The 576,716-nt window shown below is 41.6% G+C and overlaps 4 protein-coding genes across 7 annotated transcripts in view; 3 read left to right on the top strand and 1 right to left on the bottom strand.

Annotated features, from left to right (window-relative positions):
• Positions 1 to 9,158: 9,158 nt before the first annotated feature.
• psmd14 (proteasome 26S subunit, non-ATPase 14) lies at positions 9,159 to 113,663 on the top strand. Of its 2 annotated transcripts, XM_080199160.1 has the most exons (12): positions 9,218 to 9,235; positions 27,829 to 27,886; positions 35,979 to 36,030; positions 57,000 to 57,071; positions 57,448 to 57,567; positions 57,676 to 57,746; positions 58,416 to 58,566; positions 90,020 to 90,127; positions 94,408 to 94,482; positions 103,446 to 103,571; positions 103,741 to 103,803; positions 113,215 to 113,663. In XM_080199160.1, exons 3-12 carry the CDS (start codon positions 35,983 to 35,985, stop codon positions 113,311 to 113,313), a joined length of 933 nt encoding a protein of 310 aa, XP_080055286.1. In that variant the 5' UTR covers positions 9,218 to 9,235; positions 27,829 to 27,886; positions 35,979 to 35,982; the 3' UTR covers positions 113,314 to 113,663. The 2 variants fall into 2 exon arrangements, with proteins under 2 accessions (XP_080055285.1, XP_080055286.1); XM_080199159.1 differs by lacking the exon at positions 27,829 to 27,886 and having other exon boundaries at positions 9,159 to 9,235.
• Positions 113,664 to 117,409: 3,746 nt separating this feature from the next.
• tbr1b (T-box brain transcription factor 1b) lies at positions 117,410 to 122,510 on the top strand. Its single transcript, XM_080199164.1, has 6 exons — positions 117,410 to 118,089; positions 118,587 to 118,741; positions 118,978 to 119,099; positions 119,367 to 119,525; positions 119,953 to 120,014; positions 120,738 to 122,510. Exons 1-6 carry the CDS (start codon positions 117,410 to 117,412, stop codon positions 121,609 to 121,611), a joined length of 2,052 nt encoding a protein of 683 aa, XP_080055290.1. The 3' UTR covers positions 121,612 to 122,510.
• Positions 122,511 to 223,677: 101,167 nt separating this feature from the next.
• On the top strand, positions 223,678 to 479,795 carry LOC145350155 (sodium-driven chloride bicarbonate exchanger-like). Of its 3 annotated transcripts, XM_080199163.1 has the most exons (27): positions 223,678 to 223,762; positions 276,158 to 276,239; positions 333,463 to 333,606; positions 339,624 to 339,762; positions 342,752 to 342,912; positions 345,659 to 345,844; positions 350,197 to 350,247; positions 350,741 to 350,829; positions 371,035 to 371,192; positions 388,129 to 388,216; positions 398,419 to 398,565; positions 400,982 to 401,082; positions 404,458 to 404,632; positions 410,118 to 410,251; positions 428,049 to 428,294; positions 437,621 to 437,726; positions 445,704 to 445,865; positions 448,315 to 448,428; positions 451,683 to 451,844; positions 453,185 to 453,436; positions 456,365 to 456,433; positions 465,185 to 465,358; positions 465,745 to 465,867; positions 469,840 to 469,907; positions 470,957 to 471,073; positions 477,602 to 477,640; positions 478,111 to 478,198. In XM_080199163.1, the coding sequence occupies exons 1-26, from the start codon at positions 223,715 to 223,717 to the stop codon at positions 477,621 to 477,623; spliced, it is 3,318 nt and encodes a 1,105-aa protein (XP_080055289.1). In that variant the 5' UTR covers positions 223,678 to 223,714; the 3' UTR covers positions 477,624 to 477,640; positions 478,111 to 478,198. The 3 variants fall into 3 exon arrangements, with proteins under 3 accessions (XP_080055289.1, XP_080055287.1, XP_080055288.1); XM_080199161.1 differs by lacking the exon at positions 477,602 to 477,640 and having other exon boundaries at positions 478,111 to 479,795; XM_080199162.1 differs by lacking the exons at positions 350,197 to 350,247; positions 477,602 to 477,640 and having other exon boundaries at positions 478,111 to 479,795.
• An 11,216-nt stretch (positions 479,796 to 491,011) lies between these two features.
• Positions 491,012 to 576,716, bottom strand: part of LOC145349719 (adenylate cyclase type 10-like) — a 164,835-nt gene continuing 79,130 nt past the window's right edge. Inside the window, exons 17-33 of the mRNA XM_080198257.1 lie at positions 575,821 to 576,020; positions 570,018 to 570,167; positions 568,573 to 568,881; positions 560,495 to 560,812; positions 555,397 to 555,498; positions 553,816 to 553,852; positions 553,511 to 553,727; positions 539,259 to 539,399; positions 533,215 to 533,387; positions 529,708 to 529,861; positions 510,165 to 510,369; positions 509,960 to 510,056; positions 508,078 to 508,193; positions 502,198 to 502,315; positions 496,889 to 497,084; positions 492,478 to 492,666; positions 491,012 to 491,224 (exon numbers count right to left, since the gene is read on the bottom strand). Coding sequence (XP_080054383.1) covers positions 491,012 to 491,224; positions 492,478 to 492,666; positions 496,889 to 497,084; positions 502,198 to 502,315; positions 508,078 to 508,193; positions 509,960 to 510,056; positions 510,165 to 510,369; positions 529,708 to 529,861; positions 533,215 to 533,387; positions 539,259 to 539,399; positions 553,511 to 553,727; positions 553,816 to 553,852; positions 555,397 to 555,498; positions 560,495 to 560,812; positions 568,573 to 568,881; positions 570,018 to 570,167; positions 575,821 to 576,020 — 2,935 coding nt within the window. The remainder of the gene's footprint in view (positions 491,225 to 492,477; positions 492,667 to 496,888; positions 497,085 to 502,197; positions 502,316 to 508,077; positions 508,194 to 509,959; positions 510,057 to 510,164; positions 510,370 to 529,707; positions 529,862 to 533,214; positions 533,388 to 539,258; positions 539,400 to 553,510; positions 553,728 to 553,815; positions 553,853 to 555,396; positions 555,499 to 560,494; positions 560,813 to 568,572; positions 568,882 to 570,017; positions 570,168 to 575,820; positions 576,021 to 576,716) is intronic.

Raw genomic sequence — 576,716 nt, forward strand, 5'->3', positions numbered from 1 at the left:
AGGCAGGCACATTGGACTTGTTTAAGGTTTACTTAGATAGACACATGAGTGAAACAGGGATGGAGGGTTATAGTAGAGGGTATTAAATAGGGTCAGAGCCTCGGGACGACACCGGAAATGTAGTATTACATGTTAACGCTTTGTCTTTTTATTCCACAGGTGTCGGTCCACCTTGTTGTCAAACGAGGGGCATGCACACGGTGGGTCGTGCGTGGGCTGCTCTTGGAGGTTCCGAGAGTGGCCTAGTACTTCGTGTCGTTGTATGTGCTTAATCCTGGATCAGCAGACGGGTGCCACAACAGCTCAGTGACTATCACTGCTAGCTGTGCAGATACATGGATTTGGGCCAGTGTCTGTGGGAGTTTGCGCATTCTCCCTGTGGTTGCGCGAGTTTCCTCCGGGTGCTCCGGTTTCCTCCCACACCCCAAAGATGTGCTCTTAGGCTGATTGGTGTACCAAATTGACACTATTCTCCCCTGAATCTGGCTAAGATAGGGGTTCCATTCACATACACACAGGGCAGGGTAGGTGTAGGAAGATGCGGCGGCACAGGCTCATTGGGCCGAAGGGCCTGTCCCGTGCTGGGTTGTTCTTTGATCTTTGTATCCCTACTCAAGTTAACTCTTCTTGCAATGAAGGCCAATATACCATTTGCCCTCCCAATTGCTTGCTGTACCCACCTCTCCTCTTTCATCGGCTAATGTACAAGGACACCCAGATCCCTTTGTACATCCACACTTCCCAATATATCACCATTTAAATCATACTCTTCCTTTCTGCTTTTCACACTGAAGGGTATAACTTCATGGCCCGGTGGACAGTGATTAGCACTGTTGCCTCACAGCTCCAGGGACCTGTGTTCGATTCCTGGCTTGGGTCACTGTCTGTGTGGAGCCTGCACTTTTTCCTCGTGTGTGCGTGGGTTTCCTCTAGGTGCTCCGGTTTCCTTCCATAGTCCAAAGATGTGCAGATTAGGTTGATTGACCATGCTAAATTGCCCCCTAGTGTGCAGGGATGTGTATGTTAGAGGGATTAGCAGGGTAAATATGTGGGGTTTCAGGGATAGGGTCTGGGTGAGATTGTTGTCAGTGCAAATACCCCACTAGTTACTGCCTGCCACTCAGAAAAAGAGTAATTTATTTCTATTCCCTGTTTCTTGTCTGTCAATCAATTCTCGATACATGCCAATACATTACTCCCTATCCCATTTGCTTTAATTTTGTACACTAGCCTCTTATGAGAGACCTTAATGGAAAGGGCCTTCTGAAAGTCCATATGCATTACATCCTCTAGTTCTCCCTTATCCATCCTACCAGTTACATACTCAAAAACATCCAATAGATTTGTTAAGCATGATTTGACTTTCATAAACCCATGCTGGTTTTGTCAACTTAATGCTTTCCAGGTGTTCTATTATCACATCTTTTATAATAGACACTAACATCTTCACCACTTCTGATGTTAGGTTAACAGGTCTGTAATTTTTCCTTTTTTCTTTCCCTCCTTTTTTAAATAATGTGATTACATTTGCCATCTTCCACTTCATAGGAACTGCTCAGAGTCTATAGAATTTTGAACAATGACCAGCAATGCATCCAATATTTCCAGGGCCACTTAATTTAATACTCTGGAATGTAGATTGTCAGGCCGTGGTGATTTGTCAGCCTTTAACTCCATTAATTTCCCCAGCACTATTTTTTTACTAATTCTGATTTCCTTCAATTCCACCCTTTCAGTAGACTCTTGGATCCCTAACATTTCAGGGAGGTGGTTTGTAAAGACAGAACCAGAGCATGTGTTCAATTCTTCTACCACTTCTTTGTTCCCTATTATAAATTCCCTGACTTTTGACTGTAAGGGATCTACATTCGTCTTTACTAATATTTTTCTCTTTGCATATTTATGGAAGATTTTATGGTACATTCCTTGCAATTTTACTCTTATACTCAATTTTTCCCCTTTTGAACAGATTTTTTTGCCCTCTTTTGCTGAATTGTAAAATGCTCCTAATCCTGACATTACTATCTTTGAGGTCCTACATTTTAATTTGTGTCCTAACTCCCCATTTTGTGCTTACAGAACTTCATCTCCTTTTTTACTTATGTTGTTCACATCGATATGAATCATAATGACTGGCTGTTCACCCTCCCCTTTCAGCATGTCCTGCAGCTGTTCCACACATCCTTAACCCTAGCACCAGAAAACCAACACACCCCCATCCATGTGCCTGTCTACTCCCCTTGTGATTAAACCCCCATTACTTTGGCCCTAGCAGTATTCTTCATTCTCTCTTGTGCAATAGGGCCACACATGGTGCCATGGACTTGGCTTCCGCTGCTATCCCCTGAGAAGGCAGGGGCTGGAGAGAACATTCAAAACTTTACAAAGTTTATTCATCATGAAGAAGAGAACATGGAATTGATATCAGAAATGGCTAATTCAGAGGCAGGGATTCGGCATCAGATTAGTGACCACTCATCAGCATCACCCATGTGAAGAACACACAACCACAAAGTACCATGTCCTTCTCTGTCTCTTTAATCTACCCTAGCTTCTAACCTCCTTTTCTAAAAGGGTCAGGAAAAAAGATGATGGTGATATGAAAGAGGAGTCATTGAGTCATTTAGGGCGCAGAGGAAGTTGTTTGATCCATCAATTCCTTGTCAACTGACCATTGAGTAATCCAGTCAGTCCCACTCATTCCTCAAAGCCCTGCAAGTTTATTTCCTGCAAATGCCTGTCTGATTTCCTTTCGAAATCATTGATTGCTCCCACTTCCAATGGGCATTAAGTTCCAGAAGAAATAGTGAGCAAGGAAAAATAGTTCTAAAATCAATAATGAAGGAAATTTCAGTCATATGATTCTCATGAATCAGCCACTTGAAACATCCAAATCTGACAGGGCAAATCCATACATGTGTAAATACATCATTGTAAATTGCCCTTGCCATGCCTGCAGTCAACTGTGCAATGTAAAAGGATGTATCCAAGATTCAAGCAGAGTTAGGAGTAGAATTTCAACAACTTGTTTCACAGAGCCAGGCTAGCCACAGCCTGCAACTATATGAACATTGATATTAAAAATTTGAATGGGAAATGTTGCCATAATAATTTAGAGTGTGAAAAGCTGACAGAAGAGCATGACAAAAGATCCTAACAATAGAAAGGAAGGTTTATTTACAGAAAGCCAAGTGCAAAGGTTTTAATAATACTTGTCCATCTGTTAGTTCAGCTACTCATCTTCAGGTGAAGTGGGATTGATGAATGGGATAATTAGGTAATTGGAGCAAAACACACGTATGTAATTCTGGCCCCATTTGTTCCGTCTCTACTTCATGTACGACTTCAATTTTATATTGTTTATGTTGTTAAATAGCAAAATACACAGTGAGAAGCTGAGAAGGAGAAATTGAAAAGAAGATTGAAGCTTGAAGCGAATAGTATCTGGGAGCTACATAACTGAGATTCGACAGTAGAATTAAAGATGGGAAGGTCTGATTACAGCATGATAAATTTGCATAGGCTGTTTCCGTTACAAGTGGGAACACAGGAATTCAATTGTATATTTTTAAATGCATAGCTTATCACATATTTAATTTGAAAATTTTTAAAAATGCTGCATTTATCATTAAGCAGTACTGCCAATGGCAGCCCTGTCTAGCTGCATTGATCTAAGTCTGTATCTCATCAGAATCTTTTATCAAGGCTTGGACTGACACATGGCAAGTAACATTTGCATCACACAATTTCCATGTAATAACCATCACTAACAATCAAGAAACTAACCAACATGCCTTGACATTCAATGGCATTACCATTGCTGACCTTCCAACCAATCAACATACTGGGGGTTACCGTTGACCAGAAACTGAACTGGACAGCCATAGAAATACTGTGGTTACAAGAGCAGGTCAGATGCTAGGAATCCCGTGGTGAGTAACTCACCTTTTGATTCCCCAAAGCACGTTCACTGTCCATAAGGCATAACGCAAGAGTTTGATGGAATATTCTCCACTTACCTGGATGAGTGCAGCTCCAGCAACACTCAAAAAGTTCAGCATTATCCATGACAAAGCAACCTGCTTGGTTGGCTTCTCTTCCGCAAACATTCACTCCTACCATCATCAATGAACAGTGGCAGCCATGTGTACCATCTCAAGATGCGCTGTCGAAATTCACCCAGGTTCCTGAGACATCACCTTTCACACTGCTATCATCTAGAAGGACAAGGGTAGCAGACACATGAGAATACCACCACCTGAATATTCCCTTATAAGTCATTCACCATCCTGAATTGATAATATACCACTGTTCCTTCAGTGTCCCTGGGTCAAAATCCTAGAATTCCCTCCTCAACAGAACTGTGGGGGTACCTACTCCACATAGACTAATATGATTTAAGAAGGCAGCTCACCACAATCTTCTCAAGAACAATTCAAGATGGGCAATAAATACTGGCTTAGAGAGGGCTCCCCTATCCTGTCAATTAATTTTTAAGAAAGCAGGACTGTCAACATTCCCACTCTGTCCAACCCTATGCAAGGATTCTGCAGGAAATGTTTTCCAGACATACTGGCGATTGGTAAAATCTAAGGCAGTGAATGTATTGGTTTAGGCGGAAGATGATTTGCTCAGCCTGAGCTGGAGTAAACAGCATTTGGATCAGTGGGATTTTGCACAGATTCTTGCTGGTCAAACCTAAATTATCTGCAGTTGGTTTTGATCATTCCCATGTCCAGCTGTGTCAGTGGGACTGTTTCTACATCACCAAATCTTACAATCTACAATCCAGACTTATGTTAAACTGAAGTTATGAAGATAGATTGGAGAGGTTAGGATTTTACCAACTAATCCCTCTAACCTACACAACACAGGACACTAAGGGGCAATTTAGCATGGCCAATTAACCTAACCCGCACATCTTTGGAATGTGGGAGGAAATCGGAGCACCCGGAGGAAACCCACGCAGACACAGGGAGAATGTGCAAACTCCACACAGACAATGACCCAAGCAGAGAATCGAACCCAGGTCCCTGGAGCTGTGAAGCAGCAGTGCTACCCACTGAATGCACTGCTGGAAATGTGGTGGAGGCAGTATCAAATGAGGCATTCAAGGGGGCATTAGATGATTACTTGAATAGAAACAATGTGCAAAGAAGGCAAAGGGGATATTTGATAAAGATGTTCAAAATCATGAGGGGGCTGGACAGACGAGATAGGGAAAAACAATTTCCATTCGTAAATAATTAAGAAAGAGATCACAGATGTAAAGTTATGTGCAAAATAAGTAAACGTAAAGTGAGAACTTCTTTTTCATACAATGGGTGGTTTGGGTCTTGAGTGCACTGCTGGAAATGTGGTGGAGGCAGTATCAAATGAGGCATTCAAGGGGGCATTAGATGATTACTTGAATAGAAACAATGTGCAGAGGTACAGGGAAAAGGTAGGGGAATGGCACTAAGACATGATGCTCATTTGGAGAACCGGTGCAGACACAATGGACCAAATGGCCTCCTTCTGTGCTGTAACAATTCTGTGTGACAAGAACGAATTGATTTACTGACTGAGGTATGAGCATCCTTTCAGACAGTTATCCAGGGGCAAACTGTGTATGTTCTCTCTGTCAATGCTGAGACTTCGCAATACTTCTTGTTTTCAGGTTTTCAACATTTGTGTGTAATCCTGTGTTTTTCCCTCTGTGTTAATTCCAGGTTTTCAGTCTGTATGTTTAATTCTGTGTGTTTCTCTGTGTTGATTTCAGTTTTTCAGTATGTGTGTGTAATCCTGTGTGTAATCTCTTCTGTGTTAATTCCAGGTTTTCAGTATCTGTGTGTAATTCTGTGTGTGCTTCTCTCAGTGTTTATTTCAGGTTTTCAGCATTTCATGTAATCCTGTATTTCTGTTTATTTTGGTACCCCAGTCCTACATTGGCAACTCCACATCTTCATTATTTGTGTGTAACCCTGTGTCTTCCTCTGTGTTAAATTCATTATTTGTGTAAATTCCTGTGTATGTGTGTTTAATTCTCTGTCAGTGTGTGTCTTTCATCCTGTGGCTGTTTCTTTCTGTGTTCTTTTCAGTATGTGTGTGTAATCTTATGTTTATTTTTCTGTGCTGTTGTCAGCATGTGTATCTGTGTTAATTCCAAGTTTTCAGTATTTGTGGGTGTCAGTGTGTGTGCTTCTGAATCTCCGTGTCTGTGTCTTTCTCTTTCTGTGTTGTTTTCAATATGTGTGTGTGTAATTATCTGTGTCTGTATGTGAATGTTATTTGATGTCTGTGTGGGTTTCTCTCTGTTGTTTTCAGTGTTTGTGTACGTGTAATTGTGTGTGTAATTGTTTTCAGTGTATGTTATCCTGTGTCTGGGTGTGTTTCTCTCTCTGTGTTGTTTTCAGTGTGTGTGTGTTTAACTCTGAGTCTGTATGTATATGTTATCCTATGTCGGTGTGGGTTTCTCTCTCTCTGTTGTTTTCAATGTTTATGTGTGTGTGTAATTGTGTGTGTATGTTATCTTGTATCTGTTTCTCTCTCTGTGTTGTTTTCAGTGTGTATGTGTGTGTAATTCTCTAAGTCTGTATGTGTATCTTACCTGAGTCTGTGCTTTTCTCTCTCTATGTTGTCTTCAGTGTGTGTGTGTGCAATTCTGTGTGTGTTATCCTGTGTCTCTCTCTGTATGTTGTCTTAAGTATGTGTGTGTTATCCTGTGTTGTTTTCAGTGTATGTGTAATTCTGTGTATGTGTGCTTGTGTATTATCCTATGGCTGTGTGTTTCTCTCACTTTATGTTGTTTTCAGTGTGTGTGTGTGTAATTCTCTATGCCTGTAGGTACGTGTTATCCTGTGTCTAGGTGTTTTTCTCTCTCTCCATTGTTTTCAGCGTGTGTGTGATTTTCTCTATGTCTGTATGTGTGTTATCCTGTGTCTATGTGTTTTTCTCTGTTGTTTTCAATGTATGTGTGTGTAATCCTCCATGTCTGTATGTGTGTATTATCCTGTGTGTGTGTTTTTCTCTGTGTTGTTTTCAGGGTGTATGTGTGTGTGTACTTCTGTATGTTTGTGTGTGTATTTCTCTGTATTGTTTTCAGTGTGTGTGTAATTCTCTATGTCTGTATGTGTGTGTTATCCTGTGTATGTATGTTTCTCTGTGTTGTTTTCAGTGTGTGTGTCATTCTCTATGTCTTCATGTGTGTGTTATTCTGTGTATGTTTCTCTGTGTTGTTTTTAGTGTGTGTAATTCTCTATATCTGTATGTGTGTTTGTGTGTGTTTCTCTGTGTTGCTTTCAGTGTGTGTTATTCTGTCTGCTTGTGTGTTATCACGTGTTTGTGTGTGTTTCTCTGTGTTGTTTTCAGTGCGTGTGTAATTCTCCATATCCATATGTGTCTGTCTGTGTGTGTTATCCCATGTTTGTGTGTGTTTCTCTGTGTTGTTTTCAGTGTGTGTGTAATTCTCCACGTCAGTAAGTGTGTGTTATCCTGTGTATATATGTTTCTCTGTGTTTTTTCAATGTGTGAGTAATTCTCTATGTCTGGATGTGTGTGTTATCCTGTGTGTGTTTCTCTGTGTTGTTTTCAGTGTGTCTGTACTTCTCTATGTCTGTGTGTTGTCCTATGTCTGTGTGTGTTTCTCTGGGTTGTTTTCGGTGTCTGAGTAATTCTCTATGTCTGGATGTGTGTGTTATCCTGTGTGTGTTTATGTTGTTTTCAGTGTGTGTGTGTGTAATTCTCTATGCCTCTGTGTGTGTTTCTCTGTGTTGTTTTCAGTGTGTGTGTAAATCTCTGTGCCTGTGAGTGTTAACCCGCATGTGTGTGTTATCCTGTGTGTGTATTTCTGTGTGGTTTTCAGTGTGTGTGTGTGTGCAATTCTCGATGTCTGTGTGTGTGTTTCTGTTTTGTTTTCAGTGTGTGTGTAATTCTCTATGTCTGTGTGTTATCCTGTATCTGTGTGTTTCTCTGTGTGTTTTCAGTCTGTGTGTAATTCTGTTGTTGTTTTCAGTGTGTGTGTAATTCTCTGTGCCTGTGTGTGTTAACCCGCATGTGTGTTATCCTGTGTGTGTATTTCTGTGTTGTTTTCAGTGTGTGTGTGTGCAATTCTCTATGTCTGTGTGTGTGTTTCTCTGTGTTGTTTTCAGTGTGTGTAATTCTCTATGTCTGTGTGTTATCCTGTATCTATGTGTGTGTGTGGGTGTTTCTCTCTGTGTTGTTTTCAGTGTGTGTGTTTCTCTCTCTGTGTTGTTTTCAGTGTGTGTGTTTCTCTCTCTGTGTTGTTTTCAGTGTGTGTGTTTCTCTGTGTGGGTGTTTCTCTCTCTGTTGTTTTCAGTGTGTGTGTTTCTCTGTGTGTGTGTTTCTCTCTCTGTTGTTTGCAGAGTGTGTGTGTTTCTCTCTGTGTTGTTTTCAGTGTGTGTTTCTCTGTGTGTGTGTGGGTGTTCCTCTCTCTGTTGTTTTCAGTGTGTGTGTTTCTGTGTGTGTGTTGTTTTCTGTGTGTGGGTGTTTCTCTGTTGTTTTCAGTGTGTGTGTGTTTCTCTCTCCGTGTTGTTTTCAGTGTGTGTTTCTCTGTGTGTATGTTTCTCTCTCTGTTGTTTTCAGTGTGTGTTTCTGTGTGTGTGTGTGTTTCTCTCTCTGTGTTGTTTTCAGTGTGTGTTTCTCTGTGTGTGTGTGGGTATTTCTCTCTCTGTGTTGTTTTCAGTGTGTGTGTTTCTCTGTGTGTGTGGGTGTTTTTCTCTCTGTGTTGTTTTCAGCGTGTGTTTCTCTGTGTGTGGGTGTTTTTCTCTGTGTGTGTGTGGGTATTTCTCTCTCTGTGTTGTTTTCAGTGTGTGTTTCTCTGTGTGTGTGTGGGTATTTCTCTCTCTGTGTTGTTTTCAGTGTGTGTGTTTCTCTGTGTGTGTGGGTGTTTTTCTCTCTGTGTGTGTGGGTGTTTCTCTCTCTGTGTTGTTTTCAGTGTGTGGGTGTTTCTCTCTGTGTGTTGTTTTCAGTGTGTGTGTTTCTCTGTGTGTTGTTTTCAGTGTGTGGGTGTTTCTCTCTCTGTGTGTTGTTTTCAGTGTGTGTGTTTCTCTCTGTGTGTTGTTTTCAGTGTGTGTGTTTCTCTGTGTGTTGTTTTCAGTGTGTGGGTGTTTCTCTCTCTCTCTCTGTTTTCCTGTATGTGTGTGTTGGACAAGTTGAAGAAGCGGATATGATCGTTTGAGCCGGAAGTGGAGGGAGCCGCCGAGTCGGGCTGATTCATTGGGGGTGAGCACGAGCGGTGAGTTCAGTTCGTGTCTTTAAAACAATTTAAAATAAAACAATAATTTTAAAATTGCGGGCTGGGGAGCGGGCGGCTGGATCGTGAGGAGCCGGGTCCCGGGGAGGGTGAGCAGCCGGGACCGGCCTCTCTGAAGCTGGACAAGGGCCGGCCGGCCGGCTGGGCCAGACTCGGCCCAAAGTGACCAACTCCAGCCCGGCTGGGGCCCCCCTCCCCCGGCCTGGGGCTGCAGGCTCTACCTGTCTTGCTGCCAGAGCCCTGCCCGGGTTGGAGGCAAGGCCTTGGAGCTCCATGTGAGCTCAGTGAGGAGGATGATGCAGCAGAGTGACTCCTTAAACTCCGGATCTCGACTTTAAAACAGACTGAATACAGATTAATACTCGAGCACTGAGCCTAGGATAAGATGAGGTGGGCGAGGGAAGCAGCTGATTGTGCGGAGGGAGTGGGTGGAGGATCTCAAGAGGACAGCAAGTTTTGCTGTCGAAGGAGCAGCTGGTGTTGGTGAGGAGGGAGTGAGGGTGGTTGGGGGAGGAAGGCCTCTCGGTTGGAGGAGTGAAGAATGCAAGCAGGGACGTAGGCAGGAGATATTCGAGGTAGGAAGCAGTGCAACAGAAGGACCTAGGGTATTAACGTGACAATTTTTGAACTAATTATGGATTCATCACTGCATAGTGTTCAGGACAGACATAAGTGTTTTTGGTGTGATTTTAAAGTTTGTGGCAAAACGTTTGATTAAAAAGTAAACGTGCTCTGCAATGTTCGGTGTTGGAGAAATTCAGCTTTGAGATGTTTGCCGGTATGGAGTACAGCCAGAAAGTTGAGGAAAGGGTTATATGAAAGAAAGATTTGCACTTGTATGGGGTTTTTCGTGACCTGGAGATAGGACCACATTACTATAGACCCAATTCTAGCATTGGTACAAGAGCTGAATTCGAAAAATGAGGTGAAAGTGGCTGTGTTTGATATCAAGGTGGCATTTGACCAAGTGTGGCAATAAGGAACCGTAATGAAATTGAAGTCAGTTGGAATAAGGTAGAAAACTCTCCACCACGCACAAAGGAAGATGGCATTATTGTTGGAGAGCAATCATTTAAGCCCAAGGATATTGGTACTGGAGTTCTTCAGGACAGTATCCTCAGCCCTACTATCTTAAGCTGCTTCATCAATGACCTTCCCTCCATTATCATAAGTTTAGAATTGGGAATTCCACATAGCTTTTAATTCCATTTTCAACTCTGTAGGCAATGATGCCTCAACAGCGCAACTTATCAATATCATCCATGTTAGGTTCTGACTGTGATGATACTCAACTCTATCTGCTGTCTGATTTGTCACCATTCTTAGCTAACATACGGTGTGGAATTTTCCCAAGAAAAACCAAAGTTTCTTAACAGTTAGAATACTAGAGCATTTGTGCCAGTGTGTCAGGTGCGCTCTGGATCGCATTCATCACTCACAACCTATGCTCAGTCGCTTTTTTTGGAGTGGCTGTAGAGACCTCAGGAGGCATTTCATAAGAGCTCAATCTCCCAGTGACTGGGAGACCACCTCCCTCTCCCTACAGACATTAAGGACCCCCTCCCCATTGGGAGCATTTTCCTTCATGCCCCAACCCCCTGTCGTGGGCTTCACCCCCACTCAGGCCTAGTCCCTTGGCACTCCATAAGACCAGAAGAAATAGGAATAGGCTTCTTGGCCCCTCAAGTCTGGTCTGTATTGCAATAGGAACATGGCTGATCTAACATTCCTTACACCCGCTTTCCTGCCTTTTCCCTATGACCCTTGATTCCCTATTGATCAAAAATCTATCTATCTCAGTCCTAAATATACATGAGGACTCTGTCCCACAGCTCTCTGTGGCAAGGAGTTCCAAAGACACTCAACCCTCTGAGAGAAATTCCTCTTTATCTCGGTCTTAAATTGGCACCTCTTTATTTTGAGACGATGCCTTCTGGCCCTAGACTGTCCCATGACGGGAAACATCCTCTCAACATTTACCATGTTTAGGGAATTAAGAATCCTATATGTTTCAATGAGATTACCCTTCAATCTTCAAAATTCCAAAGATTTGAGGCCAAACCCATTTCCTCATAATATCATTCCTCCATGCCAGGGAGCATGAACCTATTCTGAACTGCCTTCAATTAAATAATGTTGTTCCTTAAATAAGGGGACCAAACTGTTCACAGTACCCCAGATGTGGTCTCACCATTACCTTGTACCGTTGCAGCAATACTTCCCTACTCTTAAACTCAAAATTCCTTGAAATAAGGGGCCAATGTTCCATTACTCTCCCTGAGTACTTACTGCACCTGTGTGCTGGCTTCCTGTGTTTTGTGCTCAAGTAGCCACAGGTCCCTGTGTTGCAGTTTTGTGCAGTTTTCTCTATTTAAATAACACTCTGTTCTTTTTGTTCCCCTTCCAAAATGAACAACTTCACATTTTTTCACGTTATACTCCATTTGCCAACTTTTTGCCCACTTAACCTATCAATATTTGTAAACTGTTTGTATCTCTCACACAACGTGCTTTTTCACCTATTTTTGTGTTCTGTGTGAATTTGGCTACAGTACATTTGCTCCCTTCCTCCAAGTCATGAATATATATTTTAAACAAGTTGTGGTCCCAGCAGTGATCTTTGTGGAACCCCACTGGTTATGCCTACCTGATGAATTCTTTATCCCCAATCTCTGTTTCCTGTCCATCAGTCAAAATTTTTATCCATGTCAACATATTAACTGCACCACCATGGGCTGTTGCCTTGTGACTTAATCTTTTGTGAGGAACCTTACAGAACAGCTTCAGGAAGTCCAAATACAACAAATCTACTGGTTCCCTTCTGCCACTAGCTCCATTCTCGAGTTATGACCTCATCCCTCTCCCTTGTCACTAAAGTTGATCCAGACCAGTTGCAACCATGATGAGTTTCTGACTATATATCCACTCCACCATTTCTGTATGTTTTACTTGCCTTATAAGTTGCTGAGTGTGATCAAGTAGGGAATATGGGCTATGTTGCCAAGTGGGAGTTCAAGACAGGGCCACAGACTGTAGACTGCATGGAGTGAACAATGAACAGGAATGGCTGACCAGAAAAAAGAATGAAATATAAAGCTGGACTTGAGCTGAAAGTCATAACTTTTGCTCACTCATCAATTAAGGTTATGAGTTCCTAGCATTCCGAATCCAGCGAGGGAGTTTGGTGTTTGTGACAAACTGTTGAGAGAATGGAGGAGGAAGGAATCCATCCTGAAGGAAGATGCCCAAGCCCAAATGTGTTATCAGAATAGGGACCAGTAACTGATCTGATCTTGAGAAGCATATTTTGGAAGGGTCCTCCAACAATATCAGAATGGTTATGTCTTCACCAGAAATGCAATGTGTAATATGTATCTATTCCAGTGGGCCAAATGAAACCCTGGTCTGGCAAAGATTTCAGAGCATCAGCCAGTTAGTGTAGCTACATGGTGCAGCAAAGGAGTAAGATTCCTCAGAGACTGCAAAAAGACCTTGATGCCAAAATGACCAGTTTCCAATGATTCATCATCAGCCAGTGGTAAAGCCACATATACCTATTGTGTCTCATCAACAACGTGGTTGAAATGCCCATGATTTTTGATATGCCCAGTAACTGACCTGTGTAAAGGATTAAAAAAATGTTTTCATGAATGCCACAGGACATAAGACCAGATTCACGCTGGTACAAGCCTGCATGACTGATGGAACAAAATTAAAGCCTTTAGTAACTTTAAAATTTAAAGCCATGCTGAGTTCCCTGAACGAGTTTTTGTGCTTGTTCATGAGAATGGTTTAGAGCTTGAGGATGGAGTGAACCTGTGGATTGATAATAGTAACATAGAAATGTAGATAGTAAGTGCAAAAGTAGGCCATTCAACCGTTCAAGCCTGAAGTACCATTCAATATGATCATGGCTGATCAGGCACTTTCAGTATCCCACTCCCACTTTCTCTCCATACCTTTTGATCCCTTTAGCCACAAGGGTCATTTTCAGCTCCCTCTTGAACATATCTAATAAACTGGCCCCAACAGCTTTTTGTGGTAGAGAATTCCACAAGTTCACACCTCTTAGTGAAGAAATTCTTCCTCATCTCAGTCTTGAATGGCTTACCCCTTATTCATAGACTGTGACCCCTAGTTTTGCACTTCTCCAACATTGGGAACATTCTTCCCACATCTAGTCTGTCCAGTGCCATTAGGATTTTTTATGTTTCAGTGAGATCCTCTCTCATTCTTCTAAATTTCAGTGAGTACAAACTCAGTCGATCCAGTCTCCTCTTCATATGTCAGACCTGCCATTCCAAGAATCAGTCTGGTGAACCTTCTCTGGACTCTCTCAGTAGCAAGAATGTCCTTCCTCAGACTAGGGGACCAAAACTGCACACAATATTCAAGGTGTGGCCTCACCAAGACCCTGTATAACTGCAGTAAGACGTCTTTACTCCTATACTCAAACCCACTTGCTGTGAAGGCCAGCATACCATTAGCTTTCCTCACCGCCTGCTATACCTGCATACCAAATTTCAGTGACTGTTCTCCCAGGTCATGTTGCACTTCCCTTTTTTCTAAACTGCCACCATTCAGATAATAATCTTCCTTCCTGTTTTTGCCACCAAAGTGGGTAACCTCAAATTTATCCACGTTATATTGTGTTTTCCCCCACGGTCAGCCTGTCAAGTCACCCTTCAGCCTCTTAGCATCCTCCTTACAGCACACGTTGCCACTCAGTTTAGTGGCGTCTGCACATTTGGAGATATTGCCTTCAATTCCTTTACCCAAATCGTTAATGTACATTATGAATGGCTGGGGGTCCCAACACTGAACCCTGCTTTACCCCACTAGTCACTGCCTGATACTCTGAAAAGGACTCGTTTATTCCCACTCTCTGCTTTCTGCCTGTCAGCCGGTTCTTTATCCACATCACTGCATTATCCCAAATACCATGAGCTTTAATTTTGTTCATTAATCTCTTGTGAAAAGCCTTTTGAAAGCCCAGATACACAACATCCACTGGTTCACCATTGTCCACGCTTCTCATCACATCAGCAAACAATTACATAAAATTTGTCAAGCACAATTTCCTTTTGGTGAATCCATGCTAACTTGGGCTGATCCTGTCACTGCTTTCCAAATGCACCCTCATAATTGATTCCAGTATTTTCCCCACCGTAGATATCAGGCTAAATGGGCTATAATCCCTGGGTTTCTTTCTCTCCCTCTTTCAAAAAGTAGGGTTACATTAGCAACCCTCCAATCCACTGGAACTCTTCCAGAATCTACAGAATGTTGGAAAATGATCACCAGTATTTCTAGGGCCACTTCATTGAGTCCTCCTGAGATACAGAACATCACATCCTGGGGACTTGACAGGTTTTAATCCCAGCAATTTCCCCAATACAATTTCCTGACTAATAAGGATTTCCTTTAGTTCCTCCTTCATTCTAGACCCTCTGTCCCCTACTATTTCTGAAAGGTCATTTAGTGAGGACAGATCCAAAGTATTTGTTCAGCTTTTCTGCCATCGCTTTGTTGCCCATTGTGAATTCACCTGATGCTAACTGTAAGGGATCCACATTTGTCATCACCAGTCATTTTCTCTTCTCATATCTATAAGAGGCTTTTGCAGTCAGTTTTTATGTTTTCTGTAAGACTACTCTCATATTCTATTTTACCCTTCCAAATTAAACCCTTTGTCCTCCTCTGCTGGATTTTAAATTTCTCCCAGCCCTCAAGTTTGCTGTTTTTTCTGGCCAATTTATATGCTTCCTTTTTGGCTTAAACAGTATCCCCGATTTCCCTTGTTAGCCATGGATGAACCACCTTCCCATTTTACTCTTACGCCAGATAGGGATGCACAGGTGTTGAAGTTCATCCATCTGTTCTTTTAATGTCTGCCATTGCCTATCCACTGTCAACCCATCAAGTATCCTTTGCCAGCTTATCCTAGCCAATGCGTATCTCATACTGTCGAAGTTAGCTTTCCTCAAGTTCAGGACCCTAGTCTCAAACTTAACTGTGTCACTCTCCATCTTAATGAAGAATTCTATCATACTCTGGTTACTCTTCCTCAAAGGATTGTTGCTACTTAATCCTCTCTCATTACACAATACCCAGTCTAGGATGGCCTGTTCTCTAGTTGGTTCCTCGACATATTGTTCAGGCGAGCCATCCCTTATACATTCCATGAAATCTTCCTCCATTGCATTTCTACCAGTTTGGTGAGTCCAATCAATATGCAAATTGAATAAGATGATATGTGGAATATGCAAAGAGTGTGCCTTATTTGTGTGAGATATATTCAGATCACACACAGCTGGTGAGATCAAGAGGCACTTGTGAAGAAATACCACTGCCATTGCAGTTATTACCAGAGGTTCAATGTCCGTAGTTCAACCTTTGGATTTGCGCCTCAACCAGTCATTCAAGGATCACGTTTTTGCTGAATGGAATAAGTCAATGGTTGACCAAGAAGAAAACTTTCACAAAGAATGGAAATATGTGGGCTACCTTGCTTTATATTTTGTGTGTTTTTGTCATCAAATTGTGGGATGCTATTAATGCACAAACTGTCATCAGATCTCCCAATTCAGTGGATGGAGTGGAAGATGATTTTTTTTTGTATTGGGATGAAACTGAAAGCACCACATCTGATCCAGCGTGGGATCCTTATGGTGATTCCATAGTTACAAAGTGAATCAGAAAGAATTGAAGGACCCTGTGTTGAATGCCGAAGACAATGAATTTGACGGTTTTTAAAATGCACATAGAAGAAGTCTACGCCACTTAGATTATTTCTGGCATTGCTGTCTCGGAAGTCTGCCATTTTAAAATATGTTCCAGCCTTGGGGCTGGCATGAAACTTGAAACAAATTGCAACTCTGCTGTTGTGAAAGCAAGAACTGACTATATAGTTGTGATTGGAAGAGCAGTGAGCACGGAAGACACAGCTGCTCCTTCAGTCAAAGATTCCCTACCTCCTGCTCTTTCAGAGGCAAAATCTATGATTGGAGGAGCAGCATGAATGGGAGAGAGGGAAGCTATGATTGGAGCAGTTATTCTGGCTAGTCCCGTAGCCATAATGCAGGAGACCTTCAACTGCTCCATTACCAACGATTTGACATCCTTCAAAAGGCTGAGGAAATGAAGCAGAAAATGAATAAAGAGGGAATCTCTGTGAGTAATGAGGCTGGAGCAAGCCCAGGGCTGACTTCACTCAGTCCTGTGCCAGGTTGGACCTGTCTGCACCTGTAGCTTGAGCTGTTTCTGGGAACTGGAGCGCATTAATTTGGACCCCGTTGCTTCTAGTGCTGCATTACGCCACTAGTGAATTATCTGTTAACCTGGTGTGCAGATGTTGAGTGGTGGTGCATGCTATCTGTGTGGAATAATCAAAACTGAGTTGGAGAGTTAGCCTTGTCGGTAACGGTGGGAGGCAAACCTGGTTGTTCTCCTATGTTAGACTGGACATGGCACTCACCTGGCAATGTGCTGTGGTCTTCATGTTAAAGCAACTGCAGAAAACACCCTCCCACTGCTCGGCACTGTTTGTATTTTACCCCTTTTTTAGAACAAGATCAAGTAATTGGAAAATCAGACCCTGGCTGAATTAGGTAGCTGTTGGATTAGAGTCCAAAAATGAGCACAACTGCATTCGTTTCACTGTTGTTTTGCAATTCCAACAACTTGAAGTGGTCTAGAAGTATTTGCATTTCACCACAAATGATCAAAAGGTCCTCACATTGCAGTGACTTTGACACTTTGCATAATAGTATGTACATGATTCCTTGTCGCATAATTTCCAGATCTTTTTGTCTTTGATCATTCTCATTCTGGAAAGCATTTGATTGTGGTTAAAGGTATCCTTGTAGAATTAATTCATTCAATAAAATATGTTACATTAAATAAGTTTGAATTATCGCTTTTTTTTCATATTTCAAAATGGCATCCATCTACAGTAACATTGGTTCACATTTTATACCCTGCTGATGATGATATTTATTTTTGGAAGGATTTTTTGAAGCTTCAAAGGTTGAATTGTACATCACCATCTACGGTAAGCACCACATTGTCATTTTCCTGGTTTGGACTGGAAATGTTTACAATCATAGTGATGCTTGCTGAATCTTCACTAATTATATTAATGGTGCTCCTATCGTAAAACCTGCGTTTGACTCTGAATGTTCAGATAACATAATTGTTCTTCTCTCATTACTGCTGAACAAAATGTGAGTCATGCTCCTGTAAGAATTTGCTGTAGGAAATTTCCTGTGGGTTGCTGCAAATGGAAAACCAAATCTGTTTTCTTGTATTATCTAGTTGTTCTTTCAGCAGCTTTTAGATAAATTCTGTGATGTTATTCAGTTGATAAGGCAGTCAAAACGAATCATAGCAGGAGATAGCTGAATAATTGGTTTTTCATTTGTTGTGCATCTTCTGCATACAAGATTTTCATGACATTTGAAAAGTTAGATAATTTTAAATATTCATATTTCAAATATGATTCATATTCATTAGCATATTTTGATCTTGGAAACTGTGTTGTTGGACATTGGTATATTGCATTCCATTTTCATGCTTCCAAGACAAAATGTGGAGTTGTGTCTCATCGTTGCAGCAATGCATTGCTCTAAATGGGTATTGGCTCCAGCTGATACTTGCAATAAAAAGTTCTCCTTCCACTCGTGATTCATCCACCCCAACTCATAGGTATTAAAAATATGACATCCAAGATATTTGCTGTACTGATTTACATAAATAGCTTTTTTTTATTGTGGCTAAGTTAGGATATCGAAAATATCAGAGAGAATGTGAAATTAAGGAACAACAATTTATGCTGTTCCCTAATTAGTTATTTCAAAATGTAATAAAAAATAAGATTCAATTTCATGAAACTCATTAACTTCTATGTCCAGTATCTATGCATGTAATTAGTATGATTGGATTGCATTGTAACTAACTGAAATGCATTTAATCAATTATTTTTATAAGTTCATAAGATATAGAAGCAGAATTAGGCCATTCAGCCTATTGAGTCTGCTCTGTCATTCGATCATGGCCACTCTGCTCCTCATCCTCATTTTCTTGCCTTCTCCCCATAACCCTTCAACCCATTACCAATTAAAAATCTGCCTAACTCCTCAAATTTATTCACTGTCCCAGCATCCACCGCACTTTGAGATAGCGAATTCCACAGATTCACAACCCTTTGGAAGAAGTAGTTTCTATTTTAAATTTGCTATCCTTGATCCTAAGACGATGACCTCTCGTCCTTGGTGTCCGTACACAAGAACTGAACATTCTGGTTAAAATGACTTGAATTTGTTTTTTGCATTTGTGGTTACTTTGACCTCAATCAACTGCAGCAGTTCACAAAGAAGGCCATGTTCTTGAGGGCAAATAGGGATAGGTAATAACTTTTGGCTGTACCAGCAAATTGCATATTGTGAATATGAATAAAAATTGTAAATATACTGTTTGTGTACTTATTTCTTATTTCTCCTTTTCATTTCCTCTATCAAATCTTTCATCTTCTCCCTTGAAGTAATTAACTCTGCACTTGGGTAGGGTTCTGCATTCAATAGGGACCATCTTAAATCTCAGCCAAATAGTTGTATGTAAGCATCAACGATGAGTGCCAGCAGCCAAAGATCTATATGCACGTGTAATAAACACACATTGCCTGACCCTGGGATCCTCAGGCCAGTTGTAATTTCACTCCTGAGTGATGTGATATCAGCTTTATCACATCAAAACTAGCTCCTTTCTAGTTTGTGAAGATTGCTATTCTGTTGCATAAGTTCACTACACCAGCCAGCATGTAGCTATTTGCTCCATGTTAAGCTAGCTGTTTTACTGGCAGTCAAAAGTCACACCATTCTTAATTTATTCATACTGTAATTTATTCATGTTTACTTGATCCCTTGGCTGTTGGATGTAGCTGAGAACTTCCTGGGCTGGACATTTTTCCCAGTTTTCTGTTCTTTCATCACATTGTTGAAACTATACATTTGTGTAACAGTTTTAAGGTAATACTTTATATGGATATGCTTCATTTGGGGAGAATGAGCCAGGAAGTCATAATTAGATTTGACAGTGCATAGTCAAATACCTTTGCAGACTTTTAAAGTTACAAAAATAAGTAAGCAGGAGGAGATTTTTTGGAGGGAGTTTCAGAATTTAGCACTCTTCCTCACGAAGAGCATTGGAATGCAAGGATAAACACAATGTCAAAGTCAGGATGATGTAGAACTGGAGGAGATTTTGGAATAGGAACATGGATTTTCATAGTAAAAACACAGTGAAGGATTCACTGATGGTAGGAATTGGACAAGAATGCAGGCCACAAATTGTGGTGGGAGAAGGAAAATGGTTGGAGAAAATGAGTAAATTTAAGGGAACGAAACTCAGCTTTTATTTGAGTTCCTGCTAAAAGGAAAGAAAACAATTGATTAAAAGTTAGCCAGCTAAATTACAATTGGTAATTATTTATGGATATTTATAAGTCTTAGTGGTACAATACCTTGCTCATGTGACCAATCCTCAGGTGTGAACCTCTACAGTAAGTGCCTATTAGTTGTGTGTGTGTGTGTGTCATGTGTTTATTTTTCATTTTTGGGATGTGTGTGATTACTGGCTAGGTTAGCATTTATTGTCCATCCCTAGTGGCCCTTGAACAGGTGGTGATGGGTTTCTGACTTGAACTGCGGTGTAGGTACATCCAGAGTGCTGTAAAGGAGGGATTTCTCAGATTTTGATCCAGCAACAATGAAGGAATGGTGATATATTTCCAAATCAGAATGGTGAGAGACTCAGAGGGCAAACTCCAGATGGTGAATTTCCCAGGTATCTGCTGCTCTTCTTCTAGACAGGTGCAACCTGAGGAATCTTGGTGCATTCTTGCAGTGCATTATGTAGATGGTACACATGAGTGCCACTGTTCGTCAGTGCTGGAAGGTGTGTCTGTGTGTCCATGTGGCAGGGATAGCAATCAGGTGGGCTGCTTTGTTCTGGATGGTGTTGTGTTTTTGAGTGTTGTTGGAGCTGCTCTCATTCAGGCAAATGGAGAGTATTCCATCACACTCTTGTCTTGCAGATGCTTTGGGGAGTCAGGAAGTGAGTTACTCATTGCAAGATTCCCAACCTTTGATAAGTTACCAGAGCATTTACATTGCTAATCCAGTATAGTTTCTGGTCAATGGTAACCTTCCCACTCCCCCAGGATGTTGATAGTGGAGGATTCAGTGATGGAAATGCCATTGAATATCAAGGAGCAATGGTCAGATCCTCTTTTGATGGAGATGGTCAATGCCCAGCACTTGTGTGGCGCAAATGTTACTTGCCACTTGTCAGCCCATGCCTAGATATTGTCCAGGTCTTGCTGTATTTGTATATGGACTGTTTCAGCATCTAAGAAGCTGTGAGTGGTGCTGACATTGTGTATGTGTGTTTGTTATATATTGCACATCACAACTTAAATTTAAACAAGTGATGCTGATCAGACAACCAGTGTGGGTTAAAAAGAGAGGAAATGCAGAGATTCCTTACCTTATTTTAAAAATATAATTTGGGGGCCTTTGCACAATTGAAGGCTGTATATAGTTAATTACAAAAATTGATTCTGGCCTCTAGTTGGACAGATGATAAATGTAATGACTAATAGAAATGTGGGAGTAATTGCCTATTTGTGATCTCATGACTGGGTTGAGGTGACAAAACCTTAAGGACATAGAATTTGTAACTTGTCTAATTCTCAGGGTGAAGTGGCTAGGAAGTTACAATCAGTTGTTGTTTTTAAATGTTTTATAAGTGGGATTAGTGAGAATTGCGTTTAATTTTTCTTCTGTTGTTGTGGTGCTTGTGATCTAACTGTAATGAGCGAAGCTTTACAAATTTATTAGGTTGCTGACCTGTGGTTGATTACCAGAAAAGAGATCAAGGTCAAGTGTCTGATTTGTACTATATAGTGTGGAACTGGAGGTGCAAAGCTGGATAATTTTACTTGGTTATATGTCCTTTCGATTTTATCCAGATAGCACAGTACAAGTCAGAAGTGTTTTTTTTCTCCTTGGGAGTAGACCTTTAAGGAAAAAATGTCATTATTTATTTAGTTTGTAATGTTCATTGAGTCATACAATGTTTCAGCTTCATAATATTCCAAGCAAATATCTTTTTCACTTAATTTTGTAAAAATGTACATGGTGAATAGTTCTACTATATTTGTTCTTTGCAGTCTGTCATTTTCCAGTGAGAGAGAAAAATTTCAAGGGGAGCAGCCTTCATCTATGATTAACTCAAAAAGTTAAAGACGGTATTAAACTTAAAGGAGAAAACATATATTTGCGCTAAGGCAAATGGCAGATCAGAAGATTGGGAACTGGAATATGAAGGAAGGAGAGCCTGTAATACAAAAACAGACAGTAAGAGTTTCTACAGATATGTAAACGAGAACAGCAAAGTGAGCATTGATCCTATAGGAGACGCATTTGGGGAATTAGTAATGGAAAGCAGGGCTATGGTGGATGAGTTAAACAGATATTTTGCATCTGCCTTCACCGTGGATGACACAAGTAATATCCCAGAGACAGCTATAAATCAGGAAATGGAAGGAAGGGAGGAACTCATGAAAATTATAGTCACTGGGAAAATTGTATTGAGCAAATTGTCGGGTCTGTGGGCTAACATCCCTAGGTCTGGTTGGACTTCATCTTAAGGTCCTGAAAGAAATGACCTTTGAGGTAGTTGATGCATTGGTGTTAATTATCCAAAGTTCCCTAGATCTGGGGAAGGTTCCATTAGATTGGAATATAGAAGATGTAACCTTTACTCAAAAAGGGAGGGAAACAAAAAGCAGGAAATTACAGGCCAGTTGGTCTAACATATATCATAGAGAAAGTGATAGAAGCCATTATTAAAGACGTTAAAGCAAGGCACTTCCCTTTTTTGCCTTGACTTTTTCCCCAATCAGGCCGAATCACCATAGTTTTGTGAAAGGGAAATCATGTTTAATCAATTTATTGAAGTTCTTTGAAAGAATCACGTGCTGTGGTAAAGGGGAACCAGTGAATCTACTGTGCTCAGATTTCTATAAGGCATTTTATAAGGTATCTCATCAAAGGCTATTGCACAAAATGTAAGCTCGTGGTGTTGGCATGGATAGCAGATTGGTTAGCTAACAGGAAATGAGTTGGCAAAAATGGGTCTTTTTATGGTTGGCAAGATATGACGAGTGCTGGGGCCTCAACCTTTTACAAATTATAGAATGACTTGGATGAAGGGCTGAAAGAATGACCGTTAAATTTGCTGACAAATAATGATAGTAGGAAAGTAAATTGTGAAGGTGATATGAGGCTACAAAGGAACATAGGTTAAATGAGTGGGTAAAGTTCCAGCAAATGGAGTATAACGTGGGCAAATAAAATTGTGCATTTTGGCAGGAAGAATAAAACAGCTTGTTATATTAATGGCAATAGAAGTGCAGAGGAACCTGGTGTACTAGTGCATGAATCACAAAAGGCTACAGGTACAGTAAGTAATTATTAACGATTTTGATTTGATTTATTATTGTCACATGTATTAGTATAGAGTGAAGAGTATTGTTTCTTGCACATTATACAAGCAAAGTATACCATGCATAGAGAAGGAAAGGAGGGAGTGCAGAATGTAGTGTTACAATCATAGCTAGGGTGTAGAGAAAGATCAACAATGCGAAGTGGATCCATTCAAAGGTCCAGTGGCAGCAGGGAAGAAGCTGTTCTTGAGTCAGATTGATATGTGTCCTCAGACTTTTGTATCTTTTTCCTGATGAAAGAAGGTGGAAGAAAGTATGTCCCAGGTGCAAAGTGTTCTTTATTATGCTGGCTGCTTTTCCGAGGCAATGGGAGACAGTGTCAATGGGTGGAAGGCTGGTTTGAGTGATTGACTGGACTTCGTTCACGCCCCTTTGTAGTTTCTTGCAATCTTAGATCGAGCAGGAGCCATACCAAGCTGTGGTACAATCTGAAAAAATGCTTCTTACGGTGCATCTGTTGGTGGGAGTTGTACCGGACGTGCCAAATTTCTGTAGCTAATAGAATGCTTTCATTTATTGCGAGGGGAATTGATTACAAATATAGAGAAGTTATGCTTTAGTCGTAGAGGACACTGGTGAGATCACATGTGGAGTATAGTGTACAGTATTGGTCCCCTTATTTAATGAAAGACGGAAATGTGTTAGAAGCAGTTAAAGAAGGTTTGCTGGACTAATACCAGGAGTGGGTGGTTTGTCTTATGAGGAAAGGTTGGAAAGGCTAGGCTTGTAACCACTAGGGTTTAGAAGAGTAAGAAGAGATTCGATTGAAGCCTTTAAGATCCTAAGTGGTATTGATAGGGCTGTGGCGAGGATTTTCTGTCTTGTTGGAGAACTGGAATTGGTCACTGTTTAAATATAAAGGGTTGCTTATTTAAGACAGATTAGGAGAATTTTTTTTCTTAAGAGGATTGCAAGTCTCTGGAACTCTTCCTCAAAAGGTAATGGAAGCAAAATCTTTGAATATTTTTGTAGTAGAAGTAGATTGATTCTTGTTTTTTTATTTGTGGGACACAGACTTCGTTGGCTGGCCAGCATTTATTGCCGATTCCTGATTAACGAGGAAGTAAAAGATTACCAGATATAGGCCAGAATGTTGGGGTTGAAGTTACAATCAGATTAGCCATTATCTTATTGAATGGTAGAGTAAGGTTGACAGAGCCGAGTAGCCGACTTCTTCTAATCCATATGTTTGTATATAAAAGTCTCTATCCCACTCCTGATGCTATGTTTCAAAGTATAAAAACCATTAAGAAAAAGGACAACAAATATTTTTTCCCTGATCTGCAACTGGGAATGTACTTTTCTCGCTTGAGTATCGAATGCAATAGAAGTCTGACATAAAAACATATTTAAGTTAGCTCTCCAATCCGAGCAATGTCATTGAAGGAACAGGCCAAGTTTGCAGCTAACCTGATTTAGAACACAGGATATACGCACACAATGTGGCTGAAATTAAAACGGGAAGTACTTGCCAAAATTGTTTGAAATATAAGAACATAAACATAAGAACATAAGAATATGTACTATTTTGTGACAAGATTCTGCAGTAAATAACGTTGGGCAGAATCATCCACTGTGAAAATTAATGGTCTTTATTCAGTTTTGATGTCTCTTACTGATGATCCTGCTTGTCCTAGTTTTGTACTCATGACTTGTTTATCCTGCAGCCTTGAATTCCAGAACCATATTATGATAAACAAGTCTGCACAATGGGATTTAGCCTCGATAAACTGGCAGCCTTGAATTCCAAATACAGCATGACACCTTCAGCATGGTGACAGACATCTAGATTACTGTGTGAACTGGCTTTGACAAACCAGCAGTTTTGCAATTCCAACCACACACCACAAAGAACTCGCTCTCAAATTATTCTAGGTTTATAAATAGTGTTAGCAACATATGAGAAAGAAATTTGTCTCACAATTATCCATTTCTAATGTATTTACAAAATTTTACACACACATTCTGTCAATAATAGTGGAACAGAATTTCTGTTATTGTTGTGTTTACACATTTCATTTCAGCCATCAGGTAGCTAAGTGTATATTATTTTTGTACCTTCAATAGTAGTACTTTTTAAGTTGCCATGCAACAATTTTACAAGTTTAAAAATAATTCACAAAGTTTCATGTTATGTTACAGTAATTCTAAAAATTACAAATATTCCCTTTAAGAACCATGGAATGCATTCTTTGAATGAGAAATAAATTATAGTGTCACCTTTTGAATTGTATTTTATACAACTTGTCATAGACATCCGTTTGTTTTTAAAACTAAAATCTCAGTCTTTGAATTTTTAAAATGCTAATGAATGAATCAAATGGAAGATGTAGTTTATAGTCTACGTATTATTACTAACCGTAATTCACTTGTTCATGTGAGCTTTTTGTAAACTTTTTGTGGGATGTAAACTCGGCTTCATGACCTTTCACAGTTTAACTACGTTTATTCTAGGCAGGCTGGCTCAGGCCTTGTGATTTGCTCTGACATAGGTACCATTTTTCTTGTGATTTCCATTGTTTGAACTGAAAGTGATTGGACTTCAGAATCTAGTACTTAGGTGGTTGGGCCGAATAACGAAGAAGGAATACACAGCCATGCACAAGACCCACCACAAAAAGATGAAATTTCAGAATGATCAAAAAACATTTTTCCACAAACAGCATCCAGATTTCCGTCTCTTCCTGATGAGACGACTGCTTAGCTATACATGCAAAGCATTTTCCACGTTAACCCATAATTTAGACAAAGTATGCATGACACAGTAAATTAACGTATTATCTAACAATTTGTTAGCTTTAGTCCCTTGGGGTTATGGGGGGATGGAGTAGTTCAAACCCTATAACCTAAGTTGTTGTTTCAGTGAGGTATTCAAGAAATAATGCATTTTTAAGGCAATCTGTCTCTCAGGCCTGAGGATTTCCAGCATATTTTAAAGACGAAGAATAACATTTGTATATTGTGACATGTTCAGTGCATTGTTTGAAACCCAAATAGTTTTCTGATGTGCACTGGCAGTGTGTGAGGTTCCCTGTTTCCATTATATGCTCCAACTTATCCTCAGAATCTCTGTGATGATGAACTCAATTCTTCCTTCACAAACATTCTGTATATAATAAACAAATAATCCCAACTTTGACCTTACTATTGTGCAATCCCCCTACTCCCACCCCACACATACTGACTGAAAGCAAATTATTGACAACTGATTTTCAACCCATGTCTGTAGTTCCCTCTAACATGGTGCCCCTACACTTTTTTTCATCTTCCCTTTTACATTCCAATGTTCTTACTGCATTTCCATTCAGAGCTTTTATTCTCTTATTTTAGTTGGCTGTCTCTTTATCTCCACTGATCTGAATTGTCCTCCTCCCCTTTCAAAATACCCATTTTACCCCCCGTTCAACCTTTCGAAGACCCTATCATTGACCCCCTGAGCAAACACTAAGTTGCTCTCTCTGTACCCTCCCCATTCTTTCCATAAACATGTTCTCTTCCAATTTGTGCTTATTTTCCTCACTTCCCGTGCTTGAATCTTTGAAATTAGATTTCCATGTCTGCCATAGCATCAAAACAATCCTGCCAAAGTCAGAAATACAGTAAAAAGTCTGACAACACCAGGTTTTAGTTCAACCGATTTATTTGATAATACTCACAAGCTTTCGAGGTTTCCCTCTTCGTCAGGTGAATGGAGAGTTCCATTCACCTGACGAAGAGGGAAACCTCAAAAGCTTGTGAGTATTATCAAATAAATCGGTTGGACTAAAACCTGGTGTTGTCAGACTTTTTACTGTGTTTATGCCAGTCCAACACCGGCATACCCACATCAAAGTCAGAAATACCATCCTGCTAGTGTGTGCATTATCCTTCTGCAGTATTGACCCAGTTCACCCACAATGGATGACTCCCATACTTCTCCTTTGGCTCATTAGGATTGCCTTGGGCTAGTTCCGTATTTAGCCATCCAGTCACAACTTGAGTGGTGGCTTCTCTTCGTGCCCCTGCATTGTTATCTTTGGAGTTGCAAATATCTTTAGGCACTGATTATTTCCTTACCTATATACTATACCACCTCTTGAGCCTCTCATCTGCAGACAAGGGACCAGGTTGCACCTGAATGCTAGTGCCACCTACCTCTACCTCTTCTTCACCACCCTTGACCCTTTTATGTGGTTCCAGTCAGATTGCTTGTCCAATATAAGGTCACAGAGAACCACTTTTGTTTCTTAGTTAACCATGGTAAAAACTGAAGTCATAATCTTGAGCCACTGATGAGAAACACATACCACATATTGTATCTAGCTGTCTGATCATAATGAACCTGACTGTTTGTAACATTGGCATTTTATTCAACCCAAGCTGAGCTCCTGATTCTGCATTTTCTCTGCATTTGTTGCAAAGACTGCCTTAATTTTCATTTCGACGGTACAGTTCATCTTCGCCTGACCGTTAACCTATCTGCTGTCATTATCACCTGTGGATTCACTATTCAACACTTTCCTGGTTTATTGGTCGTCCCTCAACCTCTATAAACTTTAGCTTATTAAAAACTCTGCTTCACATATCCTGTCCCACACAGATTGTGTTTTCTTATCTATTGTTTGTTGCTGATCCTTGGTCCGTCACTGCTTTGCATTTTAAGTTAGCATCCTGAAGTCACACGGCCTCGCTTTCTATCTCTTGTTTCAGAAAGGTTACGAGATTACTGCTGAAATTGCTGTTCCCATCCCAACTGCCCATAATCAGTAAACTTTGCTGAGAAAAATGAGTGCTTATTTTTTAACCCCCATTTAGTGTGGACAATTTGCATAACTAGCACCAACCTTTTCATGGGTTTAAATACAGAGAGATTGTTTATTTAAGCATTCACTCCAAAGTCTAATGCTATAGTATCCACTCAAGTACACACACAAACATATTTAAGGAAAGTACGGTTGATGAGAATAGCACACTTTTGTAAGTTAAAACAGTAGGAACAGTTCATAATTCATGTGATTGTCTTGTTCAGGAAAACATGAGTTGCAAGCCTGATGAAAATACATCTTCACTCCTGAAGTGAAGTTTGGGTGAGTTCAACAGACCAAGACCATTTGCTAATGTCATTTTCAAGATCCTCAAAGTGATGGATTTTCTTCAGATCACAAAGCTAGTAGTCTTGGAGGTCAGTTTGCTGTATTGGTGGACCTGCAAAACAACAGACTGGCAGACCTTATGATGTTCCAACCTCTGGTTTTTCAGGCATAGATTTATTACCCTTTTCATCTTGACTACAGATAGCATTTAAAGATGAAAAGATGAACACGGCTGCCTTACCATGTGATTCCTCACAGTTCCTTTTCCAAATATGGTTGTCATTTTAGGTTGATTAGCCAGATCCTGGTTTATTGTCCAAAGCATTTATCCTGAGAGGGTTAAAACAGCCATTTTGTTTAAAAAAATGTCCATTCAGTTCAGGACTGTCTTTTGATGGTCTCAGGATGGATAGTTGACACCTTTTCCGCTGGGATGTATTATTTTGTCTCTATTAGAAAGTGTGCCAGTTTTGAATACCCAAGCCAGGTCACAGCAAATTTTAGGTGGCTATATTTGCAGCAGCACGTTGTTTATTTTAAAAAAGACAAGATTCATTTCAAAAGCCGCACTAAATCTTTTCATTAGGAATATGACATGCCATTAATGGGCATGATAGTCTATAATGAATTTCAGTGTTACAATTTCTTCAATTTTGCCATTTCTCTGTTTCTAGCCTGTTACATATTCACCTGTTCCTACCATTGCAGGGTGTGCCTTTCAGCTATTGAAGTTCCACAATCTGGAATTCTATGCATCTGTACCTCCGTATTCTGCTACAAGATTCTTTTTAATCCCCCAATCTTGACTAAGATTTTGATTATCTCTGATATTAGCACCTCTTTTAGCTCGGTGTCCATTTTTGCCTGATTATGACTCTGATCATCTGTGCCTCGGAGCATTTTCTATTAAAACTGCTATATAAATGCAAACTATTGTTTTTATCCCAAGGATACTACCACCTGCTTCCAGTTGTTGAGAAACTGCCCTGATCTCCTATTCCTTATTTCATTCATTCTAACCAATTAATTTTCCAATTAGCTTTCTTCCCCTCTTTGATCTGTTTCAAATTTCCTGTATACTTCTCAAAATCCCTGTATACTTCATACTCCCCATTTACGGTTTCCGTAAAATCTCGACGGAAACTGTGGAACAAATCCCCTTTCCTGTTTTCCCCCCTCCTTCCCTCCTCTGCTTCCCATGCATGTATTAGGGAAGTTAATTGTAAAATTGTAGAATCCCATTTGGCAATACTCCCAGTAGAAATGTTGATACCCATTACTTTTAGATCTAAGCTCTACTGACACCATAAATGATTGAGACCATTGTCTTGCAACATCTCCAATGGCTCACCTTCTATTCAGCGCCACTCAGTTGGTTGCAAAAAACATTTTACAATTAACTTTCCCTGTCAAATGTATTTATTTGTTAACAAGGAACCAATCAAACTAGGATTTCTTAAGTTAAAAAATTATTAGCTATTAAACACAAGAAAAAGTAATAAATATGCAAAAACACACACAAACACAGATATCAGAAGTAAGAAAGTTGAACTCCAATAAAAAGCTTAAAGAAAATGCAGTTGAATCCTTTGCTTGGTTTTGAAGCATAGATTATTGCATGTTGTGGTTATTTGAAGTTAGTTTGTTTCCTGTAGAATTCTGGAGTTGAGACTTGTTTTAGATTTGTGCTTTGTCAAAACCAATTTTTTAGCTACAGGGAAAGTGATAGGTGTTTTCTGCTGACTTCTAACAGTGTTTTTAGATGCCTGTGATGATTTTTCCTTCTTGCCCTGATTCTGCTTGGCAGTTTTTTAAAATTCCTGCCTGTCTATTCCCAGAAAGGAACTTGAATAGCATGTCTTGCAGTCATTGTTGCAGGCCAAGAAATCCCATTGTTTGATCTTTACATCTCAACTTTTGACAACATTTCTTAGAAACATAAAAAATAGGAGCAGGAGTGGGCCATTTGACCCTTTGTACCTGCTCTGCCATTCAATAGAATCATAGTTGATCCTCTCTCTCGACACCAGACTCCTGCGCTCTCCCCACGCCCCTTGTTGTATTTAGAGTCAAGAAATTGATCTGTTTCCCTCTTAAACATATTCAGTGACTGGGCCACCACAACTTTATGTGATAAAGAATTTCACAGATTCACCACTCTGAGTAAAGAGGTTTCTCCTCATTAAGTCCTAAATGGTCCTACCCCATATCTTGAGACTGTGACCCCTTGTTTGGGAACCTTCACCCAAGCCAGAGGAAACAACACCCCCTCATCCCCAGCCCAGTCAGAATTTCAAGATAGGAATCAACAAGAGATGTGGTATTTCATTCTCCTCAAGGAGTTTGAATGTCTGACAAGTATCTTGACTAGTTAACAGTTCTCATTGTTTTGATAGAACAATAATTGATCAAAATCTAGTACTTTACATTTTCAGTGCCTTCCGCTCAAGAGAGTACCTGTTTGAAGTGGAGCTTGACACCCACTAAGTGTAAAATTCTATGCAACAGGTCTTCAGAGCAATTCATATGGAAAATTCCAGAAAAGTGGTCATCTTATAGTATAAGACATTAGGTGACTTGTGACAGCCATTTTGATCAGTGCCGTGCATTTTCTTTTAAACGTGTCTCCTTTAAAATTTCAAAATGCCTGTGGTTAGCTGGTGAAATTGCAGGGAGATCTCTCACAGTCATAGTTTCTTATCATTGTGACAAGCATAAGACACATTTTAAAAATCGGTTTCACAATGGTGTCATTAAGTTTTGTCCCCATTTTGAATGCTTTTATTAAAGTTTTTTTGTGACGACCTTGGTCTCTTTCAAAGCTTGAACGTGAAGTTCTGTCCATCAAGGAAAATCTTGCAGTCTGAATATCTACCACATGTAAGCTTGCAGGATACATCAGTTAAGTTCAAGTTAGTCAAATGCTGCAATGTTTCTCTGTCTCTATAAATCTGATTTTCTTGGTTATTTGAAGTAAAACTAAAGGACAAATTCTAAAAGCTTTATTCAGATAAAAAGCAGGCTTTTTAAAATGGAGAAATGGTGTGTAAACAGAGGAAATAACACAAGTACTTGGAATTATAAATTCCTAATAAACAACATAATGTACATTCACTGGAGAAAGAGACACCTACCTTTCCTCATAATTTGAGTCAAGAAAAGATAGTTGAATTTTGAATTATCACCTTTTATTATTATCCATGTTTAGTTGATGGTTTAAAAATGTAAATATTTTAACTATTGAAGAGCGGGTGAGTGATAGGCAGATGCACTCTCCAGGAAATGATCGCAAAGCATCATAATTAATGCTTGCTGATAGCTGTTAGATAATTGTAAACCAGGAACATCAGATCTGGAAGGCTTCTCACTAGTGCTGTTGCCAGGAATCCACTGGAACACCAACTCCCATTCTCCATTGCCCCCAGTTCTGCTTCTCTGCAGATTCCCTTTCATCCCGCCCTCTCCCCATAACCCTTAATCCCCTCTCCTATCAAAAACCCATCAAATCACCACACTTCAGTGATTCCAGACTGAGGAATCTCCCCAAGGTCTAGGACTACCTGGAGCTTCCAGTGCTACCAAAGCAAAACATTGCACTCACAGCTTTTTCAACACATTATTGCAAAATAATCAACTTTCAACTCTAACCACTATACTTTAAAATAGCGACTGAATGATGTACATTTGGGCAGAGGGAGCATCAGTAGTTGAAATTTGAAACCTTCTTCCTCTTGCTGTGACCTCAAAAGCTTGTGATTGTGAGATGAGTTGGGAGTTTTCCAGGGTTCAGTTATATAAGTTTTTGTTAAATAAGGGTATTGAGGATGTAGAATAAAATAGGGACCATACGTTTAATCAATTATACAAATAGTCAAGGCTGCTTTAAAAAGTTAGGCACTGTGCAGTTGAGGGAGAAAGCAGATTTGGGGGCTCTTTCCACATTTCTGTGCTCATTGGCAGCTTGAGGAACCACTTGTGTGTGGGGGAGGTGAGAGGAAGTAGCACAATTTCCGTATGTGCAATTAATTATGTTAATTGCTGTAGATCTTCATTGAATCCCTACAGTGCAGAAGGAGGCCATTTGGCCCATCGAGCCCACACCAACAACAATTCCACCCAGGCCTATCCCCGTAATCCCACATATTTACCCTGCTAGTCCTCCTGACACTAAGGGGAATTTACCATGATCAATCTACCTAACCTGCACATCTTTGGACTGTGGGAGGAAACTGGAGCACCTGGAGGACACAGGGAGAATGTGCAAACTCCACACAAACGGTGCCCTGAGGCTGGAATTGAACCTGAGTCCCTGGCGCTGAGGCAGCAGTACTAACCAGTGTGCCATCTTTTCTGCTCACTAGATGCAGCTGCCTGCTAGGAGAGATGAGGAAAATTGCATACTTAATTCAGTGGGAGTAGAAATCTGGGAGGTTTGTCTGCTGAACAGCTTGTATGTGGGGTCCGGATAAGGATAAATGCACATTTGTGAGCCTTTCCATTCAGGATGGAGCTGTGATGACCTTTCTGCTTGGAGTCAAATTTAGTTCTTGCCAAATGGAGCTTATTCTTGTTTTAGAACATAAGAACATAAGAAATAGGAGCAGGAGTAGGCCATCTAGCCCTTCGAGCCTGCCCCGCCATTCAGTAAGATCATGGCTGATCTGTCGTGGCTCAGTTCCACATTCCCGCCCTCTCCCCATAACCCTTAATCCCCTCTCTTATCAAAAACCCATCAACCCGCGTCTTAAAAATATTTAGTGAGGTAGCCTCCACCACTTCAACGGCCAGAGAATTCCAGAGATTCACCACCCTTTGAGTGAAGAAGTTCCTCCTCAACTCCGTTTTGGAGTGAGGCTTGATTTGTTCGTCCGTTTGCTTGTATGGAGTTAGTGATCTGGTGGCTTTAGGTCTTCCTCAGCAAAAAGTAAAATACTGCGGATATTATAAATCTGAAATAAAAACAGGAAATGCTCAGCAGCCCTGGCAGCATCATTGGAGAGATGAACAGAGTTAACAGTTCAGGTTGATGACCTGAGATTTCTGCAGGCTTGCTATTCTTGTTTCTACGTGCATGAGTTTGGATGGACATTTCTGTTTACTGGTTTTGTCTCTAATTTAGTAGCCTAGTGCATTGGGGCTGCCATTAAAGAATTCTTGTACACATTTTTTTGATAAACAGAAACTGATTTCTGAGCACATGCACATTTTTGCTAAATTTAATGGCATGTGGTTAAAATCATTGCTTTAAGAAAGGAGTTGGATCTGTTGGGGTTATCATGTATAGTTCCTGTTCCATTGGTTTTTATCTGTCATGTAAGTATGATCTTCACAGCTCCACTTATGGGTATGGTACATTAGGAATTATGAGACACTTTTTTTGTTTAATATATAATAAATGGGAGACTTGAAAATAATATATATGAAGCAAAGAAACCCAAGGGAGACTTAATAGATTTTTTAAAAATTTAAATGTTTTTATGATGAATAAGGCAACATATTCCCTTTGTAAAGTCAGTGGCAAGGCTTCAAGTGAGGAGAGAAGTTGGAAGAAATTATGTTAAAGTTTTTGAAGCATGAAATAATGAGTGGTTGAGGCACATACTCTTGTATTTGTCAAGGAAATACTGGCAAATAATTTGTTGCATAAGAAATTGCAAGGCTGTTGGGTGGGATCTGGTGTGGGTGGAGGTGAAAAAAGGAATGGTATTAATTTTGGATTGCTATAGAAAAAAAGTCACCTTTTTCACAATGGACTGTATTGCCCCCTGTGCTACAAACTTCTATGATTTGTGGAATTTAATCCTCAGAGAACCAATAAAAATCTAGTGGACTAGTTGCCATTACCTTGTATAACCACCCTCCACCCCCATTATTACAGTACAGTATTTCCTGTGCCTCACTTTGAACAATACTAAGGGAGATGTGCTACTTTCTCAAACAAACTGCGTGTATGACAATTTTATGAAAAATAAAGAAAATTGCAACTTGTAATGGATAAGGGAGCAGAGATGTTGCTAGGCAGCTGGGATTGAGTGAATTGAGCAATGCCAAAGCATTTACTCAAATTGTTAGTTGCAGAGTGTAACAATATCTTAGTTCCAGATATGTACCAGTGTAGTCATTTGAATAAATATTGAATGCTGCATGATCTTCTGTCCTTCATCATTAGGTCAGAAGTCGGGATGTTTGCTGATGAATGAGCATCAGCACCAGTCACAACTCCTTAGATATGAAGCAATCCGAGACCATGTACAGCAAGACAGGGACATAATTTAGGCTTGGGCTGACAAGTGGAAAGTAATGTCCATTTCACACAAGTATCAGGCAATGACCAGAGATTCAAACCATCTGGCCTCCTGATTCCCCAAAGGCAGTATGGTGAAATATTTCATTTGTCCACTTTGGCTGACACTTTCTTCAACATTCACTCCCTTCTCCACTAATGCAGTGTGTACCATCTCTATGATGCACAGTAGCAACTCACCAAAGCTCCTTTGACAGTACCTTCCAATTCTGCAACCTCTAGCACCTAGAAGGACAAGGGCAGTGGATGCATGGGAACACAATCCCATGCAAGTTTCCCTCCAAGCCATGTGCTATCCTGACTTGGAGCTATATTCCCATTTCCTACCTAATAGCACAGTGGATGTATTTACAGCGCAAAGACTAATAATTCAAGAAGGTGTTCACCACCTTGAAGGCAGTTAGGGATGGTCAATAAATGTTAGCCTATCCAGTAATGTCCACATCTGTGGAAGAATAATGTAAAAAAAGGACTCAAGATATCAGCTTTATCTGATCTACATATTTCAAATATGAACTACCAGTTCTGCATTTAGAAGTTAACTGTGCATCAGGTATAATGTGGTTTAAGTAATTGAATGCTTATCATTACAGAAAGAGGTAAATTGAATGTGTTTTTGAAGTTAATATAATTCTGATGACTGAATTTGATGTGCAAATTTGCAAACGTAATCCCTGCTAGTTCCCTCTTGAAGAAATCATGTTTTATTTTGCGATATGTGGCAATTTTATGTCAGTTTGTACAGGCTGATGGGAAAAAGTCTAATATTTGTATATTGTTAATTAACAGTAGAATATCAGTTGTGTTTACGAGTAAGACTGTTGACCAATTTACTTTATAATTTTCTTCTTTTTAGTTTTAAATATGTAGCTAAAATATAATTCTCAATAACCTTATGTGAAATATCTTAAGTAGAATTGAAGAGCCTCTCATTGAGATAAAAATAATTTAGTAAATAGGGCTGCATTTGGGAATGATGACAAATTTTATTACGAAAAGATTTGCTTTATATAAAGATTTTATATGCTCATTTTGCCAAAACTGAAGGGATTCAAAGTGACCTTGATGTTTGTCAATGTAACATTATCCTAATGCGCTCCTTAATATTTATAGGAGTAGTGAAGGTGCTCCTGTAGATAAGGTACATTTCTAAAATATCATTGTGAGAAATCTATTTTGTACAGTAAAAATTCCTCTAATGTCGCTTTGAAAGCTTTTAGGATTTGTGTATCTAGAGACTTATATCTGATCACACCATCACTTGCACGCAATATTGATGATAACTGACAAGCTGTAAGTTAATTAGCACAGAACTTACTAATTAGATGTACAATTTTTTAATTTGAAAGTGACGATTCCTATTTGTGCAGACTGTACAAGTTGCCGTAATACATTTAGTACTTGAAGGGAATGCATCAGTTAGTGGTAGACTGCCTTTTCAATAATCTAGCTACTATAGTCAAAAACCCAGATCTAATATTTGTGATAGCAAGAACAAAAATCATAAAACTTTCAGAGATACGTTTTCATTTTGTGAAATACTGTTATGAAATTGGGGATAACCCAATAAAAAAACAAAAGCAGTGAAATTGGGTCTGTTAATTAGCAAGGAAGACAGGTTCTTGAATTAGTATGTGGCGCTAATTAACAGGAAATCTGATGTTGTGTTGTAATTACCACCAATATTTTTGACATAAGGAAAGATTGAAGGTGAATTATATAGATGATAATTGAGTTTAAAAAGTTTTTGGTTAATTACTTTTGTGTGTTTTTCTTTTCCAGCAATATGGATAGACTTTTGCGACTGGGAGGTGGTATGCCCGGACTTGGACAGGTTAGTGTGCCCTTTTCCTATTAACTTCTTAACCATGAGGGGTCTTGGACAGTAACAAATCAATTTCTACTGAAATTGGTTTAAATCACACTGACTAGAATTTTATCAGATCACTTGAGGCACCATGTAAATCAATACAGAAGATTACAAAATAAGCCTACTCCTACCCCTATGTTTGTAAACTAAACCTGTCCGAGTGGTGTCTCAAAATCAAGTGTACATTAGATGTATATCTTTTGGATCAAACTCTTCATTTATTCACCAGCGCTACCTTCAAGCTGCTCTGAAGTTGATATTTATTCTATACATGTGAATGATATTGTGTCCCAGCAACCTGATTATTCACTACATTAATTAGCAAATGCCCAAATCCAGAATATGTTAAATACCTACAGCTGATTTGCCTGTGAATAAATAGAACATTGCACTATTCATGGTGTGTTACTTTTGTTCTTTTACTTGAATGGAAGACTTTAGTAAATTCACTTGTAGCTATTGAGTTGTTGATCTTTCACCATCATTTTTGTAGTATATATGCCCAGTAATAATGACGATTATTTACTGACTAGGCATTTTGAATAATTTTTATTATAATGCATTGTGATTTGTCTTGTTTAGATGTACAATCAAAAAAGAATCAGCCATAACAAGGGACTTGTCCAATCAGGGGTCCGTGGGAGAGCCCAAGCTATTCAGTTCAATTATAAGTAGCTAGTAGTCTTTTGTTTGTGGATGTATTTGCTTAGCAGCTAGTTTTTTGAGTTTCCAATGCATACTTAAATTCTGGGGCCCTGGCAAACTTTGTAAAGCATTTCTTGATTTGCTCTTAAATAGAGTTTCACTTTGAAACTAGAGGAGAACTAGGGGTGAGGGGCAATAAACTGACATAAAAGTTCAATTTCAGAAAGGTATGTGATCCACTTTATATTGTGATTTAGCACAGTTATTTTGCAATCTTCTAAGGAGCATTGTTGCTTCTGCTTATTTATCTATTTGCTCTTTAATAAATCTGTTTGGTAAGCTATAACTTGCACCACTGATGGTGAAAGGTTTATCCTGTCATCCAAAGTAATCACACACTGATAGAAGATGTAACCACTCAGTGTTTTCTGTTCAATTTTTTGGCTTTTTATGTATTCTCCAAACAATGGACAGCTAAAGGCATATTCTAAATTATGGGGAATAGTAGGTTCATCTGTAGTTGTTCCAGATGTTTAATTAAATAAACATCCTGTGTAAAAAAAAACATAAAAATTTTACAGGCAGTTAATGGTGTAAGAATTCAATACAGTTCAATAGCGCAATCTACTTGTGGTGCTAAAACTACACCTTGGTTACTAATTTTTAAAAATCTAACCTATTTCTATTTCTAAAGGGCAGCGACCTGTTGATGTGTGTTTAAATTTTTGGATTAAAAAATTGTAATTTATCAAATGAAGCATTTTACTTCCCTTCCTACCTCAAACTCTTCCAGAAATATTCTCAATTTCCTAGAGTGCACTTAATCGTACTCCATATTTATTATATTCCAAACCTCCACTTAATGGACTATATAAAACCTTAAAGTATTTGGTTTCTCTGCTCTGTGGTGAAAAACAAATTGAGCATTTAAGGGGTTAAGGCAGCCTGAAAGAATTCATTTCCACTTTAATGACCTAGCCTTGCTGGGCTAGGACGACAGGGAACATGCTCCTGACTTGTACAGCATTTGCCAATTAACACCTCCTATAACAGGTTGCCTCAGCTCATCATTGAACTAGGGACAGCAGAAGTAGTTTACATTCAGCTGATATTAAGCCAGCCTGTTTTTCCGATTTTGATTTGCTGCATTAAATGGAGGTTTTCATGTTGATTTATATCTAACAATAAAAGTGACATTAAAATGCTTTGTGTTTAGAATCATGTAAGTTAAAGAATAGGAATTTTTGCTCTAAAATTTGCTTATTGAACATTTACAGACATACAAAGTTAAACATTGGGTGCGATATAGTTCGTTTATAAAACTGTATATTTTACTGATTTTAAATTAAAATCTAAAATGCTTCAATCCATTTGTTGCAATTCATTTATTCTGAGATATTAAATTTGGTTGCATTAGATATGATAAATTCTAGACCCTTTGTACATCTTGTCTTTTGGATTATTCATGACATGTAGTCCTGTGATATTCTGGGGGTCATGTTTGTTAGCAAGAAAATAATCAGCAGAATTGGCAGCGAAAAATAAAGGAAAATGTAGAATATAAACTGAAATAGTCACCAATTATTCTAAGTGTTTCACTATTGACGTGTAGCACATTGCAAAATTAAACAAAGATCACAAAGCCCAAGAGCTGAAGCCTGTAGAGTTGTTACAATTGAACATCTTTTATCTACTACAAGAATCACTGATTGACTTTAATACGTCCAGATCTGACATTGCATTATTTAGTGCAGATTCTTAAATCACAGAAATTCAGATTTGTCGCTTAGTCCATATTGGAAGAGTAAGCATCTTTGAAATGTGGAATATTCTGCACTGCCATGTTGAAATTAGGAATTTTAGGAAGCAATTAAATGAATACTTTGTAACATGAGAACAGAGAATGGTGAAATAGAGAAACGCACTTCCATGGTTGGTGGTTGCAGCAGAAACTATCAATGTTCTAGGTGAGATGAATACAGTGCTAAACTGATGTTTTAATATATTCTAGTAGATATCAACCATGAATCAGTATCTAGTAGTTTATATTATTATAAATTTGCACACACTATCATCAAGAGTATTTCAATGTTGAAGCTATCATGCATCAATCATAGAAAATGCACCTGTTATGGCATGCGCTATGCTTGCTGCTGGTGGAAAACTAATTCAGAATGGAATAAATCACTTGTGTTTTGTGAAAATATAGACAAAGCACACTTGTATGTGTATAATCTATATAAAATATATATATAAAATCTAGTAATTTGAGTTCAGATGATACAAATAAATTATTACTTGTTATTGTAAATTAGTAATTATTTCCTCTTGATCAGAATTATGGTTTGTGGTAAACCCCCAGAGTGTGGATTGAGGCAGAGGTGGTGGGTGAGCAACAATTTTCCAAGCTTAAAACTGTTAAATTAAAAATTCACCTACCATTAAGCTGTGGCTGACAACGTTCAGGCTATGTTTCCAATTGAGAACTCAAAAGATAGTTATAACTGACACTGAATAAAAGTTTCAATTGAAGGAAAACCAATTTTGAAATTTTGGATGACCAACGCTTCAACATTGTTGTACTAGTTGCATGTTAATTACCTACATGTAGCAAAATTTGCAAACACTCAAAACTGTATTGGGAACTTGTATTTGTTTGATCCACTGGTGATTGTAAAGATACATACTCAACAAAATGGAGCATTGGCTCTGGGAAGTAGAACTGAAGGTTTTTTTTGATGTATGAAGGTATTTAGGGTTTTCTTGCATTAAACTTCATGTACAAGTACATTTAAAATGTAGGGGTCAGCCTTGCCTTAGAGGTAGCACTCCTGCTTCTGAGGCATATGGTTGTGGATTCAAGCCCCATGCCTTTGTTCTGAGATAGCTTCATCGTTGGAAGTGCCATGTTTTTGATGTGATTTTTAAATCCAGGTCCTAACTACCACTGGATGTATAAGATCTCATGGCACTATTTAAAGTGTGGGAAAACTTGCCTGCACATATCTACTAATCAGTGCCTCTAAAACAAATGATCTGACCATTAATTCCTTTGATCTTTAAGGGTCTATACTATTTGTAAATTTATTGTTGTGTTAACCTATGTTATAATAGGGACTACACTTCTAAAGTACTTGATTGACTCTGAAACACTTTGGGTATCCTAAGGCTGTGAATAGAAATTTATTCTTCCTTTTGAAGACTAATAAAAGACTGATAAAAGTTTTGCTTCTCCCTGATTTAATGATCTGTAACTTACTTTCATATTAGTTTGGTAGTTTTCTTTTGATGCTTCCAGTTCATGCTGTTGTACAAGATCCTTATGCAACCATATTTAATATTGTAAGTGCATTTTAATACAGTAGTTATGTAACATTATAGCTGTGATATAGGAATGTATTACTGTCTGTTATGTTTCCACTGGCTTACTTCCACACAAATAAAAGGACTTCTAGTGCATACATTTTTCTTTTTTCACAACTTCTGTCATCACAATCTTGCACCAGCTTCTGACTGTAGCATTTACTTAAGCTAAAATAAATAGTGTCAATGTACTGTGTAGCACAAAGTGACACTTCAGTATATGTTTAATCAGCAGGTATTTTATTAACATAGAATAGAATTGGCTAAATAATTGATACCGGTTCACACCATGGAAAAGGTGGAGTAATCTAACTAATAGTGTTAATAAATTTGCTAAAAGGACTGAGCAGATAACACTTTGAGGTGTTAGCTTTATGCTGTTATAATGGCAAAAGCCTTTTTTAACACTTTGTCAACAAGAGCAGCCCAAGTGAAACTGGAGGTTTATATGGGTTCACATATTACTCTAAGTGAAAGAGAGATGATGCTTGTGCTTTTGTACACTTTGGGTTACACATACTCATCAGTTTTCACTGTTTGCGATGAAATCATTTTGTTTCTGACAATAGTATATTTTGTGCACTTTCTTGTGGCCTTAATTGTGACATTTCTTTTTACTGCTCCATAAATGTAAGGGAGATGATTTTGGCCATTATAATAAGGAAAGCCTAGAACCAGCTGTTTCACTTTATGTATTGGATGTGAACATTGTTGACGTTTGTTGCATGTCCTGAATTGCCCTTGACAAGGTGGGGGCCAACTGTCTTCCTGAACCACTGCACACCATGTGGTATGCATACACCCACGGTGCTGTTAGGGAAGAAGTTTCAGGTTCTGATCCAGTGACAGTGAAGGAATGACAATATAATTCCAAGTCAGGATGGTGTGGGCTTTGGAGAGGGGCTTTCCAGTGATGTTGCTCCCATTCTTCAGCTACCTTTGTCCTTCAGTTGGCAGGGCTCACAGGGTTGGAAGGTATTCTTGAAGAAAGCTTGGTAAGTGCATGTTGTGCTTCAACTGTCTACCAGTGGTAGATTGTTGCGAATGCCTAAGGTGATGGATGGTTGCTGATCAAGCAAGCTGATTTGTCCTCTGTAGTGTTGAGCTTCTTGAGTCTTGTTGCAACTATACTCATCTGGGCAAGTGGAGTATATTCCATCACACTTCTTGACGTGAGTCTTGTAAATGGAGCATGAAGTATGGGAGTTAGGTGAGTTACTTGCCACAGAATTCCTAGCCTCTGATCTGCTCATCTAACTGCAGGACTTATTTGGCTGGTCCAGTTCAGTTTCTAGTCACTGGTAACCCCCTGGGTTTTGATGTTTGGAGATTCACTCGGAAGCCAACAATAGATGGTTAGAGTCTCTCTTTGAGTTATTTATTGCCTGGCACCAATGAGGCACAAATGTTATCAACCCAAGACTGAATGTTGTCCAGGTTTTGCATGTGGTTGTGGTTTGCTTCACTATCTGAGTGGAGTCCAAACTGGGCATCAGTGAATGGTTATTTCTGAGTAAGTGCTGCTTGGTAGCAGTCTATTCACACTCGTGTCAGTAGCCTAATGATTGAGAGTGCACTGATGGGCATGAATTGCCTGGATTGAATTTGTCTGGCTTTGTGTGGACAGGGTACACCTGTACAATTTTCGACGTTGTAAGCTAGATGCCAATGTTACAGCTGTAGTAAAGCAGCTTGGCTGGGAGCATGGCTAGTCTGAAGCTTAACTGCAGGGATGTTGTCAGGCCCATAGCCTTTGCTGGTTACAGTGGCTTCAGTTGTTCCTTAATATTGTATGGAATGAATTGAGTATTTGCACTGTGTGCTGGGATCCCCTTTTGTTGAGAATGGGGATTTTGTGGAGCCTGCTCCTCTGGTCAGTGGTTTAATTGCCCACCACCGTTCATGACTGGACTGCAGAACTTTGACCAAGGGATTGCTTAGTTCTGGTCTATTGATACTCCTGCAGATTAGCATGTAAGTAATCTGGTGTTGTAACTTCCTCAGGTTGGCATCTCATTTTTCAGTGTGCCTGATGCTGCATTCCTCTTTTTTTTTATTCATCCGTAGGATGTGGGCATTGCTGGCTGGGGCAGCATTTATTGCCCATACCTATTTGCCTGAGTGGACTGTTGGGCCATTTCAGAGGCCATTTAGTTATCAACCACATTGTTGTAGACTTGGAGTCACATGTATGCCAGTCCAAGTAAGGGTGGCAGAATTCCTTCCCTAAACCAGATGGGTTTTTAGGATAATTGACAATAGTTTCATGAGACTTTTAATTCCAGATTTTTTATTGAGTTTAAAACCACCATCTGTCATGGTAAAATTTGAACCCGAGTTCCCACAGCATTGCCTTGGGCCTCTGCTTTACTAGTCCAGTAACAAAACCACACGCCAATGCTTTCTGTTTGAACCAGAATTGACCTTGTGGTAAGGTAGAGTGAGGAATATGTTGGGCCTTGAGATTACAGATTGTGGTTGAATGCATTCTGCCCCTGGTGTACCACAGTCCAACGCCGGCATACCCACATCAGTACCACAGTGCCCCAGTTTGGAGCAGATTGATTTTGAATCTATCCCATTTAGCATGGTGGGAGTGTCATACAACACGATGGAGAGTATCCTCACTCTGAAGACACGACTTTGTTTCCAATATTGTCATGGACGGTTACAGTTGAGATGAGTAGATTGATGAGGATGATAGCAAGTAGATTTTTGCCTAATGTTGGTGTTCACCACCTGTCAGAGGCCCAGACTGGATGATAGGTCCTTCAGGACATGACCATTTTGATCACTTGTAGTGCTCATGTGTCATGATGGACATTTGAGGTCCCCCACCCAGTGTAAATTCTGTGCCCTTACTACCCTCAGTGCTATTTCCACACATTGCTGAAATAGTGAAGTACTGATTCATTAGTTGAGGGATTGTGGTAGGTGGTAATCAGCTTGATGTTTCCTTACCTATGTTTGACCTGATGCCATGACACTTCATGGGATCCACAGTTAGTTTGACGGATTCCCATAGCCACTCCCCCTTAACTGTATATCACTCTGCTGCCACTTTTGTGGATCTGTTCTGCTATTGGGGTGGGACACATTCAGATGTGATAATTGAGGTGTCTGAGACATTGGCTTTAAGTTATGATTTGTTAAGAATGACTATAATCAGACTGTTGCTTGGCCAGTCTGTGGAACAGCCCTCCCAATTTTGGCACCAATCCCCAGATGAGGAGGACTCTGCAGGGTTGATTGCGCATGGTGTGTTTGTCATTTGTGGTGCTGAGGTCTATGCTAGATGGTTTGTCCGGTATTATTTTTCAATTTTTCTGTGTTACTGAATCGCCAAATCAGAAGAGGGTTGAGATAATTGCCTTGGAGGAAGGTCAGTTCACGGACTAATAATTTGTACAGCCAGCAATGACTCAGGCTTACAAGCTAGATAGTGATGGTTAATAACCTCACAGCTTGGTTAATTACTGGAACAACCTAAATTCCAAAGTCATGTGCTAAGCAGTTTGAACACTTTTTGGCAACCTTCAGTGTTTTAGGGGTCAACAGGGAGGAGTGTGTTTTGTAAAGTTTATTTTTTTGCAGGATATCGGCATAGTTTGCTAAGCCAGCGTTTATTGCCCATCCCTAATTGCCTTTGAGAAGAGAACATAAGAACATAAGAACTAGGAGTAGGAGTAGGCCATCTAGCCCTTCGAGCCTGCCCCGCCATTCAATAAGATCAAGGCTGATCTGTCGTGGCTCAGTTCCACATTCCTGCCCTCTCCCAATAACCCTTAATCCCCTTGCTTATCAAAAACCCATCAACCCACGTCTTAAAAATATTTAGCCTTACCATCCTTTGAGTGAAGAAGTTCCTCCTCAACTCCGTTCTAAACCTTTATCTTGAGGCTGTGCCCCCTAGTCCTAATGACCTAATGCCTAATGCCCCCTAGACCTCATGAATGTCCAAAGATGGCTTGAAATAAATTGTACAGCATGTACAGGATATGCTGTGGTCAGCAGCGCGATATCTGCACCTCCATTTCCATGGCCTCTCACACTCCACTCGCCGAGATATCATGTCCTCCAACTGCCCGGAATATGTTCTGTGGTCGGGCTTTGAACAGAGTTGAGCCAAGAGAACTCCTGCTTTAGATGCAAGGAAGTCAAAGAAAATTTGCCCTTTGATGTAATTTTGGGAGTCTGCAAGCATCCCCCTTCCCCACCTCATAGAATTATAAACATGGACAGCAAACTGGTCAGGTTGAAGGCATAGGAGGTGGCTCGTGTGAAACATGATCATTGACATGAACAGGCTCTAATTAATGACCATCATTCACTCGACAGGTTAACCGTTTCTCTACACAGGTGATGCCTCCTCTGGGGAGGAGGTTTCCTTGCAGATGAGGTTTCCTGAACATCTGCATCATTTGGCTTACTTGTTCAGCAGGAAGTTTAAGTTTATTTGTGTCACAAGTAGGTTTACATTAACACTACAAAGAAGTAACTGAGAAAAAGTTGCTGGAGGGACACAGTTTTCCACAGGGAGTATTTACAGAAAGTTAATGTAGTGTAAGTACACCCACATTGCTGCTTGGGAAGGAGTTCAAGAGGTTGATCCATTGACAGTGAATGAACAATTATATCATTTCAAGTCAGGATGGTGTATGGCTTGGAGGGGAACTTAAATGTGACAGTGTTCTCATGCATCTGCAGCCCTTGTCCTTTCAGATGGTAGAGGTCGCAGGTGTGGAAGGTGCTGTTGTAGTGAAGGTTCTGCTCGGTGAGTTGCTGCAGTGCATTTTGTAGATGGTATACACTACTCTCAACAGTATGTCAGCAGTGGAGGGCATGAATGTTCAAGGCTTTGAGTGTCTTGTTGATCAATTAGACTGCTTTGCCTTGGATGCTGTCGAGCTTCTTCAGTGTAGTTGGTACTGCTGTCATCCAGGCAAATGGAGAATATTCTGTCACATTCCTGACTTGTGACTTGTAGATGGTGGACAGGCTTTGGGGAGTGAGGAGGTAAGTTACTTGTCTCAGGATACCCTCTTTCCGACCTTTTCATGCAGCTACAGTAATTATCTGGCTGGTCCAGTTTGGTTTTTGGTCAATAATAATCCCCAGGATGTTATGTATGATAAATGGATATCAGCATCTAAATTTTTTTTTGCATAGTATTTAGCAGCTGCACTTGTGATTTCAGGAATACAACATTAGGAACTTCATGTTTGTTCAAATTATGGAAGAACTACTGATATGGCATCTGCTCACATAATATACGACTTCAGATGGGGGTTAAGTTATTCTACTGTTGGAAAGTAGTTTTAATGTTCAGATACATTCTTAAATTTATAAAGTTATTCTTAGTGAAATTCTTCTGTGTTCATTTAAGCTTGCAATCCAGATAGACACTGAAAGATAAAATATTCAAATTTTAGAATGATCATTGACCAGTGGTCTAATAGTATTAGCTGTTGTACTACTGAGATTGGGAAAAAAATGTGCTGAATAAAAATTAAGATATCAAGGGGAATGCAAAGATTGTAAGTAGTTTGGAAGTCCCTTCTGGAAAGAGCAGGTTATGCTAGATCAGATGTTAATTTTAAATGCAAGTTTGATAATTCCTGTTCACCAAAGGAGTGAAGGCTATGATCAACAACCTTTTTAAATGGTGCAACAAGTTTGTGGGGATAAATGGCCCCTGTTCCTGCGTGCCTAGGGAAAACCTGAAGCGCTCAATGTGTTGGATGAGGAGTGTATAAGCTTTTTAGCTTCATGAATTATTTAGATTTTTTTATTTTGGACTTGCCCATCAGAGTCAACTGTGTGAAGTACAGCAATTTAAATACTGTTTTGACATCAACTGCAATATTGTATCCAGTTCTGGGCACTGCACTTCAGGAAAGATGTGAAAACATTAGAAAGAATGCAAAATCTCAGAAGTTCCAGGGATGAGGTCCTTTAGTTACATAGATTGGAGAAGTTGGGACTATTTTCCAAAGAGGAAAGAAGGTTGAGAGAATTTGAGCTCTTGAAGGGTCCAAACAGAATGGCAGGGAAAAAACTTCCACTGTTGGAAGGATCTAGAATGAGAGGATTTAAGTAATTCGCAGAGGAAGCAGTGGAGACGTGAGGAGAAACCTTTTCCCACAGCGAGTGGTTAAGATCTGGAATATGCTGCTTGAGAATTTGGTGGAGGCAATTTCAATCGAGGCTTTCAAAAGGAAACAATTATTATCTAAAATGGGAGAAGGTGGAGAAATGGCACTAGGTGCATTGCTCATTTGGAGAGCCAGCACAGGTACAACAAAATGAATGACCACCTCCTGTGCTATAATAACTCTGTGATTTCCAAATCTCCAGGCCCATGCCAACTTAACTGTACAAATGAACAGGTAAGAAATAAGGAGTGCAAATAAAACTGAATTGCTAAACTTGGCAGGCTAAATTGCTGAGGTTCACAGACAACATATGGCCCCGGAATGTTGTTTGGACAGTTGGCTTGTGCACATTAATTTTATTTAATCTGAGTTTCCACTAGCTTTTTTTTGTATGGGATAAAATAAATTGTAAAATACATCTTTTTAACTTCACCCCACCACAAATCAGTCGTCATATCTATCTGTGGTTTGTCATATGTTCACTGATAATGCTTTAATTTGTTATTTAATAAATTAGTCTGATTTAATTAGGAAAGAAAATAAAGACTTGCAGTTATATACCACGTTTCACAACCTCAAGATTTTTCAGACGAATGAACTACTTTTTGAATTGTAGTCACTGTTATAAAGCAGGAATTATATTGCTGGTTTTGTTGTGAAGCTTGACTCTGATGCCAAACTGATCTGTTATTAAATAAAAAAAACAAGAATTGTTTTTATTTATTTATATTTATTCTCCTTTAATGGTACATACAGCATCAGATTAATCAAGTATCTGTATCAGATGAGTGCCATTATGTGGACATCTAAGAAATACGAACAGACAAGAGCTTTTTGAAAAGCCCATGTATGATGTATAGTGCATGATATGTTGTTGAAGCAGAAACTCTTTAGAGCTTGATGGTTCTTAAAATTCTTAGCTGTTCATGGCTTGCAGTCATGTCTGATCTTGAAGAACTCCATGCCAGGTTATATTTTAAATTATAAATTTGATCTTCATCTGGGAAGGCATTCTGAGTTCTTTTGAAACTTGTTTTCTATGCATAATATTTATATCTAAATTAAAGTTTAAATTAGGTTTACGCTGATTTCTCTCCTGAAACTGCTAAAATTTAAATTCAATGGATAATAAATATTAAGACAATGTTTTTTTTTCAGTTTGAAGTGCTGGCTACCTCCAAACAATTGTTAGATTAGAAGTGAAGATAAAACCCTGGAACCAATTAACATTTCTAAATTTTAATCAGTTACTAATGGGCTCCTACTTGAACAACCAGTAAATTATACCATTTGATTTTCCAAAACCTGGGCAAGAAACCATTGATCCTAATTTATGCTATGTTTCTATAAAACAGTTTGATGCAGCAGGAGTTAACTTTGATAATCCTGGTTCGACAAATGGTGCTAGGCTCGGCATTTTAACTTCTTCATACATAGGACAGAATTCCAGCCGATTGTGCTGTCTGCGAGTATTACACCTTTGCTTATTTATTTTGCTCTACAGTTGGGTAGGTTGGTGGTAACCAGTTGATTTGATTGCATTGCGCAAACTTAACATTTGGTTTTAATTAATTTAGACATGATGAATTGAAAAGTTGAGGCAAGTCAGCCTCACTTTCAGCATTTTGAGCAGATAAACATACTGTTTTCTGCATTAATTCTGAATTGAGCAGTGATTGTTAATATAAGATAATTGGGACAGATGAACCAATCTAACTGTTTATCAAACTGCTTTTGGAACTGGAACACAGATGCCATTAAGTTTGGAGGCATTTCTTGCATTTGAAGGGGATATTTAACTTCTTATGCCTGATCTTCATTCTTTACTTTCCAGAAATACCCTTGAACAGTTCTGCAGAGTTAATGGAGGGTGTGGCATGTGAGTTCCCTCTTTGAGAGTGAAGGAACCCTGTGTGAAAAGTAGATTAGACTGTCTTTCATCAGTTTCTTGGTGGGACTTTATTTAAATTTAAATTTGTATTATAACACCAAGTTGGATTGCAAATTTAAAAATATTTTTGTTTGGCTTACGTTACTGTCCATGTGCATCAAAATGGAGCTTTCTCTAAGACATGAATGAGGCTGTTACTCTGGCAGATGGCAGTTGCTCTCTCTGCTTATTGCCCCACTGCTTTCTTCTTTTATACCTGTGATGAGATATCAATATCCCCCCCACAATAGGATTGGTCTCAGGCTGCCAAAACCATCAAATTTAAAGGTTGCTGATATCCAAGTGCCTAATTGGTTAAATTCAAAAGCTTGTTTTGTTTCAAATTGATTGGCTAAATTCAAAAGCCTGTTCTGATACAAATTGATTGAATTTTTTAAAAATTCAAATATCTAAAAGCCTGTTACCAAGGCAACCCTACTGCTTGGCTTTCTGATACAAATGTTTCATTCTGGATTCCGTATGTACGTGCATTTTTTAACTTTCTAACCACAGAAACCTTTTTAAAGGGATCATGTGATGCTTTCACGCTAGCATTTTACAATTTTTAAAATAAGTTTACAAACTCCAAATTCTACAATCACTTTACTCAACTTCGCAACACCCATGTACTAAATGACAGTGGAAGTGGTTATTTTCTCTTGGGCATTAACTACCCCTCTTTCACCGTTATCACAACTCATCAAAAAATCCTTCCTTCAAGTTATAAGTTATGGCTCAACTTCAAGTTTACTTTCTTTCTCTCCGCCATGTGCCCTACAGCTTCATATTTGCATCCCTACCACTGCATTGAAATGGCCTTACCCAAAATCACAATGACATTTTATTCAACTGAAATTGTAGTATATGCGTAATCCCTTCTTGTCCTCCTAGACATTTCTGCATCCTTTTACACGGTCAACCACGCCATCCACTTGCAACTCTGTTGCACAGCTTGGCAGGGCATCCTTTATTTGGTTCCATTTTTACTTGTCTAATCATGACTAGCATAACTCAATAATGGCTTCTCTTCCCCTTGCTATACTGTTGTCCCTGGAATCCTCCAAGTATCTATTTTATGTTCTTTCCTCTTCCTTATCTACATGCTTCATCTTTGTGACGGTATTCATGCATATGTACACTGATAACTTTGAGCTCTATCGCTTTATTGTGAGCCTGCTTTCCCAAATTCAGTATTGGATCATAATTGAACAATTGGAAGACCGATGCAAGTCCATCTTCCATCCTCCAATAAAATCTGTACTGAGGCTAATGATTGAATTCTCTCCTCCAGCCATTGTCTTGGTTTGAACTAGACTGATTCTCATCTTATTTTTTTATTTGACTTGAAACTAAACTTCAGATTCCAGATTCTCTCCACCCTAAATGACTGTCCACTTCCATCACCCATCTCTGCCCACGTGTCAATCTATAAGCTGCTTAAACCCTTGTCCGAGTCTTTGTCACCTTCAGATTAAGTGGTTACATGCTTCTCTTACCTTCCCCCTGCTTTCCATAAACTTCAGCTTCCATTCCATCCGATTAACTTATCAATTCTATTCTTGCTGACCAACATTCTTGAGATGTACATTTAATACCTTATCTTCTACTTTAGGATCACTAGATTACATCTGAAATACTGTTGTGTAGCCAAATGCAGCATCCACTTTGCACATGGCATGGCCCCACCAAAACAACAAAATAATAAATTATCATATAATCAGTCTTGGGTGTTGACCAACAGATGGGAAAACTGTCTGCCTTTTTGAATTGTGCCATATGATTTTTATTAATACAAAACTGGTGAGCAGGGTCTACTGCCTGATCTTGTGGGTAAGTCTTGTATTGAGGCTCATGGCATACTCACACTAGTGTAGTTGTTTTTCAAATCCTTAATTTCAGCCTGCATCTGACAGCTGATTATTGAACAGCCTGCAGACTGAACTATCTTACTCTATGTGAAGAAGGAAGAACAAAAGCTACATTTGGATTTTAAAACATAGGGTATAGAATCTAATTATAATTATAATAGAATGTTCTACATAATTCCAGTGATTTCATTTCAGCAAGTCCACAGCTTTCTGGTAGACTAGAATGCAAAAGCTGTATTCTGGAGCATAAGAAAGAGTAGTTGCCCTCAACATCAATGAAAATTCTGATTAAATATGGCACCAAGCAATCCTAACAAAACCTCCTGTGACTGAAGTCACAAGTGAAACAAAAGTGATTTATCTTGTTGAGAAGGTCATTCACTGTAGTTCTGAGACAGTATTGCAGGAATTGCTGAAGGAAGCATCTTTGGTCAGCCACCTTCTTTAGCTGCTTCATTAGCAACCTTCCCTCTAAAAGAATAATCAGGAGTGATTTATTAAAATTCCAGTGTTCATCTCCATTCATAACTTCCCTCTCATGAAGCAACCTATGGTACGCCAGGTGCACCTGGATGACATCCATTTTGGGCTCATTGACTTTTGTTGCACAATCCCTCCCCGTCTTCTGGAATTCACTGCAGTGTTTAATATGTTCTCGACCAGACCATCCCCTCTCCAAAGTCTCTCCTCCATTGCTCAGTTCAGTAGGGATTGTACAGTTACCTATCCTGTCAAAACCAGAGAACCCACAGGAATGATTTGTCTTCCCACTTGTATTATCATCTCTGGAGACTCCCAGGGTTTAGCTGTAGCCTCCATTTCATCCTTAACTACATCTTTCCCCCTTGTTGTGTCATTCAAAGACATGGAATCACCTTCCATATTGTTGATATTCAACATAATTTGCCCATCATCTGTGTCAGTTCCTCCACTGTTTTTGTGTTGTCAATTGCTTGCTCGCCATCTCGTGCACTTTCCAAGAATGAAACTTTGAAGCCACCAAAACTATCACTTTGGACTCCAAAGTACCTGCTCTAATCTTGCCACCAATTCTATTCCACTCTGTGGTCACTGTCTCAGAGTGAATAAACTGTTCTTAATCTGTGTTCTATTCAATTCAGTAGAGTTTCTAACCCAGTGTCCTCTCCATTACAATGACTGCCTCCGATCTCAAAACTGCCCATCTCTACGTTATCTTAGCTGATATGCTGCTGAAATACCCAACCATGCATGAACAATCTTCAGATTCAACGCTTGCAAAGCTTTCTTGGTTGACATTCCCATTCTCCATCCTGTGTAAAGTTAATTCAGAATTGTACTGCTTATATCCTCCATTGCATCAAACTTTGCTACATGTTATCTTTGTCCTTGCTGACCTATGCTACTCAATTTAAATTTCTCATCTTTGTGCTTAAATCCCTTTATGGCCTTTCCCTCCTTATCTTTAACTTCATCCAGCCTTACAACCCTCACTTTGCTAAAACACTTTATTCCTCTGCCATGCTTCATCCCATCATTACCAATTGTGCCTTCACTGTTCCAGACCTTATGCTCTGGGAATTTTTCCCAAGCCTTTGCTTTTTTCGTTAAGATGCTTCCTAAAATCCACTTCTTTGTCCAAGGTTTTGATTATCCCTTCTTACATCTCTTTGACTTGGCATCTATTTTTGCCTTTGCTTCAATGAAGTATGTTTATTAAGGTGCTAAATAAATGCAGGTTATTGCTAAATGGCAGATAATATTTCTCACCTGAGTTATCATGTACTGAACAAGTGGGAACCCAGCCATGCTCCCCTGGCTGTTGCACCACTATCTTCTGCCATTAAACCGTTACCCCCCCAAGAGTATTATCAGAAGTTTAACTGGACTAACTGTACAACCATACAACAACAAGGGAAGGGCAGAGACTGTGTACTCTGACAAGTGGTGCATAGCCTGAACTCTTTAAAGAAAACTCTGCTACCTGCAGGATTCATGTTTGAAATGTGATATAATCCGTGTCATACACTGGGATGGGTGCTGCTGCAAAGCACTCAAGAATCTCAATACTAGTTAGGGAGAAGAACCCTACACATGTTCAGTTTTCTGGTAATTGACTCTGTATTGATAATTTTTGGATACTAAAATTGAGGAATGTGGTGATTAGTGTGAGAAGATGGAGTTAAAGTTGGAAATTGGTCACAATCATATTGAAAATCAGAGCAGATCTGAAGGCCCAAACAGCTACTGTTTCTTATGCTGTTGCATCCACCCCATCAATCACTGATGCATTGTGTCTGAGTCCTTATAATTTATAGGATGCACTTGCAAGTCACCAAGAAAAATTCAACAGGATCTCTTTATCTTGGAGCACCATCGTCACAAAGATGACGAGTTCAAGTTTCACCATCATGTTTCTCAGGGCAATAAATGTTGCCTTGCCAACTGCATCCACCTTAAGGGAACAACCTTAAAGATAGAGGACATTTACCCTGAGAATGTATCTTTTACATGCCAAAACTTTGGGTTAACTTATGCTTTGTAATTCATCTTGCTTATCCATTATGTTCAATACAAAGGAATACATTCAAATCAAACACGAGAACATTTCTGATATTCTGCAGAGCCCAATATTGTGATTTGTGCCAACTCTTGAGAGCTGGAGTGACAGCTGTGCCTTCTGCCCCACCTGTATCCTGAACTGTTTCAGTGGCAGTTGGTGGTACAGAGACAGATGTGTTGCATTCACTGCATCCATCAGTTTAGCAGCCTGAGACAACACAAATATAAATTAAATTTTCTGACAAATACATTAGATTTGGTTCTTTTAGAATTCCCTTTCTTGCACCATTATTATTGTGAAAACTACCTTCTAAAATTAGGGGAGATGAGTTCCTTTCCAGACTCATCTTGTTGTGAAGTTGTGTTTTGTGTTCATCGAGATAAACTATGTTTGTATTGATGTAAACTTTTTAAAGTAAAAGTAAAGTTTATTTATTAGTCACAAGTAAGGCTTACGTTTAACATTGCAATGAAGTTACTGTGAAATTCCCCTAGTCGCCACAAGCCAGCGCCTGTTCAAGTCAATGCACCTAACCAGCTCGTCTTTCAGAACGTGGAAGGAAACTGGAGCACCCAGACAAAACCCACACAGACATGAGGAGAATGTGCAAACTCCACACTGACAGTGACCCAAGCCAAGATTTGAACCTGGGTCCCTGGCACTGGGAGGAAGCAATGCTAACCATTGTGCTACCTTGCTGCCCTGTGGCGTGCTTGGAGTGTCCAGTTAGCATCAATCATTCTCAAATAAACTGTAGCATGGTCAAATCAATGAACAAACCTGCCTTTGCTCTCCTGCATCTCAGCATAAGATAATCCCTTTGTAATGTACTCTCAATTTAAAATAATCCCTTTGTAATGTATTCTCGTGGTGCTTTCCATTTTCTGTCCGCCATCATTCATGAGATTGCCCACATTTGGGCTCAATTTGGCAGTTAAATGCCAAGACTAATTTCATGTAGGATCATACAGCTGGTGAAGAAGAGTTTCATTTATTCAGCCTGTCTTAAGTTGAAGCCCAGATCCCAAAGGTGAAAGGAGTGTATTAATCCATTTCGTCATCCAATCTTTACTGCCGTGAATATTATAGTAAATTAATAAAAGTTCCTTGATCATTGTTAGATCTCTGACCTGCTAGGTTCTTGATAGTTTTTAAGCAGCTGACAACAGAGAAAACCCAAGAGTTGGAAAAATCAGAATTGTTATGGTGCCACTTTTGTATATCTCCTGGTGTTAACTGAAGATGGACAGATTAGTAGGTTGCATACTTGTTATGTCAGTGCCACTTGGAAATGGAAAATCAAGGTCAGGGAAAATGGAATTTAACAAAATATTGTTTTGAAAGTCTGGATGCTATGGGCTGCAGGAATTGCTGATGAAATTAATTGTTCAGCAGCCCTTTTACTGGTTTCTTCTGTAAAAGATGTCAGAGATGGGTAGTCATGTTTATGGTTGGCACCATGTCAGTTTTCTCTGCCTGTGGCTTTAAAATTGCAGTTTAACTCTTTTTGCTGTTGCGTCCAAAATAAATCAAAAATCAAGAAAATTAAAACTTGTTAACGTTGGTCCCTTCCCAGACAGAGGAGCAGCAACAAGTAAAAACCAGGCTAGAGAATTTTAAAATTAGAAACATTAAAGTTCGTGGGGATTGGACTTATTCGAATTTTAGAACAGGCAAAATTAGAAACTCTAGTCAAGCTTTTTGAGGTGGAACTTGATTTCCAATTGGATATTTTCAAATCAGAATTATATTTAATGATTGGCCATTCATAAAATTTGCCACAATCCTTTCAGTTACTGTATTAGACTGATAGAAAGGAGTATCATTGGGATTATCTATCAGAGCGCCACACATGGATATTGTTTTCTGGGAGTCCTCTGTGTGGTTGAACCTCTTCACTAGGAAGGCCTGGTGCCCCGTTGGACCTTGCGGGTGGGGATCAAGATTAGTACTTCATTTTATCCCCGTTTTTAATTTATGAATTACGTTTAAAATGTAATTCATTTCTGAATTAGATTCAAAATGTTAGATTCAGCAAAATTAAGATCATGAGAATGCATTTGATAATGGCCTCACAGGCTGATGCCAAGGATGAGAAATTATAGTTATGAGGAAGGATTTGAGATGCTAGAGAAAAAAGTCTATGAGGAGTTTCGCAGAGGCTATTTTGAGGAATTGGTGATAACGGGGTCATCAGTTGACAGTTGAGAAATAGTGTGGCGTGGTGGCACAGTGGTTAGCTCCAGGGATTTAGGTTTGATTCTGGCCTCGGGTGTCTGTCTGCATGGAGTTTGCATGTTCTCCGTGTCCAAGTGCTCCCTTTGTGTGTGTGGGTGTGACATACATGTGTGTGGCATGCATGTCCCCTGTGATGGACTGGCACCCTGTCCTGGGTGACCCTGCCTAATGACCAATGTCTGTCAGGCTCCAATCCCGAATTGAAGTAAGCGGCTAAGTGGAAGTAAAGTGGAAAAGGTTATACCTTTTATGGAAAAATTCCTAATGTATGGATACTTCGCTGCAAGATGTGGATGTAGCACAGATTTGTGCATCTCCAGGAAAAAGTGGGTAAAGATTTGAAGCAGATTCTGGAGAAAGAGAGAGAGCAGATAAGTGCTATTAGTTTTAAATTCTTCTGACGAAGAGCCAGCACAGACATAGTAAACCATATGGCCATCTCTTGTGCTTTAAACACTTTTTGTTCTATAGTTCATACTATGTGAAAAATTAAGGCAGTAACTAAAAGGCAATCATAAAATAAAATTCAGATGTTTAATTAGTCGGTTTTGTAGAGGTCCTCAAGCGTTTACTGGTAATTTTCCTGATCTGTATTCGATCATATTGATATGGGTAACATAACAGCTAATTGTTGAACAAATTGAAACCAGCTGATACTTCATTTTTGTGTGCTCTGAAATTTGAATTCAATTCAAATCTGAAATTAAAAGCCTAATGATGACCATGAAACCATAGTCAATTGTTGTAAAAACCTGCCTGGTTCATTAATGTCCTTTAGAGAAGGACACCTGCCGTAACTTATGTGTGTGTGTCTGGCCTACATGTGGCTCCAGATCCACAGCAATGTGTTTGATCCTTAAAATGCTCTCTGAAATGCATTCAGTTCGAGGGCAATAAGGGGTGGGTATTAAATGCTGGCCTAATCAGCAACACCCATAATTGACTCAAAATAAATACACTATATGCTAAAATTCTAGTCATCCAGGTAGTTTGAAGTTTGATGGCTGAACTGAAAATGAACAAAATCAGTTACCCAAAGAGATGATCTTACTTTCCAATTAATGGGTTTAAGGGTTCATTCATTATAATTTGAAATCAAAGTTAAATTGCAGGCTTGGGTTTTGAGAGGACTGTTTAGCTTTACACTAAAAGTGGTGAGTGTTGCTTTCACGCAACGATGTTGGCAATATTTTGCACGGTAGTATGTTCCGGCATAAAAACCACCCCTTGTGTCTCAAAGCCTCTTTTATGTTTTCTAAAACAAAACTAAAAATTTATAAAATTGTATTTGAGATACACATTTGTGACAAATAAACATTTAGTAATAAATACTTCAGAATAGCTGAAGAAAGCTTCATTGTTTGAATGGCCCATAAGGCATCTTGTGGTGTATTTTGTTCACAGCTGTTATACCAAGGGAATATTGGTGCATTTTCTCAAGCTGTAGCTCAGGCTGTTACCTGTAAAGTGCGCCTTTATCCCTCATCTGGTTATCTTTTAGCTTGTAACCGCAGAGGCTGAAGGAAATTGCAGTTGCTACTGTACAGATTAATGATGCTCGTCCAGTGGTGTTTACATTCACACTGTTGTTAGACCACACAGGTAATTGCCAGATCAGACATTGACAGTTGTGACAGGATGAAATTATGTGGATTGCTTTGAGAGCGCTCAACCAGGTGTTTATTTAAGATGATCAGATACCCACTTTTACCATATTTATGTGCCATTAGTGGCATCTTATGATCACAAGAATGCAGCTAATATCTGTAATATTTGCATACCCTATTGAGAGAATGTTTGCAATTTCTAACCATAGTCAAAGGAGCAGAATTTCTTCTGTGTTCAGCTTTTAAGCAATTTGTGTGTTATTTGTATAAACTAATTTGCTTTCTCAGAATATATTTATATTAAATTATTTGGGTGTTCAGGTGGGGCTATTAGTTAAACTGCTGTACAAAAGTGAAATGCTCATCAACATTTTCTTAGTCTAAATTTTAGGTTCACATTTGGTGAATGCAAAATCTGGTTTAGACTTTGAAAACACTAGTGTTTGCTAGAGTACCTACCACATTATATATTAGCCGCAGCATTTAAAAATAAACCATCTAAACAGGTAATTAAACAAAGTTTGCCTGAATAAAAATGTCACTTGCTTGGAAAATGTTAGTCATCAATCTGTCTTGTGCTTTTAGGGTCCACCAACTGATGCCCCAGCCGTGGATACAGCAGAACAGGTTTACATATCTTCTCTTGCTCTGCTGAAGGTAAGATTGTTGGTTTGTTGGCTCTTTGGTCCTGGTAACTGCATATTGTAATTTAGAATGTAATAAAACAACAAATAAAATAATCCATTTTACATTCTATATCTTAGTGCCATTTCTAGATGTATTTACTGTTTTGTCTTTTGTAACAAAACATTTTGTATTTAATGCTTTCCATTTTAAATGCAGTAACTGTGATGCTTGCCTTCAGGAGTGTAGTAGTATAAAGGAAATCAAAAATACCAAAATTAAACTGAAAAAAAATCAGTGGTCAAGATTACTGTAACATTATAGAATATTACACAAGAAAAAAGTTTACTCTTTCTGGTTTGAAAACTCTGAGATACATTTTTTTTGGTGTGATTTTGGTAATCTGCAGATGTTGAAACATGGACGGGCTGGTGTTCCTATGGAAGTAATGGGCCTGATGCTGGGTGAATTTGTTGATGACTATACAGTCCGTGTTATTGATGTATTTGCTATGCCTCAGTCAGGCACGGTGAGCCATGTTTTTCTTTATTTTGAATTTGAATACTCTTGAATTTTCACCAAGTTTATTTTGAAGCAGTTGTTTTCCAAAGTTGAGTAATGTGTTTTTTTCCCACAGGGTGTTAGTGTTGAAGCAGTTGACCCAGTTTTTCAAGCCAAAATGCTGGACATGTTGAAGCAGACAGGCAGGTAGGATATAAAACCTCCTTGTGTGGTAAAAGTAAGATCAGCACCAGAAATACATATCTGCAGAATATCCCTTTATTCATTTACAATTTACTTTATGCAGTTGAGTTGTATTTGTTTGCAACTTATTACAAATTGTTTAAAGTTCTGAGTTTGATTGCTATTTTATTTTGTATCTCTTTGCAGTTTTATTTCATACCTATCAACAGTTGTCACATGCTTGTTCAGATACGTTCACTGTGAAAAAAAGCTTAAAAATTAATGTTAACAAAAGGCTCAGCAGCACTGCAGAATAGTGTAAATTGCTTCTTGACTGAGTTCCTGGTCCCACTGCTGCTTTAATTGATATTTGAAGGGTGGATATTTACTCTCAAGTGCTGAAAGGGTAAAAACTGGCTCAGGGAAGGTGTGGTAACAGGGTGAAAAATTGAAAGCATGATCTACCACCGCTAATGCACATCTTTTTAATGATAGCGCTTGTATGACACACTTTCTTCACTTCCACACCATCATAAATGTATGTTGAATGAGTTCCCATTTTTCATACTTGTATTATTATGTTTTTGTATTTCTATTGTTAAGCTCCATTCATTTTTGTGCTTTCCTTATTCAAAGTGCTAGTTTGCCTTTTATTTCCAAATTAAAAACACTTAGCCATTTGCTCCGTTTTAGACCTGAAATGGTTGTTGGCTGGTACCATAGTCACCCTGGCTTTGGATGCTGGCTTTCAGGAGTTGACATCAACACTCAGCAGAGCTTTGAAGCCCTGTCGGAGCGAGCTGTTGCCGTAGTAGTGGATCCTATTCAGAGCGTAAAGGGGAAGGTATGATCATGTTCATAGTAAATGTTACTTATGTGTCATTAAATCCCTTGATTGGCAAATACATACAATTAATAATAATTATTTAAAGTATTGGAAACCCTTTGTAGTGTTCAAGATATATACCAATTATATTCATAAAAGTGATGTTGGTTAGATGTTGCAGTAGAATTAGATATGAGCTGAGCCATATACTAATTGATGATTTCACTTGAACTTTCACGCCATGAATAAATGGTAAATGTTTTCCTGTTTTGACATTTTATGTTCTTTTGAGCTTGTGAATATATTGCTATGATTAATTTGTATTTCTTTATATCCTTGTCCAAAGGATCATTTAGCCCCTCAAAAAAACACATTCGCTATATGATGTTAATATTTATCGTTTTGTTTCTCATAAGATGCAAATCAATTTTGATCCATTAGAGACTCAAAACAGAATTCTGAACACATGGTAAAAATACCTGCTATGCTCAGTGGGAAGAACTTTGCCATTTGAAAAAAACCTTTGTAGTAAAGATTAAGTTGTAAAATAGTTAATATTCTAGTTAGTCAGGAAGCCAGGCCCATGATATCAGTATATGTTAATTGGTTTTATAGGTAGAAAAAAAACTCACATTTACCTTTGAGGTGAACATTATCTATTTAATGTTGATCTTTGTTTGTCAAATGACTTCTGATTAGCAGGTGTAATGCACAATTAGAAATAATTATTTTTGGGCCAGATATAAATGTAATGTAAGTTGAGCACGCAGCATATATTTTATTGAAATAGATATCATCTATTTTAAAATCAATACATGTATGTTATACATTACTGTGTCGATTTTTATTGGCCACTTTCTAAAATGTAAAGATTGTTATTTTGCTTTTACAGTACCACTTTGTGAGCATTTGAGTGCCCTCACATTTCACACTTAAGTGGCTTGATTGCAAAGAAGTGGCTTGATTGCAAAACTAATGTCCTGCATTTGTTAATTCTTATTAAATAATAACGAATTTCAATTGGGAGATATTAACTTGCTGACTATAATAGAAATATGAGGCTGATAGAATCCGATGAATGAATTAATAATTTGTTAATTCTAATTTGTGCAAGAAGTTAAATGATTTTCTGACTGTTTCCAATAATTTACTAGTTATTTTAATGCATTTCGAAGTTAGATAATTGGAAGCGTTTAACATTGACAGGGAGATGGTTAAATTACAGTTTGGGTTGCTATTCACCTTTGTTGTAGTCTGTTTTTGCTGTTGTTGTTCAGTTCCTTTCTTTTTTTATTCTCTTCTGGCCCCATATGCCATTTTCCTATTTCCTGCCTCATGACAGCAGGGAGCAGGTCTATTATCACCTTCACAGAGCTGTCTGCAAATGTGAGAGGCAATTCGATTTTGCTCTACCACAGGGAGGGTATATTATAAAGAGTGCAGAACATAAAGAAATTGACTAGGTGGTTTACTGGCTTAAACTACTGCTGAGGTGTCTTGTTACAGCATGCATTGCCATTCTGATATGGAAGTTAATGAAATTGTGAACTGAAAAGACAAATCATTACTTTAATATTTGAGACAGATGCGTATATTGCTTTTTGTGACTCATTTTTTAATAGTACAATAGTCATTCATCATATTAAGGTGCGCGATTGTGAAATTTTAAAAGGCTATGTATGCAAGGTACGTTAGGTGGTTAATAGATGCTTTTAGTTTGAAAGGTCTATTGTTGAGGTTTTTTCAGAGCAGAAGTATAATAGATCACATTGTAGGAAAATATATCAGTCTTATTGTCTACTAAACTAAATTATATTGTGTAATTTATCTGTGTTAACATTTATACACTTGTACTGTTTTATATTATTCATTAGTAAGAGGCATTTCTTTGCTTCTCTAAAATTGGCTTAAATTTTTATTTGTTATAGAACAAGAATTGTGTGCTATCACTCCTTTACTCACTTCTCCCAAAAGATGGAAATGGGGATTATTCACATATATGAATGTATTTAGGCTATATATTTGGAATTTGAGTTTATAATGATGCAAAATTTTGTCAGCTGTGCAAATCACAATTAGTCTTTAGATTGGTTAATTGGATATTGAGTATAAGCCCTTGTGGTTTACTAGTGTAATTTAAAAATATGCTGTTCAATTATGTTAACAGCAGTGTTGATTCAATATTGTCATTTTAGTTTAAAAAAATTGTCTTTTGGGGTGAAAAATATGGTTCATTTAATCAATCTATTTTTTGTTAATTTTGGCAATAGTAAGGGAACAGGTTTGACCAATAGCATGTTGGAAGAAATGCTAGTTGAACTGATTGTCTTGGTAACATTAATGTTTTGGCCATGGTATATTGCCTAAGAACTGTTGGAACTTTGATGCAGTCATAACACCTGTGCAAATATAAAATATTAGACAAATTGATATTGGTTTGAGCTCAAATGATTATTCCTGCTGCAATATACACATAGTCTATCCTGGTTACAGAACTCATTCAGGCCTTACAACACCAGAAGTGAATAAATTGTCAGCTTTTATCCTGTATGTATTTTGTTCGCTTTAGTATGTTGGACTGAACTGTCTGAATTTTTAACACTAATTTGTCTATATTGATTTCAAACCGTATTGTATTACTTTGTGCATTTAGTTCAATTATAGACCTTTTTTAAAAAAACACTTGGTTCAGTATAGCAAAGTCAGAATTATAACCTGTTGTATGTGGGTTCAGCCTCGTTTAATCCCTGTTATGAAGGAGCACACATGAGATATGCACAGTTACCATTCGAACAGCACAAAATGGTCTCTAGTGGGAGAAAGTTTTGTGCTATAATACCAGATGGCGTTGATAACATTATTAAAACCATTGTTTTTGAGGAATTATTCTGATTTAAATGACCGATTTTGATTTAAAACTTAAATTTTTTGGATTCAAGATTATTTACTACAGTAATATTTTGTAAAGTGTATGTGTTTTATTCTACTTAATGAGAATATAAAATATGGGAGCATGAGGAAGCCATACTTCCTTTTGAGCCTGTTACACCATTTAATAAGATCATGGCTGATCAGATCTTGGCCACAACTCCTGTTTCTTGCCTGTGTCCCACAGTCAAATGTTTTAAACGATAGGTTTATTCAACCTTAAGTATATTTAGTGACTCAGTCTCCACTGCTTTCTGCGATAGAGAATTCCAAAAATTCTAAGAATTCCTCCATGTGTTCCTCTTAAATAAGTGGCCTCTTATTCTGAAATCATGCACCCTATTCTTGATTTCTCATGAGGGGGAACATCCTTTCCATATCTAGCTTGTCAAAACTCCTCAGAATTTGATATGTTTCAATAAGATCACTTCTTATTCTTCTGAACTGCAGTGGGTATCGGCCCAACCTGCTCAGCAATTTTCATAAGATGAATCCCAGGAATCAACCTTGTGAACCTTCTTTGAATTGCCTCAAGTGCAAATATATCCCTTCTCAAATAAAAAGACCAAAATTTACACAATGTTAGTGTGGTCACACCAATGTTTTATACAGTTGTAGCATGCTTCCCCATTTTTATACTCCAATCCCTTTGCAATAAAGGCCAACATTTTGTTTGGTTTCTTAATTAATGGCTGTCTCTGAATGCTACCTTTTCTGATTCATGTACAAGAACGTCCTGTACTTTCTGCACTGCAGCATTCTGTAATGTCTTTCATTTAAATTTCTATTCTTTTCTATTCTCACTTTTTCCACATTATGCTCTTGCATTACTTAGACTGTAAATTAGTGGTTTCTTGATTTTAAATGTGGTTACATTTTTCTCCCCCTTTGACAATTGCATCTGATTTATGCTAATCGGCACAATTTCTGATCTGCAATCTCAGTAGTGCAACAGTTTGGGTGTTACAATTGCTCATAGGGCTCATTGGCTTTGGAGGGGAAAAATACAGTCGTTCTGACTTCCTATTGCTTTTCAGATGCCTCCTGCTGGAAAGTGTGTGCGCGTGTGTGTGTGTGTGTGTGTGTGTGTGTGTGTGTGTGTGTGTGTGTGTGTGTGTGTGTGCACGTGTGCGTACGTCAGGTGAGAACATGATCAGACTCATTTGCAGTTTACAGAAGGAGGCTATTTGACCTATTCTATCACCATTAGTGCTGGATCATCAACACTAGATGCTATCTGATCTCCATATTGCTTTATTTTCTTCCTTTAAAATACTTAATTCCCTATTAAATGACATCGCTCTGCCTCAATAGTGACTTCTTAAAGTGATCCATGTTCTGGTAACTTGTTAACTGAAAGCATTTAATCAAATATCTCTTTTTTTGTACTGATAATGCTGGGTTTTTTTTTTGCACTGATAACAGCTCCTTTGTTGCTGATTCTTCAAACCGTGGAAGCAATCGTTCAGCATTTATGCTATTTGCAAACTGTATTACGCATTCTTGGTTTTGGTTATAGAAACTACATTTTCACTTTTTTGTTTCCTAAAATGTTTGCCTTCAGGTTTCTTTCCATCTGCCCAGTCTGCTGACCTAGCTTCTTGAAATTTCCTGCAATCTTCCTCACTTGGTGGTTTCCCAGAAACAAATGGAGCATCATTCCTCTTGTGCTTATTTATATCAATCACTTTTTATGGCATTTAGACATTTGCTCAGTTCTAAGATGAGAATTTCCTGGGTTTTTTTCCCTTTTTTTAGAATGGGGTATGATATTCGCTATCTTTACATCCTTTGTCACAGTTATAGTTCTAAATATTTTTTATTCAGCAAGATACGTCTTCTACCATATCCTGGGTTGGGTATCTTTTTTGTTAAATCTATTAACATTTTAAATCACTGTGTAATAAAACAGGAAAATTATAAACAGGACTTTTCTATAGAAAAAAAAAAGAAAAGGTGGCACAGTGGTTAGCGTGGCTCCTCCACAGTGCCAAGGGCCTGGATTCGATTCCCACAGTGGATATTCGCACGTTCTCCCTGTGTCTGTGAGTTTCCTCCTGGTGCGCTGGTTTTTCCCCATAGTCCAAAGATGTACAGGCAAGGTGGATTGGCCATACTAAATTGCCCCTTTGTGTTCAAGATGTGTAGGCTAGTGGATTAATCTTGGTAAAGGCATGGGTTTATGGGGATAGGACCTGGGTAAGATGCTTTTTCAGAGAGTCAGTGCAGACTTGATGGACTGAATGGCTTCTTTCAGCACTATAGGGACTCTGAGGATTCTAAAATCATAAATACTGCTTCTCATGACTGCTTAAGTGTCAGTAGACTGGTCAGTATTTAAAAGCTTGCAACCAGCCTGAATGATAACACTACAGTAACTGACTTCATTAGTAAGTGTGTAGGAGGCTGTGTGCCAAAAAAGCAAATCCACATGTTTCCCATCTGGAAATAGTGGATGAACAGAGATATCCGCTGCCTGCTGAAGTTCAGGTCTGAGGCATTTGAGCCAGGTGGCCATAACCTATACAAGAAAGCCAGATATGATCAACAGAGATCCATCAAAGATGTCAAAAGTATAGAACCAAGCTAGAATTCCAAGCTACCCACATGGACACCCACTGACTATGTCAAGGTCTGCACAATAAAACAGGCTACAAGATGAAGGCAGGTAAAATCACCAACTCCAGTGCACCCCTCCCCGCTGAGCTCAATGCATTCTATACCCACGTTAAGCAAGAGGACAGCGAGAGCATGCCTTCCATTTTGGAAGCTTCGGACGAACCTGTAGCCAAGGTCACCATTGCTGATGTCAGAGCAGCCATCTTAAAAGTCAACCCACGGAAAGCAACTGGCCCAGATAGGGTACTTGGACGAGCACTCAGGTCCTGCATGGACCAGCTGGCAGAGGTATTCGCAGACATCTTTAACCAGTCTTTATAACAATCTGAGATCCCTACCTGCTTCAAGAAAATGACCATCATCCCGGTACCAAAGAAAAGCCAGGCAGTTTTGGTGCCTTAATGACTATCATCTGGTGGCTGTGACATCCATCATTATGATGTGCTTCAAAAGTTTAATCATGGCACAAATCAGTTCCGACCTCCCAGGCTGCCTGGATCCACTGCAGTTTGCCTATTGTGCAACAGGTCCACAGCAGATGCCATCTCCCAGGCCCTACATTCAACCCTGGAACACCTAGATAACAAAACTAGACTACAACTCAGCCTTCAACACCATTATTCCTATGAGACTCATTTCCAAACTCGGCTCTTCCCTCGGCGACTGGATCTTAGCCTTCCTAATCCATAGACTGGAGTCAGTAAGGATAGGCAACAACGCCTCCTCCACGATCATCCTCAACACAAAGCTATGTCCTCAGCCCCTTACTATACTCTTCATACAGTTTTGACTGTGTGGCCAAATTCCCCTCCAACTCGATGTTCAAGTTTGCTGACGACACCACTGTAGTGGGTCAGATCTCAAACAGTAACAAGACATAGTACAAGAATGAGACAGAGAATCTGGTGAACTGGTGCGATGACAATAATCTCTCCCTCAGTGTCAACAAAATAAAGGAGATAGTTATCAACTTCAGAAAGCATAGTGGAGGGCATGCCCCTGTTTACATCAATGGGGGAGAAGTAGAAATGGTCGAGGGCTCCAAGTTTTAGGTGTCCAGATCAACAACAATTTGTCCTGGTCCCTCTATGAGGACGCTAGAATTAAGAAAATCCATCAATGCCTCTACTTTCTCAGGAGACTAAGGAAATTTGACATGTCTGTTACAACTCTCACCAACTTCTACAGATGCACCATAGAAAGCATTCCAGTTTCTAGTCTAGCTCCTGCTCTATCCAAGACCACAGGAAACTACAAATGGTCATGAATGAAGCCCAGCCCATCACTCAAATCAGCCTCCCATCCATTGACATTGTCTACACTTCCTGCTGCCTTGAGAAAGCAGTCAGCATAATCAAGAACCTCACAAACCCAAGACATGCTTTCTTTCACCACCTTCCATTGGGAAAAGATGCAAAAGTCTGAGATGGCATAAAAAACTGACTCAAGAACAGGTTCTTCCTTGCAAGCATCAGACTTCTGAATAGATCTCCTTGCATTCTCTACACCTAGCTATGACTGTAACAATACATTCTGCAACCTCTCTCCTTTCCTTCCCTGTCTACGGTTGCTTTGCCTGTATTGCGTGTAAGGAACAAGACTTTTCACTGTATACTAATACATGTGACAATAATAAATCAACTCAATGTCCCAATGTCAGTGAAATAGCTTTTGAAGTGCAGTCATTGTTGCAATGTAGGAAATGGAGCAGTTGTCACACAGTTAGCTCCCACAAACGACAATATGAAAATGGCAAGATAACCTGTATTTGTGATGTTGATTGAAGGATAAATATTGGCCACAGTACTGGGGAAAACTCCTGTGCTGCTCTTCAAAATAGTCCCATAGAAACCACCTGAGAGGGCAGACTGGAATTGTTCAGTTTGAAAGATGACACGTACAACATGTGGAACCCACTCAATAAGTCAGAATTTATTTTTGTGCTCGAGTCCTGAAGTGGGATTCTTCTGAAACTTCTGAATCGGAGCCAAGAATGCTATCAACTGAGCTACTGTTAAATGAAAGCAAAATATTGCAGATGCTGGAATCCGAAATAAAAACAAAAAGTATTGGAAAAACAAAACGGGCCTGGAGAGAGAACAGTAGTTCATGTTTCAAGTTCAATATAACTTATTCTCAACTGAACCACTGCAAAACTTTGTTTGAACGCGGGCAAGCAAAATCAAAAGTTTGGTGGATCCAATGGCATGGCATCTTACAGTGCAATCAGAAGAATTAGCAATGTGCCATCGCAATGCTGCATTTCTCACTGAATCACTACCTGGTGCTTTCCATAAAGGCAAATGACTATAAATGTTTTTTCCTTTCTGAAAAGGCAAAACAAAACTGCCACTTATGGGATCATATGGACTTGAAACGTCAACTCTTCTCTCCTCCCAGACCTGGTGAGATTTTCCAGCATTTTCTCTTTTGGCCTGCAATTCATAGCATATGCCGTACGGTTCTTGCTGTGTTATATGTTCAGAACTAGTGACTGAACATTATAACTTGGATGACTTCTCTTTGCTGTAGTGTGCAACTTTCCAATGGTTTAATCTTCTCCATTCTGACATTTGTGGAGATATTGGACAAATTTATCAGTTGTCATTTTCTTGAATTTGTAATTATAGAGAAATTTTCAGAACTTTGAAAGTGAAACTTTTGTCTTCAGGAAAAGTAATATATCTATTATATATACTTAGAGCTTGTGTTTTCATTTTAAATTACCTTCAATAAGCAGTTTAATTGGAAAAGGATTCCCTTTGTCCCTGACAAGATAATAGCTAAAAGCTGAAACTAATCAAATACATAAAGCTTTTTATTATTCTGCTCATACCAATGTACTCATGGAATTACAGAGGACTTGCATCATATAAATAGGTAATTTGGCCCATCTGGTCCATGCAGGCTTTTATGCTCCACTCGAGCCCTCCTCCATTTTTACTCATCTAAATCTATCATCATAACTTTCTATTCCCTCCTTCCCCATATGGGTATCCAGCTTCCCCTTAAATGCATCTTTACTATTCGATTTAACAACTTGCTGTTGTCGCGAGTTCCACATTCTTCCCAGTCTTTGGGTAAAAAGTTGCTTCTAATTTCCCTGTTGGATTCATTGGTGACTATCTTATATTAATAGCCTCTAGTTATGCTATTCCTAACATGAAGAAACTTTCTCTCTGCATCCACTCTACCAAAGTCTGTCATTATTTTGAAGATCTCAATTAGGTCACCCTCCAGCCACCTTTTTCAACAGCAAAGCGACCCATCTTGTTCATATTTTTCCTGATATGGATGCCCAAGCATTTCTAGTATCATCCTTGTAAATTTCTCTGTACCCTTTTCAGTGCCAATTATATCCTGTTCATAATGTGGTCGTCTGAACTGTGCACAGTACTCCCAAGTGTTGTCTAACCACAGTTCAATGCAGGTTTAGCATAATTTCCCCACTTTTCAATTCTGTTCCATTGGAAATAAAACCTAGTTTTTGGAATGCTTTTTTATGACCTTGTTAACCTGTGGCACATCCTGTTGTGATTGGTGTATTTGTACTCTGAGATCCCTTTGTTCCTGAATGACATCTTCCAAATAATAAGTGACTTTCTTATTGTTTTTACCAACATATCCTAGCTCACGTTTATCTGTGTTGAACTTGATTTGCTAATTATTTTCCCATTCTGAAAGTTTATTACTGTCCTTGTGTAATTTATTACAGAACTCATGAGCATTGACTCTCCAATTTGGTGTTATTGCGAATTCAGAAATTGTGTTTTTGATTCCAGAGTTCAAATTGTGAACCACATTGGTCCAGCAGTGACCAATCTTCCCATCTACTGCCACTCTTTAATAGCTATTGTTTATCCCAGTTCGCTGTTTTTTGTCTTGAAGCAAACCAGCAAACATTTCTGCTCAATTGTCCCCTGACTGTGCAATTTTTGACTTTGTTAATATATTATGGGGAACCTTATTAAAGGCTTTTTGAAATTTCAGGTTAATTGCATCTATCTATTACATTACCATTGTCTACTCCTTCTGTTACTTTCTCAAAAAAATTATTAAGGTAGGCCAAGCAAGATTGTACCTTTCGAAATCCATACTGAATTGGAGACTAAAGGGCTTAAGGAAGTGGCCCTAGAAATAGTGGTGGAAAAAATGATGGTCAGCTTCCAAGATTCTATAGACTCTGGAACTGTTCCTACAGATTAGAAGATAGCTAATGTAACCCCACTATTTAAAAAGGGAGGTAAAGAGAAAACAGGGAATTAAAGACCAGTCAGCCTGATGTTGGTAGTGGGGAAAATTCGAGAGTCCATTATCAAAGATTTTATAACAGTGCATCTGGGAAACAGTGGGAGAATCAAACAGAGTCAGCATGGATTTACAAGAGGGAAATCATGCTTGACAAATCTGTTGGAATTTGAAAATGTAACTGTTCACAATATCTTCTTCATGATTTAAATGACAGAACTAAACGTAATTTCTTCAAATTTATAGATGACTCAAAGCTAGGTGGGATGGTGAGCTCTGAGGAGGATGTAGAGTTGCTGCAGTGTGATTCAGAAAAGCTAAGTGAGTGAGCAAGTGCATGGCAGATGCTGTATAATGTGGATAAATGTGAGGTTATCCACTTTGGTAGCAAAAACAGGAAGGCAAATTATTACCTGAATAGCTGGCTATAAACTAAGAGCGTGGAATGTGAAGCAAATCCTGGGTGTCCTCCTACACCAGTTGCTGAAAGTAAGCATGCAGGTGCAGCAGATGGTAAAGAAGGCAAATATATGTGGCTTTCATGGCAAAAGGGTGTCTTGTATGAGGCTACATCTGGAATATTGTGTGCAGTTTTAGTCTCCTTATTCATGCACTAGAGGGAGTGCAGCAACATTTTACCAAACTGATTCCATAGAATCTCTGCGGTGCAGACGGAGGCCATTCAGCTCATTGAGTCTGCACTGACCACGATCCCACCAGGCCCTATTTCTATAAGCCCATATATGTACCGTGCTAATCCCCTGACACTAGAATCAACTTACATGGCCAATCAACCTAACCCATACATCTTTAGACTGTGGGAGGAAATCAGAGCACCTGGAGGAAGCCCACGCTGACACGGAGAGAATGTGCAAACTCCATGTAGCCAGTGACCCAAAGCCAGAATTGAACCCAGGTCCTTGGAGCTGTGAGGCAGCAGTGCTAATCACTGTGCCACCATGCCGTCCCTGGCAAGGTAGGATTAATGTATGAGGAGAGATTGAGTCAGTTAGGATTATATAAGATGGAGTCACGAAGGATATGGAGGGAATCTCACACAAATCTATAAAATTCTGACAGGGTGAGACTAGATAGATGCAGGAAGGATGTTCCTGATGGTGGGGGAGTCCAGAATTAGGGTCATAGTCTGAGGATAAAGGGAAAACCTTTTAGTACTGAGATGAGGAGAAATTTCTTAACCCAGAGAGTGGTAAGCCAGTGGAGTTTGCTACCCCAGAAAGCAGTTGAAGTCAAAACATTGTATGTTTTCAAGAAGGTGTCAGGTATAGCTCTTGGGGTGAAGGGGATCACAGGGTATGAGGCAATGGTGGGATCAGGCTGTTGAGTTGGATGATCAGCCATGAACGTAACGAGTGCAGAACAAGCTCAGAGGGTCAATTGGCCTACTTTGCTTGTATTTTCTATGTCTCTGTTGTATTTGCCCTTGCAAATTCTCAGAGACAGCAATGTGATAACAACCAAATAATCTGTCTTCGTGATGTTGATTGAGGGATAAACATTGGTCAGGACAATGGTAACAATTTCCCTGTGCTTCCTCAAAATAGTGCTGTGGGATCTTTTATAGCCACTGGAGCAGGCACACAAGTTCAGTTGAATGTCTCATCTGAAAGACAAGATAGCGCTCCCTCAGTACTGCACAGGAGTGTCAGTGTTTGCATTCAAGCTCCAGAGTGGGACTTGAACCCTGAATGATGTGACTCAGAGGATTGAATATCAACAGAGGCATGGCTGCCCTTCCTGAATTGCGGCAATGCATCTTTTAGGTGGTATGCTATTGCTATAGTGCATAAATCCTGGGCAGAATGAATGAGTGTTTGGGCTATCAATAAAGCTGATTGCTTTGCCTTGCCCTGGATAGTGCTGAGTTGCTACTGTGGTGGTGTATCTATGCCCATCTTGACAAGTGGATTGTACCCTTTCATACTTTTAACGTGTACCCTGTAGATGGTGGAGAAGCTTTTACAGGTTAGGGGGTGACTGATTCACCAAAGTGTCTCCAGGATCTGACCTGCTCTAGTAGCCGTGGCACTAAGGTAACTTGAATTTCCAATCAATGGTTGTGTCATAATTCAGCTATATGCCTGTTTCTGTCACCAACACCATTTATCGTGAACCAAAGGAAAAGAGCGTTCCCTTGGCTTACAGTCAGATATCTTCACCTCGGGACCTACAACTCCGGGTAAAGTTACAGGATAAAATAGCTGACTGCTTCCCATTGGGTGACCCTCTGCTTGCTCAGTAAGGCAGCTTGTATTCCATGAAGCCCATGGATAGATCTATTGATGATCCTTTATGTCCATCACAACAGGCGGTCTCCTCAGGAAATTGATTATGAAGATATTGGTGATGGCTATGCTAATTTTTCTACTTTTTGTTTATATGATATGAAGTTTATGTTTACTGCCTTTTGCAGAAGTAGACTGAGCAGCACAGTCACTTACCAAATAATTTCCAATGTGTAATTCAGTGGTAATTGTTATTCCTGTGGTATATTGTCCATTTAACAAAATTGTTGGTTTTGGTTCCTGCGATATTTGGTCTGCTTTAGGAAACTGCCTGTTTGCTATGAGCAGTAGATAAAGGTTAGGAAAATACCCAAATTATAATACCATAGTGGACATTCATTCTCCAGATCTTATGGAACTGCAGCTCGCACAGGAAGCAACAGTTAAGTCTCTATGCAGCTGGAAAAGTTGAATTTCTGAAGAAAGCCAAACATATTTAATTCCTCTTCACATCCTACATTCTGCATATATTAATTGCAAATGCAAAATTCCAGATATTCAAATACAACATTGTGACAGATGTTTTTGATACCCTACTTCATAGACAATTATTAGTCTAATTAAATAATACTGCATAATGTAATTGTTCGCAACAGTGTTTGAGATCAAACGTTGAAAGAAAAGCAGGCATTGTGTATTAGATATTTTATTGAAATCATAATTGATGTTCCCATTTCAGGGAAGTTTACAAGATCTTCTGATAATGTGCTTCCACTTGCATGAAGGTGAATAACTGCAGTGTTTTAAGCTAACCAGTGAAGCCCCTAGGATCCCATGGTGAATCTACATGATTATTACCACCCTTCTATCCACTCTTTTAAAGTTTATATTAATGGGGACACAAAGCAAGGAAGTCTCTAAGGAAAATACAAGAAAATGCACACACTTGTACTCTTAGGAATCTCTTTTCCTCGGCTAAAATTGATGTTTTATAAATAATTTCACTGTTTCAAACTCCAAACTCACAATCACAGTGATTCAGTGATATTCATTTGGCATAAGTCAGTTTCATTTCTGTGTGCTTTTCATCAGAAATGGCTTGAAAAGTAAGATTTATCTGAATTTTTTATGCTGTGGGCTTACTGGGGACAGAGGATGATGTTTTTCACTTCTGGATGCTTGACAGTGCACTGCAGCATAAATAACCAAATGGCCACAAAACCTAGTTACACTTTCAAGGTCACGCGTTTCACTTAATTTTTAAAGTAAGCAGCAACAAACTGAGTAGTCGATAACTGGTCGATTGTGGGTGATAAAAGAAATTTTAGATGGGACATTAATCTTTTTACAGCTTGAAAGATTCATAAAATGCCATTTTGTTATTTTATGTTTCAATGTTTCATTATTTTGTTTATGGATTTTCCTTACGTGGAATTGGATGAGCTTTGTCCCAGTTTTTTATTTTGTCTTAGCTTTTAATTTTGCAACTTTTGAAAGTATCACAATTTACATAAACAAAGAATGTGGTTTTTACTTTTATCCAGTGATACTGTGCACACAACTTTGCAAAGCTTATTTTGATTCAAAGTTTTAAAAATTCTTACTCGTGTAAATTTGCTTTCATTATAGACAATCTGTAAAGAATGATGTTATTAAAGTACTTATTGCTACAGTGTTGATTGTACACGCAAAGTCGATGCGAGTGTATGCAATCGAAAAATATAGAATTACGTGTATCTGATTTAGCATCTTCATTGGATATTACATTGCAATTTATTGATCTTAGTTACAATATTTTTCTCATAACAGAAAATGGTGTATGCTTATGTTTATCTTGTTACCAGTAATTCACAGCAATCACTTCCAAACATCTCTCCAATAAAGATGTGTTAATTACAAACCAGACAAGGTCTTCCATTATATTAAAGCTACTAACAAGAAGACAGCAGGAATCACACATGTAAATAGCATCATCAGCCCCCACTTAGTCCTATGTTTTGATCTGTGGGTGCTGCTTAGACTAAAGGTGCCATTAGAGTCTAGTTGTATGAAATAGACAGCAGCATAAGAACCAAATTTATTCAACAAGAAAACAGACCTTTAACATGAATTTAGAAAATCTGAGAAATAAAAATCTATTGGTCTGCCCAGCTGCACACAGTGATAATCAGCAAAAAAAGCAAATTTAGTTCTTTCCCAGAGCTAACAGAACTGATAATGATTTTCTTCAAAGCATTTTTGCATGGTGAAGAATTTGGAGAAACTTGTAAGTTATTATTTAAGAGAAGATTTTCAGGTTTATCAACATTTATTTTTGAACAAAATATGACTCTTCATATTGGCTAGAAAAACACGTTTAAGTCTCAATCACTTGCACACAAGCGCAGGTCATTGATGTTGGTAAGTTAATGAAAAATTAATTCAGCTTGATTTTAATTTGCACAGTTCATGCCATGCTTCTGTGGAACTGTTAGCCATATTTCCATTGCCACGCAAAGTGAAACACTTTTGCCCATTGTGGATATTGTAGAAAGAAGGAAAACTTAAGGAAAGTGGTGGGTATTCCGTGGTTTCTGAGACTTAGAGAAGAAGGAGCTAGTATAGCGGATTGTGCAAGGAGTCTTGATTTAAAAGTAATGAAGGTGAGGAAGAGCATGCACATGCCAAATTGTAGCTTGGGAAATGGAGGAGGATGAAACATAAGAACATAAGAAATAGGAGCAGGAGTAGGCCATCTAGCCCTTCGAGCCTGCCCCGCCATTCAATAAGATCGTGGCTCAGTTCCACATTCCCGCCCTCTCCCCATAACCCTTAATCCCCTCGCTTATCAAAAACCCATCAACCCGTGTCTTAAAAATATTTAGCGAGGCAGCCTCCACCACCTCAACGGGCAGAGAATTCCAGAGATTCACCACCCTTTGAGTGAAGAAGTTCCTCCTCAACTCCGTTCTAAACCGCCCCCCCTTTATCTTGAGGCTGTGCCCCCTTGTCCTACTGTTCTTTCTGAGCGGGAAGAGTCTCTCCACCTCTATCCTATCCATCCCATTCATCATCTTATATGTCTCAATGAGATCTCCCCTCATTCTTCTAAACTCCGAGTACAAGCCTAGTTTATTCAGCCATTCCTCATAGCTCAACCCCCTCAACTCCGGTATCAGCCTAGTAAACCTCCTCTGCACTCCCTCCAAGGCCAAAATATCCTTGCATAAGTACAGCGCCCAAAACTGCACACAGTACTCCAGCTGCGGCCTCACCAATGCCTTATACAGCTGCAGCAAGACCTCCCTACTTTCATATTCAATCCCCCTCGCTATGAAGGCCAGCATCCCATTCGCCTTCCTGACCACCTGCTGCACCTGCAGGCTGGGTTTTTGCGACTCATGCACGAGGACCCTGAGGTCTCTCTGCACCGTCGCCTGCTGCAGTTTTTCGCCACGTAAGTAGTAGTCCTTCCTACCATTATTCCTACCGAAGTGGACCACCTCGCACTTGCCAACATTAAATTCCATTTGCCATTTCCTGGCCCATTCGCCCAGCCTATCTAGATCCTTCTGCAGACTCTCCACACCCTCCACGCAATTTGCCGTTCCACCAATCTTGGTGTCATCAGCAAATTTCGACACCATACACTCGGTTCCCTCCTCCAGATCATCTATATAAATGGTAAATACCTGAGGCCCCAGCAGCAACCCCTGGGGCACTCCACTAGTCACCAACCATAACAAGTGAACGAACTTGGTACTTTTCAATCATTCTTACCATTTAACAATTCCCAAAACAGACAATGATCATCTCCAACAAGAGAGAATCTGTGATCTCGCCTTGAAGTTTAATGGTATTATCATCTTCACATCCCTGACGATCAAGACCTGGGCGGGGGAGGTGGGGTTTACCAATGACCAAAACAGTAGTTGGACTAGCCATATAGATACTGTGGCTCCAAGAGAAGGTCAAAGACTGGGAATTCTGTGGTGAGGAAGACATCCCAATGCCAGTGCACCATATACAAGGCACAAGTCAGGAGTGGAATGGAATTAAAATAAAGATAGATTTTTAAACGGCACTAAGGGGGTTCATGGAAAGGAGACTATGACAGAGTGAGATCTAGTGAGGGATTTAGTAGTCTGTTAGCCGCAAGTGCAAATCCCATTATGGCCACCAAATCTCAGAAAAGGCCAGAAACGTGATTTGCGCTGGCAAGATTTTGGAACGCGATCTTCCTGGGCCCTCCCCGATGACACAGTTAGGATCATGCCCATGAGGGGCACAAACCTGATCTGTATGAATTGGAATCCATTATAGTATATTTAATGTGATTAACATCATTGTTGAAACTTCCCACCCCAAGTGTGATGTCAAGTTGGTGAGAATTACTATGCTTTTGAAAAACGGGAATCGGGCACCATAACCTCTGACAGGGAGAAAGGAGATGAGAAGTACTGTGTCCATCTAGTACCAGGGCATCCAAGAGGACAGATCTGAAATCTGTGAGGAGTGAATGCTTTCATTCATCTCCCACTTCGTGTAGTAGGAGCAGCATCTTGTCCAACAGCACAGCACCCTGCAGGATGTCATGACCACTCTGTGACCAGAAGATGAAGGTTGCAGAGGTCCTCCTCATCAGGGTTTTGGGTCTGTGGAGTCATTGAGTGCCTGCTATCCAGTTAATGCAGGAAGGTGATGATGCCTCATAGCAAGGAGTAGCGTGTGATGCTTCTCAACTATTGCTTATGTTTCATTCATGCCTGTCTGCTATCACCCCAGTTTATGTTTGAGTGAGAGTATGCGCTACATTCCCGTGCCCCTTAGCTCCAGAGGTGGATTAGGAGTGAGGATATAGGATTCACTGAATCATGCCTGAGTCCCATCACTCTGAAAGAAAAATCCGTAATGAGTGGGTCAAACTGTTTGCTTGACATTGCAGGCCAGAGAGGAGAACTGTGTCCAGATGTGGAGAAGTGGAATGCTACAGGGAGGAAGATTAAATAATATGAGACATTACGGTGGTGACGAACAATAATATTTAATTTAGGGACATGTGCACATCTTACAAGTGACAATGACCCCAACTATCTGTGCCTAACTTCACCCGTGCCAACATTGTGCACTTACAATTCCTTCAACCACCATACCCTCCCACTACGTCTGTGTGGTCCTAGAATGCATGTCAAAGGTGGAGGCGGCTAGTTCTATAACTAGGGCTGTGTACTGGGCTTTATACTAACAGGGCAGGATGTATTGGGTGAAGGAAGATTTAGAATCCAAAGGGAATGGTCAAGGTACTCATATAGTGAGATGGGTAAAGAAAAGCAGAGTCAAACAGGAAGAGACAGATGCCTACAAACATTGGTTTTGGGACGTTTGGTGGAGGACATGCCCATGTCTACATCAGCTGAAGTGAAGTGGAAAAGATCGAGAGCTTCAAGTTTTTAGGTGCCCAAATCACCAACAACCTCTCCTGGTCCCTCCATGCCAACGTTATTGGTAAGAAAGCCCATCAACGCCTCTACTTAGGCTAAGGAAATTTGGCATGTCCGCTCTGACTCTCTTCAACTTTTACAGATGCACCAAAGGAAGCATTCTTTCAGGTTATATCACAGCTTGGTCCAAGACCGCAAAAAAACTATAAAGGGTTGTGAACAACGCCCAGCCCATCATGCAAACCAGCCTCCCATCCATTGACTCTGTCTACACTTCTTGCTGTCTCGGAAAAGCAGCCAGCATAATCAAGGACTCCACGTACTTTGGACATATTCTCTTCCACCTTCTTGCTTGGGGAAAAGCTACCAAAGTCTAAGGACACATACCAACCGACTCAAGAAGAGCTTCTTCCCTGCTGCCATCAGACTTTTGAATGGACCTACCTCATGTTAAGTTGATCCTTCTCTGCACCCTATCTATGACTGTAACACTACATTCTGTGCACTCTCCTTCTCAATGTATAGTATGCTTTGTCTGTATAGCGTGCAAGAAACAATACTTTTCACTTGTATACTAATACATGGGACAATAATAAATCAAATACATCAGCAAATAAGGACGTTAAAGGGAATAGAAGTAAAAAGACAAAATTAAAGGTTCTTTATCTGAATGTGCAAAGCATCAGCAATAAAAACATAATACAAATAGAAGTAAATGATTTAGATACAATTGCCATACAAAGACATGGTAGCTAGATGATGAAGGATGTGAAATAAATATTGCAATGTACCCAAGATTTTGGAAACAGAATAGCAAACGAGGCAAGTAAAAGATGACATAAGGGCGTCAGTAAGAAAAGATCTGTCCTCAGAAGATCATGTCATAGAGTCAGAGTGAGTGGAAGTTAGAAATGGAAAGAGTCTGAAAGCACTGGTGGGAAAGGTTTATAGACCCCCTTACAGTATTTATACCATTGGGCAGTGCATTAAAAAATAAATTATTAGAGTTTGTAACAAAGAGAACTGTAAGAATCGTGGGGGGCATTCATTTTCATGCAGACTGGGACAAAATTGGCAAGAGAAGATGAGTTTATAGAATGTTTTTATAACAATCTCTTGGATTAATATATCATGGAACCAAATCAGGATAAAGCCATCTTAGACCTGGTATTATATAATGAAACAAGGTTAAATTAGTAATGTCATAAGGTTTATTTGGTAGCATGAGCTTTTGGAGTGCTGCCCCTTCATCGGGTGAGTCGTGAAGGGGCAGTGCTCCACAAGGGGGAATGATAATCACTGGATGGCATAGTGGTTAGCACTGCTGCCTCTCTGCACTAGGGATCCAGGTTTGATTCACTTGGGTCACTGTCTGTATAGCGTCTGCCCATGTCTCCCTGTATCTACAGAGGTTTTTTCCGGGTGCTCTGGTTTCCTCCCACACTCCAAAAGACAATTTGGATAGGTGCATTGGTTAAATTCTCCCCCAGTGTACCTGAATAGGCACTGGGGTGTGGCGACCCGGGGATTTTTACAATAACTTCATTGCAGTGTTAACATAAGCCAACTTGTGACACTAATAAATAATCTTTTAGAAGGAATGACAGAGACATTTAACAAATATTTTGGCTGTCTTCATAGTAGAACGTAAGAACTAGGAGCAGGAGCAACTAATTCAGCCCCTCGAGCCTGCTCTGCCATTCGATACGATCATGGCTGATCTAATCTTGGCCTCATGTCCACCTTTCTGCCTGCTCCCCATAACCCTTCATCCTGCTTCTAATTAAAAAACCCTCATTTGTTTAGTGTTCTGGTGTCCGCTGCATGTTGGAGTAGAGAATTCCACAGATTCACAACCCTTTGATTGAAGTAATTGCTCTTCATTTCTATTTGAAATATGCCACCCCTTAGCCTAAAACTGGTCTATCCCTGTAACCTCACACATTTATCATGGCCAATTCATCTAATCTGCATATTGTTTTGGACTGTAGGAGGAAACCAATGCACCCAGAGGAAACTCATGCAGGTATGGGGAGAATGTGCAAACTCCACAGACACAGTCACTAAAAGCCAGAATGGAACCAGGGTCGCTGGCACTGAGGCAGCAGTGCTAACCACTGTACCACCATTATTTCCTCACTCATCTCCCTCCAGCTAGTATAGGCCTAAGACAAGTCCTTCATCCCTGGAATCAATCCAGTGAAGCCTCCCTGAACAGCCTGTAATGCACTTACATCCTACTTCAAGTAAAGGGACCAGTACTGCGCACAGTACTCCCAATGTGGTCTTACCAATGCCCTTTACAGTCGCAAGAGCACTTCCCTACTTTTATACTCTATTCCATTAGGAACGAATGCCAAAATTCCATTTGCCCTCCTTATTATCTGCTGCACCTGTATACTAACTTTCTGCAATTCATCTACAAGGGCATCCAGATCGCTCTGCAACAAAGCATTGAAGTTTCCATTCAATAAGTTGCCTTTTTATTCCTCTGACCTCATACTGATCCATGTTAAACTCCATCTGCCAGATTTTGGCCGGCTCACCTAATCTATCCATATCCATTGTAAATTTCTTATTTCCTCATGGCAACTTGCTCTCCCACCTATTTTAGTGTCATCTGCAAATTTGGCTAAAGCGTATTCTATCTGTGGATCCAAGGCATTAGTATATTTTGGAAATAGTTGGAACCTGAGGACTGAACCCACTTATTACAGCTTGCCAACTAGAAAAAGATCCATTTATCCCCACTCTCTTTTGTTGGTTACCCAATCATTTTTCCAAGCTATTATGTTACTCCCAACCCAGTGGAACTGTACTTTGTGTATTACCCTTTTGTGTGGCACCTCATCAAATATCGTCTAGAAGTCCAGATATACTACATCTACAGGGCCCCATTTATCAACTTTGCTTGGAAGAACTCCAGAAAATTAGTCAAACATGCTTTACCCTTCTTAAATCTAGGCTGACTCTGATGGATTATCTTTTGACTTTCAAGTGTCCTGAAACAACTTCCCTAATAATGGATTCCAACAGTTTTCCAATGATGTTAAAATAACTGGACAGTAGTTTCCTGCTTTCTGTCTTTATCCCTTTTTGAACAGGGGCATTATGTTAGCCTTTTTCCAATCCAGGGAATTTTGGATATTACAACCAATGGCCACACTATATCTGCTTCCACTTCCTTTTAGACCCTAGAATGCAGGCCATCAGGCCATGGGGACTCACCTGCCTTTAATCCCAGTAGCTTGCTCTGTACTTTTTCCCGAGTGATGGTGATTGTTTTAAATTTTTCCTTTTCAACAACCTCTGCATTACCTGTTAGTATTGGCACAGTTCTAGTGGCTACCACAGTGAAAACCGAGGCAAAATATTGATTCAGTATCTCTGCCATTTCTGTGCTCCCAATTATTAACTCCCCAGTCTCATTCTCCAAGGGACCAACATTGACATTAACTACCCTCTTCCTTTTTATACACTTATATAACCTTTTGCTGTAATTTTTTTATATTTTGCACTCGATTTTCTTTCATAATTCACTTTTGCTCTTGTTACATTTTTAGTAACCCTCTGTTGGTCTTTACAAGTTCCCCAGTCTGCCAGCCTGCCACTGACCGTTACAATATAGTATGCCTTAGTGTTTGACTTTGTGTTATCTTTAACCTCCTTGCTTAGCTATGAATGAATTTCCCTTCTCTTACAATCTTCCTTCCTCTCTGGAAAATATTTTAGTTGAGAGGAATTGAACATCTCAAATATCTGTTCATCAACTATCCTATCCTTTAGGGTTTCTGCCCAGTCCATTAAGTCCAAATCTGTCTTCATCCTATGTAATTAACTTGGTTTAACAGAGGAACACTAGTGTGGGACTCATGTTTATTGCCCTCAAACTTGAAATTCAAAGCGTGCAATGATCACTCTCCCCTAAAGGTTCCTTTACCACAAGATCATAAATTAATCCTGTCTCATTGCACAATAATGAATCCAAAACCACCACAGAAGATGCAAGTTACATTCCAGAAATAGATGGTAACCTATGGGCTAATAGTAAGGAAATTATTATCAACAGAGAAAAAGTATTGGTAGAATTTAAGGGACTAAAATCAGACAAATCCCCAGGACCAAATGGCCTACATTTTAGGATTCTAAAAGAGAGAGTGCATGGGTTGGGTGTGAAAATTCCTTAGATTCAGGAATGGCTTGATTAGAGTGGAAATTGGCAAATATTACATTGCTTTTCAAGGAGAGAAACAGTCAACTATAGAGTCCAAACATAAGTTATTGGGAAAATGCTGTAATAGATTATTAAGGAAATCTTAACAATACACATCAAAACATATAGTGTGATTATTGGATAACTTTAATTTGACGATATCCTTATTCTCGCAGTAAATCTTTGAAGTGTAGCTTGATCTTGATCAACGGTTAACATTCCTTTAATGAAATATTTTGTTATATTTTTAACCACTACATCTTTAATCTTAAATTGCACATGTCACACTTCAGCATTTTTGTAATCAAATGTTCTATGATAAAATTAATAACAAATCAAACTTAGAGTTCATAATAGTGATGCTATTATATATTTCTAAGAGGCCTTAAATATAGACTGTCAGGAGCCACAACTGATACTTTGTATGATATGGTGTTCCATAATTCCCATTATTATTTGTAGCAGTGCTGTTGTTTATTGCACTTAATTTCTGTTATTACTTTATTGTGTAGTATTCAAGACCTCTTGGTAAGGTGGCCTATTTGCCATTTATATCATGGTTCTCTTTAAAAAAACTGAAATAGAGTCGATAGGTTATGCATGGTTAAAAAGAGTTCCTCCAGGGCCACTTTTGAGCCTCACTGCAGTGTTATTAACACCTTGCTTACCTGGTGCTCATTAACATGTTGGACATTAATGAGTCTATTATATTAATGTGCCCTACTTAAGGGAAATGATTGCTTGAGGAAGAACAGAGTCATTCTTCTAACAAAATAGCAATTACAGTACAACCTCTTGCTGAACTGATAGACTTTTTTCTGTTTTCTTTATTTAAGAGTAATTTCAGGCTGCTGGTTATTGAGTGTGTGATTTGCCTCAAAGGAATTACTATTGTGATACAGTCAATTTGTAGTAAATACTTCAATCACTGAATATGTTTCAAGTGAATTAATCTGTTTTAATTTATAATATTTGAGAGTTATTGAGAAACAATTTTAATTCATTGTTTAACAGTAGTACTGAATGATATTGTATTGTGAGATGGTATTTGCATTTGTGACCAATCTTAAAGATTTGTTTCAAATTTCAGATATTTTAATGCAGAGAGTGGATTTGTGCTGCTGATATACGTACAATTAACTTAACAACTGAACCTCATTAGTAGGCCTGATTATTTTTTTCAAAATAGTGAGCATTTTTAACATAATTACTGCCCACTTTGAACAGTCGTTGAAGTTGGTTACAAAATATAAATAAAATTTAATTGTATTATAACTCTGATTTTATCCAGTGTTAAAAATACTTTTGTGGGGATCTTTGACATTAATGGCTTTGATTTTAAAAAAAACACAAATATCATTAAAAATTTTTTCACAATTTTGGTTTGATTTAATTTATTATTGTCACATGTATTTGTATACAGTGAAAAGTATTGTTTCTTGCACGTTATGCAAAGCATACTATTCATAGAGAAAGAAACAAGACAGTGCAGAATGTAGTGTTAAAGTCATAGCTAGATTGTAGAGAAAGATCAAATTAATGCAAGGTAGATCCAGATGGCAGTAGGGAAGAAACTATTCTTGAGTTGGTTGGTATGGGACCTCAGACTTTTGTATCTTTTTCCTGATGAAGAAGGTGAAAGAGAGGATGGTCTGGGTTGCATAGGGTCCTTAATTCCTGCAGTGGCAAGGCAGCAGGAAGTGTAGACAGAGTCAATGGTTGGGAGGCTGGTTTGTGTGATGGACTGGTCTACATTCACAACCATTTGTAGTATTTTTAAAATTACAATATATATAATTTTTTCCCTATCTCTTAAATTTACATAATTTTACTGTGCTTTTTTAAAGTGCCTTTAATTGTCTTTAATTTAGTGAACATCCTAAGGTGCTTTATAGGTGTGCTAAAAAAGAAAACTTGATACCAAGTTGAATAAAGAGAAATGGGGGCAAGTAGTCAAAAACGTGGTCAAAGCCTCAGGTATTATGGAGTATTTTAAAGGAAAGAAGAGAGTTGTAAAGTAGGATGGTTAAAGGGGGAAGTCCCAAGCCTTCAAAGCCTGCTGAAGGGTGTTCTGCAAAGGTGCAATGAATTTTGAAGGGTTGTAGATCTGGAGAAGACAAAGGGCAGTAGTTTTCTTGCCAGAAATTACATTTTGACAAATTCTGCTAAGGTTCCTTCCCCCACTGACCTTGGTCTTTGAATAATTTCGTTGGAGGAAATTTCAACACCTCCAGTACTGGATGTCAAACAAATAATCTGATCATTTAGAGGCATTGAGTGAACGTTGGTGGTGATAATGAGCTGGGTCCTGTCAGGTTACATGTGGAACCTGATGTTATGGTTTCGCTAAGCGGCAGCCTGTGGATGAGCTTGTAAGAAGCCAAGAATAGGTCTTTAGTGAGGGGCAGGGTGGGAACGAGGAAGAGAAGCAATTGCATGCAATTCTCTGCCTATGATTGCCTAGATAAGAATGGAATTAGATGAGTGTGGTTTTACCCAGCAAGATTTTGGTGGAGAGCTGTTGCGGACAAGGATATCAAATATTTGTCAACTGCAAATAGGTGAGAGGGCATGGGATCCGAGGGCCTTTGGCCTTGTGGATCAAGAACTGGCTTGCCTGCAGAAGGCAGAGAGTGGTTGTGGATGGGTCTTTTTCTGAATGGAGGTCAGTCACCAGTGGAGTGCCCCAGGGATCTGTTCTAGGACCCTTGCTGTTTGTCATTTTCATAAATGACCTGGATGAGGAAGTGGAAGGATGGGTAAGTAAGTTCGCTGATGACACGAAGGTCGGTGGTGTTGTGGATGGTCTGGAAGGATGTCAAAAGTTGCAGCAGGACATAAATAGGATGCAGGACTGGGCGGAGAAGTGGCAGATGGACTTCAACGCGGATAAATGCGTAGTCATCCATTTTGGCAGAACCAACGGGATGAACGAGTACACTATCAAGGGCAGGAGTCTTGGTAGTGTTGAGGAGCAGAAGGATCTTGGGGTCCGGGTCCACAGGACTGTTAAATCGGCCTCGCAGGTGGAAGAGGTGGTCAAGAAGGCGTATGGTGTACTGGCCTTCATAAATCGAGGGATTGAGTTTAGGAGTCGGGAGGTAATGCTGCAACTTTATAAGACCCTTGTCAGGCCTCATTTGGAGTACTGTGCGCAGTTCTGGTCGCCTCACTATAGGAAAGACGTAGAAGCTATTGAAAGGGTACAGAGGAGATTTACAAGGATGTTGCCTGGACTGGGAGGCATGCCTTATGAAGTTAGGTTGAGGGAACTGGGTCTCTTTTCCCTGGAGAGACGTAGGTTGAGAGGCGACCTGATAGAGGTTTATAAAATGTTGAGAGGAATAGATAGGGTGGATTCTCAGAGGCTATTTCCCCGGGTTGAAATGGTCGCTACGAGAGGACACAGGTTTAAGGTGCGGGGAGGAAAGTACAGAAGTGATGTTAGGGGTAAGTTTTTCACTGAGGGTGGTGAGTGAATGGAATCGGCTGCCGTCAGTGGTGGTGGAGGCGAACTCGCTGGGGTCTTTTAAAAGACTTCTGGATGAGTATATGGGGTTTTATGGGATTGGGGGTTATAGATAGGTGTTGATGTGATTGGCGCAACTCGTGGGCCGAAGGGCCTGTTTGTGCTGTAGTGCTCTATGTTCTATGCAGAAAAATGGAGGAGAATGTTTACTTTGGAGTCCTTGACAAATCTTTTCACTATAATCCCCAAGGTTTCCCCTATCTTAGTCCTTCCTAATCTCACATCTGAGTTTCTCTCTCAACTCCTCTCATGTCTGAGCTTATCTGCCCATGAAACTCCCTCCTATTTAACTCTGTTTCCACTAAACCGCTGACCATGCAACTTCCCTTCCTGACTCACATATAAGCTAATATTGTTACTGCTTCTCTCCCTTCAGGTACAGGCCCTCTGTCCTTCAAATCGACCATCATTATCTCTGTCCTGAAAAAAAATACTTGCCCCTGTCACCCTTGCAAATCACCACATCTTTAACACCCATTTTCTCTCCATAAGTTCTTGAACTTGCTGTAGTCTCCAAAATCCATATGTGCCTTCCTTGAACTCAATGCTTGAATTCTGCCAATCAAATTTCCACCCCTGCCAGTACCAAAACAGATCTTAGCGACATTGCAAATGGCATATTATGTAGGAAACTGCTCCCTATCTGCCTTATCTTTTCCCCTTAATGTTCTGAAAACTTTGATCAAATCACCCCTTAACCTTTTAAATTTCAGGGACTACAACTGTAGTTTAATCTGTCAACATGCTTTGATACTTGAGGTGCAGGTATACTTCTGTGAAGCTTATGTAGCACTCTCTCTCAGGTCAAAATGTCATTTCCACAGCATGTTGTCCAGAACCGTTCACAGTTCTTCAGATGTAACCATGTGGTTTAACCATGGCTTTGTATAACTAAATCATGAGTATCCTCTTGAAGCTCAGTCCTGTAGATACAATGGCCAAAATTCTATTAGTTTTTTGACTGGAGTTTGTACCTGTTGTTGATATCTGATCTGAGTATATAAACCTTATTGTTTCTAGCTTTTCACCATTTATGAGGTATGCTCTTCTGTCCCTTTTCAGGTCCCAATTAAAATGGATTTTTATATCTAGGTGCATATACGTGACAGAATTGTGTAGAGCTGAGTGAGATTTCCTAACGATGATAGAACATAGAACATTACAGCACAGTACAGGCCCTTCGGCCCTCGATGTTGCGCCGACCAGTGGAACCAACCTAATGACTCTCTAACCTAAACTATTCCGATGTTATCCATATGCCTATCCACTGACCATTTGAACACCCTTAAAGTTGGCGAGTCCACAACTGCTGCAGGCAGGGCATTCCACGCCCTTACTACCCTCTGAGTAAAGAACCTACCTCTGACATCCGTCCTTTAATTACCACCCCTCAATTTAAAACTATGTCCCCTCATGTTGGCCATCACCATCCAAGGAAAAAGGTTCTCACTGCCCACCCTGTCTAACCCTCTGATCATCTTGTATGCCTCAATTAGGTCACCTCTTAACCTTCTTCTCTCTAACAAAAAATAACCTCAAGTCCCTCAGCCTTTCCTCATAAGACCCTCCCACCATCCTAGGCAACACCCTAGTAAACCTCCTCTGCACCCTTTCAATGCTTCCACATCTTTCTTATAATGAGGCGACCAGAACTGTACACAATACTCCAAGTGCAGCCACACCAGAGTTTTGTACAGTTGCAGCATGACCTCACAGATCTGAAATTCAAACCCTCTGCCAATAAAAGCTAACATACCGTACGCCTTCTTAACAGCCTTATCGACCTGGGTGCCAACCTTCAGGGATCTATGCACACGTACACCGAGATCTCTCTGCTCGTCGACGCTACCAAGAGTCCTTCCTTTAGCCCTATATTCTGTACTCCTGTTACTCTTACCAAAGTGAATCACCTCACAATTCTCTGCATTAAACTCCATTTGCCACCTCTCAGCCCAGCTCTGCAGCTTGTCTGTGTCCCGGTTATGGTTATGATGGATCTGAACCAAATCCTTTGTTAGTCATTAATCCTCAGTATTTTAGTAACATGACAATTCAGGCTTTTCACTGATGTCTCAACCACTTTTATTTTGAAACAAAAGTATGCCTTCTATGTAAGTGATTGGCACATTATTTGACCTTGGGAAGTATCACATCTGTTGTAAAATTCATAGTGATCAGAAGTGAGCCTTCCTCCTAATTTGCTGGTGTTACTGTCTCAGGAGAAAGACAGTGTGGCAAATATTAGAGATACAGCCTCGGAAGCATCCTGATCTGTTTGTCCTAATTTCTGAATAAACTTGCTGAAACATCAGAGGAACTTATTTTGATGTTGTAAAAGTAGCACAAGATAGGACATTCACAAAAAATCAATTGGTATTGGAAAGATAAAGAAAAGTTTGTTTTGCTATGACACCTGATCGCAACCCCATTGTCATGGAAACTTCCTAAGAGTTCACTGAAAATTTAAATATGTATCAACTACATCTCAAGTGTTCATATTATTTATCTTTGTTATATCTGATCATCCTTGAATTTGTGCTCCCTGTTCTTTTTAATAAGATTCCTATTTTCAGTGGTTCTCACTCAATTCCACGAAGAATAATTTCAAATAAAAACAGCAAATGCTGTTCTGGTAGCCTCTGTGGAGAGAAAAACAGTTAACACTTTGAGTCTGTATAACTCCTCTTTATTTTGAGTCATGCAGATTTAAAACATTAACTTTGTTTCTTGCTCTCTTTTCAGATTTCCAGCATCCACAGTATTTTGATTTTATTAAAAATCATTTCAACTTGTTTTAACTAAGTTCTAAGTTGACAAGTCAAAAATTCCCAGATAGGTTTCTTGGCTCTGTTATAAAGAGTAACTCCATATATTTAAGAGTTTTCTATCCTCAGAATTCTTTCTTTCATCTGGCAAGTGTATAAAGATAGTAGTTCAAATTTCATTCATTTCCCATCTCCTCCAAGACTAAAGAGTTAATTATTCTGCACCTAGAGGTTTAAGATAATATTTCAGTGGTAAAATTCTGCTTCTCAGTATTTATATTATATTCTGGGAGTTGTTTTCAATTGTAGGGATGGTGATATTTGCTAAATAATCATTAAAAACTCTTGGCATTTGGTTGCAGAAGACTTATTTTAAAATCTTTGTATGATAGTTAGTTTTATAAAGTGTTGAGTTGAAAGAGGAGCTTAATCTTTAGATATTGAAAATTTCTGCAATATTTAAATGAGTGTTTTGTCCTCATAAGTTTGGTTTGTTGGTCTGTATGTAGCATTGTTTCCCATTTGGCAGCAGTTTTACAGATGTATGTATTCTCTGACATGAGCTGAGATTAAGGAAGATGATCTTGCAGTCACAGCTAAATCAGTAAATACTTGAAGTTGGTGGGGGTGAATATTAGTGGCAAAAACTAGTTTTGATGGAGAATATTAATGTCAGTGGACAGTTATGAGATTTAGGAAGGCACTTTTTTGGTTCTCACTTCTTGATGCTGAAATAAATATGTTGACAAAAATTATTTAAACATTAGGAATATATTAGTGTAATCATCTTGTACTTAGAACACTGAATCACAGAATGACTACAGTGCAGAAGGAGGCCGTGCGGCCCATCGAACCTGCATCGACAACAATCCCACCCAGGCCCAATCACTGTAACCCCATGTATTTACCTTGACATGAAGGAACAATTTAACATGGCCAATCAACCTAACCTGCACATCTTTGGAGCGTGTTTTAGAACTTCACTAACTTTGCCATCATCTCTCTTTCTTCCTTTATCGTTTCTGTTCTTTCTAAACTTGAGTTAGTACTCATTTTTGCTTTTATAACACTCAAAAATATTTATTACGTTTCATCTGCAGCCCTGGTTGTATTGGTCTTTTTTTTGGTTGGAAGAAACTTTCCAGAAAGAATAATTTACCAAAAGCTAAATTCAAAGGTTGTTTGACAGTCAGTAAAACGTTAGGTCCTGAAGGCAACTGGGGTTGATATGATCAGGTAATGGAAGTTGGATGAAAAGTGGACCATTCTTGGGCCCAAGAGTAAGTTGATTTGAAATCCCTCCAAATTGACCTGGTCTAAAAAAGTAAGCTTGGCAGCATGGAGGGATGTTTAATTACAACCGGTGAAATACAAATAAATGTGCTCATAGTAAGTACTTAGTGTATTTGTAAGTGTCCCATTCATCTGATTTAATGTTTAATTTTCAAACCATGAATGATATCAGTCATTTTTTGAACAATTATTATTACACAGCATCTTGCATAAGGGACATTTACCCCAATTTTTGATTTGATTTTGATTTATTGTTGTCACATGTATTAGTGTACAGTGAAAAGTATTGTTTCTTGCGTGCTATACAGACAAAGCATACTGTGCATAGAGAAGGAAAGGACAGTGCACAGAATGTAGTGTTACAGTCATAGCTAGGGTGTAGAAAAAGATCAACTTGATGTAAGGCAGGTCTATTCAAAAGTCTGGCAGCCGCCAGGAAGAAGCTGTTCTTGAGTTGGTTGGTATGTGACCTCAGACTTTTGTATCTTTTTCCCAATGGACGAAGGCAGAATAGAGAATTTCCAGGATGGGACATGAAACGCTCTACCCAATAACATTCAATACAGTGGAAGCATTGCTTCCCTGGCCCCAACTCACTTGATGGCCAGGCAGGTTATAGAACTAAAGCACCAATTAGGGTTGAATTATTGGATATTTTTTGAACTTGGAAACGTTGAGATAATTTGAACTGCTTTCGCAATTTGTATATGGCCCACTTTACATGAATGCAGTATCTGATTACAGTTAACATGGATTTGGTTTTATTACTGTCATAGTCCTAAGTATTCAAATTTTTATTAAAAGTGAGAGCACTGTTTAATATCTAAAGTACTGGAACATTAACAGTTCATTAACTAGAATTTCACTGTAATCCAGTGAACTAATTTTGCTTCTCGATATGCATTTGCCATGAACCTAGCATATCTAATGCGATCAAATGCCATTTGTTTCTGATAAACAGTGATTAAGTTTACAGGGAATTTGGATTTGAACTAAATATTTCACATGTTTATCTTTACACTAAAAATGAAGATTGTGAAAATGTGGTTTAAAACAGCTAATACTACAGAAGGGTAAACAGAATTCACCTAGGATGATGAATAAATACATCTCAGGTAAAATGAGCTAATAAAGGCTTAATGACCACAGTGATTGTCCATGTATTTCTCTGTGGATAAGTAGTGTTCCCTCTTCCATAGCAGAAGCTGATGTGCTCCGACATTGGAAGTCTTGAAATGGAAAAACATTGCTTCCAGTGTCACTGGAGAGAAGCCTTGTTGTGGATTAGGGTGTTTAGATGGAGACGGGATAGAAACCCATAATTTTTTATGGTTCATAAGTAAGGAATTTTTTTCAGATTTCAACTATTGTAGCTCAAATGGAATATTTAGAATAAAAATTTAGAATAACCTTCTTATGTATGGGTAGCATTGGGTAGATTATTACTGTCTAATACTCCAAATATATCCATATTAATATTTTATTGATCTGTAAAGCTAGCTAGCTACAAAGTAACCTGATGTGAATCACAGATGACCTTGCCTTCAGTTTATCATGCTTTGTTTTGTCCTGATTGTGACACTGATGAAGGACGTCTTAATCTATCAGACAAGCAACAGACTCTTTACTTGGGCAGAATAAGCAAAGGCATATGACTAGAGTAGAATACAAGAGGGAGTTGCTTGCTGGCTATAATTTTGTTGTCATTTCGAGTATTGTGATCATTTCATTGATGTGACAGTGCTGGGCTTTACATATAATCCCTTAGCCTGTGCTCACTTTCAGTCTTATTCACTCCCTGTCATTCATATTGATTAGATGAAATCTGGCTGGCAAATACATGTAAGAACAACAGACTTTGTCGTTAATGTATCAAGATGAGATGAATGAATAATATTGTATCCTTCCCAAAACATGTGGGTTATGAATAATTATTTAACTAACTAGGCTGCAAGGTGAGCAAACACATTTTCATAACTATATATTTATATTCCCCCACTGATGCTCCATACAAATTATGTGTTTAATTGATGTCACCTTGCATTACAAGTTATAAAGTGGTGTGCCGATGGCACAATCAGCAGGAAATTCCTTCTGTTTGGTTTTTCATTAAGTCTTTGTCTGGATGGAAGCCAAAGCCAGATGTGACACCAAGGTTTTACCATTTTCTTAAGCTCAAATGGAATGACTATTGCCTTTTTTTCAAATAGGTTGTTATTGATGCCTTTAGACTGATCAATGCTAATATGATGGTGTTAGGACATGAGCCAAGGCAAACCACTTCAAATCTTGGTCATCTCAACAAGCCATCTATCCAGGTAAATATTTCCATCCGTAAATTAACATTTCTGTTTATATAGTTAAAACAAGCAGTTATCGAGAATGCAAGTTTTAAATTTTATTCTGAGTTATTTACTGAAGTAGAAAGTGGGCCTTTTATATTTTAAAAGATCTTATTTATACCGTATCAACCATAATCTTTAACAATGTCCCTTCTAAATTTTGTCACGCATAGCCTATCTTTCTGAATGTACAGTACCCTTAACTTTTTTTGCATGGCCACACCATGTGCATTATCCTGAAGGGGATAGCTGGTGAATGGCCTGTACAGTACCTTCTGGGTTGCTGTATGTGCACACAACTTAGAGTACATTACGCTTTAGTGTTGTATATGTTGCACTAATAACACCTAGCTTGGCCATTTCAGATTAAAAATTCTTTTAACACTTTTTATCTGCCTTTTTGATTTGCAAATGCTAATTAAGTACTGCAGTGAGAAAAGTCTATTGATGCTATTATACCATCAAGCAAGAAGATCAATAGAGGAGCTTGGCTTATTGTTTTAAATTGTACTTTTATTGAAGTCTATACAACTATCAAAGATAATGAGCAGAAAATGTGCCAGGGGTTTTCACTGGGCATAGACAAGTCCATACATGCAAGTTTCAGGAGAATAGTTCCCTGACCCTTTTATGACTGCTGTAATGACCTCTCTTGTTAATTTCATGACATTGTTCAAACCATTACAACAGGAATGGTATTCTGTAGATGCACAGCTAAATCAATATACAAGTAGAGTATTTTTATGCCCTTTAAAACACATGTAATTGCACCTGCTCCCTAAGAAGGAATATGTATCTAAGGACAACTGCATGCCTCTTTATGTTTCAAGAAAAATAATTTAAAAAGTGTTTCAAGAGTATTCACAGTTCCAAGATTTCTTCAATAAGTCCAGGAGACATTTTAGGAAAAAGGATTTGATATGGACTTGTTTCAGTAATGCAGGAAATACAATCATGATTAGATTTTGTGGAACAATTGTTTATTCAAACTGAAAGTTGTAGTTTTGTTAAGTCCAGGCCTGTTTGTTGATGTGAAGTAAAACTCAGCAGCAACTAGGTAGGAAAATAAAATGAAAAATTCTAATCAACATATGTAGAAAAGAACATTACAAATGTTGGTGTTTATTCATGGACATATGAGCTAAATATGCTACATCAATCTCCATCTCTAATAGTGCAGGGGAATGGTGCTATTGTTAGATGTAATCTTAATCAGTACCTCTTAATAAAATACAAAAAATTATGATTCATTATTTTTTGCTTTTGATTTTAAAATGCTTATACTGGCTACCATAGCACTAACAAAACTTTTATCAAAATCATAAATAACATCTTTTTGACTGATTTTCTTGACTTATTTGCTCATTTGGACATAGTTGACCACACTCTCCTCCAGCGCTCCTCAGTTGTCCAGCTGAAGGAATTGCCCTCACCTAATTGCATTTCTATCACATCGCAACCGAAGAATCACCTGCAGTGAGTTCTCTTTCTGCTACCACATCTTACCTTGGGAGACCTCCAGTAATCTATTCTTTGGTGACATTCAGTATTGAATGAGTAGAAATTTTCTCCATCTACCACGAAGAGAGAAAATCAAAGCCATTGTCTTTTCCCCACCATAAACTCTGCTGCTTGTTCACCAACTCCATTCTTCTCCCTGGCCCTTGTTTTAGGCTGAATGAGACTGTGAGCAACTGTTTGTTTCTGAACTGAGTTTAGTTTCCAAACCCTTCAGTAACCAATACTTTAACTTGCCATTAAAATCACTTGCCTTTGTTTCTGCCACAGCTTGTTTGCTGTTGGAATGCTCATCCGTGCCTTTGGTACCTCTAGGCTCAACTGTTCTGGTGTTACCCTGGCCAGCCTCCCACCTTGTACCCTCTGTAAATTTGAGCTCATCCAAAGTTCTGCTGTGCATGTCCTAACCTTCACCAAGACCTGTCATCCACCACCTCCATACACACTGATTAGTATTGCTTCTTGGTCTGATAATGCTTTGAATTAAGAAAAAATCTTATGCATGCCTTCAAATTGTTCCATGGCTTCTCCCTGCTCTGTCGTTGTAATGTCCTGCAGCTCTACAACCTTCTGGGTTTTCTGCAATTTAAAAAAAACTCCAACATTAGTCACATGGCTTCAGCCATCTCTCTTTCATGATCTGGAATTCCTTATTTAAACAGGTGAGGATTTGAGACCAGGGAGAGAACAGCCATGATCTAATTAATGGCGGAGTGGGCTCGAAGGGCTGAATTTGCCTACTTTGCTCTTAATACCTACAATGGATGTAAATGACAAAAGATAGGATGCAGGCTTGGACTGGTGGGGCCAAGTGGCATTTTTCTATGCTGTCATCTCAGTAATCCAATGTAATACTTTTGAATTATTACATTGCCTCTTAGCCTGTTACACGTCACCTAATACCTTACTGTTTTGAATTTTAGTGTTATCTGTCCTAATTCTTTGCACCTTGGTTTTTGTCTCTAATGTTACCTGATTACCATTCCCCTGCCAAGTTAGTTTCAACACTCTCTAACAATACAAGATTTGGTCCTAGCTTTGTTCAGGTGTAAAATATCTGGCTTGTAAAGGCTTGATCTCTTCTAGATCCTGTCTCAAATGTCTCTGCAGTCCTAAAGCCATTTCTTCTGGAGTATCCCTCCAGCATTTATCTGCCCTATTCTCCTGTTGCTGTTCTCAATTGTGCGTGGTTCTGTTAGTAATCCAGAGATTTTCTAGTTTCTTTCCTAGCTCCCAAAATTCTGTCTGTGGAATCTCATTCTTTTTTCTAGCAATGTCCGTGATGACGATATAGACCATTATGTCTGGCGGCTCATCCTTCAGTCCGTTGTAGCTCAGTAACATCCTTGACCCTGATACCACAGAGGCAATAAGTCATCCTGGTTTCATGCCTGTGGTCACAACAATGAGAATCTAGCCCCCTAACTATAAAATCCCCTAACACTACTAAGAAAAATTAAAATTCCTACCTAAGTCATTTCCATTTATCTTCAGCATTGAATACATAAAAACAAATTAGTTCTCCCAAAAATTACACATCAGTCGCCCTTAAAAAAAACCTAAATATTTCTAGGTATAACATGGATCATTGATGAAATTGAAGTGTATGAATCTTTATACCTTGGGGCTATAATTTCTTAATTCTGTAATGAACTGAGTTGTTTTTAGTGCAACATTTGAGTTGAAATGGCATTCCTTAAAGGAGGAACAGTCATGTTTAATTTAAAAATGATTTTTTGGTAGATTAGCAAATTTACTTGTAACAGGTGGTGTATACTTTAATTAACTTTAAAAAATACACGTTTTTATTTACAATGGCTTGCTAGTGTTATCAATGTCAACATTTTGACCTGGTTCTGTGATTGTATCAATTTAGGTCAGAAGATTGATGTAGACAGCTGTACTATTTTGTTTGTAAATTAAGGGCCACATGTCAGTTATGGATTCCTGTCACAAAAATTACATTATTTTAGATTCTTAACTTAATTTCATTTCACTAAAAATGTTGAGAATATTGCTCCTCCTTTTCCTCAACACCACCTCAGTAGTTTTCTTCCTCATTAGATTTTTGTAAGCTGTACACATTTTACACCTAGGAGCATACTGTGCTGTCAAAGCATTTTAAAATATTGAATATAAGGTGACTGAATGATTTTCTGTGTTTCTGAGACTAGCTGCTGAGAGATGGGTTATTTTTCACCTTTTAATGGAGTTTATTGTGGAAAAGTGGACTTATTTCCCCATTTTCGCTGTGCTCCTCCTTTTGACCTTGTTATTAAATTGGATGTTTTGTGTTGCAAAAGAAGATTAGCAAAGTTTCCAAAATCATTCAAATCAATACCTAACATTAATTTAGAAAACTAATGAAGATAGAATGTGGCTAGGTGATTTTATCCTAAAATAAAATGAATGTAGTGATGTAGTTTTCAGGTAAACCTTTGCAGTAAAGATTCTTGTTAAATATTTCATTACGGACATTAATGATTGAACTTTTCTTCAAAATTTGTTTATGAATGAATTCCACTTTGAGGATTATTTTCAAATCTGTTCATAATTGTCTGCTGTAAATTTGATATGAGAAGCACTTTATTTATGCTTTTCTAAAATTATTGCGAATTGCACCTTCTGTCAATCTTATTTTCAGCGACTGAGTTGAATCAACCAAATTGTGCTGGCTAGATCAGTGATGTTGATGTACACATTCTATTGTTCAGTAATAACTTTTGTACATTTTTTAGGCCCTGATTCATGGGTTGAACAGACATTACTATTCTATCACTATCAATTACCGGAAGAATGAACTTGAACAAAAGGCAAGATTTGTTTTTACCTTTGCTTTATATCTTTAAAATATTATTTTTGATTTACAGTGGTTTGCTGATCGTTTGCTTTATAATTTGTATGCTATGCTCCATTTAAGATGTCACATCTTAGATTGTCAAAAGATTAATCATCCTTAATTACACTTCACGTTTTCCGAAACAAAGTTTGCCATTATGTAGCGGTTGCAACATAATACAACACAACTATAATAGTTTTTATAAGAAGGTGTGCAGACTTAACACGTTGCCGTAGTCCTGACCAACTCTGACTTGATTAGCATCAGTGAAGCAGTGCAATGAACGAAACTTATAGGCAAAAGGTCAGCTGTAATGCTGTATGTGAAAACAATTTAATGATAAAACAGAAAAGGACTATTTAGGCCACCTTGCCTGTGCCAGGTAGCAATGCTATCAAATTAACCCCACTCTCTGCTTTTTTACCCCTGTAGCCCGATAGACTTTCCTTTCAGATATTTATCCAATTGAGTTTTGAATCCTTCTGATGGATTCAAAACTCAAAATTGTCTACTTTTGTTGGCTGCTGCTGTTCAAGATTATAATTTCACAAGTATCTGTAAAAAAGACGTTGAAGTTTTTTGTTTTGCACTCATAAGGACAATCACAAAATACAGATATAGAGGGATTATACTTCGAGAAGAGAATGCTGATTCGTTGGCAAATGGACTCTGGTAGAGGTGTTGCCATGGAGAATGCACCAATTAACTGATACCTGACAGTTAATCACTTTGTTTAAATTCAAACCAGGCCGTTGGAGTTGATTGGTCAGACATTACCCAGAGACTTAACCATTGAATAGCTGTCACCTATTTTGATTAGTTGAAATAGGCATAATATGTACATGTTCTTTCTGTCTGTGAAGAACAGGGCCCTGTGTATTAATATGGATAACCTCTAGCACGTGAAAGTCTGCCACACTTTGAACCCGACTGATATTAAGCTGATTGTCAGTCTAATTCTTGGCACATGGAATTATTGAGCAAATGTTGTGCAATTGTAGAATCACATCTAATATTGGACAGTGTTTTGAGTTTTACGAACAGGAATTGTTTGGGTACAGTCAATGCCTTGCCTGCTGTGGACAGCCAAAGGGACATACTGTTCGTTATGATCTGCTAGTCTTTAGGATGTATGGCCTGCATACCAAACATCACAGCAGCACTGAGATTCATATACCACATTCACATTTGTGTGATAGACAGGATGTCTTTTTGGCTCGTTGGCACCGTTCTGTTAATGGCAAACACCACTTGTGTTGGTGCTGCATAATAGTAGTGTGAAGTGGCTAGCTTTGCCTGTTGTTCAAAGTTTGAGATGCCCTTCCGGGGTAATCAGAGATAGTCTGGCCTCTTCAGGATCAAAAGTGGCAGCCTTAGGCTCAATCATGAGTTTTGCGTAACATACAGTCAGCAATTTAAGAAGGGTGCCAGGCAAAAGGCGGGGAATTATAGGCCGGTTAGTTTAACGTCTGTGGTAGGTAAAATGTTAGAATCCGTCATTAAGGAGGAAATTGCGAGGCATCTTGAAGGGAATTGCTTGATAGGGCAGACGCAACACGGTTTCATTAAAGGGAAGTTGTGTCTGACAAATTTACTGGAGTTCTATGAGGATGTGTCTAGGGCGGTGGATAGAGGAGAGCCGGTGGATGTGGTCTTTCTGGATTTTCAGAAGGCGTTTGATAAGGTACCTCACAAGAGGTTACTGCAGAAGGTCAGAGGACATGGAGTTGGGGGTAGGGTGTTAGCGTGGATAGAGGATTGGTTGTCAAATAGGAGGCAGAGAGTGGGGGTCAATGGGTGCTATTCGGATTGGCGGTTGGTGACTAGTGGGGTGCCCCAGGGGTCGGTGCTGGGGCCTCAGCTATTTACCATTTATATAGATGATCTGGAGGAGGGAACCGAGTGTAGGGTGTCGAAATTTGCTGATGACACCAAGATTGGGGGAAAGGCAAATTGTGCGGAGGGTGTGGAGAGTCTGCAGAAGGATCTGGATAGGCTGGGCGAATGGGCCAGGAAATGGCAAATGGAATTTAATGTTGGCAAGTGTGAGGTGGTCCACTTTGGTAGGAAGAATGGTAGGAAGGACTATTACTTACGTGGCGAAAAACTGCAGCAGGCGACGGTGCAGAGGGACCTCGGGGTCCTTGTGCATGAGTCGCAAAAACCCAGCCTGCAGGTGCAGCAGGTGGTCAGGAAGGCGAATGGGATGCTGGCCTTCATAGCGAGGGGGATTGAATATAAAAGTAGGGAGGTCTTGCTGCAGCTGTATAGGGCATTGGTGAGGCTGCAGCTGGAGTACTGTGTGCAGTTTTGGGCGCCGCACCTGCGCAAGGATATTTTGGCCTTGGAGGGAGTGCAGAGGAGGTTTACTAGGCTGATGCCGGAGTTGAGGGGGTTGAGCTATGAGGAGAGGCTGAATAAACTAGGCTTGTACTCGTTAGAGTTTAGAAGAATGAGGGGAGATCTCATTGAGACGTATAAGATGATGAATGGGATGGATAGGATAGAGGTGGAGAGACTCTTCCCGCTCAAAAAAGACAGTAGGACTAGGGGGCACAGCCTCAAGATAAAGGGGAGGCGGTTTAGAACGGAGTTGAGGAGGACCTTCTTCACTCAAAGGGTGGTGAATATCTGGAATTCTCTGCCCGTTGAAGTGGTGGAGGCTGCCTCGCTAAATATTTTTAAGAAGCGGGTTGATGGGTTTTTGATAAGAGAGGGGATTAAGGGTTATGGGGAGAGGGCGGGAAAGTGGAACTGAGCCACGACAGATCAGCCATGATCTTATTGAATGGCGGGGCAGGCTTGAAGGGCCAGATGGCCTACTCCTGCTCCTATTTCTTATGTTCTTATGTTCTTATCTACGTATCATCCACGTATTGGAAATATGCAAAGAGTAGGAGGTTAGGTATCATTCCATCGAAGATGTGTTTCTTGTGGAACCCAAAAAAAAGTTTGAAAAAGCTGGGCTTAGAGCCTGCCTCACTGCTAATAAGACCAATCTTATAGCATATGGAACTCTAGGAACTGCAATGCGTATATTGATCAGTGAAGGCAGCCTAACTTCTATGTTGGGTTCCACGAGAAATGTGTTTTGGAATAACAGTCAACACCTCATATGTTCTCAGTATGTAGATGATGTGCTTGCTATATTTGAATCTGAAGCTGTATGTTAGAATTTCCTTGTACAATCTATTGGGTTGTATCCTGCTCTCAAATTCACTTTTGAAATGGAGCAGTCAAATAAGCTCCCTTTCCTTAATGTGCTAGCTACACCAAAACTTGTGGGACAAAAATTGTTGGGCATAACCTGAAACAGATTTCAAAGTATGCAGTCCTTCGAAAACAGAAATAAATTAAACCCCAAAAAATGATAAACAACTACTGAGAAAAGAATGAAATCAAAGTACAAATGAATAACAAAAATGTTTTCCATATAAACAGTCATTTGGAAGTGAGAACTTGCATATTGCTGAAAAAGGACACGTATTGTTCAAGCTTTGCATTTTTCACTCATGAGGACAGTTGGCATGGATACCAAATCTAAATGGGATTCTCTTTTACTATCAACCTAAGTTCACTGATCAGTATGCACTTTGGAATTTCTACAGCTCCACATGATATAGAATTGGCCTTATCAGCACCTTGTAAATAGGGCTTGAGTCATTTGCTCACCAGGCAAGCTTGATGCTGAAATGGGGCGCACCTTGAGAGATGATAGCCACCCTGATCAGATTTCTGCTTGCTGACAATGCCTCTATCAATCAGAGATCACTTAATGATCAGAACTCACTTCTCATGAAGTATATATGGTTATTCCCTTTATATTTGGTGATCTTGCGAATTGTTCTTACGAGTGCACGGCAATGTGTCTTTTTTCAGCAATACTCATGTTTTATTTTGTCAAACAGATACATGGAAAATGTTTTCTTTCCTCACTCATATTTTGATTTTCATTCTTTTCTCATAATTGTTTCCTTTAATCGAAATTGTTCAGGAGTTTAATTTATTTTTGTTGTGTGATTGAGTTGTATACTTTGAAATCTGTTTCCAGTTATTCCAGTAGCTCCCCACAATGTTTGGTGTTAAGACCTTCAATTGTTCTAGTTTTTCTTTTGGAGTTTTTTCAACCTAGATCATCGTGATTATACTGATTTAAATTCCACAATAACTTAAGGGCAGAGTTATCTTGCCTTTCTGACAAATGTGCAAGCATTATAGGTCGAGGCCTTATGTGAGCTATTGAGATACAGAGTTGAGTAGAGCTAGATCAAAGACCTCCATGTCATCTCATGGAGCAAGTGTGAAAGGATTGTTTCAGCCTGACCACAATGGAAATAGCATAATCGTCAATTCTTTATTTACTACATCATCTCTATTGAGTTTGTATCACAGAGTTGAAATGTCACCTTAGTTTCTTGCAATTATTAAATGTAAAAAATTCACAAATAGATTTGTTTGCTGTGGAGTGTACTTCCTCCGACAAAGAAATTCAACCTGCCCCTTTAAGCTAGGTTCATGTCTGCATGTTGGAACAACTAAGTATAAAAGGTGTTTGATGCAATCATGGCTAATCTATGCTAGTCTCAACTCCTTTTCACTGCCATTTTGTCATTGCCCTCTATTCCTTGATCTGTCAAATATTTATTCTCAAGGATGTAGAAATCTAACCCACTGCAGCATTAAGGGTTTTCTTTATTTATTAGTGTCACAAGTAGATTGACACTGCAGTGTAGTTACTGTGAAAATCCCCTAGTCACCACACTCCAGAGCCTCAGTAGACTGAGGGAGAATTTAGCCTTGTACAGTTGGAGATGCAATTTTTTGAATGAGACTTTTAACAGAGATCCCATCTTCCTGGTTAATGTAAAAAAATCTCTAGAACCATTTCACGAAAGAGTGGGGGAATTATCCCTCGTATTGTGGCCAATGTTTATCCCTCAGTCAAATCATAAAAACAAATAAACATGATTAGCAAGTGTGAGGTTATCCACTTTGGCAGAAATAATAGTAGGAGAGATTATTATTTAAAAGGCGAAAAGCTGCAGCATGCTACGGTGCAGAGGGTCACGGGGGTCCTTGTGCACAAGTCGCAAAAACCCAGTCTGCAGGTGCAGCAGGTGGTCAAGAAGGCGAATGGAATGTTGGCCTTTATAGCAAGAGGCATAGAATACAAAAGTAGGGAGGTCTTGCTGCAACTGTACAGGGTACTGGTGAGGCCGCAGCTGGAGTACTGTGTGCAGTTTTGGTCGCCGCACTTGCGCAAGGATATTTTGGCCTTGGAGGGAGTGCAGAGGAGGTTCACTAAGCTGATACCGGAGATGAGGGGGTTGGACTATGAAGAGAGACTAAATAGACTAGGTCTGTACTTGTTTGAGTTTAGAAGGATGAGGGGGGATCTTATAGAGACGTATAACATAATGAAGGGGATGGATAGGGTAGAGAGATCCTTCCTGCTTAGAAGGGATAGCAGGACTAGAGGGCACAGCCTCAAGATAAGAGGGGAGCAGTTTAGATCAGAGTTGAGGAGAAACTTCTTCACTCAAAGGGTGGTGAATCTCTGGAATTCTCTGCCAGATGAAGTGGTGGAGGCTACCTTGCTAAATATATTTAAGTCACGGGTAGATAGGTTTTTGATAGACAGGGGAATTAAGGGTTATGGGGAGAAAGCAGGAAAGTGGAACTGATCCACTTCAGATCAGCCATGATCTTATTGAATGGTGGAGCAGGCTCAAAGGGCTAGATGGCCTACTCCTGCTCCTATTTCTTATGTCCGTAATGAATGAAAATTAGCTGCTCTATTTCCTACATAAAAAGCACTTAAAAAAAAAGCTGCAAAGTGCTTAAAAATGTCCAGTGGTTCTGAAAAGCCCTATATAAATGCAATTCTTTCTATCTTCCTTCCCTTCCTTTCCAGTTGTCTTAATTTTACCCATCGCATATGGAAATGGCATTATGAAAATTAAGGTCGCACTTGTATTTTGTAGCAATATCAGAATTACTCATTATAATACTAGAACTACACTTGTACAGCTCTCGTTAACATTTTTGTAAATTTTCACAAGAAGTGTATTTTTGACGGGGTGACTCCTAACCCATCGCTTGCTTATTTCTGATATGCAGTTGATGTGTTTGCTATCAGCAACCACATACAGGAATATCTTCGCATATCTTTTAATGCGCTGTATCCTATGTTCACATTTACCGTTGAAATGGTGCAGTCTGATGAGCGCTTTTTCCTTGAGATGTTAATTCAGAAATCCCCTTAAGTTCTCAACTGTTGTCTATCACAAGCCAAGCTTCACTGGTCAGTACACATGATAGGATTTTTACAGCTCCAAGTACTATATGATTGGCCCCATTGGCAATCTCATAAATAAGGCTCAAGCTAGTTCTCACTGTGCAACTTGATGCTAGGGCATATCAATGTTATCCAATGTTATATTATGGCTAATCTGATCAAATCATTGATTGCTGTATATTGTGCATTCCCCAAAGGTCACTACTTTCATATCTGAAAAGTGACCAGCCTACTTCAAATTACCTTGGAATGATGAGGTATCTCAACAGTTTGAGCAATAGGTGAAGCTCGCCGTTCGACATTGCTACTGTGTAATAGCAACACAAGTGATATTTTCCAGTAATAAGGTATTTCTGTCAAGCCAGAAAGGCATTCTGTCTACCACACAAATGAATAATGAGTTATGTGTTTTTAATTGCCTGCGCAATACCATCAAGTCCCAATGACTGGCAGACTGTATGAAACAGCACACCTCTTCAGCAGTTTGCAATAATCAGCATATCGGCCGTACTTGACCAACACGTGCTTGTAGATCTGAGAACATAATGTCTAATGTTCGATATAATTCCACAATTGAACAGAACTGGCTGAACATTCCAAGTGCATTAAGAATATACTAACAACAAATTTAAGATTATCAGTCGGCTTTGCAACATGGCTCAGTTAGATTTGCTGGAGGCTGCATATATTCATAAGCATGGACCTTTCCTTTGCAGATGAAAAGAACATGTTTCAGGCATTGTGCTTTTCTTAAATTAAACAAAAGAATGGGGACAATAGATCCTTGGTAAATTCCCCATGGCAACTCCTCACTGAATCAGAATTGACTTGTCAACCAGTCTTTACTGCTGTATAATTTTTTGATCTATTTGAAATTTGGTATTCTTGCATCTGTCCTGATGCATTTTTTTTCAGCAAAATGCTTTCTATACTGATAATGAAAAGAGAAGATTAATAAATATTATCATCTGAAAGATATCCTGTAAGATAGAGTTATTATTGCAGTTATGCCATTGGAGCAGAAATGTGTTTGAATCTAAGGAATTTATGAGTGCCTTGCTAAGGCCCTTCCTTGGGCATATTGAAGTTATGGACAGGGAACAGCAGACCTAAATTAAGGCAGATTGCAGTTCGGAAGTATAATTTTAATTGATTTAACATCAGTTTAACTTATGAGTACCATCAATTTGCTTGGATGGACTCTCGCCACAACAGGTCTACATCAGACATTATCTCCGTGGCCCTACACTCAATTTTGGAACACCGAGATAACAAAGACACCCAAGTCAGACTTCTATTTATTGACTACAGCTCAGCCTTCAACACCAGTACTCCAACAAAACTCATCTCCAAACTTCCATGGCCTGGGACTCTGCTGCTCTCTCTCAGACTGGATCCTGAACTTCCTAACCTGCAAACCGCAATCAGTAAGAATAGGCAACAACACCACCTCCATGATGATCCTCAACACCAGTGTCCCACAAAGCTGAGTCCTCAGCCCCCTTAGTATACTCCTTATACACCTATAGCTGTGTGGCCAAATTACCCTCCAACTCAAGGTTCAAGTTTGCTGACGACACCACCATAGTGGGTCAGATCTCAAACAATGCCAAGACAGAGTGCAGGAAAGAGATGGAGGAACTGGTGTGATGACAATAATCTCTCTCTCAGTGCCAACAAAATGGAGAAGATTGTCATGGACTTCAGAAGGCATAGTGGATGACATGACCCTGCCTGCATCAATGGGGCCAAAGTAAAAATGGTCGCATGCTTCAAGTTTTTAGCTGTCCAGATCACCAACAACTGGTCCCTCCATGCCGATGCTATAGTTGAAAAAGCCCACCAATGCCTCTACTTTCTCAGAAGACTAAGGAAGTTTGGCATGTGAGCTACGACTCCAGCTTTTACAGATGCACTATATCACAGCTTGGTAGGGCTCCTGTTTTGTCCAAGACCAATAAACTACTAAGGGTCATGAATGAAGCCCAGTCCATCGCTCAGACTAGCCTCCCATCCATTGATAGTGTCTCCACTTCCGGCTGCCTTGGAAAAGCAGCCAGCATAATCAAGGACCCCATGCACCCTGGGCATTCTCTCTTCCATTCTGTTCCGTCAGGAAAAAGATAGAGTTTGAGGATGTGTACCAACCAACTCAAGAATATCTTCTTCCCTACTACCATCAGACGTTTGAATGGACCTACCTTGCATTAAGTTGATTTTTCTCTACACCCTAGCTATGACTGTAACACAACATTGTACACAGAGAAGGAAAGGACAAAGAGTGCACAATGTGCTTTGTCAGTATAGTGCGCAAAAAAACAATACTTTTCACTCTATACAATACATGTGGCAATAAATCAAATCTTAATACTCACTAAGTGGGAAAGGCTCTTGCAGATGTACAACCCCGACATTAGTTGCTGCGATGGCTGTGCCCCTTAGGATACAGGTTGTGGACATTGTGATGTATTAGGGTACTATCATCTGATGATATTGTACCAGCCTGCCATGGGATAGAATTTTAATTGTCACTTTGTATGCTAGATTTTAAAATGTTTAATTTTTAATATTTTAAGTGATGCTGAAAACCTCCTGTTAAATAAGTGGACATTTATCTTGGATTCTGTTCTCCACTGCAGATGTTGTTGAACTTGCATAAGAAAAGTTGGATGGAGGGTCTGACACTTCAGGACTACAGTGAGCATTGTAAACTTAATGAAACTGTTGTCAAAGAAATGCTGGAATTGGCCAAGAATTACAACAAGGTAAAAAAAAACAATATTGGTAGAAAACTGTAACTGCTCTGCAATAGTAATATTTTTGCATGCCAAAAATTGTTTTATCCCTCCTATTTTTTAAACCTGAATTACTGCCACAAAACTTTTAAAGAAATTATGAAGTTTATACACTTTTTAATATTTATTTACCTTTCAGGCTGTAGAAGAGGAAGATAAAATGACTCCAGAACAACTAGCAATTAAAAATGTTGGGAAACAAGTAAGTATGGAATGCCTGAATAACCTGCAGCACGCTTTTCAATTAAATCGTAGATGAATTGATGACCAAGATGACTTAGGCTTATGTACAATCCTAAATTAATTAGAATAAGAATATAAATTGTCATACATGTGTGCTTTGATGATGCTCACAACTAAAATTGGATTGTGGGTATGATTTCAGTCAAAGAGGGAGGGCATTGAACCCAACAAATCTGTGGCAAATGTTTGCAAAAGCAAATAAAATTGCCCTACACTCTCCATAATAGCTCTTCCAATGTCCATTTGGTTTTTTTTCTCAGTAGACACAGAGGTCTTTATCTCAACCACTCCCTTTAACTAAAGCATTACATGCTCCAACAAATGTCTACATAATAAAAGATCTCCTAACATCTATCATCATGCTCTCGAATTAACTATCTCTCAGCACATTGGTTAACACTGCTGTCTCAGCACCAGGGTCATGTTCCATTCCAGCCTCAGGTGACTGTGTGGCGTTTGCATATTCTCCCCATGTCTGTATGGTTTCCTCCCACAGTCCAAAGATGTGTAGGTTAGATTGGTTGACCATGTTAAATTATCCCTTAGTTTCCCAAGATGGATAGGCTCGGGGAATTAGTGAGGTAAGTATGTGGGTTTATGGGGATAGGATGTGGGTAGGGTGCTCTGTCAGAGAGTTGGTGGAGACTCAATGGGCTGAATGGTCTCCTCATGTGCTGTAGGGATTCTATGATTCATGATTCTATGATTCATGAATCACTTATTCGTACGTTCATAACACATCTAAATGATTGATTATCAAGCTGCAAATCCTTCTAACACTCTAGTGGGAGAGATTCCTGATCAGCCATATGATTCAGGGAGCCCCTACCATTGCTGTCCAAAGCTCCATATTAAAACATGCATGTAAAAATGCATATTGCCACAGTAACCAGGACTCCATGAGTGATCTGTAACACGACCATCACTCGCTTATAAATGGAAATAATATTTCTTTGTTCACCCCACTAATACTATTCATATTTTAAAAATAAAGTTGTGCTCATTTCTGGGTGGCATGGTGTTGCAATGGTTAGCACTGCTGCCTCACAGCGCCAGGGACCCAGGTTCAGTTCTATCCTGAGGTCTGACTGGGGTTTGCACATTCTCCCCATATCTATGTGGGTCTTCTCCTGGTGCTCCAGTTCCCCCCTCAGTCCAAAGAAATGTGGTTTAGGTGGATTGATGACCCTATATCATCCATGCATGCGTGTGCGTGTGCCTCAGGCTATGGGCCCCGGAGACAGACTCGCAACCTGTTCCAGGAATCATTGGCTACAAAAACAACTCTCACCATGACTAATCTACACTTCTATGTACTGTCAGTGGTTCTGGTGCCGTTTCTGTGATTGGGCATCTAAACCTGCATGTAGTACTCCAACTTGCAGTTTAGTCATTGCTTTGTACAAATTGCTGATAATGACTTTGTTTTTCTACTCTGTATCACCGTTTATGAAACCTGAAATGTTACTAGCATTTTTTTCCCTTTGGCTCTTCTTTCAATTCTTGCACTTTCAGTGAATTATGTTGTCACATCCTTCAGTATCTTTCCATTTTTATGTGGGCCCTGGTCCTTTGTTTTAATGCCACCCCGAGCTCTGCCCCAAATGTGTTACCTGATGCTTCTTTGCATTAAACTGCTTCTGCTCTTTCAATGAGTAGGTGTAGACACGATGGACCGAATGGCCTTATTCTGCATTGTAGGAATTCTATGGTTCTGTGTGGTGTTTCTTTTATGCTTTCATGACAGTCAGTATTTTCTTAGCCATCCCTAATTGCCCTTCAGAAGATGATGGTGAGTGCTGTATGTTCAGTTCAGTAGGTCTCATGAAGAGATTCTGGGTCTTGTATGGTTAAACATTAAGGGTTTATTGAAGATAATATATATGTCTCCTTATACTGTGGGCAGTAATGTTTCCCTGTCCCACATTAACCATTGCTATGCCAAAAACATTCATAATGCACTTCCCTCTAGTCTTTACCCAATGTATTTACATTACACTCGTGCTACCCCTTCTCCCTACCCTCTGCAGGTCTCAGACATTTATACATTCAGATGGTATAGAGGCTTGACAGTTCTTCTGGATTTCATTCTGAAGGACCAATTGATTATCAAGATGTAAATCCTTCTAACACACTAGTGGGAGAGATTCCTGATCAGCCATGTGATTCAGGGAGCCTCTACCATTGTTGTCCAAAGCTCCATATTAAAATTTGGAGGACCAATAGGTTCTGTTGATTTCAGTGACCTTTGATGACTTTGAGTTTGCATTGTAACCTGGGTTTCTGGCGCCGGGTTGTCTTCTGATGCATTTGGTTTGGCTCCTAGGAGTTGAACTTCTGTTTGTCAATTCCCCATCTGCGCTGCTGAGAGACTACTTGCTTGTCCCATTCTTTCCAGAGAGAGTGTACAACACACTGTTCTAGTGTGAAAATTTTTCTTTTTCCACGGGGCCTGCTGTTATTTTACCAAAAAATTGAATCTTCCTTTCTGCCTATTTCATCTAAGTATATGTTCACTCATTCCCAAAATCATTTTCAAACTTATGAATCTTTTCACTGAGCTCAGCAACTTTCCTGATGAGTTTGCTTGTCTGTGTTTGATTTATCTGTGTAATGTTTATACAAGCTTAGCAGCTTCACCTGAGCAGTAAATTCCTTTTGGAATCTTTCTCCCTTGGTCACTGACTACTCTTTAGATCCTTTCAATTCATTCATTCATTCTTAGCATTTGTTAAGGAACAGATCAGAAACTCCAAGATATTTTATGAAGTTAGCCTAGACCTTAACTTTTACATTTGATTTTGGCATTAGGGTAAGCATGAGGTGTTTCACGCTAGGTATGATTCAGGTGACCCACTGGGAAGCTTTTGTCAAAACAAACTTTATTTAAGAACACAGTTAAAATATAAGAAAATTATTTGATATAACTCTTACCAATTAAATGCTTAAACTGACAAAATATAATTCTTAACAGCTAGTATTTCTATTGTTCCAACTTGCAGTATCTCCCACAAACATGAATCTCTCCTTTAGAACCAGCTAACTCAGAAACCAAAGATGCTGACATAGGTACTAGATTTCTGGCCTTTTAAGACCTCCTGGAGAATGATCCAGACAGACATTTGTCTTCTAATTCTCATGCAGCAACTTCCAAACAATAGAGTCAAAGAAAAAGAGGTTTATTTTCTAGCAGATTCCAGTTTTCAGACCTCTGAGAGAGCAAGAGATACAGAGAAATCAACCTCTCTCTAAAGATTCCAAAAGCAGACTGTCTTGAGTTCCCTGTGAAAGCCGAGTTGTACCCATCAAAAGACTTTACCAATCAATCAATCTAATCAAGCCACAGTCTGAAAACATCCAAGGAGAAGACACAAATAACAGAACTCTGCATTAGCTCAGATTAAAACAAGCATGCATCAATTGAGATCAGTTATGCTGTTGCACTAATAATACAGTGCTGTTGGATCCAGACAAAACAGCTCTGATAGGTTTATTTTAAACAGGTTTATTTTAAGACTTAGGCTAGTTCACTGCCTGCCTGCAGCCATCATGTGATTTGCTTGGGTATTGTCTGTTTCCCTTCTGTAGCTTTTCAGGGGGTTTTCTATCTTTTTAAGCTCTACATGCTTCACAACTTGAAGATTAAAATATTTGCCAAAGACTTTTAATATTTTATCAGACCCAGTTGAGGACTCATCAGTGCATTGCATTATGATTACTTTATTCTCAAATTCACCAATGTATCAGTTTGGACTTCTGATTTCCTACTTAGACCTAATGTACTCCAGTATCTTAATTTTTTTCTTCTCCAAGATGCCCAGTTTTGCATTAGGTTTGGACGTTTGATCAGTTCAAATTTAGTCTGGTAATGTTGATTTGTTGTCTGTGGCAATCTTTAAATTTGGGTGAGTGCAGCTTTAACTGCTGTGCAGGTTTTATAGATAGCGCTACAATAACTGTTTTTTCAAAGAGTCTTCCTTTACATCTTGCATTTTGGTGGGCTCACATCGAATGGTGAACTCTTTGTCTTTAGTTTCATGCAGTGATTTACTTAATCAATTATTCTTGGCCTTCCCTGTGATATTGGAGGATTTTTGGGTGCTTACACTGGATTCCTGGCTTTGGCGAGGTGTCTAAGCCTTCCAATTCATTTTTGCTTTCTTTTTCTTCTTGCAACAAGCTTGGCTAACATTTATACCTCGTTAATTTTGAACCCAGACTGGCCGCTGTGCTTGCAGATACTGACTTTTTTCTAACAGCACTGAAGTTTTTTAAACTAGTCCTGGCTTCGAACTGAATTTTATTTGCTCACTCCTGCTGGGGTCTTTGACTCTGGACATCCACAAGATCTTGTGAATTCCTCAGCTGCAGAGTTGAGTTTATTTTCTTTTGCCTTTCTGCTTCCAATCCTGCAATGGAGCTTCTTTCAGGTGATCTATCTCTATGTCTTCACTTAGGGTGCTTTCAGTTAGGTCAGAATGTGGTTCCTTTAATTTTCCAGATTTTGAACTTCTGCTTCAGCTTCTCTTGAGTTCCTAGGTTTTTGCATTAGCTGTCACTGTGTTGTGTGTTTAGTTCAGTCAGTCTCACAAAGAGGTTTTGAGTCTTTCATGGTGTAACATTAAGTATTTATTGATAACGCACATAGCTTGGCCTATACCCTCAACATATGAGCGAATTCCAGGCTTTCTTCTGACTATTCTCAGTTCATTTGTCACTTTTTATCACAATGCGGGTGGTACTTTTTCCCAGTCCTACATTAACCTTTGCTAAGCCAGATATTGTTGTACTGCAGCGAATTTCCTTCTTGAACCGTTGTAGTCCACATGCTAACAGACCTGTTAGGAAGGAAGCTCCAAATCCAACAACATTGAAGGAGTGACAATCCGATGTATGTCAGGGTGGTCTGTGACTTGGAGGTGGTGTTCCCATGCATCTTGTAGGTGGTAGCAGGATGTAAGGTACTGTTGAAGGAGGCTTAGTGAGTTGCTGCAGTGCATCTTGTATTGCATACACACTGCTATCTCTGTGCGCCCAGTGGTGCAGGGAGTGAATGTTTAAGTTGGTGGGTGGGATTTTGTCCTGGATGATGTTGGGTTTTTTGTGTCCTCCTTAAATGTCGTATGAGACTCCTCTGTTTACCAAACCTCTGCTTTTATCTGTACAATCATTTATTCTTTTAAAAACAAATTACTAAATTTCCTAAACACGACTTGCCTAATAAAAGAATCGTTTCTCTATTTTCAATTATCCCAAGATCTCTAAATGCTCACTGATGGAGTCTAAAACTTAGCCTACAATTGACATTAGGTTAACAGGTTCAAAATTATCCATTACTTCCATGCATTCTGACACCAACATCCAAGGAGGACTGAAAAAAATGGATGTAATACTAATCTAAATATATAAGAAAGCTGGCAATGGTCAGAGTACAAAAGTTGTTAAAAATAACAAACATTTGAGGAGTAGAAGAGTTTGTAGGAAACTCTACCTGATAAATTAGACCAGGAGTGGTGAAGAGTAAGAGTGTATTAAATTTCCTGTACAGCAGTGTGGAGACCATCACCAACATAACAGTGAAACTATAGTCAATAGATATGAAAAAGTGTGTGTAATCTGAAACATGGCTGCAGACAGTAATGGTTTGGCATTTATATATTGCAGGCTATAATATGTTTAGAAATGGAAGAAAAGAAAGAAAGGATGTTGGGATAGTTGTGTTAATCAGAAATAACATAATGACGGTGGCAAGAAAGGATGTAGCTAACAAAGGGCTAAAACAGAATCCAGATGGATGGAGATGAATGAGAAGGGATTGTTCACTGTAACGGGTGCATTACAGATAATCAAGTGATGAAAAGGAATTGGATTTGATTTGATTGATTGTCACATGTATTAGTATACAGTGAAAAGTATTGTTTCTTGCACACTATACAGTCAAAGCATACTGTTCATAGAGAAGGAAATTAGAGAATGCAGAATGTAATATTACAGTCTAGGGTGTAGAGAAAGATCAACTTAATGCGAGGTAGGTCCATTCAAAAGTCTGATGGCAGCAGGGAAGAAGCTGTTCTTGAGTCAAAGGGGAACTGGATGGTCTGATATATAGAAGCGTTATTTACATAATCAAATCATGGGAAAATTTAACTATCCCCAATTCAACAAACAGGAAAAGGAAGTGAAAGGGGATGGCATTTTTACAATGTGTGAAAGACTACCCACTGACTAGATATGTAATAAGACCAACAAGGGACGAACCACTTCTTAAACATTGTAATGGGAATTAAACCAGAGCAGATAATGTGGGAGAATATCTAATGGTAATCATTCTGTATTAAGGTTTAAGGTAATAATCAGGAGATATAGGTACAAACACTAACGTAATAGATGAAGAAAAGGCCAACTATGACGAAATGAGGTTATAGCTAAAGAAAGGAAACTGTAGAAATATATTCCCAGATAGAGGTAAGGTACCCAGGGGTATTATTTAAAGGAAAGTATTGTTGATTTGAGGAGAAAATATTCCATCAAAAATAAGAACAAATTAACAAAGAAAATGATGCCTTGGATGAATTGAGGCGTGAGCTTAAAATTGCATCTAAAGGAAAGGTACTTCAACTATAAACAAAAGGTAAAGGAAAGGTGAATTTAGGAAAGTGACAAAAGGACAATCAAGAAGGCAAAACATGAATGTATCAAAAAATATAAAATGAATAAGTATTCTACGGATGCACAAGTTTTTAAAAGAAGGAGAAATAAGATAGAAATACAGACACAACAGGGTGAGCTGGATTAGCATGTGAATGATACTGAAATTGGAAGAATAGCAAATTGAAGCTTCCATCAGTTTTAACTGTAGAGGAAAGAAAAGAAATGACAACTGTGGAAGCCAAGAAATATCACAGTGGTTAAGACAGAAAGAAAGGAGGTATAATTCCATGCGAGAACTCTGTGGCACTTCATTTTCTTAAGGGAACCACATGTAACCAGCTGCTCAAGTCTGAACTGAGGTTTTCTGAGCTTGGAGGCAGCTGGAATTACTCTGGAGATCATGGAGGATGAAAGTTTCTGGGATCACACGTTCCAGGAGGTGGCCACCAATTTCAGAATGGTAGATGTATGGTGATCTGAAAGAGTAAGAAGATGCTGGATGTGCTGGTGTGTACCATTCTCAAAACCAGTGCTCAGAAATGGAGACTACTGGGAGTGACGAGACAGAGTGCAGTCCAGACAGGAATAGCAAAGTATAGTAGTGCAATCATAATAAGAGATTCCATACTAAGGGCGATAGGTGTTTCTGTAAGTATCATTGTGAGTCATAGACAATTACAGCCTGGAAACAGGCCCTTCGGCCCAACTCATCCATGCCACCCCTCTTTTTTGAAACTACTAAGCTAATCCCAATTGCCTGCATCTGGTCCATATCCCTCCACTATCTAAATGCTTTTTAAAAAACAAAGGTGTATCCACCTCTACTACTACCTCTGGCAGCTTGTTTCAGACACTCAACACCCTCTGTGTGAAATACTTGCTCCTCTGGACACTTTGGTATCTCTCCCCTCTTACTTAAACCTATGCCCTCTAGTTTTAGACTCCCCTACCTTTGGGAAAAGATATTCTCTTGTATGATGAGTTGCCTCCCTGGGGACATGCTTACGGACATCATGGAGAGGATGTAAAATATTCTGAAGAGTGAAGGGAGTGAGCCGGAACTTGTGGTATATATCAATACCAGCAAGGACAAGGCCTTGAGGTGAGACCTCCAGAAACGAGGGTGGAAGTTCAAAATTAGGATTGCAAAGGATAGTAATCACGTGCCAGCAAAAATGGGAAGATGAATGCATGGCTTAAGGCAAGCTACCAAGTAGACAAGTTTAAACAGCCCTTAATATTGAAAAGTTTGTTTATTTATTAGTCACAAGTAAGGCTTACATTAACACTGCAATAAGGTTACTGTGAAATTCCTCTAGTCGCCACACTCCAGCATCTGTTCAGGTCAATGCACCTAACCAGCATGTCTTTCAGATGGTGGGAGGAAACCAGAGCACCCAGAGAAATCCCACACAGACACAGGGAGAACATGCAAACTCCACACAGACAGTGACCCAAGCTGGAAATCGAACCCGGATCCATGGTGCTGAGAGGCAGCAGTGCCAACTGCTGTGCTGCCCACCATTAAAGTCAAAATATTATATTGAAATTCAGTACCAATGGACCTGTCACTTCAGCTGTCTTATTGCCTATTGTCATTGGGGTCAATACCAAGTGAACAGTAACCCAGAACAAAATAGTTAGTACTTTTATTGACAAATATTGCATAGAAGTAAAAATAATTATTCAGCACATTAATAGCTGACACCCTTTGGTGAATTTTTAACCAGTGGTTGTCAGACATTTTTAGTTCAAGCTTTTTTTCAAGTGACAAGTAATATGCACCTTTTCTCTATCCAAATTATAATGTAAACTTCTTGTATGTTGTATTCTGAATGTAAAGTTCATTGGTTTCTATTGGAGAAACTAACATTGAATTTTGCCAAATGTGAAAACTTGGGTTACTTTCAACTGAAAATTGAAAGGCAATTCTAAGTTCAGCACTATGCCTCTGGAATACTTCACATGACACCTCCCTACTGTTCCTAGAGTGGAATTAGGCTTGGTGGCTCCTATTAGGATATCCCTCTATCTTGCATCAACTCACTGCACAGCTGCTGAATGTTTCAGGGTTATTTTCCAGTGTCCACCTGGTAGGTTACCAGTGCCCCATTACCAAATGCATTAGACTCCCTCCCCCAGCTCCCAGACTTGACATCGAACTGCTTGGTGAGCAAGTATTTAGCTGTGCCATTTGAACGGACGAATTAAACCAACACATGCCAACAGCACGTAACCTGGCCTGTGCCAGTGCAGCAGTGTGTTCCATTCACATTATTTTGCAGATCTCCTGGAAAATCTCTATGGACCTTAGATTGAGAAGCACTGTTCTAAAGTGTAAGCCAATCTGGAAATTCTGAATTCATTTGAATTCCTCCTTTAGGCTGTTGTCTGAGATGTATTCTGTAATCTTATGGCATGAATGTTATGCAAAAATTATTTCCTTTTCTAATCCAGAAAATAAAGGGCCTTCATTTTTATACTTAATTTGCATTGCTTGTAAAAGCTGTGAACCAATTTCACAGTTGCACTGCATGAAGCTGGTCTGCTAACATGTTATTGAAAATTGAAGTATTATATGGCCATAATAGAGTACTTGAAATATAAACGTTCCAAAAAAGATAAAAATCCAGATTAGTATGATGATCACAGAATATTATTGTCTTGCTTGAAAAATGATCGATTTGTTTGATGACTTCTACCCCTGATTGTTTCATAGGATCCAAAACGCCATTTGGAGGAGCATGTGGATGTTGTGATGACTTCAAATATAGTGCAATGCCTAGCAGCCATGTTGGATACAGTTGTATTTAAATAGTGAACTGTAATATTATAAAATACTAATGCATTGCTATATTTTGGATTGTATAGTTTATATTGGATGGTTTATAATGCCGAGGCTGCTAAAGGCTTTACTTATCAAAAGCATAGACATTCGTCATCATTACAACATGAGCTGTGAGCAACGGTACAGCACCTGTCATTCTTGCTTTTGAATCAATTGTTGAGAAGATGGATCCAAGCCTATTTCCGTCTTATTTTTCCTTTTTGTAAAAAAAAATGAAGTTTAATCTTTGTATCCAAGTTTGATTTTGGTATTTTGTTAATGTCATTTTCAATTGGTAGATCTCAAACTATCAATAAAATAAAGTTAGATCTGTCTTTGTATTTGCACTGAACTCTTCAATGCCGCGAAAATCAGACTTGTGCTGTCTAAAACGGATTCCGTAGTTTTTGAAGACTTCAAAATGAAGTGCTGCAGGGTTTTGAAAGCGCCAAACCTCAACCAGGCACACAAAAGGATTTTTCCGATCCTTCCTTGTTTATTAAGAGCTGTTCAGCTCTGCAGAGGTAGCACATGTCTAACACCTCTAGGGTCGTAGCTGTGAATATGGCAGATGCTAAGGTCAAACTAGAATCTCGTCTGTGAAGAATGACATTTCTCAACCAACTGCTTGGCACAGAGAACGTTAAGGTACATTAACCCACTAATTCATGAATAAGAGGCGCACAAGATTTTTTTTGGAAAAATGCTATCTGTTGTGATTAACCTTGATACAATCCAGCCATAACTTGCTATGATTGGCAGCTTTGAACTATGATACTGCGACCATTAGAGATAATCATATTTTAAAATTGATTGTACCACTTATTTGAAACTACTTGATGAATTTAAATTTTCAGGAACAAATGTAGAGACACATTCCTTTAAACGCATATTTGAGTTACGAGTCTCTCGGCACATTCCTGCCTGATCTAAACATTTAATTATTCCAATTACTATTTCCGTCGGGAACAAGGAATAAATAATAGCGTTCTGTAATTAAAATGCAACTCCAGAAAAACTGCCGATAGTCATTTATAATATCGCTCGATTTCGTCAATTAACCATCATATTATCAAAGGTATTTTTTCCAAACTGAGGCAAAAGCCACAATTCGGAGGTAAAATGGTAACTTGTGTAATTGTTGATTATATAATGATCCCTTCGTGACACTTCTGGGTAACCCGCCGACAATTTCGACATTGACAATCTATGTATTCTTGTTGATGAAATCGGTTAGAAGAAAATTGACATTTTCCCTGCTGTTTGAAGAATTGTTTTTCAAAAAACATATATTCTAAATTACAGCATCTGTTTTGGGAGTAATCCTGGAAAAAAAGTATTCAGTCTTTAATTCTCTTGTTGGCGCATTTTTTGTAATACAGCAGTGTTCCGAACGTGGGATGGAAACCTGAATGGTATACATTTTCATGCGGTATTATCGAGTTGACGTAAAACTTACTATATTTATGTTAGTTATAATAACATTTCCGATCTTAAGCTGTACATTTTACTAAACGCACTCTTGCAATCGGGTTTTCATTATACAATCATTACGAATAATTAATGTTTTGGTATTAAGAAGTATAGCTTCCCTCACTCCCAAAACTTGGTATAATTCGCGCGTATGATAATAGTACAAAAATGTTATTGGAGCCGAGTCGACAAATGGCAGCAAATGCTACTTGTAGAAAATTCTCATTCGCCTTGTACTTAAACTGTTTTTAAATCGCTCGGGTTTACGTTGGAATGTATTCGTTTGGATAATATAAGCCAAAAGCAAAGCGACAGTTGACAAGAAATCACGTTGAATTATTCCTAGGAGTTGGTGGTATACCAGAATACGGCTATCCTTTACTTGAAAATGGTGAGGGATGACTGATTTAAGTATATGGAACAACAAACGTGCTGGCTGAGATGTAATGGCCCAAAAAAGTTACTTTTAAACTCCACCTTGGCATGGATTTAAGCCCTCAGCAGTTGAGGGCGATCCAAATCTCGAAAATGGAACCTCGAACATGGAACTTCGCGTGGATCACCAACATCATTGACGTACTTAGTTTCTAAATAAATCCCTTAAATACTGAATTCAATTTGTGTGATGATCTTTGATTTCTATATCATTTCGACACTTTTCAGTCTTTTTGTTAGCTGTTTTTCATCTCAGAAATAATCTGGGACTTCCAAGAGTTATTAATTTAACGATGCTAAGTGCTTGTAAATACTACATTTCCGCTTGAGTAGGAAAATAAAGCTTAACGTGGAATTAGTGAACCCGGAATGCAATTGCAAGTACCATTTTAGCGATAAAAACTGCCAGTGTCCACCATATCACGGGCTCTTTCACACAGAAAAATAATTGGTCCCTTTCAAGCTGTGGTGCGGAACATCACGGGGGAATTCTGTTATTCACGAGGAATACTCATTTTAAAAGACCATTTTCACTGACTGCAAAGCATCCCGACTCTCAGAAGGGCAGAGAAAACATGCAGATCGAACCAATAATTGTAAAATATAGACAATGAAATTGTTTAGCTGAACGCATTCAATTCATCTCAGAGAAAAACTGCACCAACTAAAGTACCTGCCTTATATATTTTTCATGAATTCGAGAAAAAAAAAACTTCTGAATGGGTAATTTGGCATAGTATGGACTAGTAATCTCAGACCAGCGATATTTCCCAATAAGGTTATTGAAGTCGTGATCGTTAACACTTTACAAATTGAGTATAAATAAGATGTTCTTGAAAAGGAATAAATCCCTCATCTGTCTATTAAACTAATGATTTGCAAGATATAATTGAATTTTCATGTTTTGTCAGTTGCTATTGAAAACATATCTCTATTTGCATGTACTATTGTGAATCGCTTTAGAGATGTGTGTTCCAAACCTCCGTGAAAGCGTGACGTTTATTTTAACAATGCAACCCTTAAGTAGCCTTGAGGATGTATCAGGTATAACAAGTTTATTCCCAGTGCTTTTCCCGGGTCATTAGAAAGGAAATGAACCGAGCACACTTGTTAAAATTTATTTAGTCCCTTACATTTAAACATTATTTTATGACTTCGCAGTTACTTATTATTTAAAAGATCAGAATGTTCTCCACGTGCTGAAACCCGTGATCATTAATATTAGATTTCTTTTTGCTCAATCTCTTCGTATTTGTTTACGCTATGTTGTTTGATATAACTTTTTGAAGTGAGATTTTAATAGATAAATGTTTCAGAAAACAATAAAATGAACTGTTTGGTGCACTTCGGTTACACCTTTGCACTTCGGAATAAGAAGAATTTTCTTTAAAAGCTCACAGGACCATTAAAACATACTCAAAGGTTTCACTGTGCTTCATGCGAATCTTAAATATTTCAACGACGACCTTTTGAAATACGCATTAGCTAATGTGATATGTACCTTTAAAGTCATGCTGTAAATTATTGTACGCTTAAGAACGAAAGTATTGTTTGAAGATCAGATCACAAAAAAACACCGTCTGTGATATTGTGGAATTGAAAGAGCACCGGACTATTCTCCTATTTATAATTGGATACTTTTCCCCCCGCAACTGAACTGCCTCGCTTAACTATATTTTGCTATCTATTTTTTAAATAATCAATATTTCGGGCAATACAGATGTGTAAAAGCAAACTCAAACTATTTAATGGGCCTTTATTCTTTGCAGTTCAGCCCAATTGTATCCATAGATTCTTCCTGGCTGTAACACTGTCCAAAAACAGGGGGAGGGAAGGTTGCTTGTTAGTAACACACAGACTGTCTTTCTAAAATGAGATCATCTTGCAATTTGCCATCATTGCCATTAGGACTCAGGTGATTATCCTAATTAATGTCTGTCTAATTAAATTACTGTCAGCAGTGAACCAATAGCAAGAGCTGTTTCATTAGCTGTGCAACCGGGAAGATCAAAAGTGAGTCCTTCCTTACTATTGCAAAGTGTCAATTGGCCAATCGCTTTTGGGGGGGAAAACTAGCACAAGCCTTTGTGAGAGTGTTTAAAGAATTGCTTACAAGCGGGTTGGGTTTTGCATCTGCTGTTGAGAGTTTCTATAGGGTGAAGTGCTTACTTATTAAGCTATGCAGTTGGAGCACTGCTTATCTTCATCTATAATGCTCTCCAAGAAATTTCTGAATGTGAATAGCACTTATCCCAACAGTGAGCTTGCTTTACATGATCCCATCATCTCGGCCAGTGACAACCTCGAAAGAAGTTCACCTCTGAAAAAAATTACCAGGGGGATGACGAATCAATCAGAGGCAGACAATTTTCCTGACTCCAAGGACGCGTCGGGGGACGTCCAGAGAAGCAAGCTCTCTCCTGTTTTGGACGGGGTCTCTGAAATTCGTCATAATTTCGATGGATCAGCGGCAGACAGATATCTCCTGTCACAATCAAGCCAACCACAGCAACCGACTGCTGCTCCCAGTGCTATGTTTCCTTACACTGGCCAGCATGGACCAACACATCCCGCTTTTTCTATTAGCAGTCCGAGCAGGTATATGGCTCACCATCCTGTGATCACAAATGGAGCCTACAATAGCATTTTGTCCAATTCTTCTCCTCAAGGCTATCCGGCCACTGGTTACCCATACCCTCAACAGTATGGACACAGCTATCAGGGAGGACCTTTCTATCAGTTTTCTTCTGGTCAGCCAGGACTGGTTCCCGGCAAAGCCCAGGTGTACTTGTGTAATAGGCCGCTGTGGCTTAAATTCCATAGACATCAAACAGAAATGATCATCACGAAGCAAGGCAGGTAAGTGGACTCTTTTATCTTTCTCGGCGCTACGTAATTTCGCTATCCTAGAGAAGACAGAGCGGACACTTACTGGCTGCAAAATGGCAAACATTAAATCAAAAGGTTAGTTAGGGAATGCAACACCCCATGTATTTCTCTGTAATGATACAAAACCACATTTACTATTTCTACCAGTCTCTAGAGACCGGATATCTTTGATTACAGTAAGAATTTATGATGAGTCCCTGGTTCCTAAGATTACTAAAATGCATTCTTATTCGAGGAGTTAAATATACTTGTTCATAAATAATGCAATTTTATAGGGAAATTTGAGGGAATATTAAAACGGCGATTTTATTCTGACATCTTTCATTTCTGGATAATTAAAATTAAGAAACCGGATTACACATAAAAATACAATAAATGAACTGATACATAACGAGCCCAAACATATCTCTATTTTAATGTATATTCGATTCATTTCTGTTGAGTAAGTGCCTATCTTTCTGTTTCAGGCGGATGTTTCCATTTTTGAGTTTTAACATCTCTGGTCTAGATCCGACTGCCCATTACAACATCTTTGTTGACATTATTCTGGCCGATCCCAATCACTGGCGATTCCAGGGAGGGAAATGGGTTCCTTGTGGAAAAGCGGATACCAACGTACAAGGCAAGTGGTTCAGCAATCTGTCCTTTAGATCAGTGATTGGGAGCATTGTTTGGATCTGTTATTTCTGTAATCGCTTCCCAGAATTGCCCCGTGTTCCTCAATTGCCTTTTAAAATTGAACCCGCTGCGTTTTTACGGCTTCGCTTGTTTTGCGATCTCCACGTTCCAGATTAGAGGCTACATTCTCATAAAGGACTAACTGGATATTGGTTGTGTTTCTCTGGATGTCTTCTACAGGCAACAGGATTTATATGCACCCAGATTCGCCGAACACAGGTGCTCACTGGATGAGACAAGAAATTTCCTTTGGAAAGTTAAAACTAACCAATAACAAGGGGGCATCAAACAACAACGGTCAGGTAACTGACTTAATCTGATGCAATTATGTTCTTTTTGCCTGCGTATTATTTTAAAATAAACCCCGATGATAAATCAAGACTATGTTTGATGTACTGAAATCAATGTACTGATGAGTTCAGATTCCTTGGCATAGAGACGCTAGTTTTGACGAGATGTTGTATGACAGCTTAATAGCTCAAAAGATCTGGAAAGTGAATTTGCTTATCTGGCCGTGGGTCTAAAAAGACGGAAAAATAAAGCATTTTCATTTTTTTTTCTCTGACCAGATGGTGGTTCTACAGTCTCTACATAAATATCAGCCCCGACTACATGTAGTTGAAGTGAATGAAGACGGAGCTGAGGACTCGAATCAACCCGGCAGGGTTCAGACCTTCACCTTTCCAGAGACTCAGTTCATAGCAGTTACAGCGTATCAAAATACAGATGTAAGGAGTTGCATGCAACTCGTGTAATTTACTCAACTTTGTCTCAATTATGTTATATAATTTCAACATCTGAATAAAACATTAATGAAACATTTTAATACACATTTGAAAACCTTTCATAAAAATAGTAACACGACTACATTTAATAGTAAAAGATGACACGAGGAAATAACTTTTACATTCCTGATTAATACTGTAGAGTTTGCAGCGGCATGGAACAAAGACTATAACAGAATCATGGTAGTCTCTGCTGCACTGTATGTCACAAATGTAACTAACTTTACAAAGGAGTGACTTTGTCGTCGCAATTTTCATTAATATTTTCAGAAGCTGTCTGCACATAGTTCGGTTGCTAAGAAACCGGAGTGGCTGGCTTTAAACAAACGTTTTGTGATGCATTTCTCTAACCGAATTTTATTTTTGACAGATCACACAGTTGAAAATAGACCACAATCCCTTTGCCAAAGGATTTAGAGATAACTATGACACGTAAGTTTGTGCTTCATTTATTTAACCTGAAGAAATCTGCTGAATGGACGGAGTGGCGTTCTGTTCACACCTAGGTTTTAAATGCAGTGATGATTTTTAATATTAGACAAGTTTCTAATTAGTTATCAATGTTTTAAAACTGGGCGATGCTTAAATAGTGATGCTTACAATTACAGCTTATTGATTATATATAGTGATTTTTAAAGTATTGTTTTGAGGTGAAGGCAAATTCCTAATTTTGATTTTCTTTTTAAGTGCTACTCTTTAAATGTTGATGGCCAGCACTATGGTGCATTCCTAGAGTAGGTAACGTTGCACGCAACTGCTCTAGCAAAGTAATGCAAAGTGCGTGTGGCACCTTCTAGGTGACCAAGATACAAACTGTGCGCTGACTTTTCTTTAAAGCTGCTGTGTTAACATCGTGTTTTCTGTTGTGTGAATTTGTCTGGTGTGCATGTAGACTTGATTTATTATTGTCACATGTCACATGTATTGGTATACAGTGAAAAGTTTCGCTGTACAGACAAAACATACCGTTCATACAGCACATAAGGGTACAGAATGTACACTTAGGGTGTAAAAAAAAACAGTTTAATATATGGTAGGTAAAAGTGATGTACTTATTTTGGTGAAAGTTAGGGTGATGATGAGGAGTTGGCTTTTAATTCCTGTTTTCGCCTCTCACTCACGTTTTCCCCACCTCTCTTTTTCTCTGCCTTTTAGGATCTACACAGGCTGCGAGGTTGACCGGCTCACCCCGTCCCCGAGTGACTCTCCCCGCTCTCAGATCGTCCCGAGCAGCCGCTACGCGGTCACCCAGTCCTTCCTGCAGGAGCAGTTTGTTAATAACTATGCCAAGGCGCGCTTTCACCATGCTGGCCCCGGGGCTGGAGGCGGCGGCGGGGGCGGCGAGCGGAGCGTCCCCCACAGCAATGGGCTGCTGTCCCCGCAGCAAGCCGAGGAGCCGGCCGCCCCGTCCCCGCAGCGCTGGTTCGTCACCCCGCTGCAGCAGCCGGCCAACAACCGCCTCGACTTCTCGGCCTACGACACCGACTTCGCCGGCAACGCCATCCTGTCGTACGGGGTGGGGGTGAAGGCCCTGCCGCTGCAGGCCGGCACCCGGCCCCTGGGCTACTACCCCGACCCGTCCGGCTGGGGGGCTCGCAGCCCACAGTACTCGTGCAAATCGAGCTCGGTGCTGCCCTGGGCCCGCGGGGCCTCCACCAACTCGTACCTGGAAGAGGCGGCGGCGGCGGCGGCAGCAGCGGCGGCGGCCGCGGCCGAGGGGTTGGGCCCGGCTCCCGGGCCCGGCTCCGAGCGCTCGCCCCTGGCGGCCGTCGCCGAGGACACCAAGGCCAAGGAGCTGGCGGACTCGGCCTGGATCGAGGCGCCGTCTTCCATCAAGTCCATCGACTCCGGCGACTCGGGCATCTACGAGCAGGCCAAGAGGAGGCGCATCTCGGCGGACGGGCCCCCGCCTCCGGCCCCGGCCACCGAGAGCCCGTCTCCCCTCAAGAGCGAGGCGCTGGCCCCCAGAGACTGCGAGAAAAACTGCGCCAAGGAGATGGCCTTTTACGGCTTCTACTCGCACACTTAAAGCCTCCTCCTCCCTCCCCCGCGGGGAACAGACACCCGCCCGGCTCTCACTGATCGCCTCCCTCCTCGGAAATGCCAAAAGCCAAACCCAAAAGCTGGTGCCAACACTCAAGTTTATTCAGTTTGCTGCACAAATAAAAAGATGCCCATTTCCTCCTCCCCCCCCCCCCTTCCTCCTCCCTCTGGCTGTGGTGGTGGTGGTGGTGGTGGTGATGACCATTGGTAATCCCGGGCTCGGATGCACAGGCCGGTGTTTTGTTTAAAAACCCTGTCAGTGTTTTAATGTGATAAATAATTATAAAACTGTGAAGTTTAAAAGCCGTGCGTTCATCTGTACAAACATATCTTCCCCCTTTCTCTCTCCCCCCTCCCCCCTCCCTTTCGTGTATTTCAATTGAAATTTGGGTATGTAAATCGTGTCTTGTACAGGAAACTTTTATTCAATTCCTATTTGGCCAACTTTTATGGTTGGAAGTACGCCAGTTCTATCTAATCACATGTACAGGTTATTTTAAACGGTAGATCAGTGGCATTTTTTTGCGTTATTTTAACCTCGAATGGCTCAAATTATAGAGTAAGATTTTAATCCTTTTTTTGTAGAAACGTAGAATTTTAGAGTTTAATTCCTGAAGTTGCTGCCAAGTTGTTTAAATGACAGAGTTCCTCTCAGAGAAAGTATATTATGGTCTGTTTGCAATAGGGGCTGGGGGGTCTATGACGCTTTTCAGGGTTGAGATGTAAATTTTGTCTATTCTGTAAAGATATTATCGTGCTTGTATATGGGTAAACTTTCATCCCGTTCCAGTCTGTGAAGTGAATGTCACAGATACTGTTTGGTTTTTTTTTGCCAGTTTGTATACATTCATGTGTAAAATGAAATAATAAAAAGTATGGAATCTTTGTCTAGCTTTGTAAATATTTTATTTGATCGTACAAAATCTCGTAAATTCACATTAGGTTTGCAGAATTTGGTACACTTATTAACCGTTCTGACAGTTTTAAACCACAGGTGTTAAACACAGTTGGGTAGTCGTAAATTTCTAATACTTACAAATGAAAATACGTTCATTTTAACTCGTTTATCACAATTTATATTTTGAAATGGGGACAAAAGCCTCCGCTGTTAATGATTTAAAATTAGGGGAAATTTATTAAGATTCTGTTTGAACCTACGAGGATGAGTTGGGGTTGCATCTCAATTTTCACGTCTATAATATTTTACTTGGCACAAATATTGGATCAGCTTGCTATGCTCACGTCCGTGGTTAGTTGAAGGTGTAACGTTTGAAAGACTAATTAATGTCTTTTGGTAATGAACTTTAATACTTCTCCTCTTTCTGGGACTATAATGCAAATATTTCCCAGTTGTGTGTTGACGCATCAATTCATTGCTTCGAACTTCGGGTAGTAACTAGCCGAGCCCAAATGCCCTTGAAATCAACATTAATTCCTATAATTATGTAGAAGTTCCTCCTTTTCAATATTTTCCCGTCCACTTTAATCAGGTTTAAGAACTGCCGCAAACTTTTCTTGCGCAGGCTTTAAATTAATTGGCGTTTGTCTCAAGCACGAGTGAAAATATTTGCCTTGTTTTTCTCCCGTTTTCAGTTCTATTTATTCAAGAGGATGCGAGCTAACATGTAAAATTAGGAAATAAATATTTGTGCAGAGGAAACTGACTTGTGTACGACAATTGGATTTTAAATGATATAATGTACATATATCTTTCTAGATATCCCATTAGGAAAAAAAACTGATGTCCCTATAGCCCGAAGCAAGCTTTCTAATACTCTAAAATGTAGAGTTTTTTTTATTCCACGTAATATTTGCGGTGACGAGAATATAGGGCTTTAACTGTAAGTGCCAGATAACGGAATACAGTAATTCCGTGGTGAGGAAAAGGAAATCAAAAATAGAAACCATGTATGAGAAATTATGTTTTTTGGCCAAGTATGGTTTTCATTAATATTGCTAGTTAAATTTTACACAAAATTTAAACCCATGTATTGAGTTTTTATACATTTGGTAGGTATTTTGCTTTAAGCTTCGATGGAAAAATATTTACCAGTTCAGCATTCCCTGAGAACGGTAGATGATTTTCTTTTGTACTGGTTGTCATCCAACTCCCTTCATTTCTTAAACTGTGCATTAATTCGTTTTGGTACTTTCTATCCATTAACTTTACGTGGTATCTTTTTAAAAAGATTTGAACTTCAAACGCAACTGCAAGATGTTTAATACTCTAACACGATGTTCGACTAAAAGCAATAGTTGATTTATCCTAAAACGCTGCAATTCACAATAACTTCTTTCGGACCCCACAGTGAATAAGAAACAAAACACATACTAGAACTAAATGGGTTAATTACTAATCGGTGTTGTGATTTAGTAAAATCCTTCCCACAAGTCGAGAAGGTGTTAAGATACAGCACTCCTTACAAATGACATACAAATACCTTTGCATAACATATTTACTTAAAGATGTAATTTAACTATTAAGTATTTAACGTCACTAACGTTTCATTTATATCTGAATTTAGTAATACTGCTGTTCCGTAACGCACGAATCATGTGAATTTTGAACTTTAGCGCAGTCTTCTAAGAAGTGCGTCGATTGACTAGTGTACATGATTCAAATGGAGTAGGAAAAAAATGACGATTTAAATTTAATGTCTCTTCGGATATAATACTTAAATATGGAGAACAACTCTAAGCAGGACTGCTCACCAAGTATCCAGGTTAGTTTTCTGCAGTTAAATTTAAGTAGTTATTAAATGAAAACTGAAAATACTGGATAAACTCGACAGGTCTAGTAGTACCTGTGGAAAGAGGGAGATGATGTGGAGATGCCGGCGTTGGACTGGGGTAAACACAGTAAGAAGTCTCACAACACCAGGTTAAAGTCCAACCAATTTATTTAATAGTAAACTCATAAGCTGTCGGAGTTTGCCCCTTCGTCAGGTGAATGCAGAACTCTCCATTCACCTGACGAAGGGGCAAACCCCGAAAGCTTGTGAGTTTACTATCAAATAAATTGGCTGGACTTTAACTTGGTGTTGTGAGACTTCTTACTGAAAGAGGGAGAAACAGTTAACGTTTTAAGTCCACGTGACATTTCAACAGAAAAGTTAATATTTATTGATGATAGAACCTTGATGCCAGCCGTTTCGTGTAATGGTTAAATCATCTTCACAACGTGGGTTCCATCAATAGGCGACAAATACTGTCAAAATCAAACGTGTTTAGTTAGGTAAGCTGGACACTTGAGCAGCGAAAGGACCGCAACAGATATTTAATACAAGCCAGCTTGGAAAAATAACGACTTACACATCTGTAAAAAAGATAGTTGTAGGGTTATCCGAGAAAGGGAAATGTTGATTGAATTGCTTAATTTCACCACTATGGAAGCAGAGTTTGTCCTTTGGAGATCTCGATTTACTGTGCTAGATCAGGCTAGTTGTCTTGCTGCTCGGTATCATCGTTAGTTTTTTGGAAGTGGTACCCATAAGCACACACAAGGTCAGCTAGTGACATTCCTCATCTTGTGTCTATATGTGTGTAATATGTACGCTATCAAAAGAGGAATTTCAATAACTGTCAACACCTTATATTAGGATATTTGTAGAAAGGTTGGGCCAACCAGCTAATATCTCCGATTTCCACAATTAGTGTTCCAAACCGTGTTGTATCCTGCCATCCATCTTTCTGCAGTTTGTGAGGAGGATAGTATATTCAGTACTAAATTGGGACTGTTGGTAATGAATTCGATTACATTCGTAGCTTCTGATCTGAAGACAAACGCCTCGGCATAAGAATGAATCCCCTGGAAAATACTGAAGCAAGGCCATTAGCTGTAAGTGCCTTATTACATCAATTTTCTCGATTTGAAACGTCACTCAATCTCTTTTCATGGTGGGGAAATTGTGATCAAAGAAAACGAAACAACAATATTTCTCCCCCAAAATCTTCACAGGCCTAACTCTATCGTCTACCGTGGAAAAATGTTACATTCTGCTTCCCCATCACCCTAACATTGTGTGCAGTGTTTTAGTATTGGCATGCTGAATAACATCTCCAGCTAATTTAGTTTGGTACCACCGCCTTCACCCAATATACAGTTCGTGTTATTCCTAACTAATTAGCCTAATTACTTATCGCAAAATACTTTTTTGGTCATCTCAAGCACATAGGTCCATCATCAATATTATTAATTGGTCATCAGCCAACTGACCAATATGGGATTGTGCCCGAAGTTTGTGGTCACCAGGTACGAGCGGCGCGGCGAGCAGCACAACTCATCGTTAAATATGTCAGTGTATTGCCATTATTCTTCTGAGATAGTATAGGAGGAGCAAACTATACCCAACATGTCCTACCTGCGGGAATGGTACAAAGATTCAACGGTAGTTGTTTGCTTCCCTGCACTCACTCATAGTAGAAACTAAGCCCTGGATAAGCCCACGTGGACAAGAGATAATATTTTCTGGCTGCTCTCACTCCAGCCTCAATGCTTCGTTATTAGTTTATCATCTACCCTCAGCGTGGTTGAAGGATCTCCATCCACATCCATGTCCCAGACGTTTGGAATATATGTTAAAACATGTTATATGCATGCTGGAAGGCCACTTTGTGCTTTATAGACTGAACTGAGGCACATTCTTCTTTGAAAATAACAAATTGACCAGGTATATCTGAGCTTCAGCATTACTCTCAGAGACCTGCAATGATCTTCAACTTGTATCCAGCAAATCCACCAAATGATCTGAAACTGGGACCAATACAGCCCCAGAGCAATCTATTTGTGTGATTTGTCACAGGGTAGTATAGCAAATCGATATAATAACTGGCGCTCCAATTCACAGGCAGCAAATTTCCGTCTCAATTATTATTGCTGTGGGGAGCTGCTGTTTCCCAACAAGGGGGATGAGAAAACTGAAAGGCCAATTAGCTTCTAACGGCTATAGAGAGGGTTGTACATGCAGGTGGGAATAACGTCCCTCGTCTATTTGAGTTAAGGCAGAGATAATTTTGAATTGTGAGTCCAATTACTTAATGGAATTATGCATATATATAGTTTATTTTTAAAAAATTACAACATTACTGCAGAGCGTCACTAACAAGGACTGTGAAAATAAAATAAATCACCACCATATTTGTTGTACATATTCATGTACTTATATAAAGATCGCCCGTTCATTGGTGCTCTCGGGTATGGTCCCTTTCCCGCAACATGTCCTACGTGCGAGTTCAGGAGGTTCGGTCTAAAAAAAGATTATTTAACGAACGCTTGTCCCTCCAGACCATAACTCGTGTATTTAACTGACATATACTCTAAACTGGGACATCATCTCACACACCATGACACAGCAATGTTAATAGGCTTAGAGCAACCTCAATTCTAGGAGTAAGATGGATCAGTATAAACGCCAAAGTTTTTTGCTCTTACTTCACACGCTACAGTATAAATCCACTCTCAGGGTCTGAGCGCCACCAATTATAGAGATTATTTGCCGTCAACTTAGTAAAACGTCCCATAGAATCACAGTCGAACAAAAAATGACATGGAGCCAAGGGAGATATTGTAACAGGTAACCAAAATCTTGTCTACCGAAGTCGTTTTTGAGGAACACCATAAAGTATGAAAGTTAGGCAGGGAGATTTAGGAAGGGATTTCCAGAGTTTAGGACCTAGATGGCTGAAGGTGCAGCCGCGAAGGGAGTGATGGCGGCACCCTGGAATATTAGTTTCACCTGGAGTCATGGGTAAGGAATCGTAATCCACAGAGGGATGCGACAAAGGTAGGGAGGGCCGAGACCAAAGGGGCACTTGAACATGGTGATGGATATATTAAACCTGAGGCATCTTTGGATCAGCAAAAAGCAAGCTGGTAATGAATGAACAGGACTTGGTGGAAGTTAGGACACGGCCTGCAAAATTTTGAATGAGCTTAAGTTTATGGAGGGTGGAAGGTGAAAAGCTGGACAGAAGAGCATTTGAATAGTCCAGTCTTAGTGACAAAAGCCTGGATGAGGGTTACAGCAGCAGATGGGCTGAGGCAGGGGCACAGATGGTGGAAGTAGATTTTTTTTGTGATGGAGGGAATATGGCAATTATTGTCAATATTTTTCAAGCAGGGGTCACTTCAGCAAAAATGTTCAATGTGAGACCCACATCCACTACTAAATTATCATTGCTTACAATTCCTTTATAAGATGAAGTATTTCTGAAACTATAACAGTGAAAATGTAAGGAATTAAAAATGCACCTATGCAGGTAGATGTTTGAAAAACTGAATAATGCAAAACTTACTTTGAGAACTGGAAGAGTGGAAGTGTGCCTATTGCTCCTTGATCTAACAGTATTTATCATGTGTCATTGCGATCTTAATAAGAAGGTCCAAATGGTCTTTGATCAGTTTGGTTCTCAGTTTTCTTTTCATAATATTCATTGTTGAAAAAGATAGTTCCGCAGATATATGTACTGACAAAAACTATAGCAATTTTTGCATACACTGCTTCTGAGATGGGCATTGTGTATCAGGGACCTTGTTCCAAATCACTGTCTTAAGTTCAGCTTCAAGTTGTAGTCTGTCTGAAGTTTCATAGTCAGTCTCTAATTTAGCATAGTCGGATTATGATAACTAGTGACAGAGAAGACACTGGAAGGGACTCTCAGTGAATTTAAAAAAAACCTTGTCTTCAATTACTATTTAAACCTAGACTGAAGTTCCACCCTTTATTATCCACTCTGGAGCTTCCCGGATTTTGCTGCTCCTCCTTGCTTTCAAAAAAGTCACAAATCTGAGGGAGGAGACTCAAAAATCTTTCAAGGATGCTGCCACAAGCTAATCATCTCACCCCATTGTGCATTACTGGTCACCATACTCCGTCTTGTACTCTACCAGTAATACTCAAAAATGCCTGTTATTCAGTGATCAGTGCTCTTGAAACAATAAAATTAATACATTTTGCAACCAACTGCATGGCATTTCGCATTTCACTTATTCTTAGTTTAACCACAAGTTCTTCTTGATGCATAATGCAGTAAAACACGACGAATTTGGATAATTCCCCTTGCTTCCTCAACAGGCCCCTCGCATGTTTGGTGCACCGTCTGTACACAACAGATGGAAGCTTTGACCAATCCAAGTTATTCTCAGCAAAAAATTGAGGAGGGCAGTCAAAATGTGTTCCCCTTTTGTCTGAACTTTCAAAAGTATTCAACACAAAAGTTCTTCACAAAATAATTCTTCTCTGAGGAAACGAGCCAAGACACACAATTGCAAGATGACACATGTATAGAAACATACATAGACAATAGAAGCAAGAAAAGGTTATTTGGCCCTTTGAGCCTGCTCCGCCATTCATTATGATCATGGCTAATCTTCACATTCAATACCCTGATCCCACCTTCCCTCCATACCCTTATCAATTCCTTTGCCCCAAGAGCTATATCTAATTCATTCTTGAAATCACACAAAGTTTTAGTCTCAACTACTTTCTGTGGCAGTGAATTACACAGATTCACCACTCTCTGGGCAAGGAAATTTCTCCTCACCTCAGTCCTGAAAGGTTTACCACTATCCTCAGACTATGACCCCTAGTTTTGGACTACCCCACCGTCGGGAACATTCTTTCTGAATCTACCTTTCTACTTCTGTTAGAAATTTATAAGTTTCCATGACATCCCCGCTCATTCTTCTAAAGTCCAATGAAAATAATCCTAAAGTCCTGCCATCCCAGGAATCAGCTTGGTGGACTTTTTCTGCATTCCCTCTATAGCAAGAACGTCCTTCCTCAGATAAGGACACCAGAACTGCTCCAGGTGTGGCTTCATCAATGTATTATACAATTGCAATAAAACATCCCTATTCCTATACTCAAATCCTTTTGCTATGAAGGTCAACAAATCATTTGCTTTCTTTATTGCCCACTGTACCTGCATGCTTACTTTCAGCGACTGATACACAAGGACATCAAAGTCTCAATGAGTATCTACCTCCTTCAATTATACCATTCAAATAATAATCTACCTTCATAATTTTGCTACCAAAGTGGATAACTTCACATTTATCCACCTTTTGCTACATCTGCTATGTTTATGCCCACTCTCTCAACCTGTCCATATTACTGCATCCTCCCCACAGCTCACCCTCCTACTCAAATTTGTATCATCTGTAAATTTGGAAATAATTTAATTCCCTCATCCAAATCAGTAATATATAACGTGAACAATTGAGATCTTAATACAGATCCCTCCAGTACCCCACTAGTCACTGCCTGAGAATTGAAAAAAGATCCACTTATTACAACTCCTTGTTTCCTGTCTGTTAACCAGTTTTCTATCCATCTCATAATACTACCTGCAATCCCTTGCATTTTAATTTTACATAGTAATTTGCTGTGTGAAACCTTGTCAAAAGTCTTGGGACAGTCTAAATAAACCAGATCCGCCAGTTCTCCCCTCTCAACTCTACTAGTTACATTCTCAACAAATTCCAGTAACTTTGTCAAATATGATTTCCCTTTCGTTAATCCACGCTGACTTTGTCTGATTATACCACTGCTTTCCAACTTCTGTACTATGAAATCCTTAATCATGGACTCTAGCATGCACTGTCTACATCAACAAAGACAAAGTGGAATGGTCGAGAGCTTTCAAATTTTTATGTGTCTAGTTCACCAACAACCTATCCTGGTCCCTCCATACCAACGCTACAGTTAAGAAAGCCCACCGACGTCTTTACTTTCTCAGGAGGCTAAGGAAATTTGGCATGTTCGCTATGACTCTCACCAACTTTTATACATGAACCATAGAAAGCATTCTTTCTGGATGTATCACAGGTTGGTAAGGCTCCTGTTCTGTTCAAGATGCAAAAAACTACAAAGGGTCATGAAGGAAGTCCAGTCTATCACTCAAATTAGTCTCCCACCCATTGACTTCCCGCTACCTTGGAAAAGCAGCCAGCATAATCAGAGACCGATGAACCCCAGGCCTTCTCTCTTCCACGTTTTTCCACTGGGAAAAAGATACAAAAGTTCAAGGACTTATACCAACTGACTCAAGAACAGCTTCTTCCCTGCTTCTGTCAGAAATTTGAATGGACCTACCTCACATTAAGTTTATCTTTCTCTACACCCTAGTTATGACTGTAACACTACATTCTGCAATCTCTCCTTTCCTTCTCTATGTATGGTATGCTTTGTCTGCACAGTGCACAAGAAACAATACTTTTTACTGTATACTAACACACATGACAATAACAAATCACATCAAATCAAATCTAGCAATTCCTGATGTTAGGCTCACTGGTCTGTAGTTCTCTATTTTCTCTCTACCTCTGTTTTTGAATAGGGCTTACATTAGCTATCCTTCAATTTGTCGGAATCATTCCAGAATCTTGGAAAATGACTACCAATGGATCTACCATTTCTAGGACTACTTCCTTAAGTATTCTGGGACAAAGATTATCAAGATTTGGAGATTTATCTGCCTTCAATATCACTAATTTCCCCAAAACCATTTCTCTACTAATACTGATTTCTTTCAGCTCATCACTAAAACTTGTATTTCTCACAACTTCATATATATATATCTGAACTTATCATCCACCATTATACGGCTAAAAGCAAGGTGCTGCCAAAAGATCTGTAGCTGGCTGTTGCCAGATTTCTTTACTGATGTCCTCACCAGGCTCATTATTGTTGTGTCAGACAGTTGCAGTCCATTTATTTGTTTTCCAATGACATTTCTGCTGTTAAAATTGGCACACATGATGGCCAGAAAACACTCATTAATGATTTCTGCATCAATAAATGCCTTTTCATGTCTTGCTAAAATCCCTGCAATTTTGAAAGATGCCTCTGTCAAACAGATTTTATTTTTACTGGCCAGTGAATGAAGCAGGAAGTTGATCAATTTCACTTTTTCTTAGGTTAATTCCAGATGGGTAATGGCGTTCTAATCGCTGCACTTCAAAGCCGAACAGGTCTGCTGGCAAATTAGACAAACCCACTTCGCATATGTTTCATAAAGCACAAAGAAAAACTCAACTTTTCTTAAAATTTTAGGTTTTCATCTTCCAAAAACATTTACCTCGTTGAGTCATAGAGATTTACAGCATGGAAACAGGCCCTTCAGCCCAACTTGTCCCATGCTGCCATTTTTTAAAAAAACTCCTAAGCTAATCCCAATTGCTCACATTTGGCCCATATCCCTCTATATCCATCGTACCGATGTAACTATCTAAATGCTTTTTAAAAGACAAAATTGTACCCACCTCTACTACTACATCTGACATCTTGTTCCAGACATTCATCGCCCTCTGTGTGAAAAAATTGCCCCTCTGGACACTTTTGTATCTCTCCCCTCTCATCTTAAACCTATGCCTTCTAGTTTTAGACTCCCCTACCTTTGGGAAAAGAAATTGACTATCTAACTGGCCTGTGCCCCTTGTTATTTTATTGATCTCTGTAAGATCATCCTTCAGCCTCCTATGCTCCAGGGAAAAAAGTCCTAGTCTATCCCGCGTCTCCTTATAACTCAATCCATCAAGTCCCAGTAGCATCCTACTAAATCTTTTTTGCACTCTTTCTAGTTTAATAATATCCTTTCTATAATAGGGTGATCAGAATTGCACACAATATTCCAAGTATGACCTTACCAATGTCTTGTACAACTTCAACAAGACGTCCCAACTCCTGTATTCAAAGTTCTGACCGATGAAACCAAGCATACTGAATGCCTTCTTCACCATTCTGTCCACCTGTGACTCCACTTTCAAGAACCTGTACCCCTAGATCTCCTTGTTCTGTAACTCTTCCCAACGCCCTACCATTACCCATCACTCTTTTTTTGGCTTGTGGTTCCCTTGTGCCCACTACTTGCTCCAGCTTCCTCGTTTTCTGTGGTTGATTTAGTTCTACTTTTGTTTGTTTCAATTATAATCTTAATATCTACTTTCATTTCTGTTTCACTTTCTAATTGACTCTTCAATGGAAATAAGAATTAATCTATTTTTTCCTGGATCTCATCTGGGCCAAATTAACACATAGCACATTGAATACTCTGCAAGTTCTAATGGTGGTTGCCATGGTGATATAACTGTTATTATACAATGCACACACTTAGACATACATATCGGTACACATTGTGCCATGTGGTCAATGTGACATGCAAAGAAGGCTGACTTTTGATAGACTCAATAAACAGTTTTTATTGCTAAAAATAAAGTAATGGTTGGGTTGGGCTCTGGCTTGCTCCCACCCTCTGAGGATAAAGTGGTTACTGAAAATTGATGGAGGGAGTTAGGGAGCTGCCACTGGCTCGAGGGCCTGTAATGAAGAACGCTGGAATATGGGAATGGAGGCTTAGCTCAGGATCAAACAGTGCTCAGAGTCAAACAGCATGCTGAAGTTGTACAGAGTCTGAGATACTACCAGAAAGAGTGATATCATTGATAGCTCGGGAATAATCAGAGGAACTTCCAACAGTTTAAGTCTTCCTAATGATAAATTGGAGGACATTTTGGGTCATCCACTTATTATGTTGGTTAAGCAACTTGATAGCACAGAAGCAGTGGGAGTGTTGATTGAGATAGAACTAGGTGTACATGGACCCTGGTGTGCTTTCAGTTTGTTTTGCTGAGGGGCAGCAAGTAGATGAGAAATGTCAGTGGGCCATCACCATGCAAATCTAATAAATTATAAGTTTCATATCAGGATCTTCTATAAGTTTCATATCAGGATCAATACTATCTTATACTTTGAGAGATTATCTCAGTAATATGTTATAAAGTGACAAATGAATAAGGCATATTTTAATTGTGTTTGGTGGTTATTAATCAAAAACATTGCATTTTCATCCTATTATGACCATCAGTATGACATTTTTCACTTATGTGGACTTCTAGTGATCTGCCTGATCTGTGGGAACCATTGCACATCTGCAGCAAGGACTTTCTTAACTTTGTTTCTTTTGTCGGTGGTGTTTGCTATCATGCCCAACTCTTCCTGATCTTCCTTCTACGTCAACTTTCCTTAACCATGGTGTGCAGTTATCTCCTGAGGAACACTTTGAGATTTTTTGCTGATCACCACTCTGCAATAATCTTTTTCAATTTAAATTTTGAATACATTTCTTGGCTCCATCCATCTATTAAGAGCCATAAAGGGATTGGATCTTGGGTCATTTCATGTTCCCCTCTCCATTGCCAGCTTTCTGACTAGTGTTCTCTTAGCTTAGCTTCATAATTAATCTCACTTGCATTTTCTCACAGGGTGTTGCTTTTTCAAAGTCCCCACAACATCTTAGTCCAGCCTTCTTCTGATCCCTTTCATTTATCAGGTGACTGTATATTGAAGCGTTTCCCAGATGATTTCTCCATGTGAGAAAGGGCCAACCCACCCCTGGCAAAATGCTGGCAGTGTGAAGAAGCCCTTAATTGGCCATTTAAGTGGCTCAGTTGGCCCCTTGGTGACAGGGCTGCCATCCATCTTTCTCAGCATTTGTAGAAAGGCATTGTAGCAGGAAGGTGATGGGCATTTTCCTTTACTCTTTTCCTCACCATTTTGTGCCATTTTTAGAAGCAGGGCGAGTGGCAAAATCATGATGCCTCAATTAACACTATCAGAGCTAGAATAAAGAGTTAGGAGTTAGAAGAGATAGTGGTGGAGGAAGAGAGACTTTCAGATGTAGAAGATAGATGGGACCAAGAAAACATTTGTGGGAGGATAGGGTAAGGAAGATGGAGAAAGGGCAGGGAAGAAAACAGGACAAGACATGGAGGAGGTAATACATATTGAGGGACTTACGATTGGAGAAGTCATTTACCCTGATACTTGGTAAACAGAATATCTAATTCATTTTATTTTGTGTCTGTAGCATTTGCTGACTGCTGATTAGTTATGTACAACATACTAACTCCCACAAAAATACTCTATTTCACTGGCAGTGCTTTTTCAGTGAGGTAAAGAGAGATGGGCAGTATGTTAAGGTCCACTGGATTCATTTTTTGTAGCATGGCAGCAATCAAAAATCTTAGGCCTCAATCCTGATCATTCGTTACCCCCTTCAGCTCCTAGAGTCAGGCCCAGTAATGTGTCTCTTTGCCCTTTAGCCTGGGACCAGCAAGTAAGGTGGAAAGTGTTTGCCTCTATAAAAGGAGGTGGTCATTACCTCCTTGTTCTGGTCAGTGGACAACCCTGCACTGATGCACTGACTGCCTGAGAACATTTTAGATAAATGACATTCTTTTTAGCATGGCTGAATATCTGAAATTGTGCTTCCGAATTTATGCATGAATATACTTGAAAATCCAGGGGGATGGAACCTTGGAATGTGAGATTGAAACCTATTAATCTGGGTCATCATATAAGATGTTTGAGTTGGTATGAACTTTGGAAAGAATTCCAAGGCAAAATCTTCAAAGGTGAAGATTGGAAACACTGGTGAGAGAGAGAGAGAGTTTCAGTGAGATTGGTCGACTCGGTGCTATGAATATCTGGGCGGGTTGTTGAGAAGTCCATGGAATCTGCTTTGGTCACATTTGGTATTTATTGTGCGGCATGGTGTGTTCAGTTACCATTGGCTTGTTAATCCATTTATACCTCAAAATAATGCTGAATTTTAGAGTATAAGATACGTATATATTGTTTTACCTCTCTGACCTTGTATAGTCAAGTTTATTTTTGTTCGAAAGTCATGGAATCCTCTTCTTACTTTGCTGAGCAAACATCTTGAATGTCAAATCTTGTCTACTTAAGCAAAATGTTATCAGTCGCTCACTAGATCTTACCAAAATCATGTTGGTTTGGCCAAAGTTCATAACAAAGGTTCATCCAAAGAGCTGATAGTGAAAGAAAAGCTTAATCTTTTCTTGAGATCTTGGTAGAAGCAGGGGGTCTATTGTTATTTCCATAAATAAGCTAAAAGTTAGTAATTTTGGGAAAGAGGTTTATAACATTCCATTAAAATTATAAATTATTCACATGGGTTGCAGAATCAAAGAGTTGTGTTGAAGGTAAAATAATTTATTAATATTTCTGTTTGAACCATCAAAAGCATACAATGTTATCACAGAGATAGTGACTATGGTAGTACCTAGATTAGAATGTTATTTTTGTTCAACTCATAACGTTTTCAATTTTAATTCTCAAAATATTTTTGTCAGTAATACTTTGTTCTTTCCTCTTGTGAAAGTATGTCTTACTTATTATTCATTGATGGAACTACAAGTTTGACTAACTTTGTGAGAAATAAATAAACTTGTATCTTGTGACATTTATGCTGCAACTTTTTGGCTTGAGTACCCATTTTGACAATTTTGAAGATGACAAGTGAACATATGTTACAATCTCAGTTTGTGTTATAACAGTACAGAAAGATCCCAGAATGGAATGCTGACTCAAAAGACCATAACTTTTATTTGTTTTTAGAAAACATGGAGGAGCATGTTACTCCCTCCTTAGCTTCAGAATTACACTCACATTTTAAGATTACCATGGATTACAAGGTACATTTTAATCTACAATGATCTCATTGATATCAAGTCCCTTTTCAGCACACAAAGATGAATGTGGTCAAATATAGGAGTCTGCTTTGAACCTAAATTGAGTGTATGTGGCTCTTTCCTCGGAATTTCCTATCACACCCTGAGAAGATTATCACATGAGAGTTTTCAAACTCTACTCCCAAATAGATGCCTTAAAATTTTCTCTCCTAATAATGCTTTCCCTAAATGGTATGCATTCCAAATTCCAGTCCAAATTTTAAAAATTACACTTTTAATTAAAGCTTCCACTACACTTTTAATAGTGAATCAGTCCAGGATTTTACACCAACCCCTTAAGATTTCTTTGTTTTGACTGATTTACAAACTGTTCATAATTGCTTTAACTCTTGATTCCCAGATTGTATTAAAATAGCTTCAAATATTTAATTTACCCCTGAAGTCAGCTCTAGTTAAATCTAGTTGTGGCTATTACCTCTTTAACTCAGAACACTTTGTTTATCATAGAATCTCTACAGTGCAGAAGCCCATCGAGTCTGAACCAACCACAATCCCACCCAGGCCCTAATCCTGTAATCCCATTTATTTACTAATTCCCCTGACACTAGGGTCAATTGAACATAGCCAATCAATCTAATCTGCACATCTTTGGACTCGTATTCTTCATTGAATTATTCTGAGCAATACTTTAGTCTCTGTTCAATTAACTTCAGTCATCTTAAACATTCTTCCTGTCCCAATCCCCTTGTTATCTGGATAGTAATTTGTTCCTTAGGAAGCTTGTATTTTTATAACTCCTTTATCGTATCCAACTTCTCTTGGCAAAGTTGAGAGCTATTCACTCCCTAGTATCCTGTCTCCAACTGCAATACATCCAACTATGACCAAAAAAGCATTTTTTTCTTAAAAGCGTCTCCAGTTGCTAAGCAACACCCACATGTTTATGCCTTTTATTTGTTACTCACACCATAACGCTTTTTAAGTACAATAGAGTCACAGTTGGAATTGAACCAACTCGCACACATACAAACACCTTTGTCCAGCATAAATCTAAGTAGAGGTTTTACTTTCCCAGGTACAGAAACATTAAATTAAACACTCTTAAAACTACACCTTGGGTGAAATCTTCTGGCTATTCATGCCAGTGGAATCTTCCGGTCCTGCCAAAAGTGCACCCCTGCTGTGAATTTCCCAGGGTGGGGTGGATTAAATGGGAAATGCCGTTGACAGTGATTGTGTCAGAATACCCACCGCTGGCCAACAGCGGGGCGGGCTACCTTCTGCTGCCAAGAAACACACCGCAGGGAGACCTGAGAATCTAACCTCTTATTTCTAATGTTTACTAATACAAATATAAATCCCTTAAAACTATGTTTATTTTCCCAGCCCATACCTGCAGAGAGGCATGATGTGATTGTCATAGTAAAAAGTCTGACAACACCAGGTTTTAGTCCAACCTATTTATTTGATAATATACTCGCAAGCTTTCGGGGTTAGCCCCTTCGTCAGGTGAATGGAGAGTTCTGGCCTCAGACAGAGCATATAAAGCACAGACAGTTTAGAGATTACTGATTAGAATGCGAATCCTTACACCTAACCTGCTGTTCAAGACCTGAAGTGGCTGATAATGTGAGTGGAAGGAGCACTGATCACAGTTTAAAGAGATGTGTATTGTCTCCAGACAGTACAGTAAGTGAGGTTTTGCAAACCCAGGCAAGTCACGGGGGTTACAGATAGTGCGACATGAACCCAACATGTCGCACTATCTGTAACCCCCGTGACTTGCCTGGGTTTGCAAAACCTCACTTACTGTACTGTCTGGAGACAATACACATCTCTAAACTGTGATCAGTGCTCCTTCCACTCACATTATCAGCCACTTCAGGTCTTGAACAGCAGGTTAGGTGTAAGGATTCGCATTCTAATCAGTAATCTCTAAACTGTCTGTGCTTTATATGCTCTGTCTGAGGCCAGAACTCTCCATTCACCTGACGAAGGGGCTAACCCCGAAAGCTTGCGAGTATATTATCAAATAAATAGGTTGGACTAAAACCTGGTGTTGTCAGACTTTTTACTGTGTTTACGCCAGTCCAACGCCGGCATACCCACATCGTGATTGTCATAATCATGGAATATATTAAAGAAGGTCACAAGGTATACACAAAATAATAACACTGGAAAAATAATTCCCAAATTACTTGAATTAAAGTATTAATAATGCTTTGCAAACAAATTTTGCAAATATTTCACCACTGATAGTGAGACAGAGTAAACATATCCACTGAAGCCCTGTTTTAATTGCTTGGTTTTTGATTAAGTCGTTGGCAATGATATTCAACACTAACATTAGCTTTACTCTCTAATACACTTAACATCATGGGACATCCCAAGAAACTTCACAGGAGTATTGTAGCAAATTTAGACATCCAATATTAGGATGGATGGCCAATAGCTTGGTTTAAGAGGTATGTTTATAGAACATCTTAAAGGAAGGAATTGAAACTAGTAGAGGATTTTGGAAAAAATTCCAGAGCTTGGAAGGAGGCAGGTGAACGCATGACCGTTCATAATGGAATAATTAAAATTGTAAATTTCACTGAGGACAGAATTTGATGAATGCAGATATCCTGGAAGGCCATAAGGCTGAAAGAGATTGGAGATAGGTTTTGCTTGACTGGGGGCTGATGCAGGTCAGTGAGTACAGTTATGATAGGTGAGCAGGGCTTAGTACATGTATGGACATGGATAGCACAGTTTTGGATGATGCTACGTTTATGGAGGCTAGAATGTTGGAAGGTAACCAGGGGAGCATTAGAAGAGTTAAGTTGAGGATTTTAACCACAGTTGAGCTGAGGCAGGAACAAAGTTGGGCAATGTTGCAGAATGGAAAATAGGCAATATTAGTGATGGTGTCGGTATATGGTTGGAAGCTCATCATCTGGTTGGGTGTGTTACCAAGGTTGTAAACAGTCTGGTTAAGTCTCAGACAGTTACCATGCACTGGGATGGATTTAATAGCTAGGAAATAGGATTTGGATTGGGGACGGATGACAATGGCCTCCATTTTGCAAATATTTAACTGAAGGAAATTTCTGCTCATCCAATATCAGCTATCAATATGCATTCTGACAATTGAAGGATTGTGAGTGGTAGTTTTGGTGTCATCAACATAGGTGTGAAAACTAATACTGTGCTTTTGAGTGATATTGCTAAGGGCCTGCATGCAATGAAAAATAGAAGGGGGCAAGGATTGATCCTTGGAGAGCACCAGAAGTAAGAGTGCAGAAGGAGGACGAGAAGTCATTGCAAATGATATTCTGGCTATGATTAGAGAGATAAGAATGGAACCAAGTAAGTGCAAATCCACCTAACTACATGATAGTGGCAAGGTGTTGGAGCAGGATGATGTGCTGAACCACATTAAAGGCTATGGACAGACTGAGAAGGACAAGGAGGGATAATTTCCCTTTGTCACAATCACACAGGATGTTATTTGTGACTTGGATAAGACAGATTGGTTTCAGTCTAATAGATAGGGCAGATAATTGAACGGAGGGTTTCAAATATGGAACTCCAAGGAAGTTGGGCATGCATTTAGAAGGTAATAGAACAGAAAGGAAAAGCTTCGGGATGGGTATGGAAAGTTGCAAATTTGATCCAGTCAAAGGTTTGTTTTTTGAGGAAAAGGGTAATAATCACTGAGAGAAAATCATTAACTATATCAGCTAACATGTGGGCAAGGAAGGGGGTAAATCACTCAGCAAGTCAGACAGCATCTGTGGAGGGAAACAGAGCTATAATCAATGAGCCTTCATGATGAGTCATTGACCTGAAATGTTAATTCTTTCTTTATCTACAGATGCTACCTGACCTGGTGAGTGTTTCCAGCATTTTCTGCTTTATTTCAAAGTCTGCAATATTTTACTTTTGTATTATAACCAGAAAAGGATGTTGGTTTGTCAGCAGTTTCTGAGGAATAAGGCTGAGCCAGCAAAAGTAAGGTCTCGTGGAGAAAATGAGCATAGGGGAGATGAAAGAAAAAACAGAAAAGGAGTGAGTTCAGTGTGGGGCATTACAATATAGCTAATAATCAGTTGTGATGAATATCTGTGATATATTCATTGTTTATGCACAGTACACAGCCGTGTTAATGTTGATAAAATAGTTTTGAGTGCATACTGATGTGCAAGAAATTATATAACACAATTGTCATGCCAGCAATATGAAGCTAGCAATTTAAAGAAACCTACAGTACCCATTCTCACCCAATGTTAAAGCTGTACCTTTGTACAGTTTCCACGTGACTCTTAAGGTTTTTGGAGAACTTTATAAACTAAAAGAGAGGAAAGTGTGCTATCCTAACAAAAGTGCCAATCTACCCAAACCATCAGTAACAGAAATAGCAGTCACAAACATCTGCCAACTTCATCTAGCTTCAGTAACAGGTGTTGAATTGCTTAATTTTAAATGTCACAAACCGGGATTCGTGACACTGGCATTAGTCTTGTCATGTAAGCTGGGTAAAGCCTTTATTTTGCCAATTGACTCGACTGTGAGGTGGTTTAATAGTCTGTTCACAATCAAAGCCTGGTCTCACATTAGTACTTGCTATCTTAGGTGTGATACCTTCAGAAGTGAATGGAAAAACAAGGGAAAGTTGGAACATAAACATGTTCTCTTGGAGAAACTGAGGTTATATATTTTCATGAAGCGTTATAGAGATGGGGTATGGTGGTGGTGTATTCTCCTACCTGTCTGGTAACTTCAGTGAAAGAGCCCTGTCTGTCCTGGAAAAGTAAGATCAACATAGTCTGTACATTTCATGACAAACAATTCTCAACATTTGGGTATTTCCAATCTGTAGCGTGAAACTATCAATTACATTCCCAGCTGAGAAGTTCCTTTACAAAAGTAAACTTCTGAATGGTTTGTATTCGCCAAGACCCCAAAGGAAGCAGTTCTATGGAAGCAAACTAGTCTGTTGAGAATTGGTGCAGCATTTCCCTCCTTCTAAAATTTTTTTTTACTCCATTCTTAGTTAAAAAGCCGATGTGTGGCGTGGACCTGGCAGACCTGAATCCATCTCCTTGCTTATTCCAAAAACCAAATTCAAATTGAATCTAATTCATGGTCTCTACACAAGGGACAAACAAGATCCTAGCTGATAAAATAAAGCATTGAATCCCATCTGGGGTTTGATCCAAAGCTTGATCATAGCCGAAGGGCAGCATGGTGGCAAACTGGTTAGCACTGCTGCCTCACAGCACGAGGGAACGATTCCCGGCTTTGGCTACTGTCTGTGCGGAGTCTGCACGATCTCCCCATGTCTGCATGGGTTCCCTCTGCTCCGATTTTCTCCCACAGTCTGAAAAATGTGCTGGTTTGGTGCATTGGCCATGCTAAATTCTCTCTCAGAGTTTCCTAACAGGCGCAGAGTGTGGCGACTCGGGGCTTTTCACAGTAACTTCATTAAAATGTTAATATAAGCCTACTTGTGACACCAATAAGTAAAATTTAAACTTAGCCAAAAGGCTGAGAAGTGATAACATTTTTCAGCTCACCTAAGCCTGCCACAGGACAGTTTACCATCGACTGTGGTGGGAATCAAGTCTGTTTGTGGATTATCAATTCAGTGACCTATGCCATGAGGACACAGGAGGTGCCTGAGTGAACTAATATGGATACAGAGCAAATGTATCACTGGCGAAACAATATGTCATCCAAATTACCATCAGCAATGTCAAAAGTGACCTTGAAAATGGTAACCCTCAATACACTCATCATTTGTGTGAGTTTATGGCTCTAATGAGAATATTAGCATTTCTGGAGTTTGATTCCGAGGTGAGACCTATTTTCACTGAGTTTCTGTCCTGTGAAAACCGCATTGTACTTTCCATTGTGACCCATGTTTACACTCACTAATGCTGCTGAGAGCTCATTAGTATACATTAAATGAGAGGAAAAGACACTGCGGGTCCTCAAATGTGCTCCTGTTGCACCAAGGGTAGCTAATGATATAAGAGAGGTGTACCTGTTGTTAGCATCAGCAGAAACCGGTAGAAGTGCTTTACTTTAGAGCCCGTCCCAGCAAATGACAATTCAGAAGAGATTGCTGGGCATGTGAGATCACTTTGATGTTTTTGGTTCCTGCACATCGATATGGAATCCATTCAATCCATGGGAAAGAATGAGATGAGAAATGAGGAGGAAGGAAAGTCCTAGAACATAATAATCTCACCTACCCTTGAAGAATTTTTAGACAAAAAGGAAGTGCTGACTGCAACTGTATGAAATTCTGCAGCCACAATCATCTGTTTAGATAGCTCTTACTGTGGCTCTGATGACTGCATTCAATTTGTAAGCTGTCTGACGGATCTGTGCAATGTCCTCCCAGCATGTATTCATCAGGTAGTCAACAATATGGGGAGAGCTGAAGAATTCATTGGGTTTGACGTAACGGCAAAGCAGTGCCATCCAATTTCATGGTGTTGCTGGTACCGCCAGAGTAGTGAGTGCAATAGATGGCACGCAGAAAGCATTGCAAACTTCTAATGTTAACTTCCTTAGTGAACTTCATAGGATGAAGTACCAGATGCTGAATGTCTGAAGTGCGTGTGACATAAAGCAAATAATTCTTCATTTCAATGCCAGATTTGTTTGAGGTGCCAGCGATGCACCCATCAGTAGGAATTTTCACCTCCTGGGACTTCTCCAGGAAGATAGTGCAATGAATTAATGGCTTGTGGACGATAAGGTATACCTCTTGCTGCCATGAATAATGACTCCTTTAATAATGATTATCGACAAGATTAGAATTCGCAGAGTGCACAAAACCAATTCCCCACCTCTTGCCTTTTAAAGTGACAGAGAATGATGGGCAGGACAAGAACAGGAAAGGATTCTGTAATGTTGAAGGTAAATAAATGTCAAAGCTAGTACTGGAAAGCACAGTTAAAAAAAAAGAACCTTAGTGAGGTACATTCTTTAGGAGAGTAATGCATATTTACAGAGTTGTCCATTTGTACAATCTATGTCTATTAAGTATAAATCTATTATTCCAGGGTCATATCCCACTCACTCTTCTTTTTATTCTCCTCAAACTCTCTGCTTGTTCAGCTGCCACAGATTCTTTCCATTTCTTATGCTCAATCACCCAACTATGATAGTGAAGCATTTATACACTTCCTCTGCTTCCCTTTCCCCCACCCTAATGAAGAAAATTCTGTCTGGTTTTTGAAATGTCTGACTGCCTTCAAGCCATTTAGTAATGTTGGATTGGTTACATTCTGTTCAGAATGAACAACCAGACTTGGTCAACACAGGTGACATATATTTGGATATTGCAATTACATTGAGGTGCATGGTACCTCATAGAACCCTGATTTAAATCTATTATTGAGGCTCTTGCTTCTCTTGCCATTTATTTCAAGTGCCCCCTTCAAAATTGCAGCAGGCAAAGGGTTGGTGAAAATTTTATTTTTGCATTTTCCTTCTCGTTACTGCACCATTTCTGCCAAAGTGCATGAAAGTAACAAAACAAAGTTGGTCTCAATAATTTGATTATATGACCAAAAATTTTAGTCCCTGTTGGGGTGCGCATGGAAATATGTGGGTGTACATAAGAACATAAGAACATAAGAAATAGGAGCAGGAGTAGGCCATCTAGCCCTTCGAGCCTGCCCCGCCATTCAATAAGATCATGGCTGATCTGTCGTGGGGTGTAGAATGCTTGCTCCCTGACTTCCATTTTTCCAGAGGTGGAACGGGATGAAGTGTGTATATGGTTTTGTGTGTGTGTGTGTGTGTGTGTGTGTGTGTGTGTGTGTGTGTGTGTGTGTGTGTGTGTGTGTTTTTAGGCCAATAGGCTATCCTCACCTGGTTTAACCACCCCCGCTCCCATGGCAGTCTGCAGGGGTGTGGCTGCTTTTGCATGCAAACAGCGACTTGGAGCCACAGGTGAGGTCCAATGCAGGTGAACTGCTCTGAGAAAAGTACGACATGTTCCCGTGACAGAGGTACTAACCCCTGCTTTGACACCCATACACACTTGTCGGTGAGGCAGGGCTTGTCTACCTGAGCACGCGAAGTCTGTTTCTGGCAGACTGCATGGAAGAAACAACTAACAGGTTCAATCGGCTGGAAGGCAGAATCAGTAATATGTTGTGGGGCATGAAGAGCAGGACAAGACATTGAACATGTCCTGGTCATCCATTGTTTTATCTCCAGCTGTTCTGACTCTGTCCTGCCACTGGATACAGGTGGATGTGGGAGTGGAGTGAGGCTGATGATGCGCAATTCTCAGTCATTTAAATCTAATTGATGAGGAAATCATCTTCGTACATCTATTAACCAAAACTCAAATCCTGTGGTGGTTGGTGAGTGAGAAAGCAGCAGGTGTGATTCACTCGGAGCTGTAGCTGCAAACTGGCACACAGGTGGCTCAGGTTACAAGGTCCTCTACCACTGAACTGATGCAGCAGTGAAATCTGGCAGCGACCTGAACGGCTGAACAGCTCCTTTCAGGACCACACTGCTCACCTTCGTAGTCTGGGGAAGCAACTAGAAAAGGTGCCCCAAACATGCTTGCTTCACTAAACCCTGGCTAGCTTACCGTGACTGATGGGCATCTCCCTTCCAGCGGTGGCAATATCAAAAAGAGAGAGAAAGCCAATGTGACACATCTCACTTTTGGTGCATGGAATGTGTGCACTCTCATCAACAAAAGCTGATAGACCAGAGTGGAGAGCTTCCTCATGGGCAGAGAGCGAGCCTGATACAAAGTTGACTTTGTAGCTCTCAGTGAAACACATCATGCAGAGAACGGTTGACTCGGAGAAATAGGAGCAGAATACACATTCTTCTGAAAGCTTCGAGCCAAAGAGGGCTGGTGTGGGCTTTGCAGTCAAAAGTGAACTGGCGAACAACCTGACCAGCCTTCCAAAGGGTCTAAGTGACTGCCTCATGTTGTTCCAGATCCCACAGGCAGCAAGAAGCAAGCTACCATCTTCCCCCACAATGACCAATCCTGAAGTCATCAAGGAGGAATTCTATGAAGATCTCTGCATGCTCTGACTACAGTGACAAAGCTGACTATACTTGATAACTTTAACTCCAGAGTCAGCACAGATTACCAAATCTGGGTAAGTGTAATTGGTAAAAACAGCTGCGAAAGACAAGAGCAAAGGTCTTGTGCTCCTGCAATTCAGCACTCAGCATGAGCTTTTTATCACCAACACAGTCTTCTGGCTCCCAAACTGAATCATGGAATCCCTACAGTGCAGAAGAGGCCATTCAGTCCATCAAATCTGCACTAACTCTCTGACAGGTTATTTTACCCAGGCCGTTGGCCCTGCCATATCCATGTAACCCCACAAATTTAACATGGCTAGTCCATCTGATTTACACATCCTGGGACAATAAGGGGCTATTTACCATGGCCAATCCATCTAACCTGCACATTTTTGGACTGTGGGAGTAAAATGGAGCATCTGGAGAAGCCCACACAGACATGGGGAGGATGTGCAATCTCCACACAGACATTCACCCAAGGTTGGAATTGAACCCAGGTCCCTGGCATTGAGCGTCAACAATGCTAAACACTGTGCCAACCACTGAAATAAGACAGTGGAAGCAAAATCCTGGAGATGGCTGAGCATTTCAATTACATCTCAACAGGCCTTCTCCACATCAATGATGAAGTTCTAAAGAGGCTGCCCTAGGTCAACACCCAACACTTCTCTACTCCATCCACACTGCTGGAAACAGAAAAAGCTGCAGAGGGATTATCAAGTAGTAAAGCCTCTGGAGCTAATTGAATTCCACTGGAAATCTATAAATACCGTGGATCACAGCTGCTCAGAACATTCACCCAGCCTTTCCACGAGATTTTAAAGACATGTTTATTGTTCACATCTACAATCGCAAAGGCAATGGCCAGTCCAATGACAATCTCAGATAAAGATCTCTCCTGTCTATTGCTGGAAAGATCCTTGCCAGAATCCTTCTAAACTGGCTCATCTTCAGTGTGGCCTAATTCAGGGGAGTTGCTGTGGTTTCAGATTAGGTAGGGGAACTATTGACATGGTTTTTGCTTCTCACCAGCTGTGGGAGAAGTGCCAAGAACAAAATGCTGATCTACACACCACTTAACCAAAGCCTTCGGCTTTGAAAGCTGTGAAAGCACAGGAAGATTATGAGCAAGTTTGGATGCTAGGCAAATTGATTCAGATGGTTTGACAGTTTCACATAGCATGCTGATCTGCATCCTTCTTGAGAATGAGACTTTGGTCCGCTTCCCTGTTCCCAATGGAGTCAAACAGGGCTGTGTACTGGCGCCAGCCCTCTTCAGCATCATGTTCTCAGCAATGCTCACTGATGCCTTCCAAAATGTGGATCCAAGAATAGACATCAATATCAAATAGACAGTAGGCTCTTCAACCTGCAACGCCTCTAGGCCAAGGCCAAGGTCCTCACTGAAGGACTGTGTGACTTTCTATTTGCTGATGACTGTGCACTAAATGCTGGAAATCAGGTAGACGTGCAGCACATTATGGACTTGTTCTCCACATCCTGTGATAACTTCAGTCTCACCATCAGCACAAAGAAGACAGAAGTCAAGTTCCAATCTGCACCAGAAAAGCTCTATCAAGAGTTGACAGTGAAAGTAGATAACCAAAAGTTGACCACTATGAACAAGTTCATCTGCTTCCGAAGCACTCTCTCATGCTGTGTTGATATTGATGACAAGACCAATGCCAGAATTGCCAAGGCCAGTGTGTCCTTTAGAAGGCTCCACTATTCAGTATGGGAACATAGAACAGTGATCCTATAAACCAAGCCCAAGATCTACCAAGCAGCTGTCTGCTCCACACTACGTAAGTGAGACCAGGACTGTCTACCAGTGACATACAGAGAAAATCAATTGATTCCATCTTTGCTGCTCCACATGCTCCTCAACATCAAGTGGAAAGACAAACTCCCAGATCCAGAGGTCCTAGGGAGAATGGGCACAGTCAGCATCTTCACAGTGTTACAACAAAAGCTGCTTCCATGAGCTGGACATTATCACCAGAATGCCTGACAACTGACTCTCTAAGTAAATGTTCTATGGTGACAGTGGAACAGAGCATGTTCCCATTGCAAACAGAAGAAACTCTTCAGGGAGATCCTGAAAACCTCCCTCAGTGATTTTAAAATTGGCACTGCTTCATGTGAGATTCTTGCCCACGATTGCTCAGCCTGGAGGAGTGCAATTGCCAAAGGACATCAGCATAAGAACGGAAAGTGACAGTGTGAAAGTTGGAACCAGCCATTAGCAGGTGAAGGGCCTGAGTCTGTCTTGCAGCATGAATGGGTCCTCGAGAAAACACAAAATGTTCCACATACTGATTGTGGTTAAAAAAGATCCAGATGTTTACTGATCATGGCCTGCTAAAAATGCTAAGGATTTTGCACAACTGCATGTATGAAGTGAAAAGGATGCAAATGAATTTTATTGGTTGAAAGTGCACATCAAATGTGAGGCTATTGGTGCTTTAAATGGCATGTTCTCTCTCACTGGTTAAAAAGTGCAATAACTGACACTGTATGCGGACTCTGGTAGAACATCATAGTGAAATTCACTGTGTCTGTTCTCCTTGCTAGTAAGTAACAAAAGTTTAAGAGATTTGAGTACTCACTGTGCATTGTCTGGTTAATCCTCAACAACAGTCCAAAACAAGCACAGAGGACACAAAAACCATGAGACTAGCTCCCTAACTACCTGCCAGCCTCATTGTCCTGTCCTCACTGCACTACAATGTTTTGTAGTAAGATAGGACTTATTACTCATCTTTGCACCCACATAGTCCAAAGCCTGGATGACAAATTAAGATGGTCGTCTTTAATATTAAAGGATGATCGACGTGTGTGTGTGTCTGTATGTTTGTGTGTGTGGATGTATGGGTATGGATCAAGGTTGCTGTCTGCCTGCCTTCATTTGCAGTTGCAGGATCCACCTCCACAGTGGTGGGCCTTTTAAAAAGTTGCAGAGATGGCTCCCATTTGAACTAATGGTGGGATCCTGAAACCCACAGGGAAACATCCTGTTCCAATCTCACTGCAGCCTTATGCAGTGTTGCGTAGATTAACTGCTATTAACTAAGCTATTCCATTGTATATAATACAACAATGAGTGTTCTCTGCTAAAAATAATTCAGTGAGTTTATTCCCACCATTCATCACAAAGAGTTGATGTTGACTGAAATTCAAAGAAGGCGACTCAGAAAGTAACGGGAAATAAATGCATCCATCACACATATATTCTTCCTCATGGTCAGTCACGAAGACGGGAATTTTCAGGCCCCGCCGAAGTTGAGAACAGAGATGGATGAGGCCAGGAAGTATTGAAACCAGCCAATGTGCTGTTTTCCCCATCCTGTTCCCGGCATCAGTCATTTTTGCTGAGGTTTGTGTCCTACAGGGCCATCCGCCCCTATAGTTCTCTAAAGTGACAAGAGACAGTTTAACACCTAATATTCAACCCCCTCCCCGCTTCCCCCAGCAATCACCACCACTCCACTGCTGTGGCCTAGATGCTGAATCTGCTTTTTATTTATAGATTTAGAAAGTTGGTGTAAGTTATTGGAGTGTCCTCTTTATTACTTAATTACTTAACCACTTTATTACTTTATTACTTAACCACTGCAGTCTGCTCCCAATCTTGTTTTCCCCTGAATGGTCCTCCACCCACAACCTTATTTTGGTAGGGAACAAGTCCCCATGCTATTTAAGGGGAATCCTCTGTGAAAATCCCAAAGAGTACTGCTTCCCCCTGAGGTTGGTCTTGGGATCCAGAAATAGTCTTGATTCTGCTTTCCCACCTCTGAAGTGAAAATTCAGCTCTAAGCGACTGTGACAAAGGCTGGGGCTAATTTTCCACTTTTCCTCTTAGCCAGAGATAGGGCACAGCGTGGGGAGACCAAAGAGAAGAAGCAGGAAAAATCCATTATACATGCAGCAAAATCATAGCAGAGTAATTATTAATACTGGCTTCCAAAAGAAAGAAGAGAAATTTCACACAATAAACTCATGTAGTATAATAGCTGTCATAGACTGGCAGACCTGCTGAGTGTACTTTGCAAAAGTGGCTCCCACACAATTACAAATGACTTGGCATATGGTCTCATTGTTTATTCAGTGTGCAGGAGCTATTTATTGCTTTGTAAACTTGGCTGCATAAACATATATCACTTAAGTATATGGTAGCATCACAATTGCCATTATAAACAATAATTGCACGACAAAGGCAATTCTTTTTTAAAGTTATATATATTAATTTAGTAATTTTTGCAATAAGTACGAAGCTGTTGGCTTAGAAATTTACATTGTGATATTTGTAGACAAACACTTAACACATTACTTTGCTTGCTATTTTAACAGAGGTGTTAATCTATTTAGTTGAAATGGGTTAATTTTTCCACTAAACGGTTGGACAGAGATTTATTTTACAACTGCATTAATCACTTGTTTGTTGATATCACTGACAACAATTTTTTAAGACTTGTATAGAAAACAGTATCCTACCAATTTACAATCACTTCTTTCACTGTATAAAGGCAAATTTGGAGCAGGATTGGATAATGCCCTGAGGCAACCTTTCTTGGAACATCTCTGAAATTTATCTTTAAATGGTATAAAGTAGTTCATTTTCACCGTTATTCTTACTTATTCATATAAAATGCCCTACATTATACCTGCAATTTCCATCATAATTTTAATTGCAATTTAATTAACCATGTGCTTTTATTAGTCCATTGTGAGTCTGACTTGTGTGGAAACACATTACTTTGTTCAAGTCTCCAAAACAGCCATTGAAAAGGTTACACCTGTAGAACTTCTGTTTGTCCAAAATGGAGAGCACATTCTTTCCTTGTCTATGTGAAGAAAGTTTATGCACAGACTAGCAGAGCCAAGAACTTGGAAGGCCATATGTGTACTATTGGAATTTAACCAGCTATAACAAGCAGCTTATCAGCATCGATGAGCTTTTTTGCTACTTTTCTAGTTCGGATCACCCTACATGTTAGGATATTAATTGGTGCTATTATCTGGAACAGGATGGGGATAATTCCCTTCTCCACTGGCTGATCTATCTCCTGAAACTTCTTTAGTGGGACAAAGGCCAATTATCAACTGTGCTTTGGTTTACTATGATTGAAAATTTCCCTTCCCGTTTGCCGCGGGAATTGCAGCGGTGACTGAAAATTTGGCGGACCATTTAAAGGTCCATTGAGCTTGGGCAGGAATTTCCAGTTTTGGGATGTGCGTGATCCAGAAATCCTGCTCTATATATTTGTTGTTCAGGTAGCCAACTATGGAACCTACCACAGAGGTCTGACGATGGTCTGAATTCCATTCTCTCCAGGCATCACTGCCTGGATATGTGAGTCCAAATAATGAAAGATCTCATCACCAGCTAATGTTTTCAATAGCTGTCATCCAAAGTTTCAAAGCTTTCTCATGAGTTCTACAATTTACGGCTGATTTCAGCATGGTGGAAGGACCCATAAAAGACAGCTAGAAATATCAGGCATTTTCACATTCTAAATATTCAATTTCTTATTTAACTGAAAGAGCAATGATATGAATGGCCAATTTATTAGTTGTAAAAGCAAAATACAACAGATGCTGGAGATCTGAAGTAAAAGCAGGAAATGCAGGAAAACTCAGCAGGTCAGGCACCATCTTTGGAGGGAGAAGCAGAGTTAATGTTTTGAGTCCATTTTATTGGTTGGGGGATGATAGTTGACCAGGACATTGAGAATTCCATGCTGTTTATCAAATAATGCCAGAGGATATTTAACATTTCCTTTAAACATGAGGCTAGGTCGATGAGCCTTGGTTTAATGTCTCATCCAAAGTAAAATACTAAGCAGTAATAATTAGTAATTGACTGAATGTTGCCTCTTAAGTCCAAAGATGTGCAGGCTGGGTTGATTGGCCATGCTAAATTGCCCCTTAGTGTCCAGATGTTTAGCAGAATAAATATGTGAAGTTACAGAAATAGTGCCTGTTATCAGTGCAAGTCTACTTTTCAACTGTAGGTATTCTATGATATAACTGTAATTAGCAATTGACTGAAGTATCAATTCTAGATTATGTGCTCTTAAGTCCTGGAGTGAAGCTTAGTGAAGTCACGTAGGTGTGTTTTGCTGTGCTGACATAACTGTTAGATATTTTAATGTATCCATAGTTTAGAAGGAGGCCATTTGGCCCATCAAATCTGCAATGACCCCCCAAAAGAGCACTCTACTTTGGCCCAGCTCTCCTGCCCTAAGCCTATAACCCTGCACATTGATCATGTCTAATTCACTTAACCTGCGCATGTTTCAGACTGTGGGAGGAAACTGAAGCACCTGGAGGAAACACATACAGACACGGAGAGAACAAACAGTCACCCAAGGCTGGAATTGAACCCAGATCCCCGGGTACTCTGAGGCAGCAGTGCTAACCACTGTGCCACACTTATGGAAAAGGAATAAATAGCTGAAGAACATGTAAACCTATTGGTATCAGTCATAATTCAAATATTTGCAAACAGTAAAAAGGAATTTATTTATAAGAGTTACTGTATCAAGGTTGGTGGCTCAGTAACTGTAGCATGATAAGATTGTTTTACTAAATTAGTTTATGTCTTTGAAATAGAGTAAAAAAATTAGCAACTGTCACATCAGATGGCTGATCACAGCTATTGCATCAACTTTGAAAATTCATTAAAGGATGTTCCTGAGACACCTAATCTAGATATGTGAGATTCAGTACTTCCGAAACAGCAGTTAAGCCACCCAAACAAAGAACTAGGATGTAGTGCCTGAAGAGGTGGCAGAATCAATTTGCTTTTGTGAAGTCTGTAAACTTTGCCACTTTCAGTAGTTTAAATCTGTGCCTGACTGATTCATGACAAATCCATTTTACAAAGTCAGAGAGGAAGTTAAGTCAAATTGTTTCAGCCTTTCAACTGGGATGTAAAATGTTGGTATAGTGCTAAGTAGGAAAAAAAAGTGTAAAAAGAATTAAATCTCGAAAGTCTCTGAGTGCAAAATTCAGGTGCATAGTGCCCAAGGAATAGCCTTACAGATCAAAAATGGTGTCCATAGCATGTTAAAGTTAAAGTTTATTATTTATTAATCATATGTAAGGCTTACATTAACACTGAAATGAAGTTATTGTGAAATTCCCCTAGTCGCCACAGTCTGGTGCCTGTTTGGGTCAATGCATCTAACCAGCACATCTTTCAGAATGTGGGAGGAAACCAGAGTACCTGGAGGAAAGCCACGCAGACATGGGGAAAATGAGCAAACTCCACATAGACAGTGACACAAGCCAGAAATTGAACCTGGGTCCCTGGTACTGTAAAGCAGCAGTGCTAACACTGTGCTACCATACTGCCTGTATGTATATAGAAGTAAGTGTGTAGAACTATGTCCACATACTTCTGATGAGAGTTGTGAAATGGTAAATTGATGCATGCGCAATGAAAGTCCACTAGAAATATTGTACAGCGTGAAGATCAAGAGTCAATCAGCGTGCAACAAGGATTTGACATCAGTCCATCCATTTTGGAGCTCAATGTTCCAACTAATTCCTTCTTTCAACCTCAGATGGCTGAACACTGTTCAGTCGTAGGAAGGGCCCCCTCACCAATGCTATTCCAAGGGATAATCAACCACTTCAGGTGGGTGGCATGGTGGCACAATGGTTAGCACTGCTGCCTCACAGTGCCAGGGACCAGGGTTCGAATCCCGGCTTGGGTCACAATCTGTGTGCAGTTTGTATATTCTTCCTGTGTCTCTGTGGGTTTCCTCTGGGTATGCAGGTTTCCTTCCACAATCCAAAGATGTGTGGGTTAGATTGATTGGCCATGTTAAATTGCCCCTTATTGTCAGAGGGGCTAGTCAGGGTAAATGCATGGAATTATAGGGATAGGGCCAGGGTGTGGCTAGTGCAAGCTCAATGGGCTGAATGGCCTCCTTCTGCACTGTATGATTCTATGATCTATGATCTAATTGCTATTGTCAGTTACTGCAATTGCCCAAGTGCTTGGTGCTTTATAGAGTTCTTTAAAATTGCTGATGTTGGCAGAGATGGTGTGACAGATGCTAAAGGTTCCCATTCACCAACAGTTCTGCATCTCACCTTCCTTCTATCTCTAACTTTTGTACCATCCTCTGGATGCAAAATGCAAAAACAAAAGTCAACAAATTAAACATTCCAAATGGATTTTATAAATCAAACCATATCATACTGCTTGCAAATAAAACGCCAATCATCCTTGTGCATTTCCTTAATGTTCTTCCTTACAGAAGACTTTATCTGTCCTGATTAATGTTTCCCCAGTGGCTGATGGAAGGCTGCTGACTTTCATTGGAGGAAATTGCAGATGGCCTTACAGAATGACCATGAGCAGCTCTCAATATAAAAAGCTTGGCTTTGGACTGCACCATCTTGGCATGTATGACAGTATTCTGGCCTGGTTAGCTACCAGACAACAGCAAGGGCCCTGGTGGAAAAATAATGATGACAGACCTGTCTCACTCTGAAAGAAGTCAGGAGGTTTTTGCTCCATGGAGCCATTGCCCCTCTTCGGCTAATGCCTTCAGTGCAGCCTCCAATCACCTTAGAGCCATGATCTCCCATATTGTGTATTTCCCAGGTCAGAAAGGGTGGTGAATCTCTGGAATTCTCTGCCCATTGAAGTGGTGGAGGCGACCTCGCTAAATATTTTTAAGACGCGGGTTGATGGGTTTTTGATAAGAGAGGGGATTAAGGGTTATGGGGAGAGGGCGGGAATGTGGAACTGAGCCACGACAGATCAGCCATGATCTTATTGAATGGCGGGGCAGGCTCGAAGGGCCAGATGGCCTACTCCTGCTCCTATTTCCTATTTCTTATGTAGAACCAGAATCAGAAAGAGCCCTTGCTCTATTCTTTGTTCTTGTAGACATATCTCCCTTGAGTTGCTTATCAGATTTCCTTTTCAACTGACCAGCCCTCATTAACACAGTAGTTAACAGCTTGGCCAATTTTGGGAAACACCCAGCACTTTAGCGACTGAGCTATTCACAGTTTTCCAGGCTTTAGGGTTGGAATTTTACCGGCATGCCCTCCTGAGGCTCGTAAGATCGCACCCAAGGCCAACAGAGAATGCCTTTTTGGGAGCCTCACCTACCCAGATTTCGTGGGGCAGTGATAGTAAAATCAGTGTCTAGATCCTTTTAGCCAACTCATACAGTGTCTCCTTTTCTACCAAACAGATAAGAAGATTTCTCCCTGAAGGCTATTTGATTCTTCTCCTCACAAGAATTTGGTGCGTTTTTCTTTCTGCCTCTGTCTGCTTTCTCTTTGTGTTTACATCTCTGCTTTCACACTGTTCATAGATCTTCTTTGAGTCTGGCTACATGGCATCTGTATCTTAACTTCTTTTCTGTTAGCATTGGTCACCGGGCCAAATGGACATGTATTTCTTATTATCAAAGAAAGGTGCAACTGATTCCTTTACAATTGATGCAAAGTAATTTTCAAGCACTTGAATACAACTGCAAATTCCAGAGACATTTTGAAGAAATTAGACATTTCCTATTCTCTACTGTTTTCAGCTCAAAGGTTGTCATAATTTGGACAGATTATTTACTAGTCTATAAAGGAAGAACGAATGCTGCATTTGGCAGCAATGCAAAGAATTCGGACTGGAAGCTGTCAGTTGGTGTATCAAATTGGAGTACCTATGAGATTTATCTCAGAATTTTCAGATGTATGTTCATGTTCAGAGTTCTTAACTGAAGTGCACTTTAAGTAAAAGACATTAATTAGGCATGTAAGCTTTGCTCCAAGGGAAAAGGTCAAAGTGAAAGGATAAGATGGGCCGGCATGCTATTTTGCATTTCTTCATGTCTTATTACAGCACAACAGTATTGGCAAAGGCATGGGAGTAAATCACCTATATGCCATATTGGTTGGGGGATGGTGTGTGATGTGGGAACTTAAAAGATGGATTAGCAACAGCAAATAAGGGCTCTGTTGGCATCAGATCAGCAATCAGAACACGATCCCATAGAATGTGGTATTTAGCAGATTTAGATTTGTCAAAAATGTTATCATTGCCAAGAGTTTCTCAGTATCCTGTGGAAGTCTAGAAACAGTAAGAAAAATGATATCCGGGATTATGTAGAAATAAGCAATTAATACGGAAAATTAATAAAAATAAAAGGAAGGGACAATGTTGTAGTGGTAATGTCATCAGACAAGCAATGTGAAGTCCCAGGCTAATGATCTAGGGACATGGGATTGAATCATAACAGCAACTGATGGAATTTGAATTCAATTACTCCATTTAGAATTAAAAAGCTAGTTTCAGTAAAAATGGGCATGAAACCATTGTCAATTGTCGGTGAGAGCCCATCTCGTTCACTACAAGGTCCTTTAAGGAAGAAATCGGCCATCCTTATCTGGTCTGGCCAACGTGTGTCTTCAGACCCAGATCACCCAGTAGTGACCTTGGCACTGGAAATGACAGTGCCAAATCCAGCCCTGTTAACCCTGGGAAGTCCTCCTTACGAACATCTTGAGGCTTGTGCCAAAAGTGGGAGAGCTGTCCCACACACTAGTCAAGCAACACGGAATCATACCTTACAGATAATGTTACACTACCTCACAATAATGGGCACTACCATCACTATTGCTGCCAGTGGGACAGGACATATGCAGCAGTGTGGCAGCACGGTGGTACACAGTCAGAAGGGAATTGCCCTGTGAGTTGTCAGCATTGTTTTTTGACCCAAAGAAGTCTCATGGGAGCAGATCAAACATGGGTAAGGAAATCTCCTGTGGACTACCACTTATTGCCATCCCTGCCCCCACCCCCCCCGGATGCTTATCTGCAGTGACTGGTTTATGAGGATACCCAGATCTCGCTGAATAGTCCCCTCTCTTCATTTATAGCCATTCAGATAATAATTTGCCTTCCTGTTTTTGCTCCAGAGTGGATAATCTCACATTTATCCACATAATACTGCATCTGTCATGCATTTGCCCACTCACTCAGCTTGTCAAAATCACACTGAAGCATCTCTGCATCCTCCTCACAGATCAACTTCCCACCCGGCTTTGTGTCAACTCCAAATTTGGAGACAATGCTTTTAGTTCCCTCATCTAAATCATTAATACATATTCTGAATAGCTGGGGTCCTAACACTGATCCCTGCGGTACCCCACTAGTCACTGCCTGCCACTTGGAAAAAGACTCCTATTCTTTGAGACATATTTCACCGGCATTCCTGCCCCGATTCCATTGGCTTTGGTCAGGATCGTACGAACCTCAGGCAGACGTGCCGGTAAAATTCTACCCTTTGTTTCCTGTCTGCCAACTAGTTTTCTATCCATCCCAGTACATTACCCCTAGTCCCCAAGCACTTTATTTTTATACATTAATCTCTTATGAGGGGCTTTTCGAAAGCTCTCTGAAATTCCAAATAAACCAGATCCACTGGCTCCCCCCCTGTCAAGTCTACTACTTACATCCTCAAAGAGTTCTAGCAGATTCTACCATGCTGGATATTGAACAATTAAGATCGTAGAAACAGATAGGAATGGCATATGAGAAACTGATATCCCAACAGCTTAGGATGGAAGCTGTAAAGAGATTTAAAAATGCATATTTTGTGGATGGAATTCAGAATATGAATACGTCATGCGACTCAATTAAGTTAAAATATAAAAAAACAAAATTGGTGGAAATATATTGGAGTCAATGCTGAGACCATAACTCTTCTTTGTGTAAGTGATATGAACTTAAGTAGAGGGATACAAAATTTGCAAAAGTAAAGAGCATGGTTATGTATGATATGGACTGCAAGGAACTTCAGAAGAACAAAAATAGGCCAGTAAATTTAGCAACCTTGGAAAAATTTATTTTAAGAGTATTTATTCTGAACAGACAGAATACTGCATCTGATCTAAAAAAAATCTGTGTGGGGAGTGTCACTAAGTCAGCGAGGTCAGCATTTATTGTCCATCCCTTGTTAACCCTGAGAAGGCGGTGTGGGCCACCTTCTAAAGCCGCTGCTGTTCATGTGATATAGGTACACCCGCAGTGCTGTTAGGAAGGAAGCTTTAGAATGTTGACCCAGTAAGGAAGAAGGAATGATATATTTCCAAGTCAGGATGTTGTATGATTTGAAGGGGAAGTTGGAGAATGCAAGTGTTCCCATGTACTTTTACCTTTCATGGTGGCAGAGGTTGCAAGCTTGAGAAGTGCTGCTGAAGAAACTTTGCCAAGTTGTTGCAGCGCTGTTTGCAACTGGCACAATTTGCTGCTATAGTGCACTGATAATGGAGGAAATTAATGTTTAAAGGGTGCCAGTCAAATGGGTTATTTTGATCTGGATGGTGCTGGACTTCTTGTGTATTGGAGCTGCACTCTTCCAGACAAGTAGAGAATGTTCAGCTTCTAATTTCTACCTTGCAGATGGTGGCAAAACTTTGGGAAATCAGTAAGTAAGTCATTTGCCAGAGAATACCTAATTCCTGACCTGCACTTCATCTGCATTGCTTGTCCAGGTAAATTTCTGGTCCATGGTGACCATCTTTCCCCACCCCATCCCAAAATGTTGCTAGTGGGAGATTTGGTGATGATAATCCCACTGAATCTCAAGGGGAGGTGGGTAAACGCTTTCTTATTACAGATGACCATTGCTTGACACTTCTGTGTGGTGCAAAAGTTACTTGCCACTTCCTAACCCAAGCCTAAATGTTGTCCAAATATTGCTACATGTGGGCATGCACTGTCTCATTACCCCCAAGGATTTGGCAATGAAACTGAACATTGGACTGAACATTCTCACTTCTAATATTATGATTGTGGGTAGGCCTTTGATGAAGCAGCTGAAGGTGGCTGAATCTAGGACACTGTCCCAGAGTACTCCAGCATTAATATCCTGGGGCAGAGATGGTTGGCTCCAAAAACTACATTATCTTGCTTTGTAATAAACACAGAAAATGCTGGAACTGCACAGCAGGTCTGGCAGCATCTGCGGGGAGAGAAACAGATTTAACATTTCTTCACGTTGTGACCGTTTATCAGAATTGGCATACATTAGAAATGTAATAGCTTTTCTGTAGCTGAATTGGGTGTGGGTGGAAAAAGAAGTCAAAGTAAGATCTGCGATAGGTTCTCCTCCAAGCCATCAACATCCTGACTTGGAAATATATCACTATTCCTTCACTGTCATTGGGTCAAAATCCTGGAATTCCCTCCCCAATAGCACTGTGGGTGTAGGCCCATCTCAGGGACTGCAGCTCACTGTCATCTTCTTGATGGTAACTAGGGATGGGTAATAACTGCTGGTCTAGTCAGCGACATGCACGTCTTGTAAATTCGTTTTTAAAATGAGAAATATTAAATGACAAAAGAGTTGGTGCTATAGAGCCAAAATGAGTGGTAATGGGACAAGTCAAGAAATGAGTAAAGTGCAGAGGAGGTGTAAATGGCAGAATAGTCAACAGCCATCCAACAGCAAAGCAAACAAAAACAAGAATAAGGCTGACACACACAAATAAAAGGGAAAAAAAGGGGGAGCAGAGATTACAGCTGAAATTATTGAACACAACATTGAGTCCAGCAGGCTGTAAAGCATCTAGTCAAAAGATGAGTTGCTGTTCCTTCAGCTTGCATTGCATTTTATTGTATTAAAATAGCAGAATGGGGTCAAAGATGTCAGCACGAGAACATGGTGAAGAATGAAAACAGCAGGCCACTGGAAGCTTGGGATCCAGCTTGCAGACTGGATTGAGGTGTTTTGCAAAGTTGTCACGCAATCTGTTTGCCCTCCCCATTGTCGAGGTAGATCGTGAGAAATTAGAGTATTCTCCATCCCAAGGTGTATAAACAGAACTATCCTGGTGGATATTATTTCAGCTTGCTCATTTCCCACTGAATCTTCCCTTCTCCAGGGAGAACAGCCCCAGCTTTTCCAATGTATCCTTGTAAGTAAGGTCCTTCAATCCTGGAATCATTCTTGTGAATTATTTCTGCACACTCTATGAAAGCTTCACATCCTTCCTAAAATGCGGTGTCCAGCGTTAGACACAAAACTCCAGTTAAGACTGAACCAACCTGTTTCATCATAACTATCTTGATTTTGTACTCTATGTCTTGTGAAATTTATCACTATCCTGTTCACAGTAGGTTAATTCAGTGTGGAGATGGGTTTTGTCTACAAAGAGTGCCCTATCCTAGGTAGTAATGTCAAAGTTATTGATGATGCATAGAAAATAGTGGCTCAGATCTTCCTAGTCCTGAGCATCACAGACTGGAAGTACAACCCAAGATATGCGTTGATACCTGATGGAAGCTCTGATGCATTGACTCCATGGAAATTTCCCAGGAAGCATGAACATCTGGGCAATTCGCCTTTTCCCTGGGACTGTCAAAGAAGTCTCTGATTCTGAGTTGGATTTGCAGATTTAGGACAGTTCCGACATACTTACCTGGGATAGATATCCAAGAAACGTGAGAAAGAAAAATCCTTGGCTAACTCCTGGACAACGATACAACTGACTACCCTGATTGACCTCTCACCATCTTACCACTCTATCCAACTTCCATGCTACCCACTTTCTACACTCACCACCTATCACTCATGCCACTTATCATCCTTTTAACCTACTCACCCATCACATTACTTACCCATCACCTTATCTACCTTATACTTCATCCACGCATTATCCTATCTACCTGCCATCCTACTTATTTACCTCAACTACCTACCACCCTACCAGCCTACTCATTCACTAACATTAACACCAGACACTGAAACTTATCTTGTGGCAGCTAGTGCCATTAAGGGGGCATGGCTTCTGTGCAGATTCCTGTACTGAGGGTGTTCTTCTACATCATGGATCACAAGTTGGACATATGTAGGTAAGTGAATGGTCTTCTGTCCGATTGGGATCAGACGGAGAGGTTTGGACTCTGATCGTATGTCTTGGACCAATAACTTTGAGGAATGATGTACTTTACTTACATGGAGTCAGTGCATCAGAACTTTACTTACGAGGAGGGGCTGAACAAATTTGGTTATTTTTATTGGAGCAAAATATGTTAAAATGAAACTTAATAGAAAGATAATAATTATGAAAGATTTCATTAAAACAGATTAGAAAAAATACTTCAACCAGCCTGTGAATCAGTAAATAAAGAACAACATCAATTTAAAACCATCACTGAAATATCAAAAGGAGAAATGAGGAACATTCCTTTTGGTTGTTGGGATATGAAATGCCCTACCAAAAACAGTAGTCGATGCAAACTCTGTGATAACTTCATTCTCCACCTCCTCTGCTACCAAGAATTGAATCTGAGTGTTTTCTTTGCACTAAGTGCACTGAGATTGCATTTTCAAGCTCACCCAAAAGACAAATCTGAAACTCTCCCGTTTTCTCGCTCATTCAGTTCTTAGATATTTTTTCGTAAGATAGTGCCCTCAGTGTCTACCCTGTCAAGCCCCTTCAGAATCTCATAGGCTTGATGAGATTACCTGTAATTTTTCTAACCTGCAGAGAACATAGGCTCAATTTACTCAGCATCTCATCATAGGACAGCCCTCTAACTCCAGGGATCAATCAAGTGAATCTCTGTTGGACTGCCTCCAATGCAAATATATCCTTCCTTAAACTTGAAGACCAAACTGCACACGATATTCTAGATGTGTTCTCACCAAAACTTGTACAATTGTAGCAAGATATTCTTATTTCTATATTCCAGTCTCTTGGCATGCCATTTGCCTTCCTAATTGCTTGTGATATCTGCGTGCTAACTTTCTGTGTTCATTGCATAACCACACCCAAACATTGCTGAACAGCAACATTTAAAATTTTGGTTCTTTCAAAAAATATTCTGCTTTCCTATTCTTACAATCATCGTGTTGACTACTCAGTTAATCCATCTATATCATGTATGTTTCCCACTATGTCCTCCTTATTGTAGGGTATTAGATACCATTCTGTAGGTCTTAATGAAAATTTTATAGTCTTATGTAGGTGACTGCATGTAGTTATTAACCTCAAGATCTATGTACCTATATATAGTAAAGGGTTCAAGTTAGGAGCAGTCTTCAGGCTTGCTTGTGCATCTGACTCTGCCCAATACTGGACTGAATCCGATATGCCATGTGTGTTCTTCCATCACTGTGTGGGCAGTAGTGTACTCTGTCCCACGTTAGCCTTCTATGCGCCAGACCCTTATAGCACGGTCCTCACTGCCTTCAGTCTCACCTAACATTGTTTTGTCAGCAAATCTGAATACATTGCTCACTGGCTCATCATCTAAGTCATTAATACCAGTTGTACACAGCTGAAGGCCCAGCACTAATCCTTGTGACACTCCACTAGTCACAATCTGCCGACTTGAAAATGCCCCGTTTATGCTTACTCTTGGCTTCCTGTCCATGAACCTGTTCTCTATCCATGCCAATATATTAACTGCAGCTCTATAAGTTCTTATCCTGCCTATTAACCTTTTGTAAGACACCTAATCAAATGCTTTTTGGAAATCCAAGTATACTACGTTTAGGCTCCTCTTTATTTATCCAACAGAATAGTCTCTCAAAAAAACTCTATTAGTCAAACAGAATGTCCCTGTTGTAAAACCATGTTGACTTGTTTTAATCATGTGATACTTTTCTCAGTGTATTGATAAGACTTTCTTAATAATGGATTCCAGCACTTTTCTAATGGCTGATGTTAGACTAATGGGCTTGTAGGTCCCTTTTTACTCTCCCTCCTTTCTTGAAAGGTATTTGCCAACCTTCAATCTGTTGGGACCATTCCTGAATCAAAGGAATTTTGGAAAATCAGAGCTTGTGCATCTACTATCTCAGCATCTATCTCTTTTAGAACCCTAGGGCTTAGGCCATCAGGGATTTGTTGGATTTTAATCCCTTTTGTTTTTCCATAAACATAAGGGCTTTTTTAACAACTGATCTTAGTTACCTTAATTTTCTCACTCTTTTTAGCCTCTAAGTTACCCACTATTTTTGGTATACAATTTATACTTTTTCTACTATTCAGTGCCACTGCTGTTTCTTCATTCCTCATGATCGTTTTGCCTGTCTCTGCTTCTAAAGGATAAAGTTTACCTTAGCTTATCTCTTCCTTTTAATAAATTTATAGAAGCCCATACAATCTATTTATATATTTTTGGCTAGTTTATTCTCATATTCTGTTTTTTCCCTTTTTTATCAGATTTTATGTTGACAAAATAATCTCAGACCTGCTATTGTTCTCTGCATTATCATAAGTCCCTTCTTTTAACTTAATATTATCTTTTAATTCCCAAGTGAGCCACAGATGGGTCTCTCTTGCTGAGTATTGATATTTCAATGGAGCGTAGTTTTGTTGAAAATCTTTAATTAATTCTTTAAATGTTTCCCACTGTTTATTTACTGCCATACTTTTTAGTTCCTTTACCCAACTGTAGCCAGTTCTCCCTTCATAGTGTCATAGAGATCTACAGCATGGAAACAGGCCCTTTGGCCCAACTTGTTCATGCCACCCTTTTTTTAAACCCCTAGGCTAGTCCCATTTGCCTGCATTTGGCCCATATACCCATCTTACCCATGTAATGGTTTAAATGCTTTTTAAAAGACAAAATTGTACCTACTACCTCTGCAGCTTGTTCCAGACACTCACCACCCTCTGTGTGAAAAAAATGCCCTTCTGGACCCTTTTGTATCTCTCCTCTCTTACCTTAAACCTATGCCCTCTAGTTTTAAACTCCCCTACCTTTGGGAAAAGGTTTTGACTATCTAGCTAATCTATGCCCATCATTATTTTATAGATTTCTATAAGATCATCCCTCGTACTTACTTGTAATTGAAGTACGTCACTTTCAAAAACATGGAATTCAATCGTATTGTGATCGCTATTTCCCAGTGGAGCTTTTACTGTAACATTACTGATTAACCCTAAATTACTACACAGGAATAGATGAAACAAAGATTTGCCCCTAGTTTGCCTCACAATGTATTGCTCCAGGAAACTCGTTTCTATGTTTTAATGCAGCAGTAGTTAAAACAACTTGATTCTAATCAATGGACAGGAATGCTTAAATTCACCTCAAATAGCGTTACTTTCAAACGTCTCAGTTACCCTCACTCTCAGCTTTATACATGTTTTCACTCTCATAAAAATATCCAATAATATCTATATAATTAAGTCCTGCATCAAGCTATGATGACCGAGATTGAAATGAAAGCAATTATTTTCCAAGTTTAAAATGGAAGGCCAGATGGAATCTGTTTTTCAGGACCACACGTTAACAGAAACGCTTCTTTGATTTGGGCTGTGATTGAAATAGTTGAGATCACAAGATATCAACACCTGTGCTGACATCTTGTGATCTTCATTATTACAATTCTAAGCTACACCTCGGCATTGTATAGCAGATGTTTTACACCATTGTCTTTTGATAAAGGATCACCATTCTAGTTGCCTACCACTTCTCTTAAATTTATATTAAGACATAAGAAGAGAGTCTGTACTTTTGTTATGTGCTGTCTGATTGACAGTCCCCTCTTTGTAAAAAATTTAACTTCAGGAAGTAGGAAACTTCCTGCTGATGAATAATTACCTGAAAGCCTGTCAGAAATTCAGATTCTGCACCAGAGGGGAGGTTGGGGGAATTGCTTTATTTAAGGACAGAAGGAACTGCTGAGGGCAGTCAGACCTGAACTGGATAAATTACCATGTTCACAAGCAGCATTCTTTCTTCCATGAGAAAAGCTGAACAAACAACTGCCTTTTTCTGAGAATATTCCAGATGAATAACAACAATGTGCCTTGAGATAGCACCTTCAGTGTAAAATATATCCCAAGGGTGGAATTCTCCAGCTACGCACACCCCAGGACAGGAAGTTCCTGCCTGAGCTAAATGGACGTTTAAGTCGTTCGCTGATTTTTCTGTCTTGCCTGTTAGGATTCCCGTGACGGGCAGGGAGGGAGAATTTTGGCCTGAGTCTGTATTTTAAAATAGTCTTTGTATATTGTGGCCTTGATGTTAACCTCCAAATCTGTGATGGGTGGAAGGAGATTGTGAGGGAGGGTTACTGCTTAAAAATGAAAAGGTCTGACCCTTACCTGATACGTTCATGCATGCCACCCTCAGGGAATTTTATCTCCTTATGGGTGCTATTACTGCGATTTCATCTGGATGGAGGAACACTTGCAAGAAATGGACCTTCAGCAGCCCCAGTCACCAGTACAACATTCCAGGGCTGATTAGAAGATAGTAGGTGAGGGTATGGTAAGGTGTGGCGCTGCCTGTAGGGAGACACACCTAGCATGCAGTGTGCACCTGATAAGTGCCACTTTTATTTGGATCTATCCGAGAAGCAGTGCTTCAGGAGGTTGCACTTCTCAAAGCCTCTGCTGCAGATTTCTGCAGTCTCCTGCAATATGACTTGCTGTTTGTTGGATCAGGGAGAGTGAGTTTAATGCCATGATAGGGTGGTTGTCATTGCTTTTGACACTTGCTTCTTTCATTCTCTTATCAGGGACACCAGCTGTACACCTCAGTTTGCTATACAAAGCTGAAGTAGGCATGTCATCAATGCCCCCTTCACCAGTGCATCATCAATGCTTTCTTCACCAGTGCTGACCAGTGCATCACACTCCTCATAGATCTCAACGTGACCATCACTTATCAACAGAAAAGGCTATCACTACATCAATACCTTGCTATTCTCCAAACACACAAGCGGGATCGTGCAAGTTTGCGCATGATGTCCAAGCAGCTGCCATGACCAACTTTTCAGGCATGGCCACGCAGATTTGAGGGAACATTGGCTTTAACACATTTATCTTAGGACAATCAACCACCCAACAATGCTTAAGCATTTCAGGAATGTAAAAGGATGGTTGCTGGGGGACAAGGGGTACTCACTACACATTTAGTTCATCATACCCCTTTCCAGCGTCAAACATGCCAACAACACAAATATAAACAAAACCAGGAGACAACCAGGATCATTGTGGAGCACACCACAGGGAGACAAAAATTCATCTCTTGACAGGTTTGGGAGTTGCAAACATGTGCCCAATGAAAATTCTCCATTGTGTGTGATACATCCTGAACAAGCTCAACAGGAAGCAGAGCAGCAGCAACAGCAGCAGACTTTGTCCGGTGAGGAAGATGAGGGAAAGCAAGGAAGCAATGAGAGTGGAAAGGCAACCTTAGCAACTTGCAGCAAATTCAGTGATTCCATTCACCTGCTCATTCTCCTGCATTGACAACATATACAGAGCCCTTTTGCATGAACAGCACCTGTTATATCCATCAGGATTCCTTTAATTCTGCATTAAGAAACACTCAAATCATTCAAATAGCTGCTATAGCAATAGGTAGACTCAAAACTTGCTATTAAATCACATTGCAGACTATTATAGGGTATTGGTCACTGACTGGTAGGTCTGAAGACTTTTGTGATCATATGTAGGTGAATTATTAATCTTTAGTTTAAATTTATTTATTAGTGTCACAAATAGGTTTATATTAACACTGTAATGAATTACTGTGAAAAACCCCGAGTTGCCACCCTCAAGTCAGGAATCAAACCCAGGTACCTGGCGCCTTGAGGCAGCAATGCTAACCACTGTGCCACTTTATTGACCCTAAGAACTATTTACAAAAGAGTGAAGGGTATGAGATTAAAGCTGTCTCCATGCTTGCTGGTACACATGACTTTGTCCAACACTTAACTGGCTCTGGGTGTGGGTATTGTGCCCTCTTACATTACATTACTGTGTGGGTGGTACCCACATTAACTATATATGTGACAGACTTTTATACTACACTCCCTTCCAAGTCTTTATCCAATGTATTTTAAATGATCCTCTTTTACCTTATATCTTACTGTCATTACTATCATACATTTACATTATTATTGCTACACTATCACCACTCTATTGCCCCACTTCAAGTCCTTGAATTTGAGGATTTAGGCAATCTGGAGGCTTGAAAACCGTTCCATATCTCGTTCAGATCACTGTTGGAAGAGTGGTGCTGTTTGTTATTGCTGGTTGTTCTAGCATCTGGTATGTTTTTATCCTTTTCTTCCATACTTTTGTGTTGAACTACATTTGGTCACTTTGCCGGTTGCACTGGTCAGTTGTTGCTACCTTAACTTGCTTCATGCAGGGTGGATGGATGTTGTGCTAGTCTCTTTGCCATTTCTTTTACTTCTTCCAATATTGTGTGGGCTGTGATGATGTCCTCTGTGGTGGAGAATGAGCATTCTCATGACTAGAATTTGTGGTACACTTACCTCTGCATTTTGTTGTCAGCAATGGATGGCTGCTACCGCATACCAGCATCTTTTGTGACTTTGGCTGGGATTTGTAGCATATGTTCAGTGGTTGCAGAGTTGACCTGTTGTATCATTGCTCGGAGGGTGAGGCTCATTGGGCTGCTGGTCACTCTCTCTACTAGATGTACTCCTCTTGGGCAGTTGGCTGATCTGACTATTGTAGGCTTTCTGGCATCTGTAACAAGAATGGACAAATTTGCTCTGCAAAGAGAGAGACGGTGCAGAGCTGAAGTCCAAATCAGCATACTCTTTTTTTTGGATTAGTAGTTGGGAACTTGCAGTTCTGTATTATTAATGACAGTGGTATTTTTGATATTTCTGCAATTTTGAGGAAGTCCAGGGCTACACAGGCATCTCTTCTCAAGAAGGAGGAGGGCTGGTTTGAAGGTTTGTTCGTTGCAATACCTTTGTGGTTCCAGAATCATGTTTATAACTGGAAGCCAAAGTCCTGTGGGCCCAGTGAGTGGTGTGTCTGTTGCTCAAAGCCAGGTTCTTTTGGCTGTGGTTCTCTGTCAATGAGGACTGTTATGCTCACTTCTGTGTCCAATTAAAATGTTGTTAAATGGTCACTGACTGAAACATCCTGATTTTAAATGAGAAATCAAAATCCTCACCCAAAAAACCTGGTTGAGTGTCTTCTGGGTTTGCAGACTCAGCAATCTATGGGTTTCAGAGCTCTTGCCCTGCACAGTTTGTGTATCCAATCCCGTTGCACTGAAACCAATAGGCAAAAAGTACAGGAAATTGATCTCATTTGTAGGACTGCTTTGTTCCACAGCATTGACATAGTCACTTGGCTGGCAGGTTCAATATTGCTTTCCCTAGTCAGGAGTGTCCCTGTGTCTTTGTTTAACTAGATGAATGGCCCCTGCACCATGGTTTACTTTCTCCCCTTAAAATACTTGTGTTACAAATGGAGTTCTGGCTGCCTAACTACCTGGATTGCTTTTTCCAGTGTCAGATCTTCCTTTGCTTGCACAATGTCAGAGAATCGGTGGGCTTAATTCACCAGCTAGTGGCAGAGGGAACTATTGCGCATGTGCAATAGTAAAAGCAGAGGCCTGACAGGGAGAAAGAGTGCTGTCAGGCCTCTGCTGTTGGAGCCATACTGAACGCAGCCACCCCAGCTGCAATTGCAAGGGTCCATGGCTGATTGCGAGCTCCAGACCGCCTGAAAATATAGCCCTCACCACCCTCTCACTGCCACCCGGACCTATTGCACCCAACCAGCCCCCCACAGAGCGGAGCTGCAGAGTGGCAGTGGCCCGCACTCTTCCTCTCTTCCCACCACACCCCCCAACTGATCGGCGCTACAGAATGACAACAGGCCCCCCTCCCTCCCGGAGAGGACCACCTGGCCTGTCCCTGCCTACATAGGCCCAGTGGGCAGTGCCAAGATTCCAGGCTAGCATTGTCAAGGTGCCAGGCCGCCACTGCCCAAGAGGCAGCCATTCCTTGCCTATGGTCTCCCTGTGGGGCATTACTGGCATCCAGTACTACTGGCAAGGCTGGTACAACTGTTCCCGGTTCATGGGGAGCAAGTGTTTTCCTTGCCAGAGAGAACCTCTCACAGCGAGGCATAAAGGCAAATTAGCCCAGGCGATTTAGTGCTGGGCTCACTAAAGAGATGTAAATGAATATTTAAGTATATTTGAATAATTTATTCAGCCTCTCATTGGAAATGGGTGAGAGGCTGACCTCGCCGGAAATCTAGTTCTGGAAAGATCGGGAGAGCGAGAAATCAGGCATGATCCTGATTTCTCAGCTCTTGCATGATTTTACCAGTTCACTTCACCCATTGATGAGGTCCAGTGAGTTAACCAATCTCACCAAAACTCTGTCTCTCTCATGGGGGATTCCAATCCTTACCCCTGAGGATCTCACTTACAATTCCAAAAGTCACTCCAATTTGGACAGCATCAAAGATGGTTCATCTCATAGGGTTTCGATCTTGATGACCAAGATCTGTAACTGTGGATTTCTGAATATACTCTCAGGCACCGATTCAGAAGCACAACTTCAGCTCTTTGGCCAAGCCAAGTAGAATACTGTTGGTCCAAATGTTTACTTTCACCTCAATAGTCCACAGCATGGACAAACAACCTACTGCCGCCCTCTTCAGTTGCCACGTCTTCTCCTGAACCTGTTTTGATTTCCAGCGCTTCTCCTGAGTCCTCTTTAAGGTCTGCCAACTACAGCCCCTTTTCTGCTTAAAGCCTATTTCTCTCTGCTCCCCTTTGTTTTAACTTAACTGGGATCTCTGCCTACCCTCTGTCTCAACCCTCTTGTCTAGGACATTTATTTTGGGAGCTCCCCCTTTCCTCGGACTCTTCCCTGAATATGGTGTCCTGTTCTCAGTCACATGATTGCGACTTTTGCACCATTTCTTCTCTGCTTCATGTAGAGGCCCCCAAGAACCTCAAATGCTGTACTGCCCATGCACAGCCCATTCCCAGACTGTGTATGCATGGAGACTCCCAAGGACTTTTGGGACCAGGTGTTCTTAGTCCATGCTCAACCATGAGCTAAATCTGGCATTCATAACAGCATTTAGAAAACATTGATCATAACAATCCCAGCGCAGTGCTTTAGCATCTTTGGGATCTGCATGTACACAATCTTGGTGTTCTGGCTCTGGGTCGGACCTGGATCTGAAGCTTGGATTTTTCTTAAATTGGAATGTAGGTTCAGAACCGAAAAATATCTCAAAACAACTAAGCTCATGCATTACATCAGCACAAATGCTGGTCTAGCCGTAATCCCATGAATTAAAAAAAAATGAATAAATAAAAGTAAGTAAAGAGGAAAGAATATAAAAATTACTAACAATTTACACTGTTTATTACCAAAATCACAGACTTGCTCTTGAAACATTAAAACAAAACCACCAATGAACTTATAATGATCCTATAACTATAGCATTTTTGATGAAAATACTGTACAGTCAGTCCCTGTTTAACATCGACCCTGGTTTGTCATTTCAGTGGTCAGGCAGAAAGTCTGGAGTGGGTGGTTTGGCAAGAGGGTGAATCAGGGAGTGGCAGGGCTCCAAATTGAGGATTGGCAGCAAGAGGTTCTAGAGCAGATGAGGTCACAAGTTGAGAGTTACCAGCAAGAAGATGGGTTAGGGAATGCCACCACTACTAAACAGCACCGGGGCACGTGGCCTTGCACCAGCCTGCACAAAACAACTTTAACAGGATGTTTATTATGCTCAGCAAGAACATAGGCCTCATTAACTGACCAATGTTACAATGAAATGACAAACAGGGTAAATGTTAAACAAGGACTGACTGTACAGTATTTTCAGCACAAATACTATTGGTATAGGATTATTATAAATTCATTGGTGGTTATGTTTTAATGCTTCAAGAACAAGTCTATGATTTTGCTAATAAACCATTTAAATTTTTGGTAATTCTTACTGTCTTCCTCTACTTTTTTTTTACTCAGGGTGTGAGCTAGGTCAGCATTTATTGCTTATGGAATGCATGAGTGTAGTTGGTTCTAGATATTTAGTGCTTGTAATTTTCATCTAAAACACTAGAGACCAGTCTTGCACTGAATTAAATGTTTCCACAAGAGTAAAAATTATTTATTTATCTTTTTAAGGCATTGTGTCATAGCCAAGGGCAAAAGATTACACCAGGCTTCTTGGAACTCATTTTATAGTGCTCTGACTGTCTGAGTCTAGTGACCATCAACATCTTAATGATCTAATTTCCTTGCTCTACTGCAACATATTAATTTATTTTCCATAGCGATTGACAAGTAATGTTCTGCAAACATTAGGCAAAAGTGAATCTGATATAGATAATCCTTTTGCCCAAAATGGAGCATGAGGCTACTTCATAGTGTTTAATTTATAGACAGAATAAGGAATGAAACAAAATGTTCCTGGAAGTGGGTTAGGCAAATGAAAATGAATCTTAAACTTCTGGCACAATAAACGGAATCATGTATCAATAGACCTTTCTGAGCACCTGTGTTCTTTCAATTTACCATTCATTTCTTGTGCCTTTATGACAGTATTTTTTAGAATGACAGCTTCCAAGATTTTTCTTCATTCTTCCTCTGTTCCAAGCACTGTTCCTTTTCACTGCATCCTAATCTATTAAAGACTCTCAGCACCCACCAATTTATTAATTTCCTGGACCTCAAAACTGCGGGTGTCTTCCTACTTTCTGTTCCTTTATTATATCTACAGGTTTTAAGACTTTAAAATTGTATTATATGATATTATACCTCCTCTATTCAGTTAAACCTTGGTTATATCATGCATAATTATTGTGTTTCTGCAGACTGTAAATAAATAAGTGGCCATAGTGTGGAGCTATTGCATGATCAGTCAACTTGGGACAGATGTGCCATGAAATTGAACAGGTTCCAAAAATGGGCACAGATATTGCAACATAAAATTAACCTGTATTTCTGATTCAAGCAACATACAAACTTTGTGCTGCCTGCTGCGTTGCAAAATAGCTGCCTGCTGTCAGTGCCAAACACATGTTGAGTGGCTGCACGCCTCAGAAGGGGGTCTAAGTTTCTGTGACACCAACATTACTTAAAGCCAGCTTACACTCCTTAAAGCCAATCTACGCCAATTAAATGAAAGGTGTATTCTAGCTGGCCAGGGTGCGAGAACAGCCTGCAGAGCAAAGTGCGAGCAAGAAGTACTCTGAGTTATGGCACAGCTGGGGAGGGTGAGTGCTCCGAAGTTTCCTGATGCTGTGATGTGCACCTCACTGGAAGAAGTGGACAAGAAAAGGGCAGTGTGCAGGCTGCCAGGAGGTCCTCCAAACAAATTTATGGCAGCCCAGTGGTACAATGGTTAGCACTGCTGCCTCACAGTGCCAGAGACCCAGGTTTGATTCCAGCCTTGAGTAACTGTGTGGAGTTTGTATGTTCACCCCATGTCTGCGTGGGTTTCCTCTGCCTGCTCTGGTTTCCTCCCATGGTCCAAAAATGTGCAGGTTAGGTCTTTTGGCCATGATCAATGTGTGGGATTATGGGGTTCGTGAGGGGGATTGGGCTCAGACATGTTGCTCTTTCGGAGGCTCAGTGCTGACTCAATGGGCCAAGTGGCCTCTACTGCATTGTAGGGATTCTATGCAAAAGGCATTGGAATCAGATGTCAGGAAGTGCTAAATGCCAGGAGAGCATTTGCAGACCTAAACTGGCTGGTATCCCAAATTCCATTGTCTCACAAGCAGAAGCCACCCAACTTCTGGGTGTTGCAGTGAAAGTTCAGACTGAGGTCATGCAAGCTCAAGCTGCTGCCATCAAAGCTGCAGATACTTGTGATCAAAGGGACTTTCAAAGTGTCACAACAGTCCAGCAATCCACACATTGCTAGGATTTTTGAGACACTGTCCACTATTCGTGGTATCATGAAGCAGGAATCTGTCCTCACTGAGGATGTCAGAATTCATCTTACCATCGCTGACTGTCCAGCAAATCCCTGTCTGCCAAACAGTTCAGATTTCTGCTGCTCATGCCGAGGTGGGGCATGAGCTACTCATGAGCTAAGGTCATTCTGGAAGACCATCTGAAATCTTCCTCAACCAAGGTCAGGTCTTCCCATGGTCATGCTGCAGCCACTGGGGTAGCATTCCATAAGGACATTAGAACAGGCAAAGGCATGTAGGCACTAAGGTAATGATCAAGGGAGAATAATTGATTTTAGTATGCTTTATGGCATAGTTTGATTTATAAATGTAGTTTTGAATTTTTGTTTAGTGGTGGTTTTTATTTTAGCTTTTTGGCCAAGAGGATGGTACAATGATTAAGAGCAGAGAGTGGGTTTGGGACCGTTGGTGAGAAAGGAATTGGCGTTGTGTTTCATTGTATCACGATCAGATGAATTGGTCATGGGGAAAATGGTGATAAAGACCATCAAGATCTGCTTTTATTTCAGCTTTCCAGCGTCCACAGTATTTTGCTTCTTTCTCCTCCTCAGTTGCTCGCCGCATAACTGTTGGCAAAGTTTGTGCCCCTGAGATGGCGAGGTTATGTAAGAGAACATAATACATTTTGACACAGGCTCTGCAGAGTTCCGCAGGGTTCCCCCAGAGCAGAAGCTTTGTTTCAATGACTGCATGGTCTGTTTGATTACATTTTGTGTGGCGGCATTGTGCTCGCTATATACATATTTCCCACATCCAAACACTGGAATCAAGAGGGATGTGGGGAGCAGATAGTCCTGTCACCCAGTGGAGATTCTCAGGTTTATTGTGCTGGCTCAAATGTAGGCAGTAAAGCAGACGGCTGTGAATTAAGGCATGATGACTGCTGCCAAGGTTCTGGGTATTGATCATAATGATACGCTGCAGGATTAGGAGCCAATGTAGTTTACCAAGGATGAGAGGAAATTGGTGAGTAGGACATTGTGCGATAGGTTACGGGCAGTAGAATTTTGGTTGAGCTCAAGCTTATAGAGTTGGGAGGATGGAATCTGGCCAAGGGATCATTTGAACAGTTGAGTCTCAAGGTGACTAGAACAGATTGGATCTTTGGCAGCAGATGGGTAAACAGTCTGAATCTACAAGACACTGTTGATGACAAAGTAGATAAAATTCATGACAAGAATCATTGCAAGAACTGAGGACTTTCGTTGTTCCCAGTATTAAACTGGTGAGAATTGTGGCTGTTCCAAGATGATGGGGGCCGGGGGTTGGGGGGGTGCGGGGGGAGGGGGGGGGGTAGTGGTGGGAGTGACAGGGCAGGTGTTCCGACCTCTCCATGCCTGGAGCAGATTGCATTGAACCCGCAAAATGGTGCAGGCCTGAAAAGTGGTTTTGCACCCGGCTCCAAATAATTTACAATTGTCCCAGTCCCCCAGTACCTTTTTAATGTCGTGAACTGGATTGTGCCCAGAAAGGGCATGAGGCCAATAAGCATATTTAAAGTAGCATTTAAGTCTACATAGCCCATTCAACACCCAGCTCCTAGGATCTTCTGGCATGATATGGTGAGGCATGATGGCCACATCAGTGGGCTTGGAAGCCATTGAAATCCCAGGATGATCAGGGACAATGGCCAGAGAGTGCCCACTTTACACCCTGGCAGTGCAGGTTGAGCACGATCAGTATGCCAAGGGCAGTAGTGTGGGGTTGAGGCCTGAGTGGGGGATGTGATGGGGAGCTATGCAGGGGTAGTCATACAGGGATGGAGCATGAAGGCGGTCATGATGTGGGGTATGTCAAGGGTCATGATGGATAGGAATTTCAGGGGTCTAGATGGGGGATGCATGTCAGGGGTCAAGCAGGGGTCTCACTGAGCGGGCCTGAATGCCTCAATGCTGGCGACCTGTTTTGGGGAGAGGATGGGGGAACATGCCGCCGATGATGGAGGGAGTACCAATGTCTGTTTGGGGAGGGAGGGGGTGTCCAAGTGCTCTTTGAGATTGGGGCGCCCTTGCAAAAAGGCACCCGAGCTTCCTGCTGCTGGCTCACTGGTGTGTTTGAGCTCTGCCCGCCCTTCTCCCCCAAACCTCTTCGCCTTCCCCCACCCCAGCACCGGCATGCAACTCATCACTCTCCCAAAGCGTGTCTGGATGTGGGAAGATTGCAGCACAGAGCGTGCCTGAGAGGCCGGCATGGATCGCTCTAGTATTCTTGCCATTATGACACTTGGGTACGGATTTTACCGGCTCTCCATGCCAGTTGATCACAGTGGCAAGCCAGGAAGCTAATGTGCAAGGCCAAAATTCCGATTTGTGCCTGTTATCCTCCTCACCTTGTTTTGCTAGTGAGAATGGCTTTGTGACATTTCTGGGTGTGAAGCCTATTAACGTTAAACTAACGAGATTGACTGCATGTTCCGGCATGACTGCTTCCACCCTCACGGACACTTCCACTCTTTCCGGCAAGATGCCACACCAGGGAGAATCACTACTGCTCTGCAGTGGCGGCTACCAGATGCCAGTCTTGGGGGGATCAAAGGCCTTTGAAGTCCTGGTGGTTGAGGGCATGGCTGGGCAGTGCCACTCTGACAGTACTACCCTAGCAGTGCTCACCTAGTGTCCTGGCAATGCCTGGTTAGACACTTTGGATGTGCCATGGGCAGTGCCAAGAGGATGGGCCTGAGTAGGGGTGGGGCTATGATGGGAATGGTATGCACAATGATGAGGGGGTCTTTGCAGGGGGAGCTCTGCAAGACTGTGTTATGCAGTGAGAGAGATCTGCAAGGGGGGAGCGGTATACAGGGAGGGTGGTTATGCAGGGGGTGGTCATGTGGGGGGCTTGCAAGGGTGGAGTTGTGAGGAGTTGGACATGTAGGGGGGATGTGCAAGGGAAGGGGTTGTATGATGTGGAGTGGGAGGGCATGCAGGAGGTAAACCATGCAAGGATGGGCCATGAAGAAGGTTGTGACAGGGAAAGGGGGGAGAGCATTTTGGGGGGTCCACCAGGAGGTCATCGTGAGAGTCCTGATGCCCCAGTGCTCATGGCTTGTGTTGATGCTGGGCAGCTGGTGACAATGCCACCAATGATGGTGGCAGGAGAGAGTCCAATGTCTGGGTGTTAGGTTGCACTGGGAGGAGGTATCCCAATTTACCAGGAGGTCAGGGCACAATGGCACCAGAGCGCTCTGAAGCTGGCTTCCCCAGTGTACTTAGGCTCCGCTGCCCCTCTTGATGCAAAGCCCCCGGCTGTCAGAAAAACTGACTGAGTGTTAGAAGATTGCAGTGCCGAGCTCGCCCAGTGTGGAACATTCCTGTTTTCAGACTTTTATGATACAATTTTACTTGGAAAAATTCCACCCTTGGTTTTTTTCCCTTGGAAAGATTCATCTCTATATTGGACCAGCAGTCTGATAGTACAGAACAGTGTGGAGAGTTAGAGCTTTGCGTCAACAGTGTATAGAAGCTGACCCACATCTTTGATTAATGTCATCAATGAACAATGTGTGGATGTAGGAGAGGAGAAATTCTAACATTCATTGTGGGGAAGGAAAGCACTAATTTTGGGCAATGACATCAGACTCGTGAACTTTTAATACGTTAGTAAATCTCTGATGAGCCTCCCCTATTACAGCTGTCTGATATTTTATTGACTCTCCACAATGGCCATTCTGTGGCATCTTTGATTGAGATTGACAATTAGTCCAAAATTAGAATAATTAGGATATTATGTCAAGGAGCAACGACCACTTGAGGCAGCGCTGAGACTAGTTCCCACAAAGCAGTTTCAATTGCAGTGCACCATAGATACCGATTTCAATTCAATGATGTCAATTGTTGCCAAAAATGGCCCAAGTATGTTATTTTCTGTTGGATTTAGTTTATGCTGCCCTATATCATGGATGGTTTTATAAAGGAAGGTTCCAGGCAAGGCTATTGTGCTGCCAAAGCATACTGGAGCATCACTCCCCCACATTGGGCCTGAAGGCCTGGTATTTGGTGTTATTTGCACCACATGAGAGCCAGGGTTTCAGTAATCCATGGTGTATTGGTTTAATGAACTGATTGCGTTAGCACTCTGACTGTATCCCCCCTCTGTGATGCACCACACAGCTTATACACACTGGCAGGCATTGACATTGGGTGCTGAGGCATTTGCAAGCTGGCATGTAACATCAAAGGAAGCAGGTCTAGCTAAGAGATTGTTTCCTTTTGAAAGTCAGGATTAAAATACTTGGGCCTCAATGGAAAGGTGAAACTGATAGGAAACATTCCAGGCATAAAGCAGCTTAACAATTATTTTCACTGTCTTAAATTCAGAAGAAAATCTGATCTTGAAAAACCCCAAAGAACAGAAGGATGTGGCAAAAATACACTTGAACTATCTTATTATTCAGATTGATCTGATCGTTAATGTTTACAGTGTTAAGTATATAACATGTGGGAAGACCAAACAGTAGGATAGGAACAAATGAGATTTGCTATCATACTTCTTTTATCCCAATGCCATGTCATTGTTGTGTACATTAGACAATAATATAATGACATTTAATGTTTAGAGCTGATGTACTGAATCTACAGATTACAGGAAAAGAATGCTTTGCCCTACAAACTTATGGTTAATGTATGAATCTTACGGAGACATGGTTTGTCAATAGATCCTTTTGCATATAGAAGTAATTCCTACCTTTCCTCCTGAATGGGTTAGCTCTGATTTTATATACCTTTATCCTAGACTGCATGACAGGAGAAAATCCTTTGTCTAACAATTCCTTTCAAAATCCTAAAACCTCAAACACGTCACTCCTTAATTTTTCCATTTTCCAGGGCCCACAAACCTAGTTCATGCAATTTTTCCTCATAATCTAGTCTTTGGTGCCCTATTAACATGTGTGCTGCACTCTCTCGAGGGTCAATATATCCTTCCTAAGGTGCTGCACCCAAAATTGTAAACCAGGTGTATTGTAGACACAGTATTGTATATTTGTAGTAATAGACCCCCTCTTTTATATTCTAACTGCTAATTATCATATTTGTTGATGTGAATTTTAGAAAAAATATCTGGGTAAATAATATTTTTCTGCATTCATGAAGTTAATATTAAGACTTACCATTGCAGAACAAAGCCAACAAAATAGCACCAAGTTTAACTATAAAGCATTTACCCGTATGGAACAAAGACAATAAATGCCAACAAAGTTTAATTATTAACATTTACCATCACAAAGCAAACACAAAAATGCAGCACGAAGTCTTACTCATCGTAGAAGCTGAAAAATTCCTCATTACTGCTGGCATACTCATCATTATCGGTGTTATGTAAACTGTCACTTTCTTCAAATAGTATGTCATCTTCGCTGCCATCCAGGGTGTTGCTGATTTCTTGAATGACGTCACAATTATCAATGTATCTTTTGCCATAAATTTCTCACCCACTCCTGCACAGCTGTTAGATGGTGGGTTGGTTCATTTGCCCTGTTGGTGTCAAGTCTTGACTTGAAATTTCCATCCATTCAGTCCACTTGTTGCTTTTGCTTTAAATGGTTTGTTCATCAAAATTTCCTGGGACTGTAATTGGCTAATAAGACAGCTTGGAATTGCAGAAGCTGTGTCTTCAACTCTGCAGCTACTCTTTTCATGACCTCAGTAATATGTGTCCAGAACTTGTTGTGTGTTAATAGGACTACATTTTTTTAAAAGAGGGCCACTTGGACATTTCAACAGCAGTTTCTCCAGGCACAATTTCATCCCTTTTTCATTCATCCATCCCTTACAGGGAATGTGAACAAGAATCCCATTGGAATTTCAACATTTGATGTTTTTTGTCTCTTTTTCAAAACTACTACAGTGAATAATGGAGGGGCATGAGATGTGTGGTTTCTGTATGATGTGGGAACTGGTGGACTCCAGGGTCCATCCCAGTGACCATGTCTGTAGTAAGTGCAGGTTGCTGGAGGAGCTCCAGCTCAAGCTGGATGAGCTGGCCTCTGAGCTACAGACACTGAGGCTCATCAAGGGGAGAGAGGGTGCCATTGTCAATGGGGTGCAAGTGACATCCACCCCCCCCTAGACTGGCTAACTCTAAGGGTCAGGGACAAGAGGGGGCTGCTGGGAGGAGGAAGGGGGGTGAGGAGCGGAGGCCTCAGCCTCTTAATCTGCATAACAGGTTTGAGGTTCTTGCTTCCAGGCTGGACGAGAACGAGGCAGGTGAGGTTGGTGAGCAAACTGCACACGGTACAGTGATGCAGCAGGACATAGGCAAAGAGAGGGGAAAAAGGAACGTAGTAGTGATTGGGGATAGTGGGGTGAAGGGTATTGACACTGTCCTTTGTCACAATGACAAAGTGCACAGAAGGGTGTGTTGTCTGCCTGGTGCTCGGGTACGGGATGTCGCAGCTGGGCTGCAGAGGAACCTGGAGTGGGAGGGTGAGAATCCGGTCGTTGTGATTCATGTGGGTGCCGGCGACGTAAGCAAAATGCAGACTGAGGATCTGGGGAGGGAGTATGAAAAGCTGGGAATGGAATTAAAAAGTAGAACCGACAAGGTGGTTATCTCTGGGCTACTGCCTGAACCGAGTGTAGACGGGCGTAGGGTTGACAGGATTAAGGAAGTGAACGGGTGGCTCAGGGATTGGTGTGGGAGGAATGGGTTTGAATTTATGGGGCATTGGCACCAGTATTGGGGTAGGTGGGACCTGTTCGGGCGGGATGGTGTTGGTCTGAACCGTGCTGGGACCAGAGTGCTGGTGAACCGAGTAAAGAGGACTGTAGACAGGGCTTTAAACTAATTGGGGGGGGGAGGGTGCGAGGGTAGGTGATGTTACGAGGTCTAAAGTTAAGGAGAGGGTACAGGTAAGGGAAAAGGCCGAGGATGTCCCAATAATAGAGGGAGTAGGGGGAGTGAGTATGGTTGGTGGCGTTATGGCAAATAGGGTCCAGGTGAAGGCTGGGATGAAAGCGCTTTATCTGAATGCACGAAGCATTCGGAATAAAGTGGATGAGCTGGTGGCGCAGATCGACACAAATGGATACGATCTGGTGGCCATTACAGAGACGTGGCTGCAGGGTGACAGGGACTGGGAGCTGAATGTACAGGGCTATCAAGTGTTTAGGAAGGATAGGTAGGAGGGAAAAGGGGGGGGGGCGTAGCTCTGCTGATTAAGGATAGCATCATGATGGTAGCAAGGGATGATATTGGAGCCAAGGAGCAGAGGGTGGAATCGTTGTGGGTGGACATTAGGAACAGCAAAGGGAGGAAGACGCTGGTGGGTGTCGTCTATAGGCCCCCGAATAATGATCTGGAGGTGGGGCAGGCTGTTAACGCGCAAATAAGTGCGGCGTGCAGGAATGGGACGGCCGTAGTTATGGGGGATTTCAATCTGCATATTGATTGGTCGACCCATGTTGGACGCGGGGGGGCTCGAGGAAGAGTTCTTGGAATGCTGCCGGGATAGTTTCCTCGAACAGTGTGTGTTGGAGCCGACGAGGGAGCGAGCTATCTTGGATCTGGTGCTATGTAATGAGGCGGGTAGAATTAGGGACCTTGTGGTGAAGGATCCTCTTGGGGAGAGTGATCATTGTATGGTGGCGTTTCTGGTGCAGATGGAGGAGGAGAAAGTGGGTTCCCGGACACGCGTCCTTTGTTTGAATAGAGGGGAGTACGGTAGGATGAGAGAAGAATTGGCGAATGTGGACTGGGGGAGCGCGGTGGAGGGAGGGTCTGTTGAGGAGCAGTGGAGGATCTTTAAGGAGATCTTTCTTGGTGCTCAGCAGAAATTTATTCCGATGGTCAAAAAGGATAGTAGGAGGAGAGGTAATAAGCCGTGGATAACGAAGGAGGTGAAGGAAAGTGTTAAATTAAAAGCGGAGGAATTTCGAGTAGCTAAGAGTAGTGGGCGAGAAGAGGATTGGGAGAGGTTTAAATGTCAACAAAGATTGACAAAGAAGTTGATAAAGAAGGGTAGGATAAACTATGAAGCTGGGCTAGCGCTTAATATAAAAAAGGATAGCAAGAGTTTTTATAAATATATAAAAAGGAAGAGGCTGGCTAGGGTGAATGTTGGTCCTTTAGAGGATGAGAAAGGGACCTAGTGGTAGGGGATGGGGATATGGCTAAGGTATTGAATAACTTTTTTGTTTCTGTCTTCACGGAGGAGGAGGTGAATAATTTGCCGGGTGTTAGCGATGGAAAGGTGGTAGGACTGGAGGGTCTTAATGACATTACTGTTACTAGAGAGGCGGTGCTCGACAGACTGGAGGGGCTGATTGTGGACAAGTCCCCAGGACCGGATGGAATGCATCCGAGGGTTCTGAAAGAAATGGCGGAGGTGATAGTGGATGCCTTGGTGGTTATTTTCCAGACGTCGCTGGATTCCGGGGAAGTGCCGGATGATTGGAAAATGGCTAATGTTACGTCGTTGTTTAAGAAGGGTGCCAGGCAAAAGGCGGGGAATTATAGGCCGGTTAGTTTAACGTCTGTGGTAGGTAAAATGTTAGAATCTGTCATTAAGGAGGAAATTGCGAGGCATCTTGAAGGGAATTGCTTGATAGAGCAGACGCAGCACGGTTTCATTAAAGGGAAGTCGTGTCTGACAAATTTACTGGAGTTCTATGAGGATGTGTCTAGGGCGGTGGATAGAGGAGAGCCGGTGGATGTGGTCTTTCTAGATTTTCAGAAGGTGTTTGACAAAGTACCTCACAAGAGGTTATTGCAGAAGGTCAAGGGACATGGAGTTGGGGGTAGGGTGTTAGCGTGGATAGAGGATTGGCTGTCAAATAGGAGGCAGAGAGTGGGGGTCAACGGGTGCTATTCGGATTGGCGGATGGTGACTAGTGGAGTGCCCCAGGGGTCGGTGCTGGGGCCTCAGCTTTTTACCATTTATATAGATGATCTGGAGGAGGGAACCGAGTGTAGGGTGTCGAAATTTGCTGATGACACCAAGATTGGTGGAACGGCAAATTGCGCGGAGGGTGTGGAGAGTCTGCAGAAGGATCTAGAAAGGCTGGGCGAATGGGCCAGGAAATGGCAAATGGAATTTAATGTTGGCAAGTGTGAGGTGGTCCACTTTGGTAGGAATAATGGTAGGAAGGACTATTACTTACGTGGCGAAAAACTGCAGCAGGCGACGGTGCAGAGCGACCTCGGGGTCCTTGTGCATGAGTCGCAAAAACCCAGCTTGCAGGTGCAGCAGGTGGTCAGGAAGGCGAATGGGATGCTGGCCTTCATAGCGAGGGGGATTGAATATAAAAGTAGGGAGGTCTTGCTGCAGCTGTATAGGACATTGGTGAGGCCGCAGCTGGAGTACTGTGTGCAGTTTTGGGCGCCGCACCTGCACAAAGATATTTTGGCCTTGGAGGGAGTGCAGAGGAGGTTTACTAGGCTGATACCAGAGTTGAGGGGGTTGAGCTATGAGGAGAGGCTGAATAAACTAGGCTTGTACTCGTTAGAGTTTAGAAGAATGAGGGGAGATCTCATTGAGACGTATAAGATGATGAATGGGATGGATAGGATAGAGGTGGAGAGACTCTTCCCGCTCAAAAAAGACAGTAGGACTAGGGGGCACAGCCTCAAGATAAAAGGGGGGCGGTTTAGAACGGAGTTGAGGAGGAACTTCTTCACTCAAAGGGTGGTGAATCTCTGGAATTCTCTGCCCGTTGAAGTGGTGGAGGCTGCCTCGCTAAATATTTTTAAGACGCGGGTTGATGGGTTTTTGATAAGAGAGGGGATTAAGGGTTATGGGGAGAGGGCGGGAAAGTGGAACTGAGCAGCAACAGATCAGCCATGATCTTATTGAATGGCGGGGCAGGCTCGAAGGGCTAGATGGCCTACTCCTGCTCCTATTTCTTATGTTCTTATGTTCTTAAAGATCAGTAGTAGCGGCAGTTATTTGCCATCAGAATAACTTGCAAAAACAACAGTGGTAAGATGTTTTATTGGTATGGCTTTAACACTTCGATGTCCACACTCATGTTTAACAAAACATTGAAAGTTTGGAGAACCTCATCCATAATGTGAATCTGTCTATCAATTTAGCATGGCCAACTTAACCCTGAGTCCAAAAGATGTACGGGTTAGGTTTATTGGCCATGTTAAATTGACCATTAGTGTCAGAGGTATTTTCAGGGTAAATGTGTGGGGCTACAGGGATAGGGCCTGGTGGAATTGTTGTCAGTGCAGACTCGATGGGCCAAATGGCCTCCTTCTGCAGTGTAAGGATTCTATGATTCTGTTCTATATCCAAGTTAAAAACATTTTTTTTTCTCTTTGCATTAGTCACGAAGCTGTGAAATTTCCTTCACATTTGCTAATATCTGGTTCTAGTATGCATGCTTAGCCTGTGCCTTTTCATAGCAACAATTATATTGCTCCACTAGAATCATCAATTCTGTTTGCTAATGCTATTCTTCTTGCTTCATGCATAATTATTGGATGGATGATGGAATTTTGTTTCTGCTGTGGTTTATTATCCATTTTTTCATCTCTTCTTCCAGCTGTGGACATTTTCACCCTACCTACAAAAAGTGTACTTGCTCTTTTGAATTTTCATTAGTTCTACCTCTTGCTTCTAACATTCCATATCATTTCCTTGGTTGGAGGAAGACTACAATGCCTTCCAGCTGCTGTGTTGCCAGGCTTTTTGACATACCTTACCACTCTAAATTATCATAAAATAATTTTTTTTTTGTTTAGCAACAGATTTGACCAAAAACTCACAACCAATTAGTTGGGCTACTATTATTATACATAACTCCAAAACACATGCTAATGATTTATGCAGTGGATAACTTCAGATCACAGAAAACATATCAATTTTAGGTGACTTTTTCCAGAACAATGTGCATTTTAAAGTGTAGTAAATACACTATGAAAGCTAAATATCGATAAGCCTATGATTCTAAATTTGACTACTAGACTATAGTGAATTTTGCACGTAGATCTTGCTATCTTTTTGGACAACTGCTTACCATTTAAAAAAAACCCTGATCTATCCTTTTATGGTCAAAAATCAATGACCTCTTCCTTACCTGTTGAAATTCATCTGCTGCAATGTTTTCAAATAATTTAGTCTGTCAATGCCTCTTTTCATCTTCTGCTCTTGTTTATGCTGTTTAGTATACCACCATTCTGTGTATTATGGGCAAATCAGATATGGGACTCCACTGTATTGTGATTCATAAATACAATGACCTGGATTTTACAAAACATTGAACATCAACGGGGTTCTTAACACTCAGTTCAAGGGCAATTAGGGATAGGCAACAAATGTTGGCCCAGCCAGCAGTGCTCACATCTCTTGAATGAATTAAAATAAACTTCCTTTTTTGATGCTCTATTCAATGACAAATAAAGCTGAGGAGGCTGTATAATTTTTTTAACTGCTCTCTCAACCTGCCCTGCCACCATATACACTCCCTTACCCCCTCTAGAATTGTACCGTTTATTTTATATTGTTTCTGTGTTCCTCCTGCCAAAATGAAACACTTCCCTGCATTACATTTCATCTGATGTTTGTCTTCCCAATTCCACCAATCTGTCAGTATCCTTTTGAAGTTTTATACTATTCTCCTCAGTTCACAATTTATATGACAAAATTACTTTAAATCTGTGCCTTCTAGTTTTTAATTTTTCCACCAATGGGAATGTTTTTCCTACCTACTCTGTCAAGATCTCTCATAATTTTGAATATATCTATTAAATTTCCTCTCAACCTTTTCTTCTCCAAGGAAAACAATCTCAATCAATCTCAAACCAAAAGAGAAAATGCTGGAAAAGCTTGTTTCAGGACCAGATGACCCTTTGTCAAAGCTTTGACAAAGGTTCATCTGGACTCGAAACGTCAGCTCTTTTCTTTCTATACAGACGCTGCCCAACCTGCTGAGATTTTCCAGCATCTTCTCTTTTAGTTTAAGATTCCAGCATTCGTAGTAATTTGCTTTTACCTTCAATTTCTCAAATCTGTCAATGTAACTGAAATTCCTCAAAGCTGGGACCATTCTTGTGTCGTTGACAGAAATAAACCAGCTGATGATCACTGACATGAATATTTTTGTGTAGTGTAAATCGAGGGTCACCTGTTCATTCGTGTCTTTTTGGAGTGTTATATTGTGAGTTGTATCTATTCACACCGGATGTGTTGGCATCATGTTTCCATGGAGCGTATAGTTGTTATTATTTTAGCAAATTGATCAAAATCTCCCACCATAGTGAAAAAAGACAGTGGGAAAAGACAAAGGCTTTGTTTCTTTTTGTTTCAAAATATTCATTATTAAGTCCACAGTAAACTGTAGCTCTGCTTGTCAGTCAACCCAAATTCATGAAGTATGGATTCCTGCTGCTTTATGCAGTGACTTAGCAGGTCTATCAGCAAAGGACCACAGGAGCACATTGTTGCACACCACAACTTCTGGTTTTCAATGCAAATGTACATATGTGCGCATATGGGAAGTTGTAGTTGCAACCCTCAATAGACAAACACCTAAGTGCCAACCTGTGCCAAGGGGCAGTGCCAGGTGACATTGCCAGGCCATATCCTGACCAGGGCCCTCTCCCTCAGGGGCTATACTCACCTTTAGACCCCCAGGGAGGTCCCCACAGCAGGTTCATGTCTAGGAAAACCTACTGTAAATGGCACCGGCGCAATGGCACGCCGGTGCCCGCTGAATATCCAGGGAGAGTGAATTTCCAAAGAGAGCTAATGACGTGCTAATGTATTAAAATGAGCTTTCTGTGGTGCCATGGCATGTTGCACATCATTTTGCTGGCGAGGGGCTGGTAAGATCAGAACTCGGAAACTTGCCAACGTGCATTGCGCTTTCTTATTTTGAGTATGCATCGTCATTCTTGTAGATGGGGAATACAGGCTCAAAATCACCCCGGTGTCGCATTTAGAGCCATAGTTTTATTTAATGAAATTATTTTACCAGGGTAGTTTCAATCACAACGATAACATTTAAGCACTGTCAAATTCATCACCTTCAGAATCTGATGCAGAGTTAAGCAAATTCATCCTGAGTCACATCGGAAGGATCCCACTGTGGATCAGATGTGGCACTTCTGCTTTCAAAATCATCCCTCCACAACAAATCACTTTACTCTCCATCCACTGAATTGGATATTCCATATTTTTTTGAATCACCTAATGACTGTTTGTGCATTGATATCATCCCACATATTTTGCACATTTCACCTAGTTGCCAATGTGACGTAATGGTAGTAATATAGGGAGTAATTAGCCAAAGATTAGCACAATGGACCGAGAGATTCAAGCAGTGCCTGATGCATGGGATCTGCGCTGGACTTCACGCCCCGATAGCATTTCCCAGCACCGGAAATAGGTGCAGAGCTTTTTTACCAAGGCAGGATGTCATTTATCTACAATTTAAATAGAATTAGCAGCCTGGGACTGAAAACTCCACCTCCTCCCCCCACCACCCCGACCCCGCCCTCCCCCCACCCACCACCCTCCACCGCCAGGAGTATTTCACTCCAGCAGGGTTTACAGTAGCTCACCACTTTCAGGAAGCTGTAGTAAAAGGGGAGCAATCGGGGGGCCCCCAGAGGATCAGATGCTGGGATGTATCCCTTTGGTATTGGCACCTTGACAGTGCCAGCCTGTGTCTCTAGCACTGCTCAAGGGGCAAAGTGCCAATCCCCAGGGAGCACCTTGGCACTATCCACTGGGCATGGGGCAGTGCCAAGGGAGCGGGGCCTAATAGGCAACAGGGCCTGATGGGGGACGAACCTTTTGGGGGAGAGATATGTGGGAGCGGTGGGTCGGGGGCAGTCCTGCTGCCACTCTACATTTGGGATCAATGGGGTAGTGAGGGAGGCCAGTGATCAGGGCTGGTCATTGGGGTGTCATTGCCGGGGTCTCAGGGCTGGCCGGCAATCTGAAGGCCGGCAGACAGGGGCTACTTTGCATGCGCCAACCTCAGTGCTGACAGATTGGCACATGCGTAGTGGCCCGCTCAGTGCTATGCTGCCAACCTCCCGGGTGGGAATGGGCTCAAGATCAGGGCAGTGACTGCTTCCCATTCTCATGGGATGCATTTAGTTTTCATAGAATTATGGAACCCCTACTGTGCAGAACTAGGCCATTTGGCTCATCGAGTCTGCACTGACCATAATCCCACCCCGGTCCTGTTCCCGTAACCCCACATAGTTACCCTGATAATCCCCTGACATGGATGTCAATTTAGCATGGCCAACCCACCTAACCCACACATCTTTGGACTGTGGGAGGAAACTGGAGCACGTGGAGGAAACCCATGCAGATACGAGGAGAATGTGCAAACTCTGCACAGACAGTCACCTGAGGCTGAATTGAACCTGGGTCCCTGGTGCTGTGAAGCAGCAGTGCCAACCACTGTGCCACTGTGCCTCCCTTGAGAATCTTCTTCAGTGTGGATTCCATCTTCTTCCATCTTCACACCAGGTTTTCATTGACAATGAATTCCTTCTCTGTGACACAACTATTTAACAAATTAAGACATTTATGGCTTTTAGTTTGAAACCAGCTTTGTATTTAATGCTTTTCGCAGGAGGGCTCACTTCTTTTTGCCTGTCACCATGTGCAGTCTACTCTGTGTATTTGCGCCTTGCTAACATGCCTCTAATGCCTGCTTGATTCCAGGTACCAGCTTGTGTGATGAGTATAATGCTAACTATGTATACGCAAATAAAGCAGATGTTCAAAGTATTCATCACCTAAGGAGAGATGAGTTTAAAATGAAAAATTCTGAATGAATAGTGTACTTTAATGTACACATGAGAATGCAAAGGTTTGATACTCTGGTGTTAAAACAATCATAATTAATTTGGAAATGTTTCATCCAAAGGCAGGAAAATTGATTTCTCAGAGACCCTCATTTTCAATCATGAATAAGAAGAAGAATTATTGATTAGTATTTCACTCCTGCACAGTTCAATAAATGGCTATGAAGAATACAAAGAACTATGTGTGGTGTATGAAGAAGTTGCTTTACATCAGTCTGAATGATCATTTGATTCACTTTTTCTTGAGTAGAAGACATCAGATTTGAACTTGAAGTCTCAGCAAATTCCAAATCGAAGGGTTACAAGTTTCTGAAATAACTTTGTGTTAATAGTGTAATAATGATTATAAATGTAATGCAGCACAAAGGCAAGGGAAGAATCTGGAAGACCAAGACTTGATAGGAAAGAGGTGAAGGTGGTGGCAATGGAGCACATGATTGGGGGTGTCAGGAGAGGCTGGTGGATGACAGGGGAAGAGAGTATAGAGACATATGTTCAGGGATGGAGCGGGGGATAACCAGGGAAGTGAGAACAGAGACACACGTGAGTGAGGGGCAGAGGGAAATTAGTCAGGGCCAGGTAGCATACATATAGTGCAAGTGGTAGTCAGAGCCAGAAAGTATAGTCATTCCTATTTTACATAGCTATTTTGTGGACTATGTCAGTTATGCCTAACATGATGCACAGAGTGTGGTCATTCCATCACACATTGGTCCTGGAGATTGGTGACTTGATACTGGGCTGCAGATGGCACAGTCACAGTCAGGGGATGCATCTGCAGCCTGTATATGGGCAATAGGTAATGTAGGGGAAGCACATGAGATGGTCTCATGGGGGGTTAGTGGAGATTTAGGTAAGTGGCAATGCAATAGGCATCATAAGAACATAAGAAATAGGAGCGGGAATAGGCCATCTAGCCCTTCGAGCCTGCCCCGCCATTCATGGCTGATCTGAAGTGGATCAGTTCCACTTTCCCGCTTTCTCCCCATAACCCTTAATTCCCTTGCCTGTCAAAAACCTATCTACCCGTGACTTAAATATATTTAGTGAGGTAGCCTCCACCACTTCAACGGGCAGAGAATTCCAGAGATTCACCACCCTTTGAGTGAAGAAGTTCCTCCTCAACTCCAATCTAAACTGCCCGCCCCCTTATCTAGAGGCTGTGCCCGCTAGTCCTGCTATCCTTTCTAAGCGGGAAAAATCTCTCTACCTCTACCCTATGCATCCCCTTCATTGTCTTATACGTCTCTATAAGATCCCCCCTCATCCTTCTAAACTCCGACGAGTACAGACCCAGTCTATTTAGTCTCTCTTCATAGTCCAACCCCCTCATCTCCAGTATCAGCCTAGTGAACCTCCTCTGCACTCCCTCCAAGGCCAAAATATCCTTGCGCAAGTGTGACAACCAAAACTGCACACAGTACTCCAGCTGCGGCCTCACCAGTACCCTGTACAGTTGCAGCAAGACCTCCCTGCTTTTATATTCTATCCCTCTCGCTATAAAGGCTAGCATTCCATTCTCCTTCTTGATCACCTGCTGCACCTGCAGACTGGGTTTTTGCGACTCATGCACAAGGACCCCCAGGTCCCTCTGCACTGTAGCATGCTGCAGCTTTTCGCCCTTTAAATAGTATTCCCTCCTACTATTATTTCTGCCAAAGTGGATAACCTCACACTTGCTAACATTATACTCCATCTGCCAGGTTCTCGCCCACTCGCTCAGCCTACCCAGATCCCTCTGCAGACTTTCCACACCCTCCACACAATTTGCTTTACCACTCATCTTCGTGTCATCAGCAAATTTTGTCACCCTACACTCAGCCCCCTCCTCCAGATCATCTATATAAATGGTAAATTTATCTATATAAATGGTAAATTGCTGAGGCCCCAGCACCGATCCCTGCAGCACTCCACTAGTCACCAACCGCCAATCAGAATAGCACCCATTGATACCAACTCTCTGCTTCCTATTAGACAACCAATCCTCTATCCACACTAACACCTTACCCCCAACTTCGTGCACCCTAACCTTCTGTAGCAACCTTTTGTGAGGCACCTATCAAACGCCTTTTGAAAATCTAAAAACACCACATCCACTGGTTCCCCTCTGTCTACCGCACTAGTCACATCCTCATAGAAATCCAATGAATTCGTCAAACACGACTTCCCCTTAACGAATCCGTGCTGCGTCTGCTGTATAAAACCATTCCTTTCTAGGTGCCTCGCTATTTTTTCTTTGATGATGGATTTAAGCATTTTTCCAACTACAGACGTTAAACTAACTGGCCTATAATTCCCTGCCTTTTGCCTGCTACCTTTTTTAAACAGTGGCGTAACATTAGCCGTTTTCCAATCTTCCAGCACTTCCCCGGAATCCAGCGAATTTTGGTAAATAATTATTAAGGCATCCACTATCACCTTTGCCATTTCCTTCAGAACCCTGGGATGCATTCCATCCGGTCCTGGGGACTTGTCCACCTTCAGTCCCATTAGTCTATCAAGCACTACCTTTCTAGTGACAGTAACCGCATTCAGGCCCTCAACTCCTACCATCCTTCTATCTTTAATATCTGGCAATCTATTCGTGTCCTCCTCCGTGAAGACCGAGGCAAAAAACTTATTTAAGGCCTCAGCCATTTCCTCATCTCTCACCACTAAATCCCCCCTCTCAACCTTTAGCCAGCCTCCTCTTCTTTATATATTTGTAAAAACTCTTACTGTCCTTTTTTATATTTAGTGCTAGTTTAGCTTCATAGTCTATCTTTCCTTTCTTTATCAACTTAGTCATTCTTTGTTGATTTTTAAATCTTCCCCAATCTTCTAACCGCCCACTACTTTTAGCCACTCTGAATGCATCAGCTTTTAATTTAATACTCTCCTTCATTTCTTTCGATAAGCACGGCTGGTTATCCCTTCTCCTACATTCCTGCTTTACCATTGGAATATATTTCTGCTGAGTACTGAAAAAGATCTCCTTAAAAATCCTCCACTGTTCTTCAGCTGTCCTACCAACCAATCTGCGCCCCCAATCTACACTTGCCAATTCCTCTCTCATCCTATCGTACTCCCCTCTGTTCAAACAGACATAGGTTCGGGACCCTACTTTCTCATCCTCCATCTGCATCAAAAACTCCACCATACAATGATCACTTGTCCCAAGAGGATCCCTCACAACAAGATCCCTAATTCTTCCTGCCTTGTTACACAACACCAGATCTAAGATAGCTCGCTCCCTCGTTGGTTCCGTCACACACTGTTCAAGGAAACTATCCCGGCAGCATTCCAAGAACTCTTCCTCAAGCCCACCGTGTCCGACTTGGGTTAACCAATCAATATGCAGATTAAAATCCCCCATAATTATCGCCGTTCCATTTCTGCACGCATCATTTATTTGCTTGTTTATAGCCCGCCCCACCTCTAAGTTATTATTTGGGGGCCTATAGACCACACCCACCTATAGACCACTCCCCTTACTATTCCTTATCTCCACCCACAACGATTCCACATTTTGCTCTTTGGAGCCTATATCTTCCCTTACTACCGCCCTGATATTATCCTTAATTAACAGAGCTACCCCACCCCCTTTTTCCTCCTGTCTGTCCTTCCTAAACACTTGATACCCCTGGACATTCAGCTCCCAGTTTCCGTAATGGCCACCAGTTCATATCCATTTGTGCTGATCTGCGCCATCAGCTCATTCACTTTGTTCCAAATGCTTCGTGCATTCACGTAAAGTGTCTTTATACCAGCCTTTATCTGGACCTTATTTGAAGGAATGCTATTAACCTTTCTCATGCCCCCTACTCCCTTTATTAATGGGACATCCTCAACATTTTCCCACGCCCGTACCCTCTCTTTTACTTTAGATATTGTAATTTCTCCCACCCCTGCACCACTCCCACCCCCCAACCCCCCAATTAGTTTAAAATCCTATCTACAGTCCTAGTTATATGATTCGCCAGGACTCTGGTCCCAGCATGGTTCAGACTAAGACCATCGCATCTGAACAGGTCCCATCTGCCCCAATACTGGTGCCAATGCCCCACAAATTCAAACCCATTCCTCCCACACCAATCCCTGAGCCACCCATTCATCTCTTTAATCCTCTTTACCCTGCGCCCATCTGCATGTGGTTCAGGTAGTAATCCAGAGATAACCACCTTGTTGGTTCTGCTTTTTAATTTGATTCCCAGCTTTGCATACTCCCTCTGCAGATCCTTAGTTCCCATTTTGCCTATGTCGTTGGCACCCACATGTACCACAACGACCAGATTCTCACCCTCCCACTCCAGGTTCCTCTGCAGCCCAGATGAGACATCCTGGACCTGAGCACCAGGCAGGCAACACACCCTTCTGTATTCTTTATCATTGTCACAAAGGACAGTGTCTATGCCCCTAACTACACTATCCCCAATTACCACGACATTCCTCTTTACTTCTTCCTCTTTGTCCTGTGTCTGCACCACTGTACCGTGGGCAGTTTGCTCGTCAACCTTACAGCCCTCGTTCTTGTCCACACTGGGAGCAAGAACCTCAAACCTGTTGTGCAGATTCAGGGGCTGAGGCCTTTGGGTCCCCCCCTCATTCGTCCCCACTCCCGCCTCCTTCCTCCCCTCCTTCCTCCCCACTCTCCCCTCCTTCCTCTCACCATTACTCCCCTCAGCATCACCCTCTTGTTCCTATCCCTCAGAGTTAGCCAGTCTAGGGGGTGTGAATCTCTCTTGTACCCCATTATCCAGTTTACACTCCCTCTCCCTGATGAGCCTCAGTGTCTGAAGCTCAGAGTTCAGTTCATCTACTTTGAACTGGAGCTCTTCAAGCAACCAGCACTTACTGCAGACATGGTCATTGGGAAGGATCTTGGGGTCCACCAGCTCCCACATCATACAGAAACAGCACATCACATACCCCTCCATCCCAGTCTCCTAGTGATTTCGAAACACAGTTGAGAATTTAAACTTACCTTGCCCTTTTCTCTGAAGCCCTGTGATCCAAAACCCTTACAGCTCACTTTGCTTCCCTCTCACTCCGCTGCCCGCTGTCTACAGCAATCCTCCTTTTGTACTTTGCACGGTAAAAAATATCCTTTCCCACCAAGCCCCGCTGCCCACTTTCTGTCTAACTTTTAAAGCAGAAATACCGTTAAAAAGCCCGCGAAAATCTTTACAAAGGTAATCGCTAACCTTTACTCTGTGCAACCTGCTCTCTGCTCGCTCCAACGAACAATCAAGATGGGATAGGGTTAAGTCTAGGTGGGGCATTGGGATATCAACATCAAACGGTTTAGTAAGGTAAGTCCAGGGTTTCCTGGGCATGAAGGGGGTTTGGCACCTTAGAGTGGTCACAAGGGGAGTGGAGTTTGGGCTTTGGAGGCCAGGCTGAGAGGCAAAAATTGTGGTGCAATCTTAGTGGAGGGTACGTGTTCCTCCCCCATTGTAAATGCCCCTGTCAGGGGTGACGCAGGGCTGTAAAGCTTCTGCCTATATATAGTAGTGAAGCACAGAGAGTGCCTGGCATGAACCTATTTCATTTTACATGTTTTTTTTTCATAATACTATTCATTAGTTGATGTGCACCGTACAATATAATGTCTTTACGAGCTGCTCAAAGCTTTTTCTCAGTGTTAAGACTGTATATTCATGCGAATCGCAGCTTTGTTGATACTTGGCAGAAAAATCAATGTTTTGTGTTATTCCAGCTAAGAATGAAGGTTCATATTCAGAACAATCTTGATTTGTGAGCATATGTTGCTTAGCTGTGTGGAATGTGCTCTACAAGTGTTGACTTAGTTAAATCCATCAGTTTAATAACTGCAATGAGAAAAGCTACAGAGAAAACACTAATTAAATCATAGAATCATAGAACGCCAATAGCACAGAAAGAAGTCATTCGGCCCTTCATGTCTTGTGCTGACTCTTTGGAAAAGCTGCTCTTCTACTCAGCTAGTTCCACTCCTGTGGCTTTTCACCATTGTAAAATGTTTCTCTTCAGTTCATTAGTCAGTTCCTTTCTGAAAAACGAGATTGCGTCTGCCTTCAGGACACACTCAGACAAGGGGTGGAGATGCCAGTGTTGGACTGAGCTGGGCACAGTAAGAAGTCTCATAACACCAAGTTAAAGACCATCAGGTTTATTTGGAATCACGAGCTTTTGGAGCATTGGAAAGACTTGCATTCCAACCATTCTTCACTTTCCAATCTGTAATTATTTTGCAGTAGTGTCTTTGCCTATATATGCAATGTTTGTGAACCTATCTCCACTCAGCTGATGAAGGAGCAGTGCTCTGAAAGCTCATGATTCCAAATAAACCTGTTGGACTTTAACCTGGTGTTGTGAGACTTTTTACTCAGACAATACATTCTTAACCACTTGCTGCATGGAAAGATTTTCCTCAGGTTGCCAAAGGTTCTTTTGCCAACGACCTTAAATCAAAGCCCTCTGGTTTTGCCCCTTCTGCAAATGAAACAGACTCTCTGAATCTATTCTGCCCAGACCTGTCCAGATTTTGAACACCTCTACCAAATCTCTTCTCAATTTCTGTGAAGAGAAAAGTCCCAGAGTCACCACCAATCTATCCTCAGATCTGAAGTCTCTCAGTCCCAGAACTATTCTTGTGAGTCTTTTCAGCCTCTAAAGCCTTCATGAACAAAAATAGAAAATTCTGGGAACATGAAAAGATGTGATGTTGTCCATATTTGACAGGAAGAATAGTAAAGTAGGGTGTTAGTCCAATAAGGAGAGCCAGCAGAACATTGCAGTACTGAGGGATCTGCGTGGCCTTGCACATGAATCATGGAAAACAATCAGTTTGCAGGTACTTCAAGAAGGCAAATTAAATATTTGCTTTTATTGCAAAGAGGGTGGACCATGAAAGTATGGGAGCCTTATTACAACTATACTGAGATGACATTTTACTTATTGATTCAAGAGGTGTGGGCTTTGCTTGCAAAGCCAGCATTTATTGTCTATCCCTAATTGTTCTTGAGAAGGCCGTGGTAAGCTGTCTTCTCGAACCACTGCAGTCCCTGTACACCCGCAATGCTGTTTGGGGGGCCATTTTGAAATTTTGACCCAGCAACAGTGAAGGATAGTGAATATCTTTTGAGGGGAACTTCCAAGTGGTGGTTATCCCTCTGTCTCTGCTGCCCTTGTCTAGTTGGTAGGCGTCATGGGTTTGGAAGATAAGTTCCTGCAGAGCTTCTTATTTATGGAAAGAGATTGAGAATCTGGTGAAATGGTGCGTCAATAATAGTCTCTTCCTCAATGTCAACAAAATGAAGAAGTCATTGACTTCAAGAAACGTAGTGGAGAATATGCCCCTGTCTACATCAATGGGGCCAAAGTAGAAATGGTCAAGAGCTTCAAGGTTTTAGGTGTCCAGATCATCAATAACCTCCATGCCGATGCTACATTTAAGAAAGCCCATTAACGCCTCTACATTGATGGAGGACGAAGGAAATTTGGCATGTCCACTGTGACTCTCACCAACTTTTACCGATGCACCATAGAAAGCATTCTTTCTGGTTGTATCACTGCTTCATATGGCTTCTGCTCTGTCCAAGACCACAAGAAACTACTAAAGGTCATGAACAAAGCCAGTCCGTTGCTCAAACCAGCTTCCCATTCATTGACTCTGTCTACACTTCCCACTGCCTTGGCAAAGCAGCCACCGTAATTAAGGACACCACACACCCTGGACATACTCTCTTCCACCTTCTGCCATTGGGAAAAAGATACAAAAGCCTGAGGACACGTACCAACTGACTGAAGAACAGCTTCTTCCCTGCTGCCATCAGACTTTTGAATAGACCTACCTCACATTAAGTTGCTCTTTCTCTACACTCTAGCTATGATTGTAACACTATGTTCTGCACTTTCTCCTTTCCCTCTCTATGAATGGTGTGCTTTGTCTGTATAGTGCATAAGAAACAATACTTTTCACTGTATGCTAATACATATGACAATAATAAATCTTATCAAATCAAAATCAAATTTGGGTCACACAGTTCACTATGTTAATGAGGCCCAGCTTTGGAAATCAGGCAGGCGAATGTATTCTACTGGTCAACTGACTGCATGATGATTATATTCTGTCCCCTAATGTGTACTGACCACCGGCAGCAGTCTTATCATTGTGGTTAAAGGGAAAGTTCCATTTAATTCCTTCCAAGAATCTCTGCAAACTGGATATTTTTACTTTCCGTTCATGAAGTCCACAGTTGGTGAACTTCAAAGAAAAAATGTTAATAGAGCATGCAATTTGCTACACTGCAATATTTCATAGAATCATAGAAACTCTACAGTGCAGGAGGAGGCCATTCAGCCCATCAAGTCTGTACCGACAACTATCCCACCTAATCTTTATCGCCATAACCCCACATAATCACCCCACTGATTCCTCTAACCTATGCATCCCAGAACACCAAGGGACAACTTAGCATGGCGAATACAATTCAAGTTTGCTGATGACACTATTGGGTTGGATCAGATCTCAAACAATGACGAGACAGAGCATCAGAAAGACATAAAGAATTGGGTGAACTGGGTGCGACAACCATAATCATCATCTATCATGATTCACCCTAGTTGTTTTGAAATCATTGAGTCAACAACAGCGCGGAACTGGAAACTCATCTCAACTGGACCAGGTGGAATGCGCAGCACCGTCTCTGAGGAACACTAGTATCCCAATGAAGTCTTTATGGTGATTCACAAATTTCATGGTAATTTTTCTGATGCTGCTTTGAATTGAGTTTCAGAATTTGCTATGGAATTCAAACTTACACCCTCTCGGTTGCTCACACCCTACCACAATTACAATGGGTAACCTAGCCTGTGAATTTATTTTTACTGATTTTGTGTTTGCAGAGAATTGTATGTATATTTGTTTTCTCTTTTAGACAACTGTTGCTTTCTTACACAATGAACAAAACGCAATCTGCAAGAATGGTACTTTAAAACTGAATTGATCTTGTTGAATATAGGTGCATGAATTTTGGTGTGTGTGTCCCTTATGATGCAGGAATTCTGCATTTTGCTTCTTTGTGTACAGTTCTACTAGCTGATCTCAATTGGTGGAGTAACAGAACTGTCAAGCCACCAATGAGGGATTTCGGAGACTTGTTAACTATCCTTTTCATTCATTCCAATAGAGTTCTTTGTACTCATTACTTTCAGAAATTACTTACTGCCACTAATTGCTGGCATACAATTGCTGAGAGCATGGACACAACCAACAGATGCTGTGTTGCTGCACTCAGTTACTTCTGGAGGGCATTTTCTCAACTAGGGCAGCATGATGACACAGTGGTGAGCATAGCTGCTTCACAGTACCAGGGACCTGGGTTCAATTCCCAGCTTGAGTTGCTGTCTGTGCGGAATCTGCATGTTCTCCCTGTGTTTGCATGGGTTTCCTCTGGGAGCTCTGATTTCTTTCCACAGTCCAAGAGATGTGCTGGTTAGGTGGGTTGGCCATGCTAAATTCTCCCTCAGTGTACCCAAACAGGTGCCGGAGTGTGGTGACTAGGAGTTTTCACAGTAACTTCATTACAGTGTAAATGTAAGTGTACTTGTGACACTAATAAATAAATTTTAAACTTAGTTGACTGAATATAGAACAGTACAGAATCTCTGAACACCCCCTTGATAATAATCTGTAACTTTTTTCCAAGAAAGTTGAAATTGATAATTATGGTTTCTTGGGATTTGTGACACTACAGCATCAATAGCCATCATGGTAATATTCATCAGTGATGTTCCTATTGTGCCTCTGGTCTTTGCAAGTGAGATTCCTCTGAGACAGAAGTTACCATGTGCTTAATGGAGAGCTGTAGTCCAGAAGGTTGCTGCCGTCACATATATCTGGGCCCTTTGACTCCTCAGCTCCTAACAGATAACCTCAACAGTGCCGTGTGCAAGGAATCAAGTGACTGGACAGTCCTGTGGTTTTAGAAGTATCTGGACAGAATATGAGCAACTGTGTGGAAGGCCTGACACCAGGAGGGAATACATGTCCCCAGCATACATGGATGGCTGGTGGTGTTTCCCTCTCAGTTTTATAAGCAAAAACCAACTATGTGCTTGCCGGGAGGGCTGCCGTACCCCACCCCTGAGAACCTTACGCCCAGGCAAAGGGTTGGCAGCTCACCAGCATCACAAAGAGAGGTGACGACTGCGGACCTTCACAGGTAAGGGGAAAACTTCAAATTAAAAATAAATGAGGGTCTGAGCATTCTGGAGGGGAAATTGCTCTGGGAAAATCACTGTAGCTGTGTGGACTGCTTTCCCTGCCCACAGACCACTTTTCTTTAAATAGACTTTCTCCTCACTCTTTGACAGCCACCAGAATCTGCTTTCATTTAACTGGTGATCTCCTCACATGGCAGAGAGTCAAAGAGCAAGCCTATGCCAACCTCTGGAAATTTGGCATGTCAGCTACGACTTTCACCAACTTTTACAGATGCACCATAGAAAGCATTCTTTCTGGTTGTGCCACAGCTTGGTATAGTTCCTGCTTTGTCCAAGACCTCAAGAAACAACAAAAGGTCCTGAATGTTGCTCAATCCATCACACAAACCATCCTCCCATTCATCGACTCTGTCTACAATTCCCACTGCCTTGGCAAAGCAGCCAGCATAATTAAAGACTCCATGCAACCCGAACATTCTCTCTTCCATCTTCTTCCTTTGGAAGAAAGATACAAAAGTCTGAGGTCATGTACCAACCGACTCAAGAACAGTTTCTTCTCTGTTGCTATCAGACTTTTGAATGGACTTACCTTGCATTAAGTTGATCTTTCTCTACACCCTAGCTATGACAGGAACACTACATTCTGCACTCCCTCATTTCCTTCTCTATGAATGGTATGTTTTGTCTGTATAATGTGCAAGAAACAATACTTTTCACTGTATGTTAATACATGTGACAATAATAAATCAAATCAAATCAAATCCTCTGATGCTTTTCTAAAGACCTTTTGTCTCTATGTGGTCCTATCCCTCTAATCCCTGCCTATTCCTGTATCTGTCAAGATGCCACTTAAGTGTTGCTTTGTATCTGCTTCTACCACCTCCTTTGGCAGCATATTCCACATGCTTGTCACCCTCTGTGTAAAAACAAAACTAGCCTCTCACATCTCCTTTAAACTTTCCCCCTTTTTACTTAAACCTATGTCCTATGGTAATTGACATTTCTACCCTGGGAAAAAGATTCTGACTATCCATTCTATCCACGCCTTTCATAATTTTGTAAACTTCTATCAGGTCACCCAGCCTCCAATGTTCAAGTGAAAATGAATCAAGTTTGTCCAATCTCTCCTCATAGCTAATACCCTCCAAACGGCAACATCCTGGTAAATCTTATCTGTACCTCCTTCAAAGCCTTCACATCCTTCTGATAGTGTGGCCATCAGAGCGATACATAATATTCCAAATGTAGCTTAACTAAAGTTCTATACAGCTGCAACATGGCTTGCCAATTTTTATATTCTGTGCCCTAACCAATGAAGACAAGCATGCTTTCATGACCACCTTATCCATTTGTGTTGTCACTTTCAGGGGACTTTGGACCTGAATGCCTAGATTTCTCTGTGTGTTAATGCTTCTGAGAGATTGCCACTCGCTGTATACTTCCCTCCTGCATTCTACCTTCCAAAATGCATCAGCTTGCATTGTCCAAATTAAACTCCATCTGCTATATCTCTGCCCAAGTCCCAAGCCAATTTGTATCCTACTGTATCTTCTAGCAATTGCTCTCGCTATCCGTAGCTTCCCCAATCTTTGTGTCATTCACAAACTTACTAACCAAACCACCTACATTCTCCTCAAAATCATTTATATATATTACAAACAACAAAGGTCCCAGCACTAATCCCTGCAGAACACCACTGATCATAGATCTCCAGTCAGAAAAATACCCATCCACCTCTACTCTCTGTCTTCTATGACTAAGTCAGTTTTGTATCCATCTTACCAGCTCATGTGACTTCGCTTTCTGTATCAGTTTGCCTTGAGGGACCTTGTCAAAGGCCTTGCTAAAATCTATGTAAACAACATCCACTGTCCTGCCCTCATCACCTTTGTCACTTCGTCAAAAAACTAAATCAAGTTTGTGAGACACCACCTCCCATACATAAAGCCATGCTGCCTATCACTAATAAGTCCATATTTTTCCAAATGTGGACAAATCCTGTCCCTAAGAATTTTCTCCAATAATTTCCCTACCACTGACAGAATGCCTGCAATTTCCTGGATTATCTCTGTTGCCTTTCTTAAACAAAGGAACAACAGTGGCTAATCTCCAGTCCTCTGGGACCTCTCCTGTGATTAAATTGGATACAAAGATTTCATACAAAGCCTCAAAATGTTGACAGCATCAGAAGATAAGGCCTTTACATATGTACATTGGTTGCCTTTGGGAAAGAATCCTGTCTGGTTTTGAACCTGCCATCGGTAAAATTACGCAGTGTTCAGACTCGGTCAAGGAGCCAATCATATGAAACAATTGTGATCTGCTTCATTTTTGAACTCAGTAAAATCACTTTGCATAAGTTGACCCCTCCTGAAGCATCATCCCCTGTGACTCTATAATAGCATCACAATCTATTTCTCCTTATTTAAAAAAAATCTGTGCCAGCGTTTAATGAAATTGGGTATGTTAATTATTTTTGCTGTCGTAATTGTTATGGGGGGTGGGTGTGGAGGGCACTTGCTCTAAGAAGAGAGCACCTGTCATGTTGTATGGAGGTATGTTCATTTATCCATATAGATACTACATTGCCATTGCACACTATTATGTATTGTGTGTAGAAATATTTATAACACAGATCATGCAGATCACTGAGTATCTGCAGAATATGGTACATGTAATAAGTTATACAGTCTCATCCAACCTCCGAAGACCTTCTGCTTTCCAAACTATTTCTGCCAAAAAGATTGATGATGAAATCCTTATGGGTTGTTAGAATCTTCTGTGTGGGTCTTCGCCATCTGTTGTATTTCTCACCCTCAGTTCATAAGCCAGTTTTTCCTTTAAACATAATGAGGGATATTGCGAACATTATTCAATTTAAGCAAAATTATCCTTGTTGTATATTCTCTGTCCCATCAATGTGTTTGCTATGCAGATTTTAATACCTTTATTTTAATTTAGAGTACATTTTATTAACATTTAGTTTATAACTATCTATTTTTAAACATGTATTTATAAATTACTGATCCCGTTCATTTGAAGTTTCTTTGGGATTCAGACGGTGCCTTAATGCTCTTTAATTAATCAATTTTTGTTTTAACTTTCATCCAGTATTTGCAGTAGTATATGCCATATTCATAATAACGCTTCTATGCTTGTTTCCTTCTCTGTGAATTATCTTTAATTCGCAACTGTGTCATCTCTGCATTCTATTACAGATCTCCTATGTATTTCTGCACCTCATCTACAAATTTTCCTTCATAATTTTGCAGTTTACAGCTGCATCATTTTAACTGATTGATATTAGTATCGATTGAACTACTTGAGAAATGTTCCGTTCCTACTGACTATTCATGCCTGTTAACAACATTTTTCTTACAGGGATTAGATGCTAGAAATTGTGAATTCCAGTGCTTCTGTTAGCAGTCCAGCTATATTTCAAAAATGTCGACCTGCATCTTTTCGGAAGAAAGAAAAGTCCAATTTTACAAACGCTATGTTAGAAGTTGTTATGACAACGCCATAACATATCACATCAGTGTCCTTAAATTGTCATCTGAATTTGAAGAAGTTTTGTTTTGATATAATTGTAGAAATCCTACAATGCAGAATGATGCATTCAGCCCATCGAGTCCTCACCAACAACAATCCCACCCCAGGCCCTATCCCCACAACTGCACACATTTACCCCACTAATCCATCTAACCTACACATCCTAGGACACTACGGGCAATTTAGCATGGCTAATCCACCTAGCCTGCACACCTTTGGACTGTGGGAGGAAACTGGAGCACCCGGAGAAAACCCACGCAGACAAGGGGAGAATGTGCAAACTCCACACAGACAGTGACCCAAACCAGGAATTGAACCTGGAGCCGTGAAGCAGCAGTGCTGACCACTGTGCCACCGTGCCGCCCAGAATCGTAGAATTATATGATGGTAGAATACATCCTGAGGCCCTTAGGAATCCATCTCGCGTTTCTTGTGATTGTGCCAATATTTATAGCGATTGTGTTTAGCTAAGATAAAAACAAAATACTGTGGATATTGGAATCTGAAACAAAAACAGAAAATGCTGGAAAATCACAGCAGGTCCAACTGCATCTGTGGGGCAAGAATAGAGCCAACATTTGAGTCTAGATGACCCTTTGTCAGAGCTAAGAGCAACGAGAGTCAGTGGAGATTTATACTATGAGGGTAGGAGGTTGGGTGCGGTGGATGGAATGGGACAAAGGGAATGTAAATGAGGATACAGAAAACTGAGAAGGTGCTAAAAAGTGTCCATTAAGTAACTAGAACATGTGAATTGGAGAACAGAGGCACAGATTGTTAAAGGACAGCCTGAGGAATGTGACACTTGCCTTGAGGTTGGGGAGGTGGAGGCTTGGGGGGGCGGGGGGGGGGGGGTAGTGGGAAGAGGAGGGTGGCATGGAGCAGTGGGCAAGAAGGAGAGCTGGAATGGAAAGTGGAAAAATGAAGGTGAGAAAGAAGGATGATAAAATGGATGATTGGATGAAACAAAATGATATAAAATAAATGGAAATGGGGTGAAGGTGGAGGAGAAGAGTTTGTGCTCTGAAGAAGTTTTTGAATTCAAAATTCAGCCCAGAAGTTTGGAAAGTGTCCAATTGGAAGATGAGGTACTGTTCCTCCAGCACCTGCATTGAGATTCACCAGAATATTACAAAAGGCCAAGGACAGACATTTGAACAGAAGAGCAGGGTGCCGTGTTGAAGTGGCAAGCGACAGGAAGGTCAAGGACCTGCTTGCGGATGAATCAAAGGTGTGCAGCAAAGTGATCACCCAGTCTATGTTTGGTCTCTCCGATGTAGAGTAGACTGCATCAGGAGTAGTGTTAGCACAAGTGGGCGAAACGACCACTACGGACTCAGGGTGAAGTTCAATAACGGCACAGCTTTATTTTCTTTACATTGACGGAGAAGCACAGTCAGGACATACAATCAGACTGTCCCGAAAGTGCTCTAAAGACTCCCCCACAAGGGGCTACAGTTATACCTGAACTTCGCGTTTCAAATGTTAATCCTTTATTTACAGTATTTGATTTCAGCCACCCTGGTTCAATGTTTTTGAGTGTTGGAGCAATTGTTTTAAGTGTGTGTTAATTGTTTTTGTCTGGTTGGTTATCAATGGTCTGGAATCTCTGGGGTTTGAACCATAGGTGTGCTATTGATCTCAAGAGTTTTGAGGGGCCAGGGACGCTTCCTTAACTGTGTTAATTTTAGGTGTCTCCATGGGTTGTTTGACTGGTTTAGAAGTGCTGATTTTGATGGGGTGGGGATGTGTTCTTTAATTTAGTTCCTGTAGGTGCCATCCTGTCCAATTTCCCTTACGTGCTAGCCCTCATTTGCATTCTAAAAGCATGCTCTTGCCTACTGATCAGTGTCTGTTACTTTGTGATTTTAGTGGAAGGCTCTGAGGATAACTTTAGTTTGCTTCCATTTTGTGTGCCCAATTTCATAAAATTTGTTGTCCGTTAACAAGTAGCGAATGCAATGGACCAGATTGCAGGAGGTGTATGTGAAGCTCTGCCTCACCTGAAAGGATTGTTTAGGACTTAGGAAGGTGAGCAGGGAGGAGGTAAAGGGGCAGGTGTTCCACCTTCTACGATTGCATGCAAAGGTGCCTTGGGCAGGGGGTGAGGTGTTGGATGTGATAGAGGAGAGGACCAGGATGTCCTGGATAGAATGGTCCCTATGGAATGCTGATGGGGGCTGACAGGAAGATGTGTTGAGTAATGGCGTCATGCTGGACTTGGCGGAAATGGAGGAAGATGATGCTTTGAATACGGAAACTGGTGGGATGAAAAGTGAGGACAAGGGGCATCCTATGCTGGTTCTGGGAGGGACGGGAGGGGGTGAGAGCAGTGGCCTGGGGGATGGATTGGATGGGGTTCAGAGCCCTGTCAATCACAGTTGGTGGAAACCATGATTGAGGAAGAAGGAAGACATATCAGCAGCACTATTTTGGAAAGTGTCATCATCAGAGCAGATGCAACAGAGGTGAAGGAACTGAGAGAATGGGATAAGAGTCCTTCCAGAATGTGGGGTATGAAGAGCTGTAGTCAAGGTAGCGATGGGAGTTGGTGGGCTTGTAATGGACTTTCCATTCCAGCGCTTCTTCTTGTTCCCCCTTCCCCCAACTTTCATGGCAACTTCCACATTCCTCAGGCAGTTCTTTAACAATCTGAAGTTCTGTTCACACATTCTGCCATTCACACATTCTGATCACTTAATGGACACTTCTTAGCACCTTCTCAGCCTTCTGTATCCTCATTTAGATTCCCTTTGTCCCATTCCACCCTGACCCCCACCCTCATTGTATAAATCTCCACTGATTCTCTGCTCTCAGCTCTGGCGAAGAGTCATCTAGACGTGAGACATTGGCTCTGTTCTCTCCCTACATATACAGTCAGACCTGCTGAGATTTTCCACCATTTTCTGTTTTTGCATGATGTTTATTTACTGGTTTTGAATGTATGTTAGGATTTATTGTTTTTGAGTTGTGCCAGTTAATGTTATCAGACTTCTATGTCGCCTACGGAAAAATAATATTTGTTCTGATTGATTTTCACATTGGGCTGTTGAAAATTGCTAATTTGGATATTAAAGACTGAAATAACATGAATTGCATGAGATGTTTTTCACCTGCTCTATATTTTTCAATTGTGTTTTTTAAAATTTTACGAGGTCGATGCTGTATCGTGGTGTTAAAGTGATATTGCCTTCATAGAAGAAAGTGTGTAAGCAAAAATAAAGTTTGATCATTTAACCAAAAATTCATTGCATTGCAAATGCATTTTTACTTATAAGGAAAGTCATTGTGATCAAAATAGCAAACAGTTATTCTGAATTCTGTCCTTCCCCCAAGTGTTTGTCAAACATTTTGCAGGAAAGATAATTGCAGTTTAAACAGTTTTAGTAGGTTGCTGATATGGATTACTATATTTCTGGGACTTGAGAGAGCATACAATCATTGGAATTGGGAACAGGATTAAGCCGTTCAGCCCTTTCAGCCTGCTTCGCCATTAAATAAGATCATGGTTGATCAGATTGTGACCTCAAATACACATTTTTTTCTTATTCATTCAAGAGAGGTGACTTCATTGGCTGGGCCAGCATTCATTGCCCATCCTAATTGCCGTTGAGTAGTTGGGGGCGAGCTGCCTACTGCAGTACATGCGCTATTTACCAATGATGCTGATAGGGAGGGAGTTCCAGGATTTTGACCCTGCAGCAGTGAAAGAAAGGCAACATATTTCAAAGTCAAGTTGGTGAGTGACTTAGAGGTCATAGATATCATCTCTCCACTTGGAGATGTACTTCCAGCTGGTGGTGTTCCCAGATACCTGCTGCCCTTGTCCTTCTAGATGGCAGCAGTTGTGGGTTTAGACAACACTGCCTAAGGAGCCTTGGAGAGTTCCTTCATCTTGGTCATGATGCACACATAGCTGCTATTGTGCATTAGTTGTGCAGGGAGTGAATGTTTGTGGATGGGGTGATAATCAAGGTTTGCTTTATCCTGGTTGTCAAGCATCCTGAATGAGAGGTGATCTTATTCAGTATCGTTGCAGCCGCAGCCATCCAGGCAAGGGGAGTGTATCCATCACACTCCTGACTTGTGCTGTTCAGATTGTGGAGAGAGAGAATCGGGGGTGAGTTACTCATCACAGGACTCCTGGTCTCAGATCTGTCTTGTAGCCACAATTTTTATTTGGCTAGTCCAGTTAAGTTTCTGATCTATGGTATTGATAGTGGGGGATGCAATGATGGTAATGCCATTGAATGTCAAGGCATTCCTGCCTACACCGATAATCTTTGATTCCTTTGTTAGTCAAGAATCACTGTACCCCTGCCTTAAAATATTAAATGACCTGCCCCCCCTTTCCCCCAGGGAAGAGAGTTCCATAATGGCATTACCCTCTGAGAGGAAAGATTTCTCCTGATCTTCAGTGGGAGATTCCTTATTTTTTAAACTGTGCCTCTAGTTCTAGTCTTTCCCACAAGGGTAAACATCCTTTCAGCATCCACCATGTTAACTCCCTTCAGGATCTTATATGTTACAAATAGATCTCATCTCATTCTTCTAAACTCAAATGGATATGACTCAGTTCACCCAGTGTTTCCTTGTGACCGCCGTCCCAGGGGGAATCAGTCTAGTGAACATTTTCTGAGTTCTGAGACACATTTATATCTTTCCTTAACTAAGATCAAAACCATGCACAATACTCCAAATGTATGTCTACAACTCTACAAGTGTAGCAAATCATCCTTGTTTTTATATTCCATTCTCCTTGAAATAAATGACAACATTTAATTTGCCTTCCAAATCACTTGCCTAATCCGTATTCAATTGTTTTGTGATTCATGTATCAGGACACCCAGATCTCTATGTCCCGCAGAGTTCTCCACTTAAATAATATGCTGCTTTCTATTCTTCCTGCCAAAGTGGATAAGTTCACATTTTTCTCACGTTTTCCTCCCTCTGCCAATTTTTTCCTCCACTCATTCAACTTATCTATATCCCTAGCTTATGTCCTTTCTCATAACTTACTTCCCTACATATCTTTGTGTTATCAGCAAATTTAGCAATAAAATTTCATGAGATTTAGTCCAGTGAACAGTTAAGGCATAGATTCTTGTGGGACATCACAAGTGGCTTCCTCCCAATTCAAGTATCAGTCCTATTTTCTGTTCTCAACCATCTTATCAATCTTCGAACCAGACCAACAATTTGATTTCAGTTCCATGAACTTTAATTTTAGCTGATTTTAGTGTCTTATGTAGAATCTTTATAGAATGTCTTATAGAATTCCATATGCAATTTGATTCCTAGTTGAGTTGGTTTGTGAGACATGATCTGTCCTTCACATATTCATGTAGGCTCTCTCTAATCAGCTCACAATTCTCAAAGTGTTCAGTCTCTCTCTGTCTTCTCCCTGCCCTGCATGGTGGCACAGTGGGTTAGCACTGCTGCCTCACAGTGCCAGGGACCTGGGTTCAATTCCAGCCTCAGGTCATTGTCTACCTGGAGTTTGCATGTTTTCCCCTGTGTCTGTGTGACTTTCCTTCGGGTGCTCTGGTTTCCCCCCACACTCCAAAGATGTGCGGTTTAGGTTGATTGGCCATGTTAAATTGACCCTCATGTCGGGGGATTAGCAGGATAAATGCGTGGGGTTATGGGAATGGGGCCTGCGTAGGACTGTGGTTGGTGCAGGCTCGATGGGCCAAATGGCCTCCTTTTGCACTTTAGGGATTTTATTGTATGATTCTAAAAAATTCAATAATTGACAAATTTGTGATTTCCTGGTTTCTTCCTCTTACCTTTCTTAACAAGAAGTAAAAGCATAAGTAGCAAGACTATTCAGAATCAACTGAAGAAAGTGCCAGTCTGTAACTCAGAAATTTTTTTTATTTTAGAAATTTTAAAAATATTTTTACATAGAAACTCTTAATACGGTGACTGATTCTAAATGTAATATCAAAGAATGTTTGTCTCAAAACAAGTAAGTGTTTTTTATTTATCTAAGAATGATTTGCAATCATTATGGTTTCTCATTATGGGAGTTGATATAGTGCAACTATTGTAATGGAAATAGAGATGTTAAATGCAAACAGTATCTAATATCATGAGGCCTCTTACTAAACACTTCCCAGCAGGGTCAGGAGAAACACTTAATATAAAATGGATTTAAATTTGAGCTTGTTGAATGCCAGCCTATAAATCTTATCAGCAATTCAGTCAAGTGTTAGGTGTAACTTCTGGTGATTTTGAGACAAATGCTTCATCTCGTTTAAAACTTATTTTCTACAGGAACATATAGAATCACAGAACAATACAACATAGATGGAGATCATTCAAACCATCAAATCCACATAGGCTCTTTCAAAGAGCAATATCCCCAATTTCTTCCTTCAAATATTCATTTTTTATGTCAAGACAGATATTGAACCTTTTTCCACTATCCTACTAGGCAGTGCTTCCAAATCTTAATCATGCATGGGAATAAAATTTTTTCACTCTGTCATTATTTTGCTGATCACTTTGAATCTGAGCCCTTCATTCATTGGAAACAGTTTGTCTTTCTAAGCCCTTAATGGTTTTATTAGATTTCTCTTAGCCTTCTCTACTCTGCTATGTTAGCCATGGCTCAATGTTTGTTATTCTTGCCTTTTGAGTCAAACAATTATAGGTTCAGTCAACATCACAGGAATTTGATCACAGAATCTAGGTTGATACTCACTGTAATACTGATGAAGTGTTGCATTGTTAGCTGAGCTATTAGACCAAGGCCCGTTACTCTCTCAAGTCGATGTAAAAGTTTCCATGACTATTATTTTAAGATTAGCAGGGCAATTAACCTTGTATTCTGCCTTTTTTTCATATTAGCCTCCCTGTCTCTTGAGAAATAATGGGTGCATATTAATGGTGCATGCCTGTGTGTGATATATGGTGGTTCTAGATTGCCCAAGCATCAGAATCCCCCTCTCTGCTTGCTGTTGGAATCCAAAGGAGTGCAAGTCACAATGTTTGGCACTAGATTGACTGCAGGAGCTATCAGAACATGCTCCATCAAAAAGCACACACACACTGACGCTCACATACTAAGAGGCAATTTACCATAGCCAATTCACCTAATCTGCACATCTTTGCACTTTGGGAAGAAACCAGAGCACCCAAGAAAACCCACGCAGGCATGGGGAAAATGTGCAAACTCTACACAGACAGAAACCTAAGGCTGGAATCAAACCCGGGTCCCTGGAGTGTGAGGCAGCAGTGCTAACCACTGTTCCACCATGCCACCCATTATAAATATTCTGACCACTATTTATTCCTACATTCACACTACAACAACTAGATGACCTGATCATTATTACGTTGCTATTTGTGGCAGTTTGCTGTGTACTACTTGGATTCAACTACATTACAAATGACTACACTTTGAAAGTATTTCATTGGCTGCAAAGTGTGTTAAAGTATCCCAAAGTCATAAAAGTTGCTATATACATATAATATTCCTTTCCTTTCTTTCTCCTTTTCCTTTCTGCTCTTCGTCTCTGCCTATATTTCTGTTTCCTCATTCACCCTTGCAGTTCCTTTCACTTTCTTCTTCATTCACTCCCACAATGCTGCAGCTTTCATCCGAGACCTGATATTCACTCAAAGTTTGGTAGGCACATCTAAGTGAGTCTCTGAAAAACTACAGCCTCTCACTGTTCCAGTCTACCAATGTTACAAAGCGTTTTCTGCTTAGAACCAAGACATTTGGACCAAATGGTGTTTATGTTGCTCATAAGCTTACTCCTCTTCATCTCAACTCATCAACTTATCTTTTTTTTTCCTTTCTCCCTCATGAGTTTATCTAGTTTGCCCTTCAGTGCATCTATACTATGCTTCTCAACCACTTCTTGTGGCAGTAAGTATCATATTCTCGGCATTTATTGGCTAAAGGACATGTTCCTGAATTCCCTGTTGGATTTATTAGTGACAATCTTATGTTTATGTTCCCTAATTCTGAGGAATCCACCCACAATTGGAAACTTCTTCAACTACCCTGCTAAAAGCCACTTATGATCAACCAGCGCCCTGAAAAGTTCACTCTGTTTCTCTCTTCACAGGTGCTGTCAGATCTGCTGAATATTTCCAGAATGTTCTGTTTTTGTTTCAGCTCTCCAGTATCTACCATATTTTTCTTTTGTACACGCTCCAGTTTTTTTAATACCTTATTAACCTGTGTTGATGTTAGAGAAGTGCCTACTTCCACTGTTTATGCAATCACCCATTTGTGAGCAAGATTTTGTTCTGCAGATGCCAAAAAATGTTCAACATTCACATTTTTACAGAAGGTGTTGGAGGTTGTTATTAATATTCTATTATTGGAATCTGTACAGCTATAACTGTGCAATGTTTAAGTCTATTGTTCCTCTAGATTTCTTTCTGGCCTGCATTTGGAGTCAGAGTTATCCAGAAACGCGGAAACAACAGCAGTTAATATAAAATAATTATTTTAGCATCCTGATCTTGAGAAATGTAGTCATTGATATTAGTATGTATAGCAATGCAAATACATTGACTGTGTTTAAGTATGCCACTGCTAATTTTGTGTAAGTGTGCACAACAGCTGGGCAACAAGTAAACAATATTATCAACTTTGTAAGATGTTATAGTTGAAGCTTGATTTAAAAAATAGGAAAAATATACAACTACACAAATATAACCTCACCAAGGTGGAAACAAATTGCCAAATAGCTTTCCAAATGAAGGATTCATGTCAACTTCAAAATTTGGAGTGCAAAGCCACCTACTTTTACATTCTCCAATCCTCTGCCACCAATACCTGTTGAGAACGGAGTGGGTGTACGTATGTTAATCTACACAGAGTAACAAATTGATAAGGTTAAGGTATTCTAAGCTAAGGTACTTTGCATGCAAGGAATCACAAGTCTATAATAACACCCTGTCACTTTGTCAGAGTGCGGAAGCACCAATATTCCAAGTCATTTGTAGAGCTTTGGTTATTATTATTGATTGTACTAAGTTTTGTAGAATTGATATGCTACCAATTAAGTTCACATACAACTTGTTAGAATAGTTAACCCATGATAGAACAACTGTTTTCTATTGACACTCTTAGGTACATTGAAATTGCACTGTTGGATAATAACAGAAAAACTACACTAGTTTATCTGAACTTCCTCCCTCCATCGAAATTTTGTAAAGTATTATTCTATGGTCTAGTGTCCCATTTCAACTTTGGGTGTGAGCGCAATGTGTAGAGATCATGACGAGTGACAGGTTTGGATGGCATTCCTGCATTTTGATTTCCAGGCTCCATTTCTATTTTGATGTCTGGCTCCCATGTGGAACCCTGTGGAACAACTAACGAGACAGCAGACCAGTATGTGATTTTGGGTTGCAGAAGGCATCAAGACAGATGGACAGATTGGTGCAGTGGGGTCTGCAGGCAATCGCAGTCAGGGTAAACACATTTGTCTTGGAGGCAAGGATAAGGCTGGCAGAAGTCAGGAACCCTGGATGACTCGGCATATTGAGGCCCTGGTCAAGAAGAAGAAGGAGGCACATGACATGCATAGGCTGTTGGGATCAAGTGAATCCCTTGAAGAGTATAGGGAGTGTAGTACTAGAGTTAAGACAGAAATCAAGAGGGCAAAAAGGGGACTCAAGATTGTTTTGGCAGATAAGGCAAAGGAGGATCCAAAGAGCTTCTACAAATACATAAAGGGCAAAAGAATAACAAGGGAGAGAGTAAGGCCTCTTAAGGATCAACAAGCTCATCTATGTGTGGATCCACAAGAGATGGGTGAGATCCTAAATGAATATTTCTCATCAGTATTTAATGTTGAGAAAAGCATGCTTGTTAGGGAACTTGGGGAAATAAATAGTGATGTCTTGAGGAGTGTGCATATTACAGAGAGAGGTGCTGGAAATCTTAAAGCACATCCAAGTAAATAAATCCCCAGGACCTGATGAAATATATCCCAGGACGTTGCGGGAGGCTAGGGAGGAAATTGTGGGTCCCCTAGCAGAGATATTTGAATCATCAATAGTCACGGGAGAGGTGCCTGAAGATTGAAGGGCGGCAAATATTGCGCCTTTGTTTATAAAGGACTGCAGGAAAAAGCTGGGAACTAGAGGCCAGTGAGCCTCACATCTGTGATGGGTAAGTTGTTGGAAGGTATTTTGAGAGACAGGATCTACAGGCATTTAAAGACCCAAGGACTAATTAGGGACAGTCAGCATGGCTTTGTGAGTGGAAGATCATGTCTCACAAATTTGATTGAGTTTTTTGAAGGGGTAATCAAGAAGTAGATGAGGGCAGTGCAGTTGATGTTATCTACATGGACTTTAGCAAGGCCTTTGACAAGGTACTGCATGGTAGGTTGCTGCACAATGTTAAATCTCACAGCATCCAGGGTGAGGTATCTGAATGGATGGTGTGCCTCAGGGATCATTGCTATGTCCACTGTTATTTGTCACTTACGTTAATGATTTGGGTAAGAATATAGCAGGCATGGTTAGTAAGCTTGCAGATGACATCAAGATTGGTGACATAGTGGACAGTGAAGAAAGTTATCTCCAATTGCAATGGGGTTTTGATCAATTGGGCCAGTAGGCTGATGAGTGGCAGATGGAGTTTAATTTAGATAAATGTGAAGTGATGCATTTTGGTAGATTGAACCAGTACAGAACTTACTCAGTTAATTGGGGAGAGTTACAGACCAAAGAGATCTAGGGGTACATGTTCATAGCTCCTTGAAAGTGGAGTCACAGGGGGACAGAATGGTGAAGAAGGCATTCAGCACGCTTGGTTTCATTGGTCAGAACATTGAATACAGGAGTTGGGACATCTTGTTGAAGTTATGGAAGATATTGGTAAGGCCACACTTGGAATACTATGTGCAGTTCTGGTCACCCTGTTATAGAAAAGATATTGTTAAACTAGAAAGAGTGCAGAAAAAATTTACTAGGATGCTACCAGGACTTGATGGTTTGAGTTATAAGAAGAGGCTGGATAGACTGGGACTTTTTTCTCTGGAACGTAGAAGTCTGAGGGGGGATCTTATAAAGGTGTATAAAATAATGAAGGGCATAGATCAGCTAGATAGCCAGTATCTTTTCCCAAAGATAGGGGAGTCTAAAATTAGAGGTTATAGGTTTAAGGTGAGAGGGGAGAGATACAGAAGTGTCCAGAGGGGCAACTTTTTCACACACAGGGTGGTGAGTGTGTGGAACAAGCTGGCAGAGGTAGTAGTAGAGGTGGGTATAATTTTGACTTTTAAAAAGCATTTAGACAATTACATAGGTAAGATGGGTATAGGGCGATAAGGGCCAAATATGGGCAATTGGGATTAGCTTAAAGGTTTAAAAAAACAGGTGGCATGGACAAGATGGGCCGAAGGGTCTGTTTCCATACTGTAAACCTCGATACCCTTTGACTCTGCCTTGGAATTACACCCCTGGGCAGAGAAGGACCAAGGTTTCCTTTGGGCCTGGAGGGGCACTTGCTTTTAATGCATAAAATTGAAAATAAAATTCTATATTACCAACCCTATCTTCATAGAATCCCTACAATACAGACTCAATGGGCCAGATGGCCTCTTTCTGCACTGTAGGGATTCTATGAAGTTTCTATCTTCATAGCTCCACAATTTGAGTGTTTCGATATCGGATATTCTTGTTATTAATCACTTCCAAAGAGTGATATATTATGTAAAGCGCAACTTATTTTGCTTTCATCTAGATAAATGATAGCATGACCCAAGGATTCTAACAAAAATGCTTACTTGTCAATACTGCCTTTGTAAGAATGAGGTTGAATGGCCATGGTTGGCCTGCCTGGCATTGAGACAACAGTTGTTCTTTAAAGTGGAAGTGCACATTCACTATGTTTACAGACAAATCTTCAAGAGAAGGGGTTCAATGAAGTTCCATTTTGCTAAATACCCTGCCTTACACCACAACTAGATCCCTTATCAACACAGACAGGACCTCTCACAATAGTTCCACACCTTCATACAATCGACATACATTGCAAAATCAAGGTCACCAATACTTCCAGGCTCCGGTAATCCCAAAACCAGGACCGCATTTCTTGCTCCTAAATCATCTTACCAATAAACTTATACCAGCACAATTTTCCTTTGTGGTAGCTCCTGATTTAGAGATCTCCTGAACCAATATGCTCAAATGCTTCCTAGGCCCCTGGGACACAACTCCAAACCCTAATAACATTTTCCATTATTCCAATCCTTTACAAGTCTTGGCTTCCTCAACCCAGCACAAATCTTTCTCTATATTCTCAAATGCCAACACATCAATCCTTCCCAAAATGCACAAGCCTTTTCTAAATGCTGCCAGGCTCTGGGACAATCTACCTAATATTGACATTTGTATGTGCTTCTCTATCAGAAACAACTTGGAAAATCCTACCATTGTTTCCAATTTACCTTGGTCTTTAAAAAAGGTAATAGATAAAACTGACAAAAAAATACAAGAGGTAGAATAATAACCACAGGCATATAAACATATTCATGTAATTCAAAGCTAAGAATATTATGAGTGTTCCCACAATATATCAATAAAATAAAAATGCAATTTAATTTGAAGCATTGTAAATCAGACACAAACATTACATTATAGAACATAGAACATTACAGCGCAGCACAGGCCCTTCGGCCATGGGGCAGCCTGGTGGCACAGTGGTTAGCACTTGCTGCCTCACACTGCCAGGGACCAGGTTTGATTCCCGGCTTTGGTCACTGTCTGTGTGGAGTTTGCACATTCTCCCCATGTCTACGTGGGTTTCTTCTTGGTGCTCTGGTTTCCCCCCGCATCCAAAGATGGACTGGTTAGGTGGATTAGCCGTGCTAAATTGCCCCTTAATGTCAATGGGACTAGCTAGGGTAAATGCATGGGATTTTGGGGATAGGTCCTGGATGGGACTGTGGTCAGTGCAGATTTGATGGGCTGAATGGCCTCCTTCTGCACTGTTGGACTCTATGATTCTATAAATCTATGACACAAACTGTTGCCCTCTAACTCACCATGGATGACAGCTTGGACTTTGGCCTGAATATAAGAATATAATGATTAAAAACAAAACAATATTATTTATTTGAGTTCAAAACCAACGTAAGCTTCTAAAACATCATATAAATTAAACAAAGTTAAACTTGTACACTAGGCTACATATGTCAGCAGGCTGTCAATTCATAAGGAGACTAATAACATCTAATATAAAATGGATTTGAGGTTTAACTTCTTAAAAATTCTAATTCTCACCAACTCATTGCATTAGCTGTTTTGATATAACTAATAAGTCAAGCTATTTGTAACTCATTGTAATTACAAGCAAACCTTCTTGCATTTCTTGCCAGACGAAGGTAAGCATTGCCAATGGGTATGTACCCGGCAATGTAGAAACTGGATAGACAATAATAAGCAATTACAGGACTAATGAAAATGATGGGGTGGGGGGAGGGATGTAAGGGGAAGGGGCAAAGGGGCAAAGGGGCAGGGAGAGGAAGGATAGAATCAGAGATTCTAGGCCATAATGAGAGGGCCACGTGGATGAATAGGTGCAGCATGACAGAAATAAACTCTGCAGAAGAGTCTCCCAGCCACTTTAATGGCACAAGAGGAATCATTTGGGTGCTATTACATTCTATTGCTATTTCAATGAGAAAATGAGTTCTTCTGGACTAATTGTTGAGGTGTCTATTCTGCTGGATTCAGCATTGACTCTGATTAGTTAAATGCTGATGAACAGCATCAGCTACTTTGATGAGAAAGAACCATCAGATAGAATCCATAAGATCTCTATAGTGCAAAAGAGGCCATTTGAAAGAGCATGGGTGGAATGCTCCCAAGAAAATTTTGAATTTGCATAAAAACTGGAGTTGCTTTCAGTGGGACTTTCAAAATGTATCTCCTACACTCTGTATCACATTGACCCCTAGTTAAAAATCTGTAAGTGGGGTGTATTTCCACTGGAGAAACCAGCAGCACAGTGCTGAGTGGACCACTGTGCTTTCGCTAATCTGTCATAGCAGAGATTGGCGCATGCACAGTAGCTCTGCACTGCTGGCCTCCCGATCACTGTCCAGCTCGATTGCTGACCAACACAGCAACCCTGCATTGCTGGTTGTGCAACCTCCCAATCGCTGGGCTGCCAGATGTGTCTGGGCCAGCTCTGATGCTGACCCCCCTCAACCTGGCCCACTTCGATCCCCCCACCTCCCTCCGCCTCCCCCCACCACCGACCCCACCCGTGGCAGTCACAACCTCCCTAAATAATCTCCCCACCCACAGTCTCGACCCAGCCCTGATATCCCAGGAGGCGGACCACCCCTCATCCCAATGGACAGGGCCAATCACTGGCTTACCCCTCTCTGTCACGGACCCCAAGTGCAGATTGGCAAAAGGAACCCCCCCAACCCTCACTAATCATCTGCCCAAAGGCTCTGCTCCCTAATAGGCCCTGCCCTCCTCTGGCCCCACCCTCTTGTCCCTACCCGATGTCCAGCGGCCAGTGCGAAGTTGCCCCCCCCACCCCCAGGTTTGCCATTTTACCCCTTGGGAGGCAGACAGCCAGGTTTGCACTGCCAGTCTGGCAATGCCAAGGGGTCACCTCCCCCTTATCCCCGACCTCCTGAGGGCCTTCATGGTCCTGCTTCACTCCAACAGGATTGGATCACCAGCTCCCCAATAGAACATAAGAACATAAGAAATAGGAGCAGGAGTAGGCCATCTAGCCCTTCGAGCCTGCCCCGCCATTCAATAAGATCATGGCTGATCTGTCGTGGCTCAGTTCCACATTCCCGCCCTCTCTCCATAACCCTTAATCCCCTCTCTTATCAAAAACCCATCAACCCGTGTCTTAAAAATATTTAGCGAGGCAGCCTCCACCACCTCAACGGGCAGAGAATTCCAGAGATTCACCACCCTTTGAGTGATGAAGTTCCTCCTCAACTCCGTTCTAAACCACCCCCCCTTTATCTTGAGGCTGTGCCCTCTCGTCCTACTGTCCTTTCTGAGCGGGAAGAGTCTCTCCACCTCTATCCTATCCATCCCATTCATCATCTTATATGTCCCAATGAGATCTCCCCTCATTCTTCTGAACTCTAACGAGTACAAGCCTAGTTTATTCAGCCTCTCCTCATAGCTCAACCCCCTCAACTCCGGCATCAGCCTAGTAAACCTCCTCTGCACTCCCTCCAAGGCCAAAATATCCTTGCGTAAGTACGGCGGCCAAAACTGCACACAGTACTCCAGCTGCGGCCTCACCAATGCCCTATACAGCCGCAGCAAGACCTCCCTACTTTTATATTCAATCCCCCTCGCTATGAGCTATTGTAAATCCCGCTGGAGTGAGACACTACTGGCTGGAATGGAGGGGGGAGCGGGAGGAGGGGGGAACGACAGAGAGCCTAGAAATTTCAGTCCCGGGCCTGCTATGAGGTTGAAACCACAATTTGAATAATTTATTCAGCTGCATGCTGATTCCTAGCGCAGAGCTGATGACACCAGAAATATAGTGATCAGGGACACGCAGAGGCCATGCGTGTCTGCTTATCTCTCCCACCCTACTGCACTGCAAGAGGACTGGGAGAATTGTCTCCCATAACCCTGCACATTTATCATGACTAATCCACCTAATTTACACATCTTTGGGCATTAAGAGGCAATCTACCATGGCCAATTGACCTAACTTGCAAATCTTTGGGCTACAGGAGGAAACTGGAGCACCTGAAGGAAACCCATGCAGACACGGGGAGAAACTCCATACAGTCACTCAAGGTGGGAATCTTACCCCGGTCCTTGGCACAGTGAGGCAGCAGTACTAAGCACTGTGCCACCATGCCGTACACTCTAATGGCCCTACAGTAAAATGGTAGGTGGACACATGTCCACAAACACTACCTAAATGAGTATGCCACTACAGTAACAGACTTCATTAGTATGTACGTAGAAGGCTGTGTGCCAAAGAAGCAAATCTGTGTATTTCCCAACTGGAAACCACGAATGAACAAGGACACTCACTTCTTACTGATGTCTAGGTCTGAAGTGCTGAAGCTGGATGACCCTGACCAATACAAGAAATTCAGATATGACCTATGGAGATCCATCAAAGATGCCAACAGTGCCAGATCAAGCTAGAGTCCCAGGCTAGCCACATGAACACCCACCGATTATGGCAAAGTCTACACAACATAACAGGCTACAAGGTGAAGACATATAGAATCACTGGCAACAATACGCTCCTCCCCCATGAGCTCAACGTATTCTATGCCCATTTTCAGCAAGTGGTCAGCGAGAGGATGTCATCTGCACTGGATGCGTTGATCAAACTAATATCTGAGGTCAACATTGCAGATGTTAAATTGGCCTTCTTGAAAGTTAACCCTTGGAAAGTGACTGACCCAGATGGGGTATCCCAATGAGCACTCAGATCCTGCATGGACTAGCTGGTGGGGGCATTTGCAGACTTCTTTAACTTTTCCTTATTCCGATCTGATGTCTCCACCTGCGTCAAGAAGACAAAGAACAACAAAGAAAACACAGCATGGAAAACAGGCCCATCGGCCCAACAAGCCCGTGCTGCCATTTCAACATTGTGAGTCCCCTCCTCCACCCATGACCCTTGTCTACGCTTATGGCACGCCACATTGGAAACCAGATTGAGGGGAGACTAATTTAGGGACAATTTGTTACATCAATCAGCCAAAGAGCACATCTTTGGGGTGTGGGAGGAAACCGGAGCACCCGGAGAAAACCCATGCAAGCATGGGGAGAATGCACAAACTCCCACAGACACTGGCCCAAATCCATGTATCTGCACAGCAAACAGTGATAGTCAGTGAGCTGGCGTGTTGCCCAGCATCTAGTCCAGTTGAAGCATACACTAACAACATGAAGCACTAGGCTACTCTCGAAACGTCCAAGAGCAGCCCTCGTACGACCCATCGCGTGTATGCCCTTTGTTGGACAACAAGATGGACCGAAGCACCTGTGGATTAAAAGAGAAAAACATCAATAACATGCACATCTTATGCAAACATTCAAGGGAATCCCCAGAAGCTCAAAAGTAAAACAAGTAAGACAACCATCATCCCTGCACCAAAGAAAAGCCAGGCTGCATGCCCTAATGACTACTGCCCCGTGGCACTGACATCATCATTATGAAGTGCTTTGAAAAGTTAATCATGGCGCGCATCACCTCTGGTCTCCTAGACTGTTTCGATCCACTACAGTTCACCGACCGCCACAACAAGACCACAGCAGATGCCATCTCCCTGGCCCTACACTCAAGTCTGGAACACCCGGGTAACAAGCAAACTTATATCAGACTCCTAAGATGATAAGATGATGAATGGGATGGATAGGAAAGAGGTGGAGAGACTCTTCCCACTGAAAAAAGGCAGTAGGACTAGGGGGCACAGCCTCAAGATAAAGGGGGGGCGTTTTAGAACGGAGTTGAGGAGGAACTTCTTCACTCAAAGGGTGGTGAATCTTTGGAATTCTCTACCCATTGAAGTGGTGGAGGCTGCCTCGCTAAATATTTTCAAGAAGCGGGTTGATGGGTTTTTGATAAGAGAGGGGATTAAGGGTTATGGGGAGAGGGCCGGAAAGTGGAACTGAGCCACGACAGATCAGCCTTGATCTTATTGAATGGCGGGGCAGGCTCGAAGGGCCAGATGGCCTACTCCTGCTCCTATTTCTTATGTTCTTATGTTCTTATGTTCTATTTATTGACTACAATTCAGCCTTCAATGCCACTTTCCCAGCAAAACTCATCTCCAAACTCCACGGCCGAGGCTTGGTTTCCCCCTCTGTGATTGGATCTTAGACTTCCTAACCCACAGACCATAAACAGTAAAGTTAAGTTAAGACACCTCCTTCAAGATTATTCTCAACACCGTGTCCTTTCAAACTGTGTCCTCAGCCCCTTACTATATTTATATACTTATGACTGCGTGTACAAATTCCACTCCAAGTCCATTTTCAAGTTTACTGACGACACCACTGTAGTGGATTGGATCTTAAATGATGATGAGATGGAGTACAGGAAAGCAATTGAGAATCTGGTGAAATGGTGCGATGACAATAATCTCTCCCTCAATGTCAGTAAAATGAGGGAAATGTTCATCGACTTCAAGAAACTTAGTGGAGGATATGCCCCAATCTACATCAACGGTGATGAAATGGAAATGGTCGAGAGTTTCAAGTTTCCGATCAGTGTTCAGATCACCAAAAATCTTTCCTGGTCCCTCCACGCCGATGCTATGTTAAGAAAGCCCATCAATGCCTCAATTTTCTCGGATGGTTAAGGAAATTCAGCATGTCCACTACAATTCTCATCAATTTTTAAAGATGCACCATGGAAAGCTGGAGTAGCTGGAGTACTGTGTGCAGTTTTGGTCGCCACACTTGCGCAAGGATATTTTGGCCTTGGAGGGAGTGCAGAGGAGGTTCACTAGGCTGATACCGGAATTGAGGGGGTTGAGCTATGAGGAGAAGCTGAATAAACTAGGCTTGTACTCGTTAGAGTTTAGAAGGATGAGGGGCGATCTCATTGGGACGTACAAGATGATGAAAGGGATGGATAGGGTAGAGGTGGAGAGGTTCTTCCCGCTCAGAAAGGACAGCAGGACTAGAGGGCACAGCCTCAAGATAAGTGGGGGGGGTGCAGTTTAGAACAGAGTTGAGGAGGAACTTCTTCACTCAAAGGTGGTGAATCTCTGGAATTCTCTGCCCGTTGAAGTGGTTGAGGCTTCCTCGCTAAATATATTTAAGACGCGGGTAGATAGGTTTTTGGTAGGCAAGGGGATTAAGGGTTATGGGGAGAAGGCGGGAAAGTGGAACTGAGCCACTTCAGATCAGCCATGATCTTATTGAATGGCGGGGCAGGCTTGAAGGGCTAGATGGCCTACTCCTGCTCCTATTTCTTATGTTCTTACGTTCTTATGAAAGCATCCTTTCCAAATGTATCATAGCTTGGTATGGCGCTTGCTCTGGCCAAGACCGCAAGCAACTACAAGTATTGTGAATGTAGCCCAGTCTATTATGTAAACCAACCTTACATCCATTGACTCTGTCTACACCTCATGCTGCCTTGGAAAAGCAGCCAGCATAATCAAGGACCCCATGCACCCTGTAAATACTCTCTTCCACCTTCTTCCATTGGGAAAAAGATACAGAAGTCTGAGAACACGTACCAACTCTGACTCAAGAACAGCTTCTTCTGTGCTGCCACCAGAATTTTGAATAGACCTATTATATATTAAACTGATCTTTCTCTTCATCCTATCTGTAACTGCAACGTTATATTCTACACCCTCTCCCTTTACTTCTCCCTTACATACTCTATGAATGATACATTTTTGTTTGCATAGCAATCAAGAAACAATACTTTTCACTGTATCTGAATACATGTGACAATAACAAATCAAATCAAATCATATCATGTCTATAGGATTACAATTTGTTGGGGGAGGAGTGTAGGTTGGGGTGTAAAAGTAAGGATGACATGCTTCCTTACATTGGTGAGACCACATCTTAAATACTGTGTGCAGTTTTGGTCCCCTTGTTTAAGGAAGGATGTAAATGCACTGGAGGTAGTTCAGAGGATGTTTATTAGATTGATACCTAGAATGAGCAGGTTCCTTATGAGGAAAGGTTGAACACACTGGGCTTGTTTTCACTGGAGTTTAAAAGAGTCGGGGTGAAGCATATAAGATCGTGAATAGTCTCAACAAGGTAGACATAGGAATAATGTTTCCTGTTATGGGTGATTCCAGAATTGGGAGCACTGTTTTAAAATCAGAGGTCACCTTTTCTAACAGTGATGAGGAGAATTTCTAAGCATTGTGCAACTTTGGACTCTGCTTCAGAGTGTGGTGGAGCTGGGGTCTTTGAATATTTTTAAGGTGAAGATTGGTAGATTCTTGTTTGGCAGGGGAAGCAAGATAATGAGAGATAGATGGGAATGTAGAACTCAAAACACAAACAGATCAGCCAGGATCTTACTGAATGGTGGACCAGGCTTGAGGGGCCAAATAAGATACTTCTGTTGCTATTTTGCAAGTTTGTATGTGATGACCTTTAATAGCACAGGAAGAAAAAAACTGTATTTTCTTTAAGATAACCATAGAATCTGTAATTGTTTTAAGAGTATTTGAAAATAACTTTTTAAGTGTCCTCATCAATTGTAAAGGGATCAATTTTCTTAAATATTAAGAATAATAATCTATGTGTACTGGTAATCCTTGACCTGGAAGCAGTGCCAACATGAAGGAAGTTAACATATGAAAGCTGTGTGTAGTTAAACATCAAGGAGAGCTGCAGTAGCGAGGAGTACAAAAAAATGATATTTGCTAGGATTTGTGTCTGTGTAACATAGTTAAACAGGACAGAAAGCTGATGACCAGCTAATGTTACAATTGTAATGCTGCTGTTCTTGCCTGAGTTGACCAGAACATTCATAGAATTATAGAATCCCTACAGTGCAGAAGGAAGCCATTTGGCCCATTCAAGTTTGCACCAACTCTCCGATAGCGCATCTTACCAAGGATCACCCCCACCTTCCCACCCTATCCTTGTAACCCTGCACATTTACCCTGCAAATCCCCCTAATCTACACATCTTGGCACAATAGGGGGCAATTTAGCATGGCCAATCCATCTAACCTGTGCATCTTTGGACTGTAGGAGGAAACTGGAGCACCGGAGGAAACCCATGCAGACACAGGGAGAACATGCAAACTCCATATTGACAGCCAGAATTGACCTCAGGTTCCTGGCACTGTGAGACAGCAGTACTAATCATTGTGCCATCATGCGGCCCTTTTAACAGTTTTTTTAAATGGTTGGGACAAAGAAATCTGGGCCACCAAACTGTCATGAACTAGCAAGGAAGTTCTGCAGGATTGTGGTGTTGGTCTGTCTCAAAGAATCTCAGATGGAATATGATTACCTGTGAAAGTAACCTGTAAGCCAAATCTATTGAGTGGGAGAATGAGAGATCCTATATACCAGAGGTTGCATGAGGGAACATTGGAACTGCATGTGGCACTACATGTTTTGAGGAAGCAGGAGCTTGTGGCTTTGAAAGACACATCTTTGCTGGATCGACCATTTAAAGTGATATTTACCTTTGTTTTTGAAGCATTGTATGCATGTTAATCCATGTTTAATTTACAGTGGTTCTGATTTGTGTTGCAGTAAAAGCTACAAAATATGAAATGTTATTGGTGATTTCTTCATCTGATGGTCATTTGATCAATTTGGTTGTTTTGGTTTACAGATCCCCGTTGGGGTTGCAACACTGTGCCAAAGTGCTTCATTGACGTGCTTCAGTTCAGTAATGTTAATGTGTAGTTACAGTTGTAACATAGGAAATGGTGAAGCTAACGCAACAATGACCAGATAATCTGTTTTTTTTGTGATGTTGTTTGAGGGATAAATATTGACCACGCCAACAGGGAAAAATCCCCTGCTTTTGTTCAAAATAGTGCCATGGGTACACTTATATTCTCCCCCACTAGTCCTCGGCTTAATATTTCTTCGGAAGGAACTTCCGATATTGCAGCACTCCCTCAGTAATGCACTGAAGAGTTCGGCTCAGTTCATGACAAATCTCTGTACACTTGGAATTCGGGGTCCCCTAGGATGCTTACAGTATGAGCTCTTAAATCACAACCTCTAAGTCAAAGTCGATGGTGCTATCAACTAGGCAATGAATGGCAATGCGATAAACTCAATACTCAAGGAACCATCATAAAAGGAACGAACTTTAGGGGAAAGTCCGCCTGTAACATATTTACACCAAATTTCCGTGATCTTTTACTAGAATTTGGCTTTAGATCCTTGTAACGTGTTTTGGGAGCTTAGGTGCAGGAAATTCTAGCGCACCGTGGTGCGGTGGAACATGCAATGTTTTGCTTGTCCTCTGCATATTCGACAGTGTCCGACTCTTCCAGTTGTTGGACCACGCTGCATGTTTGCTATTTCGCACATTTGCATCCCGTTGAAGGTCGGGGTGCCCTCAACACAGTATTTCCACAACACAGTCTAACCTGGCATCATAAACTCAGCTGCGGACGCAATTTTAGCATCCACTGGTACTTGACCACCAATACAGAAAGTGCCAAATAACCTTTTCGGACTTGGGCTGAGCGGTCCGCGTAACTAGTTTCGCGTCCAAAGGAGGGTCTATGTTCAGTAAGGATCGCATCGGAGGCGACTGTTGCTTATTTATATAAAGCTGAGGATGAACACGGTGTTAAAAACAGCAATAACTCCCACCCCCCCAAAAAACTAAGGACATCATCCCTTATTTCGTCCAGTTAGTCGGTTTAAAACAGCAACATTATGGATGTTTCATTTTTTCCATTGTAGGCCTAAAATAAGACCAAATGTTCATGCGCATCGAATCAACTTCAGGGTTCATGGATACGTTCAGAAACGTTTCTGTCAACTGAGGTACCAAACAGACGTGAAATGGAATCATTTCGGATGTTTTATTGCTGCACAATGTGCAGGCAGAGAATGTGCAGAAGGCGAAGTTTGCACTGCCTTCAAAATTATTTTCAGATAGTTACCTGACAAATATGGAAATAGTGAGGAGAGTGTTTTGCCGTTAACTGAATCGGACGCGGTTTAATTCCAATCCCCATCACATTTTTTTAAAAAGGGGACACAGCGTAAAACGCAAATGACTTCTCATGCAAAGCCCTATCCTAATGAGGGCTGTCTTGAGCCGCCGTCTCCCCAGCATTTTCCCTGGACAAATCCAGGTTCACTCGATCCGTAATGCCTTTGATGCTCTATAAATAGCCATTGCAACGAGATTGTCTACGTGCAGCCAGAGGTTCTCTCATGCCTGCTACGCAGGGGCTGACGAAAGCTCTGTGTGGGTGCGTCTGTCAGTCACACTCAGCCGCAAAATGCAAAGAGGGATTTTAAATAAAGAAACAAAACAGCCAATGCAACCGGGATATCAGCGTTGCAGACACCCAGTACCCTCCTCCCCCCCAGAGCAGCCCAGCACAGAAGCAGGGTCAACCTTCCGACTACAATGCCCACGGTCCCCGCCCCCTCCCCACATCGCCCCGCCCCACTGCTACCTGATTGGTGGACAGCTCAGCCCCACCGCTCCTATTGGCCGAGGGGGCTGATCTCGTGCCCGCAGGCGCGCTGTGATTGGTCGCTGGGCTCGGTGTTACCTGATACGAATATCAAGCAGCGAGACAGAGCGGCTGGCGCGGCACAGGTAGCAGCAACGGAGTGAGGCATGGACACCAAGGAGCAGGGAGCCCAAATGGAGCCATTGTTACCCACGGTAAGGCGTTTCAGCCCGTCTTCCGCACAGCAGGTTACATTTCCCTTCATAGAACCCCCCGGTCCTCCGCAGCCGGGGGGTGGTGAAGTTTTCTTTGCTGCTGTCAGACCAGCTGAGTTTCTGCAGCATTTTCTGCTTGTGTTTGTTTTGTGTACAGTGACAGATGACGATACTGTTACTGACGTGCGTTTTTCTTTTTAAGTACAACGATATCTATTTGCCAAACGATGTTGTCGCTTGCAGCGAACATCATGCATTGATTTGAAATCATTCTTTGAGCTGACAGCAAGCATCCGGTGATCGGCTGGGGAGGTGATCTCTAGAAACATCTTGACGGGGTGATGCGAATGCATAGTCGGAGAAATAGTAACATCAATGATGGAGGCGCGGAATATACACCACCCCTACCTCCCCCCCCCCGCGCCTTCCCTCCCCCCCTCCCCGCGCCTTTTCCCCCTCAAGTGTGAATGGCCATTCTCCCTTTTCCATCAAAAGATGTTGGAACATCAGTGAGAAGACTTGGTGGGAGGGAGTGTTAATAAACTGACGCGTTCAGTGCTCTGGATGGCGAGTACGCAAAGTCATGTCAGGCTGGAAAGCTCAGAAATGCACTTGACGCAATTACAGACCGTGAGAAGCAGTTGTTAGCTCGTCGACATTAAACGAAGCCGCTGGGTTGATATTTCTTGGCTATTAACAAGCAGAACCAAATACTCTGATTGCAAATGCAAATGAATATTGAGTGCAGAAAGACGAATGGTTAGCTAGAGCTGTGTCACAGTGTAGTACGCCACTTCGAAAGGATTTTATTTAAATTGAAAAACAAATCCTTCAAGATAGACAGTTACAATGTTTATTTTCCCATTTAAGAACCTTCATTCATTCCTTTTTTGCAAACATTAGAAACATCAGAAGAAGACCCCATATCATTTAGATGCCCGGACATTCAATGGCACATTGTATTTTTGGCGTCAGACTTCGTATTAAGATCAATGCTATTAGCCAATTATATTATATCGTGATATTAAAACAAAACACTGCCGAAGCTGGAAATCAGAGATAGAAATAGAAAATGCAGGAAAAACTCACCGAAGAGTCATTAGGACTCGATACGTTAACTCTGTCCAGAATTGGTGCCAGAGCTGCTGAATTATCCCAGCAATTTCTGTTCATTACATCGTGATCAACGTATGTAAAGTTTCCCACCATAAAAGTTTGTAATGCATCTTTACTTTAAAGATAAAACTGTCAAGATCAATGTATGTCTAACTTTTTGGAATTACCCGTCCCACTTGAGTGTTAAATTTATAGTGAATTTGGAAATGCGGATGGAAGTTTAAATTTATAGCAGTTTTTATAAATGGGTAAATCTGGAACACTAGCCAAAATGGATTTGCTCATGACCAAATGATGTGGTAGCTACTTTAATCTAGCAAAGCTGTGTTTTTTTTTACATGGAATTGAAGGATTTTCATTATCAAGGCATTACTGATGTGTATGAAGCTGAACTGCTTTGCCAAGCATACCTGTGTCTTGTGCATTGATGCTCAGTTTTCCTGTTAGTTAAATATTTGTGTTGCATTAATTTTAATTATTATATAATGGAATTATCAACTTTTACAATATAGAAGGAAGCCATTTTGTCTGTGCTCACCCACTGAGGAATGATCTATTTAGTTTAATGCCCCTGCACTTTGCCTGTTTTTACATCAATCAAATGCATCAAAGTTGTGAAAATCATCAACTAATTTAATCTTTAACTTTCTTTATGCCAATGATAAGATGCTCAGTTCCTTACAGAAAAAGCCTGATCCTTTTTCTTATCCTCTCCATGTCCTTGACATTCCTCCCAAAGTAGGGCATCTAAAACTGGACACAATACTCAAATTGAATAGCTGAATCAACTATTTGTATAGATGTAGTATTACTCATTTGCTTTTTTATTTAATGCTATTATTTACATAATCTATATTCCATTCACTTTTTTGTTGCTTTATTAATTTGTTCTTTTCTTTAAAAAGATGTGCATCTAAACTTCCAATTCTTTGTGCACTTGTATTCCAGTCGAGGTATTTACTTGGTGTGATCCCTGAAGGTGACATTCATTAGTTCTGTACAAACAGTCCTTGGACTGACAATGCAATTGATTCATGGAAACTGTGGTTATATGACAAAATATTGTAAGTTGGAAGCAACTTCCACATAGAAACAACATTAAGAATGGGGGATTCATTCTGCTGGCAACGAAGACAGCATTTTTACTGGCAAATTGTACCTCATATCCCATGGGACTCGATACATTCAGACCTCTCCTGGCGGGCCAAGCCACTGTTCTCCATAGCTGAAGTCTTCAGACCGAAGGTGCGATAGATTCCATTGTAATCAATGGGTGATCAGCCAGCGAGGCCAAGGCAGGATTTTAACTGGCAAACTGCAGCTTCATTTCCCAGTTTTCAAAAGAGAGTTTTTTTGATTTTTGGCTCCAGTTTGGCCAGGCAGTGCACTGCCAACTGGCCACATTGATTGTTCTCTGGAATGACCTTCTGACCCGGGAGATAAGGCCTGGTGAATGCAGGTTTCACAACTTCCCCGGGCTTGTTCAAAACATATCAAAATTATAAATTATATTTACAATATAATTGTAAATTCTATTGGTGGTGTGGCATCGTAAAGTTGAAACCAATGTTGTAAATTCAAAACTGTGTCAACTTTTAAACGTTGTCAGTGCCATTTTTTGTAACTCAAGGTCTGCCTATAGTAGAATTTGGTTGGTTTAAGATTGATGGCTCTTGTGTTTTGCATTTAATTTTACAATTGGAGGATGCATCTTAAAATTAAACAGATTTTCCATTCACATTTGGGGACAAAAGGAATCTCCTTGAAATATATTTTGAAAATAGTTTTGAACAATTGCATTTTTTTACATGCGTAGTTACAACACTAATCACATTTATACAACACCAGAAGTGGTTGGAATGCTTAAACGCTATTAGGTCCTGCTGTCATCTACTAAACTGCCTGCTCTTCCAGGATCATCCTGTACTGCACAGATAATCTATTTCTTATATTTGCTGCAAACTGACTTCTTAAACTTGTCTTCCCTGTTCCTGCCAACTGCACCTTCAACAAGTCATGGACTTCTGTTTCACTAAGACCGAGACAATCCAATCAGTTGTCTCTGTTGCATTCCTCCCTTCCATTAGTCCATATGGCCAAACTTCTGTTCATGTTCTCCCCTAATCCTGAACCTTATCTAGGATTTTTCCTATCTTCCGTTGTGATCTGTCTGAGTTTGTTTTGCCCAAAAGACACACCTCCTGTTTCTGTGAACTACTAAATTGCTGGTAACCCAACATTCCCATGTTAGTCACAACTGGAAATAGTTCTCACTTCAAATGTTATCCCTCTCTCCTTTAAACCTGTTTTTATCACCTTCTCCTCAGAAAAAAGTCCTCGAACCCCAACATCCTTGCAAACTATTGTTTCATCTCCAACCTCATCCCTTCATCTCCAAAGTCCTTTAAATGTGTTGTCACCTCCAAAATCTGTTCCCATCTTCCTGGAACTCCGTTTTTGAATTCCTCCAGTCGAGTTTCCAATTCTGCAACAGTATTCAAACAGCTGTCATCAAAGTCAAAAATGACATCCCATTGACTATGACTTCCATCTTGTTCACAGCTTAGTATTGCATTTGATTCACAGATGAATTTCTAATCCCTTATTTGTGCCATCACCAAAGACAGTCTGTGTCTTCCTCTTGATTTCACCCCTGTCTCAGATGATATGCTGCTGACACCCTCAAACCTTGGTTAGATTTACAGTCTACTATTTCAACACACTGCTGGCTGATCTCGCACATTCTACCCTTTGTAAACTTGAGGTCATTCTGCTATCCATGCTTTAACTTGCATCCAGTTCTGTTTCCCTATTCTCTGCTGATACGCTCCTGGTAAAGCAACACCTTGATTTTTAAAAAATTCTCATCTTTGTTTTCAAATCCCTCCATGGCATCAACCCATAAAGCATCACAAATCTCCAAGACATCTGCATTCTTCTAATTCTTAACTTTCGTGCATTCTCAATTTTAATTGTTCCACCATTGATTGCAGTTCCTTTAGTTGCCTGGACAGCAAGCTCTGGAATATCCTCCCTACAATTCTCCATCTCTCTGCCTCACTTTTCCTCTTTAAGCTACTCCTTAAAACCTACCTCTTTGATCAAGTGGCAGAAAGATTCAGTTTCAATTCTGGCTTCAAAGAAAGAACAAAGAACAAAAACAGCCTGGGAAACAGGGCCTTTGGCCCAACGAGCCCGCGCTGCCATCTTAACACCACCAGTCCCCCTCTCCACCCATGACCCTTATCTAATGTTTTATGGTCATCCACATTGAGGGAAACTAATTTAGGGACAATTTATTACTGCCAATCAGCCTAATAGCACATCTTTGGGGTGTGGGAGGAAACCGGAGCACCCGGAGAAAACCCACGCAAGCATAGGGAGAATGTGCAAACCCCCACAGACACCGGCCCAAATCCATGTGTCTGCGCAGCATTCAGTGATAGTCGCTGAGCTATTGTCTTGCCCAGTATCTGGTCCAGTTTAAGCACACACTAATGACATGAAGCTCTAGGCCAATCTCGAACAACCAAGAGCAGCCCAAGTACGACCCATCGCGTGTAAGCCCCTCGTTGGACACAAGGCAGACCGACTTAAAACCTGTGAATGAAAAAGAGGAAAAAAAATTATTATTGTACCATATCCATTTACCTCACCAGGGACGCCCCAATGCTAATGACCCTTATTTAAAACAATCTCCTATATCCACCCATCTCCAACCCACTCACGTGCCTGTCTAAGTTACTCTGAAACAACTCTAGCGTGTTGGCCTCCACCACCTTACTTAACAGAGCATTCCATACCCCCACTACCCTCTGTGTGGAAAACCTCCCTCTAATATCTGTGTTATACCTCTCCCCCCTCACCTTAAGCCCATGGCCCCTTGTCCTGTGTGTCTCATCATAGGAAATAGCTTACCTCTGTTTACTCTATCTATACCCTTCATAATTTTATATACCTCTATTAGATCCCCCCTCAGTCGCCGTCTTTCAAGGGAAAAGAGCCCCAATTTATTCAATCTTTCCTCATACCCCAGTCCTTCCATACCAGGCAACATCCTGGTAAACCTCCTCTGCACTCTTTCCAGTGTCTCCACGTCCTTCCGGTAGTAAGGCGACCAGAACTGGACGCAGTACTCTAAATGCGGCCTAACCAACGTTCTGTACAACTGCAACATTAGACTCCTGCTCTTATATTCCTATAAAGGCTAACATACCATAGGCTTTCTTCACCACACTCTCCACTTGCACTGCCACCTTCAAAGACTTGTGCACTTGCACCCCCAGGTCTCGCTGCGATTCTATACTCCTTACGGGCTTACCCTTTATCATATAACTCCCCCTTACATTATTCCGGCCAAAATGCATCACCTCACATTTATCCGGATTAAACTCCATTTGCCATGTATCTGCCCAATATACCAGCCTATCAATATCCCATTGTATTGCCAGACACTGCTCCTCACTGCCCGCCAATCCAGCCATCTTGGTGTCATCAGCAAATTTGCTGATCACACCACCTACTCCCTCTTCCAAATCATTTATATACACAACAAAGAGAAGAGGTCCCAGTACTGAGCCCTGCGGCACACCACTAGTGACAGACCTCCAGCCAGAAAAGGACCCGTCCACTACTACTCTCTGACTCCTCTTTGCAAGCCAGTTCTCTACCCATCTAGATACCTGACCACATATCCCATGAGCGTTAATCTTCTCTACCAACCTACCATTCAGGTCACCGTCTGTGTGGAATTTGCACATTCTCTGTGTGTGTGCGTGAATTTCCTTTGGGTGCTCCAGGTCCCCCCAGAGTCTAAAGATGTGCGGGTTAGGTTGATTGACCATGCTATATTGTCCCTTAATGTAAGGGGGAGTAGCAGGGTAAATACGTGGAGTTACGGGGATAGGGTCTGGATGAGATTGTTGTTGGTGCAGGCTCGATGGGCTGAATGGCCTTTTTCTGCACTATAGAGATTCAGTGATCTGACCTAATATCTCTTCACATGACTCAGTGTCATACTAATACTCCTGTGAAGTGCTTTGATTTGTTTTATTATATTGAAGGTGCTACATAAATATAAGCTCTTCTTACAGTTATACATTTATCTCCCAAGATGCTTTCCTTGGGTAGAAATTACACTGTTCAATAGTTAGAGAGATTAGTTAAGGTGCAGATGAAGAAGTAGGTTTTATGGAGGCATTTAAAGCCAAAATGGTAGCAGTGCTGGAGGAGTTTACCAACAGAATTTCAGAGTATAGGGCCGAAACTTCTGAAAGCTCAGGCATTACAGGTAAAATGAATGGGGTGGGTGCGTATGAAAGTGGAGTGAAGAGTGGAGGATATGTATGTTTGGAGGATGTTGCAGATATAAATTGGGATGAAGCAATAAAGGATTTTTGAATTCTAAATGTGAGTTTTAAATTCACATTTTTGGCAGATTGAAAGTTAATGATGTTTGGCAGGAAGAGGAATGATGAACATGAGAGTCTTCGCATAGGAAATAGGATGTGGGTGACCGAGTTTGGACAAGTTGTAGGGTAGAGCAAAGAGAAAGTTTGAGATGTTGAAGTTCAAGGCAACAAAGAGGACCATGGAAGTTTTAACACCATGAGCATAAAGTGAAATAGTGATGTTGCAGGTATAGAAATAAGTGGACTTAATGATGGATAGGATAAGTTATTTGATTCTCAGTGCAGGTTGAGGCAGGTCGCTGAGGTTACAATCAGTCTGCTTCAATTGAAAATGGTTTTTGGTGGAAGATACAATGTGGCTTCATCCTTATTAATAAATTTGATTTTGTGAAAATGTTTTACTTCTAGTAGAAAATTATGCATTGTGATAACCATTGAGCTTAGAAGCAAAATTTGTAATTTTTAAAGATGTCTTGGAATTGTAATTGTTTTAAGAATGTTTGAAAGGGATTTTTCAGTGTAAAGGGATCAGTTGTATTTTCTTGGATACCAAGGTTCCTTAGGCGGCACGTTCCAAACCCACAACTACTCCCAACTAGAAGGACAAAAGCAGCAGATACCTGGGAACACCACCACCTGGAGATTCCCCTCCAAGTCACTCATTTGGAAATAAATCGCTGTTCCTTTACTGTCACTGGGTCACAATCCTGGAATTCCCTCCATAACAGCACTGTGGGTGTACCTACGTCTCAGGGGCTGCAGTGTTTCAAGAAGACAGATCACCACCACCTTCTGAAGGGCAATAAATGCTGGCCTAGCCAGCCACACCAACATCCCATAAATGAATAAAAGAAAGCAGAAATACTGGTCCTTGTGAGCTGACAATCCTTGACTGGAAGAAATCTCAACAAGAAGAAAGTCCAAACCAGAATCAATGTAGATTGTTGACACAAAGGAGAGCTACAAGCAGAAGAGCTGGAGTTGAAGGCACAATTGCAGTCAAAAAGAGTAAACAGACAGACAGAAAGAGGAATGCACAAAATTCTCATGATGAGAAGAAACAAATTACAGGAATAGTCAGTTTTTCTCTTTTTGTAGAAAAGGCTACAGAAGATCTTGAAGATACTGTGCAAGCTGGCAAAAAGGTCTAAGACCTGAAAAATTGTGAGCAGTTCAGATATGCTAAAGAGCTGGGTGTTTTCCTAAAAGTGACCAAACCGTCAACTGAAGTTTTATTGTTTCAATGTTGTGAAGACATTCTAGAAAACTATGCCATCAGGATTGTTGTGACCTAACTGAGAAAGGATTCATGGAAGTGTATCTTAATGATAGTAACTGCACTCATGAAACTTTGGTGAATGATGGCGAAAGCTGTTGTCAGAAAGGAGTCCTGACCTCCAAAGTGTGTACAGGGAACATCATTTGTAGAATTGTGTAGCTATGTAATTCCACACATAGAATCCCTACAATACAGAAGGAAGCCATTCGGCCCATTAAGCCTGCATCAACAAAAATCCCATATAGGCCCTATCTCCTTAACCTCATGTACTTACCCTCCCATTCCCCATGATTTGGCATAGCCAATCAACCCTCACATCTTTGGAGTGTGGGAGGAAATCAGAACACTCAGTGGAAACCCACACAGACAAGGGGAGAATGTGTAAATTCCACACAGACTATCATCCAAGGCTGGAATTGAACCTGGGTTCCTGCGCTGTGAGGCAACAGTGTCGCCAGGCTTTTCCATGCTAAAGGGGAATGCTTGTGGGTTCTGTAAGACGTATCTTTGTAATATTGGCTATTTAAAGTGAAATTTCCCTTTTTTATTTGCAGCAATATTAGCCTGTTAAATTGTGTGTAATTTATCTTGATTTTGATTCATGTTAAAAGCTATAAGAAATGGAATCTTTGGTAATTTCTTCATTTGGGTTTATTCCATAAATGTGGTTATTTTGCTTTATAGTTCCCCACAGGGGTCATTACATTATGCTTTATAAATTGCAAAGTTGACTAACTTTCTCAGCATTTGATTACTGAAATGGAATTGTTCTTGGTGTACTGAAAATAGTGTGAATAGCTTGGGATATTTTGAGCATGATTCTGCATGTACCCATGCTAGTTGTGATTCCTAATCGAACTACATACACATGTAATGGACATCAATGCCCAAAGGTGAAATAGTAATGTACAGGTGGGAATGGTTTAAGAAATTACATTAATACATGATAGAATGATAGTTGGTGACTTTTAGCAAGACTGTTAAGGGTGACATTTTCGTGATTTATTGTCAGAAGGGAAATGAAAACACGTTTTTTTTCTGTTTAGAATTTAAAATTATGTCACCCAATTTATTGAAGAACTTATTTTTCATATAGCCCTTCTTAGTTTAGTAAGTGCACTACCTGGTGTAGTATTGAGTTGTGCCATTCAAGAAGATCCTTGTTTAGATTAATAAACTGTAATACATTATCAAATTTCAGCCATGGCAGCTGTTGTGGTACTAATATTAACCTTCACATCCATGGGGAGGGAATGGGGTTAGAACCAGCCATGTGTTCTGCTTCTAATCACCATCCATTGATGCCTACTGGAAAATGTGTATATACAGATGTTATGTGATGACAAGAACAGGCTTGTATCTGATCCCTTGAGCAGCACATAGCTTGCACACACTCAGTGAATAGGTTTATAACAAAAATAACCACTTGGTAATGGAAGATTACAGTGCTAATGATATTGTATTGCCAGGATTAAGTGGCTTTAGGATTTGATGGGGAATTTATGTGGAAGGTTGGAAAGACTGTTTCCTGGGAGAAAATAGATGTACAAAACCTTCTAACTATGTGAGTCATCATAAATTAACTCTCTAATAAATTGACTGTAAACTAAAAATGAATTATGAAGTTTTGAGTGGCTTTTAAACATAAATTGTATATGTTCTTTTAAGGCTGCTTGACTGCTGTGTTATAATGGCCCTAATTTTCCAGTTTCCAGATTGTCAAGGGATTGGATGCACAACTAAGGTGCATGTCAAGAATCATGAATTGCTGACCTATGTAAAATTGTCCAGGACGTTTCAACTTCTGATGGGCAATTTCCCTACTTCCTATGACCCTCAGTGAATGTCTCCAATTTGGAATGAGAGCCAGAGGCTTTGGATAGGTCTGATGTACTTACCTAGTAGTTACCCAGGAAATGCCAGATTAAAAGCTAACATCTAGGTCACTAAGCAATTGAACCCCCCTCCCCCACCTACCCACCCAAGCACTCACAGCCCCAGACTTGACCCATCTATCACCCTGACCACCTGACTACCTTCCAGATACTCCTGCCACCTCATCCACTTACTTCAACTACCCTGCCCATTTACCTCATCCATGTATCACCCTATTCATTCATCCACTCATCGGTTCACTAACATTCAAACTGGATGTTTAAACTTATCATATGGCAGTTGGTGGTGTGAAAAGCGGGCATTTCTTGTATTCCCTCTTGATTCGACTCCACTGCGATGGAGCACCCTGCGGGATGCTGTGCACTCCACATTTCTGGTAAAGCCAAACTCAACAGGTCCTAGAAGGAATGTGGTGTATAGATGTGTAGGGGGAATGTTCGAGTGAAGTAGGAATCAGACAATGATTGCCATTCCTGTGAAGACTTGGACCAATAGCATTTCATTCATTTGCTCACTATTGATGTACTTTTTGATGAAATGATTGGATGAATTTGATGTTAGTTTGAATTGAAAAAGTTTGGAGTCCTGGGGAGTAACTGCCACATGATCAATTTATCAGTCATAAAGAAATGCCTATTCAATTTAACATTTCAATGTGGCAACTTAAACAGTGTCAAAAATTTCAAACTTTGTAGGTTTGTAAAATATCTATATTAAATCTATTTGGTATTTTGATTTTTTTCGTAATTCATCGGCAACAGTCGTGGATTTACAAACCAGATTTAAAAAAATTCTGATTTTCTTCAGTCTGTATGATTTTCATAATCTAAACAGCAACATTACACCCGCAAGAATGGCATTTTCAATGATACTGCCCATGTCCTATTCCTTGTGGCCAATTCGAGCTCTATTTCTATTGACTCCTAGAATCAATTAGTTTTCAGTTAAATTTTCTGCTCAGTTTCCTACTATTCTGTTCGTGGATATTTCAGTACCTAATTAGATACTTTTCAAATATAAAAATTGCAATCTTTGTACATATTCATCTCTGTAATTCAGTTTGATGGACCTTTTATGATCTATTAAAATCTATGGTATATTAAATTTTCAGTAATATAAAAGCAAATAATTTGATCTCCAAACGAGTAGATTTGTATGAACATATTCTTTTGACTAAGATTGAATGTAAACTTAAATATTCACGAGTTGTATTTATTGTATGGTAACGGATATTAGATTTGTAGTTCGATAGTATTTTTTAATTGAGTATGTCAATGTATGTTGTTAATGAATGGCAAGTAGTTTTATTTAAAATCATATGACATTGCTCAACTTCAAACATTCAATAAGATAGCTATTAGCTCTTACAAAAAGATGTATTTTATGTTTATTTGTACTTTCAAAAAGCAAAGTAGAATGTTATTGCATGAATTTAAAGGAAATAATTTTATTTCTGCCCCACTGACAAAGTAGTTGCATCAATTAAGATATGACTGTGCGCATTGCGAGAATCTTGATATTAAGAGTTTATTTTGAAATATGATTGATTCCAGGTTGGATGAATTTTGAGGCTTCTTTTTTTTCAACTTTGTAAACCATTTACAAATTCAGTAAGTGCATCTTCAAGATACCCACTAACCACAACAGCCCCACAGCCCTTTAATGTTCCTGGCTGGCGATGGGAATTCTGCCTCTCACCCCGGTGGAAGTCCTGACTCAGAGAACTGTAGTCCCAGAAACATCAGTGACAGCGCTGACCATGACTAAGTCCTGGAATTGAGGACTAGATAAAGGTAAGGGATGGGCGATGTGGAAGAGGGAAAGGACAGTAAGGAAAGGGGAGTGTTGGTGTTAGGCACTCCATGTGGAAAGAGGGCCATTAAGGGCGGTGTCTCCTACCCAACTGAGGCCCAAGCTGGGCTTCCCTTCCCTCATCCCTGAACAACTCCTCTGAGCTCAAACTTGAGGTCTGATGGCATCAGCTCCAAAGTGGCATATAATTGATTACTTAAGGGCCGCAATTGGAATGAAGATAAGCAGGCTGCCCCACCTCACCTAAAATTGTGGACAGGTTGCAGCAAAGTGGGAGGACAGAAGTCAGGTCACCTGGGGGAATTTTACGGCCTCTCCCCACCTATAAACCCATCAGCAGGAGATGTAAAATTCTGTCCTCGTTCAGGACTCCTAGGCGTACAGTTAAAGATACCTCTGGTCCACAAGTGATATTCTGGGAAAAGCTTTGAATTACATATTGAATGGAGGTTGAAGTACTGATTACATAGAACATGGAACACTACAGCACAAACAGGCCCTTCAGCCCACAAGTTGTGCCGATGATATCTATACCCATCAGGCCTATCTATAACCCACAATCCCATTTAATCCCATGTACTCATCCAGAAGTCTCTTAAAAGACCCCAGTGAGTTCGCCTCTACCATCACTGACGGCAGCCGATTCCACTCACTCACCACTATCTGAGTGAAAAACTTACCCCTGACATCTCCTCTGTACCTGCTCCCCAGCACCTTAAACCTGTGTCCTCTCGTAGCGACCATTTCAGCCCTGGGAAATAGCCTCTGAGAATCCACCCTATCTATACCTCTTAACATTTTATATACCTCTATCAGGTCGCCTCTCAATCTTTGTCTCTCCAGAGAGAAGAGACCTAGCTCCCTCAACCTGTCTTCATAAGACATGCCTCCCAATCCAGGCAACATACTTGTAAATCTCTTCTGCTCCCTGTCAATAGCTTCCACATCCTTCTTGTAGTGAGGTGACCAAATTCTTCTGTTTCTTGTGTTGTTATGTTTTATGAATTGATTTCAAATTCAGTATTTAGAGGCATTGCAAATATGAAATCTGATGGATCCTGGAATTGGGAATAGTATTTATTAATTTTATAGGATCAGCATAGTATTCCTGTTCATAGACTACCTCTATGAACTGTTTTAATGATAGTTCTCTGGTTGTAGTGTGGGGACAGTAACCTTTTCCTGCTGAAACTCACTCACATTTATGCAATGTCATGTCTCTCCCAAACAGTCAGTGTCAACAAATGCTCTTCATTCACCCATTCAGCACATACCATTACTCTCAAGCCATGGGTCTCTTCTTATGGCACAAAATATAAGCGAGAGACACTGAATCAGAGGTGGCACTCCAGCTATCTTGCAGGTGACAGCTGCATAGGAGAAGGCACCGGACATCAACAAAGTATCAACATACTTGACCACTGTAGATGAGGAGCTACCAACCATCTGGTGGCAGAATTAAATGAGAGACAGTTACATGGCAAACACCGGTCCCTCGTGGGTACTTAATGTCAATTGCTAGAAATATAGGACCAAATTCATAATAACTGGAAAAGACATTCTAAAATTGACAGTTCTAATTCATTTCTTTATTCTCCCCACAGAACCATAAATCTTGCTGCAGGAGATGGTGCAGGCAGAAAATAATAGCTCCTCAGAGGAGGTTGCTCACTCTGAAGGTGCATTGTCATAGGTGCAGGCCATGTCCCAGCTCAGATACACTTTGGTGGGATTGGTAAGGAAGATGCGTGGGATTTAACCTATTGAATTACACATCAATGTGAGCAAGAGCAAATGGTGGACAGAGACAACCACAAGCCCAAATGGGTGACCTAAGCTTTGATTAGTTAGACGTAAATGTTGAGCCTCAAGGCCCACCAAAGGATGGGATACTCCTGGACTAACAGGAGAGAATGTACAATGTACTGGCAGGTGTTTCAACAATCTGTGTTTACTTACAGAGATTGGAGGAGCCTGTGGCATGATGTCTATGGAAAGAGTGGCCACATGCATAGAGCGTCTAATGCAGCAATCAAATGAATGCATGCAAACCCTCACCAATGACTGCCATTTTTAGTACTTATGATACACTAGCCTTGGCCCCACTGATCTGCAGCAAAGTGCTTTCCAGCTTATTGCTAGCAAGGAAATGTGGCTGGGCTGTAAGAGGGATATTAGTGGAAGAGGATATGGAAGTGAGGATTGAGCTCAAAGTGCTTTCACTTCTCACCTGTTAAAAACAGCCCTACTCCTGTCTCTCAGTTCAATCAGTACCCTACATGATGACAATGACTGAGTCTAAAAGAGAAAACGCTGGAAAATCTCAGCAGGTCTGGCAGCATCTGTAAGGAGAGAAAAGAGCTGACATTTTGAGTCCAGATCACCCTTTCTCAATGGCTGAGTCTGCTCTGCACAGGCACCCTTTTGGCCTCCGAAACCCTGAGAATGTTGTGTGAGAACATCTCTACGTCAAAGCAGGGATCTTATCTGCCTGTCTCTGACCCTGCAGAAGCCATAGTGGTTGTATGATTTAGAAGGGCTGGGAAGAGGAAGAGTAAATATTTTTACTTGTTCAGGCCCTTGGTGTGTTAAGCAATGTTAGAAAGTTAGGCTTATTTAATTTTTGAGCTACAAATGTTATTTGTTTCTCCTGCTTACTTGTGTTGCTCCTTTTTTGTTGCTATCCTGCAAGTGGCTTTTTCAGTTGTGATAATTGGTAAGACAATTATTTACACCAAGCAATGGGGGGTTGTGAAAGGATGCTTGCAGGACTGCTTTGGATTGGAGGAAAGCTGGGTGTTTGGTGTACGTAAGTGACTTTTGCTTGTGGCTGTAAAGTAAGTGGGCTGATGGAACCCAAGTGAACCTCACAATAATGAGGCCATCCTGCAGCAGTAATATGCACCTCTGCTGGTACTTTGACTGAAACATATTCTTCCTTCTATTTCACCGGAAGCATCTGACAAGCCAGTGTGCTTTGTGCCTTGTGCCTCCTGCATGTCCATACCTCACCGTTGTGAAAAGTTGTGCAAAGTGCAGCTCACCATGACCACTGTGGTGCTCTTTCTGTTGCTGGTGCTGGTACTGTAAATGCTCCTTCTCAGCTTGGCCCTCATTTGAGGCCTAGCATAAGTGACACCCATGCTGCTCTGGTAGATCAGAGCTCCAGAATGGACTTCAGATGTGCTAACTTCCAAAGTTGTGAAATTCTTAGCACAAAATACTGTGAGCAATCAGGTATGAAAGTAACTCTGAGGTTTCATTACTTACTGGCATATTTCCCTTTTTGGAAATTTGGCTGTTTGGAAAAGCTGGTGTGGTGTGTTTGTTGCACCATGTTGAGATAAGACGAGCTTCATGGGGTAGCCCTTTTCTTGTATCCTCTTGTGTGTTTGTTTCCAGAAGTACAATGATAAAAACTTTGCAAAATTGCTACCTGCTCAAATCTATAGCTCATGAAGATAGCAGCAGAACAGATCTGGCTTATTTAGTCTTGTTGACACATCTACCCTTCAGACAAGAACAAAAATCGAAATTGTGTTCAGTTTCGTTGCATCATTCAGTGGTTACATAACCAAATTATACAGTAACACATTTTGCAGAAGTGCTATGAGTCACATGTGATGTTTTAATCATTGCTTGGGATACTTCGGACTGCAGAACATTACAAGCAACAACTTTTAAACCAGGACTTCAGTAATGTCTGACTCACAACATATTCAATAGATTTCTTTAATGCCAGGGGCTTGAATTCTACTCCACTAGGCACAAATGTTAGAGACTGTGTCCCTGAGCACTAGTGCAATCTGGTTGTGCATTTGATTAATTTGTAAGCCATGACCTCCTTGTTCTCCACCACTTTTAGGAATATAATGGGGGTTTTTTCCCCCTGGAGAAAAGTGTAACAAAGACTGAATGCTGATTATTTTCAGAGATATTCTTATAAATGTATAATCTTTGATGTTTTGTGCATTCTTCTCATGGGTAAAATGTTGAAAGATAATTAAAAAAAAGAAATGAAGAGAAATAAATAACTGCTAAGAATATTCTCTTAATGTGGAGATGGGGGTGTTTGGTATGGTAGGAGAGGGGGCATGGTCAGTGGAAGAAACAGAATTGGTTATTCTGGGTACCAGTGACATAAGTAGAATGAGGGCTCAGGTCCTGCAGGCAGATTATAGATAGCTAGGAAATAAATTAAAATGCACAATATCAAAGGTTATAATCTCTGGCTTGTTCCTGCCCATGGGCTAGTGAGTACAAAAGTAGTAGGTAGTAGGAGGAGGACACATATGTGGTTGGAGAAATGGTACAGGAGGAAGGGCTTTAGATTCCTGTGTCACTCAGACCAATTCTGGGGTAGGTGGGACTTGTCTGAGCCAAGCAGGTTGAACCTCAACAAGCCAATATCATGATGGTGAATTTTGCTAATCGTAGAATCATAGAATCCGTACATTGCAGAAGGAGGCCATTTGGCCCATCAAGCCTGCACCAACAACAAACCACCCAGTCCTTATCCCTGTAACCATCAAGTATTTACTCTGCTGATCCTCCTGACACTAACGGGCAATTTAGCATGGCCAATCCACCTAACCTACTCAGCTTTGGCACTTGGGAGGAAACCAGAGCAACTGGCGCAGGCATGGGGAGAACATTCAAACTCCACACAGTCACCTGAAATTGGATTTGAACTCGGGTCCCTGGCACTGTGAAGCAGCTGTGCTAACTACTGTGCCGCCCTACCCTTTTGTGGAGGAGTTAAACTGGCTTCCAGAGAGCAAAATACTGTGGATGCTGGACACCTGAAATAAGAACACAACACGCAGGAAATACTTAGTAGGTCAGGTAGCCCCAGTGGACAGAGGAACAGTTAATGTTTCAGTTCAATGTGCTTTTATCAGAACTGCTGTAGACTTGCAGTAGGTATTAATGGATTGGTCAAATGGGCACAAAAGTGGCAAATGGAATTCAATCCAGAGAAGGGTGGAAGGTTATGGTGAGATGGCAGGTGAGTGGCATTAGGTTAATTTCTTTTTTGGAGAGCTAGTGTTGACATGACTGGTCAAATGGCCAGCTTCTGCACTATAATAGTTCTGTGGACTGTGCTGTAATGTATTGGGGCAGGCCAATACAGCAAGGTAATATGTGACAAAAGGTAGTGCTGCGGACAGGAGAGAGAGAGAGAGAGAAACTAAACTTATCTATTCTCTCCCTGTGCTTAAGCAGAGGGCCTGAACTTCACACATGCTGAGTGTGCACGCGGAATGCAGAAGTGGCTGCATTTTCCGCTTCCATCTAAGAGTAACAAAAAAAATTAAGGACTGCCCAGCAGCATGAAATGCATCTGGACATTGGCGCAGTGAAGCCCATGGGTGCCGAGAGCAATGGGGCCTTGGTGGGAGATTTAAAGGCAACTGTGTCAGATCACAGAAGACATCAGAGAAAGCAGTGAGAGCTCTCCAGAAACTAAGGCGGCAGCGCCTGGAGGACACATCGGGTGGGAGGGCAATGCAGGTGGGCACTCAATCCTCTGGATTTCTGACACCAGTGTGCTCACATGGAGACAAAGAATGTCAGGCAGGATATATTTATGCTGTGGAATGGCAAGAGGTGCCCCACCAAACCAAGAAGGTTTGAGTAGAAGTTGCCAGCATGACTCTCTGTGCTACCTATGAATACTGTGCCAGAAAAGTTTCAGTGATTTTCTGTGCTCAGCAAGAATGAGTACCACGTTGGCATGATCCAATGTGGAGATGTCTGGAAGGGTAGCAATCCTTAGCAACGCTCAGTGGTCAGAAACCCTAGGGGAATGTCAACATGGTTTATGAGTATTGGGAGGGAGGGAAGAGAGCATGGTATGGTGTTACAGGTGAAGGGTTGAGTAATGAATCCACTTTTGCAGTTAGAAGAGAAGCCACAGTAACACTGCTGATCAACTGGTGGTGGCGTGGCCAACCTTGTAATCCTCACCAGAAATTAAATGGATGCCTTGGAACTCAAGTGTGAGCATGGAGGAAGGTCCCCGAGCTGTGGAGAGGCAGGTGTCACGGAGGAAGGTGAAAATCAGGTGGATAGAAGCAGGATCGGTGAATAATGTAGGGCCCTGTCATCCCTCAGAAGGACCTGTAAAACAATCCCCAATCATTCAGCAATCACAAAGCCACAATGATGCTCTTTATGTCAGTTGAACCCAGCTGCCTAGCATGAACATTGATTGTGTAATAATGCTGAATGACTGTACTCCTCCCTTAAATAAGCCATCCACCAGAGACAGCCGGGGCCCGTCCCCAGAACTCCTCCATTAACACACAGATGACAGATGCACCTGTGTCACACCTTCTCAGATACAGGCATGTTGGTGGGCAATAACGCACCAGCTCAGTTAATAATGCACAGTAGTGAGGGCACATGATACTATCAAGAGGAGTTGATGAGGCAGAGATTGCCCACGCATGGCAGGTTTTGCAGCATTTGACTACGTTTGACTGCAGGTGAGGCCAGTGAAGGTGCCCACTAATGTGAGCTCAAGCTTTATGGATACCCACACGTCCAGCCATTGGTATAACATAAGCAATTAAAAAAAATTTCCTGATCATATTCTGGGGACAAGGCAAACTTGGTGGAGCACTGTTCACTTTTCTTCCACAGGCCTCCTGAAGATGCGGTGGGGGGTCTCCACTTCTGCATGCTGCATTTCAAAGGTACTAACTCTCTGGCTTCAGTTTCAGAGCAGACAGTCAAATTCCGGCCTTTAATGAGGGAGAGCAGCTCAGCACCTTCAATCAGGTTTGGGTTTTTGGAAAAAGTTTCTGCTACTTGACCTCTGGGTCATCCTGCTGGGACGTTGGTTCTCTGCCAACTAAGCTTGCCTGCCTAGCTTAGGATCGGGTCAGCAGAATCCCTACAGTGCAGAAGGAGACCATTCGGCCCATATCGTCTACACTGATGACAGTCTCACCCAGGCCCTATCCCTATAATGCCAAGTATTTATCCTGCTTATTTTCCTGACAATATGGGGAAGTAGAGCATGGCCAAACAACCTAATTCGTACATCTTTGGAATGTAAGAGGATACTGGAGCACCCAGCGGAAACCCACGCAGACACTGGGAGAATGTGCAAACTCCACAGAGACAGTGGGTCTGGGAATTGGGGAGTAGATTTATGTTTCCTCCAGCAATAACAGCTGAACGGCCCTTGTATCTTGGAGCAATTTAATGGACTTGCTCCCATCCTGGGACAGGTATGGGACACTTCCTGAAAGGATAAAACTCTGAGAGCTCTCAGGAATTTTGTCTGACTTAGCCCTCATGGAGCTAGTTCCTGTAGTGAGAGACACTGCTTGTCCTGCTGAACTACCTACCGGGGTGTCCTTCTGGAAGCTATTCTTATGGGACCCTACAAGACTCACCGGTTTCCCCTTCAGCTTCCAACATCCCTGTCGAGTGTCCTATTTTGTTACTATGAGAAGACATCTATCTCTGGGGATTCTCCTTTTGAGTTTGAGGATTTCTGGAACCCTTGATTATACTTTCCTTTCTAAGTGGTGTGCCTTTCCTATTCAATTCGCCCTCACTGTCTTTCCAGTGGTTTTGGGGGTGGTTTACAAAGGGTCTGCCTGATTTGCTGGGCCTGTGGGTGAGGTCATAGCTGTCTGCTATGAAGGCAGCATCTCTGCTTGTGAGGATTCTCTGCTCCTCCAAGTATTTTCTTAGGTTGAGGGGGGCAAGCAGTTTTTAAATTTCTTCAGCAATATGAAGACGTGCATCCTCTTGGACATGTATTTTTAAAGAGTTGTCCCACCAGTTGAACACAGTTTGCTTCAGCCTTTCGAACTCTGCATGAGTCTGTGTGGATTTCTTACAAGTGTTCCAAAATTGGTGGCGATATGGCTCGTGGACCAGCTCATAGGCACTAAGGGTGGCAGCCTTGATCTGTTCATATTTAGTGGATTCGTCAGGAGCCGGCATGGAGTAGACCTCCTGGGCTCTCCCTGATAGTTTCCCTTGAATTAAAAAGGTCCCGATATCCAATGGTCATTTTAATTGTCCAGCTACTTTCTCAGAAGTGGCAAAAAAGCATTCCACGTCACTCACTTCAAATTTAGGAACAAATCTCACGTAGTTAAGGGCCTCAGAATTTGGTTCTGTGTAGGGAGCTTTGGAATGTTACCAGATAGATTTTCCTGGCAGCTTCCTCTCCCTTTTGAGCTGGTAATTCTGTTTCAGTTTTCTGAGTTGGAATTCTTCTTTCTCCCTTTCGCTCTTTTTCTCTCGTGAAACCCTGGTTATATTTTGAGTTTTTTCAGCTCAAATCTGGCTGTGCAAGGGGCTTGGAGTCCATGTTGAACTCCTTGTCTACCTGCTCTGTTTGCCAAGTGATTCTAAATGCTCTGCCAGAGGCTGGAGCAGTTCACTCCTTTTAATCTTAACTGGGTAGTTTTACTTGCGTTTCCCTAGCTACAGCTTTCAATTGTTCTGAGCTTAGGGATGCTAGTATCAAGCCATTTAATTCTCCTTGTTAGGGGAAGGGAACCTGCTGTGGTAATTTCCTCATGTTTTGCAGATAGTTGCAGCCACTGAATTTTCCCTCTTGGCTTTCCCTTGGTTCCTTTTGTATCAGATTTGGCTTATTTCTGAAATTTGGTCTCTGGTCAAATTTATGGTCAGATTTTTCTTGTTTGGTCAACTTTTGGCTCACTTGTATTGGGACTGTCCTGGACAAGTTCCCAATTTCTGTTATGGACAGAGAGAGAGAGACTGAACTTCTATTTCCTTTTCCTATTGCTCCAGAAGCAGAGGTGTTTTTAAATAATTTATAAAGTAGGTTGTGGCGTGTTTCCCCAAAGTGTGATCCAATTTGCAAATAGCTTGCAACAAGTTTGTATTATGATTAAGTCAGAACATTGGTTTATTCTCATTGAAACTCTGAGGAGAGGACTATTTGCAAGCTCGCACACACACCTCATTAAGTTTCAGTCTCTGGGCACATGCTTAAACAACAACCATTCACTCACTGTGCACCAGGACGTCTTTATTGTGTAAAAAAAAATGTCCAGGACCGACAGATGTGAAACAATATTTTAAATTTCTGCTGGCAAGGTGCTCAGTTTGGAGGGGGACAAGATTCTACTGCCTTGGCTGATGAGCTTTCATGAAACACAAATGGGTTCCCAAAATAGCTCAGTGGGACAATCGACCTGTTATGGAAGTTTGGAGAACAAGATTCCGAACTAATTTCCCACTGTTGGCAAACCATTTTTGCCCTGTCGCCAAATCCTGGTCTCCTGCATGGCAGGGTTCTGCTCACGAGAGTTGCAAACTCTGCTCAATGTCCTTATCCCGTTTATGTGCTGATTGCAAAGAAGAGTCTGAAAGGTTTTCTTGAGGTTAAAACAAAGATGGGTTCATTTTTATTGAGTTAAAAACCCACTCAGATAAAGTTATAAATATATTTAAAAGAGTAAATGCACGGGTGGAATTTTTCCATCCCACCCGCTGTGGGAATCGCAGCCGGCTGGACAAAAAATTTGGCAGACCATTTAAAGGTCCGTTGACCTCGGATGAGAAATTCCAGTCTTGGGATATGCACAGCCAGAAAATTCCACCCCATATCTCGAACTTCACAACCGACACACACATCCAAGCATGTAAGATCTACAAGTTTTTCTGTAGTATATTTCCTCTGCAGTTCAATGCTGAAAGGCTAAAATATTGAGAGTTCACTGAGTGAGTCCTATGCTGGTGTCTGTGGCTGCAACAGAAAGTTTTCACAATCGTCTTGAAGTTCCAGAGGTGGAGTTCACGCCCCATGTAAAACTGCAATAGCTGGAGATAATTTCTTATTAAAACATAATCTGTCTTTCCCAAAATGATTTTTGCACTTGGTGCATATTCCAATGAAAATTCCATATCTCTATGATGCATCTTGAACTTTATTAGAGACAAGGTCTTGATTTGAGGTAGAAGAAAAGGGAAGAATATTATTACTTCACTGCCATGTTTTTCCAGACTCCTAGCAGAACACGTCTTCTATTCAAAAATGATAATTCCAATCACATCACCTCTCTACTGTCCACCCTACCCCATTGTGATTTTGGAAGGTATTTGGCTGATGTTTGAACTCTTTGTGGCTATTCTTCTGTGATGAGCTGCTGAATGATTTCTTATCCATCTTGGTGAGATAGGATAAACATCTTTCTAAGCAGCTATTGTCATTGTAGACTTTCTGTCTTTACTTAAGAAGTAGCTTTATAGATGTGCAAATGTGAGGCCTTGTGCTGTTTTCACTATATCATTTTGTAGGACTTCTTGGCATCAACAGGTCTGAAATTCCATGGGGGTCTTATGGGATTTCAACTTGTAGTTCACATTGGAGTTTGCAGGTTGAAATCTGACCAACCTGCAACATCAAACATCAGGTGACTTGTTATAACCATTTAAAGTCAGTGCCATGTCTTGCTTTTACGAATTTTTTTTAAACAGTTCAATGCATGTTTGATCAGCTAATGAAATTCCAAATTAATATCACTCTGCACAAATCCCACCAACGCCTCTACTTTCTCAGAAGACTAAGGAAATTTGGCATATCAACTACGACTGTCTCCAACTTTTACAGATGCACCATAGAAGGCATTTTTTCTGGTTGTATGACAACTTGGTATGGTTCCTACTCTGCCCAAGACCACAAGGAGCTACAAAGGGCGAACGTATCCCAATCCAACACGCAAACCAGCCTCCCATCCATTGAATCTGTCTACACTTCCCACTGCCTCTGCAAAGGAGCCAATTAATTAAGGACCCCATGCACCCCAGACATTTTCTCTTCCACCTTCTTCTTTTGGGAAAAGGATACAAAAGCTTGAGGTCACATACCAACCGACTCAAGAACAGCTTCTTCCCTGCTGCTGTCAGGCTTTTGAATGGATTTACCTCGCATTAATTTGATCTTTCTTTACACCCTAGCTATGACTGTGACACTACATTCTGCACTCTCTCATTTCCTTCACTATGAATGGTGTGTTTTTGTCTATGTAGCGTGCAAGAAACAGTATTTCTCACTGTGTGTTAATACATGTGACAATAATAAATCAAGTCAAATCAAAAAAGTATGTAACACAATGTTAGGTCAGATGGACAAGAATTTGGTCAGGTAGGTTTTAAGAAGTGTCGTGAAGGAGGAAAGCGATCCAATTGAGACAAAATATAGCAATGGAATTCCAGGGCTTAGGGTTTAGGTAGCTGAACAAATGGAGGCTTGATTAAAATCAAGGATGCTTAAGAATACAGAGTTAAATGAATGCTGTTAACTCTGGGTTTTTTCATATTCATTCTTGAAATACAAGATCAGCATTGACTGTCCGTTCCAATTTGTTGTGGAGAGTGTGCTGGTGAATTGCCTTCTTCAACTTCAGCAGACCATGTGTTGTGGGTGCACCCACAATGCTGTTAAGGAGTAAATTCTGGATTACAACTCGCTTGTGAGGCTGGAGGAAATGACAGAGGTAGGAGCTCAGGAGCTTAAGCTGTTCAGCACATAGAGCCTTCTCCGTCATTCAATTAGACCATGGCAGATCATATACCTCAATGCGACTTCTCTGCGCTGTCCCCATATCCCTTGATATAATTGGTATCTAGAACTCTATTGATTTTTCTCTTGAACATGCTCAGTGATTGAGCTTCCAACAGCCCTCTGAGGTAGAGAATTCCAAAGTTTCACGACCATCTTAAAAGAAGCGATTTCTTGTCATCGCAATTTTAAATAGCCTGCTCCTTATTTGGAGACTGCCCTCTGGTTCTGGACTCATCAGCCAGGGGAAATATACTATCTACATCTTTATCTTTCTCTTAAAGCCCTGTGAGATTTTTCAATGAGGTCATCTTTCATTCTTTGAAGATCTAAACAATACAGGCCCACTTTTCTCAATCTCTCCTTTGAAGACAATCCTGCCATCCCAGGTATTAGTCTAGGGTGTTTTCTAATATATTTAAAGATACAGGCAAAGAGACACAATCCTTTGCCTCTAGTGGTGGTTGGAAAGGACAGTTTTTAAAATTTTTTTTTACTCCCTTAAGTTACAAAGCCAATGCACAGAGTAGACTAGGCAAACCCAAATCCATTTCCTTGCTTGCTCCAAAAACCAAATTCAAATTAAATCCTATCCATGGTACCCACAAGAGAACAAACAAGAAATAAGCTGACAAGGTAAGGCAGTGCACTCCATCTTGGGCTTGCTCTGACACTTGACCTTAACAAAAGGTTTGAGAAGCTGCCCTTGGACTCAACAGGTCACATTCACTATCTGGGGTCATCACTGGAGAAGGAAGAGACCACAGATGCACCTCATACTGATAAAAACCTGCTTATGGAGGCCCCTAGCTCCGATTCTGCATAATTCAGTGAGCAAAATCAATGGCGTGATTATTTGTTGGTTGCAATTGAAGCATAACTGTTAGGATTTGTGGGAGCTATAAAATTGCAGTTGTAAATGTTATTCTCTTATCTAGTGAACAAATAACATTTTTAAAAATCAAACACATTTTAAGGAAAGGAAACAAAATACCACATACCTGGACTAGTTTACAGTTGAAGTATTAAGGTAGAAGTATACTCTTTGAACAGATGATTTTTCTTTGTTTGTTTAAGGTCAGGCTGGAAATGTTATCTGACAGCACAGATCATGCTGAGTTACAACATATAAAGCAAGATTTACAGAGAATTCACTTCCAGCGACCATTTCAGACCAGCAGTGTAAGATCATTGGCTGATAAAGAGTGGGGATTATGTGAATTTTAATCTATCTGATGGACGTTTCAAATAAGGATGATCAAAATAAAATTGGAATTCTAGCTGTTGACCTCTACATTGACTGCTTGAGCTAAACTAGCTCAATATACTGCAGTATTCAGTGCGGGGATTATTAATCCTTAGCCCAGCAGTGCATGCAATAGCACAGATGAATTTGATTATAGTACTTTGCTTTTAGTATTTAAATACAAAAAATGTTGAAAATATTAATCTGTTTTATGTGAAGTAATTTTTCTTTGTATACAGTACAAAGATCACTCTATGTGTACACTAGCCCCAAAATTGCTCCAGTGAGCTGGATCATTAAATTCAACAGATACATTCAATCCTGGACTTAAGGCAGAATTTTCTAACTAATCTGAGGGGGAAAACCCTTCATCTGACCCTAACAATTTCTTGACCTGTGGTAGTGATGGTAGAAGATGAGGGATGGGTGGAGGGGGTTGCAGTTGTCCTCAGTAGTGGCAATGATTTACCAAGGCTGGGAGTTCCTTGAACTTCAGTATTCAGTTGGGACCTAATGTGGCATCAGTGTATACACATAACTGGTTGAAACTGTTGGGAGCAGTACCCACATCTGGTGTTCTAGGCTGAGATAGGGTCCTGGGCCTCATAGTCGTGTAGGGTGTTGGAGTTTATAAGAACTTTTAAAGAAAGCCCCAAGGAAGGAAGTCATGAGGAAAATCAGATTGCTTTTACAGGGCAGGAAAATCCTGTCACTACTTTGGCTGACCACCTTCTGTTGGTGTTTCCAGTATTCTTGATATGGACTCTACCGCCTATTTGCCTTCAAATTCCAACATCTTTTGGAGACCTCTGTCTCAACCTGTTGATCCTTGGTTATATTAGCACCACAGCTCTTGGGCGAGGATGATTCCAATATAACTGCTTCAGTTAGTAGTACATTCTGGAGACATTACATCTTCCGTTCATAATTGCCAGGATCTTGCTGCACAGATTTTCTAATCCAGTATGTTCAATTAAAATTGTCACTATTATAGGTTAAAAACAAAGGTGGCATCTTTTCTATTCAGCACCTATCTTTTGAAGGTGTCCTTTAGCTAAGGAAATGATTAAGAAATGGTTTAAACTGTCTGCTTCTTTCTGTGCATTCGGTAGTCACAGTACCAACTCTGTCTAATAATACTATGGCTGGTATTCTACCACCTCATCCGCCACGGAATCAGTGTGGGTGAGGGTCCGACCATTGACCTTGGGCGTGAATTTCCAGTCTCACCCAAGCAAGGCCATAAAATCCTGCCTGTACATGACAGCAGGTTCTGATCTCGCCAACGTGCTGTGGGGTTACTTTCTACAAAGGGCCTTATTGCATCAGATTAAAATCCATGATGCAAGTTTGTAAACTGGACTGACTTTCACTTTTGTGTATTCTCTTTAGCTCACATTCACTTTTATGTATTCTCTTTAGCTCACATTCATGTCATTAAAGCTTAATACTTTGATTTGTAGATTTACACTGTCAGAATTTTGTGGTCCAACCAAATCAGTTGTAGTCTGTATTGTTTTTATGTTTCATTGCTTGGTATGTGAACTATGGAAATACATGTTTCCAGTATTTACTACAGTTTGATGTTTGATTGTAAGAAGATTGTAACCTGGATTTTGCAGTAGTAAAGACAGTGAAACAGTCAATATCTTGTTGTTGTGCTTCGAGTTTGCACATATGCAGTTAACCAACAGAAATTCAGAAGTTGTTAGGTGTGATTTTACACTTCACCTGAAGTCCATGCAGTTGTTATTCAATTAGGGATCACTGAATGTGGCCTTTTGTGTTATTAACCTGCAATAAAAATCTTGGATACAAGTACATTTTGTTGAATGAGGTTTTTAACAGTGCGTGCTAAATTCATAATTCTGTTCAAAAACCTCTCTTGCCCTGAAAAGCTAATTTTATATTTGTGGGATGTCACATTTCTGTATAAAAGAAAAAGTATTTTTAATTTTTTTTGGAAGCATATTTATGACTTCTCAACATCTACATTAATCCCACATGTCTGTCCCAATCGTTTATTTCACCCTCTTAACACCTGTGAAACAATATTAAGAAGTGAGGGAAAATCAGTGCAGTTTGCATCTTGGTCTGTGAAAATCCTTTATTATGGTCGGTTACATACTCTAATTGATAACACTTTTTTCACCTGAATCTAAGCTAATGTCAAGAAAGAGGAAATCCATGCCTCAGAAATTGCTGAAATCACCTTGTGCAGCCACCTTTGAAGTCAGTGATGAATGCCGTAGCTTTACTGACCCTAAAATCTGGACCATTGGGTCATCATAAGTGCATGAAATCTGCACACCCGCAGCTCACATGCCCAGACCAAGTATTCAAGTTTTCCCATCCAACATTCAATTAGCCCATCATTCTGACTGGTTGTGGGAAGAAGATTTGAAGACCACTTATGAGTGTTTGGGAAACCCAAACCCACACCCCTGTTCCCTCCCCACCTCTGAGCTATTATTCAGCCCCAAGTTTCTATCATTTAATTGCACTGAAAGATAAAGTAATGGTACTGATGCATGTGATGTGAATATTCAGTTAGCACAAGAATTTTGTTTGCTCAATTTTTGTGTAATTAGAAGTTGTATTGCATGTTTATTTTTCACAAATACCTTGAAAGTCACAGAGGTCTTGTGGTGCAGAAGCTCCTTGGGCCTGAAGCTCTGCGTTAGAGTCCCACTTTGGGACTTGATAGCTGTGGACGCTGTATTCATGGCGTGGCCAAAGAAGTTGATTGTCAGCTTGCAGTTCTTTTCAATATATCTGATAGCAGGTAGTAAAAGCAGAGAGTTTTCCAGTCAGCCATTTTGTAGAAGGTAATGGCAAATCGCTGCAGTACTTTGCCATGCATAACCGTGGATCAATCCAATGGGGCATGGCACATGAAAGCTACTGTTTTCAAGAGATGCTTACAAAATACTATATGGGATATAGAACATAGAACATAGAACACTACAGCACAAACAGGCCCTTCGGCCCATGAGTTGCGCCGATCACATCAACACCTATCTATAACCCCCAATCCCATAAAACCCCATATACTCATCCAGAAGTCTTTTAAAAGACCCCAGCAAGTTCGCCTCCACCACCACTGACGGCAGCCGATTCCATTCACTCACCACCCTCTGAGTGAAAAACTTACCCCTAACATCACTTCTGTACTTTCCTCCCCGCACCTTAAACCTGTGTCCTCTCGTAGCGACCATTTCAACCCGGGGAAATAGCCTCTGAGAATCCACCCTATCTATTCCTCTCAACATTTTATAAACCTCTATCAGGCCGCCTCTCAACCTACGTCTCTCCAGGGAAAAGAGACCCAGTTCCCTCAACCTAACTTCATAAGGCATGCCTCCCAGTCCAGGCAACATCCTTGTAAATCTCCTCTGTACCCTTTCAATAGCTTCTACGTCTTTCCTATAGTGAGGCGACCAGAACTGCACACAGTACTCCAAATAAAGGTGCATTATACACTGTAATAGAAAGGAGTGCAGAATCTTTTAAAGGATCAGCACTTTTGTGCTGCTGCCTTCAATTTTTGAAGTTTCTGAAATGAGATATAGCCCAACACATTTGCATGTTTGGATATGATGGAAAAGGCAAAATAACAAGCTGTGCCTGCTGGTTAGTGTTTGAAGTCAGGAAGTCAAATGTGAGAAACCCAAGTTGACTGCAACTGGGTCTTAGGTTCCATTAGGGGTTGCACTTTGATTCAGATGTGATGGTTAAATGACCAAGTTGGGAGTTCCATTGCTTGTCCTGTATCACTGCTAAATGGAAATTATTACAATGATGTGAAAGTATATCAGTGTAATTGCAAATACTTTAACAAGTACTTAAAATAGAATGGACTAATGCTAGATGCTACAATTTTAATTTTGTTGTATTAGAAATATTGAACTGGCCAAAGCTGATGCTGTAGCCAGTAGCAGGACTGGAACCACTGAGGAAGATGGTATCCTTATATGTAATTTCACATCCCATTAACCCCTCATCCAAGAATCATTTTTAATTTACAAGCTCAAAATGGTGAAACCATGAAGCTCCTACTTTCCCCCTCCTCATCACATGATTACCCTTTTGCCTTTCAGCTTTCAGGAAGAACACCAAGAAGAAAGTAGTGAAGAAGACCAGTGTTCCCTTTTAAGTTGGAGTGTGTTTGTGGCTGTGTAGCAATGCAGAATGTATGTGGAACCAATATATCCTTTAAGATGTGCGCATGTCTGGTCTTGCAGCAATCGTAAAGGGACCATGGAGTGCAACAAATTGTTTACGCATAGCAAAAACAAAATAGAGGGAGAATTGAAGAGGAAATACCATGACTTGATTTCATACTTGTAACCATCGGCCCAGACATTGGTACTGCATGTATTTTCGAGGATAAGTTAGAGGTCAGATCTGCACATGGTGAGACACTGGCACAAGTGCATTACAGCCAGGTCAGGGGCAAAGATAGCACAAGTATCATCTCACCGGAGGTTAATGTCATAATGTAATCACTGAAAATATTGGAATCTGTTATTATCAATGATAACTTGCTGTGAGGGTCAGCTGACTTAGTAGACAATGTAACCAATGGCAAAATGATGTGATGGTCAGCTGACCTGGTATAAATAGAAAGCAGATAGGGATAATGGAGACTTATGTGGCCCCGGGCAAGGACTTTGTATTGGTGTAATTAAATATTTTAATTAAATCTTTTTCTTTGATTTACTTTGTGAAGTTCTCTTTTTGCTTGCAAATGAAGATCCTTAATGCTGGATGAACAGTCAAGGCTGCACTCAAGTTCTGCTGCAGAGCACTGGAGATAAGGACGTTAATGGGGTAGGCTACAGAAGAAGGCTGACGGACATATGTAACAGGATACTTAGAGCACAGGGCAACATACTAGGAAGTGAGCATTCAATGTCAAGGAGCATAGAGGAATCTGCTACCAACTTCAAGCATAGCTTTTCAAGAGCTTGGTGTCCATCTTTTCCAGTAGGGAAGTGGTAGGCAATAACATGAGCACAAACGTGTGGACCCAACCATGATGGTCAATGTCTCAGCTTCTTTTATAGCATAAGCAGCTTCCACCAAATCTGAGTGCTGCAATGGACAATTTGCTCAGCTTGTTGCTTTTGTAGGATTAGACTGCCCCATACACATTCAGACTTCTGCCATCATGGCTGTGAATATGAGTGTTTACTGGGGCTTGGCATAGTTCCAAAGCAATCCAAAAACCTCTCCAACAGATTACTAGGATTGCTGAGATGCTTTATCAGGAAGACACAGTGGCTCCATGGAACATGAATCTGCTGTCCTGTGTCAGGAGATAGCATTGGTACCCCGCACCCTCTCTCACAACTTGCCCCCTTCCCAACTCTCACTCTGCCAGCCAGTTCAGACTGTACTGAGATGGTGCAATCTGAAGCCAGGTCTTCCAGTCTCAAAACTGCTTGAGCTCATCTTCCAAGTCTATTTTTTGATTCCTTATTGGAAATTGGCAGCCACTCATCCACCATATTGCATTTTATTGGAGCATTAGGACATGCGACAGGCAAAGCAAGAGGTTGGACAAACACTGAGGGGGTATACAAGGGTGACTAGTTTAATTTTAAATGTGTAATTATCTTACTGAGGCCAGTTTTCTGTCACTAATTACCCTTTATTTACAGTGTGTTCTGTGGAGCCAGCTGGTTTTAAGTACCCCTCTGCTCCTTCCTAATAGGGTGAGCCTCCATTCACCTAATAGGGAAATTCATATTCTACGAAGCCCATGGGGAGATGGATAGACAACCCATGTGGCCATCATAACATCCCTCCCCCCACTCAAGTCGCAGCAGTGGAGGTCTTTTATGCAACTTAGCAATCAGCATGGGGTCAATCGGAGGCAGGACTGGATCGGGGGGTGTGAAGCAGACAAAAAGAGCACCGTAAAGCCACCAACTCCAGTTCTTCTTGAGTACTCGCTTTATTAGGGGCACCGGTTGCTCCCGCTTCCATTTCAGAATCCATAACTGTCCACCCAGGGGGCAGGCATGGTCACCATTTGTGACTCAGTGGCCATCCCCATTGCTGGTAATAATGTCTGAACTGGCAGGGCCTCCCTACCCCTGAGATGGTCCAGGTGTTTCCTGATGATTTTGCCTTGCACCTGGACCTCGTACAACACGGACGCTGTTATCTCCATTATGAACCCAGGGAACCAACTGAGTCTGTCTCTGAAGTTCTTCACGTGGATTGTGTCACTGGTTTTGAATGTTCTTTCTATCCTTATGGAATCATAGTTCTTCTTCTGGTTCTCTTGTTGGGATTGCACCCTCCCTGCCAGGTTTGGGAACAGTAAACTTAATCTTGTCGCAAGCCTCTGTCTCATTAAAAATTCTGCTGGGATGATTCCTGTCATTGTGTTGCAGTGGTCCTATAGCCTAATCAAAATTGTGCCTGTTTGATTGCTATGGGTGCTGAAGGTTGCTTCTTCATGCTGTGCTCAGCAGTATAGCCTGCTCATTCAGCCAATCTATTCAATAAAAGGAGATATGGTGCTGTGGATACAAATTGTGACAGTTGTTTTACTTGACTGAGTTCCCTGGAGAGGTTTATAATGTTGATTATTTGTCCTTGATATGAGCAGCAAGCAATTAAGAAGGCAAATTGTATGTCACTTTTGTTACAAAATTATTAGAGTGTGAGGATAAAAAGTCTCACTGCAATTATGCTGGGCGTTGGTGAGGCCAAATGGGGAATCGTGCCGTTTGAGGCGCCTTACCTCAGGAAGAACATACTTGTCTGAGAGAGAGTGCAACAAAGGTCCATTAAGCCATTTCCTGGGATGCGGGGATTATGCTCTGAGAAGCGATTGAGTAGACTTGGCCGATATTTCCTGTAATTTAGAAGAATGCAACATGACCTAATTGAAACACACAAAATCTTTAAGTGGCTTGACAGGCTAGATGCTAAGAAAATGTTTCCTTGGCTGGGGAATCTTGAACTCAGTGTCTCAGAAAGAAAGGGGTCAGTCTTTTTGGGCTGAGATGAGGAGAATCCCTTTTAAGAACATAAGAAATAGGAGCAGGAGTAGGTCATCTAGCCCTTCGAGCCTGCCCCGCCATTCAATAAGATCATGGCTGATCTGTCGTGTCTCAGTTCCACATTCCCGTTCTCTCCCCATAACCCTTAATCCCCTCGCTTATCAAAAACCCATCAACCCGCGTCTTAAAAATATTTAGCGAGGCAGCCTCCACCACCTCAACGGGCAGAGAATTCCAGAGATTCACCACCCTTTGAGTGAAGAAGTTCCTCCTCAACTCCGTTCTAAACCGCCCCCCCTTTATCTTGAGGCTGTGTCCCCTAGTCCTACTGTCCTTTCTGAGCGGGAAGAGTCTCTCCACCTCTATCCTATCCATCCCATTCATCATCTTATATGTCTCAGAGATCTCCCCTCATTCTTCTAAACTCTAACGAGTACAAGCCTAGCCTAGTTTATTCAGCCTCTCCTCATAGCTCAACCCCATATGATTGTGAATATTGGAATTTTCTACCACAGAGCAATCATTAAGTGTGTTCAGGACAAAGGTTGATTGATTTTTAGGTACCAAGTGAATTAAGGGATTAGTATATATTCCAACAAGGTAGAGTTGAGGCACATCAGCCCCGATCTTCAAGAACAGACCATGATTGAGTGGCCAAATGGCCAACACCTGCTGCTTTTCTTGAAATTCATTTATGGGATTAGACATTGCTGGTCAGACTAGCATTTATTGCCCATGTCTATTTGCCCTTCAGAAGGTGGTGCTGAGCTGCAGGCCCTGAGGTACAGGTGCATCCACAGTGCTGTTTGGGAGGGAGTTCCAGGATTTTGACCCAGTGAAGGAACGGTGATATATTTCCAAATCAGGATGGTGAGTGACTTGGAGAGGAACTTTCAAGCTATGGTGTTCCCAGGTATTTGCTGACCTCGTCCTTCTGGATGGTAGTGGTTGTGGGTTTGTATGGTACTGTGTAAGGAAGCTTGGTGAATTCCTGCAGTGCATCTTGTAGATAGTACATGTAGCTACCACTGTTCATTGGTGTTGGAGGGATTGAATGTTTGTCGAAGGGGTAGCAATCAATTGAACTGCTTTGTCCTGGATGTTGTCAAGCTTTGTGAATGTTAGTGAAGCTGCGCTCATCCAGGAAAGTGGAGAGTACCATTACATTCCTGGTTTTTGCCTTGTAGATTGTGGACAGACTTTGTGGAGTCAGAAGGTGAGTCAACAGGCTTCCTAGACTTTGTCCTGCTCTGGTAGCCACTGTATTTACATGGCTAGTCCAGTTCAGTTTCTGGTCAGTGGTAACCCCCAAGATGTTGATGATGGGGATTCAGTGATGGTAATGCCATTGAATGTCAAAGAGTGATTGTTAGATCCTGTCTTGTTGGAGATGGTTATTGCCTGGCACTTGTGTGATGCAAAGGTTACTTGTCACTTAGAACCAAGTCTGGATATTGTCCAGGTTTGCTGCATTTGAACATGAAGTGCTTCAGTATCTGAGGAGTTGCGAATGGTACTGAACATTGGGCAGTCATTAGCAAACATCCCCATTTCTGACCTTCTGATGGAGGGAAGTTCATTGTTGAAGAAACTGAAGATGGTTGAGCTTAGGACACAACTCTGAGGAATTCCTGCAGTGAGGTCCTGGAGCTGAGATCACCAATCACCACAGCCATCTTCCTCTGTGCCAGGTATAACTCCAGCCAGTAGAGTGTTTCCCTCTGATTCCCATTGACTCCAGTTTTGCTAGGTCTCCTTGATGCCACATTCAGTCAGATGCTGCTTTGATATCAAGGGCAGTCATTCTCACCTCACCTCTCGTGTTCAGCTCTTTTGTCCATGTTTGAACCAAGGCTGTGATTATGTCAGTGAGCAGGTTATTGCTGAGTAAGTGCTGCTTGATAGCACTGTTGATGACCTCTTTCATCACTGTACAAATGATTGCGAGTAGATTGATGGGACAGAAATTGGCCACATTAGATTTGTCCTGTTTCTTGTGTACGTGACATACAGGGGCAATTTTCCACATTGATGGGTAGATGCCAGTGTTGCAGTTGGACTGGAGCAGCTTGGTTGTTCATCCAGCCTGCAAATAAAGTATCATACCGTATTGGATGGATTTCATGTTTGAATTTGATAGTGGAGCCTGTAACTAGTATTGAAAGAGGGAGACTGATTGAAAATGAAAATGAGATCTTCCCCTGTGCATTTGCCCGGGAAAAATACCCACAAACTCTGATAATGAATTTATCAGAACTTGGGCTGAAAAATTCAGCTCTGTAGTGCTCATGTTTTTGATTTGGATGCTGTTTTGGGGGTAAAATATCTGTGTGGTAAACAGACCGCTGGTGCAGGTCATGCCACACCCCAATTTGGTGAGGGGACTAGGGTGGGTATTAGAAGCGTGTACTGGAAATATTTTGAGGAAGCAGATTGTGGTCAGTCAGTGTGTAGCGCCGATTTGCTTCTATTGGTTTTTGACCTCAATGTCTCTAACTAACATTTGCATATCTGAACATCAGTTCAATTGTAGGAAGAACCCATCTCCAACAGCACTATTGAAAGAACTATTCTCAGGTTACTTTACAGATGATTTCTACTGGCTGTTGCTAAGTTACTGGAGTAGCTTGTAAACTTGTACATCTTCATAAAATTGGGTGAAGTCAACAGAGAGTGGTGCTGCACATGGTTAAGACCTTGGTTCTCAATTTAAGAATTTTGTCCAGACCCACTTGTTCTCAGTCATGGGTGCAGTAGTTTCCATACTCCTTGGTCTGTAGCATTAAAGTGGAGATTGAGCAAAGGCAGTACAGAAGAATACAAGTTGCTGAATGAGAGATGAGGAATGAGGAGAAGGACTTTCATCCAGAGGCCATACACCCAGGAGCTTCAGTGAACAATTTTCTTACCTCATCCTTGGTGAGAAAAAGTCTGTGCTGTCTTTGTTTTATGTAGGAGTTGTACAATGATGTCTGCAACTTATTGCACGCAGACCTGTAGCCTCTGAACAGAGCAAGGATGTCACCACCAATTTCTGTAAACATGACTGTGGCCATGAACTTCTTTGCATCATGATCTTTCCAGACTGGAGCAGGTGACTTCTCTAATATCTTCATGCTGCTTGAGAAAGGTCACTGATGCTCTATGGCTGGACGAGGGGAATATATTTCATATTCAATTACAGAAAGAAACAAAGCAGGCACGTAAGTTTTGTTCAGATAATGGGCTTCCCCATGATGCCATTAACTGTACACATCACTGTGAGGACACTTCATCTAAATGCAGAAATATACCATGATTGCAAAGGGTTCTGATCCATAGAAGTGCAGTTGGTGTGTGACCATGCTCAGTGCATCATATAGATGAATGTCCATATCCTGGCAGCAGTTATGATGCCATAATTCTGCAAAAGTCCATTTTATCATTCGCATTTGAGCAAATTATCAAGTGGTTACAGGGTGACAAAAGCTAATCGCTGACCACCTGGTTCATGACTTTGGTATGCAACAAATGTACATGTGTATAATGGGAGCTGTGCTGTCAAATGAAATGTCAACAGACCATTGGGCTGTTTGAACAGCATTTCTGCTGCCAGGATTGCTCTAGGGGAGCCTGATAGTGTTTGCCAGATTATGTATCACTGTTCGTTGTGGTCTGCTCTGGCCTGCATTACCTCAGCATCATGAGGACACAGCAGGCATTTGGTGAATTCTCCATGGTCTTTAAAAGTGACTGTTGACTTGCCAGTGCATCTGTGTCCTCTCCAAAAGAATTAGTGTTTTTGTGCCTAATGTCTCGGCATTTGCAGATAGCATCTATTTGCTACCCTCAAAAGTATGAACAGGACATGTGTTATTGGCCGGGAATATGATGGTGTATCATTATCATTGGGCTCTTCTTCCTCTTTACTTTTGCATTCCTGCATTGGTGAGGTAACATTACTTAGATATCTGAAGGAAGAATGTTGCAAGGTTAGGATTGTAGGTGGAGGGAGGCAAAGGATACTTTACCTCATATATAGTGGGAGAATAAGAAAAGATTCTTTAATAAGAGGGGAATGGGACATGAGGAAGATCAGTGCGGAGCATCCTGTCATCTTCAATCCTTTCAACACTGCAGTTGACCATGTCCTCAGTCATGGTCAGTCCAAGAGTAGGATGCACTCTTTTTCTATTGTGATGAGCACCTACATTCATGCCTGCCTTTCTCTGTTTGGTCACTGCTGCCTTCAGTTGTGTACTACTACTGTGTTCTGCAAAAGAGAGTGAGTGTAGTACAGTATGTAATGGGTACTGTATGTTCTTGTTGAATACTGTCAGAGTGTTCAGGTTGTGAGGCTTGCTGTAGTGCTACGTGCATTAAGTACAGGTCATGACTGGCAGTGATTGCTGGAAGGTGACAGATGGGTTTGTGATATTATAGAGTCATAGAGGTTTACAGCATGGAAACAGGCCCTTCGGCTCGAATCCCAATTGCTCGCATTTGGCCCATATCCCTCTATACCCATCATACCCATATAACTATCTAAACGCTTTTTAAAAGATAAAATTGTACCTGCCTCTACTACTATCTCTGGCAGTGTGTTCCAGACACTCACCACCCTCTGTGTGAAACAATTGCCCCTCTGGATACTTTTGTATCTCTCCCCTTAAACCTATGCCCTCTAGTTTTAGACTCTCCTACCTTTGGGAAAGGCTTTTGACTATCTACCTTGTCTATGCCCCTCATTATTTTATAGACCTCTATAAGGTCACCCCTTAGCCTCCTACATTCCAGAGAAAAAGGTCCCAGTCTATTCAGCCTCTCTGTATAACTCAATCCATCAAGTCCCTGTAGCATCCCAGTAAATCTTTTCTGCACTCTTTCTAGTTTAATAATATCCTTTCTATAATAGGGTGACCAGAATTGCACAAGTATTCCAAGTGTGGCCTAACCAATGTCTTGTACAACTTCAACAAGACCGCCTGTATTCAGTATTCTGACCAGTGAAACCAAGCATGCCAAAAGCCTTCTTCACCACTCTGTCCACCTGTGATTCCATTTTCAAGGAGCTATGAACATGTACCCCTAGATCTCTTAGTTCTGTAACTCTCCCCAGTGCCCTGAGTAAACTGAGTAATTCCTGCCCTGGTTCAGTCGACCAAAATGCATCACTTCACATTTGTCTAAATTAAACTCCATCTGCCATTTGTCAGACCACTGGCCCAATTGATCAAGATCCCGTTGTAATTGGAGATAACTTTCTTCACTGTCCACTATGCCACCAATCTTGGTGTCATCTGCAAACATATTAACCATGCCTCCTATATTCTCATTCAAATCATTAATATAAATGACAAATAACAGTGGGCCCAGCGGCTTTTTCCTACAACCCTTTTTTAAACATAGGCACAACATTTGCCACTCTAATCTTCAGGCACCTCACCCTTGACTATTGATGATTCAAATATCTCTGCTAGGGGACCCACAATTTCCTCCCTAGCCTCCCACAATGGCCTGGTGCTTTGAGCAATGTGTGAGACTTGTGAATTTGAAGATGCACACACTAACTTTGATGACTTGTGTGATGTACTTGGATTTCTTTTGGCATTGCATCCAGGTGCTGGCAATGACCTGTAAGGCTCTATGCTTCCATTGGGTGGAATCTTCCTGATCCTATGGAGACAGGTTTGGAGGTGGGGTTGGGAGCAAAATTACAAAATCTTTCATTGGTTATCTTGTGGGAACTGGCATCTCTCTGGCACTGGTTACTTGGTTTGCTAGTGATGTGTACTTTATTATTAGTGCTCGTTTGTGCACATTAGTGATGGTAGCAGGTATAGGCCAGGGGACCAGCAAGGCCTCCTTTAATCCGCCCTACCCAGAGCCACCAGGGCCAGAGGCTCACAGCTGAAGCTGCAGAGCATCCTGTGGAGAGTTTTTCCTTCCATACTGATGGTGTGACCGCATTTACTTCTAGCAATTTAAGAAATGTCAAGAGGTCACTCCAACTTTGGGGGCCTTCGCAGTCAAGTCACCCCTCTTCATTAGTAGCCCCTGGCAGTCCCACTCTTTGGGTGTGGCTGTCAGTCACCCACAGCTTTGGGTGCTCTGATTGGCCCTCCTGCCTGTGGAGTCCATAAGCGTACCTAAATCAATCAGGCTTCTGTGAATAAGTAACCTCTGGGAATTACACAGGTGAATGAGACTCGAACATCTTTGAAAACTGGATCTGCCTATGGTCTCAATGCCCGTGAATCTTCTAAGAAGAGAAGATTCTGTCTGTTGTCTCTCAGATTTTGTCTAGATTTGTCCCCTATTTCATTGTAGATGTGAGACTTCCCTTTTCCCCAAACTCTTAGACGAAGGCTGTATAATAGATCTTTGGAGCCAGCGTTTTGTAATGTTGTACCTGTACTGTGTCTTTCACACGACAAAATGACTTATAGAATGACACCTAGAGCATATTCCACTACAGTAAACCTCCCCTTTAAGAAGTTCGATTGGTTTTCAATGACACAGTTACCTTGAACCATGCTAATTTCTCAAAACTGTCTTCTTCCTGCTCAGGCATGCAAGCACTCAGCTGGCTGCATTATGTGTGTTACAACTATTTAAGTGAACATGCAGTATGAAGTTTGTGTGTTGGCTGCTTTAGAAGCAAGAAGCTCGGGTTAATTGCACATCATTTCTGTACCAGTGTTAGAGCTATATGCAATTTTGCCCCACTGTGCTACTTATCCAAAGTTAATGATAGGTCAGAAAGATGCAAATTTGTTTCAATTTAATTCTCCCTTGAATAAAGTTTGAACTATTTCTATCCAACAGGTTTTACCAAGCAGTTATAAAATAGCAGAATCATCTCTGTTATTGGCAAAGTTCAGTTTTGGATGGGGAAAGCGCAGTTTAGTCTGCTGACAGTTATGGCAGCATTTTCCTTCATATAGTGCATATTTGGTGAAGAAGATTTGCAGACATGGAATTCAACCTGTATGGCTGGAGGTGGCTGCTGATTCGCCAACACTGCCATCACCTCAGCACCTCTGTGATCTGGGCACCAAATTTAAAGGCTGCCTCTGCACACAGCTAGCACACTTTGGAGTTCACTGGGATGTCATGGCTGCCAGACCCAGAAAACCTTCTGCACCCAAGTTTACCGACACTCTCTCTGGAGCACATGCTGGATGCAGTGGGGGTTGCCGCGGTATATTGTAGCCATGCTCTGGGCAAAGACCTGCAACCAAGGTGACAATCCAGGTCGAGAGGCGGTGGCAGCAGTAGTTAGCGCTAATACCTTACTGAAGAGAACAACTAAAATGTGCAGGTTAGGTGAATTGACCATGCTAAATTCTCCCTCAGTGTACCCAAACAGGCACCAGAGTGTGGCGACTAAGGGATTTTCACAGTAACTTCATTGCAATGTTAATGTAAAGCCTACTTGTGACCCTAATAAATAAACTTTAACTTATAGAGAATGAATGATCTCCTTTCTGCCAGGGTAAATCGCTCTTCTCATCATTAATTTACATCCACAGGGATCGCATTCACTGCCAGCTCAAGGGGTACCGTCACTACCTCTCCCACATGTATTTTCATTCCCCCTACGGGTTGTGTCCTCATTACCCTAAAAGCCACTCACCATCCACACATACCAGGCATACTTATCACTTGCCCTGGCACGTATCCTGCTTGCACCCCATCTGTCTTCATGCAGGACAAGCTGGTTGGCATACAACAAGAAGGAGAAATCCCAAGCAGGTGGAGGGATGCCAGAGCTGAACCTCCACGTAGACTTTCAAGCTATTCAGTTTGTCAATGAGGATGTAGACTGCTCCTGTGCTGATGGTGAGGTTGGTGGTGAGGATCCAGCACTGCAACATCCATCAGACTATCATGCTGTGAGGGATATCTCCTATTTCTCAGACCTCTGTCATGCACTAATGAACTTTCCTTTCTTTCACAAGCACATCTAGGAAGCAGCTGAGGAGATGCACGACCAGATCTTTGACTGCAACCCTGACAGCAGCAAGGACCACGAATTTACAGACACCAAAATAGAAGAATGGTCCCAGTGCTCACCCATGCCCTCCACAGACACACATCTGAGTGGGATGTAGTTCAATGTAGCCTTAAGGTCACTTTTCTCATGAGCACATCACACTGTCTGATCCACAGCAGCTGGGTGCCAGGAATCTGCTGAGCCCGAGTCAGACGAGGAGCCTCTGGACTTGGTCATGCCTCAGTTTCTGAAGCTCCAAAGATAGAGAAGATCAGGAATGAATGTCTCCTGCACTTTGATTGCCAGGCTCAACGAGTCTGGCCTCCTCCAGACTGAAGTGATTACACTGTCAGGCAATGCACCATGGTCAGCACTGGTGGGGTGGCGATCACTGTAGAGACCTTAGTCCAAGACTTCTGTCCTGAATTGTTGCAGAAGCTGCATTCCATGGAACTTTCTGGCATCCATCAATGTTAATGCCAGAGAGAGGTGCTGCTTCTTAAGTGCACTCCAACTGCCCCTCCATCCCAAGAAAGATGGCAGGGGCCCTTGGAATGAGGATCAGCTGGCGCACATCCAGAAATATCCAGCCAATTGAATCTAGGAATGTCTTGTCCATCCGAATCTGCTCTCCCTGTGATCACTTCAATGCCACAGGCCAAGGAGGGTTGCACTGCCACAGAGCAACACCCCGAAAGCAAGCTGGGGCCCTCCAGAAAAGACCCACCAAAGTAATCAGAGACAACAGGCTGTGGGAGAGAGCAGTTGTCTCCACCTCCACTGGGAGTGCACCAAAATATGGTGGCAGGGAAAGGAAGGTTAAGAAGTAGCATTTGTACAGCGTGGCTTGTGTGTTAATTATTTCTACACAAAGTTCACTTCTGTAAATAAACTCCCACTGATTTCACCCTTTCTATGGCTCCTTTTATGATGAGCTGTGTTCCTGTCAATCTGAAATGAAAGATTGATTCCTGCACAAGATAAAAGCAAGGTTTCTCGGTCCAGAACGTCCTCCCTGTGCTTTGTTCAATCTTTCTAACACATTCATGTTAGGAACACCTTCACAGTCATCAGTCATGCCTCTTTCTTGAATAGAAATATAATGTCTGCCAGAATATACTGGATTGGCATCAGAGTTCCATCAATCTTGTGTGTGCTCTCTGCACCTTTGTGGTGTGAGTGCCCTCCTCATCATCTTTAGCCTCAGATGACACTGTTCATGCAAAATGCCATGAGATCAGGAGAGTTTGAAGAAGTTGTGTGATTTTGCGAAGACTGTGTCCATGACTTTCTGGATATATTTGTACACAAAGGCTTGAGAAATCCCACAGATGTCATGTGTGGAGCTCTGGAAGGACCCACTGGGTAGTCATTTTACAGCTGCAGTCACTTTCAGCAACATTAGCCGTAAATACCCTCCAAGTTCCCGTAGCACCAAATTCTGCAGCCAGTGGTAGATGTGACCAACCAGTTCTCTGGGCATTAATAATCTATAGTGACAGTGGTTCCCGGACATTTACAAGTATGTCAAATGCTGTCTGTGGTCTCTGAGTCCGGCAAATTGCATACCTTCAGTTGGATCTTGCCCAACCAGCATGCGCACTAAGGACTGGGCATCAAAATCGTCTCTTTGATACTTCAATGTAGAGCCTGTCAGGAGCCATCAGAGATCGACTCCTCAGCCCCCCACAATGCATTGAAGCCTGCATGCCAGGCTTCCATTCCCAACCCCCTCTTCATTCCTCCAAAGAAGCCCGTGGCCTTGTACCAGAAAGAGCCTCGAAGATGTTGCTGTTCAGACCTGCCTGTGCCCTTTCGCCCTTTCTCCCTTTCTCCCCTTTTTCCCTGCCCACCCTGAAGACATGGAGCTGCTCTATGAACATTGTGCTAGTTTGCGTGAATTCATCTCAGAGTTCCCCTTGGGAGTTTGGCTCACCAGGTGTACACGTTTGAAATCAGTGTTTCTGACGCCATGCCACTGTGCATGCTTTATTTGACATGGGGGTATAATTCCTGCACATGTGCCTAATAAGATTTCCAATGCTGAAGAGCAGGAACTGCTATCTGCCAATCATGGGGGGTGGGGGGGGGGCTGCGGTGGTGCATGGGGAGAGACAGGGGACGATCGCATCCTGCATTTATGGCGCCAGAAAATGCGTACAGGGCCTTCTTGTGATATTTTCCGCTCGTGGCACTGACAAAGCTCTCTAACACGAACTGGAGCGGAAAATCCCAGACAAAATCCAGAAGTTTATTTTTTAACCAACTAGTCTTGTTATTTGCTGGTGGCATTCATTCATAGTAAATTTATGAAAGCCATTAAAATTTGCCACAACTCTTTCTTTTTGTAAGACTGCACTCCGAGGATACAATATGTTTAATTGTGCTGATGATGGCACTGTAATGGGGGAACAATATTCACCTATTGTTTCACAGTGCTAAGATAATCAACAATTGTGCACAATGCTAAAAATAATCACCTGTTGTTGCACAATGTTAAAAATAATCACCTATTGTGACTAAGGCAATTAAAGAGAAGTATCTTAGTAGAAGATACATTTGCAGGATAGTATCTGAATGAAGCTTCAGAATGTAACATGTAGAATTTGAATATATAGCCTCTGGCATATTGGAGCAGTGATGTGATGTTGTGCAGCAGACCTGCTGTTGTGAGACTTCTTACTATATTGGACAGTAAGTTACCATATCTCGTGAAATGTACTGTATTAATTTCATATTTCTGCCTGATATTGAACCAGGATGTATTGAACCTAACTGTGTTAGGTGAACATGATAACCATTGCATTGCAGAAAGGATGCAAGCAAAAGTGTCATGGTCACAACTCACAAATGACCAGAATTATTGTATCTTAATTTCACAACATTTTATGATGCAATGAAATTCATGACCTCTTGAGTTGCTGACTCCATGCCATTATAACCTGGCAAATATGGGGAAAGGTTATTTTCCATTGTTCAGGCTCATAGCATAAATCATCAGGGATAAAGCCTGAATAATCTTGTAAGTCTCCATGAGGAGATGAATATTTTAGAGAAGTATGGTGCTGCATTTACAGGACATGTTCCATAGTAATCTTATCCAAGAGAAGTTGGAATCCGGATGGATGAAGGAGCAAAAAGGTTAATTTGAGCCATTGCTTGTCACACATAATAAAAAGAAACTTGGTAAGTTTTATATCCTCAGTAAACTGTACCACCTCTCATAACTGTTGCAGCTGGACATAATTTGTTCCCTGATTTTTCTAACTGAACCACAATGTGACTGCTTCTTTGCTCACGTTTATTACTAAATTGTATTTACATTTATAACTCCATTGATTTAATAACAAATGAAAATTTCAGTTTTTTTAAAGAAAATCCAGAATTTATATATTTTCAACCCAAATATACCTTTTCAATGCCAAGAATTGTGTGGCACAGTGTTTAACACTGCTGTCTCACAGCACCCGGGATCTGGGTTCGCTCCCTGACTTGGGTGCAGAGTCTGCAAATTTTCCCTGTGTTTGCGTGGGTTTCCTCCAGCTGTTCTGATTTCCTCCAACAAGGCTGAAAGACATGCTAGGTGTGGCAACTAAGGGATTTCCCCAGTAACTTCATTGCAGTATTAATTTAAGCTTACTTGCGACACTGAAATAAAAGAAAAATTAATGGATAAAGTCGCAGTGCAGGAGGAGGGCATTCAGTCTCAGTGAATGTCTTCATCCAGCTTTTGTCTGCAATCTTTTCTCTTCAGATTATTGCAGGGGCCCTGGCAGATATATTTAAAATGTCGGTGAGGTGCCAGATGATTGGAGGATAGCTCATGTTGCTCCATTGTTTAAAAAAGGCTCAAAAAGTAATCTGGGAAATTATAGGCCGGTAAGTTTGATATCAGTAGTAGGTAAATTATTGGAAGGAGTACTAAGAGATAGGAACTACAAATATATGGCTGGACAGGGACTTATGAGGGAGAGTCAACATGGCTTTGTGCATGGTAGGTCATGTTTAACCAATTTTAATAAGTTTTTCGAGGAGGTTACCAGGAAGGTGGATGAAGGGGAGGCAATGGATGTTATCTACATGGACTTCAGTAAGGCCTTTGACAAGGTCCCACATGGGAGGTTAGTTAGGAAGGTTCAGTCGCTAAGTATATATGGAGAGGTAGTAGATTAGGCATTGGCTCAGTGGAAGAAGCCAGACAGAGAGTGGTAGTGGAGGATTGCTTCTCTGAGTGGAGGCCTGTGACTAGTGGTGTGCCACAGGGATCAGTGCTGGGTCCATTGTTGTTTGTCATCTATATCAATGATCTGGATGATAATGTGGTAAATTGGATCAGCAAATTTGCTGATAATACAAAGAGGTGTAGTGGACAGTAAGGAAGATTTTGCAGAGGGATTTGGACCAGCTAGAAAAATGGGTTGAAAAATGGCAGATGGAGTTTAGACAAGTGTAAGGTATTGCACTTTGGAAGGACAAACCAAGGTAGAACATACGAGGTAAATGGTAGGACGCTGAAGAGTGTAGTAGAACAGAGGGATGTGGGAATACAGATACATAATTCCCTAAAAGTGGCGTCACAGGTAGATAGGAACGTAAAGAGTACTTTTGGTACATTGGCCTTTATAAATCAAAGTATTGATTATAAGAGTTGGAATGTTATGGTGAGGTTGTATAAGACATTGGTGAGGCCGAATTTACATAAGAACGTAAGAAATAGGAGAAGGAGTAGGCCATCTAGCCCTTCGAGCCTGCCCCGCCATTCAATAAGATCATATCTGATCTGAAGTGGATCAGTTCCACTTTCCTGCTTTCTCCCCATAACCCTTAATTCCCTTGTCTGTCAAAAACATATCTACCCGTGACTTAAATATATTTAGCGAGGTAGCCTCCACCACTTCAACGGGCAGAGAATTCCAGAGATTCACCACTCTTTGAGTGAAAAGTTCCTCCTCAACTCCGATCTAAACTGCTCCCCCCTTATCTTGAGGCTGTGCCCTCTAGTCCTACTGTCCTTTCTGAGCGGGAAGAATCTCTCTACCTCTACCCTATCCATCCCTTTTATTATCTTATACGTCTCTATAAGATCCCCCCTCATCCTTCTAATCTCCAGCGAGTACAGACCCAGTCTATTTAGTCTCTCTTCATAGTCCAACCCCCTCATCTCCGGCTTCAGCCTAATGAACCTCCTCTGCACTCCCTCCAAGGCCAAAATATCCTTGCGCAAGTGCGGTGACCAAAACTGCACACAGTACTCCAGCTGCGGTCTCACCAGTACCCTGTATAGTTGCAATTTAGAGTATTGTGTGCAGTTTTGGTCACCTAATTACAGGAAGGATATTAATAAGGTTGAAAAAGTACAGAGAAGGTTTGCAGGGATGTTGCCGGGACTTGCAAAACTGAGTTACAGAGAAAGGTTGAATAGGTTAGGACTTTATTCCTGAAGCGTAGAAGAATGAGGGGAGATTTGATAGAGGTGTATAAAATCATGATAGGTATAGATAGAATGAATGCAAGCAGGCTTTTTCCACTGAGGCTAGGGGAGAAAAAAACCAGAGGGCATGGGTTAAGGGTGAAGGGGGAAAAGTTTAAAGAGAATATTGTGGGGGGGTGGGGGGTGGGGGGGGGGCTTCTTACACAGAGAGTGGCGAGAGTGTGGAATGAGCTGCCAGATGAAATGGTAAATGCGGGCTCACTTTTAACATTTAAGAAAAACTTGGACAGGCATGTGGATGAGAGGGGTGTGAAGGGATATGGTCCAGATGCAGGTCAGTGGGACTAGGCAGAAAAATGGTTCGGCACAGCTGAGAAAGACCAAAAGGCCTGTTTCTGTGCTGTAATGTTCTATGGTTCTATTATTACCCAATGCCCTTTTGAAAGCAACAGTTGAATCTATCTGCATTACATTATCAGGTAACGAATTCTAGATTATGACCACTCACTGCATGGAAAGATATTTCCTCACATTCCCTCTGGTTCTTTCACCAATCACTTTAAGTTGATGTCCTCGAATTTTCAACCCTGCCGCCACTGTCGAGACTCTTCATGATTTTGAACAGTGCTATCAAATATGCTGTCCCTAATCTCTAAGGGCAACAATCTCACTTGCCATTTTATTCTCATAACTGAACTCTCATCCTGGAACCATTTCTGCACCTTCTCCAATGCTGAAATATTTTCCTGAAATGTTGTACCAAGGTGAAGTCAGACCACTGTTTATAAAGGTTCGCCATAGCTTCCTTGCCTTTGTACTCTGTACTTTAAGTATCTTTGTACTTTAAGAAGTTCAGGATCCTATCATCCTTATTAACAACTTTGCCAATCGGCCCTGCCAGCCTCAATGATTTATGTATTTATTCTCCAGATGCCTCCACGCTGCACCCCCTTTAGAATTGTTTATTTTATTGAAATTACATTTCTTTGATCTTCCTGTCAAAATTTAGTACTTTTCTCCTGTCTCTTGTTAAATTTCATCTGCCACATATCTACCTATTCCACCATCCTACAAAGGCTGTCATAATCCTTCTTACAGTTCACAATACTTCCAAGTTTTGTGTTGCTTGCAAGTTTTGAAATTATGCCTTGCATACTGTAGTAGCTAAGCCCTTGAAGGGTTTTGCATCAGAAGGATCATGTGACCTGACCACCCAATGAGAAATGAATGTGGGGCAGAGTGCAATCTTTTGCAGCGTGTGTCATTCATTGGAAATGAGTGATGGACTGGACTTCGTTCACAACCCTTTGCCATACCAAGCTGTGATGCAACCAGAAAGGATGTTTTCTGTGCTGCATCTGTAAAAGTTGGTGAGAATTGTAGTGGATGTGCAAAATTTCTTTACCCTCCTGTGGAAGTAGAGGCATTGGTGGGCTTTCTTAAATATATCATCGGTATGGAGGGACCAGGACAAGTTGTTGGTGATCTGGATACCTAGAAACCTAAAACTATTGACCACTTGCACTACATTCCAGATGATGTAGCCAAAAGCATGACCTCCACTACACTCCCTGAAGTTGATGATTATTTCCTTCGTTTTGTTGACATTGAGGGAGAAATTATTGTCATCACACCAGTTCACCAGATTATCTTCTTTTTTCCTGTACTCCATCTCATCATTGTTTGAGATCCGACCCACTATGGTGGTGTCAACAACAAACTTGAAAATTGAGTTGGAGGGGAATTTGGCCACACAGTCATAGGTATGTAAGGAGTATAGTAAAGCTCCGAAGACATAGCCTTATGGGCCACTGGTGTTGAGGATGATCATAGAGGAGGTGATTGCAGTCTGTGGGTTAGGAAGTCTAGGGTCCAGTTACAGAGGGAAGAACTGAGGCCCAGGCCATGGAGTTTGGAGATGAGTTTCAAAGTAATAATGGTGTTTCAGGCTGAGCTGTAGTCAATAAATAGGAGTTTGACATTGGTGTCTTTGTTATCCAGGTGTTCCAGGGTTAAATGTAGGGCCAGGGAGATGGCATCCGCTGTGGATCTACTGTGGCGATAAGTGAACTGTAGTGGATCCAGGCAGTCTGGGAGGCTGGAATAGCTTCGTGCCATGACTAATCTTTTGAAGCACTTCATATGATCGATGACAGAGCCACCGGGTGATATTATTAAGGCATGCTGCCTAGCTTTTCTTTAGTACAGGGATAATGGCCATTGTCTTGAAGCAGATAAGGATCTCAGATTGCTGTAAAGAGAGGTTAAAAATGTTTGCAAATACTTCTGCGAGTTGGTCTGCACAGGATCTGAGTGCTCGTCTGGGCACCCCATCTGAGCCCGTTGCTTTCCGTGAGTTGACTATTGAAAAGGTTGATCTGATGTGTGCAGTGATGACCTCGGATATGTGTTTGGCCAAAGCTTCCAAGTGGGGGGCGTGCTCTTGCTGACCTTTTGCTCAAAACGGGCATAGGATACATTGAGCTCACCGAGGAGGGGTGCATTGGTGGCGGTGATTCTATATGCGTTCATCTTGTGGCCTGTTATGTCTTACACTGAAAATGATGCGGTGATGCAGGCGTTGGACTGGGGTAAACACAGTAAGAAGTCTCACAACCCCAGGTTAAAGTCCAACAGGTTTATTTGGTAGCAAACGCCATTAGTTTTCAGAACGCTGTTCCTTTGTCAGGTGAGTGGAGAGTTCTGATCACATACAGGGCATATAAAGATACATATGGTTTACAGAATACTGATTAGAATGCTGGTGTAAAGACTCACATTCTAATCAGTATTCTTTAAATCCTTTATATGCCCTATCTGTGATCAGAACTCTCCACTCACCTGACGAAGGAACAGCATTCCGAAAGCTAGTGGCACTTAGTACCAAATAAACCTGTTGGACTTTAACCTGGTGTTGTGAGACTTCTTACAATGTTTACAGTGAAAAACCAGTGACAGGCCAAAATGCTGCTCCCAATGAAACTGAGGAAAAGTGGGACTAGTTTGGCGGGGAGGTGGAATCCAAAGCAATAGGGAGACAGAAGAGAAAGTTGAGGAAAGCACGGAAGTTAAAGAGAGCACGTTAAATTGTAAAGGCAGTGTCAGTAATCTTAGTACTAGACAGATCAGGCAAAAGCAGGGCAGAGAGCAAGGGAAGTGAAGATTAAACTGCATCTATTTCAGTGCAAGAGGCCTGACAGGCAAGGCAGATTAACTGAGGGCATGGATGGATACATATGTCTGGGATATAGCTATTACTGAAACATGGCTAGGGGAGGGATAGGGTACAGATGCTGTAGGAAAGATGGAACAAGAGATAAGAGAGGAGGGGGAGTGGTGCTTTTGATTAAGGAGAACATTGTGGCAGTACTGAGACGGTATATTCCTGAGGGTTCACCCACTGAGTCTATGTGGGTAGAACTGAGAAATAAGAAGGGGGAGATCACTTTGATAGGATTGTACCATAGGCCCCCAGAATAGTTGGCGAGAAATTGAGGAGCAAGTATGTAAGGAGATTACAGATAGTTCTGAGAAAAATAGGGTGGTAATAGTGAGGGACTTTAACTTTCCCAACATTCACTGGGGCAGCCATAGTATTAGGGGCTTGGATGGAGAGAAATTTGTTGAATGTATTCAGGAGGAATTTCTCATTCAGTATGTGGATGGCCTCACTAGACAGGCGGCAAAACTTGACCTCCTCTTCGGAAATAAGGAAGGGCAGGTGACAGAAGTGTTAGTGAGGGATAACTTTGGAACCAGTAACCATAATTCCATTAGTTTTAAGATAGCTGTGGAGAATAATAGGTCTAATCCAAAAGTTAAAATTCTATATTGGGGCAAGGCCAATTTTGATGGCGTTATACAGGAACTTTCAAAAGTTGATTGGGGGAGTCTATTGGCAGGCAAAGGAATGTCTGGTAAGTGGAAGGCTTTCAAAAGTGTCTTAACCAGGGTTCAAGATAAGCACATTCCTTTTAGAGTGAAAGGCAAGGCTGGTAGAAGTAGGGAACCGTGGATGACTCGGGATGTTGAGGCTCTGGTCCAAAAGAAGAAAAAGGCATGTGACATGCATAGGCAGCTGGGATCAAGTGAATCCTTTGAAGAGTGTAGAGGGTATCAGAGTAGAGTTAAGTGAGAAATCAGGAGAGCCAACAGGGGACACGAGGTTGCTTTGGCAGATAAAACAAAAGAGAATCCAAAGAGCTCCTACAAATACATAAAGGGAAAAAGGATAACTAGGGTTTCTTAAGGATCAACAAGGTCATCTATGTGCGGATCCACAAGAGATGGGTGAGATCCTAAATGAGTATTTCTCATCAGTATTTATTGTTGAGAAAGTTAGGGAACTTGGGGAAATAAACATTGATGACTTGAGGCATGTACATATTTCGGAAAAGGAGGTGCTGGAAGCACATCAAGATAGATAAATCCCTGGGATCTGATGAAGTTGTGGGAGGCTTGGGAGGAAATTGCGGGTCCCCTTGCAGAGATATTTGAATCATTGACTGCCACAGGTGAGGTGCCTGAAGATTGGAGTGTTGCAAATGTTCATAGAATCATAGAACCCTGCAGTGCAGAAAGAGGCCCTTCGGCCCATCGAGTCTGCATGGACCACAATCCCACCCAGGCCCTACCCCCATATCCCTAAACATTTACCCGCTAATTCCTCTAACCTACACATCTCAGGACACTAAGGGGCAATTTTAGCATGGCCAATCAACCTAACTTGCACAACTTTGGATTGTGGGAGGAAACCGGAGCACCCGGAGGAAACCCAAGCAGACACGAGGAGAATGTGCAAACTCCACACAGACAGTGAACCTAGCCAGGAATCGAAATCAGGTCCCTGGAGCTGTGAAGCAGCAATGCTAACCATTGTGCTACCGTGCCTTTGTTTAAGAAGGGCTGGGAACTACATGCTGGTGAGCCTAACAACTATAATGGGTAAGTTGTTATAAGGTATTCTGAGAGACAGTGTACCTCAGGGTTTGAACATAAGAACATAAGAAATAGGAGCAGGAGTAGGCCATCCAGCCCTTCGAGCCTGCCCCGCCATTCAATAAGATCATGGCTGATCTGTCGCTGCTCAGTTACACTTTCCCGCCCTCTCCCCATAACCCTTAATCCCCTCTCCTATCAAAAACCCATCAACCCGCGTCTTAAAAATATATTAATGATTTGGATGAGAGTTTAGGAGACATGGTTAGTAATTTTGCAGATGACATCAAGATTGGTGGAGTAGTGGGCAGTGAACAAGGTGATCTAGGATTGCAATGGGATCTTGACCAATTGGGCCAGTGAGCTGATGAATGGCAGATGGAGTTTAATTTAGATAAATGAAAGGCGATGCATTTTGGTAGATCAGACCAGGGCAGGAATTAGTATTCATGCTGCTACTGCCTCTTTTATTCTGTTGGGCTTCAATTTTGCTGACAGACCTGTCATGCGACACTTTATTAACCCCCTCTGAAAGCCCAAGTACACCAAATTAACTGCATTGTCCTCATCAACCCATTTCTGTTAATCAAAACACTCAATCAAATTAAACACTATTTGCCTTCACAAATCCATGCTAGCCTTTCTTAAGTCGCATGTATTTGTCCAAGCGATAATTTTGTACCAAATTATTGTTTTTGAAGGTTTCCCCATCACTGAGATTAAACTGACTGGCCTACAGTTGCTGGGCTTATCCTTGTATCTTTTTCTGATCAAAGGTACAACATTTGTAGTTCTCTCGTCCTGTAATACCACACCTGTACCTAAGAAAAGTTGGAAGACCATGGCTCAATGCTTCTAGTATTTTCATTCTTTCTTACCTCAGCATCCTCCGGTGCATCTGACCCAATCCTATACACAGTCCATTGTTCAAATACCTTGTCTACCAAATGTTAGCTCTTCCAGTGTCTCAACTCCCTCCTATTTCACCATGACTTTGGCAGCATCTTATTTCTTTGTGAAGACAGGTGCAAAAGTATTCATTTAGTAACTCTACGCGTGAATTTCTTTTTTTCCTGTGGCCCTTTGCCTCCTATCATAATTATATGCCTATAAAAGACTTCTGGATTCTCTTTTTTGTTAGCTGCTAATCATCCTCTCTCTATCCTGTTTCTTTTTTAACTTCCTCTCTGAGCTTTCTATATTCAACTTGCGTTTCACTTGCATTTTCAACCTGGTATCAGTCATATGCATCCTTTTTCTGCCTCATATTAGTCTACATCTTTCTTGTTATCCAGGGAGCTTTGGCTATTTTTGTCCCACCTTTGGTTTCTCATTTATAGGATGTACTTCAACTTTAGCTGAACTATCTCCGCTTTAAAGTTAAGTCATTAGTCAATTATAGTTTTGCCTTCCAATCTTTGATTCCAATTTACCTTGGCAGGATACATTCTCACCCACTGAAACTGACCATCTGCCAATTAATTACTTTTACTCCTTGTCATTTTCCGCAGCCAACATAAATTTTAGGTTACTGTGTTCACTGCCCTCAAGTCTTCTCCAACTGAACCACTTTTTCTATTTCATACCCAAAACTTAATTGAATAATGCCTCCTACCTTGTTGGACTTCAAAAGACTACTTAGAAAATTCTCCTCAATACACATTAGAAACTCTACCCTTCTCTGCCCTTTACTCTATTTTCATCGAAGTGAAGCAATAAAATTTATATGGAATGCTGGATCATTATTTTGAAATGCCACACAGCACATTTTGGGGTCAGTACTTGATTCCATTAGTGCAGATGGGTAATTGTTAAAGCTGTTGGATTTCATAGCCCTTTTTTAGCCAATGCATTCACGTAGCCAATGTACATAAATAAATGCTTATTTGTAAACACTGTTTGGTGGGGAGAGGATCAGTAAATGAAAATGCAAACAGGTTCTGGCTGTTAATGGCGTTTACTTATGGCAGGAATTAGATTACAGAAGAAAAAACAGCAAAATTCAACAATATATAATCAGTGGTAGAGAAGTTATTGAAAGGCATTATCAAGGTCAAAATAACCTTTCACTTGGAAGGTATGCATTAACAATAGAGTGTTAGCAATGATTTGTTGAAGACAAATCAATGTCTTCATCTTGATTAAATTATTTGGTGAGGTGATGGAGAAGGAGAAAGTGGTTTGATACTGAAAGTGACATTGACAGCAAGGCAGCAAAGAGGTGGCTCTAGTAGATTACAGAATACGGAGGGACATTGGGCTGTTGCTTGTGGTTATGGTAAACACAGAATTTGATTCATTGGGGACGTTACAGAAAGGAGGGAAGTTAGGCCATTAGGGTTATGACAATGTGGAGGGGAGTTAGGTTGATCAGAGCAATATGGTTGAAGGTGGTGCCACGAAGAGAATCTTGCTGATATGGAGAAACTAGGAAATCTATCAGTAAGGTGTGATTCTGAAATATTTGTTTTGCAAAAAGGGAAAGTCTAACAATTGCTTGTCCTTGCTCCATGTAAACACACCTATTATTTTAGTACCATCATACAAATATCTTAGCATTTTATCATTTTGTAAGCTCTTGGGAAATGTCTAACTTTTTTAATGATAGTACATTTGAATAAAATCTAGATCAGGTTGGTTGTAGATATTTCATCAGACATTTAGGAACTAAAGAGCTTTTTGTTACTTTTTACATTTTAGAGAAATGATGAAGAAGCTGTGGTGGACAGAGGGGGAATGTGTACCATTCAAAAATCGCATTTTGATAAAGAAGACTTGGAAGGTAAAAATAATGACTGCCCTATCCTTTGAGTGTCCGAGGAGGAATTTAAACCTTCTCTTCCTGTTTGTAATTGTCATGTGGAAATCCTGAACCTATATTCTTCCAGCCACTAATACTCCATGTGAAATGCCTGTGAGCTCTCCAATATAATGGAATATTTAAGCAGTACTTCACTTAGATTCATCATCTTGTGCTGATCTCAGAGTTACAAAAATAATTTCATTCATTACTTGGTACTGATTGTTGAGTATGTAATGATTTATGAAATATGTAGAATATATCAGTTCATCGTAGAATAATTCAATGATCAGAAGCAGGACTCCCAGCCTTGAGAGTTGGTTCTGGGTGTGGGATGGGATGAGGGGGGTTGGAGATGTATGAGAAAGGCACATCACCAGCTCATTGTGTGAAGAAAATTGAAGCTCAGCAACTATGTCAGAGAAGCAGTGTTGCTGAAAACTCGACATCTCCAGGGAAGCAGTCACAGACCTATATATAATAGAAAACCAACTGGACCCCATAAGAAGCAGCGGCTACCCAATGCCAGTGGCACTGAATGTCACTGTGACATTGAATTTCTATATCTCAGGTTCATTCATGGATAAACATGGATCTTCTGGCCTGTGGATCATCACTATATCAAAATAACCATCAATGCAATCGCGAGAGAACCAACCAGTACATGTGCCTTTGCACTGATCCAACCAGTCATGTGGAGAGGGCTAGATCATTTGGCGCAATTGCTGGATTCACCCAGATGTAGGATACATTAACTGTAAGCATGTGACTTTAAGGCAACGAATGATCAGGCTTCAGTCTTCATCAACAGTTTCCACTTCATTAATATACAACTCCCACCTCCAGCCATCTTGACTCTTGTCTTGCCACTGGAGCTAGATGGGAATTGGAAGACAGAGTGAGGCTGACGCTGTGCAACTCTCCCTCACTTTAACCCAAATCAAGTGCTAGTTTCGACCCATCATCATCATCCAGCCTCAAAATGACTAATGGTGTCGAGGTCCTCGTCGATGACGATGGACGAACAATAATGTAAAACTAGCTTGTGGCCACCGCAACCAATTCCTTCTGGTCCGTGCACAGATCTCAGGAAGCAGCTGTAATGGGCTACATGCTTCAGTAGCCCCAGGTGCCGAACGTTTCCGGACCATGTGAGTGTGGATACTGGTTGAAAAAGAATACTCACCGAAGGCGTGGTTACTGGCGTCAGTGAGGGATCCAAGCAGTGCCACAAGGGGGAGGTGCACTGTTGAGCTATAGGGATCCTGAAGATGCAGTTTAGCTGCTTAGATCTGGTGGAGCTCTTCAGTATGCCCCAGCAAGGGTCTTGTGTATTGTGGTGGTCTGCTATGTTCTGCACAACCTGGCACTACAGAAGGGAGAGCATTTGAGCACTGAGAATATTATACAGTACAATGTCTCCTCTGGTGTTCAGGAATGTCACAATGATGGAGAAAAAATCATGGAGTTAGATATGGAAATATTGGACTTTAAAAGATGTAAGTTTTATACTATTAAAATTGATGTAAATCCTGAAGATGGCTGAGAATGTACCACAACCACTGACAGAAATGGCTGCAGCTTGTTTTTCTAAGGGACAATGCAACCCCACCCTGTTTCAGCCAGGGTATTTCTAAACACAACCAAAGACTGATTATAATATCTGGTAAACTTAAAGGGACATACTGGCCAGCTAATCTCAAAGACCCTGAGTGTATTTGCTGAGACAACTTGTGGTTTCAGGTTTTCACTTGGAATGCACAATAACAGGGTTCAAGCTAACTAAGAGAGTTGCCCCATGTCTGTCTGTGCCTGTGTGTGCTTCTAGGATAAGCAGCTAGCAGTTTTCTCCCACACTGTGTGCATTATACAGTAACCAAAGCAGGACCTCTGCAAAAATAGCCAACTTTTGCAGGATGTCACGAAACTCTCTTGACAGTGGAAGCCAACCAGCCAACTAAAGGACTGTACCCGGAAAGAGAGCTGAAATCTCTACCAAACCACTGAACACCTGAACTGAAGAATCAACTATTCATCTGAAGAAACCAATTCTATTGCAGTCAATTCATGATGGCCACATGCTGCTTCATCTACTCCTTGGAAGTCGACTGTTCTGTATAACGTTTTGTTTATAATTGCTAACAATTGGACTCAGTTCACACTTATAACGTGTATGTATATGTATACACATGTTTTACCATTTTTCTCACCTTTTAGTAGTTAATAAACTTACTATCTTTAACTCAATAAACCCTGGTTAAATTGGCTCCTTTTTGAACATAATAATTAGATCTGGAAAAGGTATCCAACGAAATAGTAACCTTCTTATATTAATCTTGTTGCTACTAGCAGGGTTTGAATAAAAACAGGGAGCCAGTTATCCCTCCTCATCTGGGGTATCCCAACTGAATGGTGACAAATTGAGTGGTCTTACCTTGATCAATGACTTTTGGGCAACCTCATTTGGGGTGGTCCCACCAGGAAATAAAGGGTGATGGTGAACAGGCACAGGGAGCTGAAGAACTCCAAAGTCCACAGGTAAGGCAGCATGAGATACATGTGAGATACAAAGGGGGCTCATTTCATATCATCTTTAATGCAGACCCATGCAATTCAATAAAACTCCTCTGCAACCCTGTTGCCACCACCTTGCCAGCCAGCTGCATCCAGTAAAACGTTATACTTTGTTATCATGGAGAACCAGTAAAACATTATACTTCATCATAGAAAATACATCAACTTCATATGACATGGTCCCACTTTTCACACATTTTGACAGAGCAAGGGCAATATTGAAATCTCAGTGGCCCACAAGAAATGCAAGATATCTCTTGCTTTGCCACATTGGATATTCTTCAGAGTTCTGAACAATTGAACACAGAACATAGAACCCTACAGTACAGAAGGAGGGCCTTTGGCCCATCGAGTCTGCACCAACCACAATCCCACCCAGGCCCTACCCCCATATCCCTGCATATTTTACCTGCTAATCCCTCTAACCTAAACATCTCAGGACACTAAGGGGCAATTTTAGCGTGGCCAATCAACCTAACCACACATCTTTGGACTGTGGGAGGAAACCAGAGCACCCAGAGGAAACCCACGCAGACACGAGGAGAATGTGCAAACTCCACACAGACAGTGACCCGAGCTGGGAATTGAACCCAGGTCCCTGGAGCCGTGAAGCAGCAGTGCTAACCGCTATACTACCGTGCTGCCCATTTGCAAAGCAACATGCTTTAACAAACAAGAGCCTGTGAATCCTGAGTGCAGCTAGGTGCTTTTCTTATATCTAATAAGAGTGTGTCAATATTGCGTTGCCCCGTGCTATCAGCTGACATGCTGACTTTGCTTTCTGTTACTTTGGATGACTTAGATAATTATGCTGTGGTGTCCTGAGGCTTGGCGGGCACGTGCATATTGAGGGCCTCTTTCACAAATGCACGAGTCTTGCTCTGTCATCAAGTTAAATGAAGTACTGGGTTCACTGATGGAGGGACAGAGGAACTTCCTTTGATATCATAAACACCTTTACAGGAACCTCCAGATACTTCAGGCAGTTGCTTCTCCTCCTTTTCGCCTGAGGAATGTGAGCACATGGCAATCAGTCCTTTGCTTCACCACCTTCCCCTGTCTTTGGTGCCTAAAGCTTATGGAAATGGTGATGGTGTGCAGATCTGTGCCCTTCATGGCAACCACTGGATGACTTGCTGGATCTGGTTCTCCATTAGGGTCACCAATCATTCGATGGAGGAAGCCAAGTTCACCCATGGCAGTGACATGATGGCACCCTTGGCCTAGATGGTTTCCTCCGTTACCCATTACCAATGTGTGCATTGCCTTTGGAATCCACCAGAATTTCCCTTTCCTTACTCTGTTGCTTCAGCATCTTTTGCTTTACCAACGATTAGCATCGCTTTGGCCTCTCTCAGATCTCCCAGCATGGTGTTCTTGGCTGTCACAAACTCCGTCAGCTGCTCAGACATTTCTGTGATGTGCTGACCAGATTGTGAGCCTAGATCTTCTCTAGAATAGTAAACCACTGATGTGAGAGTATCTGCCCGGTGGAGGGTTTGGGGGAATGATGTGGCAATATGTCCTTTGAGGCTGCTGCCTCCTCTGCAGGGCTGGGTGGTAGTTCCCAGCTTCTGGAGCTGTCTGCTGTTGTCTTTGACTTGTGCGAGAAAGATTACGTTGAGGATAATGTGCATTCCACCACGTCCACTGAGTGTGGATCTCTACATGACACCGGGGATGCAGGAACAGCATACCCTGCGTTTGTCAGGGGCTCTCATCTGCCCATCTATTTGGCCACTCATTCACGTCTCCACTCCTGTTTCACCATCTGCAGTGGGGTGGGCCCCATGCTAGCTTCCAAGTTCGAGAGGTCCCCCTTCATGGGCATCAGGGTTGTGAAATATGAAATGCCATGGCCAGTTTCACCCCTCCTTGGCATTATGGGGATGGGGAGTGGCAAGTAGAGACGGGTATTGTTCTGAAGCCAGGAGTAGTGCACTTGCTCTTTTTAGCCTCACATTGAGGCAATTATTTTTTAACCTTACTTACCTGGGACCTTTCAGGACCAATGGTTAGGTTTGATAAATTTGCAAAAATTGAGCAAAACATGTAGACAACTCAGTCCCTTGGGGCTGCTTCAGCATTCATTACATCATAGCAGATGTAGCCTTTGACACTCTTACCTAACAAAACTCAGCTCTGTTTTAATATCCGCAGCTTTTGGAGAGACGGTTCCAAACCTTTGCACAGATTTTTCTGATTTTCAGTTCTGAATAGCCTAGCTCTAATTTAAGTTGATGTCCCTTTATTCTTGATGAAATAGTTTCTTTGTAACTATCTCATCAAATCATTTTAATATTTTAAACTCCTTGATCAGGTCATCCTTCAATCTCCTATATTCAACGGGTGACAAGCCATGTTCCCTCATCTTTTAGCACTCTAATCTGGTGAATCAGTGCCGCACCTCCTCCATGACCATTATATCCATCCTGAAGTGCAGTGTCTAGAATTTAATACTGTACCCCAAGCCTCTATACAGCTGAAGTATGATTTTTTTACCTTCATGATCCGGCCTTCTTCAGATAAAGGATGACAGTTTTTCGATGAATTTTTATACTTGTCTGCTGATCTTTAATTATTTGTGTACTCAGACTCACAAATCTCCGCACCTTAGATTACCTATTTCTCATAAATCAAAAAATACTTTAATTTATTTTTCTTGGTCTAAATTGGATGACCTCATTCATACTTGTCTATATTGAATTCTATTTGCCAAAGTTTTTCCCATTTAACCTGTCTCTGCCTCTCTGGAACTTTCTACCAATGCCTGCATTACTTATTGCTGATCCTAACTTATTGTCCTCCTAATTTCTGTTGAATTAGGCAGCATGGCTTTAACAAGCTGTTAGCCCCTGAACAACATATTAAATGGGTCTAATGCTTGTGTTGGCTTCCAGAAATCAAATCCCCCCGCCCCCATAACACTCAACATCTATTTGCGCACAGAAATTGGCTACAATAATCACCAAATTTTTCTCACAGCCTAACTTCTTAAATTTCTTTTTATTTCTGGTTAATCTTAAGTAATTCTGGGTGTAATTTTGTCATGAGCACCAGAAACCTGATGTCATGACGATTTCTGGTCAACATTCCTTCTGGCTGAATTTTAGGGCAGGGGCGGCCAATTAATAGGTCACCTCCGTATTTGCCATTCAAATAGCGACACTGGCTAGATTCTTGAGGTGGAAGGTACAGATAACGCCACCCACTACAGGGGGAGCCAGTAGCTTTCATTTTGTGACCAGTGGGAGCACTGTTTAGGACCAAGCAAGAGCCAAGCACTGATGGCCCAGCCAGGAGCCAAACCACCATCAGTATCAGGGAAGCAATTGACATCTTAGTCGGCCCATGATCAGAGACGGTCATGCAGAGACATCTGCCTGTCTTCTGTATTCAATGGCAAGTTGGTGACATAGGACGTCAGTGCCTTGCCATTTTCTGCTGGAAACATTTAGTACTTGTTCACCTGTAATGCAGCCTTGAATTTCTAATATGCAGCTGTCCCCTCTCACTTACTGGGGTATTGAAACTGCTGGAGCCTGTATATCATCAGCAAAATTACCATGTGATGTGGAAGTTGCTTAGCAATGCATCCTGCTCTGAATGCAGTTTGTTAGCATCAGACCCAGCCCTCTCCTGGGAAATATAGTTGGAGGTGGAAACTCAAATGAAAAACTGGCCAACGTGTTTTGAATTAGCTTATGCCAACTTCCAAACCAACCACCACCAAGGAAAAATTAAAAAATCAGCTCTTTTGAGTTTTATTTTCATTGAATGCATTGAATATCTTTGTAAACAGATCTAATTTTTCTTCCCTAGCTTATTTCTTCAACTTCTTACAACTTATTTCTTACGACTTCTCACATTATACAACATGGTTGATAACATATTCCTTTGCCTTTACTGGTGTTGCTCTGGAACTGGCAACTTGGAAATGCACAGGTTTTCCTCCTAACTTTGTAATTTTGTCCATTAGAATTGACACTGTATGATGCAAGTGTTTATAAGCCTAATTCCTTCTTAATTGTGAACAGCAAGGATTCTTTCCTGATGCATTTCAAAATAATTAATTAAATTGGCAACATCTCCCTTCTAAATGCTACAGTATTATAAGCAAATATTTATTCATCCTTGTATTTTATAAGATCGCTGGAATAGCATCACAGCTATACACCCTCATGGTGTCATTAGCCACAGTGAAGGGCATAAAATCTTTGCCTTTAAAATGTTTTGACAGTTCAGTTGCTGTTGGTAATGCTTTTCAGTGACAGTACCATGGTAACTGTGCACATTTTGTATTGCTCTGTTCATTTGGATTCCAGGAGCCCAGCATCAGTGAAGTAACTTCCAGTGTTTATGGTGTTTAGATCCACTTTTCATTGACTGCTGGCAGGTTTGTGAATGCAGCTCTGTTTGAGTGCACAAGGCTGATGCCAATTTATTGAATATAGATTTTGTTTGAAGACATCACAAACAATGGACCTGTGGAATCAAAATTAAAAGACTGGCATAAATTCCACTTACTGATGTTTTTTCAAAGCAGTATAGATTGTTGTTTTCTTGAACTTTTAGGAGTTATTAACATTTATTTTTTCACACATGATAGGCATGCTGGCAATGCCAGCACCATTGCCCGTACCAAATGGCCCTCAGGAAGGTGGTGGTTAGTACTCTTCTTACCGCTATAGTTCATATGCCGTAGGTACACCCACATTGCTGTTAGCAATGGTAGAGTGACAGGACTCTGACTCATTGACAATGAAGGAAGGCAACATAGTTTCAAGTCAGGGTGGTGAGTGATTTGGAGGGGAACTTGCAGATTGGGATGTTTCCATGCTTCTGCTGCCCTTATTCTTCTAGGGGTAGAGATCATGTGTTTGGAAGGTTCTGCTGAAGGTGCCTAGTGAGTTGCTGGAGTGCGTGCTGTAAATGGTACGTACTTGTGTCTGTGGTGGAGGGAGTGCATGTTTAAGGTGTCAATACCAGTTAGAAAGTAATGCACATTTCCATGATCTATTATTTTAGCGTTATGTCCATATATTTATGAATGGACTGTGCACAATAAACTGACGGTGCTAAATTTAAGCTTAAATTATCACATCACTGTTATAATATTATAATATTTTAAAATCTGCCTGAACTATGGGATTTATGCTAAAATTTAGTGTTTCAATATGTGAATTGAACAGGTCTGTTGTGATCAAGGCATGCAGTGCATCCATTTCACTAATTGCATTGTCATTGTCAATGTCATTAACAAGACCAAGGCTCTTTATCATGTCTAGACATTATAAACGCTTGCCTCTCCAAAGCTGATTATCAGAAGATAGTAAGAAATTTGAAACAGAAAATGTTGGAAAATGTCAATAGGTCTGACAGCATCTGTGGAGAGAGAATAGAGTTAATGTTTCGAATCTGGGTGACCCTTCATCAGAGCTGTGAAATTTGTGGAATTTTGTGGAAAATTTCATTGTTTCATTCTCAAATTTGGTAGGCAATTAGTTTTTATCAATTCAGCATCCAAAAAGAGGGAATTTATCAATGGCAAAAAAGAATCATTGATTTTAAAAGCTACTAAACATTAAGTGTGCTTTGAATTTAGAAATTACATTTAGTTGTATTTAAATTCATTCAAGTTACGTAAACCTTGAGCTTTACATATATGTGTAGTCAATAATAAATGAGTTTAGAACAATCTGTTCTTTATATTGCACTGTCTAATGATTTAAATATAACATATGCTGACAAGGTGTTTAAACATTTCTCTGAAAATAATCATGCATTTTCACGTGAATATGGTGTGCATTTGCAGTGTGAATAAATGACTACACATTGCATTTTGTAAACTCATAAATTGACAACTATTTTTCTTGTGCATCTCATTAACTTAGACAGCATCATTGATGGATGTTGGCTACAAGTGGCATTTCAACCTTATACAAAAGATGAAGGAGAGAATACTGTTTTAGCTGTTGATTGACATGGGTGGGCTGAGTTAGCTTGATGTTTGGTGCATAGCTTAGCAACCTGCCATGACCAGTTCCAGCTAGTTCTGTGTTCGAGCTCATTCTGATTGTTAACTTGATGCATTGAACAAAGAAGTCTTTTACGTTGAAATTGGGTTTGAAGTGTAATTCAAGAGCAATTGAAATTTACGTTTGCTATAGCTACAATCTAAATAAATAGCTGACAGTAGATTGTGACCTTTATCAGAAAATGTTTCCATATTATTTGTTGAGAGGGAATCTGAATCTCTTCAAAGAATCAGAAATGATTGTTTCTAGTACAACAGTTGTGTGCAATACTACTTTTTCATGATGTGCTTGTATTTTAGAATGTAAGTAATTAATCATATTTTAACAAATAATTTGTTTAGAGCGAAATACTAGCTTCTTTTTGCAAGTTAATGCATGGATAGGGATAAAACAACAAAAAGAAATTAACAGGCTTATCAGTTCCACTATGAGTGCCTGTTTTTTTTCCCAAGTGTTCTCAAATCTAAGGAATTCTGGGCGATTAAAACCAAAGTGTTCATAGTCCTGGAAGCTACCTGTTTTAAGAGAAGCAGCAGGAAATCCTGTTAACAGTCTGTGGGGCTCCAACTTATAGCTCGATAAGGAGACTGACTTCTCTAGATGCCCCTGACACCAGTACTGTTGACAAGCTTGTGGAAAGGACACTATCATCTAAAGCCCTTGGTGATAATTCAGTGATACAAATTTATTCCGACAACAGAGTCCAGACAGCAGCGTTTGTGGCATACCTGAGATAAATGGCTGAATGGTGCAAGTTCAGGTGCGCACTCAATGATATGTTGAGAGACAGTTAACAACATGACTATGCAAAAGAAATTATTAGCAGAGGTAGACATTACATTAAGGAAGGCATTAGACCAGCTGGAACAATTAGGTATTATCAAGGTCGTAAAGTTTTCTGAGTGGGTGGCACCCTTCAAATCAGTGGTTAAGCCAGATAAAAGCATTAGGATATATGGGGACTACAAATTGATTGTCACTCAAGCAGCAAAATTGAATCGATACTCAATACCAAGGATTGAAGATGTGCACGCCAAATTAGCAGGAAGCTTAACTTACACCAAACTTGAAATGAACCATGCATACTAATAATTAGAGTTAAATGAGGCATCTAGAGACATCTTTTATAATCTTTTATAATAGTATACTCGGCTACCCTTCAGAGTCTCATCGGCATATGCATTTTCCAACGCATGATGGAAGGCTTACTAAAGGACCTACTAAAGGTAATTGTTTACCTAGATGATATACAGATTGCAAGAGCCTTGAGGAGGAATATCTGGCAAATTTCAAAGATTTTTTAAAGTTATTTAAGAAGGCTGGAGTGAGGCTAAAATGGAAGAAATGTATGTTCCAGACTCAGGAAGCAATGTATTTAGGGTTCAAAGTGGATGCAAAAGAGCTGCACCCTCTGGAAGAGAAGATGAAAGCAATTAAACAAGCAATATCCACCAGAAATATGTCAGAATTGAAACCTCTTTTAGGCAAGATGAAATATTATGGAAGGGTTATGTCTATTTTTTCTACAGAGTTGTCACCCCTACATACACTGCTCAGGACACACCAGAGATGGTATTGGAAAGAACATCAGAAAAAAGCCCTTGGCATTTGAACTGCATCTTATTACCGTGCTTCAAATGGACTGGCTATGAAGAAATTGTCATCAGCCTCTCTACAAACTAAACTGGCCCCTTTCCTGATCACCTATAAAACAACATGTCACTTCAGATATTAGAACAAGATTGGATCTTGTATTTCCAAATTTGGCGAGGAGGGTGGAGGCAAAACAGAACACACAGAAGAAGCATCATGACTCTACAAAACTGAGAGGGCATTTGATGTGAACGACTAGGTATGTATAAAGAATTAGGTGCCACCATGGCCTCTTCCTGCTGTTGGAACAGCTCTTTAATTTTGCCACAAGCCTCAGTGGTTTGTGCCACGTGCTAGCCAGAGTAGGAATGTCAGGATAACTAAGATGAACATGTGGCTTGAGGGATGGTGCAGGAGGGAGGGATTCAAATTCCTGGGACATTTGGAACCAGTTCTGGGAGAGGTGGGACCAGTACAAATTGGATGGACTGCATCTGAGCAGTACTGGAACCAGTGTCCTCGGGGGAGTGTTTGCTAGTGCCCTTGGGAAGGTATTAAACTAATGTGGCAGGGGGATGGGAAGTGATGCAGGGAGCCAAAGGGAAGTAAAGTGGGGACAGAAACAAAAGACAGTAAGGGGAAAAGTGGAAGGCAGAGAAACCAAAGACAAAACTCAAAAAGGGCCACAGTACCGAGTACAGAGATTGTGGAGAACTTGGCATGTGGGTGCAGTAAGGCTATGAGAAATAAAACAGAGGGAACATGTACAAAACATTACAGGACAGTTGGTCTGAAGTATATTTGTTTTAACACAAGAGGTATGACAAGTAAGGCAGATGAACTGAAAGCTTAAGTTACAACATGGAACTATGATGTTGTGGCAATTACGAAGACTTGGCTGAAAGAAGGGCAGGACTGCAGATTAGCATTCCAGGATTTAGATGCTTCAGGTGAGATAGAGAGGGTGACAAAAGAGATGGGGGTGTTTCTTTGCTGATTACAAAGGGAAGACACCCTGGTGGGGCCATGTAGTGAGGTCATACGGGTAGAACTCAGGAATAGGAGCGGTGCAAGCACACTTTTGAGGCTGTACTACAGACCTCCCAACAGTCAGTGTGAAGTGAAGGAACTGATATTTCAGCACAATATGGGAAGGTACAAAAGCAACAGAGTTGTTGTGAATGGGCAATTTTAACTTCCCTGACATAGACTGGGATTCCTTTAATGCCAGGGGCTTATACGGGCAGAGTTTGTTCAGTGTGCCCAAGAGTGCTTCTTGAGGCAACATGTAGAGAGCCAACTCAGGAAGGGGCTATCTGGCTCTGGGAAATGAGCCCGGACAGGTGATTAATGTCTCAGTGGGCGACCATTTTGAGAACAGTGGTCACAATTCTATAAGTTTTGAGATACTTGTAGAAAAGGATAGAAGTAATCCCAGAGTGAAAGTGAAAGGGGGAAGGCTAACTATGACAGTATTAGGCAGGAACTAGGGAATGTAGACTGGGGCGGCTGTTTGAGGGTAAGGAGTCTTTTAAAAGTCAGTTGTTAACAATTCAGGACAATTTTGAAAACAAAAGCAAATTACTGCAGATGCTGGAATCTGAAACCAAAAGAGAAAATGCTGGAAAATCTCACTAGGCCTGGCAGCATCTGTAAGGAGAGAAAAGAGCTGACCTTTTGAGTCCAGATGACCCTTTGTCAAAGCTAAAAGGCACTGAAAGTGGAAGATATTTATACTGTATACAGAGGGAATGTAAGCTGAGTCATAGCCACAAAAACAAGGGGAAAGGCTGCTAATGGCAGTCCATAGACACAATAAAAGGTGTGACTGGCCAAACGGCAGAGAAGCTGAAATCAGATGGTAAGCTGTGACAGATGAAGATGTTAGGGGAGAGGGAGGAGGGCATGCCATTTTAAGGGATGGGGAAAAATGGCTTGCCATTTTAACACACGATCCTGCTCCCATGCCCAGATATCTGTCCTTGGCCTGCTGCAATGTTCCAGTGAAGCTCCATGCAAACTGGAGGAACAGCGTCTCATCTTCCGGCGAGGCACATTACAGCCTTCTGGTCTCATTGTCGAATTCAACAATGTCAGATGATTAGCTCCATCCCACCTCAATCCCTCTGTTTTCATTTCATTTAACTTTTAACTGATTTCTTTATTGTCTTTATTTTTCTCCCCCTCAACTCTTTCCCCCTTTTTTATCCCCCTTTCCTTAACTTTTCTCCTTCTTTGCTTCCCCTTTTCCCCCTTTTCTCAATTTTACCTCTCTCTCACCCCTATCCCCTCTCCCCCCACCTCTCTGTCTGTCACAGCTTACCCTCTGATTTCAGCTTCTCTGCCATTTGGCCTTCTATTGTCTCTATGGACTGCCATTAGCAGCCTTTCCTCTTGTTTTTGTGGCTATGACTCACCTTTCATTCCTTCATGCTTCATCTTCCATTCTTCCACTTTCTATGTCTTTTAGCTTTGGCAAAGGGTCATCTGGACTCAACATCAGCTCTGTTCTCTCCTGACAGATGCTGAGATTTTCCAGCATTTTCTCTTTTGGTTTCAGGACAAGTATGTTCCTTTAAAAATGAAGGATAAAGATAGCAAGATTCGGGGACCTAGGTTACAGAAGAGATTGTGAGCTTAGTGAAAAAGAAGGGGGCATACATAAATTTCAGGAAATTGAAAATGGATAAAGCTCTTGAGGAATACTAAGATAGCAGGAAAGAGCTTAAATAGGGGCTTAGGAGGGCTAAAAAGGGCCATGATATGTCCTTGGCAGGCAGGATTAAGGTGAATCCCAAGGTTTTTTATGCATATATAAAGAGGAAGAGGGTAGGTCCACTCAAGAATAGTGGAGGAAATTTGTGTGTAGAGCCAGGTGAGATGGGTGTGGTCCTTAACAAGTACTTTGCATCAGTATTCACAAAGGAGAAAGATATGGTGGATGGTGAGTGTAGAAAGGAGGATGTTGGCATTCTAGAACATGTTGAGATTAAAAAGGGAGAAAGTGTTGGAAGTTTTGAAACACATTTAAGGTGGACAAGTCTCCAGAGCCCGATAGAGTCTATCCCAGAATACTGAGATAAGTGAGGGAAGAAATTGCTGAGGCTTTGGTCAAAATCTTTATATCCTCTTAGGCACAGGTGAGGTACCAGAGGATTGGAGAGTAGCTTACATTATTCCTCTGTTTAAGAAGGGTAAGAGACAATCTGGAAAATTACAGGCCTGTGAGCCTTACATCAGTGGTGGAAAAATTATTGGAGAAGAATCTTTTGGGCAGGATGTACTCACACCTGGAAGAGAATAGGCTTATTAGCAATAGGCAGCATGGTTTTGTGAAAGGGAGGTCGTGTCTCATAAACTTGATTGAATTCTTTGAGGAAATGACAAGAAAAATTGACAAGGGCAGGGCAGTAGATGTTGTATGCATCGACTTTGCCTTCAATAAGGTTCCTTATGGCAGGCTGATATAGAAAGTGAAATCATATGTGATCTGAGGTGAGCTGATAAGAAATCATCATAGAAAAATGATGAGATGGATACAAAACTGGCTGAGGCATAGAAAGCAAGAATAACAGTGGAAGGGTACTTTTCTAACTGGAGGTCTGTGAAGTGATGTTCCACAAGGATCTGTGTTGGGGCCTCTGTTGTTTGTAATATATATATAAATAATTTGGAGGAAAATGTAGGTGATCTGATTAGTAAATCTGCAGATGATACAAAAATTGGGGGAATAGAAGATGGTGAGTAGGATTGTCAGAGGATACAGCAGGGTATAAATCGGTTGGAGACCTGGGCTGAAAGAAGGCAAATGGAATTTAACCCAGCCAAATGTGATGCAGTTTGGAGTTTTGGAAGGTCTACTGCAGAAGGAAAGTATATGGTAAATGGTAGAGCCCTTAGAAATATTAACATATAGAAGGATCTAGGCATGCAGATCCACAGTTCCCTGAAGGTGGACAAGGGGCCCAAGAAGGCGCAAGGTATGCTGGCCTTCATTGTCGAGGCATTGTGTGTAGGAATTGGAAAATCATGTTGTAGCTGTGTAAGACTTTGGTTAGGTCACATTTGGAGTATGGTGTACAATTCTGTTTGCCACACCAGCGGAAGGATATTGATGCATTGGAAAGGGTGCAGAAGAGATTCACCAGGATGTTGCCTATTTTGGAGGATATGGATGATGAAGAAAGGTTGAACAAAATTGGATTGTTTTCATTGGAACTTTGGAGGATGATGGGGGACCTGACAGATGTTTACAAGATTATGACAGGCTTGGATTCAGTGGATAGTCAGAGCCTTTTTTCTCAGGGTTGAAAGGTCAATTACCCGGGGGCATAGGTTGAAAGTGAGAGGGGGAAAATTTAAAAAAATATAAGGGGCAAGTTTTTCACACACCGGTGGTGAATACCTACAATGTGCTGCTGCAGGATGTGGTGGAAGCAGATTCTATAATAACATCGAAGAGGCATCTGGATAGATACGTGAACAGGCAAGGAATAGAGGGATGTGGACCATGTAGAGGCAAGAAAATATTAGATTAGCAAGGCATGTGTATTGGCACAGACTTTGTGCGCTGAAGATCTTGTTCCTGTGCTATACTGTTCTTTGTTCTAAGAACTTTTCAGGGTTGACAGGGTGGTGCCAGGTTTCATTCCTTTTTGAAGGCTTTGTCATGGTTTGATACCACCGAATGGCTGTAGGCCATTTCAGTGGACATTTAAGAGTCAACCACATTGTTGTGGTTCTGGAGGGACACATAGGTTAGACCAGGTCAAGGCGCAGGTTTCCTTCCTTAAAAGACATTGGTGAACTAGATGGGTTTTTTTTGAGGCTTTTAATTCCAGATTTTTTATTGAATTCAAATTCTACCACCTGCTATGGTGGCATTCTAACCTTAGTGACTTGAATATTACCATTGTTCTCTCGAGTATGCATCCATTGTCAATGCTACTGCACCACTGCCTCCCCATTTTTGTTGTTCTAAGGTTTTGTTTGGTTGAAGTAATGTAAATGTAGAAATTAGATTTTTGTGAATGTGTTTTTTTCTCAACATGGTGAAGTCTATAATAGGCACTGAGGTGCCAGATTATCAGCTTGTTGGGGAGGGTCTTTGTTGTGCTTCAAATCCTGGAAATGGCTGACATTTCTGAATCCTTTCCCAAACCCAGATTTTTAACCTTTGTGGGTGCATGAATCAGGCCAGTGTTTGGGAATGCTCAATTCACCTAGTCACTTAAATCATCTGCTGCTTCTGCTTGTGGGATTTTGATGGGCTAGGAGGATAAAACTAAGAGATTAAAATAGGCAAGACATTGAACTTGGTGGATTTATTTGGACAGCCAGAGTCCCCTTTGGATAGGGGCCGAGAACATCTTTACGAGAGGTAAGACATCCTTTGGGATTGTTCAGTGAAAGTGGTTATTCGCTTTTTAATTTGCAAACTCATTGGAAATGTTGACTTGTCAAAGAATTTTCAAGTACTCTCTGGCTGTCAATGCTGTCAAATAAATGTCAAAGCTGTCAAGGAATTGTTCCAAGAACACTAGCTAAGTTGGTATGGAGATAGCAAGGGCAAAGGATGACAGATGGGGACATGGGTTGGCATGAATTGAAGCTAACTTGGCAAAGGGCCCATGAGGGGCCGTGGGTAGGGGACTTGGTTTGGTTTGATTGAAACGGATGGGGCAGAGGCAGTGTTGTGGGGGGGGATGCAAGATATGAGGGGAGAAAGTTGGAGGGATTTTTAAAAAAATTCTCTATATATCTAAATGTAGTGCTGAAGCACAGAAGTAGACCTTCCGTCCAACCCATTTCTACATGCGGCAGACTCCACACTCAGCAGCCTTGTTCTTGTTCTGTGGTTGCCCACCCCAATACCTATTCTGGCATGCACCCACTATTTCCCACCTCCATTGGACTTGGGATGCCCCCCCCCCCCCCAAAAGACAGACTCAGAGCCCTTCTCTTCCCCAGGGAAGCCACCCATCCCAAACTTCCCCAGTGGAAGCTCCTTGGCAGTGGCAGGGTTCTGCCCGGACATAATTCCCCGCCCACCCCCCCCACCCCTCTGAGGCCTCTACTTGCACCCCCAGTGAAGGTTATTTGCCAGGTCCCCTGCTGACGTGATGTCACACCGGTAGAGGGCGGGGGGGCAGAATCCTTACTGGAAGACCCGCTAATGATATTTAAATATATGTTAATTGGATTCCCAATCTTCTATGATGGGAACCCCATTACCTTATCGGCGGGGGGGGGGGGGGGGGGGGGGTTGTGGGTGGTTGCAGTTGGAATTCTACTACTGTGAAAGCCACTTTAGGACTCCCTCTTGATTCTCTGCCCCCGGGGCCATTCTCACCCACTGAAAATGGGTCGGACAATCCCCCCCTTGGAGTTTTTAGCCTGCAAGTAAGTGACTGGGAAGTAAATATATAGAGCTTTATGGGATTGTTAAAGGACACAAAACTAATATTATTTTAAATTAAACTGCAGGATTAAATGTCACGGTCACAGGTTCAAACTAAAAAAGGGCTCTGGTCGGAGTCAAATCAGGAAATTCTTTGTGTAAAGTAACATGAAGAATAAATATCCAGGTATAATAGAGGAGACAGTAGCCCTGGAATAATTTAAGAATCAATTGGATTCTACCATGGAGTTTTTAGGATTTCTTGGGAATGGTTGAATCAGATGGGCTGTATGACCTTCCTTTGTTGTTATTATCTTGTGATCTGTTGAAAGAAAATGTGTGTGGATTATTCATTATCGTAATTTGCATATATAACCTGGTGAACTCTATCTGATGAAGGAACAGCACCCAGAAAGCTCGTGATTTCAGATAAACCTGTAGGACTTTAACCTAGGGTGAGACTTCTTACTGTGCCCATCCCAGTCCAATGCCAGCATCTCCTCATAATGTGTACATAACTATTAACTTTATTAGAATTAGGACTCTCAAGAGGGAGAGCGAAAATATGAGCTAATCATGTCACAAACTATTGCTATCATTAGCCCTGATACAAATGATGTTTTCAACTTCCCAAGGAGCCAAAAATCTACAGTGATGCATGATTCTTAAACAAGAAGGCCAGACAGATGGCATCTTTCCAGGGTTCTGCCATTTAGCATTTTATCAGATAATCATTGTTATACAGTTAATCTATAACCCTGGTGTTTGCCATTTGAATTTGAGTTTGTGTTGGCCATTGATTGACTCATCGATTTAAGTTACTCAATCACTTAAAATGCTTTATTATTTAATAATCAGTAGTTGATATACAGTTACAAAACTGTAAAAATCATGTAGCATAAGGAGTTTTAAATGTTTGATTCTAGCTGCAAGTTGCAACAGGGGAACAAACTGCCGCAAACAATCCAGGATTAAAATGGATTTTGTTTTTCTGAACTGACTGCGCTAAAATATAATAGAATATGTTTTAAAGTTATCTTCAAACTAGAAGCACAAAGTATTTGCAAAGTGTCTGGTCGCAGGCCATTAGCGTTTTGATCCCTTAATGTCCAAACATTTGGACTGTATAAACTCCTATGAAGAGGGGGCTGCTTTTTAGACGTCTTGCGTGAATTTATATTCTGAGATACGAAGGGACATCACTCATATTTTCTCCCCTTGTGAGGAGCAGGGTAGAGTGGGCAGGAGTCCCTTGTGGTGTCCCATTGTTTGATGTAGTTTTCTCCAATTCTTGTGCTTTTTTCGTTTGTGTTATCAGTCATTGCAGACAATATTTTAGCCGTCCTGTTATTAGTACTAAAAATAAATTAAGCAGCATTTTCATTTTCCTTGTTTATATTGAAAGAAATCAAAACTGGGAGTGTTAGAATGTTGTGCAGTTAATTTAGTTCAGTCTTGAATTGCAACTTTGGAGATTGTATTGAGTTTCTGTTGACTCGTTACCTGAATGCTGTTTTCAATGAGGATTGAGCCAGTTTAGTTCTGGCATATAGGGGAATCATTAAAAAATTTCAGTTGGTTGTTTCGTTGTTGTGGAAAGGCCCCCCTCTGCTTCACCTTAACAACAAACTGGTCGCTCCACAGACTCAATCACAAAAAAGAGCTGCTACTGCACTTGAATAACCTTTGTGTCTTTCTCACATCCCACAGTCTCAGTGAATCTTAAAATCTGCTGGTTGAATGAAAAAGAAAAAAAAGCAGCCAAGAGTCTGTTGTTGAGATTTCTGTTAATCCTTTCAGATTACTTTGACTTCGTTATTCTGTGTAAAATTCACATCTGAGCTCAGTCAATTGCTGACTATAAGAATATTAAGAAATAGAGGCAAGAGTGGGCCATTTGGCCCATCAGGCCTGCTGCAACATTCCACAAGATCATGCTGATCTGATTGCAGCCATAACCACCACCACTACCACCACCCCATCCCCCCATTCACATCAAAAATCTGAGTAAGTCCGCCTTGAATGTACTCAATGACCCCACTGCTTTCCGGAGAGAGGAAATCCCTTCCCATCTGCATCTTAAATGAGAGATCATTTATTTTGAAACTGAGGCCGGAATTTTACCGCCATGCTCACCTCAGAATCAGAGCGGGCATGGCTTACAGCACGGAATTCGCCTTTGGCCTCGGGTGGGGTTTTATGAGCCTCGCCTGAGCGAGGTTGTAAAATACCAGTCTGTGGCCCCAAGTTATAGATTCCCTCATAAGGGGAAACTTCCTCTCAGCGTTTGTGTGCCAAGTCTCCTCAAAACAGTATCTGTTTCAATAAGATCACCTCTTGTCCTTCTAAATTCCAATAAGTATAAGATCACAGGGGGCATCTGCAACCTGTAGATAACGAACACGCAGGGAGCGGTGGGGTAAGGATGATATTTGAAGCTGGCATGAGGGGACTGGTGGGGAAACCCCTGTAAGTGACCATAGAACTATAAAATCCCTACAGTGCACAAGGAGGCCATTCAGCCCATTGAGTGTGCACCAGCCCTCCAAAAGAGCATCCCATCTAGGCCGATCCAGACTTTACACGTGGCCTTAGACGAGAAGGGTTTGGGGCCACATTAGGCATGGGTACCTCGCAGGCGATGGGCTTGGGAAGGAGTGTGCCAATGTCTATCATTACAATGACAAGATCTAGTATTCGTGGGGGAGCTGGAGAATAACAGATGGCATCTCTACCAGCACAGTGTAATAAGACCCCAGGTAAATCAGAGGCACATTGACAGTGAGGGAAGGAGAATCAAACTCTGTCCTTTAATAAAGGTGGGGAACCACTATCTCATCAGGTAAAATGACATCTTCCAAAATTGAAAGAAAGATGGGTTATGTTTTGGGTGAGGGTGGAGTGGGTTATGAAGAAGTGTGGGAGGACAGCGAAACTGGCCTTTGGGACTCCTTCTTGGGACATGCTTTCAATTGTTGGTGCCACTACTGTGGACAGGGTCCAAGCCAATTACACAGGACCCGAGCCCTTGCTAGGAAGCAAGAACAAAACAGTGTTCTAATTTTGTGCTTTTAAAGGATATGCACAACTCAATAGCTTTACTTCACAGTTTCAAAAGCTATGTAGTGAAGGCAGGAATGGAGCCTTCGAGAGTGAAGGGACAGCCATCCCATCAGTGAAGGGGAGTAATGGGTTAATGCAAATCCATTGCAACTAATGCAAACATTCCATTCATTCAACATGAGCAAGTAGATACTCACAATTATGCCAAGTCAATGAGTGGAATTCAGAGTCACACCTCCTACAGGGCTCCAGGTGTCACACCTGTGGAATGGAATGCTGCTAATGTCGGTGTGTGTTAGAGTCCCAGGGGTAAAGTAATACGAGGAACAATGTGATCTAAGGTTCCGCTAGATGTGCCGCATCTCCTGTAACTCTCTCATTCAAAGCATTTTTTACTGCGCTCTTTAACCATTCTAGTCTTCAATATATCTTTTCAGAGAGGATAGCAAGTGATAATAGATCCAATGGTCTAGTGTGCTTTTCTCAGAATCCTGATTTGCTACAGGAGGTGAAGAAGGGAAAGGCATTGGTGTGTGAAAGTCCAGTAGGAGGCATGGGCGTCATGGCCAAGGGTGAACCTGAGCATCAACAGGAGGCTGAGCAGAGGACCAGACAGCGAAGGTGACTGACAACACAGGGTCTATTATCTACAAGTCTCTTCTCAACATGAGTGAGAGGCGGTGCTTTGCAAGGCTGCAATTGTCCCAAGATCTGATACGCCACATGTGCCATCTGCGCTGAGCAGACCTGACATCACATGGGTTTGGAGACTTCCCCCTTCCAGTGAAGGTTAAGGCAGCACTAAATTTTTTTGCCTCTGGGTCTTGCCAGGGTGCACAGTCAGCAACACATCGGTACACTCAAGAGATGATCAACACACTTTACAGGAAAGCCCATCATTATGTGAACTTTGTTGTGGATGGGGATAGCCCGGCTTAGCGATTCACAGGCTTTGCAGCTATCTCTGAATTTCCTCGGTTCAGTGAGCAATCCATGTAGCCATACAGGCTCCTAGACAGTAGCACTTTAAGTTCATCAACCACAAGGGCTTCTATTCCCTCAATGTGCAGTTGGTGTGTGACCATCAAAAGCACATTGTGTACATTTGTGCATGGTTCCCTGGGAGTTGCCGTGACTCCTATATCCTTAGTCGCTCAAAGGTGCCTGGGATCTTTGAGGGGCCAGAAAGTCTGCAGTGATGATTGCTAGGGGATAACGCCGACATTAAACACTGGCTAATGACTCCAGTGCGTTGCACTCAGACTCCTGCTGAGAAAAGGTACACTGAGCAGACCATTGGGACAGCTAGAAAGTCACTTTGGAGTCACCACTCAGATGTCTCTGCAATCTACACCAGAGAGGGTTTTCCACATTATTGCAGCTTGCTGTGTCCTCACAATCTGGCTATGCAGAAGAGGTGAGACCCTATCAGAGGGTGAAATGGAAGAGGAGAAGCCCTCCTTGGAACATGGAGATGAGGAAGTGCAGGAAGCCTAGGGAAATGCTAAGGGACAATGTGAGCGTGCAGATATCTTGGAGAAGATGTGGGAGGTGTGCCTGTAAAGCCCTCATGGCTGAAAGGTTCTTAGAGGAGTAAAGCAAAGTCAGATCCTCCGGAGACATGTCTAACCCTCCAAGCCATTTTCTAACCTCTGAGGGAACAGCTGAACTATCGCTGAGAGGATGAGCCCTGCATTTACACTTGGGCCTTAAGTGCTCACAATTCATTAGGATCAGATCTTAGCTGTGGTCATTGGTGTCCTATTAATATGCTTGCTCTGTTAACTTAAAGTCCAGCAAGCAAGATCAGTGATGTGAGTGTACGTTAGACACCATGTAATGTTGCAAACACTGCCGCGATGGAAATGCAGACCACGTAGGGCTCTCATCCTAAAGAGCATGCCTTGCTTTGGGATACTATCAGTTAGGAATCCAGATGTGCAGAGTAATGTATCTGATGAGTCCTCCTCAGTCATTGGTATCCCTTGAGGGTTAATGATTTGAGAACTCACCCATCAGACACTCGAATAAAGAATTACGCACATCTCCACTGCAGCACACCAAAGTACAGTAACAAGTTGCACTAAGGTTGATCTCACATGTTAACCTTTAAAGAGGATGCTGAGCAACAAGAAAGCTGAACCTCAGAATAAGAGGATTGCAAAGATCCAAGTCAAAGTGCCTTCATAACATTCATATATCCATGGAATTGTTTTCAAAAAATGCAATTTATTCATAGTAATAGAGCATCTGTGACCCTGAGGCAACATCAAAACTTGTTATCTTTCCTAATCCTAGCACTGCAGCCCCACATCCACAGTGGGGGCAGAGACAGCCAGTTGACTGCTATGCCCTAATGCATGTGATGATCTTGGTGGATGCCCTCTGGTGGCCTGAACCTTGAAAGGCCCCGGCTTCAGCAGGGTCTCCCATGCTGGGATAGAAGCATTTTCAGCTGCTTGCACTGCTGGGGTTGGTATGGATATAGGTAGAGGGGATTCTGAGGCAGAGCCAGAGAGGGGAGATTGGTGTACTTCTTTGAGCTGCCCCTCAGTAGAGCACATTCCAGTGGGCTAAGACTGAATAAGGGCCTCGCGTGCCCTGGTGGTGAAAGCTGTTTTTTCTTGAAACTACTTGTCCTTTGCTTCTGAGTTGCTGACATGTTACGTGGTCTGATGATGACAGGCAGGCTGAAGAGAGTGATATGAATATGCTGGACTGGTATTTAAATATGGTGCTGGGATCTTCAAACCCATCAGCTGATGGCAGGTGGAAGAATCAGCTGCTGGCCTGCCAGGGATTTGGAGGGGAACCCAGCTGTCAATAATTAATATGATTCCAAGAGCAGAATCTGGCATGGGATCGCACCATTTGGGCCAGCTGGAAATGCACTGTTGGAGTCGGCCGTCACCTCACTCGGACAGAGAATTCCACCCTGAATCTCTTTGGCTGTCCACCTACTGTTCCTAACTATTCTCTATTTAAAAAAAACTACTCAGATAAATCCTTTTTGATCCAAAATCAATGACTCAACTCTTACCTGTTTTGAAATCCATCTATCACTATTGTGTCCACTCATTTAATCAATCTTTGTAATTTTATGCTCTGAATTACAGTGCCATTAATCTTTCTGTTGTCAGAAAGCTTGGATTTATTGCCTTGTCGAATAGAAGCCGTTCGGTCCATTGTGTCTTTGGTGGCTCTTTGAAGAAGTTGTCCAGTCAATTCCACTTATCTGCTCTTTCCCCATAGCCCTGTAAATTATTCTTCAAAAATTATGTTTGGTTACTATTGAATCTGCTTCTGCTACCCTTTCAGGCAATGCATTTCAGCTCTCAACAACTTGCTGTGCCAAAATATTTCTCCCCATCTTCCTTCTGGTTCTTTTAACCAATATTTTAAATGTGTTCCTTCAGTTGACTGTCACTGGAAACAATCTCCTTATCAAAACCCTTCATATTTTTGAAAATAGCTTTTAAATCTCTTTCCACAAATTTCACTGCTCCAAGGAGAACAGGCTCTTCAGTCTCTTCACATTAACTGAAGATCCCCAACCATGATACCATTCTGCTATATCCAATCTGCACCCTCCCTAAGGCTTTCTTTCCTAAACTATGACATCCGGAATTGTACACAGTACTCCAGCTGGGACCTAACCTGTGCTTTATAAAAGGTTTAGCATAATTTCCTTGTGTTTGTACTCATGGCTCTGTCAACAGCCTTTTCAACATATCCTGCCAGTCTCAAAGGTCTCACAAAGTCGTACCATTTAGTTTACATTGTGTTAAAAAACAGTTGGGGGGGGGGGGGCAAAACAAAATTCCTTCACTTTCTTGCTGTCTGTTCATAAGTAGAGGTGTTTTAATTTTGGTTTGATATAGCTGTTCTGTGTTTGCCCAAATTCTCTGTTTGTGAGATCAATTTTTAAAGTGTCTCACAGCACATCTCTATTGGGTTCAATCATAAGTATAGTTTATTCACACATTCAAACTTGGGAAATGGTCATGTCTTTATATATAAGAAAATAGGAAAGAGGATTTTTTTTTACAATGATGAATAACTTAAAAGATAAAGAACCATGGATATGAATAGTAGTTTACATGATTGCTAGAGTCCAGAAAGTCAAAGTCTAGTGAGGATTCCTTCACAGAGGTGATACAGTTCAGTTGGGATTTGGAGGGATATTTGGCAATGATGGGCAGTGCATGGTATTTACTGCAATTCAGCCCGTTCAGTATATGCCAGCATTTTTCCCCACTTAGTTCTTCACCCATTCTTCCATGTCTTAATCCATCAATATATCCTTCTAATTAGAATAGAATCCCTACAGTGCCGAAGGAGGCCATTCGGCTCATCAAGTCTGCACCGAACACAATCCCACCCAGACCCTATTCCCGTAACCCCTCATATTTACCCTGCTAATCCCCGGACAATTAGGTTTAATTTAGCATAGCCACTCAACCTAACCCACGCACCTTTGGACTGTGGGAGGAAACTAGAGCATCCGGAAGAAACCTACGCAGACACGGAGATAGCAGGCAGATTCCATACAGACAGTGACCCAAGGCCGGAATTGAACCCAGGTCTCTGGTGCTGTGAGGCAGCAGTGCTAACCACAGTGCCATCCCAAATTATTTCCCTCATTAGCTTAACCACTTCTCCTTATATGTGTCTATGTTTTTCAAGTCAGCCACTCTGGTGGTAGCAGCCTCATTCTTACCACTCTTCTGGGTAAAGCACATTCCACAACCACTAGACATCTCAAAGCATTTCACAAACTATTTTCTGCAGTCTGGCCACTGTTGTAATGCAGGAAACACAGCAGTCAACTTGCACACAACAAACTCCCACAGACAAGAATGTGATAATGACAAGAACATTTGTTTTTATGATGTTGCTTGACAGATGAATGTTGGCCAGGGCACTGCGAAGAACTGCCAGTGAATTCTTCAAATAGGGCCAGAGATCTTTTAAAGCTACTGGATTGTACCGAAATTCAATATCTTGTCTGAAAGGCGACAGCTTTGACAGTGCAGCACTCCCACAATACTGGATGAGAGTGTCAGCCTTGAACTTTGTGCTGAAGCACTGGACTGGAACTTGAATCTGGAACCTTATGATTTAGAAGCAAGAGTGCTACCTGCTGAGTGATTGCTGTCTCTCTCTGTTCTCCTAAATTTGCTATTGGATTTATCAGTGACTGCCTTATATTTTTGGCTGAAGTTCTCTGGCCACTCACGTCAGAAGGATTCTCTGGTCTTTCTACAATGTAAAAAGTCTGACAACACCAGGTTTTAGTCCAACCCTGGTGTTGTCAGACTTTTTACTGTGTTTACGCCAGTCCAACGCTGGCATACCCACATCATGACTTTCTACAATGAGCAGAGATTTAGCTGAGCACCAAAATCTCCATCCACGCTTGCAGCGGTGGTGAGGCGTGAACGGCCGAAGAATTCCCGCCATGGTCTCCAGGTTCTTACCTTTTCCAGAAATGGAAACACCTTCCCCAAGTACATCCTATCAAACCCCTTCATAATTTTAAAGACCTTTATCATGTTGCCCCTCAGCAGTCAGAGATAGAATCCATGCCTGTTCAATTACTGCAACCTCTCAGTTTTGGTATCATTCTTTTCTGATAGGTATAATCTCACCATTGTAGTGTCTGTTTCATCCACTGTCCAATTCTTTAGTATATATTTCTACACCTAAATGTCAGTGTCACTGAAAAGCCTGCTATAAGTTGTTCATCCCTAGTTGCCTTTGAGAATGTGTGGATGAGCCAACTTCTTGAACCACTGCAGACTGTGCAGCATTCTTTCTTCTCTCTGTTTCTTTTCTCTGTTTACTGCCATGTCAATTCTCCCCAAATTTTTCCATGTGAATTTTTTCACAAATATCCCTGTACTTCTCCCTGGCAAATCTGCCCCTATGAATCCACTCCTATGCAAAACTCACCAACTTCTCCCTTCCCCAAAAAATCTCCCCTCACAAATCTTGCCATCATGACTCTTCCCCTTACCTCACCTTACCCTCACCCCATGTGAATCTACCTGCCACAGATCTCCAAACAACCTCCTAAAAATTCACCTCACCACAAATTCTCCCCCTCCTGAATTTCCCCCTCTCCATGCTGCAGGATGAAGGATGATATGACTTGTTAGAGTTGTTCTGGAAGAAACCTGAGTGAAAATTCCAGAGTGAAAATTGTCAGCTCTGTCCTGGATCCTTAAGGAGTAGGGGAGGAATTGCTGAGAGTTTTCCTGAAATGGTTATGTACCAAGAGACAGAATTCCTAGGTGGTTGGAGGGCAGTGTGCACGTTGATGCTGTCTGTTCAATGGGACAAGCTTGATGGACCTGGTGGCCCTGTTCATCATTTTGTATGTTTCTGTGAGCAGGCTGTAAATTGTATCTAGGCCCTGCCTGGTCTGTGGCTCAGATAGTTCACCCAGAGAGTAGCTGAGCCCAGTGACAATTCCAGACTGCAATCCACCTTTAGAGAATTCAGCTCTTTCTTTATCTGTTGCTCACTAAGATCTGTGCACAAATCAGACTACACGTAGTACACTTTCCTTCCATGTTTATTTTCTGATGTTAAAATTCTTACATTTAAGTAATCGAAATAAAACATAAGAACATACAAAAAAATGACAATTTAAACGATCCTCTAGACCATCCAGCCTGTCCCACATGCCTGCAATGTCATGTGCACCAACATTTGTGAATTTCTCCAGCCAAACAGAGGCTGCATTTACCTTCTGGGTAAAGTGAAAAAGCTAATTGAAAATCAAGGTTAATTGCAGTGAAACCTTTTCTGGGAAAGTCTTCTCAATCCCATTAACTGACGAGTCCAGGAGACCACTCTGCTCCCTATCAAGGCTGTACATTACCAAGGTGAATGCTCTTCATCTTCAATTCACGTTCAGTCTCTCTTTATAACAATCTGAGGTCTCTAACAGTTTCAAGACGACGACCATTATCCTGGTACCTCAGAAAAACCAAGCAAAGTGCTTTAATGACTATCGGCCAATGGCTGTGACATCCATCATTATAAAGTGCTTCAAAAGGTTAGTCATGGCATGAATCAGTTCCAACCTCCCGGACTACCTGGATCCAGTACAGTTAGCCTACTGCCATAACAGGTCCACAGCAGACGCCATTTCCTGGCCCTGCACTCAAGTCTGGAACACCTAGATAACAAGGACACCTATGTCAGACTTCTATTTATTGACTACAGTTCAGCCTTCAACACTATTACTTCCACGAAACTCGTCTCCAAACTCTGTGGCCCGGGCCTCGGTATCTCCCTGGATCTTGAACTTCCTAACTCACAGACCACAATCCTCCACAATAATCCTGAACATCGATGCCCCACAAAGCTGTGTTCTCAGACCTCGACTATACTCCTTGTACAACAATGACTGTGCAGCCAAATTCCCCTCCAATTCGATTTTCAAGTTTGCTGACAAAACCACCGTAGTGGGTCAGATCTCAAACAATGATGAGACAGAGTACAGGAATGGGATTGAGAATCTGGTGAACTGATCTGGCAACAATGATCTCTCCCTCAATGTCAACAAAACGAAGGAGATTGTCGTCAACTTCAGGAAGCATAAAGAAGAACATGAACCCTGTCCACATCAATGGGGATGAAGTAGAAAGGGTTGGGAGCTTCAAGTTTTTGGGTGTCCAGATCACCAACAATCTGTCCTGGTGCCCCATGCCAACACTATAGTTAAGAAAGCCAACCAATGCTTCTACTTTTTCAGAAGATTAAGGAAATTTGGCATGTCAGCTACGACTGTCAGCAACTTTCACAGATGCACCATAGAAAGCACAAAAGGAAACATAGAAACAACAAAAGGTTGTGAATGTAGCCCAATCCATCATGCAAACCAGCCTTCCATCCATTGACTCTATCTACACTTCCTGCTGCCTTGGCAAAGCAGCCAGCATAATTAAGGACCCCACGCCCCCTGGGCATTCTTTCTTCCACCTTCTTCCTTCAGGAAAAAGATACATAAGACTGACGTCACATACCAACCGACTCAAAACAGCTTCTTCCCTGTTGCTGTCAGATTTTTGAATGGACTTGCTTTGCATTAAGTTGATCTGTCTCTACATCCTAGCTATGACTGTACCACTACACTCTGCACTCTCTTGATTCGTTCTCTGTGAACGGTATGTTACACCTGTATAGCGCACAAGAAACAATACTTTTCACTATATGTTAATACATGTGACAATAATAAATCAAATCAAATCATATCTCCTACTACATCTGAACACAGGACCTCAGATTCTGGGTTCCAATGATCTCCAGTCCAGATCAGTACAAGCAGCTGCTTCCCAAACACCTGTTGGTGGCTTGAAAGTTGTTGATGCGTTGTCTAGAATTCCCAGTTCTGTGTTGTTGTTGCAGTTTGCACAAACAACTATCCCAATATTTCTCTTTCATAAGTGTCAACTGTAATGTCCTTTAATTCATTGGGATCTGACCCCTTTGCATTAATCGCAGACACAGTGGTAATGTCCTGTTACTGAATTCATAATCAAGAGGACTGAGGTCTTAATCAGGAGAGGTGAGTTCAAATCCCACCATGATATTTTGCAGATGTGAATTCAGTAAATTAAATAAACGTAAAAATGCTGTTTTCAGTGATGTGGACTGTGAAATTATCAGGTGGTGGTAAAAACACAACTGGTTAATGAACATCCTTTAGGGAAGGAAATTGCCATCCTTAGTCTATTTGTGACTTCAAATCTACTTTGGCTGAGCAAGCCACATGGTTCCAGAAAGTACAAGAGGATTAGTATCTGTTGGACTACTCGGCATGTAGGCATTGGATTTGGACATTATAAAGATGCTTGCGATCCAGTTGACCATGAAGAGTTCTCCTCACAACTATCTGGGCACTTGTGCCAAACCTGGGAGAGCTGTTCCATAGACTAGTCAGGTGACAGTTTGATAAGGTCATATCACTGAATTATACTATCACGCAGGTCGAGATTTTCCAATCAAAGAAGCTCAAAACTGGGTATTTATGAAGTGCTGTGGACCATAAGCTGCAGAATTATCTGTAACTTTATGACCAATCATATTTCTCATTATCATTTACCATCAGGCCAGGCAATCAACCTTGATTAAATGAGGATCAAGGAAGATTATGTCAGAATCAGGTGTTCCTGATTGAAAGCATGTCTTCCAGAAAACGAGTTGTCAACTTGGTGAAACTGTAAACTGAGAATATGTGCATGCTAATAACAGAAGCAGCATGCTTGAGACAAAGCAAAGCAATTTCACACAGTCAGTGCATCAATTCAGTTCAGAAATCTTGGCTGTGCTAAAAGTTAACACACCAGAGCCACTCACATTGAAGAAAAAATTGTTGGCCTGCTCGCCAGATTTGGGATGTTTTTAAAATGTATTTGAAAGGGAGGTCATGCCTTCAGGAGATGTGCCCCAGACAAATTGTGCCTTCAAGTTAAGACTTGATGTGGCAGGACTACAGAACGTTGAATTGCTGCACTGACTGTGTGAGATTTCTTTGCTTCGTCTGAAGCATGCTGCTTCTGTTGACACCGAAATGAAGCCCAGAATGAGGAAAATAAACAGAGCAGATGCTCCCAACAGGGACCACGGGGACAATCTGCTGAATGGAAAGTGCTGTGTTATTTGCAGCTTGAACAGGATTTTACAATGGATCATTTGACAAGGGAGATGAACCTACTTTAGATATTATGTACAGAAACCTGGATTATAACTTAGTAGTACTAAGGACAAAGGATGCTAGAGGCACTTTGACGGGGATGGAGATTTAAGTCAGCTGATAAAATCAGCTGATAAATTAGTAAGGAATGACAGTTTGCTAGTGAAATTTGGAGATATGAGGGTGAGTCCATGTTGTAAGTGTATTTGGGGCACATGAAGTGTGTCTACCATGCCGTACGGCAGGTATACAACAATTACGTAGGAATTCCGCCTCAACATCCAGGTCATCGATCAGAAAGCAGCAATATCCAGATCCAAGCAATTCTAACTCTTTGAATCTACTGTCTGGAATATTACTGTATTGACCTATTTGGTCCAACAGGACTAGCTGTTGTTACCTTGACTAACAGTTGGTTATAATATTTGGGACTATAACGATTCACTGAATTAAAGGAAGATTGACTTTATTGATCAAATAACTTGTCAACCTCCATTATGCCCCTAAAGTTGGACTGGCATTACTCAACATCGGTGGTATCAGAGAAGTGTGGCTGCTTCACATAATTTAGACCCAGTTTCTGTTGCAGTATGCTGTTACATCTGATTAAACTCAGTGTGGATCATCCAATGGTCAGAGTGGATTGCACGGCAGCCATTTGACCTGACTGTTGTGTTCCGACTTGAACTAAATGTGTCGCCAGGGATCTCACTTCCTGGTTAAAGTATCAGTGGGTGGTACTTGGTGAGTTTGGTAACAGGTTGGTAAATTGCTAGATTTAGTAATGGATTTTACTGTGGTTCTTTTCTTCAGCTACAGTATCAGCATCCTGCTTCAGTGTTTTCCAGCCAGTCAGAGAGGTTGGGCATGCTGCTGCACTGTATCTATCAGTGGAAGAATTTCTCAGGAGGCTCAGACTCTCATGGCAGGTCATTGCTGATATTTGCTGCATCTGGACAATGTTTGACCCTGGTAGGCATTAATGTAGCTGAGCTGTACATTGATTCCTGAGGATGCGGGAATATAATGGAAAATAGGAAAATTGCTCCTGGGCTGGAGATACTTAACTGGAGCCCTTGATATAAGAACATAAGAACATAAGAAATAGGAGCAGGAGTAGGCCATCCGGCCCTTCGCGCCTGCCCCGCCATTCAATAAGATCATGGCTGATCTGTCGTGGCTCAGTTCCACATTCCCGCCCTCTCCCCATAACCCTTAATCCCCTCTCTTATCAAAAACCCATCAACCCGCGTCTTAAAAATATTTAGCGAGGCAGCCTCCACCACTTCAACGGGCAGAGAATTCCAGAGATTCACCACCCTTTGAGTGAAGAAGTTCTTCCTCAACTCCGTTCTAAACCGTCCCCCCTTTATCTTGAGGCTGTGCCCCCTAGTTCTACTGTCCTTTCTGAGCGGGAAGAGTCTCTCCACCTCTATCCTATCCATCCCATTCATCATCTTATACGTCTCAATGAGATCTCCCCTCATTCTTCTAAACTCTAACGAGTACAAGCCTAGTTTATTCAGCCTCTCCTCACAGCTCAACCCCCTCAACTCCGGCATCAGCCTAGTAAACCTCCTCTGCACTCCCTCCAAGGCCAAAATATCCTTGCGTAAGTACGGCGCCCAAAACTGCACACAGTACTCCAGCTGCGGCCTCACCAATGCCCTATATAGCCGCAGCAAGACCTCCCTACTTTTATATTCAATCCCCCTCGCTATGAAGGCCAGCATCCCATTCGCCTTCCTGACCACTTGCTGCACCTGCAAGCTGGGTTTTTGCGACTCATGCACAAGGACCCCGAGGTCCCTCTGCACCGTCGCCTGCTGCAGTTTTTCTCCACGTAAGTAATAATCCTTCCTACCATTACTCCTACCAAAGTGGACCACCTCGCACTTGCCAACACTAAATTCCATTTGCCAGTTCCTGGCCCATTCGCCCAGCTGATCTAGATCCTTCTGCAGACTCTCCACACCCTCCGCGCAATTTGCCGTTCCACCAATCTTGGTGTCATCAGCAAATTTCGACACCATACACTCGGTTCCCTCCTCCAGATCATTTATATAAATGGTAAATAGCTGAGGCCCCAGCACCGACCCCTGGGGCACTCCACTAGTCACCAACCGCCAATCCGAATAGCACCCGTTGACCCCCACTCTCTGCCTCCTATTTGACAACCAGTCCTCTACCCACGCTAACACCCTACCCCCAACTCCATGTCCCCTGACCTTCTGCAATAACCTCTTGTGAGGTATCTTGATATGGAGCCTGATGGACTGAAATGATGTGTTATTTGCCAAGGATGAGAAGAAGAGGCCAACCCATCAAACCACGAAGTGGCTGAGGAAGTGCGCAGCCGGAATGTTGACCCTTAAACCTGACGACAGTTGCCCAGGGATGGCAGTCACAATTCTGTGATTTTTCTTCTTACAGGCAGAGAGAGAGAGAACTCCAGAGGGAAGTAGAAAACAGGGGACTTGGCCTCCAGTAATAGGCACCTTCATGACCAGTGGTAAAAGCATTCTCCATTGGGGAGGAGACCTTTATGTTTAAAGAGTATGCAGAGCATTTTATTGAATTCCGGTTAAATTTTTCTCCTTCTACATTCAGAATGAAAGAAACATTCATTTGTTTCCAGCTGTTTCAGTGCCAAAGATCAAACTGACAAGATCAGTTCCGACTCCCAGAGCAACTTTGGCACCAGCCGACAACCCAGTGGCCCTGGCAGATTGAAGGACATCCACCAGACTTCCAGTATCCACACCACCCTTCATTGACAACAGCTGCTGCTGACGTCAGACTTGCTGTAATGGAACCGCCTGCTCATCCAGCACTGGTAAATGTCCACTGCTGCCAGAACCACTGGAGCAGCAACAGTGACATTGACTGCAGCTCCTGCTGCAATCATCACTTCCCACAACATAAATTTCTGCTAATTTTCACTCTGCAGGTTTAAGTGGTGGACTTGCACTTCGTGGGACCCTGTGCTTACCTTCACTTCTGACCCCCCCCTCCCCCAGGAGGTCTTGCTCCAGGAGAATACACATGTCAATAACTGTCTGTCATTAACATCTGAGCTTTGTTGATGAAGCTCAATTCCCTGATTGCCTGGAACTGGAGCTCACAAATGTTGAAAGAGCTGTTTGATCCCCATTTTAGGGGCCTCGCTTCCTTCCAGCTGGATCCCAGTGACCATTAGCTCTGCCTTATGGAACAGTAAGTGGCTGAGGGGAATTGGACAGCTGATTCTGATAACGCTGCTGATGGTGTTGGCCCTGCTGCATTTTTTGCTCCTTATCAGAGATACAAGCTGGAGTCAGCGTAAACTGCCCCATGTTGTGGTGTTGCTGGGCTTTAGGGAAGTGTGGATCAATATGAATGAAATCCAGGGTGGGTGAACCGACTTCCAAGAAGTTGGATGTCGCTGATTAGGCCATGAAATCACACTTTCAGTGGACAAACTATAAGCAACAGCATTTCCTCTGGATATGGTTGTGAACTCCTGTGTAAAGGATACCTTGCTTCATAGGTTCACTGAATCAGCATTCTTCCTGATCTTCTCTCAGCATGTTGACCACGGTGAGTTCCACTCTAAGCAGGAAAATCTCAAGGAGAGAGAAATGCTCCAGTTGTCACTTGATACTATAGAATGAGGTGGTCTGGGTAATGCTGCTACTTAACCAATCACTGCTCTCTCATTCCATATCATTAGGTGAAGTGTCCATTCCCATATGTACTGAGGCTTCATGGAATTAAGAGAAAGATTCCTTTGGAATCAGGTGGCCATGTATGCCTGTGCCAAAATGAGTTCTGCCTGACATCACCAGCTACTCACCAGAATCATCCACTACCATTTTGGTGAAATCAACTTAGCCCCAGAACTTTGGCTTCCATGTGGCACAATCTCATTCTGGGTTGGCACTCTTTGCAGTCTTAAACCATCCCTCTCAGGGCACTGGAGCATCTCCCATCTTGAGATTTTCCTGTTGGCTCCAAGATCCAGTTGAAATCAGTCAGTGATAACTGTATGGATTAGGTCTTAATCTGTGCCATTGCAGTTAACACCAAGCAGTGTCAAACTGAGCCTGGATTGGGAGCAGGGTTGGTTCCTGATGCCAAGGGGGGACATGAGGGTTAGATATTAAATGACCAACCTAGAACAGGTGGTGGAATTTGACAATAAACAATAGAAGTAGATGCCAGAATAAAGGCCAGCAAAGAATGTAGTGATGAATAATTCTGTCTTTGGTATCCAGAAAACAGCCGACAGGCTATCGGCAGCCTCTGTGAGACCCTGCAGTTGAACTAATGTGTTTCACTACTTAAACAGTTTATCCAACTTTCTCTTAAAAGATGCAATGGTCCTTGCTTCAAATATTGCCTGTAACAAGGCATTTAGAAAAATCTCGGGGAGGGTAGCTGTCAACCATCAATTCACAAATAAATTAAAGGATATGGAGCTGTCAGTTGAGAAATGGATAGAACAAAGAGGAATGACATGAAGAGAATTTCAATTGCAATGCTTCTTCATCTGTGATATTTCTACTGACATTAATTGAATTTTGGTCTAAATTTTTTTTATTGTATTAGCTCCACTTGCTTTATTGTTTCATTTCTCACGGTAAGTCTATGAGTAGTTTGATTAAAACCCCATTCTGTCTTGCTTATCCTGACACCATTCTGTACCTGTGGCAGAAGAAGAAATTATTCACAGAAAATACAGGGTCGCAATAAATACCACTGATATTGTGTAGTTCCCCTTATATTTAACCATTTATCCATAAATAGGCAATAACACTTCCTCCACAATTATCCTCAATAGTGGCGCTCCACAAGGCTGTGTCCTCAGCCCCTTACACTTATGATTGTGTTGCCAAATTCCCCTCCAATTTGACTTTCAAGTTTGCTGATGACACCATCATAGTGGGTCAGATCTCAAACCATGAGACAGGGTATAGGAAATAAATAGAGAATCTGGTGAACTGGTGCAGTGACAATAATCTCTACCTCGATGTAAGTAAAACTAAGGAGATAGTCATTGACTTCAGGAAGCACGGTGGAGGACATACCCCTGTCTACATCAGTGAAGATGAAGTGGAAATGGTTGAGAGCTTCAAGTTTCTAGCTGTCCAGATCACCAACAACCTGCCCTGGTCCCTCCACACCGATACTATAGTTAAGAAAGCCCCAACGCCTCTACTTTCTCAGGAGGTGAAGGAAATTTGGCACGTCAGCAACGTTTACAGATGCAGCACGGAAACCACTTTTTCTGGTTGTATTACAGCTTGGTATGGCTCCTGCTCTGTCCAAGATCGCAGGACACAAAAGATCATGAATGAAGCGCAGCCCATCACGCAAACCAGCATCCCATCCATTGACTCTGTCTACACTTTCCGCTGCCTCAGAAAAGCAGTCAGCATAATCAAGGACGCCATACACCCCGGACATACTCTCTCCCATCTTCTTCCACTGGGAAAAAGACACACAAGTCTGAGGTCATGTACCAACCGACTCAAGAACAGCTTCTTCCCTGCTGCCATCAGACTTTTGAATGGACCTACCTTGATCTTTCTCTGTACCGTATCTATGACTGTAACACATTCTGCACTTCCTTTTCTTCTCTATGTACGGTATGCTTTTCTTTGCATAGTGTACAAGAAACAATACTTTTCACTACGTACTCATATATATGACAATAATAAATCAAATCAAAATACTGAATACAGATTTTATTGGTGCAAAATTGACTGGTTTGTTTTCCTTCTTGTTATCTTGTAGGTGCCAGCTTAGCCTTAGCAGCAGAAGATTTAATTCCTTCTCTAGTTAGATGACTGATAATTTCTTTTGCCCATTTTACTATTTCTCTCATGTGCCAATAGTTCTAACCAGCTCTGTGAAGAATTCCTCCTATACTCAACACTGATCAGTGATTGCAATGCTCTCAATTACATGTATAAAATAACCTTGTACAGCAGCAATGTTCTGAGTGTCAATTGGCTAATAATATTTCCGTTGTTCACCTTCTGTTCATGAGGTGAAGCTGTTCCAACCTCTGCACAACTCCTAAAGGAATCTGCCAAAGAGAATTAGAGTTAGTGCAGATTCATTTCCATCATTGAAACTGGTTGTTCACCTCCCTCAAGCCTTACATTTGTCCAGGTTGCAAACCCACAGATATGTCTGATCTGATCTCACTGTGATGCTCAGTGTGAGGCTGAGACCTCCCCTGAGATGTCATGGTTTCCACTATAAGATCCTCACCTTGATGAAGTGTTGGGAAAACATCCTTAAGCTTCATTCAGGTGACTGACAGAATAGCTAAAATGTGAAAACAAATGTGACCATGTAGTTACAAGACAGAGAACAGAGTTGGAGATGAATGGGCAGTGATAGGAATGTTTGTCTTTCTATGCCCCCCCCTCTTGGTGGAGGATGTTTCCAGCACTCAAATGTCCTTCCGAAACAGTACTTGTTGTCTTTGTTCTGCTGTTGGTCACAATCCCTTCACCAAGTAAATCTATTGACTTTTTCCAGTAGAAGGGATGTGATAGTGTTCAAAATCATGAGGGGGATAGATCACTTTCACTCCTCAATAAATCAGTCAGTTAGTAACAGTCCACACCTTTCACTGAAATTAGTTATGAAATTTCCTCTGCCTCAAGTTTACTCAATTTATTTAGGTATTGCAATGTCTGATCTCACTGTGATGTTCATCCAAACAAGGCCATTCGGCCTTGTAGGCCATTCGGCTGCTCAAGCCTGCTTCATGATGTAATAATATCATGGCTGATCTGATGTTTAATGAAAGAGTGAGACTTGATCTGTGATTTCATGGTTTGACTCAACTAGCTAAGGGCCTTGCCTTGTTGAAAATGTTGGACAAACACCATTTGGCTTCAGTTAGGTCCCAGCAACAGAATGATGTGGTTACAACCCAGTTAACATGGAGGGTAGGCAGTGAAAATGGGAATTGTTCCTCCTCTGTGAAGGATGACTCCATTCTTTCTGAGTCCGTGAAACAGTGCTTATGTTTCTTCAGTTTTGAGCGCTGCAGGGCTAGACTTTCAGACCATTGATAGTACTGGATACCATTGATCAGGATCCACTGAGGCTCGTTCAGTATCAGAGGCAGGGAAATCAGTCGGTGCTGTTGGGGACCTTAGAATCATAAGAGTCATAGAGGCTTATAGCATGGAAACAGGCCCTTCAGCCCAACTTGTCCATGCCACCCATTTTTTTAAAACCCCTAAGCTAATCCCAATTGCCTGCATTTGGCCCATATACCTCTATACCCATCGTACCATGTAACTATCTAAATGCTTTTTAGAAGATAAAATTGTACCCACCTCTACTACTAACTCTGGCAGCTTGTTCCAGATGCTCACCACCCTCTGTGTGAAAAAATTGTCCCCCTGGACATGTTTGTATCTCTCCCCTCTCATCTTAAACCTATGCCCTCTAGTTTTAGACTCCCCTACCTTTGGGAAAAGTTATTGATTATCTACCTTGTCTATGCTCCTCATTATTTTATAGACCTCTATAATGTCACCCTCAGCCTTGTACGCTCCAGAGAAAAAAGTCCCAGTCTGTTCAGCCGCTCGTTATAACTCAATCCATCAAGTCCCGGTAGCATACTAGTAAATCTTTTCTGTATACTTTCTAATATAATAATATCCTTTCCATAATAGGGTGACCAGAATTGCACACAGTATTCCAAGTGTGGCCGTACCAATGTCTTGTACAACTTCAACAAGACGTCCCAATTCCTGTATTCAGTGTTCTGACGGATGACGGATGAAAGAAGGCATTCTGAAACATTCAGAATGCCTTCTTCACCACTCTGTCCCCCTGTGACTCCATTTTCAAGGAGCTATGAACATGTACCCCTAGATCTCGTTGTTCTGTAACTCTCCCCAGTGCCCTATCATTAACTGACTAAGTCCTGCCCTGGTTCAATCTACCAAAATGCATCACCTTGCATTTGTCTAAATTAAACTCCATCTGCTATTCGTCAGCCCACTGGCCCAATTGATCAAGATCCCGTTGCAATTGGAGATAACTTTCTTCACTGTCCACAATGCCACTAATCTATACTACCTTAGATGGAGTCAAATCAAATTGTTGTTGGGATTTGTGTGTTTTTGGAGCCAATTTTTGACAATTCCTAACGGAGAGTGGAAGGGCAAGGGAGATGAACCAGCTCCTTTAAGTTTGGTTCTGCACATGCTGATATAGCAAGGGGTAAATATCTACCTGGGACTTTAGTGTGGGTCTAAGCAAATGTTGTTTTGTTTGACATCTGGAATATTGTAAGCAATATTAGTGATGTTATGCCCCATAGTTGAATTTGTGACCGGGCAAGGCATAAGAATCAAAACTCATCATCTGGCAGTGAAATGGTCAGTTGGGGACGGACCTGGGAACGGGGCTGATTAACCATCAAAAATTAGACTCAAGGAACCAGACTCTCTGTACCAGTGGTATGCAGGATATACTTCTGACACCAAATATAACTATTCCATCCTAATGTGCAGCAGTATTGTTAAGTTTATAATGTCCTTCATGAACTCTAATACAAGATAACCACGTTGAGGCAAACCTTTCAATGCCCAGAACCTTCCATTGTATCTATCAGGTGATGTTGTCACCATTGTTCATACTCATTTCATAAAGATAACTTATTCTGTTCGGACTCAAAGAGCTAAATGGATTACTCATGTTTCTGTGTTCCTATGTTTGTCAAAGGTGTTGAAAATGGTGTAATATAGTTAAGGTACTGATCAGCTATGAGCTAAATGAATGTTGAAATCTGTCAGCTGACCATATTCATTCTTAGAGCAACCAGTTAGTAACAGTCAGCTTCACTTTTTGCATTTGAACTGAATGCGTAACATCCTGCCTCAAATTTTACCCAGTTTACCCAGTATTGTGATGTCCGATGAGACTGTGATTGGTATTGTAAGAGTGATTCCTGCACTATGATATCATGGTTTGACCCCTCAGTTCTAGGGATCACACCAAAATGGAATTGTTTGGCTCATCCTTGGGCATCATTTGGGGTATGGTGACTTAAGATTCGGGAATGCGATAACAATTTTCCATGTGGTCACATCCTAGAGTACACAGAACGCGGACGAGCACAGCATTGAAATTATTTGTTTTTTGCCATTGATGTTAAGCAGTTGTATATATTTACAGGAACAAGAGTAAGCTTTCAGCTCTCCAGGCATATTTCAACATTCATTTAGCTCAAGGCTGATCAGTGCCTCAAATATATTATACCATTTTTGATCCACATTTTTGATCCTTGTTAAACATAGGAACTTGGAAACAGGCGTAATTCATTTAGCTCCTTTTACCTGTGCTGCTGTCCCATTAGATCATGGTTGTTCTCTATTTTAACTCAGGGTAGCTGTCTTAAGTCAATCTTAACCATCTTAACTCAATCTTAATTGTGTTAATTGTCTTGCTTTCATATCCCTCTATAACTTGATTAAGATCAATATCTCCCTTGAATTTTATAAGTTCATCAATTAACCTACTCAATAATAAAAACTTTTTTTGGGAGTGGATTCTGATTTCCACTCCACTTTGTGTAATGAAGTGTTTCTTGACATCACCCCTGAATAAGTTGAACTCAAATTTTAAGGATGTGCACATTGTTTAGGGCTGTCTTACTGGGGGAAGTAATGGGCCATAATTTCTGACTTATCTGTCCTCGACGATTATGCTGACAATTCCTATGAATGGAGTTGCTTGGGGTTTGCACCGAAAGATTCTTCACAGACCCCAGCACAGTTCAAGTCCATTGGATTCAAGGAGTCCACGCCTCCTTTATCACTACACTAACTGCCATAAAGCGGGTAAATTTAAAGGGTAAATTGGCAGGGAGAAGGTAGATGTCTAAGGTAGGTGATAGGGTTTGGTTGGTTTCGAAGCAGGTACAGACATGTGATGGTGGACAGAGGTGCTGAAGCACTGGGTACAACAAGAGGTACCGGGAAGGCAAAATGTAATAATGAGCCTACAAATCTGTTTGGTTCTTTTGGACTTTAAATTAATTGCTTTGTTTTGTGTATGCCAAGAATTGAAGCAGATTCTGAGATTTAAAAAGGGAACCAATTTGATTCATTCTTTAGCTTTTAAGACTCCTCACCTACTTAGACCTATAAAATGTCAACATTTCAAAGAAGTCAAATTGTGTTTTGACGTAATTGGAATTACACAGAATTGCATTACATAGAATCCCTAAAGTGCAGAAGGAGGCCACTCAGCCCATCAAATCTACACCAACAACAATCCCACCCAGGCCCTAGCTGCATTACACCATGTATTTTTCCAGCTAATCTGCCTGACACTAAGAGGCAATTTATCATGGCCAGTCCACCTAACCTGCACATCTTTAGACTGTGGGAGGAAACCAGACACCTGGAGAAAATACACTTAGACATGGGGAGAATGTGCAAACTCCACACAGACAGTGACATGAGCTGGAATTAAACCTGTGTCCGTGGCTCTGAGAGGCAGCAGTGCCACCATTGTTTTATATTAATTGTTTTATAATAATTGGACAACACTGTGCAGTACACTTTAAGTCTTTCTGAACACTAACTCTGGTAAGTAAGCATTGATTTGACTGTATGGACTTTAATTCAAAAACTGCAATTTTGAAAGCCCTCACTAAACCAGTTCCCGAAATGAAATAGAAACCTTTCTCTTTTAAAGAGGTCAAATGACTAATCCTCTGGTGATTGCTGCTCTTCATTAATACATGAGGTGGCTTATGCTATGAACGTGTTTCATAGAACCCATGCAGTGGAACTCAGACCATTGATTAATGAATAAAAGTGCAATGCATTCCCTGTTAAAGCTGTGTTACAATTAGTCAGAAAATTAATACTGTGTATAATTTATCCAGTGTAGTATTAATTTGGCACTTTGCAATGGAAAACTCAGCTCAGCGTTGAACAGGACACAGATTGCAATTTGGTTCAGTTTAAGACAGTGAATGGGGAGCAAGGTGGGATGGTGCTATTTTAACTGAACTAACTGGAGGATATAGTAGCTCATTTAAGACTGGATTCCATTAGATTGGACAATAGCGAACGTAACTCCTTTATTCAAATGGGAGAGAGACACAAAGCGGGAAACTATGGACAAGTTAGCTTAACATCTGCCATATGGAAACTGTTCAAAGTTATTACTAAAGACATTGGATGGAATTTTCTCCGATATTGGCAAGGGTTGACGTCAGGTGGGGAAAAGCAGTGTTGAAGCAACCAACGGTAGTGATGGCCTTCTCTGCTGCATTTTGGAAAAAACAGTTCAACTCATGGGTTGCACAAGGTATTGCTGGCCTCTGATGCACCCATTCCACTAGCAACTTAGAAGTGCAAGGATTGGGCGCTATTTTTAAAGGTTGCCCCGGCACAGAGCATGGAAACCAGTAAATCCTGAAACTGGAAGATCTGGTAAATGGAGTATAATGTGGGTAACTGTGAAATTGTCCATTTTGGCAGGTCAAATAAAAGTAGGTGAGAGATTGCAGAGCACTGACATGCAGAGGGAGATGGGTATCCTATTGTATGTTTTGCCAAAAAGGTTACCATTTAGGTTCAGAAAGTAATTAGGAAAGTCAATAGAATGTCATCATTTATTGCAGGGGGAATTGAATACAAGAATAAGGAGGTCATGCTTCAGTTATACATGGCATTGGTGAGACAACATTTGGAGTACTGTGTACAGGACTGGTCTCTTTATTTCAGAAAAGATTAAATATGTTGGAAGCAGTTCAGAGGAATTTTACTAAACTAGTACCTAGATTTGGTGGGTTGTCTTATGACGAAAAGCTGGACAGCCTATGCTTATATTTGCTGGAATTTTAGAAGAGTAAGAGGTGACCTGATTGAAAAATATAGGGGACTTGACAAGGTGGATGTGGAAAGAATATTTCCTCTTGTGGGAGAATCTAGAACTCAGGGTCATAGTTTAAAAATATGAGGTCTCTCATTTGGGACAGTGATGAGAAGTTTTTATCTCTCTTGAAGATTATGAACCTTTGGAATTCTTAAAGATGGTGGAGTCAGTGTCCTTGAATATATTTAAGGCGGAGGTATATTCTTGATTAACAAGGAGGTGAACAGGGGCACTTTTTTAAAACTAGCTTAAAGGATAGAGGTGAGGAGATTTTTTTTTCTTTTTGAGCCTTGTGTAACTGGAATTCTGTCTCAGAAGGTGGTGAAAGTGGGGTGATTAAATATTTTTAAGGAAGTGGTTGATAGATTCTTGTTCAGCAAGGAAATCAAAGGTTATCAGGACTAGTTGGGAATGTGGAACTTGAAACTCAAACAGATCAGCCATGACCTTATTTGATTTGATTTATTATTGTCACATGTGATAAGATACAGTGAAAAGTATTATTTCCAGTGCGCTATACAGACAAAGCATATTGTTCATAGAGAAGGAAATGAGAGAGTGCAGAGTGGAGTGTTACTGTATAGTTAGGGTGTAGAGAAAGATTAACTTAATGCAGGTAAGTCCGTTCAAAAGTTTGAGAGCAGCAGGAGGAAGCTGTTCTTGGTTGGTACATGGCCTCAGACTTTTGTATCTTTTTCTTGATGGAAGAAGGTGGAAGAGAGAACGTCTGGGGTACGTGGGGTCCTTAATTATGCTGGCTGCTTTGCTGAAGCAGCGGGAAGTGTAGACAGAGTGAATGGATGGAAGGCTGGTTTGCATGATGGATTTGAATGGTGGAGCAAGCTTGAAGTGTCAAACGGCCTACTTCTGTTCCTATTACAAATGTTCGTATGTAGAAAACATCTTTAGACATTCCTTTTCCATGACACCAGTGATTTCCTGAAATTAATTTTACTAATTTAGTACAAAGCTATGCTGACATAATTTGATTAACCATGAGCAGTTTGGTGGAAGATAAACAAAATGATGAATATCCTAACATAAGAGTTCATAAGGACAACGCTTACAGACTGGAAGTAAGAGACTCAGTCAGGAACTCCAAGGAAGAATTTGAGAACAGGGCTGATTAACCATCCTACATCAGGATCCAGGTCCCCAACTACCCATGAGCAATGACATGGAAAATTTACATGTAACAACAAAACACAATTGTGCAGCAGTATGACTTCTTTTTAAAATGTCCTTCTCAAATTACAATACAATATTATGAAGCTAATCATATTGAGTCAAATCTTTCAATGTTCACAATCTTCCATTGAACCTACTAGTTGATGATGTGATCATTGTTCATGCTCCCTTCGTAGATTAAACATGTTCAGATCTTCGAGCTGGCCACATTCAGTCCTACGTAGAGCTGCCAGATGCTGGCGAATCATCTGAAGAATTTGGAAGGAAGATATAAAATAAGTGGGATTAATCAGATGTGATCTCTGATCACCCTTTAGATGCCTCTGGATGTTAAACTTTGATAACATCTCTGGACATTCTTTCTACACTGAGCTGGTGACCTCTTCAAATTTATCTTATGGATTAATCAAATGTGATCTCTTGCTCACTTAATTTGCATTCCTACAAACAATGCTGTGGAAGATCTCCACAACATTAAGCGGCTGAACATAGTAACCTAAGAGGACATGAGCACCAATCTCATAGACTGGCAGTGAAATGATTGGTCAAGGACCTAATGATCTGAGTCTGAGTCCGATTAACAATCAGAAATCAGGCTCCAGACATCAAGATTTACTTGTGACAACAAATGCAACTATCCTACCCTGCTGTATAGAAGTATTATTGAGTTTGTTATGTCCTTCACAATATGTCCATATTTAGACAAGTATTTCAATTGAATCTACAGATTGATGATATCATTGTTCACAGTTCCGTCACAAAACATATTTATTCATATCTTCTAGCTGATGATGTTTACTTCTCAGTAGATCAGCCAGTTTGTAAAAGTCGGTGTAGCGCCATTCTCTTCATTTAAACTGCAGCTTTCTGCCTCAAATGTTTGACATGGAGCATTAGCTATGATCATATTGAATGGCAGAGCAGGCTCTGAGGTTCATATTGTCCACTCCTGCTCCAATTTCTTTCTTGTGTTCTTTTGTTTACCCAAATTACAAACATATTGTAACACCAGATTTTATTGTGCTACTCATTGTAAAGATGAGATTTACATTGTGATGCCACAATTTCACAATTTGACCTTAAGCTGAGGGAGCTACACCTTGATGACACTGTTTTTGTACCCTGAATAAAGCTGAAGAATTTACCAATGAGTGGGATTTTCTGGTACCTCCTGCTGCCGGTATCGTCCAGCCTTGCTAAAAGCCAGTGGGACTTTGACTGAATTTCCCACCATGGGTCCTGCCACAGTGGAGTTGGAAAATCCTGACCAAAGTTTGCTGTACTAGAATGTAATAATAGGTTTCCATTTAGTGTTAGCGATGATATTCTTTGCAACCTACTGTTGATCTTAAGTAATTGTATACATTTACAACAACAGGAGTAGGCTGTTCAGGTACTTGAAATGTTTCACCATTCATTTAGATAATGACTGATCTGTACTTCAAAAACATTATACCATCTTTGATCTTTGACTGTTATAAATTTAGGAACACAAGAACAGGATTAGACAATTCAGTTTCTTGAGCCTTTTCTGCTGTTCAGTTGGACTATGACTGTATTAGGATCTGTATTTTAATTTGATCCTCCTGCTATGCTTTGATATCTCACAACAACCTCATTAAAATACATAAACTGGGAAAGACTCTACAAGAAGGACACACCATCTGTAGCTGGGTAATGAAGCTAAAAATGGAATCAAATTGTAAGAAAAATGTACACTGCTGTATTTATTAGCCAAGGGGATTGGGAAAATCTTAGAACTCAGCAAAGGATGACTAAGAATATAACAAAACAGGAAAAATTGGAATTTGAGAGAAAACTAGCAATAAATATAAAAGCAAGCAGTAAAGGTTTATATATAGAGAAAGAGCAGCTAAAGTAACTAATGGTCCCTTAGAATTCTCTGGGAATTAATTATGGGGAACAAGGAAATTGCAAAGACTTTGAGTATTTTTCATCTGGCTTCACAATATGTTATGGAACCATGACTTATGAATTTACCAACCGGAAACCACTGATTGGATTTTAGAAAGACTGAAGCCACATGCTAATGACTTGAAATTGCAGTTCCAAAGCTGGCTGAATATTTGCTGAATATGTAACTTCTACATTCAAAGCCATTGAAATGAAGATAACCTGCCCACAAAATCTCATGAGTAATAATTTCCTTGAAGGAGTCTGAATGGGGTCCATCTTCTACCCCATTAGCAAAGTATCCCGGTGATCGACTGGAAACTCACTGAGTAGGGGGATATCATTAGAAATAATGGGTGCAATGAAAGGAAAAAAATTCTAAATCCAGAACGAGGTGAAAACGGAGAATCATGGAATCCCTTAAGTCAGAAGGAGGCCATTTGACCCATTGGGTCTGTACTGTACTCTGTCCCATAATCCCACATATTTGCCCCACTAATTCTTCTAACCTATACATCCCAGGACAATTTAGGGACAATTTAGCATGACCAATGCACTTAACCCATACATCTTTGGACTCTTTGGAGAGTTTTGGATCTGTTTTTTCAGTGAGTCCAATTTTGGTATCTTATGCACTCCTTGCATAAACAATTGCTAAAAAACGTTTCTTGCCTGTAAGGGGCAGTGGCCAGGCTTAAATTGCCTGCAAGCTGGCTGAGAACCACAGATGGCGCCAATATGCATGTGCAGGTCTCTCAGCTCTGAGCAGCAGAGAGACCTGTCACATAGCCTCTGTTGCTTTCAGTTGGCCTCCATGGCCTAAAGTAGGCCCCTGTCCCATCCCATCCCTCCTCCAGCTACTGTGGGGGCCCAAGGCCTATCACGAGCACGCCAACCCCTTTCCCTCAAGGATTTGATCAATTGCTCCCCGCACCCTCCAACAGCGAGGCCATCACATCTGGGGACCAGCTATGATTCTCGCTAGAGAGACCCTCCCTCAATGAGGCAACACAGGCAAGTGAGCTTGGATGATTGGGCTCTGGGCTCGTTAATTTCATATAAATGAGATTTAGATTTAAATTAAATAATTTATTCTGCCTCCTGGTGGAAATGGATGCGAGGCTGACTATGCTGGATATCTCATATCAGTAAGATTGCGAGTGGCGAGAAATTGGGCACATATCTTGGCCTTCGCGCAATCCTACCAGCTCATCCCATCCTCGGGCCGGCTGGGCGCGATAATAAGATCGCCCCCAATGACTTGGACATGGAAATCTGACTACGAAGATAATGTCCAGACATAAACTAATCATTTAAGCCAGGTAATTGGAATCCAATAACCATGACTATATTTGGGAAACTGGGCCATTAGAGAGAGAGAGAGAGAGAGAGGATCATTTGACAAGTCAGCTCATCCTTTTTATGTTTAAGCAAATATTTTTTCTGCAGATTGGGGTAAGCAAATGAGAAACTGAAGAAGCAAGACCCTGAGTGAGTTATCACCCCCTCCTCCCCCCAATCTAACTTGAAGGTTTTGAGCCTTGTTTGCTGTTTGACCATCCATGTGCTGCAGGTAGAGAATAAAGAATCAACCTGGTAGCCGTTGACTCCGGGAGAAATGATAAATTGATCCTCATCATCCTCTTGTACAGAAACCAAGTGATCATTGAGTTGAGCCCTCAGTCATCCAAGTCACCAGTCTTCAGGATCTGCATACTCCTTTAACTTTACCTGAGTTCAAAATGCTTAACCCAAGCTCACACTCTAACTTCTTCATGTGTGCATTTGAATCTCGGAATGTGTGTGTAAGCTGGAGCATTTTTATTATTTTACTTAGACCAGGTTAAATAAAACTAAAACTATCCCTTTTTCAAAAGAAATTCAAAGAAACCTGTCTGTGTCTTTCTTTACAGTCACAGTATATCAACAGTTCAACACTCATTGAATTGCCAAGAACATTATTGTTTTTTAATATCTGTTAAGGTCAGGCAATGGGAAAGGAGTGAAGCCATCCTAACTTCCTCACCTGGTTATAGCAAACATAAGACATTAAGAAACACCCTGGAAGAATAGTAGAAAATCAAGAGGCAAAATGGAGAGAGAGGCCATAAGATGTAGGTACAGAAGGAGGCCATTTGGCCCAGCAAGTTTGCTCCCCCATTCAATGTGGTCATGGCTAATCTAATATAATCGTCACATTCACTTCTCTGCCTTATCCCCGTGACTCTTGATTCTCTTACTGATTTCAGATCTGTCTATCTCAGCCTTCAACATACTTACAGACCTAACCTTAACAGCCTGTTGTAAGGAATTCCAGATTTATGACACTCTGAGTGAAGAAATTTTTCCTCATCTGTTTTAAATGGGCAATCCCTTATTCTGAGATTGTGGCCTCTGGTCCTAGACTCTTCCAGAAGAGGAAATATCCTCTCAGCATCTACTCTGTCAGACCCCCAGGGAATCCCATAAAATCTCAATAAGATCACAATAAGATTGCCTTTCATTCTTTTAAACCCCAATGAGTACAAACCTCTTCTCATTATAAGACAACCCTTTCGTACCCAGGATCAACTTAGTGAACCTTCTGTGGACTGCTTCTAATGTCAATATATCTTTTCTTAGATAAAAGAACCAAAACTGTTCATAGTATCAAGTGCCTTGTATAGTTTAGCAAAATGTGCAGGTTAGGTTGATTGGCCATGTCAAATTGACCCAAGCAAGGTCGTAAGATCCCACATTTTATTTCATCCTCACCACTTGCCTTCCCACTGATTTTTGTGTCATCTGCAAATGTGCCAACAGTACATTCAGTTCCCTTTTCCAAGTCATTAATAGATATTGTAAATAATTGTAGCCCCAGCATAGATCCCTGTGGCACTAAAACAGTTGTGGAGATGCTGGCATTGGACTGGGGTAAGCACAATAAGAAGTCTCACTTCAGAGCAGTGCTCCGAAAGCTTGTGGCTTGTGCTACCAAATAAACCTGTTGGACTTTAACCTGGTGTTGTGAGTCAATCAGTTGCCAGCCTGAAAATGCATCTCTTATTCTAACTATCTGTCCTCTGTCAGTTAGCCAATCCTCTATCCATGCTAATATACTACCCCCAACACCATGGGCGGTTACCTTATTAAGTAGCCTTTTGTGCAGTACCTAATCAAATTTTTTTTTTGGAAATCCAAGGGTCAGTTTAGCTCAGTTGGATGGACAGTTGATGTAGAGCAATGCCAACAGTGTGGGTTCAATTTCTGTACTGGCTGAAGTTATTCATGCAGGCCCTGCCTTCTCAACCTTCACTCTCATCTGAGGCATGGTGATCCTCAAAGAGGAGAGCAGCATATGGTCATCTGGAACTATGGCAACTATTATATTCTTTAAATGGACTTTAAAAGTTTTCTCAATGATAGCAGTTAAGCTAAATGGCCTGTAGTTATTTGTTTTTTGACTCCCTCCTTTCTGAATAAAGGTGTTACATTGACAGTTTTCCAATCCTCTGGAACATTTCCAGAATTTAAGCATTCTTGGAAGATTACAAGTAGTGCACACAGTATCTCTGTAGCTACTTCTGTTAATATCCTGGGATGCAATGCATCAGGTCCAGGGGATATATTGACCTTTCGCCCCATTAGTACTTTTTTTCTAAAGATTGTATTTATTTCCGCCTGTCTTCTGCCCCTTGATTATTTCATATTTTTGAAAGTTATTAGTGTCATCCACTGTGAACCATGATGAAGGAGCAGGGCTCCAAAAGCTCTCGATTCCAAATAAACCTGTTGGACTTTAATCTGGTGTTGTGAGACTTCTTACTGGTTCCACTGTGAAGGTTGACATTGTACTTATTTAACTGCTCAGCCATTTCCTAGTTCCCAGTTATTATTTCTGCAAACTCATTCCCTAAAGGGCCAATGTTCACTTTGATTCTTTCTTCCTTTTCATATATTTAAAGACGCCTAACTGTCTGTTTCTATATTACTTTCTAGTTTATCTTCTCCCTCTTTATTATCTCTTTGGTCATCATTTCCCAAACTTTCCCAAATCCTCTGGTTTGCCAAATTGTATATTTTTTTTCAGTTTAATACTATCCTTATCTTGTGTGGTTAACCATAGATAATTTATCTCCTTCTCCTTCATGGAATATATCTTTGTTTTCAGAAACATATGCCATTGCCAATCAACTGTCTTTGCTGCTAAACTCTGTCCACTTCAGCCAACTCTGCCTTATTGCTTTATAATTACCCTTATTTGAGTGTACCACAGTTGTTTCTGACCCAAGTTTCTCACTCTCAAACTGATCTGAAGAGGAACTTAAAACAACCACTGTCACTGGAAAAATGGTGTTCAGAAAGCTAATGGAATGAAAAACTGGTAAGTCTCTTGGATCTGATAGCCCGCATCCTAATGTCATAGAAATGTCTACAATTGTAGGGGTAACATTGGTTGCCATCTTCTAAAATTTCCTAGATTTTGAAACGATCCAAGCTGATTTGAAAACCTTAATCCACCATTCTAGAAAGGAGGGAGACAAAAAAGCTATAGGGCAATTAGCCTAACACCTGCCACTGAGAAGAAGTTAGAATCCATTATTTTGGAGATGATAAGAAGAACACTTAGAAAATCATGTTACAATCAGACAGACTGGACATAGTTTTGTGGAAGGAAAACCATGCTTGACAAGTTTATTGGAGTTCTTTGAGGATGTAACAAGCAGGTTACATAAAGGGGTACCACTAGATGTTGTGCATTTGGATTGCCAAAAGGCACTTGATAAGATACCACATAACAGGCTACTGGACAAATTAATGGTGTTGGATATGATGTATTAGAGATGGAGGACTGGCTAATAACAAGAAAACAATAAATGAATAATTTTCAGCTTGGCGAACTGTAATTAGTGAAGTACTACAAGGATCAGTGCAGGGCCCTCAATTACAATCTATATTAACAGCTTGGATGAAAGGACTGACTGCATCGTGGCCAAATTTGCTGATGATACAATGATACATGGAAAAATAATTTGTGAGTAGGATACAGAATCTGCCAAGGAATATAGAAATGTTAAGTGAGTGGGCAAAAATTTGGCAGCTCGAGTATAATGTGGGAAATATGAGGCTGTTCACTTTGGCAGGAAGAACAGAAAAAAAGAATATTATATAAATTGAGATACACTGCAGATTGCTGCGACACAGAAGGATCTGGTAATACTTACGCGTGAATCACAAAATATTAATGTGCAGGTAAAGCAAATAATTAGGATGGCAAATAGAATGTTAACCTTTGTTGCAAGGGGATTGATATGTAAAAATAGGGAAGTCTTGCTAGAACTTTCCAGGGCATTGATGAGACAGCACCTGGAATACTCTGTACAGTTGTAGTCTCTTAAGGAGGGATATATTTGCATTGGAAACAACTTAAGGAAAGTTCACAAGGCTGATTCCTCACATGAAGGGATTGTCTTATGAGGAAAAGTTAACAGGTTGGGCCAATACTCTTTGGTGTTCAGAAGAGTGAGAGATCATCATATGAAAGGCAAAAAAAATTGCAACAGAGAGGGAGGCCTGAATTTTCACTTCTGAGTCAGAAAAACAGTCTCCAGCTCTACAACCCTACTTGGGGGAAATTGCCCTGCAGCTTCAGATTTCCATCCTGGTTCGGGGGGAGGGAGTGAGCTGAGTTTTGTTTTGGAGGGGGGGATTGTAGCAAAGGGTGTGGTGATGAATTGGGTGGGTGACCTGCCTTGGTGACTTTGTCCAATAAAAAAAGATACAGTAATAAAACAGGCCTCCAACTCTCACCACTCATTCTCCCTCACCACCCACACACTCCCCGTGCCCCATCCATGATACCTCATGAAGTCCACCCACCCCCATAACCCATCATACACTCCAAGTGAACCTATGCCACTCCACCTATCCCATGACCACTCATATATTCCATGGCAACTGATGCCCCTTCACCTAGCCTCCATGACTCATCATCGTTCTTATGCTAGCTTAGTGCCACCTCATGCCATCCTAGCCCCACCTACCACTCTTTGCCCTTACATGCAGCCATGGCAGCTCACCCAGTATCTGCCATGGGCAGACTTCAGGACCTATGCTGAGATAAAATAATGTTCTTAAGTGTCATTGAATAATACACTAGTTTAGAAAACTCTCTTTGATTAAAAGTAAACCATTCACGACATTTCATTCCCTTGTAAAAACAAGCATAGGAATGCACTGTCCCACTTCAAAGAATCGATATCCATTTTGAGCTGTCAGTCAAAATGTGAAATGGTAGGAACTCCACTGTGATAATGGGAGTGTAAAATCAGTGGTGAAAATGAAGGCTTTATCTTGAAGAAGAAATTGAGGGTAAAAAACAGAAGGATAAGAACAAAAATTGGATAAATGGAAAACATTGAGATGTGGACTGAGGGAGGCTTGAAGAAAGCCAGAGAAGAAGCAAGACAATGCCAGTGGCTCCACTAATGCTATGGTGAAGACAAACAAATGGTATTCTGGTATGAAAGGGTTGAGCAGAAGCCAGGGTACGATATGAGGATAGAGATGTGAGACAGTTAAGGGGATGATGAGAGCAGAGTTCATAGATTGTGCTACACTAAGCGTTGTGAAAGATGCACAGGTTGAGGTAAAGGAAAGCTGTGAACTATTTCAGTCATATTAACCACAAAATAGGGAAAAAAAATTGGACAAAATTGGATGGCCTGAAGAAGGTGGTTATAGATAGTTAGTTGGGAATGAGAGAAGTGAAGGTGGAGATAAAGGTGATAGAAGCAGAGAAGAGTGAGGCTGCAGGAAATGGATAGAAAGGCAGAGGAGCTTGGGATATAACATGCTCAGAAGAGCAGGAACAAAAATGTACAATGATAGGTGGCTCCTAAAGTAAAACTCAACTCATCATCACCAGTCCCATACAAAAGAAATCTGAAGAAAAAATAGTATTTTGGCCTCTGAGCACATGGTCTGTATTCTTGCACTATGATCCGTTCCTGGCAAACCTATTTTGCTTGTTTAGTAATCCTAGCAGATGCTGATATATATCTCTCAATTCCCAGAACTGGAGCTCCAACACATGAGCAAACCAACCCTCTTGCTTGCATAAACCAGCCAGCGTCACTAAAAACTTGCTCAAATTTCTCCATTACTTTAGCTACCAGTGCACAGCTATGTTTGACAGCTATATTAACTAACTTTTCAATATTGTTTGCTTAAAATTTTCATTAGCCCTTGATATATACCAAACATTTTTATAAGTGAGCAGGGTACTTCTGTTCCTGCTAATGACTTTGTATTCTTAAATATTGCAAGTTTCACTTGTAATCTTTCATTGAGTGGTGACGTTTGATTTACAAGCATTTTATTGAATCAGAGATAAATGCAATTCTGAGCTTTATGGCGTTTTCCCTTGCTGTAGCGTTCTATGATCCTTGTTCTCAGAATGCTGACGCATGCCTGAAGTGATGGAAAAATCTTGTCATCTTTTATCTCAAGTACAATTTCCGAAATCATTTTCGCTTCTCAGCAATCACCAGTCCAAAACCAGTTTTGATATAATTGTCCTTGTTACTGTGGTTTGCAGGTCCAATGTCACCTTGTAACTATCAGAAAAGTGTGATATGATGTTATTTGAAATCTTTGTGATTTAAATGCCTCTTTGTTACATCAGACTTCATGACAATTTGTAGAAGAAAAACATACTTATTTAAATTTAGGTTGTTGTATATAATTTTTAATCATAGTAACGTAACACATAGAAGGAAGGCAATCATTCCATTGTACTTATGTATGCTCCTTGAGATAGCTATTGAATTACTTCCATTCCCTCGCTCTTAGCCCATGGCCCTGCAACTTTTTTCTTTCCTTTTGAAAATTATTACTGACTGTGCCTCCACCATTTTTTCAGGCAGTGCATTCCAGATCATAACTTATTGGGTAAAAAAATGTCCTCCCTTTTACCGTGGCATTCTTGCCAGCTTTTTTAAATTGCTTGTTACCAATCCTCCTACCATCTTCCGTCTATCAAAGCCCCTCAAAATTTTGAACACTTCTATTAAATGTCCCCTTTACCTTTTCTGTTCAAAGGACAACAGTGCCTCCAAATAACTGAAGACCCTCATTCCTGATACTGTATTAGAATGAGGCCTACCGGTGTTTTAACAGCAGAATTACAAATAAACAATCTCTGTGGTCCTCAAGATTTCACTTTTTAGTTGTGGAATGTCAACTTTCTCCAAAATGATAAAAAGACTTTTTTAACCTTTTTTTGTCCTGTAAAAGGATTTTAGCTTTCATCTTAATCCACCTAAAGGTGGCTCAGTGATTAGCACTGTGGCATCACAGCGCCATGGACCTAAGTTCAATTCTGGCTTTGGGTCACTGTGTGGAGTATGCACATTCCCCCCGTGTCTGCGTGGCTTTCCTTCGAGTGCCCTGGCTTCCTCCCACAATCCAAAGATGTGTAGGTTAGATTGATTGGCCATACTAAATTGACCCTAGTGTCATGGGATTAGCAGGGTAAATATGTGGGGTTACAGGAATAGGGCCTGGGTGGAATTGTGGTCAGTGCAGACTTGATGGACTGAATGGTCTCCTTTTGCATTGTAGGGTTTCTATGATTCTAGGATTCAATCATAGTCACTGTTTTGCTCGCTGAAAATTTAAATTAAAATGAAAGGCATAAGTGCTCTCATGTTCCTGAATTGGACGTGAATATTTAAATGTGATTGTTTCCTTTCTTGCTTGCAAACATGACTGCCAAGACATCCGCTTGATGTGGCAATGATTTAAATTGGCATCAGGAGAAAGTAAAGCCACACTGCAGAAATCACTATATTTTTGCGGGCAGCTTCTTCATAGGTTATCATCAAGCACCCTCACTTGACTCTTGACTGCAAAATCTGGTAAGAGGTCTCACATAGTACCCCAGTCCAATGCCAGCATCTCCACATCGTGCAAAATCTGGGCCAGTGCTGGAGATGCAGTCGAACCAGTGGTTTACAAAGGTTTAGCCTCACTTCCCTGCATTTATTCCCTGTGCCTCCATTTATAAAGTCAAAATTTCTGTATTTTTTAAACTGCATTATCAACTTGTCCTGCTGCCTTCAAAGACTTATATTTATGAAACCTAATTCCCTCTGTTCTTGGACTCCTTTAAAATTGTATCATTTCATGTACACGATCTCTTGTCATTTTTCCTTCCAAAATACATAGGCCGGAATTCTCTCAAAAAATTCGAAGTGTTGAATTTGCATGAGAACTGTAGTAATTCACACAGGTTTTTTTCAGTGGGAGGTCAGAGGAGAATCTCCCACACCCTGTGCACTGCAAAGCCCACCAGCATGAATATCATTATAAATCAGTGGATGGGGCCTATTCCCACCCAGGAGGTGGAAACGAGTGGGTCTCTGGGCATGTGCAGTGGCAATGTATTGTCAGCCTCCCGATTGCTGGCCAGCCCCACCATCCCTATGGTGCTGCCCCTCCGACCATTCCCGAGCTAGCCCTGACCGCACCCCCCTCCCCCTGCCCCGCCTCCAGTAGCCCGGCCCGATCACTGGCCTCCCTCCTTAGTTGACCAACCCATAGGCAACTGGACCCCACTGACAATAGGCCCCACCCCCTTGGCACTGCCACATGCTTGGGGCTAGTGGAGCGTAAACTCTCATGTTAATCCTGCACATTGCCCCCTGCGCAGTTCTCCCGCTCTGCTGCGCTAAAAAAATCAGTACAGCAGGATGGGAGAATAGCAGCCATAATTTTGCACTTCTTAGTGACAAGTGAAATTGAGAGTAATAAATAAATATGGACAATCACGCTGTTAGATTATGCACCAACTTTTTTGATTTAATGATTGTACTGGTTCTATGACTATAGTGCCAAATAATATTTGATTGACAGGAAAGTTGGCCTACTGAAAAGATGCACCCTCCATTAAGACCGACAGTACAACACTAAACCCTATGACACCGTTTACTTACCTAAGAACGCCACAAACAATCTTGTGCAAGTGATGGTGCTTTGATCTTGGAGAGCTACTGACACCCCCATGGGGGAGGTTCTTCAGCAATCTCTGACGCAAAACTTGCTGTGCCGTGAAAATACAGCGGGAGCTCTGGAAAAGGATTTGCACTGGGTGCCAAACGGTTCGCGATGTTCCCCGGTGTAATTGGGTTCATGCCATGTGGGGTGGTGTGCCCCACAGCAGAGATGCAATCTTTTTAAATTAATATGCAAAGTCAACTTAATCATAGAATCCATACTGTGCAGCAGAGGCCATTAGGCCTATCGTGTCTGCACTGACTGTGACAGAGTATCTTACCCAGGCCCTGTCCCATGCCCTATCCCTGTAACCCCACTCATTTACCATGGCTAATTCATCTAACATTGGGACACTAAGGGGCAATTTAGCATGGCTAATCCACCTAACCTGCACATCTTTGGATTGCGGGAGGAAACTGAAGCACCTGTGGGAAACCCACTCAGATATGGGGCGAATGTACAATCTCCACACAGTCACCTAAGGCTGGAATTAAACCTGGGTCCCTGGAGCTGTGAGGCAGCAGTGCCAACCACTGTGCCACCATGTTGTCCTTGACACCAGATCTTCTGGGAATGTGGAATTTTCCCACCCGTAGTTGTGACATGGTGTCGTTGGGAATGACTGCTGGTCTTCACAAATGAAGACCAGATGTGAGGACCATGCCAGGAGGTCTGGAGGTAGCCCTTGGATGGTTGGACATGCTAAGGGACAGTGCCAAAGGGGGTGGGGCTTGAAGAGGGTTGAGCCTGAAGGGAGAAGGGTATGAAGGGGGATACAGTGGGAGTCCCCAAATGTCCTGATTTTGGTGATCTATGTTTAGGGGGTGGAGGGGGGTGATGGGAGTTGAGGGCAGGGTGGGGGAGGTTGGTGAGGAGATCAGGCCGGTAATCTATGTTATGGGGTGGGGAATACATCAGGCTGGCGACCTATATTGCGGGAGCGAGGGGTGGGGGGATGGGGGCAGTTGATCGGACTGGCATTTGTATGTTTGGAACGTGGGAGGGGGGAATTTGCCATGCAACCAATGAAGGAGATTGTCCCAAAACTAGTTGTTCAGGGTGAGAGTGGTAGTGAGTGCTAATCTTTAATTTCACTTTGAGATTAGGATGCTGTTTTTAAAGCGTGCTCCGATCCCTGAGCAACTGGTCTTGCTGGTGTGGTTGGGCCGTACCTCTCACAATATGGATTAAAACACCTCTGAAACAAATGACAAAGTGTGGGAAGATCCCATCGGGAAACCTGCTTCTTTCTTGGGGGAAAAACACGCCAGTTTTCTGACTGAACTGAAGACTTTGCCATTGTTTCGGAGAATTCCGCCCCACGTCACCTTTTGAGAAGGCCTGCCACATCTGTGCCAGTCAGGCACTTAACAGGCCAGTGGTAGAATCCCTGTGCATTGAGAGCTGCCAACCAAATAGAGAGTGACAGCTCTTTTGTCGTTAGCATTCTGGCTGGAGAAATGGTGCTGCGACTGCCTCTCCCAGAGGCCTTGGATTGAGGGGGGATGATGGTGCAAGAGGTGTGCAGGATTGGAGGCCACGTGGGAAGGGAGTTGAGGGGCCTCGGCACCAAGGGCAGAGGGATGGCTTCCAGAAAGTTCCCCCCTCCCTTTCCACTGTTGGGTCCCTTGATTAGGCACTGAGTGCTTTTGAATGCAGATCTATCCCTGGGAAGACTGCAAGTAAGGTTCTTCCACCTTCAGACTTAATCAAGGTAGAGGTGGAAGATGGCTCCATCCACTATTCATCCAGCAAATTAAATGCGCCCCACCACCAAACTAAGCACAATAGAAGGCACACTGTTTTGCCCCATTATTCGGTGAAACTCAATATAGGATGTTGTTAACATATTTTGTTTACTATTTTCCATGAAAGGTGATTCTAACTATTCTTAATTAGATTCCTATTAACATTTAGATCAATATCAATATTTTTGCTTTCCAAAACTTAGATCAAGGGTGGGATTTACCTGCAACTGCCGCATATTTCGCGAGGCCAGAAGATAGTCTGCCATTGGACAGTTTCTTCTGGTCCTGGAGTTTCCCACTGAATGCACCCCTCACTGTGTGAAACCTGCAGTGGGAGTGCACCATTGGTAGGACTGGAAGATCACACTGGTGTGAATGGCCAGAAAGTTCTGGCTCAAGAGTTTGGAGTCAACGTGGTATCAAATTACAAACAATCATCATGTTGTATTTACTCTGTAGCTGTGAAATTTGGAAAGAAAAATATTGTAACCGGATCAAAGAGTTTGATATGACGTACCTTGCTTGCTTTCTTAAAATCGATTGGCAGGATAGGATCAAACCTCCAACCCTGATCTCTTCTTGACAGAAGGACATGTAGGACTGAAGTCTGCTGGTGAAGGTGCAAATGAATCAGGTTAGAAGCATGAAGAGAATGTCAGGTGACAGCCACTTCGGTCCATATTTTGCTGTTTGCTGAGGAGGTCACCCTGAAACTGAATTTCGCTACACTGCTGAATATGTCTGAGTCTTAGAGCTCAAAGCTCAGAGACACTAGGACAGAAAAGTTAAAGTCAAATAGAGTTTGACAACTCCAGAAAAAAATCAGAATTGGCAACATGAATGAGATTAAGGTATCCAGATTGCAGTTTTATGTAGCATGGTTTGAATTTTGGAACAAAACTAAATCTAGTTTGTCTCATCACCACCAGTTTTGATTGCAGCTACAAACACAACTGTTGAAAGTAACTGAATTGTTCTGAAAATACACACATGAGGAATCTAACTTTCCTTTCTTTGTCTGCAGGTCATCGGACTTTGTATATTGGTGTTCATGTACCACGAGGAAGACGAAGCCACCGACGACACAGGCATCGTGGGCACAAACATCGCAAGCGTGACCGAGAGAGGGACTCTAGCACAGAGGATGGGAGAGAGTCTCCAACCTATGGTACAGCGCTTCTCTGTTATGATAAGGATCTGTAAACGTTTCATTTTAATTGTTTTTACTCGGAAGAAAATGGGCAGATGGAGGTCTGTTTACAACTTGTATGATAGACAAGGCAACTGTTTGATCATTAGTGTTGTGCAGTTGTGGGAATATTCTTAAAAACTCAGAATTTTTGATAAAAACTGTTTTGGATTTAGAAAGGCATTGGTTAACCAAGGACATGTGCATGAATTTGGGAAGGCAAATTATTCTTGGCAGAGTTAATGGAGTGAAAATAGAAGATGCTGGAAAACATCAGTGAGTGGGGCAGTATCATGGAGTTAATGAGCAGAACTTAATGCCCTCCCGGAGATATGTTTGGCGACAACAGGGCACTTAATCAGTTGAGATGGTGGTGGACGGGGACCCCACCATCCTTGTACCTCTGCCCCGATGAAGTCTGGGGCAGGAAGACTCATGGATGGTCTTCCCATCCCACCACCAATTGAGGCTCTCAAGTGGACAATTGATGCACGCTTGTAATTGCTGGTAATAAACCAGCAGTGAGTTAAGGACTTGATTTGCAAGAAGGTGAAAAACCAGCCTGTGAGATTCCAGGGTACGAGGGGAGCACTCCGAGGGCTGCATCAATGATAAGAGGCAGGTGCCACTGAAAGCCAGTGTTTACTGCTGACCCCCTTACTTTCTTGCACACTGCATCCTGTGACTCCAACCCTGCGCTCACTCACTTGTGGTCTGAGTCTCACAGCGATCTTGTGCCTCTCCCTGGGCGAATTGCTGGTAACAACCACACCTTCCACTGGCACTGCCTGCAATGCACAGATGCTGACTTCTGAGTGCCTCACAGTTCTGTGGATTGGGATTTCTGTCACTGATCCCGGGGAAGGACTGCTACTGTCTACTTAAGCATTTGATTTAATTTTAATTTGTTTTTTTAGACCTTCTTCACCTACATCAGTATTTGTTTCTTATGTTTGATCTTGTATTTGCTAAACTGCTTTCAGTGCCAATCCTGTTTCTCAGTTTATTTGTTCAGTTCTGATTTATTCCACCTGAATTACAGACTAATTTCCACCCTACTGTGTTTCGGTTTTACACATGAGCTTCATGAAGTTCTGGTCAAAAATCTGAAACATTGGACATTACTTAATGCAGATGCTTACTTTGTCAGGCTTCCCAAAAGGAAGCAATATTAGGCTGTTGCAATTCTCCAACCAATGGGCAAGACCTTTGCCACCTACAATGTTTCAGGTTGGTGACCAGATATTGATGTAGATGAACTGGGTAGGTTAAGATCAAGCATTGGGTCAAGAGCAAAATGGGGTGCAATGCCTTATCTTGTCAGCTCAGATCTTGTTTGTTTTTTTGTGGGGAGCATGAATTGGATTCAATTTGCATTTGGTATTTGGAGCAAGCAAAGAGATGGATTTGGGTCTGCCCAGTTCACCCTGAGCATTGACTTGTAACTTTTAAGAGTGGAGTAATTTTATTTAACATTATGTTGGCGAGAGGAGCTGAACTCCTTCAAGATAGGCATCCCTGCAGTAGAAGTTGTAGTGAGTTAAACAATAAAATGAAAGCAAAAAAGTGCAGATGTTGGAAATCTGAAATAAAAGCAAAATATATGGGAAACACTCAGCAGGAATGGCAGCAGAAACTGAGAGAGAAATAGAGTTAGCACTTTAGATCAATGACCTTTCATCATTTTATAAGGATTTATTTGAAGAAATGTCCAGCCTGGGATTTGTGGGCCTTTGGTGCAATATGACTGTCAATTTTCCTTTGGAATGCATGGGTAATTTGTTTAAGTATACAGTCCCTTTCTTTTATGCAGACACACACTGATGGTCAGTAGGAGATTGACATGTGTGGTCTACATGGAAACATTTGTAGCCACTCAGCACATGGCTTCGGCATCCATGCAGTGATCAAATAATGGACACTGTGCAGTACAATTTTTAGGGCATGGGATATGGGTGAATTTGGAAAATAATTGAAGCTGGATAATTGGCCTTAATTATAACTACTCTCTAGCCTGATTGGTGGTACAGGGTTGCTGTGAGGTTGCAATATCAGGATCGGGCAAGTCAAGTCCAACACAATGCCATTCCCATCTCTTAGATTTGAAAGTGCAGAAGCTCGGAGCTCCAACAAGCCTTCTACAAAAGTTAGATGGGACTGCCTCAACTTAAACTTGAAAGTAAGTGAAGGGAAACTTAACCTGTGGCATTTCCAGTAACTGATCAGAGACATGAGCTACTTGTTTCCTAATCTAAGTGGTTCTTTTAGCCCTTCATTTGGGCTAGAAAGTATAAAGGTTCCTCATGGAAGCCCTTTCTACCCTCAATCTCCAGTATTTTGCTCATCTTTGTGCTACGCAGTTGTTCATCACCCTCCAGGCTTCCTGTTTGTCATACACGCAAGGTTCCCTTCCCACTTGCATAAACCTTCCCCAAAAATCTCCATGCTACTAATTCCCTCCTATCCACAGGCCAAGCTGTTCACCTGGCCAGTTGCCAACATATTAATAAGTACCTGTCATTAAGGTTGGAAGGATCTCCATGGCCCTTGCTATGTTGTGCTCTCCAGTCAATTTCAGCCTCCTCCACACTCTCCTTGACTCTCAATTAGTGTCATGACTGTTGTTTATTTGCAAGTACTTTACTGTTTCTGTGCAGTTGCAATTGCATTGTAAGTCACCAGTAATTTCACTGGCTACAATGTATTTTGTTGCCGGCTGGCTGTTCCATTCTTAAAACTTGCTAGTAGGAGATGGGATACTCAGTAGATGAAGGCAATGCAGGGAAGCTTTCCCCGCTCCATACAATCTGCCACAGACTCAGCTGCTTTGGGAAGTGTTGCAAATATCTTGTCCATGATTCATATAATTTAAAATATAACTTTTAGTTTGAAGGTTAAAGTGTCAAGTGTAACACACATGGAAAATTCTGATTGAGAAACTGGTAATACTCTGAAGTAGATGCTATTTAAACAAGCTTGGAGTCTATTACACTTAAAAGGTTGGGGCCATGTTGACTTAAGAGGTTAACAGCTAGAAAGGTAAGACCATAAATAGCAGGTGGGCTTACTTAGCCAAAAACTGGAGATGTGACTTTTGCAGTTAAAGATATAAGTTAACCACATAATTTCTTATAATTAAGGAAATTTTTGGAATTAAAAGATAGTCAATTCTTACCTGGGGCAGGCCGCATGTGTCACATTGCCTTGGAGATGGGTGGAGTTAAAAATGAGATTTTTTGTCTAGAGTTTATCTCTGAATTTAGTTCGAGTATAGCTAGCAAAACTGTTTAATATTTGGTAAAAACAGTTCAGAGACTCTGTCATTTTGGATCTGATGTAGCATGTACCTTCCTCAAAGTTGAGAGATAAAACCAGACCAGGTGAAGAGGGGTTGAATGGCTCCCCTCATTTTCTTCTCCTTGTTTGACTGCAACAGGTTTTTCTGCGGAAAGGATATAAATGCAAATACAGTGAGTATTTAACTGTTTATATGCTGTGAGCATAAAATAATCAGGTTTTCTTGAATTTGACAAAGAATACAATCATAGAATGCCTACCATATAGAAGGAGGCCATTCAGCCCATCGAGCTTGTGCCAGCAATAATCCCACCCAGGCCCTATCCCCATAACCACACTCATCTTATGCTGCTATTCTCCCTGACACTAAAGGGCAATTTTCCAAGGCTAGTCAACGATCTTTGGAGTGTGGTAGGAAACCCACACAAACATGGGGAGAATGTGCAAACTCCATGCAGATAGTCATCCAAGGCCGGAATTGAACCCAAGTCCCTGGTGCTGTGAGGCAGCAGCACTGACCCACTGTGCCACCCAGAGAAAGAGATTAGTTCTATTATATTTAAACTGATCTAAGTAAAATAATAAACTCACACGCTCTCGACACTTCAAATGTAATGTAAACAAGTGTAATGTAAAAAATGTAAAGATGTAGACACAGTTTTGAAGTACAGTTCTTTTTTTAAAATCTCATCTGCTGTGTACGGAGAGAGAATCAACAAAAGCAAAACGCATGGAGGGAGAGAGGCAGGAGGATCTCTATACGCTGCTTGTTCAGTTTTGCTGAGAAAGCATATGCTTAACTCTCACAGTGATCACCCTGTCCAACTGCTAGTCATTCAAAAATGGTTATATATATCCGAATTGCAACTCGATGAACACAGTTTTGGAAAGCTATCTTAAACCAGGGCCCCATTTTCTACGCAATTAACCTGTAATCGTCCCTCTCCAACAGTTGAATACCAGAGGTGATTGTCATAGGTGCACTGTTAATGATATGCCAGATGTGGGGTGTTTCATACTCCCTGGGGAGTCAATGTTTTTGGTGGGTTTCACAGATCTGTTGTCTACACTCCAATTGGGTTGGAATGTATAGTTATACAAATTAGATGGTCATATTGACTGTGAGGTTAATTCTCTTTTAGTCGGTGTTAAAAAACTTGTTTAAAAAATATTAAATTTATGTTTACAGCCAGTTGATTAGACATTTTTTGGCATAAAGCACATCTTCATGCCACAGGTCTACATCTGAAGTAGAGTAAGTGCTAGATCTATCATCCATGACGCATCCCACATTTGGAAGCTGGTATTCATATAAGACAAAATTGGAAAGGTGAGAAGCAGCTGGAAGATTTGTTTTCTCTGGAAGCCCAAGGAAGAAATCTACAGTAATCCTCTCAATAAAAAATGGTTGACATTATTGCATTTGGGGTTCCAAAAGTAAACTTCGTGGTTGCAGTTTGAAATCACAGTCGTGGATTATTAGAAAACCAGGCTGTGTCCTGATGTTTTAAGCCACTGCACAGGAATCAGCGAGGTTTCTGATGGAAGTATGGAATCCAGAGTTGTGTGTGGGCAGACATTGGAGGATCATTAGGCAACATATTAGTCAGAAGGCCAGGTATAGCAGGGGGTGTAATCAGTGGTCAATGGGGGTAGTCAGGAGGTGGAGGGTAGCAGGGGGTGCAAGGGTCATAATCGGTGGTCAGTGGAGTAGTCAGGAGGTTGATGGGGTTTTCAGGAGGACACTTCCAATGATTGGAGGGTTAGTTCTGTGGTTTCCCAAGTGTTACACTATTGGCAGGATTTTCCGCAGTGCTCACCCCAAGGCCGAGGTCAATGGACCGGTGTGATGGTCTGCCCCCCCCGCTACAATTCCCGTGGTGGGCGGGATGAGAAAGTTCTACCCTAGGACTTTTCTGTGTAATGTTTGCTGGAAACTATTTAGGTAAATCCCACAAAAATGTCAGAAGCCTGTGATGTTAGATCGGAGATTGTTACCTTCGCAGAAGGTCCCAGGGAGTAGGGGAATCGCCCATCAGAAGTTGAAATTTCCTGGGCAATTCCCACAGGGGTCAGCTGGTCAGGATTTCTGCGGGGTCCGGAAGCACACTTTGGGTCATGTGTCTAGTTTCCGATGATCCAGAGACTGGAAGAGTTAGGCCATTAATTCTAATTTTAAATGGGGCAGGATGTTGGAGTTACGTTTGCAATGGTTGAGCTAAGTGGGGAGCTATTAAAGTTTCACACAGAGAAGAACCCAGGAAATTTAATTCTCAGAACTCATCTCAATGTGATTAATGGGCTGTCTGTCCACTCACCTTGGAAAATGCACAGCCCAGCCACTTCTTCCTTTGCAATTTCTGGTGGGACTCCCCAGGTCTCTTTAAAGGGGCAATAAATCTCTTGAAACGAGGTTGCATCCCTTCTACCTGAGTTATTTGTTTCGCTGCTGCAATGGGAAGCATGAGTCACAGGTTTTCTGAAGTCTCTTGTGACATCCCTGTGGTGGAGATCGTTGACCTCAATTAATTTCCTTTAAAGGACTTAAAATAGTAAATGCCAGAAATGTGTGGGAAGTCAGCCTACATCTGGAACATGGATTAATAATCAGTGCTGTGACTGTACATCAAAAATGTTGTTTGTTATAAAAATGTCACCTGTAAAATTTCTTTTTTAGTGTTTTTTTATATATCTTTCAGATACTCCATCCCAGCGTGTGCAATTTATTCTTGGAACAGAAGACGATGATGAAGAACATATCCCTCATGACCTTTTCACTGAGCTTGATGAAATCTGCATGCGCAATGGTGAAGATACAGAATGGAAAGAGACTGCTAGGTGAGTTTTGTTTCTACATATTGCTTGAACAAATGAAACTAGTGATATTCAATTTTCTTTGATGATTACAGTACCAGAGGATGTGGAAGCTTTGGAGAGAGTACGGAAAAGGTTTACCAAGATTTTGCCTGATATGGAGGGTATTAGCTGTGAGGAGTAAAGTGGAATTGTTCTCCCTGGAATGACAAAGGCTGAAGGACGACCTGATAGAAGTTTATAAAATTATGAGGGACATATTTAGGGTGAACGGTTGAAAGCCGTTTCCCAGGGTAGAAATGACAATTACAAGGGGGCACAAGTTCAAGGTAAGGGGCGAAAGGTTCAGTGGAGAAATGCAGGCGAAGCTTTTTACAGCGAGTGGTTGTGGCTTGGGATGCATTGCCAAGTGAGGTAGTTGAGGTAGATACGTAGTAACATTTAAGACTTATTTGGGTAGGTGCATGAACAGACGGGGAATAGAGGGATACAGGCGGTTGGCTTAGATAGAACAACATGATTGGCACAGGCTTGGGGGCGGGGGGGGGGCGAAGGCCGGTTCCTGTGCTGTACAGTTCTTCGTTCTTTATATTTCTTCTGACTGCCATGCACTTTTTTGATGTTTTAGCTCATTAAGGCACTGAGAAGCTGTCCCATGTTAAATTCTGGTTGGGATGGTGAGGGTGTTGTGTTGGTGGATGCTGCATTGTGGGTTAAGGAAAATCAACCAAGGCTCCCTGTTACTGAACTCTGTTGGAGGTGTGGCCATGAGATTTGAATTGGACTCAGCCCTAATGCCCATCTGCTAAATTATGCTCCACTATTCAGGGTGACACAAAGAATTTCCACAGATGAGCAGGGTCAAATGCCTCCCAAGAAATATACACATAAGAAGGCAACTCCTCTTGGAGAGAGTGGACCAATTCATCAAAACTCCATCACACAGAAATTATATTTAATATTAGCACTAATTAATTGACTTACATAACAATATGACCTGAAGCAGTATTTTGATTTGACTTATTATTGTTACATGTATTGGTATACAGTGAAAAGCATTGTTTCTTGGACTCTAAACAGACAAAGCATATTGTTCATAGAGTACGTAGGGGAGAAGGAAAAGAGAGAGTGCAGAATGTAGTGTTACAGTCATAGCTAAAGTGTAGAGAAAGATCAACTTAAAAGTCTGATGGCAGCAGAGAAGAAGCTGTTCCTGTTCCTGGTTGGTTCATGAGCTCAGACTTTTGTGTATTTTTCCCGACGGAAGCAGGTAAAAGAGAGAATGTCCAGGGTGCATGGGGTCCTTGATTATGTTGGCTGCCTTTCTGAGGCAGCAGCAAGCGTAGACAGTGTCAATGAGTGGGAGGCTGGTTTATGTGATGGACTGGGAAAAGTTCTGCAAATAATGATGGGAGAGCTTAATGGGCCCCCAGCCATCAAATTTGTAGAAAGAGAGGTGAAGGGCATGTAAAATAGGACAGGTAGCTAAGCTACTGCATTTGTGCCCATTTTCAACTTGTCCCCATAATAGAGTGGACAGGTAAGGAATCAGCCAGCCCGCCTCCCTTAAGCCTATTTGTTGTAGGGTGTTGGATACCATTCAGCATGTCTACTGAAGTCTTCATTGTCTTAAGTAGGTTTTTCGGCATATATTTATTAACTACAGGAACTTTGTCCATTTATACAGTAAAATTGCCAAGTGCCCACATAGTGGTGTGGAGAGTCACATGATGGTAGATATGTGTAGTAGAAACTAACAGAAGCCAGCATGAAGACAGCACTCATGCACGGCTGGACCTTGGAGATGTGTGCAGTTAACAGCTGGCAATAGACAGATTATGTTCAGGTATATAAGCCTCTGGACTGCTTAGTGAGACACCAAACAATGTTAGAAAATGGTGGCAGTGAAGGAGAGACCTCGAAAGCATGAAAAAATAAAGAAATTGCAGTCTGACATGCAAGAAGTGTGTCCAAATCCAAGGCTCAGCTGGAGATCATCTAAAAAAGCTCCATTGCCAGACTTGAGTGAACAGGTCTATTGAACAGACCAATTAAGGGCATGTTCTACAATAATACGTGTGGCCGGGGAAGGTAGGACGAAAGCTTTTTCACCATCTCAGGTCACTTCTTTGGGGAATGCCTTGTATCCATCGGGAGCCATCCCACCCTACCTCCATGTGATGTTACCTCCCATCCACTCCCATTTTGGGACTCCCACTGGCCTCCAGAACTAACCCCACCACCACCCACCTTGGGTTCCCAATCCCTTCTCATCTACGAATTCCCTTTTCAATCTGGCATCCATGTTCCTTCTCCTGGGAACTGCTTATAGTCCCAGCTACTGTCCCTACTGATTTTTGGCAAGATGGGATTACTCAGCTGCCAACCAGCCTGATTAGCTGGCAGCTTTTGAGGCTGGAACCTCCTATTCCTGATGGACGGAAGTCCTACAGTTACCTTGTTAAGGTAACCTCCAGCCAGCTATAGCTGCAGGGCAGCCTTTTTAAAAGTCAGTAGGCTTGCGACTATGGTGGGGGATTGGTGCTGGAGCTTTTTCCTCCCCTGCCTCCTCCTTTCTCCCTTAAATTAAGCCCCATATTTCATAATAGGTTCTAAGAATGTGTCCTACAATATACCTGATACATTTGATCTGTCAATAAGAATGCAAGCTTCTGGAAAATAACACTTAATTCCTTGGATACATATTTAAACTTTGATAACTAAGCTCTTAAAATATTAGATAATTGCTTGAATAGTGAGAAACAATACTTCACAAATGTAGCGCTTAATAGTTTAGCAGTGTGTTACAGTGTGATTAAAGTACTGTTATGTCTGGAAAATAAGATCTTTATGTACTGATTACAGTACTCTAAAATAAAGTGTCTGTGTGGGCTGACAGAATGCAGCACTCAAAATGCCATTTTGGAGATTGGTATCAGTACAGTAGTGCATCTTGATAAATAGTGGGTAGTTTAAGTGCATTATGTACTCAGCTGTATGTCTGTGAATTCAGGTGGTTAAAGTTTGAAGAGGACGTTGAAGATGGAGGAGATCGCTGGAGCAAACCGTATGTTGCCACGTTGTCACTTCACAGCCTATTTGAGTTGAGGAGTTGTATCATCAATGGCACAGTCCTGTTGGACATGAGAGCCAGCACCATAGAGGAGATTTCAGGTATTGTTGCACAGAATATCGTAGCAGAACTGTTATTCATAGCCAGAGAACGACCGGATGTATTACAACAAAAAACAACTTTGTCTTATTTGTATCATTAAGTGATGGGACTCATAAAAGTTGGCTTTTGATACTGTCAGGTCAAAATTATTTATTAGTAACATCAATTAATTTAGTGACTGTCCTCACATATCAAGCTGTGGGAAATACTACGTTGCTGAAAGCTACTGTTTTAGCTATAGTTTTGTGTATTCCCTTACCATCAACAGACTTTGACCAAACAGTGATCCTGCTAGAAAGTCTACAGAGGCAATTCTCTGGGCCCGGTAGCCCCCAGCAGGAATCATGTTGGCCTGAAGCATTGGCGTTGACAGAAATACACGTTTAGCACCAGGTGCCAAGCCAGTGCAATGCTGCCAGTCTGTCATGCCAGCCCTGATCGGGTTCACAGCCAGAGTGGGTGGGAACCTGATAAATATTCAGAAGGCCTTTTTAGCAGTCATCACCTCCCACCCCTCCAGTGGGATCTGCACTAGGCAGGCTTTGGTACAGCGGGGAGTCAAGGAGGTAAGTCCATTGCCCATTTCTCTCTGCCACTGTCAAGAATCGTGGGGGTTGGGTGGGCTTGGGCTGAGTGCCAGGGGCTGATCTCAGCACTGTCCGCCTGAGATGGAATCCCTTGGCTGGACTGTCCCTTTCAGCCCTGGCAGTTCTGAAGGTCAACCCTGGCATGGTGATTTCAGGCAGCTCTGTCAACTCAACAATTTCATTCGTGAATATCATCTGTGAGAACTTTGAAGTGGCCTGGGCACTTTGATCTCCATTAGTCAGGCTTTTAAATTGCAGCAGCACTCCATTCTGCATCAAGGATTTCCTTTTCTCTCTGTCAGAAGCTGCAGTTGTAAGCAGATCCTTTGAAATCCTCTGACTGTCAGAAGACAGTCACTTTTGCTAAGGAGGCAATTTCCATCTTCACAGCTGTTCACTCAGCCTCGAAGTTTTAATGCTGCATTTATTTCAAGTCTCTCAACCTTCGTAGAAAGCTTAGAGATTTTGAAATGCCTTTTAACCCAATGAAAACCTTTGTTTCTCTTTACTTTCAGTCCAGTAATTTTATCCACCTTTGACTGACAGCTTACTGTTTTTTACTCAGTATGCACTCAGCTGTGTTCCCTTCACATTTCAGTGCATCTGAAATACCCTCCATTGTTCCTACACAATGTTTGCAAACATTCTAAGCTTGATTGATAGTTGCGGTTTCTTCAAAGGGGATAAGTGGTTTAACTTCCTCTCTTGCAAACCACTTATTCCTTTTGAAGGGAAGTTGCTATCATACAACAATCACGACAGTTGAAAAATGCCTTATTGACTATAAAACACCTTGGGATGTCATAATTGGCATTATATAAGTGCAAGCTGTTTCTCTTTCTTTGATATTTTATTATTCCTTGGGTTAAAATGTTTTTCATGTCCTTGTGTCCTTACCGTTATCTTTTTGTACATTCAAGCTTGTGCATATATATAATTGCAGTGTTTTCCAGACTATCCAGATGTTCACATTACCTGGTCTCTCGTCTGCTATATACTCCACTATCATTTTGCCCTTCCTCTATTTATGCTGATCCCACCATCTATCAATCCCTTATCCACTCTCTTTTCTTCATCTACTCCCAGCACTGCTTGGCCTGACCCTGTTCTATGTTTCTAGGTTAGTTTGTGCATGATATTATAAATGACTCTTGATATTAAGGACATTAAAGTAATAGAAACAATGTTGTAAGATTTTTAAAATTCTGTGATTAATTATGTTGTTGACATCCCGAATTTGGTCATTGTCATACCTCTGTCGCAGGAATACACATAGTAATTTGGTGGTACAGAACCTGAGCATTGCTGAAAAAAGAGACATGTTGTCGAAGCTTTTCACCTTGAACCTTTAGGACAAGTTTGCAATGTAGTAAGTCTTTGGAGGCAGAAGTTCCTTCACCAAAATTCCTTTATTTACAAGTCTGCTGACCACATACAGAGTGCTTTCAGTTACCAATCTACACTTGGAATCCCAATGGAACTGATATGCCTGGTTAAATACAAAGCAAGAGGCTCCCTGATTGGCCTATCAATTTGGTAATCAGAGAGTTCATATTCTAACAGGCCAACCTCAATTGCCTGATTAAAGTCCTTACATGCAAGAATACCAATTGTAAAGGGAACTGCAATTTATACTGGATGAGAAGAGAGTGCTGATTTGTAGGCAAGTGGACTCTGGTAGAGATGTTATGCCCCTTGCTGTGTCCACTTGCCAACTTCTCTTCTCATCCAGTATAAATTACTATACTCTTTACAGTTGGCATTCTTGTGAAACAACCTTGATGAGCGCAAGATGAAAAGCTTCAACAGCATGGGTGGGATTTTATAGTCTCATTCGTCCTGAAACTGTAAACTTCCGCTTGAAGCCAATGGATTCCCATTCTCCACTCCATGCCCAGTCCGATTCTCGTGGCAGGCGGAATTGAAAAATTCCGGCCCCTGTCTCTTTTTTCAGCAATACTCAACTTCTGTACAATGAAACAACTAATTGCATACCTGAGACAGAGGTATAACAATGACCAAATTCAGGATATAAAAAAATGTATTGCAAACAAAGCCTAAATTTATATTTTTTGAACAGGCACGGGTTAACCTGCAGAATTTCTGAGCAATGTGTCTCAAAAGTTGGCAATAATTGATTTCAGTTGACTTTTCACAGACCTCATTCTGGATCAGCAAGTGGCTTCCGGACTAAGTGATGATGTCCGTCAAAAGGTGCATCAGGCCCTCCTAAAGCGACATCATCATCAGAATCAGAAGAAGCTGAGCAATCGAATTCCTATAGTTAGATCCTTTGCTGACATTGGAAAGAAACATTCTGATCCACACTCATTGGATAAAAATGGTGAGCTCCTTCCTGTTGTTACAAATGAAAGTAAAATATTTGTCAAAGCAAGTAGTGTAAATTTGTTTAGTATTTATAACTAATGTAAACGTAGAATTAGAACAGTTTTATATATTTAAGTGAAATTGTTTATTAAGAGTAACTAATATATTAGTAAGATGGGATATTCTAATTTAATTCTGTTTGGCTAAAAATCCTTTCTATTATCACATTTTATTTCATCCCATTTTGTTCCATCTTACGTTTCTGCACTTCCCAGAATGCAATTGATTTTTGTTAAACACTGTATTTTGTGACTGACCAAGTTTTTAAAGGGTTTTTGTGCTCCCATAATGGTTCAATATAACTCAAGTACCCCATTTTCCATTTTTAGTTTACACTGTGTTAGCTAATATCAGCCGGGGATGAGTAGAGGTACTTCACTAGCATTTTCCTCTGTGCATTAGTTTATAAATCTACTTAGATTCTGGTTTTCTCTTTCCTCTTCACTGTAATTGTTTTCAACACTTGTATCACGGATCGTTCTCCTTAGTGTTTAACATCTTCATATGCTTTTGAGAGCATCATCACTGCTCTTGCCATTAGTTAGCTCAGTTGGCTGGACAGTTGGTTGTGATGCGGATTGATGCCAACAGCAAGGGTTCAATTCCCGTACTGGCTGAGGTTATTCGGGAAGGCTCAGTCTTTTCAACCTTACTCCCCGCCTGAGGTGTGGTGATCCTCAGGTTAAATTTACCACTAGTCAGCTCTCTGCCTCAAAGGTCAGAGCAGTCTGCAGTCATCTGGGACTATGGTGATTTTATCAATGCCAAACATCTGGCAGCATGTCCAGCAAAAAGAAAATTTTGACCAATGGGTTGTTTTTAATCTAATGGGATTAGACAAGGGGAAAACCATCCTAACAAAATGAGTGGGTTTGCGAGCACAGAGGTGCTTAAGAGCACTGAAATTGACAGAGAGTTGGGAATCTGACTCAAACCCGCCAACTTTGGGGGCGATTTTCCCCCAAAAAATCAAAGTGTCCCAACGGGCAGGAAAACTGTGTCCTTTGTTTTTAATGGCAGTGCCTTCACATGAGAAACTTTTTAAAATGTTAATAGCTCATTAATAACTTTTTTAACTGGGATTTTCAACATTAACTGTGAGTATATGGGTTTCTCAGGTTTCCTGAATTCACCAGTGAAATCAAGATTATAGGATGGTGGGAATTAAGGGAGCTGAGTGAATGACTTTCTATAAATACTGAGACTTCACACCTGTTTCCTTGCCTAACTGAAAGGCATGTATTCCTATTAGTTACTACTTTGGAGATAATTTCTACTACTTTGGAATTTTGTGTAACTCGTCTTTCCATCTGACAAACATTTGTTCAGCATGGGTGCCACTTTTGCAGCTTTACCTTGAATTCAGATAAGGACCAAAATGAGCAGCAGCATTACAACTCAAGCGGCTGGAGTGGCCTTCTTCTTATTAACCCCATAGCAGTGCAGCTTGGAGGAGGTGATCCCCCTCGCACAGAATAAGTGGGCAGAGATTCAATTTCCTGGATATGTCTGGACACCAGTGGGCTCAAGATATTGTGTCAGGAGTTTGCCGATGTCTGTAGCTTGCTTGAAGAAGATCTGCCATGTGGATCTGCTGGCTGTGCTTTGTCAATGGCTGTCAAAGCCACAACTCTCAACATCTTTGCGTCTGGCTTCCTCCAGGGCTTCACATGAGAGATTTGCAAGCTCCTGCTCACAACAGTGTCACTCAGATGACAGATACCATGTTTGCCATGGCCAACAGTACACTGCCACTGATGAGGCAAATGAGAATAGCAGGAGCTTGGTTGTGGGCCACAGGCTCAGCAAGTAATCATTTCACACATGTGGCAATTTAAATGCCGCCAAACCAACCTGGATTCTTCATCATTCTCAAGAGCTTCCTCTCCATCAATCTGCAGTTCTTGTGTAACCACAAAATGATCACCATGCATGGATGAGTAAGATCCGAAGGAGCTGCCATAATGATTTTGTCCTGCACCATTTCACCCTCCCAGAGCTCTTGGACGTTGAAGCAGTTAATGATTGGCTTCTAGAAGTTGAGGACTACCCACTAAAGATATGATTGATAACCTGTGCTAAGAACCTCAAAAATGAGCAAAAGAATTGAAGTCAGATAACCATGAGAACCCTCACTGAGTAAGCAATCAGGATGTTGAAGATAGGCTTTAGGCAACTGGACAGATCTGGGGGCCCTTCTGTATGCACCAGCACAGATCATGAGACTGAAACTGGTGTGCAATGTGGTGCAGCCATGAGGAATGAAACTAAAGGAGAAAGAAGGGACTGAACAGAGTTCCTATTCAGGGCTTCACAGTGGCACAATGTTAGCTCCACTGTCTCACAGCACCAGGGACCAGGGTTCAGTTCTGACCTTGGGTGACTGTCTGTGTGAAGTTTGCACATTCTCCCTATGAATACTTAGGCCCCCAAATAGCGGGAAATTGAGGAGCAAATATGTAAGGAGATTACAGATAGCTTCAAAAAAAATTGAGTGGTAATAGTTGGGGATTTTAACTTTCCCAACATTGACATGGTTAGTAAGTTTACAGATGACACCAAGATTGGTGGCATAGTGGACAGTGAAGGAAGTTATTTCCCATTGCAATTGGGCCTGTGGGCTGACGAATGGTAAATGGAGCTTAATTTAGATAAAGGCAAGGTGATGCATTTTGGCAGATTGAACCACGGCAGGACTTACTCGATTAATGGTAGGGCACTGGGGAGAGTTACAGGACAAAGAGATCTAGGGGTACATGTTCATAGCGCCTTGAAAGTGAAGTCACAGGTGGATTGAATGGTGAAGAAGGCATTCAGCATGCTTGGTTTCATCAGTCAGAACATTGAATACAAGTTGTACAAGACATTGGTAAGGCTGCACTTGGAATACTGTGTACCGTTCTGGTCACCCTATAATACAAAGGATATCATAAAACTAGAGAGAATGCAGAAGAGATTTGCTGGTATGCTGCTGGGACTTGATGGTTTGAGTTATAAGGAGAGGCTGGATAGACTGGGACTTCTTTCTCTGGAGCTTAGGAGGCTGAGGGGTGATCTTATGGAAGTCTATAAAATAATGAGCGGCATAGATCGGCTAGAGAGTCAATATCTTTTCCCAAAGGTAGGGGAGTCTAAAACTAGAGGGCATATGTTTAAGGTGAGAGGGTAAAGATACGAAAGAGTCCAGAGGGGCAATTTTTCGTACAGGTTGGTGACTGTCTGGAACAAGTTGCCAGAGGTAGTGGGACAGATGGGTACAATTTTTTATCTTTTAAAAAGCATTTAGACAGTTACGTGGGTAAGATGGGTATAGAGGGATATGGGCCAAATGCGGGCAATTGGGACTAACTTAGGAGTTTAAAAAAAAGGAAGCATGGACAAGTTTTGCCGAAGGTCCTGTTTCCATGCTGTAAATCTCTATGAATGTATGACTCTAGGTTTCCTCTGGTTTCTTCCTATAGTCCGAAGATGTGCAGGTTAGGTGGATTGACCATATTAAATTGACACTAACTGTCCAAAGATGTGTACACTAGATGGATTAGTCATGGTTAATGCATGGCGTTATGGGGATAGAGTGGAGTGGAGGGCCGAGGTAGGACGCTGTAATGGATTGAATGACCTCTTTCTGAATAGGGATTCTATGGTGCTGTAGGAGGAAGAGGAACAAGAGGAGGTGAAGAAGGAATATGATGTGGAGATACCAGCAACATTGCACATTGTTTCTCAGTTCTGGCATAATTTAATTTGATTAAATAGCATGAACCCATCAGGAAACTCCATAACCCACCTGTACCAAAGTTTCTCGAATCAATAAATACCTTTTGTTCCTAAAGGACTCTGATACCTCTTGACAACACCATAACATAATATCACCCCCATCCCCAGGTTTGCTGGCATGTTCTATCGAGATGGGTGGGCTGAGCTGGAAGATTTCCCCATTCCTGCTACCTGTCTCTTGGATGAAAATCTGTACTCATATATATATATATATATATATATACATACACTTACATATATATATATTTATATATATATATATACACACACATACTGATTTTCTTATGATGCAATCTGTTGATTTAGTTTATCACTCAATAATGCTAGTTTGTTCTTTCTTTTCTGTTTATTAATTTCATAACTTTTATTGCATGCATTTCTGTATAAATTTGTCTTACATCTATCATTGTTAGTTCATTTCCTCATTAGCCCTCATCTGTTTTCTGTGTCTTGTTTCCACATTTGCACCTATTTCTAACAGGCTCAACTCTTTCTGCTTCTCTTACTCCTTTCTTTTTGACTTATTGAAAGCTGGTGTGAAGACTTCAAGACATGTTGAAACCTCTCCTCAAAGGGCTTCAGGTGATCCACAGTTTACTCCAATCACTTAAGCATTAAATGTGTCTTCTGGTACATTCCATCTCACAGTGGTTAGCATTGTGACACTGTGCTGAGTACCATTGTGGCTCTCAGGGAATAATTTGCAAAAAGAACAGACTATAATTATAATTAGCCTTTTTTGGCTATTAGTGTTTATAGTTGGAGTTCATTTAAACAGATTAGCCCAATAGACGTCATTTAAAACAATATAGTTATTGTCTTCTAATCCTATTTGATCCTGTTATTTTTGTTTAATGAACATTTTCTGTACTTTAATACATTTCATGTGATCTATCATAAAAACACTGACTATTGTGAATGACTTGCTTAATCTAACTGCAAAGGGTATTGTCGGCTTGAATCTAGGCATGTTTCCAATGCATTATTTAGTTCTACTTTCTTCTAATACTCTTACAAAACAGAATGTAAGTAACCTGGTACTTTGGAGAACTATTAACATTTTTCTTTGAATCAGGTCACATGTTCTCACCACAGTCAGCACCTGCTAATTTGGAAGGCAAAACTGATGTCAGCCGAGAGAACAGTACCGTTGACTTTAGCAAGGTGAGTTGTTTCTTTGGCAAAATCTCAACTGACTCAAACAAAACAAAAACAAAAAATTGCTGAGTGAAGCAAACAGAACCATTTTATTTTGAGTTATATAGATATTCTAATACTTAAGCTTTTCCTTGTGTTTTTATGACAGATTGGTGTCAAAGGCTGGTACATTTTCTAAGGAATACTGAGGTCAATTTTCTGCATGTTTCTGCCAGTTATATCAGCACAACCTGGGCCAAATTGGCCAAACAAATGCAAAAGATTGTGCACTTTTAGTTGAGTGATACGCAAACCACTTAGGTTCATGTTTTCTGCTATATTTTCTGCTGGTCCAAGTCCAGTTTACTTGAATCAGGCCTCCTGCCCACACAAACTGCCATGTCAACAAATCCAGTTTGTGAGATTCCAACAGTTACACTGGGTTGATAAGGCTCTTCAGATTGCACTCATTTTCTTGGGCACAGGCATTAATTAGCTCATTGACAGTATTTTCATTCTGAAAAAAATATTTAATTTATGAAGAAACTGAGTGGTGTACAAAATGAGATTATTAAATTGCTCAGTATAGTTTTTTTAGAACTCATTTTCAGTGATTTAAAATTAGTTTACTAACGAGTGAAGAACAGAATTCCATTAACAAAAATATTTGTAATTACTGATAAAAGCATTTTCAGCTGTATTAATGAAAAAGCACCAGGTTACTCTTCACTATATCAATGAATACTGGTTAGTGGAGCAATAGAAATGGTTATGTTCCATTACGTTGTTTGATTATGTTGCCATATGAAAGATTTTACATTTCTGATTATGCAAATTGCGTTTTGGCGGGAAACTCAAAACCTGACTATACCATTGCAGCTTCAGTCACAAAATAGAAACTCCACCTCTGTGAGCAGTTTTGTGTATTGGGTTACCTTTTCCATTTGAGCTTGATTGTTAATTTATTCCATATCACTAAATATATATTTACATCTGCCTGCTGGAGCATGAGTGCATCAGGAATTGCATCGTACATGAAGTGAACAAGGTATTTTACCTGAAAACTTACAATGCTTTTCACTGAACAGGGAAATTGTTTTATTTTCCACAGTGGTCAATAGCCACATGACCACATCATTCGAAACGTTTTCATGGAATAGAATTTTTTAAAAAAGAAATATTGCTTGTGAGCTTTAGCAGATGTGATTTGAATTGTGCAAAGACACAGAGATTGAAATAAAATGCTCCATCAGCAAATGCTGCTTTCCAATTAACCCAAATTAAGCAGCTTCAAAACTGGCTGATGTTAATCCACATTTATGTTTGTTTTCGCTATACACCAAAGCACAGACTCTGTTAATAGTATTTGATCTTATGCATGGCCTAGTTTGAGGATAAAGTATAATAAATACTAAATGGTTTGGGTAAGTACTATTCATTGGAATCCAAACTAAGACAAAAGACCAGTTGTAAACAATGTTGAAGCTTTTTCTTCATTAGAGATTTTTTGTATTTGTTCATGGTTCTGAGTAGTGCTGGACAGACCAGCATTGTTGCCCAACCCTAATTTCTCTTTCGAATGTGGTGTTGAGTAGCCTATTTGAATCGCTGCAGTCCATGTGGTATAGGCACTTCATAGTGCTGTCAAGAAGGGAGTTCCAGGATTTTGACCCACCCAGCGACAGTGAAGGAATGGCAACATTATTCCAAGTTAGGATGTTGTGTGGTTTGAAGGGGAACTTCCATGTGGTGGTATACCCATGCATCTGTTGCCCTTGCCTCTTAGGTGGTAGATGTCACAGGTTTGAAAAGTGTTGTGAAAGGAGCCTTGATGAGTTGCAGCAGTGCAATTTGTAGATGGTATTCACTATTGCTACTGTGTGTCAGTGGTAGAGGGAGTGAATTTTTAAGGTGGCGGGTGGGGTGTCAAAATGTATTTTAGATGTATTTTCTTTGCTCTGCCTTGTTTTATTGCCTGGATGAGAGGCAGGGAAGACTCATACCCCAGATCTTTAATAAAGCTATAGTTACATGAGTATCACAGAATGCAACAAATCAGTTAATAATGACTCACATTCTTATTTTTCTTCTCAATTTCTAAATCCCAAATCACAACATGTCCCTTTTACCCTCGACCCTCTGCTCATGGATTTACATTGATACCCAGTCTGGCAACAGCTCAATTTTAAAATTCTCAAACTTGTTTACAAATCTCTTCTTGGCTTCATCCCTACTTATGTCAGTAAACCCCATAATCTTCTTGCTTCTCCAAATCTTGCTTCTTGTGTCCTCAATTCTGGTCACTCCACCATTCAGCTGCCTTGGCTCCTAAGCTGAGACTCTCCCTCATCTATAAGACACTCTTTAAAATCTATTGTCTTCATACTCCCTTCGTGATGAAGAATCAATTTTTGAGTAAATTATTAATGATGGAAGGATAAATTGTTAAGAAGTTATAAAACTGTGAGTTTATAAATTGAGGCATTGCATATAAAAGTAAAGAGAGTACACTAGAAATGTAGAAATCATTGCTTGGATCTCAGTTATGGAAGTATGGACTATTCTGGGGGTTCTACATTTTACAGAGATATTAAAGCTTTAGGGAGGATACTGAGGAGACTCATTGGCATGTTACCAGGCATGAGGAACTTCAGTAATGAGAAAATATTGGAAAAGTCAGGATTGTTCTTCTTGGAACAGAGCAAGTTATGAGACGACCCAACTGAGATTCACAAGATAGTGAGGAGTTTGGACACAATAGAGAAAAAATATTCCCTGTGCTGAGTGGGTCAACAAATAAACATCATAGATTTAAAATAATTGATATATTATCTGGAGGAGTGTTGAGATTTCTGTCACTCAAAATTGTTGGGACCTGTAATGTTATAGCTGGACAAAAAGATGAAAGCTGATTCCATAAATAATTTTAAAGGAGAATTGGATAGAAACTTGAGGATGAACAGGGTTATGGATAAGATGGAAGAGTGTGGATGTAAGCATAATTACTCTTTCAGAAATGTGGTCTTTATTCATCTTTGCTTGGAAAAATCAAGAAGAAGCTGAGTTTTTCCACAATTAGTGAATTGTTAAAAATTCATGGAAATATGATTTTAATTTTTAAATAGTAAACTTTTTGAGAATTGGATTTTATTACAGGGAATTAATTCACAACTTTATGCAATAATGAGCCTTTAATTTTCCTCAAGCAGCTAACAAATTATTGCTTCTGATAATTTGCTAATCGAGCTGTGGAATGCTCAGTTTTTGTGTCAAATGGTTCAATAAAATTATTCAATAAAAATTGACAACATCTGTTTTCTTGTAAAATGAGTTTTCTCAGCAATGTATTTCTAATGCCCATCAATATGCTTCAAATAAACAATGCCTTTTAATCACCACAAACTTACTTACAGCTAGCCCACTGCTGATGAACAACCACAATGGCCACCAACTCGCACACAGATCATTCTTAATAATCAATGCACCCCAAATTTCCACATGCATATAGTTAATTTTCAATCTTTCATGAGTCCTAAGCCTCACATGTCCAGGCATAGTTTGATGCTACTGAAAGCGCACTTTTCTTAATCACAATAAGAACATAAGAACATAAGAAATAGGAGCAGGAGTAGGCCATCTAGCCCCTCAACCCTGCCCCGCCATTCAATAAGATCATGGCTGACCTGTCGTGGCTCAGTTCCACCTTCCTGCCCTCTCCCCATAACCCTTAATCACCTTGCCTATTAAAAACCTATCAACCCGCATCTTAAATATATTTAGTGAGGCAGCCTCCACCACTTCAACGGGCAGAGAACTCCAGAGATTCACCACCCTTTGAGTAAAGAAGTTCCTCCTCAACTCCGTTCTAAACCGCCCCCCCCTTTACCTTGAGGCTGTGCCCTCTAGTCCTACTGTCCTTTCTGAGTGGGAAGAGCCTCTCCACCTCTATCCTGTCCATCCCATTCATCATCTTATATGTCTCAATGAATTCTCCCCTCATTCTTCTAAACTCTAACGAGTACAAGCCTAGTTTATTCAGCCTCTCCTCATAGTTCAACCCCCTCAACTCCGGTATCAGCCTAGTAAACCTCCTCTGCACTCCCTCCAAGGCCAAGATATCCTTGCGCAAGTGCGGCGACCAAAATTGCACACACTACTCCAGCTGCGGCCTCACCAGTGCCCTGTACAGTTGCAGCAAGATGTCCCTACTTTTATATTCAATCCCCCTCGCTATGAAGGCCAGCATCGCATTCATCTTCCTGACCACCTGCTGCACCTGCAGGCTGGGTTTCACCCATGACTTGTCTCTCTTTCTTTCAAAACACAGTGCAGTCCTCCTAATTCTCACTCTCAGTCCACCTGGATGAATAATTGATTGTTTTAATCTTAAATAACACTCTGCATTTTTTAAAGTTTGAATAATGTTGTTAATAAAACCATACAATGTGAAGGTTTACTTCAAAAGGAAGCTGCACCCTGTTTGACATTCAATGAAAGTCAAGCTTGTTCTATACTATTGTTCGGTTCCTACAACATGAAAATAAATCCAGCGATGTATGGTCTCAATGCTATTCTTATTGCTGTTTTAAAATAAATGGGTTTTCTGTTGAACCGAAAAGGATGGCTGCTACAAGTCATATGACCACATAGTTGTCCCTTTGCCTTGGGAGCTACAACCAAGGGTTATAAGAAAAAATAATTCTTCACTCAGGAAGTGAATTCCCACACCTCATTGTATAAATCCTTGTAATCAATGAAAGCAGAGGAAGTGCAGATGATCTGGCTCCCCAATCTGAACTGTCACAATAGTCATTCTCGGCTGTATTTTTAAAGAGTGAGCCCACCGTTGAAATGGTTCTCCAACCATTCAAAATCTGTAGGCTTGTATGGGTTTCTTATGAGTGCTCCAGAATATTGGCGATATACCATCAATGAAGAGTGCAGAAGGGCAAGCCAGGAACAGCATCAGGCGTACCTAAAAATGAAGTGTTCATCCAGGTGAAGCAATAACACAAGATTACCTGCATATCACACAGCCTAAATTGCAAGCATTAGTCAGATCTAAGTGATTTCACAACCAATGGATCAGACCTAACCTTTGCAGTGTTGTCACATCCAGCTGTGAATGGCGGTGGACAATTAAATAACTCACTAGAGGAGAAGGCTCCACAAATATCCCCATTCTCAATGATGGAGGATCCCATCTATGCAACAGATAATCTTTCATGTTTCCCTAATCTCACGTTCAGTCATAGTTTGATCCGAGTGGAAGTGCATTTTTCCTAACCACAATTCACCAATGACTCATCTCTCTGTCAAAGAACAGTGTAGTCCTCACTTACAGTCCACCCGAATGAACAGTTGATCCTATTAATCTTAAATAACACTCTCGTTTGCAGAATCTTCAGCCAGCAGTTTTGAGTGGATGATCCATCTCAGACTCCTCTGGAGGTCCCCAGCATCATAGATGCCAGTCTTCAGCCAATTTGGTTTACTTCACCTGATGTCAGGAAATGGCTGAAGCACTGGATACTGCAAAGGTTATGGTCCCTGACAATATCCCAGCAATAGTACTGAAGATCAATGCCATGCCACCAGCCCAAGTGTTTCAGTACAGAAAAATACTGTCATTGACACATAAATGTGGAAAGTTACCCAGCTATGCCCTGTTCATAAAACGCTGGAAAAATCCATCTGCCCAATTACCGTCCCGTCAGTCTACTCTCAATCATCTGTAGCATGATGGAAGGGGTCAACAACAGTGCTGAGCAGTAACCTTCTCACTGATGTTCAGTTTGGGTTCCACCAGAGTCATTCAGCTCCTCACAGCCTTTGTTCAAACATGGGCAGAGGAGCTGAACTCCAGAGGTTGATGAGACTGACCGCATTGTCATCAAGGCAGCATTTGACCAAGCATAACATTAAGGAACCTTAGCAAAACTGAGGTCAGTGGGAATCAGGGGGAAAGTTCTCCACCGATTGGAGTCATAATTAATATAAAGGAAGATGGCTGTAGTTGTTGAAGGTCAATCACTACAGTTTCAGGAAATCACTACAGGTGTTCCTCAATTTAATGGCTGCGACCCAACCATCTTTAGCTGCTTCATCAATGACCCTCCTTCCATCATAAGGTCAAAAATGCGGATATTCACTGATGACTGCACAATGTTCAGTATCATTCACAGCTCCTCAGATACTCACGCTATTCCGATCCAAATTCTGTAAGCCCTTTACAAAATTCAGGCTTGGGCTGACAAAGGTTAGGAATATTCATGCCACAGAAGTGCCAGGTAATGCCCATCTTCAAGAAAAGCAAATCCTACTCTCACCCTTGACATTAAATGGCATTATCATCACTGAATCTCCCTACTATCAAAATCCTAGGGTTATCATTGACTAGAAACTGAATGGGACTAGTCATATAAATACAAGAGTGGATGAGAAGCTAGCATTCTTGCTGCAAGTAACTCACCTCTTGATTCCTCAAAGCCTGTTCACCATCTACAAGGCAAAAGACAGAATATTCTCCACACTAGCCTGGATGAATGCAGCTCCAGCAACACTCAAGAAGCTATCCACCATCCGTGGTAAAGTAGCCCGCTTGATTGATCCACAACCATTTGTTCCTTCTACCACTGACGAAAGGTGCCAGAAGAGTGTACCAGATACAAGATGGAACTCACCAAGGCTCCTTTTACAGCGCCTTCCAAACCCATGATTGCCACCATCTAGCAGGATAAGGTCAGCAGACACATGGGAACACACCATCTGAAAGTTCCCCTTGGAGCCACTCACCATACCTGACTTGGAAACATATCGCTGTCCTTCAGTGTTGCTGGATCAAAATCCTGGAACTTCCTCCCTAATAGCACTGTGGATGTATCTACACCATATGGACTGTAAGTTTAATAAGGCAGCTCATAACTAGCTTCATAAGGTCAATGAATGGCAGGCCCTGCCAGCAATGGCCACATTCCATGGATTAATTTTTTAAAAATGTGTCTGGGACTAACCCTCAGGCACTAAATATGGCAGCCTTTGTTTGTTCATAATTAATGGACGCATCAGAAATCAACATGAGTAGACTTTCTGGGCTCTCCCAAATACTCTGTCAATTAAGAAAGTTCAGCTATTTGGTGACTATTTTCGCAGTCTTACTATTTTCTCATAATTGGTGATAAAGGTTTCCATCCCTCACTTTCCAAATTGTGGAATTAATCTTACATTCTTGAGGGCCTCAGAAACTTGGTGGTAGGGGAGGGAAATAGAGGCTAACACCAGGTTTCTTTTCCAGTTTCCAGCTGTCTGGTTTTGCTTTCCCTTTGAGCTGCTAATTTTACATTGAAAAGCAGAGCAAAACACATTCACATATACTTTAAACTAAAATTCTCAACGGAACCTTCATTTTATCTTTGTCACTTTCCACAACACCCCCTCTCCCAGGAGAGAGCTTTTGGCTAATTACCAGGCTCTTGAAGGTTCCTTCACTTCCTGGAAACAAAGCAAATCACCACAGCTTTCAGGAATTCACTTTGATTTCTCCTTAGTTAATCCAGTTAATCTCCGTGATATGAACTTTCATGGGGATGCTTCCATTAGCCTTTGGCAAAGCAATTCCAAAACAATTCTTCAAAACATAACGGGAGGGAATTTATGACCTCGCTTGAGCTGCTTGTCTGATCTTAGCAGAATCCTTCTTTCTTTGCCTGCTGAACATGACCCACTAAGTTGAGTGTCTTTAGTGCCAATCTCAAAGACTTTCTGAAAAATCCCAGAATTCAAAGTAAGGCTCCACCCTGAATTACTCATCTTCATGGCAGCACGGGTTAGTTGAGATGGCTGAGAGATTGTTAGATTAATTAACATTTAGCTTCAAAATCAAACCTTTCAATGCTGGGATCCATCTGAATAAATTTCACATCAAGGCAATTCTCCTCAGATTTATTTCTTTAAGCTACAATCTCTGATCTCATAACGTATTCATACGGAAGCCTTTGAACAGGTCCATAAAATCCAGTCCATTATTTCTAGCCATCCTTTCAGAGAGTAAATTGTGCATAGGACTGAAAAATGTGTCTCCCTTTAAGCGTGTAGCTTATCCTTTAAACTGGACCTGACTGGGCAGAATAGTGTCACCAGTGGAACCTGTTTATAATGCTGTTCAATTCTCTTAAACTGCAAATCCTCTTTGTCTGGTACTCCAAAATTCCCATATCTCCTCATCCCCATATTTCCAAACCCTGTCTCCATACTTTCCAATGCAGCTAGATCCTTTAACTCAGAATGAGCAGGGTGCACATGTATAGACAGAAATAAACATTTCTGTAGATAACCATAGAGATGGAGGTACAAAAGCTTTAGAGAAAAAGATACCGAGAGTCCCCACAGCTGTGCAGCTGCAAAACCTCAATGTTCTCATCCAGACTGCACATGAGTCGGTCTCTTTAAGTAACTGCTTTTGCACAGAAATCACCCACACACCATAAAACAATTAAAGGACATGTTAGATAGAACTGAAATTACTATGAAAATTCTGAGTGACTGTGTGCATGATGACTCAAAGAAACTCTGACTCAACTTCGGAATATAAAATCTATAAAATGTGAGTAATTTTAGCTGAATGGCAACCTTAAATTTGTTTTCAAGGATATAGAAGACTGACAATGAGCCTGTCCGTTAGGGTATTATAGTATAGCAGTCACACAGGGAGAAGAATGAAATAGTGGGGAGTCACTGAAACATTCTTTTTTATTTTTGGTTATAAATCACTTTTGCCTCTAGGTATAGGTTGAAGCATTTTGTTTACAGATATGCAGAAAGAATTTAGCAGCTAAAGGCAGAATCCTCCGGTCCCACCAGCAATGTGAAGCTTGGCGGACAGGGGAATTTAACTTGGCATGAGGTCAAAATTCAGTTTCCAGATGGCGGGATGAAAATTTGCAATTATTCTCTCAGGACATTAAAGGAGGATTGGGTTTCCCGATGATCAATGTTAGGAAGCCCTTTTGTATGCATTAGCAAGTCATGCATGTTCATTAAAAGGCTAGCTTGGTAGAATTAAATTCCCCTCAAAATTAGATTCCCTGCTAGCAGAAATTTAGAATATTTATGTTTACAACAGTATGTAGTGGCATGCAACTGGCAAGATTGATCTCTTCCATGATCCCCTCTTGACTGAGATCAGGTGCTGGGAAGCCAATATATGCGAAGGAGGGATACATGAGACAAGACCAGCAGAGGAGAGGAGGAGGGTGGAAGGTGGACATAGGAGGCAGGCTAAGGATGGAAGACTGGACTAAATGCTGGACATGGGAGACAGGCTAAGGGTGATGGGATGGAGTGAAGGCTTGATATGGGAGGCAGATTAAGGGTAGAAGGGAGGGAGGTTAGCCAGGGAATGAAGATTGGCTATCCAGTGCAGGGAGGGAGGCAGTGAGGGAATGCGAGAATGCAGGTATGTGGGATGGAGGGAAGGACATAGCTTTTTGTGTTTGGGGTTCCTTTGGTTGGATGGGGGAAAGGTTTTCCAGAGATAGATGGTGGGAAGGAGATGTTCCTAGAGGATCAGTTGGATGTTGTCTTATGGTGGGGTCCAGAATGTTGAACCCAGGGTGTAGGAAGCAGTCACAATGCAAGCGGAGACTGGGATGCAGTAGATTGTCCAGTTCCATGGTAATAATAAGTAGCTGAAGGTTTCATGGGTGTGGACATGGAAGCAGACGAAACAGATAGCTCGGCTAACGGGACGGGCCAGGGTAAGTATAGGCATGTGCTCAGATGGGACGGAGATAGTTAAGGGTGAAAGGCTAACATGGGTGGATCATGTGTGATAGAGGGGAGAGGAATAGTTATATCGGGTGGATCAAGGGTGATGGGGTAAGTTGGTGAATGACAGAAGAGAATAGAAGTTGTTGGAGCAAGTCTGGAATGTGATCCACACTATTTTTGTATTCACTGTTATTAACACTGTCATTCTGAAATTGCAACACTTCAAAGTAGGGGAGGGTCTTTTCAGTAGGGTGGAGTTCAAGGAGAGCACAATTAGCCTACTAAAGAGAGACACTAACCACCATGAGGCAACAGGATGAGAATGATGTTCAATTGTTTTCTGCTGTCTATGGTGAAGCTACATTGCAGGAAGTTGCTCCCTGATTCACGGGTCTCAAAACATCAAGATCCCAGCAAGGTCTCGAACTACTGTGTGATATACCATTTGTTGCTGTCAGGAGCAGGGATGGTGGGAGAGAGGGAGAAGGATGGAGGGAGAGAGGGAGAAGGATGGAGGGAGAGAGGGAGAAGGATGGGAGAGGAGAGGGAGAAGGATGGAGGGAGAGAGGGAGGGAGAAGGATGGAGGGAGAGAAGGAGCAGGATGGAGGGAGAGAAGTAAATGAAGGCCAGGAGAAAAGTGGATGAAGGGAGGGAGGGAAGTGAATGTTTCCATGGGTGCCTGGTGGACGACAGCAACCTCACAACTCCAAGCTTCCATCCTGTAAACGGGCATGGCTGAGAAGTGCTCAAAATGATAAGTCTTTCTATGCTGCCAAAGCAATGGTCTCTCTATACAGTCTTGAGGGTAATCGCAGCGAGCTGAGCCTGAGAGTTCTCGCACATGGCTGTCAGCACCCAGTCAAGCAATGTGTTTAAAGTTTACTTACTAGTGTAACAAGTAGGCTTACATTAACACTGCAATGAAATTCCTGTGAAAATTCCCTAGTCGCCACACTCCAGCGCCTGTTCTGGTACACTGAGGGAGAATTTAGCATGGCCAATGCACCTAACCAGGACATCTGATTTTCACAGAAACTTAATTGTTAATGTAAGCCTATTTGTCACACTAATAGAAAAACTATAAACTATCTTTCGGACTGTGAGAGGAAACCAGAGCACCCGGAGAAAACCCACGCAAACACAGGGAGAATCTGCAGACTCTGCGCAGACAGTGACCAAGCTGGGAATGTTTTCATGTGCAGTCACGAAGGAACACACATCTCTATTCCTCAAGGATGTCCTTCACCTGGAAAGGATGGAGTGAGGATCCTATGATGGAAGCCAGGCACAGAGCTTAAGTGGCCCAGAGATAGAGGAGAATCTGAAAAGAATATGCTGACCAGATTGATTACTACAATTCATTCACACATCTACTAAGGCCTGGACGATTCTGCCTTGATACTGGCTCTCACTCAGATGGGGAAGAGAAGAGACCAGTGCAAGTTGGCAGAAGACCTGGAGGAGCAATGGCCTGAGCAGTGGGACCTCAAGAAGGTCAGGATTATGGCAACAAGAGGCCAGTGCAGCAGCAAACATTGGCCTGACCACAGGTATATTGCATACAGTACACCTATCTATAGATGGGCAAATGGCAATGCCAGAAGTGCTTAAGGACATTCCAGAACATGGTTGCTCATGTTTGCCAGCTTCACCATAATCTGTTCTGCAAGGACCAGGAAGCAAGTCTATGCTGGTGGCATTGTAACCGCTGCCTTAAACTTCTCGGCCAGTGGCTCCTTCCAGGGCCCCACAGGGCAGCATATCCTTATCAATGAAACACAAGTGCATCCACAAGGTAACAGATGTTCAGGAGAATGCACCAATTTGTCCAATTCTACCTGGATCCCGAAAGCCAAGCTACAAGACCGTTGGATTCTGCGGCAATATCAGGTTTCCTGTAAATGCAGGTTTCTATTCCCTGCACGTCTTGGCCTTGAGACCCCCTGGCAGCAGTCAGTCACATTCATCAACAGAAAATGATTTCATTCTTTGAATGGGCAGCTGATACATGATCAAAGACCAAACCCTGAATGCTTGTACTCAGTTCCCAGAGAGCATTTATGATATCTACATTCTGAAGTACTGACAGGTGCCACAGGTCTTTGAAGGATGTTGGCCGTTGCAGGGTTGATTCCTTGGAGACAAAGGATGTTTTCAGAAGACCTGCCTGATGATACCAGGATGCCATCCACACAGTGCTGCTGAGGAGAGCTACAATGCTGCTGGTGTCTTCACAAGGTCCACGACTGAGCAGTTGATAGACTTCCAAAATGTGATGTTCAAAAGTTTGACCAATCAAGTGGGGCTCTCCAATCATAGAGAGTGTCCTGGATTATCATTGTCTGCTGCACCTGCACAAAGCAGGGGGATGGGGTGTGTGGGGAGGGGTTTGTGGAAATGTCTTGCCTGAAGGAGATGTTTGATGATGAGGATGGTGAAGGGCTGGTAATGGAAAGGATCAGGGCGCCATTGAGTCGCAATGCAGTAGAGAGGCCCCTGACAATCTGACGGGTAACGGATTCCAGGCAGAGTAAGCTGCTGAGGCATTTCCTTTACTATCTGGTTTCTATCCTCTGCTGGCTAAGAGACGCCAGTTCTTTTTTGTAACATATTATACTCTCATCTCATTTACCTTGATTTATAATAGCTAGATTAAATTGCACTATTTAATGTCTGCCCTGCTGGTGGTTTGATCCTTGTGTACTCCAAACTGTGCTGATCTACAGAGACCTGGCACTTAACATGCACATCAGAACCTGCAAAACACTCTCTTCTCCCTCAACTTTGGATACCTATATGTAGTAATTAGACTCCCCCATGTTCTTATACAGTCTATATGATAGCAACTTGGAAGCAAAATCAATTCTTACCATGGCTAGGATGCACTCCTATTACTTTTACAGCTGCTGCCAATGGGGGGGCAGACGTCGCAGAGTGCTCTTTCAGGTGGAACCAGATATATGGGTCCACAGGGAGAAGCAGAATGAAGACACTATTTGGCCATCATATTCTTCCTCACCTCTGATTGCCACTTGCCCATAGTAAATCCATATCCCTTGACATCTTCATCATACCAAAAAGGTTCAAGGTTACTTTGGAGTGCTGAGAGTACCTCACCTGCACCTTGGGTTGCTGAGTAACAACCATGCCAAACCCTCCAATCACAGAGACTCCTATAAGCCTCAGTTTTGATAGCCTCAGTATCAGTGTGAGAGTGTGATCTGGCATTCTAAACATCCCAGACAAGAGAAATACCTTTCATGCATGGACCTTGCAGAATCCTATTAGAGCTGCTGATGCTTCACCTGGATAACCTCACAGTCCTCGGCATGGTCCAGATCCAGGCCCATTCTACTCTCTCTCATCTCATAGACAAAGATTGAAATCTTTCAATGAGTTCTGGTGCCCTTGTTTGCAAACCCTTTATGCGAGGCCCACTGCAACCCTTGATAAGGAGATGAGTAGGTCAAACAAATTTCCATGTGATATTTCACAAAGGCTTCAGTCAACTGCACACACACACACACACACACACACACACACACACACACACACACACACACACACACACACACACACACACACACCTCTTTAATCCGACACGCACTGACTCTTTCAGTCAAGGCTAACTTTCTGTTGCCTCCTTACTTGCAGCTTATACCTGTATATTAGCTCAAAATGACAGATCAGTGAGGAAGACCAATAATGGTTGGATGTGCTCATCACAGCTTTCTCCAAACATGTAGGGAAGTGTTTGGTTTTCTATTGTTGAGAAGACAGTGTTGAGTTTCACCCTTTCTACACTGATACTGCAGCTAAAGTGCTTCTTGCCACATAAAGCAGCTTTAACTCTCCACGAGCATGCCCTGCACTGACCCACATCTCACATCGGGGCTACTGCAGCAAGAGATGCAGTGAGCTCACTGACATTTTCAGGGTCACAACATGGTGAGCTGCAAGGAATTAAAACAAGAAATGCTGGAAAATATCAGCAGGTCTGGCAGCATTTGTGGAGAGAGAAACAGAGTTAATGTCCATATGAAAACAGAGTCCATATGACCTCTTCAGAGTTGCAAGTAATGCCTTACATGATATGTGCCCAGGCAAAAGCAATACCTTTCTCGATTGCTATGTTGAGATGCAGCACCCATGGATGAGGTGGAGGCAGCCCATTGACTCTTATGCTTTGTTGACTGTGATGACTTGGTGGTTATCCTAAAGGTCCTGCCTGCCTGCTTCTGCCACGAGAATCAGCGATGCATATGGAATGAGCTGAACAGTGTAAGATCGCACGTGGTCAGCCTTCGCACTCCCAGTCAAAATCACTCTCACTTTGTTTTGCCACCAAACTTAGCCACCAGAACTAGAGATTCTGCTCAGAGTTTATTTTGGTTAAATCTTTGAAAGTGTTGAAAACTGCAAAACATGCAAATTCAGACAAAAGTAGGTCATTAGCAAAGCAGTTGGAGGATTGAATTTATTACAAAGGAATTAGGAAAGATTTGGAGCTAAGGGTTCAGTTAATTAAGAGGGAATTTTATACTTTATACTTTGCTTGTGAGAATACAGCAGTCACGATATTGCAGTTTCTGGGTTAATTCAGTGTAAATCTTTCAGCATTTCAGTACGGTAGTTGCCAGGACGGCCATTCTACTGATCTCTTTGCTTTGACTGCCACCTTACGTTGCTATTTTTGACGCATTGCAGTAGACTGTGAGGATGGAACAGCATATAAATTAAGTGGCATTTATCTGTGAGTTAATAGTGTGTGAGTAAGAAGAGGATTACATAAATTCCACAATCAAATGTAGAACACAAATTCATGGAGTATTTCTGTGATTTATATTAATGTTTGCATATGAAGTAATGTATCAGTTGAGATGAATATTCATTTCAAAAATGCAGCTAAGCACAAATACATTGTTCGAACATATGTCAACAGATATTTATTCATGAATTTGGGAATATGTTATTTATAATAATAGGTATGTTTATGCCATGTAGGGAATTCAGATTACAGTGACGGAATAAGTCAAATTCTATTTTTATTCAGTGTGCTAAGATTTGTGCTTTGGGCTTTGGGAAGCTAACCATGACAGCATTTGCAAAAATCTTCAGCCAGAAGGGCTGAGTGGATGTTCCATCTCTGACTCCTCTGGCATCACAGATGCCAGTCTTTAGCCAATTTAATTCCCTCCATGTGATATCAAGAAACGGCTGAAGGACACCGGACTGTACAAAGGCTGTGGGCCCTGACACTATTTTCCGGAAATAGCAGTGAAGGCTTGTGCTTGAGAACTTGCTGCACCCTAGCCAAGCAGTTCCCATCTGACCAGTTCACTGATATTTGCCTGCAGTTAACAGAAATCCTCCTTACTCTCTACCAAGTGGCCAATTTTTGGTGATCTTTATTGTACTAACATCATCCTTAATTAACAGAATGTGCGGACCAGCTGCACCATAATACCTACCAGGGAGATTATCATGTGGTGCATTACTTAAATGATTAGTTTCATGTTCTTAGGGTCATGTAAAGATGGGAAATCAAATATGCATTTCTCTAGATTTAATTTCTAATATGTTTTCTTTGCTCTTAAAATCATAAAGTATTTAATTATTGTACTTAACACCAACACATTAAAATCAGCATCCGGTCTAGTCAATGCCAAACCAGTTTTTCTGACTGTAGTAATTGTAAGCAGGACAATTTTTGGACCTCGCTGCTCGCTGCGCCTGCCGCAGATTGTGCCAATTGAAGAAAATAGCACGCTGGCCTAAAAACCGGCTCCACGCCCAGCAGCAAACATGCATTCATCCCAATCCCTTTCTACTGCCACAAACTGGATCGCACCCAGAGGCTGATTAGCATGAGGTTAACTGAATCCTAATCGCATTAGTGAGATGGGCACATGATTGTCTGCCCTACTGGAATGCTCCCACCTCTTTGGCGGGACATCACACGGGGGCAAATAACAGCTGATCTCCACTAGTGGAGATCGGGCACAATGTCCATGCCGAGGGTTCGGAAGCCATTGAAGCTCCCATGTGGTCAGGGGCATGGCTGGGCAAAGCACATCGGAAGGTGCCTACCTGACAGTGCCCACCGGATACCTTGGCAGTTTCAGTTGGGTGTAAGGCCTGGGTGGGGATGAGCCTGAGTGGGGGGGCAATGCTGGAGGGTCTATGTCATGAGGACTATGCAGAGGGAGACTATGCTGGGTGGGGAGCTGTGTTGGGGCAGTCATGCAGAGGTGGAGTTTAAAGGGGGGCATGATGGGGAGGCATGTCGTGGGTCATGATGGGGATCAAGCTGGGGAAACCATTGCGGGGGGCTCCGATGTCTTGATGTTGGTGACCCGTGTTAGGCTGGGGGTGGGGGAACATGCCACTAGGCAGGGGCTCTGATGTCCGTAGTGGGGAGGGTGTGGCTTCACAGTGCATTGTGAGATCAGTGCAAAACAGTGCCCAAGCTCTCAGCAGCCGGCTCAGTTACATGTTTTGCACCCCCCACACCCCAGCCAGTACCAGCGCATGACTCGCAACTGTCCAAAAATGTGAAGATTGTGGTGTGCAGCGCACCTGATGGACCAGTACGGATCACTCTGATTTCCGCACCGTTGTTTTGGGTGAAAATTCCACCCAAGAATTGGTGACCACAATTAGTACAATGCACTACAACGGTTTATTTCCTAGCAGATAACTGCATACAGAGTACTTTCACAATGTTAACACTTCCAGCTCTGGGATACGCTCTGGCAGCAAAAGCCTGGGCTCTGCACCAAGACCCCACACTCGCTTCCCATTGGCCATTCAAGTCACATGTCCCTTCTGATGTCTGCCCCTTAAAGGGGCCAGCTACCATATCCCTCCCCCTTTAAATCCCTCACTTAAACAATTCCCAAAACAATAGCAACAATGAACATTTTAACACGGTGTGTCAGCAGACATTCTCTGACTGTGGGAACCAGCTCCACTGGTTGAAATTGGACCATTGAAGTAGCTTCGTTTGGATTTGCTTCACCAGGGCTCTCCCCTGGAATCCATGTCTCATCTTTCTCAGTTTAATTGGGAGAAGCACTCTGACCTATCACTGGCTAATCAACCATTTCATCCTTTGGAGAAACAGCAACCTCACTTGTTGGCACAATTGGTTAGTAGGACTGGCTCTTGGGATGGCGCCCATCTACTTAAATGGTTTACATATTTCTTCACTAACTCACGTCGTAAGACAGTGGCCCCAACCTGGCCCCTGAAAACCGATTTGGTCTGCTACCAAAATCCTGGATCATCTATTTCAAATGCTCTTTCTAGTTTTGACGAATCTTGGTTCCATTTTTGAAAACTCTGTCTTATTTCCGTCCTCTCTGCCAAACTCGGAACTACATGGCAACCTGGTCGAAAGTGTTAATCCATTAGCAGCTGGCTGGAGCCATTCCAGTTGTAGTATGTGGATGGTTCTATAAGCTGGTAGAAAATATGCCACTTTAGCTTCTAATGAAGTATGTTTTTGCCTCTTCATACCAGCCTTGAATGTTTGCACTGCGCATTCAACTAGCCCATTCCATGAAGTGCGATAAGGTGGCATACGGATGTGTTTTATTCCATGAACTGCTGGAACTTGGCTGTGCAGTACATTACAGCATTGATAATATGGAAAAATGCCCAGTAGCTCAGCCATAACCTAATCACTGACATTCAGTTTGGGTTCTACCAGGGCCACTTGGCACTGACCTCATTACAGCCTTAATCCAAACATGGATAAAAGAGGTGAACTCAAGAGGTGAGCTAAGAGTGGCAGCCTTCGATATCAAGGCAGCTTTTGACCAAGTGTGACATCAAGTAACCTTGGGTAAACCGGGAGCCAATGGGAATCAGGTGGGAAACTTTCCACTGGTTGATGTCATACTTAGCATAGAGGACGATGGTTGTGATTGTTAGAGGTCAATCATTTCAGTCCTGCGGTATCTCTGCAGGAGTTCCTCTGGGTAGTGTCTTAGGTCCAAGCATCTTCTGCTGTTTCACCAATGATCTTCCCTCCATCTTAAGGTGAAAAGTGGGAATGTTTGCAGATGATTGCACAAGGTTCAGTACCATTGCTGACTCCTCAGGTGCTGAAACAATCCATACTCTTACGAAGCAAGACCTGGACAACATTCAGGCTTGAGTTGATAAGTGACAAGTGCTGGGCAATGTCCATCTCTAATAAGAGAGAATCCTACCATCTGTCTTTGATATGCAATGGTATTACCATCACTGAATCTCCCACTATCAACCAGGGACTTACCATTAACCAGAAACTGACTTGGACCAGCCATATAAATATTGTAACTATAAGAGCAGGTCACAGGCTGGGAGAGTAACTCACATTTTGATTCCCAAAATTCTGGCCACGAGGGGAGTGGGATTTGGTTGTCCTTGTGGAGACACTGCCTTCAGATAAAATGGAGGATGGTTCTAGCTTTGGTAGGATTGGCATATGGGTCCTGGAGTTGGCAGAAATGCTATTGTAATGTAGGCAGCATGGTGACAGGGATCATTTTATCGGGCATAACGGTAGAGGGGAACTTGTGGTTTGCAGAAATTGAAGGCTTATGTAGGATTTGATTTATTGTGGGTTACTTATTTATCAGAGGAAGGGAATGAATGAATACATGGAGTCAACAGCACTGAGTGGGGGTGGTGAAATCCCAGACCTGTCATTATTAATTTGTAACTTTCTAAGACATCTCTGAAAACATTGTGTTTGGTATTTTTTGATTGTTTCCTGAAAGTCTCTCTCAGTTACCTTGTCTGACTCTTGCTCTCTCCACTCATCTGTCACCTTTTGGTCCTTGCTTCTTCCTTACCCATTCTGTTTATGACTCTCAGGTATCAGTACTTAGTATGCATACATTTCCTTGCTTTTAACAAAACACAAGTAAATATAATTTGATGATTAGAAACTTTGGTCTCCCACATGTAATACAAAGTTATTTGTTCTTTTAAAATCATTCCAGTCAGAATGAGCAGAAACACAATGACCTAGATTTTTACACACAGTTGTAATGTAAATTGTGGGTTTCCTGGCTGTGCTATTTTGTATGCACATTGGTACAGGCAATAGTGTAAAACATATGTAAAATGGATGTAAGCAGAAAATACGTGCAGTTCAGTCTGAAGTTTAGTGTTGGGACAAGGAAGAAAAATAGAAGGTATTTCACTCTTCCAAACTGGTTCGCGTAATACCTTGCCAAGATTTCTGTTACAGTTGGACAAAATTAAACCTAAAGTCTTTGTGAGGAACTTTGTAAAGGTATAGGAATCTGAGGTTGGTCAAGGGTTTTGATGGGGTGGGTAGGATGACCAGATATGCAGTAACTTTATTTGATGACTCTACACTTTTTCTAACCACTGGGTACCGGTTAAATGGTTCTTTCCCTGGTTACTGTCAAATCCCACAACCTGACTTCCCTGTAACCCCACCCCCTCCCATCCTTTTGGGACTGGAGTTTTTATTGGGAGCATTGGTCTTGTCCCCACATGTAAAATTTTGGGGTGAGCCCATCTTTGGTCCAAGGGGATGGGAGGGATGAAGGGACAGCATGGAGTGAAGGATGGTGCTCAGCTCAGGGGAATGGTGGCCACTGCCAATACTGCAGAGAAGACTGCAGCAAAGCATGTTACACTGGAGCTGGGACCAGAGGTAACTCTGCAGGGTCTTGCTGGAGCTGGCTCTGCATTGATGTTGGAGACCTGGGGGAAAGCCAGAGTGGGAGTGTGGAAAGCAGGAGGTGCCCTTCGATGGGCCAAGGGTTAAGAAGTAGCCTATCCACTACCCTTGCCCACCAACAGCTTGCACTATGAAAAATGTTGGTGTGGCCCCTTGGTGTGTGTCTATCTCATTGCTCGTTCAATCATAGTGGTAGTGGGGACATGGCATTTTATGGGCAATGCCCTCCCTTCCATCTGCTACCTGCCAACCCATGGCTACGGGGGGCTGTAAAATCCAGCCCTTGGCGTGGGTAGGAAGGTGCTTTTGCAATCTCTTCTTCTTCATAATCTTCACCTTCTGGAAGTAGGAAACCATTGTCAGATTTCACTCACTTTGAATATTGTGAAACTTGCTCAATTGTAATGTAAGTCATGATGCTATCACTCATGGGAACCAAGAGCAATCCATTCCATCAATGATCTGTATAGCAGCATTTTCTTCTTATTGTAATTGATTCAAAACAGAAGTTACTTTGAAGTTCATTGCTTTTTTTTCTCTCTTAGAAAATATTGTTCAAGTCTCCAGATGGAAGCTCCACATTGGCTTGCATTCAGTAGACACAAACTTAAAACTAATGATATATAAAACTTTAATTTCTCTAAAAATTATAACTGGAATAGCATGTATGGAATAAAATTATTAATTTTCAGATATGTATCATGAATGCACAAGTTATATAATAACCATTTGTGATCCTGTTCTTTTATTTCAGGTGGATATGCACTTTATGAAAAAGATTCCTGCAGGTGCAGAAGCTTCAAATGTTTTAGTTGGTGAACTGGAATTTTTGGATCGTTCAATAGTAGCATTTGTCCGTTTGTCTCCAGCTGCTGTTCTCTCAGGAGTTGCGGAAGTTCCTATTCCAACACGGTTAGTCTCTTAAATGCAGAATGCATGTAACTCACTGGTAATGTACAATTCTTGATGTATGTACTGAATCAGAAACAAAGACAATTCAACTGGCGTACCAGGGTATATGCAAGGATGTGTTCCCTGTCAGGTTCCAGCTCTGAAAACTCTAAAATGTTGGTATTCCAAAGTTGGTCACCAAGTCTAAAAAGTTGTCTGTTTTCCAGACAAAAAAATGTTGGAGCATTCTCTTCATTACCCAACTGAATCCTCAGGGATTAAGGGGTACACCAGTGATCTAACTTTCCCAGAGCTGTGCAGTTCTTTCTACTTAACATTGGGGGACTTTTGAATCTGAATGGTTTCAACTGAGCTAATTGGGAATTTGTTGAATAAATTACATACTTGGGTACATGTCCACAGTGAGGACAAAAATCAATTTTTTTGAGTAAGTAAAATGTACTGTTAAAATCCTGTCAAACTTTTTTTGCTGTTTCTTGTTATTGGTTGTAATGAAGTATTATTTGAGTCAATTTGGAAATGTTCATATTACCAGAGGAACATTTGCCTATAATGTTTTTGTGGACTTGAGAAAACCTGTAAAAAGTAGAAGAGTTGTTTTGGTGGTGATCTGAGATAGGAAGGAGGTTGTTGAGGTTAAACATCCAGAGATTAGCAAGGGAAGTGTTTGGGGCAGTTGGGGTTATCAGTGATAAAGGCCTTGAATGGCTTGGCCCATCAAAGGATACTCAGAGAGGCTTAATGTTGTCAGGGCTTATTCATGGGGCAGGGCTAATTAAGCCCAGGTTAGCAATAGGAGATTAGGAAGACCGAGAATTACTGTTACTGAGGAAGGATAAGGTAGATAAAAGTTCCTGCAACAATTGAGAGGTGGAAGAATGATGATATGGACAAAAGGCAAAAGTTGGAAGTCTAATGCTTGCAACTAGGAATGTATATTGTGAATAAGGATTTTATCAACAGTAAGGGTCAAGGAGGGATGGAAGTAGGAGTGCCATGGAGCTGGAAATATATGGTTTTGATGATGTAAAGGATTAGGGGTTTGAAGCTTAGATGTGAGGAGGGAAAAATTGCCATGGTTTTGTACTGGCCAGTTCAGTTGGTGTGAGTGAGGTGGAATGTAAGGAATAGGAGTTTTTGATGTTGGGTTGGGAGTCTAGGGTGGAGATGAAAACAATTCCTCTGTTTAAACATGTCTGCTGCTTGTTCTGCTTGCAGCATCAAGGGTTGCTGAGTGCTCAGTGTACTCCAAGCAAGATAATGTTCCACTCATCTCTCATAGTTGGCTGTTGCAGGTCCTCTTTGACAAGCAAACATACATTTCTAAATAGCAATCTTGAACAGTATAAGGAAAGCAATATTCTACTAACTTCCTTCACTACAATAGTGACTACACTTCATATACTTTGGTGCGGTAAAACACAATGGAACAACCTGAGGTTACAAAAGTCTCTTTATAAAAATGCACTTTTTTAACCACAATGTCCTAAATGTAGGAAATATTACTTTAAAAAGCCCTTTGTATTATATTTCTACCTCATGAATATGCATCATACAAAACTCTTTGTTAGGGTGGTCTGAGCTCTCATGATCCATATGATTTGGAGCAAATAACCCTTGCTTCCAGGGGCCTATCTTGTATTTTTCTTTCGTGAATTATGTACCATGGCTACTGCATCTGGAAAGTAGGGTGAGTTGCATAATTGTTTGCCGGTGGTCATACATCATCTGTGGACTAAGATGGTAATAACCCTTTCTTGATATAAGGGAAAGCACTGTCAGATACAAAACTGGTAACTTGTATGCAGTTACTGAAACACTGAATTTGTGGAATGCAGAAAACTGGAACATTTGAGTTGGCCTGTCTCTCTGCTGTTCTATGCAGATTTTCAGCTTAATGTTTATAGATGTAAGGGATGAGAGGATTTCTGTTACGTCAGTGTTTTGGTAATGATGTGGGTACAGATCCTTCTAATTAGTGCCTGAAAGGATCCAGTGTCCTGGAAGTTTAAAGCAGCCATCCCTTCCACTGAAAGTGGCATTTAACTGTTCCATGGATGCAGGTTTGTGTGCAGCAGGTCAAAGATCGTATTCACATTGAGGCACAATCCTTGTACGGATTGTTCCTCTCTGAAGACCAGGTGAGGGTGATGTTAATGATGTTCATACTGCAGTGGGTATTCATGATTCCTAAATGTCCATTTCCCATGCTGCTCCTCCACATCCTTCTCTAAAGTTTCTGGTAGAGAAAGATCCGATGCTACACCCATGCTGCTCATTTCATTGTACAACTTACTTATTACTCGTTCTGTGAATGATTTTCTCTTCTGCAATCATCTTAATCCCTGTTCCTGCTGCTTTTGGAACAGCTGTGCTCAGTTAGTACCATTTGACAATCAACAAATCTTGGGAAGAACTTAATAGTTTCCATTTGTTGTTGAACAAGCAGGAAATTCATAATCACCAGCATCTTACGTTACTTACTCCCAAAGACAAATATTAACACAAAATTACTACACCTTAACCAACAGTATCAAATTGGTTTATTTGTGAGAAAATGAGCTTGTGTCAGAAGGAAGCAGTGTTTTGTTCATTTTATTTTTCCATTTGCTACAGCATTAACTTCTTCTCATTGTTAAAAAGCTGTGACAGAAGCAGTATGATTTCAGAAAACTGACAGAAGTGCGTTTGCACTTTGCATTTATGTAAATTGCAAATGCTGACCAAATAAAGGGTAATGTTAAAGAGCATTTCATTATTTTCTTAGCCTTACCATATAGGGGAGTCTGTTAATCTTTAAACACTAATGTTATTATAGTTATTTTGATGGATGAATCACTGATAGTGCAGTGAAATAATGGACTAGATTTTGCAGTCATGGGCAAATGAATGGAGCATAAGGAACAGATTAAGTCAATTGCAGGTGCAAATTCACCTTGGACAGTATGACCTGGTAGCTTTACCAAGGTATGGCTGCAAGATGGTCAAACTAGGAACCAAATATAAGGTTGAAAGGAATGAAAGGGGAAGTAGTAGAGGGGAAGGGGAACGTAAATGCTTAATGATGAAATCACTTTGGCGATAAAGGAGGATATAAAGAAAGGTAGGCAGGCAACAGAGATGTCATGGTAAAATAAAGAAATAGAAAAGGATTAAAGACCATATTGGGAGTTATTGTAGCCCCCGTAAGTTCTGAAGTGGTAGATTGTATAAATGCAGAGATTGGACTAATCACTGAAAACTTCAAACCTCATCCGCAGCTGGGATTCTCCTGTACCTCTGCAGTGAATGGACTTTTGTCTGAGAGCCAAATTCTCCATTCTCACTGCCAGTGGGGTGGTCATAGGCAAGATTGGAGAATCTTATAGCAAATGCAGAGTAATTTCACTGGAGGTTTTGACTTTGATGTGGAGATGCTGGCGTTGGACTGGGGTAAACACAGTAAGAAGTCCCACTTGTGGCATTTACTACCAAATAAACCTGTTGGACTTTAACCTGGTGTTGTGAGACTTCTTACTGGGTTTTGACTTTCACATAGACTGGGACAAACAACTAACACAGGTCAGAAAAATGATAAATTTCTTTGTCCTGCCTTGGATAATTTTCTTCAATAATGTCATTGAACCAACAAGGAGAGGCCATAGTAGATTTAGTAATGTGTTATGAACCGGATTTATTTAACAGCCTAATCATGTAGGAACACTTATCTAATAGCAATCATAATATGATCGAGTTGAATGTAATGTTTGAAAGGGAGAAATGTGAAACAGCTACTAGGCATGGAATCTTTTGCTGGTTGAGAAGGCTCATCTTGTGCCATGCAGACATTTAAACAGGCCAGTCTTTTCTTGAGTCAAATACCATGGGGCGGAAGCTGAGCAGTGTTATCCAATCCAGAGCAATAGTTCTTCTTTGTAGTGCCACTGGGGAGACAGTAGCTGCTGGCAGTGCTACATCCACCAGAAGCCTGGGATTGATGAGAGAACCAGGGACAGGAGAGTGATGGTGAGAGGGGAGTTGCAGAGCGGGGAGGGAAGGGAAAGGGGAGGAGTTGGCTTTCTGTGGGTCCCCTGCTCTTGATGCCAGATCCCTCACCAGGCACTGAGTGCCTTTGAACAAGTGACCCACCTCCCCTGGGAGCCTACTAAAAGCACACCAGGGTTTGCTTATCGTGCTCCTCGCAGAGTGAGTTTATAAGAAAGTCATGACTTGGAGTTTTCTTTAATTCAGGATAAAATGGAAAAGTCAAGGTGGTCAAGTGACCTGTCCTGAATTCTGCTTGACAATAAGCTTGAGTGCATTACTTGTTAAAGGTTAAAGGGGAGCCCAAGTTGTTTTACTGGAAAGAAGGTGCCAAATATTTACACCTGCAAACAATGATCTGAGCAGCTGCACTGACAGTTAATAGGGTTAGTCTTCAAGTCCTAGGGAGACATTAAGAAAGTCAGGTGTTGTAAACAGTTACATTTTAAACTGTCTGTTTAATTAAAAGATGGAATGGTGTTGTGGGTCTAGAAGATAGCTAATTAGTATTTCGACCTGAATATAAGGCCCATGTGATTCACATTGCCATGGAAATGGGCTTTGAAAGAGAAGCGATCATAGGAAGCCATTATGGTATAAGGTTGCATGGTTTTTTTCATATGCTCCTGAAACTCACAGAGACAAGGGAGTCTGCATGAATTAGAGAGAGAGTGCAGAGAGATGAAGGCAGCCAGTCTTACATCTAAAGCAGAGAAAATGCTTTCTTTATTATTCAACACATTGGAGCTGATGCCCAGATTGAAGAGATCAATACTGAGAGAATTTAAACAAGGATGGATGATTCACCTAGCTTTAGTCAGAAGGTGGAAGCTCCAGGATAATCCCCACCATGAATGTATATTGAAAGGAAACAGAAACAAGGCCAACAGAAATAGTGAATAGTTTGGACTTATAGTTTAGAGTGTAAGTTGCCCACTGGACAGTGTTTAACCAATGTTACTTTTAATTTAGTTGTTGCAGTAAAAGTTTTAAACTTGAAATCTTGTCATGTGATCCTTCCAGTTGAAGAAATGGAAACTCAAATATCCTTTACAAGTTATCAGTCTTCATTGGGATAGTTGCATAGCTTGAATGAATGGACAAAGCTATGGCAAATAGATTTCAATTAGGCAAATATAAGAGCGTCTACTTTCGACCTAAGAAAGCTAGAAAGGCTACTTCCTTAGCCTTTCTAGCTTTCTTAGGTCGAAAGTAGACGCTCTTATATTTGCCTAATTGAAATCTATTTGCCATAGCTTTGTCCATTCATTCAAGCTATGCAACTATCCCAATGAAGACTGATAACTTGTAAAGGATATTTGAGTTTCCATTTCTTCAACTGGAAGGATCACATGACAAGATTTCAAGTTTAAAACTTTTACTGCAACAACTAAATTAAAAGTAACATTGGCTAAACACTGTCCAGTGGGCAACTTACACTCTAAACTATAAGTCCAAACTATTCACTATTTCTGTTGGCCTTGTTTCTGTTTCCTTTCAATATACATTCATGGTGGGGATTATCCTGGAGCTTCCACCTTCTGACTAAAGCTAGGTGAATCATCCATCCTTGTTTAAATTCTCTCAGTATTGATCTCTTCAATCTGGGCATCAGCTCCAATGTGTTGAATAATAAAGAAAGCATTTTCTCTGCTTTAGATGTAAGACTGGCTGCCTTCATCTCTCTGCACTCTCTCTCTATCCAGAGAGACTCTTGGAAGGTAAGAGGCATCTGTGTATGTAGGTCATGAAAAGAGGCAGGTAGAAAAAATAATCTAAAACACCAATTCAATTTTTTTTTTACATCTTGATGACCAGAATATAAGCAGTGCAAATCATGCTTCAGTTGTGAAAAGCCTGGTTAGAGCAAACCTGAGATTAATTCTGGGCACCACACCGTTGGATGATATATTAAATTTGCTGAGAATGCAGCTTTGGATTGGTTACAAGAATCATACTAGGACCCCAATGGTAAACTATGAGGAGATGCGAACTGAGGATCTGGGGAGGGAGTATGAAAAGCTGGGAATGGAATTAAAAAGTAGAACCGACAAGGTGGTTATCTCTGGACTACTGCCTGAACCGAGTGCAGACGGGCGTAGGGTTGATAAGATTAAGAAAGTGAATGGGTGGCTCAGGGATTGGTGTGGGAGGAATGGGTTTGAATTTATGGGGCATTGGCACCAGTATTGGGGTAGGTGGGACCTGTTCAGGTGGGATGGGGTTAGTCTGAACCGTGCTGGGACCAGAGTCCTGGCGAATCATGTAAATAGGACTGTAGATAGGGCTTTAAACTAATCGGGGGGGGGGAGGGTGCGAGGGTAGGTGACATTATGGGGTCTAAAGTAAAGGAGAGGGTACAGGTAAGGGAAGAGGCCAAGGATGTCCCAATAATAAAGGGAGTAGGGGGAGTGAGTATGGTTGGTGGCGTTCTGGCAAATAGGGTACAGGTGAAGGCTGGGATGAAGGCACTTTATCTAAATGCACGAAGCATTCGGAATAAAGTGGATGAGCTGGTGGCGCAGATCAGCACAAATGGATATGATCTGGTGGCCATTACATAGACGTGGCTGCAAGGTGACAGGGACTGGGAGCTGAATGTCCAGGGGTATCAAGTGTTTAGGAAGGATAGGCAGGAGGAAAAAGGGGAGGGCGTAGCTCTGCTGATTAAGGATAGCATCAGGGTGGTAGTAAGGGATGATATAGTAACCAAAGAGCAGAAAGTGGAATCGTTGTGGGTGGAGATTAGGAACAGCAAAGGGAGGAAGACGCTGGTGGGTGTTGTTTATAGGCCCCCAAATAATGATCTGGAGGTGGGGCGGGCTGTTAACACGCAAATAAATGCAGCGTGCAGGAATGGAACGGCTATAATTATGGGGGATTTCAATCTACATATTGATTGGTTGACCCATGTTGGACGCGGTGGGCTTGAGGAAGAGTTCTTGGAATGCTGTCGGGATAGTTTCCTTGAACAGTGTGTGTTGGAGCCGACAAGGGAGCGAGCTATCTTGGATCTGGTGTTATGTAATGAGGCGGGTAGAATTAGGGACCTTGTGGTGAAGGATCCTCTTGGGAAGAGTGATCATTGTATGGTGGAGTTTCTGATGCAGATGGGGGAGGAGAAAGTGGGTTCCCGGACATGTGTCCTTTGTTTGAACAGAGGGGAGTACGGTAGGATGAGAGAGGAATTGGCGAATGTTGATTGGGGGAGCGCGTTGGAAGGTAGGTCTGCTGAGGAGCAGTGGAGGATCTTTAAGGAGCTCTTTCTTGGTGCTCAGCAGAAATTTATTCCGATGGTTAAAAAGGATCGTAGGAGGAGAGATAATCAGCCGTGGATAATGAAGGAGGTAAAGGAAAGTGTTAAATTAAAAGCGGATGCATTTAGAGTAGCTAAGAGTAGTGGGTGAGAGGAGGATTGGGAGAGGTTTAAATGTCAACAAAGATTGACAAAGAAGTTGATAAAGGAGGGTAGGATAAACTATGAAGCTGGGCTAGCGCTTAATGTAAAAAAGGATAGCAAGAGTTTTTATAAATATATAAAAAGGAAGAGGCTGGCTAGGGTGAACGTTGGACCCTTAGAGGATGAGAGGGGGGACTTAGTGGTAAGGGATGGGGAAATGGCTGAGGCCTTGAATAACTTTTTTGTTTCAGTCTTCATGGAGGAGGACGTGAATAATTTGCTGGGTGTTAGCGATGGAAAGATGGTAGGACAGGAGGGTCTCAATGACATTATTGTTACTAGAGAGGCGGTGCTCGACAGACTGGAGGGACTGATTGTGGACAAGTCCCCAGGACCGGATGGAATGCATCCAAGGGTTCTGAAAGAAATGGCGGAGGTGATAGTGGATGCCTTGATGATTATTTTCCAAACGTCGCTGGATTCCGGGGAAGTGCCGGAAGATTGGAAAACGGCTAATGTTACGCCGTTGTTTAAGAAGGGTGGCAGGCAAAAGGCAGGGAATTATAGGCCGGTTAGTTTAACGTCTGTGGTAGGTAAAATGTTAGAATCCGTCATCAAGGAGAAAATAGCAATGCATCTTGAGGAGAATTGTTTGATAGAGCAGACGCAGCACGGTTTCGTTAAGGGGAAGTCGTGTCTGACGAATTTATTGGAGTTCTATGAGGATGTGTCTAGGGCGGTGGATAGAGGAGAGCCGGTGGATGTGGTGTTTCTTGATTTTCAGAAGGCGTTTGACAAGGTGCCTCACAAGAGGTTATTACAGAAGGTCAGGGGGCATGGAGTTGGGGGTGGGGTGTTAGCGTGGATAGAGGATTGGTTGTCAAATAGGAGGCAGAGAGTGGGGGTCAATGGGTGCTATTCGGATTGGCGGTTGGTGACTAGTGGAGTGCCCCAGGGGTCGGTGCTGGGGCCTCAGCTATTTACCATTTATATAGATGATCTGGAGGAGGGAACCGAGTGTAGGGTGTCGAAATTTGCTGATGACACCAAGATTGGGGGAACGGCAAATTGTGCGGAGGGTGTGGAGAGTCTGCAGAAGGATCTGGATAGGCTGGGCGAATGGGCCAGGAACTGGCAAATGGAATTTAATGTTGGCAAATGTGAGGTTGTCCACTTTGGTAGGAATAATGGTAGGAAGGACTATTACTTGCATGGCGAAAAACTGCAGCATGCGACGGTGCAGAGGGACCTCGGGGTCCTTGTGCATGAGTCGCAAAAACCCAGCCTGCAGGTGCAGCAGGTGGTCAGGAAGGCAAATGGGATGCTGGCCTTCATAGTGAGGGGGATTGAATATAAAAGTAGGGAGGTCTTGCTGCAGCTGTATAGGGCACTGGTGAGGCCGCAGCTGGAGTACTGTGTGCAGTTTTGGTCGCCGCACTTACGCAAGGATATTTTGGCCTTGGAGGGAGTGCAGAGGAGGTTTACTAGGCTGATACCGGAGTTGAGGGGGTTGAACTATGAGGAGAGGCTGAATAAACTAGGCTTGTACTCGTTAGAGTTTAGAAGAATGAGGGGAGATCTCATTGAGACATATAAGATGATGAATGGGATAGATAGGATAGAGGTTGAGAGACTCTTCCCGCTCAGAAAGGACAGTAGGGCTAGAGGGCACAGCCTCAAGATAAAGGGGGGACGGTTTGGAACGGAGTTGAGGAGGAACTTCTTTACTCAAAGGGTGGTGAATCTCTGGAATTCTCTGCCCGTTGAAGTGGTGGAGGCTGCCTCGCTAAATATTTTTAAGACGCGGGTTGATAGGTTTTTGATAGGCAAGGGGATTAAGGGTTATAGGGAGAGGGCGGGAATGTGGAACTGAGACACGACAGTTCAGCCATGATCTTATTGAATGGCGGGGCAGGCTTGAGGGGCTAGATGGCCTACTCCTGCTCCTATTTCTTATGTTCTTATGTTCTTATAAGAGATTGCACAAACTAGTCTTGTGTCTCCTAGAATTTTGCAGTTTATGGGTGATTGGAACAAAGCTTCGAAATATTATGGAAAATGAATAACAAGAGCGAGAGAAACTATTTCCACAGGTTGGGGTGACTGCAACTAAAGGTATTTAGAGGCAGGCCTTTCAGAATGAAATTATGTAATAATTTGATGCACACAGGATGGTAAAAATTTGAAACCTTTTTCTGCAAATGGCATTAGATAAATTTTAATTTAGATTGACTAAGTTTTGCTTTCCAAAGGTGTTATGGATATGGGACAAGGGCCTATATGAGGTTCGGTCATAGATCAGTCATGATTTCGCTAGATATCAGAAGGGACTCAAGGAGTTAAATGGTCTAGTCCTAATCCCATGATAGCTGAACATTACACTTGCCCATTGACTTTTTAATGGGCTTTTGCACTGGTTATTGCAATTATTAGAAATCCAAAGCAGTGTGGCATCCTCTAAAGGGAATTATGGACCTTAATGAAGGGCAAGTAACTGCATCCTCTAACCAATCATTTTGGAGAATAGTAACTGAGGCACATAAGATGACAAATTCACACCATGCCAAACTGGACATAACTTCTTCCCTCAGAATCAGGCAGCGGTTTTCTGCATGACCTACATAGCATTCATTACTGATATGGGTGCACACAGCCTCTCCATGCACCTGAACATGTAGAAACAGCACAATACTAATGTCACACAGCCCACATGAAGGCCAGACCAGGTAAAGATGGTGGATTTCCTTTGCAGGTTGTCACTATTACTAAGACTAATTTTCAAGTCCAGATTTATTGGAACCATAGAACATTACAGCACAGAAACAGGCCTTTTGGCCCTTCTTAGCTGTGCTGAACCATTTTTCTGCCTAGTCCCACTGACCTGCACGTGGACCTTTTCTCTCCACACCCCTCTAATTCAAGTACTTGTCCAAGTTTTTCTTAAATGTTAAAAGTGAGCCTGCATTCACCCCTTCAACTGGCAGCTCATCCCACACTCCCACCACCCTCTGTGTGAAGAAGCCCCTCCCTAATATTCCCTTTAAACTTTTCCCCCTTCATCCTTAACCCATGTCCTCTAGGTTTTTTTCTCCCCTAGCCTCAGTGGAAAAAGCCTGTTTGCATTCACTCTATCTATACCCATCATAATTTTATACATCTCTATCAAATCCCCCCTCATTCTTCTACACTCCCGGGAATAAAGTCCTAACCTATTCAATTTTTCTCTGTAACTCAGTTTCTCAAGTCCCAGCAACATCCTTGTAAACCTTCTCCGCACTCTTTCCACTTCATTAATATCCTTCCTGTAATTAGGTGACCAAAACTGCACACAATACTCTAAATTCGGCCTCACCAATGTCTTAAACAATCTCACCATAACATTCCAACTCTTATACTCAAAACTTTGATTTATAAAGGTCAATGTTCCAAAAACACTCTTTACGACCCTATCTACCTGTGATGCCACTTTTAGGGAATTATGTATCTGTAATCCCAGATCCCTCTGTTCTACCACACTCTTCAGTGTCCTATCATTTACCATGTATGTTCTACCTTGGTTTGTCCTTCCATAGTGTAATACCTCACACTGGTCTGCATTAAACTCCATCTGCCATTTTTCAACCCATTTTTCTAGCTGGTCCAAATCCCTCTGCAAACTTTGAAAATCTTTCTCACTATCCACTACACCTCCAACCTTTGTATCATCAGCAAATTTGCTGATCCAATTTACCACATTATCATCCAGATCATTGATATAGATGACAAGCAACAATGGACCCAGCATTGATCCCTGTGGCACACCACTAGTCACAGGCCTCCACACAGAGAAACAATCCTCCACTACCACTCGCTGGCTTCTTACAGTAAGCCAATGTCTAACCCAATTTACTACCTCTCCATGTATACCTAGCAACTGAACCTTCCTAACTAACCTACCATGTGGGACCTTGTCAAAGGCCTTACTGAAGTCCATGTAGACAACATCCACTGCCTTTTCTTCATCCACTTTCCTGGTAACCTCCTCGAAAAAGTCTAATAGATTGGTTAAACATGACCTACCACGCACAAAGCCATGTTGACTCTCCCTAATAAGTCCCTGTCCATCCAAGTATTTGTAGATCCTTTCTCTTAGTACTTCTTCCAACAATTTACCTACTGCTGACATCAGAGTTACTGGCCTATAATTTCCTGGATTATTTTTTGAGCCTTTTTTAAACAACGGATCAACATGAGCTATCCTGCAATCATCTGGCACCTCACCCGTGGATACCGACATTTTAAATATATCTGCCAGAGCCCTGCAATTTCAACACTAGTCTCCTTCAGGGTCCAAGGGAATACCCTGTCTGGTCCTGGGGATTTATCTACTCTGATTTGCCTCAAGACAGCAAGCAGCTCCTCCCCTTTAATCTGTATAGGTTCCATGATTTCCCTACTTGTTTGCCTTATTTCCGTAGACTCCATGCCAGTTTCCTTAGTAAATACGGATGCAAAAAACCCATTTAATATACCCCTCATTTCTTTTAGTTCCATACAAAGCCAACCACTCTGATCTTCAAGAGGACCAATTTTATCCGTTACTATCCTTTTGCTTTTAATATACCTGTAGAAGCTCTTAGGATTATCCTTCACCTTGACTGCCAAAGCAACCTCAATTAATTGAATTTAATCTCCACCAGCCGCCATGACGGGATTTGAACCTATGTCCCCTGGATGCCTAAACATTACCACAACACCACCAACTTACTCACACTCAAGCATCTCTTCCTTTTTTTCTTCCACTTTTATTCCTGGTCTCCAAGTCTTCTTGACTCTTCTAACTCCTCAGGGGTTCTTGACCAGTGTCTTCCTTCAGAGTTCTGTTCTATGGCCTACTGACTGGAACTTTCCAGTAGTCTCTTACATTATACTGTTGTTCAAAGGTGGCTACCTGGATGAATCATTGACAAGGCTTTCTGACCCGATTAAGGTTTACTTAACATCAAAATGGTCTATCAGGCAGTCAAAGTCTATGTATAAACTTTTAGTTGAAAATTACACCTTTAATGTCATTACCTGCCATTCATATCATGAACCTTCGCACGTAACATTTAATCATTCTTGCCTCATCTTGTTCTTATCATATCTCAAGGGCAGCTTTGGGTGACTGTCTGTGTGGAGTTTGCACATTCTCCCTGTGTCTGCATGGGTTTCCTCTGTGTGTTCCGGTATCCTCCCACACTCCAAAGATGTGCTGGTTAGGTTGATTGGCCACAATAAATTGCCCCTTAGTGACTGGGTGGGTATAGCAGGGTAAATATGTGGGATTGGGGGGATAGAGCCTGGGTGGGATTATTGTCTGTGCAGTCTCAGTGGGCCAAATGGCCTCCTTCTGCACTGTAGGGATTCTAAGAAGCTGTTCTTTCCAGACTAGTTGTGGTCTTCCAGTACCGTCTGGTACTAAGTCCCAAAGCTCTCATTCATACCACTATCAGCTATTCATGTCCAAAGCTGCCTGTAAGATCTGTTATTCAGTGCAGATGCTCTTATTCCTTATCAAGCTGTGAATCTGCATTGTTGTCCACTACAATCACATATAGTCCATTCCCACACAGTAATGAAATTATTTTCTTCAGCAAGCATCTCAATTAAGAAAGGTTAATTAAATGTTTAACACAGCTTTGTACTACTGTTTTCGCTTCAAATATTGATCTAATTGTGGCTCTTTGTATAAACTAATTTACCTAATCTATGAATGATGAATTCTCTAGCCTGTTTTCTATTGAAATGAAACCTTAAACAATTCCTAGTTTTTCTGGATTGTAAAATAATGTTAGAATGCCAAACCATAGGTGTGTACGCCAGTTATTAATATCTATCAGACGCATAAATCAGCTACAAGAGAGAATAGATTCAAAGTGAGAGGGGGAAGTTTAGGGAAGACTTGCAGGGAAGGATTTTCACATGAGGGTGGAGGGTGCCTGGAGCGTACTGCCAATGGTGAAGTGGTGAAAGCAGGTATGTTAACAAAGTTCAAGACATATCTTGATGGACTCATGTACAGGAGGCAAACAAGAAGGATAGAAATCACATAGAGGCAGTAAGTAGTGGGCCTAACTAAGGATTAGAAATCCCTGCAGACTTGGTTGGTTGAAGGGCCTGCAGGGATTCCTAATTGTTAGTTGGACCCATGACCTTTTGCCCATATTGTTCCTGTGCTGTATCTTTTCTTTGTTCTAAAACATGTCAAAGTTTGTAATTAAGGAGCCTGTAGGACTAGCAGACAGGAGCAGAAATACAGCAAAGCTTGAAACTGCTGCTCACTTTCAGACGTATGACCTTCTAGTTTATCAATAACTGCAGGCAGATCAGTCAGTCACTGAGTTATACTTGAGTACCTTTGCCTACAACAAATTGACATGCAACCATCCCTGGCCCACTCAGCATTCACTGAAAGAAATGTTTCCTAAGGTTGAAGAGCACTTCGGGCTTACCATCTGCCGCTTTCTGTTTGATGACATTGGGTGTCCAGTGGGTGCAGGGCTGTCCTACCAGAGCCTTTGGACTGGATAGTCTCCCCTCCAAAGTCACTGCCCTGGAGGAGGAAGGATCATGACCCTGAAGGCTATTTCTATGATTCCAGGCAGCATTTGTTCCTGACTTTTGGAATTCTGAACTGGAGAGTTTATAGTGCATATTCCAACTCTATTTCTAATTTGTAACCAGTAGAATTGCTTAAAGAGCCAGGCATCCCTGTTACAGGTAAGTAGCCTTTGTGGAATCTTTCCTACTGGAAAGTGGGAGCACTCAGTATTTTTGGGGCATACGTCAGACAGTTGCTGCCACATCATTATCACAGGCATAGCAGAAGTGACCTGTTCACACAAAGAGTATGAGGGATGCAGGGGCTGCAGCCAGGCAGGAAGTTGCAACTGATGTTCTTGGAGAGCGAAGATACATGCCATCCCTTATTACTCCATCCATACTATCCTTTATTCCTCTTTTATTTGCAGCCCACTTCTGCCCAGTGAATCACCACATGTTCATCCCAAATCTGTTCTAGACGTTTGAATATCTGAGCTAGTACTCGTGGGCATCACATTAGGTGACAGGACCTCTTCATCACTGCCATGCTGCTGCTTCTTCTTTGGGCTGCAGTGGATATGCAGACAGCCGACCTCGTTTGTGTGACAGCAAGAAGTTAGAAGGGAAGGTTGGTACGAGGGAACAGGTTTGGGGTGGCAAGCATGAGATCCATGGTCATGCCATCAGCAGTACTCAGCATGCCAGCTAACAAGATGAGGATGAACAGTGAGTTGAGAAGAGGTATAAGGCATGAAGTCACCATCATTTGCAATATTCTCAACAATAATGGATGCTGCTAGCCCTGTAACAGCTCGCACTATGACATGGGGAAACAGCTCCATCATAGGACTTTGGAGATGCAGGTGTCTTTGTCCACCACCAATTACCCTTTGCTCCTTTCTGTTTTGCTATTATGTTCTGCAAGAGTGGGGATAATGTGCCTGTCACAGCTGAATAGCTAGACAGTGGGAAATGGATGCGGGACTTACAGTATTAGTAGTTGTTTAAGAGTGAGATGGAGTATCTCGATGTTAGACATAGTCCTGAATGGCAGGAGTGCTGCTGGGTGAAGGATGAGGTTGTGGTACAGTAAGCAACATGAGAGGCTGGTGCTGTGCTGGGTGAATCCTGTGCTTTGGAGATGTATTTAATGATAATCACCCATGTGAGATAATTATACCTCTAGTGGCCCTGCTGCGAGATCCTCAGACCCAGGTTCTGAGAGTTGACCTCCCTGGTCACCTTCTTTTGGCTCACCTGCACCTCTTAATACTTCCAGTTTCATATCCACCATAAAGCAGGAAGACACCATCATCATCAATATTCTCAACAATATCAGATTACTCTTTGTGCCCTGATGTTAATTTTTGAAGAATCTCTGTTGCACCAATCTATTTTTTCAACTTAGCTTTAAGAACTGCCCTTTAATAAAAAAAGGGCAAACATTGGCAAATAGTACTGCTGGCACAACCTGCTGTGTGCAAAGATAAAAGCAAATTACTGCAGATGCTGGAATCTGAAACAAAAAGAGAAAATGCTGGAAAATCTCAGTAGGTCTGACAGCATCTGTGGAGAGAAAACAGAGCTAATGTTTCAGAATGTTTTCAAAGCACTTTCTGCCTTGGTGAGCTGTTGGTGCTGTGTGCAAAGCTTGCCGGCAGCGCAGAGTAAAGGACCAGCAATGGAGCCTCACAAATTGAGTCATAAACATGCAGAAATATCAAACGTTGTGCACTTTTTTACCTGCCATTCATGCCACGCCAGCATAAATCCCGCCAGCATAAATGGTGGTCAGATTCTAGCCATCGTGTTTCTTCCACCTTGATCTGAACAAGTACTGGCACACTGCAAATGGCCTTCCCGTGCCCAGAAGTAAGGGCAATTGAATTTAACACTCACTGGGCGGGATTTTCCAGCCACACTCACACTATGGCCTGAAAATCCCACCTGGGATGAACGGACCTTCGCATGGTACGTATCCTACCGACTTATGTGGGATGGGATGGGAAAACTGCATTCACAGAGTCTGAACCACAAAGTGCAGTTAGAATAGTAAGTAGTAATAGTAAATAACAAATTATTGAATCATGTAGCAGAAGCAAAATCGAAGGAAAGAGAAGAAAGATGGATTGAGAGAAATCAAGGCAGAAAAATATCAAATAAAATAAACTTTTATTTTGGTTATTAAAATCTTCAACAATAATTAAAATCTGAAGGAACAAGACTCTACCCTTGTAAAAGTTCAAAGTGAAGAGGCTCTTTGGCAGTAATTGAGACATACCATGCTATTAAAATGATAGACACTTATACGGACAAGCCTCTTTCTGGCATGTTCAGTGGATATGTATCAAATAAGTATTTGAGCTTCATGTCCTTCTTTGTATTCGAATTAGTAGACCCTCAGCACGATATTTGTGTGACAAAGCTTCTAATCTAGAGGAACAGGAGCTGCTTTATAATTTCCACATTTAACAATGCAAGTGAGGTTTCTGTCTGATTTACTTTTTAATAAGATGTGTGCTGATAGCCCACTGCTCCTTTTATTTAAAAATCCAGGTCATAATAGATGCAATAGTTAGAATTTAGTGGCAGCCGACCTGGACAGTATCAGAACTCCCAGGGGACTAAGATAGAAATCTTATTCTTGAAAGCTGCTGGCCAGTCAGAGGCCCTTTTCACTCGATATAACATAATTTAAATGCAGCATTGGAATTTGTACACATCCATTTGTACATATTCATTAATACTTGAATGTGACCACAATTCATAACTAACACTAGGGAAATATAAATGATCAACCAATTGGATGATACATGCTGCAGAATAATAAGTAATGTATTCCTATGGAACTGACTGCATTTTAATTGAAAATGAATGCCGACCAGAATTTTTTATGATGATGATTATTCCTAATACTTTACTTACTTTACTGCTTTTCTCCCCCCATAGATTTTTGTTTATTCTCTTGGGGCCTCTTGGTAAAGGTCCACAATATCATGAAATTGGCAGGTCGATTGCAACCCTGATGACTGATGAGGCAAGTGCTGAATTCCGAAGTATTTAATTTAAAGTGATCTAGAGATGTCTGTTGCACACTTTGATCATCCATTAATTGCAAACTTGCTAATCAGATTTAATCATTCTTGAGAATGATACAATGGTTTTACAATAGACCGTTTACATTACATTGGACAATTGAACAGTCATAAATTGTTCAAGAGTGTGAGAGGACAGATATTTAAGTTCAATTATGGGAGACAGAAACTCACACTTCTGTTTGTATCATTACTCCTGGAGAAACAAGAACTACATGTAAAATGGTACTTGGTTAATTTTTTAAAAAATCTTTCAGTGGTCTGCCGAGTGAGAATGATTTATTTAGGCACAAGTATGCTGACTCTACAGTTGTGTTTGGAATTGAACCAAGCTGTTGATCTTCATATGATTGGTGTCTTTTGTTCTTTTGTAATCCATGCTTTTTAAAGAAAGTTTATCAATGCATTCATTTCATCTGATATCACTAACAACTCAGGATTTTACATCATTATGGACACACGAGTTATTCACTTGACTTGATTTATTGAAGGTATCCATCAAGATTTATTTGTAACTTTGATTTAGATACTTTGGGAATAAATACCAAATCTGGAATAATTAACACCTTTAGTCTTAGATTGATGACTTGGTGAATAACTTGTGCTTTGAAGAGAAAGGATACAGCAATATCAGACTCAGTCAACATTTGCTTCACTTCAGTGTCATGAGGGACTGTATACCCATTTAATGTTGCGATGTCCACCATAACATTGTTTGTCATAGATTCCCTGTTGTTTGTCCTGAACACTCCTCAAGGCACATGGCATTTTCTAATATATTCTCCAATGCTGTGGGGGTCAGTGAACCATCACTGGGAACCTTGTCTGTTGCTTCTCTCCCCTTCATTCCCATCTTCCCATCTGCTTCTGCTCCTGCTCCTGTCCTCAGTGCTTAAGTACCACCCCATTAATTTATTTTTGCAGATTATTTAGTTTATGAATGTAGGTGTTTAGAAATGTACAGCATTTCAATTTAGAAAGTTTTAATTTTTTTTCTGATGAGCAAGATCCTAAAATACTTAACTACAATTTAAAAAATTATTTAGTCATTTATTTTGCTTTGCAGATTATTTCAGCAAAGAATATACAGTTTTGCACATATATGGCAGAGTATTTCATCTTGTACATTGATTTTACCATGTGACAAATGTGTAAAAGCACCTAACCCCAGTTTTGACATTGGCTTCTGTGAGAATTGTTGATTCACTTAAAGTTGCTTCACATCAAGTCACAATTTTAAGGAACTCAACTACAACTTTAAGTGAGGCCTTATCCAATTTGCATATTTCTAACATTTGCTGTATACTGGTAAGATCAGTTAAATTGTATCTTCCTCTACTACTACCTCTGGCAGTTTGTTCCAGACACTCACTACTGTCTGTGAAGAAGTTGCCTCTCTGGACCCTTTTGTATCACTCCCCTCCCACCTTAACCTATGCCCTCTAGTTTTAGACTCCTCTACCTTTGGAAAAAGATATTGACTACCTTGTCTATGCCCCTCATTATTTTATAGACTTCTATAATATCACCCCAAACCTCCTATGCTCCAGAGGAAAAAGCCTCAGCCTATCCAGCCTCTCCTTATAACTCAAACTGTCAACTCTCGGTAGTATCCTAGTAACCTTTCCTGCACTCTTTCTAATTTAATGATATTCTTTGTAGTATAAGGTGACCAGAACTATACACAATATTCCAAATATGGCCTTACTAATGTCTTGTGCAACTTCAACAAGATGTCCCAGCTCCTGTATTCATTGTTCTGACCAATGAAACCAAGCATGCCGACTGCCTTCTTTACCCTCTGTCCACCTATGACTCTACTTTAAGGCGCTATGAACCTGTACTCCTAATTCTTTTTGTTCTGTAACTCTCCCCAGTGCCCTAACATTAACTGAATAAGGCCTGCTCTGGTTCAATTTACCAAAATGCATCACCTTATATTTGTCTAAATTAAGCAACATCTGCCATTCATCAGCCCACTGGCCCAATTGATCAAGATCCTGTTGCAATCCTAGATAACCTTGTTCACTGTCCACTATGCCACCAGTCTTGGTGTCATCTGCAAACTTACTTACCATGCCTAGTAAATTCTCATCCAAATCATTAATATAAATAACAAATAACAGTGGATCCAGCACTGATCCCTGAGGCACACCACTGGTCCCAGGCCTCCAGTTTGAAAAGCAACCCTCTATAACCACCCTCTGGCTCCTGTCATCAAGCCAATTTTGTATCCATTTGGCCACCTCACCCTGGATCCCGTGAGATTTAACCTTATGCAACAACTTACCATGCGATACCTTGTCAAAGGCCTTGCTAAAGTCCATGTAGACAACATCGACTGCACTGCTGTCATCTACTTTCTCAATCAAAACTCAAATTTGTGAGTCAAACTGACTGTCCCTAAACATTCCTGGTGTCTCTAAATACCTGTAGGTCCTGTCTCTCAAGATACCTTCGAATAACGTATACACTATAGATGTGAGGCTCGTTGGTCTGTAGTTCCCAGGCTTTTCCCTGCAGCCCGTCTTAAACAAAGACACAACATTTGCAACCGTTCAATCTTCAGGCACCTCATCTGTGACTATCAATGATTCAAATATCTCTGCTAGGGGACCTGCAATTTCCACCCTAACCTCCCACAGTGTCCTGGGATTCACATCATCAGGTCTCGGGAATGTAAGTGCTTAACAAGCAGACCAGCCTTATAAATGGAACATATGGGTGATCTTTTTCTTGATTTTTCCTCCAAAACTGGGTACAATACTTCTGATGCTGTTCAAACAAGATACTCTGCAGCGGAAACATAATTCCTCCCCTTTGTATTCAAACCCTCTTGTCATGAAGACTAACATTTATTTAACTTTTTGAATGCTACATATAGCTTTCTACTAGTTTGTGATGATTTGTGAACTCGGAACTCACTCCTGCTAATGACTTCCAGTTACTCAACATTCAGATAACACTCTAATCTATCTAAAGTGGATAACCTCATATTTTGCATTTAGAATCAAAGAAGGACTGATACTGACTCTGTGAAAGAGCATCCCAATTTAGGCCAATACCTCATTTTCATCCATAACCGTGTAAATAATTTTCTTTAAGTAAAATTTCATTTAATTTGTCAGTTTTATCCACTCGCTTAACCTGTCAGTGTCCCATTGCAAATTTCTGCTCTCATCTCCATTATTTCCTGTACCTCCTAACCTGAAGGACTTTAATTTTCGGGTTCTGGAGTTCCCCAAATATGCATTGGGGACTGCTCTCCCTGTCTCCACTCCGGAGGCCCTGAGGTAAGGGCAATTCCCCTGCAACCCTCAACCCTTAAAGTACAATATAAGTCAAAATTTTCAGAGGGATCTGACTATCTTACAGTATTGGCTATCCAGCAGAAGTTAGAAGAATTAAAACCATTTCTATAGTGACTCTGATCGCTGCTCCACCGAAGTTCAGGCCTGATGTCATCTGCCTATGTTATAATTATTATTTAACAAACTTAAGTCTATCAATACTATGCTTTCAGTATGATAAGCAAGTCTACAGATATTGTGAAAAATTATGCCCTTGGATTTATGCTAGGTGTTATCTGCGTTCCTAAATTCTATTTATTTTGTTTTGTTCAAGAATGATTTTATTTGATCTGTTCATAAGATAGAAAACGGACATTTTCATGGGGAATCCTCTATTTCTAAATTATATAGACAACAAGAGGATGGAAAGAGAGAGGCAGTTCAGATGACATTAATTCACAGGCAGAAGCATTGAATGTAGGAAATGTGCCTCTGTCTGTGAATACAGAGTAAAGTCTCTTTAGCAACAATACACACATTCATCTGAGATGTCATGAGTTGATTCCTTCATTGTGGGACTGTGTTGCAGGTGCCCTGGAATGGGCATGTGCTGCATGTTACTGCAGTTCTGTTAAATGCTTAATATACATTATGAATTTTTCCAGAGTCACCTCCAAAAACTACTGAGCATTTAACACATTCTGTAATGAATGTAGAACATCAATGCTCAAGTTACATCATTCCTCAAAATCTAGACTCCTGAGATGCAGATTCCAGAGTATGATAGTTGAAAAAGCATGTTGACTGGCTCTCTCATCAGCAGCTTCATCCATTCATACTTTGTGATTCTCTTCAAACAGCCACACGACGAGATGTGCTTATTAGAAATAGAATGAATGGTGCTGATACTCTGTGGGCACAAACTGGATCTGGTGCTTCCACTTCCGAATTGTATATAGGAACAGAAAAAGTTTAATAGAATTGTTATTGAACATCCCTTGACAGAACTTAGGAAGCTTAAGCATGTCTTGATGGTTTGCCATAATATTCATCATTGAATAGAGGAGGAAGAGGAAGAAGAGTTATGTTAGTACTGGGCTTCATGGAAGCCTGCAATTCTACCATTACTCACTCCTCCATTTTCACGTCTAACATGGCTTGTTCATATCAAAGGATCTGAAATAAAGGACCCTTCTGAACTACTGTCTCCCTTTGTGCTCCACTTGGTTCCTCACGCAGAGAAACAATGCTGAGATGTTGGAAGCTTGAAGCGGACATAGATGAATGACAATGAGCTGGCTATTTTGCTTTGATAATGATGCATGAATACATAAACTTGAAAACGCTAGGATATTTGTTGGATAAATTTGCTTTGTGGGACCAACATTTCAAATGGCATGTGGAAATAGTTCCAGTTTGAAGTATTCTCTGCTGTAGTATAGGCATACATCTGAAGCTTGAGAAGAGCTGTTTTTTGAGGGTTAACGAGCAGCTTCAGGGTGTATCAGTGAGGAAACTGATTGTGATCTACTTATTGATTTAATTTGGTGCAATGTTGGCTAGTCTAATCTGTGCAGGTGTTTTGAGACACTTAACTTTGCCTTTTCTGAGAAGGGTGCATTTGAATTTCAAAAGGGGCAGTCATCCTTTGCTGCCCTTCCAGTATCAGTTCTAAAGTTCCATCTGGAAAAATAGGTGCTCTGAGTTATTGGTTTGTCATGATTTTTTGTCTACATAGTAAAAAAACCTCTTTTTTAAGAACAGCTGAAAAGGTTGCAAGCTTTTTCTGCTGCTGATTGCAAGCAACAGTAGAGGCTAGGAGCTTGTTACCAATGGTTAAAGAGGCTGGCCTCAGAAAAATCTATGCTGTTGATACAGTGCAATGTAGTACTAAACTTACAGATCTGATTGCTCACAACTCTACCAGGGAGTTCACCTCTTGAGATGGAGTGAAGCTTGGCTTTGGCAAGGCTACAAATTAAACCATGGTATTGTGTTGCTGGCTGACTTTATCAAGTCATAATGACATGAACGGATGCCATTCAGCTGTCTTGTCCATACTGGCTCTTCATAGAGCAATTCAGTCAACCCCATTCTTCTGCTTGATCCCTGTTGTCATGATGTGGAGATGTCGGCGTTGGACTGGGGTAACCACAGTAAGAAGTCTCACAACACCAGGTTAAAGTTTGGACTTTAACCTGGTGTTGTGAGACCTCTTACTATGATCCCTGTAGCCCAGAGTGTTTATTTTTCTTAATGGTGAGCATAATTTTCTTTCTAAATCATTGATTGTGTCTGCTTTGACCAACTTGGCAGTGTTCCAGGTCATTACTGTTGTTGCATAGGAAGTTCATCTTCACATACCTCTATATTTTTTGTCCAGAATCTTAAGACTGTGTCTCTTATCTAAACTGTTATAATCTTGTACACCTCTGCTAGCTATTCCCCTCAACCTTCTTTACTCCAAGAAGAATAATCTTTAAGCTAATCCTATAGCAACATTTCCTCATCCCTAGCACCATTCTTCTAAATTTCCTCAACACCTTGTCAAGGACCTTCACATTCTGATAAGAACTACGTTCAATACTTTAGACAAGAACTTTATGAAAGTTCAGTACAACTTTCCTGCTGTGCTGCTGTAACATCCAGAAATCAGCTTGATTCCAGTGGAAAATCTCAGTTAAAATCTTATTCAATTTCTTTTCGCAGTTTGAAGCTTTTTTAGGTCAATTTGATGCACTAGTATATCTACTAGTTCTTGCTCCTCTGAATGCTACTTAAATGTTCCAATCTTTGTTTTACTTACTTTCAAAATGAAATACCAAGAATGGATTTTGCAGCCAACCATGGACAGTTTACTAAATAAGTTGCACTGCTGGATTGAGAATTCAAACCGTAAAAGCCCCACAGGAATGCATTGTCTACCTTTGAATTGAATGCAACTATGTGAATTTGACTGCAAGACAATGCCTGTTGCTACACAGTGAGATGATTTTATGCAATTTTACACAATTTTATGACACATCATGTGGAGGAACATACCAACACAAAGAGCTCTGAAAGTGTCCAGAGCTCTTCACTGTCCTCTCAAGCTAACCAGATAATTTGCGAAGACTGAACACTAAAGCTGCATATAGTTTGGCATTTAGTTACAGAACAAAGTTCCAGTTGTTAAGGCTTTTTTGACCCAAGGGCGCAGGACATCCACGGTTGTATATATCTACCCATTTGGGTTCCATCAAGCTAATGTGTACCCTACAAAGTGGAAAGAATATTGGTAATGCAGACAGACTGTGATGTTTGTTTATTAGTCACAAGTAAGGCTTACATTAATACTGCAACTAAGTTACTGTGAAACTCCCCTAGTCGCCACACTCCAGCACCTGTTCGGGTCAATGCACCTAACCAGCTTGTCTTTCAGGCTGTGGGAGGAAACTGGAGCATCCAGAGGAAACCCACGCAGACACGGGGAAAACATATAAACTCCACAGAGACAGTGACCCAAGCCAAGAATCGAACCCTGGTGCCTGGCGCTGTGAGGCAGCAGTGCTAACCACTGTGCCACCGTGCCACCCATGTTAGCTTTAGCACCTTCCCTATCGATATGAACAACTTGGATGCTGCAATGGTTTTAATATTTTATGATGATCCCAATTTAAAATCTAATCTAGGATGATAGAAAACGGTAAATGGCTTCTGAGAAATTTCAGCTATCTCTTTTGACCTTGACAGGACCAGACATAATGACAGTCAGTAACGCTGAAAAATATAGCAAACCACAGCTCTTATTTGGCAGTGTTTCAGAGACTTGAAATAACAATTCCATTGCTGTACGTAGATATTCCTGCTCAACTTTGTAGGCTGAGCAAAATATGATACTGTACAGTGCATTTCCTATTGCAATTCATGGCATTCTTACTTCATATCACTAAATTCATTCTACATCTTGCTGATATTACTTCTGGTTTCAGAATCAGCAGTATTATGTTTTGCCATCTCCTCCTATTCATTAAGCTGGCTGGTGTTAGTAGTTGTGTGTGAATGACCAACTCAACATTTGTTGCAGATGTATCAGTATCAGTGCATTCAATGGAAATGAAAGTTAGGCAGGGTGTATGTTTGATATTGTACATTGTACATCTCTACCTAAGTTAAACTTCAGTTGAATGCATCTTGTTTCTTCACTGTCCATAGCTGTTTCCATAGATACAGACACTTTTATTAGAACTTCAAGGATACTTAACAGACCTTATTCTGATCATTAAGGTATTTCTCCTGACCACTTGAGTGGCAAAAGAAGTTTAATTATTCCTCAGCAGAGAGGTTGGGGGAGGTCACATCTGGATTCCCCAAGTGACTGTTAATTATAAGTTATTTAATTATAAAGCTTATTTATTTTGCAAAGCAGAACTTACAAATTGGCTCGACAGTCCACTCAGCATATATTTAATCAATCTCAGTTGCAAAGCTCTTCCAAATTCAGTCTTGTTCGCAAAGAATTTCAGCTTCTCTTTTTTTAGGCTTTAGCCTGATCCCTAGCTGATAACAATGCACAACAAACCTGGATTCTTCAGACACAGTTTTCTCAAAATATAGCACATGTTTGCAGAATCTCGACTGTGCTCATGGTGTAGATCCAATCTATGACCCAATTCTCTGACTGCGTTTAGGATTATCCAGACTGGATTATCCAGTCCTGCTGCTGTGAATGGAGATTTGGCTAAGCACCATATTCTCCATTCTCACTGGCAGCGGGAGTGGGCCGTGCAAGACCAGAATTTCGGCCTTTATCTTCAGGTAACGTAAACAACTGTAGGAGCTACATATCTACTGACTCTCAGCTTCTGGATTGAACCTCCATTTTCTACAAGCTGCCTGTACTATACCATTGGTACAGTACCAATCTCCACCTGAGCTCTGATGACTCTGTGTCATTTTATATAGTTTCAACCACTTCTGGTTTGCCCAGAAGCTCCGATTTCAGTTTTAGTCTTAGTTTCCACAGAAACTGGAGCAGTTATTTTACTTTCTTCATTTCCTTTTTCAGTTTTCCTTTTGAGTTAGGGTCTAAGTTAAAAAATACAAGCTTTGAAACTATTGATTCCATCACATTCTAAAAGTATTGTGTGTAAAACTGATTAAAGCTTAAAGTATGGGTTGGCTGATTGATCATAACGATCTTTTCTAGTCCTGTGTATTTCTGTGTTCCTCAACTGAATTAAGAGAATGATGCAAATTTCTTTTAAGGCAGCCATAATTCTTTTAAATCTTCAAAGGATGCTTCATTAATTTGAAATGCAAATTAGTTTTCCTTTTAGAGTAATTCATTTTATTGTCATATTTATGTTGGAACACATGGTAGTACAATTTTAATATAAATAAGTAAAAATGCATATCTTAACATGCTGTAAAATTAACAAATAAACAAATCCTGTGACATTTTATCCATTCATTCGACACCCTGTTGATACTTGGACTGGATGCTAAGATCATGGTGGGAAAACTGTTCTAGATCATGATGGCTTTTTCAGTGTGACTTCACACTTGAACCTCCCCACTCTGTGCACTGCAGAGTTCGCAATCGGAAATCTCATTAAAAATCCAGGGGGGGCGGAACCTATTCACACCAGAGTTTGACAGTTCTGGAACTCTGTGCATCCGCACTGGTCCTGATCTGTCAGTTTCCCCATTTGCTGGAGAGCCCGAGACCCCCGCAGTGCTGCCCCTCCAACACCCTCCCCCCCCCCCCACAGCTCAATTGTGGCCCCCAATAACAATTCCTGGGCCAGCACTGAACCCGCCGCCCCCGAGCACCCCAATGTCCAGCTCACCATCCCCCCTCCCCCAGCAGTGGCAATTTCCCCACCTCCCTCACTGCGGCAAACACCTGGGATTCAGAGCCCCCAGGCAGACCACCAGCCCCCTCAATCACTGGTCCCCTCCAGCCCAGACTGATCCCAGTGCAGAGGCAGCAGGACCGCGCCCCCCCCCCCCACCCACTCACCAATTGCCCCTAGGTCCGGTTCACAATAGGCCCCACCACCTTGGCACAGCCCAGTGTCTGATGGGCAGTGCCAAGGTGCCCCCAGGCATGGGCACTTTGCACCTTGGACAGTGTCAGGGGTACAGGCTGGCACTGTCAACATGCCCATGACCAGAGAGCACCACCTCGCCATTCATTCTGGTGGGGTGTCCTGCTTGTTCCCCAAATGTGGGGAGCTACTCTAAACCCCGCCACAATGAAGTACTCCTGGCGGGGTGGGCTCGGCAAATTCATGACAATGACATGCAAAACATATTTTAAAAAAAATTCACATCACTTTTCTGTCTTCCCACTTTTTTCCAGTGTGATATAGACCCTCGCTGTTCTCTGGCTCTGGGAGATGTGCATGCATTCCCAGCGCATGCGCAAATCCCAGAAAAAGGCCGATGACACAATTCTCCTGACCGGACCTGCCAGAAAAGTTGTGGGTCATGACGGGAGAACCAGGCTCCATGTTACTTCCAGAGGCAGGATTATTTGGTGCGGAACCTTATCCCTAAATTTCTAATGCAAAATTATTGTTGACAGTAAAACAAACAAGTGGTGCATACCAATACACAAGCACTGCAGATAATTGGTGTATCTAGATCAATTGGCATAGCCATCTAGCACTTCATGCTGGTGGGATCTTCTTGTCCATCGGCCGGCCAACCCGCCACATATTTCGTGGGGTGGATTTGATGGTAAATCCCATTGACTATGGTGAGACTAGAAGATCCCACTGCCGGCCAACAGCAGAATAACGTCATGGGGTGACCAGAGAATCCTGCCGCTTGTATAATAGATTCTTGTTTCTGAAACTACATTGCAGGTATTTCATGATGTTGCATATAAAGCAAAGGATCGTAATGATTTGGTTGCTGGTGTGGACGAATTTCTTGATCAGGTGACTGTGCTGCCGCCAGGGGAATGGGACCCATCAATCCGAATAGAGCCACCAAAAAGTGTACCTTCCCAGGTATGTAATCTTTCATGTTATTGTTCTCAAATTGTGCCCTTACTATATGGCTCTGCATTTTTGTTGAAAAGCAATGGTGAAATCTTTATTTAATTCTTTCATGGGATGTGGGTAACACTGGCAAAGTCGACATTTGTTGTTCATCCCTAATTGCCCTTATTGTTATTTTGTTGGAAGCTGGATTATACTGTGGTAATTAACATCACAAAATTGAATAGCCTTAAACTCATCTATTGATAAAACTCTCAGAGCTGAAAAGAAGTTGCTCTATACATCATTATATCTTTTTTGCTTCTTCTAAAAAGCAGTAAGCTGCAAAGATGCTCATGCTTATCGATTGGGAATAGAAATGTGAATAAATTGTAATGGCAACCCAAAAAATAAGAGTAACGTATACCTCAGAGTAATTAAAGGCTTGTGATCTCATCAGCGTTGATGTCATTAACTCCAAAGTAATGGCGTGACTCTGGACATAATTTCATAGGTTAAATGCATCCAGTTCTTGTACTTAAAACTGCCATACTCTGGCATGGTACTGTTATACCAACTGAAATTTAAAAATACAAAGAATCATAATTATAATTCTATAACTATATTGACATGTGTAATGGTGCAGATTCATGAAAATCATCTGCCACTTTTATTCAACAATTAAAATTTTGAATGGCAAAAATAAGGTATGTAACATTGTATCGAATAAAAGCCATGGGGGCGATTTTCCCAGACCGCTGCACTATTGTAGCAGCGCAATGGGCTGGAAGACATCAGCGGAGCCGTTTTGCGGACTTTCTGCTGGGCACCACGGCCTCTGTGCATCTCCCAGCCGAAGATTTTTAGAATAATCAGCTCCATGTCAGAAAATGGCGTGGAGCTGATTTCAATATGCTAATATGCTAATCAGGAATGCACGTTCCCGGGCCCGTTAATGAAACGTAACTCCAGATTAGCATGTTGAAATCAGCTCCATGACAATTTCTGGCATCTCCATCCCCGCCAGGGGTGGTTCACTCCATGGGGCTTACAACTGCTCCCCATGAATTCGGAACAGGTGGCTCCTAACCCCACTAAGGAGAGGCCATTGAGGCCCCTGCAGGAGGGCGGGAGTAAAGGGGGGGTGAAACCGATTGGGAGGGGAATTGGTGAGGGGGGTGGGGCATCCCACTGCCGCTCTGCATTCAAGATCATGGGCAGAGGAACGGAGGACGACGATCAAGGCTGCTCAGATTCCATTTGGAGTATTGTGAGCAGTTTTGGACCCCTTATCTGAGGAAGGATGTGCTGGCCTTGGAAAGGGTCCAGAGGATGTTCACAGGAATGACCCTGGAATGAAGAGTTTGTCATATGAGGAACGGTTGCGGACTCTGGGTCTGTACTTGTTGGGGTTTAGAAGGATGAGGAGGGATCTTGTTGAAACTTACAGGATACTGCGAGGCCTGGGTAGAGTGGAGAGGATGTTTCCACTAGTAGGAAAAATTAGAACCAGAAGGCACAATCTCAGCTAAAGGGACGATCCTTTAAAACAGAGATGGGGAGGAATTTCTCCAGCCAGAGAGTGTTGAATCTGAGGAACTCTTTGCCACATAAGGCTGTGGAGGCCAGTCATTGAATGTCTTTAAGACAGAGAAAGATAGGTTCTTGATTAATAAGGGGATAGGGGTTATGGGGAAAAGGCAGAAGAAAGGGGATGAGAAAAAAATCAGCCACGATTGAATGGCAGAGCAGACTCGATGGTCTGTATGGCCTAATTCTGTTCCTATGTCTTATGGCCTTGTAACCTACAAGATTGGAAGGTAGGTTCAACGAGGTAAGTTTTTCTTGATTAGCATGGGCTTGATAGGCTGAATGTGCCATACTTTTTCTGTGTTGAAAGACAGGTGTTTTCACTTTCATTCTCCTGGTATTAAAAAATAGATTCTGGGAAATAGACCCCTGCACCCGCCTGCAGAGCTCCCTTCTGCTGGGCAGTGTGAATTAAAGCCAGGAATGGCTTCGTCTTTGCAACTTTGTCTTTGTCAACTGTATTTTGAATTCTACATTTATTTGTTTCTGGTGGGTAGTATACCACTACAATCACATCACAAATTGATAGATTGTCACCAGAATTCTACCACCACGGGAATTGGAGCTGGTAAGGGGAAGACAGTGGGAAGGCCTGTTGATCTTGGGTGGGATTTCCAGTCTCAGGTCGAGCGAGGCTGTAAAATCCTGCCATGTGAGTATAATGTTTGATTGATGAATTTAACATACTGATAATTTCATTTCTGCGTGCACTCTTTACCAATTAGGTTAATGCTTGTGTAAAAATCGTGCGCACAGAAATGTGAACTGTTTGACATTTTTATACGAACGTTTTTGTTCTACCCTTGGATCTTGAACTTCTATATTTTCATGCTATTTTCTCTTGTAACTTATGCAGGAAAAAAGAAAAATTGCAGGGATTCCAAATGGAACCACAGCTCACGGGGATGCTGATCCACTTGAAGGACATAGTGGACCTGAGTTACAGAGAACAGGAAGGTTGGTGAAAACAACATTTATGTTAAGACAACTGCGCTTTATGTCAACAATCAATATGTCAACACTAACAAGATTAGCGTTCCATAAATGTTTCTTGGTGGAAAGGTAATATAGATCATGCTAGGTTTTGAACATTGGGTGGAATTTTCCATTCTGTGCACAGAATCATAGAAACCCTACAGGCAGAAAGAGACAATCTGGTCCATCGAGTCTGCACTGACCACAATCCCACCCAGGCCCTACCCCCATATCCCTACACATTTACCTGCTAATCCCGCTAACCCACGCATCTCAGGACACTAAGAGGCAGTTTTTTAGCATGGCCAATCAATCTAACCTGCACACCTTTGGACGTTGGGAGGAAACCGGAGCACCCGGAGGAAACCCATGCAGACCCGAGGAGAATGTGCAAACTCCACACAGACAGTGATCCAAGCTGGGAATCGAATCCAGGTCCCTGGAGCTGTGAAGCAACAGTGCTAACCACTGTGCTACCGTGCTGCCAGAGTGCTGGCTGGGGTCAGAAGATCTGCATTTAGCTCTCCTGCTGCCGAGCAAAGTTTTCTCTGCAAATTCTCTGACATTCTGTGCACAGAAAATCGGGGTATACAGATTCTGCTGTCATGCTGGCAGGGTAGGGCTTCAGAGTCGGCAATGCTGTTCCATAGAGATTGGGATGTCCTGACCTGTGTTAAAACGACAATCCCCCCACGCCCCCACAGATATGGGGGAACTACCCTCCCATAACTCATCAGGAGAAAGCTCCCCACCTCACCACACACACGCACACAGAAGCCCCAGGACAACAACCATCCCCTCAATAAGGACTGGGGCAATCTCGTTTCCCACGCATAAGGTTAACCCAGTGGGATTCCCCAGAGGGCCTATCCCAGCACTGCCCCTAGCAGTGGCACCCTGCCAAGTGGATTTTGCCTACGGGCAGTGCCAGGGGTAGTGCTAAGGCTTGTTTCTCTCACCCCAGGGACTATACATACCCTTGTATCCCCAGTAGGTTCCCCTTGACTGCTTCCTGTTTTTCAAACTTAATACAAACCTTATGTCGCCAACGGGGAATTCCTTATTTGGGGGAACATAAGACAGGGAAGGACATTAACTGCGTTTAAGTTTATTTAAATACATTGTGACAGCGCTGGCAAGAGGTCAGGAAAAATCAGAAGGTGAGATCTTATCGGTGCAAATCTTGTTTTCAGAATCTTACAAAATTTAGGAGCCACATGCCGTTTATGCTGAGGGCTAAAGTGGGCTCAAAATCATTCCTATGAAATTGCTGTATCAATTTGAATGGTAATTATTGACCAGTTTAATAACATAACATCGATACGGTTAAACAGTCTTGTGGTGCAGTGGGTAATGTCCCTGCCTCTGAGCCAGAAGCTCTGGGTTTGGCTCCCCCCCCTCACTACTAGATGGCCAAGGAAGGTGTGTACGTGGTGCGGCCAAATAGGTTGAGTGTTAACCTGCAAGTCCTTCCAACACGCCAGTGGCTGGCAGTAGGAGCAGGAGAGACTCCCGGTCAACCTGCTTGATGAGAAATGGCACCCCTCAAGCTAAGAGCTCCTGGTAACAGACTTGCGACCTGTGCCAAGAATTGCTAGCGATGGAAACAGACAAAGTCTGCCTTAGTGCACCACTAGGTGTTTTTGATTTGATTTGGTTTATTATTGTCATGTGTAGTTGTATACAGTGAAAAGTATTGTTTCTTGTGCGCTATACAGACAAAGCATACCGTTCCTTGAGTACATGGGAGAGAAGAAAAGGAGAGGGTGCATAATATAATGTTACAGTCATAGCTAGGCTGTAGAGAAAGATCAACTTAATTTAAGGTAGGTCCATTCAAAAGTCTGATAGCAACAGGATAGAAGCTGTTCTTGAGTCAGTTGGTATGTGATCTCAGACTTTTATATCTTTTCTCTGATGGAAGAGGGTGAAAGAGAGTATGTTCAGGGTGAGTGGGAAGAAAATTAGTATCAGTACAGTTAAATTGAATCCCACAGGCTGTTTCTTCCTTCATGTTATGTTAGCGTAAGCACCACTTTCACTACCTCTGCTATCTTTCTACTTAGAAAAAAAACTTTTATTCAAGACAGATAACAAAAATGAACAATAAATTGATTCCTACCAGTCCGTAGTAACTTAGGAGGTTCATGGGCATAATGGCATGGCAGTTTCATTATGACAATTCTGAGTGATTACCTTAATGCCATTGCAACACTGCTACAGCCAAGAATTTAAGCAATGTTTCGGATCTAGACTGCAGTGAGACAATTTGCAGACTGGAGACTTATAGCAGAATTTGTGCTGTATAAAATAAATAAAATTGTTTATTCCACGTTCAGACGAGAGAAAAATTTAAATATTAAAATTGGCATTTTTGCACTTATATTTTAGAAAAAAGTAGTTTTCATTCTGCTTTTCCAATTGTTGTCTTTGCTCCCTCCTTCCTCTCAATTACTTCTTGCTAGGATGTATTCCATGGGTACACGGGCACCTGTTCTATACTTCCCCAGGTCATCATTTTGTACAGTATCCAATTGTACAAGCAACCACGGCTGAGCCTGATTTCATTGCTCCAAATGTGTTTTGTAACAATACAACTTGATACCAAGAGTTGGAACCTTGTTTAAACTTAGTCTGTCTGATGTCAAGATTGAGTTCTGACTGAAATTAGGAAACCTTTCAGCACCCACTCTGTCAAGCCTCCTTAGGTGTTTTAATAAGATCATCTCTCAATTTTCTAACTCCAACATATACAGGCCTAGCCTTTCAAACCTTTCTTCATAAGATAGCCACCATCTTCACACCCCATCCCAGTACCAGTTGAATAAACCTTCTTTGAGCTGCTTCTAATGCTCAGACTTCTTAAATAAGCAGACCATTACTGTGCACATTACTTTAAAACATGAAAACAACAAACCTGTGGAAGCTGGAAATCTGAAATTAAAACAAAGTGCTGGAAACATTCAACAGCTGTAGCAGTTTCTGTGGAGAGAGAAAAATAGAGTTAATGTTTAGAGTTAAATATGACACTTCAGAAGAGTCTCTTTCGCTCTCTTTGCACAAATACTGCCAGGCACTATGGACGGGACTTAACAGTCTCACCCGTCCCGAAACTGTAAAGTCCCACCCGAGGTCAACAGACCTTTCCATGGTTCGTCCCTCACCTGCTCCGATTCCTGTGACAGGCAGAATGATAAAATTCCGGCCATTGAATATTTCCAGCACTTTCTGTCTACTAATTGGTCATAGTGCTTCATATTTATAGATCAGTTCAAATATCCCATGTAAATGAATAATTGTTTCATTAGATTTATCAAAACCAGGTATTTTACATTTTTTTTATTTTTCAAAAAACAGGTTATTTGGTGGATTATTGGAAGACATCAAAAGAAAAATCCCATACTTCTGGAGTGATTTTAGGGATGCGGTCAACTTGCAATGTGTAGCATCCTTCCTATTTCTCTACTGTGCCTGCATGTCTCCTGTTATCACATTTGGTGGTCTACTTGGAGAAGCTACGGAAGGTTGCATAGTAAGATTAACAATTTTGTTTTCTGGAAAAATAATAAGTGTTGAGAATTTCCTTTCATACTTTGCTTATTCAGAGAAAATTATTTGTGATCCACAGAAGTATAAAAGATTGCTCTGTAGTTTTTCCAACAATGGAAAGGCAATATAAGAATGTACAAGACTTTGCAAGATTTTTTTTGGTCACTGTATTATTTTTCATGGTTAATTACTAACTAATTTAATAATTTAACATCAACCATCAATATCTATTGTTATCATTTTGGTTGCAAAAAAGAAAGAATCCAAAATCCTGCTTCTCTGCTGAAAGAATGAAGCCATGAGATTCCACAGGTTTAAAAAAAAATATTTTTACTGTTCAAACCAAACATAAATATTGCTTTAGCTAACCATCCAACCATCTAAGGGTGGAAATATCCCAATAAAATTGAAGTGTTATAAAGGTGAGAATACCTTGCCAGCATGTCAGGTGCGGTTGAGAGAGCGGTGAGTTTTGTGTTGGCGTGGGAGGGGGTGTGGGGGTGGTTTTGGGGGAAGGGGAGATGGAAACAGGGCCTAAACATGCTGATGAGCCCAGCCACAAAGTGCTTGGGTACCATATTGAAATGGTGCCCCAATCTCTCACTGCACTGGGAGACCCCCTATCTCCCCCCCATGGACATTGGTAGGGCGACACAGTGGTTAGCACTGCTGCCTCATAGCGCCAAGGACCCAGGTTCGATTCCGAGCTTGGGTCACTGTCTGTGTGGAGTTTGCACATGCTCCCTGTGTCTGTGTGGGTTTCTTCTGGGTGCTCCGGTTTCCTCCCACAGCCCGAAAGATGCACTAGTTAGGCGCATTGACCATATTAAATTCTTCCTCAGTGTACCTGGACAGGCTCCGGAGTGTGACGACTAGGGGATTTTCACAGTAACTTCATTGCAGTGTTAATATAAGCCTACTTGTGACTACTAAATAAACTTTAATAACTTTAACTTTAACACCCCCCCCCCGCCAAATTTGGTAGCATGTTTCCCCTCCCTGACACAGTTTGCCGGCAATAGGTCCCCCATCGTGACCTCTGTCATGCTCTCCCATCATGACCCACAACATGCCCCCCTCATGCTCCATCCCCGCACAACTCTCTGTACAACACCCCTGTATAGCACCCCCGTCAAAGCTCCTGCCTCCACTCTCGGGTCACACCCCCTTGGCACTGCCTCTGGCACACAGCAAAGTGGTTATCAGGGTGCCAGGTGATGGGCACTGCCCAGCCATGTTCTCGGTCACCTGGAGACTTCAGTGGCCTCCCAGCTCTCCAGCCTGGCCTTTGCACTTGGTCTGTGCTGGTGGAGACTAGTAGTGATTCCCGTTGGTCTCACACTGCACTTGAAGTTCGGAACATCCTGGGAGTTAGGAGGATCTGACATCAAACGGGCTGAGCGTATTTAAATACTACTTTAAATATGCTAATTGGTTTTGCGCCCAGAAAGGGCGCAATCTGGTTTCTGCCATTTTGAAGGGACCGGGGCAATAGCAAACTGTTTGGCACTGAGCACAAAACTGATTTTTAAGCCTGCATGCTATTTTTCGGATTCAGTGCCATCTGTGCCAAGTCTGATGAGATGGAAAAATCATGCCCTAAGAGTCGACATAAATCAAACATGACAGATCTTATGCTGCAAGGATCCCTCGGGTCAGATTTTGTTCCTCTGGAGCATACAAAGTGAAACAATATCAATTTAATGTCACTGAAAGAACCAATGAACCAATTTTCAGAGAAGACTCAGGAATGATCAGTATCCTAGGAGGAAGCCAAAGATACAAGAAAGAGATTGCAACGCTGAAACAAATATTTACACGTTTGAAAGAAACTGTGAATAAACATTACATTTCCTGAGAGATATAAGAAGAGATGGAAATCAAGAACATAGAATGGCAAACAAAGGTAGAGGTTGTCACTAAAGAGCATTGAGTGTTTAAAAAACAATTGACTGAAATGCAATTACAGAACATGGGCATGAAGGATAGCACAGAGGAATCCTACCCTGCCAAGGAAAAGCTGATCAGTGTCGAGAATCAACTTTCGTGTATGAAAGATGACTTTGTTTCGAAAAAATGAGAACTGAAGAGAACACCGAAGTATCACTCACAGGGAGTACAGCACGTGAAAGAGGGCTTGAAATACTTAAATGATGAACTTGTACAATCAAATTTGAAGAAAGGTAGATCTACAAATAAAATCTGATGAACTTCAAGTATCAGTTGCTGCCAATAAACACCATGAGAAGTGCTTGCAACTACTAAGGTATGACACAAACAGATTTTTAAGCTGACATACATCATCTGCAACCAGCCATTCTCACTCTTGACCAGGGTTGCCTGATTAGCCCAGATTCTCTTCTAGACAGTGGAGGATGTCAAGACTATCACTGTCATTAACAAATCAGAACAGCATGGACCTGAGTACTGAAGCACTGAAGAGTATTCAGACTCAGATTTTACCTTTGATCTCTCCTCTCTTTGCAGGGCAGGTGTGTCCATTATCATTCCAGGCCCTCGGGGGTCTCCAACTTATTGCCTGTATGACACTTTCAGTGGAATAGGTACCAGAGAATGATCAGCAGTCTGAGAAGCCTTTGCATCCAACTGTGCTGATGGTACAGCTTGTCAACACAGCAGCCACTATGCACACACTGCAACTTCCAGCCGGCATGATACTACCACAAGCAAAGTTGGAACCTGGTAGCAGTCTCTCATTGTTGATAACAAAAAGCAGAGGTGGAGGTACCACGAAACTTTCCTTTCACCACAGGGATTTTCTTCCTCAGTTTTGGAGGGCTTCAAGATGGTCCACACAAAGAAAGAAGAAGGAAAAGCAGCGGCAATAGTCAAAAACTGTGTTTGTCCATCCCACAAGAAATGATTAAGTGTAACAGAAAGCATGGATCAATGCAGCAGCCAAACCAACCAGGCATGGCTCAACATAAAGCAATAGAAGAAAAGCATGCTCAAATGCCAGTCCAAGCTCTGAGTCAGCAGTAAGAACAGAACTAACAGACCCTACCACTCCTCCAACAGAATGGTGGACGAGAAGTGGAAGGGTTATAATGCTGCCAGACCACCTAAACCTCTAACTTCAAGGACTTAAAGGAGGGAGATGGAATAGTGAGAATGTTGTCATAAAGCTGATACAGTAGTAGCAACAAGGCTAGAACAGCATTGAGACAGTAACAAGTTAAAAACATAAGACTAATAACAATGTAAACATGAAGCAAACAAATGTAACTCCAAATCCATGGGATAAAGCTTTGCGGGGAGGTGAGGTATAAGAGTTGTCACGTGGAGGGTTGATGTGGGACTGCGTACAGTATTGTCCACACTGCAAGGTGAAAAGTCACATCACCCAGAACTTGAGTCAGTGTGATGTTGCACAGAGATGTGTTAAGACCTAGACATGTAGGCAACTTCTTTTCTATGTGCTGTTATAAGCCAGTTAACAGGTCTATTGTATTTAATGTTCAGTTCAATCATAATATCCATATTAACATCTATACAATATCAATCTGACATGTTGGGCCTAATTTTACCATTTTCATTCGAAGTGCTGAATCTGGGCACAATTCTGATCTGACTTGGAAATCTGCTTTCAGGCGTCCCCATACGCACTTTGCCTGAAAAAAATATTGCATGTCTGAATTGCGCTGTGGACAGGGCTTAGCATGCCTGAAACCATTGGAACTCTGAACTGCCCATGCGCAGTTAGAAAAAATTTGAAAAAGCGTGTCCGTGCCCACTCCTATGCTGCAGAAAGTGGAGAAAGTGGCTCGGGAGTGAAAAGCGGGAGCAATGGCCCCTACAGACAGCACTGTCCTCCTTATCTACTCACCCCGCCAACTACCCAGATCGATCACGACCCCCTGCTCTCTTCCCCTTCACCGATCACCTGCAGAGTGGCAGTGGACCCTCTCCCCCACCCACCAGAGATCCACCCTGCCCCCCTCACCTCTCTCCTCCCCTCACCACAGAGAGTGATCTGGCCTCACTCCATCCCCCTCCCTGCAGGAGTGATCTGGCCTCACTCCACACCTCCCCCCACCACCCAGAGAATGATATGGCCTCACTACACCCCCCCCCAACCAAGAGGAATGTCTGATCCGCCTCTTCCTCCCTTCGCACCCCCAACCAGACAATGATCGGCCTTCCTCCCACCTCCCACCAGACAGCAATTTCACCCCCCCCCCCCCACACCAGACAATGATCGGCCATCACCGCCCCCCAACCAGACAATGATCACCTGCCCCCTCCCCCCACTAGACAACGATCGGCTCTCCTCCACCCCAACCAGACAACGATTGGGTCTCCCCCTCCCCCCTCACCCCTCCCCACCAGAGATACATCTGACCCACCGCCTCCTCTTCCCCCCATCCCCCAACCAGACAACGATCGGCCCTCCCTCCTCCCTCCCCTGCAACCAGAGAATTATCTGACCCGTCTCCTTCCTGCCCGCCACCATCGACCTGAGTCAGAGAGCCGTTGGAAGCTCTGAACTTGCGTCTTGAGCAGCTGGAGTGCCCGATTCAGACTTCTATTCACCATGTTCATTTCGGTGCGATTCCGTATTGGCGAACATGGTGGTAAAGGGGGAAATGCTGATAAAGTTTGGCGGGCAGTTCATTAATTCAAGTTAAATGCATGCAAACACATTTAAATCACCGTTGTGCTCGTTTTGGGCGCGAATCGGATCACGGCCACTCCTGGGTCTCAGTAAGGTGGCCATCTGCGCAGACGCAGGCGGGGATCACATTAATGACCTCACACCTGACTTTCCCACGTTTTCTCACCTGAAAATGGGTGCGACGCAATGACAAAGTAGGGCTCGTTATGCATGATTCTGAATATAAATACAAATTTGAATAATTTTTCCATTCAAATCCATTTTATAGACAATTGAACATTTGTCAATAAACTTCCCTTTAATCATAACATGTTACATTCTAAAATTATATTGTATTCTTTGGGAATTATTCAGCTTTCAATTTTTGATAACATTGATTCAAACAGAATCAGGACAATTAATTTAGTTTACCCTTCACACACCAATTATACTGGGGTGAGTTACTGGGGAAGTCATTTTATATTTTGAAGCCATGTGAAGTAATTGAAATAAAATAAGTGCTGGGAAGACACATATTGGATTGATTTATCATTAAGCTAGTCAGTTTTTGTGCAGAGAACTAAGAACAAATTATGTTTTGAGTACAGAGGATTTTTACCTTTGAAGTTAGAATACGTGACACCATTTATACATACAGATTGTATTTGTATCATTTAATGTAGATTTTTATAAAACTGTTCACGGCAGAATTGTATATACTGAAAATGATGGCAAACTACAGGATAATGGCTTAAATTACTTAGGAAGTAAATGAAATGATGAAATAATATCTTCTTTACACAATTCATTTCAATTTTGATCTATACAACAAATAATCTATTTTGTTTTACAGAGTGCAATTGAATCTCTGTTTGGAGCATCGATGACAGGCATAGCTTATTCACTGTTTGCAGGGCAACCACTCACAATTCTTGGAAGCACAGGACCAGTCCTGGTATTTGAAAAGATACTGTTTAAATTCTGCAAGTAAGTAGTTCAGCTGCTGAATTCAATTTTCTATAAAGATTGAAGAAAACCCTATAAGAAAATCCTTCTTTTCCAAAGTTTCTAATTTTTGATGAAGAAGGAGTAACGCAGAATGCATCCTTCTACCTGACAGTTCAACAAAGTGTGTAATGCTAGTAGCGTAGTGTATACAGTTGTCCTTATTTAGCTGTAACTTTTCACATCACGTGCATAGGGCAACCATTAATAGATTTTTAAAAAGTGTTCTTAAAAATAGCTGAGTCGCTTAAGCAGAAAATGAAAGCCCCCTGATATTTTTAAAGTGCAGGGATATCGCTGTAATGATGTTGCCAATATGCAAATGCATTGCTTGGTACGGCACTGAGTCCCCTGAGCAAGAAGATCTTGGTCCAATTTGTGGCTTATGCTGATTTATAACAACCCATGATGTGCCAGCATCTGTATTATGATAGCCACACTGCCAAACAAAATGTCATTGTACTGACCATTGGGGTGTAATGTTTCCATTGCTTGGCTAGCTCTGGAGGAACTCTGCAGTACTTGACAAAGCATGGGACATGATCTGCTGCCCCCTGAAACATTCACCTGCATCAGGGTAAACAGTCAGCAACAGAGGAGGAGAAGGAAAAGGAAGACAGCTAGAAGTAAGCAACACATCTCCTTTCTGACTGAGCTAAGTACAGTCAGCTTATCTGACTATAGTATCAGTGAACACAACCCCAGTTCCTCATTCAAAAACGCTTCCACACCTTCCCACTGCTATGGATCATCACGGCACACTTTGCTATGTCATTGAAATAAAAGCCACCACAACCAGACACACCAAGCCAATTTTACCAACCAAACTATGCCATATTTTGGCCTTGGAGGGAGTGCAGAGGAAGTTTACAAGGCTGATACAGGAGTTGAGGGGGTTGAGCTATGAGGAGAGGCTGAATAAACTAGGCTTGTACTCGTAAGAGTTTAGAAGAATGAGGGGAGATCTCATTGAGACATATAAGATGATGAATGGGATGGATAGGATAGAGGTGGAGAGACTCTTCCCGCTCAGAAAGGACAGTAGGACTAGAGGGCACAGCCTCAAGATAAAGGGGGGGCGGTTTAGAACAGAGTTGAGGAGGAACTTCTTCACTCAAAGGGTGGTGAATCTCTGGAGTTCTCTGCCCGTTGAAGTGGTGGAGGCTGCCTCGCTAAATATTTTTAAGACGCGGGTTGATGGGTTTTTGATAAGCGAGGTGATTAAGGGTTATGGGGAGAGGGTGGGAATGTGGAACTGAGCCACGACAGATCAGCCATGATCTTATTGAATGGCGGGGCAGGCTCGAAGGGCTAGATGGCCTACTCCTGCTCCTATTTCTTATGTTCTTATTACAATAGACAACTAATCATCTTTGCATTTGGAGTGCCTTTCTCTATCTGAGCGTTCCTTCACAGTGTTATCCAAGTGGCTACAGCATGCCTGACAGAGGCTGTTAACTCTCAGTGAGGGAGATTGCAAGTAGCCTTACAGGCTATCCTTGTGCAGTCCCATCATGACCATTTTTCAACCAGCATTAGTCTTGGCTGACTGGCTGAAAGGCAACAAGGGCACTAGCAGAATGGGATTGCTGTTGTCCTGCCAGAAGAATGTTGGGTTATGATCCACAGTGCCACAGCCGCTCAAAGTGGTGCTTCAGCAAATCTGTGGTCAGACAGATTGCTAAACTGCAAGCATCCTAATACACTGATAAACACAGCCATGACGACAGGAGCCTGAATATTTTTTATTGCATGAAAACTGTGCTTGGGCGGCACAGTGGGAGTTAGCACTGCTGCCTCACAGCGTCAGGGACCCAGGTTCTATTTGGACTTTGGTCATTGTCTGTGTGGAGTTTGCACTTCCCCCGGGTGCTCCAGTTTCCTCCCACAGTCCAAAGATGCACGGTTTAGATTGACCATGCTAAAATTGACCCTAGTGTCAGGGGGGGATTAGCAGGATAAATTATTGGGGTTACGGGAATAGGGTCTGGGTGGGATTGTGGTTGGTATAGACTTAATGGGCCGAATGACCTCCTTCTGTACTACTAGGGATTCTATGATTCTATGACTTTAATGCAAGCTTCTAATGAAGCACTCCGACTTTGGGTAGCATCTGTCCATGTTACCATAGAAGCTGAAACGTTGCCCATTTGGCACTGCATCGTGGCTGATCAGTAAATGTGGTGGTGAAGTTGCCCACCACTTTGGAAAGGACAGTTTCCAAGCTCTGTACAAGGTTGGTGCTGATTCTTCCATGAACTTTAACAATAACTGAAGGCTTTTGGTCAGTTTGTCAATGCACCAAATATTTTATTGTGCATCTTCTCCATTGAAGTGTTCATCTGAGTCCTTCACATTAAACCTCATGTGTAACCTCATTCTCCAGTGAGCTGGCATCTGCTTTTCCCAGCTCTAGTAGTAAGCCACTCATGATCTGTCTCTTACCACGTGCAAATATCACCCCTAAACTGGCCTATAAAGTACACACTGGGTGGGGTTTACCAGCTCCCCAAGACCGGAAAATTCTACCTGAGGGTCAGTAGACCTTTGCATGGTCCATGTCCCGTCTGCTACGATTTCTGTGGCGAGCAAAACGGGAAAATTCTGCCCACAGTGTCATTATCTGAGCTCATAGTTTCAGGTGTGAGACTGAGTGGGCGAGATTTTCCAAAAAATCGGCAAAGGCTAATGGCAGGTAGGAAAAGCAGCTTCTCCCATCATATAGTGTGGTACTTAGTGTCAAAAACTTTCGGCTGTGTGTTCCAAGCCATATTGCTGTATGGGTAGCCTCTGATTCATGCACTCTGCCATCATCTCAACTGCAAAACATGCACTCCATGATTCAGACACTTGCAATAACCAATGTGTGCCAACACTAGAGGATGGTCGAGCTTCTTGAGCTCATCCCAGCTGCCTCTCTATCCCAAGAAGGAAGTCAGGAGCCTTTGAGGACTCATAGGGAGGAGGATCAGCTGGTGCACATCCCAAGACCACCAACCCAGATGACTCTGGGATAGTCCCACCCATCTGAACCTCTCTCCCTGTGACTGCTTCAACTTCGTCTCCACAGGCTGAGGAGGGTGGTACTGCCACAGAACAAGGCCCCGAAAGCATGCTGGGCCCTCCACGTCTTGGCTCTCCAGAGGACCTCAGCATAGTCATCCCAAACAACAGGGCTTGCAGACAGCATACTGTGTGCGGATGTACCAAGATGTAGCTACAGAGTTGGAAAGGTTAAGAAGCTCTGTGCAAGTGTTAAATACGTGTTAAACATAATGTTCAGCTCTGTAAATAAACTCTCAGTAATTGCGCCCTTTCAGTAGCTCATTATTCTGATAAGCTGTGTTCCTGTAATTCTGAACTGAAAACTGGATTCCTCCACAAGATAAAGGCAGGGTGTTCAGACTAGGGCTTCCTCCATATGCTTTGTGTAAATTTTCCAGCACTTTGGTGGTGTCCCTTCACAGTGACTGAACACATCAGTCATGCCTGTATCGCAAAGAGAGTGAGGATGCCTTCCACAATGTACCGGGCTTGTGTCTAGTCACTGTCTGCTCTCTGCATCTTTGCGGTGCAGCTGAACCCCCGTCCCATATGCCTCAGCCTCCAGTGAGGATACAGATCGTAAAGGATGATAGATCAGGAGAGGTGAAACGTTCCATGCTGTATCACCATGATGTGAGAAAAAGTGAGCTGCCATCAACCAAACAGGATTCAGACATACACAGAAGCTCTGTGAGGATCTAAGCACTATCCCCACTGCAAATTGCCATCACTGTCTTTGAATCTTGTGTTGGTGAGCATGCCTTAAGTTCATCTGCCTTGTCTGGACATTGCCATTGCTTCATTGCCAAAATCCCTCGAATACCTCTTCAGTTTCATCCCCTTCAACATTCTCCTCGTTGATGGAAATGTGCTGCTCCCCTCAGGCAGTTTCACCCCCATTGTTGCAGCACCAGGTTGAGCAATGCACAGCAAGCGACCACGATGCATGACATACTCTGTGGGTTGTATTTACGTTTCAGGGCGTCACCAGACCAGCCCAGGCACCAGAATCTCATCTTCTGCATCCCAATGGTCTACTCCACCAAAGTGCAAGTTCAGTGTGAGCCTCATTGTAGTTTGTCTCAGCTGCAATCTGTGGCCTTCACAAGGGTGGAAGTTCACAGATTGTGGAAGATGAGAGATTTGTGTAAAGCCCATCACTCTTCCATCCTGGCTTGCTTGATCCCAGTTAAAATGGATGAGCTTGTGTGCATTGTGAAGGTTGAGTCAGTGACTTTTTAGATGTGCTTGTGTGCAAAGCTTTGTGAAATCCTACAGAAGTCACTGGAAAGAGACACTGGCATAAAAATTAAGCACAGCTGCAGGTTTCAGCGACACTGGCCATTGACACCCTCCAAGTCCCCATGAAGCTAAATCCTGCAGAAGGTGGCAGATGTAACCTTGGACATGTCATAGCCTTCAGCGACATTGATTCTCAGATAATTACAGGTATGTTAGGTCCAGAGACTCTCTGAGCGCCTCCAAGTGACAGCTCCCTGGGGTTCATCCTCTGCATGATGATCAGACCCTGCTACCCATTCCTCTTCATGGTCTGCTCCTGCCTTTTGGTGAGCCAGCCACCAACTACTTCTTCTCTTGGGCCAATAAGTGAGAAGAAATACAATACGATCACTAGGCACAATGTTTTATACGATCTCCTCACCGCAGTATCAAAGACAGAGTTTGGACAGTTAGCCTTCATCTCCTAAGGACTGCTCTTTGCTCATTCATTGTCTGAAACCCACTGAGTTATGTCCTGAGGTATTGATTCCAGTCCTTACTTTGCATTATGCTTTGGCAGAGCCCTAAACTATCCTTATCTCACACCACATGATTGAATGGCCACAGCTTTAGCCACTCTACTGCATCCTGAGCTCACATCTCAGGCACTGGCATTCTCTGAAGCTTCACTCCAAGGCCTTACACTCAACCTGGTCTATAGTGGGCACTTGTGAATATTCACCTCAGCCAAGAATTAGGAGTGGGCTCCTTGGCAAACTTAGGGCAGTACATAACTGACAACTCTCCTAGGTAATGTAGTTGCTTGCACAAATGGCCAGAGGTATTGGCACACAACGGCACTCAATGATTTTGGAAATCAGTGCATCAACAGTTAAATGCTGAGCAGTAATCTGTGGCACTCAAATGCATAGATGGTGCTTGAGTGGGCATAATTGCATGATTGGTTTGCTTGTTTGACTCCAGGCATGTCAACTAAATTATAGCTAAACCATCTCAGCTACATCAGTCTGCTGATCTTTCCATTCTTTCATGTCTTTCTATTTGCCTTGCCCTTGGCAACACCCCACCTGCAGAAGCCCATCCTCTCCAGATTTGATTCGAACTGTCAGTCCATGATGACTTCCCACTCACCCACTGCATTGCGCCAGGCTTCTCTTTCTTATATGAGGACCTTCCAAGAAGCTCATGGCATCCTCAGGGACGGTGCTTTTCACATTCGGCAGTCTTCCCTCTGATACAGTCTCAGCCTGAAACCGTCTGAGTTAACCCTCTCATACATCCTGACTCCTCCCTGGGTCTCTCCTCAGTCATCTATTACTCCCCGAATCAATCCTCAGCCTCCCGTGACTGGACCCTTGGTACTTTGGAGTCTTCCCCCCTGCTTATCCAGGAGTCTCCTTCCCCCCTGATTAGGCCCCAGTACCCTGGAGTCTTCCCCTGTGTTATGAGAGCTACGAATGCCAAGTAGGAATGTTGATGGATCTGTAGGCTTTGTGGAGTATGATCTCACTTATTGATCAAGCTGAAGCTTGCCCAATAGAAAGCATTAAAGAACAGTACAGCCCAGGAACAGGCCCTTCAGCCCTCCAAGCCTGCACCAATCATGTGTTCTTAACTAGACCATCCGTTTTGTATCCCTCTATTCCCAGTCTGCTCATGTGGCTATCTAGATAAGTTTTAAATGTTCCTAGTGTGTCTGCCTCAACCACCTTGCGTGGTAGTGCATTCCAGGCCCCCACATCCTTTGCATAAAATACATCCCCCGTATATCTGTATTGAATCTTGCCCCCCTTACCTTGAAGTTGTGACCTCTTGTGTTTGTCATTTCCAACCTGGGAGAAAGCTTCCAACTGTTCACCCTATCTATGCCCTTCATAATTTTCTAAACTTCTATTAGGTCGTCTCTCAATCTCTGTCTTTCCAGGGAGAATAACCCTAGTTTACTCAATCTCATCTCATAGCTAAGACCCTCCATACCAGGCAACATCCTGGTAAACCTTTCCTGCACTCTCTCCAAAGCCTCCATGTCCTTCCGGTAGTGTGGCGACCAAAACTGGATGCAGTATTCTAAATGTGGCTGAACGAACATTCTATATAAATGCAACATCATATGCCAACTTTTATACACTATGCCCTGTCCAATAAAGGCAAGCATGCCATATGCCTTCTTCGTCACCTTTTCCATCTGTGTTGCCACCTTTAAGGATCTGTGGACTTGTACATCCAGACCCCTCTGTGTGTCTGTACTCCTGATAGTTCTGCCATTTATTGTATTAGCTCCCCCCTGCATTAGATCTACCAAAATGCATCACTTCGCATTTATCTGGATTAAATTCCATTTGCCATTTCTCCACCCAATTTTCCAGCCTATCTATATCCTGCTGTATTCTTTGACAATGTTCATCATTATCCGCAACTAACTCCAGCAATCTTTGTGTCATCCGCAAACTTACTAATCAGACCAGCTACATCTTCTTCCAAATCATTTATATATATTACAAACAGCAGAGGTCCCAGTACAGAGCCCTGCGGAACACCACTAGTCACAGACCTCCAATCAGAAAAAGACCCCTCCATTGCTACCCTTTGTCTTCTATGGCCAAGTAAGGAGTCTCACAACACCAGGAACCTGGTGTTGTGAGACTTCTTACTGTGTTTACCCCAGTCCAATGCCGGCATCTCTGTACCATGACTTCTATGGCCAAGCCAGTTCTGTACCCATCTAGCTAGTTCATCTTTGATCCCGTGAGATTTAACCTTTTGCACCAGCTTGCCATGGGGGACCTTATCAAATGCTTTACTAAAATACATGTAGACGACATCCCTGGCCCTTTCCTTGTCAATCATTTTTGTCACCTCCTCAAAAAACTGAACCAAATTTATGAGGCATGACCTCCCTCGTACAAAACCGTGGGGGAATGTTAACCTTTAGCAGGGATTTTAAAACTATTACTTCACCCAGACTGTTGCAGTGGTTCTTGAGGTGTTGAAATACCTGTGGCTCACAGTCACTTTTCAAGCATTCAATAAAGGGTGCTTGATGGCAAACTGGCATTTGGCTGAATTACTGCATTGGTGATGAGGAAAAACATATTTTTGCATCTCCCTGCTCCAGACAGCCTCAATAAGTCAGGAATCTTGTCTGGTAAGAAAAAGCCATTATACTTCTTTTTGGAAAACTTGAATGCTGTGACACCAAAAGGAAAGACTGGGCCCAGATACTGAGCCCATACATTACTTTTTCTGTGCTAACAACATTGAAGGACACTAAAACAAAAGATGATATTGTTGACAACATGCAGGACTCTGAATTTCAGTTTGATAAGAAGTCTGACCTATCCGGATGCCCCTAATGTGAGGAGTTTTAATGAACTGATAGACTTGGTTTAAAAAAAACCACTACGACCCAAAGCCCTCTGTTTTCCTCCAGTGATATCACTTCAACATGACTGCGTGAACTCCTGGAGAATCTGTAACTGAGCTAAGTTGTGGAAATTGGTCAGATATTGCAAATTTGGACTGCTTCTGAATGAAATGATATGAGACAGATTGGTAAGTGGCACGAATGACCTAACCACCCAACAGAAATTGCTGGCAGAACCTGATCTGGATTTAATGAAAGCCGTTTGAATAGCCTTATCACTCGAGAATGCAGAAAAAAGGGCCGAGGAACTGTAAGGAGCATCAGACAACACAGTCTTCCAACTAAGGGGAAGGACCCCATGTCATCTGTCCTCAATGGAGTGTACTTGTGTAAAGGACTCCTGTCAACATAGGAGCCCTAATGTCACCACCTGTCAGTCAAGGAAAAACAAATGATGACCTTAAGAGTTTTAGAGAACGTACTCCAGAAAGATGCAATTGCCATATGACAGATTATTGCAAGCTCTATCAAAGGACACAGCCAAGGTGAGGTTTCAGGAACAGGCAAAACTTGTACTAGAGGTACATTACAACTGAATCATATCATCACAACAAAAGTTGCCCCAATAATGGTAGAATTACTTGTGACTGATCATCCCTTGAAGATGGAAGTGGGCACGGGAGCTGCAGTCTCTGTTATTGAGGAACAAATGTATAAACATCTCCAACCTGACATCCAACCCCTGACGTTGGAAGATACGAAGGTGGGACTAGCCAGCCACAGGAGGGAACCTTAACAGATATAAGGGAACACAATTTAATAAAATCATGGCTGATTTGATAGTAACCTGAATTCTGCATCCGCCTACCCCAGATAATCTGTAATCACCTTGCACAGCAAGAATCTCTATCTACCTCTGCCTTAAAGATATTCAAAGAGACATCTTTTCAGGAAGAGAGCTCCTGAAGAAGAAAATTTCTCCTCCTCTCCATTTTAAATGGGTGACCACTTATTTTCAAACAGTGGCCCCTAATTCTAGGTTGTCCCACAAGAGCAAGCATCCCCTCTACGTTCACCCTGCCATAACCCCTCAGGATCTTATATGTTTCAATCAAATATCCTTTAACTTTGTAAACTCCAGCATGTCTATCATGACCAACCTTTCCTCGTAAGACAACTCGCCCATTCCAGATATTAGTCAGGTAAACCTTCTTTGAATAACTTCCAATGCATTTACTTAAAGAAGGTGACCAGTACTGCACACAGTACTACAGATGTGATCTTGCTGGTGCTTTGCATAACTGTAACATAACCTCCCTACATTTGTATTCAATTCCTCTTGCAATAAAATGATTACATTCTATTAGCTTTACCATTTACTTACTGTGCCTGCATATTAACTTCTGGTGATTCATGCACTTAGACACCCAGATCCCTCTGCATCTCAGAGCTCTGCAATCTTTCACCATTTAGATAATATATTTTCTTCCTACCAAAATGGTCAATTGCATATTTTCCTACATTATATTTAATTTGCCCTGTCTTTGCTCACTCAGTTAACCATCCATATATTTTTGTATCCTCGTTATGCTTTTTTCACAACTCATTTCCCTCCCTGTCTTTGTATCATCAGAAAATTTGGCAACCATCCCAACCATCCCTTTATTCAAGTCATTTATAGAAAATATAAACAGTTGAGGTCCCAGCACTGATCCTTGAGACATGCCACTTGTTGTATTTGCCAATCTGAAAAAAACATACTCTCTGATCCCTGTTATTTAGCCAATCTTCTATCAATGCCAATATGTTATCCCTATACCATAAGGTTTTTTTTCCACAATAATCTTTGATATGGCACTTTTATCAAATACCTTCTGGAAATCTAAGTACAATACATCCACTGATTCCCCTTCATTGCAGCACATCTTACTTCTTCAGAAAACTGCAGTAAGTTGGTTAAACATGATTTCCTTTTCACAAAACCATGTTGACCCTGATTACCTTGAACTTTGAAAGTACCCTGCTTTAGTTTTTTTAATAATAGCTTCTAACATTTTCTCTATGACAGATGTTAAGCTAACTAGCCTGTAATTTCTTGCTTTCTTTCTCTCTCGCTTTCTGAATAATGGAGTCACATTTACTATCTTCCAATCTAATGGGCTCTTCCCTGAATCTAGGATATTTCATAAAATTCAAACCAATGCGTCAACTCTCACCAGAAACTTATTTTAAGACTCTAGGACGAAGTCTGTCAGGATCCCAGTATTTGTCAGCCCGCAGCTCCAACAATTACTCAGTACCACTTCCTTGGTGATTTTAATTTTCCTAAGCTCCTCCTTCCTTTCCATTTCCTGATATATAGCTGCTTCTGGAATATAAATTGTCTTCTCTATAGTGAAGGCTGGTGCACAATACCTGTTCAATTTATTTGCCATTTCCTTGGCTAAAGAACCTCTGGCTGCAAATGTCAGACACATCACTCTATGGGACTGAAACAATCTGACTTCCAGTCATAGGCATGATTCTCAAATCATCAAGGTATGGTAACAATGTACAGCATCCAAATTCTGTGTCATTCTTAACCTTCATAAAATGGTAGAAGATGTCAAGACAACCTTTGTCATCAACTACATGTAATTGCAAGTTCCCAAGAATCTCACCTGTAAAGAGACACCAGACTGCGACTTCAGCTATGAATTGTCTTCACTCTTCGCTCATCTGTTTTGTCCAATTTTTTTGCAGGTGGCAGAAAATCCTCTTTGTTAAGACCAACCAAACCTTCAGATAATTGCCACTAGACCTAAACTGCAAGGCACATAAGAAAATCACCAGCAATACAAGAATGAGCCCCAACTCCATGCGCCAATGATTGCTGTCACACTACCTGTAAACGCCACAACACTGCAATCTCTACCCAGTGCACAAAGCTGCAAGATAATGCTGGAGCAAGGTAGCGACAATTAGCTGATCAGAGAGACACCTCAGTAAGATACATGGAAGAGCACAGTATTGCAATAAAAGCCAAGCTGCAAGGTTAGCCCACTGATGTGAAACTTCCACATGGGAGGGAGAGACATCATTAACTCCCACAATGATCACGATGGAGCACACGGAAAAAGAAAACCAGGTCCATACCATGAATGAATGGAAAGAATGGGACAAGCAGGTAGTACCCAAGGAGAGCAGATGGGGTGTTGACAGAGATGCAATCCCAAGGGGTGGAAAAAGCATACTACAGAACTAAATGCCAGAAACACAGACTTTAACTCAAACTCCAAATGAACAAATCAACAGTTCTATAACTTCTTATGTGACCTGAACAAGATCTGGAAGAATTTGTCATGCCTTCAGATCTTCTGAATTTGTAAAGCTAGCGATTTGACGGAGAAGAAGGAAAATCATGATATCTTTGGTAAAGATTGGTGAAGGTGTGGCAGAAGGATATTTGGGATCACAAGGGTTAATGTGAGACTGGGAACAGTATTGCCCACAGCGTGATCTAAAGAGGCCTATTACCTGAGACCAGAGTCAGTGGTGGAATGCACTGAAACCTGTGTGGAAGCAAGCATGGCATTTACTCATTACTTGGGTTACACCCTATATATGTGTACATAGTTATACTTTACCAATAAACACTAATTGTTCAACCATACGTGACTCAGAATCTCTTCATGAGACCTGCTAAATATACAACATATCACATGGTGGTAGTGAGTGGAAAAACCCCAAAGCCTCAAGATGCTCAATTTAAATAGAAGTATTAAGGAGAAAGAAACTTGAAATTGGTAGAACAAGACCCAGGGATGTGGGAGAGTGACAGTTGCTTGCAATTCACATTTTAAAGGAGATGTAGATGTAATCCTCATTCCCACTGAATTACTATATGCTGAATAGTTAGAACCTTCATTTTGCTAATGGAGTATGGGAAATGCATTTATGATAAATTAATAAATACATCCTGTTTATGGATTGCAAGTTAGGAGATTTTGTATACATTTGCTTTGGTATTTGTGCTACCTTATCTGACTAAAGAAGGAAACCCTAAAAAAACAGAAACACAGAAGGTAATGTCACTATGTGACTACATTTCTTAGTAAACAAATTAGTGAGATTGAAAAAGAAGCCCGTGAAAATCAAAAGGTAGCCCGTAAGAAATTCTCAAGAAAAAAGCTTGAAAAAAGTAGTTTCACCCTCTCATAGATTGCAATGGCTATCCACTCCCATTGCTTTTGCAGTACCTGTTTGCTGGACCTCCTGCTCCCAAGTGGATAGAGGACTTTGTTCCTCCTCTCTATCGCTTGCACCCGAACCTCTAGTGTTGTTTCTGAGAAATTTGGAACATGCTGTCTCCCCTTTTGCACCATGGACATGGTTCTTGCAGATCAGACATTCTTCTCCAGCCACTGCTGCAATGTGAATATCATCCTCTTTCAGCTTGGCTTTAAGCGGCACTAGTCTCTCATAACTCTACACCTGCTATTCAGAGATGCAGGCGTTCAGTAACCTGCTACGCACTATGATGGTGGTAATGAGCAGGCAAGATGAAGTTTGCTGCCTGTATTGGAAACAATAAAAAGGGGTTAATCACACATTGTAATCGGTTCATGTGCCTGTTTTGGCATCTTATCAAATCTTGTGGCCTGGGCATTTCAGCAAATCACTGCATAAGGAAATATCTCATAACCTCTGTCCCCAGTCTCTCAATTCATTGATCAGGGTTGAATTAATGGTGCCGATTCAAGTTGATTTTAGTGCCAGACTAGGAAAGACAATTTCACCTGCACTCCTAAACACATGTAGCAGATGACAACAGTCATGGTGGATTCCAATACCATGGTGTGCCCAGGAGCAAGGAGATCCTGCCTTGCTATATCATGTAGTATGTGGCAGTTTTAAATCAGTCTGCAGAAATCACACTCAGCTTAAGTCACCCAAACTAATTCAAAACATTATGCCTTTGGTCTGTGAAAACTTGGGAACAGACCAGATAATGATGGCTTGCGGATTCCACAATTTTTGCACTGCGGTTTAACTCAGTACGGTGGCACAGTGGTTAGCAGTACTGCCTCGCAGTGCTAGGGACCTAGGTTCGATTCCTGGCTTGGCTCACTCTCTGTGCAGAGTCTGCACATTCTCCCTGTTTCTGCGTGGGTTTCCTCTGGGTGCTCCGGTTTCCTCCCACAGTCTGTAAGATGTGCTAGTTAGGTATATTGGCCATGCTAAATACTCCCTCAGTGTACCCGAACAGACATCGGAGTGTGGTGACGAGGGGAATTTCACAGTAATTTCATTGCAGTGTTAATGTAAGCCTACTTGTGACACTAATAAATAAACTTTAAACTTTTGTTTTCTGGGATCTATTGGGAACCATTTGGTCAGCTATCTTGTTGAACAATGGTTAGTTTGAATTTGGCCCTCTTCCAGTGTGAAGGACAGCTCACATGGTCATAATGTGAAGATGCTGGTGTTGGACTGGGGTAAACACAGTAAAAGGTCTCACAACACTGATGAAGGAGCAATGCTCCGAAAGCTAGTGGTGTTTGCTGCCCAATAAACCTACTGGACTTTAACCTGGTGTTGTGAGACTTCTCACCTGACGAAGGAGCAGCACTCTGAAAGCTGTGGGATTTTAACCTGGTGTTGTGAGACTTCTTACACATGCTCATAGCCAGCTGTGAATGACTGGAAACTCTACACCATTCTGACAGTTGCCAGTGAAGGCCTGTGTAAAATATCAGGCGGAATCTTCCCAAATAAAATTGTGTCGTAAAAGTCTGAAAACCAATGTGGAACACACTGGTCTTTAGCGTGAGCTCAGCACTGCAGTCTTCCCAAGGCTTGTCAGTTTTTCTGACAGCTGGGAACTTTGTGCCAGTAGTGGGACTGTAAGAAGTCTCACAACACCAGGTTAAAATCTAATAGGTTTATTTTATTAGCATGAGCTTTTGGAATGCTGCCCCTTCAACGGGTGAGTGGAGGATTTGATTCACAAACAGGGCATATATAGGCACAAACACAATTACAAGATAATGGTTAGAATGCAAGTCTTTACAGGCACAGACATTGCGAGTAGAGAGAGGGTTAAATACGAATTAAAGAGGTGTGAATTGTCTCAAGCCAGAACAGTTAGTGAGATTTTACAAGCCCAGACAAGTCGTGGGGGTTACAGATAGTGTGACATGAACCCAAGATCCCGGTTGACGTCAAGAGGCCACCAGCTACATGGTACATACTTTTGCGATTCGGCCAATGCTGCAAGAAAGCATATCCCGAGGCATGGTATGTTGGGGAGACCATGCAGATGCTATGACAAGACACAAATGGACGCCGCTCGACAATCACCAGGAAAATATGTTCCCTTCCTGTCGTAGAACACTTGAGTGGTCACGGGCATTCAACCTCTTGATTCTGCAAGGTGGCCTTCAAGACACACGACAACACAGAATCACCGAGAAGAAACTGATTGCCAATTTCTGCACACATGAGGCCCTTAACCAGGATCTTGGGTTCATGTCACACTATCTGTAACCCCCATGACTTGCCTGGGCTTGCAAAATCTCACTAACAGCCTTGGCTGGAAACAATACTCACCTCTCTAACCTGTACTTAACCCTCTTTCCATTCACATTGTAAAGACTTGGTTACCTGTTAAGACTCACATTCCAACCATTACCTTGTAATTGTGTTTGTGCCTATATATGCCCTGTTTGTGAATCAAATCTTCCACTCACCTGATGAAGGAGCAGCGCTCTGAAAGCTTGTGTTACTGAATAAACCTGTTGGACTTTAACCTGGTGTTGTGAAAATTCTTACTGTGCCTACCCTTGTCCAATGCTGGCACCTCCACATCACCAGTAGTGGTGGGGGGGGGGGGTTAGAGCCTAACTATGCCAGGGAAACCAGCTGCAGAACGCATGTGCGGCATTGCTACCCCCACACAAACATGGGTCACTGGCTTTGGGGCATCAGGACCCTCCCAATGGGCAGTTTTCCAACATGGTTCTCTCCATCACAACCCCCCTCCCTTGCAGAGGTCTCCTGATCATGTACATCCTCTGCCATCATAGCCCTTCACAGGCCCCACCCACTTGTCACTGCTCCTGGCACACTTATGGTATCCAACTGGGCACTGCCAAGGTGCCAGATGAGACTGCTGGTGTACCAGCTGGGATATGCCAGGCTGGCAATGCATAATGGGCACTGTCTGGCCATTCCCCCGACCACTCGTGTCAATGGCTTCCGATCCCTGGTGTAGCCATGGTGCCAGGTCCCTTCTACTGCAGAGCAGTAATGATTCTTGTCAGCGAGGGCTAAAATAGCCATGAGGCCAGAAGAAGCTGTATGGGAGCAGGCAAGTCCTTTTAGCTTACCTCAATTTTATGAAGGAATGCAGACCCATTCTCATTGGCAAAACAGGGCCAGGAGGTGGGCGAGAATCAGTTTTATAGCCTCCCATGCAATTTTCTTGGCTTGCCATGCTGATTAACTGGCGTGGCAAGCCTATAGGATCGTGCCCATCCACTTGACATGGATTGCAATCCATTTCTATTAAATAAATCCAAGGTTTTATAAATGGGTCATTTAGTGATGTGGGCTCCAGTTCCAGGTCCTTGCACCTGGAGGAAACCAACCTCATAATAAGCAAAGAATAGAATCCCTACAGTGCAGAAGGAGGCCATTCAGCCCATTGAGTCTGCACTGACCACAATTCCTTCCAAGCCCTATTCCTGCAATCCCACATATTTACCCTGCTAGTCCCCTGACACTGAGGTAATTTGGAATTGCCAATCAACCTAACCCACACATCTTTGGACAGTGGGGGGAAACCAGAGCACCCAGAGGAAACCCACGCAGACACAGGAAGAATGTGCAAACTCTACACAGACAGTGACTCAAGGCTGGAATTGAACCCAGTTCCCCAGTGCTGTAAGGCAGCAGTGCTAACCACTGTGCCACCTTGTCATCCCATGATCCTTACATGACCCTATCATTGCTACTGACATGCAATGATTGTGATGAATTGTAGTGGTGCCACCATTAGATTGAACGATTTTTCATTTCAGGCCTTGTTTGAGTGGAACTGTTGAGCTCCGGAAATCAAATGGGTAATCCACTGATTCTCTTCAGTTGTGGGAAAGCAGGAAATAAATCGGTGTTGCAAAATTAATCCTGTAGATTCTACAGTGTAGTAGAACATGAATGGGCAGCGGTAGTTTGCAATTTTATCGTAAACACTGGGGTCATTTCTGTCTCTCTTTTAGACTTTTTATTGATCTCCAGCTAGGTCTTTCACTGCTTATTTGTGTCTAAAAATCTCAAAGAGGCTAAGAAATGACATAGAATCTCAATTTACTTAGTTAAGTACCTTTCATCTAAAGCAAGCATATGTACTGCTCTCACATTTACAGATGTGATTGAAAATTGCTTCATGTGTATGTTGGGCACTGCTGATCAGCCAAGGTACCTTCTCCATTACTATCAACTGCTGGCTACCCATTATCCTGGCAAATTGCTGCTGGTAATTTTGCGATCCTGAAGTTGAGGCATGAACATATGGCTCATGTTCAAGGATGAAATGTACGCAAACAATAATCATTGTGCCAGGTTCCACTTGTTCAACGCTATATACTAAGAAAATACTGCATGTGATTTACGTAAATTAATCAAAAATTAATTTGGCAATTCCTTCACCAGTTCTGTTGTGTGATGAAACTAAAGGCAAGATTCTCTGACTTCAGTGTTTCTCTTGGCGCTCGTTCGCAGGTGGCGAGATTTTCTGAATGAGCCCACAGCACCAGCAACTTTGGCACCTGGGGGCTGTACTCACCTGTGTACCTCTGGCAGGGTCTGATTGGCAGGTGCACGTCATGGGGGAACCTGTTGTGATTCACGTCCATGTGAAAGGACAATTAAACGTGGAGAGGACTATCGGGTGTAAAGTCCTGATATGCATAGTTTTATATATATATATGCAAATATAGAACCCAACTTTTAAATCCAGGATTCCCATTATGTTATTGACAGAGCGTGGGGACAAATGAGTGGGGATATCCCATCAAAATCACATAAAAGTTGTGCTGGGACTTCTCGATTTCCCTGCCCCAACCCCCTCCGCCTATGAAAATGAGAGCAGAAAATTCTCCCACTAACTTGAAGGCAAATATTTATGTATTAAATAAGGCGAATGTAATATTGTTGATCATCTCTAACTCAATGTGATTTTCAAAATGTTTTATGAATGCAGGAACTTTACATTGGTATTTATGTGATCAATGTTTATCTAAACTGAGTAGTTAACTGTACTTGTAGGATTCAGAGCAGAATACCAACAGAATTGCTAACTTACTGATTCAAACTGTCCTCTGTGGTCTATGTGGCAGATGTAGTTTACTATATTTAGTAACGTGTACAATACTGTGCCAGTTCAATGTTTCAGAAATATGACTGAAAAACACCATATAAAGGATATTTTTAAATATTTTACAATTTAAATATTTTAAGTATTTTCCGGAATTGAGGGGATTGAGCCGGAATTGAGGGGGTTGAGCTATGAGGAGAGGCTGAATAAACTGGGCTTGTATTCGTTAGAGTTTAGATGGATGAGGGGAGATCTCATTGAGACGTATAAGATGATGAAAGGGATGGATAGGGTAGAGGTGGAGAGGTTCTTCCCGCTCAGAAAGGACAGCAGGACTAGAGGGCACAGCCTCAAGATAAGTGGGGGGGGGGGGGGCAGTTTAGAATGGAGTTGAGGAGGAACTTCTTCACTCAAAGGGTGGTGAATCTCTGGAATTCTCTGCCCATTGAAGTGGTTGAGGCTTCCTCGCTAAATATATTTAAGACGTGGGTAGATAGGTTTTTGGTAGGCAAGGGGATTAAGGGTTATGGGGAGAATGCGGGAATGTGGAACTGAGCCATTTCAGATCAGCCATGATCTTGTTGAATGGCGGGGCAGGCTCGAAGGGCTGGATGGCCCACTCCTGCTCCTATTTCTTATGTTCTTATGTTCTTAATTGAGGATATAGAGAATAGCAAATAGTATTTAGAGTTTTGATTAAGATATGTATAGCTTTTGTAGCTACATATGTGTTAATAACATACCTTCTTTAATATTTTTATTTATCATAGAGATTATGGCTTATCCTACCTTTCTCTGAGAACCTGTATTGGACTTTGGACGGCTTTTCTTTGCATCGTTCTCGTTGCTACAGATGCAAGTTCACTGGTCTGCTACATCACCCGGTTCACTGAGGAAGCATTTGCTTCCCTTATTTGTCTTATTTTCATCTATGAGGCATTAGAAAAGCTGTATCACCTTGGTGAGACATACCCATTCAATATGTATAATCACCTGGAACAGCTCACCCACTATTCGTAAGTACATGAACAATTCCGCCTTAACAATAGAAATATAACATCATGGTGTTGTATTGGAGATGGGAAATTTTCCCATTCCACCTGTTGTGGGAATCACAGCGGGTGTGGGGGGGGTGGCCCATTTTAACTGGTGAAAAGAAATTAATAAATAATCAGAGAAATCAACTTCCAGCGGTAATCTAACCTAAATAATATTCCTTTTTAATTTATGACTGTTAAGCCATGTTGGGAAATAAATATGCTTATTTGCCTAGTTTATCAACCCAGACTATTCAGATTGATCGCTTTTTAATATCTTCCTGACAGGAATCAACATAATCTAAAGGAAAGTTAGGTTGAATAACTAAACATTATCCACTGCATGCTCAAAGCATACTACATTTCAAACTTTTCCCAGTTCTGATATGAGATCATCTACCCAAAATATTAGCCTGTTTCTCTCTCCACAGAGACGGCCAGATCTGCTGTGTATTTTCAGCATTTTCTGTTTTTATTTCGGATCTCCAGCAGCTGCAGTTTTCTGCTTTTCATTTACTAGAATTTGCCTCTCCAGCAAGCAGAAACAGCATAATCGAAGTAGATTCTATACAGGATATGTAATGATGACCAAAGGAGATAGTATAGTGCTGGCCACATTTCACTGTATGTTCTGATGCAGTTCCTTGGGATCGAGGATGATTTGCATCTCCTCCAATTCGATGGATTCTGAAATGGCTGATGAGTCCAATGCACGATCTGCAGATTCTGCCACAGGTGGGGCAGGGAGTTCTTGAAGAGTTGGGAAGATGCGTTGTTGGAAGTTTGTACGCTCCCTGTAATGTCTCAACTTCGCCTCTGCACATTCCTGACAAATGTGCTCAGTGTCTTCCTTGAATGAGTCTTCTCCATTTTGGTTGGTCACAAGCCATGGTCTCCTGTGAGTCGGTGAATATGAAAGAAGTTTACAGAAGGTGCCAATATACAGTGAAAGGCAAATTGTAAGAAAGAATGTAGGAGATTACAGCAGAATAGGTCAGTGGTGTGGACAGAAAGAAAGCAAATGCAGTTCAGTGCAGATAATTGGCAAGCACTATATTTTGGAAAAAAGAAATGTGGGAAAGAAAAATTGGTAGGGGATGTCCTGTATCGATAGTCTTCGAATGGCTGCCCAAAGTAAGTGTTGACACAGTCCTAGAAGTGGATCATCTACCTCTGTTAGCAGTAGAGACATATGTCAAAGTGCAGCTAACATAAAAAGACACAAGGTTGAATTACATTTGCAGGAATACAACTGATTGTAAAAGGATAAATGAAAATTGCATGTAAAATTAAATTGAAGCTGATGTGCCATTTTGCATACAGATATTTAGTCGCTTGGTATGAGTGGACCTAATTGTCATTAACAACGATTTAAAATTCTTCACAAAGTTATAATTTTCAGTACCACTGATACTTAAATAGAATAACAGACTTTTGGTAACTCTGATTTGCAGGAGATACCCTGACTGTTTAATACAGTTGAAAATTCTGTGAAGTTGTTTTTGGACTTGCTATTAGGAACAGGAAAGTGATTGAACCAAAGCAATTCAATTTATTTCTCCATATATCTCCTTGGCCCAATTGAGGCACTTAGGTGGCCACTTAAGGGCCTCATCCTGCTGCCACTGGGATTCAACAACCGCAGACAGGGAACTTGCCATTCAGGCCAGCAGACCACCAGTGGACTGTAGTCTCTTGAGCCAGGATATGGAAAGGAAACTAACTTCCTACCATTGCTTCTGATCTTTCCCGCCCACCTTAACTGATGGCCCTTCCCTGAGGCCCCTGTCCAACCCACACTTATTGCTGTCCAGAAATCCATTAGCATTCTCTGGTGAAGACTCCATTATAGTCCTGGCAGTGACCACCACTGCCAGGGTGCTGCTATACTGAAAAGTTGCTGGCCTTTAACTGACCAGCATTTCTTGAGTGTGAGACCTCTGCCTTATTCGAAGCTGAATCTGAAAGGAGGTGCAATGCTATACAGTAAGTACCTGACTGGAATGCAGTAGTGCCGGGCTTCCTGAGGAAAACAATTAAAAATTCCCACTTGTTCTGCAACTGATGGACACAATCCTTGTCGCCCACCTTGAATCCCAGCTCCCATGTACTTTTGTGCTGCCACATGAAGTAGAGCAGCAATGACCCGACTTCAGAGAAGCCCTTAATTGGCAAGTTGGGAAACCTGCACACGCAGAAACAGAGAAGGCAGCCTCAATATGTGTCCAAAATATCAGCTTATTTGTTTATGCAAAGAAAATGCTAGCCCCATACCTGAGCAAAATTGCTGGCGGCAGGAACAGCAATGTTGAACTATTACAATAGCTGGCAACCCTAATTTTCAAGTCTGCCGGCCTCTGCAATTTCCCCAATTAGGCCTAAATTCTTGTATTATTTTCTTCCCCTAGCCTGGCCAGCAAAACCCAGCTGTCCTGTTAACCACTTCCTTATTGCCACAATCCCCACCATTTCCCTGATTTTTGTGCTGACCCCACCAAACTCAGGGGCTTCCAACTGAGGTGTAAGAGTTGTACTGGCAGCAGCAGTGGAAGACACAGAGATGCCCTATTTGAAGGCTGAGATGGATACTTCTCCTTCCCTAGTGACTACTAAACCTCACTTTAGGTTTAGGTTTGGACAAAACTTGAGATGAAAGTTTTTCCACATATTCGGGGTTCTTTGACGCTTTGAATGCAGCTTCCTTATATAATGCTGCTTCTTCCTTTGCTGGCATTGGTAGACTCTCTCTTAGTGTCATTAACACTGCTGGGAGTCTGCCATACAGAGTAAATGAGATGCAGAAGGAAAAAAAAAATAGATAAAACAACTTGGCAGTGTCAGAGCAGGAAATCATGCCCTGATTCTCTGAGAGCATATTAAGAAAAATCCAACTATTATCTTACAAAATCACAATGGCTAGCATTGCTGCCTCACAGCACCAGGGACCTGGGTTCGATTCCAGCCTTGGGTGACTGTGTGGAGTTTGCATATTCTCCTTGTGCCTGTGTGGTTTTCCTATGGGTCTTCTGGTTTTCTCCCACACTTCAAAGATGTGTAGGTTAGGTTAGGTGGATTGGTCATGTTAAGTTGCCCCTTAGTGTTCCAAATGTGAGGGTTAGGGAGATTAGTGGGATAAGTGCATGGGGTTACAAGAATAGGACGGGGAGTAGGCCTGGGTAAGATTCTCTGTCGGAGAGTCAGTGCAGACCTGACAGATCAAATGGCCTCCTTCTGCATGTAGGGAATCTAAGATTCTATGATTCTTTATCTGCAGCACATATGTAATTATATGGCGGTGTGAGGTTGAGCAGGAGTGGATGTCATGACGGGTCAGGAACTAGCCATGATACTGGCCTCTAATTTTTCTTTTGAAGGAGTGTGTCAGTGGATTAAATTTCTACCTTTTATTGCTGAACATCTTGTTTTCCTTTTGGGTTTCCCACTTATTGAAGATCATACCATTCTTGGATTTCAGTAAGTGATGGAAATGAATATCTAGAATTGGCCAATGAGTTAACAGCATCATTAATTCAGAGCCAGAAACAGCTTGCAATTGGATGACACTGAAAAATTTTGTCATTGCCATTGCACTCCAGGTTGAGTCTTCTATTTTTTTAAAGAATTGCATTCTCAACATATGGTAAGAACATATGAAATAGGAACAGGGGTTCACCATTTGATCCTTTGAGCCTGCTCCACCATTCAAACAGATCATGATTAATTTACAATCACAACTCCACTTTCTTGCTGGAACCCCATGTCAGTTGATTTCCTTAGAATTTAAAAGTAAGACCATAAGATACAGGAGCGGAATTAGGCCACTCTGCGATTCTACTTTGCGATTCAATCATGGCTGATGTGTCTCTCATCCCCATTCTCCTGCCTTTTCCCCATAACCCCTGATCCCCTTATTAATCAAGAACCTATCTATCTCTGTTTTAAAGACACTCAATGACCTGGCCTCCACAGCCTTCTATGACAAAGATTTCCACAGCTTCACCACTCTCTGGCTAAAGAAATTCCTCCTCACCTCTCTTTTAAAGGATCGTCCCTTCAGCCTGAGGTTGCGCCCTGTGGTTCTAATTTTTCCTACTAGTGGAAACATCCTATCCAAGTCTACTCTACCCAGGCCTTGTAGTATGCTATAAGTTTCAATAAGATTCACCCTCATCCTCCTAAACTCCAATGAGTATGGACCCAAAGTCCTCAACCATTCCTCATATGACAAGCTGTTCATTCCAGGGATCATTCTTGTGAATCTCCTCTGGACCCTTTCCAAGGCCAGCACATCCTCTCTTAGATAGAGGGCCAAAACTGCTCACAATTCTCCAAATGGGTTTGACCAGAGCCTTATACAGCCTCAGAGGTACATCTCTGTTCTTGTATTCTAGCCCCCTCGACATGAATGTTAATACTGCATTTGCCTTTCTAATTGTCAACTGAACCTGCATATTAACATTAAGAGAATCTTGAACAAGGACTCCCAAGTCATTTTGTGTGATTTCCCTTGATTTCCTAAGGATTTTCCCATTTAGAAAATAGTCTATGCCTCCATTCTTCCTTCCAAAGTGCATAACCTCACACTTTTCCACATTGTATTCCATTTGCCACTTCTTTGCCCATTCTCCTAACCAGTCAAAGTCCTTCTGCAGCTCCCCTGCTTCCTCAATACTATCTGTCCCTCTACATATCTTTGTATCATCTGCAAGCTTAGCAACAGTGCCTTTAGTTCCTTCTTCCAAATCGTTAATGTATATTGTGAAAAGTTGTGGTCCCAGCACCAACCCCTGAGGCACACGATTAGTCATCAGCTGCCATCCTGAATAAGACCCCTTTACCCCCACTCTCTGCCATCTGCCAGTCAGCCAATCCTCTATCCATGCCAGGATCATACCGTTAACACAATGGGCTCTTAACTTATTTAACAGTCTCCCATGCAGCACCTTGTCAAAAGCCTTTTGGAAATCTAAATAAATTATGCCTACTGGTTCTCCTTTATCTAACTTCCTTGTTACCTCCTCAAAGAACTCTAACAGATTTATCAGACATGCCCTCCTCTTGATAAAGTTGTGCTGACTCAGTCCTATTTTATCTTGCACCTCCAAATACTCTGCAATCTCATCTTTAATAATGGACTGAAATCTTGCAAATGGCTGAAGTCAGGCCAACCGGCCTATAATTTCCCATCTGCTGCCTCCCTCCCTTCTTAAACAGCGGTGTTACATTAGTCACTTTCCAGACCTGAGGGACCCTCCCTGCCTCCAGTGATTGCACCAATGCCTCCACAATTTCCACAGCTTTCTCTTTTAGAACCCTGGGGTGTATTTCATCCAGTCCAGGGGACTTATCCACTTTCAGACCTTTCAGTTTCCCCAGACCTTCTCCTTAGTGATGGCCACTATACTCACCTGTGCCCCCTGGTTCTCCTGGAGCTCTGGCATCCCACTGGTGTCTTCCACTGTGAAGACTGACGCAAAGTAACTATTCAATTCCTTTACCATTTGTTTGTTTCCTATTATTACTTCTCCAGCCTCATTTTCCAGTGGTCCAATGTCTATTTTTGCTTCTCTTACCTTTTATATATTGAAAAAAAACCTCTTCCTTTCTTCTTTTATATTACTAGCAAGCTTGCACTCATATATCATCATCTCCCCTGTTATTGCTTTTTTAGTTGTCCTCTGCTTACATTTAAAGGCTTCCCAATTGTCTGGCTTCCCACTAATCCTCTCCATTTTGTATGCTTTTTGTTTTGCTTTTACGTTGTCTCAGCCATGGATGCCTCTCCTCTCCTTAGCATGTTTCCTCCTCCTTGGGATGAATTTCTCTTATGCCTCCCGAATAACCCCCAAAAACTCCTGCCGTTGCTGTTCCATAGTATTCCCTGCTAGACTGCCTTTCCAATCAATTCTGGCCAGCTCCTCCCTCATGTCTTTGTAGTTATCTTTATTTAATTGTAATACCGTCACACCTGATTCCAGCTTCTCCCCCTCAAACTGCAGAGTAAATTCTATCATATTGTGATCACTGCTCCTTAAGGGGAGTTCCCTAATCTAGCCTGCCTCATTACAAATCACCAGATCCAGAATTGCCTGTTCCCTCGGTTCTAAGCTACTCCAAAAAACCATCTCTTAGACATTCCACAAATTCCTTTTTTTGGGATCCACTATCTACCTGATTTTCCCAGTCCACCTGCATATTGAAGTCCCTCCTGATTGTTGTAATATTGCCTTTTTTATATGCCTTTTCTACCTCCTGATTTATTTTCAGCCCCACATCTTGACTACTGCTAGGGGGCCTGTACACAACTCCTGTCAGGGTCTTTTTACCTGTGCGATTCCTCAACTCTACATAGAGCATAGAACATTACAGCACAGTACAGGCCCTTCGGCTCTCAATATTGTGCCGAGCTATGTCCAAACCCAGGATCAAGCTATCCCACTCCCTGTAATTTTAGTGTGCTCCATGTGCCTATCCAATAATCTACCCACAGAGATTCTATGCCTTCTGATCCTATATCACTCCTTGCTATTGATTTTACTTAATTCCTTATTAACAATGCAATCCAGACCGCTTTGCCCATCTGCCTTTCTTTTGATAGGACACATCTCCTTGGATATTTAGATGCCAGCCCTGATCCCCTTCTAGCCACATCTCCATGATGCCCACAAAGAACATAAGAACATAAGAAATAGGAGCAGGAGTAGGCCATCTAGCCCCTCAAGCCTGCCCCGCCGTTCAATAAGATCATGGCTGATCTGTCGTGTCTCAGTTCCACATTCCCGCCCTCTCCCCATAACCCTTAATCCCTTTGCCTATCAAAAACCTATCAACCCGCGTCTTAAAAATATTTAGTGAGGCAGCCTCCACCACTTCAACGGGCAGAGAATTCCAGAGATTCGCCACCCTTTGAGTGAAGAAGTTCCTCCTCAACTCTGTTCTAAACCGCCCCCCCTTTATCTTGAGGCTGTGCCCTCTAGTCCTACTGTCCTTTCTGAGCGGGAAGAGCCTCTCCACCTCTATCCTATCCATCCCATTCATCATCTTATATGTCTCAATGAGATCTCCCCTCATTCTTCTAAACTCTAACGAGTACAAGCCTAGTTTATTCAGCCTCTCCTTATAGTTCAACCCCCTCAACTCTGGTATCAGCCTAGTAAACCTCCTCTGCGCTCCCTCCAAGGCCAAAATATCCTTGCGTAAGTGCGGCAACCAAAACTGCACACAGTACTCCAGCTGCGGCCTCACCAGTGCCCTATACAGTTGCAGCAAGACCTCCCTACTTTTATATTCAATCCCCCTCGCTATGAAGGCCAGCATCCCATTTGTCTTCCTGACCACCTGCTGCACCTGTAGGCTGGGTTTTTGCGACTCATGCACAAGGACCCCGAGGTCCCTCTGCACCGTCGCATGCTGCAGTTTTTCGCCATGTAAGTAATAGTCCTTCCTACCATTATTCCTACCAAAGTGGACAACCTCACATTTGCCAACATTAAATTCCATTTGCCAGTTCCTGGCCCATTCGCCCAGCCTATCTAGATCCTTCTGCAGACTCTCCACACCCTCCGCACAATTTGCCGTTCCACCAATCTTGGTGTCATCAGCAAATTTCGACACCATACACTCGGTTCCCTCCTCCAGATCATCTATATAAATGGTAAATAGCTGAGGCCCCAGCACCGACCCCTGGGGCACTCCACTAGTCACCAACCGCCAATCCGAATAGCACCCATTGACCCCCACTCTCTGCCTCCTATTTGACAGCCAATCCTCTATCCACGCCAACACCCTACCCCCAACTCCATGCCCCCTAACCTTCTGTAATAACCTCTTGTGAGGCACCTTATCAAACGCCTTCAACAAGCTCATTTATCTGTATGTTAAGTGAACCTTTATATACTCAATGACTGAACATCCACGTTCAAAGTTTCAAAGACCCACAACCCTTTGAGTGAAGAGATTTCTCCTTATCTCAGTCTGAAATGGCTCTTGTGCAAAGATGTCCAAAAATGTGTGGGTTAGGTGGATTGGCCATGCTAAATTGCCCCTTAGTGTCAGGGGGATTAACGAGAGCAAATGCATCGGGTTATAGGGATAGGTCCTGAATGGGATTGTGGTGGTGCAGACGTAATGAGTTGAAAGGCCTCCTTTTGCACTGTAGGATTCTATGATTCTTAACCCGAGACCATATCCCCTAGTTCAAACAGTTAGGCTGGAAGAAACAGTTTGAATTGTTATGGCATAAACCCATAATTTAATGCTTCATGGTACAATTCACAAACTTATAAATGAACTGTACAACCTGACAGCGCCTTTGTATTTGCTCCTAACGTGTTATTTTTGCCATAACAATTTGTCACCACAGCTCATTTTGTTCGCAGGATTTTTCCATCAGGACTGTTACATGTCACTGCATTGTGAATCAAATTTGGTGGAAGCTTCTCTGCTCTGGATTTAGGTGTAGCTGGTTGGCCTGTTTCCTCTTAGCTGAGATGCAAGTTTTGCTGCTGTCATGTGCCGTTGCTATTGGTTGCATGATTAGCCAGTATCACTTAGGTAAGGAAAAGCCACATCAAGACTCTCCAGATAAGGAATTTACAAGACACAGCATACAGTAACGTAGGTAGAATGCAGGTAATTCCCTTGCAAAGGATTCTGTTTTATTGAAATACAAAAGTGAATGCATAACACATTCACCTAAAATTTGGAGCTTGGCTGGTCACTTTGGATACTGATTCAAATGCAGCATTTACTTTTTATGAAAGCATACCTCTCACTGAAACAAAAGAAAAATACATATTTTACATTGCTATATTACATTCCAAAAGAATTATGGAAATCTGAAATAAAAATGGAAAATGCTTCAAAACTTAGCAGGTCAAACCCTATCTGTGGAAAGAAGATCAGGACAATTATACTTCAGCAGAACTCCCACTTACTTAGCAAACACCAAATGGGATTTAGATTAGAGCATTGAAAGGACAATCCTGTCAACAAATTAGAAATTGGCTTCCTAAATAAAAGGTGAATCTAAATACCTTCATGTGCACAATTTGGTAAATATCTTAAACAAGTGCATTTATTGAAGTGATATAGCACTTGCAGCATTAATCTTTGGTGAAACTTTTGCGTGTATTAATAGTAATAAAGTGTTTGAAAGGCCGTCTTTCATGAAGGGTGGACCACTTACTGATTACATCTGTAGCAAAGATAAAGAAGATAGTCATATTGATTTTCTGATGTTTATGTGACTTAGATAGTTTTTCATAAGTTTCCTCTTGGTAAATACATATATACATTTGTTACAGATGCATTTGTGTAGAACCGCAAATCCTGAGCAACAAAACTTTGCAGTACTGGAATAACTTCAATATCACAGCAACAGAAATTCCATGGGGAAATATGACACTGTCAGTAAGTTTGAATTGAAGCCACATATGTCAGATGTAATGGTGCGTGGGGGCATTTAGTGAACCTAGAAGGAAAACCAAGCTTTGGACAATCGTGCTTCTGCAAAATATATTTTATTTAGAAAAACTGTATATATTAAAATGTAAACAAATACAATTATATCAATATTACAATTCTAATCTAAAACATGCAGGGTAATTAGTTTAATGGCATACAATTATACAAAATTTAGCATTCAGGTAATCTACTTTTCACTCTGCAAGTAAAAGCAAATGATTTGTATGCTAGAAAAACTTGTAACAGGAAACAGCAAGCTGAACTTTATTTGTGAGGTCAGGAATTAGATGTCAGGTGAATTCCTGAGTCTGGTTTGGCATCATGTTGGGTGTCAGATGCATGGCACATTTTTTAATGAACTGACCAATTAGTGACCAGGGCACACCTTCCAGCAATGACACATAGGCAGCCCATTGCCAGAGGTAGAAGCTGCCAGTGTGGGTGGGGGGATTGAGAGGACACCTCAAAATATTGATGCCGTTTGTTGCATCATATGGTTGAAGTCTAGATGAGGATTTTGGGGATTGGCTATTCTACCAAAGTATGCTGCCGTAGTCTCTGGTTTCTCAAAACCATTACTCTTTATTTACAGCAAGTATTTACACATTTGGCACTCTACAGGAGGTTGGAATTTCTTCTTCCAGGTCTCTCTTACTTCTCAGTCATATGATCTGACATCATCACTACATCACTGTCATGTATACTTCTGGTGTTAACGTTTGCTATCAGGCCATCCTTGTGAAGGGCAACCGCTCATTGGCTGGCCACTGACCTGAGCTGTAGCCTGTGGCTATGACGAGTTCAATGGGGTGGTATTTCCTTACTGAATAAATTGCTGACCAATTTAGGAGTGTATTTCAGGTTTAAGGACAACTGAGCTTCATTATTGTATGTCATTGTTAAACTGAACTCGAGATGACAGCCTCCAGAGAGATGGCCTCTTGGCATAGTCACATGACAATGGCAATGCTATGTAGAACTGATTGCATTTCAACCCCAAACAAGCCTTTTTCATACACAACAAAAATACAAATATCTCCGTTTTCCGAGAGAGCTCAAGACTAATTTGCATGCATTAACATGTATAGCTGAGTTACACAAGTTACCCACTACACACCCACAGCTGTCATGCATTCACAACTGTTTGTTCTACCAATCAATCTCTGTACCTGATTGCATATTTAAATCCTTTGAGAACTTAAATTGTGCACATCATTTAATGTTACTCATGCGCATTGACATTTGCTGTTTTTCCTAATGACGTTCCTTCTTCGGGGAATGTTGTTCTCATGGCACTCGTTGCTGTGGTAACTGTTGTTGTTCCATTGTGGTTGTTGCCGGCTGGGATTGATGGTAGTGCTATACTCAGTAGAGCTGGTGAGATTCCTTCCTGACTTGCTGATTGGAATTTGCAATTCCTCTACGCATGTCCCACATTTCCACATTGGCTGAGAATGTAGAATGTTTGTACCTTGACTGACTCGCCAATGTTCAGCTCTGAAAATGGTTTGGCACTCTTATCAAACCGAAATTTGGCTTTCTGCCATTTCACCTTCTGCATTGTAGCTGTGCTTCATGCGAGCTGGGTACAAATTCTGGCTGCAACATGGCTTTGGCGATCAGGATCATGCTCCTTTTGATCTGAAGAAGAGCCGTTGAGCTAAGGAGGGCAGAACATGTTGGGGAGATTAAGCAGGCTCAGACACGCAACATAGAAATGAGTATTGTCCCATGCACACTTTTCCAGGAGATGTTTGGCAGAGCATACAGCACTTTCAACTGAGCCCTTTGGACTGTGGATATAATGGACTGGTTATTACATGAAGAAAATCTTAACTGGAAGCAAAGGTATGGAATTTAGCAGAGACACACTGGCTGGTAATTGTCAGTCATAACCTTTTTCTCTTTTGTTTGGTACGGTTTAAGCATGTTGCAGGGGGAGCAACTGGAGAGCTCTCTCTGAATATCAGTTTGCAAAGAGGACAATACAGCAACTCCAAGATGTCCTTGATGGATTTGTTGAGCGTAGTACTGCTGGAGAGCAGGCGGAATGACAAATCGTGGGCCTCGCATGTTTAGAGCATCTTGAATGTTTAGTTCCTTTAAAAGCACAGAACACACACACAGGCCACAAGGAAGCTCCTTTGAGGTTTCTGGCCAGCCTTGATGACATTGCGTAGTCAAGTGTACATGACATCTCGCTATAACACCTGCTTCACCTACTGGATGTGGCAGGAGGAAAGTAGATCTACCTCCATGATGCCAATGTCTGCCTCATGATCAGCCTGGTCTATGGCAGATAGGAAGGCTCTGGAGATGGCATGGGCGAAGTAGAGTTCTTTGCTGCACTTGTACAGCACATTGATGTTTAGCATTGTAGGCTTAACGTCATGTATTGTAGCCATGCATTTGCAATGGAAGAGGCAGACAGGGTGGTTATGAGTGGTTGATGGTCAATTTGTACAGTTGCCGGATGATCACAGATAAAGTCTTGGAATTTTTGACATGCAAGAACCAGGACAACGAACTTTATTTGGATTTTCGTATACTGCATTTCTGAGTTACTGAATGCACTCGATGCAAAAGTTACTGGTCTTCAATTTTGTAATGCATGCTGTATCAAGTCCACACTGTGACACATCTGTGAGATTAGGACAGGAGCTTGGACACTGCACTATTGTAAAACTGGTGTAAATGCCAATGATCATTTGAGTCTGTTGAACAATACTGCCTGGTGTTCTTGCCAACATCATTCCCTGTCCTGATGTAGGGCAAAGTGGTTCAATAATATCACTATAGTAAGGAATTGATTTTAAGACGTAGTTTGTCATACTCAAGAAATGCTGTAAAGTGTGCACGTTGGTCGGAATGTGCATTTGCTGTTTGTCCGCAGTCTTCTCTGGATTTGGTTTTACATCATCTATCTGCAGGTGGCCCACACTCTGCACTTGGTTGAACTTGAATTGATACTTTGTAGTGTTGAGCATCAAATTGATACCCCTGACTTTGTTTAGGATATAATGACAGCAATTATCATATTCTGTGACAGTACGACCTCAAATTAGGAGGTCATCAAATATGATTTCAGGTGATTGATCTGCAAAGAGCTGTTCCATAAGGCACTGTAATTCGCCACTGCTGGTAGAGGTACCATATGGCATTCAGAGAAAGTGATACCTGCCTACTGGGGACATGAATGTAGTCAATCTTGAGGATGCCAGCAGGATTTGCCAAAATCTGCATTTTGTGTCTAACGCACCAAATACTCTTGCTTGTGGTAAGAAAGAAAGAAAGAAAGAACAACCCAGCACGGGAAACAGGCCCTTTGGCCCAATGAGCCCGCGCCGCCGCATCACCCTACACCTATTCTACCCTGCGTGTCTACGAATGGAACCCCTAACTTATAGAACATAGAACATAGAACATTACAGCGCAGAACAGGCCCTTCGGCCCACGATGTTGTGCCGACCAGTTAAAAAACAATGACCCACTAATCTAAACCAATCCCTTTTCGTCCATAAACCTATCCACGGATCTCTTAAACGCCCCCAAACTAGGCGTATTTACAATTGCAGCAGGCAGGGCATTCCAATCCCTCACCACCCTCTGGGTAAAGAACCTACCCCTGACATCCGTCCTATAACTACCCCCCCTTAATTTGAAGCCATGCCCCCTCGTGCTAGTTTTCTCCATCCGAGGAAAAAGGCTATCACTATCCACCCTATCTAAACCTCTAATCATCTTATATGTTTCAATAAGATCCCCTCTTAGCCGCCTTCTTTCTAGCGAAAACAACCCCAAATCCCTCAGTCTCTCCTCATAGGACCTCCCCTCCATACCAGGCAACATCCTGGTAAACCTCCTCTGCACCCTCTCCAAAGCCTCCACATCCTTCCTGTAATGTGGGGACCAGAACTGCACACAGTACTCCAAGTGCGGCTGCACCAGAGTTGTGTACAGTTGCAACATGACGCTGCGACTCCTAAATTCAATCCCCCTACCAATAAAGCCAAGACACCGTATGCCTTCTTAACAACCTTATCTACTTGATTCCCAACTTTCAGGGATCTATGTACACATACACCTAGATCCCTCTGTTCATCCACACTATTCAAAGTCCTCCCGTTAGCCCTATACTCAACACATCTGTTATTTCTACCAAAGTGAATTGCCTCACACTTCTCCGCATTAAACTCCATCCGCCACCTCTTGGCCCAGCTCTGCAACCTGTCTAAGTCTCCCTGCAAACTATGACACCCTTCCTCACAATCTACCACACCTCCGACTTTGGTGTCATCAGCAAATTTACTAATCCACCCAACTATACCCTCATCCAGATCATTAATAAAAATTACAAACAGCAGTGGCCCCAAAACAGATCCCTGAGGCACACCACTCGTAACCGAACACCATGACGAATATTTACCATCAACCACCACCCTCTGTCTCCTATCTGCTAGCCAATTCCTGATCCAATTTCCTAGACTACCCTCAATCCCATACATCTGCATTTTCTGCAGAAGCCTACCATGGTGAACCTTATCAAACGCCTTACTAAAATCCATATATATCACGTCAACTGCCTTACCCCCATCCACCTCTTTGGTCACTTTCTCAAAAAACTCAATAAGGTTAGTAAGGCACGACCTACCCACTACAAAACCATGCTGACTATCTCCAATCAATTCATTACTCTCCAAATAACTATAAATCCTATCCCTAATAATTTTTACTAAAACCTTGCCCACAACAGAAGTAAGACTCACCGGTCTATAATTCCCGGGGAAGTCTCTGTTCCCCTTCTTAAACAATGGGACAACATTCGCTATCCTCCAATCTTCCGGTACTGTACCAGAGACCAACGACAACCTGAAGATCAGAGCCAGAGGCTCTGCAATCACCTCTCTTGCCTCCCAGAGAATCCTAGGGTAAATCCCATCCGGACCAGGGGACTTATCTATTTTCAAACCCTCTAGAATATCCAGCACAGATTCAGGGGAGAATAGTGTCAATTTGGTAAACCAATCAGCCTAAGAGCACATCTTTGGGGTGTGGGAGGAAACCGGAGCGCCCGGAGGAAACCCACGCAACCACAGGGAGAATGCACAAACTCCCACAGACACAGGCCCAAATCCATGTATCTGCACAGCCAGCAGTGCTAGTCACCGAGCTGTTGCGGCGCCTGTCTACCGGTCCAGGATCAAGCACACACACCGACACGAAGTACTAGGCCACTCCCGGAACCTCCAAGAGCAGCCCACGCACGACCCACCGTGTGCATGCCCCTCGTTTGACAACAAGGTGGACCTCCACCTGCGGAATAAAAAGACAAAAACGTTAACTTACAAGTCTGCTTTTCCGGTGTCTCCCGAGGTTCTGACCTTATTTAATAGCCCCTACTATAACCCTCCATCCTCGTTTCACTCATGTGCCTGTCTAACTGAACCTTAAACGAGTCCAACGTTCCTGCCTCCACCACCCTACTCGGTAGCGCGTTCCATACCCCCACATGCCTAAGATGACCTGTTCTACAGTCTTCATGGGGTGAAGTGGCCTGAGTAGTGTTTTGGATTACATATGCTGACTGTACCATCTTTTTACTGTGCTACCATTGTTGAAACCCATTCTGTGGCCTCTTCCACTGAGGTAATTACGCCCGTTTCTGCCATTCGATGTCGCTCATTGATGACCTTCAGCTTCATCATAATCAATATCCTTCTTGGTGCACATTGTTGGTGTGACCGAGACATCTAATCTAGTCATCTATGGTATATAACTGGGAGCTTGTCTGACAGTCAATAATGTCACTGTAACTTGTCACCTCCGGGGCTTGAAGTTGCACAGTATGGATTTTTGGGCCAAGTTGAATGAGCCCTAACAAGATGCAGTCCCTGAGCCCTAGTAACGGTTCAATATTTTGGGCAACTATGTGGATGTCGAAGTTTCTCTGTATGCAGTGAAGTGTGGCCATGACCGTGGTGGTGATTGTCTGTCCACTGTAAGCCATGAGGTTGACTGCTGGTTGGCATCCAAGTGTTGCCTCCAGGTCTATTTCTCACAGTCTGTTTCTGAATAGAACATGGCACTCCAACCCATGTCGATGTTGACTTTTAACTTGGTATTGGTTGAGATTATCTGTCTTGTGGTGAATATTTCTCCTCTGAGTAGCCAATTGCACACTTTCACACCATAACACGGATGATTGCATTGATGGTGCTTTGGGCACTTCATTCAGATAGCACTGTAATATACTAATCCTAGTTACATGTCTGTCCCTGGGTACTGCTGGCATGGGAGAAAGACTGCTGTCATTTGGCAAAGTGATTCTACTTCCACAGTGATGACACTTTTTTCCAAAGGCAAAACATTGTACCCTGTTTGGAGGGTGCTGGCCACTGCAGTTGGTGCAAGGCAGCCCCTGAACTAAAAATACTTCAATGTCCCACCAAAATGCTGCCGTTTCCTCCTAGCAATCTTTATGCAGTGTTTCAGGTTGTTCATCAATTGTGTATACAGGCTATTGCAGTTGATGCAGAGCACCCACTGTACTGGGAATACATCTCTTTCCCTCCTAAACCATGCTGTCTCCTGCCTGAATTCTCTGACCTCTTGGACTACTCATTTAAAATGCACATTTCTAAAGCAGACTCGAAAGTCAAGTCCTTCTGTTTCAGTCACTATTTTTGGAATACATTATTCTCAGTGCCTCCTACCAACTGATCGCTAACAAATTCTTCGGTAAACACTCCAAATGCACATTTTGCTGCTAAGATCTTTAGTGTGTGCGTGAAGGACTGGATTGATTTGAATGGTTCCTGTTTAGTAGAATGGAATAAAATTAAAATGGTGGTCTAAAATTATCCTTTCAAGCGGGGAGCATATTTCAATGAATTTCTGTAGGATAATTGCAGGATCTACTTTGTTCTTCTGAATCAAATTTAAACAATCTAAACTTTGCAATTGCTGTGCTCAGGCTTGTACCTTTTTAGTTCTTTTAGACAGTACTGCACCACAGAAGATGATCAATTCCTGCTTCAATCTGTCCCAATTTTCTGCCACATTCTCATTGGAAAGAAATATAGAACATAGAACATAACAGCGCAGAACAGGCCCTTCGGCCCACGATTGTCTATGTTTCGTAGTCATACTGCCAGTCCTGATACCTTGTAGATTTGGGTGGTCTTTAAATCAATAACTGCACAAGGGACTTTCAACAAATGGGAGATTTATCAACTGACTGCACAAACTTGTATTAACTCATCTACTCTGCCTGGGGTTGTGGGGAATTCTGACCAGCTCCAACTCCATGATGCTGCACGTGACCACATCATCACGTATCAAGAGAAAACCTGGTCTACAGAACTGATTGCATTTTAAACCCAGAGTGGAATGCTCTGCAAGCAGTCAGCCTCCAATTAAATTTGTCAGGCCCATTTTTAGGCATTTTGAGTGTCTGCTTAATACAGGTGTTAAGCCACTTGCATCTGTTAAGTAGGGGCCTAATGTCTGTCAGAGTCCCCTTTAACTGGGAAAAGGGAAATTATTGCAAGGTTAGCTTGCACAGAGCTAGATAGTCAGTTATGTTGTGGAAATCAGGTCAATAAATTTGAAGGTGGGTTTCATGAAAGATGAACTTTCATTTGCAACAGAAGAGGTAAGAACAAGCTTTTAGAAGATGCAGGTTCAAAGATAGAAATAAACACAGCTTAACCAGTCAGGCATCAAGTGGAAGTACAAAATATTTTTCCAATACAAACATTGCAAGAAGAATTAAAGTGCTTAATTTATTCTGTCATTTACTGGCATAACTATTTATTGTGGAACTGTTCATTTAACGACATGATCAGCTCTCAAAGATCAAATTTACAAAATTCTGTTGCACTTTAGTGTGTGAGCTACTGACGGGACATGTTTGTGTTTTAGGAGTGCATACAATTTCACGGAGACTTTGTTGGGACAGCCTGTGGACGCCATGGTCCGTATGTTCCAGATGTTCTGTTCTGGTCAATTATATTGTTCTTTTCCACATGTACATTATCGCATTTCCTGAAGCAATTTAAAACCAGCCGGTACTTTCCTACAAAGGTAAATTTTTTTATTATTACAGCTCAACAGTGTTCTGAAGGAAAACGGCCTTTGTGAAAAATACTTGACAACTCTTTCGTGCTTAAGGAAGTAGAAGTTTTTATCATCAGTGATAAAATATACAAAGTTCACAGTGCTCAACGTGACTTATTTATATTACGGTTTATCATGAACTGTGTCTGTTTCAATTTGCTGCTTGTTAGTGCAGAAAACATTGCCATCTAGTGCATACTCAGAAGAATAACAGGTATTTGAAAGCAAACTGAGGTGTCGAAATGGTACAATTTTGAGATATAATTACCAGTGCTTTAAAATTAATTTTAAGCTTCGTTTTGCTTTTTGGCATTTGAATGAGTTGTGGTCTGTTCTATTTGCTGAGCTGGAACATAGTAGTCATAAAATTTGGTAATTAGTGTGTGGTTTTCAATGCTTTTGAATGAGTTCTGCCTCCAAAATTGCGCCGATGGCATGTGCCTGCTTCATACTGCATCATCCTGGCACAGACGGCAGGATGGACTGGCAGGCTGGCAGCTAACAAGGACATTGGCAGGGAGATATTGATGGGAGGACATGTGCTAACATCCTGAGAGAGGACAGTCCTTTTGTGCTCAGTGGTTCTACTATCATGCACCATGGCAGCACCTCAGCACACCTAGTCATCTGTTTGAGGACAATTTGTTGGACTGCTATGAGACTCTACAAGTCTGTTTGAACATTTATGTCTACATCCATGAGACAGTAGTCTGAGCTTGCATGGCAATGAGCTGAACTTGCCATCTTCAGTCTGAGTTTCCATTGAAATATTCAGATGTTGGATGATTCCCCTTAAGCTGCAATTTCTGTTCAGTGGCTTCTCTTAAGCTGTAATGGAGGCTCGGACATTGGCCATTGGATACTGTATTGTGGTTGGGTCCATGATTGTGCTAATGAAATTGGCCACTACTCCAACTCTGGAAAAAATGGACTATAAGCTCTGAGCAAAGCATTAAGGCAAATCAATGTGGCCTATCTCTTGCATCTTCTGTGATAGTGAGCACAAGCTTTCTACCCACCAGGCACCTTCTGCTGGCCACCCCATGAAAGCGTATGTGAATTCTCTGCAGTATAAATCATGTGTGATCCTACGCCCGTTAAGTTGACACATGTTACCCTTGCCTGGTTCCTTGGCTGCAGGCAAAGGAAGATTAGATAAGGAGTGGCCATCATCTGTGATGGTTTCAGCCCCACTGCTGACCGTAACCTCTGTGATAGCTACTCCAATGATGGCAATCATCATTTCCTCCATTGGGGTAAGGATATGCAGATGTGCCTATCTCCTGTTGGTTAGTTTCTGCTGCCTCTGGTTATGCATCACTTTGGCTTGCAAAAAAGAAGTGCAGTGTGTTTTGAGTGGCATGGCTGCATGTGTAGTATTTGATAAAGATTATTGGTTTGCACATTAGGGGCTGGATTTTTCCAGGGGTGGGAAAAAGATGAAGGGACAATTTTTCACTGTCACTGGGGGGGGGAGAAACATTCACGCACTGAGAATTTTAGGAGGTGCCCACTTAATTGGCCTGGATGCAGGTTCTCCATCCAATTAAAGATAGCTGGTGGACTTTCAAAAATGGAAGGCCAATGAAAGCTTAGGAATGGAAGATGCCTTGGCTCCAACTTACAAAAGATTTTAATAAAAACTAGTTATTGTAGCCAGGCTACCACTTCCTCGCTCCCTGCTCCTTTCCCACAGACTGTCTATCATACCTAGTCAGGGACCAATAGCACCAGTCTCGTATTCGATAGAACTGTGTGTGCCAGTTAGTATGGAGTCAGTCTTAGCTTGTGCCCTTTACTGTATAGTTGTAAATAGTTTCAGGAGACAGTGAGGATTAAGTTAACCCATGTATGTTTATGAGGACTTCTTAAGACCTATCAAACAGTCACCAATACCCTACAATAATATAGATCTTTGGGTGTGAGAAGGAAGGAAATAATGGCAGAAGCATGTCACGTTATTCTCTATGGAGACTGGAGGATGACTGTTACTCTCTGAGCTTACAAACAATTTTACACTTAGCTTTGTAGGACTTCTTCCTTGCATTACGATCATATCTGATTCAATGCAGCCCATAAGACTGTAAGAGGTTCAAAGAGAGTGTCCAGGTCCATGATCTAAATGACTAATTGCACTTTCGTCTCCCCACCTCCCCTCTCCCACCTGCAGTTATATTTTTTGCTGTTCATTCCTGCATGACAGTGCAGTTTTCTAGCCTCAATCAGTACTGCCATCATTCCTAAGCCTTTGTGAGGTGCCTAAACCTTTATTTTTATTTTTAACTTTAGCCTAGACATGAAACACCTTAATCTACAATATCCACGCATTTGTTGTGACTAATATTTCACTCCTATTGCCAGTAAATCATTGAGTCCTTTTAAAATATGAGTAATAAGATTTACTTTCTTATCACAGGTACGATCAACAGTCAGTGATTTTGCTGTCTTTCTTAGTATTGCAACTATGGTTTTAATTGATTATGGACTTGGTATCCCATCGCCAAAGCTCCAAGTTCCCAGTGTTTTCAAGGTAACGTGTATAACTCATTTCGCAAGTTACTTTAATAGGGCATTTTCTATAACAGGTTTTAACAAATGGAACCTGAGAAGGTTGCAGCACCTAAGTGATCATGAGACACAAAGAGCTGACTTTTCCCAGTCTGATAGTGCACATTTGGAAGTGGAGATGCAGGAAAATACTAAGAAACTCTTTTAGGATGGTTTTATATTGCTGTCGTGCATTCAGGTGGCTTTGTCAGGGGCGGTAGCCACAGGAATTGGCAGATTGCTCCATGAGTGTTGAAACCATCTAAGGTCCCAACTAAAGGCTACTTTTCCCCCAACTCTGTAACTTCCCTGGCATTGCATGTGTCTCTTGTTGTATCAGGGTCTGGCAATGGATCAGAGTCAGCTTCGCAATGGGAGGTCTGAGTTCAGACTCATTTATTTGTTGGCCATAATTCTTAAAGGAAATCTATCCCCAGGCAGTAAGCAATTTTGAGCTTGGTTCTACTGGAGAAAGACCTGAAGGTTTAAGGGCGGAATATCTGATCTTGGTCATTACTACCCCCTGCCGGCAAGAATGGAGAATTTGGTACTCATCCTCATGTTGGCTGAATTTTTGGATTATAATTATTGTAAGAAGAAACCTCCCAAAAGGATTTTAAAAAATAATGGGCAGAATTTTCTCAAAAAAATCTAAGTGTCGAATGGGCGAGAAAATGGTAGGTTTTCTCGCCTTTTTTTTCAGTGAGGTAAGTTATGCGAACGTATGGCAATCAGTGGAAAATAGGAGTCATGCAAATCCTGCCAGTATAGTGGGGGAACTTCAGCGTGCCAGTGAAGCCAGCTGCTGAGCTCCTGGGGTGCCATTATGTATACTGTCGGCACAGTATACTGGGAGATCTCCTGTCACTCCACCCCTCCCCACCATGGACATTGATTCTCCCACAATTCCAATTACACCCTGGACATTGACCTCCCAGCCCCCGATCGCTGCCCCACATATTGCCTTGCCCCATCTCCCACTGTTCAAACACCCACTCTGCTGAGTTACCCTCCTTCCCTCCACCCCACTACAGAACTCCCCCTTACCTATACCCCACTAGGCTCTACCCCTTCTCAGCCTCCAGCCCTTCAGTCCCCAAACTCTCAGGCCCCGCCCCAGAACTGCCAGGGTGCCTGGTGGGAGATGCCAGTGTGGGGAGAATTGTGATTCTCGCCAGTGAGGACTTCGATCATTGAAGGAGTTAAGGTGGGTGAGCTCAGATGATAACGTCCAGGACTTTTTTTTTATTCATGGGACATGGGCGTCACTGGCTGACCAGCATTTATTGCCCATCCCTGGTTGCCCAAGGGCAGTTGACACTCAATCACATTGCTGTGGCTCTAGAGTCACATGTAGGCCAGACCAGGTAAGGACGACAGATTTTCTTCCCTAATGGACAGTAATGCCCTTCTTAGGCGTGAAGCTGATATTGCCTGCAGAACAGTGATAGTAAGGTCACGAGAGGTGAACAGCAGGGTGCGAATCCAATTTTTTTGTCTGTTACCCTATCTTACTGGCTCACCATGCCTATCGACCAACATGGCAAACCTATAAGATTATGCCCAAATTTTACATCTTAACATGGATATGGATTCACAGTATACTATTTCTGAGATTCTGGACTTGTAAATGGAATTGGACAATGCGGGGTATGATTCTTGTGTGTATTGCATGTAATAAGGTAGTTATTAAGGTATGTAACGTAAGGAGGTCAGTTGGTGATTCTAATGATCATGATTGACAAGCAGCAGCGACATCAACTTGCTGTTGCACATGGCCAGGACCAACGTCCTGCAGGGGAGGGGGAGGCTGGGCCCACCTACTCTTCCGGAGGAACAACTGCAGATGGTGTAGCCTCATAGAAGACACTACTGGCAAAGGGTCTTTCGCTATCAAACATCCTACTTCCAGATGTCAGAGCTGCAATGCCAGAGAAGATTGTGTCCATCCCGAGAGATGGTGAACCACCTTTGCTAGATCATACAAGAGCTGCTACCACATGGACTGAGAGCTCACCTGCATCATTGTGGTCTGCTGTGCTCTTCACAACTATGTAGATATTTGAGAACCTGTGAGGTGGCTTGGTGAGAGATCTTTGTGGAGGTGAGAGCGGTGCAGCCGGAGACTTGAGGAGGCAGACTTATCTGGCTGTGGGGAAAGATGGTCATTCATCTTCTTGCAGCACTGCTGCCCTGTCCTCTTCCATAGCGAGCTGGCACTTACTAAGGCTGCCACAGCCCCTCAAGCAGGGGATGGTGATCTTGGTGGAAGGATGTCTGCAGGTACAGGACATCCTGCCTCGGCTCCACAGCATACAGGAGTTTGGTCAGGACTCCCTCGGAGAATCTTGGTGCTGGTCCCTGGCAACCATCTCCTTGAGTGGGCCTGGGACAATTGCTGGGGGTGCCTGTGTACGGAGCAGTCCATTGATTGCAGAGATGAAGTTATCCTGGAGTGAATGATTCAGCTACCATGAGCATGGCATGATTAACGTAAATAAAAAAAAACCTGAAAGAAACTCAATTTGATGAGATTTCCCTTCGCTGGTGCCAATGGGATTCACACCGGCTTTCTCCCCGGAACCAATAGTTTGAAAAAAGTATGGTAAGATTTCACCCATTGTAAATTGTAATATTTTAACTGGAATGAATCAAAAAGTATCATGAAGGTGATGTACATTCATTTCTTCTGTGTGGTGGGGTGGGGAGTGGGGGGTGGGGGGGGGGGGTGCTGCTGGTGTGGAGCTGATGTGAAAATCTAGTTTATAATCCATATGTTTTAGAATATAACTTCTACTTTTAGGAATTATAATATTAACTAGATAATTTGGGGCTCTAACAAAATTATAACAGATGCCATGAGAATACTTCCTGTAATTTAAAAATAATTGACAGATTAAAATTTTTACTTGTTGCCTTTGGAGCAATCTCAATCGTAAGATCAACAAAGTTGTCTCATTGTCATACCGTTAGGCAAGTAATCTAAATATTTAAACTTATAATCTAAATATCTAAATTTAGTAAGATAGAGGGTTATAGGTAAGCCTAGTAATCCCTAAGATAGGGACATGTTCGGCACAACTTTGTGGGCTGAAGGGCCTGTATTGTGCTGTAGATTTTCTATGTTTCTATTTAGCTAAGAAATTTAAAGTGAAGAAGGAATAAAGACACCATAATGTGGTATCAGGGATCTGCTTCATTGCAAATATTTTGATTTTTGATTTTTTTTTGTTGTAGCCAACTAGGGATGACCGTGGTTGGTTAATTAATCCTTTGGGTCCAAACCCATGGTGGACAATAATAGCAGCTTTTATCCCAGCCCTGCTTTGTACTATACTGATCTTCATGGACCAGCAAATCACTGCGGTTATTATAAACAGGAAAGAACACAAATTGAAGGTGGGTGTAGACATGATCTTCAAATAAGCAACACATTTTAATCAGTATTATTTTTAAATGCATTGTCTGCTTTGAGTTTGTTAGTCTTCTGTATGGTGCATTCTTGATTATGTAAATTAAGTTTGGAATGTGTCATTACCTTAATGATGATAAACAGCCAAGTTGTTTTTTTAATCTATTGCAACACTGGTGCACTGTGCTTATGAAATTGAAATTTTATTCAAACCTTCAGGCAGAATCATGAGCACGTTGCCTCGTCTTTACTTTATTTGGATCATTTCCCCATTTAAGTTGGCTGCGCTTGTGTTATTACTTTATTTGACCTTCTCCTTCCACTCATTCCTTCAACGGGCAACATTAAGCATTTTTTACCAGGCTAAACGCATTGGCTTTAATGGTTTCTAAATGACAATAAATTAGTACTGAATACATTCACTTATAACTGAGCACTTATTGTTTGGACACCAAATTCTGCACAGGTTTGCTAATTTCAATCAGTTGAGGATGGTTATAATGGCCCTTTCTGTGGCTGGTTTTGTAATCTGTAATTATGGAAAAACTTGTGGGATGTTTATGTGTGATGTATGTATGGCTGATGTAAAAAGAAAGAATTCTTCGAGTTTCGTGGGTTTCCTTCGGGTGCTCTGATTTCCTCCCATAGTCCAAAAGACTTGTGGATTAGGTTGAATGGCCATGCTAAGTTGCTCCTCACTGTCAGGGGAATTAGCTGTGTAAATACATAGGGTTATAGGGATAGCATCTGGGTGGGATTGTTGTAGGTGCATGCCCGATGGGCCGAATAGCCTCCTATGCACTGTAGGTATTTTATGATTCTATGATTCTTTTTCATTTATCAATCCATTTATCAATACAACAAAAGTTTAAGCCTATCTTGCTAATTGGCACACTTCAGCCTCCAACTCAAATCATTGCCATCCTTTATTTTCTCCTTATGCTCTCTGTTTCTGTCAATATATCTGATTTCTGTCACCAGTTAATATTTCAGCAATTGATTTATTTCTTCTCCATAGTCATTTCAGCCGATCAAAAGTAATGTTAAATAATTTGTAGAATTATGTTGCTGGACCGGTGTTGAAATTTAAATTTAAAGGAAGAGAATCTTGCCACTACCATTGTTCTGGCTGAGCAATTCAGGCATGTAAAAAAAAATTATGAATATTTTCACAATTAGAGTAAGATGCACTATCTACTTAATTTCATCCTGAAATGACAAATCCCAATCAATGACTTATCAAAGATGTTTAATTTATCATATAGATGATTATCTTTTTAAAAATTCAAGTTGTATTACTTTTATTATTATTTTACTTGTTTCACAGAAAGGATGTGGTTACCATTTGGATTTAATAATTGTATCCATCATGCTTGGAGTTTGCTCTATTTTGGGATTGCCCTGGTTTGTGGCTGCCACAGTACTCTCCATATCGCATGTTAACAGCCTGAAATTGGAGTCTGAATGTTCAGCACCCGGAGAACAGCCAAAATTCTTGGGTATCCGTGAACAACGAGTAACTGGCCTTATGATATTTATTCTCATGGGTTCATCTGTCTTCATGACCTCCATTCTACAGGTAACGTTAATGTATAACAACTCTTATCCACGTTTCAATACAATTCAAAATCTGAATTGTAACAAAATAATCCAACAATTGGCTATTAGACTATTGACAATAAACATTAGACAATTGGCTATTAGACATTTTAAATGAACGTGCATGATCATGATCACATTTATTGACTATATTTTTCTATTAGGATATTAAGCTGTCAGCTTTAATTAGTAAAGATGAGTGGGTTGCTTTGTGTGTTATCAACAGCTCTGAGGCTGACCTGGTCAATGTCACTGATGCCTTTTTTTTACTGCAACCATTTCTTGTTATTGTACTAACATCTCTGCCGCATTTCTGATACTGAGCACTCCATCCACTTCCACACCTGCCCATTTGCAGTTTTCTGATTCCATTTTTACCTGTTCCTTCATGACTCGGCTGTCTCCAGCAATGATCTCTCCTTCCACTATCGTGTAGGGTCCTCCAGTTTCATGTTACCACTCATTGACCTTGTGACATCAGTTTGCATATATTTGCAGTCAACACCCAACCAGATTTCTCCAACAATTTCCTTGGTTCCTCGTTATTCTGTCAAACTGACTATCTGACGTAAGTGGCTGATGGGAAGACTGAAAATGTTCATCTACAATTTTGTCTTTTTTTGATGGGTCTACAATTTTGCTTCCAAGATAATTTATATTTTAGTGATATAAACAGTCATGGACTTATGCTGTTTGGGAAGCTTCACGTGAAAGCAGAATCTAGTGTGGAATTTGGAGACTGGTTCCAAAGTACAAAGGTAAAAAGGGGAGAAAGTACAGTGGCATTACTTGCTAATATAAGATCTAACTCCAATGTAAAGATAAAAGTTGACTTCCAACAATCTGGTTTGGACCTATCCCAGTATAACGATACCATCCTAACAGGTCAGCAGTGACAAAAACTGAAGAATACAGTCAAAAGTGAAATGGATCCAACTACAAATTTTTAGAAGTGGAAACCAATTGTCTTTGCTGCTGGTATCACTTTTTTTGTTAGATAAATCTTTTGAGGGGCTATTTCAGATTTGAAATGCAGGTTCTAGGCCACTTTATTTACTTATGTAAAGGCCCAATACCAGTTTTTGGAGGATACCAAAGAAGCTTGAAATGTGGCTCAACCCAATATCAAGTCAAACGTCTTTCAGGTATACTTTTGGTACAAGACATTGGCTCCCAGAATTAATGCCCATATGTCCTATTGTTTCAAGTAAAACAGTCCAATTTTCTGCCCTTTCCCATGAAACACCTGTTCAATGAATTTCTTTGCCTCCATAATTAAAGGCGTTCACTGAAATTTGAAATCGTCCTGATAATACATTTTGTGAATTACCATGAGTTTCAGCTTTTAACTCAATGGACAATTGTTGTTTTCATTGTTTCTAGTACTACTATTTTTTGGCACTTGCATTTTTAAGTTGTCCCACAACTCAAATATTGTGTACCAGTCGCAGGGGTTATCTGGCTTTGTGACAATTTATGAGTTGGATGGCTTTTCTTTTTAGCATCCTTCTTTCCATTGACATAAAATATGACAACTGGGCTTCTCTGGGGATATTACACCCCTGTATATGTGCTCTGGTGCCTGCTCAGATAATGAAATGTGGTGACTTCCCTCTGACACTGCTGAGCAGTGCTGGAGAGCACTTCAAGGAATTTACACGATGTTGGATAATGGGTGGATTTTAGGGCCCAACTATTTTGCAGTGGGTGCAAGTTCAGCTCTGATACTTTTTCCCCAAAAATGTACTTTATTTGTAAAATTGGTAAAAAAAAACATGGTGTTAAGTTCCAATTTGACATTAAATAAAGTACAATACAGTTCAGTTGTTTTCGGTGCACTAGGTGGCACTGTGGGGTATCTCATGACATTTACAATTACAAGCTTATCTTTACAATAAAGAAACACAGTGAATATTTAATGAAACAAATAGTGATGGCTGTCAAACTTAGATTTAATGTCCTTAAGTCCTGGAGTTAACCATTCCAGTGGCACCCCAAGAAGCTAGTGATGGATCTTGTACCTGGAGCACTTTTTAAAAACATTTGCTCCATTCTTTAATATACAAAGCCAATGCACAGAGCAGATAGGGCAGGCCTTTAATCTATCTCCTTGCTTGCTCCAAAAACCACTTCAAATCCTGTACCTGAAGCACTCTCAAACTGGATGCTCCGAGAGGTCCAGGTAGCAAGGTGAAAAAGGTCAAACAGATAAGTAGGCAATTTTTTATTGCCACCTGGGTGTCATGTTGGCTGCAATTCTTCAACAGCAGTAAGAAGGCAGTCAGCTACATTTGTGAATTTGCCCTAGGCTCCTGGTACAACCCTGTGCCAGGAGATGAGTCTCGCACCATATGTGGGACCTGCTTATGCTAATGACCTGGCTCAGAATAGTTCAGTGTTTTTATCAGCCTGTCCATCACTTGGGAAAGGAAAAGAGGTGCAAATTCAGGGCCTAGAACCAATTCAAATCGTTCAATATAATTTGGTTGCAAATGGTGATAAAAGTCAAGGAGGAAATCCTTATTTGCCTTAAGATAGTGTTCAAGCAATGAAGACATATATTTGATTAATGGACAACTAATACTTCTTTCCAATTCTGTACCCGGAAAGCATTACCACTGAAATTATTTTTTTGACTTTTTTGGACAAATGACCTGTTTGTATTTTTAATAGAAGATTTTTTTGTCAATGATAAAAAAGCTCATGATCTGCTGGATGGAAAGCAGTGGATGAAATGGTTGTACGAATTAGATATGGGAGAGAGGAGAAGAATGACATATATTAACATTTAACAGCGAAGGCCCAAGCTTTAACTATTATAGATACCAATAGATATAGATACAGTTATTATAGATACAAATCCTGCAATTATACCAAAGAAAAAATTTGTCCTTTTTCTTTGTTTTAGTTTATTCCAATGCCAGTGTTATATGGCGTGTTCCTATACATGGGTGCATCTTCTCTAAGAGGAATTCAGGTAAGGAATACATTTTGTGGTTACCAAGTTAGATTATGCCAATGGTGATAAAAATCTAAACTACGCAGCTGAACATACTGGGGTTTACCATTGACTAGAAATCTCACTGGACAAACCTTACAAATACTGTGGGCGCAAGACCGAGTCATAGACTGGTAATTCTGTAAGTAACTCACTTGCTGACTCCCCAAAACCTATCCATTATTTGCAAGTCACAAGTCAGGAGTGTGATTAAATATTCTCCAGTTGCCTGGGTCAGTGCAGCTCAAGAAGCACATCGCCATTCAGAATAAAGCAGCATACTATATTGGCATCCCATCCATCATCTGAAACACTTGCTCCCTGCAGTGGCAGCAAAGAAAATACCATCTCCAGAATTCACTGCAGAAACTTGCCAAGTCTCCTTTGATCGAATCTTCCAATCTGTGACCACTACCACCTCGAAGGACAAGGTCAGTAGCTACGTGGAAACAACATCATCTGCAAGTTTGTCTCCAAGTTAGATCCCTTCCTGACTTGGAATTATTCCTTCACTGCCCTGGGTCTAAAACTTTGGACTTACTCCCAGTAGCACTGTGAATGAAAGCTACGCCACAAGAAAGTGGCTTACCTTCTCGAGAGCAGTGAGGGAATGGGCCAACAAATGCCTTGCCAACAGGTCTCAGAATAGATGTAGGTTGAAGTTTCCTCAGTTCTGATTGTTGATCCTAATGTTAGAAGAGCAACCCCAATATTACAGTCTGCTTTTTCCTGTTTCTCTCTCTGTGTCGCATTACACTTTTTTGCGTTCCTGGAGTGAGGCCACAAGTTTCAATTTAAGCTATGTATAGTTTTGTAGTGTCTGTTAATTGTCACAGAACAATTGATTGAAAATACTCGAGACATGGACTGAGCCAACTGAGCTGAATGAAATACAGCCTATAGCTTTTGGAATGAGAACATCTCTGGCACCAAGACAAACATGCACATTGTGACTAATTGTTTACGAATCAAAGCTAACTCCCATGGTCATTGTTGATGATTCCATTAAGTCTTCCACAGAGTACAAGATCTGGAATTCTTTTTCGGAGAGAATTTGGCATGGTAAACGAGTAGCATTGGCTTGTGGAGACTTGTCTCAAACATGCTTCCCATTTTATTAGCGAATTATTATAGTTATTTACTGTACCTAAAAAAACACCAGTCGACTTTGGGGCCTGTTAGGAGCCCAGTGCACATAACTTTAATGGGATTAATAGGAAAAAATTTGCACCTGTAGCCTATGTCCCCCAATATCCATCCACAAATAATTAGCACCACAATGTAAGTAACAGTAAGAATACAGAAAGGTAGCTCTGTGCTAAATAATACATTGAAAAGGCTATTGCACATGCTGCCACTGAAGTTGGCATCACTTTGCCTGAAAATTGACCTGTGTGGTGCTTTGGAACCTGAGTCATATCATTTGCTGCTTCATTTCATTTAGTTTTACTGAATGTACTGTTTTGCATTGAATTTCTGAATGGCAAAAACTCCATTCTATGAAGTTGAGGAGAATGAAGATATAGAAGAGGTCAGATTGGAATTTCCTAGCGCAAAACATCTTAGAAGGTGCTTTGCTGCAAATGCCCATACCCACTGACAAGGATATGCAAGCCAAGATAAGTTCTTGTTTAGACTTTTCTGGGTTTCAAAGTCTCAGAGTTTGTGCATCTACCTACCCACTCACCCACCTCACATGCATCAGAAATTATTGAGGAAATATGTCAACTGCTGGCTGAAAATCTGCTGCCCACTTAACCAAAAGAAGGATATTGATTGTGTCAGTCAAGATCACCTTGGATATCTTTGACTTTGGATTTTTTGAGGCAATATCTGATAACCTTTCCAAATGTAGGTAGTTACCCACCACTACATCAAGAAGGTCACTGATGATCTCTTCCACAGGGCTGCTCCCTATCATATTTTTCAATGATTAACAGATTAAATGTAGCACTTAAAACTCTATATTGCAACCTCCTAAATGTTATTAAAAGAAAAGACTTTCATTCAATTAATGTCCAGCCAGTCACCTTATCTGCACGTCAGTGGCAGAAGCCCAGGAAGTCTTCAAAGTGCTTTAAGCAGGTGATAAACCATCAGGCCTGGCCTCATCAGTGTGGTTGAATGCAGATCAAGGATATCACCTGCATAATGGCTGGGCTCAGTAAAACTGCTATAGACACAGTGGGCCACTTGATACAAGGAGGCCCAGGCTATTACAAGAGATGGCAATGAACAACAGATTGAAATTATCAAGTGCCGTTTTAGGCATTCGCCTTAAGAATCTATTGTTATGCTTTCTGTGAAGCATAACTATGAAATTGGAACAACTAGTAGGGGATAAGGGAAGTTGCATTTCCTGAGTTTTATGGAGGAAATTGATCTCAGCATCATGGTACTGGTTGTGACAGAGCTAGTCATCTGGTATTGCTATGAGTAGTGAGAATGGTGATATGCTCCGACAATATGCCCCTTCTGACCTCCCAGTTTACCTGCATTCTCTTATTCTGATATGATGAGTAAGCTACTGATGGTGTGGCCATTGACCTCTTACTTCTCTTATCCTTCCCTTCCCTCACAGTGATCCTTCCCCTTTTCTGGGGATTTAATGCTTTGAGTCACCCAAGAGCTGCTGTCTGCCCAGAAATAAATGCCTAAAGAAAAAGAGAGAGCTACAGCACGGTAGTAATAAGGAGGCCCTGTCATGAGAAATTACATTTGCAGTCATCAGTTCAGATGTTGGCACTGCATGTACTTTGGAGGTTAACATAGAGTTGGGATCAGCACAGGCTAAAGTCAGGTTGTATTAAAGGATAGCTCATTTCTTAGCTTAACAGAGAGCAAGGTTACAGATGATTCAGGTGAGGATTTCATGGGATGGCATACAAGCTGATGGACATGCACACTGAGACACTGGGGTGCATTAATTAGCTGCCTGACCTATTCCAGTAACTGTTAAGGAGCCTGGAGGAGTCTAGTTCCAAGTTAGTAGGGGACACCTTGCAGAGTTTGTCCTTTCTACAGCCTCTTTTCCATTTCCCTACTATGCTATAGACCCAGAGACACTACCATTGGTGCCTGCCATACTGTAGCAGCAATGCTCTTTGGAAAATCCAGGAACTCACTACACCACCATAAACACTCTGTACTTCTACTTTGCGATAACATAAATTTTTTTAAAGTTACCTTATCTGAAAGGTGGCTGTCTGGCCCATAAAACAGTGCTAGTGCAGGACCTACCTTACAACTCTGCCCCTTCTCTTTGTATAGCAATCATTAAACTCTTATAGAATCCTACCAACAGCCAGAAGAAATTAACCAACAACTAATCTGTAAGTAGTTGATGATCCTTTTAAATGGTGCTGGTTCAGGGGTGGGGTCTTTTCTGCTGCTGAAAACATGTTTAGATGTGCAGATTAAGAGAGGGCAAACCAAAATTAAATGGTTGTAAAACATTGATTGATGTTATGATCTGTTTGTGCAGCACACCTTTCACTGCACCTGTGCTAACACCCTATCCATTATGTCAGCTGGTGCACTCAACCCACTAGTGTTCATGGGTGGCATTTTGGAGATCTAAGGGCACTAATAGCGCCCCAAAAAAGAGCACTAATGTGCCAGCTTTTTACTTATAATATAGGTAAGTCTTTGGTAGTGCACTAGGTGGTACTATTCTAAGAATCTAGGGATGAGTAATGCAATGATGATGCTAAATGGAAATTACGGAACTCTAGCAAGGTCTTGTTAGAGGTAGTGAACTATTATTTCTGTGGGGAATTTCACGTGACATTGGAGGTCTGTGCGCCTAGTATTTAGTAGGTGGCCCTCCAAAATGGATTCAATGAAGTGATCAGCCTAAAATATGTTCACAACATCCAACTAGTGCTCAGCACTCATATAAAATGAGTGTTGGTTCATCAACTCTTTGTGGTTAGTTTTCAGAGACAAGAATTTGTCGTTGCAGTGGATTGGTAAACTGCAAACATGATTGCATCATGTTGTTGATTCTCACAAAAAATTCTGAGTGCCAAATTCGCTTGAAAACTGGAGTAAATCATGCCACTTTTCTCAGCAGGAGTTTCAAAATGAATCTCCCACACTCTGCACTGCAAAAGTGCGTTAGCGCAAATCACACTAAAAATCAGCGTGCAGAGCCTATTCTCACCTGGGAGGCCAGTAGGCCAGTAGCAGAGCACTGAGTGGGCCATTGCGCATGCGCCGATCTGTCAGCACTGAGTTTGGTGCATGCCCCCTCCTGCCAACATCCCGATCGTTAGCCAACTCGATCGCCAGCAAGCCCTGCAACCCCCACATCACCAGCTGTGCAATTTCACCCTCCTCTCCACGGCCCAATTGCTGGCCCCCCAACCATGTTTGGGCCCAACCATGACCCTCCCCCCCCCCGCCCGACAGTACCGACCCAACCTCAACCCCTGATTTGCAGCCCCAGGCAACCCCACCCCCTCCGCCCACCCTAATCGCTGGCCTCCTTCCTTCAAGCACCGACCCTGTCTGCAGTGTGGCAATGGGACACCCCACCGATCACCCATCAGATCCTGTCCCAGGCCCCACCCCCCCACATGCCCTCCTTCCCCCTTGGCACTGCCCCATGCCCAGTTGGGCAATTGCCCGTTTGGCAGTGCCGAGAGAGACTTGCGGGCCTAGAGATTTCAGTCCTGGACCTGCTAATCATATTTAAATTATATTAAAATCCCCTCCCCCCCATACCTGCAGCTTGCACCTATTTCTGGCACAGAGCTGATGTTGCCAGAAGCCTGGTGTTGGGAGAAATGCATGCATCGCACTAACCAGCTCCACTGAAATCCCCTGGCCCACTGCGCTAATTTATTAGTGCAGCAGGATGGGAGAATCACCCCCCATATGCCTGTTCAACAAAGAAGGAAGACAGAAAGCAGGAAATGATGGGCCAGTTAGCCTAACATCCATCAGTGGGAAACAGTGCTAAAATCCATCATTACAGAAGTAGTCGAAGGGTCAACATACTTTTGTAAAATGGATATCATCTTTAATAAACTTATTTGAGTACTTTGAGGATGTGACAAGCAGGTTGAATAAAGGGGAAGCAGTAGAGGTAGTGTATTCAGATTTGGCAAGGTGCCACCCAAAAGGCTACTACAGAAGATAACTTATGGTGTTGGGGTGATATGCTGGATAGAGCACAGCTAACTAACAGGAAACAGAGAATCAGGATGAATGGGTGATTTTCAGGATGATAAATGTTAAATCATGGAGTATCACAGAAATCAACCCAAGGGCTTTTATGATCTATGTTATTGACTTAGATACAGAAATCAACAGTATTGTAGTCAACCGCATTGCTAACTATAGAAGGGCAGATAGGAAAGCAATTTGTGAAGAGGATATAAAGAGTCTGCAAAGAAATAGAGATAGATTAAGTGAGTAGGCAAAAATTAAACAAATGGAGTATAAAGTGGGAAAATCTGACGTTTTACACTTTGGTAGGAAGAATAGAAATTCTGAAAATTATTTAGATAGAGAATACACTGCAGAAGGTTCTGGATGCCCATGTACTTAAATCACAAAAAGTTGGAAGGCAAATTGAACTTTGGCCTTTATTGCAAAGGGGGATGGAGTGTGAAAGTAAGGAAACCTTGCTGGAGCTGTGCAGGGTCTTGCTGAGGCTACATCTAGAGTACTGTGTAGAATTTTGGTCACCTTAATTAAAGACGGAGTTAGTTGCATTGGAAGCATTTCAGGGAAGGTTCACTAGGCTGAGTTCTTGCATGAGTAGTTTGTTCTAAGAGAAAAGGTTGAGCATGTTGGGTCTATACTCGTTAGAGTTTAGAAGAATGAGAGGTGATCGTACTGAAACATAAGATTTTGACTGAGCTTGATGGTAGATGCTAAAAGGACATTTCTTGTCATGGGGGAATCTGAGTCTAAAAATAATATGGAGATGAGATGCAACTTCTTCTCTGAGTGGATCATTAGTCTTTGGAATTCTCTTTCTCAGCACTTAGTGGGACATTGACTATATTCAAGGCTAAAATAGTGAGTTCAGAATTATGGAGGCCAGGCAGGAAAATGGAGGTAAGGCAACAATCAAATTAATCATGGTCTTTTTTAATGGCCTACTGCTGTTGCTTTTTCTTATATTCTTGAATTAGATTGTGACAAATGAATACAGTGATTTGTCAGTTTAAATGCTGCTTTGTTTTGGCTTCACTATTGAAACAATTTATTTATGTTAAAGTTGAATTCCCTCTACCATCTGTGAGCGGTTGGCAACAGAACTCAAAATGTCAATAGTCTTAATAGCATCCTTGGGTATCCCACTGGGCATACCAATCTGTCTGCTATTTCTGACAGAGGAAGAAGAGGCATGCAAAACAAGCCTGTTTGCATCTTAGCCAAAGTATTAGGCATTTAGATGCACATGAAAATTATGATTAGGGAAGAAGGTTTTGTGAGAACGGTACAGTTCTTTAGACAGACCTTGACGCTACAGTTATGTTAATTAGTTAATGGCAAGGCAGCAGTTGTCTTCAACTTTACTGCTGCTGCTGTTTTTCACACAATAACATAACAAATTTGCAAAACTTCTTTATCGGTAGTGTGCAGTTAAATGAAGTAGGAGACAGATGTTTTGTTAACCCAAAGCAAAAATTTAATGATCTTCTCAATAGAAATCAGCAAAAATTCTGAAAGACCCCTGCAATTTTACTATCTGAGTTCCCAAACTGTACAGCAGTGCTTCCCAAAGATAAAGGTTGTTGAAGTTTATTGATTAATGTCACAAGTAGGCTTACATTAACTCTGCAATGAAGTTATTGTGAAAATCCCCTAATCGCCACATTCTGGCGGCTGTTCGGGTACACTGAGGGAGAATTCAGCATGGCCAATGCACCTAACCAGCATGTATTTCGGACTGTGGGAGGAAACTGGAGCATCCAAAGGAAACCCACACAGACATGGGGAGATTGTGCAGACTCTGCATTGACAGTGACCCAAGCCAGGAATTGAACCCAGTCCCTGGCACTGTGAGATTGCACTGCTTAACGACTGTGCACCAAGCCACCCATATTTTTCCTGGAGTGACCTCATTTTAATTCTCCAGGTTTATTGCGACCATAGGGTGAAAATCTGGAGGGTGCAGGAGTTCTTGAGCCAGGAGATGGCCCTCCATTGTTGAGCAGGGTGGGGTAGCACCAAAGTAAAACAGACCAGCAAGATATTAAGGTTAACTATTTAATTATTAACATTCACGCAAACATTAGACACCTGAAAATCTGTGTTTTGAAATGTAAACTATTTTGTGAAAGAGGCACAGATTCTCTATGATGACTTTTGTGATATGCCCAAACTAGCAAAAAGGAAAGTAATAATTTTAATCTCTGGCAAACATGTTCCATAAATTAAACAGTAACAAGTGATGCAAGAAACATGAAAAATCGCTAATGATTTGAAAAAGGCTGAAGAGACTGAGGCTGAGTTGTTTACAACCCCTAAGCATAGCGTGCTCAAAACAGACAGTGAGACTACGTGTGCAAAGCTTGTTCTCTCCTCTCCCGACAAACTGTGAGCCAGGGGAAAAAATTAGACACATGTATCAAGGGGCACCAGAGCTGCTCCCTGGATTTGTTCAAAGTGTTAGTCCCGGTGAGAAAACCAGGGAGAATCCTGGCGGCGGGAAAAGTCACCATTTATTCAGCCTCTTTAACAACATTTTTTTTCCATGTGTTTCACGCCGTGCTCGTGGCAGCTTGCCTGTGATTCACTCGCCCAGGTGAAACTTAATCTTTGCAAACAGTGGGGCGCTCTTTTTAAACACCAACCCCAGCACTTGTTCCAAGTCCATTCGGAGGTTGGCTGGCAGTAAGACAGCACCACATTTCACAGAGAGAGTTCTCAGCAAACTTCTAGATGGCGTCGAGCGTATTGACATCTTCTACCTGTGAGTGACCAGACACCCAGTAAGCACGGTCAGCAACCTTGCCTGGGAGGCTGCTCTGCCATTCAATTAAATCATGATTGATTTGATAAAACCCTTGTCTCCACTTTCTTGCCTTATCCCCATTCCCCTTGATTCACTTACTGATTAAAAATTTGTCTATCTGAGCCTTGAACATACTTAATGACCCTCCATAATCCTCTACGGTAAAGAATTCCACAGATTCACTACCCTCTGAGGGAATAAATTCCTCTTCTTCTCTGTCTTAAATGGGTGACCCTTTACTCTGAGATTATGACCTCTGGTCCTAGACTTTCCCACAAAGGGAAACAATCTCTCAGCATCTACCCTGTCAAGCTCCCTAAGAATCCCCCATGTCTCAATAAGATCACCACTTAATCTTCTAAACTCCAATAAGTGTAGGCACAACCTATTCAACCTTTCCTCATAAGAAAATCTGTCCATACCTGGGAATAACCTCGTGTACCTTCTCTGGACTGCCTCTCAATGCCAAAATATCTTTCTTTAGCTATACTGTTCACAGCATTCCAGGTGTGGTCCAACTAGTGCCCTGTTTAGTTTTAATAAGACTTCACTATTTTTATACTCCCATTCCTTTTGAAATAAAGGCCAGCGTTGCATTTGGTTTCCCAATTAACTGCTGAACTTGCGTGCTAGCTCTTTGTGATTTATGCACGAGGACCCCCAAATCCCTCTGTGCTGTAGTTTTCTGCAGTCTTTCTCCATTTAAATAATATTCAGCTCCTTATTCAGGAATGATGTATTTTTTTTAACAGTTATTTGACCGTTTGAAACTCTTTGGGATGCCTGCAAAACATCAACCTGACTTCATCTACCTACGGCATGTGCCTCTTCGGAAAGTTCACCTCTTCACTGTGATCCAAGCTTCTTGCTTGATTATTCTCTGGGTAATAAAAGCTTCCCCGGCTGCCATTGTCTTTCCTATGATGGTATGAACCTATAATAATAAAAATACCCCAAATTATTTTCGAAATGAAGCCAAAATGCACATAGAGTTATCAGTCCTGCTTTACTTTAAAAACTATTTTGGTGATGATACATTTAAAGTTATGATACAAAGTAATCATTATATCTACTTGCCTTAATTAAACTTTAAAAATAAGTAAAGTTCATTAAGATGATCATAAAAGTAAAATATTTTACGTGCATTTTTGAAGTGATATAAAAAGTGAAGTGTTGGTAGAGGATTTATTACATTTCAGAAATAGCAGTGGCTTTTTCTAATTAGTTTCACAGTTATGCTTTTCCATGCTAACCAACACTTTTATTTTTAGATTTTCTGCTTGGTGATTGCTGAGGCTTGCATATGTTTCAGGTTTTGGCCCTTGTGTTTATACGGAAACTGATGGATTTTATCTTCACTAAACGAGAGTTGAGCTGGCTGGATGATTTGATGCCTGAGAGTAAAAAGAAAAAGTTAGAAGATGAAGAAAAAGAAGTAAGAAACTTGAGTCAGCCATTTCCTTGTCTGCACTGCCTAATTTTTAGGTCACACTAGAGTAGCCGGAAGAGGAAAATTGAACAGTCTTACCTGCTGGAAATGTGCCGTGTTTGCATCCTCTCTCATTTTCAGATGTGTCAGACTGATATTGTTTAAATTGTTCAGCTTAGATGGGTGGCTGTGTCTGACTTTAATGTATATCTAACCATCTCATCACTCTTTTAGTCTTTTTTCACTTCTTTAGCACTCCTGGACTGTTCTCTTCTATTCCAGTGCCTGATTTCACTTCTCCCCTATCAGATACTCTGGTCTCCCAATTCCCTGAACCCAATCCTTAAGGGTATTCCCTGAGCTACCTGCTCTCTTGTCATTTGTGCTATGCTTGTGTCCATCCCAGTGCCCTGTTTGTGGCCTCTTCCTGTCCAACTAACTCCTCCTACAGCTGCTGTTGAGGCTACCGGTGGTTCAGTTCTCACTGCCTCTCTACACATCTCCCTCCAGTATGTCCATTCACTTGTGGATTAGGGCCTTTTCACCCATGAATTTGCAGTGGACGAATATATCCACATCATGACCTTGATTGAAACCTGGCTAAGAAATAATTGTCCCTTCTGGTTATCTTCCAAATTTCTACAGATTTTGGAACATTTCCTGAAGATTGGACGGTAGCAAATATAATTCCGCTATTTAAGAAAGGAGGCAGAGAAAGAAAGTGAGGAACTTACAGATCTGTTAGACTGACATTGGTTGTTGGAAAATACTAGAATCAATTATAAAGGGTGTGCTAATTAGACTTTTCAAAAATAATGGTAGGATTGAGTTGAGTCAATATGGATTTATGAAAGGGAAATCATGTTTGATAAACCTGGTGGACTTTTTTGAGGATGCCTTTAGCATGGTTGATCACTACATCCTCTTCCACAGCTTCTCCACTGTTGTCTGACTGCTCTCGACTGGTCCATTCTTATCTAACTAATTGTCACTAATGTATCACTTGCAAGGCTTCTTTTCAGCCTCTGTCCGTTAAGTATCAATTTTGGGTCCCCTTCTATTTCTCATCCATATGCTGCCCCTTAACTACTTTGTTCAAAAATATGTCCACTTCCATATGAATGCTGATGACACCCACCTATACCTCACTACCCCCTCTTCATCCTCGTGCAACCTGTAAATTATAAGACTACTGACCTGACATCCAATACTGGGTGAACAGAAATTTCATCCAATAAAATATTGGGAAGACTGAACCCATTACCTTTTGCCCTTGCCAGTATGTTCACTTGCTAGCCACCAACTCAATTCCTCTTCCTGATACTTGTCTGAGGCTGAACAAGACTATTAAAAACTCTGTCATATTTGACTCTGAGATGAGCTTTCAACTCTATATCGTGCCATCACAGAGACTGCCCATTTCAAGCTCCATAACATTGTCTGACTCTGCCCTGGCTTCAGATCATCTGCTGCTGAACTGAACTCCTGGTTCATGCCTTTGTTACCTTCAAATTTGACTATTTTAATGTATCTGTAGTAATTCAGCCAAACACTTTCTTCCACCACCAACAATCTTCATTGTGAACCAAAGGAAAAGACCGCTCCTGCAGCTTACAGTCAGGTAGTCTTCAGTTCGGGAGCTACAACTCCAGTTCAGGTAACATTACAGCATAAAAAAACCTTGCTGACTGCTTCCCATCGGAAGGACCTCCACTCACTCAATAAGGCAACTGGTGTTCCACAAAACCCACACTTAGACCTGTGGCCATCATAATACAGACCTGACTGACTTCTCAAATTCCAACTTCTGTAAATTTGAGGCCATCTAAAATTTTGTTGCCAGTGTCCTAATTTGCATCTAATCCCTTTCATTGGTCATCTCTGTGCTTGTTACATTGGCCTATATTTTCTCCCAATGAAGCATTGCCTTAATTTTTAAGCTCTGGAAATTCCTCCTAAAATTCTCCACCTATTTCACTTTCCTCCTATAACACATGCTCTTTGATCAAGCTTTTGGTCATGTGACCGATTATTTACTGACATGGCTGGGTGTAATATTATGTTTTATATTGTCCTTCTGAAGCACTTTGTGATATTTTATTACACTAAAAGTTGCTATATAAATACAGGTTTTTTTTTGTTAAGGATGAGAAATGTCTGCCATTAGTAGAATTCTGACTTACGAAGAATGGAATTCTACCCTTTTAATTTGCTATTCTGATGTCCACCTCCCTCAGCCGCCACCCCTCAAGGCTGCGAGGAGAGAGTCTCAATCCACCAGTAACATGGTTGAGAACTGGACCTAAGGTGCCACCATCCAGGGTTCAGCAAGCCCAGGACAAGAAGGTTTGGAAGAGGGACTGCTGTGTGATCTGGATGGGGTGGTTGGGTAGGGAGGCTCCTAATTGAGGGAGTGAGGGATTAGGAGAAGGGGCAGTGTGAGGGGCTGACTGCAATGTATGCAGGGATGTGGTGCAGGGGAGCTTCACTGAATCTTTTGTTACCATGGAATATGTAGAACTTGGCTGAAATCTGAGTTTTACAAAGTACTTTAAAAATGCAGATTTTCATATTTATATAATACTTCCTTTCAAGTGATACACAAATTTTACTGATCCAAGTTGAATTAAACCATGTTTCTTTATTGCTATTTAGTTTTTGCTGGTGGTTGGGGTTATGTTAGTGTCAAGAGTTTTAAAAATATGTTTGTTCATGGGATGTGAGCATCATTGGAAAAGCCAGCATTTGTTTCCCATACCTAATTGCCCTTGAGGAGATAGCGGTGAGTTAAACTTGGGTGAAGTTGGAAAACAGCTTGTGAAACACTGCAGTGTCCTTTGCTTCACTTTGCATGTACCTAAAGTTTTTAAAGTTTATTTATTAGTGCCCCAAGTAGATTTACATTAACATCTGTAATTTAGATACTGTGAAAATCCCCTAGTCGCCAAACTCTGGCACCTGTTAGGGTACATGGAGGGAGAATTTAGCATGGCCAATGCACCTAACCAGCACATCTTTTGGACTGTGGGAGGAAACCCACGCAGTCACGGGGACAACATGCAGACTCTGCAGACAGTGACCCAAGCTAACCACTGTGCCATCGTGCCACCCTCCCAGTCCTAAGATTACAACTCTTTAGCAAAAATGTGAGCTTGTTTCTTTAATATTATTTTTAACTTTTGTTAGCCGTGGTTGGACCACTTTTCCCATGAGGCTTTTATTCTGTAAGGAATGTATATTAATTACAAAATATGTGAACGAATATCAAAATAAATAAATAATACAAAATAATATAAATTATATGAAATAATACTTCAAATGTTTCACTGCAGGCCAACCAGAATATCTTTTAGTCTAGTTTCTCAATCAACTTGCCTTTCATAGTCACATAATTTGCTTTGTTCAGAATTAAGACTCCAGTTTTGGCCTTCTTCAAACATGGATTACAGAAGTTCAAGAAAGGTACCGAGTGCTAAGATTTTGACCCTTCATAAAAGATCAGTGTTTTAATGAATAACTAAATAATTACAAAATGATAAATTTGACCATTCTTTGCATCCAATTATAGCACCCACAAAATGCCAATCAAATTTTAAATGTGTAATGCAGACATTTAGAAGAATATATATTGAGAATTTCCTTTGAACTATGTGCATGTTTACTTTTATTTTGTTGCTTTTGAGTTCAATACAGTTGCCTGTAATGATAGGATTAACTCCCAGCAGATGTGAAAATTACCCAAGTTTACACTGCCAGAGAACCTCAAGACTCCAATTTGGGTTGCATCAATTATTGAATTGTGGTTATACTGCACAGTCGCTCATGTCTGAAACTCAGCTGGATTCAGCCAAGTTCAAGTTATGTTATAAGAAAGGCATAATAATTAACATATGTGGGGTGCGAAACAGTAAAGTTGGGGGTCATATATTCCGACAAGTATGTGAATCTTTATCGATTGTTGATTTTTTAATTCCAAAGGAAGAACAAATAATGTTGACAATAGAAGAGGAAGGAACAATTCAGTTACCTTTGGATGGAGATTACAGGTAAAATTCATGTATAAATTATAGCTAAAGCTTCTCTGTAAGGTATAATATAGATCATTATTTTACAGTCAATAAAGTTTGTACACCTTTTTATTGTATCATGATTTTGCCAGTACATTGTAAGGCTGTAGTCTAAAGCTTAGTTGGAGACAAATATGGGGTTTCTTTTCCTGTTGCCCCAGGAAATGGATAGGCATCAATATGTCCAAAGTTCACAGTGTTTGTGCTGGTCCCAGTCTATGTAAGTTTGGTAAGTCCTGTAATTTGCATAACCTAGTTACATCGCCTGGGAAGACCTTGCATTTGGAAAGGGAATGATGCACAGCACAGCTGTAGGCATCAGACACTTGCAGCTATGAAACTGAAAGCAAGCCTTGGGAACTCTTGAATCCGGTTGAAAACTAGCACTGAGAATGTTTTGAGGCTTGAAGGTAGTTGGGAAGCTAAGAGTGAAGTTTTAAATTGCCTTTGTTGTTCTCTCTTTCGCCTGGTTCTGAGATCCTCCCTGATCTCAAGATGCCTAGGCAGAAAAACTAAACACCAATTTCATAAGTATCTCTTCTTAAATCAGAAATTGAGGAAACTGAGGTTGGATGTCTGGGATCACCTGATCCCAACTCGTCTTTACAACTACCCTTGGCCTTACTGGTTATAGATGTACCCTAAGTGCATGTCTTTGGTGAAAGTCCAAAAACCCTGGGGACAGATAATGGAGGAAGTACCCTGGTTAAGGGAATTCTGAACCTGTGTCTTTTGCTTTGCACCAGGGGAATGAGTATCCTTTGGACAAAAATATATGACAATCCACCTCCTTATCCATACTATTCCCTGATGCATTTTATAATTCTTCCTTTGAATTTGTTGTAAGATGTAGTATATGTGTTCATGTTGCTTCTTTTGCATTAACTTCAAGAATTAAAATGTTTCATGGTGCTACATTCTAATAATGCTGTAAATTTACTGAAATATCAGCAATAAACAATTGTCAATCATTTAGAAAGAATGTTGATTCTCAAGAGAATGACTCTTCGAAGTTTAACTCTCTTTAGGGATGATCCTTCTGTTATTAACATTTCTGATGAAATGGCCAAAACCTCTGTCTGGAAAGCGCTCCCTATGAATACTGAAAATGCAAAAAATAAGGACAGTTACTTTGCATCAAAAAGGTACTTTTCATTTACATTTAGTTTCTTGGTTAGTTTAATAGAACTTTAGCATTAACATATTTTAGTTAATATGTACTAAGAATATATATTAATGGAACACTTGAAATGTTTGGAAGAGAAATAATTCTTTTTGGTATTTCCTGTTATGACTGGCTGGATTTTAAGTTCCCGACATGTTGAGGTTGGAGTGGCTGCGGGGCTTGTATTCAGTAATGCAAACGGAATCCAGAAGTAAGTGCAGTACCACTGTGTGATGTTTCAGCCTAGCCAGTATATTAGCATACTATTTCCTGGTTTCTTGAACAATTAATCTAAGTGGATGCGATGATGACCTTGTGAGTTGATTGCAACTCTAGTATTTAAAGTGACAATGAGAATATGAAATTTGATGGCTTCTGGATGGAATTTGGAATCTGTGGGATGTGGACGTTGCTGGCATAGGCTGGCATTTATTGCCCATCACTACTTGCCCACAAGAAGGTGTTAGTGAACTGCCTTCTTGAACCCCTGCAGTCTGAGATGTAGGAACATCTACAGTGTGGTTACGAGGGAGTTTGGGATTTTGACCCAGCGACATTGAAGGAACAGTGATATATTTCCCAGTCAGGATGATATTTGGCTTGAAGGGGAACTTGCATGTACTGGTGTTTCCATATGTCTGCGCCCTTGCTGTAAAGGTCACGGGTTTGGAAGATGCTGCTGAAGGAATCATGGTGAGTTGTTGCTAAGCGTCTTGTAGATGGTACACACTGCCGCCATTGTGCATCAGTGGTAGAGGGAGTGAAATTTGAAGCTGGTGGATGGAGGTGCCAATCAAGTTCGCTGCTTTGTCCTGAGTGGTGTAAAAATTCTTGAGTCTTGTTGGAGCCATACTCATTCAGGCACGTGTGGAGTTTCCATTATGTTCCTGCCTTATGCTTTGCAGTTGGTACACAGGCTTTGGGGAGTCAGGAGATGAGTTATGCTCCACAGAATTCCCAGAGTTTGACCTGCTGTTGTAGCCACGATATTTATATGGTTGATCCATTTTCTGGTTTGTGGTAACCCCTAGAATGCTGTTGGTGGGAAATTCAGTGATGGTATTGCCATTGAATGTCAAGGGGAGATGGTTGGATTCTGTCTTGTTGGGGATGGTTATTTCCTGGCACTTAAATGGCAATTAACATTCGTGCCATACATCAGCCCAAGCCTGAATATTGTCCATGTCTTCCTGCATATGAAAACGGACTGGTTCTGAAGAGTCACGAATGGTGCTGAACATTGTGCAGTCATCTGCGAAAATCCCCAGTTTTGATCTTATGATGGCAGGAAGGTCATTGATGAACCAGCTGAAGATGGTTGGCCCTGGAAGTATAAACCTGAGGAACTCCTCCTGCAGCACTGTTCTGGGACTGAGATGATTATGTAACATGATCAAAGTCTATGCCATGTTTTACTGATATCTCTCCAAATGTGATTTTGGGATCTATGTGGGCCTACATGGAAATAAAGAACTCTGTTAGTGAAACCGAGAAGGTGTAGTGGGAGGTAGCAGAGGAGGTCAGCAGCAGTAGTGTGCTGCCAAACTTGTGGAGTCAATGCTAAAGCAGTTTAAAACCTAAACAGAACAGCAAAGGTGAGCATAGTGAAACATTCAGCGTTATGCAAGTGTCTGCATCGTGCTGACACACTTGTTCTGCCTTCCAAGCCAAGTCCTGTACATCACTCCTCACATCAGCCTGCCTTGTCATTGCACCCATCTTTTCTGTCCATGAACTGCCTCACATTTCGATCCAACCATCCACATAACAGTCACCCTTATCTCCCTAATAGTCTCTCTCAGTAAATGCACTCTATCCATCCAATGAACAAATGCCTTTGCTTTCATTCATCTGGATCTCTTTTCCTCCTTGCAGGAGAGGGTAAAACAGTATCAGTGAGAGATCTGAGATGTCCTTCCAGCTTGATGTCTGCAGCGAGTGAAATTACATGCATAATGATCGCTTAAAACTATTAACTTTAACAATTCTAATTCAATTCTTTAATCCCCAAAGTGAGCCACAGGAGCTGGTTCAAGAGGACAATGTGACTCCTCAGACGAGGCCACTCACTCTCATGATAAACTGAGACTATGAGATAGGACTGTGCAAACTAGGCACTAACTTGCATAATTTAGTAGGACCACAAAGGAAGATAATTGGGTTTTCACTCGATAACTTACACATTACAAATGAGCATTCGCAGATGTTGGAGACAGGCACGGCAATCTACATTAGAGGATGTGGGATGCTTGAAGCCTTGCTCAGCTGGAGCAAATGCTGAACCTTAGGGGTTGTTGGCAAAGAGTATATTTCTGGATTAGCAGTAAAGAGAGTAGAATGCATTGGTAGACAATCCAACCACACGTTGTTTGCAGAGAGATTAAAGATCTTGTAAAGCATGACTGATGTGATGTCACAGGCATTTGTGAAAGTCTTTTTTTTCTGTGGAAATAATAGCTATCAATGTCTTGCTTACTATGAATGTCACCTTAATGAGAATACACGTTACTCCAACCTTGGAGCCATGTAAGGTTCCACAGATCTGCAGCAAATGCTGTCCATCTCCCTGCTAACATAGAATTAGTGTGGACCATAAGAGGATGTGGAACTGCCAAGTTGGCTCAAGCACTTTCACTTCTCACCCACTGCCACCACCCCCTTACTCTAGTCAATACCACCACATGTGGTCTTGTATCTTGATAGCCGGGTCTACCACTGTACAGATGCAGATGGGGCCTTTGGCAGGATCCTCAGGGGCCACAACATTCAAAGAGTATCAGCCATTAGCATCTCAGCCCTCAGAGCAAGGATCTGCTCAGGCTAGCTGTACCTCTGTTGAAGCCAAAGTGGTTGCATCATGCCAGGACGAGGAAGAGTGAAGATTTGTACCTGCATAAGGATGTTCACATTATTATGTTACCCAATGTTAGAATGTTAAGTTTCTATTTAATTTTGGAGCCACACAAATGCTATTTGTTTCCACATCCCTGTGTTGCTCGTTTTTACTTCCAGCCTGGCAAGTGGCTTTTTTACTTGTGATTACAAGAATTGATGTTAAGTAATGGGATTTGTGAAAGGGTGCTCGGCCAGTTGTAGGAATGCTTTGTGTTGAAAGGATGACAGAGTTTGGGGCATGAAATTCACTTTTGTTCATTAATTAGGTGACCTGGTGGAGCTTTTGAACTTCACAATATAATGTGGGTGTGCGCTATTGTTGGTGGCTTGGCTGCAGCACATTCCATCTCTGCTCAGGATTGTTTGGGTGGCTCTGTGCTTTGCACCTTGCGCCCCTGCAGGTCCAAGGTATGCTGATGTACAATGTTGTGCTGTGAAGACCATGCTCATTCCGGACATCAAGGTAAGTACGTATTGAAGGGAATCTCTTGCCCTGTTAAGATCTCTGAAGTACATCTTCAGCATGCTGATAATTGCGCAATAACAAATCTGGTTGTCATATGGCTTTCATTGTATCACTCCTGCGACTCATTGATGGGGTTCTTCTTGGGTGTTATGAGCCATATTTTAAGTGGGGTTATCCCTTTTCTTTGAGATGGCAGGTGGTAAGTTTGCTTAGAGGTGCAAAGAGATTCAGGAGGGTGGACTACTGCAAGACAAAGGCACTAGATAACTTTACAGGTTTCTTGTGTACACCTATATAAATATATCTTTGTGGTCGCACATCAGCTACATATTGATGGAACAGAAACCACTGAGATTAATAAATTCTTCAGCGTGATCCACACGGCCTTAATTGTCACATCTGCACAGTCAATGATGCCCCTACACCTGCCGGAAATCCGCCAGAGATGCAAACCTGAGTGACAGCATCAGTGGCAAAGTTGATATAATTGCCTACCTTGGTAAATAAGCCATCCATCAGTTATCTTATGCATTCGTGGTTCACTGACTGCGAGAGCCTGCAAATGACCCCAACAGACCCTGAACAAGTCAGAAGCAAAGAAGTTGATGGTAATGATGACTTTGACAGCAATTCACTGATAAAACAAAGTCACCAGGTCGCTTATCAACCAATCTTGCTCCAGCAGACAGCAGATGCCTGCCATCACCTAATGTAAGGCCCCAAGTCTCCAGAGAATGTAGTGTTCGGGCATGTTGAGGAAGCTTATCTTTTGTACAGCTGTGTTGCCGTATGATCTCCTGCAAGTTGTAGCTTTTTACCCATAACCTCTTTCCTGTGGAGCGGCAGGTTTCTTAGGAGCTGTCAACTGCAACTTCTCCTACTGGTGCTCATCCTGCTGCTGCTTCTATTGCTGCTGCTGGTCGCTTTCGGTCCCCACCTAAGGTTCCAAAGTAAAACTTTAGAGTGATTTCCATGACCATTCAGCAGGTCAGAGCTCCAAAAGGGATTTGTGAAAGTAACCCTAATGGTTTGTGAGCTAGCACAAGCACTTGTGAACAAAGGCTTTCACACAATCGGGCAAAAAAGTAGCTGCAAGGTTTCAGTACTTATTAGCATCTCCCCAGGTCATGATTTCAGCTCCCTCAAATACTGCTGTGTTCTCACCTTGCTTTCACTGGCGAGTTCCAGAAAGCTTGGGAAACTGTGAAGCCACAGTATTATTCCAAAACTTGTGTTAATTTCACTGTAATTCAGTGATTAACATATTGAAGTTGCAATCCTTCTCTCCTGAGGGGGTTGCTCACACACAGCCTATCCATGCTGCAGCTAACTACTGAAATTGGCAACTTGGAGCAAGCTTCCCGATGTGCTGCTATTTTCTGAGTTTTAAACTCCACGCTAGGTCCCAAGGCCAGGCTCTTGCAAGTTGAAGTCCTCTCTGTGTTTTCTGTAAATATGATAAGAATCCTTAATTTATAGGCATCAAAAACACTCTTAATTGTTCTCAAAACAGGATATTTCACTTACTACAAATGTAAGATCAATTAAAAATCTGAAATGTAGCAGTATGTGAATTTGGGGTGACACAGCTGGTAGGCTCCCACATGCAAAATGGATCAAAGGCAAAACCACCCCATATCAGAGGTCCATAGAGTGAAGGAAAATAAATGATTGATTTATAAAGATGGTAAAATCCATGCATACAGTTTTAACAGTACTGTCAACATGCACGTCGCACAGCTGAGTAGCTAACCAGGTAAGATAAAAATATGTGTACCGACATTGTGCACTTTGACTTCTCTACCCCTGATGACTATGAATGCTAGTCATTGAACACAGAAAAGATTGATATTGATGGATCCTAAGTAAACTCTGGACTAAGGGAAGGTAGAATTGAGGTAGAAAATTGCCCTGACCATATTGAATGACATCTGAAGGGCTGAATATTCTAGTCCTGCTCCTATTTCTCATATTCTCAAATGTTATACCTTGTCAAAAACTAACACTACACTTGATACTGCTATTTATTGCTAATTGTTGTTGATCATTATTTAGTTTGTTATTTTCGGGTATTTTTATGTTGCACAGAATATAAGGTTAATCAGCTCATTTAACAATTCTGGTTAACACACATGGATAAGTAATAATTTATACCTTATAACTTGATTTTATAAACCAAAAAGTGTTTACTATATATTGTTAAAATTAGTGTATTCATGCACTCGATTATTGAAAATCATTGTAATGGAAGGTTCAACCATAGCAAGGTATGCACATTTTGCGTTTTAAAGTGCGGCGCTTTCTCTTTTCCCTTCAGCACAGTGTTCAGAAGTTAAGGATTATAAAATTCTGGAAATACTCAGATCTGGCAGCCTCTGTGGAGTGATAAATGGAGGGTAGGATTTTGCATTTTGGGTCAGATGGGGTTTCCGAATCCACACCCTAGTGGGAAATCATCAGGGAGTAGTTTTCCTTGATCGACCAATTAGTGGCTAGAAAATGTGTTCACCTTCAGTTAAGGAGGATGAGCAGACTCTAGAAGCTGCTGGGCCAATAGGAAACCTTCCAGCATAAAAGTAGTTGTGGTCTCCTATTGCAGGGAAGAGTGACAGCAAGGGTGCCTCCATTTTGAGGTTTGACCTCTCAGCAATGTTCAAAAATGTGGTATAACGAATGGGCCACAGCTGCCAGGTCACTAGTGCAGAGGAGAAACCCCTCAATAGCATAGCCACAATTTGGGCCAATTAGGCTGGGTCCTGGATTACTGCCTTCCTCCCCCAACCCCCACCCAAACTTGATCTCAAATAAATAGCCTTTAACTTACCAGCCTATTAGCTCTGTTTTTCTTTCTCCATAGATCATGCCAAACCTGCTGTATACTTCCAGCATTTTCTATTTTTATTCTCGATTTCTAACATCTGCAGTAATTTGCTTTTGAGATCAAAACTAGGCTGAGTATAATTCCTCCAACAAATTAGGTTTCTGCTTGAAAAAGACTGGATGGAATTCAGGCAAAAAAATGGTAACATCATTGTATCTTGTTAAATATAAGTAATTCACGTAAGGCAATGACTGTGATGTGCTAAATGACTGAGACAGGATTAACATCTCTCCTAACCTACTGTTTCATTCCATTTCTGTCATAAGCTCCCCTTCCTTACCTCTCTAGAAGCTAGTGCCCCAAAGGTAAGTCTGTCTTCCCTTTGACCTTCTTGTCATTCATGTCAGTGTTACCTTGCACAGTTTCTGATCACTCTCCAGCTACTCATACTGTTTTACACAAGCTGTGCAGGAGACACAGAACCAAATATAAGGTAAGAGATTTTAAACAGTCTCGAGGAATTAGGCACAATCAACATGAATTGTTCAAAAAGATTACTCAAAATACAGTTTGATTGTGTTCCATCTGCACAGTTGTAGTGTAAAGTTTTTTTTGTTTCATTTTATGGTTTGCTAATATGGCAGATATGAGTTACTCGCTTCAATGTTATTTTGAATGAAGTAAGACATGCTAATATGATTGCACTTAAGTTGCACAGTTTCCTAAACAAGCGCATGGAACTTCTTATTTTTAGTCACTCCATGTTATATTCACCTGTATTTTGACTTCAGCATATCTAAGCCTCAGCAACTTTAATATTTTTCCTTTTTTTCAGTTCACACTCTAATCATGAACGAAGAAAAGAGAAGAAAGCTGACTCAGGGATGGGTATTGACAGGGAAACATGTCTTTGATCTATTTTATATTCAGTTCCATGTTTACCTGCTCAATGAAAAAATAATGACACATTTAATTATTCCATCCAATTCAATTCCAAATTTATTAGTCTTGTAATGTGACAATTTATCATTGAAACCAGCGCATTATAACTTATGAACAGTGTTGGATGCACTAATGTACTATTAGATACTAATATATGTTTAAGATTTTAAATGTGAAAATTTTAGTGTATCAGGTGTGCAGTTGATATACAAAAGCTGCAGTTTATTTGTTGTAACATGGTGGTCAAATATCTAATTTAGATTTTATATCTGTAATTTGAAAGTCAGTGTTTGTGATTTTACATTTTAAATATGTAGTTATCTACTTATTACTTTATATTGCTTTACAAGTTTATACTTGGCCCTTACTATTCAAAACTAATAAGTTAGTTATGGTGATATGTCCCATTCTAAAACTATCTTTTCAGGTGCATTTCATAATCTTTGCATTTCGTGTATCATGCAAGTTGCATAAGCTTTATCTGGGAGGTATACAAAATGGCTATATATTTCCATAGAATATTACTTCTATAAAATTAATATATTTTCCAGTTTATATCCCTTTCTAAATCTAATCTGTTAATTTACATACACCAAGCAAGGTAACAGATGTTGAATTAAGATCAAATAGCAATAATGTGATTTTACTCAATTCTGCAAGATTACACACACTGATTAAGCAAGGAGTGTTTAAAATTTATTGTATCCAAATAATCTGATGAGAATCAATGATTTTGTAGCTGCTGGTATTGATAATACCATAGTTCTACTTTAAATTGCAATATTAAAGTGACTGTTTATTTTGCACAATATATGTAACTTACAGCACATCTTCTGTGGATATTTTAAATCTTTTCAATGCTCTGAGAAAGAAATGAAACCAGCTATTCATTATTATTAGCAAAGGGTCCACATTATATCTGTAAACATGTTCAATCCAATAGGAAAGTAGCCATTTTTCCTGTGAAATGGATAAAGAACAAAACATCTGTATACAAAAAAAGAAGGATGTGCAAGTATTTTTGAATCCTAGGCAGCATTTCTCTGTAATGTGTAGTAGCACACTTATCAAATTACAAATTTTGTTACTTGAACTTAGAAATCTCATTTTATCCATGGTATCATAAATCTTTTTAATGTACGGAAATTTATTGTCGTTTTAAATCTTTAGCACAATTAATTTTTTGTTAGTGAATCAATTACAATTATATCTGTATATGATGGATAAACAGTATTAAACTTCGTAAACCAATTTATTTAAAACTATTTTCCTGATGAGAGAATTTAATTCAATAGCAAAGCTTACTAACAGTAGATGTTTTACGCAGAAATGTAAATACAAATTTACTCTAAGTAGATCAATCTTGTGCATCTTTAATGGCCACTCTATATTGAATAGAATTCACAGAAACTGGCCATAATTTTGTTCCTTTAAATTCCTATTCTTGTAAGAGGTGATAAAACAAGGTAGGCAAACTTTATTATTATTATAACTTTCAGCATTACTGATTAAATAACTTGAAATTGCCATTGGATTTTATTTTACCAACTGAAAATGTTTGCTGAGACCTAATAAAAAAGATCATCATATCATTTATCTATCTGTTTTGAATTATGTTTGCAGAATTCCTGTGGCATTCAGAATTCCTGTGGGGAGATAGTGGCATAGTGATATTGTCACTGGATTAGCAATCCAGAGACCCAGACTACGGCAGATGGTGAAATTTGAATTAAATAAAAATCTAGAATTAAAATTCTCATGATGACCATGAAACCGTTGTTAAAAACTCCTCTGGCTTGCTAATGACCTAGCATGACCCACATGTGATTCCAGATCCCCAGCAACGTGGTTGACTCTTAACTGGGGATGGGCAATAAATGCTAGCCCGCGATGCCCATTCCCATAAATGAATCAAAAAAAATTCTGAGTTTTATCCAACTTTCTTTTCTTACTTCCATGTGCAATGCAATTGCACTGCTATACTTCATCCACTTGCTGCCTGTCAGTGATAACAGCAGAAAACCTGTCCGACCCTATTTGTACACTAATGACCTCGAGTTCTGCTTTGCCGCAACCTTTCTCGGCTTCCCTATCATTTCTTATTTCTCATATTACTTGTCTAACAGCTGGTTTTGGATGAGCTGAAGCCATTGGGTGGAATTTTATTTCACCTGACCTTCAGGAAGGCAGGATTCGCCAAATATGTCAACGGTAAGATTTCCAATTAGAGGAGCCTCAGCAGGGGTCAGAATGACCGAAATAAATTACTGAGGATGCAGAACTACTGGAAGACAGAGAATGTAGAAACTTTCTCTCTGTCTTTGCTGATACTCCTGCCATGGGATCTGAAAAACTGAAGTAAGATGATGTTTGCCAATGAGGAGGAGAGGAAGGAAAGGGCCAGCCTCTCAAACCAAGCAACCATACATGGAAGAGGCCAAGTAAGTGTGTAGCAGGAATCTGACCCCTCAATATTAGAGACAGTAATCCAAAAGCATCAATGACCACAGGAGAACAGGAAAGGTGAGTGGCAATGTACTCTCTGACTTTCCCACCATTCTCATGAACAACACTCCTCAGAACACAACAATTTGCAGCTCCAGTCATTCCTCCCTCTCCAGGCACCTGCTCAATCCGCAACTGGGCAACCAACACATACTCACCCTTATTTTGACATCTCACACTCATGCCTCACAGTCATTCTCCACAAATGTTTTCCTTCTCTCCCATCTCCCCAGTCCATTTCTGACACTCACAAATCTGTGCTATCACTCCTGGCAGGAAAAAAGAATAACCTTGGAGAGAAGCAGGGACAGGATGGACGTGGGAAATGGAATGATTCTCCAGCAATAGCCATTTTGATGGCCACTGGCACTGTGTGTCCTCTTGTTCTCGCAGGCTGCCGTATCAAAAGCACGGATCCTCTGATCTACCAATGGGAGTCTATTCTCTTGGAATTGCATCACTGGCCATCAACTATGGCGTCCCTCAATCTGGTTATAATTCCTTTATTGTGGAGTCCAATAGGTGTAGACAAAGGTCATAGGTAGAAGAGGGCACACACAATGTTAAAATGGTGGCACGGGCTTGTTGGGCTGAAGGGCCTGTTTCCTGTGCTGTGTTGTTCTTTGTTCTTTATGCACTGTGGAGTGACATGTGACTGAGGCGAAGGCAATTGCCAGTGCTGGTGTTGTTATTCCTCTTGTCCCCCATCAACGAGAGCTACATAAGCTTCTTCCATGCTGTGATGAAGGCTGATAGCAGCGAAGTGCAGCTGAAGGTGAATGAATTTCAAGATACATGAACTGGCGGAAATCAACACTTAATCAGTGAAAGCACTCTCTGAGAAGAAATGCTGTGAGGAGCAACCTCTCATCTAGGCATGGCTGGAGCTCTTCAGTTTCAGTGTTCAAAGAATTTTCAGCCTGTTGTTTCACTGAAGATGACAAAAGCAAATTGCAAACAGCTCAGAAATATAATGCACATTTGTTAAAGTTAATCAAACTTATAGTTCATTACCTATTTGCATATTCTAATGATTTACACTCCAGCCCAAGGAGGTTTTACTCAATCATAGAAATCCTACAGTACAGAAAGAGGCCATTCAGCCTATCAAGTCTGCACCGACCACAATCCCACCCAGGCCCCATCCCCACATATTTTGCCCACTAACCCACTAATCCCTCTAACCTACGCATCTCAGGACGCTAAGGGGCAATTTTAGCATGGCCAATCAACCTAACCCGCACATCTTTGGACTGTGGGAGGAAACCAGAGCACCTGGAGAAAACCCACACAGACACGAGGAGAATGTGCAATCTCCACACAGACAGTGATCCAAGCCAGGAATCAAACCCAGGTCCCTGAAGCAGCAGTGCTAACCACTGTGCTACCGTGCCGCCACAATTTAACCTGCCTGGTTAAATCCTGGAAATGGGTGGGGTCAGAATTTAGCACCTCCCTCGCACCTGAACCCACATTTCTATGGCAGTTAAAACTCTGCCCATTGTCTTTGGCGCCTGCCAAAAATACAACCCTCTTTTCACCAATCCCATTCCCCTTCCTGGCCACTGCCTGAAATTGCATCAAACTATTCACTACATTGTAGTCTTTTTTGACTCTGAGCTGTTCCCATACACTGTCCATGACTGAGACCACCCACTTCCACCATCTTTTACTGAAGTCCCTTTCCATGCTTTTGTGGACTTAATAATTCCACTGCTCCCACCAACAACCCTCCATATTTCAACTAATCTGAAACTCAGCTGGCTGAATCCTAACCTGCATCAACTGCCAATCACCCACAATTTCTGTGCTCACTAAGCTACATCAGCTCATGTTGGAATTACTCTCATATAAAATTCTTACATCTGTGTTCAAATTTCTTGATGGCCTTGCTCCTACCTTCTCCAGCCCCACAAACCTCCAATATCTCTGCTGTCCTCCAATTCTGATCCCTTTCACATTCTTGAATTCTATCACTCCACTGATCATGCTATGCTGTCATCTGCCTCAACTTCTAAATTCTGGAACCCCTTTCTGAACCCCACTGCCTTTCTCCCCCCTCCTCCTTTAAATTCCAACTTAAATCCAACCTCCTTAATCAAGCACTTAGCCTGTCTTAAATCCACTTTATGGGACACGTGTCAAACTTCTGTTTGAAACAAGTAGTAAAGGGAGTTGATGTACAGATTAGCCTTGAAGGAACATGCTCAAGGGGGTGAATGACCAAATCCTCTTTGTGTTCCTGTGTCCCATGCCTGGACAACAGCGGTTGAGTCATTTCCAGGGGCATCAAATATAGCTTCAATGGCCTCAGAAGCAGCAAGGCTAAGTACAATGCTTCATCTCTCCATCAATTTACAATGTCAGCCATGACTCAGTTGATAGCATCATCTCTGGTCAAATTCTGGGTTCATGGCTCACCCCAAGACTTGAGCACAAAAAACACTTAAGAGCAGTACTGAGGCAGTGCTGAACTGTCAGAGGTGCCATCTTTCAGGAGAGGTCTTAACTGCCATCTCAGGTGGATTTAATAGGTCCCATAGCACCTTTTTAAAGAAGATTGGGGGTGTAATCCAATACTTACCCCAAGTCATAGCATGAATTGGTTTATCTGGCCATTGCTGTTTGTGGGAAACTCCAGGTCTATCATCTTTCCACCCCTCTGGGATCCTTCCCTGTAGTTGTGAATCAATTTGCCTTGTATGAAGGCGAATAGACTGTAAGCAGGATGCATGCCAAAGCAGATGATAAGGATGTGTGGATGGTCCTATGAAATAATGAGGATATGACTGACAGAGGAGATGATGATGTGTCTGGGAGAGTTAGTGACAGTGTGCCTTGATTTGGCAATGAGTGAGATCCTGGTGGATGTTAGGTGGGTCTAAGTTGAGAGTGATGAGAACAGTGACTTACCGTGGCAGAATGGAAGAGATCATTTATCCGTTGAGGCTGGAGGCTGTCCTCTTCTGCAAGGCATTAAGTGCTGACCATTGCTACCACCACCTCACATGCTGGATTGGTGATCTAGCTGATAGGTCTTTACCCTGAATGTAGGTATATCATATTGCAGCTGGCCTCCACTGCATTCAGCAGGTTCTCCAGGAAGGTATTGGTGAATCTCAGGGCAATGTGCTTCTTAGCTTTCACAGTAATAATTTTCCAGCTGTAAGTATACTAGCTGTGTGTAGGGGCAGTCTTTAAATGTAGCGCCCTGATCATTAAAGCGCTGAGGTGGGGCGGGGTGGACGAATCAGAGGCCACCCACCAGCAATATGGCTTGGAACCCGTGTCTGCAATTATTTTTCTTCTAAGTGTTGCACTGTATGGCGGAAAAAGCCACCATTGCCCTTGGCAGACTCAACGCTGCTTTTCCTGCCTGACATCGGCCTTTGTTGATATCAGACAAAATATCAATCCTGCTTCCCTTATTCCAATTCTTCCATCCAAACGAAAGTGATTATATTGACACTTGTGATGAAGTGTGAGAGCTTAATCAGGGTATGTAAAGCAATACGTTCCTGAGTGAAGTGATCTAGATGTTGGAAATTCTCCTGACATTCTAAGCAGCACAATGGCACAGAGATTCCTGTAATCCCATTGCCTACAGGTGAACACCCCTTTTAAATACTGTCTTCTGTCATGCTGAGAGACAAAGAATGTCTTGGAGACAGCACTATATAAACCATTCACTCATTGGAGATTTGTGCTGCTTCACCAGCTGTTTCTCGTGGGCTCCATGTACCATGACTTTTAAGAAGCCCAAATTGGTATCCTCTGCGAGCAGTGAAAAGAATTAAATCAGTGCTGTCCTAACGCCACAGGCCATACCAGCAGACGTGACGATAGACGTTCTAACTTGGGCAATGCAGATTCATTGAATGAACTTGCACGTCTCTCTGTAAAGAACAAGCTGGACAGTGGATCAGTGCTTTCAACTTGAAGGTAAGGTAATTTTGAAGAATTTCTGGTGTGGCAGAGTTCCTGGGAGTGCTGTGAAGTGTTTCTGGAGGTGTTTCGTTAAGTGTCTGGAATTAGCAAGGAGTGTTGAATCATCCGCACAGGTGTGGCAGAGGAGGAGGTGACCCCATTCACACACAAGCAGCAACAATGTTGAGGATTCACCATTTTTATAAGAACTCCTTTTACTCATTCTTTGCATAAATTTACACAGCTTATAACTGTTTGAGTTGCCATCCTTTTTGCAGATATTAGATCCCTTCCCAAAAGTTTTTTTTTGTTTCTGTTTCCTGTACGAAACAATGCTACTGCAAGGCAGAAAATAACAGTGCCCAGCTAGCGCAAGTATGATTGGAATAGTTCATTGTCACTGGCTTTGCAACAGCAAAATACAGGTGAGGAAGGGGAAGGGAAGGAACTCTGTGTGGAGGGAAGAAAAATATGGTCCTCCATAAAAGGCCCCACCCACATCGTGACTAATATCAATTCTTGTTTGAGCTACAATTTCCTCCAGTTAAACATTAAGAAGACTGCAGACATTGGCCGGAACTCTACCACCTCACCCGCCATAGAATCAGTGCAGGCAAGGGTCAGACAATGGGAATCTCTGTTGATCTTGGGCAGGAATTTCTGGTCTCACTCGAGCAAGGCCGTAAAATCCCACTCAGTGTCTTAAATCATAAGTTGCATGAACCGGGTTTGTAACTCCTTGGGTTCAGGTGGTTTGCTTTATTTGCTGTAACTATAGATACATGTCATTGGTTATCAAACTTTGAAGATAAATGCTGTAAACTATTAAGAAATCTCTTTCATTGGCTTTAATTCTTTCCCCTGTAATATTCTGTGCATGTTTAGCATTTAACCAGTCTATATACATGACACTGCACTACTCAATGTAATGAGAACCACTCCTATGTACAAATGAACTAGGAATGGGAGTCAAAGAAGTTATGAATCATGAAGGAGATTATCATGCAGTTACGCTGCTTCTATCATGGCCTGGAGCCTCAAACCAGGGCAAGGGTGATCCTCCTATTAGTTTTGAAGGTTACCATCGCACTTACATTCTAGGCCAAGTGATCCTTCCAGGTAGAAACATCTGACACCAGCATATTACAGTTTGCCTAATATTGAAAGGCCAAGGAGCTGACATGATTACAGAAAAAAATGGACTTCATCCCCTTCTCTTTGAGTAGGGAATACCAGTAAGTAAGTCCAGGTGAGTTTGCAGGAATAACTAGGTTCAGGGTGCCATTGACTGCAAGTCGCTCTGTATCTCCATGTCAATGGATTGCAATTTTACAAATACCAGGGCTACAACTCTGAAAGCATAGTTTGTGTGTGATCACACCAAGAAGTTCATCTCAGTGAATGCCTGTAGCCATCTTGGCAGCACCCCTAATACTTTTATCCTGCAGAATATAAGGATAGCAGTTTGGTGACAAGGGCTACCTCTACCACATATGGCTTATTTTCACTTTCAACAATGCAAAGTCCAATTGAGCCACCCTCAACACTCAGGAGCAAGCCATTGGTCTTGTAAAGGAAAGAGTTTGCAGCTTAGATCACTCAAGGGATCACTTTGGTATTTACACGCCCAAGATACTGTCCATGTTTTTGATGGTGTACTGCATCCACTACAATCTTGTAATACTGACGGCTCTGTCACTATCTTCTGGGCTCTGGAGACCATCCTTGGAAAGAGGAGAAGGTTACATTCGCCATGTGCAACTGGGTAAAGTAAGGTGGGGGCCACATTGTGAGGATCCACTTCCACTCCAACCCCAACATGGATCCGAACAAAACATTCATACTCCATCACTAAGTTCCCTTGGGCAACATCATTCAATAAAGGCTAATAGTGAAAACCTTCACTCAACAACTTCAGCCAGTAACACATGAATAGAGCAAAAAAAAACCCTAGCCATAATCACCCTATGTATCCCTCTAATGCCTATCTTGCAGGTGCCCATGCTGGACTCTTAAGCCATGCTAACACAATGGCTGCAGTATGGCTGCGTTACGCAGTTGACCTTCCCTTGGAGAGAATGCCAATGGCCTTACAGGACATCCTAGAGCAGCATTGGACCATGAGGACCTGGTGTTGGACTGCACTGTCTCAGTTTAGGTGGCAGCATTCTGGGCTGGCTGATTGAGAGGCAACAGCAAAAGAATTGGCAGTGTTGTCAGTGCTGAGAGCAGAAATGAGAGAGGTTAGCAAATTTGTGCTCGATGGTACCTCTGCCGTTCCACCAGTGCAGTACGTTAGCAATCCTGCTGGAGCACTGTTGCCAGACTTTGAGCAGTTTGATCCATAGTCGTGATTGCAGCTGTGTCTCTGGATGTCCTTGAACTTTTACTGTAACACTGAGAGATACAATGATTTTGCCTGTACTGCATTTGAAGGTGAGATAATGGCCAGCAGTTGCTCCAGATGCTTGGGTGGGTTTAGTAGTGCTATCACTGAGGTTCCTACCACTTCAACAGTGGGAAGTATGCCTTGTGCCATGGCTGTGGGTCTATCAATGCATTAGTCATCTCGGTATGTATCCTGATCAACATTTTTATATAATCCACTCCATCTGAGTTTCCTGTTGCAAAACCCAGTTGCTCCCTCATCTTCTAGAGGGATTTGTACCTGAGCTGACCTATCTTGCTGTCCTAGCTTCAGCCCAGTGACTCAGCATGGTTTGTCTCCAGCTCTATCTTAGCCTCTGAGGTATGCAGAGTGCCAGCACCTGTGTTGCATGTTTGGTTAAGTGTCAATGCCTCTACCTGAGAGGTCCATTGTTGCTCTTAACACTTCCTCATTAAGTTCTGTTATATGGACAGTTAGAAATTCCTTACTATCTGAAAGCTCAGACACATAAGGGGATATTAGGTGTAAGGCAAGGATGGGTGGGGAAGAAAACAGGAGGTTCATGGTGCTCCCATGTGTATTTCCATTTGATTTCACATTTCAAAATGAATAACAAAGAACAACCCAGCACGGGAAACAGGCCCAACGAGCCCGTGCCACCATTTCAACAAAGCATTTTCCTACACCTACCCTGCCCCGTGTGTATGTGAATGGTACCCCTAATGTAACCAGATTCAGGGGAGAATAGTGTAGGGTCAATTTGGTACACCAATCAGCTTAAGAGCACATCTTTGGGGTGTGGGAGGAAACTGGAGCACCCAGAGGAAACCCACGCAACCACAGGGAGAATGAGCAAACTCCCACAGACACAGGCCCAAATCCATGTATCTGCACAGCTAGCAGTGATAGTCACTGAGCTGTTGTGGTGCCCATCTGCTGGTCCAGGATTAAGCACACACAACGACACGAAGTACTAGGCCACTCTCGAAACCCCCAAGAGCAGCCCACGCACGACCCACCGTGTGCATGCCCCTCGTCTGACAACAAGGTGGACCGACACCTGTGGGTTAAAAGAGACAAAACATTAACATGTAATATTACATTTCCAGTGTTGTCCCGAGGCTCTGACCCTTTTTAATACCATTTTCTATAACCCTCCATCCCTGTTTCACTCATGTGTCTATCTAAGTAAACCTTAAACAAGTCCAACGTGCCTGCCTCCACCACCTTACTTGGTAGTGCGTTCCATACCCCCATGACCCTCTGCGTGAAAAACCTTCCTCTAGTATCCAAATTATACTTCTCCCTCCTCATCCTTAGATCGTGACCTCTCGTAACAGTTGTCCCCAATCTAGGGAAAAGCCTGCCACTGTTGACTCTATCGATTCCCTTCATTATTTTATACACCTCTATCAGATCCCCCCTTAATCTCCATCTTTCTAAGGAGAAGAGCCCCAGTTTTACCAATCTTTCGTCATAACTCAGTCCTTCCATACCAGGCAGCATCCTGGTAAACCTCCTCTGCACTCTCTCCAGCGTCTCCACGTCCTTCCGGTAGTAAGGTGACCAGAACTGGATGCAGTACTCCAAATGCGGTCTAACCAACGTTCTGTACAACTGAAGCATTAGACGACAGCTCTTATACTCTATACCCCTTCCTATAAAGGCTAGCATTCCATAAGCTTTCTTCACAACCTTCTCTACCTGTGTTGACACCTTCAGAGACTTGTGCACTTGCACTCCCAGGTCCCTCTGCATTTCTATACTCTTAATCGGTCTACCTTGTATCATGTAACTCCTCCCTGCATTACTTCTTCCAAAATGCATCACCTCGCATTTGTCAGGATTAAATTCCATCTGCCATCTATCTGCCCAGTATACCAACCTATCTATATCCTGCTGTGTCACCTGACAATCCCCCTCGCTATCCGCCAATCCTGCCATCTTGGTGTCATCTGCAAACTTGCTGATCACACCACGTACGCCCTCTTCCAAGTCGTTTATATATATTACAAAGAGAAGAGGTCCCAGTACTGAGCCCTGTGGCACACCACTAGTGACTGACCTCCAGGCAGAAAGGGACCCTTCCACTACTACTCTCTGTCTCCTATTGCCCAGCCAGTTTTCAATCCACCTAGCTACCTGTCCTTGTATCCCATGTGCCTTAACCTTTTCTACCAGCTTACCGTGAGGGACTTTGTCAAACGCCTTATTGAAATCCATATAGATGACATCAACGGCTCGTCCGTCGTCAACTGTTTTTGTCACCTCCTCAAAAAATTCTACCAGATTCGTAAGGCAAGACCTCCCCTGAACAAAGCCATGTTGCGTATCCCTAATCAGATCGCAACGCTCCAAATGCTTATACATCCTATCCCTAAGAATTTTTTCCAATAATTTTCCTACCACCGATGTCAAACTCACTGGTTTATAATTACCAGGGTTATCCCCACTGCCCTTTTTAAACAGCGGGACCAGATTAGCTACCCTCAAGTCCTCTGAGTCCTGTGTCCAAAGAAGAGACAAAGATTTGCGTCAGAGGCCCAGCAATTTCATCTTTCACCTCCCTAAGCAAGGTGGGGAGTGAGTGCAGAAGGCCCATGAGGAAACAACTTGCCATTATCTTTGGCAGCGCCAGGTGCCACTGGTTGTTTGGCATTGGTCCAAATAATTCTGTGCACCACCTCCTTCACAGCTCTGAGAGGATTCAGGTGTACCAGTGCTCTTATTATCCTGGGGGGTTTCCTCCTGTTGTGGGCCACTTCTCCTGCAATAGAAGGGACACCATCCATGAGTCCTTGGATGATATACTGCCATAGGTGAACAGCCATACATTTGTCAAGGCACATAGAGGAGCGTGTGCAGTTGTTGTTATGGAGGGCGTATTTGTGGATGAATTTACGATTATTAGATGTGAGCCCTGAGTGTCAAAATATGGTGATCAGAGAGAGATGGGAGAATGTTGCAATGAATGGTGTGAAGATGAATATGAAATGTGATGTGCAGGTGCATTCATTCACCTTAACTACCCAAGTGAGACCATTGAACTTTCTTTGGCCTGCGCCATTTCAGCACAGGAAACAGAAGTCTGGGCCAGTTGGCTAACAGACAAAGGAAAGGCACTGGCTAAGTAGCAGTGGTGGGAGAAACGTATCCCCCTTTTTCACCTGTTGCACCAAGATATCAATTGAGCACCAGAGAATTTCAAAACACGATCTCTATCCAGCTACTCCATCATTCTCCTTTTCACTCTGTCATCCAAAAGCAGTTTTAGCACTAGCTCCACTGAGAACGCCCTGCCACTTTACAGGATGGAGGTAGTTAGTGCAGGCTAGCTGTAAATGGTGTTAGGCTTGAAAAGGCTTGGATCTCCCCACTGAACACCACATTAACCAGTGGCTGCAACAGCAATCATGTAATTAGAAGGCAGCCTGAAGTTGGCATATTGCCTACTGGACAAGCAACAAGTGTGAGTTAATCACATATCAGCACGATTTTATATGCAAACTGCTGGGTATTCTGTAGGTGGCCGGCTGTTGGCCAGCAACATGATCTTCTGGTCCCACCATTGTCAATGGGGTTTCCCACTGAATGCATTCCTTGCCATTGGGAAACCCATGTCGCTGGTGTGCTGTCCGTGGGACTGGAAGATCCTGCCAGAGTGAAGGTCTGGAAAATTCTGGCAATTGTGTTCCTATGCCTGTTATTTTAGGCCTGAAGAGTTTATTCTGATACGGTTATATAAATGTTGAGTTAAGCGCCATCATTATAAAGAAAAATAGTTGTAAAGTTAAACCTTTCTTGAACTTCATTAAAAAAAACCTCATCATTAAAATACACAATAACAAAATATTTGTTCATGAATTTTATTTTGAGGAATGCAAATAATTAGAATGGAAACACCGCAGAGTAGCAATTGATTGAAATATTAGCGGCAAATATTCATTTGTTGGCTTCCAAGTACTGTGATTGATTAGTATGGAATGCATACTAAATCAATGTCTGACCTGTCTGCCTCTTCACTTCCACTGCTTTCAATGTCTTCTTGAATGTTTCCTAATGGTAGGAGAAGGTACCTCACATTTGTAGTTTCACCTGCCACTTCATTCCAGCTTAGCATGCTTTTAGCTGCTTTCACCCATAAGTTTTCAGGATCTGCATCTTCGTCGTCATTAAACCATACTTCCTAGTAACACAGTGAGAGCAAATTAGGAACATTTTCTTAGCATTTGATAATGTTTTAGTGCCTGGAAATAACAAGCAATGTTAATGATGAAAAATTCTCAACCACCTTGGCTCAGTGGATAGGCAGTCTGGAGACAAAATATAGAATAAATATATGATTTCATCAAAGCAATTATGAGAAAGTGGTTATGAGGCTCAATCCGCTCTGTTAGACCAAGGCTCCCACCTTAAACACTCTGGAATTCACCGTTGATGAGAAGGTAAGTGAAGCAGTCTTGTATATAATGTGGCTACAAGAGTAGGGCAGAGATTGGATGTTCTGATATACGGCTCACTTTCTGATCCTTTAAAGGCTATCCATCATCTACAAGGCTTAAGACAGGAATGTGATGAAATATTCACCATTAGCCAAGATGGGGACAGGCATTGCACTTAAACTCCAAATGTGATGTCCCATAGCACCTCATGGATGCCCAGTCTTGAGCTGCTGGATCTATTTGAAATCTATCCCATTTTACACAGTGTTAGTGCCAGACAACATGGTGGAGTGTATCCTCAATGTGAAAACAGGACTTTGCAATGGTCGCTCCTAACGATAACTGCCATGGACAAATAAATTTGCAGCAGGCAAGTTGGTGAGGTTGAGGTCAAGTATGGTTTGCCTTCTTGTTCATCCTTTAGGACTTGGTCAGCTCGGTTAGTAGACCGAATCACTCTTGGTGATGTCATTGAAGTCCCTCACCCAGAGTGCATTTTGTGCCCTTGCCACCCTTAGTGCTTTGTCCAAGTGGAGTTCAACATGGAGGAATACTGATTTATCAGTTGAAGAGGGGAGTGATATGTGGTAATCAGCAAAAGGTATCCTTGCTTATGTTTGACCTCATGCCAGGAGACTTCTGCCTGTAGGACAGGCAATACCTAGGGACAGTGATGTTGGTGTCTGGTACATTATCTGTAAAGTATGATGCCTCGAGTTTCACTCTGTCAGGCTGTGGCAGTCTGTCAGACAGTGCTTCCAATTTTGGCACAAACCCCAGATGTTATCAAGGAGGACTTTGCAGCATCGACAGGGCAGAGACTGCCATGGTTGTTTGTTCCTGTGAAGTGCCTTGGGTTGTTTTGTTATGTTAGAAGTGTTTTATATATACAACTTACAATTTAATATGCCTATAACTGCATTTCTTTCTTTTAATTGTTCACTTACTTTACCAACAATCTGACAAAACCATAGGCACAAAAATAGGTCACACTTACTTGACTTGTCTTTATCCAGTTTTGTTCTAATACATTTCCATGTGCATTGCTAATATTTAAAGCTTGTTGAAGAAGACGGTTTGCCTGTCCCACTTGACCAGCCAACATATAACAATATGCTTTCAGATGAAAGAGTCGTGGATAAAAAACTGGGCAGGTGTTGCATCGTTGTTTGAATTCACGCAGGTACTATTAAAATTTGAAATTAAATGTCATATTTATTATTACACATTTTAAAACATATGGTGGTATTTACCAAAATAACTATTGCATTACAATTAAATGCAAATTCATCATAACAAACTAGGAAACAGCTCTCTAGATTTCTGTCAGAAGTCTCTTCACATGGTGACCGAAACAAGCACAAAACCAACACTAAGATACCTTAATGTTATTAACGTAGCACAAATTGTTCTTTATGAAGATAGGAATAAATGTACAATAGGATGGTTAATGAGTTAGATTTTACAGTCAATAGCGAAGCAATGGCATTTGTCACTGACCTTAATGAAAGCCATTCACAAAGATATAATTTCTATCTGTGGTGCCAATTTACCCTTTTATGTTTCAAGCCGGTGCCAAGTTATGGGAACCTTCAGATGTCCAGCAGTAGCAAGGTCATAAAGCTAATCACAAAGCAAGTCACAGTAAAAAAACACTGAATCCCTTCACTTTTAGGTGAAAATTTTACAGAGAGAAAGTAAAAGGTTGGGTTGCATACATGGGATTAGGGGAAAAGCTAAAATGTTGTGAAAAAATAGCTTAAAAATAAATTCATGGGATGTTAACGTTGCTGGCAAGGGAGAAGGTCACAGAATGGAAGCATTAACTCTGTTTCTCTCTCCACAGTTGCTGCCAAACTTGCTAAATATTGCCAGCACTTTTCTTAAATGTCTCCAACTAATGGATATATCCCCCCTTCGTTTCATTCACTTCAATTTTTCTCGGGATGCTTTATACATGCTATCATATATCAAGGACAGTTATTCTCATAATATCTCTGGAATTCAGCTCTTTTTTGCATGTTTGATTCAAAGCTGAAATGAGATCTGGAGCTGAGTGATTCTGAAGGAACCTAAACTGAGCATTGATGAGCTGATTAAGTGCTGCCTGATAGGCACAGATAGAGGTGGCACAGTGGCATAGTGGTGAGCACTGCTGCCTCACAGTGCCAGGGACTCGAGTTCAATTCTGGCCTTGGATGACTGTGCGGGGTTTTTGCACGCTCCCCCCATGTTTACATGGTTTCCTCCAGTTTCCTTCCACACTCCAAAGACGTACTCTTAGGTTGATCGGTCATGCTAAATTGACCCTTAGTGTCAGGGGGATTAGCAGGGTAAATATGTGGGGTTAGGGGGATAGGTGGAATTGTCTGTGCAGTATCAATGGGCTGAATAGTCTCCTTCTGCATTGTAGGGATCCTATGATTCCGTGATAGTCAATGACATTTTCCATCACTTTGCAATGATTGAGGTAATGGATAGGGCAATAGTATTCTTTCTGTGCTGGAACAGCTTGGTTAGAGGTATGGCTAGTTCTGGAGTGCAACTTTTTTGCACTATAGCCAGGATATTCTCAGGGCTCATAGTCTGTGTTATATACAAAGTGTCCAGCTGATTCTTGATATCACCAATGGTAAATTAAATTAGCTGAAGATGACATCTGCGATGCTGGGCACAGCCAGCACTTTACCGGCTACTGGCAATGCTTTCCCATATGCAATGCTAGAAAGAAGGTCCTTTTTCCAGAAAGCTGCAGCAGCAACTTGGTGCTTTTCTTGCTGTTGCAGGAGGCTTATGCCCCTCACTGGAGGTGAATGTGGAGCTGCGTAAACTGTTTTTAAATGTAGAAACGCTTCCTTCTATGTACCTGGCTTGTGGACATGGCATGGATTCTTGGTGGTGTTAGGAAACTAGGAATCTGATGGTAATAAAGGCTATATAATTGGCACAGTTGCTTTCCCAGTAAACGCTAGTGGGTTGTTTGCTGGGCTTAGAACTTAATAAGAAGCCTCACAACACCAGGTTAAAGTCAACAGGTTTATTTAGTAGCACAAGCTTCCAGAGTGTTGCTCCTTCAGGTGAGTGGAGAGTTGTGTTCACAAACAGGAAATACATTGACACAGATTCAGTTTACAAGATGATGGTTGGAATGCGGGTCTTTACAGGTAATCAAATCTTAAAGGTACAGACAATGTGAATGGAGAGAGGGTTAAGCATAGGTTAAAGAGGTGTGAATTGAATCCAGCCAGGATAGTTAGTGAGATTTTGTAAGCCCAGGCAAGTCATTGGTGTTACAGATAGTGTGACATGAACCCAAGATCCCGGTTAAGGCTGTCCTCATGTGTGCAGAACTTAGCTATCAGTTTTTGCTCGGCAATTCTGCGTTGTCATGTGCCATGAAGGTTGACTTGGAGAACGTTTACCTAAAGATCAGAGACCAATTGCCTATGACTGCTGAAGTGTTCCCCGACAGGAAGAGAACACTGCTGCCTGGTGATTGTCAAGCGGTGTTCATTCATCCGTTGTTGTAGCGTTTGCATGTTCTTGTAACATACCATTATCCTTGGGACACTCTTTCCTGCAGCGTATCAGATAGACAACATTGGCCTAGTCACAAGAGTATATATCGTGTACCTGGTGGGTGGTGTTCTTGCATGAGACAATGGCATCTGTGTCGATGATCCAGCACATCTTGCAGAGGTTGCTGTGGCAGGGTTGTGTGGCATCGTGTCACTGTTCTCTTGAAGGCTGGGTAGTTTGCTATGGACAATGATCTGTTTGAGGTTGTGCGATTGTTTGAAGGCAAGAAGTGGGGATGGCCTTGGAGATTTCATCTTGAAGATGTCATAGCTTTTCCACTCTGGGGAAGTACTGGACGACAAAGGCTACTCAGTCCACAGGATCTGCTCAGATGAGGAAGATCGCAACAGACACCTACAGATGCTGAAAGACGCCCTCATAAGAACAGGATGTGGCGTTCCAACGTGCCACAGCAAAAAAACCACACTGACTTCCTCAGAAGACAAACACGGAAAATGGCTAACAGAGTAGCCTTCGTCGTCCAATACCTCCCTGGAGTGGAGAAGCTACGACATCTTCTCCGAAGCCTTCAACTTGTCATCGATGAAGACGAACATCTTGCCAGGGCCATCCCCACACCCCCACTTCTTGCCTTCAAACAATCACACAACCTCAAATAGACCATTGTCCACAGCAAACTACTTAGCCGTCAGGTGAACAGTGACCACAATACCACACAACCCTGCCACAGCAACCTCTGCAAGACATTCCGGATCATCGACATGGATGCCATCATCTCATGCGAGAACACCATCCACCAGATACATGATACATACTCTTCTAACTTGGGCAATGTTGTCTACCTGATACACTGCAGGAAAGGATGTCCCAAGGCATGGTACATTGGGGAGACCATGCAGATGCTATGACAACAGATGAATGAATACTGCTTGACAATCACCAGGCTGGAGTGTTCTCTTCCTGTTGGGGAACACTTCAACAGTCATGGGCATTCAGCCTCTGATCTTCATGATCTGATCTGATCTGAAGCGTTCTTCAAGGCGGCCTTCACAACACACGACAATGCAGAATCACCAAGCAAAAACTGATAGCTATGTTCCGTACACATGAGGACAGCCTCAACTGGGATCTTGGGTTCATGTCACACTATCTGTAACCCCCATGACTTGTCTGAGTGTGCAAAATCTTACTAACTGTCCTGGCTGGACACAATTCACATCTCTTTAACCTGTGCTTAACCCTCTCTCCACTCACATTGTCTGTACCTTTAAGACTTGATTACCTGCAAAAGCTTGCATTCCAACCATTGTTTTGTAAATTGAGTTTGTGTCAGTGTATGCCCTGTTGGGCAACACAACTCTTCATTCACCTGAAGAAGTAGTGACACTCCGAAAGCTTGTGCTACCAAATAAACCTGTTACACTTTAACTTGGTGATGTGAAACTTTTTACTGTACCTACTCCAGGCGAACACTGGTGTCTCCACATCTTGGAACAGTCCAGGGAAAGCCAGAAGAGGGCAAGATGATAATGGGATCTTAGGAAAGCTAGAAGAGGGCAAGATGATAATGGGATCTTGGGAAAGCCAGAAGAGGGCAGGATGATAATGGGATCTTGACCTGATGTCCATTTAATTCCTTATATGATCCAAAACCTGTTTTGGCTGGAACATTTAATGCAAATCTAGGGAATGTATAAATAAATTAACCTGTGATTTGTGCTGAATAAACAAAATTCTTCAAGATATATCATCATCATGTTTCTTTTGAGTAGGATTAAAATGTCACTTTTCCAGTATTTTGTTTGAAGCAGTTAAACATTTGTCATTCTGAAATTGAGGGCTTAAACATAATAAGGTAAAAAACAAACCTCTTTTGTCTGCTGGTAGACCTCCATGACAGTTTCCTGCCTTTCCCACAGAGCCTTTCTAAACACCAAAACTTGACACTCCAAAAACTTGGAATAACCATACATTGAGAATAGTGAAGGGTTTGTGTAGGATATCAGTCGCTTTGCCATTTTAAATGCTGGACGAGCTTTGTTCCATTCTGACAATCTAGAGTACCTGTTGGACCAAGTCTAAATATCAGCAAATATAAAACACTACAGATAAAAGCATTGAATAATATTTTCCATACAGACAATGTCTAATTAATTATATTTTAATGACCTGAAAAATAAATAATTGTAATATCATTCAATAGTAACTGTTGTAATATTCCCAGTCTTTTGAGTAATTAGGGAATGCAATTCTATAAAAAAAACACAATCATATGAATATGTGAAAAGAAATGAACAAACAATAGACAGAAAACAACTGTCTCGTTCAACTAGTATCTTCCATATAATTATCATTTCCAGGCACAACCCACTTGTACAGAGAAAAAAAAAATGAAAAAACAAAATCCAGGCCATTTTCAGGGAGAAATATGCTGTAAAATTTTTCTCAGATCCTGTTAGGCAATCTAAACCAGTTCAAGAGTTCATATAGACTCTGACTTGCATTGTAGGTTACCTATCTCTCTGAGATTGTACCTATCTCAGCCAAAAATAAAACAGACATTTTGAAGAAATAAAGCGAACCGCCATTCATCACACCAGTTTAACCTGATCCATAGCTCAATTATTCTCTGGGAAATAAAAAATCACCAAACTTCCAATCTAGTTGTACCCTTGCATAACTTCTAAGCTTGATCTTTTGCTCTTCCTTGTCTCATTTTAATTGGTTTACACAAATATTAATCTTGTCTCCTTGTTATTGTATAAACCTTGACCATATTGCCCTGAGCTCATTAAACCCATTTTGGCAACTAATGTGCTTTGGATTAGGAAGTACTTTTGTGACCCTGCTCAGAACCATATCCAGACCTTCTATCGCTCATCCAAAAGCGAAATACTGCGGATTCTGGAAATCTGAAATAAAAACATGTCTGGCAGCATCTGTGGCAAAAGAAACAGAGTTAGCTTCAGGTTGTGACCTTTCATCACATTTTTCTCTCCACAGCAACCAGACTGCTGAGTATTTCCAGAATTTTCTGTTTTTACATCTATTCCCCCATCATGTGATGGGTGCCAAAACTGGATACGAGATTCAAACTGGGGTTAACCAAGGTTTTGTACAAAGAAAAAATGGTATGTTTCACTTTAGGGTGAGTTGCCCTGTGAATACAATTGAGATTTTTGTTTGCCTTAGTTAAAACTTCACAACATTCACCATGAATCTTAATGCACTAAAACATCCAGACCCTATTCTTTGACAGTTGACTTTAATTCTGTTCCCTGCAAGGGGCAGTCACTGAACTTCTCACCCTACAACCTCTGAGAGAAGTTCACCCAAATAATATCACTCCAGCAGGCTGCCCGTCTAAAACAAGTGTAAAGAGGCAACTTGCTGTCTGCTATAATATGAAAATCAGGTGGCTGTCCACTGCCATTCTAATACATTGCAGGTGTTCAGTGGAATGCTGCAGGTGAAGGTACAGGTGACTTGTCTGCCCTGAATAGTACGACTGGTCCCTCAAAGAAAAGCTTATTACTTAACCTTTTGGAGCCTTAGTGGAATGTCCAACACTTTTTATTGATTAGAATGACCATGGCCATTGCTCTAGCCAGTGTGCTTTTAAAATTCCCTTTTAAAATAATCAGCAAACGTGAAGAAGGTATCTGCCAAATGCAAGTGAATGCTTAAAAACATAAGAAATAAGAATATAAGTCCGGAAGTCAGGATCACAGTTTGAGGATAAAAGGTAAACCTTTTACAACAGAGGTGAAGAGAAATTTCTTCATCCAGAGAGTGGTGAGTATGTGGAATTCACTGCCACGGGAAGTGGTTGAGGCGAAACACTGCATGATTTCAAGAAGAAATTAGATATAGCTCTTGGGGCTAAAGGGATCAAGAGATATGAGGGGAAAGGGGGAATCGGGATTTTTAATCTGATGATCAGCCATGATCATAATGAATGGTGGAGCTGGCTCAGAGGACCGAATGGCCTACTCCTGCTTCTAGTTTCAATGTTTCTCTATGTTTCTATAAGAATCTGCTCTATAATTTAGTAAAATCATGGCTGCTTCTTCACTTTCCTGTCTGATTATCATGATTCCTTATCTCCTTAGTATCCAAAAATGTATTGATATTAACTTTGAATGTATCCAACAAATGAGCATCCACAGTCCTCTAGGGTAGAGAACAACAATTCACAATCCACAAAGTAAAGATATTTCTCCTCAGCCCAAAGTGACTTTCCCTTTTTTCTGAGACCATGCCCTGTAGTTCTAGACTGTCAGGAGAAACAGTGTCTCAGCATCTAGCCTGTCAAGCCCTCTCAGATTCTCAAGCATCAAAAGATATTATCAGTAGATATCAACTATTATTCTTTAAGTCCAGAGTATGGCCCTTTATATTAAATCTGTCCTCATAGAACAACATTCTCATCACAAGAATCAAACTTGTAAACCTGTGATGCACCATCACTGTGGCCTGTACACCATTCCTTAAATAAAGAAGCTGAAATTGTACACAGTTCTCCGGGTGTGGTTTCACCAAAGATTGGTAAAAATTGTAGCAATATTTCCTTATTCCAACCTCCTATCAAAAAAGATCAATATACCATTTGCCTCCTCATCATTTAAAAAAAATCATTTTTATATACATCCTACTGAAGCAAAAAGAATCATAGTCATAGAAAGGTTCTAGCATGAGAAAGGCCACTTAACCCATCATGCCTATGCTAGTTCTCTGCAAGAGCAAATCAGCGAATTCCATCCTTCACTCTTTCCCTCTGGCTTTGCAACTCTTTTTCTCTTCAGTTGCTTATCGAAAACCCCATTTGAATGCAACACCTCCACAACACCCTCAGGGAATTCATTCCAGATTGTAGCCATTTGCTGTACAGAAGTGTTTTCCTTCGCCTCTTTGTTGGTTATTTTGCCATTTACCTTAAATTGGTGTTATTTGTTTCAAGACACATTGGCCAATGGGAACAATTTCCATCTATCTGTCCAAACTCTTCATGGCCTTGAACAACCTATCAAATCAAACCTTCTCTCAACCCTCTCTTTAAGGGAAACAGCACCAGCTTCTTCTATCTGTCCATGTAAGTGTAATTCCTCATTTCTGGTACCCTTCTTGTAATTTTATTTCTGCATTCTTTCTAAATCCTTTAACATCCTTCCTAAGATGCGGTGCCCAGAATTGTACACAATACTCCAGTTGAGGCTGAAACAGAGTTTATTAAATGTTCATCTTTTCTTTGTTTTATATCCTCTATGCCTCCATTTATAAAGCTTGTACATCTTTTTAACCACTTTTCAACCTGTCTTTTACCTTGTTGGAATTCTGCCTTTATTTTATGTTGCCTCTCCTTATTTTTCCTATGTATCAAACTGTACCACTCCACACTTCTGTGTGTTAAAGTAGATCTGCTGCTTGTCTGCCCATTCCTCCAACCTGTTGATGTCTTCTTGAAATCCATCACTAGCTTCCTTACAGTTTACTGTAATCCCAAGTTTGGTGTCATTTGCAAATTTTGAAATTGTAGCCTGCACATCCAAGTCCAAGTAGTGAATATATAACAAAGAAAGCAGTGTCCTACTACTGACAACGGGGAGACACCACCACCTTCCAGTCTCAAACACAACTGTTTACCTCTACTCTCTCTTTTCTGTCACTTGAACAACTTTGTATCCATGTTGTTACTGTTGCTTTTATTCCATGGCCTTTAACTTTACCTATCAAGTCCATTATGTAGCATCTTATCAAGCTTTTGGAAGTTCATATATACCATATCAACCACATTGCCCTCATCAACATCTGTTACCTTAATAATCACGAAAGAAAATTAACTAAACACAATTTACTTTTGACAAACGCACAGAAACTGTCCCCGACAAATCCACTGTTTCCAAGTGACTGTTAATTTTATCCCACATTAATGTCTATAAAAGCTTTCCATCAAAGATTAAGCTGACTGATCTATAGTTGCTTGGTTTATCCTTACACTCTTTTTTGAAAATATCAGCTATATTTCCAAATTTCCAGTCTATCCTGTGCCCTAGGAGGAATGGAAGATTACAGCCATTACCTTCTTAATTTCCAACCTTACTTCTTTCAGTATCCTTTGATGCATTCCATCCAGTCCTGGTGATTTAGTTTGGCCAGCCTTTCCAATACCAACTGCTTATCAATGAATCCATATTTCAACTACCTCCTTTTTCACCACAACTCTGGCAGCATTTTCATCCTTGGTAGAGTTACATACAAAATATTCATCTAGTGCCTCTGCTATATCCTGTGTATTGATACATTGATCTACTTTTTCACCCCTAACCAACCTCACCCCATCCCCATTTATTACCCATTTACTATATACATGTTTATGAAGATTTTTGGATTTTTTAACCTTAGCTGTCAACCAATCTGTGCACACCTCATGCTGAGATAAGTGATTTATAAGCTTTTGAAACTCAGTCAAGCATTCATAATGGACTCAACTGTCTAAATAACCTTCTGTAATTCTAGACAATAGAGCTTATTAAAACTGAAAGAACAGGTTTTGTTTTACTACTTTAGAACAGATGGCATGTCAGTCAAGAGTGGAGCAGAAGGTTGGATTTTTTCTACCTTTTAGCAATACGGAGTTTTTTCTGTAGGTTAAAGAATTCTCTTTAAAATCTCAAATCTCTTCTGCATTTTTTAAAATATTGCTTTTTCAAATTAAATGCAATATACAAAAGCATGTTTTCAATTATGTCCTATCCCTTCTCCAGTAACTTGAAAAGGATTCAATGGAAACATGCTACTTGCATTGGGCACAAGAGAAACATCTGGTGTACTCTTAAATTGCAACATGTGAGAGGTGCTGAATGTCAGATAGGATGCTAAATCAGAGCCCAGTTTGTTTTTCAAGCTGGGTGTAAAAGATTCCGTGGCACTCTTTTGAAGAAGTCAGGAAGCTATTCCTAATATTTATCCTTCAATCAACAATATTAAAAATGAGCTATCTAGTCATTATCATTGAGGGAGCTTTCTGTGCACAAAGCAACTGCTGTGTTTCCTACATTACAACAATGATTGTGCTTCAAAATGAAAGCTGTAAAATGCTTTAAGATCCTCCAAGATCATGAAAGATGCTATATAAATGCAAGCCTTTCTTTCTTTTAAGCAATTAATATTACATTACCAGAGTGCTACTGATGAATTAAGCACCAACAGCAAGCTCTTTTCAGACTTTATAACAGGATCATCGATTACTCCATTGATAAAAGCAAGACATTCATCAAATGGTCTTAGTGCGTAACCTGTAATCAAAATTGTATTGTTGGTCAGTGTACAATCGTAAACACCATGACTTCCATCAGCAGTGGGTTGCCACTCCATAGTGACTTACCTGTTTTTGAAATGGAAAGCACCTGTCTAGCCTGACTTGCCTGATTCAGGCTGGGTGAGACTGAAGAAACAACATGTGATGAACTGCAAAAAATGTATGTGTAGGATGTGTCCCCTTTTTATGCCACTAGCTGCCATAAAGCTGGTGAATTTAAAGGTTTTATTGCAAGGGAGAAGGTAAGTTTCCATGATAAGTGAATGGGATGTGGGGGTGGGAGATTGGACATTGGTGGTGGGAGATTCAGCTCTGTGGCGGGGGGAATCTGGTCATCAATGGGGTAATGCAGGACCCTGACATTGGATGGGGCTTCTGGATATTGTGGGGGCAGCAGGTCAGAGGTTGGAACATCGGTGGGGGGGATGGTATGGGGGATTCGGACATCATAGGAGTTCAGGCCAGAGTGTGGGGCCAGGTTGGAGAGGTGTGAGGTTTGGGGGGTTGGTGTTGTTCAGGTTGGGAGCTTATGATCATGGGATTGGGTCAAGCGGATGGTTGGGTTGGGGAGATGTCATTCAGGTTGTGGGGGGTGGGCAGATCATTAGGCATGTTGGGGTTGTGGGGGATTCTGGAGATGGTAAGGTCAGTGGGGGTTTAGAGTTTGGGTTGGGGGATGGGTTGAGAAGGGTGTCACCATGTCAGGGGATTGGGTTGGGGATGTTGTTCAGGTCAGAAGGATCAGCTTGTGAGGGGGTCAGGTCAGGGAGGTCACCAGTTGGATCAGGTGGTGCTGTTCAGAGGGGTGTTGTCATTTGAAAACACAATTGAACATTTTAAAAAAATCCTTAAAACAGCCAATCAATTTGTACACATGGAGAGATTCAATATAGAAGCAAGGAGGTAATGATAAGTCTACATTTCTGATATTGTATTTGTTTTGGATCTGTGAAACTAGTGTCATACATATTCACTAGTATGACACAAAAGATCAGAGGATACAGTTATGATGCCAAACTAAAGATGGAATTAGATGAGCACTTGGAAGGGACATAAAAAATTAAAAGGGCACAAGAGAGAAGTTGGGAAATGGAATTAGGCTAGATCACGCTGGTTTGGCACAGATGCATAGACAAATGTTTAACTGTTAAGGGGAGGTTTCTTTGGCAGCAGGCAGAAGGATTTAAGCCCTGAAAAGTGTGACTGGGTCAGGCACCCAATCCTGCCCACTTTTGGGTTAACCCTCAAACTCCCACAGAACTATTAGGTAAGTAAATAAAATATTCAAAGAGGCAATTAACTGAGAATTTGTTGCCTTATTCTGGCTTTAACAGCCAGCGCAAAGGTTTCCTGGGCTGTGTGTAACTTGCCAGGGCTAACCAGGGCACAGTGGGAAGCACTTCAGAGAAAGTGACTAGCTGACAAGCCTTCAAAGGGTCAAATCGTGCTTCAGTGAGAGGCCAGTGCTCACAACACTTCTTCCGAGAGGCTAAAGTTTCCTTTCTATTTTTGTAGTTGCTGCACCCTCAAGAATCAATATACAGTTCAGCCATTCCAACCATTACTGTGTCCCATTAACTAGAATCTCTTTGACAGAGATAATGTGTCATCCCATCAGCCCTTTCTGATTGATCAGAAAATCTGAAATTGTTTCCAAATAAACAGTGAGATGCTAATCCCATAGTACTGTGCTTCCTAAACCTTTTTCTGCCCTGACTCCAGTTTAATGCTGTAGACGTGGGTGTGACCTCACAGTGAAAACTGGGGCATGCGGGATGTAAGTTAAGTGTACTAGGGGTTCAAACAGTAAGAATACAGGCACCAAAAACAAATAAGACACCTATCATTTTGTAGGCTCAATTGCTGACAAAAGTTGGGCCTCAGAGCTCATTGAAATAGAACATAGAATACTACAGCACAAACAGGCCCTTTAGCCCACAAGTTGTGCTGATCATATCCCTACCTACCAGACCTATCTATAACCCTCAACCCCATTAAATCGCACGTACTCATCCAGAAGTCTCTTAAAAGACCCCAACGAGTTCACCTCCACCACCACTGATGGCAGCCAATTCCACTCACTCACCACCCTCTGAGTGAAAAACTTACCCCTGACATTTCCTTTGTACCTATTCCCCAGCACCTTAAACCTGTGTCCTCTTGTAGCGACGATTTCAGCCCGGGGAAATAGCCTCTGAGAATCCATCCTATCTATACCTCTCAACATCTTATAAATCAGGTCACCTCTCATCCTTCGTCTCTCCAGGGAGAAAAGACCTAGCTCCCTCAACCTATCCTCATAAGGCATGCCACCCAATCCAGGCAACATCCTTGTAAATCTCCTCTGCACCTTTCAATAGTTTCCACGTCCTTCTTGTAGTGAGGCGACCAGAACGGTGCACAGTGCTCCAAGTGGGCTCTGACAAGGGTCTTATAAAGTTGCAGCATTATCTCCTAAACTCAATCCCTCAATTAATGAAGGCTAGCACACCATACACCTTCTTGATCACATCCTCCACCTGCGAGGCCGACTTAAGAGTCCTATGGACCTGGACCCCAAGGTCCTTCTGATCCTCTACACTGCTAAGAGTCCTACCCTTGATATTATACGCCTTCATCCCATTGGACCTGCCAAATGGACCACTACACATTTATCCATGTTTAGACCACATGCACAGGTAAAAGATATTGCAAACATGGAATATTGCAAAAGTGGAATCGTTGTGGGTGGAGATTAGGAACAGCAAAGGGAGGAAGACGCTGGTGGGTGTCGTCTATAGGCCCCCGAATAATGATCTGGAGGTGGGGCGGGCTGTTAACGCACAAATAAGTGCGGCGTGCAGGAATGGGACGGCAGTAGTTATGGGGGATTTCAATCTGCATATTGATTGGTCGACCCATGTTGGACGAGGTGGGCTCGAGGAGGAGTTCTTGGAATGCTGCCGGGATAGTTTCCTGGAACAGTGTGTGTTGGAGCCGACGAGGGAGCGAGCTATCTTGGATCTGGTGCTATGTAATGAGGCGGGTAGAATTAGGGACCTTGAGGTGAAGGATCCTCTTGGAGAGAGTGATCATTGTATGGTGGAGTTTCTGTTGCAGATGGAGGAGGAGAAAGTGGGTTCCCGGACACGTGTCCTTTGTTTGAATAGAGGGGAGTATGGTAGGATGAGAGAAGAATTGGCGAATGTGGACTGGGGGAGCGCGTTGGAAGGTAGGTCTGCTGAGGAGCAGTGGAGGATCTTTAAGGAGATCTTTCTTGGTGCTCAGCAGAAATTTATTCCGATGGTTAAAAAGGACAGTAGGAAGAGAGGTAATAAGCCGTGGATAACGAAGGAGGTGAAGGAAAGTGTTAAATTAAAAGCGGAGGAATTTAGAGTAGCTAAGAGCAGTGGGCGAGAAGAGGATTGGGAAAGGTTTAAATGTCAACAAAGATTGACAAAAAAGTTGATAAAGGAGGGTAGAAGAAGCTATGAAGCTGGGCTAGCACTTAATATAAAAAAGGATAGCAAGAGTTTTTATAAATATATAAAAAGGAAGAGGCTGGCTAGGGTGAACGTTGGTCCCTTAGCGGATGAGAAAGGGGACCTAGTGGTAGGGGATGGGGATATGGCTAAGGTCTTGAATAACTTTTTTGTTTCTGTCTTCACGGAGGAGGACGTGAATAATTTGCCGGGTGTTAGCGATGGAAAGGTGGTAGGACTGGAGGGTCTTAATGACATTACTGTTACTAGAGAGGTGGTGCGCGACAGACTGGAGGGGCTGATTGTGGACAAGTCCCCAGGACCGGATGGAATGCATCCGAGGGTTCTGAAAGAAATGGCGGAGGTGATAGTGGATGCCTTGGTGGTTATTTTCCAGACGTCGCTGGATTCCGGGGAAGTGCCGGAGGATTGGAAAACGGCTAATGTTACGCCGTTGTTTAAGAAGGGTGCCAGGCAAAAGGCGGGGAATTACAGGCCGGTTAGTTTAACGTCTGTGGTAGGTAAAATGTTAGAATCCGTCATTAAGGAGGAAATTGCGAGGCATCTTGAAGGGAATTGCTTGATAGGGCAGACGCAACACGGTTTCATTAAAGGGAAGTCGTGTCTGACAAATTTACTGGAGTTCTATGAGGATGTGTCTAGGGCGGTGGATAGAGGAGAGCCGGTGGATGTGGTCTTTCTGGATTTTCAGAAGGCGTTTGATAAGGTACCTCACAAGAGGTTACTGCAGAAGGTCAGAGGACATGGAGTTGGGGGTAGGGTGTTAGCGTGGATAGAGGATTGGTTGTCAAATAGGAGGCAGAGAGTGGGGGTCAATGGGTGCTATTCGGATTGGCGGTTGGTGACTAGTGGGGTGCCCCAGGGGTCGGTGCTGGGGCCTCAGCTATTTACCATTTATATAGATGATCTGGAGGAGGGAACCGAGTGTAGGGTGTCGAAATTTGCTGATGACACCAAGCTTGGGGGAAAGGCAAATTGTGCGGAGGGTGTGGAGAGTCTGCAGAAGGATCTAGATAGGCTGGGTGAATGGGCCAGGAAATGGCAAATGGAATTTAATGTTGGCAAGTGTGAGGTGGTCCACTTTGGTAGGAAGAATGGTAGGAAGGACTATTACTTACGTGGCGAAAAACTGCAGCAGGCGACGGTGCAGAGGGACCTCGGGGTCCTTGTGCATGAGTCGCAAAAACCCAGCCTGCAGGTGCAGCAGGTGGTCAGGAAGGCGAATGGGATGCTGGCCTTCATAGCGAGGGGGATTGAATATAAAAGTAGGGAGGTCTTGCTGCAGCTGTATAGGGCATTGGTGAGGCCGCAGCTGGAGTACTGTGTGCAGTTTTGGGCGCCGCACCTGCGCAAGGATATTTTGGCCTTGGAGGGAGTGCAGAGGAGGTTTACTAGGCTGATACCGGAGTTGAGGGGGTTGAGCTATGAGGAGAGGCTGAATAAACTAGGCTTGTACTCGTTAGAGTTTAGAAGAATGAGGGGAGATCTCATTGAGACGTATAAGATGATGAATGGGATGGATAGGATAGAGGTGGAAAGACTCTTCCCGCTCAAAAAAGACAGTAGGACTAGGGGGCACAGCCTCAAGATAAAGGGGGGGCAGTTCAGAACGGAGTTGAGGAGGAACTTCTTCACTCAAAGGGTGGTGAATCTCTGGAATTCTCTGCCCGTTGAAGTGGTGGAGGCTGCCTCGCTAAATATTTTTAAGAAGCGGGTTGATGGGTTTTTGATAAGAGAGGGGATTAAGGGTTATGGGGAGAGGGCGGGAAAGTGGAACTGAGCCACGACAGATCAGCCATGATCTTATTGAATGGCGGGGCAGGCTCGAAGGGCCAGATGGCCTACTCCTGCTCCTATTTCTTATGTTCTTATGTTCTTATGTTCTTATTTCAAGAGGCTTCACAACCAATCCCAGGACTGTCAATTCTGAGTCTCTGTAACATGGCCACTTATGCTGCCTCAGAGCTCAGGATCCAAATTGCTCTTCCCTTGACCCATAGTTTGGGAGCCCTGGCAAAGCCCACTGGCAGAAAACGTGGGATTCTGGCTATCTACTAGTTTCTCCCAATGGACAAAGTAATCTTCTCTGCTGGTGTTTCTAAAATTCCATTAAATAATTAAAGTATTTTAGTTGTAAACCATTTCAGTCCTAATATTTTTATGAAAATAGAATGAGGAATAGAAACAGAAATACTAAAATAAGCAGGCAGAAATTTTAAAAATCCTAAAAAAAGTCATCCATTCTGAAGATAATTACCTTCTTGAAGAGAAAAATCGAGACAAGCTGTATAGTATGTTGCCTGACCAAGTATGTTGTGTCGTGAGACTGAAAAGTCCTTCATATATGTCATTAGGTCAACATAATCTCCAAGTCTACAAAATAGAAAGTGTTTTATGATAGTAATCTTGTCATGTTTATTGCTTGCAAAATATTTTATCTTTGCACACATAATGAATCTCTATATAAAAAAGAATTGCAAATATAGGGAGCTGGTTGAGAATGGTGTTTATGTTATTGGACAGAGAATAAGAGTTCAAATCCCACCACAGTAGCTAGACAGTTCAAATTCAGTTAGTTAAATAAATTTGGATTGAAAAGTTAGTAATATTGATCATGATTGTCGAATTGATGTAAAAACCCATGTGGTTCAATGGTGCTCCTTTAGGGTAGCAAGTATTATCTTTATGCAAACGCAGGCCAGCAGCAATGTGGTTGACTTTGAACTGCCCTCTGAAATGGTCTAGCAAATTATTCAGCAGAACCAAAGTCACAACTCCACAGGATACCCTCCATTGTGTTGTGTGGCAATACCACCAAGCTAAATGGGATCATTTCAGAATAGATCTAGCAGTTCAAAACTGGGTATCAATGAGATACTGTGGTTCATCAACAATAGAGTTATACTCCACCATAATTTGCAACCTTATATTCCTGCATATCTCTCTCTACCATTATCATTAGAACCAGGGAGCAGTACTGCTTCAATAAAGTGGAAGAGTAGCACTTCAGTCAATTTGATTCACTCCATGGGCTACCAATAAAGGGTAGAGTGCAGTGATACAGCAAAGGCTATCAACCTGACAAGATCCTGGCTGTAGTGTTGAAAACATTTGCCCCGGAACTAGCCGCATCTCCAACAAATGTTCCAGTGGCAACTACCCAACAATGTGGGAAATTGCTCAGTTATCTCCTGTCCACAAAAGGCAGGACAAATTCAATGGGGACAATTTGAGGAGTTTTTTTTCGTATAACAAAAGAAGATGGAGATTTGGTCTTTTGCCTATCACAGTTTTCTCACTTCGTCAGGAACTGTATTCTTCTTTAAGGAGAATGTGAAAGAATTAGCTGTGGTTATGATGAGGCACACTAAAATTCAGCTATATGTTTGTATCTCAGATGGCTTATGACAAGAACATAGAGTAAGCAACTATATTCCATGCTTATTCTGCAACTCTCCTCGGTACCAGCATTGTTCTGAAACAGTTTTCTTTCCCAGTCTAGCTTCATCAGAAACACATGCTGCATTTTATTTGTGAAACCTAGTGCAGCCTGACATCTAGCAGATCTCAAGAAGTAGCAGAAACATGTTGATTCTCCTATCAAATCAGTTTTGGATCTGGTGACGTAGTTACAGTAGAGAAACAATACACTACTCCCTGAGACTAAGTAGTGGGCTTAAAATCAGTGGTGTTCCAAACACTGGGAACTTTCAATAAATATAATAATTAGACTGAACCCAGAAACTACTCCAGAGTCAGACCAGTTTTCATTGAGCTGTTGCAATTTGTGTAATACTAGAGGATGCAGACCACAGAATTATGTACATCATATACATCACACAATAATAACTACAATTAGTTCTACCAGTGGAGAGCTGGAGATAATTTCTATGGGTCTTACACATAGATCTCCATGTCATTAAAAAAAACAGCTTTCTCTTTCTCTTTCTGAACTACTTATGCTCTGGGAGATAATGAGAATTAGTTTTGAAAATAATCGGATTCAAATGTGCAATGGTTACATCTTACATTTCTATGATTACATTTCTGATTGCTACAGAAGTGTTAATCTATTTTAAATGTGATGACTCAATATCCCTTTGGGAATAAAAAAAATACCGACCTATCAAGTAACTTACCTGCCAGTAAGTAGCAAGGCTTTGGTCAGAAAAGGAATGATGAAAACGTCAATATTGGGTTTATTTATTAGTCCAGCAATTTTATGAGCAATGCGTCCTTAAAGTCCAAAAGAATAAATTAGATTTACAGAGAGTCGTGATAATAAATAATGGAATGATAGTTTTCTTTATTATTTACATTGAAGATAACAATAACAGTACGTACCATACTCAATTGATTCAGCAAGTCGTCCACTGCAAAGCTTCAGTTCTGAAAGTGCACATACTAAATGACCAATCATTTGTAATCCCTCATTATTCTTGGTAAGAACAAGACACTTCCGCAGAGCTAACTTTTCCATTTCTGCACTCTTCTCTTTTAGACCAACGAAATGATAACAACGGAAAGAATCAATGTAGGCAGAAATTATCTATGGAGTACAAAATAAAGCAAAAATAGATTAAAATTACAGGAAAGTAAGCCAAGAGTTCCTGCCTGGTTGTGCTTCTTTATTTTTAGACTAATTCGCCTGAAATCAGCATAACTGACAAAGAGGATTATGTCATTTTAAGCGCAGATTACACACAGAGCTATCTGAGCTTCTGCGATATTTGGTGCTAGTTTTAAAACATTGCTCAAGAAGCCGGCTGTATTTACAAAACTGTCCAGGATCAATTAATCACCAGGGATTTTCTGGTCATGCTCACCCCAAGACCAGAAAATCCCACCCAAGGCCAACAGGCTTTTGCATGGTCCTGTCCCACCCGCTACAATTCCTGTGGCAGGCAGGAAGGGGAAATTCCACCCTCTCCTGCGAATTTCAACCAGTTGAGCTTCTTTACAGGTCTATGAGGAGGCTCCTACAATTAAGTTGAGTCTTTTGGGTATAAGGACACGAACAGAAATTCCTTAAAAGCTGCTAAATGTGTTAACTGGAGTACTGTGTGCAGTTTTGGGCGCCGCACCTGCGCAAGGATATTTTGGCCCTGGAGGGAGTGCAGAGGAGGTTTACTAGGCTGATACCGGAGTTGAGGGGATTGAGCTATGAGGAGAGGCTGAATAAACTAGGCTTGTACTCGTTAGAGTTTAGAAGAATGAGGGGAGATCTCATTGAGACGTATAAGATGATGAATGGGATGGATAGGATAGAGGTGGAGAGACTCTTCCCGCTCAGAAAAGACAGTAGGACTAGGGGGCACAGCCTCAAGATAAAGGGGGTGCGGTTTAGAACGGAGTTGAGGAGGAACTTCTTCACTCAAAGGGTGGTGAATCTCTGGAATTCTCTGCCCGTTGAAGTGGTGGAGGCTGCCTCGCTAAATATTTTTAAGAAGCGGGTTGATGGGTTCTTGATAAGAGAGGGGATTAAGGGTTATGGGGAGAGGGCGGGAAAGTGGAACTGAGCTACCACAGATCAGCCATGATCTTATTGAATGGCGGGGCAGGCTCGAAGGGCTAGATGGCCTACTCCTGCTCCTATTTCTTATGTTCTTAACTCCTATCATCTACAGTATTTTAAAATTAGGCTGGTCAGAGATAATGGATTGACACTATGTTTAAAAATGCTTATATTTTGTGATGAGACAATTTTCAGTTGTCTTAGTCAAACCTCATGATTATCACTTTTAAAAATATGAAGTAAAACGTTGTTTGAAAATGCTGTAAATCACACTGATGTATGGCAATTTTGAATTCTGTGATTTGCAGATGAATTTGAGTGGAAATTTAAGGGAAAAGATACTTTTCAAAATGGGTTTCATTGGAGCTAGAATTGACAACTTTGGCCAAAGCAGAAATGAATTTGTGATAAATCCATTTTCAGCTGTATTAACCAAACTAAACCCCGTTAGTCCCCCCAAAAAATTAAGGAATATCTCATAAAGAAGACTTTCTGTGTTTTAATGCAAATCAGTTGCGGAAGTTCATGGCAGGTATTACGTTCAACAGTTTTTTTTCTATTTATTCGTATGTGGGCATTGCTGGCTGTGCCAGCATTCATTGTCCACCCCTAGGCCTAAATATTTAGGATGGTGTGGGATCACATCTCTGACACCTCCAGCAGCCCCAACATTATATCATGCTCTAAAGAATATCGGTTAGCAAAAGGCTATACTTCTGCTCTCACTTTGGAGGAATCATAGAATCCCTACGGTGATGAAGGAGGCCATTCGGCCCATCAAACCTGTACCGACAACAATCCCACTCAGACCCTATCCCCCCAAACCCCATATTTTTACCCCACTAATCCCAAACGCTAAGGAGCAATTTATCATGGCGAACCCACCTAACCTGCGCATCTTTGGAATGTGGGAGGAAACCGAAGCACTTTGAGGAAAGCCACACAGACACAGGGAGAACGTACAAACTCCACACAGTTACCTAAGGTTGGAATTAAACCCATGTCCTTGGCACTGTGAGGTAGCAATGCCAACCATTGTGCCACCACCATGCTGCCCAAGAAGTCCTGCCTTGATGAGTTGCTGGACAATCAGACTGGCTGACAGCTCTCCAGTCCCTCCAGTTACAGGCTGTAGTGGCCAGAAAAGTCAATGCAGGCAGTTGCCTGGAGCTTTGTTCCAGGACTGGGAAGACATGTAACTGACAGGGAAGGTAGGGAACATAAGGGGGTGAGGGGGAGATTGGGGTTTTGAGGGATAGTCCAGGGTGGGAAGCTGGTCCAAAGGTCACTGGGCCTTAAAGGGAGAATGCCCCACTTAGAAGGGGCCTTTTGATGGAGGCATCCCTTCCCACCCGAGGTTGAGCTTTGTTTTTTTTCTCATCTTCCTAACCTGAACTCTCATAAATCTGCTAGCCTAATAATTGTGAGAAAAGGCTCTTATTGGCTTTAATTGGGACAAGGATGGGTTTCCCATCCGAGGCCTTGCCTACCCCATCATAAAATCGCAACCGGGCTGAGGCAGATGGGAATCCGGAAAGAATCCTGTCCATACAATCATGCAATTTCACACTCCCCAATCCCCCCATGCTCCCCTCCCTGTCCACCCTCCCACTCCTGAGTGTAAATCTCTGGCCCTAATTACAGTTGAGAAGTTGGCGGTGACTTACATGCTTGAACCACCATAGTCTGTATGGAGGGGAGTTCTTGAGTGTTGGTGGAGCCCGACTCATCCCGGCAACTATCCCCCACCACAGTCCTGACTTGTGCCTTGTAAAATATAGGCTTTGGGGAGTCATGAGGTGAGTTACTCGCCTCAGAATTCCCACCCTCTGATCTGTTCTTGTAGCCACAGTATTTATATGGCTGGTTTAATTCAGGTTCTGGTCATTAGTAACCCTCAGGATCATAGAATCACCTATTGTGCAGAAGATCATTCAGCCCATCATGTCTGCACCAACTCTCTGACAGAGCATCTTACCCAGCAGCGCCCCCCCCCGCCACTGCACTACCTCCTTAATCCCCAAATTTATCCCACTAATCCCCCTAACCTACAAACCTTGGGGATACTAAGGGACAATTTAGCATGGGCAATCCACCTAATCTGCAAATCTTTGAAACATGGGAGGAAACTGGAGCACCCAGAGGAAATGCACACAGACATGGGGAGAACATGTAAAGTTCACATAGAGAGTCACCCAAGGCCAGAATCAAATCCAGGACTCTGGCGCTGTGAGGCAGCAGTGCTAATCACTGTGCCTCTATGGATGTTGGTAGCGAAGGGAATACCATTGAATGTCAACAAGAAATAGTTAAATTCTGTCTTGTTGGAGATGGTCACTGTCTGGCACTTCTGTGGTGTATATGTTACTTGCTACTTATCAGCCCGAGCATGAATGTTGTCCAGGTCTTTCTGCAAATGGATACAGGCTGCCTGAGTATCTGAAGAATGTGAATGGAGCCAGATATTGTCAGTGAACTCTCTAGTTCTGATCGAATGATTTGAAGATGATTAGGCCGAGGACACTAGCTTGAAGGACACCTGTAGCAATATCCTGGAACAAGGATGATCCAACAACCACAGCATTTTCTTTTGTGTTAGATATGACTCCAACCAGAGCAGAGTTTTTCCCTGATTCCCATCGACTTCAGTTTTGCTAGACCTTCTTAATGCCATACTTGGTCAAATACTGCCCTGATATTGAGTAGTTACTCTCACCTCACTTCATCAGTTTGACTTCTTTGCCCATGTTTAGACCAAGGCTGTAATAAGGTCAAGAGCTAATGGCCCTAGCACAATACAGACTGAGCATCTGTCAACATGTTATGGCTGAGTAAATAAATACCACTTGATTGACTGACAATGACCCCTTGCATCATTTGAAGATGATCCAGGGTGAACTTATGATTTGATGATTGACTAAATGATTCAGCATTATCTTTTGCACTGTACTGGCTGTCATCATTGAGGATGGGGATATTTGTGGAACCTCATCATCTTCTTACTTATTTAATTGTCCACCACCATTCATGACTGAATTTCTCAGGACTGCAGAGCTTAGATCTATTTCATTGGTTGTAAGATCGCTTAGCTATGGTTCTCACATTTTGGTTCTGGTTGTTTGACGTGCAAATAGTCCTGCGCTGTAGCTTCATCATACCACAATTTTAGGCATGCCTGGTGCTGTTCCAAGGTTGATCCCATGATTTGGAGGAAATGGCAGAGTAGGGGATGTGCTAGGCCATGAGGTTACAGATTGTAATTGAACACAATTCTGCTGCTGCTGATGGCCAACATCACCTCCTGAATGCCCAGTTTGAGTCGCCAAATTTGTTTGCGATCTATCCTAGTTTGCAAGGTAGTAGTGCCACACAACACACAGGATCGCACCTTCAATTTGAAGATGGGACTTTGTCTCCACAGGGACTGTACAGTGGTCATTCCTAATAATACTGTCATGGATAGATGCATTTGTAGCAGGTAGATTGGTGAAAACTAGGTTTTTCCCTCTTGCTGGTTCCATCACAACCTGACACAGATCCTGTCTAGCAGCTATGTCCTCTTTGGCTTTGCCAAGTTGTCAGTTGTGGTGCTATCAAGCTGCTCTTAGCGATGATCATTGAAAGTCCTCATCCAGATTACATTCTCTTGCCTCACCATCCTCAGTGTTTTTCCCACGTGGTGTTTGATACAGAGGAATACTGATTCATCAGCTAATGGGTGCGGCAGGTCCGGGGGTGGGGGAGGGGATGATGCTGGTGGATGTACCGTAATCACCAGCAGGAGGTTGCTTGCCTGTATCTGAGTTGATGCTGTGAGGCTTCATGGGATCTAGAGTCAATGCTGAGGATTGCCAGGGCTACCTCCGCCCAACAGTAGACCACTGTGCCACCATCTCTGGTGGGTCAGTCCTGTTGGTGGAACAGGGCCTACCAGGGATGCTGATGGTGGTGTCTACAGTACTCATTCTGTCAGTATGACTATGTCACGCTGTTGTTGCATAATCTGTGAGCCAGCTCTCCCAATTTGACATAAGCTTGATGTTCATAAGGAGGATTTTGCAGGGTGGACGTTGCTGAGTTTGCCAATGTTGTTTCTTTCCCATTTTACTTCAAATGAATTGTGTAAATAGGTATTGATGTCAGCAAGTAAACCTTACTCCAACAACCATTAACCACTTCACTCTGTTTCTTGTCACTTAACTAATTTTGTATTCAAGTTGTTGTGTCCCTTTTATTCCATGATATTCAAATAAGTTTGAGCAGAAATGAGAAAAAAAAACTTGTCAGAATGGGCACAATTTTCGGTGAAATTTGTAACCATTCGCTGATTGTACCTCATGGATATTCGACTGCATCATCACTAAAATAAATTTACAAAAGAAGCATATGTGAAATTGTATGCCCAGATCAATCTGATGCATGATCATGTACAATAAGTCAGCTGGGCTGAAAATCAACATTGTTGCTTGCAAAGTACAAATATGTGGGTACTTAACTCTGAGGATCAGATTTTAGGGTAGGATCGATTTCCACCAGGCTTATGTCTCATTTTCATTTTGATAGAATGTCTTGTCTGGTGAGAGGGGCCATTTCTTCCACCACCTTTCAGCAGCATACACATGCAAATTAAATGGGTGACATAGATCATCAGATGTCCAGTCTTTTCTATTCTTATGAGACATCATTTCCGCTATCAAAACATACAAATATATTAACAAGGCATAACTTTGTCAAGAGCAGAACTCTTGAGTGAAAGTGATTATTTATAGGGACTCGCTACTATAGAATCATAGAATGGTTACAGAAGAAAGCCAATTGGCCCACCATTTCTGTGCTGATTCTCTGAAGGATCAATTCTTTCAGTGCCATTCTCCTAACTGCTCCCTATAGTCCTGACAATGTTCATTTTGGAAAATAATCTAATTTCCTCTTGAACATCTTGAATGAAACTATCTCCACCACACTCTTAAGTGATTTTAATCACTTAATACATAAGTTTTTTTTTCTGTTGTCATCATTGCTTCTTTTGCCAATTATCTTAAATGGTTCTTGATCTTTTCATCAATGGAAACAAGTTGTCCCTATCTACTTTGTCCAGATCCTTCATTATTTTGAACACCAGTATCAATGGTCCTCTCAACCATCTCTCCAAAGAGAATCAATCGTCTGGAAATTCGATTACGAGAAGCCACGCAGCTTACTGAGAATCAACTGCTTACAAGACATCGACCTCAACTAAGAGCATTAGCTCACCGAAGAAACTGTAGACCTGTCAGAAGAGACACTGAGACAACTTTGAAACCATATTGTTCTTTTCATCATCTGTACCTAATCTTTGTGTGAGTAGTGATGTATATAAGGTGAGCAAATAAGATGTTGCATTTTTAAATCTCTGAGCCAAATGTGGAATAATAAATAAACTTCATTAGTTTAAAACTCTCAAAAAGATTGTTGCTAGAATTATTTCAATTGGAACAATCAGTCTGAGGGTAAGGTAATACACACACCTTACTTACGACATGCAGAGATCTTGGACAGTTAGAGAACACATACATGTTTCTATAACACTGTGCTCCTACATCCTAATAGATTTTATCCTTTGTTTTGTACTGTCTTTCCATGTTTCAACCAAAACCCATTGAATCCCTACAGTGCAGAAAGTGGTCATTCGGCCAATGAATCTGCAGCAACTCTCTCAAAGACCATTTTACCCAGTTCTACACCCTGCTCTATCCCCATAACCCTATGCATTTACTGTGGCTAATCTATCTAACCTACACATCTTTGGACACAAAAGGGCAATTTAGTATGACCAATCCACCTAGCCTGAACATCTTTGGACTGTGCGAGGAAATCAGAGCACTCAGAAAAAACCCATAGACACGGGGAGAATGTGCAAACTCTACACTGACAGTCACCCAAGGCCAGAGCAAATCCATGCCCCTGGCACTGTGAAGTTTATTTATTAGTCACAAGTCGGCTTACATTAACACTGCAATGAAGTTACTGTGAAAATTCCCCAGTCGCCACATTCTGGCACCTGTTCGGGTACACTGAGAGAGAATTTAACATGGCCAATGCATCTAACCAGCAAATCTTTGGACTATGTGGGGAAACCCGAGCACCCCGAGGAAATCCACGCAGACACAGGGAGAACGTGCATCCTAATCACGGTGCCACATTTCCAGCCCAAATGAATCATTTCACACTTCTCTGCATTAAATTGTATCCACCCATTCCACCAACCTATGTTCTTTTGAATTCTATACTCTCCTCCTTACAGTTCACAATATTCTGTTCTGTATCATTCACAAATTTTGAAACTAAGGTCTTGATCATTAATACATATCAGAAACAGCAGGGGTTCTAACGCTGACTCCTGCAAAATTCAACTATAAACTTCCTCTAATCCAAAAAACAGCCATGAGCTACTGTTTCCAATCCAAGTTGTTACTGTTCCTTTCATTCCATGAACTCTAATTTAGCTCACAAGTCTATTGTGTGGCACTTTATCAAATGCCTTTGGAAGTCCGTGTACATTATTACATTGACAATATTACCCTTGTGAGCTTTCTCTGTTAAATTATCAAAACATTCAAATCAGTTAGTTAAATATGATTTTCCCTTAACAAATCCCTGCTGGTTTTCCTTAATTAATGCACATTTGCCCAAGTGACTATTATTTTTTTCCCAAATTATCATTTCTATAAATTTCCCTTCAACTGAGGTTAAAATGATTGGCCTGATGTTTACTGAGCTTATATTTGCACACTTTTTTGAATAAGGGCGCAATATTTGTAATTCTGCAGGCTTTTGGCATCACTCCTGAGTTAAGGAAGATCGGAAAGTTATGGTTAGCTTTCAAGCGCCTCCATAATTTCCATTTTTGCTCCCCTCAGTTTCTGTGGATGCATTTCATCTGGCCCTTGTACCTTATCAACATTAAGTGCAGGTAGCAATTTAATACCCTCTCCTTATCAATTTAAACAAATCCTGGTATCTGATCTATTTCCTCTTTCACCATGACCTGCATAGCATCTTGTTGCTTGATGAAGGCAGACATATTTAATATCTCAGCTATTACCTCTACCTCCCTGCATAAATGCCCTTTTGGAATCCCTAATCAATTACATTACTTCTTTTCCACTCCTTTACTATTTTTATGCCTATAGGTGACTCTTGGATTCTCTATTACATTAGCGGTTAGTTTCTTCTCCCATTCCATCTTTGCCTCTCTTATTATTTTTCAATTCTCCTCTGAACCTTCTAGTTCTCAGTTGTATGTATTCGGACAAATGGTGTCTATATTAGGCAAACTATTTAAACTGCAGTTTAAACTTTCAAGTGATTGAGAGCTAAATTCAAACGTTCAGAAAATAGGAACCATGACGCGCAATAAACCTACACCCTTTAACTATAATGCATGCAGCAGGCTATCCTTTTGATGTTTGCAATTTTAAATGATTCCAGCATACAGTCAGTACTGACTGCTGCTAATTATTTGGACGTCTGAGCAAGGGGCCAATATCATAAATGTTTTAAAGCCAGCTCGCACTTCATAAAATAGAAGGTGGGTTGGGCACATTGCATCAATGTGATAGAAACAGGCCATTTGGCCCAAACAGTCCAGTTTATGCTCCACTTCAGCAGGAATGGGTGTTGGCAGTGACGCAAAAAATAAATCCAGCTTAGTAAACATAAGAACATAAGAAATAAGAGCAGGAGTAGGCCATCTAGCCCTTCGAGCCTGCCCCGCCATTCAATAAGATCATGGCTGATCTGTCATGGCTCAGTTCCACATTCCCGCCCTCTCCCCATAACCCTTAATCCCCTCGCTTATCAAATATCCATCAACCCGCGTCTTAAAAATATTTAGCAAGGCAGCCTCCACCACCTCAACAGGCAGAGAATTCCAGAGATTCACCACCCTTTGAGTGAAGAAGTTCCTCCTCAACTCCGTTCTAAACCGCCCCCTCTTTATCTTGAGGCTGTGCCCCCTAGTCCTACTGTCCTTTCTGAGCGGGAAGAGTCTCTCCACCTCTATCCTATCCATCCCATTCATCGTCTTATACGTCTCAATGAGATCTCCCCTCATTCTTCTAAACTCTAACGAGTACAAGCCTAGTTTATTCAGCCTCTCCTCATAGCTCAAGCCCCTCAACTCCAGTATCAGCGTAGTAAACCTCCTCTGCACTCCCTCCAAGGCCAAAATATCCTTGCATAAGTACGGCGACCAAAACTGCACGCAGTACTCCAGCTGCGGCCTCACCAATGCCCTATACAGCCGCAGCAAGACCTCCCTACTTTTATATTCGATCCCCATCGCGATGAAGGCCAGCATCCCATTCGCCTTCCTGACCACCTGCTGCACCTGCAGGCTGGGTTTTTGCGACTCATGCACAAGGACCCCGAGGTCCCTAACAACACAACATGGGCGAGCATGGACTCCTAGCTTTTCTACAATTGTACTGGAGGTGTTGGTAGAGGAATCAGAAAGAGAGGAATAGCCAAGCTTCTCAAGAAACCAGATGGCCGTCCACATACATAATTAAATGGCAGTGGGAACTGAAAGGAGTGAAGGTTAATGTCAGAAACCAAGACTGACAGACCTAAATATGATGATGCAAAAAGTTTGGTAACCTCAAATGTGCAGCCAAGGTCATTAAAAGCATCTACAAATGTTGCATCATTAGCCACTGTTCTGGTTCAAATCACAATCCACTAAAAAAAACAAAGGTGACAAGAGGCAAAATCTTTTTAGGCAGGAACTCATTATAATCCGGAGTACATTGTCTGAATTGATGGTGGAGGAAGATACAATTATAGCTTTCAAAAGAGAATTGGATAAGTACCTGAAGGAAATAAGAAATTGCTGTGATATGAGGAAAGGGTAGATTGTGGAACTAGCAAAATTGCTCGTGCAAAGAGCCAGTACAGACATGATAGGCCAAATGGCCTTTTCCTATGCTGTAGCCATTCTATATTTATATCTGGCTATCAGTAATTTGCATCAATTTGGCTCATTCTTGGAACTCATTCTTAAACTCTACTGTATCGTCATATGCTTTGCACTATTGCAAGCCTCACATCCACACCTCACAGAATAGATACATTCCAATCAGAAAGAAAAAAGCGGAAGACCCACCATCTGTGGTTAAGTAAAAATTTTAAAGTAATATCAAACGTAAAGAAAAAGCATATCATTGCACAAAGGTAGGTCAGAGGATTGGAGAGAATATAAAGAAAGGAATAACTAAACGAGTGGTATGAAAGGAAAAATGAGAGCATGAAAGAAAGCTGGCTAGAAATATAAAGACGGAAAGTAAGAGTTTCTGTAATTATTCCAAAAAGAAAAGAATTAACAAAGTGAGTGATGGTCCTGCAGAAAATGAGTATGGGGAAGTAATAATAACGGAAAATAAGGAGATGGCTGATGAATTAAACAGATATTGTGCATCAGAGGAGACGATTAACATCCCAGAACAGAAGAACATAAGAAATAGGAGCAGGAGTAGGCCATCTAGCCCTTCGAGCCTGCCCCGCCCCATTCAATAAGATCATGGCTGATCTGAAGTGGATCAGTTCCACTTTCCCGCTTTTTCCCCATAGCCCTAAATTCCCTTGTCTATCAGAAATCTATCTACCCGTGACTTAAATATATTCAACGAGGCAGCCTCCACTACTTCAATGGGCAGAGAATTCCAGAGATTCATCACCCTTTGAGTGAAGAAGTTCCTCCTCAACTCTGTTCTAAACTGGCCCCCCCCCTTATTTTGAGGCTGTTCCCTCTAGTTCTGCTGTCCTTTCTGAGTGGGAAGAATCTCTCTACCTCTACCCTATCTAGCCCCTTCATTATCTTGTAAGTCTCTATAAGATTCCCCCTCAGCCTTCTAAACTCTAACAGACCCAGTCTATTCAATCTCTCTTCATAAGTTAACCCTCTCATCTCTGGTGTCAACCTGGTGAACCTTCTCTGTACTCACTCCAAGGCTAATATATCCTTTCGCAAATACAGGGACCAAAATTGCACACAATACTCCAGTTGCGGCCTCACCAGTGCCCTGTACAGTTGTAGCAAGACCTCCCTGCTTTTATATTCTATCCCCCTCGCGATAAAGGCCAACATTCCATTCGCCTTCTTGATCATCTGCTGGACCTGCAGACTGAGTTTTTGCAATTCGTGCACAAGGACCCCCAGATCCCTCTGCACTGTTGCATGCTGCAGCTTTTCACCCTTTAAATAATAATCCCTCCTACCATTATTTCTACCAAAGTGGATAACCTCACATTTGCTAACGTTATACTCCATCTGCCAGGTCCTCGCCCACTCACTCAGCCTATCCAAATCTCTCTGCAGACTTTCCGCACCCTCCACGCAATTTGCTTTTCCACGCATCTTCGTGACATCAGCAAATTTTGTAACCCTACACTCAGCCCCTTCCTCCAGATCGTCTATGTAAATGGTAAACAGTTGAGGCCTCAGCACCGATCCTTGTGGCACTCCATTAGTCACCAACTGCCAACCAGAAAAGCACCCATTGATTCCAACTCTGCTTCCTGCTAGATAACCAATTGTCAATCCACACTAACACCTTACCCCCAACTCCGTGCACCCTAACCTTCTGTAGCAACCTTTTGTGAGGCACCTTATCGAACGCCCTCTGGAAATCTAAAAACACCACTTCCCCCTCTGTCTACCGCACTAGTCACATCTTCATAGAAATCCAATAAATTCATTAAACACAACTTCCCCTTCACGAATTCATGCTGTGTCTTCTTGATCAAACCGTTCTTTTCTAGGTGTCTTCCTATTTCTTCTTTGACGATGGATTCTAGCATTTTTCCAACTATGGACGTTAAGCTAACCGGCTTATAATTCCCTGCCTTTTGCCTGCTACCTTTTTTAAACAGAGGCGCAACATTAGCTGTTTTCCAATCTTCCAGCACGTCCCCAGAGACCAGCGAATTTTGGTAAATAATTACTAAGGTATCTGCTATTACTTCTGCCATTTCTTTCAGGACCCTGGAATGCATTCCATCCGGTCCCGGGACTTGTCTACCTTCAGTCCCGTTAGTCTATCAAGCACTACCTCTCTAGTGACAGTAATTGCATTAAGGACCTCATCTCCCACCAACCCTCTATCTTTAATATTCAGCAAGCTATTTGTGTCCTCCACCGTGAAGACCGACACAAAAAAGTTATTTAAAGTCTCAGCCATTTCCTCGTTACCCATCACTAAAACCCCCCTCTCGTCCTCCAAGTGTCCAACATTCACTCTAGCCAGTCTCTTCTTCTTTATGTATTTGTGAAAACTTTTACTATCATTTTTTATATTTAGAGCTAGTTTAGCTTCATACTCTATCTTTCTTTATCGCTTTCTTAATCATTCTTTGTTGTTTCTTAAATCTTTCCCAATCTTCTAATTGCCCACTATTTTTAGCCGCTCTGAATGCTTCGGCTTTTAATTTAATACTCTCCTTTATTTCCTTCGATAACCATGGCTGGTTATCCCTTTTCTTACAGTCCTTCTTTACCATCGGAATATATTTCTGCTGAGTACCGAAAAAGATCTCCTTAAAAATCCTCCACTGTTCCTCAGCTGTCCTACCAACCAATCTGCGCCCCCAATCTACATTAGCCAATTCAGACCTCATCTTATCATACTCCCCTCTGTTCAAACTAAAGACACATGCTTGGGACCCTACTTTCTTATCCTCCCTCTACATCAGAAATAGCTATGAATTAGCAAATGGAAGAGAAGGAGAAACTCAGGAAAACTACAATCCCCAGGGAGGAGGTACTGAGCAAATCATAGCTGTGGGATGAAAATCCCTGGGTCCAGATGGGCTTCATCCTAGGGTCTAGAAAGTGGCTAAGAAGATTGTTGACTTGCTGGTTTTTATTTTTTCCAAATTCCCTAGATCTGGGGAGGGTTCCATTAGATAGGAAAATAGCAGAAGTAACTCCTTTATTCAAAAATGGAGAGAGACAGAAAGCAGAAAACTACAGGTCAGTTGGTCATTAGGAAAATTCTGGAAGCCATTATTAAAGATATTATAGCAGGGCACTTGGAAAAATTCAAAGCATTCAGACAGAGTCAATATGGTTTTGTGAAAGGGAAATCATGTTCAACCAACCGGAGTTCCTTGAAGAAGCAGCATTTGCTGTGGATAAAGGGGAACAGGTGGAGCTACAGTACTTAGATTTGCAGAAGGTATTTGCTAAGCTGCCACATCAAAGGCTATTGTGAAATGTAGGTTCATGACATAGGAAGTAACATTGGCATGGATAGGAGATCAGTTATCTAACAGAAACACAGTAGGCATAAATGGATCATTTTCTGGTTCGCAAGATGAAATGAGCAGGGTGTCATAGGGGTCAGTTCTGGGGCCTTGACCATTTACCTCTCCTTGACATCAGTTCTTTCTCTACCCACTGTACAGTCAGGGTGACTGTGACAATTTCTGCCAGAATGCTCCTTGGTGAAGTCTCTCTGCCACCTCTGCTAGATGTTATTCTCCTATTTGTCTCTGGAGGAGTTATTGCTCTACCCAATATACAGTCAGGGTGACTGCAATGACTTCTCCTCAGCATGAATCACAAAACATTGGTATGCAGGTACAGCAAGTAATTAGGAATGCTATTAGAATGTTATTGTTTATTGCAAGTGGAATTGAATATAAAAGGAGGGATAGGATGTTTCAATTATGTAGGTATTGGTGAGGCCGCATCTGGAATACTGTGTATCAGTCTCTTTCTTTAAGGAAGGATATAAATATATTAGAAGCAGCTCAGAGAAGGTTGACAAGACTAATACCTGGAGTGGGTGGGTTGTCTTATGAAGGAGGTTAGACAAGCTATGTTTGCACCTACTGGAGTTTAGAACAGTGAGAGGCAGCTTAATTGAAACATATAAGATATGGTGGATGTGGAGAGAATATTTCCTTTTGTGGGAGAATACAGAACCTGTTAAAAAATAAGGGGGTGACAACTTAAGACAGGGATGAGAAGAAATCTATTCTCTCAGAGAGTCATGAGTTTTTGGAATTCTCTTTCTCAAAAGGCTGTGGAAACAGAGAGTGGAATTCTCCCAAACAAATCTAAATGCTAAATTCACAGGAAAACGAATAAGTCATGCTGGTTTTTCTCAGTGGGAGTTCACACTAGAATCTCCCATACTCTGTGCAATGCACAGGTTACCAGTGTCAATATCACTAATTTCAGGGCGAGGATCTTATTCCGCTTGGGAGGCTGAAATCAGCAGGCATCTGTACATGCGCAGTGGCCTGAACTGTCAGCCCTCTCCATTGCTCGCTGGCCAGCCTGGAACCCCTGCATTGCTGACCCCCAAATCCCCACCCACCCCCATGGCTAGATCACAGCCATCCCAAACATTCTCAGGCCAGCCCTTGACCACCACCCCCCACTGCCCCCGCCCCCATCCCCGACACCTCTGATCTACAGCAGCACCTCCCCAAAACTGATAATCCCTCCTCCCACAACTCCAGCAACCCCCAGGCAACCCCTCAGCCTGCTCTGATCTCCAATTCCCTCCAAAATAGATTCACTCCCTCCAGCAATATCAAACCCCCACCTCCATCATCCCGCTCCAATTGTTGGCTTCCATCCTGCCCCCATCAATCCACATGCAGAGTAATAAATCTCACAACACCTACGTAAAGTGGCAGCAGGACCCTTCACACAATTGATTGCCCCCAAATCCTGTCTCTGTCTGGCTTCACCCCCAGGCCCCACCCCCTTCACACTGCTTAATGCCAGGTGGGCAGTGCCAAGGGTGCCTCCTGGGCATAAGCAGTTTGCCTTTTGGGCAATCCGGGGGCACAGGCTGGCACTGCCAGGGTGCCCAGGCCCAGAGGACACCAAGCCGCCCCGCCACCCTACCCCCCCTACTCCAGTGGGGTCAGGCCGCTAGTTCCCCAAAAGTGGTTTCCTCAAAAGCCGGTTTTCAGTGTGAATCAGATGGCACCAGAAATCTGGCGCTGGGAAATGTGCACACAGCAGGAATATAAGAACATAAAAACTAAGAGCAAGAGTAGGCCATCTGGCCCCACGAGCCTGCTCTGCCATTCAATAAGGTCATGGCTGCTCTTTTTTGTGGACTCAGTTCCACTTACCCACCCGCTCACCATAATCCTTAATTCTTTTACTGTTCAAAAATGTATCTATCCTTGCCTTAAAAACATTCAATGAGGTAGCCTCAACTGCTTCACTGGGCAGGGAATTCCACAGATTCACAACCCTTTGTGTGAAGAAGTTCCTCCTCGACTCAGTCCGAAATTTGCTCCCCTTATTTTGAGGCCATACCCCCTATTGTCCTTTCATCTGCCAGTGGAAACAACTTCCCTGCTTCTGTCTTATGTATTCTCTTCATGATCTTATATGTTTCCATAAGATCTCCCCTCATTCTTCTGAATTCCAATGAGTATAGCCACAGTCTCTCCTCATAAGCCAACCCGCTCAAGTCCGGAATCAACCTAGTGAATCTCCTTTGCACCCCCTCCTGTGCCAGGCTTACCTTTCTCAAGTAAGGAGACCAAAACTGTACACAATACTCCAGGTGTGGCCTCACTAGCACCTTATAAAGCTGTAACATAACCTCACTGTTTTTAAACTCCATTCTTCTAGCAATGAAGGACAAAATTCCATTTGATTTCTTAATTACCTGCTGCACCTACAAACCAACTCCTTGTGATTCTTGTACAAGGACACCCAGATCCCTTTGCACAGCAGCATGCTGCAATCTTTAACCATTTAAATAATGGTCCATTTGCTGAGCGCTATGAAAGATTGCTTTGAAAGTCCTCCACTGTTCCTCAAGTGTCCCACCATAAAGTTTTTGCTCCCAGACTATCTTAGCCAAAGCCTTGCACATCACTTTGTAGTCTCCTTTGTTTAAACACAAGACACTGGTATTGGATTTTACCTTCTCACGCTCCACCTGTATTTTAAATTCAACCATACTGTGATTGCTTCTTCCGAGAGGATCCCTAACTGTAAGGTCATTAATTTTTCATGACACAGGACCAGATCTTGGATAGCTTGCTCCCTCATAGATTCCATTACATACAGTTCAAAGAAGCTATTGCGAATACCTTCTATGAACTCCTTCTCAATGCTGTCTTGACCGACCTGGTTTGACCAATTGTTTTGTAGATTAAAATCCCCCATGATAATTGCTGTACCATTTTTATATACACCAGTTATTTCTAGGTTTATTCCTCATGAATGCTTGCATGAATCCCACGCATGACAGGACATGAGATTCTCCCACCACATTGTGCTGGAAAATTTGTGCAGCGGGGTAGAAGAATAGCCCTCAGAGTTTTTTGAAATTTTTAAGGCAGTAGATTGATTCTTAAAAGGCAAGGGGATGAAAGGTTATAGGGAGTAAGTGGGAATAGGGAGTTGAGGTTACAGTCAAATCAGCCATGATCTCATTCAATAGTAGAGCCCTCAAGGGGCTGAATACCTACTCCTGTTCCTAATTCACATGTTTGTTTCACTTTTTGCCACACTCACAGCCATCAGCTGACACCGCACTTAGTAAGAGGATAGGGGATGGGTGAATCTGTATATCCTGAGATATCGCTGGGCCTTTGGGCAGGGAAAACAGCCAATGCAGATGCCAGCTATCAGCAGAGCAAAGTCACACATGAATTCTGTAATGGACTTGGATGTGCTGTTTGATGTGGTCTATACAAAAAGGCTGATGGGTACATGCAAGAAATATTTGGTGATTTGTGAAGTCTACCAGAAAGTGTGCACTCAATGTCAATGATAACTGGGGAGACTGGCAAAGACTGGGCACAAGGCTTTGTGCAAAAGTTCGAACACATCATTTCCAGCATGCAACTAGAGGCCAACTCCATCAGCATTCAACCATTTTCCACATGACCATGAAGGCTGGCATGTCAGCTCACATTGCAGCATAAGCAGTTTCCACCAGAAGTTTAAGTGCTGCAGTGGATGTTCAGACTAAAGCCATACAAGTTCAGATAGCTGCTATCATAGTTGTAGATGAGAGTGTACAAAGAAACTTGCAGGTTTTACAGCAGTCTACCAAATTATCCTCCAATAGATTACTAGGATTGCTGAGAGCCTGCTTAACAAGTGGCAGTGGTTTCCTGAAGGACAAGTAACAAAGAACAAAGAAAGTTACAGCACAAGAACAGGCCTTTCGGCCCTCCAAGCATTCTGTATCCCAAGGGAAATATTCTCATGTACCCATGTCTGGGAGAAATTGGATTGTGCCCAATGGCTGAAGTCAACAGAATCTCTTTTAGCAACCTGCACCTCTAACCAATGAAACAAACCACTAAATCTCTAGAATTGAAGCAACAACCAAACTAAATCAGCCATTAAGTAATTTGTAATCAGTTGATGATTTCTTTCTGTGACCCAGTGATTGGTCCTTTCTGCTGTTGATCATGCATTCAGGTGTATGAGATTAAGAGAGCATGTTGGCAGGAGCCTTGAGTGACTACATGATCCTCCTGCTCTGCACACTTCACTACACATCACTATCACCCTGACCAACATGTCATCTGGTGTGACTCATCCCACTGGTGTGCGTGTGAACAAGGACACAATCTTGGACTTCAAACAACGCCATAGTGTGTGAATGACAAGTGTTACCAATCCTAGTTGTTCAACCCTAGATCATTTTTTTTTGCTTTTGCCCATGGTAAGGAATATGATAGAACTGAATGAATGCTTTTATGTGGATTCCTCTGTTTTCTCTCTTGCAGTAAGACGAGAAAATCGTGAACTGAAGGAAGTACAGAATTAAGTAGCATCAAAGGAGGATGGGACCAATTAAATGTTACATCTCACAATGGATCTATATGACTTCAAAGATCTTAACATATGAATGAAAAGTTAAGCCTGGTCAACATTAATTTAATCAGGAACCTCTGGATGATAACTTGCACCCAAATCAAGAAACTGGGCTACTCTAGCAGTGACTGTCAAAGTAAGCATAGCTCAAAACTTTAGTTGAATCCTTCCTAACTGCAATAAAAGAACTCTGAGCACCACCAGGGCAAGGTCCAGTCCTGCACACAATACTTTCCTGATGCCATTGTGGTGGAGAATTCATACGTTTTGTGTTGATTCCTGTACCATAGTAAAGAGCAATATCAGAATTATTTTACAAGACGTGTTCAAACCTACTTATTATCGGTATGTTTCCCTCAGTGAATATCATAGTGCTATGTCCAAGTCACTTGAAGATCATTGCCATACAAGATTTCTACATTATTAGAATAGGCTATTTGGACTGAAATTGACCCCATCTCATCACAGCTGAATCCTGGGACAAATTCCCCATGGACACAACCTCTCTGGTGCAACTGCAGAGGAGATGTGGCACTGCATGCTATGCACTTTTTCAACTGGCCTTTGAAGACCAGGCCTCCAATCTGGTATGGGCTGCTGTGCTGAGAAACAAAACTCTCATTTTCATGGTGGCACAATGGCACAGTTACCTCACAGCGTCAGGGGCCCTGTTTCAATTCCAGATTTGGTATCTGTCTGTGTAACGTTTGCACATTCCCTTCACATCTGCATGGGTTTCCTCCTGGTGCTCCGGTTTCCTCCCATAGCCCAATGATGCGCGGGTTAGGTGGATTGGCTATGGCAAATTGCCTCTCAGTGTCAAGGGGATTAGCAGGCTAAATATGTGGGTACGGGCCTAGGACCCGGGTAGGATTATTGTTGGTGCAGACTTGATGGGCCAAATGGCCTCTTTCTGCACTACAGGGATTCTATGATTATATGATTCTATGATCAACTACAGTGTACTAAAAGTACTGAGTAAAACAATGGCAGGTCTAATGCTTCCCAACTGATCATTCCTATTAGCCAGTAGCAAGTGTCTTAAAGCTGAAATCTAGAGCACTCCTCCAGTTCCACCAGGGCTGCAGTCTGTGCTTCGATTGTAAAACAAGCACCAACTTGTTCTGCAATTCTCTTGTGGGATGGTGTTTGTCATGAAAGGGGGAAATGCAAACCCACCTGAAGCTGGGACCAATTGTGGACTGTTTGTGAGAAGGGCTGTACCTCCATGGAGAGTATGATGTGTAAGAGGTACAAAAGGGGAATGTTCTTTTCAGTAGTTTAAAGTATAAGTTGTCTACAAAAACAGCATTTAGTCAGAGTGATTTAGTCATTTGTTATTGTCAAGGTTTTCAAACCTTGTGTCATCCTTTTCCACTATTAATTGAAATTTCTAATTTAATTTTGAACATTATTTGTCTCTACGAGATTCATAACAGTGATCACATACCTAAGATGATCAGGCATAACATCTATCTGCATGTTTTATTTTTCTCTATATTGTCAAAACAAACCTTAAATTCATTGTTGGAGATTTCAGCTATGTTCACTTCTAGTAATATTGTGAACATTGCAGGTAATTTGCACGTATATTTCTGAAGGCAGTATATTTGCCATAAGAATGACAGACATCGCATCTGTTGATGAACGACGGGAGACATTTCATTTCTGCAATATAAAAATGTCTGGTAAATAGAGGTAGATTCATATATTAATCATGATTTTTTTTGCAAACCAGTGGTTAATTCATTAATTTTGCAGATGATATGGTCCACTCTAAGAAGGTTAACAATAAAAGAAGGATGTAATTAACAATGTTACTTCCTTGATTGGGCGCTCCCAGTGGTGCAAAGTGCAGCACTTTGAAAATTACATAACCCGAAAGTCTGATTTTCATTCTATGTAAATTACTAAATGATAATTCAAACACTAAACCAGCAATTCTCTGTCCAGCTTAGGTTAGCACCATTTAAAGTTTATTTATTTATTAGTCACAAGTAAGGCTTACACTGCAATGAAATTCCCCTAACCCTAACTCTAACTCTAATGCATTTCTCACGAGAAGAGCTTAAATAGGGAATTAAGCCTTCATTTTAATTAAGCCAATTTGAAATTTTAGATTATTTAGAGAAATTAAATAGAATACAACAATAAAATTGGTTATTTTGCATTCTCAATAAAACCAAATAGCTAGATTTGCAGGAACCGTTTCAAATAGACATGCGCTTACCTGATGCAGGAAAAAAGGGCTTTGGCTGCCTAGCAGATTGTCTGTTTTTCTTGTGTTATTTTCATATATGGCACAGTGGTTAGCACTGCTGCCTCACAGAGCTAGGGACCTGGGTTCAATTTCAGCCTCGGGTGACTGTCTGTGTGGAGTTTGCACAGTCTCCCCCTGTGTCTGCATGGGCTTTCTCTGGGTGCTCCGGTTTCCTCCTACACTCCAAATATATGCGCCTTAGGTTGATTGGCAATGCTAAATTGTCCCTTAGTGTTGGGGGATTAGCAGGGTAAATACATGGGGTTATGGAGATAAGGCCTGGGTGGCTTTGTTGTTGGTGCAGGCTCAATGGGCTGAATGGCCTCCGTCTATACTGTTTATCTCCTTATGTTGCCAGTCTTAAAATCTATACTGTAATATTTTTAAGTTACTCTTTCCTGTCAATTTACTTTGCTTTATTTTTCAGTTCTGCTTTTCTCTGTCATTCTTTTTCCTGCCTATTTCCTCCCCCATCCATTCCTAAAACATATGTTGACTCTGTAGCTGGGACAGTTCAAAGAAGGCTGGGTTGCTTGCTTGTGGCTGTTCTTTGTGAGGGAAGTCAAACATTTCTCTGAAGGTTTTTCAATCTGATGATGCCAGCTTGGTAAAAGATTATGGGAAAGTCTGCTGCACATGATGGGAAATAAGGAGCCCCCTGAATGTCAATTCCTGAGTTTTCACAGAATATTCTCCATAAGGCGCATAACAGCCAAGTTGGATCCTGCCGTCAATTGATGCACATACACCTCCCCCCAAGAATTGTTCACTAATTATTGGAGCAGGAAGTCTGGCACATTGACACTAAAAAGCAAATCCTAGTTCGAGGAGAAGGTGGGGAGGAAGGGGGTGGGTAAAGACGTCTGCTGTATGATGGCAGAGGAGAGGGAGTGAGGGGCAAGGGAGCAGTGGAGAGAGCCTTTTCTGCCTGCTTCCCTTCATCAATCTGGATGTAATTTGGGAATGATCTGAGATTATGATAAAGAATCTCATCACGAGCCTAATAGATTCACAGGACCTATATCTGCTATTCGGTCTAATGAAGGCCTCAAAGGGAAAAGACAAGTGACAATCAATCCAGATGGATTAATGGTCTCTAGGACAAGGGATTGTTGTTCTAATTGTTCTTCACTTTCTACAATCTTTGTAACTTCTCACCCAAGGAAAGCCAACCCTCCACCTCTGACATTGCAACACTTCATCACATCACTCAGGTGCCAGCACATTAGCTACACTTGGGTCTTTGGAGTGGAATTGTAATCCACAATCTTCTCTCTTAGAAACAAGAGTTTGCTACTAGTATGTAAAGTAAATGCTTTCTTCCAGTTGTTAGCCCAGGATGAGGGTGGAATATTCCTGTCCTGCCCGCCAGGGAAATTGTAGCAGGCGGGACATGGACCATGCAAAGGTCCATTGACCTTGGGTGGGATTTTCTGTTCTTAGGCTAAGTGCAGCCAGAAAATCCCACCCCTATTTTCCAAGTGTACTGTTGGCCTACATAGGCTGCTTCACTATTGAAGTTTATTTCAACAATCTGAGTTCCCAAGTGTGATAAACAGTTTATATGTGATTGCTGTGTGATAGTAACAGATCACATTATTTGATCTACTAGAAGAATTTATGATATAGTCGCAATTATTTCCTCAGAGAATCTCAGGAAGTAATTGATTAGATTCCAGAGAGGAGGTTTGTAAATTTGACACATCCAGGAATTCACATTCCTATTTGTGGCTTTGGACAAGAAAATAAATTTCCAAGAATATAAAAACTTTTGAATTAGTCAAACTAAAGAATGGAATATGCCAAATAGACCAGAAGAATATTATTAAATTGGAAAGAAACAGAAAAGATTTACTAGGATACTACTGGGACTTGATGGTTTGAGTTATAAGGAGAGGCTGGATAGGCTGGGGCATTTTTCTCTGGAGCATAGGAGGCTGAGGGGTGATCTTATAGAGATCTATAAAATAATGAGGGGCATAGATCAGGTAAATAGTCAACATCTTTTCCACAAAGGTAGGGGAGTCTAAAACCAAAGGGTATAGTTTTAAGGTGAGAGGGGAGATAAATAGAAGGGTCCAAAGGGGCAAGTTTTTCTCACAAAGGGTGGTGGGTGTCTGGACGAGCTGCTAATAGTGGAGGCAGGTACAATTTTGTCTTTTAAAGAGCATTTGGACAGTTACATGGGTAAGACAGGTATAGAGCGCTATGGGCTAAATGCAGGCAATTGGGACTAGTTTAGTGGTAACAAAAAGGGCAGCATGGACGAGTTGGGCCGAAGGGCCTGTTTCCAAGCTGTAAACCTCAATGAGTCTATGGCTGGTATTTTCCGGACTCACTTGGGGGAGGCTTTTAAAATTCTGCCTGGGATTCCGTTCCGCGAGGGCCAGGTGGTAAAATTCTGGCCAATGACAATGAGGTCACCTGTGGGGTGGCAGTTGATTTATCATCACTTCTGGTAGTGTTGAAGAAAATATCTTAAACTTACCTTGTTTCTACTGGTAGCCGTTTGAAAAGAGTTTTTAAAATTGAGGGGGGAGGGAAAGGTTAATTGATTCTCCCTGTTGTAATCATATTGCACTGTTCATATTCAAAAAATGGGTAGAAATTAGAAATTTGATTTAGCCCACTGTATTGAAGAAAAATTGCCACTGGCATGAAAATCAGACCCTGGAGCCTGACTTAATTATACAATGTAAAAATAACAATAGTACAAATCAAGTCAATTTTCATTTAAATAATGCATTGAAATAATTCATACTCAGTACTGCCTGTTAAGTCTTTTTCACGATGCCTCTTAGATTTTTTGTAGTTTTCGATTCCATATGAAACCAATTGTGACAGAATGAAGCTTGGGAATTTTTTGTTCAGCCATGTTAAGCTTTTCTTAAACAGAATCTCGGCTTCGAAAAGGTGGCCTATGCTGAGCTGCACCTGTGAGGGAATAAACACACCTTGTTAAGTAAAAAATAATTGGATCAGAGAACGAGAGTTAAGTTATTACTTTACTTGAGGACATCCTAAGTGGTTAATCATAGTTGGCCAGGATATGCACCGTTTATAAAATTCTATGATAAATACTGCGCAAAATACTGCGGATGCTGGAATTTGAAACAAAACAGAAAATGCTGGAAAATCTCAGCAGGTCTGACAGCATCTGTGGGGAGAGAATACAGCCAATGTTTTGAGTCTCGATGACCCTTCATCAGTGCTTCTATCATGTGATGCAAAGTTAATAGATGTATGGAAGATTATGAGATTATCTGGGAGATGGGCAGGTAATCAGGAATGCAGGTGAGTTGGAGGCCAATGGAAGTCAGAGTCAGACCGATTCTGGCTTCAGCAGTCCTCATCAACTTCAAGAAAAGATGGTGTCTGTGTGAGCTGTAGCTGTTTTTGTGTTTTATCATGAGAGTGGTGAGGTTTATTGAGCACAGTGGGCCTCACAGTGCTAGAGATCTAGGCTCGATTCCTGGCTTAGGTCACTGGCTGTGTGGAGTTTGCACATGTCTACATGGGTTTCCTCTGGGCACTCCAGTTTTCTCCCACAGTCTGAAAGACGTGTTGGTTAGGTGTGTTGGCCGGAACAAATGCCAGAATGTGGGGACTCGGGGAATTTCACAGTAACTTCATTGCAGTGTTAATGTAAGCCTTACTTGTGACTAATAAATAAACTTTAACTAACTTTAGTTTTTTTAACTTGATTTTAATTCTAGAGCTGCAATGGAATGATTAATCCAGATTTTGTGGTCAGTGGCAAAGAACAGGGCTTGCTGCTCATTCTATTAATGGGTTTTTGTATAAGAACCTACAGCAATTTGAGATCCATTTCAGTGTGATGCCCACTATGGTTCTTCACAACACTTTTTTAGTGACCCCACCTTCCTCTCCCCACTGCTTAACGCTTCTAAATTTCCCTGAGTTATAAGGCCACATTGCAACATCTCCCCCTCACATCACAAGCACATTCACTTGTGTTTTGCATTAATTTCTACACAGAACACATTTATCCCATTATTTTTGATACTTCATTCAACTACTTCCTCCTCACTTCATATGCTGCACACTTACCTTCCTTTACAATCAGCACTTCTTTATCTTCATTTCATCTAACTTTTTCTCTATTTCTCCACAAATCAGAGCTCACGTTATAAATAATGTGCCCAAATTAAAATAAAAAGGAGAGAAATATTAAATGAACAAATCAAACTTGAAGTGGATAATATCCCTGATGGGCTGATTGCATTTCTGCATTTTAGAAGGATGAAAAGAAGCACAGTTACACGTACTGATAAATTTGTTAGAAATGACATGTATTGCCAGAATGCTGGGGATAGCTAACATCATATGTAGGAAGGGAGACAGGACAGGTATAGGAAACAATAGATCAGTCAGTTTGCTATCAGTCATATATAAAATAATTGGGGCAATTCTCCCAGCCTGCTGCACTGTTTTTGTAACACAACAGGCTGAGAGACTCATACGAAGGTTGTTTAGTGGGCTTCCCGCTGGACGCCATGGCCTCCACAGGTCTTTGGGCGCTGGATCCAGAAATTGGCAGGGAGCTGTATAATTAATGCAAATGCGCAGTTTAGTGTTATTAGCAGGCCTGGGACTGAAATCTCCGAACCAGCTAGCCAGCTCCCCACCCTCATTGAGGCCCCTCCAGAGAGTCAAGGGTAAGTGGGGAGTGCCCCCAAGGCATTTTCAGCTTGGCAGTGCCACCTTGGGCCCCTGGCACTGCTCAAGGGGCAAAGTGCCAATGCCCAGGGGGGCACATTGGCACTGTCCACTGGGCATTGGATAGTATCAAGGGATTGGGGCCTAATAGAGGCAGAGCGTTTGGGGGAGATCTGTGAGGAAGGGGGGGGCGGGGTCCCACTGCCACTTTGCACTTTGGCTTGGTGACAGAAGGAGGGAGGCCAGTGATTGGGGCTAGCCATCTGGGTTGGGGGAGAGTGGGCATCAGGGCTGCCGGTGAGGGGGAGAGGTTGGGAGATTGGGACTGGCGTTGGGGGGTGGGGGGGGTGAGGGGTGCGGCTGGCCCGATGGCCAGGTCCATTGAGCGGGGGGTGAAAGAGGGGAGTCAACATCACATAGCAACCCACAATTATCATGGAGTCGGGCTAGTTTCTCAAGGGCCCATGGTCCACGACTCTTTAATGGAGTCATGAAACATAGTTTGGATGTAGCAATCTTTTGAATAATAACTTCAAAAGGTCTTACCCATGCCCCCTCCCCCCATATCAACTCATGTCCTCCACCCAACCCCAATGTCCAGGGGGCCAGTGATTGCACCATGGGAGTGGTCACATGGCCAGTGTTGAGTTGTGGGGCTAGCTAGTGATTGGGCTAGCCAGCGATTGGGGGCTGGCAGTGCAGATCTACAGCGCATCTACAGCGGATCTCAGTGCTGACAGATTGGCGCATGCAGAGTGGCCTGCTCAGCACTATGCTGCTGGTCGCTCCAGCAGGCCCCACCCCATGATTTTTTGCATGATTCACGCTAGTGCAGAGAGTGTGGGAGGTTCATTTTGAAAGTCTGTCTGAAGAAACAGAATTTACTTCAGTTTTTATGCAATTTGACACTTAGAATTTTTTTGGGAGAATCGCCCCCACTGTAATTCTATGAAAAGAGAAAATAGAAAGACATTGGGAAACAAAATATAACAATATGTAGTCAGGAGGGATTTTAAAAGTGAATGTCTTTCTTGGACAAACCACATTGCATTCTTTGAAAAGACAATAGAGACAGTAGACATGGGTAATGTACAGATTGGAGGGACTGACTGTGGACAAGTCCCCAGGACCGGATGGAATGCATCCAAGGGTTCTGAAAGAAATGGCGGAGGTGATAATGGATGCCTTGGTGGTTATTTTCCAAATGTCGCTGGATTCCGGGGAAGTGCTGGAAAATTGGAAAATGGCTAATGTTACGCCGTTGTTTAAGAAGGGTGGCAGGCAAAAGGCAGGGAATTATACGCCGGTTAGTTTAACGTCTGTTGTAGGTGAAATGTTAGAATCCGTCATGAAGGAGGAACTAGCAAGGCATCTTGAGGGGAATTGCTTGATAGAGCAGACGCAGCACGGTTTCGTTAAGGGGAAGTCGTGTCTGACAAATTTACTGGAGTTCTATGAGGATGTGTCTAGGGCGATGGATAGAGGAGAGCCGGTGGATGTGGTCTTTCTTGATTTTCAGAAGGCGTTTGACAAGGTACCTCACAAGAGGTCATTGCAGAAGGTAAGGGGGCATGGAGTTGGGGGTAGGGTGTTAGCGTGGATAGAGGATTGGTTGTCAAATAGGAGGCAGAGAGAGGGGGTCAATGGGTGCTATTCGGATTGGCGGATGGTGACTAGTGGAGTTCCACAGGGGTCGGTGCTGGGGCCTCAGCTATTTACCATTTATATAGATGATCTGGAGGAGGGAACCGAGTGTATGGTGTCGAAATTTGCTGATGACACCAAGATTGGTGGAACGGCAAATTGCGCGGAGGGTGTGGAGAGTCTGCAGAAGGATCTAGATAGGCTGGGCGAATGGGCCAGGAACTGGCAAATGGAATTTAATGTTGGCAAGTGCGAGTTGGTCCACTTTGGTAGGAATAATGGTAGGAAGGACTATTACTTACGTGGCGAAAAACTGCAGCAGGCGACGGTGCAGAGGGACCTCGGGGTCCTTGTGCATGAACCAGTCGCAAAAACCCAGCCTGCAGGTGCAGCAGGTGGTCAGGAAGGCGAATGGGATGCTGGCCTTCATAGCGAGGGGGATTGAATATAAAAGTAGGGAGGTCTTGCTGCAGCTGTATAGGGCATTGGTGAGGCCAAAGCTGGAGTACTGTGTGCAGTTTTGGTCGCCGCACTTACGCAAGGATATTTTGGCCTTGGAGGGAGTGCAGAGGAGGTTTACTAGACTGATACCGGAGTTGAGGAGGTTGAACTATGAGGAGAGGCTGAATAAACTAGGCTTGTACTCGTTAGAGTTTAGAAGAATGAGGGGAGATCTCATTGAGACATATAAGATGATGAATGGGATAGATAGGATAGAGGTGGAGAGACTCTTCCCGCTCAGAAAGGACAGTAGGACTAGAGGGCACAGTCTCAAGATAAAGGGGGGGCGGTTTAGAATGGAGTTGAGGAGGAACTTCTTCACTCAAAGGGTGGTGAATCTCTGAAATTCTCTGCCCGTTGAAGCAGTGGAGGCTGCCTCGCTAAATATTTTTCAGACGCGGGTTGATGGGTTTTTGATAGGCAAGGGGATTAAGGGTTATGGGGAGAGGGCGGGAATGTGGAACTGAGCCACGACAGATCAGCCATGATCTTATTGAATGGCGGGGCAGGCTCGAAGGGCTAGATGGCCTACTCCTGCTCCTATTTCTTATGTTCTTATGTTTAATTTATGTAGATTTCTAAAAGCCCTTTGATAAGTTGCCAAAAAAATGGTTCAGGGATAAGATCAGAGGACAAGCAGCAGAATTAATCATTGGCTAGTTGCAGCATAAATGCAAAGAACAGGAGTAAAGGGTAGTTTTTCAGAGTGGCACAATAATTTATGCTGGGACCACTTCTTTCAAATATGTGTGAATAATTTGGATTTTTGAAATCAAAACAAGTTCTACATTGCAAATGACATCAAATTGGGGGATAGTCAATAGTGAGGGGGATTGTAACAAGTTGCATGGAGACATTAACAAGCTTGCAGAATTGATTGACATATGGTTGGAAAACTTAATGTCAATACGGCAAATCATGAGCAATTACTTTTGGCTGAGAGTCCAGACTTTCATTACTTTGTTGTAACAGTTGCACAGAAAGGAACACATTGCTTGATTAACATCTCAAGTTTTATTTCTTTGATCCCTTTTGTCAATGGCTCAATATTTATGACACAATATAAAGAACATAAGAAGAACATAAGAAATAGGAGCAGGAGTAGGCTATCTAGCCCTTCGAGCCTGCCCCACCATTCAATAAGATCATGGCTGATCTGTTGTGGCTCAGTTCCAGTTTCCCGCCCTCTCCCCATAACCCTTAATCCCCTCTCTTATCAAGAACCCATCAGGGCTTATGGTTTCTGTCATTGATACTTTAAAGGTCTGGTTTAATTGACACTTTTATAGGGTTGTTGCAGCTGCAATTTTTAAAGAAAATTATAACTGGCTGTTCTTCAAATTTTTCTACACATGCCATTGTAAATGCAGGGATGATTGACTTTGTACAGATTGTATATTATGTAAATTGGCACGGAAGTTCGATCAGTTTATATGGAATGTATGAGGGGTCATTGGGGGTGGCAAGGGAGGCAAGAATTGACATGGAAGGGATGGGAAGCCATTGGGATTGGGTGGAGGACATGAGTTGATATGAGGGAGAGGGGACATGGGTAAGACCTTTTGAAATTATTTTTATAATCCAAACTATGCTTCATGACTCCATTAAAGGGTTGTGAACCATGGGCCCTTGAGAAACTGGTCGACTCCATGATAATTGTGGGTTGACTCCTCTCCTTCTCCCCACTCAATAGAGCTGGCCAGATTGGAAGTTCGGAGTGTGGATTTGCTGCTTCCACCCTTCTCCCACACCAGCAAAAACTGGGGAAGCCAAGAATATGGACAGAATCTCGGAATCAGGGCTCTGTCAACGTTTTTAAACATCCGTGGAGTCTGAAAGGTTCTGGTCCCATATCTTCAGTGAAACTCCAGAATAAGTCATTGATGCTGTTTCTTCACAAGTTATGCCAGTGTTACAATGGGAGATTTGGAGAATCCTAATATATAAACTTTTGGTGATAAACAATATTGATGTCCTTACCTCTGCCTTGAGGTTATATAAACAGGCTTTCTCAAAAGGAGAGATTGCTATGTTCCTTGTTATGTCAGCATATTCAAAAGGTGGAACGCCTTTGCGGAGTGCAGTAAGAATATTTTCTGCTTCTGTTAAATAAGACAGGGCCTGGAAAGATGATACGTACAAATAAAGTCCAATTATACAATAAATCAGCTAGATTTCCATCATGCCTTTTTACATGCAGTTCAGATATACACACATTTGATTTGTTGATTTTTTTTCATATTTATATAGTTGCATTTATTTATCACTTGGTGTGCTACTTGTTCAATTGAGATTGGTGCATCGTGGATCCTAAGATTTACCTCTTAAAGCAACTTATTAGACATTGCTAATTTTTAGGGAGTGCAAGGTTCATTTTTAAAGTTTACTTATTAGCATCATAAGCAGACTTACAATTAACATTGCAGTGAAGTTACTGTGAAAATCCCTTAGTTGCCACACGCAGGCGAATGTTTTGGGTACTCAGAGGGAAAATTTAGCATGGCCAGTGCACCAAACCAGCACATCATTTGGACTGTGGGAGAAAACCGGAGCACCGGGGGAAACCCATGGGGAGAATGTGCAGACTATACACATATAGTGACCCAAGCTAGGAATTGAACCCAGATCCGTGGCGCTGTGAGGCAGCAGTCCTTACCATTGTGCCACTGTTATTCTTGGTATTGTTAGTGCGAGTGGACGAAACGAACACTACGGACTCAGGGTGAAGTTCAATAACGGCACAGCTTTATTTTCTTTACATTGACGGAGAAGCACAGTCAGGACATACAATTGACTGTCCCGAAAGTGCTCTAAAGTCTCCCCCACAAGGGGCTACAGTTATACCTGAACTTCGCGTTTCAAATGCTAATCCTTTATTTACAGTATTTGATTTCAGCCATCCTGTTTCGATGTTTTTCAGTGTTGGAGCAATTGTTTTAAGTGTGTGTTAGTCGTTTTTGTCTGGTTGGTTATCAATGGTCTGGAATCTCTGGGGTTTGAACCATCGGTGTGTTATTGATCTCAAGAGTTTTGAGGGGCCAGGGACACTTCCTTAACTGTGTTAATTTTAGGTGTCTCCATGGGTTGTTTGACTGGTTTAGAAGTGCTGATTTTGATGGGGTGGGGATGTGTTCTTTAATTTAGTTCCTGTAGGTGCCATCCTGTCCAATTTCCCTTACGTGCTAGCCCTCATTTGCATTCTAAAAGTATGCTCTTGCCTACTGATCAGTGTCTGTTACTTTGTGATTTTAGTGGAAGGCTCTGAGGATAACTTTAGTTTGCTTCCATTTTGTGTGCCCAATTTCATAAAATTTGTTGTCCGATAACAGTATGAAAAATATTGATTGATTTCACTCCCAAATGACTTCGTTCTAACTTCAAGATTATGCCCTCCTCCATTGGATTCCTCCAATAAAAAATAATGGAGATTTTGGTCTAGGTTTGGTTTGGAATATCTGAAAAAGGACCACATGTATTTATCAGAGATGCCAAAGTTTTGCAGACTGGATACAGGTTGCCCCATTGCCAGTTTGATATGTGTTGTGCTTATTTTACATCAGACAAACTGGCACAATTCTTACCAATTTCTGCACCATAGTCTCTGCAGCTTTTCTAATGATTCCCTTTATTATTTTAAAAACCTTAATTAGATTACCTCTAAACTTTATAAACTGAAAGAAATAGAGCAGACATTTAAAAAACATTTTCTCATAATTCACCCCCTTAAAATCTGACACCATTTTGGTGAATCTGTGCTGTATCCATTCCAAGGCCAACATACTTTCTTGAAGTTTGATATCTGCACTGATGTAACATTTCAGATAGGGTTTCTGCCATGGCTCCATTCAACTGAGACAACACCTTCCTCGCTTTTGAATTTGAATACCTTGAGGTAAGACCCTTTTGTTAATTTTTGTATCTGCACTATAATGTTAGTTATTGGTGTACACAGGTGCCCAAATCCCTTAGTTCCTCTGCAATTTGAGTCCCTCCCCATTAAGAAAATATTGCAATGTATCTTTCTCAAATCAAAATGTGGATAACACCACACATAATCTGCTTTAGGGAAAAAAGATTAGTGCTGCTAAGCATCTTGACAGGTTGGTTTAGCGGGAACTCAAGGGCAAGAGTAGGCCATCTAAAGATGTTACTAAGGAACTCTGTACAAGAATAGTGGGCTTCAACAAAGAATCAAAGAAGATCTATGCCAGCTGCTTCATAAAAGCCTGTTGCCAGGATCATTTGTCTGGACTGTTCTGTCTGTGGCTGTGACAGTGACAACTGCACTTAATTTTATATCACTGGTTCATTTCAAAGGGGAACTTATATTGAATAACACATTTATTAGCTTTGACAGACCTTTCAGGAGAAGTTTGATTTGATTTAATTTATTATTGTCATATATTAGTATAGATTGAAAAGTATTGTTTCTTGTGCACTATACAGACGAAGCATACCGTACATAGGGAAGGAAAGGAGAGAGTGCAGAATGTAGCTGTACAGTCATAGCTAGGGTGTAGAGAAAGATCAACTTAATGTGAGGTAGGCCCATTCAAAAATCTGATGGCAGCGGGGAAGAAGCTGTTTTTGAGACGATTGGTACGTGATATCAGACTTTTGTATCTTTTTCCTGATAGGAGATGGTGAAAGAGAATATGTCCGAGGTTTGTGGAGTCCTTGATTATGCTGGCTGCTTTGCAGAAACATTGGAAATGTAGACAGAGTCAATGGATGGGAGGCTGGTTTGAGTGATGGACTGGGCTTGATTCATGACTCCTTGTAGTTTCTTGTGGTCTTGAACTGGAGAATTCATCAGGTTTGAAGTAACAGCAAGACAGCAGAACAGATTTAGCAGCTGAACACTAGGCATCTGTAAGGCTTTGTAGGCCACCAGCAGTAAGAAGTCTCACAACACCAGGTGAAAGTCCAACAGGTTTATAAACCTGTTGAACTTTAACCTAGTGTTGTGAGACTTCTTACTGTGTTTACCCCAGTCCAACGCCGGCATCTCCACATCATGGCCACCACCAGAAGCAGAATTGTATTCAACCACAATCTGTAACCCTCACATTACCAGCAAGCCAAGGGATCAATCCTGGTTCAATGCAGGAAGGCACGCCAGGAGCAGCATTAGGCATTGCTAAAAGGTAGGTGCTAATCTGTTGATGCAGCAATGTAGGATAATCTGCATGCTGAACAGGGCAAGTAGTAGGGAGAGCTAAATGATCCCACAATCAATCAACTGGATCAAAGCTCTGTAGTCCTGTCATATCCAAGAGCAATTAGTAGTGCACAATTAAACAACTAACCAATATCCTCACCTCGATGATAAAGGACCTGAGCATCAGTGCAAAGACAATCTGAAGCATTTGCAATCATCTTTGGTTGCACCAGAAGTGTTGAGTGGGTGATTCATCTCAGCCTCCTCCCAAGGTCCCCAACACCACAGATAGTAATCTTCAGCCAACTGGATTCACTCCACACGATAACAACAAACAGCTGACATAATTGGATACTGAGAAGGCTACAGGTCCTGAGAACATCCGAAGAATAGTACTGAAATACTTGTGCTCCCAAGTGAGCTGCATCCCTAGCCAAGTTAGTCCAGTACAACTGTAACACTGATATCTGCATGACAATGTGGAAAATTGCCCAGGTATGTCCTATCCAACCCAACTAATTTCCACCCCACCAGCCTTCTTCTATTGTTGAAAGTATAAAATCCTGGAATTCACTTTCAGATGGCACTGCGAGGTCAAAGTGTCGATGTGTGCTCGGAGAAGGTATATTAAATTTTGTTGACTTAAAAGCGGAGGCAAGAGGAAACCATGGAAGTTTTTTTTGTTTCGGAAAAGTTGAGTTCAATGAGGCACTGAGGAAAATGACATTTGGGATGAAAAAGATACTTAAAGAAGATTGTTGAGCTGAGTTAAGGTCATTTGTGTGGGGGAAATGTTCTGAGGCTAGCTCAATGCTGGGGAAAGGTGTGAAATTTGGGAATTTGAAGCAGCCATCCAAAAATATTTGGCTGGAATGTTATGGTCATTCACGCTGTCAGGATTTTCCCATCCCACTGCAGTGAGTGGAGATTTGGCTGGATGAAAATTCTCCAACTTTGCCACAGCAGGAGCATGGCATGAATGACCAGTGAGATCATGCCCTTTGTTTTCAAAAAGCAGTTTGTTTCTGAACCTTCTTGGATTTTCAGAGTGGAAGTGTTTGAGAGAACGGTATGCCTTCATTCAAGTGACAGCAGTTTTTGCTTTGAGTAATGTTATGGGATTTTTCCAGCTAAACATCTGTAATGAAGTTGTTGCTAAGAAGGTGGTTTATTGTATGTTTTGATTAAGTGGATTTTTGGGTAATGTTTTGTAAGGCTGTCTTAATTGTGTTTAAGTTTTATTTCTTGTTAATTTTCAAATTCTAAAGGTGTTTCTGGAATTCTATGTAGCTTTTCCTCCTCATTTTCAAAATACAAAAAATAAGTGGTTATAATCAGTACGTTTCCCCATATCTGTGTGAGTTTCCTTCAGGTGCTGTGGTTTCCTCCCACAGTCCAAAGACACACTGGTTAGATACATTGGCTATGCTAAAATTCTCTCTCAGTGTACCTGAACAGGTGCCGGAGTGTGGCAACTGGCAGATTTTCATAATAACTTCACTGCAGTGTTAATGTAAGCCTACTAATAAATAAGCTTTAAAAAAATGGTGGTATCTGTTCACCGTTGCCAGACTGAGAAGATCATGTTCCCGTTCTTTCAGTTCTGAAACCACATTGGGAAGTGTTCAGTCAAAACTGACTGTTTGACAAGGGTGATAAGGATGAATATTTCCCTGGAATGCTTGGCAGGGAGGTAATTTGATAGTTGCTATCACCATGGTAGCCACTGTAGTAATATAAAGTCACTGTTTGCATATTGCATATCCAGGGGGCACTGCTCCCTTCCTCCAACAGAGACAGAGAAGCTTGTGCAGATGCTCAGGAATGCTGGCTCCCCTTGTTTGAGTTCAGGTTATATATCATCAGCACCTCATGTTTTACCCATGTCAGGCAAGTCGTTGCTTTGCCAAGCTTCTCCACTATGGGTTTGATGACTAATCCTGCTATGACAGACAGGCTTTCTATGATGTTGAGACCTTCCTCAGTGTTCTCCATCAAGTACAACTCAAAGTAAGATTCCACCAGTTATTGAAATTGGTAATGATCTCTCCTGCCTTGTTTTCAATGAAGCTGCTTTTATTGCTGAAGGACCTATTGCCTTTACAGCTCTTTTATATATACCCTTAGCATTCCCTTTCTTGAAGGACATTTGGATATTCTGGCTGAGTTGCAGTCAGTAGTCATTGATAAATTGTCTAGCAGTCTGATGTAGCTTTGAGTGGTTTTAGTGAATTCAGTTTTCTCACTTGGATCTCTCTTGTAAATAATGATAGTGGACGAATTGGCATCAATGACAGGTTAGCTTTGAACCAGCCAGCACTTTTCCAATCTTGCTTGCCACATGTTGAGAGTGTGGTATTGTAAGATAATGTCATTAAGGTATATTCCATTTCACTTGCGGACTGTGTGGGAATGATGGAGAGCACCAGTTCCACTGAGTTGCAGAACTGTTGGCTCTTATTTGGGTGAGCAGCATGGCTGACATTGATGTGAGGACAGTATTTCTACACTAAATGAAAAAAGATTTTGTGGTTGCATCCTCATCCTATGCATACCAAGGAGTGATTGTTTTCACAATCAGCACTGTGGTAGCTAGAATTACTGAGAATATCGTTCAGAGAATCATGTCTGGTGATGGTCAGATCCAACTGCTTTCAATGCCCTGATCTTGACTGTCTCCAGGACACCCTGTGACATGGTTTATTCTGAAAGCAGGTGCTAGTTACACAAAGCTTGTGGTGGCAGCAAAGTTCAAGTGGTCTCTGTCCTTTCTCAGTTAGCTTTCCTAGGTCATGTTGTCTGAGGCAGGGGGATTATGCCTCACCATCTGCATCCAAAGTTTGCACTGAAATCCCCTAGCAGTGAAAATGTTCTGAATTAAGGATTCCCCTGACAGCAGTGTCAATCACCTTATAGAACAGGTATTTTGCCTCTGCAGTGGAGCACAGCATTGGAGCATAGATAGTCAGAAGGTTATCAGGTCCAGCTTGAGTTGAGAGGCGAATGAACAGAACAAATTCTGAACCATTTGTAAAGGGGTTCTCATTGAGAATAGTGGCTCCTTACAGCAAAGCCCATACTTTGCTCATACATTTCTTTTAACTCTTCCCTTGGCAGTTATCCACTTGTGGTGAGTCTGGTCTATTGTGGGGATGCTATATTAATATTCAGTCGATCAAGTTCCGGGTTGATCATGGCTCTCTTATACACATTATTGATCAGATGTACGTTATCTGTCAGCCCAGTGCAGATGGCCCTGACATTCCAGTTTGCTAACTGAAGAGTTGGCATCTTCTTTCGATTCCATCCACTTATTGAGTGGAGACTTTAAGCTCCAAGCACCCAATGAAGCAGATGGACTGTGGTGGGACAACACCTTAACTAGTCAGGGGTGCCCAAATTCAGATGGTGGCAGCTGACCAGTGGGACATGATAGTCCCTTGCACTATCAGAAGTCATCCCACAGCACCCATTCTCTGTGCCAATTGAGTTGGGCCTATCACTCATAACTGCTGTCTCCCATGTTACATTAACTCATAAACTGGAATGTCTTTCCCTGGGGCTCAAAACTGGGCACAATTTATAAAACCTTGGGCTGCGTGATCATTAGTATCGTCCTTTCCTGGTTGAGTCGAAAGGAATGCAAAATAATGTGTTTGGTATTATTTAGTTGCAAGAGTTGTCCTGAAAATTTATTTTATGGGATGTGGGCATCACTGACTAGACCAGCATTTATTATCCATCCCTAGTTGCCTTTGAAAGATGGTGGTGAGCTGGTGTGTGCTACACAGCCTGGTGATGTGAAATAGGGAGGACTTGGATGATGAGGAGATGGAAGAGCTACACAACTCCTCTGATGGTAAGGAAGTGAGAGGGTGATGAAATCCTTGAAGGTGACAATGTAGGTGAAGAGGCCATTGTACTGGCCAGATGAATCAAGCTTTGCAACAAGCTTTCAAGAGGGTTATAACAAGATGTAGTGAGGACACTGCTGAGATAGGAGCAGGAGTAGGCCATCTAGCCCTTCGAGCCTGCCCCGCCATTCAATAAGATCATGGCTGATCTGAAGTGGCTCAGTTCCACTTTCCTGCTTTCTCCCCATAACCCTTAATTCCCTTGTCTACCAAAAACTTATCTACCCGTGTCTTAAATATATTTAGCGAGGTAGCTTCCACCACTTCAATGGGCAGAGAATTCCAGAGATTTACCACCCTTTGAGTGAAGAAGTTCCTCCTCAACTCCGTTCTAAACTGCCCTCCCCTTATCTTGAGGCTGTGCCCTCTAGTCCTGCTGTCCTTTCTGAGCGGGAAGAATCTCTCTATCTCTACCCTATCCATCCCTTTCATTATCTTATATGTCTCTATAAGATCCCCCCTCATCCTTCTAAGCTCCAATGAGTACAGACCCAGTTTATTTAGTCTCTCTTCATAGTCTAACCCCCTCATCTCCAGTATCAGCCTAGTGAACCTCCTCTGCACTCCCTCCAAGGCCAAAATATCCTTGCACAAGTGTGGCGACCAAAACTGCACACAGTACTCCAGCTGCAGCCTCACCAATGCCCTGTACAGTTGCAGCAAGACCTCCCTGCTTTTATATTCTATCCCCCTCGCTATAAAGGCCAGCATCCCATTCGCCTTCTTGATCACCTGCTGCACCTGCAGACTGGGTTTTTGTGACTCATGCACAAGGACCCCCAGGTCCCTCTTCACCACAGAATGCTGCAGCTTTTCACCCTTTAAATAATAATCCCTCCTACTATTATTCCTGCCAAAGTGGATAACCTCACACTTGCTAACATTGTACTCCATCTGCCAGGTCCTCGCCCACTCACTCAGCCCATCTAGATCCCTCTGCAGACTTTCCACACCCTCTGCACAATTTGCTTTTCCACTCATCTTCCTGTCATCAGCAAATTTCGTCATCCTACACTCAGCCCCCCTCCTCCAGATCAACTATATAAATGGTAAATAGCTGAGGCCCCAGCACCGATCCCTGCGGCACTCCACTAGTTACCAACCGCCAATCCGAATAGCACCCATTGATACCAACTCTCTGCTTCCTATTAGACAACCAATCCTCGATCCACGCTAACACCTTTCCCCCAACTCCATGCCCCCCAGCCTTCTGAAGCAACCTTTTGTGTGGGACCTTATCAAATGCCTTTTGAAAATCGAGAAACACTGCATCCACCAGTTCCCCTCTGTCTACTGCACTGGTCACATCCTCATAGAATTCCAATAAATTCATCAAGTACGACTTCCCCTGAACGAATCCGTGCTGCGTCTGCTCTATCAAACAATTCTTCTCTAGGTGCCTCGCTATTTCTTCTTTGATGACGGATTCAAGCATTTTTCCAACAACAGATGTTAAACTAACTGGCCTATAATTCCCTGCCTTTTGTCTGCTACCTTTTTTAAACAGCGGCGTAACATTAGCCGTTTTCCAATCTTCCAGCACTTCCCCAGAATCCAGCGAAGTTTGATAAATAATTATTAAGGCATCCACTATCACCTCTGCCATTTCCTTCAGAACCCTGGGATGCATTCCATCTGGTCCTGGGGACTTGTCCACCATCAGTCCCGCTACCTCTCAAGCACTACCTCTCTAGTGACAGTAATCGCATTCAGGCCCTCAACTCCTACCATCCTTCTATCTTTAACATCTGGCAAACTATTCGCGTCCTCCTCTGTGAAGACCGAGGCAAAAAACCTATTTAAGGCCTCAGCCATTTCCTCATCTCCCACCACTAAATCCCCCCTCTCATCCTCTAAGGGTCCAACATTCACTCTAGCCAGCCTCCTCCTCTTTGTATATTTGTAAACACTCCTCCTGTCCTTTTTATATTTAGTGCTAGTTTAGCTTCATAGTCTATCCTTCCTTTCTTTATCAACTTCTTAGTCAATCTTTGTTGATTTTGAAACCTCTCCCAATCTTCTACTTGCCCACTACTTTTAGCCACTCTAAACGTATCAGCTTTTAATTTAATACTCTCCTTTATTTCCTTCGATAACCATGGCTGATTATCCCTTCTCCTACATTCCTTCTTTACCATTGGAATATATTTCTGCTGAGCACTGAAAAAGATCTCCTTAAAGGTCCTCTGCTGTTCCTCAGCTGTCCTACCGACCAATCTGCGCCCCCAATTTACATTTGCCAATTCCTCTCTCATCCTATCGTACTCCCCTCTGTTCAAACAGACATAGGTTCGGGACCCTACTTTCTCATCCTCCATCTGCATCAAAAACTCCACCATACAATGATCACTTGTCCCAAGAGGATCCCTCACAACAAGATCCCTAATTCTTCCTGCCTCGTTACACAACACCAGATCTAAGATAGCTCGCTCCCTCATTGGTTCCGTCACACACTGTTCAAGGAAATTATCCCGGCAGCATTCCAAGAACTCTTCCTCAAGCCCACCGCGTCCGACATGGGTCAACCAATCAATATGTAGATTGAAATCCCCCATAATTATTGCCGTTCCATTTCTGCACGCATCATTTATTTGCTTGTTTATAGCCCGCCCCACCTCTAAGTTATTATTTGGGGGCCTATAGACCACACTCACCAGCATCTTTCTCCCCTTACTATTCCTTATCTCCACCCACAACGATTCCACATTTTGCTCTTTGGAGCCTATATCTTCCCTTACTACCACCCTGATATTATCCTTAATTAACAGAGCTACCCCACCCCCTTTTTCCTCCCTTCTATTCTTCCTAAACACTTGATACCCCTGGACATTCAGCTCCCAGTTTCCGTAATGGCCACCAGATCACATCCACTTGTGTTGATCTGCGCCACCAGCTCATTCACTTTGTCCTGAATGCTTCGTGCATTCAGGTAAAGTGTCATACTGTAAGTGTCATAATCATACTGTAGTTCGGAAGATTTGACATCCATCTGGCAGGGGTCTGCACATTTACACTCTATGAAGAGACTCAAATCATGGAGCTGCTGTTGAGATACAGCAGGCACATGGACTTAAACAGCACGTGACATTTTGGCAGGCATCATCATCTGTACCCCTCAGCATGACATATTTGACAGGAATCTGCCTGGTTATATTGCTGAGATGCAGCTGAAAGAAATTTTCACAGGATATGGCAATGTGATGGAACTTTGTATTAACACCAAGAACAGTGGCTGGAGGGGGTTGCAAAGAGCCAAGCACAGGGTCCATGGCCCATACATCAACAAAGGAGGAAGATAGGAAAGGACTGGAGGAGTGAGGTGAGGCACTCAGTGCTTTTTCTCTTACAGAGTCACAGCCCTTACCCTGTTCGTTAATATCTTTTTTTCCTACTTCTATTTCAAAAAACAGCCAACAAAGTAATCCCAAGAGCTTTCACGGCTTCTGTGAACTTTGATGGCAATCTTTTGTAACTGCTAATGGGTTTCAACAGCTGACTTTGTGCCCAGGCTTGCACATTTGCATAGATACTTTCATCCAAAATTCTGCTGGACTACCCTATACAGTATTGAAATTCAATGCAGCTTCTCAGTAGCTATGTCTACAGCTTTGGGCTTCCAAGTATTTCTCTTAAATGAAAAATATCTGCAGTAGGTTCTGTGTCAATTTAAATTGTCCTTAGATAACTGGTAGAAGGATTTGCTTACACAGCCAGTGCATAACAAGGATGGTACTTCCAAGTAGGAAAATCATTCAATGGTGATCAGATTTCCAGATTTGGATTTAACAGATTTTACTTCATCTAACTGGAAGGACCTTGAAGGCAGATTTGAATTCTATTCATGGCCAAAACTGGCAGCTGTGACTTGCTTGGCTGCATCGCATTTTTTTTATTCAGTCGTGGGACATGGTTGTTGCTGGCTGGCCAGCAATTATTGCCCATCCTTAATCTCCCCAGGGCAGTTGAGAGTATTGCTGTAGCTATGGAGTCACATGTTGGCCAGGCAAGGTAGGGATGATAGATTTCTTTCTCTAAAGAACATTAGTGAACCTGATGGGTTTTTCTAACAATCAAAATGGTTTAAGAACATAAGAACAATAAGCAGGAGTAGACCATCTGGCACCTCGAGCCTGCTCTGCCATTCAATAAGATCATGGCTGATCAGCTCCACTTTCCCTCCTGCTCACCATAACTCTTAATTCCTCTATTGTTCAACAATCTATCTATCCTTGCCTTAAAAAAATTCAATGAGATAGCATCAACTGTTCCACAGATTCACAACTCTTTGTGTGAAGAAGTTCCTCCTCAACTCAGTCCTAAACCTGCTCCCCCTTATTTTGAGGCTATGCCCCATAATTCTAGTTTCACTTGTCAGGAGAAACAACCTCCCTGTCTCTATCTACTCTCTTCATAATTTTATGTGTTCCTACAAGACCCCCCTCGTCATTCTTCTAAATTCCAATGAGTATAGTCCCAGTCTACTCAGTCTCTCCTCATAAGGCAACCCTCTCAACTCTGGAATCAACCTCATGAACCTCCTTTACACCCCCTCCAGTGCCAGTGTATCCTTCCTTAAGTAAGGAGACAAAAGCTGTTCACAGTATTCTAGGTGTGGCCTCACCAACACTTTATACAGCTATAACATAACCTCACTGTTTTTAACTCCATCCCTCTAGCAATGAATGACAAAATATCATGTGCCTTCTTGATCTGCAAACCAACTTTTTGCAATTCATGCACAAGGACACCTAAGCCCCTCTGCACAGCAACATGCTGCAATTTTTTGCCATTTAAATAATAGTCAATTTTGCTGTTATTCCTACCAAAATGGATGACCACACATTTACCAATATTGTTCTCCATCTGCCAGACTCTTGCCCACTCACTTAGACTAACTATATCCCTCCGCAGAGTTTCAGGGTCCTCTGCACACTTTGCTCTATTACTCATCTTAGTGTCATCTGCGAACTTTCACACACTACACTTGGTCCCCAATTCCAAATCGTCTATGTAAATTGTATACACTTGCAGTCCCAACACTGATCCCTGAGGCACACCACTAGTCCCTGAATGCCAACCAGAAGAACACCCATTTACCTTCACTCTTTACTTTCTGTTAGTTAACCAATTCTCTATCCAAGCTAATACATTACTCATAATGCATTGCACCTTTATCTTATGCAGCATCCTTTTGTGCAGCACCTTGTTGAATGTTTCACGGACGTCAGTAGAACCTTAATTCCAGATATTTTTACTGAATTCAAGTTTTATCATCTGCCATGGCGGGATTCAAACCTGGGTCCCCAGAACATTAGTTGAACTTCTAGATTAATGGTTTAGTGACAGTATCATTTGCTATGACTCTCTTACCCAGTGCCACTCAACCCATCATCTGCTACCATCAAAATTGGCCAGACTTGCAGAGCCGGGCGAAGAGGTAGAAAGAGTGGCTTTTAAATTTCAAAATGGCTAAGGGCCAGCCATAAATTGGTTCCAGTAAACTGAGGACTTGAAATTGATAATTCAGATTTGAAGAGGAATCCATTTGCATGGACTTTACAAGGGAGGGCTGATGATATAAGGGATACCTGCTTCAAAATCAACCTAATTGTGTTTCAGCCAGGTCTGAAGATTAAGCAAGTGGCACTACCTGATAACCAGAGACGCAGAAAGTGAGAAAGGAATATGAGCATTCCATTACACAACTGATGGTTACAGTTCAGAACCATAAGTGAACAATATTAATGGTGTAATTCATACATATTCCTTAAATTTTAATAAAGGCAGGAAATGCTGGAAAAACTCAGCAGATCTGGCACAGAGACAAACAAAGCTTATGACCCTGATTTTACCAGCACCACTGCCCCAAAATCGGGGCAGGCGAGGTTCACAGAATGGCATTTCCCCATTGGCCTCGGGTGCGATCTTACGAGTCTCAGGCAGCTGTGCCAGTAAAATCAGGGCCAATGTTTTGACTTTGTATGATTCTTCTTTAGAACTTTAATTTTATTTCTTATATCTTTCTTTGCTTTCCTAACTTCTGCATCTCTTTAATTATGATTACCTCTCCTCATCTTAATTCTCTAGTATGCCATGCTTTTTAATGGAGATAGTGAATAAATAGAATAATAAATTTTCAGCATTCATCTTATCACAACATTTATATTGTGACAATATAAAATGTTGTGTCTTGTATGAGCTATCCAACTTTCCATTATGGAGTTTTTTTTTAACCCACTTATTACCTAAATAGATAATGGCAAAGAACCAAATAAAAATGACACAAAGAATTATATTTAAAATCATTTTTAAAAATGTAATTTTGCTTGAAATGCAGCTTTTCATATCCATGCAACTGATCTAGTAGTTAAGGGATTGGGGTTAATGGGTGAAGGGTGCATCTACTTTGTAGTTGAGAGAGTCATATATGGAAGCAACATGGACTGAATGATAAACAGATTGAATGCCCATGTAAGGAACCACATATGTTTTCTTTCCATTCATTTCAATGTTATAATGCACACTTGAATCCAAATTCCTTTGTATTGCAGGGTTTTCCTCTCCTTGAAGACCCTGTTTTTAAACTTTCCTGTCCTAGTTCCAATTTTTATTCCACAATTTTAAGCTTCTTTGGGGGTAATTTTCAACTTTGCCACTTTGGCGGTACACCAATGGAATGGGGTAGTACACCCACTCATTGTAGAGCCCGCTTGACTTTCATTTCCATTGAACTGTCTCCATTATAGTTGGGTTGTTAGCAACTAAAGAGTGAAGGTGGACATTACTCTCCTGTTCCTTATTCTTGTTTCTGTTTATAACTCTTAACTTTGATTGCCACTTGGCGCTTTTATACTTCTATCCTCTTACCACAATACCACTCTCTCAATCTTATTCATCTGTACGAGAACAAAATCTGAAACAAAGATTTTTTTGAAACATTTCGTACCCAAAGCTTAAACCTAACCCTATCTCATTATTTTATGAGCTACTCAATGCAAGGGCATAGCCTCTTGACCTTCCATTCCGTAGGATAATGAGAGGTGTGTGTGGTATTTCTGCTAAGAATCCAATTGCTTACTGGGTTGCAAGAACACTGGTTTTGTAAATATAGTATTACAATGCCATTGCTTGAGTATGAATGCTATCTTAAAACATACCATTAGGTTATTGGATAAACATAAGGCAGCTGCCGCAGTTTCAAGCAGATAAAAGAATGTCTTAGCCACGTTTCCAACTCCCATCCAGTGACGAACAAGAGCACAGTAAATAGAATCCATTATTTGTTTACATTCACAGTCTTTGGCATACAGTGTATTCTTTCCTTCACATTCTTTGAGAATCGCGTCCATCTGTTGAATGAATTCTAAATCGTGACTGTAAAGGAGAAAGTTTACTGCTGTTATTTAATTGATCAAAAAATAACTTACAAACTCTTTAAAACTTTTATAATATTGCATCTTACCTGCCAGCTGGTACCGTCATACTTTGAATGACTGGAACTGAAAGATTAAAAATAATATGCTATGATTCTCCATGAAATTGGCCAAAAATTACTTAATATTATTGCATAATCAATGATCTAGAACTTCAACAGTTTGGTAAAATCTGCACTGTGGGGGTGATGTATAATGAACTGATGAGACATATTACTAATGTAGGCTGCTTGTGAAATCCACACAACTTGCTCATTTTAATAATCTGTCTGCATAGTCAGCAGTACCTGTACAGTTCATTGCCTGCACATTGCATGAGGGGAGAAAGTGGGAATTATCACAATATTGGAAGGAACATACCTGCAATATTCAAAAGGTTGAAAGAATTGCTGTGAAAAAATTTTAAGGAAAGCCATGAAATTGTTGGAATTGTGAGAAAGTGGGTGCCCAGGCTCTCCCATGCTGTACTGAAGACCTTGGTTTTGGAAATGGAGAGGAGGGCGGGCATGCTTTAAAAAACAGGGGGTAGGAAGCTGTCCAAGCTTAAGGTGAAACCAATGAGACAAAATGAGCGATATATTCGATGTGAGAGCATTATTCCCAGGCAATGTAAGAGTGCTGTTCTTGACTAAAGCTACCCACATTGGTAGCAAAAATCTGATCTGCCAGATTACATTTTTTAACAACTAAAGACTTTACATAAATTCTTCAGTATGCTTTTGACAGACCAGAATTGAAATATAATTTCAAGAAAATTTAAAGATTAAAACTCTTTAAAAAAAGTTTAGAAACTTTAAGTGATAGATTGAAATACTTCCCTTTAGTCTGCTTTTGGTCCCTTCTGGCTGGATGGAAGCTTTGATGAGCAAGCTCACGGTGCCTATGACTCTTAGGTATACTCTTACCAGTTGCTCTGTATCAGGCAGTATCTGAGAGAAAAGGGGTTCTGAATGAACTATTTCCTATTTATTTCAATTACATCTGATAGGAAAGAGCTGTTAGAATATATTTTAGAACAAAGACTTGGCTTTGGGCTTTTGATTCTCTGCAGCTGTAAGTAAAATAGAAGAAAATCTAGCCTTGAAGTTAAAAGTGTTCCAGTAATGGGACGAACTCTTGTGCAAATCAGTGTTCCACATTAATTCACATTTTCATTCTAAAATTCAGATGCTCTGAATTCTAAGTCCACAAAGATACAGTAAACGTGCAAGTAAGGAGAATTTGCCACAGCCATTGAACACGTTGGGCAATATACACTCGCCTTGCATGGCTGAACATTAATGTGTCTGGCAACCTGAATGGATGGAAAGAGGAAACAGAAAAAATATCCACCAATCAAACATTTCAACCGTTATCACTTATGATGAAGCTTATTTAAACATAAAGGCTTGAGAACGTCAAAATGCTGCTGCAGAGTCATGCAGGAACACATTCCCACTGTACATTCCTGCAACAGGCCTGTATATATTTAATATTGTGACAAGTCATTTCAAATCTGAATTATAAAAATGAAGAAAATTTAGATTGGCTGAAATTCAAGTTCTAATTCTCAGCAATCTTAACCACTTCTCCCATTTATTCCATTTGTACCTATCACTTCTGCTGATTACCTTGCTCAGAAAGCTTTGAGACAGTGGTAGCAATAAGGCTCCTTGAATTGTCTGATACCAGTCCAGCAGATGTGCTCTGATATATGTCCTTTGAATAAGATTCTAATGAAACAAAATGACATTTAAATTGTTTTGCAACAACATCCTTCACCATAAATCAAGCTGATGGAAATTACCATCTGTAAGGTATCGTTCACATGTACGACATTGTGAAGTAGAACCAAAAAACGGCAGTATTTCAAATAATGATCATTGGGATTTCTGGTCTTGTTGCCAATTTTCCTCCATTTCCTGAAGGTATTTACAATTTGCTAAAATACAGTTCTGTTGTCCCCAGGGTGCCAACATGGGTGTTCATATTTATGCTTTGACACTGTCTGCTAAAATTCGATTACAGAGTTGTCTTGACAACTCTTTAGAGGATAATCAGAATCATGTGTTTCAAAATTGTCATTGCTTTATTTAAATATATAGAAACACATTAACTTATGAGTTGCCAGTTCCATGAGTCTACAGTCCAATCTACGATCGCATACACACAATGAGAGAGACTTTTTGACTGGAGGCCATCTCCTTCCCACATCTGGCTGTGGTAGTTCATGAAGCCAAGTAGCATCTTCTTTCTGTTGATCACACAGACTATTGTATGATTGTCTTGGTCATTAATTTTTAGAGAAGCCTGTAACCTGATCTCAAAAATGCCTTATTATGCTCTCTTCCCCAAAACAACATAAAATACAGGTAAATCCTGTATTTTATCTTGCATCCAGATAAAAATGCTAATTAGCGGTCCTTTCGTTTTAGAAATAAATAGACAGTTGACAATACAACTGTTTATAGACTGATACCATCAACAGATTCCTGGGATGTTGGGAGACAATACTCATGGTAAACTTGGAAATAGTTGCCATCATCCCCAGGCAAAATCTTGCATTTTGTTTGCAGTAAAACAATTGAAGCCTTTCTATGATCTCCAACAATCAAATCATCAAGACCTACTGTCAGACAGACTGTAAAGCCAGTCACAAGGACCCTTCATTTACCCTATATTTAATGGTATAGTCCAAAAACATTCTAATTTTTAAACCTCATGATTACATCAATACTTCTGGCTGAAGATGTCTTGCAATTGCTTCAGCCTTGTACTTTGCACTTATTTATTGGGCTCAATAACATTCAAAATAAAGAATTTCATAGATTCTCTTTCTTCTGTTAGTTTAATTGCCCATCTGCAAGGGGGGGAGGGGTGTGCAATGGTGTTCCACCAGGGGGCCCATCAGGAGGATCCTGATGTTGGGCACCTGTGGGGAGGATATACTGCCAATAGTAGGGGGGGTCTAATGTCCTTGGGGAAGGGGAGGGTGGAAGGAAGTCTTGATGGCAGTGTCCCCTTCTTATGTTGATTTTGAGGTGCTCGCATGCCAGAGCCATGGCATCAGATAGAAAGAACATGAATGGACTTCTCCATCCTTCACTCTAGTCAATTGATTGCCTCTTCCAACTCTGCCTGTAGTTCCACTATCTAATGTTGCATCTCCAGCATGTGTGCTGCAGTCATTTCAGACTCAGCAGTTGCCTGTTTTCCAGCAGTCCTTTGAGTGCCAAACGACTTGGGCTATCACTGCTTCTAATTGCTGTAGAGACATGTCAGTGAGGTATTCTCCAGAAAGTGACCCTGAGCCTAATCTAGGATTATGATCCATTGCAGTCTGTGTCTCCGCACTGGCAGAGAGTCCGGGTGAACACAACAGTGGGTCTCCAGCAAAAGTATCCTCATCCGAGGTGGGCTGGAGTCTCAGGTTGATTTGTTGGCTGGACTTGTGGTTTGGCTCTACTGGGTGCCTGTAAGAGAGAAAAGACAGATGTAATTCATTAGCGGGCAGAATGCAACATTGCATGTCACTCATTGTGAATCAAGATGTGATCAACTAATAGAGGGCTCATCCATACTGAATTGATGGAAGAGGCTTATCTTACCTTTGCCACAGGAATGATCCCTGCCCTTCATTTTTCAGGGAGTGTGGTCCTATCTGCTGACCCTCCTTCTGCCTGGCATCTCTTTCTCATCTTGTGCGCTAGCTTGGTTTGAATGAAGACAAGTAGCTGGTGATGTGAAGTTGGTGGACTTTCTGGTTCCATCCTCCAGAAGTGGACATTACTGTGCTTACAGACAGTGTTGAGGAGAGCCAGGAACCAGGGTGTTGTGGCTGAATCTGATGTGTATGGCTTCTCTCTCCTGGGGGCCATTTAGAATGTGCACCCCAAACAGCTAGACTGCAGAAATTGAATATATGTGTTTGGGTGGCATTTAATATGGCGATCTCAGAGTAAGCTGATGAATCAGTGCAATCGACTGTGAGAACCCACCCCATCACCCTGCAGGAAATGTGCTGCATATCCCACCCACTGCTGCGGTGGGTGGGATAAACAGCACTCCAGAATGGAAACATTCACTTATGTGTATATAACACTTTTACAAATTAGTACTTTAAAAACTCAGATTTTACATTTATGTTGTGATGAACCTTGTGCTTTGGGGCCTGTACTTCGTTTTCACAATATATCTTCTTTGAGACCAAAGTCTTAAGGTAATTCTGGCAATGTGTCCTTAGACATCTGAAAAGTGCTCAGGTGATTGCAGTTGCTATGGAGCAGAAGCAAAAAGTAATTAGACAGCTAATTGGATATTAAATTACAATTGGACTCAGAACCGAGAAGGAAAGATATCTAATTGTGTAGAACAGAATCTGAAACTGAAGGGGCCAAAGGAGACACTTCTACAAGGTGTTATATCTGTAATACAATTAAAAAGGATGGAAAGTGGGAAGTGAGTGATCTTGCATACCGAAGGCCGAGTTGAAAAGACTGTGAGATTGCACATGGCACCATATTTATGCGAGAAGTAATATCAGTGCTTATAACTGCATTTTTGTTGTATTGACTATTTAAAGTGAAATCTACCCTGTTACTTGAAATATCCTTTACCCATTAATTAACATTTGAATTCTGCTGATTTTAGTTGGTTTGTTATAGTAAATATTTAAGAAGCTAAATCATGTCCATCTGTTTTCTTTTCCTTGGAGTTGTGGTGATTCCTTTGTTTTAAGGGCTATCAGTCTCTACAGGAATTGGAACAGTCTGACGTATTATTTGTTCATCTACAATGCTCAAACTTTAATTATTGTATATTGAAAGTTACCATACGGCTTTATCACCATTTTGTTTCTGCTAATGTCTGGGGTCAGGTTAATTGTCGAGTGTTAAAATGGGGTCATGATGGAAAATAGTTTGGGAAGCTCTCCTTTATGTTGTAGCATTATGAAATTAGGCTAACACATTTTCTTGTTTTATATGTAAAGTAAATGTTCTTGCAGAAAAAGATTACCCTTTTTCTTGTCACAGTGGCACATTATAGTCCCAAATTAAGGATGTATTTAAATTTTTAAGGGAGACATATGCTTTTAAAAGAAATACAAACAGAAGCACTTGAAAAGTGACATAGAAGAAATGCAAAAAAATGAACGTTAATCTACTGTGGCTGTGGATTATTACATTTCAGTTGGTATCCAAAACACGTCTCCTGGCCTGAGTTCAAAGAAAATCAACTCTAGGGCAAAAGGCATCGGGTGGAGCTTGAGCCTCCCTCTCTCTGTGTGTGGGATTGGTGGCAGGAGCTCAAGACCTGGTGAAACCTGGAAAATGCAAATCTTGCCGGCAAGACCACAAAATCTGATTTTCGCCGCCCCTCGCCAATGACATAATCAGTTTTATGCTCATAAACCTGATTTTAATACATTAACATACATTTGAATATAATTAACCAGCCCCTTTCCCCCACCATTGCCATATATTCCCCCCACATTGAGTGATTTGCAACAAGTTCACTCAGATGTAAACCTGTCACAGGGATCCCTCTGGGGGGTGCGAAGGTGAGTTTAGCCCCTGGGGGAGAGGAATGTGGCCAAGTAGTGGCCTGGCAATACTCTTCTGGCACTGCCCGAGCATAGGCTGGCACTGGCAGTTTGGCACCATGCCAGGGTGCAGTGCTGGAATGGACCCTGATGGGAGCCTTATGGGGGTGGGATTCATTTACTTGTAGTGGTGGAAGGAAACAGGCATGGGAATTGGGATGCTGGAGATGTCATGTTTTCAGTCAGACCCTGACACTTTGCCAAATTCAGACGGTATAATTGTCCCATATTGTTCATTCCTTTTCAAGAACATTCAGGGAAGTAGGATAAAAAGCTAATTGCAGATGAGATATTTGTGTCCCTGGGGAGGCCAGTGGGTGTGACACAGAAACAGCAGCTAGTCACCCCTGCAAAGATAGCTTGCAAGCAAAAGAATATCTGTCTCTTTGATGCTGGAAGGTAGCTTAACAAAAACAACAAGCTAAAGGAAATTGGACAGTTTTTAGGCTACTTTTCAGAATCCAGTATCTCCAAACTAACTGCTCAAGTCAGCTCAACTGGAATCACCCAACTTAACAGCCATAACGTACTGCTATCTACACTACAGACAAAGCTGATTCACATTTTTTTTACTTTCATCTGAACATCTAACTTCTTACCCTTGATCAGTATGCGAATGTGTGTGCTAGTTTTATTTATTGTTTTATAGGGTTTTTTTTAGTAACTAATAAACTTACAATTTCATTGAATCAAGAAAGCATGGTAACTTGGTACCTTCCAAAAAGTAAATACATTTGGTCTGGAAAAAGTTATTGATTGGTGGAGGGATTCCTTTCAGATTAATCTTGTTGTGATGTGACGGTGGGTGGGGAGGGGTGTAGGGAGGATAGCGGGGAGAGGGGGTGAGGGTGGGGGGTGGGGGGGCTGCGGGGTTGATGAATAAAGAAGAGGAGCTAGCTAATTCATCCTCTCCTGAACGCATAACAAAATTGGTGTGCTGTTCAGGAAGTTTAACAAATTAGGGCACCTTGTCTAGGGACAAGTTGTAACAGTCTAAACAGTCCAAAAGTGGCAAACAGTGTGCACTCTCTGACTTTTAGGTCAGATCAAATTCAAAATATTCCTTGCTTATTATCTCTATCTATTTGTATAAATTATTTCGTGTTTTACCTGCAGATTTTGATTACCTTGCTGACTGTCCCTGTCAGGAGTAGAATTATGAAAAGTTGCACCACTCGTTGTAGCATACAGGCTTCTCCGTTTTTGAAAAGAGCTTTCACTTTCAGAAGTATTAAATTTTACCATTTGTCGGTGCTGGTATATAAAGTCACCTTCTCCACAGCTGTTGCATTTGTGAGCTGCATTCTCCAGAAATTTAGTGCATTTTGTGTGAAGTGACTTTTTCTGTTCCTTCAACCACAAATCATTAGCTGTTTCATGCACAAGGGCAATGCAGAATCTCATCAATTTGCATTTCCAGACAACACTTTTCTCTTTTGCTAAATCTGAAAGTAGAAATATGTATTACTTTATTAGCCAATACTGTTCAATAAAAACTTAATGTTTAAGTTGCCCACTTTTTTGAAAATGCTTCATTCCATTGGAATTGGTTTGCGTTCATATCTTAATTCTTCTTTTCTGTAAAACAGCTGTGTCGATGATTCAAAGAGATTATTCAATGTCTATATTATGTATAAATAAAATACAAATTTAGGATTGATTCATGCGGCCATGATATTGAACCTAAGAGCTATCTGAGGAAAGAAAAGAATGGTTGAATAAGAGAATAGAAGTGTAGCAATTGTAGAGGACTTTTTATCTTTCACACTGGCACTTAGTGCATGTAATCTGGATTCCTTTTTGGCCCACACTCATGATGGGCTGAATGACCACTTACTGTACTCTTCTAAGGATCTAAATCTCGGTGTCCATACCATAATGGTGTTTTCCCTCCAAATTACAATTAGTAGCCAACCCTGCCAACTCACCCATTTTTGGCTGGCAGACTCTGGGTCTTGTGAAGTTGTGTCATTTCCCAAAGGCTTCTTGCACCCCATCCCATCACTCCAATCCTAAAAGTGGGAAATTGATTGGTGGTGATGAAGTGAGATCCAGTGGTTAAAATGGCTCAGACCTCATTTTCATGCAGTGAGTTTTGAACTGACACCAGAACTCACTGACCAAGAACTGATTCCCATTAAAATATGGGCTTTGGTGTATTCAAATTTTGGTAGTATTTGATAAGTTGCCTCATAGAAGATTTGTAACAAAAATTCAGGACATGCTGTAGTACAGACAGGGCAGAAATGTTTAAAATTAACTTGTGCTGTTCACATTGAAGGAGGATTGGAAATGGTATGCCCCAATGATCATTGCTTATATAGGTACTTGTGTAAGGTAAGTTTTTCAAGTAAAATTTATTTATTAGTGACAAGTAGGCTTACATTAACTCAACAGTGAAGTTATGGTGAAAATCCCCAGTTGCCACACTCTGGTGCCTGTTCAGGTACGCTGAGGGAGAATTTAGCATCACCAATTCACCTAACCTACACATCTTTCGGACTGTGGGAGGAAACCAGAGCACCCACAGGAAACCTGCACAGACAAAGGGAGAACGTACAAACTCCACACAGACAGTGACCCAAGTTGGTATTTGAACCTGGGTCCCCGGCGCTGTGAGACAGCAATGCTCACCACTGTGCCATAGTGCCATGCCATGTGAAGTGTTTGGGAGAGAAATAAAAAATGGAAGTAAAATGGGAAGATTCTGAGGGTTGGAATGAACAGAGAAACCTAGGGGTAAAAGACAGGAGATTTTCCACCTCTCAGCAGTATGTTTTGTGATAGCAGAAGTGGCCCACATTAACCAGCAGCTGGATCTTCCAGTCTGAACATTTTCATCAGCTTTTCCCACTGTTTGCATCTCCAGTGTGGGGTGTCACCAAAGGCAGGACTGGAAGATCCCACCAGTAGGAATGGCTGGAAGATTTTGGCCACAATTTGGAAAAAAGGGGCACGTGGACAGCTTTTCTGTCTTGCATTCATCATGTCAAATGTAAGAACGTCAAATTTCAACCTGTTGTGACAACTTGTGCTACAGGAGAAATGCTTGATGATTAGTCAGTATGCCAAATCTAATTGGCTGGCGCATTGCCGTGGAGAATGTGTTTGGGTGTCAGGTCAGAAACTCCAAGGATTATGAAACCAGACTAGACAGCCCAACAATTTTTCTATTTTGGCATTAATGTGAGGAAAGGATGTTTTAATCCAGGAATGATTCCACTGACATATTAGGGATCTTTTTAACAAAACACAGTTAATTTTCATAACACAGTTTAACTCTAGCAAAATGAAACAGTTTAAATCTTAACCATTCAATAACTTTTTAAAAAGAAAAGAAACAACTCTTATGCCGGAATTCGGCAGCCCCACCTACTATGGAATTGGAAGGTGCAAAGAATGGGCAACGGAAATGTCCAAAGACCTTGGGTGGGAAATTTTTGGTCTGGCTCGAGAGAGGTCATAAAATCCCTCCCTTAATGTCTAACTTAACCCTATTCAGTTCCAATTAAGCAATATTTCACTTATAGACTTAAACCCTACGTTAAAAATAGCAAATCCAGACATACTTACTTTGACTTGGGTTAACTGCTTTAGAGCTTCCAAAGAAATTTTGTTGAGAGACAGCTGCTCGTAGGCTGCTATCTTTAAACAGCCCTCCCCAGCAACTGAACTCAAAGCTGTTTTACTCAGCAACAAACCTAGCTCCTTCCATTTCTGGTATCACATGACCATACAACCCTGTATACCTAACTCATCTTTCCATTACTTTAATAAAGAAAACACCCCAAGGGTTCTTTTTGGTAAACAAAATCTCATTAAGCCTTCTGCTAAATAAACACTTACAAGGCTAAAATGAGTAATTATCCTGTTTTCCACTCTCTGCTGCGTTCCTTCCAGGCAAACAGATTGCTTGTAACAAGACACTGTATCATAAAGAAGTGTTCCTCAAACACAAAATATATTAACAGCACATTATCATCACAAAAACCAATGGGAACTATAATCTCCCCAAGCTCCTGGATAATTAAAAAAATTACAAAGTTTGACCATTCTCTCTGCTTGTAGAGAACATATCCCTGTGTATGAATATGTTACTTCTCGTAAACATAAATGAGCTACTTGACTGATAATCTTAAATGTTCTGTTAGTGTAATTATTAGCACACTTGGGATTGTTCAGCAAGTGCTGCCCAGTCATGGGAACAACATCTAACAGTTAACATTTTATTTAGGGATTTGCACGCACAAGCTGGTTGAGTATGGTTTATACTCTCCCTATTACAAAAAAAAACAAATGAATGTGGTGTTTGAATTGATCAACATAATTTCTTGAATGTGCAGTGTAAGTAGAGAAAGTTATAAAAAATTTAATAGAATGCAAAATATAAAGTAATAATAAAGTTCTCCAAAACAATCCATCATTTGTCTATCATGGCTACAGTGTAAGCAAGCTACAAGTCACACTACAGCAATACATCAAGGTTTCTCCCTAACTTTTGAATTCACCACAAAGAAGGGCCAGGGCAGAAGGGACATGGCAACACCATCACCTCTAAGTTCACCTCTGGCACACACATCATCCTGACTTATTATTCCTTCATTGGTGCTTGGCCAAACTGCTGGGATTTCCTACCTAACAGTATTGCAGGAGCACCTGCACCACATTGATTTGTAAAAGTTCAAAAAGGAGTGAAACCATTAACTTCCCAAAGACCATAAATGCCAGCCTTTCCCGCAACACCGTTGAAGTGTTTTTTTTATTTTAAATTACATCCTGAAGCAGGTTCCCCAGAAACCTGCTTGATGGTAAAAAAAAATCTAGTACTGAATTAAATTACAAGAAGGAAATAAATTCTCCATATTTGTGCATTGTTTTCTCTAATCTCACTCTGTCTCTTGTCCTTTCTCTGAGTGTAATACTCTCATGAGTATTAGAAATTCAAACCAGTGTCTCTTAGATACATATCATTCATAACAGCATAATGTCAACAGGATGATTTCTGTTTCTCTGATACCGGTTTCTCTTCCATCTCTCCCACACACATACATACAAATATAAGTACTAATAACTAAATTAAAAAAACCTCAAATTAATCTTTTGTTTAAAGATTCAACTAAACAAAGCTCTCTCTCTTAACAGTTGAAAAAAAAGAAAAAAACAGTTAAACTATTAACTATCACACACCTCAACATCATCTTCCCCATCTGCATATGTTTTGTTTTCCTAATAGATACCTGAACTCTCAATCAAGCCTCATTATGTATGCTTAGCTGACAGCCTAGACATCTACTGGGAAGTCTAATTCTAATTATAATTGCCTGCATTCCAGAGGAAATATTATTTAATTGACAACTCAGACTCTCTGATCTCTGCACTCAATTTCACAATGTTTGTTGACATAACTCAGATGGTTTCAGCTCCTTTATGGTTTTTGAATAGACATTAAAGGGGAAGATAATAGGTTGAAAATGAAGGCTTCTTGTTTAAAACACATGACAAAAATGGATAAGATTGAGAGAGTGAATGGAGGTTTAAATGATGGTAGAGGAAAGGGGAGAAGACTGATAAAAAGGTTGAGCAGGTCTTTCAAGTGATGGGAGAAAGCCATGTAGAAGAAACAAAACTTTTCATCACATACCAATACATGTGACAATAATAAATCAAATCAAATCAAAAATAGAAGGAAGCAGATAGTTAGTAAGTAAATTAATGAATATGAGGCAAGTTGTAAGCATATGGATAGTGGTTGCACGAATGATTGAGATTTGGAAAGGATGTAAACCAGGCCAAGGAGTGCTGCAATTTCCTTGCAAGCCTACACCAACCACTCATCTCCCACCTGAAATGAAAGAAGAACAATAAATAGAGAGACAAAAAGAAAAAGAAGACTGGAAGGGAGAGAAGCAAATGCAAAGAGACGGAAAAAGGGAGGGTATTAACAAAACAAAGACTGCAATCTCATGGAGGCTTCCTTTGTCAAAAAATAGGTGACTGAAACGCAAAAATACATTTCCTGATGTGTTGTTGAAATTTCCATGTAAACTCAACACATTTACGTAGTTTGAATCTGAGCAGATTCTCTGTGTTTCGTGAACAACATCATATGAGATTGACTAAAAACCTTACACCTGAACAGAGTATTTACAGGAAGTTATATTTAGCATTGTGTCCTAAAAATGTGTTCACAACCAAAGCCATTGCGTAGGGGACCAGGTATACGGTGTACATACAGCTTTTTATGGTTGGTACCCAGTGTAAGGTGCTCAGTGGAAGGCTAGGAAACAATTCAGTTGCTGGAAATTAATAGTGCAAATAGTGGAAGAATGACCACCATCAGGCTGACCTTAACATTAGGATCCATGTCGTATGTCATTGTACAACTTCTGGATTCTCTTATTTAAATCAGAATTCAAAATAATAGTTTTTGGAAAGCAAACTGAATAAACAATAAAATATTTCTTTCAAAGCAGCTACAGCAGAAGCTACATTGATGTTGTTGCTGTGCCGTCTCTTTAATCTACATCTGGCTCTTCGGCGCAATCCAGTTCCATTGTTCATCACAAAGATTCCAGTGATTATAAATTAACAAACCCTTTGAGAATTTTGATCCTTTTTCCTAGATTTTAAAAACTGATACTGAATACTTATTAATATTTTTAGAGACATCTTCACACTTATTGAAAACTGTTTAGTTTTAGAAACATGAAACTAGCCCCCGACCTATCTCCTGACTCATCCAGAAATAACTGCCCTATCCACTCAATCTGACTGCTCACAATTATTTGACTACCCCCCTGACTAGTTCTGATTAACCCCAGACTTAGCTGCCTGAGCTGACCTGGTTACTCCCTGGCCTCAATATCCATTCATCCACCTATCCATCTATCCACTCAGCCACCTACCCATCTACCACCTCACCCACTCACCCTTACCCTATGAGGAGAGACTGAGGGATTTGGGGTTGTTTTCGTTAGAAAGAAGGCGGCTGCGAGGGGACCTTATTGAAACATATAAAATGATTAGAGGTTTAGATAGGGTGGACAGTGATAGCCTTTTTCCTCGGATGGAGAAAGCTAGCACGAGGGGGCATAGCTTTAAATTAAGGGGTGGTAGTTATAGGACGGATGTCAGGGGTAGGTTCTTTACCCAAAGCGTGGTGAGGGATTGGAATGCCCTGCCTGCTGCAGTTGTAAATGCGCCTAGTTTGGGGGCGTTTAAGAGATCCGTGGATAGGTTTATGGATGGTAAGGGTTTGGTTTAGGTTAGAGGGTCATTGTTTTTTAACTGGTCGGCGCAACATCGTGGGCCGAAGGGCCTGTTCTGCGCTGCAATGTTCTATGTTCTATGTTCTATGTTACCCATTCATAGATTTACTTTCACAGAAATCCAGCAGTGCAGAAGGAGGCCATTTGGCCCATCAAGTCTGCACAAACAACAATTCCACCCCAGGCCCTATTCCCACAACACCACACATTTACCCCGCTAATCCTTCTGGATGTGACACTATCCAGGGACACTATCTCTGAATAGTATCACATTCAGGGACACTATGGGCAATTTAACATGTCCAATCAACCTAACCCGCACATCTTTGGTAGGAAACCAGAGCACCCTGAAGAAACCCACGCAGACATGGGGATGCAGTAGGGAAGAGTTAATGAACTTTGTAATACTTGGAGATTGGTTAAAAAAAAGTATTGTAAGACTTGTTTTCGACTTGTTTTCTTGTATCCCAGACAGATGTAAGACTTGTTTTCGTGTGTCCCAGGCAACAAGACTGCAGCTGCCCTTGCTGTTGTACGTAAGTTTATGATAGTCCATTCAGAAATGTAGCTGACCCAGCTCGCATCTATGTTTGTGTCTTTAATATTATGGACTTCTGCCTAACATAGTGAAGCTTGCATGCCATAAATATATATTCAAATATATATTCATATATATTTGTTATGTACTGCTTATGTGTCATGTATCAACATATTATATGCTACACAACCTATGAACATAGAATTGTTATACTGGCCCCGTTAACTTCAACTTGTTTTTCCGGCCTGTATGTTAGTTAAGGGCTAATCACAGCACCGACAATTGCGGCCTTGAGATAACCATGAAGAAACGCCAAGGCAGCCACATTCCCACAATGGAGGACAACACACAGCCTGGGAACCTGCTGAGAATGAGAAGATGCATTCATGACTGGGGGGGTATAAATATGTGCTCTTAATTTGTGTTCAGAGAGAAGCCTGGGGAACCGCTGTTAGGTACTAGGCGTATCTCCCAGAAGCTTTTGAATAAAATTGCTGTACTTTGACTCACAATTGGTCTCAGAGGTATCTTTTAACTACAACAGGGAGAATGCGCAAACTCCACACAGACAGTGACCCAGGCTGGGAATTGAACCCAGGACCCTAGAACTGTGAGGCAGCAATGCTAATCACTGTGCCACCGTGCAGCTCACCTACCTACTCACCTATGCACTCATTCACCTACGCACTTACCACCTCACCCACCTACTTACCTCACTCAGTGACCCATCTCACCATCTTATCCACTCAATCACTTAGTTTTGCATGACAGGATGAAAATCAATTTTTATTTAGTCCTCTATTGATATGACATCTGACTCTACTTCCAAACACTATGTTCGGAATTCTCCAGGCGTTCATGCTGGTGGGATTCTCCAGTCTCGCCAGCATTGCACCCCTACCCGTGGGGTTATGTCAGTGGAAATTCCCATGGACAATGATGGGACCAGAGAATCCCACTCCTAGCGAACCTCCCAGTGGCGGGAAACACACAGCTGGGAGGCTGGAGAATCTCGCCCCATATAATTAATCAGAAAGTACAACATCAGTAAATTCTTTGAAACCCTGGTGAAAAGTAATTATCACTGCTTTAACATTGTCTTGAGAAATATGAAACAACACAGACATTCACTGAAAGACATTTCTAAATACTTACTGCTTGATGTTCGAATACTGGTCAAATCAAAAATCACCCCTTCCCCTTCAGGTTATCTAGTACATTATTGTACCTTTTGGTATTAAGCATGATTAGAAGAATTTGTAACATTCTTGTTATATAAAGGATTAGCTTTAATACATACTTTTGGGTTGGATTACACTTGGCATACAAAAATACCTTCCAGACACTATAAAATAGTTTTACGAAAAGCAATTACATCTTAACACTTCCAAGTGTTTACCTTTCTCCTCACCCTCTTCATCAAATAAACGATCATCAGATTCTGCATTGTGGACACAGAAACACTGTGGGAGATGGGTGTCTTCACTATCGTCTATTGGTGAGGAAAAGCCTCTTTCAGTCTTCGATGCACACTCAAATGTTCGTGATTTTACTAATGATATAAGTGATTGATCCAATTTTTGTTCAGCACCTTCAGGTAAGATATATCGAAGCATTTTAGTGGTGAAAGTGTGTCCGATAATGGATGCACACTTAACAATCACCTGCTCTGTTGTGTTCATTTGGTCAAGTTGCGCTAAGGCTATACCTGTGAGGTCAAATTTATACATTATTTTCAGGAAATATACACATAATAGCATGATCATTTATTCAGACATAAAAGACAATATAACTGTATGTCTGACAATTTTAGTACTCAAATGTACAACAAATTTCAATCTCCAAGTACAATGTATTGCAAAAAGAAGGCTAAAGTATTTTTGTATTCATTCTTTGGATGTGAGAGTCCAGCAAAGCCAACATTTGCTGGCAAGACATTAATTATATTTTCAGTCAAAATCGATTTAATAGTGTGTGTCTCAGATAAGTGAAAGATTAAAAATGTGCAGAAACATAAGGACATGAAATAATCAGGAGTAATAAAATCAGGTGCTTAGCATTAGGGCTGTTGTGCTATCCCTCACTATCATGCAATGCTTGGCTGAGAGAACTGTGAGTAAAAAAAACAAACATGTTACTGTAATTATTCTTTAAATGTTTCTTATGGTGGCCTGCAGCATTACCGACTTATGGACAAGGAAATTTGGTATAGTCCCAGTGTTTGTGATATGTCAGCGACACAATGGCACAGTGATTAGCACTACCAGGGACTTGGGTTAAATTCCAGCTTTGAGTGACTGTCTATATGGAGTTTGCACATTCTCCCTGTGTCTACATGGGATCCCTCTGGGTGCTCCAGTTTCCTCGCGCAGTTCAAAGGTGCGCAGGTTAGATGCATTGGCCATGCCAAATTGCCACACAGTATCCCAGGTTGTGTGGGCTAGGGGGATTAGCGGGGTTAATCCATGGGGTTACGGGGATAGGATGAGTATGATGCTCTTTTGGAAAGTTGGTGAAGGCCCAATGGGTTGAATGGCCTCTTTCTACACTGCAGGGAAGTTATGGTTCTAGGTCAATTTGCTGATTTGGCTTCACCCACTGAGGAGAATATGAAGTAGGAATGAGAACTTAGTGCATGAAAGAGTTCAAGCACACCCCTAAAGGCATAGGGGTAAATTAGTATTCGTAATTATTCTTAAAATGTACAAGTTTCATCAGCAATACAAATATTATTGTACTTTTTTTGTACTGGAATAGATTACTGTTCAAGTTGATGCTCCTCCATCTTTATACCAGCTATCAGAAAATGTCATTTTTTGAGTTAGTGCTTCACTGCTGACTCACCTTTCAGTGTAAGTGGAATGTTAATTTCCTGTAGATTTACTGTTTCTCCAATAGTACATATAAATTGTTGATTATCATAAGCATTTCGGTCTAGTGCTATGACTTTTCGGCATTTTTGAATTTCTATTCCAGAAACATTCATAAATTTGCCTTTAAGAATTGAAAAAAAAACAATTTATGAATGAAATGCTTATAAAATAGCAATACTAAAATATCCGATCTACAAAACGTTGTAAAGTTACTATGTGACTAATCTATAGATTTTATGGTAGCTTCTCTCCCTACCCTCCTCTTTGTCCCACAGTGAAAACCTGTCCACCAGGGGAACAGCTGAACTGAAATGCATCTCCAAGATTCAGCACATTTATGTGTTCTGGGCATAGAGAACCTTAAGTGCACTGAAGTTTCAAAAGGGAATTGCATTTTGAAGGGCTGGGGACTGAAAGCAGCAAGATATCTGGCAGTGACATAGAAAGGAAAGGCATCTTAAAGTCATTTTTAAGATAAAGGGCAGAAACTTCTGAACAAAATGATAATGCAGCTCACATTATCCTCATTTGTGTTCCTGCAGGAGAAACCTGTTCATAACCGGAGAGAGAGAAAGAAAGTGCATGGTGGAGGATCCGAATCGAGGATCCTGATTCCGTATGAGGAGAGAGCCATGGAGATTGCAGAGGAGGAGCAGGAGCAGGCCTGGGCTGAGAGGGAGGTGGGCTTGTAAGAGAAAAGTGAGGTGCCACTGCACCTTCATTCAGATGGCCAGTCTCAAATGAGTTCTGTGTTGCCCAAACCCTTTACCAGACCATCTACTAAAACCATGTTCCTTGTTTTACAGGAGTATCAACCAAAGAGTCTGGACTACCTACAAGAAGTGTCCCAACCCCATCCTCAACACCGCCTTGGAGAAAGACACAGATGAAGCATCATAACTACACCTATACCCTCCACCATCACAGAGACACACACACCCAGGTGGGCGATTGCAGCAGACAGACTTCTGGGTCACTATCTGATAAGTACTACATTGCTTCTGATGCACATCAAGTGGCAAGAGCATCCCAGGGATCAGACAGTTGGCAGTCTGCTGGATTCCAGCATTCAGCAGTGCCCAGCCAAGTGCTGAGTCCCTGGGTATGTTCATCCCTCGGCTGCTGGAGATGTAAAGGCAGAGCTGAGAATACCAGAAAGGGTTGTCACTGGCACTCCTCCATTCAGCCTTGCAGTCGCACAAGTCCTAAAGCATTCTGTCACAGGAGATGTGTAGCACCCAGGCCAACACTGCAAGGGTGGTGTCCGCAACAGAAAGCCTGGGACCCGAGGTCAGATCCTTGATGGGGGAACTCCAAAGCACGGTTCAGTCACCAAGGGCCCTGGCTGAGAGGTTCAGAGAAATATAGAATCTCTACTGTACAGAAGGAGGCCATTTGACCCATTGACCCTGCACCAACATCAATCCCCATAACCCCACATATTTATCCCACTATTCTCCCCAACACTAGGCCTCGATTTAGCATGGCCAATCAACGTAAGCGGCACATCTTCGGACTGTGGGAGGAAACTGGAGCACCTGGATGAAACCCATGCAGACACAGGGAGAACATGCAAACTCCACACACAGAGTCACCCAAGGCTGAAATTGAATCTGGATCCCTGACAATGTGAGGCAGCGATGCGAACCACTGTGCCACCCCTTCATCACCATAGTGTAGACAACAGTGGGCTTCCAGGACTGGCAGTGCCAGATAACATTGAGAGTTCTAGAGCTCACTCCAGCTCCCCTTCTATCCCAAGGATCCATGAGCACCCGGAAGGAGCAAAATATGCTGGAGCACATCCCAGTGCCTTCAAACCAGGAGACCTTGGGAGTGACCAGTCAATCTTCCCTTCCTCAGACTGGTGCAACTACAGTGCCAGCCAGGACAGTGTAACACAGCAACTCCAGTGCCAGCCAAAAGTAGGTCAAGGCCCTTCAAGTCCCCACCCTCCAGAGGACGCCCACCAAGGACATTGAAGGCGACAGGGTGTGGAAGACAGCAGGCTACTTCCACCTCTGATATGCATCCTGGGAACACACAAAGATGTAATGGAGAGAATGGAGGTGGAAGGAATTGTAAGTGCACAAAATGGGCATGGGTGAAGTTAGGTACAGATAGTTGGGGTAATTGTCACTTGTAAGATCTGCACATGTCCCTAAATTAAATATTATTGTTCTTCACTACCTTTACACCTCATGTTCTTTAATCTTTCTTCCAGTGGCATTGCACTTCTTCCCATCTGGACACAGTTCTTCTCTTTGGCCCTCAATGTCAGGCAGATGGTTTGGCCCACTCATTATGGATGTTTCTTTCACAATGATAGGACACAGGCATAATTCAGTGAACCCTAGACCTTCACCCCTAATCCCTCTCTGGAGCTAAGAGACAGAGGAATGTAGGGGCTGAGCCTCACTCAGACATGAGCCAGAGAGTCAGCATGCTGACAGCAGACAGACAGGAGTTAGATATAAACAATAGCTGAGGAGCATCACAGACCATTCTCACTAAGAGGCATCAGCACCCTCCTGCACTGACTGGATAGCAGGTACTCAATGACTTCCCCGACCCAAAAACCTGATAAGTAAGGTCTCTGCAGCCTTCATTCTTTGGTCGCAGAGAAGTCACATCCTGCAGGGTGATGTGCTGTTGAAAAAAATGCTGGTCCTACTACATGAAGTGGAAAGTGATGAGAACATCCCCAACCCTCCTGCCCATGTGAACCTCATCCCTGCCTGGTCTCCACCCTCCTAAATGCCCTCCTCACCAAGGACACATACTGCTTTTCCAGATCTTTCTCATGAAGGTCATTGCCTCGCTGTAGAGCAAGATTATGTAGGGAACTGCAGGCCTTCATAATGTGGGAGGTGCTCTGTGTTGTACTGGAGGCCTCCACCAGACCTGTTGAGACACAGAAGCATATCTTCAGGAGGTCAATGCACTGCTCTATCACAAATCAGGTGGCACTGAGAGCCTAGTTGTAGTGGACCTCTGCTGATGTCTCTGGCCTCTGCACTGGCAGAATCAGGCAAGACCTCATTGGCTATCCTTTGTTCCTTAAGGCATCCCTGCAGCCTGGGATGATCCTCAAAAATTCCAGGGATCTGTGATTGCCTGAAGATGTAACTGGTAAGTACGCTCCCTGGAAAACATGCATGAATCACATTTTGTGGTCACTCCAGCTTTACACTGAGGGAGTGGAATGCCTTCCTCTTTCGGAAGGGGGCTCCCTGATGCCATGGGGCATGTTGATTGACATGAGTGCAGTTGATCACCCCCTACATCTGCAGCAGACCAGCTATAGTACCAAATCCCCTGGCCCTCTTGTCCTGAAGAACCTAGTTGAAATGAATAAAATCCAAAGCCCTTGCATTGAGTGAATTCGGATACACTTATGGGTGGACACCTGCAAGATGCCACACAGGGCACCCATTAACCCCTGGAACAACACTGTTGCGTGAAGATTGAGGGCGACCATGACCGTCATGGCCACAGAGAGCTGCCACCTCCATCATGTCGCAGCATGGTTGGCAAGTGTGTGGCACAGGTACCGCATAGTCTCGCCGGTGATGCAGAGTCTCCTTCAGCACATGTTGCCCAACAGCTCCACAGGTCCTGTACATCTTCGATCTCCTTCTGCACTTTCATCTCCCTTATATAGCAGGTGTGGGCCCCTGAGCCAATCCTGTAACCCCTGGTTTCCTGCTGCTGGGTCTTCTCTGGGTGCAGGTGCACATTGTTGCTGGAATCTGTGCTCTGGTAGTGCTGTGATAAGAAGAATAGCCAGCACCACTCGCTCCATATCAATATTGCTCAGTTCCTGTGATGAAGAGAGAGAGAGAGAGACAGTCAGGTTGGTTTGTAGCCAGTTAACATTGTTACCTTCCCGTACACATTGGCCTCCCAGACCTGGAAGCAGTCACTCCCATTCCTTACCTAGCGGTCACTGCTCACTCACAGCTCAAGTGTGCCCCCCCCTAACACCCTACTCCCCCCACCCCCCACCTCCATTGCATGACAAGCTCCAGTCAATGTCCTTGCCCAGTCAGAGTCATCTTTGGCCTCACATCTGGTTCTCCCCTCCCTTATTCTCTATATCACTGAGGATTCTGACATGAGGTTTATATGCCTGCATATCCCTAATAGGCAGGGTCAACTGCACAGTAATGTCCGCCTGAGGGCTAATGGAGTTGGGGTTGGGCACATAGGCATGCCTGGTGCCTCCCTGCTGCATGTGTGCTAAGTGAACCTATGTGAGGGCTGAAGACGTGGCTTGTGTAGGATGTGACAAAAGACAAAGATGTAAAAAAGAGAATCAGTAATGAGGTCCCAACTTGTGCAGATAATATGTGAGATCCCTGTGAACTGTAACCCTGCGAATGTTGGATGGCCTTTTCAGATTGTGTGTTGCGACTCAAGAGAAAGTTGACTTACTCTGAATTAGCAGCTGAGATAATTCATTCACTTTTGCATTAGAGAGTGGTCCTCTTCTGAGAAGCGCAGGAGATGATCACACTGATGACTTCCTTCCAAGGCTTGGTGGTGAGGTTGGTGAACGTCCAGGCCCCATCCCAGGGGAAAGTATCTCCTGCTGGTTCTCAGTTGCTTGGAGGAGTGCCTTGTTGCTGAACTTCAGGTACAAAACAATAGCAAGTCTTGGGCTATAGAGAATGAATTTGGGATTGTGTGCCATTTACATACAGTGCCCGGAAATATGAGCCAATGATGTAACAATGAGATGGGCGGATCCCTGCCCACCCTGTCATAAGATATGATGTGCTGATTGCTTATGTATATATAATTAGGTGAAAAGCAGACAATCTGGCATGGACACTCACCAGAACAGCCAACAGGAAGCACACTGTCTTTTTGCCTGCCACCCCATTTAGTCTGTGGAACAGAAATTCCACCCTATGCATTAAACACCAAGAGTGGGCTAAAACCTCAATACCTCTGACACAGAGGACAAAATGTGACCAACTAAGACAAACTGATACTTTTGCACTCTTTAACCCTCTTATAGCTTAAGTATAGATTGGAAAGGTTGGGATTGTTTGCCTTGGAGAAGAGAAGGATAATGGGAGATCTAACAATGGGATTCAAAATTATGAGGAATTTTGATAGATTGAATAGACAGAAACTATCTATTTATCTACAGTGGCACAGTGGTTGGCACTGCTACCTCAAAGCGCCAGAGATCCGGGTTCGATTCCCGGCTTGGGTCACTGTGTGGTATTTGCATATTCTGCCTGTGTCTGCGTGGGTTTCCTCCGGGTGCTCCGGTTTCCTCCCACAGTCCAAAGATGTGCAGGATAGGTGGATTGGCCATGCTAAATTGTCCCTTAGTGTCAGGGAGACTAGCTAGGGTAAATGGGGTTTTGGGGATAGGGCCTGGATGGGATTGTGGTTGGTGCCGGCTTGATGGACTGAATGGCCTCCATCTAGACTGTAGGGATTCTATAATGCTATGAACTGTAACAAGTGATTTGGTAACCAATGCACATAGTTTTAGAATAATTGGAACTGAAGATTCACACAGAAGGTTGTTAAATGAGGAACTTAAATTTGAATGGATATGTAAACAGATTCCATAGGAGGTTTCAAAAAGTAACCAGAGATATACTTGAAAAGGCTTAGTTTTTGAGGATTATGTGATGTGTGATTACATCAAACACCTCTTTCCAAGGCCTGTCACAGTTTCAACAAAGCTAACAGCTCCTTTCTATGCTCTAAAATTCTATGATTCTATTTGATGTATCCTACAGACTTGCTTTTTTTCCTTTCATCCCTTGCTTGTATATTTATTTCAGGAGACATAATCATCTTCTTTCTACTGAAAGTAAGTACAGCATCACTTTCATCCTCATCGTCCTCATCTAATGGTTGCAGGAGTATGAGATCACTGTAGTAGAGGCTTCGAAGTATTTCTTCACAGTAGTATGGTACACCGTAGCTGCGTTCTGTCAATAACCTGGCAAAGACAAAAATGTGTATGGCAACAAACTTACTGTTTCAATACTACATTAAATATTTTGAAAAACAAAACAATAATACATATTTACAACATTAATTTGTATTTATATCACCCTTTCAAAATGGCAAAACATTTAAAGACATGGAGGGGACTGGGGGTGAGGAGGGGTGGATGCATGGGCCCCATTTACCACTAGCCAGAATCTCTCAACGGGAGCAATGGAGCCAAATTATTACGTGGCAGCAGCCTGTGTAGGATGTGTGGCTGTGTTTTATGTCAGGCACTTTATTGACCTGGGGAGGCAGTGGACATGTTGCGGATGGGACATGATATTATTAAACTCATACTTAACTGCTTGTCAGGAGGTAGGGAGTTCCAAATCCTGACAGTCCTCAGATCTTCTGTGTATGCACAGGCCAGAGTGGGTTGCACATGCACAGTTTGACATCTGTACACTGTTCAATCCAAGGGTAGGCCCTATACATCCATGCAAAGAAATAAAAATAAAAGGACATAGAAACACCGATCAGATGACCAGCTACGGAAGACCAGAGTTAAGAAGCATCCCAAGTAGAGGGACAAGGGAGGGGGACTGGGAGAGATTTCACAAGGAAGTCCCAGGTAAGAAATAAAGATAGGGAACAGAAATAGGTCCTTGTTAAGTTAGGAAAAGGGAAACAGGCTCCAATGAGA

This window comes from Carcharhinus amblyrhynchos, chromosome 11 (assembly GCF_965287045.1).
Source record: "Carcharhinus amblyrhynchos chromosome 11, sCarAmb.v2.hapA, whole genome shotgun sequence".
Lineage (NCBI taxonomy): Eukaryota > Metazoa > Chordata > Chondrichthyes > Carcharhiniformes > Carcharhinidae > Carcharhinus > Carcharhinus amblyrhynchos.

What these genes read in the sequence shown, in the direction of transcription:
- psmd14 (XM_080199159.1), top strand. Translation starts at nt 35,983, where the DNA reads ATGGATAGACTTTTGCGACTGGGAGGTGGTATGCCCGGACTTGGACAG. An exon ending in CTTCTCTTGCTCTGCTGAAG is followed by an intron (nt 57,072 to 57,447) that starts GTAAGATTGTTG and finishes GGTAATCTGCAG; the next exon opens with ATGTTGAAACATGGACGGGC. An exon ending in TGGCCAAGAATTACAACAAG is followed by an intron (nt 103,572 to 103,740) that starts GTAAAAAAAAAC and finishes TTTACCTTTCAG; the next exon opens with GCTGTAGAAGAGGAAGATAA.
- tbr1b (XM_080199164.1), top strand. Translation starts at nt 117,410, where the DNA reads ATGCAGTTGGAGCACTGCTTATCTTCATCTATAATGCTCTCCAAGAAA. An exon ending in CATCAAACAACAACGGTCAG is followed by an intron (nt 119,100 to 119,366) that starts GTAACTGACTTA and finishes TTCTCTGACCAG; the next exon opens with ATGGTGGTTCTACAGTCTCT. An exon ending in CAGCGTATCAAAATACAGAT is followed by an intron (nt 119,526 to 119,952) that starts GTAAGGAGTTGC and finishes TATTTTTGACAG; the next exon opens with ATCACACAGTTGAAAATAGA.
- LOC145350155 (XM_080199161.1), top strand. Translation starts at nt 223,715, where the DNA reads ATGGACACCAAGGAGCAGGGAGCCCAAATGGAGCCATTGTTACCCACG. An exon ending in GAAGTTCCTATTCCAACACG is followed by an intron (nt 371,193 to 388,128) that starts GTTAGTCTCTTA and finishes CTCCCCCCATAG; the next exon opens with ATTTTTGTTTATTCTCTTGG. An exon ending in GCCGGTACTTTCCTACAAAG is followed by an intron (nt 445,866 to 448,314) that starts GTAAATTTTTTT and finishes TTCTTATCACAG; the next exon opens with GTACGATCAACAGTCAGTGA.